The sequence below is a fragment of the Stenella coeruleoalba genome (genome assembly GCF_951394435.1).
Source record: "Stenella coeruleoalba genome assembly, chromosome: 14".
Classification (NCBI taxonomy): domain Eukaryota; kingdom Metazoa; phylum Chordata; class Mammalia; order Artiodactyla; family Delphinidae; genus Stenella; species Stenella coeruleoalba.
The window spans coordinates 52,240,300-52,817,015 of record NC_137160.1 but is presented as its reverse complement, the minus strand read 5'-3'; the positions used below and the strand labels follow the sequence as shown (position 1 = coordinate 52,817,015).

At 41.2% G+C, this 576,716-nt stretch overlaps 9 protein-coding genes, 1 long non-coding RNA gene and 2 pseudogenes across 23 annotated transcripts; 6 read left to right on the top strand and 6 right to left on the bottom strand.

The window, feature by feature from the left end:
* Positions 1–10,198: 10,198 nt before the first annotated feature.
* On the top strand, positions 10,199–86,359 carry YES1 (YES proto-oncogene 1, Src family tyrosine kinase). 6 transcript variants are annotated; one of them, XM_079942770.1, is made up of 12 exons: positions 10,199–10,577; positions 59,428–59,700; positions 64,092–64,191; positions 67,837–67,935; positions 69,973–70,076; positions 70,164–70,313; positions 71,280–71,435; positions 71,604–71,783; positions 77,638–77,714; positions 78,878–79,031; positions 82,209–82,340; positions 83,178–86,359. In XM_079942770.1, exons 2-12 carry the CDS (start codon positions 59,436–59,438, stop codon positions 83,384–83,386), a joined length of 1,626 nt encoding a protein of 541 aa, XP_079798896.1. In that variant the 5' UTR covers positions 10,199–10,577; positions 59,428–59,435; the 3' UTR covers positions 83,387–86,359. The 6 variants fall into 6 exon arrangements, with proteins under 6 accessions (XP_079798896.1, XP_079798898.1, XP_079798897.1 ...); XM_079942772.1 differs by lacking the exon at positions 10,199–10,577 and adding an exon at positions 10,655–10,885; XM_079942771.1 differs by lacking the exon at positions 10,199–10,577 and adding an exon at positions 10,927–11,234.
* Positions 71,850–73,398, bottom strand: LOC307197126 (small ribosomal subunit protein eS26-like; annotated as a pseudogene). Its single transcript has one exon. The product of its transcript is annotated as a small ribosomal subunit protein eS26-like (transcript).
* Positions 86,360–94,827: 8,468 nt separating the features above from the next.
* ENOSF1 (enolase superfamily member 1) lies at positions 94,828–119,369 on the top strand. 3 transcript variants are annotated; one of them, XM_079942774.1, is made up of 16 exons: positions 94,828–97,696; positions 101,170–101,278; positions 105,200–105,315; positions 107,223–107,309; positions 107,638–107,664; positions 109,708–109,780; positions 109,890–109,928; positions 110,358–110,440; positions 111,221–111,255; positions 113,158–113,245; positions 114,692–114,826; positions 115,632–115,673; positions 116,482–116,611; positions 116,851–116,950; positions 118,536–118,617; positions 119,232–119,369. In XM_079942774.1, exons 1-16 carry the CDS (start codon positions 97,613–97,615, stop codon positions 119,331–119,333), a joined length of 1,332 nt encoding a protein of 443 aa, XP_079798900.1. In that variant the 5' UTR covers positions 94,828–97,612; the 3' UTR covers positions 119,334–119,369. The 3 variants fall into 3 exon arrangements, with proteins under 3 accessions (XP_079798900.1, XP_079798901.1, XP_079798899.1); XM_079942775.1 differs by having other exon boundaries at positions 107,196–107,309; XM_079942773.1 differs by lacking the exon at positions 94,828–97,696 and having other exon boundaries at positions 100,897–101,278; positions 110,361–110,440.
* A 569-nt stretch (positions 119,370–119,938) lies between these two features.
* Positions 119,939–131,698, bottom strand: TYMS (thymidylate synthetase). 2 transcript variants are annotated; one of them, XM_079942776.1, is made up of 8 exons: positions 131,370–131,698; positions 129,477–129,550; positions 126,915–127,089; positions 124,573–124,674; positions 123,699–123,874; positions 122,873–122,944; positions 120,491–120,665; positions 119,939–120,063 (listed from the first exon to the last, which is right to left on the bottom strand). In XM_079942776.1, the coding sequence occupies exons 1-7, from the start codon at positions 131,578–131,580 to the stop codon at positions 120,528–120,530; spliced, it is 948 nt and encodes a 315-aa protein (XP_079798902.1). In that variant the 5' UTR covers positions 131,581–131,698; the 3' UTR covers positions 119,939–120,063; positions 120,491–120,527. The 2 variants fall into 2 exon arrangements, with proteins under 2 accessions (XP_079798902.1, XP_079798903.1); XM_079942777.1 differs by lacking the exon at positions 119,939–120,063 and having other exon boundaries at positions 120,557–120,665; positions 122,873–122,940.
* Positions 131,699–140,319: 8,621 nt separating this feature from the next.
* Positions 140,320–166,029, bottom strand: CLUL1 (clusterin like 1; the record flags this gene model as incomplete). Its single annotated transcript, XM_079942924.1, has 7 exons — positions 140,320–140,508; positions 144,407–144,621; positions 152,971–153,108; positions 157,171–157,603; positions 159,510–159,677; positions 164,617–164,765; positions 165,924–166,029. 7 exons carry the CDS (start codon positions 166,027–166,029, stop codon positions 140,320–140,322), a joined length of 1,398 nt encoding a protein of 465 aa, XP_079799050.1.
* Positions 166,030–178,172: 12,143 nt separating this feature from the next.
* LOC307197394 (endothelial differentiation-related factor 1-like) lies at positions 178,173–179,660 on the top strand. Its single transcript, XM_079943212.1, has one exon. The coding sequence runs from the start codon at positions 178,417–178,419 to the stop codon at positions 178,843–178,845; it is 429 nt and encodes a 142-aa protein (XP_079799338.1). The 5' UTR covers positions 178,173–178,416; the 3' UTR covers positions 178,846–179,660.
* Positions 179,661–196,024: 16,364 nt separating this feature from the next.
* Positions 196,025–196,543, bottom strand: CETN1 (centrin 1; the record flags this gene model as incomplete). The annotated part of the gene is made up of 1 exon (XM_079942141.1): positions 196,025–196,543. The coding sequence occupies one exon, from the start codon at positions 196,541–196,543 to the stop codon at positions 196,025–196,027; it is 519 nt and encodes a 172-aa protein (XP_079798267.1).
* Positions 196,544–261,423: 64,880 nt separating this feature from the next.
* Positions 261,424–448,814, top strand: COLEC12 (collectin subfamily member 12). The gene is made up of 10 exons (XM_079943416.1): positions 261,424–261,631; positions 279,083–279,133; positions 405,412–405,534; positions 415,080–415,178; positions 415,921–416,967; positions 429,315–429,803; positions 430,733–430,869; positions 432,198–432,307; positions 439,613–439,758; positions 447,359–448,814. The coding sequence occupies exons 1-10, from the start codon at positions 261,625–261,627 to the stop codon at positions 447,376–447,378; spliced, it is 2,229 nt and encodes a 742-aa protein (XP_079799542.1). The 5' UTR covers positions 261,424–261,624; the 3' UTR covers positions 447,379–448,814.
* On the bottom strand, positions 432,331–480,653 carry LOC307197499. Of its 2 annotated transcripts, XR_013831424.1 has the most exons (5): positions 479,933–480,653; positions 436,890–437,562; positions 436,437–436,591; positions 433,167–433,338; positions 432,331–432,551 (listed from the first exon to the last, which is right to left on the bottom strand). It is a non-coding gene; the product is annotated as an uncharacterized lncRNA (long non-coding RNA). The 2 variants fall into 2 exon arrangements; XR_013831423.1 differs by having other exon boundaries at positions 432,331–433,338.
* Positions 479,644–521,471, top strand: THOC1 (THO complex subunit 1). Of its 2 annotated transcripts, none has more exons than XM_079943418.1 (21): positions 479,644–479,763; positions 481,650–481,723; positions 481,817–481,877; positions 483,112–483,178; positions 485,957–486,075; positions 486,543–486,591; positions 487,006–487,101; positions 494,795–494,877; positions 497,785–497,858; positions 499,194–499,302; positions 500,472–500,603; positions 513,918–514,018; positions 515,249–515,315; positions 515,514–515,564; positions 515,655–515,725; positions 516,130–516,225; positions 516,966–517,031; positions 517,982–518,065; positions 519,724–519,871; positions 520,593–520,668; positions 521,174–521,471. In XM_079943418.1, exons 1-21 carry the CDS (start codon positions 479,710–479,712, stop codon positions 521,467–521,469), a joined length of 1,974 nt encoding a protein of 657 aa, XP_079799544.1. In that variant the 5' UTR covers positions 479,644–479,709; the 3' UTR covers positions 521,470–521,471. The 2 variants fall into 2 exon arrangements, with proteins under 2 accessions (XP_079799544.1, XP_079799543.1); XM_079943417.1 differs by having other exon boundaries at positions 479,666–479,763; positions 520,593–520,617.
* Positions 521,472–524,397: 2,926 nt separating this feature from the next.
* On the bottom strand, positions 524,398–569,903 carry USP14 (ubiquitin specific peptidase 14). 2 transcript variants are annotated; one of them, XM_079943419.1, is made up of 16 exons: positions 569,785–569,903; positions 564,776–564,921; positions 562,420–562,452; positions 554,804–554,908; positions 553,968–554,071; positions 544,061–544,119; positions 540,884–541,014; positions 538,712–538,792; positions 538,260–538,345; positions 537,472–537,586; positions 532,434–532,499; positions 532,197–532,289; positions 530,434–530,562; positions 525,710–525,770; positions 525,232–525,339; positions 524,398–524,562 (listed from the first exon to the last, which is right to left on the bottom strand). In XM_079943419.1, the coding sequence occupies exons 1-16, from the start codon at positions 569,798–569,800 to the stop codon at positions 524,411–524,413; spliced, it is 1,485 nt and encodes a 494-aa protein (XP_079799545.1). In that variant the 5' UTR covers positions 569,801–569,903; the 3' UTR covers positions 524,398–524,410. The 2 variants fall into 2 exon arrangements, with proteins under 2 accessions (XP_079799545.1, XP_079799546.1); XM_079943420.1 differs by having other exon boundaries at positions 540,884–540,915.
* LOC307196956 (prefoldin subunit 4-like) lies at positions 547,428–553,322 on the top strand (annotated as a pseudogene). Its single transcript has one exon. The product of its transcript is annotated as a prefoldin subunit 4-like (transcript).
* Positions 569,904–576,716: the final 6,813 nt, after the last annotated feature.

The window sequence follows — 576,716 nt, the reverse complement described above, 5'->3', positions numbered from 1 at the left end:
GATGCATGGGGGAGGGGGTATGGGAACATATGTATACATATAGCTGATTCACTTTGTTATACGGCAGAAACGAACACAACATTGTAAAGCAATTATACTCCAATAAAGATGTTAAAAAAATAAAGAGAGAAAGCCCATGTGCAGCAACAAAGACCCAACACAGCCAAAAATAAATAAATAAATAATTTAAAATAAAATAAGATAAAAAGTAGAGTAGGGACTTCCCTGGTGGTCCAGTGGTTAAGACTCTGGGCTCCCAATGAAGGGGTTGGGGCATCTGGGTTCGATCCCTGGTGAAGGAACTAGATCCTGCATGCAGCAATGAAGACACAGCGTGCTGAAACTAAGACCTAGTGCAGCCAAATAAATAAATAAATACATTTTACAAAAGAAAATAAAAAGTGGAGTAATCTCACAAACTGTGGTGAAGACCATTTAAATCAGTATATAAATCAGGGCAAAAGTCTAGTAAAAACAAGCACTTAACAAAGGATGGTTTCCAATTTTTATTGCCAAGAGATTGGAGTCATCTTGAGAAGCTGGGACTGTGTCAAAATAACGTTGTGTTTGTTGCATTAGTAGAAGAGTGAGTATGTGTATGTGTCACAGGATACAGCTATCATCAAGAAGAAATAAGATAGGAAGACAGAACTTGACCTTTGCTGTTACTGTTTCCATTGCATTGACTTCAGTGCATCATCTAAATTCTGCTTCTTATTTCTCAGGCTTCTTATGATCTTTTGCCTTCCTGGGGAGCTAATTAGAACAATTCTGATTTGAGGAAGAATACTAGATATTTTTGTGGCCAAATTCAACTGAGCTAAAGTTGAACAACTCATTATTTCAATAGAATGTAGCCAAGGAATTATAGGAGCTTTATTCTTAGGGGAAGATTCTTTATTGCAGAAACACCTTTGTTTGTTTGTTTTGTTTTGTTTTTAATTAATTTATTTAGTTTTGGCTGTGTTGGGTCTTTGTTGCTGCGTGCGGGCTTTCTCTAGTTGTGGTGAGTGGGGGCCGCTCTTCATTGCGGTGCACGTGCCTCCCATCGCAATGGCTTCTCTTGTTGCGGAGCATGGGCTCTAGGCGCGCAGGTTCCAGTAGTTGTGGCGCACAGGCTCAGTAGTTGTGGCACATGGGCCCAGCTGCTCCACAGCACGTGGGATCCTCCCGGACCAGGGATCGAACCCGTGTCCCCTGCACCGGCAGGTGGATTCCCAACAACTGCGCCACCAGGGAAATCCCTGTTTTGTTTGTTTTAAAGTGAAAAGTTTCTACTACTCAGCCAAAATCTTGGGATCTACAAAGGGCATTAAGAAGTGAGTTGATGGTCTGAACTGATGTGTTGATACTCCCTCCCCCACTCTTTTTAATGATTTCTCAGATGAGGTTAATTTAATATCAAGGAAACTCTTATTTTTTTTAAACCAATATTCACCAAAAATACAAAACCAATACTCACCAAAAATACAAAATTCTATAATATTAAGTGGAGAAGGGCTACGGGATTGTAGGTCAATTTAAAACTTTAAAAATTTATTGCCAGAATTCTAGATAGAATGATATAGTGGTTAAAAGTGGCAGCTTTAAAATTAAGCTACTTGGGTTCAATTACCAGCTCTATCACTTATAGCTGTATGTTTTTGTCTTATTAACTTCTCTTTCCTGCATTTTCTTTGCCTATAAAATGGGAATGATCATAATGATTATACTGCTTCATTGTTTGCAGTAAGGATTGGAGATTTTGCTGCTACCAAATTGAACAGTGTAAATTGACAGAATTTTATAAGAGGGAGATTACAAATCAGCTAACTTTTTATTGTAACCAACAGTGAAAAAAAAACATATTTTACATCATGACTCCTTATGTATTCACATATAAGGGAAATAAGAGTTTGGCAAAATAATACTTCTTATATGCAATACACTCAGATATTTGTTTCTTTTTCTTTTTTTTTTAAGATGCTGGTTGCCCTCCACTAAATTGATTTTGCCACTCACTAAGGATTGCAAACCACCGTGTAAAAAGCATTGCTCTAATAAAACCCCTTCACTTTACAGTGGAAAAACTGAAGTCTTAAGAACCTAGGAAACTTACTTAAGATTATATAGCTAAGAAACGTGATACATCACATTAATAGAATGAAGGATAAAAATTATATAATCTTCTCAATAGATGCAGAAAAAACATTTGACAAAATTCAACACCCCTTCATGATCAAAGCTCTCAAGAAATTGAGTGTAGAAGGAACATAGCTCACATAATATAAACTATATCTAAGAAACTCATAGCTAACATCACACTCAATAGTGAAAAGCAAAAAGCTTTTCCTATAAAATCAGGAATGAGGCGAAAGTGCCCATTCTCACAATTCCTATTCAACCTAGTCCTGGAACTCCTAGTCAGAACAATCAGGCAAGAAAAAGAGATAAATGTAATCCTAGTGGAAAGAAGAGAATAGTGGGACAACTGACTATCCATTTAGAAAAAAAAAGAAAAATAAGATTGCTACTTCATGTCCTACAACATCAAACATATTCAAACGGACTAAATTTTTTAATGCAAAAAAAATCACAAAAATACTAGGAAAAAATATATAAATAATTTTAGGTTGGAAAGGAAATTTTAAGACTGGGATTTAAAAGAAACCAAAAAGGAAGAGATTGATAAATGGAATAAAATATTTCTCAAGTTCTCTGTATTAAAAGAAAACCTACAAATAAAGTTAAATGGCACATGAAAACTTGGGGGAAATGTTGCCGTCGTTTATGAGAAATGAAGAATTCAAAATCTCAAAATAGGACACTTACAAACTCATAAAGACAATCACACCTAAATGCAAAGTTGGTAAAGGACAATTCACAAAATTAGAAATATGAATGGCCAATAAATTTACACAAAATCTTTAAGAGAAATTTTTCTTTCTCCAAATGGATAGTCAGTTGTCCCAGTATCCTACTCTTTCCATTGCAAGTTACATAATGGCATTGATTTCCCTACATTTATGTACTTTATACTTATTTCTTTGATCTATGTAGCATAAATGGTGTTTGATGTGCTAACTAACCTTATTGTGGTAATCATTTCACAATATATACGGGTATCAAAATCATCACCTTGCAAGCCTTAAACTTACACATTGTTTTGTGTCAATTATACCTCAATAAAGCTGGGGAAAAAAGATTACATAGTTACAGAAGGGAATAAAATTCTGGAACCAGAATTTTCTTTTAATCAAGATACAATTTACATGACACAGAATTCACCCTTTAAAGTGTACAATTCAGTGGTTTTTAGTTTATTCACAAAGTTGTGCAACCATTACCACTATCCGATTCCAGGATACTTTCTTCACCCCTAAAGAAACCCCATGTCCAGGACTTCCCTGGTGGCACAGTGGTTAGGAATCCACCTGTCAATGTAGGGGACGCAGGTTCAATCCCTGGTCCAGGAAGATCCCACATGCCGTGGAGCAACTAAGCCCGTGTACCACAACTGCTGAAGCCCGCGCACCTAGAGCCTGTGCTCCGCAACAAGAGAAGCCACCGAAATGAGAAGCCCGCGCACCGCAAAGAAGAATAGGCCCCACTCTCCACAACTAGAGAGAGCCCGCGTGCAGCAACGAAGACCCAACACAGTCATAAATAAATAAATAATTGATTTTTAAAAAGTGAAAAGACAATCTACAGAATGGGAGAACATTCCTGCAAATCATTATGTCTCATAAGGCACTTGTATCCAGAATGTACAAAGAATAATTACAGCTCAATAATAAAAATGACAAACAAATTAAAAAAAAAAAAAGAAAAGAAACCCCATATCCACTAGCAGTTGGACCAGAATTAGTATTTATTCCCAGTCCAAACATCTTTCCACTGTCATAGCTTTCTATCTTAAGGAACGTAAAGCTTAATAAGTGTTTATATGTCTAAATGACCAAACTTATCAAATACTTCCTGGGACTTTACGTAATTCTGTGCTATTTACCATCTCAAGATTTTATATAAATTTCTGTATTCTTTGGGAGGTTTCTGGCTTTCTTGTTTTGTTTTTTACTTTCTACCAGGTTCTTGAGGGTACATGACAAACACTTAGGAACTAATCCTATGTACTCTAAACAGACTCAGGAAATGCTTTGTTCTTTGGATGTATAGCTCATCATCTCAAAGGAAATGAGACTGGTGATTTTTAAAGAGAATATGTGAGGCTTGGAGACTTTGACAAAAGGAGGAATTTTTTTTTTTCTGTTTCAAGGTTTTCAAATAAAATCCACAACTAGACAATAGGTCCTTAAGAGGGCTAAGGAAAATCTAAATATTTTCCTGAGCACAAGTTCAAATAAATTTTAAAAGGGCCTTACTATAATATAAACAGAATTTCCAGTCTGGTTTTCAAAACAAAACATCCATTCCTTGGTCTCCAGCTCTGCTTCTATTTTAACTTGTTGGAATTAATTTTACGTGAAATGAGCATGAGTGCCAATTTTCTATTTTATGCCAAAATTACCAGGTGTCCAAAAAAAAAAATCTCTACTTTGAAGTTAGTCACATTTGGATTATTTAAATAGCATCCTCTTTAGTGTGAGTCATTGTACACTCTTTGATTCTTCAGTGCATGGCTGTTGATTCTTTAGTAAACATGCTTTCAAATATTCAGAAGGACATAGGCCCACAGGAATTAATGACCAGAACTCAGGGCTCAAAAATTTGAAATGGTTGTAGAGTAGTCCACTATAAAGAAATGAAAATGATAATAACAATAAAGCTAAAAGATAATTTAAAAAAAGTGGCTAGCTCTTTTATGCAAAACAAAAAATTTTTTTAAATTAAATTAGGTATGAAGTGTAAAAACTGATTGTATTAGTCTCCAATGAATATCCTAAAGAAAACTATGTATTTTTTTTGAAAACTATGTATTTTAACATTAAATGTGGTAGGATATTAATTCCTTTTTCCCTGAAAAAAAAGTCCACATAAAATCTTTGAAAATCTATTAATATTTAATTTGTTGAATTTCAATACAAAGAAAGTATACTGCCATTAATTTTCCAATCCTTCAAGTTAATAAAGGCATAAGATCTCTCTTTTTTTTTTTTTTTTTGCGGTACGCAGGCCTCTCACTGTTGCGGCCTCTCCTGTTGCAGAGCACAGGCTCTGGATGCTCAGGCTCAGCGGCCATGGCTCACGGGCCCAGCCGCTCCGCGGCATGTGGGATCTTCCCGGACCGGGGCACGAACCCGTGTCCCCTGCATCGGCAGGCGGACTCTCAACAACTGCGCCACCAGGGAAGCCCTCTCATGCATCTTTTAAGTTTGTCCCCAACCCTTTCTTAGAGATACAAGATTATACATTAAAGAATTTCCTATGAAATTTGTAGAATCCCACATTTCTTATTTATGTTTCCTAATTATAAAGGCAGTTTACCAATTTTAATTATTTTAGAATTTGGAGAAACAAACGCTGTTTTACATAGTCATTGAAATACATTTAAGAAATAATTTCTTTTCTGCAATGGGATCCAATCTGCAAATGGGAATAATACTACTAACCTCCAGAGTGATTATGAGGATTCAGTGAATGACTCAGGTAAAGCACCTGGCATATGGTAAGGGCTCAATAAGAGACAGCCATGGTTTTTACAACCCTGGTATCGGTGTTGCAGTCACATTAATTCATTCACATGACCTAAGACATTTCATCAAAGCATAGATCTTATGTTAGATATTTGTTATGTAAGATATTCCCCTAGAAAGAAGAGCAATTAAGTAGCTATTTCAAGTACTCAAAAGCCTTCTTCATATACAAGTAAAAGAAGCGTAAATACACTTTGCTAAAGAATTAAAAGTGCGTTATGGTGTACATCATATAATACGATCTTGTCAGATTTTAATTGCTCAGACACAATGCAAAAAATAATGATCTATACCACTGAAAGTACAAAAAGAAAGCATAGCTTTAAAACAATGTTAAAAGAGTTTTTCAAAGACATAGATTCATTCCAAACATATTTTTAAACCCCAACCAGTGTTAGCTTGCAAAATATCTAATAAAAAAGAGTTCCCTGATTCCAGTCCTTTATGTTTCATGATCTGATGTTAGTTAATTTAAGAGATAAGAGCATGACTGATGTATAGTTTCTTTTCTAAACCTTTGATGTAGGTAAACATTCTAACTTCTTGCCTTTAAGCAAAGTTATGTTCTACTTTTTATAACCCATTTGTAAAGATTTCCAGGAAGTAGCAATCTGGTAGCAATTTCGGTCGTGTTTATACTCACTGTCAGAGACACTGACCACACATCAGCTTAATGTATCAGGTCAAACACTTGGGAATGGCTACAGGACTTGCACATATAGATTTTGGGAGGAAATTATAAGCCTATAGGGCAGAGGTATCAAATGGGTTGCAATATCTAACATCAATTTCAGGTGTTTGCTGCCTGAATCGTTGTGTTGAGAAGGATTTTGAAGATGGAGGTAGTGCTCTGGGAGAAAGGGTAGATGCCTGCTGTGATGTAAAAGCAATGACTGGACTTCCCTGGTGGCATAGTGGTTAAGAATCCACCTGCCAATGCAGGGGACACAGGTTCGATCCCTGGTCTGGGAAGATCCCACATGCCTCGGAGCAACTAAGCCCATGCGCCACAACTACTGAGCCTGCGCTCTAGAGCCCGTGAGGCACAACTACTGAGCCCGCGTGCTGCAACTACTGAAGCCTGCACACCTAGAGCCCGTGCTCCACAACAAGAGAAGCCACTGCAATGAGAAGCCCGCACACTGCAACGAAGACCCAACACAGCCAAAAATAAATAAAAAATTTAAAAAAAAATGACTGCCCCTGGCAGCTGGAGGAGGGACTGATTTGCCAGCTATGTTCTACTCTTGGGGTCTTACATGTGGCTCAAGGCAACTAGAGTTGGCATTGGGGTCCTACAAGCTCTTATCCCCGGAAAAACTTCTCACTATGCATCTGCTTCATCCTCTCCCTGAAAACGAGCTCCCCCCAGCCCTCACCCACCCCCACTGTGTGCAGGGGGCAGGAGGTGCTGCCCTCACAGCACTTGAGTTTACTGTCAGCAGTATGAGTAAGTAGCAGAAACTAACAGTGGCTCTTATTTGCAAAGAACAGAAGGTCTGTACTTAATTTAAGCAGAAAGAGAATTTAATTTTGGAAGTTCAGAGAATGAACAGGAGGATTGGTGGAGCAGGCTCAGGCAAGAACCAAGGGAGGTGGGGCAGAGTCCAGGTCCTGCCATAGGGATGGTCTGCTTAGGATGCAGGCACCAGCAGCACTGGACACTTGCTGCTCCTGGGCCCTCCCTACCCCTGGACACTCACCTTATGCCACTGGACCCTGAACTCCACCACACCATCATGAATAACCTCTGAGTCACCTTTGTGTCACTCCCTCAAAATTCCAAGCTGGAGCCTGAAAGTAGGGGGTACTCAGATCAAAGGGCTACACTCCGGCTATTGGGAGAGGACTGGTTCTCAGAGTAGAGGACCTTGGGTTAAACAGACACCCTCAAAAGGTGTCCACTGCATGCTATATTCTGCAAGGTGGACAGCATGTGAGAAGATGCCAAGTGCCATCCAGCTTAGAAACTGCTGTCACAGAACAGAGTGATGAACCAAGTTGAGAGCAAGAAAGTCTGAAGTGATGGCAAAGGCTATCTAGGAACAGGCAGAGTGGTACCCGGGGAGCTAGAGCTGCTGACACTGGTAGGGACTTCGCTAGGTATAACAGGCCTGGGACAAAACTACAGGAGAACTAGGAAGAACGGAAGTCAGAAAAATAAACCTAGATGACGCCCAAGTAGATTCCAACAGCAAAGACTAGATTTCCAACAAATAGTCCCGGAGCTGGGGAGGCACACCAGGCACAGGGTGGAAATCTAAGATTGTAGACCAGGCAGGCAATAAGTTAGACACTGGAGAGAGCAACAAAACAGGGCAAAACGATGGGCTGGATTTGCTGCAGCTCACATAAGATCGCCGTTTCTTGTATCTATTCATTGTAGGAGGTGTCCTTACACATCCAGTGGAGTGCTTCTCTTAGACAGACCTTGCCCAGGTGAGCACCAGTCCTGGAGGTAATGAAAGCATCAGAAATTGTATGGCATCTCGCCACAGAGCTTGGCACAACAAGCCTAACATTCAAGGATGGATACTTGCCTTTTGCTCGATTTTCCCTATCTTTGCTTAGAGGGCCCCTCATATTTGCCCTAATTGGCCAGGTGGAGGAGGCAAGGCTGAGGTGGTGTAGATAACCCGAGGCACCGTGACTTAAGGAGATCCAAGCTTTGAATGGTTATGGTGGAAGGCATTTGGGGGGGAATAGTGAGGATAGTCATTAAAGAGCAGAGACCAGTGCCTGCACCCTGTGTAGGACTGCAGGCTCTCTAGTTACCAGGAAGAGAAAATCATCATCACAGCCTCAGTGATGCAAGCAGCAACAGCAGCAGATGACTGACACAGGCGGGAGAGGTTTATTCCACACACAACCACTTCCTGGCAAAATCACATCCAGGGTGAGAGGGAGTGGGCCCCAAGGAAACTCCAAATCCTTCAGACTTTCCACCAGTCAGATAATTGTAAGCATTAATAAACTTAAATAAACAATGTGTTTCACTCTTGTAGGGACTTAACCTATTTCATTAATTTATTTCAAGCTTTCCCCTAGCTTTTTCATCCAGCAGACTCGCCCAGGGATTCCATGATTTAGGTTCCTTATCACTCCTTAACCCATACATACCAGACGTCCCTGCTGTGTGGGAGGGACACAGGGGTGTGCTTCTTCATTTGTCCTTTTCACAAATGAACAGATTTTCACTTGAAAGCAATTTCTATTATACCAAACTCAGTGAGGCTTTAGAGATTCTCTTTGTCCCGTTTGTTTTAAATACGCTTGGAAATAAGTGAGACTCCAGATTGAAAAATCTCCAGAATATTTACAGACTGAAGCTTGATGTTGTTAGACAAATATTCCAAAAGAGAAAACAGGGAATGAAGTAATAAAAAGAATTAAAATGAGGGTTAAGGGAAGAAAAGTGAAGATAAATGAGTATAACAAAACATGTAGGATTTTGACACCCTCTCCCATCTTTAAAACTCCATACAGAACATCTTCAAAGCCACTTCATCCCTTGAACTGGAGTAAACTAGTATTTTTGAGTTGATTTTTTTGAGGCTGAGAGTTTAGGACAAAAAATACTATCTCTATTTTACACAGAAGTTTAGAAAAGTAGCAGCTCAAGGAATTTATTTTCTAGTTTAAAAAAAAGCTAAATATAAATTTACATGAAAATTTTAATAACCAAGACAGTCAAGGGCAAATGAAGTTTTAGCAGCTAAATCATATGAAGCACGATGTTACCGTTTAGTTAATGTGAATGCCTATGCCTATCTTTGGCTCATTCAGTGAGCTGAAAAAAAATTTTTTTCAAACCCTTATATGCATTTCCTAAGTTTCTAGAATACCCGAATACTGGCACATATGATTGTACCATTTCGTATTTGTCGAAGATGATTCTGAATTTCGCTAAAAACCACAAAGGAAACCAACAGTCCCAACATTAATAGTTCTGATAACCCCACCAAAGAGGAAATACGAAGAGGAAGTTAATCTGAGAGTCTGTCAGGGCAGAAGTGATTTCAGCAGAAGACACTCAATATTCAGCCCTTCTGGACACTGGCAGATCCTCATTTTTTCCCAGGTCCTTCTGGACCTTCTGGACCCTCTTCCTTCTGCTTCAGCGGCTGGCTGCAAGGCCAGTAGGAAAGGTGCTTGGATTCAGATGAGCAGGATTCTAGCTGTGGCTGCTCCACGTTCATTGGGGTGGCAGCCTCAGTTTCCACAGCTGTCAAACGGGACAATAATACCTGCCCCAGTTCCTCCTCTGGGACGTTGCCAGCATCGCCTAAGAACACGCTGTCCCAAGACAAGCCAAGGCCACCATTACTGGGCGAGTCGCCAACAAAACTCGGCTTCGGTTCCCTCTCCCGGCAAGGCTGGTTCGACCTACAGTCAACAGGAAGCTCCTGGGGCTGGGACAGGATCCCTGGATCGGAAGGAGGCCAGACGCGAGCGTTTCTGGACGGTGATCAGGCTGGTGATGAGGGTGTTAGTAACACCCCCCTGGCTGGGCTGAGATTTTACTATCCACGACAAAGGGTGCGGAAGCATAGTACTGAAGAGCAAACAGCCAACCCCCCAAACTCCTATACTCCCCCACGAAAACAAAGCCCTCGGCACTACAGAGAGCGGGGCGAGGGGAAAGGAAAAAGGCCGAGGCACCCCACCCTATCTTCCGCGGCAGCCGAGCCGCAGGTTCCGCGCGTGGGGAGGGGGCGCTGTGGGCCTGCTTTCCGTGTGGAGAAGCGCCTCCTCCTCACGCCCCCTCAGCCTGCGCCGCCTCGGGAATCCGCCCCAGACCCCGCCGCCATGTTGGGTCGGGATTAGTGACTCGATCTCGCCGCCGACCGGGACAGCTGGAGTGCGGCCCGCAACCCGAGGGGGCGCGCGCCGGCGTCGGAAGGCGAGGTCGCGGGAGCCCGGTCGGGCGCGGCGCGAGTTCCGGTGAGCGGGCGGGCGCGCGCGCAGGTAGCCCGCCCCCGCCCCTACACGGGGGGGCGGGGCCGGGAGTGAGGGCGGGCACCGCGCGGGGAGGAGGTGGAGCGTGAGGCCGCGGTGTTGGGGAGCCCGGGAATTCCCTCCTGAAGTAGCGAGTCCCCGGCTGGCTGTGCCGTCGTCGCTGCCCCTCGGCGCCCGGGACGAGGAGGTGGAGGACGGAGAGGGCCCCACGGGCCTCCCCTCCGCCCGCCGCCCCCTCCCCGCCACCCTTCCCCGCCGCTGCGGCGACTCATGCGAGCGCCGCTGGAGCGCAGGTAAGGACGCTTCGGGGCCCCGCGGGCGGAGCAGGAGGCGGCCGACCCCGGCCCCGCAGCGCTAGGCCCGGCGCCTGCCTGCGTCCGGAGGCGCCGCCGCTCCCCGCCGGCTCCGAGTCGGGAAGTTGGGAGAAACTTCTCCCCTCCCCCGGCCCGGCTCGCCCGACGGGCGTGTGTCCTTCCCGGCGCTACCTGCTCGCCCTCTGCCTCGGTCTCCGCCCAGTCCATTCCTTCCCGGTCCCGCCCAAGTCCGACCCAAGGTCCTGGGAGTGCCGGGACACCCGCACCCGCGTCTGTAAGGTCGTGCTGGCCGCCCGGCGAGGGGTCGGCGAGGTTTCTTTTGGCCGAAGTAAGGGGCGGGAGCAGCGGCCCCTTCCCGTCCCCGGGGTCGGGGGTCTGCCTGTCGGCGGACACGGGGTGGCAACTGTGCCGGGAGAGCGGGCGGGGGAGGGGGGGGCGAGCGGGTGAGCCTCTCGCTGCGCTAGGTTTGATTGAAAACCGCAACATGTTAAAGTTTTCCTTTGTTTTGGGTTGGGGGTTGGGAAATACGCTGTTCAGCGTGCACTTTTAGTGTTATGACGCTCCGCCTCCCATTTGGTTCGGTTCTCTGTCCACATGTGTTACAGAAAATTTTGTTTTAATGTGTGTTTTTCTTCTTGATAATTGCTTCCAGCTTTTGCTTTATTGGGCATGGGGCAACGTTGTTTTAAGAAGCTCTTAGAAAATCAAATCCGATGTAGGGTAGGAACTGCTTTAGTTTTTGTTCTGTAGTGGGTGGGACCCAACATGGTTTGGATTTGGTAGAATTATTTTCTGCTTCATTAATTAAAACAGGCACGGCATAACACAAGGTCTGACGCTTTATAAATTGTTAGAGAAATGAAAAGCTGAGTCTCCACTGGAATCAAACTTTATGTTCAAGCCATTTATTATGTGTATATATGTTCCCACCGGAATGTGTGTTCACATAGATGATGGTGGTATACTTGTGCATTGCAACTGCAGGATTGCAGTGGCAAAGTGAAGTTGATAATTCTAAGTGTGTTTAAACCATCCTGTTAAATTATCTGTGGTTAAATTACACACTAAGGAAAATATTACTAAATAGGTACATGTGACTATAGGCATTTAAGGCAAAGTGTGGTAAATTTAATGTATTAACTAGCACAATGGTTGGCACACAGTGGACAGGAAACATTTTGAATGGACAGGTAATGAAGGAGTGTCTTGTATTAGAAGCCAAGGACCTTGTATGTGTCACATACAAGATTTTCATCTGTAGTTCTGTAAGAAAGTTATATTTCATTATTTATGTTTTGTTCTGTCTTTATTAATATATTAGACCCCTGCCATAGTTGATGTTTTAAGAAAAGGAAGTGTAATTGTATTTTAATTTTTGGACATTAGCTAAACCTCAGTGGAGATTTTGAATGCTGGTTGACAATTCATTGGGTCCTAAATTTGAAAAAAAAGACTTTGATCTGAATCTAAGTACAGGACAGTTCACATTCATGTTTCCAGGATAAAGTATAAAAGGGCTCTTAAAATATGTATTCTGCCGTAACCACCATAATGTTATAATAGCTTTAATTTTGCAGTACATTTTTGGTGACTTCATAAACCACAAAATTGACTCCATTCTGTTCAACCGAAAGTGAAATTACAGCTTTGACCTATCTTCTGGGATAGGTGGAATTTGTCTTATGGCTGAAGTATAATATTAACACATGGTTCAAGTTTTTTTTTTTTGAATCAGTGAATTCTCAAGCTGAAAAATCAACATCTATGCAAATAAATCTCTTTCATGATATGTAATGTTAAAAGAATAAATATTCTAAAAGATAGCAAGGACCCAGTGTAAATGAAATATTACTGACACATGCTTTAAGAGTTGTTTATGTAGAGTTCAAATTTGCATCCTTTTAGGCAGTAAATAATTTATTAATGTAATTTTTCTTTATAAATATGTTTAGCTCTTTAGTGAGTCTGTTTAGTGTAGACGTTATTTATTATTAGTTTCTACTAGCATTATATTAAAAAAAGCCTAATGTCAAAAATTTTTAAAGAGCAGTATTAAGATCTGGTATCTAGGAATGCAAACTCGGGGGGTAAAACTATGTAATTTTTAAAAACCTGCAAGGAAGTGATTTCTGTAAAAGTGAAGATAAAAGAGGAGGGAGGAGGCTGTGATTGGGACCTGGCTCCTGAAGTGGTGGCAAAGTTCTTTAACCTGATGGTGGTATAGTTCAAGCGTATAGTTCATTACGCCATGATTGCTTTTCTGTGTCTGTGTTTTAGTTTATGTGAAACTTTTAAAATTTCCTTTTTAAAGAAGCCTGTGTGTAATGTACTTTACACTGTATAAGGTGTTTCGCTAAAGGACTTAATATTTGGTGGCTGACTTTAGAATACTGCTGGGCTGCCCTTTGCAAACAGGATTAGACCTATTAAACCATAACTGGGAAATACCAGCTGGCGTATGTAACTACTTTCACAGGTGAATAACATATGTTAATTATGTTAATATTTTGAGGAAAGACACCAGGTTTAACTAACTTTAAATCCTCTTCAGTTTTGTATGTTGTACATGACAAATAGTAGGTAATCAAAATATGTTTATTAAACTAGGGAACACTGTTCTATCATCAAATATAAAATATGCCCTATTTTTCAGAAGATTATGGTAGCATGACAGTTAAGACGCAAAATTTAACTATGGCATCGAGGTAATAAGTCTTTCATCCATTTTCAGTTTTCTGGAACAATAATTCTTTAGATTGGTAATTTCAGCCTGCGATTTGATATTCTTAAGGATGTCTTAAAATTCTCAGCATAAAATAAGTTGTCATTTACTCAGACTTTATGAAGATGTGCCGTATAGCACCTAAAGAAATGGTGTTTTGTTTCAAATGACATTATGGTGTTGGAGTTTCCAAAATGCTGTGAATCGCTGCCTTATGCTACTTTACTTGCTTTGTGTAATGGCTTGCTGTGTTAGTTGTTGGTGTGGTTGCTTTGCATTGTGGTAATGTAGAGCTGAAGAGGAGATCATGGCTGTACCAAGTTCTTATATCACAGGAACTTTCAGTTATGTTTCAAAGGTGATGTTTGTGGTGCTGGCTTTGTTGTGTGAATATTTACAGGAAGTTTTAGTTAAAATCTTCATTGTTCAGAACGCTACATGGCTTAGGTCACCTTCAGTTCACGTTTAAACAGGTCTGTAATACAAATACAAGTTCCTCTAGTGAGGTACAACTGCTTTTCTTTAAGGGAAATCATCTGTTCCTGTTAAAGTACCCTGGTATCTGATTGGTAGTGTGTGCGGCGGTTTGTGTGGCTATGGTAGGGTATGCAGTCTCTCTTTTCTTCCTCTCAGCTGCTCCGGCGCCACAATTAGGCTGCCTATTGCTCAGCTACAGCTGCTGGGTGATTATGAACCATCCAGCTCCTGTCTATACTCAGAGGCAGATTTAGCAAAAGGAGCTAGAGTAACAACAGAGGGTGAAAGAGAAGAGCCAGTGCCGCTGCCAGGATCATTTTAACGTGTCTGTGTGCCAAGGAATCGTTGGCTGCAGCAGCGCCACTGTTGTCTTGGAACTAGCAGACTTGATAGCAACACATCCTGGTCTGGGTTAGGTTTACCTGGTGTTATTCTTTAAGATCTTGAAGCTCACTCCAGGAAAGAAAGGGAATCCTGTAATTTCAGAGTACAGGATAATGTACAATGAGGTTACTGATGGGCTGAGCTATGCCTCTGCTCCCCCGCACCGCCCCCCAACCCGGGACAGCAGTGCCCTTCAGTTTCCCTAATTTGAATATATATGTGATTTCAGGTTCTCTGAAGCGTATACCATATACGCTTTAACCCGTGTCTCTTCGAAGTGCTGCTGCTGTTACTGTTGCTTGGCGGGTGGCAGAGCTGATATGTTCTTTGGACTCCCTGCTTTTTTTCCAGTAAGTGGAAGACCTTCAAAAGGGATTATTTCTAGAACTAGCTGCACATGGCATATCCCCTGTGACTGCTGGAGTTTTGCAAGTAGGAACCCTAGATTATTTTTCCTGTTGTTCTTTATTCCTGGGGTGTGAGAAGATGGACATCAACAAACGCAGATACAGCATCAGCTCTATATGGCAAGCCCCAGACTGGAAGAGGCCGCAGGCAAATTTTGCTGCTTCTGAAATGTTGCTCAGTGTGCCAAGCAAAGAGCAGCAGCATCTTGTCCTCTCGTTTACCACTACCGTTGGAAAATCTAGACAATTCCTTTTGATAGTTCTGGCTTTGGAATTTAGTGGTTCAGGATTTGGCTGATTTGGGATGGGGAATAGAGAGTATTGGGAGAAGTAGCTCTCAAACTGGTGTAACCAGAAGGAAGGAAGAAGTACGGAAGACTGTGTACACTTGAACATTAACAAGTACACATTGTTATCGTGGCACATACTTAACAAGACATTGGTGTGTTGACCCCCTTCGCTGTGCTCCCACAAAACGCTGGTATCAAAGCACATTTCTCCTTGCATTCTAATTATTTCTTTCCATGACTGTGATATACTTGACCTAGTACTCGCTGTGGCAAGGAACTGTTTTCTATGAATCTTTGAGAACAGTACCTAATAGAATAAATCCTTTTGAGCTGTATTCAGGGATGTGGTTCTGTGTATATTTATATGAGTTTATATACACAGACTTTCCCCACACACAACATGTTTTTAAGGTATACCTGTAGTAAAATTTTACAGAAGTAGCGTAGTACTTTTTCAGAAGCTGATGTTAAAACAAGTTCTTTAGATCTTTAACCCTCATAAGTTTTGGTCTAGAAAATGATTTTATAAAACTGTTTAAAAAGTTTAAACTTTAAATGTGAACTTAAAGGTCATTTTGATATTTCTAACATAAACTGGAAACTCTTTGTAGTTGAAGTTATACTAGTTTCTAGTAAGGTTTATTTTAAATAAGTGTTTTTTTTACTATTTTAGTGAATGTTGAAAGCCCAAGATCCTAGATTGTAAAAAAAGTACATCTGGGGGACTTCCCTGGTGGTCTAATGGTTAAGACTCCATGCTTCCATTGCAGGGGGTGCAGTTTCGATCTCTAGTCGAAGAACGGGGATCCTGGTGCCACGCAGTGCAGCCAAAAATTTAAAAAAAAATTTTTTTGGGGGGTATCCTATCATGGTATTAGTGACAGTATTATAATTGTGATAATATTCGTATATTCCAAGGACAAAAAGAAAAAGAAAACCTTGTTTTCTTGATGTAATCTGTGAAAGAATGCATAGGTCATAGGGTATGTCTGCTGAATTATTGGTGGGGGTGGAGGCAGGAAGTACTGGGAGGAAAAGACTGACCACTGAAACCTAAAGATTGTCTGGTTTCAGCCTCTGTTCCTAACAATATATGTAGACCTTAGGTTTTCTTAAACTGATTACAGAGGCTAGTCACTTCTCTAATTTTTTAATGTAACTTTTAGTTTCTTAGCGTTAAGTAGAAATTGGGGTGGGGTGGAGAAAATTGGTGGCTTTTGCTTCATAAGTTAATACTTAAAACTGTTTCATGGCAAGTTTATTGATTTGTTTTTTGTTTTTTGTTTTTTTTGTCTGTATTGGGTCTTCATTGCTGCGCGGGCTTTCTCCAGTTGTGGAGAGTGGGGGCTACTCTTCGTTGTGGTGCGCTGGCTTCTCTTGTTGCGGAGCATGGGCTCCAGGCACGTGGGCTTCAGTAGTTGCAGCGCGAGGGCACAGGAGTTGTGGCTCGTGGGCTCTAGAGCGCAGGCTCAGTAGTTACTGTGCACGGGCTTAGTTGCTCCGCGGTATGTGGGATCTTCCTGGACCAGGGCTCGAACCCGTGTCCCCTGCATTGGCAGGTGGATTCTCAACCACTGTGCCACCAGGGAAGTCCCAAGTTTATTGATTTCTTACATTTGTTCTGATGTAATTAGTATTTTCACATTATAGGTACTTTTTAATTAGCAGCAGTCAGGCATTTGAAAAGGAGCAGAGAAGGTAACATGGTGTAATAAGGACAAGACTAAAAGGTAGAAGACCATCTGCATTTTAATTCCACTTGTGACAGTGAAGAGCTATGTGGCCTTGGTCAATTCACTGAACTTCATAGGCCTCAGTTTCACCATTTGAAACGGGGGTACAGTTGGGCCAGATGTTTTCTAATATTCTTTCAGCCTTATTTAAATATGTGGCTCTACTGCAGTTGAAGTTTTTATATTGATAAAATTTTAAGGAAATGTTTTAGAGTCTAGAATTTGAAATACAATTAGATATCAGGTAAGTAAAAGTTAGGGTAAAAAACTGACCCACAGACTTGACCCTGGACTTTCTCAGGCAAATAAAGTGTATTCCATTCATTAAGTGGACATTTATTAAACCTGTGGTGCCACAAATACTATGCCAGTTTTGATGTTATAAAAATGATTGCAGCATGACTGCTACCTTCTAGGAATTCACAGTTGGGTGGAACTGGCTATAATTATGAGGCTGTTATAAATTTTTTGGATTGATCTTTTTAGTGTGATAATCCATTAGAATACTTCTCTGATTTTTGATGGTGTTAGGCTGTGATACATCTGAAGCTTTAATAAATCCCTTTGTACTACATAGATTTAGCCTCAAGTAAACCGATTCAGTTCTCTAGGCAGGAAGACTTGATGTTTTTCTAGATGTTAGTTCATTACAGATACGTGTGGCTCACATACACAGGCTCCACAACACCTGTACAGAGGTTTTACTATAAGAAAACACATTTGAAAGCAAGGCTTTTAAAAAAACATTTCAGATTTATTTTGCAGTAAAGTTAGAAAAGGACTGAATGATTCATTGAAGCACATAGTTGTGATGTCAGTTAACAGGTAGTCATGACTGGATGACAGCTTTGCTGCATTGTATCGGGAAAAGAGCCTCTGACATTAATTAAAACATCTTTTTTAATTGATAGAACCGGAGACTAATTATTTAGGATATTTTTCTTTAACACATGTAGTTAACATTTAGAACAAAATAAGCATGGGCATTTGAAGATGGTTAGCTTTTTAAGGTTTGCATAATAGATTTTGTAGAAAGAAAGAGAAGGAAGGAAAAGAAAAGAAACTAAAACTATAAGGTGGAAAATCAGTATATTTTTCCCAGAAAAAGTTCTTTTTGTAAGGTTAGCCTTTTTGGTTAGATTTCTGGGCAGCCCATTAGAGTTTACCTGTAAAAACCTAACATAAAGATATAACAGTGTTTCTGTGGTAAATATGTTCTGATTGATTTTAAGTTTTGTGTGTTTTTTTTAAATTTGCTGAGCTCTTTGAGCAAATGAAATACTTGGCCTACTAAATGCTCTGATTATACAGTGGATAACCTGTAGCTTTGCCAGTCCTCACCTTCCCAGCTTTTCACTATTTAAAAATCACTGTTATGAGCTCCATGTTAGGATGCTAGGACTCTGAGCTTAATTTAAGGACAGAAGCTTCCCTAGTTCCTCCCACCTGCTTGCTAGGCACTGTGAAACTTGCTTCCTACCCTGATCCGGTGTGAGAAATGGAAACAGGTCAAAAGATTGGGAATGAGAAACAAAAATGAGGGGAGTAGAAGAGGAGAAATGAGAAGTGGATGTAGTATGAAGTTTATAATTTTCTTTTTTGTGTCCTTTTTTCTTTTTCCCACCCATTCACTCCTTCTGTTAGGTATTGGGTAAAGACGGAAGAAAACCTGTTTTATTTTTTATTTTTAGATTTTATTTATTTTCTTTTAAACAATTTTTTGGCTGCATCGGGTCTTAGTTGCGGCATGCAGGATCTTTCATTGTGGCGCGGGCTCTTCGTTTTGGCACGTGGGCTTCGCTCTAGTTGTGGCGTGTGGGCTTTAGAGCACGTGGGCTCTGTGGTTTGCGGCACATGGGCTCTCTCGTTGAGGCGCGCGAGCTCAGTAGTTGTGGTGTGGGGACTTAGTTGCCCTGCAGCTTGTGGGATCTTAGTTCCCCGACCAGGGATCGAACCCCGTCCCCTGCATTGGAAGGCGGATTCTTTACCACTGGACCACCAGGGAAGTCCCAAGAAAGCCTGTTTTATGTCAGATGCTTTGCTATACATTCATATACATTTTCACGTTTAACTTAAATCTTTGAAAAGGCATTCCCAAAACACAGAGGAATCATGCATAAGATAGGCTTTTACTACACACAAAGAAACTGAGGACCAGTAAGTATATGTAATTTGCTAAGGTCACATGACTCGTTGATGTGACTGAATAATTGACAGCAAGACTGTTTCCTATAAGACACCTTCCTTAGGGATAAGGAGCAATGATGGAAAGGGAGATTTTTTTATCTTTTTCCTTCTTCCTTAAACTGTACATTTGTATCAGGCTGAGAATTTTCAACACTTACACTTTTCTTTTTAATGGAATTAGCTTTGTGGTGCATCTTTCATAATGGGTGTTGAGGTCAACTATTGTATGAGCTAAAAAATTGGGTTATTGAACTAACTAAACTGTAGCTACAGCCCACATTACAGAGACAGTGTTTGCATGTTTTTCCAATCAAGTTTTTTCCTATCTAAATTTAATTCATCAGGGAATTCCCTGGCAGTCCAGTGGTTAGGAGTCTACGCTTTCACTCTGGGGGGCCTGGGTTCAATCCCTGGTTGGGGAACCAAGATCCCACAAGGCTCCCACAAGCTGTGTGGCGTGGCCAAAAAGAAAAAAATTCATCAAAGGAGCAAAGGAGCATGCAGAAGTGAGTTATTACTCTAACTCAACTGGAGTAAATGTGGTTCATTTGTAAGTTTGGGTTTGTAAAGTATATATATAGTCTGTATGTATATAGTCAGCCTCCCCCCATATATATTTATATATATATATATATATATAGTTTATGGTCAAATCAGTTTTCCTTCTACTGTGCAATATTGCCTTCTTTTCTACTAATTATATGATTTATTCCTAGATGAGTTAGTAGAAATAGATGGAAGCTCTGTATTGTCTAAATTGTCCTCCATCATGTTTCAGGCACATGCTGCAGAAAGAGAGCACACTTTCTGATTTGTTCTGTCAGTAGGATGGTGGTTTCCTGCACCTTGGTACAGACTTACCAACATTCAAAGCTGCACTTCCTTCTTAAGGAAATCCAGTAGAATTCTTCCAAATTGGCTTGTTCTTTTATTTATTTAAAATTTTTATTTTTTTGGCTGCGTTGGGTCTTCGTTGCTGCGCGCGGGCTTTTCTCTGGTTGCGGCCAGCGGGGGACTCCTCTTCGTTGCGGTGCGCAGGCTTCTCATTGTGGTGGCTTCTCTTGTTGCAGAGCACGGGCTCTAGGCGTGCAGGCTTCAGTAGTTGTGGCGCGCAGGCTCAGTAGTTGTGGCGCACGGGCCTAGTTGCTCCGTGGCATGTGGGATCTTCCCGGACCAGGGCTCAAACCCTTGTTCCCTGCATTGGCAGGTGGATTCTTAACCACTGCACCACCAGGGAAGCCCTGGCTTGTTCCTTTAAATCTTATTGTTCCGTGAATTCCTCACTCTCTGCATGAAGAGTCTCATCTAAAGCTCTAAATGGAAATTTTGTTTGCTACTCTTTTGCCACTGTGTCAAGTTCCATTGACAGTGATTTCCTTCACCACCTTAGAAGCCTTTTCTTCTTTGGCTTCCTTTTATTTCTTCCGTTGTATCTAAGAATGTACCCTTTGTCCTCTCTTATAAGCTGGAGCATTGTTTTCTATGGGAATACAGCTTGATTTTGTTGCATTATTATCCCACATAGAATATCCGCAGTACAACTCCACACATCACTGCCAACAGTTCCATCACTGCCTGTGTTTATTGAGTCTACATAAGGATTAGCAGATAGGTTTAAACTGTTGTGCTAGGGACTCCCCAGTGGTCCAGTGGTGAAGAGTCCACGCTCCCACTGCAGGGAGCACGGGTTCCCCCTGGTTGGGGGAACTAGAATCCCGCATGCCACGCAGCGCAGCCAAAAAATAAATATATAAAATACCCTGTTGTGCCAACTCTATGAGCTTAGAATGGCTTCCACTAGGTAAGCTCCACAAGGGTAGGATCTTTATTTTGTTTACTGAAGTTATCCCAAGTATCTAGAACAACAGCACATAGTAGGCACGTATTAAATAGTTTTAAAATATGGGCAAGTACAGCAGTTCGCTGGCAATATTTGCTTGCCATGGGCATAGGAGAAAGGAGTGTCAGCAGCCAGCTTCTCACTGAAAACTCATGCAGCAAGTAACCTCAAGACTCCTTGGAGTGGCAGGCCCAGTGCTAAACAATGGCATTAATGCTCAGGATGAATTCAGATAAACACTCTACTTGAGTCTGATGAGGAAACTGAGATTTGATTTAGCAGTGACTTGTAAATGTTAAGGAGAAGTAAGAATAAGTGGGTTTCTTTTCTTTATATCATAGTCTCTAACTATATCTCTAGCAGCCATGCTTCTTAAAAACTGTAGCACACATCCGTTCCCCATACACTGATTGAGTCATATGCTTGTATCTGGTTGTAGGTAGAACTGAGACAAATAGTCCTTGGCAGGGCAGCTACCTTCCAGTGACAACTTTACACCATAGAAGGGGAGAAGGCATTTTTAGTGGAAACGTAGCTGTCTCTACCACAGAAGGGAACAGGAAGTAACCTAGTAGTTGAATGAGTTAGGTATATGGAAATACACTATCTAGTTGTATAAACATGATTAGAATATTTATTTGAAAGGTGTGGGCACAGATGGTATTTTCTTAATTCGGGCAACAATATTAGTACAGGAGCGAACTGACGGTGATGGTTTAAGATTGTAGTGGGCAATATACCACCTAAAGGAATGAATTTCCCAGGCTTTTTTATATGAAAAGTTTGAGAAGCACCCTGGTAGGGAAGGGCGTCAGAGTAGAATGGGGCTTTTATCTAAATACATTTAGATAGCACTTTTAGTGATTGAGAAAAGACAGTAATTAGCCGTATCAAAGAATTTGGTGGGGAATAGTGGCAGGTGGAAATTATGATGGAGCTAAACCTCCCTTTCCCCAGTCTCACCTCACACTTCCCCTTCCCCCCACCCCCTTAAGCCACTCCTACTGGGGCTTAGCTTTTGATTTTTTTTTTTTAATGAATAGAACTTAAGTCAGAAGGAGGAACTCGTAATAAAGGTCAAGTAGAAGAGAGAGTCAAGAACCTCTTAGGTTGTCAGAGGATGAATAGGATTTTTAGGATGATTGATGCTTAGAAGAGGGAAAAACTAATGACAACGTAGACGATTCTTCGAGATAATCACAGCCAGCAGTAAGAAGCCACAGATCCACAACTTCAGAAAGTCGAAATGATAGATCATAAGAAACAACTAGCACGTCTTCTTTTTAATCTCCTAACTTCTGTAACAAGAGGATGCTCATTAATGGAAAAGCTAGAAAAAAAGTATAAGAAACTAGATAGCAGATAGTAAGAGGGTATCTAGCTTTGACTGATTTCAGGCTTCTAGGTCCAGAAGAATTCCATCTGAAGGTTCTAAAAGACATTTCTGATATTCCCAGGACCCCACTGATAATAGAAAGAAATCATGGTGGACTTCCCTGGTGACACAGTGGTTAAGAATCTGCCTGCCAGTGCAGGGAACACAGGTTTGATCCCTGGTCTGGGAAGATCCCACATGCCACGGAGCAGCTAAGCCTGTGCGCCACAACTACTGAGCTGCGCTCTAGAGCCTGCGAGCCACAGCTATTGACCCCATGTACTGCAACTACTGAAGCCCGCACGCCTAGAGCCCGTGCTCTGCAACAAAGAGAAGCCACCGCAGTGAGAAGCACGTGCACTGCAACGAAGAGTAGTCCCTGCTTGCCGCAACCAGAGAAAGCCTGCGTGCAGCAACGAAGACCCAACGCAGCCAAAAATAAAAACAAAATTAAAAAAAAAAAAGAAGTCATAGAGACAGACATCTCAAAAAGAAAGAAAAATGATTAAATGATGCCTTAAAAGGTGAATTTTAATAAATGCAGACACTGAAAGTTGCCTTTAAATCTGGACAAGATTCTGTAACAGTTTATTAAACAGTTACCATTTATAAACAATTGGAATGTTACAGAGAAGTAATTCTTAACAGTTAGTTGTCCAGCAGTGCTTTCTTGAATTGTTGAACCACCTCTTTGTAGTCTGAGTAAATACTGGCTCTAGATCATCTGTCAGTGGTACTTTCCTGTGTTGGTGAGTGGTCGGACCTGATAAAGCTTAGTTTCCTTCTAACAGCAAGGGTCAGTGATTCCTTTTCCAATTTATTTATTTTTTGGTCTGTTTTATTTTCCCCTTTCTGTAATTAAGTCTTCTAATGGCACTATAGACTTTGCTTTATCTTTTTGATATTCAGAGTCAGGGATATTAACAGGTTTAAAGCTCTTTTTATGTATTTCTGGATTTTTCTTTTTTAAGGAAAATTAAACTGGAGTATGGGATAAGCATGTGTGTTTATCCCGTAATATCTGTGAACATTGTTTTATTTTTATTATATATATGAACAAAGATACCTCAGAGTTATTTTTATTTGCTTTTTCAGTTGAAGTCTCCTGTGCATTTTTCTGTGCTTGCTCATAACCATTGCCAATCTTGCTCTTGGGTTGTCTTTTTCTTATAGATTTTTACAGATTCTTCGTGTACAATGGATATTAATCCTTTATGTTGCAAACACTTCATATCTCTGCTTGTCTTTATTTTGTTTAATGTTTTTCTTTTATCTTAAAGTATTACAAGTAATTTTCCTTTTGTAACTTCTGAATTTTGTGTTCTAAGAATACTTTCCACAGTTGACAATAATTTTAAAAATTCTATTTATAGGTTTTTGTTTTGTTTTATGTTACAAATAATTTAGCTGTTTACTCTGAAACTTATATATGTTGTAAGATAAGGATCCAATTCCTTTTTTCTTTCCTCAGATGATAGAGCTCACCAATGCTCTTTATTAAATCTAAATCTCTCCTTTTACCACAGATTCAAAATGCCACATTTAGCATTTACAAATTCTTTTACTCTCAGGCTTGTTTTGGGGCACTCTTTGTTTTCCCGATATTTACTTGTTTATTACTATGCCAGGACCACATAGCTTGATGATGAGGATGATCATGACCCTGATAACAACAGCAGGAGCAGCAGCTAATGCGTATTGAGTATTACCTGTGCACCAGTCACAGTGGTAAATACTTTAACATATTTTACCTGATTCATTTCTCACAAAACCCAGAGTTAGGTATTCTTTTTTCTTTTTAAAATCTGGCTTAAATGTTCTGACCGGTAGCCATCTTATTTAATGAAAGGATTTTCTTTCTTTAAATATGGAACACTTCACAAATGTGCCTGTCCTTGCACAGGGGCCATGCTAATCTCTGTATCGTTCAAATTTTAGTTTATGTGCTGCCAAAGCAAGCAATTGAGTTAAGTATTTTCAATATCTTTATTTTTACAGGTGAAGAAGTAGGTTTTGAGAAGTTATATTTATTTAGGTTACAAGCTAGGACTGTCACCAACTCTGACTCTAGAGCCTATACTCTTAACCATGAGGTTGTGATTACTAGTGGGACAAATTTCCTCATTTTTCTTTTTTTAAAAATTTCTCGGGCTTCCCTGGTGGCGCAGTGGTTGAGAGTCCGCCTGCCGATGGAGGGGACCCAGGTTCGTGTCCTGGTCCGGGAAGATCCGACATGCCGCCGGAGCGGCTAGGCCCGTGAGCCATGGCCACTGAGCCTGCGCGTCTGGAGCCTGTGCTCCGTAACGGGAGAGGCCACAACAGTGAGAGGCCCGCGTAATGCAAAAAAAAAAAAAAAAAAAAAAAAATTTTCTCAGCTATTCTTATGCATTTACTTTTCCATATGAACATTGTGCTTTTGATCTAGATAATGTTAATTATTTAGATTTATTTAGGGAAGAATGGACACCTTTATAATAATGGATCTTATTATCTAAAAATAAATGGTTTGTTTCATTTATTAAGGTTCTTTATATCCCACAGTTTTATTTTTTTTAATATAGACTCTGAACATTTGTTGTTAAGCTTATTCATAGGTATTATTTCATGTGTGGTTTTAGAAAAACTTGTTATTTGGAAATAATTTCAAAGTTACAGAAGAGTTGCTAACATTTTGCCACATTTGATTTTGTCATTCCTTTCTTGTATATGTGTGTGGGTATCCTCCCCACATCCCCACCTTGAAAGTTAGTTGCAGACATCATTCTCATCACCCTTAATTACTTCGGTGTACATTTTCTAAATCAGGGACATTTTCTTATACACCGACAGTACAGTCAATCAAATTCAGGAATTTTAACATCACTATGACACAGTTATCTAATAGATAATTGTTGTAGGTTGAATTGTGTTTCCCCCAAAAGTTCTAATCCCCAGTATCTGTGAATGTGACCTTATTTGGAAATAGGGTCTTTGCAGACGTAATCAAGTTAAAATGAAGTCATACTGAATTAGGGTGGGCCCTAATCCAGTATGACTGGTGTACTGATAAGAAGAGGAAAATGCCATGTGACGATAGAGGCAGAGATGGGAGCGACACAGCTGCAAGCCAAGGAGTCCAAGGATTGCCAGCCACAACCAGAAGTTAGCAGGAGGCAAGAAAGATTCTATCCAGAGTTTCAGAGGGAGCGTGGTCCCGCTGGCACCTTGATTTTGGACTTGTGGCCTCCATTACTGTGAGAGAATACATTTCTGTTGTTTTAAGCCTTTTTAAAAAAATTTATTTATTTTTAATATATTTATTTATTTATTTATTTTGGCTGTGTTGGGTCTTCGTTGCTGTGTGCGGGCTTTCTCTAGTTGCGGCGAGCGGGGGGCTACTCTTCGTTGCGGTGCGCTGGCTTCTCTTGTTGCAGAGCACGGGCTCTAGGCGTGCGGGGTTCAGTAGTTGTGGCACGTGGGCTTAGTAGTTGTGGCTCGCGAGCTCTAGAGCGCAGGCTCAGTAGTTGTGGCGCACAGGCTTAGTTGCTCTGCGGCATGTGGGATCTTCCTGGGCCAGGGCTCGAACCCGTGTCCCCTGCATTGGCAGGCGGATTCTTAACCACTGTGCCACCAGGGAAGCCCATATTTACTTATTTTTAAACAGCAGCCCTAAGGAGTTAATGTCGCAGTCCATAATCAAAATTTTTCTAGTTGTCCTAATAGTGTCCTTTATAACAAAAATCCAGAATGTAACCCACTGCATCTAGTTACGGCTCTTTAGTCTCCTTTAATCTGAATAGTTCTTTAGCCTTTATCTTTCATGATGTTGATATTTTTGAAAAGTCAGAATGCTTGTTTTGTACAGGGTACCTTATTGAGGATTTGTCTGTGCTTTCTCGTGATTAGATTTAGATTATGAATTAGGGCAGGAATACTACTGATATATCAGGGGTATTGTGTCGTTCCTGGTATAGCCCATCAGGAGGCACACCTTGTTAGTCCCATTATTAGCAGTATTAATTCTGCTTAGGTAAGGTGATATCTGTCAGGTTTCTCCACTGTAAAGTTAACATTTTTCTCTTTTTCATTAATAAGTGATTTGTAGGAAAATAGTTTTAGATTCCATGAATGAGTCTTGCCTGAATTGATTATTGAAATGATGGCTGCAAAGTAATACTTTTCTAACTGTGTAATTCCTTCTATGTTTATTAGTTGGGATTCTGAAAGAAAATCTTCCCTTCTCACTCATTTATATCAGAGTGATTTTTGGATTTTCTTTTTAGTCAACAGGTTATAATCTATTAGTGTCATTCATTTTGATGCTCAAATTCATCCTGTATTTAGCCAGCAAGAGCCTCTTCAAGATGGTTCCTGTACACTTTCGATATATCCACATCATGTTTTGAGTAGTACTTAATTTTCTTGGTGTAAGATGTCCCAGGCTCTGAAACTGAGCAGAGGGCTTGTGTGTCTGCAGTGCAGAAAGCCAAACTCTGACAGCAGGAGTTTGTAGCAAAGTAAGGATTTGTTACAGGGTGCCATGCAGGGGAGTGGAAGACAAGCCTCAGGCCCACTCCAACTTGGTCTTTGAGTTAGGGATATTCTTAAAGGGGAAGAACAAAGAGGCTGGGATTAACAAAAGAGACATGGTCTTGTGACATTTTTCAGTCATAGTTTTGGGAGTCAGGATGTTTCTGGTTTATGATTCTCCTAGCCAGGTGGTCCATGGCTCGGGGGTCTGTTAGCTCATCTTGCCCTGGAGAAATGACCTGAGTTTGTATATTACTGATGATATCTACATCAGCAGCTTTAGGCATCTGACTCTGGTTGATTAGTGTTCAGTTAGCACGGCATTGAGGTCAGAGGGGACAAGAAAGGGGATAAAGTTTTGGATAGACATATTAACCATAAACTTTGTAATGGAACTTGGTTTCAGTCCCCACTCCTGTTTTAACTTTCCCCAAATCTTTCAGGGAATGGGGCGACAGCTGCTCTGGCTACTTCTTGTTGAAACAGGGTGTATTCTTGCCTCAATTTGGGGAATGGAAATGTTGCATACCAACTTTCAAAACACTTGGTCAAATAGATCATAGGTCACCATGAAACAATACTTATTCACTTAACAAGGTGACAATAAAAGATTTCAAAAGCAAATATATAGAGTTAGAACAAATTACTTAAAAGGTAAAGAAAGTTAGCCGCTCAGTATTCCCCACAAAAAAAATTTGTTTTCTTAACAAAGAAAACATATTCAAGTTTTGTACCATATTGCCTTTAATCTTAAAATTCATTGACTCAATTAAATTCATCCTGATCTTAATCCTGACCACACATAGAATTCCTTTTTTTTTTTTGATTTTAATTTTTGTCTGCGTTGGGTCTCCGTTGCTGCCTGCAGGCTTTCTCTTGTTGCGGCGAGTGGGAGCTACTCTTCGTTGTGGTGTGCGGGCTTCTCATTGTGGTGGCTTCTCTTGTGGCACGTGGGCTTCAGTAGTTGCAGCACACAGGCTCAGTAGTTGCAGCACATGGGCCCTAGAGCATGTGGGCTTCAGTAGTTGCAGTGCGTGGGCTCAGTAGTTGTGGCACATGGCTTAGTTGCTCCACGGCATGTGGGATCTTCCCGGACCAGGGATCAAACCCGTGTCCCCTGCATTGGCAGGTGGGTTCTTAACCACTTTGCCACCAGGGAAGTCCCATAGAATTCCTTTCTATGGATTCTTTATTTTCTCTTGCAAATCTTCTGCAACTTTCTGTATCCATATTAATTTGTCCCCTACTTTCTTTCCCTTAACAAAATGCATTTCCATTCCTTATACCTTCTTTTTCCTTGCATACAAAGATGTTTTCCATATTAATTTTTAGTTTTAATTACATTAATTAAAATTCTCAACTCTTAAAAACCTTAATTTCTGATGAAAACTAAGAAGTAAGTAATTGTGGACTGTTTGTCATACCACCATTTCCTCATTGGCAAATTTTATGAACATATTCTATAACCTCTAGAAACATACATTTCCTCAGAGCATAATTTTTTAAATTGAAGTATAGTTGATTTACAATATTATGTTAGTTTCTCATAACATAGTTTCTTTCCTCTACGTGGTACAGGATGTGTCTAATAAACCCAAACGTCTTTAGTTTTTCTCTCGTAAGAAGACAAAAGTAGATAGACTTGTTTAGCAGTTAATGTTTCAGTATTTTATCTTATTTGAAATGACCTGGATATTCAATGAATTCCCATCATTTAACTTTATTTAGCAAAACTTTAAAGTTTCAAGTTACCAAAAGTCTGGAGAAACTATTTTTACTTGAAATTTTAATTTATTTTTTTCATTTTTGGCCACGCCACGTGGCATGTGGGATCTTCGTTCCCTGACCAGGGATGGAACCCGGGCCCCCTGCGTTGGAAGCGTGGAGTCTTAACCACGGGGCCACCAGGGAAGTCCTTGGAGAATCTAGTTTTAAATAGACATACCTAAAACATAATTATGCCTTAGGAGTTCACCTAAAATTTCCTATCTCATTTATCTCTATTTCATTACTTATGAAAATACCAAGGTTGCAAATAGTGAGTCTACACATTACCCACAACTTCTGTCCAACTGCTGTAAATTGGGATTTCCCATGACACCTCCTTGGGTTTGATAATTTGCTGTAATGGCTAACAACTCAGGAAAAGTTTATTTACTTGGTTACTGGTTTATTATAAAAGGATACAACTCGGAAACAGGCAATGGAAGAGATGCACAGGGTAATGTATGTGGGAAGGGGTGTGGGGCTTCCAGGTAAGCCACCCTCCCAGAACCTCCAGGTCTCTTCAGCACCTGGAAGGTCTCTGAACCCCTTCAGTTAGGATTTTTATGGAGGCCTCTTTACAGAGGCTTCACTGATTAAACCATTGACTGTTGGTGTTTAGTTCAAGCTCCAGCTTCTCTTCCCTCCCCTGAGGTGGGAGTGTGTGCTGGGGCTGAAATTTCCAGCCACTCAATCCACTGGTGGGTTCACCCTAGGGGCTTTCTACTAGTTACCACTAACACAAACTCAGGGACTTGTGAATAACAAAAGGTGTTCCTTCACCTTTATTGCTCTTATCCGTCAGGAAATTCCAAGGGTTTTAGGAGCTCTGGGCTAGGGATAGGGAGGAAAACCAAATACATATTTCTTATTGTTAATCACAATGTGTCAAGTAGCTCCTGGCCACATGGGACAGTTGAGCAGTTGAAATGTGCTGTAAGTGTGAAATACATCCAGATTTTGAAGACTTAATATAAAAAGAATGTAAAATAATTCAACTTTTTTGGTCGATACATGTTGAAATTATAATATTTTGGATATATTAGGTTAAGTAAGATATTATTAAAGTTAATCTCACCTGTTTATTTTTCACCTTTTTTTTTTTTTCCTGCTACGCAGCTTGTGGGATCCTTGTTCCCCCACCAGGGATCGAACCCCGGTCCTCTGCAGTGAAAGCGCGGAGTCCCAACCGCTGGACCTCCAGGAAATTCCCCTATTTTTAATGCGGCTACTAGAAAATTTAAAGTTTATATATGTGACTCACATCATATTTTTGTTGGATAGCATTGCTCTAGATCCAGGCTGCCTGGGAGTTATCTTTGATTTGGAGCAAGTTACATAATCTCTATGCCTCAGTTTTCTCACCTTTAAAGGAAAAGTAAAAAGAAAAAGCCTTTAACTCACAGGGTTGTTTTAAAGATTGAGTAGGTTAATGTGTGCAAGAGTACTTAGAACAGTGCTTGGCACATAGTAAGTGCCTAATGTTGTCTGTTACTATTCCCAATATGAGTGCAAACTGCATGAAGGCTGGGACTTTGTTTTGTTCACTACTATATCTCCACTTCTTAGGTTCTCAGTAATTTTTGAATGAATAAATGAATATGGAGAGTTTTTGAGTAACGTAGGTAGTGATTGGGAAGGTTTCTTGATTATCCAGAATGTCTGTTGAAAAAATATTACAACCAAGAAAATTGCATCCCTAAAAGACAGGTGGCGTGGACTTCTCTCTTAGGAAAAATCTATATCAAAAGGTTAGAAAAATCAAAAGACAAATTAGATATATTTTGAGATTAAAAAGTAGAAAATATATATTATTTGCACTGCATTTTCCAGGCTGTCCGAGACTCTCAATAAAAATTCTCTAAGCCTGCAAAAAAAACCCTAAAAAACTAAAAAACAATACTAAGTCAGTGATCAAATATCTGGTGGTGGGCTAGAAGAGCATGCTGCTGCTGGTCCTTGGTGTCTGTGGTATTTTAAGGGCTTTTCAGTGCTGTTGTTTCCTCAGAAAAACTCTTAATTTGCTAGGGACTGATATTTGCTAGCAGTCCAAGAGAGTGCGAAGATTCCCCTGACTTAGGAACTCTTCACTAGATCTTTCCCTTGTTTCCCCACTTCTTGGCTCTGTAGAGACCCCAAACCAACTGTCAGGATTCGGCTGTCAGTAAAAAAAAATAAGGAAACTTTTTCCTGTATGTTTTGGAAGAGATTAAAGAGCATAGAACTAGTTTATTCTTGACAGGTGTCAGATAATTTACCCATGAAATATTTAACAATTTTTGATGGAATTTTTGACAAGGTTTAAACCCTTTTCATGCTTATTGATTTATTTAGGTCTCCTATCTTTTAACTGAGTTAATTTTATTAACTTCCGTTTGCTTAGATAGTCATCCTTTTCATCTGATTGTTAAAACTTTTTTAAAGTTCCCGTTTATAGTTTTTTCAAATCTTCTGTTGCTCTAGCATTCTTTTCACACCTAAAACTGTGTACTCGCCCTTTTCATTTCTTGATTAAGATTAAATCTAGTGATTTATCTATTTCATTGATTTTTATTTGTAAATCACATTGGAAGTTTTTCCATTATAATAATGAAATAAAAGAAAATTAAAAGAAAAATTAATTAGAAACAACAGGAAAAGAAATCTCAGTATGATTTACAAGTAAAAATCCTCTTTTTGAGTTTTTGGGTTTTTTCCCTAAATTTTATTTGTATTAATTTCTTTTTAGTAATAGGTGTGTAAGACTATGAATTTTGCTCTGAATACAACCTTTGCTATAGCTCATTGATGTGGTAGGAAGTTGTTATTCTTTTTATTTTATAATTTCAGTTTGCATTTCCTCCTTGACACAAGAGTATTGGATCATGAAAAATCTTATGTATTCATGTTATTTAGGAAAACTTGAAAAAACACTTGTGTGCCATTTCTTTAGGTTTTATAGCATATAGTATTCTGTTGTCAATACTCAAAAATGATAAATAGGAGAAAATTGTTTCCAGTCAGAAATAGTTTATGCATGTATAGGTAACTTGTCTCATGGAATTTTAAATACCCATTCCTCAAATAAATAATACTATAAAATGTGGGCCTAATAATACAACCCACCTTTTTTATATACTTGCTGTAAGCAAGCAAATACTGCTAATACTACTGTAATATTCTGGTAAGAGCACAAAATAGTATCAGTATTGCAAAAAATCTTAACCAATTCTAATACAGTTTTTGTGGCTCTTGTTGGAAATTTGTACTCCTTTATATGATAAACCGTAAAAATCAAATGCAGTCTTTTAACTTTTTAATAAGATGTTTTAAATGTTGACATATATTCACATAGTTATTACATACATGTTTTTAAAAAATGACTTCAGGATTGAAATAGTATAGCACAGAAGTAAGGAACAGTTCAGAAATATTGTACCAAGGTTCTGGCTTTGATTCTTAGGTCATGCTAAGGAACTAAAGACTGTGATCGTTTATAGCGTAGGGTAAAAGGCTTCTCATGTAATATGAAAGTAGAAAGAAAGAAAACATCAACTCTTCTTTGATTAAAAATTTCATGTCTCCCTTTTTTTTTTTAAATGAAAGAAGGTTTAATCAGGGAGATACACGCTCCATAGACAGTGTGTGGGGCCATCTCGGAAGGTGAGAGGCCAAAAACTTCATGTCTCCTTTTAATGTGACAGCTCCATTGGACTATGATAAAACCATTCACACTACTTCCGCATTAATTTTTTACTCCCAAGAGCCAAAGCAGGCAAATTGATATTCTTTGGAAATTCAAATGTAAATGGAATGAAGTCCTTCAGAAAATATGTCATGTAGATCTGTTTGATTTTATGATATAGATATGGTCCTTGGAGCTTGACTATATAAAAATTTGATAAGTACCAAATCTTATTTTCCTATAAGTTTTCATTTACTCGTGTCTATAACATTCCTACCTATTTCTAAGTGGAGTAATAGCAGTTGCTAAATAATAATGCAGAAAACCGATATTATCAATTGTTGTTGCCACCTTCAATTGATAAGATGATGTCAGAAATGTCTGGAAATGGTCAACATGCATTTTACCTTTCTCATATAGCTGCTGTTTTCTTGTCACCTACCTTATACTGACATTTTGAGGCTAGAGCAGTTGTTGAGGTCATAAGCATTATCAGTCTTGACAGATTAAAGGAGATGTAGATAACTAGTAAATTAATCTTGTTAATTATTATGGATTAAGTTTATTTTTATTTATTCTTGGCTGCGGTGGGTCTTTGTTGCTGAGCACGGGCTTTCTCTAGTTGTGGTGAGCGGGGGCTACTCCTCGTTGTAGTGCCTGGGCTTCTCATTGCGGTGGCTTCTCTTGTTGCGGAGCACAGGCTCTAGGCGTGCGGGCTTCAGTAGTTGTGGCTCGTGGGCTCTAGAGTGCAGGCTTAGTAGTTGTAGCGCATGGGCTTAGTTGCTTCGCGACATGTGGGATCTTCCCAGACCAGGGCTCGAACCCGTGTCCCCTGCATTGGCAGGTGGATTCTTAACCACTGCGCCACCAGGGAAGCCCTAAATTTATTTTTACTTAGGGTGATTTTTTTTTTTTTTTTTGTACTACAGTCTTTTTATCTCCATTTCCTTTGGCTAAAGAAGCCAGATTCAAACATTAATTTGTTGACTAATATTTATCTTTTGGGTCAAGTCCTAAACATTGATGAGGAAAAGAATCTGTAATTCAATTCAACAAACTTAAAAAAAATTTACATCTACTCCAGGCGAGGCACCATATTAATAAGGCTTTTTAGGAGGTAAAAAGGAAACTCTCCTTTCTGTTTATCAATTAAGTATTCCACTTCTTTAGATAACCTGAGAGAAATATTGTATTGGAGTCTTAAAGTTCAATGGCAGATCAAGAGAAAGGCCCATTCAGGAGACGCCAGGTGAAGGTAAGATTTGAGAAGGTTTTGAAGGATAAATAAAATGGACATTCCATAGGAAGCTGGTAATAGGAACAAAGACACAGAGAAGATGGACAAAGCAAGGTGCTTTCTGGTTATAGTAAATAGGTATGCTTGGAGCATAGGAATAAGGGGTCAATCATATACTTAAAAATGGTGGCTCTCATCATTACTTAAAAATGAGTGCCTGCTCATCACCTGGGATGTCTGTTAATGTGTAGCCTCCTGAGTTCTACTTCCAGAAATTCGAATTCAGTAAACCTGGACTGAGAGCCAGGAATCTTCATTTGTAATAAGTACCTCAGACCCTTATCACGCAGGTGGTATGGAAAAATTGAAAATAGAGACCCATTTATACAACTTGAAGCTTTAAAGATGTTCAGTTTGACAGTGGTAGACCACTGGAGGTCTGGAGTCTTACTGTCTCACTTGCCGTGTGACCTTGGACAAGTTACTTAATCCTCTGTGTATCAGGTTCTGCATCTGTAAATGAGGAAAGTAACAGTAATTGTTTTTCAGAGTGTTTTGAGAATTAAATGAGATAATTCATTTTAAGTGGTAAGCACAGTGGCTATAACACACTAACTGTTCAGTAAGTGTTAGCTCTTTTTGAAATCATTGTCATCTAATTAAGAGAAATATATTTATTACTAGGTTATGATTAAATTCATTAGTTATTTTACCCTACATGCTTAATCAGACTACTTTTTGGTATATTACCTTGTGTATATTACTTTTGCTCATTCATTTATTCAGAAAAACATTTTGAAATGTAGTGGGTGTGCACAATATTAGATATACAAAAATACGAATGTCTTAACTACTTGTTCTTGATTTGCTAAATTACTGATTTTTGTTTTAGTAATTGATGACTAAATACATGCCTAGCAAATTCAATACTTTTCTATTTGGAGCAAAACAATATAATGTAACAATTCATTTGAATGAATTTTAATTCACTTAAAAATGCAAAAGTGGCAAAGAAATTGTTGGAGGGCTTTAGTACATTTAAAGATATAATTTTAAAGCAGAACAAAAAGCTATACATTTTAAAAGTACAGCATTTTAGATTTTTCCTTTAAAAAATTTATTAGAGGGAAATTTAGCAGTATGTAATCAGTTTTCAAAAAGCACAACTTTTGACTCGCTTATGGAAGTCTTTTCTATCAAAGTATTTATATACAGTCAGTTTACATTATTTGCAGTAGTTATGTTCTAGAAAGTCACCTTGAACACTGATTTCAGTGAATACTGAACCATTGCTCCTAGAGGAAATACAAGGTTAGGTCCCTGTGAGCCTCTGATTACAACGTTTTGTCAGCTGATAAATGTATAATCTGTTTTATGTGTGCTTCTATTTAAAAACACACCTTATTTATATTTTCTTTTGGAGGAGGCAAATAGTTTATCTAGCAAAACAGAGAAATACAATTAGATTTCACCAAGTTTACAGTTATCTAGCCTTCTTTTTGAGCTCTCCTGAAAGAACTAAGATTCCTTCCAGTAATACATCTTAAGTCTGCCCTAGAAGGCTCAACAAGTAGGGAGAAAACTACTAAAAACACACCTTATTTAATGTGTATTGTTGATTCAATAACACTGAACTAACAAATAGCACTATAACTCGTGTCTGAATGAAGCTTATCCAGCACACATTTTCTCTATAAGGTGCACCACAGCCTTCTTGTGTTTAGAGAGAGGACAGCGCTTCAGCAGCAACACCTGGGATACTATTTTAAACAGTAACATCACCAACAAAAACACAAAAAGAAAAAAGAAAAGAAAGTGGCACTAGATAGACCGTGGAAAGGACACTAGTTTACAGTATGAGAGCCTTGCTTGCCCTGAGCTGGGTACGTGTGGATCTCGCAACTCATTTTTCATGGCTCTGCTCATGTCTGCAAGTGTCTGCTAAAACACCATAAATTATCATTGGTTTGGGAGTTACAAATAAATCTTAACAAGCAGGCTATTTTGCAAATATGGAATCCATGATAATGAGGATTTATTAATGATGACATTTTTATAGTAGTGTATGTTGCAGAATATCTTCTGGGCTAACCACAAGAGACAAAGGTCCTATTTCAGATTTCCTTAGCTCTCCTGCGTGTGTCACCCAAATTCAGTACTCCTGTATTAAGCACCCCTCCTTCTCACTCCATAGAGGGGAAAAAAGGAAAACGCCTCCGTGTTTGGTGTTGTGCTGTCAAGGAAGTCACCCACCCACTTAGTCTCCCGTCTTTGAGTCCTTGTGATTTTGGTAATTGCTATGCTGAGACCAGCTTCCTAACGAATTCCCATTCAGGGGACACTGAAAGAACAGTTGGGTCCAGAGTGTCATCCAGACAGGCTGCTCGTAATGCCAACCACAGCCCTGTTACCAGGACTCGGACCTTCTACAGTGCTTCTCTCTCCTCCAGCCACTTAGAGCCAGGCCAGCTCTGCCCGTTCTTACTTCTTCCTCCAAGGCTAGTACTTAATTCCCTTTGTAAGGGAAGAGGAAGGTGGTACTCTTACTGGCTTATTTCCCTTTAAAACCTAGTTAAATGAATGAGTTGTTCATTTGATTGATTCAACTACTTTGTTCTACTTGGTTAAATTAAACCATTCTCCTGATTTAGCAAAGTTATGTTGCTTAGTACAGAATTACCTTTAAATCATAATAAACTCTGAACCCTAACAGACCAGTGTGATTTTTTTTTTTTTTTTTTGGGCTGTGTTGGGTCTTCGTTGCTGTGCGTGGGCTTTCTCTGGTTATGGCGAGTGGGGGCTACTCTTCGTTGCAGTGCGCAGGCTTCTCATTGCAGTGGCTTCTCTTGTTGCGGAGCACGGGCTCTAGCTGTGCAGGCTTCAGTAGTTGTGGCACACGGGCTCAGTAGTTGTGGCACGGTCTCTAGCGCGCAGGCTCAGTAGTTTTAGCGCACGGGCTTAGTTGCTCCGCGGCACATGAGATCTTCCCAGACCAGGGCTCGAACCCTTTTCCCCTGCATTGTCAGGTGGATTCTTTTTTTTTTTTAATAATATTGATGTATTTATTAGTCAAGTACTAATAGTGATTATACAGTTTTTACTCTTCTTTGTACGCGGGCCTCTCACTGTTGTGGCCTCTCCCGCTGCGGAGCACAGGCTCCGGACGCGCAGGCTCAGCGGCCATGGCTCACGGGCCCAGCCGCTCCGCGGCATGTGGGATCTTCCCAGACCGGGGCACGAACCCGTGTCCCCTGCATCGGCAGGCGGACTCTCAACCACTGCGCCACCAGGGAAGCCCTATAATCCTTTTTATATATGCTGTTATCAAGTTTTCCATTCATATAAAATTTAAAATCAAAGAAGTATAACTTAAAACATGACTAATTACTAATATATTCTTATTGTAGCTAATTCACTCGAGTAAAATAATTCTCTCTAAATGTTAATAGCTTTCACTTGGTGGAACAGTAAACGCCAAGTGTTTTGATTGCTCAGACTCTCTTATTTTCTAGGACCTTCTCCACCATCTCATGGTTAAAGTGGGATCTGCCATTTCCGGTGGTGATCCCACCTCTTGGCTTAGAGAGACAGACCCAGAAGCAGGCAGCTGACCCAATATGGGCCAGAGTCCTTTAGGAATTTGGAATTGATACTTAGAATCCTCTGTCTGGCTCTAAAATGAAGATCATAACTCTGGAACTGTTGATAGCCATAACTCTGGAACTGTTCTACCATGTGACGTCAAGAGCCAAAAAGCCATTCTTCCACAGGAGAAAAGAATAAGACACATGAACAGAGTAGCAGAGGTGAAAGATGGAGAGGGACTGAGACAAATATAGGAAGGGAATGGAGAAGAGAGGGGGATTAAATAGGCAGGGAGACGAGGAGGAAAGAAGAGGGGGTTGGGGAGGGAGTGAGCAGAGAGAGGAGGACTCAGGAGGAAGAGAGAAAAATGAACAAACTAACTTTTTATGGCTTGGGCTCCTGATTCTGGTTTTTTCTTATGACCTTGGATTGGATTCCATGAGACACTGCTGTAACCTTTATTTAAAATGCTCTTTTTGCTTAATCTACCTCTAGTTAGTTCTGTCCTTGTAGCCAGAATAGTCTTAACTAAAGCAAACACTTGTTTTTGTTACGGTACTGCTAGCTGCTCTACATACAATATTAGTTAATTCTCACAACCTTTCATGATAGATATCATTCCTCCAGAAAAATGAGGGAACCTGGGTTTAGGAGAGATTAACTAATTTGATCAAGAATCCCAGTAGCTATTAAGAAACAAAACCAGAATTGAAATGTGGTCTAATTCCAAGTCAGTTCTTATTCATTCACTCTAAAGACATTTATTGACCATCTTCTGTGGGCTAGCACCGGGCCAAGGTACAACAGAGACCAACAGGCAGTGACAATTTAGTAAATGCTGTGGGGAAGGAATAAAATGGGCTATAAGAGCACGTGAGAGGTCAGGGAAGATGCCTTGAACATTTAAGCTAAGAGCTGAAGGTTGAGTAGTCATAAGCCAAGCATAAGGAAAGAGGTAGGTTGTGGTGAGCATTTATGAAAAGAAAATGGTGCAATTGAGAATCTAAAAAAAATTCATATGCGGGGAGCAAGGAGATGGATGGAAAGAGGTGAGCCAGGAGAGGTAAATAAAGCAAATCATGCAGGGACTCCTATTTCATATTAAGGAATTTAGACCTTATATTGGGAGCAGTATATGGACAGGGCCATTGAAGGCTCCTAATCAGATTTTCTCTTTAGAAAACACAAACATCCTTCACACTACACCCAGAAAAGACTGGAGAAATTCTTAACACTAGAGACAGTGAAGGTCAGCGAAGGAAGCTTTTGCAGTAATCCAGACAGTAAATGGTTAGTACCGAGGGAAGTAGTAATTAGTTGAGGGAAAAGTGGAAGAATGTTGGAGATTACAGGGTAGTATCGTCAGTTCCTGTTGACTGACTGGATGTGTGGGAGCGTGGGAGGAGTATGAGTTAAGAATGACTCTCAGGTTTCTGACTGAGGCAGCGGGGTGGACTGGAACAGTGTCCTCGCCATTCACTGACATCTGGGTGACAGAGAAGGAAGAGTGGATTTTGGTGGGAAAGATGGCAGATTCTATTTCAGACGTGATGAATTTGAGTTCTTGGAAGATAGCTGTCCCAGCTAACAAAGCCTCCTGCAGAGAGTGGATATGTTGACAAAATGAGAACTAGTCTTTCATCTTCACCCTTCATGTTTCTGGAGGGCAGTGCCTATAGGTATCTAATGAATTTTGATATTTTAGAGGATCTGAAAGACTTTTTCCATTAATTTTAAAAAAATAAAATCACGGTCTCTTCCAGCAAATCGCTAGAAAGTCATTGATTGTCTTTGCCATTCTACTGTGTAATTACCATTATTCTGTAGACTTTTATGTTTAGAAGAAAAAAAAAACCTATTTAAAGGCAAAATTGGTACTCCACGTATCCTTTTACCTAGTAGATATCCAGAGAATTATATTAGCTTTTATTTCCTTCAAAATCAGTGCCAGGAAAGAGAAAAATAAACATTTATTGAGTACATATCGTATGACAAAACCACAGTTTAAAAAAAAAATTATTGCTGACAGGACAGAACTTTCTTCGTGGAAGTTAAAAATTAAAATATCTTTTAACATACTTGGTAATTCAAATTTTGAAGCAAGCATTTTAAAACACTGTATTAACCTCTGACAAAACCAAAGTAAACTGTTTACTTCATGTAGTAATGTAACATCTTGTTTGAGAAGTTGGCAAAGTAAGCTAAAAAGGACAGTGTTTTAAAAAGGTTATAATTCTTCCATACATCTAAAATTATTTCACAATAGTTTTTAAATAAATGATGGTTTTAAACCTATATAATATGCACAAGTTACAATTAAATTCCTGGATACCAATCAAAATGTATTATTGATTGATTGGCTGCGTTGGGTCTTGGTTGCAGTGCGCGGGCTTTCTCTAGTTGCGGCAGGCGGGGGCTACTCGTTGCGTTGCGCGGGCTTCTCATCACGGTGGCTTCTCTTGTCGCGAAGCACGGGCTGTAGGCACGTGGGCTTAGTTCCCCCACAGCATGTGGGATCTTCCCGGACCAGGGATTGAACCTGTGTCCCGTGCATTGGCAGGTGGCGTCTAAACCACTGCGCCACCAGGGAACTCCCCAAAATGTGTTTTTAAAAACTTCTTTCGTACTAGTAGAAATACTAGCCTGAGTTCGAGAGGCGAGGATACAGTTTCTGCTTATTCCTGATAAAAGGGTAGTGATTTTACAGAATATAAGACCTGCACCAAATGGTATCAAAGGTCTGAAAGGTTCCTGGTCTCTGAGAGTGGTAACAGATTAAACTGATTCGCTTCTTGCCTTGCTTCCCTAAATTCATCTTCAGCCGTGCCCCTCGTCATGTGATTTATTTTGATTTTTGAAATACATCTGACTATTCCTTGCTGTTGCTTCTGTTGCTAAAGCTCCCTTTCCTCAGATCTGCATTAATTTCATGTTTACAGTTGTATATTTTATTTACCAAATAGATGTCTCAGTTTTATATCTATTGACTAAAACATGCATTGAAACTCAAAATATTGTTACAGCAAAAGCACAGTGGAAAAAAAATATTACAGGAATTTGGAGAAATCTAAAGAGTTCTGGGTCAGTTTTATAAACTGATGTTTCTAAAATCGTGTATCTAATTTCTTCTCTTTAGTCTTAAAAAGATAAACAGAAGGGACATATACATTATTATAGAAATAGTTGAATGATATATGTATATTTTTTTGCGGTACGCGGGCCTCTCACTGTTGTGGCCTCTCCCGTTGCGGAGCACAGGCTCCGGACGCGCAGGCTCAGCGGCCATGGCTCACGGGCCCAGCCGCTCTGCGGCCTGTGGGATCTTCCCGGACCGGGGCACGAACCCATGTCCCCTGCATCGGCAGGCGGACTCTCAACCACTGCGCCACCAGGGAAGCCCTGAATGATATATTTTTAAGGCTTAAAACTACGACTAAAGAAGAATCCATACAGTGTCTGAGGAGCATTTAATTTCCATAAGGACTTGAAAGTATTAACTAATTGTTTACTATAATTTCTAGGTCAAAAATCTTGACAAAGAACGATAAAAAAATCTTAAGATAGGTATAAAATCAGCTTATTTTTTCAAGAGTTGACTGAATTTGTAGAGAGAATGATGCTTATAAATACTTACAAGTAATAAATATCTTGGGGCTTTACATTAATTTGTAATTTGTTACTATATTTCCTAACACAATAAATTTTAAGTGTTCTTTACATCAGGTCCTTATGGCTGATCCTGTGCCAGACTTCATTAAAGAAACCATGCGGAACAACCCAGAATTTAGAATGAGTTGGCTTTTTCTTTAAGTTCACTTGTTTGCACATCTAAAGTGCAAAAAAAGAAAAAATTGGTGGTAGAAAATTGCTGTCAGTGAGACTGCAAGCTCAGTTTTCCATTGCTCACATTTTCTATTCTCCTTTGACTCTTGGGAAATTAAGTTCTTTGTTTGCTTTTACTAGACAAAGTGCACGCCCTTTAGTCGTGTGATGTTTCCTCCTCTCCGTCTGTTTTCTATTCTTTCATAGTCCTGCTTATCTTTTGTGCTTTATGCTAAAGGGAAGGATTTAAAAATGAAAGTAAGAGTAAAAATCGTTGACTATGTTTATGATCCATAGAGCACTGTGTCAAACTAGGCTTTTTACCCCCTTACTGGATACAGCATATAATGTCACAGTTGGTTAACTTGCTAGAGTTAGTTTATAGAAATAATGTACATTTTAATTTAAGAGTTCAAAAATGTGTTAAGTCATCTGAGAATTTTTAATCACTATTACTAATAATAAAACAACATGGTTATGGTGGAGAGGGGCGGGATGCTGTTTTCAGAGTTAGTAGATTTGTGTTGTGGGTAGAGCAGTGAGGCTGACTGCCAATAGTATTATCATGTTTGTAACATTTTCTAAAGGGCTGATGTTCAGTAACTTATCAAAGAACAGAAAATGTTATACACAAGCTTCCCCAGAGGCTGTATGGGTAGTGGAAAGAGGGCAGCCTAGAACTCAGACCCAGTTCCCCAGTTGTGCTTACTTTTAGCTTCATCTCCTTGAGCAAATGACTTCACCCACCCAGATGTCAGGTTCTTCAAATAAAAGATGTAGAGGTTATACCTACTTTTTTTTTCCCTGGTAATATTAGGATTATTATGGGGTCAAATTAAATAATAAAAAAATACTTTGGAGACATAAAACACTGTTAAAGAGTAAAATATTATTAAGACAGAATACCTTAACATAGAGTACAATGTGAAGTGTTACTTGCTAATGATTGAGCCAGGTGCATTTTAAAAATTATTTCAAATCTGTTCCAGCTCTACTAAACATACTGTTACAAAGCAGGTTCTGTTATAGTATAGGCAGTTCTGATATATGACTGCCTGATGGAAATTTGAAAAACTTTTATCTGACTTATGGAATTGATAAGTTAAGGAAATAGTCGAAGAACCTACAAGTATTTCTAGAATGCTTGCTATGCTTGGCCTTTTGGGGAGAAACAAATGTTAGGCAGGTTGTTGGAAAGAATAAGTCAGAATCAAGTTACAATTCAGTGATTTATTCTTTCTTTTTCTAACTATTTATTTATTTGTTTGGCTGCGCCAGGGCTTAGTTGCAGCATGTGGAATCTTTAGTTGCAACATGCAGCCTTTTTTAGTTGTGGTATGTAGGATTTAGTTCCCTGACCAGGGATCAAACCCAGGCCCCCTGCATTGGGAGCACAGAGTCTTAACCACTGGACCACCAGGGAAGTCCCTGATTTATTCTTTTAACAAAAATTAAATGAATACCCATGCATCTAAAGCAATTTGTATTAAGCAGAAGAAGATCCTTGTAGTATAGGCTCTGTTCCCTGTTGCTGTCTCTTCTGGCCTCATCTTTCCCCTTATTACTCTTCCACATTGTACTTCAGCACCAAACTACTTACGGTTTCAAAATCCCACTTTGTTCTGTCTTGTCTGTGGGCTTTTGTACATCCTGCTAGCTCTGCCTCTAAAAGACAGTCTCTGCTCCCTGATTTACATACTTAAAGTCTAATTGGCTTTTTTGTCTCCCCGAACCCCAGGTCTGTGTTTGGGAAGATTAGCAGGTGGTAGGGAAAGCAGGTTGGGAAGGTAAATTGGGGAAGTTAACGTGGAATACCAGGTTAAGGAGTTGGGTTCTTCTTCTGTAGGTACTAGGAAGCCATTGAAAGATTTAATCCTGGATGGTGTTCTAGACAAGGTCTCCTTTATAAAAATTATTAAGCAGTTCACAAGTTAGAACCTCCTTGGATTGGATTAGAGGTTGAGAATCACTATAAATTATCCAATTATGTAGCATAGTTGCAGAAACAGAGATGATTAGGATCTGAAGAAAAACAGAGCAGGCATTCGTTCATTTTAAAAATATTATTGATGCTTATTATGTTCCAGGCTCTGTTCTAGGTTCTGGGAATACTACAGAGAATGCCTTATAGATCAATAAGAAAAAGAGACAACCCTATAAGAAACTGAGTAAGTGTTTTGAATAGACATTTCACAAAAGAGAATGGCCAATAAACATATGAAAAGGTGCTCACTTCATCAATAATTATGAACACAAAATTTAAAGCACAGTGAGAGACCACTACATACCCACCAGAACAGATAAATTTTAAAAGATTGAAAATGCCAAGTATTGATGAACATGTGAAGCAATGGCAACTCTCATAATCTGCTGATGGGATTATATACTGGTGCAGCCGCCCTGGAAAACTGTTCTGCACTGTGTACTCTGTGACCCAGCAATCTCCTGCAAGGTATATTTCCAGTAGGATGGTTGCTGGCAGTTAAGTATGTTTCTTAATCTGGGTGGTGAGTACATTGGTGTTTGGTTTGTGCTAATTCGTCTAGCTGTACATTTGTTATATTTACTTTTCTGCATATATGTTATACTTCAATAAAATTTAAAAACAAAATTTGCCATTAGATTCTGGAGAGGAGAGCCATCATTATCCTCAAAGTCATTACCATTATAGCAAACATTAGTGGTTATTATATGCTAGGCACTGTTGTAGGCGCATTACATGTATTAACTCATTTAATCCTCACAATAACTCTTGAGTCTTAACTTTTATTATTCCCATTTTACAGATGAGGAAACAGGCACAGAAAGGTTGAGTAACTTGCCAAAGCTCACGAAGCTGCTGAACGGTGGACTCAGACTTTTTTTATGTTTTTATTTTTTGCGGTGTGCGGGCCTCTCACTGTTGTGGCCTCTCCCGTTGCGGAGCACAGGCTCCGGATGCGCAGGCCCAGCGGCCATGGCTCACGGGCGCAACCATTCCGCGGCATGTGGGATCTTCCCGGACCGGGGCATGAACCCGTGTCCCCTGCATTGGCAGGCAGACTCTCAACCACTGCGCCACCAGGGAAGCCCTGGACTCAGACTTTGCACCCAGACATTCTGTTTCTAAAATCTGTTCTTAAGCACTGTGCTGTACATCCAATAAGCAAATAACAGAACAGTCTTTGCTGTCAACGCTTATGTTTTATATAGTGATAAGTGCTATCAAGAAAAATAAAACAGGTTAAAGGGGAATAGGCAGTACTCTAGGGAATGTTCTACTGCTGCTTTATATAGGATGGTCAGAGAAGTTCTTATTGAGAAGGTGGTAATAGTGCAAAGACCCGAAGAAGCTGAGGGTATGAGCCATGCCAGTATGTAGCAGAAGAGCTTTCCAGGCAGAGAAAAGAAGGGGCAGTGGCCTGAGATGGGAGTTACTTGGCCTGTCTGAAGGACAACAAGAAGGCCATGGGGCAAATAAGGACACAGTAGTAGGAGATGAGGTAAGAGAAGTAATGGGGGCTCCGTAGTAGGATCTCGAAGGCGATTGTAAGAACTTTGGCTTTTACTCTGAGTGCAGTGAAAGTCTTGGACGGATTGTGGCACAGAGTGATGTGAAATGACTTGTGATTTATTTATTTATTTAATAAATTTATTTATTTATTTATGGCTGCGTTGGGTCTTTGTGGCTGCGCATGGGCTTTTCTCTAGTTGTGGCGAGCGGGTGCTACTCTTTGTTGCGGTGCGTGGACTTCTCATTGCAGTGGCTTCTCTTGTTGCAGAGCACAGGCTCTAGGCGCACAGGCTTCAGTAGTTGTGGCATGTGGCCTCAGTAGTTGTGGCGCTCGGGCTGTAGAGCGCAGGCTTAGTAGTTGTGGCACAAGGGCTTAGTTGCTCCGTGGCATGTGGGTTCTTTCCAGACCAGGAATCGAACCCATGCTTTGGCAGGCGGATTTGTCCCCTGCTTTGGCAGGCGGATTCTTAACCACTGCGCCACCAGGGAAGTCCCTGATTCATGTTTTAAAAGGATAGCTCTGTTACTTTGAGAAAAGCCCGTGAGGGGGTGCAAAAGCAGGAACCGGGAGACCATCTAGGCTGTTGGGAGTAATTCCATGTTGTTGAATTAGTGAGAGATGGTGTGACTTGGACCAGATTAGCAGTGGAGGTGGAGAAAAGTTTTCAGATTCTGGATATATTTGTAAAATAAAGCTTAGGAATTTGCTGTAGAGTTGGATATAGGATGTGAAATAAAGAGATTAAAGGATACTTCAGAGTTTTTGTCCTGAACAACTGGAGGAACAGCATTAACATTTACTGATATGGGGAAGATTGCGGGAGCTGGTTTGGGGAAAAAGATTAGGAGTCTTGGAAATGTTAAATTTGAGGTGCTTTTAGACATGCAAGTTGGGGATATTGAGTAGATATTTAGAAAACTAATCTGGAGTTCAAGTGAGGAGACTTTGGTAACCGTTGATGTATACTGTTGTACAGGTATTTAAAGATATGAGACTGGGTGTACCAGCAAAGGAGTGAGTGTAGATGGAGAAGGCCTGTGTTTAGATGTCAGGAGGTGAGGAGGGTGTGTTCTAGAAACTAGGTGGAAAAGGGAGGGATCCCTTGTATGGACTGTGGCTGACTGGTTAGGTGAGATGAGGACTGGATTGATTTAGCAATGTGCAGTTAATTGGGGACCTTAGTGAGCAGTTTTAATGTAGTGGAAGCAGCAAGCATGGGCAGAAATCAAGAAAATTCCGATTATATTTTAAGTGAGTATGAGAAACATAGGAAAGTTAGAAAAAATTTTTGCCAAAATAAGTGGGATGTGTAGAGAGAAGAGGGAAAGTTGAAATGGACAGGATTATGAAGGCCTGAGGTTTGAAAAGAGAATGCCTGACCATCTTAAATATCTGGTAGCATTTCTTCTTGTTGTCACTACCTTATCAATGCTTTATTTCCTATAGCATTTTGAAACAAAAGGTTTTCGAGTACTATAATTTACGTTCTTTTGGGGGATGACAAGACAGCCATATGAGAAATAGAAAGGGGCCATTTTACTTCTCTGCTTTTGAGAATTTGCCCCATCAGCAAAGCTCTGTTGATGTTTTTAGTTCCACTCTACCTTCTCTTGCCCTTTATCCAGGGAAGATGAGAAAGTACAATAGTTTAGGCGTGATGAGGGATCAAAGTAAAACTTTGCATTTGTTAACCTGCCTGACTCTACCCTCTGGTAATGGCTGGTGACTTAGTGGGGCTAGATCAGCATTACACATTAATCTTCCATATCTCTGACTTCCTTTCCACTAAAGAAAAAAAATCTAACACAGAAATTTGTTTCAGTTGGAAAAGTTTTTACTTTTAGTACATTTCGCTAATAGGTACTAAATTTTTTTTAATAGGTACTAAAGCAAGAGCTTATGCTGAACAGACTAATCATCATGGTAACTTCTAGGCCCACAATCTCGTAAGGAGACCATGGGGTGAGCACCTGACGGACAGATCTGGTCAGCAGGTTAGGGCAATGAGATAGCAGCTTACATTCTTTTGCTTTTACTCTTCTTCATGCTAGTGCAAACTCAGAAATAAGTGAATTAGGCAGTGGCTGGGGGAGTTTGAGGAAACCTGGAATAGACCATAAATGAATCAAAATTATGAGTAAATAGGGGTTAGAAGTAGGGAACTGTTATCCCAGTAGAGAGTGAAATAGTTGGTTGAAGCATCGGGGTATGGAAATAGAGATGCTGAATCCATGTTATAGAAGGGAAGCAATAAGCTCCTAACAATAAAGCAATGATTACCGAGTATCAAGACCTGCATTCAAACTTGAACACCATCAGCCTTTTGGGATTAATCTATATGATTAGATTGTTCTGTAGTTTATGGTTTTTATGAGACTCTTGCCTCTTCCCTATTACCATTTTTATGTTTAGAATAAAAACTTTCTGGAGTCCAAAAGAGCCTAACTCATTAAGCTGAGTATAAATTTTAGACTTAGCAAGTGGGTACATAAATGCTACCTTAAAAATTATTTCTTGAAATTAAAAATACTACAGAGCACTTCAATTATAGTAAAACACTTAAAATGTTAATTTGTTTGAAAGTGATGATGATGATGATTTTTTTGGCCATGTGGAGTGACATGTGGGATCTTAGTTTCCCTACCAGGGATCGAACCCACACCCCCTGCAGTGGAAGCGCAGAGTCTCAACCACTGGACCGCCAGGGAAGTCCCTGAAAGTGGTTATTGTTAAGGAATAAGTCCATTATCTGTTATATAAACTGACTTAATTTTATTTAGAAATAAACTCTCTGCACGTTAATGATATTAAAACCAAGGAATGAAATGTTTTTTTAGGGATTAAATTTAAGAACTTTTTTTTTTTTTTGGCCGTGCCTTGCAGCATGTGGGACCCTAGTTTCCCAACCAGGGATCGAACCCATGCTCCCTGCATTGGAAGCGTGGAGTCTTAACCACTGGACTGCCAGGGAAGTCCCCTTTAAGAACATTTAAAGTGGCCATGATGGATTTACTGTGATGGATTTACCACTCCCCCCAAAACCAAAAACCGAAAATCTGGACAAAGTATATGAAACAATTGTTTTCAGACATTGAACAACAGCAATACAGGACTGTGATCCCTGAAAGACAGGAAACAAATGAGGTAAGCTGGGCAGTCACCTAATCACCCCAGCTTTCTCTAGAGGCATGGTCTGAATTGCAGAGCAGGGATAGGGATCTTGGGCAAAGGAGGGTGGTTCTTTTTTTTTTCTTTTCTTTTTTAAAAAATTAACTTTATTTATTTATTTTTGGCTGCATTGGGTCTTCATTGCTGTGCGTGGGCTTTCTCTAGTTGTGGCGAGCGGGGCGGGGGCTGCTCTTTGTTGCGGTGTGCAGGCTTCTCATTGCAGTGGCTTGTCTTGTTTCGGAGCACGGGCTCTAGGCGTGTGGGCTTCAGTAGTTCTGGCACGTGGGCCCAGTAGTTGTGGCTCACAGGCTCTAGAGCGCAGGCTCAGTAGTTGTGGCGCACAGGCTTAGTTGCTCCACAGCACGTGGGATCTTCCCGGACCAGGGCTTGAACCCGTGTCCCCTGCATTGGCAGGCGGTTACTTAACTACTGCGCCACAGGGAAGCCTGAGAGTGGTCTTAATAAGTTGAGGAGATCAGAATTCATGGAGGCCAAGGCAGCTGGAAATTGCAGGGGAGAATTCCAGCAGAAAGACCACTATTTAGAAAAATAACGCTAACAGTCTGCAAAGGAGTCTCTCTGATTTTTTTGCTGAATTCTGGAAGGTACCTGCAGAGTGTGAAACTGTAAAGCCAGGCAAAGAGCAGTTTGTTGTGAGCTGGTGGCCCTTTGAGATCACGGAGGTTTGGGAGGCATTTGAGGTTTTACCAACTGGAGGGGAAAAAGTCCTTGTTGATTACTCTGAACTTCTAATAGAAACCTTGAAAGGGCTGTGGTGCTAGACTAGATTAACAAAGGAATATTATGAACAACTTTATGCTAATATAAATTTAATAACTTGGGTGAATTGGACAAATCTTGAAAAAGTTACCAAAGTAACACAAGAAAAATCAAATATGAGTAGCCCTGTATGTTAAATTTGTAATTGAAAACTCAAGGCCCAGATGGCTTCACTGGTGAATTCTTTTGAACATTTTAGAAGTAATACTAATTTTAACTCTTTAAAATAATAGAGGAGGAAGGGAACATTTCCCAACTTATTTCATGAGGCCAAAATTATCCTGATACCAAACACAGACAAATTACAAGAGAACAAAAGAGCAATATCTCTTTGATTATAGACATAAAAATATTGAACAAAATATTAGCCTTTAGGAATATATTAAAAGGGTAATATATCATAACCAAATGGGTTTTATTCCAAGAATGCAGAGGTGCCAAGGTGGGGTTAACACTCAAAAATCAATTAGTTTAATCCACCATATCAGTTGAGTAAAGGAGAAAACCCATGTGATCATCTGAGTAGATATATAAAAATATCTGACAAAATTTAACACCCATTCATGACAAAAACTCTAGGCAAACACAGAATTAGAAGAGAATGTCCCTTAGCCTAATGAAGGTCAGCTACAGTCTTACAGCTAATATACTTAATGGTGATAGACTAAATGCTTTTCCCTTAAGATCAGGAACGAGGCAAAGATGTTCTCTCTCCTCACTTCTATTCAGCATTGTACTAGAGGTGCTAAGGGAGAGTAAAAGTGTTTATTTGTACACATGACCTTTAATATAGAAAATCCTATGGAACTAAAAAAAAAGCTATTAGAATTAAGATGTGAACTTATTATTATTAGGGTCACAGGATATGAGGTCAATATATAAGTATCAAGTATATATATTATTAATATATTAATATATGTTTATATAAGTGATGAACAATTAGAAATAGAAATAAAATAATACCATTTATAGTAATAACCAAAAACCATGAAATGCTTAGAGATAAGTTTAACAAAAATTGAACAAGACCTATCTATCTATACACTGAAAATTGCAGAACATTGCTGAGAGAAATTTTTAAAGTTCTAAATAAATGGAGTACTGTATTCTTGGATCAGGAGATCAATATTTTCAAGATGCCGGTTTGCCCCAAATTGATCTGTAGGTTCAGTATCATCCCAGTCAACATTCCAGCAGGCATTTTTCTAGAGATTGACAAGCTGACTCTACAGTTTGTATGGAAATGAAAGACCCTAGTGCACAGGCAAACTGCAACTTCCAGGCCAAATCTGACCCGCTGCTTGTTTTTGGAAATAGTTTTATTACAACATTGCCACACTTAGCACTTATGTATTGTCTATGCACTAACATGCTTTTGCACTAACATGGTGGAGTCAGGTAGTTGTGACAGAGACCATTTGGTTTGCAAAGTTTAAAATGTCTATTCTTTGACCCCTTCCAGAAAAAGTTTGTTGACCCCCTTCCATAGAGTATCCAAAATAATTTTGGAGAAGATAAAAAAAACCCTGGAGGACTTATTTTATCCAATTTCAAGACTTACTGTAAAGCTATAGTGATGAAGACAGTGTGATAATTGACACTAGCATAGACATATAATATAAAACAATGGAACTAATAGTATAGAAACAGACCCTTGCATTTATGATTAATTGATTTTTTTTTTTGTGGTATGCGGGCCTCTCACTGCCGCGGCCTCTCCCACTGCGGAGCACAGGCTCCGGATGTGCAGGCCCAGCGGCCATGGCCCACGGGCCCAGCTGCTCCGCGGCATGCGGGATCCTCCTGGACCGGGGCACGAACCTGTGTCCCCGGCATCGGCAGGCGGACTCTCAACCACTGCGCCACCAGGGAAGCCGTATGATTAATTGATTTTTGACAAAGGTATCAAGATAATTCAATGGGAAATGGATAGTCTTTTCAGCAAATGGCAGTTGAAGAACTGTATATCCAATTTAAAAATATGGGATCGCAGACTTCACAACATATATAAAAATCCACTTAAAATGGCTCAGTAGGCCTGATATAAAGAGCTAAAACTTCTGGTGAAAACAGGAGAAATTCTTCTGGTGAAGAATTCTCAATTAGGACACAGCACAAACCATAAAATTAAAATTTCTTAATTGAGCATCAAAATTAAAAATCATGTTCAAGGATACTGCTATAAAAATGCAAAGGCAACCTATAGGCTGGGAAAAAATATTTGACAAAGAACTTGATTCTGGAATATTAAATAATATAATAAATAGTATTATATTAGTAAATATTCTTGTTTCCAGAATATATTATAAAGAAGACAACCCAATTAAAAAATTGAGTTGAACAAATATTTCACCAAAGTAGATACGAGTAGCAAATAAGCACATGAAAAGATGCTTAATATCAGGTGCTTAGTCATTAGGAAAATATAAATTAAAACCTTAACAATAGCACTACACACCTAAAAAAATCAACTGACCAATAACAAGTGTTGATGAGGATGTAGAGCAACTGGAATTCTCATTTTGATCGGGAGAATGCAGAATGTTAAAGCTGCTTTGGAAAAGTGTTTGCAGTTTTTTATAAAGTTATACTTCCAATACAGCCCAGCAGTTTCCCTCCTAAGTATTTACTCAAATGAAATGAAAACTTGTGTTCACAGAAAAACCTATGTGTATGTGGTCATAGTGGCTCTATTTGTGATTTTCAAAAACTGGAAACAACCCAGATCAACTGGGGAATGAATAAACAAACTGTGGTATATGCATACCACTCAGCGATAAAAAGGAACGAACTAAAAAAAGGGGGGTGGGGGAGGGGAATGAACTGATACCTGCAAAAACATGGATGGATCTCAGATGGATTATGCTAACTGAAAAAAGCCAGAATCAAAAAGCTACATGCTGTATGGTATCTGGAAAAAAAAAGGTGAAACTGTAAGAACAGAAAACAGATTAATGGTTGCCTGGGGTTGGAGGGGGAGGTTGACTACAAAAAGTGCATGGAGGTGTCAGGGGATGGGGGTGGGGATGGAACTGTTCTTTATCTTCATTGAGGTGGCAGTTGCACGACTGTATGCATGTGTCAAAACTTGCAGACCTGTATACTAATATGAGTGGATTTTACACATTTATGCCTTAATTTTTAAAGATAGGGTTTTAAAAGTGAGAAACTGACCTATTGATGTAGTAAGGTATGAAGGAATCATCATTGCATCTTAGTAACCATGCAGTCTTAGATTGCCATTGGATCTAATCTGAGTGTAGAAATAATACTGGATTTTAGAGGGCAGGCTTGAGATTGAAATGCTCTTGATAACATTGGCAAATTAAATGGTGGTAAAGGTGTTTGGCAGTTACTGACCAAAGTCCTGACCATTGTTTATATCAGTGAACTAAAATCAGTGGTTAATCAACAGTTCTAATGATTTTGGTAATGCTCATGTTGTAAATGTGTGTAACATCAATTCAGCCATATGCATTTTATATTGTCAGCTACCTTTGGTATCAGTAGATTTCAATTGTCAAAGCTCTTTAGATAGAATAAAAAGTCAAAGAGCTGTGTAGACTATTTGGATCATATCCAAACCCAAGTAAACATGTGATGGGTTTCTGAGAGGGGAAAGAAAGACTTAGAAGTGTTGTTGAGAATGTGGAGAATGGATTCACATTCACTGCTGGTGGGGATGCAAAATGGTACAGTCACTATGGAAACCAGTTTAGCAGCTTATTACAGTAACTTAACTTTATATGACCAAGCAGTTCTATTCCTTAGGTATTTATGGGGAGAGGGGGGAGAGGCACATATCTACCCACCCGAAGACTTGTATGGGGATGTTTGTAGCTGTTTTATTTATAATAGCCCCAAACTGGAACAACCCAAATACCCATCAACAAGTGAATGGCTAAATAATTATGGTATATGATGGGGTTCTACTTAGCAATACAAATTAATGAACTACCTATATATGCAGCAATATGGAAGTATCTCAGGTACACAATGCCTAATTTAAAAAAATGGCAGACACGAAAAAGACTATAGTGTTATTCTATTTATATGAAACTCTAGAAAAGATAAATGTATAGTTAGAGAAAACAAATCAGTGATTGCTTAGGGATGGGGTTGGGGATTTTCCCTATTGGGAAAAGGGTACAACAGAATCTTCTGGGGGTGATCGGAATCTTCTATATTGTAATTATAGTATTGGTTGCACAGTTATAGACATTTGCCGAAACTCATTGAACTGTACACTTTAAATGGGTGCATTTTATTGTATGTAAATTACACCTCAAAGTTGTGGGTTTTTTTTTTTTTTTTTTTTTTGTGGTACGCGAGCCTCTCACTGTGTGGCCTCTCCCGTTGTGGAGCACAGGCTCCGGACGCGCAGGCCCAGCGGCCATGGCTCTCGGGCCCAGCCGCTCTGCGGCATGTGGGATCCTCCTGGACCAGGGCACGAACCCATGTCCCCTGCATCGGCAGGTGGACTCTCAACCACTGCGCCACCAGGGAAGCCCAAAGTTGATTTTTTTTTTTTCTTTTTTTGGCTGCGTTGGGTCTTCGTTGCTGCATGCAGGCTTTCTCTAGATACAACGCACGTGCTTCTCATTGCGGTGGCTTCTCTTGTTGCCGAGCATGGGCTCCAGGTGTGCGGGCTTCAGTAGTCGTGGCTCGTGGGCTCTAGAGCGCAGGCTCGGTAGTTGTGGCGCACGAGCTTAGTTGCCTCACGGCATGCAGGATCTTCCTGGGCCAGGGATCGAACCTGTGTCCTCTGCATTGGCAGGCGGATTCTTAACCACTGCGCCACCAGGGAAGTCCCGAAGCTAATATTTTAAAAAAGAACATTTTAGGAAAGAATATCTGATAGTGTCTAAGGGAAGAAGTTTCTGTAATCTAAATTTTAAGTTCATATTTCTCAGAAAATCTTAAAGTAACAGTAATATTCAAATTGAGGTAAAGCCTGTTTTTCAGCAAATATTCATGCACCTTATACTCAAGCAAATATCTATATGAAATCATTTGCTTAAAAATTGAATTTTACTTTTATAGACTATAAATTTTACAGTCTTAAGGATAGCTCAGATTTATGTAAATACTTTGAGAGAAGATCTATTTTTGTTAAGCTATTGATTCTTGATATGTTGAAAGGGATTTAATATATTAACCATTGTCATGTGATTTGAGTAGTTTATTATTTAAGATCCTTTCAGCTGCAAGTAACTGAAAACCAAACAAGAAAATTGACTTTTACAGTAGATATTTATCTCACACAGTAAGATTTCTGGAGCTAAATTGTGTTCTCGGGTTATTATAGGGTTATATAGTTCAGTAACTGAGCAGCAGCATCAGGGACCCAAGTTCCTTTCATCTTTCTGCCCTCCCCTTTTCAGTATGTTTGTGTCCTCCTTTCACATGGGTGCTTTGTGGTCTCAGATTTAGGCATCAACAACAATAACATCTAGGGAGTGAAATGGAATATTTCTGTCTTGTATTCCTTTTTACAAGTGAGGAGAAACTTCCTAGAAGCCCATGCTCATGGCTTACACAGTTAATGGCAAAGGGATAGGACCAAGAGTGGCTTAAATCAGTCATTATTTATTACCTGGGGCTGGACAAATGAAGGAAGGTGAACAAAATCAGGGTTCTTTTATCAAAGCAGGATGGCTGTTGAGTAACCCAAGTGTCTGCCGAATTAGATCACGCCAAGACTGCGAAGGAAAGTATCTGTGAAGTAGACAAATCATATAAAACGTTTTGATACAAAGTGTATGTTTCCAGCTTATGAAGATGTTGTATTCCAGATTTCACCATATTTTCATGGCCTAGTCATTAATTTATTATTCAACTTAACTGTGCTCTCACTTTTACCTTCATGATGCTAAGAAATGCTCTTGTGAAAGTCATCAGCGAGCTCCTAATTACTAATCAGCTGGCCTTTTAAAATCAGTTTAAACGCCACTTGATTTCATGTTGGTCTTTACCATTATTAGTCATTTTCTTCTTGAAAGTCTATTTCTCTATTCCCACTGTATTATTCTGCTTGTTAAAAATGTATTAAATACTCCAAACTAACAAAAAGAATTATATCTATTACCTACGTTTAACACCTTAACATTTTTCTCTATTTGCTTCATTTATCTTTTAAGAAAAAAAAAAAAGTGCCACAGATACAGTTGAAACTCTTCCCCAACCCTTTCCACTACCTTGAAGTTAATGATTATGCTTTCCAATTGTGTTTTTGTATTTATGAAAGCACTCCCAATTCTTAATTGCTGCTTCCTAATTTCCTTGCCCGTCTGTTCCTTATCTGTAGGTGTCTTGCAACACTGTATTAATTTTTCACACCTCTCCAAGTCTGTGCCTTGGGTGAGTTTTATTATCTCCAAAAGGTGTGGTAACACTGAAAAAAATTTTAACTTTTCTCTGGTTTCTACCTCTTTCTGAGTTTTACACTTACTGTCATTCCCCACTAGACTTCTTAACATCATGCCCCACAGACCCCTAAAACTAACATCTGAAACTGAACTGGTTGGTCCAGAAAAACCTGTTTTTCTTTTCTCTACCTCATGGTGTTACTTTCCACTCAGTTCAAACTAGAAACTCTTGCGTCATCCAGCCCCTAGCATGCACATAGTAACTACTTTTAAAGTGTTTGGTAAATTGTAAGGACTGAGTAAATGACTCCTTTTTCATGTCTCCTCCACCCATACTCAGCCGATCACCTAGAGTTGATTATTTTACTTATTTTCATTTCCCCTCATCTTTGGCCCCAGTATTCCTGCTTTTGTCCTGCCTCCCATGGGTCATGGCAGTAGTTTTGTAACTTGACTAACTGCCGCCATTCTTTCTTTCCACTCTATAATTTGTCCTTTTACCACAGTTATTCTAAAATTCTAATATTTTCTGCGATTCACCTTTTTTTTTTTTTTGCGGTACGCGGGCCTCTCACTCTTGTGGCCTCTCCTGTTGTGGAGCACAGGCTCTGGACACTCAGGCTCAGCGGCCATGGCTCACGGGCCCAGCCGCTCCGTGGCATGTGGGATCTTCCCAGACCGGGGCACCAACCCGTGTCCCCTGCATCGGCAGGCGGACTCTCAGCCACTGTACCACCAGGGAAGCCCTATTCATCTTTTTAAGAATCTTAACTTTCCAGTGCTCCCTGGATAAATCTAAAAGTTATTGCTTAGCAAATAATCCTCTTTGTGTGTAAATTCTCCTCGAACACTAGCCATCTGTCCCACCATTCTCAAAAACACCCCCTTATACTCCTGCCACAGGGTTTTCTGTTCCCCAAATACACCATGCTGTTCCAAACATCTGAACCATTCTTCCCACTTCATTCTTCCTGGAATATCCTAGTTCTTCTTCCCTAAATCTCCAACTCTTCAAGACCTAGCTCAGATGCCATTGTCTGCAAAAATTTTCTTTCCCAAGCACTCAAGGCAGAGCTCATAACTTCTGTTGTATTCCCATGATGTTCTGTATGTACCTCTGCTCTAGTGTTTTTTTTTTTCACTCTGGCATTTTTCAAATTTTACAGTACTGTGTTTTTTTCCTTCACTTATGTGTGACCTTTTTAAAGAAAAAGAACCATTCTTGCCATCCTTAGCTCCCTTTATAGTGTCTAATAAATATATGTTGTTAATAAATATGTATCTGTAAGTTAGTAGCTTGGAACTTGAAAGAGGCTTTTCCCATGTAAATATTTTAAATAATGTTATGTTTCTAAGACAGTCCATTAAAATCTGTATAACTCATTGCACCTGAAGTTTACTTAAAAATGTAAATCACATCCTACATTTATAATAATGTTTCTAGGGAATTCCCTGGCAGTCCAGTGGTTAGGACTCAGCACTCTCACTGCCAGGGGCCCAGGTTCAATCCCTGGTCGGGGAACTAAGATCCTACAAGCAACGCAGTGTGGCCAATATATATATATTTTTTATATATATATATATATATATATATATATATAAAATATATATATACGCACACACTTATATACACACACATATATATATATATATATATAAATGTTTCTAAAGGAGATGGGCAGCCGTGATGGCTCCTGTGTATTGATGCTGGGTGCTATTGGAACTGTCCTGGAGCTATTGAAAAGAATAAGTGGGTAGATGTGAGGAGCTGGACCAAAGACTCTATTTAAGAAAAAGAGACTGGTGGACAGTAGTAATGAAAAACTGGTAGAGTGAGGGGAAAAAAGATGATACGACTTTTGAAGGAAGAGGAGTTAAGTTAGGAGTGATGTCTTACGGGGCGAAAAGACCTTAGCAAAGATCCTGAGTGAAGAAAAAGGTGAAAATGAGGAATTAAGGAAGCTGGAAATAGAAATGAGGGTGGGTAAATAGTTATAGTAACCTTGGTTATGAATTGATGTATTTCAGTTGGTCTGTTATCAAATTTAAAATGTTAGCACCGTTACTGGCTTTCATAATTTTTTCTCTGTCATACAACTACTGTTCTTTCAAAGTCTATGTAATTGTTAAAATATTTTTTTAATATTTAGACTTTGGATATAGGTAATAGTGAAAGTCTTGTATAGATTTTAAAATATTTTTGCAATTTAACATATTTTATGGGTATATATTGATTGTTGATTAAAATTCACCCTTCAGCCTTGAGTATTGAGCCAAAATTTGCCAATCTCATAAGCAAAAAGGATACCTTTAAAAATTTGCATTTATTGATTGATTGTCGTGCCGTGTGGCTTTTGGGATTTTACTTCTCCGACCAGGGATCAAACCCAGGCCCTCAGCAGTGAGAGTGTGGAGTCCTAACCACTGGACCCCCAAGGAATTCCCTAAAAATTTGCATTTATTAGAAGACTGGGATGGTTGGACATATCTTCATATGCTAATTGGCCTTTCATATTTCCTTCGTGAATTGCCTGTTGATAGGCTTTCCTATTTTTCTAAGGGGCTTATATATATGTTTTTAACGTGTAAGAGTTGTCTGTATTAAGAACGTCAACCAGTTTTCATACGAGTACATGTATGTGTTGAGAGAGCAAGTAAGAGCATGAGCAAGTGCAAAGATATTCTCCCTACTTCTCATGTCTTTAGTTTCACTTAAGAGTTTCTGTGTCCACACGTGCCCCCCCAACTTAATCATATATCTCTTAGTCTTTTCCTTTAAGGTTTCTACTTTTACGCTTTAAAGGGTTTTCCAACTCCTAGATTATGAAACAGCTTACCTTTAGTTTTTTCTAACACATTTAGAAGACTGCCTTTTATATATTTAGCTCATTATTCTCTCATAGTGTTTTCAGTAGATATTGTAAGTTTCCAGTCCCAGTCATGTTCCAATCCTGTGCTTTATTGTCACGTCTTCAGAGTATACCTGTTTTAAGATAGATGTGAAAACCTTCCAACTTTGAGTTTCTGAGACTGTTTCTCTTTTAATATTTATAGCTACATTTTAAATCGATATTATGTAGTTGAGTTTGTAAAAATGTTCAGTCTTTCAGAATTGATGAAGCAGTCATCTTATCACTCACCTACTTCCTTTTGAATGCTGTAAAAGAAGGGAAATACTGTAAAAAGTAAGTGAATTAGGGGAATTCCCTGGCAGTTCAGTGGTTAGAACTCTGCACTTCCACTGAAGGGGGTGCGGGTTCAGTCCCTGGTTGGGAAACTAAGATCCCGCATGCCACGCGTCACAGCCAGGAAAAAAAACAAAGTGAATTAATGAAATCACCATTAGTTCTTCTGCAGGAAGTGAATGGAATAATGCAGATTTTGTCATATCAGTAAACATACTATATGCAAGTCATGTTGGTAGGCTGTACAGTATATAAGAGGTGAGAAACTCTTGCTTTTTAAGAAGTGTGTTGCCAGTGACTTGAGGGTAGGCTGGGAATTAGCAGAAAACAAGATGCAAGTGAGAGTCTCGTACAAAAATCTCTCCAAAAGTACATTAGAAGTTTTAAGGAAGAAGGTATTTTACCAGTTATGGAGACAGCCTGAATGGTAAAGTAACATTTGTAATGACCCTCAGTGAATGGATAAATTTTAGCAGGTAGAGATGTGAGGAGAGTATTAACCGACAGAGGCGCTTTTAGGAGGGAAAACACAAAAATGGGAAAGCACAGGGCATATGTATTGGAGAAACAGGAATTTATTTTTTCTCCATGTGTGCATAAGGTAAGTGAGGAAATGATAAAGTGGGAAAGATAAATTGAAGTCCAATTTGGCAAGCATTGGGAGTGCGTCCATTGGTAGGGAAGGGAAAAGATATAGAGCTGCATTGTCCTGTGTAGTAGCTACTAGCCACATACAGCTGTTGAGCACTTAAAATGTGCTTGGTCCAAATTGAGATGTACTGTAAGTTTAAAATGCACACCAGATTTCTAAGATTTAGTACAAGAGAATATAAAACATCTCATTAAGTTTTTTCATATTGATGACATGTTGAAATAATTATATTTTAGATTTATTGAGTCAAATCAAATATATTATTAAAATTAATTTTACCTGTTTTTATTTTTTAAATGTATTTATTAGAAAATTTAGAATTATATGCATGGCTCAGGTTATATTTCTGTTACACAGTGCTGGTATAGGTAGAAGGAAAGCAACCAGAATTTGCTAGTACCCACTGTGTAGAACCAGAGATTGTCTAGAAGTTGTAAGAAATTTAATCCTTATAGAAAACCTTATGAAGTAGGTGATATTATTGTTCTCCTTTATCAAGTAACTGAAGTGCAGAGAAGTTAAGCAACATACCTGCAGTCACTGCACTAGGAAGTAAGAAGCTAGGATTCAAACTCTCACCTCTGGCATCAGAGCCCATGGTTTTCCCAATACACTGTGGCATGTTGGCATTGAACCATTAAAGGAGATTGAGCTGGAGAATGACATGATTGGAATGATACATTAGCAGAATTGTAATAAAGATAAATGATGTGGAGAGACTTTATTTGCAGCTGTCTAGGTTCTTTTTGGTTTGTTTTGTAATTGTTTACTTATTTGCAGGGGAAAAATGCCTCGTTTAAAGTCAATTATTGAATTGCACCTTTTGAAGTATGTTTTATGTTAACTGCTTCTCAAAATTTGTCTTATCACCTTTGTAGATTTGATAATGGGCTGCATTAAAAGTAAAGAGAACAAAAGTCCAGCCGTTAAATACAGACCAGAAAACACTCCAGAACCGGTCAGTACAAGTGTCAGCCATTATGGAGCAGAGCACACTGCAGTGGCACCAACATCCTCCACAAAGAGCACATCTGTTAATTTCAGCAACCTTTCCATGACACCATTTGGAGGATCCTCAGGGGTGACACCTTTTGGAGGAGCATCTTCCTCATTTTCAGTGGTGCCAAGTTCATATCCTGCTGGTTTAACAGGTGAGATTTAAATGGACAATCCTGTTGTTGGTTTGAGAATGTGACCTTGGGCAATACATAAAGTTTGCCTGCTATAACAGAAATAACTTACTGGGGGACTATTAAAATAAGTTTATGTAAAAATTAAAGTCTCCAACATAAATTCAAGTCTTATTGTGTACATCCGGGAAATTTGGTAGTAATCTGATGGTGATTTTATATATATATATATATATTTTTTTTATATATATATATATATATATATATGTACTGGGTTATATAATTAATTATTTCACTAATTCATTTTTCAAATAATTATTGAGTGCTGACTGGCAGGCACTGGAAATATAAAGATTAAAAACGTATACCCCAAAGAGAACCCTCCTGCACTGTTGGTGGGAATGTAAATTGATACAGCCACTATGGAGAACAGTATGGAGGGTCCTTAAAAAACTACAAATAGAACTACCATATGACCCAGCAATCCCACTGCTGGGCATATACCCTGAGAAAACCATAATTCAAAAAGAGTCATGTACCACAGTGTTCATTGCAGCTCTATTTACAATAGCCAGGACATGGAAGCAACCTAAGTGTCCATCAACAGATGACTGGATAAAGAAGATGTGGCATATATATACAATGGAATATTACTCAGCCATAAAAAGAAATGAAATTGAGTTATTTGTAGTGAGGGGGATGGACCTAGATTCTGTCATATGCAGTGAAGTAAGTCAGAAAGAGAAAAATACTGTATGCTAACACATATATGTGGAATCTTAAAGAGAAAAAAATGGTACTGATGAACCTACTTGCAGGGCAGGAATAAAGACATAGACATAGAGAATGGACTTGGGGACTGGTGGGGGAGGGGGAAGCTGGGTCGAGGTGAGAGTAGCATGGACATATATACACTACCAAATGTAAAATAGATAGCTAGTGGGAAGCAGCCTCATAGCACAGGGAGATCAGCTTGGTGCTTTGCGATGACTTAGAGGGGTGGGATAGGGAGGGTGGGAGGGAGGCTCAAGAGGGAGGGGATATGGGGCTATATGTATACGTATAGCTGATTCACTTTGTTGTACAACAGAAGCAAAGACAGTATTGTGAAGCAGTTATACTCCAATAAAGATCTATTTTAAAAAAAAGTATACCCCTCCCTCCTGTGGACTTCCCTGGCAGTCCAGTGGGCGCAGGTTCGATCCCTGGTTGGGGACCTTAGGATCCCACATGTCGTGCAGCACGGCCAAAAAACAACCACCCTGAAAAATGTATACCCCTCCCTCTAGAATATTACAACTTCTGAGGATTGTAAAGTGCTAGCCATTATTAAAGTATTATAGTAGTTACTTGATAAATGTTAGGTAAGTGGCAGTTTCATGATGATAATACAGTTTTTTCGATTAGACACTACTGACTGAAAAAAGAAAAATCCTGAGGCTCAGTGTTTAAATGATTTTTTTTTCAGAGTCACAGATAATAAGCAGGAGGGCACAGATTTAATGACCTATTCTAGAACTTCATTTTTTACCCTATAATATCTTTTCAGAGAACAGCAAGAAGTGATGGCCAACAACCTTTCGTGGAGTCAGAAATGCTCTAAAAACGTAGTCAGAAATTTCAAAAAGAGAGATGGTTCTTTTGTGAAGGGTCCCCTATCGGAATGCTTTTCCCTTGAGTAACAAAGCACAACTGGCTTTAAAAGGTAGGGTGAGCTCCAGGATTCCTTGATCCAGCAGTTCCTTGATATCATCAAGGACTCGAGTTTCTTTGGTGTCTCTCTTGGAGCCCTTGGAGTGTCCACTTTATCCTTAGCCTTGGCAAAACAGCTGCCAGCACCAAATTGAGCAACATGAGGGGACAAAAGAAGAATCTCTTCTACAAGCATGGACTATAAATGTGTCCCTTCACTCTGCTCACCTCCAGACCAAAAATAGTGACTAGAGAATGTCATACACAAATTCTGTTAGACTGTTCATTTGAGAAGTTATGGACATCAAAGAGTCAATAATAGTCTTAATTCCAGTCCCCTAACTCTAAATACTTCAGTAATAGTTGGTCATGATGGTATTTCTCAGTCACCAGTAAAAGTTTATTTTCAGGATTATATGTTCTGGAAAGATATTAATCCAAAATGATTAAATGTTGAGAAGACATACTTGAGTTACCTAAAGCAGTTTATTTACGGGAAATAGTCCATTCATGGGTATTAATTTATTGATGAGTGTCTGTGTGCCAGGTATAGAGAGTTGTAAGCAAGAGAAACAAGATTTCTGCCCCAGTGGAGTTTACATTATAATGAGGGTTGGATAATAATTATAGAAACAACTAAACAGGATGATTAATGGTTCATAAATACTATGAAGGAACTAACTAGAATGATTGGCGAAGGCCCTTTTTAAATGATCAAGGAAAGCCATCTTGAGATGAAATCGTTTGAGCTGAGGTTTGATGAGAATGACCTAAATATGTGCATAAATGGGAAAAGAGCTTTCTGGGAAGAGAGAATAACAAATGCACTTTAGGAGGTACAGATGGGCTTGGCAGGTTTGAGGACTAGTATGGGCAGAGGGTAGAGTTACATGATATGCGGTTGAAGAGTCAGGATTTCTCAGGACCTCATAGACTATAGTAAGAAGTATGGGTTTTATTCAAAGCTAGAAGGAAGTTATTGAAGAGATTTCAGTAAAGAATTTGCACGATTGAATTCCCTTTCTAAAAACTTCCCTCTGGCAGCTGCGTGAAGGGTGGATGTAGGGAACCAGATATAGAAGTGAGTTAGGCTATTACTTTCCCAGTAAGAGATAACAGGGACTTGGATTAGGGTGGAAGAGCTGGAAATGAAAAGGAAGTAGATAAGGTACTTTAGAGGTAGAACTGACAGTGCTGGTAATGGACTTGGCTTGAATACCTGACTGGTAATGTTCGCTGAGGTAGGGAAGACTTCAGTAATACTTCAGGTTAGAGGAGAAAAGTCAACACCTTTGTGGGGTTTTTTTGTTTTTTGTTTTTTTTCTTTTGCGGTACGTGGGCCTCTCCCTGCTGTGGCCTCTCCCTTTGCGGAGCACAGGCTCCGGACGCGCAGGCTCAGCGGCCATGGCTCACGGGCCCAGCCGCTCCGGGGCATGTGGGATCTTCCCGGACCGGGGCACAAACCCATGTCCCCTGCATCGGCAGGCGGACTCTCAACCACTGCAGCACCAGGGAAGCCCAACACCTTTGTTTTGTACCTAATAAATTTTAAGTGCTTGATAGACATTTGAGATGTCAAATAGGTAGTTAATATATGACCGGGCCTCAGGGGAGAAGCCAGATAAATGAGATTCTGTTCTTTCGCTTGCAGATAATAGTTTGGCTATTTAAGTTGCTTATGTCTTAACCAACTACATACAGTGCTTTATATGACAAAATTACTTTTGGAATTTATAATCCATATCAGCCATACCATTTAGTTTCTAAGAAAAGCATGCTGTTTTTATCTTTGTGTTAAATATAATAAATAATCTTAATAAAACCCTAGTTATTACTGTTAGTCTTTTTTTAAATTAATTTTTATTGGAGTATAGTTGATTTATAGTGTTGTGTTCTACTGTACAGCAAAGTGAATCAGTTATACATATATCCACCCTTTTTTTAAATTCTGTTCCCATATGGGTCATTACAGAGTATTGAGTAGAGTTCCCTGTGCTATACAGTGAATGATTAGTCTTAAGGATGGGAATGTTCACTTACTGTTTTTAAGAAATTGAGATGATCAATGCTAGTAGTTTATAATACTCGTTAATGCTTTTTCTGCCAAAGAATTGATTTGAACTTTGTCTTTTCAAGCTAGAGATGTTGCAGCTGTGAATCAAGATTAAAAATGTCTCTCTGGGTCTATAGAATTTTAGAATTTGTAGAGTACAGTAGTCTCATGGAAGGCCTTAAGATAGCATCTTAATAACTTGAAAACTTCAGCAACCCAAATCTCCAACTTTTTTTTTTTTAATTTTATTTATTTATTTATGGCTGTGTTGGGTCTTCATTTCTGTGCGAGGGCTTTCTCTAGTTACGGCAAGTGGGGGCCACTCTTCATCGCAGTGCACGGGCCTCTCACTATCGTGGCCTCTCTTGTTGCGGAGCAGAGGCTTCAGACGCGCAGCCTCAGTAGTTGTGGCGCACGGGCTTAGTTGCTCCGCGGCATGTGGGATATTCCCAGACCAGGGCTCAAACCCGTGACCCCTGCATTGGCAGGCAGACTCTCAACCACAGCGCCACCAGGGAAGCCCCTCCAACTTTTAAAAATAGATTCTGGAGACCAGGAAAAGAGCTATGCTTAATAAGCTTTTTTTGTTGTTGTTGGCAATGTTTTTAAATTTTTCTGTTGTTAATTTGTCTATATAATTTGCATTGGTCTTTTTTTCCCCCAATAGGTGGTGTTACTGTATTTGTGGCCTTATATGATTATGAAGCTAGAACTACAGAAGACCTTTCATTTAAGAAGGGTGAAAGATTTCAAATAATTAACAATACGTAAGTGTTATGAACATTTTATGGGGGAGAGATACCAATGACAGCCTACTTTACACTGAAACCACTGAGCTGGATGATGATTCAGAGACGAGAGTAGTGGGGCGTGGGTCTCTGCCCACTGGATTGGATGATACATTTGGTTTCTTTAGACATACGGCATAATACTACTGCTGGAGCCAGAAGTTATGATTTCTGCAAATGGTGTTGCTGTGGTTCTGCCATAAACAGTAGAGATTTAAGAGTGAGGATTGAGGGAGTATATGTAAGTAAGTACCTTACTTAAAAAAAACCTTTATAAAGATATTTCTATGATCCCATTTATCTAAGTACTAGATGATTTAAAGATCTTAATCTCTTTCTCTTAAAAAAACAAACTAAAAAGGCTAAGGAACTCCTGCAGTCCCAAACTGACCATGTTACGTTGCTGTTTCCTTATGTGACTCTCAGACTTGTTGTCATTTAGTGGGCCACCATAGAAAATTCAGTGCTTGTTACAGAAAATAGATCCCATAATTTCATTAGCAGGCACAGTGACCACTTTGTAACTTCTCAGAATAGACACTTATGGTCTCTTTGCATCCAGTCATGTTTCCTTCCATCTTTGTTCCCACTTGCTACCAGTTATTTTTTGAGAACATGAAATGTGATTCTGTCTCTCGGCTTTAAAATCCTTCAATAGCTACTGGCTGCTGTCAAGATAAAACAGCAATAAGAGCAGGCGTCATTCATTGAGCTTTTTCCCCTTCCTCACTCCACTGCCCAGCCAGAGTGAATTACTTATTTATGATTCTGAATACACTGGGGGTTCTCCCCTTCTCTGTGCTTTCACACATGCGATTCCTTTTTTCTGGAATGTAACTTCTTGTCCCTCCACTTTTCTTCCTTCATCTGGCCAACGCTGTGCATCCGTCAAAGTGTATATTCCTGTGTCCTTTCTCAAGGAAGCCTTTCTTGATATGCTTTCTACCTTTCCTGCCTGGCCCAGTCCCCACCTCCTGCTGGATTTGGTGGTGTCTCTCTTACATGTTTACATAGCAACCTGTGCAAACCTCAATTATAGCAGTCATCACAGTTTTGAATTAAAATTTATCACTTGCCTATCATCCTTTTAGACCAGTGGTTCTCAGCATGGGGGCAGAATCAGCCAGGGGACATTTGACCATGTCTGGAGACATTTTTGGTTGTTACATCCATGGTGCTACAACTGGCATCTAGTGGATGGAGGCTAGGGATGCTGCTCAGCATCCTGCGGTGCACAGGACAGCCCCCCCACCACAAAGCATTGTCCAGCCCAAAGTGTCAGTCGTGTGGAGGTTGAGAAATCCTGCTCTAGATGGAGTTACTTGAGGATAAGGACTTTTTACCTGTTTCTAGCACACTCTGTTGTAAGGTCTGTTACTTAAAAGATATTCAGTGAATGTTTGAATGAATCAGTGAATGATTATCAGGATCAAAGTTTTCAGTTTGTATATCTGAACGTACTTAATACATACTAGGAAGCTACAAGCCAAGTATATGAGTTTGTAAACATTTGAATTACAAAAGGATTTTCCATTTCATTTTTAAAAGATCAGATTCACCTCAAGAATTTATGAAATTTCAATGTAGACAAAATATTTTCAATACTTATTTCTGGTAAAGCAAAACATGCATTTAATCTATAGTAGCAGAACCCATATGTCTTCCTCATTGCAGATTGATAATATACTCTCCTTTCACATTAATTTTGGAAAAGTCAAGGCTTATCTATTACAAACTACATGTAGTTCTCATGTTCTGAATTGACTTTAGTCTTATTTGGATGTTCATGGATAACATTCTTGTAAATATACTTTATTACAGGAATTAAATCTTTTTATTATTGCTCATTGCTAATATTTTGGTTACAGTAGTTCTAGGGCATCTGAATTTTTTCTCCTAATATGATAGAAAGAAACATTGTAATTTTATGCATTGTTAAAAAGAAAATCATTGGGACTTCCCTGGTGGCACAGTGGTTAAGAATCCGCCTGCCAGTGCAGGGGACACGGGTTTGATCCCTGGTCTGGGAAGATCCCACATGCCGCAGAGCAGCTAAGCCCGTGAGTCACTACTGAGTCAACTACTGAGCCTGCGTTCTAGAGCCTGCAAGTCACAACTCCTGAGCTCACGAGCCATAACTGCTGAGGCCCGTTCACCGCAACAAGAGAGGCCACCGCAACGAGAAGCACGCATACCACAACGAAGAGTAGCCCCTGCTCGCCGCAGCTACCGCTTACCACAACTAGAGAACGCCCTCGCGCAGCAACGAAGACCCAATGCAGCCAAAAAAAAAAAAAAAAAGAATAAAAAGATTTTTTTTAAAAAAGAAAATCATTTAGCAATAAAAAAAGAATGAGCAACTGATAAATGCTGAAAAAATTATGCTGAGTGAAGGAAGCCAGTCAAAAAGACCAGGTGTTGTATTGTTCCATTTATATGCAATGCCCCACAATGGGCATATCCATAGAAATAGAAAGCAGATTAGTGGTTGGAAATGGTGGGGGAGGGGTGGGATGGGAAGTAACTCTTTTTTTCTTTTTTTTTTTGGTGGTACGAGGGCCTCTCACTGTTGTGGAGCACAGGCTCCAGATGCGCACGCTCATTGGCCATGGCTCACGGGCCCAGCTGCTCCATGGCATGTGGGATCTTCCCGGACCAGGCCACAAACCCGTGTCCCCTGCATCAGCAGGCAGACTCTCAACCACTGCGCCACCAGGGAAGCCCAGGAAGTAACTCTTAATGGGTACAGGGTTTCTTTTGGGGGTGATGAAAATGTTCTAAAATTGATAGTGGTAACGGCTGCAAAACTCTTAAAAAATCTTAAATGGGGGAATTTTATGGTATACAAATTATATCTCAGTAAAGCTTTTAAATGAGAAAACATTTCATCGAAACTGAGTAATCTGAAAGATTTACTTCCCAAATTGTTTTATTCAGCATAGTTTATTGTCTTAGGTTGAAAGGTTAGGTTACGTAAAAAAGAGATTTTATAACTAAAATTAAAGTGGTTTTTTTTTTTGTTTTTTAGGGTTTTTGTTTTGTTTTTTGGTTTGAAGCAGAAACAATGCAATTGTGATTTTGCTTGGCCTTATTCCCTTAATTCATGTAACCTATTTTTTTTTTTTTTTTTTTGGCTGCGTTGGATCTTTGTTGCTGCACGCGGGTTTTCTCTAGTTGCAGCGAACAGGGGCTACCCTTCGTGGTGGTGTGTGGGCTTCACATTGTGGTGGCTTCTCTTGTTGCCGGGCACAGGCTCTAGGCGCTCAGGCTTCAGTAGTTGCAGCACACGGGCTCAGGAGTTGTGGCTCACGGTTCTAGAGCGCAGGCTCAGTAGTTGTGGTGCAGGGGCTTAGTTGCTCCATGACATGTGGGACCTTCCTGGACCAGGGATTAAACCCATGTCCCCTGGGTTGGCAGGCAGATTCTTAACCACTGCGCCACCAGTGATGTCCTCTAACCTATTTTTTAAATATTATTCTTGGAGTTTAATTCTTGATCAAATGAATGCATAAATAAAAATGGAAGTAATACTTCTTGTCTGTTTCAGATACAAGATGGCACTGCAATAGATCGTGTCCTGAGCTGTGGTCTACCTTGTGGTAATTGTTGTTTTATGTGTTGCAGGGAAGGAGACTGGTGGGAAGCAAGATCAATTGCTACAGGAAAGAATGGCTATATCCCTAGCAATTATGTAGCCCCTGCAGATTCCATTCAGGCAGAAGAGTATGGCACTGCTTCATATTTTATTAATTATTTTGATTTTTAAAATGTCTTAATGCACATTCTACTTAGCCACAACTTTACACACGTGCAATTACATACCAGTCTTAATACAGCTAATGTATCGTATTAATAGGAGATGTTACTTGAAAATTAATAATTAATGCCATAGTATTTGCTTACAGTAGGATCATAAATGAATCTGCATTTATAATACTGTATTATGCCTAGTCCCTAGCCTTTATTTTTTCACTTTAAAATAATTGCATTAACCCTTTTTATATTCTGCAGACTCTTTCACGCCAAAAATTTATCCTCCATTGATGTTATTGTATCAGTGTTAACTTCTTGACTTAGGTGCTTGCTCCATGGCTATGGAGAGAGAGTATCTTTGTCTTTTAGGATGTACACACTGAAGCATTTAGAGGTAACGATTCAGCATGTTTGCAACTATCAATTCAGTTCAGAAGGAAATACACACACCCACACAAACACACATACACAGGGAAAAAGAGAATATGACAAAGCAAAATGTTAACAGGAAACCTGGATGGAGTGTGTATGGGAGTTCTAAGTACCATTCTTACAACTTTCAAAAAGTTAAAGTTCACCTTCAGTGACATATTACAGGCATACTCGGAGATATTGTGGATTTGGTTCTAGACAGCCATAATAAAGCAAGTATTGCAGTAAAGTGAGTTGGTTTCCCAGTGCATAAAAGTTATGGTTACACTACACTGTGGTATATTAAGTGTGCAACAGTCTATGTCTAAAAAAACTATGTACATACCTTAATTAAAAATACTTTATTGCTAAAAAATGCTAACCATTGTCTGAGCTTTCAGCAAGCCATAATTGTTTTGCTGTAGAGGGTCCTGCCTCCATGTTGGTGGCTGCTGATCAGAGCGGTGGCTGCTGATGGCTGGAGTGGCTGTGGCAGTTTCTTAAAATAAATCAAAAACAGTTTGCCATGTTGATCGACTCTTCCTTTCACTCAGAGAAAGGAACACTTAGACCATTGTAGGGTTATTACTTGGCCTAATTTCAACATTGTGTATCTCAGGGAGTTGGGAGGCATGAGGAGAGGGAGTTGGGGAAACAGCCAGTTGGTGGAGTAGTCAGATCACACACAACATTTAGCAGTTAAGTTTGCTGTCTTATGTGGAAGAAAATGTTTGAAATACTGCGAGACTTAGCAAAATGTGACACAGAGACGCGAAGTTAGCAAATGCTATTGGAAAAATGACTCTGATAGACTTGCTTGACCGGGTTGCCACAAACCAACAATTTTTTAAAAGACGCAATAAAACAAAACACAATAAAATGAGGTATGCCTGTACTTTTATGACAAAGCAGGTTTATCTGGGATCCATAAATAATACATCATCTTCATATCATAGCACTTGACCCAGCATCTTGCACATAGTAGGTGCTCTATCAATATTTGTTTGCTTTTTTATTAGTGATGTGTAATTTGTCTCCATAACTCTCTGTTCTGCTTTGGGACTTGTTACTTTCCATTTTGTCCTTTGGTCTTTCTTCTCCATTATTCTGTGGCTCCTCCTCAGCAAAAATTGCATTTTTATTCACAAAACCGTATTAAATGAACCCACAGTAATTTAGAGTCTCTAATAATTTGGACATGGTTTACTTGCATCTTACTGAATACAAATGATCACACTGTTGCCAGAGAACCACTTTTACTCTTCCTACTATAATCTTAATATTTTCATCTGTCATTGACTAAAAGACTGTCATTGTTGCCTTTCCTTCTATATTTACGGTTCCTGTGACTGCCAGGTGGAGTTTAAGAGACTTGTTGAGTAGTTAATACATGAAAATACTATGACAATATATTCTGATAGTAATACTTGTAATATTTAAGAAAGATCTTTCATTCTGTTTTACTGTATTTTAAAGCTGTGTTCTGTTCTTTGTCATCCTCCCTATCCCACTCCATTCTTACTAATATCTATGTATAATTTTTCTGATGCTTATTACACCCTTCTAACTCAGAACACTACTCATTTTTTTTTCCAGATGGTATTTTGGCAAAATGGGGAGAAAAGATGCTGAAAGATTACTTCTGAATCCTGGGAATCAACGAGGTATTTTCTTAGTAAGAGAGAGTGAAACTACTAAAGGTATGAATATTGTTAATATAAGTATAAAAATTTTCTTGGGCAGTATTTTAAGAAAGGTATAGTAGAAGTGTTCATTTTCCCTTCTAGGTGCTTATTCCCTCTCTATTCGTGATTGGGATGAGGTAAGGGGTGACAATGTGAAACACTACAAAATTAGGAAACTTGACAATGGTGGATACTATATCACAACCAGAGCACAATTTGATACTCTGCAGAAATTGGTAAAACACTATACAGGTACGTGAATATTTCAAGGGTGAAAATTATTTCCTCATGTTCAATTTTATGAGGACAGCATCCATGTCTTCATGTCTCTTAAGGTCTAACATGCTACTTTATACACAGTATGTGCCCAATGTATTTTAGTTTTAAAATGAGGAACAGATAATACTATTGAGTTGGGTTCATTTTTTTTTTTTGGCTGCATTGGGTCTTCGTTGCTGCACGTGGGCTTTCTCTAGTTGCGGAGAGCGGGGGCTACTCTTCATTGCAGTGCACAGGTTCCTCATTGCAGGGGCTTCTCTTGTTGTGGGCCAAGGGCTCTAGGCGTGCAGGCTTCAGTAGTTGTGGCATGCAGTCTCAGTAGTTGTGGCGCACGGGCTCTAGAGCACAGGCTCAGTAGTTGTGGCGCACAGGCTTAGTTGCTCCGCGGCATGTGGGATCTTCCCAGACCAGGGATCGAACCTGTGTCCCCTGCATTGGCAGGCAGATTCTTAACCACTGCACCACCAGGGAAGTTCCTCACTTGTGGTTTTTAGAAATAACAATTAATGGTAACATTCTCTTTGGGAAGAAATGAAGCACAGTGGTCAAAAGCAGAACTTTGGAGGCAGTCAGATCTAGGGTTTGAAACCCATCTCTATCATGTATTTACTGGGTCACCTTGTGAAAGTTGCTTAAGTTTTCTAAGTCTCTTTTATTTATATGAGATATTTGTAAAGGGCTGAATTAGCACAATAGCTGGGACATAATGGGACATAATAAATAATAACTTTTAAAATGTATTTAATAAAATGTTTGACTTCTTGTATGTTTTGCTTCTTTTATGCAACTCCCTTTTTGTGTTTGTGCTTTTGTAATAAAACTGATAGGACATTGTTTTTATTTCCTATAATTTAAACTTTTAAAAACACTGGTACAATTATATGTACCTTAATTTTTGTAAGTTATTCATTTTACAGTGTAGTTTATTCATTTATCTAGAACATGCTGATGGTTTATGCCATAAGTTAACAACTGTGTGTCCAACTGTGAAACCCCAGACTCAAGGTCTAGCAAAAGATGCTTGGGAAATCCCTCGAGAATCTTTGCGACTGGAGGTTAAACTAGGACAAGGATGTTTTGGTGAAGTATGGATGGGTAAGGAGCCTGAACTTTTGTTTTTTGTCATTGTTTAGACATAGATGAAAATGCCCCAATTTATGATAAGATATGTTGAAATATTTGAGGTTACTGCTGCTCATTGAAGTTTGTTGTAAATCTCTTAAAATATAGGTTAAAATAGTGAAATATGGGTTGTTTCTCTAGGAACATGGAATGGAACCACAAAAGTTGCAATCAAAACACTAAAACCAGGTACAATGATGCCAGAAGCTTTTCTTCAAGAGGCTCAGATAATGAAAAAGTTAAGACATGATAAACTTGTTCCACTATATGCTGTTGTTTCTGAAGAGCCAATTTACATTGTCACTGAATTTATGTCAAAAGGTATGTGTATGTTAGTATTTCATGGGGTATTCATGTTGTTAATAAATTTTAAGTCTTCATCTGTTTTTATGCATCCAGATTTTTACTGTATTTTCTAACTTAAGATTTTTTATGTAGACATGTGAAAAGAGAAAACCTGACATTTTGTTTAATGGAAATTAGCTCCAGTTATTCCAAATGATAGTACGGAGTTTAAAAAGGAAATAAGGCCCTGAATTTATTTTGAAAGTAAATAGTCCTTCATTCCATTTGACTAAAGTCAGTGGAATAGCTGGGAAGGTGAAAAAGAAAAGAAGTATTCACACTAGTTGATTTAAAATAATGCAATCAGAAAGCTATTTATATTTTTAGTACTAAAGCAAAGAAATCAGGTAAAGTTAAGAAAATTAACTTTATCTAGTTTTAATATAATCTCACTCAGAAATCCTAGAAACTGCTTTTTGCCACTACTGTCAACTGAAATTTCTCCATTTCTCCAAACCCCAGACCCCAAGGTGTGGGATCTTCAGTAACAGGGTTGGTTAGGGCCAGGGAAAGAAGGGAAGGCTGTCGCTCTTCTCTCTTTCCCTTTGCTGATGATGCATTAGAAGAGGAACTAGTAAGTCACCAAATATGCTTGCTGACAGGCCTGCTTTTTATCCTCTTGAATTTTATCTCCTTTTTTTAGTCTTAATGAGTCATTAGTCAGAGCCACTGATGGAGTCATCCCTCACCATTTGTCCATCTTGATCAGTGATGTAGTTCCATCTAGTGGTGACAGGACCAACTACAAGCTACACATTGACCATAAGAAAATATTTCCCCCCAAAAGAAACAGAAAAACCAAAAGTTAAGAATTGACACAGCCTGCTAATTGAGAGCCAAAACATTACCTAAAGCTCCCAAAGCACATGGCACTTTTGGCAAAGAATCTCTACTTCAAACAACTGCCAAATATCCCATGTCAGAGTACATTAGATGAACTAGAAGGGAGAAAAGGGGCAAGGAGAAAGTTTAAATCAGGATATTGATAGCATAAGAATATAGTGGAGATAAAGCTAATGGTCCGTTTAGCTTTGTATATTGATTTCAAGAAGTATTTAATTGGGGAATATGGTAGAAGTCTATGTTGTCAGATTGCTGGGTTAGGATTATTTCTAGATGGGAGGTTTAGTATACAAGATCACAAATGCCCCTTCTAGTTTTTTAATTTTTTTTTAAATATAATTTCCATTTTATTGTCTTTCCAGAGGACACTATTTCTTTAGTCTTTAAGGACTTAGCGTCTTACATGGGCTTTGGCGGAGGTCATGGGGCAGCACCCGCAGGTCTAAATCGGGGTGGAGGTGTTCCGGTCTTTCTGGGCTTCCCGAGAACGATTCCTGACTACCTTGCTGTGAATGGCACAACTCACCCAGTAATGCAGTTTCACATACAGCTTGGGAAGCACACAGGCGTTGAAAACACTCGCTTCGGAAATGTCCCTGACAGCTGCAGCCTCTACGATGTTCCGAATGATGAGCTTCTTAAATGGCCTTGTCCTTGGGCACACATCGGGCACAGTTGGTGCAGCGAATAGGCTGCACGTGGCCGCGGCCCTTTTTGGGTGACCATTATTCCTTCTTTTCTTGGTCATCTTGGAAGCACGGAGGCGAGAGAGGCCCTTCTAGTTTTAAACTCTGTAATTCCCCATCTTGCTATTCAGGCACTTAGAACTTGGCCCTCCATAATCTATCCAGACTCATTGCTTCGTGTGTTCTCTTTATAATCAGAATGCTCTAGAAATTGTTAACAATTAAAATGTATTGAATGCTTCTAATATATAAACAGTGTGCCAGTATTATAAGGTATCAAAGAAATAAAGCCATCTAACCAACTTACATTGAATTAAGAGAGAAAAGACCTAACCCGATAAGTTAATTTTCAGTATAAAAGTAAATAACAGCTCGCTATCAACAAACAAGTTCAAAGCATAATGGATTTCTAGGTGTTTTGACACATTCAGTAAGTAACATAGAAATTGAGGAAGAGATAACATAGGTTGGAATAAAATGAGAAATATCAGTAGAAAAGACAAGTCTTGAAATACCCTTTAAGATTATGAAGGACATGAATAAGTAAAGTGAAGGGTACCAGTATTTTTCTGCAGAGCTATGAGGAAATGGGGAACAAAACCATGGGTAGTGGAAAGTATAGAAGGTAACTGGTTGGAAATAAGGCCAGAGAGGTATATGAGACCGACTTAAGGACTGCTCTGAATTGGTTTCATAATTACTTATCAAATACATGCTCTCTCTGCCATGAATGAGCTTCAGAGGGTCAGTGAACGTCCTCTGAAGTTCTCTGTCAATCTTTGCACAGTTATGTATGTTTTTCTAGAAAGAGAGTCCATAGACTCTCATTCATCAGATTCTCAAAATAACCCATGACCAAAAAAAGGTTAAGGACCCACTGATATGATCCAAAATGTTCTGATAAATGGATATAAGAAACTTTTAAGGGGGGGGGGGATTTGTTGTAATTAAAGATCAGAAAAAAAGAATTGTCAAAATAACACACATTCCAGTCCTGGATTTCTGTGCTCTGCAGCCTTTGCACTGTTTTAGCAATTATCATTACACTGAATGATGTTCTACATAGTGGATTGATCATGGCTCCTTATCTAGATTCTAAATCCTGAAACAAAGAACTGTAGCTTTTGCTTCTTTCTGTATATTCAACATTGTCATGCAGTGTATTTATATAACATCAGTCTGTCTTGCAGGCTAAGAAAAAGAAGTGTTCTTTCCTCTGTTTAAGGACAGTTAAATCCTTCCTTTCGTTTAAAAGAAAACCCTCTCTTGGTCCCAACATCTGCTTTTCACTGACTTCTCTTTACCTTTTGCTTCCCTTCACAGCCAAGATTCTTTTTTTTTTTTTAAATTTATTTATTTATTTTGGGCTGCATTGGGTCTTCATTGCTGTGCATGGGCTTTCTCTAGTTGCGGCAAGTGAGGGCTACTCTTTGTTGCGGTGTGTGGGCTTCTCACTGCAGTGGCTTCTCTTGTTGCGGAGCACAGGCTCTAGGCACATGGCCTCCAGTAGTTATGGCTCGCGGGCTCTAGAGCAGGCTCAGTAGTTGTGGCGCACGGGCTTAGTTGCTCTGTGGCATGTGGGATCTTCCGGGATCAGGGCTTGAACCCCTGTCCCCCTGCGTTGGCAGGTGGATTCTTAACCACTGCACCACCAGGGAAGCCCCAGGATTCTTTAAAGAAGACAGTATTACATCTTTACTTCCTAACTAGCCATTTTACTCTTTTTAAATTACAGAATATTTCAGACATACAAAGAATACCATAACACCCATGTCCCTACCATCCAAATTTAACTAATGTTTACATTTTGCCATATTTGCTTCAGATCTTTCTACTAAGGAAACAACACATTAAAGATCTAACTTAATCCTTGTTTTTACCCCTCCTTGAGCCCATTCCCTTCAGAGGTAACCTCAGTTTTGAAGTTGTTGCTTTTCCCATCTCTGTTTTTCCTGTTGATATACTTTTACTAATATATAGTTAACCTATTAACAGTATTTGTATATTTTTAAATTACATAAATTTAACCAGCTTTATTTTCATTCAGCATCACGTGCTTGAGAGTTATTCATGTGGATAAGGGAAGATCTCATTTGTGTACTTTTAACTATTGAATGAAATTCTGTATGAGTGTTCCATTGTTTATTCATTCCTTTCCCAATGAACATTTAGGTTGCTTTTAGTTTGCACCATCACAGACAGTGCTGCAGTGAATATTCTTGTACTTGCCATTTTTGGAAAGGGGAAAGAGACTCTGGAACATTGGGTGCGGCAGCAGTAGCATCACCTGGACACTTGTTAGAAACACAGACTTTGGCAATGAGGCCCCGCAGTCTTCACTTTCCCACCCCCTTATGTAATAATAGTCCATTGTGGACTGTTAATTCCATTTATTAAGTGCCTCTGGAAATGTTCCTCTTCTCACTCTTTCCTAGACTACTGCAGGAACTTTTAAACTTATTCCTTTTATGCAGTTTTAGTACAATATCATTCATCAAATTGGAGTGATTGCTTTTTCAACATAAATCTGATCATATTGCTTCTCTATAAAACTTCATATAAAAAAGATAAAGTCCATTTATGCATTGCCTTCTGTGTTCTGACTCCTGCAGCCTCTTTCTCATCAGTTCCCATCTTTGTGCCCATGTTCTTGCATAGGAAGGACCGTTTTCAGTTCCTTGAACTTACTGTGCCGTTTCATGAATTACTGCCTTTGTACTTGTTATTCTGTCTTCCTGGAATTCTCTATCTGACCCCATTCTTCTTCAAGATGCATCTCCTCTGTGAAGCCTTTCCTGATTTTTCCATAGAATTAACCAGATCCATCGTGTCTCCACTGTAGTTTTTACAGTAACTTTTATAACACCTACTGGACAATATTTATTTGTGTCCATATAGTTTCTAGATCTATATACTATACTTTCATATAGTATTTTAAGAGCTTATTTATCTTTGTATCTTCTATGCCTTTTACAGTGCCTCACATGTAGTAGACCCTCAGTAAATATTTGAAAGGGCAGATAAATGGAGAAACACAGTAACATGTCCTCCCTGCCATAGACGGACCAGAGGAAGAGAGAGATTCCCTGACTTTGAATCTCTATAAATGAAGATACTAAGTCATGACTATGTCTTGCTTCATAGTCCTGTCAACACGGAAAGGGCTTTCTTTGCCTTGCCTTGTTTTTTGTTTTATTTTACTTTTATTTTGAAGTACTTTTAAACTTACAGAACAATTGCAAAAATAATACAAAGAATTCCCATGTATGTTTCAGCCAGATTCGGCCAGTGCTATATATATGTATGAATAAATGTGAGGGTTTTTTCCCGAACCATTTGAGAGTACGTTGCAGACGTTATGCTTGCTTTACCTCTAAATACTTGAGTTTGTCTTCTGAAGACAAGAACATTGTCTTACATAACCACAGTACAATGATCAAATTCAAGAAATGTAACATGGTTACAATTTTGTTGCCTAAAATACAGTTCATATTCAGATTTCACCGATTGTCCCAGTGACGATTATAGCAGTCCCCCCCACCCCGCCCACCGATCTGGTATCCAGTCCGTGGTCATGCATTGCTTTTAGTCATCCATCTCTTTAGTCTCCTTTAATCTGGAGCAGTCCTCAGCTTTTCTTGTCTTTCATAACGTTATTATTTTAAGAGAACAAAGTTGCTTCATAAAATGTGCCTTAATTTGGGTTTGTCTGATATTTTCTCTTGATTAAATTCAGGTACATGGTAAGTTTTTAACCTGTAATAGAATAGCAATTAGACGTTTTCTTTCCAACCTTTATCTCTGCTGTAATGCATAGTACTTTGCTGTTGCATGGTATCTTCTGCTAAAATTGAGAGAAGTTGGTTGTACTAACACTTCATATCAACTCATTTATTTAGCCACCTAGCTTTAGTTTCAAGTACCCCAAGATGTCCTCAAGTTGTCTGAGCTCTTGTTACAGATTGACTTAAAAATATAAGTATCTAATACTACTTTTTGACTAAAAATTGGGCTGATTTTGATCAAAGCAAACAAGGAAAGAATGTCTGTAATCTGGTGAGATGATTGCATTTTCCCTTTTTTTTTCATGTTATCAGAAGTTTTAAAAAATTCAGTTTAGGGCCCTCTTCTAGAATCTTAAAGATAATTATTCAGAAATTCCAAAGCTGCAAAAAATATTGAAGAATAAAAAGCTGAAGTTTTGTATTGTGATATGATTTGTTTGGAGGTAGGGGAATGTTTGTTGCAATTCTGATTTAAGATTTGCTTATTTTTTATGAATGTCTTGCTGTCTGTTACAGGGAGCTTATTAGATTTCCTGAAGGAGGGAGATGGAAAGTACTTGAAGCTCCCACAACTGGTTGACATGGCTGCTCAGGTACTTGTGTGTTTATACATGTGTCCATTTGAATTGCAAGTGTACATTAAAAATGTAAACTAATCTTAGTAGATACTATTGTTCAAATAGTGAAATCATGGAATTTTATAGCTGGGAGGAACATTACAGATAATCCAGTCTGAACTCGTATGTTACAGATACTGTAGTATCTTGAGGACCCAGGTATCTAAAAGTCATATAACTTATTAGTATTAGAATCAGGTAAGTAACTCCCAGTACAGTGCTTTCCTGTATCATATGGCCTTTCAGAAACATATGCATCCACAAGTATAAAATCTATATGTATTTATATTTCAGTAGATAAATTTTAAGTCAATGAATGATCGCTATTCCAAAGAAAATATTAGAAATCTAAAGTGTGTGCTGCAAAAGGCCCTGAACAAAGCTGGGAGTGGGATGCCGTAGATAGGCAGATATTAAGCAACATAGAATCATACTGATCCTACCAGGATAGAAGGTTGGAAAGTAATATACCTAAAATAATTAATAATATTGGTCTTTAAATAAAGAAATAAAGGTAAAGTATATGCTGAATTTCTTATTTAATATAGTCCAAAACAAGAATTAAGATGGCAGTATACAGTTAAAGATGGGATAGTTTTACTATTCTGGATCTGAAAACTATTAAAAGTTATATTCAGGTGTGTGATAGGTATTCAAGGGGCCTTTTATTGGCTTTGGTTGACACATTGGGTCTAAGACTCTTCTCTCAGTGAGTGTCCAGATGTCCATGGGATCTAACAATTTAGAGAAACTTTATGCCAAGAAACCGTACCTGTGAGACTTTAGCATATGTCAAGCCTCGTCCACACACCTGAGCTCAAGGCTCTGAGCCCCTCTATACTAGGGGCCAGCAAACTGTTTCTGGAAAGGGCCAGGTAAATGCTTCAGGCTTTGTGGGCCTTTCTCCTACTCCCCTATCCCCTCTCCTTCTCTCCTTCCCTCTCTCTCCCTCCATATCCTCCTCTCCCTCCACCCACTCCATTAAAAGGTTTTCTGTTCTTATTATTATCTGCTAGACTATGCCCCATTACCATCATCTCTTTTGAAGATATATGATTCTTCAGCGATCTGGCTTAACATTAACCAGAATTGTCCTCTCCCTCCTTCCCTTTGTATCATATGTTTTTTTTCTTCCCAAGATTGCTGATGGTATGGCATATATTGAAAGAATGAACTATATTCATCGAGATCTTCGGGCTGCTAACATTCTTGTAGGAGAAAACCTTGTGTGCAAAATAGCAGATTTTGGCTTAGCAAGGTTAATTGAAGACAATGAGTATACAGCTAGACAAGGTAAAATGGCTTTTTAATAAATGCTTGTAACCTCATTTTTGATGGATTTTTCTTACCATTCTTTTGAATATACAGGGTTTTACAGAATAAGAAGAACAGCTCTCGGTCTGCTCAGAAGAGTCATAGAAACATTAGCAACTGTACTCCAATAAAAAAGAAAGGAAAAGAAAAAAAAAGTCATAAAAACATTGATTTTTATTCATAAAATTATACACGGTGCATAGTACTGTGGCTTTCTGATAGTTATTTCCCCCAAGGAAGAATCTAACTGTGGGTGTTCTTTGCATTATAAATATAGCAAGCAGTATTCTCTTCACACTTCCTTTGGCATGCCAACAAATAAGAAACATTTTAAAATAACTTTTGTAACGAACTTCAGAACCATCCAGTTTTTACTACACTAAGGACTAGGAGTTAATGTATTAAGAAATAGCATACAATTTTATAAAGGCTTTGGAAACCAGTTCCGTGCCAGATTTACAATAATTCTTTATTATATATAAAATTGTAGTAAATAAAAACACTTATAAGATTGACACTGTAAACAGTGAGGGAGGGGAGCTTACAGAAATTACAACAGGTCACTTCTTTTATTTGGTGTCTATCTCTCTGAGCTCTCATTCAGTATACATTTAAAGGACAAAATATATGCATACAGAAAGAGTATGGTTTTTGGTTTTTTTTAAAGTCAAGGTTGTGTCTTTCCTCCCTCTTTATTTTTTTTATTTTTTTAATTTTTTTTAACATCTTTATTGGAGTATAATTGCTTTACAATGGTGTGTTAGTTTCTGCTTTACAACAAAATGAATCAGTTATATATATACATATGTTCAAGAGTATGGGTTTTTGAGTTCCAGTTCCATCTCCTGTTAGCCCAGAGATTTCACCCAAGTTACCTAACCTTTTTGACTGGGCCTCAGTCTCCTCACTTATAAATATTAGATGGTAATACTTACTTTTCAAGATTGTTGTGAAACTTAATGCATTAATAGATGTAGAGTGCCTGACATTACCTAACATAGTGGACGCTCAGTCCACTATGAAAAGAAAGAGTGTAACTTTGACAGGCAGAGAGTAAGTAAGGTCGAGTGCAGATCAGCACATAGGTTGTTCATCCTGATGAAACCTTCAGGCCTCCACACCTATAAAAAAGATACCTTGGCATTCATCATCTCCTACTGTCTAGTTCCAGCTTGTCTTTAACAGACATTTGAGTCCTTCCACGTGCTGGACATCAGGGCACAGCTGTAAGAGGCATGATTTCTGCTGTCAAGGAGCTCACTGACTAATGTCTGTCTGCAACTGAATTATAAACAGACTATTTCAATACAAACTAGTAAGACCAACGTAAAGGTTAGCAAAGATTTATTTAGTAGATATACCAAAAAAACCTTTTCTCAGCTATCCACTATTACCATCATTTCATAAAAGAAAGAGCATTTTAACACTACACAAGCAGGAAGAATGTAATCTCAGAATAAAGAATATACCTATAAATTAGTGATTTTAGCTTTATGAATTGATGTGTGATCTTTTTTCTCTTTTTTTCATTGGACTGTATCTTTTTGTCACTGACCATATTGGTACTCAAACCACTGTTTGAGTACCACTGATTTAGGGAACTGTTCCCTAAATCACAGTTCTCAACCAGGGGTGGTGGTACTGCTCGCCGAGGGACATTTGGCAACCTCTTGAGACATTTTTATTTTTATTTTATTACTTATTTTTTTGGCTGCACCACGCACCATGAGGGGTCTTAGTTCTCCGATCAGGGATCGAACCTGTGCCCCCTGCAGTGGAAGTGCAGAGTCTTAACCACTAGACCGCCAGAGAAGTCCCTTTAGACATTTTTAGTTGTTACAACTGGGAGGTTGCTACTGGCATCTACTGGGGGCGGCCCAGCATACCACTAAACACCCTGCAAAGTACAAGCTAGCCCCGACCAAGCAGAGAATTATCCAGCCCCAAATGCCAGTAGTCCCCAGGTTGAGAAACCCTGTCTTCAACACAGTGCTTTCTTTTCAATCTCCATACGTTTGTGCTGTTCCCTCCAGCTGAAATATCTTCCTATTGTTCTTTAATCTTTACCTGCAAAAATTCTAAGCATTCTTTAAGACTAAACTTAGCCTCCACTTTTTAAATGAAACCTTTTGTGATTGTGCTAATGAAAATTGATCTTCTGTTTGAACATCTAAAGAACTGTTTTACAACATTATATACATATATAAGGAACTTCAAGTATTTAAGACACCTATAATCTCATTTTCACTATAAGTGTATAAACGTCACAAAGGCTATGTTTTTGTGTCTCCTATAACAATTAGCATAATGTCTTGTGCATAAAAAGTAAGTATACACTAAATGTTTGACTAAATATTTTTTAGTCTTTTAGGCTTTTAAAAATGATAGTACAATAAAATTTTCCAGAGAGATATCATAAAATATTTAGAAAGGAGATTGTGGTTGAAAACCAGTAGACGTTAGAACCGATAGAATAGGTTCTTGGCAACCAACAGAACTACTAGGAGCTAGACTGACTTAAAAGTTATAGATCCTATAACCCATGTATTTGGTTGCTTCTTACTAGAGTTTTTACCTCTCTTTTCTTTTTTTAAAAAAAATATTTATTTATTTATTTTTGGCTGCGTTGGGTCTTTGTTGCTGTGCGCGGGCTACTCTTTGTTGAGGTGCACGGGCTTCTCATTGCAGTGGCTTCTCTTGTCGCGGAGCACGGGCTCTAGGCGCATGGGCTTCAGTAGTTGTGGCCTGCGGGCTCTAGAGCACAGGCTCAGTAGTTGTGGTGCACGGGCTTAGTTGCTCCATGGCATGTGGGATCTTCCTGGACCAGGGCTTGAACTCGTGTCCCCTGCATTGGCAGGCGGATTCTTAACCACTGCGCCACCAGGGACGCCCCCACCTCTATTTTCTTGAATAATTTTCTATCCCCATCAGCCATTCTGTCATTGAATATCTTATCAGGAAGAAATGTGATTTTTATTAATGCAAATTTTAAATAGTATTAAAGAAAATTTTCCCATGTATCTTGTACTTTTGAAGAATTTGACACTGATGACATGTACAGTAGGGATAGTGACAAAAAATTAACCTTGCTTATGTCATATTTACACAAATAGAGAAAAGCAAGTTACTGAAGCAAGCTTGTCAATACTGTTTTAGGTGCAAAATTTCCAATCAAATGGACAGCTCCTGAGGCTGCACTATATGGTCGATTTACAATAAAGTCTGATGTATGGTCATTTGGAATTCTGCAGACGGAACTGGTAACAAAGGGCAGAGTGCCATATCCAGGTAAGTTTGCATTTCATGTAACTGGAGTTTATTATGAGCAAAAGTGTAAGGGGTTGGGGGAGACGTTTATTTTTCTCTCTCTGTCTCATCTTTTTTTTTTTGTCATTGGATGGGGAGCAGTCTATGAGAGCCACAGTCCTTGAGATAGGGTAAGGTGTGCTCAGTTTTCTCCCTTTAGGGCATTTTCTAAAAGGGCCTTTTCGCTCTGCTGTTCTCTTAGGAGATGAGCATAAATATATCCTAGTCCTCTCCTTCCCCAGGTAATTGAGGGTATGCTTACCCTGTGATAACACAGGGTGCACTGCTGATGGGGTTGGTGGGGATTACAGAGGAATACAAGAAAGGAACTGTGTAATAACTTGAGGTAAGTCAAACAGGTGACAGTTGATAAGGAAACTGTTTCAAGGAAGTGACTTGATATAAAATAACATAATTAGTATATTTGGCAAAACCAGGACTAGCACTCTTTCTTCTGAATTCCTGTTTGAAAGTTCTTGGCCACTGTTCCTCATTAGCCTAAGTTTGGTCATTATTAACTGTTAGTATCAGAAAGTATCAGTACCTCAGAGTAGCACTCTGAATTCTCATTGAAGGCATTAGTATTAAAAGCCAGATTTTAGGTGGAATGAAAAAAGATATGTTGAAACAGATTAGCATTTTCTAAGCTCTTGTTGATGTACTTTGACATTTAAAATTCACTTTCTTTGTTGAAAGAATCGCTTCTCTAAATAAACTCACTCGAATATACCTCCAATTAGTTAGTGGTTAGGGGATTTGTTCTTTTTGCTAGTGGAGTTTGGCGTCACTGTTTTTTGGTGTTTGAATCTTGCGTGATAGGTATGGTAAACCGCGAGGTGCTGGAACAGGTGGAACGAGGGTACAGGATGCCGTGCCCGCAGGGCTGTCCAGAGTCCCTACATGAATTGATGAATCTTTGTTGGAAGAAGGACCCTGATGAAAGACCAACGTTTGAATATATCCAGTCCTTCTTGGAAGACTACTTCACTGCTACAGAGCCACAGTACCAGCCAGGAGAAAACTTATAATCCGAGAAGCCAATTTTATATGCACAAATCTGCCAAAATGTAAAGAACTTGTGTAGACTTCCTCACGTACAGGAATCAAAAGAAGAAAATCTTCACCCTGCATGTTTTTGATGGTAAACTGGAATTACAGATGTGGTTGCACAAAACCACTTTTTTTTTTCCTAAGTGTTAAACTCTAAAGTACCAATGATGAATTTTTCAGCTTATTTCAGGGTCCAAAGAAAGTATAGTTAAGATATTGATGACTGTGTGAGTGATAGCATGACAATGAAGAGCAACAAGGCTACTGTTTATGAATCACTACCTTTCTTTTATTCCCCAAACTCATAATTAAGAGAAATTTATCAATCAGTATAGACAAAACTTGGGAGATTAAAAAGTTATACTATAATAAAATCTAGAATTACAGAACTTCACGGGACCAAACAATTCCATTCCAATTTTTTAAAATTTCTTGCATTTATTATTATTAAAAGTTTTTTCTAAGTTGAACAGTTAATATGCAACCTTAATATATGCCTTTGTTTGCATGGAAGTGGGCCAGGTCTCTAGAAGCAAAAAGGAATATAAACAGCATCTAAAACTTGATTAAATGTTAGACAACAGCAGTGGAATTTGAAAGTATAATGCACTATGTTAATACTCAGTATACTCATGGAACTGGAAAGTAGAAGAAATTTTTCACTTTAATCATTTCTGAATAGCTCAGTTTAAAATAATGAAGGTAACTAGAATATGGGTTAATCTTTTATAAGGTTGCACTGATTTTTTTTAAAGGCAATATATAATTGAAATCATATTATCCAACCCAAGGGGAAATCTTTTAATCTTTAGATAGCATGAAAAAAAATAAACCCAGCATTTAAATAGTCCTTTTTGAAAAACAGACTGGTACTGTGAGATTGCTAATATGTACTTATGATGATGGGTGCCACAAATATAAAATATCACTAGATCAGGGACTTGAATGCACTTTTGCTCTTATTGAATATAGACTAACAGAGAGGAAAATGTATTTAAAGAAATATGAGAAAAGAAAATGTGAAAGTTTTACAGATAGAGAGATGGAATGTAATGTTTAATGTTGACGTTACAGAGTGACAAAATGGCTTTGCTGGCACTCAAAGCTCCTCACTTATTTTCTGAGATTTTAAGAGTTATAAGGTATGACTATAAAACTAATCTTTCTTAACATAAATACTAAATGAGTGCTATAAGCCTCAAAATAGCTAAGTTAAGGCTTCCCACTAATTCCAGTGATACAGCTTTTATGCAAAACATTTTTAGAACTCTAGGTTTCAAATCCATGTTTGAATCTACATTCACTTTTTAAATATGCTTAATGATGATCATTTTTTCCCTTCGAGAATTTAGTTGATTTGAGGAGGAAAACATATTCGGAATAATAGCAGTGGTGAAAAGAGGGGGACAGATTTTGCCTATTTAAAGTACAGAAGTGAAACGTACAGAATAATACTGATTTTCATGACTAACTCAAAAAGAAAATTCCAAAATACGAATTTGAATAGCAGCATCACTGGTTTAAGTGTCTAGCAAAGGGACTGAATCTGACAAATGAAAGTCTGGTATTTACGTTTTAAAATACTCTCTTTTATAGTCACACTTTAAATAAAGCAACACATCAGGTCCCAGTATTTTAGGAATGTTATTACTGACCACCATCACATACCTGATTTGATCGTTAAATTTAAAATTCTGTGCTGTGGTCTCTCTGTTGAGATTCAAACCATTTTAAAATGTGACAGATGAACTTCATGCAGGTTGGCAACAGTTCTGGTACTAAAAATTGTGGTGGCTTCTTATGTTTACGTAACCTGCTTAGTATTGAATCCCTCTTCCAAGAGGGTTTTCCCAAGAATTCTGCTGTCATCACTTACCTTTAACGTCTACAACCTGTGACATCAGAGTTTTAAAGGGCTTTGTGTGAACTATGATATTACAATTTTTCTAAGCATTTTAAAAAGGATAAAATTATATGTTTATGTACTAATTCTCTTCAGAAAAATAGGCCAGAAAAAGTTGATGGTATTCATTAGGTTTTAACTGAATGGAGCAGTTCTTTATAATATCGATTGTATAGTTAGGAAATAAAACACTAACTTAATGTGTATTCAGTTTAAATGGTTATGTATTTTTAAATTGCTGAGAAAAATAAACAACTTTGTACATTTGAAGATTTTTTCCAACAGCTTTTCTTCTTCAACCTCTTAATGTGTTTTTCTTACCAAAAGAGGAAGTTGGCAAAAACAGCCTTCTAGCACACTTTTTTAAATGAATAATGGTAGCCTAAAACTTAATATTTTTATAAAGTGTTATTACATTGTTTTGTGGATAATTGAAATAAAAATTTTCATTGAATGCACCGATTTATCTTTTTAGCCACTACTAATACTTTCTCATCAGTTTTTTAAGAATTGGTATTTAAAGCAAAGTATATTCTGTTTCTTCTTCCATTGGGGAAAAAAAGTGTTGAGTTATGACTCTTGAGCAGAGTTAAATCAATTCTTTATGAAATTCAGAACATTATTGAACTCATTCTGTGTGGTTAATTTTCCATGTCAGGTGAGTGAGTTACATTATTTTTACAGGTTTTTTTTTTTTTAATTATATCAGCAACTACAGTTTTAATGTATTATACAGAGAAACCTAAGTGATTTAAGTGAAGCTATTCACAGAAGAATCTGTGTGAAGGGTATAAAATAGAATAACTACTTTTGATCATAAAGGATTCAGTTTTCTAAAAATGAAAAATATGTGAGCCTTATTTCTATGTGTGTTTTATACTTCTATTATAGGTTTAATGAAAATAAGATACTAAATTATGAATGGCCAATCAAAAGCATTTGTTATTTTCAATAAGGTAATAATATTAATTGCCGTTTACTGTTATATTATCAAAATTATTAACTTTGTTTTTCCCTAATGATTTCAGAAAATTAACATTTAATCAACAAACACATCATTTAGTAAGCATTTATTAAATATTTTTATACAGTACGGTAATAGTTTCTCAACTTAAGAATGTTTTCCTAGTTTGCTGTTTGCCTTTTAAGTTTGCATGTAACTTTTTTGACATTTAAGTTGTACATTTGTATGTTATCAAATCTTTTTTATGCCTAAACAGTTCTTTGCATCCCAAGATTAAATATTCATCTCATCTGTTACATTTTATGCTTTTGTGTTTTACATCACTCTTTAATTCGTTTGGAAGTTATTTGGGTATAAAATGTGACTTATAAGTCTAGCATGATTGTTTCCCATACAGTTAATTTTCCCAGCACCAATTATTGGTTAATCCATGCCCACTGTATTGGTTTTGTCCAGTTAACTAGCCATTCTGACGTCACTACTTTCAATGACTAATCACTTGATAATGCATTTTAATAGTTAAGCAAGTTGCCTTTGCGATTCCTTTTTTTTTCTTCATCTTGGTATTCTGGCAAGTTCTTGATGAAGTTTAGACTTTATTTTTCATACTCCAAAAAAGTTCAGGTGAGATTTTGGTTAGGATTACATTATGTTTATAAGTTAACTTGTAAGAAATAACATCTTTCCAATCAGTCTTCCCATCCTGTCTATTCAAATGTTTATTCATCCCTTGATTTATTCTTTTAATCAAGATTTAAATCTCCTAGTAAAGTCCTCTGAGACTTTTCTCCGTGGAGTTGGAAGATGAATCATCCTTTGTCTGATTATACTGCTCTAAAGATCTACCCCAATGCTCAGTGCTCTTGGAATCCAGGTCCCCACTTGGATACAAAACAAACAAGCATATGCAGAGATGAGGAGGAGAGTGTGTGCCTGAACAGCATTTATTTCCCTAAAATCAGCTCCTCCCCTGCCTTTCTTCCATTTTCTTTCTTTCTTTACTTTTTTTTTTTTTTTAAGACATCAAGTTGGGTTTCCTTCAACAGCAGAGTCCCGATTAATTAACAAATTGTCGATACAGAAAGGAATATTTCTGATTAAAATAAGCAATGTATGCCCGGTGTCTTCCATTTGTCCTTCCACAGCCATACTCTGCTAGAAGGCTGGCCTGTACTCACCAGTGGGTTCCCTTGCTCTGGATTCCTCTTGGGCTGAGCCAACGAGGAGCTCTAGCAGAAGACCGGAGGACCTGAAAGAGAGGTCAAGGTATTTATTCCCCTGCTTCACTCCCTGTGAGGTTGGGCTGGCTATGTCCTCCAACTGAAGGGACCTCCTCTCCTTTGGGGGACCTCCCATCCCCTATCTTTTCTGCCTTAGGGGTGCTTCTGTTAATGTTGGTTGCTGCATTAATTCTTGTGGTTCCCTTATCCTGCCCCCCCCCCGTTTGTAAATATCCTTGATTTATCTTAATTCGAGTGTGCCATTTGTTTCCAGCTGGGACCCTGACTGATGCTCATCATGCCACCACTAGATGTATCAGTAGAAAATTGGAAACTCTTATGTTATATGTCAAAGTGAGAGTTATTGCAAAACAGTAACATTTTTGGAACAGTAGCAATATACAATATTCTGTTAAATGTTAAGTTACCATAAGACCTTATTAAATGGAGAGAACACACCAAACGTTGAGCATATTCAAAACTCTTAATTTCTAAATTGGAACTTTTTAAGAATTTTTCAATTAAATTTCTGTTTTTCAAAAATTGGTAGCCATATATGTTAAAACTCCATTGAACAGACTAGTGTTAGATGTAACACTCCAAGAATGAATGAATCATTCAATTCATGGGTAGAATGAAAAATGAATAGGAATGAGGGGGTGGGAGTGCTGACCTAAGAAAAAGAGGAAATGGAAGAAAAAGGAGGTACCCAGAAAATTAGTAAAACAATAAAAGCCAAGTTTAATGGTGTGAGAACCCCACAGTAGCAGGAAAGGCCGACAGACCTTCAAGAAACAAGATGTCTAAGATGCTTGATCAGCTCTCCTCTGTTACCACAAACTTTCCTTCAGCTCTGCTACACACCCTGGGTGGGTGGCATTTGGGGAAGTAAAGGGATTAGGGGAATGTCCAGAGGGTTGACAAGGTACAAAAAAGGGGAGGGGTGGATTTCACATGTAAGAGTTTAAATGTTGTGACAAAATAAAAGTCCGCCAAGCGCTTCAGAGACCCTGGGAGGGACAGACACTAGGTTTCCCACATACACAGGGGAGCAGTTCAGTACACCTTCAGTCACATCTTAAAGGTCAAGTTAGCATGAGGAAGCTGGAGGACTTCGAGAATCCGAAGTAAAAAATTGCCCCCAGCCCAAGTGGTAATAGGGACAAGAGAAATAAAAAGAAACAACTTTGCAGTTGGCCAGAAGGAGTGACAGTGATCCTAATAGAAAAACTGAATTATTTAAAGTGGTGTGTCCCTTAAATGTTATGAGAGTCCTTTTATTCACTTACAATTGCTATTTATAATCCCTGTTTTCAAGGACAGCCTCAGCCTTGGTCTCCTAAAACATTGAGAGAATATACTGTGGAATTAGCAAACTACATGTATGCTTTTACGTCTCCCGATCCCAAACTCTTTCTTTCTTTTTTTTTAATAAAGTTGTTTGTTCCCCCCCCCCATAAATTTATTTATTTATTTATTTTTGACTGTGTTGGGTCTTTGTTTCTGCACGCAGGCTTTCTTTAGCTGCATCGAGCGGGGGCTACTCTTCATTGTGGTGTGTGGGCTTCTCATTGCAGTGGCTTCTCTTGTTGCGTAGCAAGGGCTCTAGGCACGCAGGCTTCAGTAGTTGTGGCACGTGGGCTCAGTAGCTGTGGCTCTCGGGCTCTGTAGCTGTGGCTCTCGGGCTCTAGAGCTCAGGCTCAGTAGTTGTGGCGCACTGGCTTAGTTGCTCTGCGGCATGTGGGATCTTCCCGGACCAGGGCTCAAACCCGTGTTCCCTGCATTGGCAGGCGGATTCTTAACCACTGTGCCACCAGGGAAGCCCCCCAAACTCTTTCAAAGGATCAAAGATCTTGGGTTGTTGCTTTGTCTGTTTTCGTAATCCTTACCACTGCTAGAAAATTAGAAAGATGACATCAATCCAGAAATTTTGAGAAACTCCTGGAACCAAAAGAAATCCAGTCCAAAATAAATACAAGAGAAAATTCTTGGAGAGTTTTAAGTGCAATTTCAGAGAATTCAAACTCAAAATTAACAAATAAAAGGAGGAGGGAGCCCCAGCGCAACATTTTTTTGTTTGTTTTATTGAGGTATAATTGCATAAAATAAAATTCACCATTTTAAGTGTACAATTAGATGAGTCTTGACAAACGTGTACAGTCGTGAAACCGCTGCCAGAATCATGATTTAGAACTTTTTCATCTTTCCAAAAAGTTCCCTCATGCCCCCTTACAGTCAGTCCTCTCCATTCACTCCTGACCTGTGGCAACCACTGAGGGCCTTCTGCCACTCCAGTTCTACATTTCTAGGTTTTCACATAAATGGAATCACACAGTATGTAGTCACTTGTGTCTGGCATCTTTCGCTTAGCATATGCTTTTGAGATTCATCTTTTTATGGCTTAGAAATTTCCCCTTGTATGAATATACTGCAATTTGATTGTCCATTTACCAAGTGATGGATGTTTGGGGCTATCATGAATAAGGCTGCTATATTAAAAAAGAGTCTTTTCATAAACTTATTTCAAATTCATATATCTTCTCTGGTGGAGGGTCTGTTTTGCCCATCTTTTGATACCAAGTTGTTTGTTTATTACTGAGTTGTAATTCTTTCAATATTCTGGATACAAGGACTTTACCAGATACATGTTTTACAAATATTTTTCTCCCATTCTGCACCTTGCATTTTCATGTCCTTAATGGTGTCTGTTGAAGAGAAAACATTTTCAATCTTGATGAAGTGCAATTTATCATTTTTTTTCCTTTTATGATTTACGCTCTTTGTATCTTAAGAAAATTTGCCTTACCCAAGTTCACAAAGATTTTCTCCATTGTGTTCTACAGAAGTTTTATAATTTTAGCTCTTATGTTTATGTCTGGATTCCAAGATGACTTTGTATATGATATAAGGTAAAGGCCAAGGGTAGTGTTTTGTTTGTTTTTCCATACAAATATCCATTTGTTCTAGCACTATTTGTTGCAAAGACTTCTACCCATTGAATTTCCTTGGCATCTTTTTCAAATCAGTTTACTGTATATGTGTGGGTCTATTTCAGGACTCTTGTTTCATTGATCTACATGTATCATTATGCCAATATCACATTGTCTTAATTAATGTGGCTTTTATAATAGTTAAGTCTTAAAATCAAGTAGTTTAAATTGTTTGGCTTTGTTCTTCTTTTCAAGATTATTTTGGCTATTCTGGTTCTTTAAATTTCCATAGGGATTTTAGAATCAAGTCCTTAATAGCTACAAAAAATCCTGCTGGGATTCTGATTAGACTGCATCAAATCAGTAGTTCAGTTTGGGAAGAACTGATATCTTAACAATGTTGAATTTTCCAATCCAAGATTATGAACTTTCTGTACATTTAGGTCTTAAGTTTTCAGTGTATAGATCTTGCTTTTTTGTTGTTGTTGTCGTTGTTAAATTTGTGTCTAAGTATTCCAGACTTTTAATACAAAGAGGCATTGTTTTCTAATTTTAATTTCCCATTTTTAGTTATATTGAATGTAATTGATTTTATATTTTTAATAATTAATTAATTTGGCTTCACTGGGTCTTAGTTGCGGCACACGGGATCTTTGTTGTGACATTCAGGCTATTTTAGTTGCGGCATGCAGGCTCTTAGTTGTGGCATATGGGAGCTAGTTCACGGACCAGGGATTGAACCAGGGCCCCCTGCATTGGGAGCATGGAGTTTTAACCGCTGGACCACCAGGGAAATCCCTAATTGATTTTAAATTGACTTTGAATCCTAAAACTTGCTAAACTCGTTAATTCTAGAAGCTTTTTTTGGTAAATTCTACAAAGTTGATTTTCTTTTTTAAAGTTTTATTGGTGTATAGTTGATTTACAATGTTGTGTTAGTTTCTGGTATACAGCAAAGTGATTCAGTTATACACATATATATATATATATATATATATTCTTTTTCATATTCTTTTTCGTTATAGGTTATTACAAGATATTGAATAGAGTTCCCTGTACTCTACAGTAGGACTTTATTGCTTATCTGTTTTATATATAGTAGTTTGTATCTGCTAATCCCAAACCCCTAATTTATCCCTCCCCCCCACCCCCACTTTCCCCTTTGGTAACCGTAAGTTTGTTCTCTATGTCTGTGAGTCAAAGTTGATTTTCTACAAAAACCATCAATCATGTCATCCAAGAATAAAGAGGCTTACTTTATTCTTTCCAATATGCCTTTTGTTTCTTTTTCTTGCCATATTACACTAACTAGGACTTTCAGAACTATATTGAATAGAAGTGGTGAAAGCAGATATCCTTGCCTTGTTTCTTTTTTTTTTTTTTGCGGTACGTGGGCCTCTCACTGCTGTGGCCTCTCCCGCCGCGGAGCACAGGCTCCGGACGCGCAGGCCCAGCGGCCATGGCTCACAGACCCAGCCGCTCCGCGGCATGTGGGATCCTCCCAGACTGGAGCACGAACCCGTGTCCCCCGCATCGGCAGGCGGACTCCCAACCACTGCGCTTGTTTCTAATCTTATGGGGAAAGCATTAATTTTTTACTATAATGTCAGATGGTGGCAATAGTTTCTTCCAAATGTCCTTTATCAGGTTGAAGAAGTTTCTTCTTTTGCTACTTTGATAAGAGATTTTTTTTAAATCATGAATCATTGTTGAATTTTGTCAAATACTTCTTCAGTCTGTATGAAGATCATATAGTTTCTCTTTTTTAGTCTATTATTAAGAAGAATAATTACATTAATGATTTTTGAATGCTAAACTAACCTTGCATTACTGGGATAAATCTCACCCAGTCGTGATGTTTTGTCTTTTTTATATAGTGCTAATGTCAGATTTGCTATTTTTTAAAAAGATTTTTGTGAATATGTTCATGAGTGCTATTGTTCTGCAGTTTTGTTTTCTTATAATATCTTTGTTTTAGTATCAGGATAATACTAACCTCTTTATTTAAAAGCTGGGAAATGTTCTCTCATATTTTTTTGAGGAGTTTACATAGAATTGCTATTGTTTCATAAATGTTTGGTAAACAGTGAAGCTGAGATGGCCTGGAATTTACTTTGAGGGAAAAATTTTCACTTTGAATTAAATTATTAAACTTTGTAATAGTTATAGGATTATTTATTTTTTTAACATATTTATTGGAGTATAATTGCTTTACAATGGTGTGTTAGTTTCTGCTTTATAACAAAGTGAATCAGTTATACATATACATATGTTCCCGTATCTCTTCCCTCTTGCGTCTCCCTCCCTCCTACCCTCTATCTATTTCTTCTTGAATGAACTTTGGTGGTTTGTACATAATCTTCCCTTATTATTGTTTAGTGTTTGTAGGATCTGTAGTGCTGCCTCCACTTTTATTTGTAATCTTGGTAATTTGTGTCTTCTCTCCGTTGTTTTTCCTCATTAGTCTGGCTAGTGGTTTATCTATTTTAGTGATTTGTCTCAAAGAACTAGCTTTTGGTTTCATTGATTTGCTCTATATGCGTGTATTTATGTGTGTGTATGTGTGCATGTGTGCACGATCACCCATGTGCATGTGTGTTCTGTTTCACTGATTTCCTATCTTCACTTATTTCATCCTTTTGGGTTTTATTTGCTCTGTCATTTTGGAGTTTACTCTTCTTTTTCTAGCTTTTTTTAAGGTGGAAGTTCAGATCATTGATTTGAGACTTTCCTTCTTTTCTAATACATTTAATGTTATAAATTTCCGTTTAAATACTACTTTAACTGCATTCCACATATTTTGATATGTTCTTACCATATCAAAATATTTTCTAATTTCCCTTCTGAGTTCTTTTTTGACTCGTGGCTTATTTATATGTTTGCTATTTAATTGTTAATTATTTGGGGATTTTCCAGAAATCTCTTATCCTAGTTTATTTCTGTTTTGGCCAGAGAACATATTTTGTATAATTTCAATCCTCTCAAATGTATACCTGTATTAAAACTCTGTTTCATGGCCCAGAATATGTTCTACCTTGATGTATGTTCTGTTTGTACTTGAAAATAATATGCATCCTGCTTTTGTCAGCTAGAGTGTTCTAGAAATGTCAGTTTGGTCAAATTAATTGATAGTATTGCTCAGTCTTCTATATTTTTGTTGCTTTTCTGTTGGCTTTTCCTATCAATTACTGAAAGAGGAATGTTGAAATCCTCAACTATAATTGTAGATTTTTCTGTTTCTCCTTTTAATTCTATCTTTTTTGTTTCATGTGTAACTCTTATTAGGTGCATATACATTTATGATTATTGCGTCACAGGACAAATTGACTCCTTTATCATTATTAAATATTTCCCTTTATCCTTGGTAATATTCCTTTGCATAGATCCAGATTTCTTCTGATATCATTTTCCTTCTCCATGAAGTGCTTCCTTTAATATTTCTTCTTGCACAGGTCTGATAGTACTGCATTTTAAAAGTTTTTATTTGACTTCCTTTTTGAAATGTTTTAGTTCAGTTAAGAATTCTAGGTTGACAGGGTTTTTTTTTTTCCCTTTAGTACTTTATAGATGTCTCTTCACTGTCTTCTAACTTGCATTATTCCTGACAAAAAGTCTTCTGTTGTCCTCAATTTTATTTCTTTAAATGTAGAGTGTCTTTTTTTTCAGAATGTTTTAAAAATAGTCTTTTTTTTTTTTAAAGATTTTTTTTTTGATGACCATTTTTAAAGTCTTTATTGAATTTGTTACAGTATTGCTTCTGCTTTATGTTTTTGGTTTTCTGGCTGCGAGGCATGTGGGATCTTAGCTCCCTGACCAAGGATTGAACCTGCGCCCCCTGCATTGGAAGGCGAAGTTTCAACCACTGGACCGCCAGGGAAGTCCCTAAAAATAGTCTTTTATTCCTGGTTTTCAGCAATTTATTTATGATGTACCTTCACATGACTTTCTTAAAGGTTATTCTACTTAGAGTTTAAGATGCTTGATTCAGTGGATTATAGTTTTCATCAAAGTTGGGAATTTGGGGCCATTATTTTTCAATTTGTTTTCTGTATTCACTTCTGGACCTCTACGTGTCTATTGGGCCATTTACTATTGTCTCACAGGTCAGTGATGCTCTCTTCTATTCTTTTTCTGTTTAATCCTTCTTTTTGCTTCATTATGGATACTTTCTTTTACTCTGTCTTCATATTCACTAATCTTTTCTTTTGAAGTGTCTTTTCTGCTTATAATCCCATAAAGTGTATTTTTTTAATCTTAGAAATTGTAGCTTTCATTTTTTTCTTTTTTGTATCTTTCATACCTCTCCTCTTTATGCTTGTAGTTTCCATCTTGAAGGTCCTTGTCTGAATTTTAGGACTGTTGGGTCTGTTTCTATTTATTGACCTTTATCTTGTTCATGGGCTATATATTCCCGCTTTTATATATGCCTAGTAAATTTGATTGGATGCTGGACACTATAAATTGTAATTTTTGGTTGCTAGAATTTGGAGGGGGGCATTCCTTTAAATAATGTTGAATTTTGATTCATGTACACTTTCTACCCTGGCTCATGGGGACAGGAACTATTTTAAGCCCTGTGGAAACTCCAGGTATTATTTTGTCTAGTCTTAACTTGGAATCAGTTGAATCCTTCCAAGTTTTGCATTCAAGTTCTGTTAGATCCAAAACAATCTTTAGTCTTAGGAGACTTTTTCTGCCAGTAAGGCAATACCCCGTTGAGGGTTCTACCTGATGCCCCATGTATTACTAAATCTTCTCACTCTGGCTGGCAGGAATAGGTACCATTCCCTACCTTGTGCAACCTCCAATAATTTTTTTGCCTATTCCTTTCTGGTGACTTTCCTCAAATTTGAATAATTTCCTCTAATTCATGTGCATATCCACACTCAGCCAAAGATTAGAAGAGATCCTTCTGTTTTCTGCCTCTAAAATTACAGCCACATTGGCCTCCTCAAACACTAATATTAGTCTTCTCAAGTCAGTAACGCTGCTAGGCTCAGTTTGGGACCCCCCTTTCCAGTAGCCTCCAGCCTCCAGACAGTAAGCTGGTGCAACTGTAGTGTGCTTTGTTTTTCTTCTCTCCAAGATCACAGTTCTGCTCTCCTGTGGTCCAGTGTCTGAAGTCCTTTCTTCCAAATATTTTAACTGGTTTTCTAGCTGTGTAAGATGGGAGTATAAATCCTGTCCCTTTTACTTTATTTTTCCTAGAAGTAATGGGGCTATTAATTATAGGGATTTGGATGGGGGGTGTGGTCAGCATTTGGAATAGCTGGGTAGCCAGGCCTCTCCCTGTATGATAAACTGATCCAGTCAGTAAGCTGGAATATTAAACCAAAGGATATGCCCAGAACTCAACAAAGAGTCAAAAAAATTGTGGATTTTTTGTTTTTGTTTAAGTTAAAGCATGGGTGACAGATTCAGATTTGAACTTAACAAACCCACGTAAGTTCCAGATGAAGAGGAAGAACCAATGAAAGGAACAGTAGAGAAAACTTTCCAGAGCAATACATTGCTTCTGGCTTGAAAGAATCCATCAGTTGTAGAGTAAGATTAATACTTAAGTTCATCCTAAACATATATTAGTAATATTTTTAAACCATAAAGAGAAAATCCAAACATTTTCCAGAGAGTGGGAAAAAAACCCAAAACTCAGCGTATTCTTTAAAGAATGAGACTTAACATTACTTTAAAAAGTATTCATTTGAACTAAGAATTCTATACAATAAAATCCTTCAGATCTGAAAGAAAAAGACATCTTCAGAACACAAAGTACTCGGAATATATCACCCAGGCCAGAGACCCATTCTGAAAAAAATAAATTGAGCATATATTCCAGCCACATACCCCCAACCCCCAAAATCAAGAAAGCAAAAAATAGGGGTGAACAAATAGGTAACACAATTAAGTGTTAATAAATGTTGATCCATATGTAAAATTATCTCTATCTAAATGGCAAAGTGGGTAGGACAGGGAAAAGAAGGGCTATTTCCTATTAACATCCGAATTTCAGACTTCCCTTGGAAAATGTGAAGATACAGCAATCCGGGCTCTAATTCCCACAGGGCCACAATCAGCTGGAGCTAACTGGCTGCCCCTTAGCTGCAGTGACTGCCTCTTGCCTCACGCCCCGCCCCCACACACACCTTTGCTTCTTGGTGTCCATGCAGCCTCTGTAGGCGTTTGAGTTAACCATCTCAGTCTTTAGCCAAAGGAATTCATTCAACGGGGTTTGCATCCTTGAGCAGCAGAGGTGACCTGGGTATCCCTGAAAACATCCTTGCCATACCAACAGGAACATATATTAATGGAATATCTATACAGCACTGCTTCCCAAACATTTAATTTTCAAAGCAGTCCCCAGAAGTAGGAACTGAAAGGTGGCCTGCTGTACTACAAGGCAAGGGGTCAGTGACCCCCGCCCCCCCCAAAATGGTATAAAAACTTACATGTGCACGTTGGAGGGGGCGGTGTCCATAGCCTTCACCATGCTGTCAGAGGGATCCTATAGCTCTGAACCCCAGAGTCCCTGCAACCCAGAGGACAGAGCCCTGGGTTTGCAGCTAGAACTCTCAGCCACTTAACTAGCTTTGTGGCCTTGGGCAAGTCTCTTAAATCAATCTCTCCAAATCCCCATTCCTTCACCAATAAAATGGACATGACCTGCCTACTTGTAGAGTTGGGCGGATAAGAGGTCATGTATTTAAAGCACTCTGCATCAGCAAGGGTGTAATAAATCGTGAGCCGCCTCTTTATCAGGTGGTAAACAGGCTGAGGTCACTTAAAAGACCCTTAGGATCTTCTAGCCCAAGGCTATCCTGGCTGACCTTCCGACTGAGGGCAGGCGCTGAGCTGACCCGAATCTGCTGCTAGGCGATCTCACTCTGACCGGACACGCACTCTCGGGCTCGGACTCTAGGGCACCGCTCCCGGTAAGGTCACTTTGCGTGTTTCTAGTCTGGGCGGAGCAGGGTCCTGCGGGGTTGCCGACGCGGAGCGAGGTGGGTGGAGAACCCGAACGAGTCCGCCTGTGGTGCAGCTCCCCCAGTACGGGCGGAAGCTTGGCGCGAAAAACGTAGGAGTCATGGGACCCTGAACTGGGCTGGCCACTCCAGTCGGGCCAAGTTCACTGAGTTCGCCAAGTTCTCGAGCGCGGCCGTGAGAGTTGGCAGCCTCGGGGTGCGGGCGACATGGTGCGCGGCAGGATCTCTCGGCTCTCGGTTCGCGATGTGCGCTTCCCCACGTCGCTCGGGGGCCACGGCTCGGACGCTATGGTAAGCGCTGCCTGACCGCCGGTGCCCTCCCGCCCCTCCGACGCTGGGCCGTTTAGGCTCGGGGCACCCCACAGGCCCCAGGAAGGTTCCCAACCTTGGAACCGTTGCTTTTGTAAGTGGAGAGGTCGGGAAGGGGAATGAAGGTATCTAGAGACTCTCCACCCTCCTAGGTTTTTTTCTCTTTTCTTACTGTTCCTTTCTTTGCTGACATTTAGTATTTCCTGTTTTTACATTTACAATTCTCATTTTGCTGGAAATGCGAATCGTATTTGCAAAACGATGTTGTTAGGTTCCCACCAGTGAAACTCTAAAACACAGCGCTAGCTTCTCAACCAGAAGGAGACCAGGAAGACCCGGGCAGGGTGTTAGGTGGTGATCCTGCTTCCGCCACAGCTTGCTGTGTGACCTGGGAAAGCTCCTAACCCAAGAGGCCTATCTGCGAAGTGAAGGAGTCACAGTCTGGCTGGAAAACCAGACGAACAAACTCGCAGTAACTGGGTCGTGTAAGAGGGGGCTCTCATGAAATTACCTGAAAACATGGTTATAGAGGATGTGTCACATAAAGAGTTAAGTAGATGTCAGCCTTTGGAGATGCAGTAAAGTAAGCACTGAAGGGCATTTTTGCTCCCTGAGAGTGTTAGCGGGACAGCCCACGCCGCCACCACCTTCTAGTGCAGTGGTTCCCAAATATGAGTCCTGTGCAGGGTCTCCTCCAGGCCTGTCCCCACTGGATCCTCACTGCCCCTCCCGGCCCACTCACACATGGCACACTGGAAAAACAAAGTTGCAGGGTATGTAATGAATGTGTGAAACATCCATGTTAGGATAATGATTATCTGTTACTTGTATGGAGGGAGGGGAATTGAGTACCCAAGGACTTTCATTCACACTGTAAAGTTTTGCCTCTTAAGCTGGATGGAGGGCACCCTGATGTGTATTACATTCCCTATGCTCTTTGTGTACCTGAAATGACCTTTTGTTAAAAAGTGCTAAAGTTACTTAAAAGAATGTCCTTTATTCTGAGATTAGGTTCTTCCTGCTTTTAAAAACCCTTATTTGTCCTTTCTTATATGATGTTATGGTAAATGACAAAAAACACCCACTGGGCAATCCTTTGTGGATCTCCAAACAAATATTTGAAATTTTACTGACTTGTAAAATTCAAATACCTGATCATGTGCTATCGCCTCTGCCCCTCTGAGGTGTAGCAGCTGTGGGGAAACCACACAATCTCTCCAGGCCTGGGTTTTCTCATCTGTAAAATGGGTGTAACAGTGTCTGCTTTATACATGTAAATGAGATGTGTGTAGAGAGCCTGACACAGAGAAGGCTGGCAATAACTGTGGCTGTAATTACTGTTTACATATGAAGAAACTGAAGCAGAAGAGTGCTGACCTCCATTTTTCTCTTCTTTGAATTTGTGAAGTGTTAAGGTTGCTGGCTTACTGTGGAATAACTTAGGAAATGGAATTTGTCTCTGGCCTGAGTGGTTTATGACCTCTGGGTCAGGAGAGATTATTATCTGACAGCTGTATTGCAAGCTCATAAATACTGAAGTATTATCTCCCAGAGATATGGTGTGTGTTGTATGCTGATTTCCAAATGCCTTCCTTTTAATTAATTAATTAATTAACTTATTTATTTGGCCACCCCGAGGCATGCAGGATCTTAGGAGATCTAACTCGTGCCCCCTGCAGTGGAAGCGCAGAGTCCTAACCACTGGACCACCAAGGAACTCCCCCCAAGTGCCTTCTTAATCGCAAGTCTGCTTGTCAGTCCTCAGCAGTACTGCCATGACTGAGGATTGCTCCCCGCACCCTCACTGCACGCAGCACTCAGCAGTTCAGCTCCCTTAGCACTTAGCAGCAGAGCGAGTCTTCCTGATCACAAGTAGGGTATTTTCATGAAGGAGCCCTGAAACTGTTCCCCATATTTGTTCAAGCAGTGGGTTCCAGTTACGATTTCTTACCAGCCTTTTAAGAAACGTGGAGCCCTCGGGCCTGCAGTGCTCTTACCAGCACTTATGCAGGAGCTAACTACGGTTCCAGAGAGCCCAGCTCTGCTGAGCCTGCCACTTCCCAGCCCGACTTTTTTTTTTCTTTTCCATTATAGTTTATATTAGATATTGAATGTAGTTCCTTCTGCTATACAGTAAATACTTCTTGTTTATCTATTTTATATATAGTAGTTTGTATATGTTAATTCTAAACTCCTAATTTATCCTTACCTGCCTTCTCCTTTGGTAAGCATAAGTTTGTTGTCTATGTCTGTGACTCTGTTTCTGTTTTGTAAAGTCCATTTGTGTGTCATATTTTAGATTCCACATATAAGTGATATCATATGGTATTTGTCTTTGTCTGACTGACTTCACTTAGTGTGATAATCTCTAGGTCCGTCCATGTTGCTGCAAATGACATTACTTCATTCTTTTTTTTACAGCCGAGTAATATTCCATTGTATATATGTACCACATCTTCTTTATCCATTCATCTGTCAATGGACCCTTAGGTTGCTTCCATGTCTTGTCCCAGCCATACTTTTCCTCTCCATTCCCCGTTGTCTGCTGAGCTCCCTGGAGCTGCTGTCCAGACCACTCTCTCCCGCCTCTGCCACCCAGTCCTGTGCCACTGTGTCACCACAAAGACTGAAGACTAATGCGCCCTTGGCCCCATCTCTGCACATCAGCCTCCAGCCATCCCTCTCATCTTTCCCTTTATTCTGTAAGGCATGTCCTTCTCCAGAACTGATTTATGCCTGTGTCCCCATGCCCACCTTTTCTGACTGCCAGGGCCTGTTCCCTTTTCATTTTAAGCCTCTCCTTTTCTAGTGGCCCCTCTCCATCCCACATGGACAGGGCTTCCCACTTTGGAATAGTCTTTACTTGGCCTCTCCACCCCCTTTCTGTCCCTTCCCCACCGAACCCTAGATTACTGGTCCATGCCTGTTGCCTCCATCCGTTCATCTACTTCCTCCTTAACCTGAAGTTGACCTGTGTCTCCTTCCTTCTCTTGGAACTGCCCTTTCTATTTCTGCATCCAGTGTCCTTCACCCTGGTCTACATTTCTTGCTGTCTGCTGCCCATCCCTCCCTCGCTGACCACTTGCCTCTCTGGCTGCTCCTTCCTATACTGACCCCCTTCTTCTCTCTCAAGGCTCAGGCCTCAATGCCTTTCCTGTCTCATCACACACTCCCATTAAGACCCCCTCTGTGTTCATGGCTTCAGTGACCACTTTTATGCCAAAGACTCCCAGATCTCATTCCTGGATCTTCACTCTCACCTCAAGTCCAACTGCCATCCTTCAGGAGGACATTCCTTTTGTCCATTCAGAGCTCCTGTGTTTCCTTTGGGGACCATGAACAGTTCCCTCTGATGGGAACTCTTTTTGGTGTTTTCTGTTCTTACGTGACATCATTCCGGGTTTATGTGGGGATTTCTCACGTTTGCGGATTTGGGGGGATCATTTCCCCTCCAGCACACAGACCCTGATTACTCAGCTGCCTATGTTGTCTTGGAGACGGATGCGGAAGATGGACTCAAGGGCTACGGAATCACCTTCACTCTGGGGAAAGGCACTGAAGTTGGTGAGTTGAACATCCCTTGAGGTTCCAGAATGCTTAAGTTTCATTTACATTCCAGTTCTGACCTTATTTTCCTCCGTATTTACACTGCTTGAAGTGAGTAAAAACAATGTTTAATGGTTTATTTCATTGGGATAAATTTTTAAATAGCAGATTTTGGCTTCTCTCCTTGTAGTCATCCATAGACTACAGGTGAATCCTTGAATCTCAGCCGGTTTCTGTGCAGAGCTTTGAGGACCTGAACTGTGTGAGTGAGTGAGGGACATGACGTAGGCAGGCATGCATTCACAGGACAAGGCTTATTGTTGTGTGCAGAGAGCCTACTTGCTTTTCTGAATATTCCACACTGAGTTGGTTTCAAGTTCACTGCTCTTCTGGGCAGAAAAGGCTGTAGGTCCTGCCCAGTTTCAGAACTCTCATCTGGAAGAGCAGATAGTGAAGAATGCACATTGAGCCATGAGTAAGCCTGTCTTTTCTCAGAGCTGGACGAGGGCTCAGCAGTCTTGAGAGTCCACATTTTTGGAGATAAGGAAACTGAGGCCCAGACAGCTGCTCGGTTAGTCCTGACTGCCCGAAGTGCTTTCTCTCCGGAATATTTACATACAAATTATTTGCTTGTTTTTTTTTAAATGCATAATTGTTTTTTTTAATGCACGCACAGTGTACAAAATTCAATATGTACAAAAAGAAGACCTCTGACAGATCAATTTCAATGGCTCATTAGGAGCTGAAGCCGAATTATGATAGGTTGAAGGGTGAGGGTCCAGGAAGGGAGGAAATAGATTCTCTAACTTTGGTGGTGATGCGATACCTCCCTCATGGATATTTGTACTGTCAGCCCTTGCCTAGTTGTAGAAGAAAACTCTTGACCCACCGAACGATTTTGGTATCATCGAGCAGATAAAAGGTGTGTGTGTGTGTGTATGTATGTGTGTATGAATGTATGTGTGTGTGTATGTATGTGTGTGTGTGTGTGTGTGTGTGTGTGTGTGTGTGTAGGACAAGGGAACCTTTCTTGAGCGTTATGTGGATGCCATCAGGCTCTTCCAGCTCCTCCCAGGGCTGCCGTCCAGTCATCCGTCAGCTGGGCCTTCCGCAGACACCTCCTGTGTGCTAGGCGCTCTGCCAGGCACTGCAGAAATGACTTTACAAACAAAGAGAGAGAAAGGGGACAGAGTCCCACGTACAAGGAGAAGGAAATCACGAACTTCTCAGGGAGACAGACATAAAAGAATCAATAGTGCAGTGCGAGAAGGACTATTTTTTTTTTTTTTTTTTGAGTACAAGCTACACGGAAAGAAGTTTAGTTCATTGTCCAGGAGGGTCAGGACGGCTTCAGAGCAATGGTGAGGTTTTGAGATGAGCCTTGAGGGGTAACTAGGAATTGGCTGGGCAGAAGGAGGCACCTCGGCAATGATTCCCTGACCCCCTCCCCCTAAGTCAACCATTCACTGTTGATGTTTTCTCCCAGGCAGTGACCGCTGACCCCCACAGGTTGCTGAGCTGTGTATCAGCTTCTCCTGCAACTTTAATTCACTGGTGTAAGTTGAGCACTTTATGAAGCTGCTTTCTCCAGCCATACAGGGCAGCCCCCAAAGTTTGTACAAAACTCAGCAGGCTTACAAGATGTGTTCTGGGACAAGCCATGAGAACCACTCTCTGTTAACAGCCAGGACCTGGAACTGGGCCCGCAGTGGAGGGACGCTGCACTGTCACGTGGTCCCTGGGACAGATGTGTTGCTGAGTTCACTGTGTGGGGACCTCCCTGACCCCTCCCCTCCCCCACACTGTCCCAATGGATGCCTCGAGCAGGAGAAATCAATTTCCATCTCTCTGTGCCTGGAACAAATGGCTCTTTTGTGGTGATGGAGGTGGCTTCCGCCTGTTTCAGACCACAGCATGACGGAACCCATTTTAATTTTAACCTTGTTGCATTTTTCACTGCCACTGCCGTCTCACTGAACGTGTTACATGGTGTTCAAATTAAAGTTGAAAAAAATTCCATTAGCTCATCACGGTTCTTCTGCAGCCTTTATCAGCCTACTTACCTAATCATCTTTTATGATCCAAGAAAACAGAAAGAAAACAATGCTTTCCTCATTACTGTGAAGAAAGCGCCTATATGTGAGAGAGCGGGGAAGTTATGGTTGATTTTTTATGTATAAATGAGACCAATATAGTTTCTTTTAATAGGAAAAGAAAAAGAGGTGAAAAAAGCATAATTTTTAAAGAGAAAAGATGGCCACAAGCGTTCTTGCCAGCATGAGAGCTCAGACCCACGGTCCTCCATAGCCTTTACTGACTTGTCCCTCCCGGGCAGGAGGTCCCAGGAAGTGAGTCCTGGAGAGATGTAGTCACAGGAGAGAACCCTGGCCTCAGTCAGCACGGAGCTGCCTTCAAGGCCGAGTGTTTCCAGACAGATTTCCCACCCATTGCTTCAGATGTGCACACCTGAAGCAGACTGTTCTCCACACTGGAGTCAGACCACCACCGCCCAAATTTCTGTGGAAGGCACCAAATTTTAGTAAACTTCCTGCAGTGGCCTCAGTTTGAGCAAGGAGAATCCACATCCTCTAGATGAATGTATTAGTGTTGCTTGCGCTTCTGTTAGAGCTGTGAAAGATGAACCCATCCTTAACATTTGTTAAATGTGTTTGCTTTGTGATGCGAACAGTCCATGGTTTTCAGCAACCATCTCAGTAGAACAGAGGTTTAATGCAGATAATGATACGAGAGTCGCTGACTTACTCTTCAGATGTCTTTAATCCAAGAGCACCAACCATCAAGGACTGAGGAGCACTCTGTCTTCTCACAGTTCTAGGGACTGAGCACCTGAACTGGAATCAGTCTGCATTCCATTAACAAAAGCCCTAGAGAACACAGAAAGTGTGGATCAGCCCTAAATGCTGTATGTGAGAGCCAGTGCGAATCATCTGAGGGCTGCGTCACAGAGACCAAGCAGATCCTAAGAACATGTTTTAAATACTTTCAAAACATCTTTCTCCTAAGATCTGACTGATAGTAAAACTGTGCCTCTACAACTATCCTGTGAAATGATGTGAGAATTTTAATATTGAAGCAGTGGCTATACCAAACAAAAGTCGATCAAAATTTTTTATAATAAATTCATTGCTTTAGGGCTAAGTTGATGACTTGGTTTGATTATTTTGGCCTTTTACACATAGACTGAGTGTTTTATAGACTGAGCAAAGGATAGAAGGATCTTTCCCATACAGTTTGTTACTTTACTTGTTCATCTGAAATAACACAATAAAGTCTTTTTTAAGTAGAACACCAAAAATAAGTAATTGATGGTAATGCTGACCCAAATGCAGATTAACTTTGAAATTAGTTATGAAAAATGTAGTCTATCACAAGTCAATGGTAAGAAATTTAATGTTTATGAAAAGTGTTTTCATGTAGTTTAACATTTTACATGTAAGTATTAAGCCATTTGCAAATTCATTTCATTTTTAATAGAGTTATGCTGTGAATTCAAGATAGTTTCTATACTTGACAATGAGCAAAAGGCATTTTTTAAAAAAATTCTGTAAGTCAGAGTCTTATTCCTTAGGAACAATGAATTAGCAAGGTTTGGTTTTGAAGCTGACATATGGACACTTTACAAAGTGAACAGGAAAATGATTTGGGAACGTGATTTAAACTTTCAGATCTATGGCTCTGTCAATCAAAATGGGTTTGCTCTTTTCAGAAATTAAGCTCAGTATATAGATTAACAGTCATTCTATCGTGTGCTATTAGTTATGACAACCATAGAAGACATATTTGGGGCAATTTTTAAAGGCATGTACCTTTTGTATTTAAAATTATTTTCATTAATGCCCACATTAGATTGTTTGTGGTGCTTGCGTGTCTTAATTTATTTACACCAAAACTAAACAAGAATTAAATCCCCTTTAATAGTTGTCTGTGCTGTGAATGCCCTGGCCCCCCACCTGCTTAACAAGGACCTCGGGGACATTGTTGGTGATTTCAGAGGCTTCTACAGACAGCTCACGAGCGACAGCCAGCTCAGATGGGTAAGGCACCTGTTTTGTAAAACACTTCTATAAATAACTCAGGTCTCATGTCCTTTGATTGCAGCATTTGTGAAAATAGAGACAGGTTTACAATTTTAAGGTAAAACATTTTATTCAGATAAATTAGGGCTTGAACCATTTGGACAATCAGTATTTTGAGGTAATCTGTTCCTTTCTGTAAGACCTGAATCTGGACATATTTGGATCCTGAGAGCTATCTCTGCCCTTATGGACCTCATCTCTGCTCCCTGGATGGGGAGAAGTGGTCTAGACTCTCTAGAGGATAAAGTGCTGAATGGGCAACATTTTTTTTTTTTTTTTTTTTGTGGTACGCGGGCCTCTCACTGTTGTGGCCTCTCCCGTTGTGGAGCTCCGGACGCGCAGGCTCAGCGGCCATGGCTCACAGGTCCAGCCACTCCGCAGCATGTGGGATCCTCCCGGACCGGGGCACGAACCCGTGTCCCCTGCATCGGCAGGCGGACTCTCAACCATTGCACCACCAGGGAAGCCCATGGGCAACCATTTTAAGGGAGACATAATGTGAGTAGAATTGAAGTTGTGGGAGGCACTTATTAAGGACAAACGTAAGAGAAGAACAAAGGTTAAGAAGAGAAAGACCAGAGCACCTTTATGTGTATAGGGCTATATTTGAAACCTAAGTTCAAAGCATGAAGAAAATGAGGTTCTAGAGAGAGGATTTTATCACAGTAAGGTCAGTCTAGCAGCAGAGACCTTGCCGATGTCTCCTGACATCAGCTCTGTCTTTTCCTAAGTGCTCAGTCTCCTGTCCATGCACAGAGAAAGGCTTATTGTCCACATTGCCTCGAATTTCATTCTTAACTTCTGCCAACCAAGTGAAACTTGCTTTTAAAGCATCCCCTCGAAGGAGTTCCCACTGGTCGAATCTGGGACAATTCAAGCATCAAGAGAAATGTGGTGGTGATGTGTACAAGTCACTGAATAACCTAAGACTCCATGAGTCTGTTCAGATAGCAAACAACCAACCAACAAGGGAAACTTTGTCATTACAATCGAATACACACTAATATAACAGGAATGGTAACATTAGAAAACCACCATATTACAACCATACCTGTAATTGACTGAGGCAAGAATCACCAATGGATGGTAAAACTTGGGGGCAATATTAATCTCCTTACTTAGAAAGGGAAATGGTAACCACACAGTGGGGAAGCCTAAAGGATACGTCTTACCCAAGTGCTAAAAGATAATAGCCCTAACAAAAAAATGTGGTGGCAACGTTGCAATCTAATCATGATGGGGCTGCAGACCAACCCAGGTGGAGGAACATTGTGTAAGTCAACTGGCCTGTACTCTTTGAGAATATTGATATCATTTTTAAAAAGAAGAAAATTTGCTCCAGATAAAGAGAGACTAAAGTGAAATGTCAGCTAAATCTAATATGTGAATACAAGAAAGAACATTATTGGGACAGTTGGTGAAATTTGATTATAGACTGTCTTTGTAGGTAATAGTATTCTATCAATGTTATATTCCCTGAATTTGATCCTTGTTCTATGGTCATGTAAGAGAATGTCCTTGTTTTTAGGAGCTACATTCTGAAGTATTTAGGGTTAAAGGGGCATGATATTTGCAACTTACTCTCAAATGACTCAGTAAAATAAGTTTATATAATATATTTTATTTTTCTGTACATATGTGTATATGTGTATATATGTATATACAAAGAGAGAGACAGAAATATATAGGAGTTCTTTGTACTATTCTTGCAAATCTTCTATAGGTTAGAAACTATTGAAAAAGAGCTTATCCTCTAAGTGAGTTTCCATCGCTGCCTTTTAATTCATGAAACATGTCCCTGGCTAGAAGACCTAAATATCTTTTTCTTTTCTAAGAAGTGCTGGTGTGTTTTGCTTCCTAACCAGATCGGTCCCGAGAAGGGTGTGGTGCATCTGGCCACGTCGGCCGTTCTCAATGCCGTGTGGGACCTGTGGGCCAAGCAGGAGGGAAAGGTAATCCTCCAGGCAGCACCTCTGTGACCCTGCAGCACAGACACTTCCTCTATGAGCAAAGGCAAACGCACAGCAGGCTCCCAAGTGACATATGGAGAATTGTTCGATTATTCGTCTCCGCTGAGAGGTACTGGCCACAGTCAGGTTGTTGTTGGAGTAGGTTAGAAAGGGCTGAGCAAGAAGGGGTAGCAGAGGCGAGGGGCTGGGAGGCAGGTGTTAGTCTGATAGTGGGAATTCGCCACTAGTGCATTTACTGTCAGAAAACAAGTGGGTACTTAACACGTTTTGGGTACTTCACACATTTTACAAATCTTTTCTTTTCTTCAAGCCTCTGTGGAAGTTACTTGTTGACATGGTAAGTAGATTCTTTAATATTCTCATTGTTTCTGTAAATGAAATGGATTTCATGGATTACTTGCCTTTTGATAATCAGTAAATACATTCAGCACTGCCTCTGGATCAATCACTATAGTGCTGATCAAACAAAACCCAGTAAAGTCTAATATTCTTTTTTTTTTTTTGGCTGCGTCGGGTCTTTAGTTGTGGCACACGGGATCTTTCTTTGCCACGCGCGGGCTCTTCATTGCGGCATGTGGGCTTCTCTCTAGTTGTGACGTGTGGGTTTTTTCTCTCTCCAGTTGTGGCGTGTGGGTCTTTTCTCTCTCCAGTTGTGGCGTGCGGGCTTCTCTCTAGTTGTGGCTCATGGGCTCCAGAGCGCGTGGGCTCAGTAGTTGTGGCACACAGGCTTAGTTGCCCCGCAGCATGTGGGATCTTAGTTCCCCAACTAGGGATTAAACCCACGTCCCCTGCATTGCAGGATGGATTCTATACCACTGGACCACCAGGGAAGTCCCAAGTCTAATATTCTTTTTCTGGTATTTGGAGTAACAAAGAGCTGTGCTCACACAGGCAGGGAGGTCCGATGGTCCCACCTCCCCCACTGTGGCACTTGTTTCCACGTGTAACACAAATTCTTGAGTTTCCGCTTCCTAACTGTGAAAAGGGGATAATCATAACTTCTCTAGAAATTCCGTAGAATTGGTTTAAAGACCAATTGAGAAAAGTGCTTTACAAACTCTGACGAGCAAGATGTTATTATTGAAATATTATCTGGTCACTTTGACTCCAAGAGCAAATGGCAGATCAGACTCTTGAGCAAGGAGCCCACAGTGAATTCTAAAGATGTGCCCCTGCCGTTTCCTTTCTCCCTGACCTGTTGATATCAGGGATGAGCACCTGGCTGCCAAGGAGGAAAAAACTCTGGGCAGGTTAAGGGGAGTGAACTTCAGACCCAGGCAGACCTGGCTTTGAATCTGGACTCCACCACTTCCTGGCTGTGTGACCTTGAGCATGCTGCTTAACCTCTCTGAGCATCATCTTGCTTGGGGTAATGCCTTAGATGGTTGCTGAAAATCTGGTGGTTAACAAACGAAGGTCCTGGGACTTCCCTGGTGGTGCAATGGTTAAGAATCCGCATGCCAGTACAGGGGACACGGGTTCAAGCCCTAGTCCAGGAAGATCCCACATGCCTCAGAGTAACTAAGCCTGTGTGCCACAACTACTGAGCCTGCACTCTGGAGACCACGAGCCACAACTACTGAGCCCGTGTGCCCTAGAGCCTGTGCTCTGCAACAAGAGAAACCACCGCAATGAGAAGCCTGCGCACCGCAACGAAGAGTAGCCCCCACTCGCCGCAGGTAGAGAAAGCCCGCGTGCAGCAATGAAGACCCAACGCAGCCAAAAATAAAATAAATAAATAAATTTACTAAAAAAAAAAAAAGAAAAAACAAAGAACCATGGCCTTGAAGACTGTTGGGCCGGCAGACGTTGTCTCTTCTCTGGAGGAAAGTGAAAATGAGAGGCTGTAACATCATCTCTCTGACATGGTTGCGGGTGGCATGGGGGCGCCATCTGAAGGGGAAGGACGTGGACCTTTTGAGCCACCTGCAGGCTCAAGGTTGGCCTCTGAGAGGGATGTTGGAGGTGGCCCCCAGAACTGAATGATTTGGGGCCACTAGGAAGGTGCCTGAAATCCCACCTGTGGACTTTTCATTCTTTTGGATCCTGTTCCGTTTCAATGCCAGTGGTCTTAAAAGAAGCAGAATCTCGGCATTGAGAGCTTTTATGATATTTAAGGGTTACAGCGGAGTACTATTGGTCACAGTACAACCTGCTTCCAAACTGACTGACTTAGATTGGGGTGGGGAGGTCTCACCAGAGACCCAGCCTAGAATGTGGGCCTCCCCAGTGAGGCCAAAGCCCCGACTTCGGGGAGGGAGGAGAAGGGGACCCAAAGGTCCTTTCCCGGTCAGAATAAGCCCATGTCCAGCAGATTCTTAGAAACATAATCCACTTGTGAATTGATGTGGGCCTTTCCTACCTGCTCTCTTGCTGCCAGGACCCCAGGAAGCTGGTATCCTGCCTAGATTTTAGGTACATCACTGACGTCCTGACAGAGGAGGAAGCCTATGGTGAGTCATCCCCAGGAGCTGGGAGCTTTCTGGTCCATTCTTATATGGAAGCAACAGGGCCGAGTGCTTTGTTGTCTAAAAGAGTGATAATGCTTTTTATTTTTTCCAGAAATTCTGCAGAAAGGTCAAGTTGGGAAAAAAGAGCGAGGTGGGTTGTGAGGAAATTCTCTTCATTATTTTTGCTATCATTGTGCACTTTTGAGTGTCCCCGTCCTTGAGTGTCCAGGGGTTCGCATCATCCCCCTGCAGCAGGCCCACGGACAGACGGTTGAGTCTAGATGCAGCGGCCTCCTGGTGTGACCTCTTAGGTCAGAGTTCACTTCGGCCACTGCTGGGAGCAAGGCTGTTTTTAGGGTTACACCACACGCCACGGGCAAGGCCTTGGCCAGCAGGGCGTCCCAGAGGGTATCCCAGGACCTGGGTGTGACATCCTTGGGATCCGCACCGCCTCCAGGTGCCTGTGCAGGGCGGGCAGGAGAACAGCTGGATTCTCCATGGGCAGCGCCTTAGCCACGGGCAAGTCTAAAGCTGAAGGTCCCGCAAACACAAAATGTTGACGAGCGTTGTGTTTCCACAGAAGAACAAATGCTGGCGCACGGCTACCCCGCCTACACCACGTCGTGCGCCTGGCTGGGCTACTCGGACACCACGCTGAAGCAGGTGGGCGCTTGAACCTGGTTTTCTAGACAGGCTTTCTGGAGGGACATCATGTTTTCCTCTTAGCCTTTCTGAATCGTTAAGGATCCCAGGCCTTGCCCCGGAGGTCCTTGGATGTGAGCAAAAGGAAAGCCGTTTCCGTTGTGGACGCTGGGCCCGTGAGCTGGTGAGCCCCACCTCGGCCCTGGAGGGGGAAGCTGATTCCCGGGCAGAGGCAGCAGCATAACATGGTGCAATGTGAGCCCTAACCGTGCTCTGCCTCAGTTTCCTCACTGCGAAGTGGGGAAATAATAGCTGTCCGGGGTGGAGGGGGTTGAGGATTCCGATGAATGCTGCCGTGGTGTGATGCTCGCAGCACATGGTGGCACCTGGTGGGTGGTCAGCGCCTGCCTGCTTTACTGCCCTTTCCCATCACCCTGTGCTCACCTGCCGCTGAGAGCGAGAGAGAGGGGAGACTAGCTTCTGTTCGTTACTCTTTTATCCACTCTTCCTGTGGATACCACAGAACATCCTGGCTTTAAAAAGAGGGACAGAAATGCTCCATTCCCCAACCAGGAATGTTGTGACCATTAATGAAATGGTTCCCATAGAGATGAGGAAAGAAAGTCACCAAGCGGTCATGCTCTGTTGGCTAAGCTGTTTCTGCTCTGAATTTCAACACATGGTGGTTCTTCTGGTTCATGGTACAGCCGTAGCATTTGTGAAGCCAAATCAGAGATGGCCAAGGTGCTGCTTAGATCTAGGAGTGTGTGTGTGGTGATGGCTCTGCTCCTCTCCCCACAGCTCTGCAGCAAGGCGCTGGAGGACGGCTGGACCAGGTAACTTATTTGGGTGAACTTGACTCTCCAGTTAGCGAGAGAGGCTGGTCGGTGGAGAGGAGCCAGGATCCAAAAGTACCAAGGAGGCCAGGATTCGCCCGGGGCAGTCTGGTGTGTAAGGACACACCAGGGAAATTTCAGCTGAAGCTCTTTCTCCAAAGACGAGTTATGAGTCTAGTTAGAATCGTGGAACATCAGAGTTGAAAAAGATAATTGATTTCCAGCCCCGATCTAGAAATCTACTCTTTACTATAGTAACAAGCGTTGATTCAGCTTCTATGTGAAAACCTCCAGAGGCAGCAAGCTTGTGCGTTGTTGGAAGGCTCTCAGTGTTGGAAGAGCTTCAATGTAGCAGACCCTTTGCTTCCCTATAACTTCCAGCCACTGGTCGCAATAATTATCTTCGGAGTTCTTCTCCCAAGAGTCTGGCCCCCCTCTTCCCCAGGCCACCTCCTCTCCAGACCAAGCCTCTGCCTTCTCTTCTCCTTCTCCCTCATGGTTATGGACCCCTGGGCATCCTGGGGTTTCCTTGGGGTAAACTACGGTGGGCAGTGGCCCCGAATCCCGAAGCTGTGCAGGACACAGGGACCATCACCTTTTGATCTGGTCACTGAGCCCATCCATGCGGCTCAAGGTGGACATTGTGCCTGTGAGCCGTCACCAGGCTCTCTGCGCGACAGTCTGGCCACCCGCCTCCTGTCGCTCCAGGTGTGGTCTGTGGAGCAGCAGCACTAGCGTGCCCTGCTGCTCGCGGTAGATTTAGAAAACCATTTGTATAGGTTGCTTAATAAGTAAGGACCAAAAACAAGATCTCCCATCAACTTTAAAAAACAAGTGCAGAATCTTGGGCCTCACCCCAGACCTGCTGCATCAGAATCTGCATTCTAACAAGATCCCTGGGTGATCTGCATACCCACTGAACTGTGAGAGGCACTGAGTTATGGTTGAATCCTCAGCTAAGTAAAGGGTTGGGGACTGAGAACTTGATGGAGGCAGCATGAAGCAGTGGAGAGGCTTGGGATGTGGTGGATTTGGAATCAACATCATGCCTTTTCCTTTCATCTCCTGCAGTGCCTGCCTGCTGTGTGACCATGGGCAAATTGTTCAACCTCTCTGAACCTCATTTTCTCTCTATAAAATGGGAATCATAATATCTCATGGTTTTCAAGGTTGCTGTCTCTGAAAAGGACCAGCACAGCCAGGATTGGTAGCAGGTGCTCAGTGAGTGCTGGCACCTTCCCTCCCTCCATGTGCCCAGGAAAGGCTGGAGCAGACACCGCTAGGAGTCAGAGAAGGCCGAGGAGAGATTCCTAGGCCCCTGAGCATGGGAAGCCCAGCATCCAGAAGCTAAGGCTTCCACCCAGGATAGAAAGGTCATCTTTAGTGTGTTTGGTGTTGAGCACAGGGGAGAGAACAGCACAGGCTGTGAGAGGGGCTTTTTTGTTAGCACAGCGGGTGGGCGTTGTGGAGAGGAGGACCTTGGGCCATCCTGGCTCCAAAGCGGCAGCCTGATGTCCGTGTGTAGGACAGAGAGGCTGGTGAGTGAGGCAGAGGATGCCAACTCACCCGCCAAGTCTGACTATGCCTTTTCCGTTCTTAACTCTTCTTCATGGCACAGCAAAAAACTCAGTTAATGTTATTAAAGATCTAGCTGCTCTGTCCATTGCTGGACTTCAGGACAGTAGGTAATTTAGAGTTACTGCCCCGATACTGAGTAAAAAGATACACTTACAGGGTTATTTTTGAGTGGCTTGTCTGAAGATTGATTGGGAAAGGGCAAGAGTTTACTAGAAAATGTGACCTGTGAATTATTGACAGAAACAGTTACTTCTGCAGAAAAGCCACGTGTCTTTGCCAAGTCAGGGGACAGATCTAAATTATGAGACCAAACTTATTTTATAGGTTTAAGGTAAAAGTTGGTGCTGATCTCCAGGATGACATCCGTAGATGCCGACTCATCAGAAACATGATCGGCCCTGAGAAGACGCTGGTAAGTAACCTCCCTGCCACTGAGAAGTAAGCAGCTGTATGTGAGAAGCCTTGTCCAGGGCCAAAATACAACTTGTTTCAAGCAAGGATTAAAGAACATTGGGAACTTTAACACCGTATGTCAGAAGTACAGCTTTGAGCTCTTGGAGTAGGCGAATTGTTTAAAAAAACAAAAAACTGAGGGGGCTGATTGATAGTTTTTTATTCTGCGGAACTAAGTAAGATCAGGTTTAGGGATTGTTCCTTTGTGCTAGGACAGATGCGCCTGAGCAAACAGGTCTCCCATTGGCGCCCCAGGTGTGTCAACCATTCAACCCCCCCCCTTCTTAAATCCGCCAACCCGCCTTCAGGTAGGTGGGTCTCAGGGAGCCATTGCTCAAGAAATGCTGGAACTTTTGCCGAGATAAATGTTAAATATCAGTCATTCCTACCTATTTTTATAAAACATTTCTTCCTATGTGTAAAATATTTTCATAAAATAGTCACAATAAGATGTTTTTATATCTTTTTTGGAGGCATGTTTCATATATTAAAATAGAAGTTTGAGTCCTGGACCTAAGATCAAAAGTCCCACTATTTATACATGAATTAATGTTACTTTTGTCTTGTGAGGTCATGCTCATCTAAATAATTTATGACAGGAATAGATTCTGGGCGCACTATCCTCTGGTTCCCACAGAGTCCCACAAGGGACCTCTTGCCACTCAGCACATTCTACTAAAGAATTCCATCTCTGTGTCTGGCTTCTCCAAGTGTGATGATATCGGGGATGGAGGGGCCCTTTCTTGTCTCTGCACACCCTGGCTTCCTGGCAGTCTCACTGCACACAGAGGGCCCAGGCCTTAGAGTGAGAGGCCTGGATTTGAACTCGCCATTTACTTACCGTCCTTGAGCAAGTTACTTCTCTGCTTATGTTTTCTTGTCTGTAAGATGGGTTAATGTGAACTGCCTCATAGAGTTATTATAAATATTAAATGGAACAAAATCCATTAAATGCCTAGTGGAGTAGATGCCTAATTAATGGTAGAGTTTGGGTTTATTATTGTGCCAAACACATAGTAGGTAATAGCCAATAAGTGACTATTGAACAAACTCGGTATTAACTGTGCATGATTCAGAATGTGATAAAACAGTTCCTACAAATGATGAACCCTGCAAGACAAATGTACTTGGGTGGTTTCTAAATGTAGATCAGGCTGGAGCTCCAGGGCCAGCAAGCACTTCTGGACCTCACAGTGGCTCCCTGAGCAGCTTGCATCTCCTGAGACAGTATCTGGAGCCAGAGTTCGTCTTGGTGGCTGCTCTTGGGGTCCCTTTGTTATGGGTGTGTGCTGGGCCCCAGCAGTCAGGGGCACCAAGTGGCAGCGTTTCCTCCCTGGGAGCCACAGCCTGCAGCAAGGTCAGCAGCGGGCACACCTCCCCATGAAGGGTCTCTCCCTCCTTTCAGATGATGGATGCCAACCAGCGCTGGGATGTGCCTGAGGCCGTGGAGTGGATGGCGAAGCTGGCGGAGTTCAAGCCCCTGTGGATTGAGGAGCCCACCTCCCCTGATGACATTCTGGGGCATGCCACCATTTCCAAGGTAAAAAACCTGCTGCTGCTGCTAGAGTGGTGGTCACAGATCCTAAGATTGCTGGGCTTATTCCCTTTCACAGTTCTATTTATTTTAGAGAAACTAAATTGCTACCAGTTGAAAGGCTACCAGCAATCCAAAGGTTAACAGACCTGATTCCCATACTTTGTAAATACAGAAATCTGACTGATACTCAAATATTTTACTCACCCAGATTGAAACAAAGTGTAGATTCCTCTGGCTGATTCACAAGCAAAGGTTTGCTTAGCTAATGTCAAGTTCAGGCCTCCCCATGAGAAGGCTGCCCATCCGTTTCCACAGAGCCCTTTAACCAGGGCGCTTCCTGGGCAAACTCACCTGAATTTGGGCCGGCTTCTCTCCCTTTCATATGTAAGAATATGTGAGAAATATCCTGTCTCTCAGGGAGTCTCCCATTAGCCGGGTTCACAGCACAGATCTATAAGCCAGAGCGCCAGGTGGGTCACTCATAGGAGAAAGTGTAACTTCTGGGAGCCCTATATTTTTGCATCCTCTGACAGAGCGAGCTCCATGAGCAGCCCTATTTAAACCAAAGGCTGCCAGATGGGTGAGAAATCAGGGAGGTACTGGTTGTGGGATGGAACACGTGCTGGCGTCAGACAGAGATGGCCCAGTGTACCTCCCCCACCCGCTCTACCACTTTCTGTGGCTCCTTAAACTTCACACGGCTCGACGGCAGGGCTGTTTCCTTCTTCAGCTCTAAATATTTTTAAACATTAGGAGTCTCAGTTCAAAAACTTAGGAAAATAACATCAGGTTGCCTTATATTTTACAGGCACTGGTCCCCCTGGGAATTGGCGTTGCCACCGGAGAACAGGTAAGAGATGTCTCCTCAGGGTCAGCACACACTGGCCACCGACTGGGGACACTGGCATACGCTAGGCTCCATCACCTGTGTTGTTGTTCTGAGTTGGGAGATTTTCTTCATCTTAGAAATTGGGTCACCTTAGACCACTTCATAGTCTGGAGTAAGACATATATATAGTCGAGTTTGCATGTTCTTTTACAATTCCTATGACTAAGGTCATTTATCTTTTTCAACGTAGCTCCTCGGAATTTACAAGGCAGCAATTTAAAGCTGCAGAGGCCTAATGTGCACCATGTGGTTTTAAGAAAGCCAGCTTCCAAACTGGGTAAACATGATTGCGTTCCCTTTTTGTGCTTATAAACGAAGCACAAGTGCCTGCCAAAGCCCGCGGCAGGCGGCCCACGAGTAGAGCTCTGTGAGGGAACAGACTCTCGGCTTTCCCAGCAAAAGGAGCAGTGCCGTTCTGCCACGCTTCTGTTTTGTCGCCCGTGCCACCTGCTCATCGCCATCCCCTTATTTCATCCTGATGCTTTATCTCCCACTTAGAGGTGGCGGTTATGCACTGATAGATGGTGAGTGGTGTGACTTTTACATGACACACACGTGGTTCCGCCAGCAAATCTGTAACAAAGTGATCAGAAGGTCCCTGCCTGGCTTGTCAGGGCTCACCTCATGCCAAGTGAGAACAAAAAATGAATACAGTCCGGGCTTCCAGGAGGCCACCAATGAGAGACTTGGAATGGGGGCAGTGCCAGGTATACAGATCCTGAAGGCCGAGGCTGACTCTTCTGTTGGTGTATTTTAATTCTATTTCCAGTGCCACAATAGAGTGATATTTAAGCAACTCCTACAGGCAAAAGCCCTGCAGTTTCTCCAGATCGACAGCTGCAGGCTGGGGAGTGTAAATGAGAACCTCTCAGTGCTGCTGATGGCCAAAAAGTTTGACAGTAAGGGCACCGCGGGGTCGCGGACCAAACACCATTTCCCTGCCTGGTTCCCTCTGGAGTTTCCCATTTTGACTTTTTTCTAACTCGCAGTTAGGCTTAATCAGGGAATCTTTGATGATTTTCATTCCTAACTATTAACGATTTAATCACCTGCAGGCAAAAGAAAAGCCACAGGTTCTCCTTCACTTCTCCCTCGCTGCCCTACTTAGCACTCAGTGGAAATCTGTCTTCACTTTTAGTTCCTGTGTGCCCGCATGCTGGTGGAGTTGGCCTCTGTGAACTGGTGCAGCACCTGATTATATTTGACTTCATATCAGTCTCTGCAAGCCTCAAAGACAGGTCAGTGATGTGGCATTAACTTCAGTACTGTCTCTCACTCCAGGCCAGACCCCTGGCCACTGGCACATCCCATAACTCAAAGGCAGTTTGAGCCCCACTACTGAATAGTCTTTTTTCTTCTAGAGGGTGGTTTCCTGGTAGCTGACTTACTGTTTTCTAGGTACATAAGGGGGATGGGGAGAGTCTGCAACCAAATGGAAACCAGAAACAGCTCCTGTTTCTGATTTTCTAAAGCCCCGCTTTCATATGTATACTCTCTGCTTCTGTCCAATTTCTTCCCAACACTGGAGTCTTCAGGATCTGGCTGCATCTTTTAGTTCCGTCTTATTTCTCAGCATGTGCCAAGTGAGCTTTAAATTAGGACAGTGTCCTTCCAGTCACCTGCAGACATACAACTTTATTATGCCTTTCTCTCCTCCAAGAATTAAATGCAATAGTGCAGAAAGATCACTAGGAGTATACAGTGAAAGCATGAGGACATGCACGGGAAAGGTGAACATCAAGTTCAGGATTGAGAATTGGGACCTGTGAGGGTCTACGGGGACTTCAACTATAAAGTAATGGTTCTTTCTGCAGCTGGGTATTTTAAACCTGAGATATTTTAAACTAGAAAAACGAACACTCCTAGGTTATTCTGCTTTTGCCCCCTCATTTCAGTTCCTTAAAGCAGGACTAAGGGAGGGGCTCCAACCAACCTTGACAGGTCCTGCAAAGTTTTGAGGAATACAAAAGAGGGTCAGCTCTGACCCACTGGGCACTATGCCCGCCCATGAGTGGGTGAGAACCTCATGCCACCCCCTGAAAGCAGACCTCACTGTTTGGGAATGCCACCATGCAGGAGGGACAGCCACCAGACAGAGATGCCGTGTGCTGTCACCTGCTTTGTAACCCTGTGTGTGGAGCACCGCTTCCCTATTCATTCTTCAAGGCCCGCTGTCCTCTCCCAAGCGGCCGGTTCTTCATCTGTAGCCTGTTCTTTATAGATTATACACAGTACATATTATAGTCAACAACTTGGTATCTACGGCCATTGAAACCACAAGGCCCTCTCTTACCAGTTCCTTTGTGTCCCCAGCACTGGACACATGGCCTGCTCATCTCAGCTGTTCATTAACCAATGGCTGAAGTAAGGCAGTAGAGTTAGGTCACTTGCCCCAAGTCACAAAACTAGACAGTGGCTGACACCAAATTTGAACAGATTGGTCTGATCCTAAAACCTGTGCTCTTCTAAATCATTTGTGTAGCTGGAAGGGACCTCATTTGGTGACTTTAATCTGTTCACCTTTTGGCTAGAGGCACCCAAATCCCAGATACGTCTAAGTCTAAATTGATGCCTTTTGGTTCCCAAAACCTTAAGTTAAAAGATACTTCACAGTTCATTTCATCCAATCCCCCATACTGCTTTACCTTACAGAGAAGAACCTGAAGTCCAGAGGCTGAGGGACTTACATAGAAATACATGGTATCAGCCAGGCCTTGGCAGAGTCCATCCTTTCTTAGTGGTGCTCGCCCCTTTGCCCTAACAGCACCACATGAACTATCTAACTGAAGGCATTTTTACCCCAACCCGATTCCTTCCTCCCAGGATGTGTGAATACGTCGACCACCTGCACGAGCACTTCAAGTACCCCGTGATAATCAAGAAGGCTTCCTACATGCCTCCTAAGGTGAGTTTGGCCAGGGAGGCCCCACCCCCATCCCCGAGGAGGCACTGCCAGCCCTGCCCTACTCTTCTCAGGAGCTAGACCCCAGAGCACAAAGCTTTGTCTCCTTCAAGTCTGTTTTCAATATCTAGAAACATATCGCTCTTTAGTCAAATTCCCCAGACCTGAAGGTCAGGATGCCCCCGACAAGGCTTCTCTCACGCCAGCCTTTCCTCACCAGCTGGACCTGAAAACATGCACTTCTTGGGTCCTTCCTGCCCCAAACAAAACGAAACTAAAAAAAAACCCCGGCACCATCTAGCAAGTTAGTGAAAGGTTTTGACTGCAGTTGTGTTGTCTGCGCCATTTATCCGTCTATTCAAGAGATCGGGGCTCATTTTCACCAACAGAGGTTGAACTATCAAAGGGTGTGAATAGTTCACTAATCCTGAGAAGCAGCCAATAAAGGACGTCCCTCTCCCCCATTTCAAACAACCTGCAAACTTATTTTTAAAACATTAATTCAGTTGCCTCTGACTTAGATTTAAAAGCATTTCTAGGAACAGCAGAAATAAGTAAAATAAATGACTTTTGTTCTAGGTGGTTATTAACAAGTTTCCATTTTTTGTCTTTGATAGGATGCTGGCTATTCAACAGAAATGAAGGAGGAGTCTGTAAAGAAACACCAGTATCCAGATGGTGAAGTTTGGGAGAAGCTCCTTGCTGCTCAAGGGAATTAGAGCTGAATGCTTAACAGCTTTTGCTTTAAGTGAAAAGGCTTAAAATTTCTTGGGTATGGTTTTACAAAAATAGAAAAAATAATTCATCCTACCAATCAGAACAAGTTCAGCTGAAAGTCATACTAACCTCAGGCATCAGCTTAGTCATCATTACTTGATTCTTTCAGCAAAAAACATTCTCCTATGTAATCTTTAAACAAAAGTAGATCCAACTGTCTCAAAGTCCAGAAAGATGTTAAAATTTCTATCAAGTGCTGGTACCTAGACATTAAACTTTGAAAATAAGCAGCATGTTGGAATAATTCCTTAATCTTTTTAAAAAACACACTTGTCATAAATTAGCATAATAAAACAGTCGTGCAGCACTATGAGGTATCTGATATGCAGCAAAGGTAAAAACATTCACTGATCAGCCCTGAGGTGGTTTAGCATCTTTCTCTTGCTCAGTCTAAGCACTGTTATTAGAGAATTCACCATGCTGAAGCTAATGAGGGTAAAGGGATATTTCATAGACTATTTTTATAACCCTTAAAGCCTTTATCCCAAATAATCATTGTATTTTAATGATAAAATGCAGCTAGAATTAGATGAATCATAGAAAAATAGGGTGAAATACAGCTTAGTCAGCATTTCTAAAATATACCTTACCCATCTAAGCAGCATCCAAAAGAGAACACAGCACAGGTATGTTTGTTTAGGAGGGTTCAGTTAAATCTGTTTTAGGCAGGAACTGAGCAGATAAATGGCAACATGGAATTAAAAAACAAAACAAAACATGAATGCAGAACATTACAGCAAGATATAAAACAAATATGTTCATAACCACACTAGGCATTATGACTGATGGTGTTATCCAGCTTGCTCCAATTTGGGCAATAGTTATACATAATTCTTGAAATTCACTGACCATTTTCATAAAAACATAAAGTTTGAATTAAGAGTATATATATTTTCTCCTTCCTGTCTGTATTCACAATCTCTACATTTACATACATCCTCAGTGAGTTACCCTAACTCCAGGTCTTTTATTACTAAGAGAACCAGCACAGTTCTATCTGCCAGTGGCAACATCCTTAAAAGTTAATGAATAATAACTGATAGATCACCAACAGGTTTTGACCTAGTTCCTTCTCCTTTAGAGCAAAATGAACTTTCACCTGTAAATATCCTTCAAACAACTCCTTCAAAAGCACTCTAAACAGCCATTTCCATTTTAATGGTCGGGTGAGGATTGTAGCCTTCAATCTGAAAGTCTTCAGCCTTGAAGTCATCAATTTTCTCAACTTTTCGAAGTATTTTGAGCTTGGGGAAAGGCCTTGGTTCTCGCTGAAGCTAAAAACAACATAAGGCCATTATTTTGCCAGATCCATACAACCTGCTTTAATTTTGCTCCCTGTGTCCCTTCATGAAACAAATAACAGTATTTTACCAATAAAGTATCAATATTATTTTTCAGGGGTGGAATACTACAGATACCTTGTCCCTGGTTATTCAGTGCTGCTGACCAATTCTTTCACCCACGTGGAGAGTGAAGGGTGTTCAGTAGAATCACATGGTGTCAGGAGCCTTGGTGGCTCACCAGGTTTAAGTTCTTATAATCGACTGCTCTTGGTAAATTTGTTAAAGACAGGGCCTAGTCTTCTACTTTAATAAAAAGTAGCTACAGAATGGTTACTTGAGTCCCTTGAACCCTAGCCCAACTGTCCCTGGCAGAAAGGGCAAAGAAGATGACACGTGTTGACAACAGAAAGGGATGCAAGCCAGGACTCCTGGGATGAACAGACAGCAGCAATGAGGACATGGACACAGGTCACGACCACATAGTATTCCGCCCAGCATGACTGGAGCAGACTGCCAGAGAGGAGCATTTGGATGAGCCCTGGGTCACCCTCTAATCACAGCAGCCAAGCTCCTCAAAGACTTGCCAAACCCAGACCTAATCCATAAGGGGCTAAAGGTTTTTGGTTTGAATTTTTTTCCTTGAGGTTCATTAAGCACACTCATATTTTTATTGCCATCTTAAATCATCCTTTGTTGGAAATACATAAGACATGACACCATAAAACACCTAGAAGAGAACATAGGTAAAATATTCTGACATAAATTGTATCAATGTTCTTAGGTCAGTCTCCCAAAGCAATGGAAATAAAAACAAAAATAAACAAATGGGACCTAAACTAACTACAAGCTTTTGCATAGCAAAGGAAACCATAAACAACACCAAAAGACATTTCTCCACAGAAGAAACACAGATAGCCAATAGGCACATGAAAAGATGCTCAACATCGCTGATTATTACAGAAATGCAAATCAAAACTAAAATGAAGTACTATCTCACACCAGTTAGAGTGGCCATCATTAAAAAGTCTACAAATAACAAATGCTGGAGAGGGTGTGGAGAAAAGGGGAACCTCCTACACTGTTGGTGGGAATGTAAGTTGGTGCAGCCACTGTGGAAAATATGGAGGTTCCTCAGAAAATGGAAAATAATATTACCATATAATCCAGCAATCCCACTCCTGGGCATATATCCAGACAAAACTGTAATTCAAGGATACATGCACCTCTATGTTCACAGCAGCACTATTCACAATAGCCAAGACATGGAAACAAGCCAAATGTCGATGGACAGATGAATGGATAAAGAAGATGCAATACATATATACAATGGACTACTACTCAGCCATAAAAAAGAATGAAATAATGCCACTTGCAGCAACATGGATGCAACTGGAGATTATCATACTAAGTGAAGTCAGAAAGGGAAAGGCAAATACCATGAGATATCACTCATGTGAAATCTAAAATATGACAGAAATGAACCTATCTATGAAACAGAAACACGAACAGAGAGAATAGACTGGTGGCTGCCAAGGTGGGGAAGGGGTGGGAGTTCAGGATTAGCAGATGCAAACTAGTATATATAAATGGATAAACAAGGTCCTACTGTATAGTACAGAGAAGTATATTCAATATCCTGTGAAACCATAATGGAAAAGAATATGAAAAAAATGTATATACATGTATAACTGAGTCTGCTGTACAACAGTAATTAATACAACACTGTAAATCAACTATACTTCAATTAACAAAACAACAACAAAAAACATCCAAAAAACAAATCCTTTGTTGGCTGCTGTAAATTATGGAAGTGAACACAGACTTTTCAAAGTTCAGACCTAAATACTGTACGTTAGCATAAAACTAAGGGAAAATATTTGCATTTAAACACTCTTCCAAGTAAAACAATGAATTAAAATGCCACCTCTGGGAAGGTCCTAAACCTTCTGGTCCAAAGATGGCTCCTCCTCTCTGGTACTTAATACCTCACAGCACGTGTCATGTAAAGTGTCTGTGGCCATTGAGGCCTGTCTGCCTTGTCCCTGCCTGCCCACCACCCCCCGCAAACCTGGAAGCAGGTCCTCTTATCTCTGTCAGAGCACCGAGGAGAACACTTATTACAGGAGGGATGTTTTCCATATCGACCTTTTATCAAGAGAAGGTACCAAACCCCAAAGTGTGACAGATACATTTCTTACCTGAATTTTCAGCGGCTCAATGTGATTCAGGTAAATGTGTGCATCTCCCAAAGTGTGTACAAAGTCACCTGGCTAAACCCCACGGGAGAAAGCAGAACAGTAAATTCTTTAGTTTGAATTCCTTTAAAACACATCATGTAGAAACACATGATACAGAGTATGCAGACATCCCAAAGCTTTTCACAAGGAATTTAACCAGCGTCAATTTTGAGAAAAGTTGATTCATCAAAGTTATAATAAATAACCTATACGATCCTGTTAGTTTATACAGAGCAAAAGGACGGGAAAGCTCCAAGGAGGTTACAGAGTAAGCCAGTTCCTCATTTACATCTATCACATTTAAAGACTAATTGGAGACGAAATTCTCTGCAATTAGTTCTTCCACGTTACAGGATCTAAGAGCTCAGTGCTTGGGACTTCCCTGGTGGCACAGTGGTTAAGAATCTGCCTGCCAATGCAGGGGACACAGGTTTGAGCCCTGGCCTGGGAAGATCCCACATGCTATGGAGCAACTAAGCCCGTGTGCCACAACTACTGAGCCTGCGCTCTAGAGCCCGTGAGCCACAACTACTGAGCCCACGTGCCACAACTACTGAAGCCCATGCGCCTAGAGCCCGCGCTCCGCAAAAGAGAAGCCACCACAATGAGAAGCCCACGCACCGCAACAAAGAGTAGTCCCTGCTCGCCACAACTAGAGAAAGCCCGCGCGCAGCAACGCAGACCCAATGCGGCCAAAAATTAATTAATTAATTAAAAAAAAATCATTGAAAATAAGAGCTCAGTGCTTTAGGCTGGCAACAGCCGTTCCTCCCCGAGAGGAGCCCACCTTCAGGCCCGTGATGTGTGCGATCATGTAGGTGAGCAGGGCGTAGCTGGCGATGTTAAAGGGCACACCCAGGCCCATGTCTCCTGACCTCTGGTACAGCTGGCAGGACAGCTCACCGTTCACCACGTAGAACTGGCAAAGGGCATGGCACGGGGGTAGGGCCATGAGAGGGACATCTGAGGAGACGGCAGAGGAAAGTCAGGAGGGGCAGTGGTTTTAAAGAACACAGCTCTAGGCAAAGCGAAACAGAACCAACTCATACAGCGGAGATGGTGAGAAAGAGCCACTGGGCCAGCGACCCCCATGACCCTCACAGACCGTTCCAACCCCAGGGATGGCATACGGTCGACAACAGAGACCTGTCCATCAATGTGAGACTTCTATGGATGCATGCTGACAACTGAAGCCATGCTCTTCCACCCGAGCTGAAATGAATTACTTGTGCTACCACCATGGCACCAAACCACAAGTATAGGAGGAATGAATTCATTTGCAGGGGCCACAGGATATTGGCCACTCAGGCACACCTTCCCGTATTCAAAATCTCTATCATAAATGCAAATATTCCACTCTGGGTATTTAGTACACCTTGGTAGAGTTTAGTTTTACAATATAATTGTTTAAAATGTTCATAATAGTGAGGGGGAGGTGATCTGAAATTCCATCTGCCTCAATTTAAAATGTTAAAATTTTCATGTGTAATTTTTATAGGCAATTTAAAGCCCATAAAATACAAATTTCATCTGGGCCCAACCTCACCCTCTGAAGGTGAAAATGGGACCACGTGCGACATGGCCAGGGTCACAGGGGCAGCCGGGCAGCCTCTGCAGGAGGTACAGTTAAGACATGGCAGGGTGACTGGGATGCAATCAACCTTTTGGATTCCAAGCACACAGGATGATTCTTCTGTCGTCAGGGTTGGTTTTGATTGTGTCAATCACTTTTTGCAGTTGATCTACTCCTTTATCTGAATAATCTGCAGAATTGGCAAAAAGAGAGAACACCTCACACGTGAATCACAGCATCCCATGAGAGGGTCTCAGAGGTCATCGACCACACTGTCCTCCCACGGCCTCCCCTGGCGCACAGTTACATGATAGCCAATGAACAATACAAATGTCTTATATTTCGTCGGGTTATATTGAGTCTTGCCTCCTAGGTCTGTCCTCTGGAACCGTAACAATGTCTATTTCTTACCTACTTAAGAGTCATTTAAATACTTGGCCATGGTGCCCCTCCTCCCCCTTCTCCTATCGCTAACCTTCTTCAGCCTTAACAATCTGTTTCTTCCAGTGGTCCCCACAGGACGTAGTCTCTATACCATCAACCAATCTTGTCACGCTCCACTGCCAGGCACAGGGCTGGATCTTCACTAATTTACCCTACAATACACGGTCCAACTAACAGAGGATGAGAATTCCTTTTTGTCATCTAGACACTATCCTTCCAACACTCCCACCTAAAATTACAATTTAACAGCTAAATACCTACTGACTGTAAATATCAGGAAACCTCTAATTATTATACCACCTTATACTTTTGTCCCATTTCTGGTCTCTGGACTTTTAAGTCCCTGCCTCCTTCTGAAATGAACTGGAAGCCGAGATGTGCAGAGCTTCACACCCCTCTGGTTAAACTTCCACTTATTGGAGTCAGACTATGCTCAAGTCCAGTAGTTCCAAATTTGGGGAAGAAAGTCCTATCACCATCACAGTTCCAGAAAAGTAACATCAAAGATTTAAAAAAAGATGAACTGTGAAGGAACAGTTCTGTATCTTGATTGTGGTGGTGGTTACCTAAATCTACAGGTGCTAAAACTGCACACAAATCTATAAAGCTGGAGAAATCTGGTAAGTGCTGTGGGTTTTACAAATGTTAATTTATGTGAGAGGTTACATTTTCTTGGGCAATTTCCTGTGAACCTATAATTATTTCAGGGTAAAAATTAAAAACAAAACAAAACAAAAACTCTTGTACTGAAATCCAACAGCTAAGCGTTCATACAACTCTAAACTAAGGCCATAATTTCATCAGGTCCCTCAAGGAAGAATAAATAATTGAACATGAGGCAGGATTTAAGGCACAATTAAGCCAGGGGTGTAGCCTCACATCCTGAGGATGTCCTAGGACGGGGGCTACATTCTAACAACAGAAAGACCATTCACCTGCAGAGAAATTGTTTGGCCCACAGAGCATTTTTTTTGGTGTGTGGCAAAATTTATATAACATTAAGTTGACCATTTTAACCATTTAAAGGTGTGCAGTTGGTGGCATTAAGTACATTCCCAATGTTGTGCAACCATCACCACTATCCATTCTAAATCTTCTTCATTTTCCTAAAATGAAATTCTGTACCCATTAAACAACTCCCCATCCACTTTTGGTCTCTGTGAATTTGCCTGTTTCAGGTTGGCATGGCATTTTGAACTTACCAAAGTTGCCACCATTCCAAAGACTTAGCCATTTATTGAAAAACCCAACAACATCAGGCCCAAATCCCTCCAGCTGGCTAGAGCTGAGGTGTGACTGTCCCCTTTAGATGGCACAGGCTTTCCAGGTAACTGGTTTTTGCCCAGCCAGCAAACTGTTACTTCCTGTGTGTATGCACATGCGCGGCGTGCGCACACACACACCCCCACCCCGAGGTAGGCATTTGCTTTTGCAACTCCTGACCTAGGGATGGGGGGACAGGAAGGGTCAAAGGACCTGGACTGGATTCTGTGACAGTCAGCAAGTGGAGCCACCAAGTGACAGAGGAGGGTGGGCGCCCAGGGGTGAGATGTTTCACCTTCCTCCATCCCACCAGGATGGGGAAGAGAGGGTGACCAGAGACCGGTCCCCAGCACCACTACAGTGTGCTGGGCAGCTCAGTCTTTAAAAGGGGAGATCAAGGCCGCCACAGGGCAATCCCTGACACTCTTGTCCCCCAGATGAACTTCCAACCCTACACCCAACACACTGACCAACCACCAACCGGGTCACTATCTGCTGATGAACAAGGTATGGAAGGTGCTAAGACCCAGCAAGTGCTAACCACCCTGCTATGATCTGATCTGATCCTCCACCTGAATCTGAAGCGCCCCTCACAAGGTCCAAGTTATACATCCACTTCCCCATCACCGGTTTCCTATCCCCCAGGCTCCACTTGCAACATTGGAACAAACTCAGGCTGTGAGAGGCACTCAGGAAATTTGAGGCCCCACTCCGTCTCCTCACCTGAATCCATCTCTTTGTATTCGGCCCCAAAATGCCTCCACTGAAAGCCATAAACTGGGCCTAAATCCCCTTCTGCTCTGGTGGAGAATCCCAGGCTGTCCAAGAAGTCTCGGGACCCATTAGCATCCCAGATTTTCACTCCCTTGGAAGACAGCTCCTTAGCGTTTGTGGATCCCTGGAAGAGATGGGAGAGAGCAGCATCCAGTGAATTCTGTGCCATCAGTCGATCCCCCAAAAGCCTCCTCCCAAGTGGGCCTGTGCTGACAGACAGGGGACAGCACCTGACACATCCCATCATTAAGCAGGCTGGTCCCAGTCCAGACTTTCTGAGGGCCCCCAGGATGGTCCAATCCTTCTTTGCAATCACAATCTCAAATCTTTTTTCCTATTCCCCTCAACTAAAATTCGAAACACCTCCAAGTCCTTTAATTACTTCCATCTCATCTAACAGTTTTGTGTTTCTTAACTAAATGTGTTCTGTGTCTAAGTGTGATGCCCCAGGATGAATCTAATGCCTCATGTGCAATCTGTTTGGTGTATCTTAGACCTGGTATATCAGATATTTCCACCGATTGGCCTAATCAGTCTTAGCTTTTCTGGCAAATATGTCAGTCACACATCTTACAAGTGCCACTATCAAGTCATGTTTACCCCCAACCTATATTTGCAAAGTTAAGGTGTGGGTTTTGGGGGGTTATTTATTTTTTTGGTGCCAAGTACAAGCTTTATTTTCCTCTTATATATTTTACCTCATTAGATTTGGCCCATGTCATCCTAACCTGTATTCTGATGGTGCATCCAGGTCAAGGACAGACCCCACTGGCCTCTGGGTATGATATGCTGTAAGGTTCCAAGCAAGGCTATGAGGCCACACACACCTGGGCCCCATGCCTCTCTTCCTCCCTTCTCTGACCAGCTTCCTGACCCCTCTAGCCTCACCATCTGCACCCAAAAAAGAGCACAGCAGTAGTAACCACCACCCATATTACTGTGAGTAGAAAATACAAGCAAAACGCTTGGCACTCGACCCAATATTAACTATTGCACAGACCATACATCTCCATATTGCCCAAAGATCCCAGCTGAAGTGCAGGTAAACTCTGACTGCCGTATTTTTTTTTTTTTTTTTTTTTGCACCACACAGCACGTGGAACTTCCTCGACCAAGGGTCAAACCCGTGCCCCCTGCAGTGGAAGCACGGAGTCTTAACCACTGGACTGCCAGGGAAATCCCTAACTCCTGTATTTTTGAGTCACCCATGGAGTGATGATCAGAGGTGAGTCTGATGTGTTCCTGACAAGGAGTTATTAGAATCCTGCACTCAAGCTTTAAGATAAAACAAGCGAATACATTTTATTTCTGAGCATCTCAGTTCCACCCTTTGTCGCTGAGTTTGTACTAATTTTTTTCACTTCCAACAACTCATTTCTCAACCTTTCACATGTGGCTTCAAAAGTCTCCCTTCCCATCTATTCAGACTGGGCTCTAGCTGCTTTACAAACGTCCTCTTCTGAGATTTGCGCTGGTGTATTTGGAAGTAGAAGCTCGCTCTCAGTTGAGATAGGCCAATGCAGAAGAAAATACCCCGAGAATACAGAACTAAGGGAGACTGGATTGAATCCAAATCTAAACCTTTTCTAAAAGGTGTTAAGAGGCCTTGGGCCTGCTTTGGCCCAAGACAATACAAGCCACATAAGTGCCCTGTAGAAGGGATCCCAACCTCTAGCCCAGCCCAGAACAGAGCCCATTTCCTCAGGTACCCTGTGACCAGCACTGGCCAGAATATCACTGGTCTGAACCAGATGGAGCGAGGGGAAGCCCAGGTGTGGCTGCTGCCCATCATCACTTCACTCTAGCTTGTTACTCAAGAGACCCTTCCAGCTTTTCCCAACACAAGAGCACAGTTGGGATCTATATTCAGTGATCACTCCATGTTGAGTGCCTACTGTGTGGCAGGCTGTGTCTCAGGGGATGCAACAGTGGACAAGAGAAATTCTCTGCCCTCATGGAGCTTCTAATACTTTTCTAAATTTAAAAAAAAATTATTTTTAAATATATTTTCATTTTAAAAAATTTTATTTATTTGATTGTCTGCGTTTACCCTTGAAGGGGGTAAAGGGGGAGGGCAGACCTTATACATAAGGTATTTCTCTGTAGAGAAAACAAAGGAGGGGTGGGAGGAGAGGGTGGGGAGGTAATCACAGTTTTAGATCCGAGGCAGGGAAAGCTCACTGAGCAGACTTGAGGGTGAGGGAGCGAGTCATGCTACATGGAGCAGAAGGTTCCAGGGAGCAGGACCAGCGGGTGCCTGGGCCCTAGGTGGGAATGTCCTGGTGTGCTCGAAGATTAGCAAGGAGGCCAGGGTGGGAGGGGCAGAGTGAGCAGGACTCTGGCGGAGGCCAGAGCTGAGACAGGATGGTAAGGACCTTGGCTCCTACTAAGTGAAATTGGAGCCACTAAGGGCTTTAGGCCGAGGAGTGACATGGTGTGACTTTTAAAAGGATCTAGCTGATGCTGTACTGAGAACAGATTATTGATTTCCAATAGCAGCAATTTCTTTACCTTGATAAACCACAGCAACTCCTCCAAAACACCCTTCCAGAAAACACGTTTGGTTGTCAGCAGAGGAAATTCATCTGGAAAACAAAGTTTATCGTATAATTTCAAGATGGGAAAACAGAACATGCCATCCAACTTTCTCTGTAAAAGCAAACTGCTCCAGGACACAAGGCCCTGGAGTGACCACAGAGCAGCTGGAAAACTGCAACCTCTGCCACGTGGGCACCCCCGGATCAGAGTGGAGCTCCCAAGGCTGCAGCCCCAAGTCAGTGACACAATTCAGACCGAGACCACCCTCCTGTGCCCCTTGACCACCAGACACAGGAATTCCACACAGTGATTTGGGGCAGGGAACAGGCAGGGATGCACGTGTACGCAGGGAAAGAGCTACCACCCACTACCTGGTTAGCGTGAACCCTTCATCACAGAGGTGCGAAGACAACACATAGAATGTGACCTAGGACAAAGCCTGAAGGCTCCTATTCCATGATTATCCTGCCAGGGATAACTTGCTCAAGACCACGGGATAGTAGATACTGCCCTGGCCCAAAATGAATAGTTTCTAGATAGTCGCAAAGAAAATTAACCTCTATTCTTTTAAGTGTAATAAAAATAGTTAACTGTTTAAACACTTGATATGCATGATCGTATTTGATCCTCAAAACAGCCTTCCTTGAGGCTCCATTATGACCTCCCTTTTTACAGACACCAGGAGGTAACACGTAAGTTTGCGTCAAGCAACACAGAAAACTGTAAAAGCTTCTCTCTAAATTTGGTACCTATTCAGTCGACATTATCACTTGTACAGGTGATACTCATGTAACAAGAACAGAGTCTTCAAGCACCTGCTTCCCTCCATTTTGAGGATGATTTCCTCCATTTTGAGCACATGGGGACGCTGAAGATGGGAAAGTTAAGCCACTTGCCAAAGGTCTAAGCAAAGGGGCGGGGGTAGAAACGAGGTCTGTGTTTCCCCGGAGGCCACTGCGCTAGAGCTGCAGGAAGGTGGATCCCTCTGCTCAGACAAAACTCCCTAGGCTGTCCAAGCCACATCGGCCACTGCAGCCCCGTATTTTCCAGTCTCTCCAATGGGTGCGCGGCGGAGGGTTTCTCCCCTGACCTGGGTCAATCTGCTGCACCAACAGTTGGGCTCCCCACTCACAACCGCCCTCCACGCCTGTTTCAACTTTCGTCCGGTGCCGACCCCCACCCCGCCCCTCTGTCCCCTGAAAGCCCAACCCTAACAGCCCCCTAGACACACTTCTTCCCAGGAGCCACCCTGTTTTAAAGACAAAGACAAATAAATATGAACTCCTACTCGGACTCTGGCGTTCCTGTTTCAAGGTTTAAGAGGAAAGCTGGTTCGCGGGACCAAATGGCAAAACTGTAGTGAACCACAAGTTCCCGCCCTTGCTTTTCGGCTCGCTCCTCCCAACGCGGCCTCGCCCACGTCATCTTGGCTCCAATTTTTAAAAATTTTGCAAAGCGAAACAGCAGACGCGGAGGGAAGAGGAGGGGCAGAAAAGGGGCCCTCCAGCCAAGGCCCCGGTCAAGCCCGAGCAGATCCTCTCCCACCCTCTAATCTGGGGCAAACGCTGCAGGATCGCGCCCGCTTTGGGGAGACAGCATAACTGCGTGATTAAGAGCCAGAGGACCTGGTTTTACCTCCCAGCTCTGTCCCTCCAGTTCGTGTGACCCTACGCAAGTCATCTCTCTAATCCGAGCCTCAGTTTCGGCGTCTGCAAAGTGGTGCCAAGGCCGCTTCCCCTCCTCGCGGGGTTGAGGTTGAATAAACGCCGACCGCGGGGCCCGGCCTGTCCGGAACGCTCTCCCCACCGCAGCTCCGTGCGCACCGGGCGCGCCCGCCTTCCCGCCCCCGTGGCGCGTCCGCCTCACCTCTCAGGCTGTAGCGCGCCTGCATGCCGAACACCGACAGGGTGCCGGTGCCCGTGCGGTCATCCTTCCGAAAGCCGCAGCGGAGAATGTGCTCGATCTGCCCCAAGTACTGCAGCTCCCCGTGCGGCGGCGGCGGCCGCGACTCGGCGCCCTGCTCCTGCGCGGCGGGCGGCGACATCGGGCGCGGCAGCTCGGAGCCGGCGGCGGGCATAGCGCGGCAGCGGGCGAGGCGACCCGCCGCTTTCAACGGTCCTCTTTTCCCGCCGCCGCTCCTTAGACTCCGCCTCTTCCATGACGTCGGCCCCGCCCCGACCCCCTCGGGGCCCCGCCGTTCGCGTCCCTTGAGCGCGCTGGGCCGCCAGCTGGGACCGCGATCGCTTTCCCGAATCGCGTAACCTTTATGGCATTTTAAAAGTCAAGAACCTTTGGCCTAGAAGGAAATCCTAAAGCTGTATCTTGGTGCGTTGCCTGAGACAGGCCGCCCTCGTTGGAAAGATTCAGGGTCAACCGCACGTTTCGGTGATCAAGGGGACCCTGAAACAATTTACACGTGTTCGCGCAATCGAAAAACAAACAAAACCCTGTTACCTGCGGTGTTTCCTACAACTGAGGGAGGCTGCTGCAAGTGATTTGCATTTCCATTTTCCCCCGTCCTCCCTCAAGGCCGGCAGCTGGAGCAAATAGAATAAGGCAGCTTTTTTACTTGATTAATAACAGCCAGCCGTTTTCAGTTTTGAATACCAAATTTTTCAGTTTTAGCGTAACGTTTATAATATAAACACTGGTGGGTAGAAGATATTTGATAATGAGTTTAAAAGGTACTAATACATGTACATGCAACAGCAGTCTTTTGAATCACCTGTTTATTGAGCACATAGTAGATGCTCAATAAATTTCTTGATGTCGCTGCGTCTAGGGTTACCAAGAAGGAGATGTGGGCTCTCTCTGAAACATACTAAACACTATTTCTTTCCATTCAATAAAGTCGATGGTTTTTCCTTTTTCTCCCCTCTCTTCCCCCATCTCAACTTTATTGTCTGTGGAAGATTCTCGAATCTTTCTGCTAAAGGGCACTTCTCAAACTCAAGGTTAAAATTTTTGTAACAGGAAAACATTCTGGGAGGAGATAAATATCTTTCACCTGCAGCTCTGCCTAATCTGCTCGGCAAAAACAATGTTACATTTGTGTTTTCTTTTGGGTGGAATGTTCTTGCTCTTTGGTTGTATGAGTGCTCACAAAGGGTAAACTGAAATGCACTGGATAGCAGATGTTTTAGATATATTTAATCTATTAAACCTATCTAATCCGTCACCTGCTAGGCTGGCCTTTCCCAGGTCAACTAGATTCATCCTTCCCCTCCCCCAGCACCTTCCTCATCCCACCCCCCACGCCCACACCAGTGTAATAATAGTATTAAAAAGTCACCTGTATCTGCTTTGGGGATGATGGCCGTCCTGTGTTGCGCTGTACTGCTTGGATGGGGTGGACGTGGTGGCTGTCTCCAGACGCGGCGGGCTTTTTTTCTGATGGTCATTTGGGCAGAGACTGCTCTGTGGGAAACCTGAACTCAGAAAACAGGCTTTAGACAGGGATGGGGACTCACGTTGTCTGCCTTAGCTTGAGAGCGCCCCTGGGTGTGAGAAGCTCAAATGCGATGTGGAGGTGCAGTCTTCGCTGCGAGGGATCGTCCCACACATTAATTACCGCAGGGCTGTAGGTACCTGTGCAAGGCCAACTAAATGCAGATAGATATTCCCCCAATCCCACGCCGAGCAAAAGTGTCTCCACACATTTCCAACCATGTGCCTGGTCCCAGGCTGAAAATCTCCCAGATTACCTAGTTGCAGTTACTCTCCGTGTTTATTTCCCTTTTGTTATTTTGAGCTGAGTTTAATTGTTCCAATTGAATATCACTTGTACCACAGGGTTAATCTTGGGACACAAGTGTAGACTCCCCCGCCTGTGTGGAGACTCCTCTTCCATTGTAGTACTTGGAGGACCTTGGTTTGATGATAATGGAGAGAGAACGGTTTCCTTCCCGGTTACTGCTCTATAAACAAATGATCCTCTCAGACAAGCTTATCATTCATTCATTCATTCATTCATTCATCCAACAGCGTTTACATCATAGTGCCTACCACGAGTCACCAAGGAGCAAGATAGACAAGGTCACTCTCACAGCCTAGAGGAGCAATTTCTAAATCTGAGAACAAGACATCTGCAGAGAGTGACAAGTGCTATGATGATTACATAACCGGGTTCAGAGAGAGCACTTTAGATCCCACCATCAGGTGAGGCCTCCCTGAGGAGCTGAGATCTAAATAGTGAGAAGAAACCAGCAGGGGATGATCTGGGGAAAGAGCATTCTAACCTCAAATGCATTACACCAGCAGCTTTCACAGCACTCACATCTATAAAAACGCAAAATAAGGATGATATTGATGCTGAATCCTATCTCATTCTAGGAAGAAATAATAATTATTAATGGATCCATTAACTTACTGGAGGAAAAAAAGCTTTTTCTTCTCATTAAGAGATCTATTTCTGTTAAAAATTTCACTGTTTATGTTTAATAGCCATAGAAATGTGTAATATATTTATTTTGATCAATTATGTACAAGTAATAAATTACAATGATAACTCAATCCAGAATGAATATTTGATACCTAGATTTTTGTGTCCCAGGAAATTTTTAATTTTCAAAATTTAAAAATATTTATATTTTATTGATCAATAAAGATGTTTAAGCATAAAATATATTACATTAGAATAAAATTCTCTGGAGAAAATAGAATGAAAATATAAGAGTTTAAGGAGAAAATGGAATGAGATAAAATTTCTTACTGATAAAGAAAAACTTGTGTATTTGTTTAAATGGATGATACTGGATATCAAATTGCCATGATATGTAGATTCCATTGGGCACATTTCAAAAAAGGATGAGATATTTTTAAAGATGCTACTATTTACAATACATGGGAAAATTAAAATTCCCTATTCTTTCAACTTATATTGAAAAATCATGTGCAAGAGCATATATACATTTTTCAGTTTCCTTTTCAGTGTGTATGAGAGCAAGAACATTTGAATATTATTGGTCTGGATATTGATTCTTCTTTACACGACAAATTCTCAAAAATGTTGGCACAATTAGGTAAAGGAAAGCAGGAAACTAAAATTTTTGAGAGCCAACTATGAGTCAGATACTAAATAATAGTATTATTTATATAGTCAAAGCTACCATCGATTGATGCTTATCATTATGGATTATTTACTGTAGTTCTCACAACTACCCAATAAAACAAAAACTATTACTTTTATCATTTTATAGATTAAAAACACAGAGGTTCAGAGAGATTAAGGATCTTGCCTAGTCAAACACCTATGAAATCTGGCAGCCAGGATTAAAATCCAGGTCAGCCTGCACGGGAAGGCTTTTCTCTGCCAGGTGCTTTGAGGCCAGTATCTTCCTTTCCTTTCTTTACTCTGCAAGGTTTTGATGGCACATTGGCTATAGTCAGGTTCCCTTTATAACTTATTTTTTGGCACCTTCTCTGACAAATATATCAAATGTATGGCTGAATAGGCTCTATTTATTTGAGATTTACTGTACATTACGGTATCCAGGATTCTATCAATAGTATCCTTTTTTTTAAATATAGCCTTCAGTTATGATAAAAACAGCTTTGTCTTCATTTGGAATTGACTATATTCGATGGGCTGCCTTTGAACTCTAAGTCTCTCCGACAAGCTTTCCTACCAAATAGCTCAACTGGGTGAAAAATGCTTTAAAGGTTTCAAGTTCTCTCTTTATATTTCTTTTTATAATTTGAAAGACTGACTATAAATATATCCCCAGTGTAATCCTTAGTGAGATATACTGGCAAAAGATTCTCCTTTTGTATTGCACCAAGGTCCAAATTCTGAGGTTAAGTAAGAGTCAGTCAAAAACACTTTGTGTTTTATGTAAAATCTGTATGACCTTGTTAAAAAAGAGCACTGTTGTGTTAATTTTTAAAAGAAACTATGCAGTACACCCATATGCATGGCAGCACTCTCCACTATGGGCAAAAGAAGGAAGCCACCCAAGTGTCCAACTCCAGATGAATGGATAAACAAAATGTGATACTCACGTACAATGGAGTAGTATTCAGCCTTAAAAAGAAAAGGAATTCCAGCATATGCTACCACGTGGATGAACCTTGAGGACACTACCCTAAGCCAATTGCAAAAGGACAAATACTGTATGATTCCACTTATCTGAGGTCCCTAAAGTAGTCAGAGTTGGACAGATCGTGGCTGTCAAGGGCTGGGGGACAGGGGAGAAATGGGAGTTATTGCTTAATGGGGACAGAGTTTCAGTTTAGGAAGATGAAAAAAGTTCTGGAGATGGTTAAGGGTGATAGTTGCATAACATTGTGAATTTACTTAATGCTACTGAACTGTGCACTTAAAAATGATTAAAATAGTAAATTTTGTTATGCATATTTTACCACAAAAAAAAATCTATGCAGAAGCTATAGATCTTTACTAAACAAAGGAATGAATTACAGATTTTTTTCAAGAAGTCAAATATTTTATATTGTAAAAGCAAATTGAAAAAAAGAATCTTTGTTAATTAGAAAGTGGCACATTTGTAGTAGAAGTGATAGAACACAGACCCCTTGGTGATTTAATATTTAATATACAAACTATGAATATACCATAGAATACAGTAATATTTACATTTGATTTTTTAAAAAGGAATTTTCATTTTAACTCAATTTGAAGTTATTAAACTGCCATTCAGCATAAGACAATTAACAGTACTTTACAATATATAACTGACATACTCTCCTGCAGCTACATTTCCTGCATTATCTTATGTATTTCTGGATTTTCAGGTCTCAGCTGAAGAGGTAATTCTACTTGCCACATATAGGATGCATCAGTTCTTACCTTAAAAAAGCATCAATAATCAAAATATTAATAAATTACTTATAGACTGAGTGCATTTTTCTTGGAATAAAGTCCAGAATGAGTGACAGAATAAATACCCTTGGCTTTTGAAAAAATTAATACATAGCAAAATAACAGAAAACTCATCTGTATGGATATTTTTAATAACACTATTCAAAGGGATCTTCTCAGTAACCCTGGATTATTAAACCTTTACAATTGCCCCTGCCTCTGATGTGAAGATACTCATTCTGTATTCTACATGCACATAGTACTTGTTCGATAAACTTCTACTGTTTACGACACATTACTTTATTCAAGGTGTTTCTTCCCTTTGTGTGCCCTTCATTCTCATAATGACGGTAAGAACCAATCACCAAATGCTTATTGGATACTTGGGATGTGCAAGACATTCTGTTACAGCCTGTAACTGTGGATCCCAACCACAGTTACAGCTGTGAAAGTCTGGAATAGGGAAATAAACACATCCCAAACCAATCAATAAAGTTAGGCATTTAGGATGCTAGATGACTAGATGAGAATTCCAGAGGGTTCTTAATATATGTTCTACCCTATAAAATTGGGATTCATGTTTTAACGAGCTACATTCTTGGAGTAAGGGCCTAACAAATATTCATATATTTGAATGGAAATGACAGGGTGATTCTTTTCCCCCATCTTTCCTGTTATTTTCCTTAGTATGTTGCTATTTCACTGTTGGCAGGTTTGAGAGCTTGGTATGTTGATCTAATCAAAACACACAAAGTCTTACCCACTGAATTAAATAGGATGCACAAAAGAAGAAATTCAGGTAGTAAGCAAACTTGGAAAAATGTACATTATAATCAAAAACATAAAAGTTGTAATAGTAAGAAAAGTTTTCATTTATTAGTAAAGATTTTTTTAAATTGAAATGTTAGGATATGAGAAAGTAGTACTTTAGACATTGCTGCTATCAAATTTGGCAATATATATCAATAAAATGTTAACCTTTAAACAAATAATTCAATTTTTTGGAATCCATCTAAGAAAATAAGTGGAAAATGTGAATAAGAAAAAATAGTAAGATGATAACAGTTTTGTGAAGATGGTGGGACTGTGGATAATCTTTGCCTTCTAAATTTTGGGGGGAATTCCCTGGCAGTTCAGTGGTTAGGACTCCGTGCTCTCATTGCTGGGGCCTGGGTTTGATCCCTGATGGGGGAACTAAGATCCCGCAAGCCGGGTGGCATGGCAAAAAAAAAAAAAATTAAAAGAAAAACAAATAAAGTTTTGGAATTTGTGATTTTGTTACTTTTAGAATTAAAGAACTATAAATTAAAAAGAAAAAAATTAGTACTGCCTTTATGAAAGATCATTTTGTGAGCCATATTAGTAAATAATTTGTTCACTATCTCAATTTTTCAACATATTTTCCATTGTCATTGCAGCCTCTTCATTCCAAAATCTGTGAAAAGATTTTATTGAAAATATATTTATTATTCAGTCATAAATAAATCATCAATACCCATTTGAACAATAGCACACTGTTTCTTCCCTCAAAATCCTGCAGTGTCTCACTGTGGCCCACTGAGTTTGGGCCCTAGGCACAGCTGCCCAGCTTCCCCACTCATTTTGTGAGGCAGACAGTATCCTTCCATGTCTTTTTTTTTTAATATATATATAGAATATTGGAAGGTGTTTAAGCCCTTCCTATATTCTTTTTTTTAAATAAATTTATTTATGTTTTGTTTATTTATTTGTGGCTGCGTTGTGTCTTCGTTGCTGCACGTGGGCGTTCTCTAGTTGTGGTGAACGGGGGCTACTCTTCATCGCGGTGCGCGGGCTTCTCACTGCAGTGGCTTCTCTTTGTTGCGGAGCATGGGCTCTAGGCACATGGGCTTCAGTAGTTGTGGCTTGCGGGCTCAGTGGTTGTGGCTCGCAGGCTCTAGAGCTCAGGCTCAGTAGTTGTGGTGCATGGGCTTAGTTGCTCTGCGGCATGTGGTATCTTCCCGGACCAGGGCTCGAACCTGTGTCCCCTGCATTGGGAGGCGGATTCTTAACCACTGCGCCACCAGGGAAGCCGCCTTCCATACTTACAAGTGAAGAAAGAACACAAACTCATATGGGGGAGGTTCCTGGATAGAGGGAGGTGCAAAGGGCCCTGGTGGGAGTAGACTCATTTAATAGGACTTCTCAGCATCCCTAATATCTAGACACTCCTGTCTTTCTGGCCCCGTTTGCTCACATTTTCCCCTATTTTTGGAATCTTTTTTGGAATATTCTCACCTTTATATTTTGACCATATATATATATGCACATATGATCAAATATATTATTTGATCATATATATATGATCAAACATATATATGATATATATCATATATATTTTGGTGGGGGATGAAGGGAGAAGGGGGGGAGGGAGGGAAGGAGGGAGGGAAAGAGAAAAGAAGAGGAAAATATGAGGGGGATAGAAGACCGATGGAAAACGAAGAGGAAAAAAATGGAAATGTACCACACTGAGAAGTTTCTCCTCCATGGTAAAGTAAAGACACTCCCCTCAACTCCTAGAGGGCCCCCTTGGGCACTCACTAAATGCTGCCTCCTATTACTCTTCTGTGTGTCTTGTATCTCTCAAATTCATCATTTTCTCCTCCACCGTACCTGGGTCTTGTGCCTTCACTTAGTAGATGCTAAAAAGATATTGGTTGATTGATGTAACTTGAAAAGAAACTTCTCCAAAATTCAGAGGTAAAGGGAGAGGCAGCAAATCCAGTAATATCCAGCTTAATTATACACTGATGGTGACCTACTAACAAGATCCCTTATGAATAATAACTTAGAATTAAAAATTATTCTTTTAAGATTGATCATGTTACCAAAGGAGACTATTATGTACAGTTTTAATTGTGCCACTAATTTAGATCATCCTAAGTTTAACAGAGATGGTGACTAATGTATGCCTGAAATGTCATTCATTTATTTTCTCTGCAGACTTAATAGATTTACATTTTATCTCAATGTAGGATTATCATGGAATGGAAGTACTTATACTAAGGTTTAGAGATGCGGAACACATTGATACGGTTCGATCTACATTTACCTAGCTATTTTAGCAAAATAACATCTTCTAATTTGAAATCTTAAAATTATTTATTCACTACAGAAAATTGTAAAAATATCAGAAAATGGAAAGTTTTTAAAAGAAATCATCCATTTCCCATTGTAATTCCTGACAATCCTTTTTATTTTTAATGCAGATTTTAGATTTTTTTGATCATTACATTTATAGAGTTTTGTACTTTTTTTTTTTTTTTACCAAATGTCCTAACAGGAACCAGTATAATGTGGCAATTTTGAGTCAGAGAGAACTGAGTTAAAATTTGACTCTACCACCTGCTGACTTGAATAATTCATTTAACCTTGGATCCTGAGTCTCAAGTTCCCTTTCTGGAAAATGGTAATAATAATATCTACCTCACAGATAGGCTTAGAATAAACCCTTGTTCCAGTAGTTGTCATGTTATGATTTAAATTTTATAAATATCTTTAATGGTTTCATAAGACTTACTGAGCATATTTAGCCATAATCTTTTAACCATTTTCTTATTTTTAGATGTTCAGATTGTTTTTAACATTTTAAATAATTTTGCAAATATAGATCTTGGGGTAGGAACGTTTATTCAAATTTAGATTTATTCCTTCTGATTGATTCCAGAAGTGGAATTAATGTATCAAAAAGAAATTTTATGACTCTTGATATGTATAATTGAATAGCTTTTCAAAAAGGCAAAAACAGTTTATGTTCCCGGCAATAACATACGGGAATTCTCATTTCATCACATCCTATCAGGGTTTTTTTTAATTTGCAAATTTAATAGGCAAAAATTGCTATCTTGTCTTAGTTTTCATGTCTTTGATTATTAATGAGGTTGAATATATTTTCAAGGTATTTTAAAACTAGTTTTGTCATTTTCCCCTTTTATGAATCATCTATTCCTGTTGACAAGCATTCCTAATCAAGCACTCTGCTTACCAAGATTTAAAATGTTCCTTAAAATGCTGTACAGCTTTGGCCAGCATGTAGCTAATGAAGTTAGAACTCTCAGCACTTTCTTCATGAGGGATGGTGAGTGTGAAATTAGGGGAAAGCAGAATGCTTACCTCTGTCATCGTTACATCTCGTTTGGAAAAATTTCCTTCATGAACACCTGGAACTACCTAAGAAGAAGGATTATACAACAAAAGATTACTAAATTCCAGCACACATTCAGCATTAATTTAATACCACATTAGTCAGGATAGGCTAAGTTGTGCTGAGGTAACAAGTTAGCCCCAGCATTCCAGTGCCTTCTTATAATTTATTTTTCACTCATGTTACATGCCCATTACAAGGGCTCTGAACCACCTAGATGCTCAGGACCCTGGCTGAGAAAGGAATATCATCTCACATGTGCTGTAGCACATGTAATAACGCATGGCTTTCTTTACATCCTCATCAGAGAAAGAGAATGGATAATCACACACAGGCTCTTCTCTATCTCAGTCTAGAAATAACTCTTTTCATTTTTGTTCCCATTTCATTGGCCAGAACTTAACACATGGCACCACTTAACTGCAAGAGGAGCAAGAAAGTGTGAGTGGGCAGATGGAATATTTGGTGAGCGCTCCTGTCTGTCACAAATGTTAATGTGATGTACCAAGTTTTGTACTGAGTTTCCACAGGAAATTTACAATTTATGGTTGTATGTGTGATTTTTGTAAGAACCAGTCATCTGAAATGCATGTCGTTTACTTTCTTAATAAGTTCTCAAGGGCATATACTTTGATTTTAATAATTTACATGAAACTGTAATGACATGCAACTTGATGTAACCTTAAGAGAACTACTTTGGGGCTTCCCTGGTGGCACAGTGGTTAAGAATCTGCCTGCCAGAGAGACTTCCCTGGCGGTCCAGTGGTTAAGACTCTGCACTTCCACTGCAGGCGGCGCAGGTTCAATCCCTGGTTGGGGAACTAAGATCCTGCATGCCCCACGGTGTGGCCAAAACATTAATAAAATAAAATAAAAATAGGAGAAGAATCTGCCTGCCAATGCAGGGGACATGGGTTTGAGCCCTGGTCCGGGAAGATCCCACATGCCGCGGAGCAACTAAGCCCGTGCGCCAAAACTACTGAGCCTGTGCTCTGGAGCCTGCGAGCCACAACTACTGAGCCCATGTGCCACAACTACTGAAGCCCGTGTGCCTAGAGCCTGTGCTCCACAAGAGAAGCCACTGCAATGAGAAGCCCGCGCACCGTAAAAAAGAGCAGTCCCTGCTCGCCGCAACTAGAGAAAGCCTGCGCACAGCAACAAAGACCCAACGCAGCCAAAAATAAAATAAATAAATTTATATAAAAAAAGAACTATTTTGAAAATGTGTTCAAATAAATTTCCCTATCAAAAAAACTAAAGCAGAATATTAAGAAGCCAAATCAACACTGGTGATTTCTTAATTCTAGTTTATAAAGCTAACATAACTTTCCCCCTTTTCCTTTTGATACATGTAACACACATAAAAACTGCATAAAGCGTTTACGTCTAGTTGAATAAACAATTATAACGCTAACATGTAACTACAACCTAAAAAGCATAACTTTTTTCACCTGCTGGAATTTGTATATTTTTTTACAAAAGATTCCTCTTCAGTATGTGCTGTTTTACAAATTTGCACTTTCCATTACATGATGAAATAAGAGCCGTTTAAAGAAAAATAAGTTTTACAAGCGGTTCAGCAAAGTGGTTAAGTCCAAGGATTCTGAAGAAAAGCTGTTTGGCCTTGAATCTCAGTTCTACCATTTACTAGCTGTGCGACCTCAGACAAGTTGTTTAACTTCTCTGTACCTCATCTGAAAAATCTGTAAAACAATCATACTCACCTTATAGGTACACAGAGTATTAAATGATCTAATACACGGGAAAAGTTCTTAGAACATTGCCAGACAAATATTGAGTGCTCTTTAGCAGTGATTATTATTAGAAAAATATACCATTGAAAACCATAATTTTATTTTCTATGGAGTTTTTTGTATAGAAGTGTCTTTGTTATCAATATCAAAAATTTTAGTTAAATCAATTAATGTTACTCAGAGCCACTAGAATGGAAGCAAATTGAAGCATAGAATGGAAATCCTGACGACGATGAAAACAGTTAAATATTGGCTCTACTTTTCTAAAGATTGAAAGCATTGCTAAAATTTTTCTTAAAATTTTATTCTTTCCCTCATTCCTTACAAGAATTTTTCCTTTTTAAACTAAAAGTCTATATTTGTGAGAATGATCAAATATATCACATTATTTTACTCTCCTAGGGAATAATCTATCTAATGAAGTAATAGAGAGTCAGCAGGAATTGATAGTGGCTTTCAAAACCTTTTGACTATGGTCTACAGTTATAAACACATTTGTCGTCATGACTCAAAAACACACATTTCTTAGAAAACAAACTTAGGGTTACCAAAGGGGAAAGGCGGCAGAGGGATAAATTAGGAGTTTGGGATTAACAGATACATACCACTATATATAAAATAGATAAACAACAAGGACCCTGTATAGCACAGGGAACTACATTCAATATCTTGTAATAACTTATAATGGCAAAGAATCTGAAAAAGAATGTATATATAAAAGAATATATTGACATATATATAACTGAATAACTTTGTTGTACACCTGAAACTAATGCAACATTGTAAATCGACTATACTCAAATAGAAAAAGAAAATAAACCACATCTTACATATAAGTTATACACATATATAAACACACATCATGGAAATGAAAGTTCCATGACATATGCATCTGACTTATTAAATGCAATGCACTCTAATATTTTTTCTTCTGGTGTGTTCTATTCTGCTTTTGTTTGTTTGTTTGTTTAATGTGCTGGTTGTGACTCTCTAAACTTATTTCTCAAACCACAACCTTGTACCTTGAAAGAGAGTGAATCACTAGGATACAGAATGTCTTAGGTCAGACTGCCTAGAAGCAGAGCCTGAGATTCTGACACAGTTATTTATTAAGGGTGCTTTCAGTAAAACTTTTAGGGGGATGAGGCGATCAAGACAGAGAAGAGGGAGATGCTAATCTGGGAGGTGGCCTTCAGGTGACCTCCAGCCTCAGCCTGATCCTGCAGGGAGCTCTGGAGCATAAGTGCCCCCAAGGACAACCCTTTGGAGAAGATTTCAGGGGTGAGCAGTTAGCAGCAGCACCAGCTGGAGTTGGTAAAGGGATCCCGGGGGATTGTTAACATTACATGCTACACAAAATATTGTACCTTCAATTGCTCTGCTGGTGATTTTTGTATCTGGGCCTTTTTAGGAGCCCACCAATACCAACCTCATCAGAAATCACTTGCCTGGTGTATCGTATATTAATGTAATATGGTGTGTGAAGGGGGTGCATCAGGGAAGAAATTCAATCACTATTTTATGTTATGCAACAGGAGTTATTGATTGCAAGTGGGAGACATGGTATAAGTGCAACTTAAGATAGCAATGTTTATATGTGAATATTAATATATAACTGTGTTTAATTTTCAAGGTAAGTCAGTAGCTTGTGTCAAAAGCTAATGAGAGCTATAATTTACAGAGCTCTTGTTTTGGATAAGGAACTTATACTCATTGTTTTACAGACATTAATTTTAAGGTAGCCATTATTATTCCCATTTTCCAGATGGAAAAACTGAGGCCTAGAAGGATTCTGGAACTTTCCCAAACTTATTCAGCTGGTAAGTTTCAGAGTCAGCCTTTGATCTCAAGTTGCTTTACCTGAAAGTCTTCTCCCTTAAAAACAACATTGGCCAGGTTTCTTCATGGTTACTTGTATCAGCACTATAGCTCTAAGCAGAATTAGCCATCTCTGGATTAGAAAGTATTTTGTGTTTTAAATTGGTTTTCTTTATAGAGTTTCTTGTTTTCTAAAGACCATGCACAAGTCAGCCTGAGTACAATCACAATGGAAGTAGAATATCCTTCTAGAGCCTGTTTTCAAATTCAGACGTAATTAATAAGTAAATTAACAGAAAAATCAATGTATGCACACTTAGTCTCCATAACTGCTCTTGAGTCTCTCCATTACCTTTATGAAATTGAAGATGTTCTTGGTTCCTAGGGTCTGGTTTGCCAGTTCTGTCACCCAGCCAAACTGCTCTCTCATCTTCTCCATCAGGTATGTAGTGTCCTCCAAGTGATGCTGGGTCATCTGGAGAACCTGGGCATACTGCTGATTGGATATGTTGACCAACTCAAGGGCCTCATCTACTTTTGTGTATAGTTTAGGAACATCAGGACAGTCTAGCAAAGAAGAAAGTAACATGTTAAAGAAAAAGGTATGTGGGACTTGGAGTTGGGTGTTGTGGATTTAAGTCCCAGCCCTTAAGCTTTCTACTTCCAGCCTTTTGACCTTGAGTGAGTTTTCAGCCAGGTACAATCGTCATGAATGAAATAACACTGCAGAATGCCTGCTCACAGAGCCAGCACACACTGAAGATTTAAAATGTTCCTTTTCCTTGTCTTCCTTTCCATAGTGTCTCTGAAGGTCATTAGGGCTGCTCACTTATACTCTGATCAGGACACATGGGAGATTGTACTTTTCTGCCACCTGGAAGTTGAGCATGGCCATATTCAAAGTGATGTGTCTTACTGCTGGAGAAATCCTTTAAGAATGGTTTAGGATTTATCACCCTCCCTCCCCTGACAGTGGAACTAGTTTTGCTCCATATGGTGGAGGCTCCATCATCCTGAGGAGATGTGCAGCAGAGCTCCCATGCAAGCTGTAACTGACAAGACAGAGAGAGAGAAAGAAACCTTTGTGTTCACAAGTCACTAAGATTCTGCAGCTCTGTGTTATTATTGCACAACAGTCCTTCTGAACTGAAACAGGGTTAAAGGAATTTATAGAGCTGCGTTGATGAGCATCTTGATACTGTGTAAAGATTATTTATCTGCAAACTACAGAAGTGTCTATATGTTAGGGCATCTGGGATCATAAAAGATTGTTATTGTAGAAAAAGATCACAGGCTCTTTCGACTATGTCTTCTGCTGTTTACTAAGAAACCATGCCTTCAGGAAGATAGGGGTGGGGGAGAATCCACCAACCAGAAGCTAGGTGACTACCTCATCTCAAGTCTTAAAAATCAGTTATTGTTTCTTTTTGATATGTAGATATAATGCAAGATCCTCCAGCCTTCACACTTTTCCAAAATTTGTGTTGGGATCTTCAGGAAAGGGAGACCTTTGTACTTGCAGGTAAAAAAATTTGCAATAGTGTACATTTGAAAAGTAATTCAAGAAAATATTTTGAAAACAAAGAGAGTCACAGTTAACAAGATACATTATACATTTGAAAGGAGATCTAGATATTCTTTTAAAATGTCTTCATTTGCAAGTTTAGAGTTGTTAACTTTTAGAATAGTGGTGTAGTTTTGTTTTTTTTTTTAATTATGGGGGAAGAAGGTGGTGAGTTACCTCATGATCTTAGGCAAGGAGAATTCTACAAGGGACACTCATTTACTCTTTTAGAGAGTGGAAAAAGATTTCCCTAAAATAAAGGTGAAACTTTGTGCAAAACACAATTGCATGAGAAAGGAAAAAGTAAAACTATCTCTATTCATAGACGACATAGTCTTGTATACAAAAAATCCTAAGGAATACATACACACACACACATACACACACACAAAACTATTAAAGGTAATAAGTCAGGGCTTCCCTGGTGGTGCAGTGGTTAAGAATCTGCCTGCCAGTGCAGGAGATATGAGTTCCAGCCCTGGTCCGGGAAGATCCAACATGCCGTGGAGCAACTAAGTCTGTGTGCCACAACTACTGATGCCCGTGTGCCCTAAAGCCTGTGCTCTGCAACAAGAGAAGCCACCAGAATGAGAAGCCTGCGCACCTCAATGAAGAGTAGCCCCGCTCACCGCAACTAGAGAAAGCCCGCCTGCAGCAACGGAGACCCAATGCAGCCAAAAATAAATAAATAAATAAATTTTGTTTTTAAAAAAGTAATAAATCAGCAAGGTTGCAGAACACAAGATCAATATACACATATCAGTTGTATTTCTATACACTAACAATGAACAAACCAAAAATGAAATTAAGAAAATTCCACTCACAATAGCATAAAAAGAACCATATGCTTATGAACAAATGTTTTAAACGAACTGTAAGACTTGTATTGAAAACTAAAACACGCTGTGAGAAAAATTAAAGATGACTTAAATAAATGGAAAAACATCTATTTTCATGAATGGGAAGACTTAATATTGTCAAGAAGGCCATACTCCACAAATTGACCTATAGATTTAATGCAATCCCTATCAAAATCTTAACTGCCCTTTTTGTAGAAACTGACAATCTGATCCCAAAATTGACATGGAAATGCAAAGGATCTATAATAGCCAAAACAATCTTGAAAACAAAGAACAACATTGGAGCATTCACACTTCCCAATTTCAAAACTTACTACAAAGTACAATAATCAAGACAGTATGGAATTGGCATAGGATAGATATATGGACAAATGGAAGAGAATTGGGAGTCCAGAAATAAGCCCTTACTTTTGCTGTCCATGGATTTTCAACAAGAGTGCCAAGACAATTCTACACAGGAAAGAATAGAGTTTTTTAACAAGCGAAACTGAGACAACGGGATATCCAATTGCAAAAGAAAGAAGCTGGATCCTTACCTCATACCATATGCAAAAATTAACTCAAAATGCATCACAGACTTAAATGCAAGAACTAAATATATAAAACTCTTAGAAGAAAGCATAAGCATAAACCTGTGTGACCTTGGATTGGGCAATGGTTTCTTAGATATGACACCAAAATAAAAAAAGAAAAGAAGAAATAAAGTAGACTTCATCAAAATAAAAAACTTCCATGCTTCAAAGGACACCATCAAGAAAGTGAAAAGACAGCACATAGAATGGGAGAAAATATTTTCAAATGATATATCTGATGAGCATTTGGTATCTAGAATATGTAAAAAAAAAAAAAACTCTTACAACTCAACAATAAAAAGACAAATAACAAAATTAAAATATGGACAAAGAATTTGAATAGACATTTCTCCAAAGAAGACATGCAAATGGCCAATAAAAACATGAAAAGATGCTTGATATTATTAGTGATTAGAGAAATACAAGACAAAATCACAATGAGATACCACTTCACATCCACTCGGTTGGCTAAGATAAAAAGGATAGGCAATAACAAGTGTTGACAAGGATGTGGAGAAATTAGAACCCTCATACATTTCTGTGAGAATGCAAATGGTACATCCACTTTGGAAGAGAGTTTAGTAGTTCCTCAAAATGTTAAACATAGAGTTACCGTATGACCCATATATATTTCATGGTATATACCCAAGAAAATTGAAAACATATGTCCAAACAAAAACTTGTACACAAATGTTCATAGCAACATTACTCACAATAGTCAAAAAGTAGAAACAAACCAAATATCCATCAGCTAACGAACGAATAAACAGAATGTGGTATATCCATACAATGGAATATTAAGCAGCCATAAAAAGGAATGAAGTTCTGAGAGATGCTACAGTATGGATAAACCTTGAAAAAATTATGCCAAGTTAAAGAAGTCAGTCACAAAAGACCACAAATTGTATGATTTCATTTATATGACATACCCCGAATAGGCAAAATCAGAGACAGAAAGCAGATTATTGGTTGCCAGGGGCTGGGTAGGGGAAAGGGGCGGGGAATGGGAAATGACAGCCAATGAGTATGGAGTTGCTTTTTGGGGTGAAAATGTTCTGGAATTAGATAGTGCTGATGGTTATACAACTTTGTGAGTATACTAAAAAACACTGAATTGTATACTTTATGGTATATGAACTGTATCTTAATGCTGTTACTTAAAAAAATACACTCACATGATCAGTACCTTAAGGCATTTTTTTAGTCACCGTATAGACATGAGAATGAGTGTTTCAAGAAAAGGAAGAAAGAAAACCCACATTTAGCAGGTGTCTCTTATGAAATGTGACAATATGCATCCATTAGCTTTTGTTGCACAACAAACAAATATTTATTATTTCTCATGTTTTTGTGGGTTTTGTGGGTTGGTTGGACTATTCTTATGTCTGAGCTAGCTCAGCTGGGGCTGGATGGTCTAGACCCTCACATTTTGAGGGTCTCAGCTGGCATGGCTGGGACCTCTCATCTTCCAGAAGGCTAGCCTGGGCATGATCACGCAGTGGTGGATAGGCTTCCAGTAGCAAGAGAGGACAACTTTAATTCACAAGCACATTTCAAGCCACTCACATTTGCCAATATCTTGTTGCTTAAGGACAGACCCATGGCCGAGCCCAGATTCTCAGGTTGAAAAAAACAGACTCCAGCTTTTGATGGGAGGAGCTGCAAAATATTGTGGCTGTTTTGTCTTTAATCTAGTGTGCATGTATCACCTTCTGCCTGTGAGAGTTTCCAGTTTATACCTGTGGTTATCAAGCAATTATTAATATTGCCTACATCACTTTCAAAAAAGATTCAGTTTAATTGATAATTATATGGTCTCATGTAATAAAAACTGGGCTGGAGACAGACATTCCTTGGTATAAATTCCATGTGCCTACCTCCTATATTAAGAAACAAAATATAACCCAAACAGATGAACCCCCCCACTGTGACCATTCCACATCAAACTCCTTTATCTTGAAACTACTATTTTGAATTTAGGTGTATACATCTAGTACCAGTAACTGGTATGGGAAAAGAGCTACTTACAGTGAGTCCATTTAAAATTGGGACCAAAAATGTATGGTAAATAATGAAAAAAAATGATTTATAATGTTTTGGAACATATTTCATTTATCTTATATTTTTCAAATATAAGATTATAATTACAGCTGTATGCTTAGTCTTAGAACAAAGAATGAGTTAAATGTTGATAAAAGAGGCAAAATCATTGTTTGACAAAACATACAAGAGTTGTTTGTAAAATACTGGAAGCAACTTAAATGTGCTTCAGCAGGAGAATGGATAAATAAATTGTAATGTGCTTACACAGACTAACATACAACAATGAATTCGTGAAATTAGAAACACACGCATTCACATGACTAAATCTCCCAAACTGTACTGAGTGAAACACCAAGGTGCAAAAGAATACATAAGCGATAACATTTATACTATTAAGAAATATTATCCAAAACTTGGAAACAATGCAGAAGAATGGCTGTGTGTCCTTTCAATGTCACATAAAGTATTGTCTAAGAGGTCCACCCAAAGATTACTTAATTCTCTAGGGAAATGATCCTTTGTTGGATTTACTGGTCACTGTTGACTTGGGCCAGACTCCACGAAATTAGATGTAAATTACAGATTGAAAAGTTGCAAATAATTTTTGTCCAGTAGAGACATAAATTATTTTGGTCTGATAGAAATCATAACTGCAAAAGTTACAGTTTTATTACCCTTTGGTACATCAACTAGTTTTATATCTAACTTTGCAATCTTACTTCAACATTCTGTCCTTGACTGTAAATACTTCAGTCTCTCCTGTACTCATTTAAACCAGCTTAATCATTCTGCTCGTTCCCTTGTTAATGGAATCAATCTTTTGAATTTTTTTTTTTTTTTTTGCGGTACGCGGGCCTCTCACTGCTGTGGCCTCTCCCGTTGCGGAGCACAGGCTCCAGACGTGCTGGCTCAGCGGCCATGGCTCACGGGCCCAGCCGCTCCACGGCATGTAGGATCTTCCCGGACCAGGGCACGAACCCGCGTCCCCTGCATGGGCAGGCGGACTCTCAACCACTGCGCCACCAGGGAAGCCCTAAATCAATCTTAACATGCTCATTTTGTACTTGTATGAGTCATATTTTTAAGCTTAAAAGTTATACTTTGACAATATAAAAACTAAAAACATGTAAAACGTTGCTATGTATGGTATATGTGTGTATGTGTGCTATATATAAACACATGATAAAAGTATAAAGAAACACAAGGAAAACAACAAGGTCCTACTGTATAGCACAGGGAATTATATTCAACATCCTGTGATAAACTATAATGGAAGAGAATATGAAAAAATAATGTATATATATATGTATAACTGAATCACTTTGCTGTACAGTAGAAATTAACACATTGTAAATCAACTATATTTCAATAAAATAAATTTTTAAAAAAGAAATACAAGGAAATAATAAGCACCAAATTCAAAACAGAAGTTTCCTACAGTGTGGGGAATATAGTCAGTGATGGTGACAAAGGTGGTTAAAAGTTACAAACTTCAAGTTATAAGATGTTAGTACTAGGGATGTAATATACAACATGATTAATATAATTAACACTGGTATATGTTATATATGAAAATTGTTAAGAGAGTAAATCCTAAGAGTTCTCATCACAAGGAAAAAATGTTTTTCTTTTTTAAAAATTTTTTTACATGAGATGATGAATGTTTACTAAACTTACTGTGTTAATCATTTCACGATATCAAATCATTAAATTTATAAGTGCTGTATGTCAATTATATCTCAATAAAACTGGAAGGAAAAAAAAACCCAAAACGATTTCCTTATAAGGGGATAAAGAGGATGTGATGTGGAAGGGGCACCAGCGGGGGCTTCATCTATTTTGGTAATGTTTTATTTCTTCATCTAGTATTAGGCACATGTGTTTCTATTATTTTATTCTATATACATTTATCATAAAATATAAAAGTTTAAATTGTATGGGAGGGCTTTCCTGGTGGCACAGTGGTTAAGAATCCGCCTGCCAATGCAGGGCACACGGGTTCGAGCCCTGGGCCGGGAAGATCCCACATGCCACAGAGCAACTAAGCCCGTGCGCCATAACTACTGAGCCTGTGCTCTAGAGCCCGCGAGCCACAACTATTGAAGTCCATGTGCCTAGAGCCTGTGCTCCGCAACAAGAGAAGCCACCGCAATGAGAAGCCCACGCACCGCAACAAAGAGTAGTCCCTGCTCACCGCAACTAGAGAAAGCCCGCGCGCAGCAATGAAGACCCAAAGCAGCCAAAAAAAAAAAAATTGGGAGCACATTAGGACAGCCTTTCCTCTGTGTTTTACCTTTGCAGCAATCAATTTATACTGCATGTATACTGTGTGACTTGATGTATACTGATTATTTGATGTGTTTATATTGTATTATCTGATTTCTTATATATTGTCTTTCTTTTTCCAGTTTTGTTGAGAAATAATTGACATACATCACTGTATAAGTTTTAGGTAAACAACATGATGGTTTGGCTTACATATTCACAATATATTCTGAATTGATTACTGTTGTGGGTTTAGTTAACATCCATCATCTCATACAGATACAATAAAAAGAAAAATAAATTCTCCTTGTGATGAGAACCCTTAGGATCTACTCTCTTAACAACGTTCCTATATATCACACAGCAGCTTTAGCTATGGTCATCATTTGTACCTTACAGCCCTAGTACTTATTTATTTTGTAACTGAAGTTTGTACCTTTCAATCACCTTCTTCCAATCACTTCCCACACACGCACCCCCCATCTTCTCTATTATCTTAGGACAGTCAGGGAGAGATTATTCTTCAAAGCTTTTAACTGGAAGTTAAAGGAAGTTAATGATACATAGGTGGCATGTTTGAGTGGGACTATTTTTGTAAGAGGTCAGTATATTAGTGTATATTTTTCTCTTGTAAAAACTTCTGTTGTCTGTATGCAACCTTGTAACTGTGACTTGAAAAACAAACACTTGAATAATGAGAATCATGAGTACTTCAGACATTTTATTTAATCCTCAAAACACCTGTGTGAAGTAGCTATATTAATTTCATTTTCCAAATGATGAAACAGAGCTGCAGAAAGTCACCCAGGGAGCAATTCTGAAGAAATAAGACCCTCATCTGCTCTAATAAAAAGGTCCAGTGTATGTTCAATCTCTTGCTTCAAATCTTAGCCACATTTTTTAGAATTTCCTTCCCTTAGGGCTTTGGCAAGGTAAAAAGCAGAAGCACAGGAATCAAAAGCTCTTCTTGGATTTTTCAAGAAAATTTGCGTTCAGACCCTAGCGGTTGGGAAGTGACTTCAGCTGGGGAGGAGAAGGGACATGAGGGTCGGAGGAAAGGGGGAAGGGCCGGTGGAGAGAATTTTTCACCTGGGGAAGGAATGAAAGCTGCTCTTGGTCAGATCTGGGAGGAGGCGAAACGCGCTGCTCAGGGCTTGGGAGGAGAAGCTACTATCTGTATTTAAATACTAATTAGTAATTAACCCACCATCTGGAAAGAGTTAATGCCATTTGAAAAAAAACTAATTTGGCAAAAAATTTGCTTACACATTTTGAAGATTTCTTCATTGGTGGTTTTCTTTCTGTGCAGTAAGAAGAAAGAAGTTACCCTGATTTGCTGAGTTCTCTTTTGCACACGAGAGTGTTCGCTTGGTCTTTAACCATAAAAATTTTTCACGGGAATAATGAGGGAATTTTTAAAAGGGGAAAAGTAAGTTGACCTACTTTTGAATAATAAACGTTTATAAACCTGCCCTGAGCACCCCCAGACGGCAATGAGCACGCCAAAAAGAGCTTGAAGGGAAGCAAATGAATCCACGATGCCTGTAAAAGCGAGATTTGTGACCTCTGACCAGAATACAATCGAAACCCTGAGAACATGATAATCATTTACCTTCCCGTAGGTAATCCTGACATTTTTGGCATCTTGCGTGAAATTGGAAACATTCCGACGAGTTCTGGCGAAGCTCTCCGCACAGCCCTCGGCCCCGCACAGGCAATGCCGTCCTACTCAGGCCGCCGTGGGCGGAGTCTACAAGCAACAGCATTTTCACATCAGTGTCGTTAGAGAGTTTGAACTTTAAAGGCATGGATAGAATATCATTTCTCTTTCTAACCAGCACTTGCAAAATCTTTGTTCTGTATTCAATCGTAGGAGTGCATACTGGTGCAACCAGTTACTAGGACAATTTGGGATCTATTAAAAAGTGCATGTATCGGGCTTCCCTGGTGGCGCAGTGGTTGAGAGTCCACCTGCGGAGGCAGGAGACACAGGTGCGTGCCCCGGTCCGGGAGAATCCCACATACCGCGGAGCGGCTGGGCCCGTGAGCCATGGCCGTTGAGCCTGCGCGTCCGGAGCCTGTGCTCCTCAGCGGGAGAGGCCACAACAGTGAGAGGCCGGCGTACCGCAAAAAAAAAAAAAAAAAGTGCATGTATCCTTTAATCCAGCAGTCTCATTACTGTCATTATTACTCATCATTACTATTATTACTACTTGCTTCCCCCAAACCCCACTCCCCACACAGAGGTTAATGCATATAATTTTATTTTCAGGAAGGAATCATGAAGAATTATTCATAGTAACTCTATTGGAAGAGAGACTTGATGGGGTGGGAGAAGGCAGCTTTCATTTCTTTTGTTCCTTTGTATATTTAAATTATTTTAAATTTAGTGTGTCTTATTTTTATCATTATTATTTCTGATATCATTGGGGTTAACTAGATAGGGAATTGTAAGCCACTTTTCTCTTTGGGCGTCTATTAAAATTTTTTCTAGTAATTATTTTAATTTTTTCAAGCTGTAATTCGAATGTGTATTGGAGTTCCAAAGATATTGGAAATGTCTGTTTTTTAAACTGGGTGGTAGGTATTTATTACTATTCTTTTTTGCATTTCACATATATAATGTTATAAACAGTACGTCAAAGATTTAGGAAAACATCTAAAGCAGATCAATTTTTAAGAAACTTTTTTTTTTCCTGGAATAATTAGCCATCCATATAAAAATGATGTAAAAAGAAGTCGTCCAACAGCAAATTGACAATTCCCAATTGAGTGTTTCACATTAGGAAAAATTTGTTATTAATTTTTAACCTGATGATATTCTGTTATATTAAATCCTTGATGTTAAAAAATGAAACATTTCGAGGTAAATTGTGAAGTTTACTGGGACTTCCCTGGCGGTCCAGTGGTTAAGACTCTGTGCTTCTACAGCAGGGGGGCAGGGGTTCAATCCCTGCTCAGGGAACTAGGATCCTGCAGGCCGCGTGGCACAGCCAAAAGCAACAAACAAAAAATGTGAAGTTTATTGTTTAAAAACCTACAAGGCATTTGCTAGATCATCTGGTGGGTAAGGCAGCCATCCCCTTGGTTGAATAGGAGTCATTTTCTCCCATTCCCTATAGATTTAGTGGCATCTCCTCTCACCCCAGAGAACCCCTGTGAGTTCTACTGTAGAGCAAGTCTGCATTATGTGCTGTTAATTTTGTCTTCTCTATTAGACTCTGAGTCCTTTGACAGAGGGGATTTGGTCTTGTCATTTTAATCTTGTCATTCTTCCATAACTTCCTCTGTCATTTCACTTAAGATATGGTAGTGCAACTGTTCACTGACCTGTTTTTCTTTCTCTGGACTAAACTCCTAAAAGTTAGGGGCTGTGTCATCTCTGTCATAATCATTGCTTATTCACAGCATCTAGATGAATACTTGGTATATTCAAGGATGGCAAATTGAGGGCTATCTGAACCAATTCCCCATGCTATACTCATGAGAGTAGCCCATCGCCTACCTTCGGCTATGCCAGAACAGAGCCTGAGGGCCCTTCTAGGCAGTTACTTCTAGTAAATCATCTACCCTCCCAACTTGCCTGTTTCCCCCATGGGAAAATTAAGGACAGCAAAATTCTCCAGGGCAGGATTAAAACCCAGAACTCCCAGCTCCCAGCACCCAGCACTGTGTGAAGCTGCTACACCACAGTTTTACTGAATGGATCTCATCTATTCTCTCTAGGGATTTGTAAGCCAAGGGAGGACAACTGCAAAAGCTATCTTATTCTGTTTCAACAGATTCAGCAACTGAAGTCTAGAAAGAACAAAGTGGGAAAGAAATTCTTTCATATGGAGACTAAAATGAAACAACAATCAATAAATTTAAAAAATATATTAAACAAGATATTTCATATTTTTATCACCTTTTTCCTTTTAACAGTGTTCATTATTCAATTTTAGCTACTTTTCTAATTTTGGCTCTTAGGATGATCATGACAAATAAAGCCTATCTGTGAAGGCTGCCAGATACTAGTTTACACTCAGAAGATATTAACCACTGTAATCGACAGGAGGCAGCTTTCCTAGTGCTATTGTAACAGATTCCACAGATTTAGTGGTTTGAACAACATAGATTATTTCACAGTGCTATAGGTCAGAAGTCTGAAGTGGGTCTCAGTGGGCTAAATGAAGGTGTTGGCAGGGCTGTTCTTTTCTGGAGGCTCTAGGGCAGAATCCATCTCCATGCCTTTCCAGAGTCTGGAGGCCACCCCCCCCCCCCGCCCCGTTGCCTCCTGTTCCCCTTCCTCTATCTTCTAAGCTGGCAAAGTAGGGACAAGTTCCTCTCGTGAGGTTGTCTCTATTGATTCTTTTCTGCCTCCTTCTTCTACTTTTAGGAGCCCTTGTGATTTCACTGGAGCCACCTGGACAACCCCAAATACTCTCCCTATTTTAAGGTCAGCTGATTAGCAACCTCAGTTCCATCTGCAACCTTACTTTCCCCTGCTGTGTAACCCAACATTTTCACAGGTTCTGGGGATTAGGATTTGGGTATCTTTGGAAAGCTATTATATTATTCCGCCTACCGCAAGGGACAAAGGTTTATTCTCATTAGGTGGATTTTCTAGGGGCAATAGGTTTATTCCGCACCTACCACCAGTCCAGAAAAGTGATGGAAACTACACGCAAATATCCCACAGCCCCTGCCTGCCTATTTTTGATAAACTGTCCTCATGTACTCATCTGGGAAGAGAATCTGTTGAACTTGCTGTCTGGTTAGGGTAGGGACACTGGAGAGAGAAGAGTATAAAGGTGTAACAAAGGCTTTTTTTGTTTGCTGTTTTGTTTTTACTTTCTGCACTTGCAGGGGACCCTGGATCTCTAGATTATCACTGAGGTGATGGTGGTGCAAGGAAGGAATTGACTAGTTTAGGTTCCTCATGTAAGTGGGATATAATATTTGTCCTTCTGTGTCTGGCTTATTTCACATAGCATAATGTCCTCCAGGTTCATCCATGTTGTCACAACTGGCAGGATTTCTAGAAGGAGCCCGTTTCATTTTTTGTTAGAGAAGAGCATCCCTGTCCTTGACTTAATGTTCCATAGAGATATGTCCAAGGAAACACAGATTCTACCTGTGGCCCCCACGGCAACTCTCATTTCTGAGATGCTGCCTCCCAGCTCTCCACAGAAGCCCAAAGAAGTTACCTCCTTCTGCCTTAACAACATAAAGCAGCATTGCTTTTTCCAATATGGAATATCAGAGGGCATGAGTGGTATTGGTAGAAGGCGATTATTATCATTTACAGAAATTTCTCTATCATGTCTCTGAGTATTTTCTCTGGTTTTGTGCATAAAAGATGTGATCTAAGGGATTACAGTAGCGATGCAGAGGAGGTCCTGGAAGGCACTAAATATGACCTGGTTTTACATGGCACTAAGCTTTCTCCCCAAACTGGAAGTTGAGGAGCCTGGACTGATTTTAAAGAAACCCCATGGTGTTCAAGCAGAATAGAGCCAAGCATCTGCCTGAGTTTTAATAAAGGAGGCAACTGTCTTTTTCAAGTTCTTACCTTACCAGCATTTTCTTTCTCAGCTTTGAAAATTTGCTTTAGAAATAGAGAACAGCCCCACAGAGCTCTCAACAAAGATGGGAGAAGGCTAGTGTTTGGCAGACCTCAAAGCTTTTTCTAAGAGGCTGTGAGACTTTGATCATCCATAAACCATCACTCTCAGAAACATTGTACAATGACTTAGAAATGGCTACCATTTCCAAAGTTAAATAAAACTCAACTTTAGTACAGATATCTAAATAATCTTTTAATACTTGCCTTTGTCTTGTTTTGATAAATCCTCGATTGCCTTCAGCATCTCAGTAACTGTTGCACTGACACTTTGATAAATAGAGAGACTGAAATTACAAAACAGCTGGAAGAAGCTGGGAATGTCCCAGCTTTGCACAGGATGTGCTTTTTTTGCTGGCTCTTTGGAAAAAGCTGGAAAAAAGTAAGGCTCCATGAAGTCTGTATCTGACATGAAATACGATTGAAAAGCCTGGTCAAATTCTTGCTGCATCTGTTTGAAGACGTCAAAACTCCTGTTATAGAGAAATCCCACATCCACAGTCAGTTGGCTGAACATGTTCTCTATCTGGGTCAGTTGTGCATCTTCCTCAACGAACTTCTCACCGATGGGAAGGTCTTTTTCATTATCTTCATGGAAAGGAAACAGAAACTGATATATCTTCCCGAAAAAATGTTCAAGCTGTGGGGTGGGATGGGGGACAGAAATGAAATAAATTGATTTTCATTTGGACTATTTTTTTATTGTGAATTTTTATGTCAACTTACAAGTAGTCATTCCAAATCAAGAACAGTTCTGGGCAAACTAGGAAAAGGTGATCCACTTTAAGATAATTTATTAACATTCATGTACCTGGCTTTGGCTTTGACCATGGAAATAGGGTCTGAAGTTCCTCCTGGTTTCTGTTTGTCTACCAAGGCCTAAGAAGGCCAAGTTTTCAATATTATTGACAAGCCACAGTCCTGATGTACTGGCTGGCATGCATGGTTTTAGACCGTGCAGCCTGAAAACTGTGAAGAAGGCTCTTGTCTTTCACCTCTGCCTTAGTTCTTTTTTTTTTTTTTTCTTCAGTGGCATGCTATTCATGTCTTTATGCTCTCCTCTCTCTCATCTCATAAATTAGTCCAGGGAAAAGATCAATACATTCACACTGAACTATAGATGCTTAATACAGCTAAATAGGTTACTTCGAGATGTTACATATTACCGGTGATCAAAGCCCTCCTTGGCTGTAGTCAAAGGAATGAAGCTCTAATTATAGAATTTCCCATTCAGGGGGAGATCTTCCAGCAGTCACACCATGTTCTACTTCATCTATGTGACACATAAGTTCGTGCCAGAACACAGTTGCCCTTGTATGATAGTGATATGACCCTGTTGTATGTTTTGGAATGTAGCAACCATCAAACATCACTGTGGGAGCACTCCCCACCCCTGCTCAAGGGCTGTTCAAAGAATTCTCCAGGGATTCTTAGAAGACTCATGCCTTTCTCAAAAAGTAATCTGGGTGGATCATCTGCCTCTCCCTCTGCCAGCTTCTGTTTACCTGAACCCAGACACAAAACTGAAACTTCAAAGGCCCAAGAAATTGTCATAAGGTCACACAAAAGGTGCAGATAGGAATGGTCTCCAAAGCTCCTGACTTCCAGCCAGTGCTCATTCCAGTATACTCTGGTATGTTAGAGAGTGGCTATAAAAATAGAGCAGATGCAATTAACAGTGGAGGCAAATTAACTTGGCATATGAATTATCCTAGGGGTTGTTCCTTCTGTAACTGGGGAAGGCATTGCCAAGCCAGGCGCAGACTCTGATTACTGCATGCTCTGATATGGAGAGGGGAATTTCTCTGCATTGCCTACTCAGCCCACTTCTTGAAGGGGAAGGGAAATTCAGGCCAAGAGAAGAGGAGCCTTTTATGGGTCAGAGCTCATCCTAATCAGGTCACCACCCTCTGTGATTCCCTCTGCCCAGAAAAGAGCCAAAGAGGACAAAAAAGAAAACATGCCAGTCCTACAGGATGTGCATGGATTGGGGTAAAGGGGACGTGAATGTGGGTACGTGTGTGCACGGGCATGTGTGTGCTGCCACAAGAGGGCAAGCCCGTTGAGGGAGAGACTCAGGAGGCAGAGGACGCCTTCAAAGGCTTGGCCTCCAGAGAAAACATTAAAGCAGGTTGAAATCAGAGACTATAATACTATTATTCAGAATGCAATTCAGCAAACATTTATTGAATGCCTACAATGCTTAAATGAAGGCAGATAAGATATGGTTCCTGCCCTCAAAGAGCTTACAATCTAGTGGGAATGTGTTCATAAATAACAAATACAAGGCAGAAAGAGTCAGGGTGTTTCTGAGAGATACACAGTGTCCTGAAAGGGAGGGCAAGAACTGGATGGCTGTTCTAACTTAAAAATTATATATCCACAAGTGATTCATACATAAGCATGAATGCTAGATTCTAGGTTGCAAAAGGCCAACATCAGATCATCTATATCTATTCTAAATATTAACATAAGTTAATTTTTAAAAGTAAGCTGAAGCACATACCTTAAGAACTTAGAAACCTTGAGCTCTATTTTTCCCTTACCTTGGTTTTCATAGAGGACCAACTGTTTGGGCAGGTTGTATAAAATCTCATGCAGTTACTTTCCAGGCAAGATTTGCATTCATCCCAGGAACCTGTCAAAGACACCTGGCATAGCCTTTCTTCCTCTTCTAGATGTTCTTGAACTTCATTCATAAGTTTCAGAGCCTCCTAATTAAAAAGTAGAAACACACACCCTATTTCCATTTCATGACTCTATGTGTTGTACCTTGGTTGATTTCACTCTTTACAAAATGTGCGTATTCTAAACTAAACCTCTGGGAATTCCCTGGTGGTCCAGTGGTTAGGACTCGGCACTCTCACTGCCAAGGGCCCGGGTTCCATGATCCCTGGCCGGGGAACTAACATCCCACAAACCCTGTGGGACAGCCAAAAATTAAAACAAAAACAAAAAATACTAAACCTCATTCCTTCTTCAAGCCCTTAGCATCTGACAGTTCTACCCTGGAGCTTTCTGTTAACTTAAGAGCACTGCTTGATCTCTATTGAAGACCAGGCAGTTCTTATTCACCTGTTCATTCGTACAGTCAACAGCTATTTATTGAGTGCTTGCTATGGGATGGACATTCACTGCCTGTGGGTGAAGCAACAATGAAGACACAGCCCCATCTCTGCTGAATGACTGTAACTGATCTGTTTACTTGTCTGTATTCACTTCTAGTCCTCGAAGGATGTGGAAGATGGGTTTTTAAGGCTTACAAAGTTGATACATTTATTTCCTTCATTTATGCTGCTTTTAATTTTTGTATGTTCTTAAACACTGCAAGGAAGCACAATTCTTGTGTATCAAATCAAATCTTGTATATCAAATTCCTGTGTACTGTATATCACAATTCTTGTAGTGAGTTGCATTCTAATGGCAAAGATGCTGGATTCTGAGGGGCTTCGTTCTTCTCATCCACATTCCAAGCACTCCCCCTTGTGGTGCCTGCTGTACTCGGCCAGGTCCCGCCCAGCAGAAGTGACACCTGTCCCTGAGAACGTCAACCCTGCCCCCAGAGCTCCCCCCAGGCCAGCCCCACGTAGACCCCACCCCCACCCCTGTCTCCCTGCAAGTGTGGGCTTCTGCAGACCGGCTCCCTCCAGGCCTGAGAAGTAGTTCAGGGGATTTAGGGGATATAATGGACCTGTCCATAAGGAGAAAGCCTCAGAGCGGATGAAGACTCCCTTGAGTGAAAAAAAACACGAGGGAGCACAGTTTCTAACACCAATGTAGTATGCACTTTTACCTACGGGAAAAGAAAAAGAAATCACCCTTTCCTGGCATATTAAGTCCAAAGAAACACCTGGGCACTGACAATCCCCCCACATTTCCTCTGCAGGGCTCGGATTTTTTCAGCTGCTCTCATGGTAGAATCCTGGGGCTAAGCTGGGTGTCATTTGCTACGTCCCACATAAGAAACCTGGCAGGGCTCCAGTCCGCCAAATGCACCTCGTGATCCAGACAGGTTTAACTTGTCTCTTTGGGCTTTGCAGAACAATTTTGGAATCCAACAACTTCTCAAGAAAGGTTGCCTCACCAGGACAGGCAACAGTACTGCCCAGATTTTCTCAATCAGTCTTTTAAATATTCTGCCCATTGTCACTATAAACCGAAATCCCAATATTTCCAATTACAAACTACACTCACTGTGGACCCTTGGGCAAATTATTTAACATCTCTGAGCCCCTGTCTCCTTCTTAGCAAATAGGAATAACTGTAGGATCTACCTCTTAAGGTTTCGTATTAAGTGAGATGAGCAAGCAAGGCACATAGTCCGTAATCATCTGATTTCCTTCCACTCACCTCCAAGAGTGTAACAAGAACCAATGATCAAATCACATGGCCCAAGTTTTGGTACTGAAATGTTGCCATGGAGGAAGAAGGTCTCTGGTTTAGGAATGCCTTGTCCATGCCTTCTGCTTCCCCCTAAATGTCCCACCCAGCGATAGATTCCATACTTAGAACTCTCTTCCTGCAGTTCAAAGTCCCACACAAACCTGGATGGGGGTGTGGGGTGTGGGGAATCACTTGAAGCTACTTTAGGGTTTCCCACTTTAGTAAGAGCAAGTTTCAGATGCTCCCACTAAATATAAATAGGGAGAAGCTGATGAGGAGGATCGAGATTACACTGGATCACCTGAGGATGGGATGTGTTTTGTTCTGGGAGACTTGGGGGCACCCACCCCATATTTGTCAATTCGTGATTTGTGTGAAGTATCCTTTACTTTAGATTGAAAATAATTTTAGGGAGGGAAACTCAGGGTTAAACAGGTGTTTCCTTTTTTTTTTTTTTTTTTTTTTGCGGTACGCGGGCCTCTCACCGCTGTGGCCTCTCCCGTTGCGGAGCACAGGCTCCGGACGTGCAGGCTTAGCGGCCATGGCTCACGGGCCTAGCCGCTCTGCGGCATGTGGGATCCTCCTGGACCGGGGCACGAACCTGTGTCCCCTGCATCAGCAGGCGGACTCTCAACTACTGCGCCACCAGGGAAGCCCGGTTTTTCCTTTTTGAAATGAATTTTTAAATGAATACCCAAACCTTAAGAGTATAATTCAATGATTTTTTAAAAAATAAAATAAGTACGTCTTAAGAAATAATAAAAATTCTACTAGCTCCTGGGATTCTTCAGGGTCAGAAATGGAACTAACACTTGCTAACCTGACTTACAGCAAGCATTCTTTCCATAGCATGTGCTCCCTCCTTGGCTTGCCAGGAGGCCCGGGAAAGGGAGAAAAACAGAAAGTCACTGGGTCTTCCACAGGCACAGCACCAGTGGACTTTGTCCTGGGTCAGTCATGACAGGGTTACAACATTGTAAAGCAACCATACTCCAGTAAAAATTTAAAACAACAACAACACCACATTAATTAACATCTCAAAACTCAGTTTCCTTAGCTGTAAAATGAAAGTGATGGTTTACTCAGATGTTGGAAGGACTGCAGGTGATAATGTGTTTTATAAAGGGCCTGTGAATGATATCTAGTGTGGTTATTCCCGGTGGCCAGACTCACAAGCCCACCAGGGAAGAACACAGCTAGAGGGGCTTCCACATTTTCCTCATGAGGAGCTGGTTTTCATTTCCTCAAGGTCTTTTGATCTCTGCCAAAAGGGAGGAGGGCTTCCAGCTGCTGGTCAAGCAATCTCCTTTCCTCGACAGGGACCCTGTGTGGTGCAGGGAGAGGGATGGCTGCAAAATCAACCAGCTGGTGACAGGCTGACTACAGCTTTGGGGTCCCAGCCTGTGATGTAGCCCTGCTCCAATGGATCAGGGGACACCCAGTGGCCACCGTGAATTCCAGCAGCTCCGGAGCTTGGCAACCCCCAACTTTATAGGTCTACAGGTCTAGGTGTAGATCAAGGTCTAGAGAAGAGATATTAGAACTTGTATTTGTGTTTTTTAAATTTAAAAATCAACTATGGAAAGGAGAAATGGGGGGTTGTTTAATGGGTATAGAGTTTCAGTTTTGCAAAATGGGATGAATTCTGGAGATTGGTTGTCCAATAATGTGAGTGCATTTAAAAATATATATTTCTTTATTTATTTGGTTGAGCCGGGTCTTAGTTGCAGCTCGCTGGTCTTAGTTGCGGCATGCATGCAGGATCTAGTTGCCTGGCCAGGGATCAAAGCCGGGACCCCTGCATTGGGAGCATGAGTCTTAACCACTGCGCCACCGGGGAATTACTGTGAATGTATTTAATACTGTTGAACTGTACTCATAAAAGTGGTTAAGATGGCAAATTTTATGTTATGCATATTTTACCATAATTAAAAATGTTTTCATGAAAATAAAATTGAAAAGTAATTTACTCCCAATTTTAAAATTTAAAATATTTTCCAAATTATTTTTATAGTTTTGATATTCTCTATAAGGGTATGTTGGAAAATAAATTTAAAAATTTTTTAACTGTTCTGAGTGTTATGTTAATGGTTAATGATATTAAACTATGAGCCATGCAATGTCTATAATTTAGAAATGTATTGAGCTTTATACTGTAACATATGAACAGTTTTTAATATGGCCCATAGACATTTGAATATAATGTATATTCTCCATTGATAAGATACATAGTTTGGACAACAACTATTTTTTTTTTATTTTTTTATTTTTTTATTTTTTAACATCTTTATTGGGGTATAATTACTTTACATGGACAACAACTATTAAGTTAAGGTATTTGAATTAAAAAAATTGATGAGGCTGATGTACTATTTCACATGCACTGGTGCTTGTGTCAGGCCATTGTGTGTGGCTAGCTGTGCGTGAGGACCCTGCGGAAGAGACACTGGTTGCCTCTCTCTGTTCACTTGGAGCCAATTGCAATGACTTGCCATTTAAGAGAACTCAGGTAAATGATGTTTTTTAACTACTTTTAACTAAACTAGCCCTCACAAAATGAACAGGAGGCTTTAAAAGTTTCTTGGAAAAAACCCCCAGCAGATTAAAAAATATGAATAACTTAAGCTCAAGTAGATAAGAAGCAAATGGCAGGGCTGCCACTTTTTCATTACAAGCTCTTTGGCCTTGTGTCAGTAAAAATATGATGATCTAATCAGATTTGGCAATAAGCTAAAATATTTTCAAAATATCTAGATGATTTGAAATATGGACTTACACCTACCCAAGCTAATGATGATCCCTAACTGCCTTCTGTGCCTTGAGATAATAACGGTAGCAATTCATGTGTCTAATTTAATAAATTAATTAAAATGCATATATTCAGGAGTGGATGCTAACAATAATTATGGTAATAGGGATGGGAAAGAAAAAAACTTTGGAGGCCACTGATGTAGCCAAAAACTCCCAGACACTTTTGACACAATATCCCAACTCAAAAGGCACCAATAAAGCATTTTTAAGAAAGCAACACTTCCCAAACAAAGCCGAATCCCCCAAATTCCCGAGTTTGGAGGCCAGCGAAGGCCTGATCTACAAGGAATATCTTCTTTGGAGAAATTTGAAATTTTCTTCAAACTCTTCCTCCAGTAAGGGCTGCTCTCCAGAAAATCTATGATTAGGGTAAATAAGTAATTCCTCCAGTGCACTCAGACATGCACTATTTATGGTCCAGATATAGTTAAGGACAGGTGTGATTTTCAATGACTGTACCTGCTTTTCTTCTCTGCATTTCTTCAGGGTTCTCATTAGGTTGCTATGTTCCTCCTCTCTTCTTTCCATCAGGATTTTCATTTGCTTCATGCCAGTCAAAGCCTTCTTCACCTCTTCATCTATATCTATCTCCCCAGCCTTGGAAAAACCTAAAAGATTACGATGTAGTTGTAGTTTTTTCTTTTGAGATCTGATCAGATTACAATGTATCAGAATACAATGAGTTCGCCAACTTTTCATGTTCCCCCAGCAGAGGCTTAATTGTTTTTTTTTTTTAACAGCATCAAACTTTGAAAGCAGATCACAATGATTTGGGCTGTCAGCTGCCACATGGACATGGCTACCACCCGGGTGATATCTTCTGTTCCTCACTTCTGAACTGCTAGCCAAGTCAGAGTTCATTTAACCCTATTCTTATCATTTTCCTCAGGGCCTGTTTTCATTTATCCAATTGTTTTTCTTTCCCTTAAAACTCAAGTGTGTTTATATTAGAAGAAAACATTGAATTTTCTTCACAGACAATTTATATTAAATGCCCAACTGGGAACCTTAAACAGAGTGAACAATTTCCTTTTCTTTCAGCTTCAGTTACCTTCCCAGGAGGCATAAAACCTAGAAAGCATCTTGTATAATGCAAGATTCTTTAATAACCTACTGGACATCTCTTACACCCCTTTAATAAGCCTTTAGCGAGTATGAAATTCATGGTTTGTCATTCTCTCTTCACAATAGCCAATGTGGCCACCAGAGGAGCTTAATCTGGCCTCCAAATTTAATTACAGATCCCCAAAAAAGAAACGTTTAAACTAATTTATTTTCCTGTTAAGTACTCAAAGCATATCTCATCAAGCAAAGGCCACAAGTTAATGAGCACAGACCAACCAGATTCAATGTCATTATAACCCATTCTTTCACTATCTCAAGAATAACTGCATGGATTACTTTAATTGTTTAAATTTTTCAAATGCTAGAAAAGAATTTCACTGTTCATTAAAACTGTGCTCAGAGGACACCAAACATCTGGATGAGACCAAGCAATGCAACTCAAAACGTTGGCAAGTTTTATCTCTGTGATGGCAAACATCTGGATATGTGGACCATTCTCAGAGACGCATTTGGAATTTTCTATTTTTATCCAGATGCTTGGCGTCTTGTCTACTTGGCTTAAGTGCCTGGAGAACATCTCACCGTGAAACTAGAGGGCATCCTGAATACGGTTATCTCTCAACTGTAAATCACCGTAAATGCCAGCAGGACATGCAAACAGGCAAACGGGACACAGCGCAGATAAAAAAACCAAACATTACCCTTCAGGCCTCCATGGATAGCAGTTTTGTCCTTCCACGTAGGTGCACAGTGACAATCTTTCAACCACAGCAGATACACAATAAACACCAAGAGTGGCAGCTTCATGTTTCCGTTGTGACTGCAAAGGAAAAATAAACCTGCATCAAATGCCTTAGGTTAAGTTAGTTTCTACTGGCATCAATTGAAAACACATGGTGATCCAAAGCATTTTTCTGTCAGTTTTTCTTTATGACTTTAGACAATGTATGCTGATATGGCTGAGACATAAGGAAACCTGAAATCTAAATAAATTTTTAAAAAAGACAACCCAAGTCCCTATTTTGTTTACATTCTTCCTGACAGTTAAATAAGGTCATCATCTGAAGCATTTGAAATTCAGGGCAACCAATAGCATGGATAACAGCCCCATAGAATCCAAACTACATTTTATTTCCTTGTCAACAGTAAATATCCCCAAACACAGAATTAGGTATGTCAAAGGGACTGTTTTTTTCAAAATTCAGAGTCCACAAGTAAGTTTTAACCTAAATGGCTTACTACTTATTTTTTTATGAAAGCAAAAACCCCTCAGATTTTTCTCATACATCTTATAAAGTCCATCAGGATGTATGAATCATGCACAGTTAAATTTGTTTCTTCTCAGATAATAAATTTCCTTTTAAATTTAATTTGATAAATATTAGTTGCAAACATTCCAAATAAAAATGTATGCTTTCATAAAGTTATATCTATAAAATAACTTAGATTATCTTAATTCCTCCCAAAGGGGATATTTATCTGCTTTATGTATATTTGTTATTTAAAAAAACTCCATTATTTAATCAACATTTGGGGTATCTTTTAAAAATACTAGTATTTACAAAGCTATCACATTTTATATCTACGGTTATCATTTGGACTAATTCTCTTTCTATTAAGACCCTATTTACCAAATGAAGTTTTAATATATTTACCACCAACTTTGCAGGCTCTCCCCAGTGAGGTTGTCACCAGCTTCTGGAAGGACCTTCACTTTTCTCTGATTTAATTTTTGTCTGTGTCAGGGATTTTGCCTTGTTCTATTAATTTGATGACACAGTTCTTAATCCTATTAACCTAGCATTTTGAGATTATGGTTTAAAATGCGGTAGGGTTTAGAAAGAAACACTAGAGGGCGGGCTGTCTACACGATCAGGAACAATGACCTTGAGTTACTTTATCTTACACAAATTTTTTTTTTTTAATGTAGAATGCTTCATGAATTTGCATATCATCCTTGTGCAGGGGCCAAGCTAATCTTCTCTGTATCATTCCAATTTTAGTATTTATATGTGCTGCCGAAGTGAGCACACACAATTTTTTTTTTTAAGATTTTTTTGATGTGGATCATTTTTAAAGTCTTTATTGAATTTGTTACAATATTGCTTCTGTTTTATGTTTTGGCTTTTTGGCCTCGAGGCATGTCTCGCGAGGCAGGTGGGATCTTAGCTCCCTGATCAGGGATTGAACCCACACCCCCTGGAAGGCGAAGTCTTAACCACTGGACTGCCAGGGAAGTCCCCACAAATATGTTTTAATAGGACTCATTAAAGCCTTAAAAAAAAAAATATATATATATATATTTTTTTTAATTTGAAATTTATGGGACTTCTCTGGTGGTCCAGTGGTCAAGAATCCACCTTCCAATGCAGAGGATGCAGGTTCAATCCTTTGTTGGGCAACTAAGCCTGCCTGCCACACCTACTGAGCCCACATGCTCTGGAGCCTGCGTGCCACAACAAGAGAGCCTGCCTGCTGCAACGAAAGATCCCACGTGCTGCAACTAAGACTGGACGCAGCCAAAAAAAAATAATAATAATATAATAAAATAGAAATTTATTCTATGTATATTCTTTTATAGGCCAAACAAATTTCTTTGATTGAAAGTATAAGCAACAATATGAAATAAAGTAAATGCTTAGTTAAAACATTTTGAGATAACTAATAAGGACCTACTATATAGCACAGGGAACTCTACTCAATACTCTGTAATGACCTATATGGAAATAGAATCTAAAAGAGAGTAGATATACATATATGTATAACTGATTCACTTTGCTGTACAGCAAAAACTAACACAACATTGTAAATCAACTATACTCAATAAAAATTAATTAAAAAACATTTTGAAGATTATTTATAGTCATTTGGCATTTTAAAAAATACATGCAAACACATTTTAACTAAAGTGATAACACTGAGCATATAAGTGAGTATTTTACTACAATTTGATAATTGATTAGCTGAACTGAAAATTCAGCGAAAAATTCATTTAAAAGCAATTTAGAGAGTCACCATAGCCAGGTGTTGTCTGGGTCTCTCTGGCTACTGAAATCTCAAGATTGTCTTGGGCCCCCTTTGCAAGTTTTGAAGGATTAGCCAATCAATACTTATTAGATACTCAATACTTTCTAAGCAGGTCACATTGTTTTGAACTGGTTCACCTGCCTTTCAGGGCCCTTAGAAGTTGATCCTTGTGTCTGAGTAACTTGCAGTCTGGAGTTTATCTCTGCTCTGCTTGGACATAGGGATGGGCAATTACAGGACACACATGAAGTCCTGCCTACACCTCATTTCAGCTGTTTTGACTACCTGCTGAATCTCTGATTTAGTGGAAAACCTCTTAGCTCTGTTGGAAAACAGATCAGTTCAAAGCAAATTGACCTATTATCATTTTAAGAAGCCTCACGTCATTTTTGAGCAACTACAATCCACACCTACAAACAGATGTGTCCTATCCTGAGAGGTGATTGGTTGGCCAAAGGAAGAAGCAGTACTTTGGGTATTTTTCTCAGAAAGAGGAGAGCACAGTTCTGGGAAAGTCAATCATAGGAAATTGTGCCGCATCAGTGCAAACTCTGACCCTGAGAACCTTTCTTGTTAGTTTGCTGTTGTCCAAGTTTGGACCCATTTGAAGTCCTGGCTGGCATCTACATGCTCTTTTTCGACAACCCACATTTTGTTGAAAGTGGAACCAATGTTTAGGAAGACTGGTGGTTCATTCTCTAGTGGTAGATTTTTTTCTGTATTCCATGTTCCCCCTTTAAGTGTAATTTCCTAGAAGAGAACTTTATTGCTAACTAGTACTAATTACTTTTAAAATAGCCTGAAGCAGGGCTTCCCTGGTGATGCAGTGGTTGAGAGTCCACCTGCCGATGCCAGGGACACAGGTTTGTGCCCCGGTCCAGGAAGATCCCACATACCGTGGAGCGGCTGGGCCCGTGAGCCATGGCCGCTGGGCCTGCACGTCCGGAGCCTGTGCTCGGCAACGGGAGAGGCCACAACAGTGAGAGGCCCGTGTACCGCAAAAAAAAAAAAAAAATCCTGAAGCTTCCAAAAACTTTCTTCCTCTAATTGTTTCAGCTGTTTTCACAGATGCCATTTTGTTCTTAAGATTAGGTAACACTTCGTGTGAATCTGGTTACTTTCATAATTATGACATCATTACATTCAAGATTTAAGTGGGTTGTAAAATATTATAGCTAGTCAGTAACTAAGGACACCTAGAAGCAAGGTCATCTTAATTAAGAAGGACAACAAAAAGAGGCACAGGGTATTAACTGAGAAATAGAGAAGTCAGACAGATGGACTTCAAAATGTCAGGTTTATTGTTGGTAAGTTTGGGCTTGGACAGAGCATCTTAGATGTGTGCCCATAATGGACTTGCTACTATGTCACCCCTGATTATATCGGCCCACCCTGCCACTGGCATAGCTAGACAACCTCTGGGCTTCCCTTCGGGTAACTACTTGGCACAGAGCAGGCCAGGAAGCCTGTGCCACTTGTGCTGTTTCTTCTGTGGAGCCCAACTCCAGGATATGATGTCCGTGGTCCGTGGAGCTGTGTAACCCGGCAGCCCTGCATGTGTCCTGTGGATAAGTTGGGATTTGCTGTCTTGCACCAGTGAGGTCAGAAAGGGGAGGAAAGAGAGCGAAGCCTTAATGCTTTTGCCACAACTTGGATTCTCCCGTGTGTCAACCCACTCCCGCTTGGGAGGGAGTGCTACTCTGGCAGAAGTCCCTTCCCTTCCCACCAAAAAAAAAAAAAAAAAAAAAAAAATCAAGGAGGGAATGCATAAGAGAAGTAAAAGACAAGAGCATAAAGATCCAAATAAATGACTTATGTAGATTATAATTAAACCGTGGGTAATTATTAGTCAAATCCATTTTACCTGCCTTTGCTAATCAAGGTCATTTTAAGACTTGCACATCCTCCAAGCAGCAGGCAGCTGAAGCAATAAGATGTTTGCCCAAGTTATTTTCCAGGTACTTGGAGTCAGCTGTGTCTAGTTGGAGATGAGCTGGATAGGACCAAGCTGAAGTGGTTAACACTGGTTAGGACCACCAACCCTCCAACCGGGCATGTGTGAGGGTCCAGTCAGTGATGTTTCGATGTCAGAGGGCCAAAAACTCCACCCTCAGGACCATGTTAAGCACCTCCAGTTTTGAACGTGCAGAGGCCTTCATAGAACGATGACAATTACCACACCTTTTCCCAAGCACTTTCCTCATGCTCCCCACGTTCCTTACCCCTCAGACCATCCTGCTTCTTTATTCTTTATCTCCCAAATACCCCAAGGCCTTTGCACCCCAAAGGGGGAGGATGGTCTGAGACTTGTTCTCCCATCTCCTCACTTGACTGCCTTGTGAATAAACCTTCTCTTTGCTGCAAAACTTGGCAACTCAGTGTTTTGGCTTGCTGAGTGTCAGGCAAAACGATCCTGGTTCAGTAACAATAGTAATAATTTCCCTAGCTCTGCTTCCTTCCTTCCTCCCTCCCTCCCTCCCTCCTTTTCTTCCCTCCTTCTTTCTTTCTTTATCTTCATCTATTCAGCCATTCATTTAATAAAATTAAAGATATAATTCACATCAAAAAGCAAAATTTTGAAGTAGACTGTAAATACTCTTTTGGGGCAAATGTTGGCAGAGAGGACCAAGGGTAAAGTATAAAGTTCACTGATTTAAGAATCAGGTTCTGTCAAAATCCTTGCCTCGTGGTGGGCTCTGGATTTCTCTGTGTCCTCATCTAAAAATGAGAAATTATTGGAAGAAATAATCTCAACACTTACTCCCAGCTCTAAATATCTGTGATTATTATTCTTGTATTCTCATCAAGCTTCAACATAGTTTGAGTCCATCTGTAAAATAACACAGCCACCTTATCTCTTGTATAGAGTTACTGAACAGGTCAAATTAGTTAATACAAACAAAAATGATTTATTGAGCCATAGAGCACAATGTAATTGGAAGGTAGACCAACAACCTCTTTTAAAAAATTCAGACTAAACTAAAATGATTGTTTTAGGCTCATATAACATAGGCAGCAAAAGTAGGCATTGAATCCAGATTTCAAAATCTTTCATGAAAAAGACCAACCTTGAATATAATAAGAAGAATTTATATCCCATTTAACCTCATCATGAAATCAGAATTTATCAGAACAGACCAGCACCACAAAAATTTAATTATTGATCAGGATGTATATAAATACCAAAAGCATTCTAGAATTTCCATGACACCAAGCACGGTTCTTCTCTTGCGTCCAGGGAGTTCAGTCTTGGAACAGCTCATTTATCAGCAAATGTATGTTGGGCAGCCTTGTGTTCCACACACTGAGGTTCTACGGACGTTGGGGTGAGACAGAATAGATGGTCCCTACCCTGTAGGAGCTCCTGTTACATTCCAGGGGGAGGGAAGTGGACACCACGCAAATAAATACCTAAGCAAGAACATATCAGAGCGTGAAAGCTGTTACAAAGAAAATAAAACGGGATAAGGGGATTGCCTGTGTTTTGGAAAGTGGGGGCAGCTTTAGTCTGGGAAGCCAAGGGAGGCCTCTCTGAGGAGGGGACGATCCCTGAGAGCAGAGCCCAGTGCAAAATGGAAAGGTGAGGCCCCTCAGTTCAAAAATGAAGAATTTCAAGATGCTAACAGCGGAGCATTAAACCAATATGGGGCCATAGGGATCAGGGGGTGCAGGACTCATGCGCAAGAAGCAAGCCCTGCCTGAAAGATGGAATAGCAAGTGCAAGGGTAGGAACAAACCCTGCACGTTTGAGGAACTGAAAATAGGCGCACGTGGCGGAGGGCAGCGAGAGGAAGGGGAAGTAGGATGCTAAGAGGCAGAAAGTGCGGATCATGTAGTATGGCAGGGTCAGACATGAACAATTATTTTTAATAACAGGATCACTGTGGAGGATTTACAAAGGGCAATGATATGGTCTGATTGACTGGTTTTAACAGACCCCTGTGGCCACTGTGAAGGACCGATTATGGGACAGTCAGGTGGGAGGGGAACCAGGGGGGAGGGAGTTTCCATCACCTGGACAGATGGCCACACAAGGGTGGCTCCTTGGGCGGAGTGAGAAGTGGTCAGGCTTGGGACTTATTTTGGAGGCAGGACTGGATTGTGAGCTGAGGGAAGGAGCAGAATCACTGGGGACTGCTGGGGTTGTGATGCGCTAAGTGTGTCCAACGATGCCCTGCCCCGGATGAGAAAGCCTGGGGCGTGTAGCCCTCCCTCACTTCCCACGACTCCTGACCTGCAGCCTGGATTTCACTCTCTCTGCCAGTGGGAAGTTTTATTGTTAAACACATCACGGAGCTACTGATCACCAAATCCACGGCTTACTTTTTGTCCTCTTTCTTGTCCTCCACGTGGCATTTGGCACAGTTGACTAGCAACTACTTTTTTTTTAATATAAATTTGTTTATCTATTTTTGGCTATGTTGGATCTTCGTTGCTGTGCGCGGGCTTCTCATTGCGGTGGCTTCTCTTGTTGCAGAGCATGGGCTCTAGGTGCACGGGCTTCAATAGTGGTGGCTCGCGGGCTCCAGAGCGCAGGCTCAGTAGTTGTGGCTCACGGGCCCAGCTGCTCCGCAGCATGTGGGATCCTCCTGGACCAGGGCTCGAACCCATGTCCCCTGCATTGGCAGGCGGATTCTTAACCACTGCACCACCAGGGAAGTCCCGCAACTTTTTTTTTTTTTTGCGGTATGCGGGCCTCTCACTGTTGTGGCCTCTCCCGTTGCGGAGCACAGGCTCCGGATGCGCAGGCTCAGCGTCCATGGCTCACTGGCCCAGCCGCTCCGCGGCATGTGGAATCTTCCCGGACCGGGGGACGAACCCGTGTCCCCTGCACCGGCAGGCGGACTCTCAACCACTGTGCCACCAGGGAAGCCCCCGCAACTATTTTTTTAAAGCAGCTGGTCTTTGGTATTACTGAACCATTCTCTCTGGGTTCTCCTCTTACTCCTCAGACTGTTCCTTTTATTTGTAGCAGGATGGGGTTCACCTTCCCCTTCATTCTTTTAATTCCACCTAGTCTCACTGAGTTCTCCATCTTCTAAATCTCCTTTATCTCATCCATCCCAACCCCTCTGCAGGAAGAGGGTCTTTTAGGATAATAACAAACCGCAATTATGCTGTGAGAGGCAGTGTATACTGCTCCCCCTGCAAGGATGTGATGACACAGGCAGGCGGGAAGAGATCCCTGGGGTGAACCAAGCCAGGACCCCAGAGAAATGGAGAAGAGGCACATGTAAGGGAGACCAAGGGCACGTGACGTGGACGCAGCACTGACCAGAAGTGATCTGAGAAGAGTGGTCGACATGTTACATGAACCTCTGGGTCCAGGCACATTTCTTTTTTTTTTTTTAATAATTCTACAGCATTTCTATTGATTGATTGATTGATTGGCTGTGTTGGGTCTTCGTTTCTGTGCGAGGGCTTTCTCTAGTTGCGGTGAGTGGGGGCCACTCTTCATCGCGGTGCGCGGGCCTCTCACCGTCGTGGCCTCTCTTGTTGCGGAGCACAGGCTCCAGACGCGCAGGCTCAGTAGTTGTGGCTCACGGGCCCAGTTGCTCCGCGGCATGTGGGATCTTCCCAGACCAGGGCTCGAACCCGTGTCCCCTGCACTGGCAGGCAGACTCTCAACCACTGCGCCACCAGGGAAGCCCCAGGCACATTTCTGACTAGTTACAGGTAAGAGTGAGCTGAGCCTGTTTGCCCAACCATCCTGCTGTAGATCCCCATGGCTGCGTTCCGTATTCTTTCACAGTATTTGCAGAGTGCCAGCTGTGTGCCAGGCACTTAATCAGACATTAGACACCTGCTCGGTCTTTTTCCTGACCTTCTTCCTCTGTCCCAGCCTTAGATGTTTATATTCCCCAGGACTCTCTTCTTGGGGAAAATGCCAAGCCATCATCTTTGGCTGATGTGACATGGAACCTCAGACACTCATAGCCAGCCTTCTACTGGCTGCCTCTCGGACTGCATGGCCCACAGGGATTTCAGACTCAACAGTTCCTAATCCAGCTTTTTCTCCTCAAGCTTGCCTTACCATGGGATCCCAGTCACCAGATCCAGACATTTGGGAATTATCCCAGACTTCCCTCTCTTCTTCAATCCAGGGGCCAACCCAAGCAGACTGCCAGACGATGTGTTGAATCTGGGCTCATGGAATGTCAAGACCCATGTGAGTCAATGGCTCGAGAAGCTCTATTATTATTGATAAACTAAAGCACGTAGAAGTCAACAGACCGTCAGAGCAAACAAGCAAAATTATATATAACTGCAAATCAAGTTTTTCTTTAAATTCTGACTACATTATTATGACCCTGGCAAATGTGTTTTAATTTGGTTCTTGATCTCCATGGCAACAGGATAGGTAAAATACCATATGTATTTGATGACAACTGGAGCCTATACCAATGACCTGTGGAGGAATAAATCATTCTATCAGTTGGATAGTACATTTCAGCCTCACCTTCTGATCCATAACTGCCTAAGTAGTTGCAAGTCCAAATTAAATAATAAAATATGAACAGGAGCATATAAATAATAGAATATATCACCTGGCTTGTTGGGTTTTTCTGAGCAAACTGGACTTTTTTGTTTAAGGTCGTTTACTTTTTAAAAAATTTTTTGGCTGCGTTGGGTCTTCGTTGCTGTGCGTGGGCTTTCTCTAGTTGCGGCGAGCGGGGGCTACTCTTTGTTGTGGTGCGCGGGCTTCTCGTTGCGGTGGCTTCTCTTGTTGTGGAGCACAGGCTCTAGGGCGAGTGGGCTTCAGTAGTTGTGGCGCATGAGCTTAGTTGCTCCACGGCATGTGGGATCTTCCTGGATCAGGGATCAAACCCATGTCCCCTGCGTTGGTAGGCGGATTCTTAACCATTGTGCCACCAGGGAAGTCCAAACTAGGCTTTTTCTACATGGAAAAAAAAATTCTTCATGGGTACTGACTGCAAATTTTTAGAAGAAGGCAACACACCTAAAATATTAAAATGGGCAAAGAAATTATACACGTATCTTGTAGATAGATCAGGAGCCCTTACAAATGCTCTTTGGGTTATTGCCAGATTTTTATCCAAAAGGAGGCAACAGACTTGCCAGGATGAATTATCCTTATTTGAGTATTGAAGGAAGTTGTGACTCTGGAAGGCAAAAAAACTAGGGAACATTTTGGGTTATTTGTAAATTCATTAAAAAGTAGAATAAATAAAACAAAAGTAAAAGAAACTATCCTGGAATTATTCTAAAGTAGGTGACATAAAATACCATGTGTGTTTTCCTGAAATGTGTCCTTCATCATTTTTATTTTTGAACTTTCTATGGGTAGAATGTTCTTTCTTCAAATTAGAATTAATTTTAAAACTCTTTCAGGAGCACGGATACAATCCTGCATAATAATAATAGCACATTGCAGAATAGGAACTCAAGCAACTAACAAAACAGAATTTGTAAAGCGTCAGAATTTTAAAAATGCCAGATCACAACAAAGATCCTTTAAAATTTACTTAAATATTTAAAATGATTGTACTGAGAGCTGTTGTCTCTTGACAACGTAAATATGTTGTCAAGTTTTACTTTAGAGTTTTAAATTCAGTTTGCTTATCTTAAATTGTTTTATTTTAAAAGATACCATTTGATTATTAATAAAGTATATGTATACATATGTATAAGACACATACATATATGAAACAAAATAAACCCTTTTTGTAGTACTTGGTGGCTGCACGTGCTTTGGGGTTCATTTTTTACTAACAATGTCAGGCTTCATCCCCTACAGCTGGTCACTGCATTCTATCCATTTTATCTCATTCATTCACTCAAAAAGTATCTAGGCTGTATACAATTCTTCATAGCAGCTTTGTTCATAATAACCCCACACTGGAAACTACCCACATGTCCTTCGGTGGGTTCAGTGGGTTGAACAAACACTGGTACATCCATGGAATACTACTCAGCAAGAAAAAGGAGTGAAATATTGATACACACAACTTAGATGAGCCACAAGCAAATTATGCTGAGTGAAAAAAGCCAATCCGCGAAGGATCCATGATACACGATTCCATTTATGTAACATTCATGAAATACCATAATTATAGAGATGAAGAACAGATTAGTAGTTTTCAGGGGTTAGGGATGGCAGATGGATGTGGCCATCAAGAGGTAACATGATGGCTTGAGCGTGTTGATTATGGTGGCGATGCTACACATACACACAAGTGTGTGTATAACTGATGAGATCTGAAAACACTGTGATTATATTAATGACAATTTCTTGGTTTTGATATTTTACTATAATTGTATAAGACGTGAACATTGCAGGAGGCTGGGTGAAGTGTACATGGGGTTTCCCTATACATTTCCTTGTAACCTCCTGGGAATCTATAATTATTTCAAAATTAAAAATTAAAAAAATTCTCAGATTTGTCTGCACTGTCCTGGGCATTGTCCTCCTTTTTGATTTCCTTTACAATATGTGTCCCCTCTTTTACATCTCTACTGCTGCCCTGTTTTAGATCCCCTAAGAGCAGGGATTGTTGTTTTATGGTCTAATGAATCTCCAGTGCCTAGAACAGTGTTTGGCAGAGAGAGAGAGAGAGGCAGGCAGTGTGCATGTGAAATGAACAGAATTGCTTAACATCCTTACATGTCTTGAACCAAGTCTATTTCTCCACACTATCTCCCTCTGCTGCCTTCCCTATACTTAGTGCTCCAGTTGCCCTAACCTGCTAACAGTTGCATGAATACATCCTGGTGAGTTTTCTCTCCATGCTAGACATTGCCCCTTCCAGGTCTTTCTCCCACTTATTATTTATCCTTCAGCGTTCAGATCAAGAAGCATTTTCTCATTCCCATTCTCTGGGCATTCTTGAGCATGCCCTCCTGTATCACACCATTCTACTTGAGTATATACCTCTATTACTTCACTTACCTCCTTTAATTCAGTAGTTTATTTACCTATTGAATCAGTCAGGGTTTGTACAGGAAACAGAAGGCACACTCAGATGAAATCATGAAACTAACTTTATGAAGGGACTATTCACAGAAGTGGGCAGAGGTAAGGAAATTGATTATTGGCTAAGGGAGCCCTGCAAGTGCTGGAGGCTTGGAGGAGAGAATTACAATCACAGACCAATGGCCAGAGCTTCAAGCCAAAACAATGCCTCCCATTGGCTGAACTCAACCAGAAGCCACAGAGCAAGACAGCCCCAGAGATGCAGCTCATAGAGGTCAATCCTTGAGGCGTGGAGCAAGGCAGAGAGAGGGCGAGAATGGATCTGGGGGAGACAGTGGCAAATAGAGACCAAGTGACACATGTTTCTCTCCCCATTAGATGGAAGGTTCCTGAGGGCAGGACCATTTCTCATTCGTTCTTGTAGTCCCAGCACCTAGCACAGGGCTTGACCCAGGATAATCATCCAATAAATCCTCGTGGAAGTGAATTACAATGTTAGGGCATATACTATATTTAACTTAATATTTATAGGAAAGTAGGCGGGAAGGCGGGCAAGCTGTTTACAATCTATCTTTGGCCCATTTTAATTTGCTTTCACATGGAAATGTTTTTATACGTTTCTTGATATCATATCTAACTTAGATGACAAGAGCACAACCAAGACAGAATCCACTGGAAAGGCTAATTTTGGTCATCTTGCTTTGCTGAGTTCAGTCTAATAGCTCCAAAAGCAACACGAACCTGGAAATAGTTGTATCCACGTGGGGCTATCAGCATAAGACACAGGGCGTGAGACACACAAAATATTTCAGTTAGGGATGCTTGTCTACTAATTGTACATCATCTCCAGATCCTGGCCCCCAGCAGGCAATGAATAAAAGCTTGCTGACTGTCTAGAGTCAGTCAGGCAAGCCATGTAGATTTTTGAGGCATGAAAGAATCCAGATACTCTATCTAATGATATACATCAGGCCATTGCGTAGGGTGACCAACCATCCTGGTTTGCCTGGGACTATCCTGGTTTTAGCACTGAAATCCTTCAGCCTGAGAAATCTTCTGTCTCAGGTCAGCTGGGACAGTTGTTCACCCTACAATTAGGGTTAATTTAAAAATACAGATTTAGGGGGCGGGGCTGCGGCGAGCCCCGGAAGCGGCCGAGCGACAAGGGGACGTCGCGTCGCCGGGTCTCGAGCAGCTGCCTCGGAGCCGCCGGACGGACCACCTGCCCCACCATGGCTGAGAGTGACTGGCCCAAAAAGGGCCCCATGGCCGCCCAGGCCAAGGCCAAGTCCTCCTCTCTAGCAGCTCAGAGAGGAGGAGAATATGTGGAGGCTTCCAAGAAATGGGCTGCCGGCCAGAACAAACAGCATTGGATCACCAAGAACACAGCCAAGCTGGACCTGGGGACTGAGGAGCTGCATCACGACCGGGTGAGCCTGGAGGTGGGCAAGGGGATCCCGCAGGGCCGGCAGAGCAAAGGGCTGACGCAGAAGGACCTGGCGACGAAAATCAACGAAAAGCCACAGGTCGTCACTGACCGTGAGAGGGGCCGGGCCATTTCTAACAACCAGGCTCTGGGCAAAATCGAGAGAGCCATCGGCCTTAAGCGCCGGGGGAAAGACATTGGGAAGCCGATCGAGAAGGGGCCCAGGGCGAAATGAACACAAAGCTTCGAAATCAGCGCGTTCCAGCTGATCTTGTCTGGCTGGTTCCGCGTGACCACCAGCGCCAGCGTGGGTCTCTTCACGCGGCCACGCGGAACACGGGGCGGTAGCCCTGCCCGGGAGCCCCCTCTACCCCTACCTGCTGTCAGACTAACAAACAAAACCTTGCAAAGTGTTTGCTTCTCCTGATTATTTTCCTCCCTGTCCCCGTCCCTCACGTGGGGTGCGGAACGCTACCTTCCTCTCCCCTGGGGTCTGCCCCGTCACCAGGGTGGCTCCAGGGAGCTCGGAGGGGGACCACCTCGCACAGGGTGGGCAGCCACCGTCTGGGAGAGGAGCTGCGTCTCCCGCCCGGCTCGTAGAGAAGCTAATAAACATTTGTTGCCCTTCCAAAAAAAAAAAAATATATATATATAGATAGATAGATTCCTCACGATATAGCTTCACTGAGGCATTATTCAGAGGTGATAAAGCTATTCTAGCTCTTTGACAGTTATCTTAAGTTTTGTAAAACTTAGAATCTTCTTTGACTGGGATCTGGTAACTTTGCTGATGAATCAATTAAGAAGTCCTAAGAAAAACCCTCCACTGACAGTATTTTCTTAACCCCAAACCTTACAAACATACTTAATCTAATTGGTTCCTCAGGTGTAAAATCAAAATGTACTCTAGCATATTTACAGAAATAACAAGCCTCTCTTTCCACTAATTTCCTCAGGTTTCTGGATATATTTCCGAACACCTTGCCAGCCTTGTCTGTAAACTGCAAGTCTCTTCTGATATTCTACGGGAGGAATATGCACACACAGCTATTGTACCAGTGGCCATTTCTAACTTTCGTATTTATATGCCAAGTGAGAAAGCAGTTGAGAACTAGTTAAGGCTTTTTGCAGCAAGTCTTCATCCTCAAACTTTTGGCTGAACTGTGGAAACTCAGTATTGCAATAAAACTGCCTGGTTCTGGAACCAGATACACTCCTTTTATTAGTGAGAAACATCATATAGATACTGATTTATGTCCTATATGGAAGTACAGGAAAGATTTAGCCTGTGTATAGTATTTATAATTTATGAGAGATTTTTAGAAAAAAAATTGGCAAATGGATTGCCTTGAATCTTGGTGGGAAAGGCTAAAGCTACTGAAGTAAATTAAAAACAAAAATCCAACTGCTGTATATACAGTAACAACAAGTGATAGTTTGCAAATAAGAGGAATAGTTACCCCCATTCCAGTCACCAAAATTAAGATTTGCCTCTGTGATGTGACACTAAGGGAAATAATTTCATTAATACTTTAATTAAATTATTTATTAAATTAAAGTTAATTTAGATCAGCAGTCCCCAACCTTTTTTGCACCAGGGACCGGCTTCGTGGAAGACAATTCTTCCACGGACCAGGGTGTGGGGAGGATAGTTCAGGCGGTAATGCAAGCGATGGGGAGTGGCAGGTGAAGCTTCGCTCACTTGTCTGTCACTCACCTCCTGTTGTACTGCCCGGTTCCCAGCAGGCCGCGGACCGGTACCAGTCTGCTGTGGCCCGGGGGTTGGGGACCCCTGATTTAAATCATTATTAATTTTTATAATTGTGACAATATGACAATTCCATGATAGTGACAAAAATGTCACTGACATTTTTGGTGCTAAAAATAAATTCTTTAAATAGTTTTGGGGGGTATACTTTATTTTATTTATTTATTTATTTTTTTGCGGTACGCGGGCCTCTCACTGTTGTGGCCTCTCCCGTTGCGGAGCGCAGGCTCCAGACGCGCAGGCTCAGCGGCCACGGCTCACGGGCCCAGCCGCTCCGCGGCATGTGGGATCTTCCCGGACCGGGGCACGAAGCCGTGTCCCCTGCATCGGCAGGCGGACTCTCAACCACTGCGCCACCAGGAAAGCCCCTTGGGCGGTATACTTTTAATGAAGGAATTGTGTGATATGTGAGTTATATCCTTTTTTCTTCCAGTTTTATTGAGATATAATTGACATACAGCACTGTATAAAGTACAGCATAATGATTTGTCTTACATCCATCACTACCACAAGAAGTAATGATTACCACGAGAAGTTTAGTGGAAATCTATCATCTCATATAGACACGAAATTAAAGAAATAGAAAAAAATTTTTTCTTGTGATGAAAACTCTTAGGATTTTACTCTCTTAATAACTTTCATATATAACATGCCACAGTGTTAGTTATATTTATCATGTTGTACATCACATCCCTAGTACTTATTTATCTTGTAACTGGAAGTCTGTACCTTTTGACCACCTTCATCCAATTCAGCCTCTGGTAACCACAAATCTGATCTCTTTTTCTATGAGTTTGGTTTTTTTTTTTTTTTTTGGAAGTATTGACATAATTGACCTGCAACACTATGTTATTTCCTGGTGTACAACCTAGTGATTTGATATTTCTGTACATTATAAGATGATCACCACATCATTTAAATAATTTGAAAAATCAACTATTTCTAAAGCTTTAAAAAAATTTACTTAAGCATCTGAAGTCACCATCACCTGAGAAAACTACAAATAATGAGAGTTGCCTTAATTGAACATCTTACACTGTGTCAGGCACCGTTAGACATTTTACACAGAATCTCATTTAATCCTTTCAACCCTGTTATATGAGTATTACCAACTCCACCTCACAGTTTAATAAAACGAGGATCAGAGAAGTTAAGTAATTTGCCCAATGTCACAAAACTTTTAAGGCAGAGAACTAAAATTCTATCTAAACCAGATCTTTTTGTTCTCTCCACTATATCACACAATTCCCTTAAAAACAAAACCAAAATCACTTAAAAGTGTGTAAAAATACTATTCCAGTGACTATATTATTTTGCTTCTCTCTCTATAATCTTCATTGTATGTTGCTAATTAAGAGTGAAGTTAAATAAGAAACCTTATATAGCATTATAAGATCTATACTGATGCTTTTTTGTGTATTGTAGAAGTATTCGTACCTTGAATGCTTGCTGAATGGTACTGGCTAATTCTACTCATTTACTAATTTGCTCATATATTTCCATTTCTGAAAATGTTGCCGAAAGCTGTTAAAAGGGAACAATGGGCATATTTTTAAAGTTTAGTAAATCAAAACAACATGGGCACATGCTAAAGATTAATTTGGGATCATTTACATATATGGCATTCTAAAACAAAAAAAGAGGAGGTACTGTTTTTTTGAGTGCAGAAAAAGGAATGCAACCTATTTCTTGCAAGGGCATAGGAGCGGGTCTCATATTCTCACACATGGCTTTGTTTTCAAATTCTTGAAAGTGCAGAAATTCTTTTAATTTAAAGGTGAGCCCATGGAAAATCTGGAACAGCTGTAGAAAACCGTAGAGGAACGCAGTGCCACAGCCACTTTTCCAGTTTGTGACACCACCCCAGGGAGATCTGACCCTCTGCTCAGCACTGTTCTAAATTATCAAAGAGGCACCCCCGTCCCCATTGCTACAAACAAGATGCTTCCATGGAATTGATAGTCTCATTAACTGCTCCTGCCTAAAGGTTGTAAAGTGCAGAGAGGAACTCAGATAACCCTTTAGACATGAGAGAGACTCCAGGCTGTCCAAGGAAGAAGGCTCCGAGCGGGTCTAAACACAGCCTACTAGATAGTAAGTCTTGGGAAACAGCCATATCTCAATCCACTCTCCCAGGGACCTGGCAGAACATCACCATGACTTTCTGCAAGGTCATGCAAAGTTTAAGTGATTTTTACTCTCCCACATTCCGACGTGTCCTTCTCTGTCGATTCATTTCCCATGGTGGTTCATCATTCTTTATTTATGGCACCTTTATTAGTTAACAACATCTCATCTCTCCTAGTAATTGTGCTGCTGCATATTTTTGGAAGCTTCTGCGGTCACTGTCAGGAACTGAGGGATTTTCATCAATGTTGAAGGGAGAGTTTGAAAATCCTGTTCTCAAATGAGACAGGTAAAAAATGGTCTTATTAGGATTCCTGTTTCCAATGTCCGGAGAAAAGTCCCAGGGAGAGAAAAACAGATAACAGAGCCTTGCCTTGTCCACTGGTGAGGTTTGTACATTGAAAGTAGGCTAAGCTAGAGTAATCGGCTTAATCTAGCCATAAATAGTGTATGCAGCTCTTCATTTCATTAACACCATTAACCAGGGCCCATCAGGAATGTGGATTGAAATCACTGGGCCCTTTCGCGGTTTCCTCTGATGCTGGTTTAGCCACCTGCGCGGAGAATGCCATGAACTGCCTGACGCTGATACACAAGTGTCAGAGCGATTCTTCCGCTGTTTTTTTTTTTTGCCAATAGATTTGTAGGGATGGGTTGTCTCCTAGCATCTACCTCCTCCTCCCGGCTGTTTTGATAAAGAGAAGAAACGTCCTGGAATAGCCCAGGAGGTGGCCTGAGTTTTGCTGGCAGCCTCTGAAGTAGCCACCACTGTTTGCACGTTCCCCAGGAAAAAGAACAGGGGGTGGCTTTGTTCTGCCCACACCGGAGAGGCCCCATATCCACGGGGTTTGCGTGACCAGACAGTGCCTTTCTCTGGCTTTTGGTAAGGAGAGAAATTTCTTCCTCCTAAAGGACATCATGCCTCACCTATCACTCATATGCGGGCACGTGCTGCCCCCTGAAGACGTTCACCAGCTGTGCCACTAGCTGGAAATCAGACCTGTTAGCCCAGAGCGTTCGTTTCCCCTCCACCCCCAGCCCCACCCGCGACCCCCCAACCCCTCTCAACCCCCGGTGGCGGGGGGAACCTAGGAGGCTCCCTGGCCTGCGGAGAACCAGCCATCTGGGTCTGCAGCGAGCAGTGGCCATCTGGCTCCAGCTAAAATGTTGTCAGGAAGGAATATGGGCCTACTGTGGAAAGAACATCCCGTTTTCCGAAAGAAGCTAGGAATATAGAATCTTGTGTGAAATCCCTGACTTTTCAAACTTGGCAAGCTAACTTGGTTAAAAAAGAAAAACAAAAAGACCCCTCTGATGGCAGGCCCATGCGTAATATATACAATGCTTTGTGCAAATTAGAAAAAAAGCACCCCTCTGGGCAGATAAAGCAGGGGAAAAAAAAAAAGCAGTCAGTGCATGTGTGCCAAGTAAAAGGCACTTCTGGGCAGTTGTTCCCTGTGCCAGGCGCTGGGTTTAACGAGAGCATCCTGGCCAGGGTTCAGCCTCCACTTGCCCGCTGGCTGCGCGCTGCGCGAGGTACACCGTGCATAGCTGCAGGCAGCTCTCCTTCAGCCGCCAAGTCAGTCTCTACAGGCCAGATTCTGCCCCTGGGCCTCCGCGGGGGGCGGGCAGATTCACAAACTCTGGGTGATGGAGGAGGGAGCAAGTGAGCCAGGAGGCCAACAGAAATTGCAGGCCTATACTTGCTAAGGAGCCATAAAATTTTAAAATAGTTCTTCTACACTGTGTCCCAAACTTGCTCTCAGTGGTCCTGGGGGGTGAACGGTGAATCAGTAGGAGAGTTTATGTTAGCATTTTTCTGAGGTTATTGAACTCTGTATGTGAGGAGGATGTACTCGTTTATCTACTTTGCCTTTCTTAGTACACTTCATCTACAATTATTATTATTATTATTTTTTTTTTTTGTGGTATGCGGGCCTCTCACTGTTGTGGCCTCTCCCATTGCGGAGCACAGGCTCCGGACTCGCAGGCTCAGCAGCCATGGCTCACAGGCCCAGCCTCTCTGCAGCATGTGGGATCTTCCCGGACCGGGGCAGGAACCCGTGTCCCCTGCATCGGCAGGCGGACTCTCAACCACTGTGCCACCAGGGAAGCCCCTACAATTATTTTTAACATGTTCCCTCTATTGGTCTAGTATGGATCAGATCCCTTTATAGAAATTATTTCTAACTCTGACAACATCCTGAAAAGATGTTGTTTTACAGATAAAGATACTAAGGCTCAGAGAAGTAATTTTTCTGCCAAAACCAGCTAGGAACTGGCTCTGTTCTGGGCTTCAAACTTAGGTCTGTCACTAGGAAGCTATTGCTGCCCTAAGATGATATGATGACTCTGTTACTTCTAACTGAGATTCCAAAGGCTTTAGCTTTTCTCCCTAATGGCACCTAATCAAGATCTGTGTTATTCAAGTACATGATGCATGGAAATCTCCTATTTGGTGCCTTCTCCCTTCTCCTTTTTATTTCTTGATAAATGCAAGAACAGGGACTTCCTTGGAGATCCAGTGGTTAAGACTCTGCGATTCCAATGCCGGGGGTGCGGGTTCGATCCCTGGTCGGGGAACTAGGATCCCACATGCTACATGGCCAAAAAAAAGAAAAAAGCAAGAACAGTTCTCTTACCAAGCAAAGGATGCATCTGTGTAGTGTATAACTTTGAAAATAACAACATCACCAGATGGACATATCCCAACGAGTGTTGTTCTTTCAAAACACTGGGTTGCTATGGTGATTAGAGACTTATTCCAGCCATACTGTCATCAGTCACCACCTTTCTTCTCTTTTGGAAGAAACTTCAAAGCCAGTTTACAAACCATTCAGAGAAATTAGGCTCATCATTTCGGTGGCATTGATGGTTTTAAATGTCAAATGATAACATCCAGCTTTTCCAGCCACTCTGTCCATCAGATTTGACTACAAATCACTTGAGGCTATTTCCAAAGCTTAAGTCCAGTCTCAGTGGAGTTAGATTTGCCTCTTGAGAATGTTCCAGAGAATATGCTGGAGGTGTTTAGATTGTATCCAAAGGAGAACTTCCAAAAATATTCTGAGCCCAGCAGTACCATTGGTTAAGTGTGACTTTTGAAAGGGACACATGCATGGGGGAGTAAGTAGACAGGTCCTGACAAGCCGATTAAATTAAAGAGTTAGGGTGGTGGGCAATGTATGCATTTCAAGTCTAGACTTAGGAGTCAGACAGACAGGATTCAAATCTTCCTTTTACCACTTACTAGCTGTGTGACCTTGCACAGATTAGTTAATCTCTTCATGTCTCAGTTACTGCTTTTGTAAAATGGAGATAATTATTGAATATGTAGAAGCTCCTAGAACGGTGGGTGGTACAGAGTAAGTGCTATTTAAGTGTTGGCTATTGTTAAAATCACACATAGCACTTTATAGCATCACCTCGAATTATAAATGTATCAGGCAAGATCCGTAACAGGGCAGACATTTTCTATAAGTGGCATCACCAACTGTAGTAATAACATGTTCTTATGTAGGATAAATAATTTTGTTTGGTTGTTAACATCAAAGTGGAATTTGCCACGTCTAAAGGTTCTCTATCTAAATACATTGCATTTCAGATATAATCTGTAAAAAACTCGAAGCACTGTGCTGTACACCTGAAACTAACACAGTATTGTAAATCAACTATACTTCAATAAAAATATATAAATAAATAAATACACGCCATTTCATTTTACATCCAGGAATCCCAAATGAAAATAGAGATGCTTGGTAAGGTATCACAATATCAATAGCTTGAAATACCTGTGGCATACTGGCAAAATATTCATCCAACCCATACCTCTGAACCTTTATGACAGGAACATAATCTTTATGCAGTGCAGTCCATCTTTGTGCAGCTTTGGTTGCTGAAAATTCTTCCTGATACGAAATTGAAATCTCTTTCCCTTATCATTCCTTCTCTCTGAAACCCCTTGGAGCCCTGTGGAACAAGTCCTATTTCTTTGGAAGTCATATTCCTCGAGAGAATTTTCTTTTCAGGAGAAACAGCTTTAGTTATTTTAAGCCATTTCTCTTAGGATGTGGTTTTGTATCCCCTCACTCTATTTATCTCACTGCTGTCAACAGGCCTTGATTTCTTCAGTTCCTTTTAAGATGTAAAACCTACACGTGAGCACAGTCCTCCAGACCATAGAAATGGGTCTCCCTCCTCATTTGGTGAATTGCACTTTTATGAATGTAGCCTGGGAACACATTCATTTTTATTTTAGTTTAGTCCTTACTTTGACAGCATACTTCACACTAAAGTGCCAAAAGAAAAGAACTGATTACCCAGAATCCTGTATCCTGTGAAGGTGTCCTTCAGGATAAAGGGGGAAATGAAGTTATTCTCAGAGAAAGAGAAAATAACTAAGAGAATTTGTCATTAGCAGATCTACACTAAAAGAATGGGCCTAAATAAACTGATTAAAAGACAGATATTGATAGAGTGGATTAAAACTAAATACATTCTACAAGAAATTCAATCCAAATATAATGGTATAGGCAAGTTGAAAGTAAAAGGATGTAAAATGATATATCTTGCAAACATTAATCAAAGGAAGCAGAAGTGATATATTTATATCATATAACATAGGCTTCAGAGCTCATAAAATTATCAGGGACTGAGACAAATGTTATATAATAGTAAAAGGGTCAATCCCCTGAGAAGTCACAGCAATCCTACATGCCTGTGCACCAAACAACAGAGCGGCAAAATACGTGAGGCAAAAACTAATAGAACTGAAAGGAGAAATAGACAGATCCTGAATTATAACTGGAGACTTCAATATCTCTCTCTCAACAGATTGATAGAATAAGTGGACAGAAAGTCAGCAGGGTTGTAGAAAAACTCAACATCACCAACAACCAACAGGACTTAATCATCATTTAAATAACAGATATGCTAAGGGCACTAATGAAAAAAGTGGACATTATGAAAGAACAGATGTGTATGTAAGTAGAGAGATGGAAACTCTAGAAAATAGTCAAAAGGAAATGCTAGAAATCAAAAACACTGAAACAGAAATGAAGAATGCCTTTTTTGGGCTCATTAATAACCAAGGAAAGAATCAGTGAGCTTGAAGATATGTCAATAGAAACTTCAAAAACTGAAATGTAAAGAGAAGAAAGAATGAAAAAGATAGATCAGAATGCGTAAGCGGACTTGCCTGATGGCGCAGTGGTTAAGAATCCTCCTGCCAATGCAGGGTACATGGGTTCAAGCCCTGGTCTGGGAAGATCCCCCATGCCGCGGAGCAACAAAGCCCACGTGCCACAGCTACTGAAGCCTGCACACCCTAGAGCCCGTGCTCCACAACAAGAGAAGCCACCACAATAACATATGTATAAAGGGAATACCAGAAGGAGAAGAAAGAGAGAAAGGAAAAGAATAAATATTGAAAATGATGATGGCTGAGAATTTTCCAAAATTAATGATGGACACAAACCACAGATCCAGGAATCTCAGACAACACCAAAAATCTGCATGTAATTATCAAACTGTAGAAGTGGTGAGCCTTTTGTAATGTATAGAAATATTGAGTCACTGTGTTGTGCACCTGGAACAAAGAGTGTTGTAGGTCAATTATACTTTAATTAATAAAATAATAAATAAACAAATAAATACCATACTATGTGACCATAAATGATAAAATAGGGTGTATTTACAGACCCTATGTTTAAAACATCTTTTTATTTTTATGAATCTCCTTTATACTTTTAAATACACATTAGCTAAACACCATGGTATTTTAATGCTTCCTATTTGGTTAAAAAATGTCTGGGCTTCCCTGGTGGCACAGTGGTTGAGAGTCCACCTGCCGATGCAGGGGACACGGCTTCGTGCCCCGGTTTGGGAAGATCCCACATGCCGCGGAGTGGCTGGGCCCGTGAGCCATGGCTGCTGAGCCTGTGCGTCTGGAGCCTGTGCTCCGCAGCGGGAAAGGCCACAACAGTGAGAGGCCCGAGTTCCGCAAAAAAAAAAAAAAAAAATGTCCAAGTATCTCTTAATATTTAAACTTAAGTTGTGAAACTATAAAGCAATGACATGTGCCAATGACATTACAATTAAAGCCTTTCATTATCAAATTAAAAAAAAAAACTGCAGAAAATCAAAGACAAAGAGAAATTCCCCAAAGAGGCCAGAGGCAGAGTGGGGGAAACACCTTACTTTTAGGGAAACCAGGATAAGAATTGTACTGACTTCTCTTCAGAAACCAGGCAAGGAAGAAGAAAGTGGAGTGAAACATTTAAAGTGCTGAAAATAAAAAACATTAACTTAGAATTCTGGTTTCAGTGAAGTAATCCTTCAAAAGTGAAGGAAAGGGCTTCCCTGGTGGCGCAGTGGTTAGGAATCCACCTGCCAATGCAGGGGACACGGGTTTGAGCCCTGGTCCGGGAAGATCCCACATGCCGTGGAGCAACAAAGCCCGTGTGCCACAACTACTGAGCCTGCGCTCTAGAGCCCGGGAGCCACGACTACTGAAGCCTGTGTGCCTAGAGCCCATTCTCTGCAATGAGAAGCCACCGCTCTGAGAAGCCCATGCACCTCAACAATGAGTAGCCCCCGCTCACCGCAACTAGAGAAAGCCCCCGTACAGCAATGAAGACCCAATGCAGCCAAAAATAAATAAATTTATACAAGACAATATAAAAACAAACAGACAAACAAACTCATAGGAAAAGGACCAGAGGCAGGGGGTAGGGGGAAGGCGAATTGGATGAAGGTGGTCAAAATATATAAACTTCCAGCTATAAGATAAAAAGTACTAGGTTTGTAATGTACAACATGATTAATATATACTTAACACTTCTGTATGTTATGAAAGTTAAGAGAGTAAATCCCAAGTGTTCTCATCACAAGGAAAAATTTTTTTTTATTTTTCCTTTATTTTGCATCTATATGAGATGGTGATGTTCACTAAACTTCTTGTGATAATCACGTCATGATGTATGTAAGTCAAATCATTATGCTGTACACCTTAAACTTATGCAGTGCTATGTTTCAATTATAGCTCAATAAAGCTGGAAGAACAAAAAGAAGAGCATTATAGAAGAAATAAATGAAGATAAAATAAAATCTTTTATTTTTCTTGTTCTTAAGTGATCTAACACCAATTAAAAACAGAAACTGACAGAGTGGATAAAAAAAACAATACCCAACTATATGTCGTCTATAAGAAACCTACCTGAAATATAAAGACACTGGTTGGTTAAAAGTCAAGATATTCCATGCTAATAGTAATCAAAAGAAAGCTGAAGTAATAACATTAATTTCAGATAAGGCAGACTTCAGAGCAAGGAAAATTATCTGGGATCTAGAGGGGCATTAAATAATGATGAAAAGGTCAATTCTCCAAGAAGACATAAAATTCTTATGCACCGAAAAACAGAGCATCAAAATATGAGGCAAAAACTGATCCATGTGTGAAGAGAAATAGATGAATCCACTATAACAACTGGAGACGTTAACACCCCTGTAACAGAAACGGACAGATCTAGGAGGCAGAAATTCAGTGAGGACATAGCTAAACTCAACAGCACCATCAATCTATTGGATATGATTGACATCGATAGACGACCGCATCTGAGAACAGCAGATGACATGTTCTTCTCAAGCTCATGCAGAACTTTCACCAAGATGGACTACATTATGGGGCATAAAACACACCTTAACCCATTAAAAAGAATAAATCTCAAAAAGCATGCTCTCAAGCCACCGCAATGAGAAGCCTGCGCACCGCAACGAAGAGTAGCCGCCGCTCACTGCAACTAGAGAAAGCCCGCGCGCAGCAATGAAGACCCAACGCAGCCAAAAATAAATTTTAAAAACCCACAAAAACAAAAAAACAACCAAACAAAAAAACACAGTGCTTTAAAAAAAAAAAAGCCTGCTCTCAGACCACAGAGAATTAAATTAGAAAAGATAGAAAAATAGCAGGAAAATTGCAAAATATTTGAGATCAAACAATAACACATGGGTCAAAGAAGAAGGCTCAAGAGAAATTAAAACATATTTGGAACTAAATAAAAATGCAGTGGGGGGGACTTCCCTGGTGGTCCAGTGGTTAAGACTTCACCTTCCAATGCAGGGGTGCAGGTTCCATTCCTGGCCAGGGAGCTAAGATCCCACATGCCTCAGGGCCAAAAAACCAAAACATAAAACAGAAGCAATATTGTAACAAATTCAATAAAAGACTTTAAAAATGGTCCACATCAAAAAATCTTTAAAAAAAAATGCAGTGGGATACAACGAAAAGTGGAGGGAAATGAATAGCACTGAATGCATATGTTAGAAAAGAAGAAAGATCTACAATCAATAGTGTAATCTGCTACCTTGGGAAACTAGAAAAAGAAGTGGTATATCTGGGGAAATTCCTTGGTGGTCCAGTGGTTAGCACTCCATGCTTCCACTGCAGGAGGCATGGGTTCGATCCCTGGTTGGGGAACTAAGAACCCGCAGGCCTGGGATCCGGCACAGGCAAGTCTAGAGGACCCAAGTAAGCTGCGTGAGGAGAAGGCCCCTGTCATCCATCAAATTGCACCAGAGCCCCTCCCTCAGTTCATACCTGTGCCCACGTGGGGGTAGGTGGTCCTTTATTACTAGCTGTTGGAAGAGTAAAAATGCTGAAGTTGGTTCAGGGATACGTCAGCTTTGGTACAACGGACCATAGGTTCATTACACTCAAAGGTGGACCAGAAAGATATCAGTGAAAGAGGAAACCCTCCCAATGGACAGAATTTCTGATAGACCAGAATCCACTTTGTGTGGAAAGAAAAGTGGCCTGAAATTAGAATACATGTGGGCTCTGACAGTGGTGACCGATCAGTTGGCTGATTGTTCAGGACTCTGGAAAAGGAAACATCAGGAATAAAAAGATCTAGAAACAGCCGCATAGTACAGGGAGATCAGCTCGGTGCTTTGTGACCGCCTGGAGGGGTGGGATAGGGAGGGTGGGAGGGAGGGAGACGCAAGAGGGAAGAGATACGGGAACATATGTATAAGTGATTCACTTTGTTATAAAGCAGAAACTAACACACCATTGTAAAGCAACTGTACTCCAATAAAGATGTAAAAAAAAAAAAGATCTGGAAAAAAGGTACATAGATGGATTTATGGCAATGGGTAGGAAGTGTAAGGAATTCATATTAACACCTACCAGAACATTTGTATCGTATAAGAGATGCCAAACAACTAGGAAGATAGAATGACTTGGCCAGTTGATGCCAGTCTACCTCTGTCATTGCCACCCCAGGGCTGGCACAGTACGCACATGAATGGAGTAGTCATTGGGCAGAGATGGAGGCTGTGCGTGGGTCCAGCAGCTCGGACTCCCATTCAGGAAGGGTGATATAGCTACTGTGGACACCAAATGGGAAGAGCACCATCCCCCAAGGAGGCCAACAGGCCTCCTGGTGTCAAGTAGTCTGACTAGATCCCTTCCACCTGGAAAGATGAGCAACTCATCTTGACTGGACTTGACACATATTTTGGTCAAGGGTTTGCCTCTCTTGCTTGTGGAGCTTCAGCCAGGACCACAGCTGAGTATTTACTGACATAAGATCCCACATAATATTCCATTGGACCGAGGCACCCACTTTATAGGAAAGGAAGTGCAACAGTGGGAATTCAGGCCCAGAGTCTACTGGTCCAATAACACACAGAAGCTTTTGACCTGATGGAGCAGTGGAAAAGCCTGCTGGCGATGCTGCTGAGGGGCCAGCTTGGGCATCACAACCAGTGAGGATGCCTTGCCACCCTCCAGGATGCAGCACACACTCAAAACTGATGGCCATTATATGGTGTGGTGTCACGTGAGTCCAGCAAATCAAGGGCGGAAGTCATTCTTACCACAGCTGCCAGGCATTTACCCTTTAATTTGTGCTGCCCGTCCCCACAACTCTGGCCTCTGTGCGTTTAGAGATCTTGGCTCCCAGAGGGGGAATGTTCCCCTCAGTAGGCACAGCGAGAGTCCCAGTAAATGTCAAACTATGCGTGCCACCCAGTTACGCTGGGTTCCTCGTGCTGAGAGGGCGGCAGTCCAGGGAAGGTGCCACCACCATGGGTAACTGCTCCTGGACATCAGGAGGATGCAGAGCTGTGGGCAGAACGTGGGGACAGTATGCTTGGCACCCAGGTGACACACTTGAACGTCTCTTGGGGCTCCTGTAGTCAATTTTGAGGGCAGAGAGATGTGTGCAGCAACCAGAGCCTGAGAGGGGCGTGGTGATTAGGGGCCCAGACTCCTCAGGGATGAGGATCTGGGTCATCCCACGAGGCAAGTCATATGTCAGCAGAGGTGCTGAGGGTGAGGGGAATCCAGACCGCGTGGTTGGGATGAGCACTACTTGTGGTCTCGAGACCAGCTGCTGTGACAGAGGCTGAAGTTCATCCCTCTAGATTTCCTTCTAGATCTAGAAAGATCCATCAGAATCCTGAATTAGCCAGTAGATCTAAGTGGTATAAGGTGTGGGGTGTAGTGGACACCGTGGGGCCCTGCCCAGATCTCCCCTCTGGCCTGTCCCTCAGAACTGAAGTCATCCCCCAGGTGCTGGCAGTCTTGACAGCTAATAGTTTGCAACTGAATTCCCTCTCCCAGAGACTGACTGCCCTTGACTGAGGCCAGTCACCTTGCTCAAGGTCATACCCTCTTCCTAGGGACAGCTCATGTCCAGTGACTGTCAGTCAATGACAAGTTTTAAAGGCCCAGCTTCCTCGTCACAATTTGGGTCATCTGCAGGGTCACCCTTGCCCCAGAGCTCCCCATGAGATCAGCTGAGGCCTCTGTTAGTGACCATATCATAGCCCAATTTCTCCCTCTGCCCTGTCTTGGTTTCTTTCCCCCTCACCCGTGGGATCCAGAGAACTCAAATAAACTTCCTGTACACACATCTAAGACTCAAAGAGCCTGCTTCCCATGGAAACCAACCTGCAACAGTTTAAAGAGTTGGATCTATCCCATCCTCAATCTTCTCATCTTAGACATAACTAAGATGCCTTTAAGGAAAAAAAAAATTCCTTTACTGTCCTCTGCTCATTTGGGGCATTAGCTCCCTTGATAGCAATACAACCTTGAGACTGTCATATTTTTATCCTTGGCCTGATGCTCAGCTTTTCACCTGTTAACATTTATCATTAGAAAGCAAGAGTTTATCAATGAGCTCCCTACACAGTTTCTTTGCTATACTTCCTGCTTCTTTATTGGGACCATTTGTAATAGTGCCAGTAAAGTGAAAACTACTTTCTGAGTTCTTCCCAACCTTTATAGCTGAGTTTACTCATCTGCAAAAAGGTGTTTTTAAATTTTCATTGAACTTCTTGTGTTCTATTTGTGTAAAGACTGGGATACAGGTCTGACCCAGCCAGACGTGTATGATTTACTTCTCTTAAAATTCAAATGTCAATCTAGGTCTGCTCTAGTTGTTCCCCTGCCCCCGATTTACCCTCCATCTCCCAGAATACGTGCCGACTGAGAAGCAAAACTAGTAGTCCATGAGAGGTTCTTCCTTAGCAGTGAATGGGATTCAGGAATATTCTGGAGCCCCTTCCTGTGTGTAGGACAGACTGTGTCTTTAAGGCAACCCTTTAAGTCCTGGGCTACAGCCTCCACAGTTGACCCCATGGTGTCTGGGCAGCTTGATTCCTGGGCTTCAGCCTGGGTTCCTGGTTTTCGCTTCTATCCTCTGCTGGGCCGGGAGCCAAGACTGAACCCAGTCCAGTTGGCCAAGGCTCTGACCCTTTCTCCTAGTTCCTGCCAACTTTCTTTGTTTCTGTTTTTTCTACCTTGATCCATATGTAGATCCTTGGGCCGAGACTCTGGTCATCAGGATGCCAGGAACTCTTGTTTCCCAGAATGCCACGCTCCTCCCCTTGTCCTCAGATCGGGCCCCTCACGCTGTCACTGGTCCGAGCTGCACCTGTATCCCCTACAACTGCACCTGAATCCACACTAAGACATTGAACCTGAACTGTTAGCATTTGCAGTCTGGGTGAGTTCCCCTGCCCTGTGCCAGCCGCCTCAGCAAAATCCTTTCTCACAGTAAATGCCCACATACCCATCACTTCAGCTAGTACTGCTGCTTTGACAAATTAGTCCCTGTTAATGAGAATTAAACCCAGAGTAGTAGTTTTCCTGATTGGATTAACAATCCTCTGAAGGGTAAAACTGCTGGCAAAGCAAGTGAAAAATTTTCCAGAATTTCACATTTATTTTAATGGGACTTTGTATGAAGACTTAATTTAGTTGTGACCAAAATATCTTGCCTGTTTGCTAGTTTTGTTGCCTATTATCAAAACGTTTGTCCAGGCCTCCATCTCAGCAGATAGATTTCATTATCTTCCCACAGCTATATTATTTAACTTTTCTCTAACTTCATATTTGTAGATGTTCAAATGGGTAGGTATTTTATTTCAAAACAAGAAAGGTTTAATTTATAACAGAGAACAAGTAGTATTAATGCATACACAAGCCACAACAAATAGTTTCCTGGGATTATAAAATAGAGAACTACTTAAATGCCAGACATTCTGGCATCAACTATACACCAGAGGAGGGGAAATTAAGTATCAAGAACCAAGATGTTCTAAGAATTAGAAGGTAGACAGTGGCTTGTAATAAAGCAATAATAAAATGACTAAGGTTATAGTATAACTCGTCTAATAACTAAAACACTAGTTTATCTTTCCAAGGACAGATAAGTAGCTCAAAGTGTGTTACAGATATTTTTTTACAACTTCCTAAGCTAAGATCTTACATTTATAAATATTTACTCAAAGTCATTAGTTAGCTTAACCTCTTAAGCCAATCATACTTTGCTTGGGCCAATATTAAATTCTGTTTTTATTCTGTAGCCCAAGAATACATTGTGGCCCCGATAATCCACAGTAGGTAATGTACACACAAATCAAGAATCATTTGCATGTGATGAAACCAGAGAACCGTTTAAATAGCACCATTTACCACCAGCCAAAGGCAAGCCTATCCTTTAGAGCAGTACCGTTCCTGAGCCCAATAAATGGCTGCACTGTTTTCCTTCAAACCAGTATTCAGTTAAGTGAAAATCAATGGCTAGGATGACCTGCTGGTGATTCCACCTTATCATGCGAGAACAATGACTTGAATTTAAGGAATAATATATGAACCATATATTATATATATATATATATAAACTGAAGGCAGTATGTCTTGCCTTCAGTTTAATGGGTGTCCACCAATGCAAGGCAAATGGTGGATGGAAAGAAGTTTCAGAATCTTTGATTCAACCTACACTCCTCCAGGTCTGCTCTTGGGAATGAAAAACCAAAACTCACATTAAAAGCATCTTTAAAATTCTATAATTGAGCTAGAGATTTGGAAATAGAACTATCTAGACCAGCTGGGGGTAAGAGGAGAGACAGTGCTGGGCTCTACCTTAAGGTTTCACAAAACAGAAACAGGGAACCCAGCAAGTCAACTCAATCTCCCTACACATGCTTGCGGGAGAAACCGACTTCAGTAGAGGCTGGTCTTTTTCATGATCCGAAGAAACTCTTCCTCGTTCACTTCACCATCTCCATCCCGATCTGCTTCGTCAATCATTTCCTGCAGCTCCTCATCAGTGAGGTTTTCCCCCAACTCGGTGGCCACGCGCTTTAGGTTTTTGAAAGAGATCTTCCCGGTTTCATCATCATCAAAGAGCCTGAAAGCCTTCAGGATTTCTTCCTTGGTGTCTTTCTCGGCCATCTTCTGAGTCATCACAGCCAAGAAGTCATTGAAGCTGACTTTCCCTGTGCTTTCCTTGTCCACCTCGGCGAGTATCCTCTTCATCTCCTCCTTCCTGGGTTCAAAGCCCAGTGCCCTCAAGGCCACCTTCAGCTCCTTCACGTCGATGGTGCCGCTGCCGTCGGCATCGAAGAGGGCAAACGCTTCGCGAATTTCTTGCTTCTGATCTTCAGTGAGCTCGGGCTTAGGCTCCACCTTTCTTTTCTGGCTGGTGGAGGCCACGTTTGACTTCTTGAAGCTGGAAGCCATCCTCTGGCGGCGGGGGCGGCGGCGGCGGCGGCGGCGGCGGCGGCGGCGGCGGCGGCGGCGGTTGTTACCTTAACGCTTGTTGTCACCGCGCTGGAGCTAGGGCGCCACTGCCAGGAACGCGGGCTCGGGGCCTCGGCTCATTCATTCCCAACCGCTTCCCTTGTGCGCCCCCAGGGAGACCCCGCTCAACTAAGCCCGCCCCATCTTCGAAATCTGACATACGTTAAAACCCACAGTTCCCTCAGTTATTACCGAGTTTCCACGACCTGAGAGACCTGAGCTGGTAGCCACCAGCCACATGGTCTTCTATAACATGCTGCACCTGTTCTTTCCAGGCCATTTGCCAGCATCCATAGGACCAGGTTCACAGGGTAATTTGGAAGTTTTTCCTCTCTTTTTCCATACAAATTAAAACAAACAAACAAAACAAAACAAAAAACCCCTCTGGGTCTGAGGTTACCTAAGGGTAAATTTAGGATAATCAAGATTGAGTTTGATCCCTTGTCATAAAATGCGGGGAAGAAGGAGGAGAGAATATTAAAAGTCACACCATGTGTTCAACTCCATAAATGGAAAACAGATAAAATGGAAAAACTTATGTAGAAAATTTGTAGACGTTTGTCTCCTGACATTACACTCAACAATGATAAAAATGTCACTAGCTTATTTGGCATAGGCTGAAATACGAAATGCAATATCCGAATGTAAGATTTACTTTCAGTGTTTCAATTTTACATGCTCAGTATAATTGCACTTGAGTACAGTCATCATTTCATTCAGTAGGCTTTGATTTGGAGAGAGGGGGGCTGCAGTACTGTATTCTGGTATTCTGGAATTTTAAAAACTCTACCAGCCTATTACTCTCACTGTTTGTCATCCAATTGGGGTTGTGCTGAAGCCCACACTCTGATTGCCCTGCTTCGGCAGTGGACACAGGAGGAGGTGATGCAGGGCATGTTGGGACTCAAAACTGCCTCCTGAGAACAAAGGGGCAAGAGGAAAATGGAAGCTTTTCAGGTGAAAAGAAAGAACAAATTCATCAGTTAAACCCATAAGGGAATTGTGTTTAGAACTGCTCTGTAGGTGCTAGGACTCAGCTATTTTTGTCTGACCTAAGGCTGGACATCTTCAGGGTTTTCCCTTCACATAAAAAAAATGAATGTTTCTTGCTAAAGAATTAAAAATAATTCGAATAAACTATTGTTGCTTTTGGTGGTAAAAAAAAAAGAATTGCTCTGTATTTCTTTAAACAGTTAAAAAAAAAAAAACCAGAAAGCTGACAATGGTAGCATTCTTTTTTTAAAAATAAATTTATTTATTTTTGGCTGCATTGGGTCTTCGCCGCTGTGCGCGGGCTTTCTCTAGTTGTGGTGAGCAGGGGCTACTCTTCGTTGCGGTGCGTGGGCTTCTCATTGCGGTGGCTTCTCTTGTTGCAGAGCACGGACACGTGGGCTTCAGTAGTTGTGGCACAAGTGTTCAATAGTTGTGGCTTGCGGGCTTTAGAGTGCAGGCTCAGTAGTTGTGGCGCACGGGCTTAGTTGCTCCGCAGCATGTGGGATCTTCCCAGACCAGGGTTCGAACCCGTGTCCCCTGCATTGGCAGATGGATTCTTAACCACTGAACCACCAGGGAAGCCCTTACAAATTGTTTTTAAAGTTAGTGATCAGATATTGTTTACATGACATGTTTAAGTAGCCAGATCTCACTACCTGCCCCAGTTGATACGTGACATAATGGACAGGGGGCCTCGGCACAGGGTTTCTAAAGGTAAAAGCACCTTACCTGGGACATTCCTCTCAACAACCCCCCTTCCCGGCACGTGTTGTGGATGGTGTCAACTCAAAGCAGGCTTTGGCAAGTAGACACTGCCATTGCCCATCTTCCAACTCTGTAAATCCTCCTGCTTTCTTAACCAGGTCAAAAAGCCTGGGGTCTTATCTCAAACCTTATTATTTCTGTGACCCTGAGAAAGCCACTTAACCTCCCAGACTCAGCTGAAACTTCTGCAAAGTAGGCATAATAATAGCGCTTCGTACTAGGCTCCTGTGAGTGTTGAATGAACTACTCCAGGGACAGTTACTACAGGGAGCTACTCCAGGGGCCATACAGGGCTGGGTGATTCTTAGTTGAATCTGAATTCCTCCCAGATATTTTGCATTTCTTTTGACACCCACTCTTCTGCCCAAATTCATGCCAAGCTATGATGTGTTGGGAAAAACTGAGGGAGAGAAGCTGCTTTATATAGAGCTATATTTGGGCCAAGTTGAGCTCAAAGCAAAACAGTTGTCATAGTTTCCAGATGTGTGCAATCAGCAGTCACAACTAAGGGCCACCAAGAGCTCCCTTCGTAGAAAACAGTGCCCTCGGCCAGAGTCAGCTCTTGGTGGGGAGTTACTTTATGTGCATAGCCTGTGATCTGATTTTAAAAAAGAAGGGATGCTTACATTGATAGTGTGCCTAGCACTGGGCTTGCTTCTCTCATCTGCTGTCTCATTTAATCCTTGTCATCATTTCTCATTTTGCAGATGGGAAAAAGAAAAAAAAAAAAGAGGCCCAGGAGGACCTGTCACGTATCTAATGGTGCACAGCGAAAAAACGGTGGCTCTGGGATTTAAACCTTGGCTGGTCTGAGTCTGATGCTGAATCTTCGTTCACCACACCATGCTGCCTTCTCCAGAAGTTGAGATCATTACCAAAATGCAGTATCACTGGGAAGCTATGATACTGATTTTCTTCCCTAAGCCTAACAGCAGTTAAGCATCTTGCCTAGAAAGATTTAACAGGATTTTGTGGGATCTCAGACAGGGTCCCATTCGGGGGTGAGTCACTGAAAGAAAGAGCAGTATGTCTGGACTTTTGTTTACATTTGTTCTTCAATTCTGCTTCACCCCATCCCCTCTGGGTACGAGTTAGTGGGAAGCAGTCTGGGCAAAGTGTTTTTGGTCGGCATTAGTCAGAGTCTATATAATGCTGGTGAAAATCAGCTTCATTGCTTTAAAGTCATTTTTCAAGTTTGAAGAAGACCAACATAAAGTAAATGAGATGTTCTGATAAACCAATGGCTAGGAGTGGTTTTGTTTTGTTTTGTTTTCTACTCTGAACATTTTTTGTACTGCGATGTCCTAGGTAATATGCTAACTCAGTTGTTGATTATCTGAGATGGGGAGAGGAGGGAAGATAGTTGTTTAGATCTGGTCATGGAAGTTTAGCAGCTGGAAGCGGGGGTGGGGAAGAGGTGTTAGAATTCCACAGCAGGGTCTGGAGTCAGCTGAGAGCAAGAGAAAGGACCCACACAGCTAGCTTATTCTAATTATTTGGTTTTCCATCTGACTCAAATGGCATGAAAAAGTGAGGCTCAGGGACCTTTTAAAATTTAAGGTGCTCTCAGCAAATTCAGCAAATCCCAGGTGCCACCCAATGCAGAAAACATGCATAATACAATTTCTTTATTGGTGCCTCTTTACCTTCCAACAAATGCGGAACAGAGAGAATGCCAATGCTTGATACTTCTGCATAAACAAGATAACTGTGTGCGTGTGTGTGTGTGTGTGTGTGTGGGTGACTCCAAAACCAACAATAACAGAACTAAACTATTTATTCGTGAATATGTGGAGCCATTTACAAGAAATGGACTCAGCATCAACAGTTTTACAATCCCGGTGGTCTCAGAGTGGGAATATGTAGTCCAGTCCAGTAACTCAACCCAAGCCTTTTTGGCAAGTCCAGGAACAGACTTAAGTGTCCAGCCAAGGACTACATAATTTCTCATTCCACGAACCCCAGAAATAAAGAAATACTCCTCTCAGATACAAAAGCAGACTGTGTTTTAGAAAAGAATTTACCAGAATCTCACACTGCTTCTCAAACTTTCACCCAGATACTCCTAATAGCAATGGAGATGTAAAGCACTCCCTTGGGATCCAGGGAAACATTTGGAAGAAGCCTACAGGAGGAATGAAATGTCTTTATGATCCTGTGTTTTGTCTTTTTAAAAAGTGAATTTTGCTTTCTGCTTCACTGCAAGTTTGCTGGTCTTAGTATAGTTTTAAATGACTGATCATCGAGGAATTGATTGCTTTCAAAAAAAATGCACTGTGCTTATTTGCTGAGTTTAAGTATACCTCCAGGGGTTAGGAGGACCTTGTATGTTTTAGCAAACTTGGACCTAACGTGGAGTTTGCAGTGAAAAAAATAAAGATGGACAATGTTTCCCACTCCTACCCAACCAAGATCTGCTCCACTTATACATCATTTGGATTTGGGTGTCAAAGAAAAAGAAGGAAGGAAAAGTGTGAGGAGGAGAAGAAGGAAGATGAATGAATCTCCAGAGCATTTGGAACTTGAGAGGTGGGGCAAAATGAAATGCATCCATTGAAAGAATGGCTGCCCTCTCTTCCCAGAGCCCAAATCAGCCCAACTTAAGCATTGCTTTGCTGGCAACAAGCTGAGAAAAGACACAGTCTATGTTGACATAAATTCAAAGCAGAACCTCATGGGGTTTATGACCCAGAAGGTGACCACCCTGTAAGTAGTCTGCCAAGAGCCACCAAGTTAAGGCACACAACAGAAAATGCAGAACTAAGAGGACCCGAGTGGCTTAGTTGGATTTTTAAAATATCTCATAGACTAAGCTATTGGTTTCCTCTTTGATCCACCCTTTTTCATTATCCAAGGCCCCTGAGACTTCAATGTCAAAAGCTGAGTCCTCTGTTAACTAAGGAGAATTTTCTGGTCACCAGAGGCAGAAAGGTCAAAAGCCCACGGGGGTGTTAGTGACACAGAATTAGCCAAGTGACCTGCATGTTAAGGGTATATTTAGGGATTAGCAGTGACCTGGAGAGCTTGTGCCCTTTTAAAAGACATTGAAATTCAAATTAAAAAAAAAAAATAACTGTGCAGGCCCAAGAAAACAGGTCTTGTGGAATACAGGTCAGGCAGAACTTGGCCTGTTGGCTGCATGGTGTTTGTCCAGTCCTTGTACTGGTCACTGGGGTTCAAGTAGTAAGGACACTTCTCAGAGAAAAGGACAGACAGAGGGAAACTTGAATTCTGGCCTCAAGCCTACTCATGCCTAGTTCCTTTAGCACAGCATCAGTATCTTTTTTTTTTTTTTTTTTTTTTAATTTTTGACCACAAGGCATGTGAGATCTTAGTTCCCCAACTGGGGATTGAACCCAAGCCCCCTGCATTGGCAGCATGGAGTCTTAACCACTTGACCGCCAGGGAAGTCCCCGCAGCATCAATATCTGTATTGAAGTATAGACCCTGCTATAGGAGCAGCCCAAAGGGAAAGTGAACTACTGCAGATGTAGCAATAATCTGTTTGATTTTCTCCCCTGAACCAGCTTGGTAGGAGAGGAGCCCACTTTGCCTGCCCATATCCCTGTGGCCTTTTCCACAAGCACCCCTTTGGGAATAGAGGGCCCCTGTGATTGGCAGTGAGGCTGATCCAGGTAGGACCCTAGAGGCTACTCTTGAGTCCCGTGCTTGGCACCATGAGGGAGCAGGATAGCGAGGGACTGTACCCCTCCTGCACGTATGACACAACTGCCCTGTTATCAGAGGTCTGCTCCTCAATTCACTGGGGATTGAGGAAACCAAATGAAGATGACAGTAGATGGTAGAAAAACGTATGCTTTTTTTTTTTTTAAGTTTTTATCTTATCTTTTTTTTTTTTTTGGCTGTGTTGGGTCTTCATTGCTGCGTGCGGGCTTCCTCTAGTTGTGGTGAACGGGGGCTACTCCTCGTTGCGGTACGCGGGCTTCTCATTGCAGTGGCTTCCCTTGTTGCGGAGCACGGGCTTCAGTAGTTGTGGCACATGGGCTCTAGAGCACAGGCTCAGTACTTGTGGCGCAAGGGTTTAGCTGCTCCGTAGCATGTGGGATCTTCCTGGGCCAGGGATCAAACCCATGTCCCCTGCATTGGCAGGCTGATTCTTAACCACTGTGCCACCAGTGAAGCCCACGTATGCCTTTTATGAAGAAAGGATTTGCATTAACAAAAAATTGAGAAGTAGATTTCGACTAAAAATCAGTTCTGTGCTGCAATATACGTTTAAAAAGAAGCTTCTGAACTAAATTACAGTTTGACTGCATTTCAAAGTTTAGCAATTGTGTCAGCAAACAAAACATCAAAGGAAACCAATAGGTCATGTTAGTCTCCTCTGAAGCAGCAATTAGAAATCCCTTCATCAACAAATAATCATATTACAGCTCCCTCCTGTGAAGCCTCTAAATAGGAAAGGGGTGCAATCTGGGCAGGAGGAGATGATGTCTCCCTCATCCTTTCCAGCTGGCAACTGACCATCCCCGCGGTGGTTTTTCGTTTAGATGTTGGTGAAAACGTCTATTGAAACTTGGTGGGTTCACCACCCAGAGTTGCTGGCCCCCCTACTTGCCTTCATGTTCTGCATTTGCTACTTTGCATCTACAAAGCCCTTTCCAAATTCCTTTGGTTTCTGGATCATTCTTATCTGAAATCCATGTTCTTTTGTTTTTTTCCTTTGGCATAGGTCAGGGTTTCTTTTGCCCTGAGTACTGTGAATGGGACAAAGCTTAAAATGAAAAAGAAGTGGTTTACTCGTGGTATTTTTTTCAGTTACACCTCATACAAAATGTCTGTCTGCCAAGGTGATTTCAGGCTTCAGTGCATTAATGGAAGCCTATAGTTAGTTAGTTGATTTTAAAGCTCTCACATCCTCTAAGAATTTCACACAGGCATTTTCAATAATATTTTAAGGATAGCAGATGGGAATGAGGCAAGGGGAGAAAGCTGGCTCTCAGATATAAACTCACATTTCAACCTCATCCACCAAGTTGGGTTGAAAAAGGCAAGGAGGATGCATACTTCACTCCAGGCCTCTTCGTGACTTTATCAAAATCGTGAATATTTAGCGAATCCTAAGAAAGTGATAGACATTATTTAGCCTCTCCTTCTGCTTTAAAACTGTGAACATCCTAATTTCCCAACACAGTCAAATTTTAGAGACTAAGACATAAACAATTTTATGCTTACATATGGTTCAAAATAAAAGAAAGAATGCCTTAGAATCCCCAGTTCATTAGGATTAATGAGAAAGCACAAAACCAAATACATACATTTAGCATGGGGGCTCTGCAGACATTTACAAGGCTGGGATTAACGGCTAGATAAATGGAATAAGATTAAGAACATGTTCAGAAACTGTATTCTTCATCTTAGTGAAGAGCTCACAGGCAGAGAGATGTCTCTCCTGCATCTCGGCCGGGGCAGCCCCAACAGGAGAAGCCGGAGATCTTGCAGCTCTAGGGTACATTTATTTTTTTAAATCAATCAATTAATTAATTAATTAATGGCTGTGTTGGGTCTTCGTTGCTGTGCACCGGCTTTCTCTAGTTGTGGCGAGTGGGGACTACTCTTCCTTACGGTGCATAGGTTTCTCATTGCGCTGGCTTCTCTTGTTGCGGAGCACAGGCTCCAGAGTACAGGCTCAGTAGTTGTGGCGCATGGGCTTAGTTGCTCCGCGGCTTGTGGGATCTTCCCAGACCAGGGCTGGAACCCGTGTCCCCTGCATTGGCAGGTGGATTCTTAACCACTGGGCCACCAGGTAAGTCCCTAGGGTACATTTTAATCTGAGACAAGTTGTCTACATTATGTCAGTGGTCTGCATATAGGGGGTGCTCATATGGCCCAGGTGCACAGGCATCTGTGTGATGAGAGTAGCCCAGAGCCCGGGGTACCACCTTCCAATGCCAGCGCCGCCCACTAATAGTCACGTGACCTCGGGCAAGCTAAGCTTCAAATTCCTGGAAAACGGGGTGGAAAAGCAGTTAGCTCATAGTGTTGCAGTGGTGATTAAATGAGATAATCCGTCTAAAGTGTTTAACACCATGTCTGGTCCACCGTAAATGCTCAGGAAATGTAGGGCATTATGGTTTACAAAGCACTTCTAATATTATATATACGTAGCCTTGTTTCACTTCTCAAAAAAGCCTGCGAGGTACCGGTACATTTTATTGTTGCCATTTTCTCAGTGAAGCACCTGAGGTTAGAGATTCTCAGCCATTTTCCTATTCACACAGCAAGCAAGCAGCAGGGCAAGGACTCAGCCCATGTACTCAGCTCAACTCCTGTGCTCCTCCCTTACAATCTTCAACCCCCATCGCCCCCCATCCTCCCCCCCATCCCCACTCCTGCCTTTTAAGCACAAGGCAGGTGAACTACTTATTTTAGACCTTCTAAAGTCCCAGAGAATAGCAAAGCTCACAGTTTCCCTCAATCAGATCTAGCGTAATGGGTAAAGCATGGGCTTTTGAGGCAAACAAACCTGGGTTCAAATCCCAGCTCCACCACTTCCAGGTTGTGCCACCCCACCTCTCTGTCCCTATCTCTTCCTTCATGATGTGGCACCCAGTTCCCCTTAGATCACCGTAGGCACTTTGAAGGAATGTTATCCTCAACGCTCTGTCCAGTATGGTCGCTTATTAGCCATTAGCTACAAAGTTTAATTATTCAGTGGAAATGTATTTAGTGTTCCATGGGCTATTTCATTCTTAAGAATTGGTGTGATCGGTGATATAAGCTAATCATATTTGTAAAAGAATGCATTGTTTCAGCTTAAAATACTTTGGCAAGGCAAGAATGTGTATATTTAATAAGGTATTTGGAGGAGCTCTGTTTGGATGGCAACACCACCCAGTTGATTCAGTACCAAGTTGTTAGACTGTTCTTTGGTGTCATGGACTGAGCCACACGGTGCTGAGATTCTCAGCATGATTGTCATGTAGACCATGGGTCTGCCAACTGTTTACTGACACCTAAAATTTTTATTCACTGTCTAAACAAATCCCTCCAGTTTGATGTTTACAGCTTGTGATTATCAGACTTATCTTTTTTTAGTTCCCCAAATAACAGTTGCTTCAATAAAAGAAATTTATTTCTCTCTCTCATACAGTCCAAGCTCACATGGCTACTCAGACATTCCCAGGGTGCCAACAACCTTTGATATCATTGTTCCAACCCTCCCAGGTAGTTTGCTCTGGTTTCAGGTCTGAGACAGCTCTCCACTAGCATCTTAGCCAGCAGGAAGGGGGATGTATCACACTGTTTTGAGCAGCACTTCTAATCCTCTCAGCCCTACCTAACCACTCCTGGCTGCCCACAGCTGTGCAGCCTTTGCTATTTTGCACAACTGCATCCAGGCAATGCCTCATCTTAGTCCATACTCCAGGTTTTCCACTTTCTGTTCTGGGGCTTCTAGGCCTGTACAGGAAGTGCAACCTAGCGGTGTAGGAGAATTTACACCTTGACCAATGGCAGTCGGTTGTCAGTTGGTGTTTCCCCCTTTGTATCTCCCCATCAGAAGGTCCTGTGGGACTGAGCACCGTTCACCTATGATACTGGCCCGTGCAGTAACGCGTTCTCATGTGGGCTCTCCCTGGTTCCTCCTCACACCCCTCCTTGTCACCTCACTCCTGCTCCCAGAAGCCACTTCCCAAATAAACCTGCAGTTGACCTTTACCTTCAGATTCTACTCTCAGGGGAACCTAGGAGGAGAGAGGGGACCACACGGTCCTATGAACAGGAAGTTGCCTCCATCCCTTCTGTCACAATCCATGGACCACGTGTAGCTGCAAGGGAGGCTGAGAAATGACTTCTTTATTCTGAGCGGCCACGCTCCCACTTAAAAAAATCCATTGGAATGGATGACATCTCTGCACATGCTTCTTATGGATATTTCTCTTAGTTAGATGAATTTGAATTTGCACAATACATCGTGGATGGACCAGAGAGGTGGGACCTGAGTTTTTGTCCAAGCTCTTCCACCCATTTTCTGTGTTAACTTAAGCAAGTTGCTTAAGTCTTCCGGGGCTAAATTTCCTCATTTGTGAAATGGTGATAGTAATAACTCTTTTCTCTGGGTAGTGGTGAGAAAAATGAGTTGGAGATGGGAAAGTGCTTTAAAACAGATAAAAGATGAGATATAGGCTAGATTTGGTTACGGCCTAGATGTAAACAATAAACCAGTGGCAGAATGTCCCATTTCATTCTGTCATTAGATTGCCAGACAGATACACCTACAGCGCAGGATCCAATTCACCCCAGAGGTGGGCGAGGTTGCCCAGCCCACCATCCCGCGAAACAGTGATCAGCATGAGATAAACATTCGCTGCTTAAAAGGTTGCCCTAAAGTGGGTTTTTGGAGATACTCTCTCTTAATGTCCTTCTCTTTCAAAAGATTATCTACCTCTGGAATTTATCCTTTAAAAATAATCCTAAAGAGAAGAAAGCAGAAAAATGTTTCTCATGATACGTTACGTGAGCCTAAGGGACAAAACTGCATTCCCTCTCCCCATCAATAACCTACACTTTCAAACATTAAGGATTCCTCTGGACTATTTTAAGAAGCAAATTTATTAGTTCTATAGCATCTTGTAATCCTGAGGTATTTAGGAAAACTGCATTCTTTGGATTCTGAAACCCTGGCTGTTTCCCCGAGCTACTTCAAACAATGCAGCTTTTGCTGATGGGGCACTCGGTGGGCCAGCAGTGTTGTTGAATTGTAAGTAAATAATCTTGAAACAAATCCGTGGTTGACACGCTGTCATATTATGTTTACTGCTCCAGAGGAGGGATTTATTCTGAGGATATTGAAAAATTCCATTGCTGGTTGGGGGAAGTGACAATTGGGATCACCCATAAATTAAAGTGACTGCCCTCTGTACCACAGATACAGTCCAAAACACTGAACATGCACTAAAATGTCATATGCGAAATAGAACAGCACTGGATAAAAATATGTTACGTCACTAAATAAAAACAGATACTGTAGAAATGACAGAAGCTTAAATTGCCGAGTCTGGCTAGAGCCAGCACTGTTCTTCTCCCAGGAGTAATAAACATGGGAGTTCTAAAGTGGAGCAGAAAAACGAACTTCAGTTCAAGTGCATCCTGCTTCGGTTTAGCATAGATTTCATGATGTAATATAGGTTGCCTTTTTTTTTTTTTTTTTGGAATGGCTTAATATTTAATGAGCCAGATACCTCTTTTCTTGTAAGAAGGGCATTAGCATTGTAACGTTCTAAAAACCGGTACCTGCTCTGCCGTCTCCCCCATGCCTGGCTCTCTTGGGGGTTGGCCTGGCTTTGCAGATGCCGGTGTTGGTGAGGGATGCCGTTTAATGTGACATAGGGCTAAAGGGTGAGGAAGGCAACCACCATGGTCCTTTATCTCAGCAGAAACTTCTCTAGGCTAACTCCATCTAAATCCCAGCAATGTGCAATTACAGAAAATCAGGAGCAAAACTAGGATTAAACTACAACATCCCCTTGTGTGCATAATAACCTTCCTCTGATACCGTCTACAGTCTCTTAAATAGTGAACGTGTGCTTTTTGGAAACTATGTCTCTAGGTATAACGATGACCGCAGAGACACGAGAAAAGAGTTCTTCCACGATTGTGGAATACTCAGTAAGGGCCAGTTCCGCAGGGTGGAAGGAGTGAGAATCGCTGTAAATAATCGTAGCTCTCCGCCTGCAGTCAGGGAGTGCCTCCTACAGAAGGCCCCACTGGAGCCCACTCTGGCAGGGTAGCTGTGAATTGTCCGGGAGCAGAAGACTGTCAGGTAGAGGGAACAACACACACAAAGGAGTAGAAGCAAGAAAGTGAACAGCAAGTCCAGAGCCACAGGTGGCCTTCCTGGTGGAGTACTGGATGTGTGTGCGTGTGAATAGGAGGGTGGGGCTGGCCAGGGATGGAGGTCTGCGGGGCGCCCATGCGTGGAAGGCATGGGGGTGGCAGGTACCAGCCACAGAAATCCTGGGAATGAGAGTCGGAGTCGTGGAATGGGATGGTCTGGGGGAGATCCGGGTGTCCTGTCGTAGACCAACCCTGGCAGGCGGCTGCTGGCGGGTGCAGCACAGCAGGACGACCATAGCGCTTCATCTGCTTGTGCACTTTCTGTGGCCAGCCCACAGGCCCAGGTCCACTGCAAGGCCGTGAAGGTCATCATCAGCAGCAGCAGCAGCAGGAGAGGGGACAGCCTCTCACACAGCTCGTAGGATCTTCCACGGCCCCCTTCAAGGTCTCACTTCCGCCCACAATACCCTGCCTACCTGGCTGGACCTTCATGCCTGCCCATTGGATGTGTTCTAGCCAACTAGACTCTTCCCCATGAGTAAAAAACTGGCAAGTCCCCCTTAAATTTGTTCCCCTTCTTTTTTTTTTAATTTTAAAAATATTTATTATCTTTGGCTGCGTTGGGTCTTCGTTGCTGCACGCGGGCTTTCTCTAGTTGCAGTGAGCGGGGGCTACTCTTCATTGCGGTGCACGGGCTTCTCACTGTGGTGGTTCCTCTTGTTGCGGAGCATGGGCTCTAGGAGTGCAGGCTTCAGTAGTTGTGGCATGTGGGCTCAGTAGTTGCGGCTTGCAGGCTCTAGAGCACAGGCTCAGTAGTTGTGGCACCTGGACTTAGCTGCTCCACGACATGTGGGATCTTCCTGGATGAGGGATCGGACCCATGTCCCCTGCATTGGCAGGTGGATTCTTAACCACTGGGCCACCAGGGAAGCCCTCCTTTTCCTTTCTAATCTACTCTATGTTTTATTCTTTATATCAAGGAATGCTTACTGTTCAGTTAATCTGTAAATACCCTCATTGTTTCAGTTCTCTTGTGAGAGATTTCTCGTCCTCCACCCCCTACGCCTCCTCCTCTTTCTCTGGCACACACAATAGAAGGGAGAATAGTATAAATGAACCCCCATTAGCCTATCACCCAGCTTCAACACTTACCCACTCATGGGCATAACCGTTTCATCACTACACCCATCCATAGGTCATTCTGAAACTAGTTCCAGACATTTCATCTATAAATAGTTCAGTATAAACTAAGAAAGATTTGATTCCTGTGACAATCTGATGTCCCTATCCCAGCCCCCTGGCCATATTTAAAAGTATTATTTTTCTGTTCGTTGCCATCAGAGTGTTCTCAGTGAGCAATTTATTGTAAGGCTATTTACCACTTGAAAAAGCATTATCTATGCTAAATGTTTATGTAACATATAACATTAGAACTAAAAATATTAGAATAACATTACAACAAACACCCATGTAACCATGATTGAGCTAAAGAAAGAGAAAGAACATTACCAGTGTTTTTTTTAGTCTTTTTTTTTTAAATGTTATTTTTTTTTAACATCTTTATTGGAGTATAATTGCTTTACAGTGGTGTTAGTTTCTGCTTTATAACAAAGTGAATCAGCTATACATATACATATATCCCCATATCCCCTCTCTCTTGCATCTCCCTCCCACCCCCCCATTCCACCCCTCTAGGTGGTCACAAAGCACCGAGCTGATCTCCCTGTGCTATGCAGCTGCTTCCCACTAGCTATCTATTTTACATTCGGTAGTGTATATATGTCTGTGCCACTCTCTCACTTCATCCCAGCTTACCCTTCCCCCTCCCTGTGTCCTCAAGTCCATTCTCTAGTAGATCTGCATCTTTATTCCCGTCTTGCCCCTAGGCTCTTCAGAATCTTTTTTTTTTTATTCCATATATATGTGTTAGCATGTGGTATTTGTTTTTCTCTTTCTGACTTACTTCACTCTGTATGACAGACTCTAGGTCCATCTACCTCACTACAAATAACTCAATTTCGTTTCTTTTTATGGCTAAGCAATATTCCATTGTATATATGTGTCACATCTTCTTTATCCATTCATCGGTCAATGGACACTTAGGTTGCTTCCATGTCCTGGCTATTGTAAATAGTGTTGCAGTGAACATTGTGGTACATGACTCTTTTTGAATTATGGTTTTCTCAGTGTATATGCCCAGTAGTGGGAGCCTGATTCCTCCAGCTCCGTTTTTCTTTCTCAAGATTGCTTTGGCTATTTGGGGTCTTTTGTGTTTCCATACAAATTGTGAAATTTTTTGTTCTAGTTCTGTGAAAAATGCCATTGGTAGTTTGATAGGGATTGCACTGAATCTGTAGATTGCTTTGGGTAGTACAGTCATTTTCACAATGTTGAGTCTTCCAATCCAAGAACATTTTACCAGTGTTTTTTTGGTGTGTTTTTTTTTTTTTTTTTTTTTTTGCAGTACATGGGCCTCTCACTGTTGTGGCCTCTCCCATTGCGGAGCACAGGCTCCGGACATGCAGGCCCAGCGTCCATGGCTCATGGGCCCAGCCACGCTGCGGCATGTGGGATCCTCCTGGACCGGGGCACGAACCCATGTCCCCTGCATCAGCAGGCAGATTCTCAACCACTGCGCCACCAGGGAAGCCCCTTACCAGTGTTTTTGAAGCACGTTGTTTTCTTTCCCTTTTTGTCTCCTCTAGTTACCCTCTGTCCTGAAATTTGGGCTAATCATAGCTCAGTGAGTGTGTGTGTGTGTGTGTGTGTATTCACCATATGTAAATTTGGACCTCTAAACAATATATTGTTGCGTTTTGCCTATTGTGAGCTTTTCATATAAATACGATTACACTGAAGTATTCTGTGACTTCTTTCCACTCCAACATTATATTTTTGATATTCATCCATGTTAATGCATGTCTAGCTGTCAACCATTCATTTTCACTGCATTATAGTATTTCATGATAGAGTCTACTGCAAATTATTTATGCCTTCTATTGTTGATTGACATTTGGGCTGTTCTTAGTGTTTTTCCTCCCAGAAAACCTCCTAAGAATATTATTGTACTGGTCTTCAGGGCATCTGTTCAAGAATTTCTCCAGAGTGGAATTGCTTATGTATATGAATTCATCTTTACTAGGTGATGCAAAATTGTTTTCTAAAGTAGTGTATCATTTTACATTCCTATTATCTCTGTACAATAGTTCCCACCAACACTTGGTCTTACCAGACTTTTGAATTTTTGTCCTTTGGTCCGTTTAATCTTTTTCCTTGATGAGTAATGAGAGTAAGCATCTTTTCATATGTTTATGGTCCCTTCATATTTTCTTGTCTATGAATGTCTGTGTTTTCACTTTTTGGGGTCTTTTCCTTGATGATTCATAGGAGTTCTTTACATATTTTGAACACTAAAACTTTGTTGGCACATGGAATATCTGCAAAGAAGGCTGCCAGCAATTTCTCCCACTATTGTAGGCACATATCCCCTTCATCAGGAGCTGGGATCTGTATCTCCTCCTCTTGGTTCTGAGCTGACCCTGTGTCTTGCTTTGATCAATAGAATGGAGCAGCAGTGATACTGTGTGACCCCGAGGCCTCAGCCTAGAGGCCTTACAGCTTCCATTCCACCCTCTAGGAAGCCAGCTGTCTTGTGAAAAGTTCCAGCTCTCCTGCTGGTGAGAGAGACCATGTAGAAAGAGAGGTTCTTCAAGATGAGAGACCGTGCAGGGGGAAAGGGAGGACCAGTCACCCCCTAACCTTTCCAGCCACCGCAGCTCATGTGGTGTACATGTGTGTGAAGCTGTCTTGGAAGTTCTAGCTCCAGCCAAGCTCCCAGCTGGATGCATATATGACCTCAGCTAATGCCTCTGGAAGCAGAAGAACTGGCCATCTGAGCTCAGCCTGAATTCCTGACCCACAGAATCATGGGCAATAAAATAATTGTTTCCAGCCAACAAGTTTTGGAATAGTTTGTTATACCATAGATAATAGAAACAATTTATTGTATATGTTTCTAAAAGTCTTCTCCCAATGTCTGGCTTTTTTACTCTCTCTATGTTATCTGTTCACTGTCAAAAGTTCTGACTTATACTATAGTTGAATTTTCCAAGATTTTCTTTTATGGTTAGTGCTTTTAATATGTTATTTGAGAGATCTGTTTCTACTTTAATTTAGTGTATTTTCTACTAAAAGTTTCAAAGTTTTATCTTTCACATTTAAGTTTCTTAATCTATCTTGAATGGGGTCCATTTTCCTTTTTTTCCATTTGGAAAACTGTTTGAGCATCATAGTTTGAATGGTTGTATCAGTTTCCCAAGTACGCTGAGTCTGTGGCTGGACATTTAATTCTGTTTGTCTGTCACTACACCTGAATCTCTCACTGTTTAAATTACTACAGTTTTACAATAAGTCTTAATCTCTGGTAGGGCAAATCCCTTTTATTTTTCATGAATGTCTTGGTTATATTCTTGACTGTTTGGACTTCTTTATAAATTTTATTTATCATCTTGTTGAATACCATAATGAATTCTCTTTGGGATTTTGATTGGATTTGCATTGACTCCATAAATCTTTTGGGAGGGGCGGATTTATGTCCTAAATATTGTGTGTTTAAATCTATAAACATCTCTCTCTTCATTTTTAAGAAAGTTTTCTTTAAGGTCTTTTTTTAAAAGTTGTATGATTTTCTACATATGCCTTGCACATCTCTTGTTGGACTTGTTCCTAAGTAGTTTATATTTCTTGTTGCTAGTTTTAATGGTATTTTTTTCTTTTATTTGAATATTCTAACTGGCAGTAGCTGATGAAGAGAAATCCAGTTGGCTTGGTATACTGATTTAGTATTTTGGGAATCTTGCTAATCTTATTTTAATTCTAATAATGTGTAAATTTATTTGGATCTTCCATGTACAACTATATCATCTCTGAATAGCCGTTTTGTTTTCCCTTTTCCAACCCCTATAATTAAAAACAAAAAAATCGAATCTGGACTTCCCTGGTAGCACAGTGGTTAAGAATCCACCTGCCAATGCAGGGGACATGGGTTTGATCCCTGGTCTGGGAAGATCCCACATGGCGCGGAGCAACTAACCCTGTGTGCCACAACTACTGAGCCTGTGCTCTAGAGCCCATGAGCCACAACTACTGAGTCTGCATGCCACAACTACTGAAGCCTGCGTGCCATAGAGCCCACGTGCTGTAACTACTGAGCCCATGAGCTGCAACTACTGAAGCCTGTGCACCTAGAGCCTGTGCTCTGCAACAAGAGAAGCCACTGCAACGAGAAGCCCACGCACCACAACAAAAAGTAGCTCCTGCTTGCCACAACCAGAGAAAGCCCATGCACGGCAATGAAGACCCAACACGGCCAAAATAAATAAATAAATAAATAAAATTAAATTTAAAAAAATCTAATCTGTTGCAAGGACCATCAAGTGCTACGTGAAAATCCTTATCTTTGTCATGATTCTAAAAGGTTTACTTTTTAAGTTTCATGATTGATTATAATGTTTCTTCTGTGTGTGTGTGTGTGTGTGTGTGTGTGTGTGTGTGTGTGTATTATAATCAGATTAAAGATATTCTCTTCTCCGTCTAGTTGGTTAGGTGTTTGTTTTATAATCCTGAGTGGTAACTGGATTTTATTATTTTCCTGCGTGTTCTATGAATATGTTTTCCTCTTTTATACTGTTATATTACTTGACTTTTTAATATTGAGCCCACCATATATTCTTAGAATAAATCTAACTTGGTCATAATATATTATATTTTTCATACATCATTGGCTACAGTTTGCTAGTATTTTGTTTAGGATTTTTGCATCTATGTTCCTGAGCGAGATTAGCCAATGCTTTTTCTTTTTTCGTTTTTTTTTTTGCGGTATGCGGGCCTCTCACTGTTGTGGCCTCTCCCGTTGCGGAGCACAGTTTCCGGACGCGTAGGCTCAGCGGCCATGGCTCACAGGCCCAGCCGCTCCACGGCATGAGGGATCTTCCCGGACCGGGGCATGAACCCGTGTCCCCTGCATCAGCAGGCGGACTCTCAACCACTGCGCCACCAGGGAAGCCCAGCCAATGCTTTTTTTCCTGGTCAGCTTTGGGTGTTAAGGTTAAGCTAGCATCATGATATAAGTTTGGGATTAATTTCTCTTTTTCTATAATCGGAAAACATTGTAAAGCTTGGAACTTTTAAATCCTCGAATGTTTGGTAGACCTCAACAGTAAAACAATACATCTGGTATTTTCTTTGAGGAAACATTTTTAATTACTTCAATTCCTTTTATGAATTCAATTTCCTTAATGATTTCTTTTATGGCTCAATTTCTTTAATGTATATAGAAATATTATGATTTTGATCATTTAAATTTTTGTAGTAATTTGTGTTTCACTTACAATTTTGAAATTTATTGGCACAAAGTTGTACATAGTATTATTACATAGTGTTTTAAATCTCTTCTGTTACTATTCCTAACGTTATTTATGAATGCCTTATCTTTTCTATTCCTAACATTATTTATGAACGCTTTATCTTTTTTCTTGGCCAGTCTTGCCAGAGATTTGGCAATTTTATTAGTCTTTTCAAATAACCAAGCATTGGCTTTGTTGATCCTCTTTCGTATAGTGTTTTCCCCCATTAATTTCTTCTATCTTTATTATTTTCTTCCTTCTACTTTCTTTTTTCTTCTCCTGCTACTCTTTTTAACTTCTTAAGCAGCATGCCTAGTTCACAAATTTTCAGGCTTTATTCTTTTTTTTTTTGGCTGCGTTGGGTCCTTGTTGCTGTATGCAGGTTTTCTTTTAGTTGCGGTGTGCAGGCTTCTCATTGCAGTGGCTTCTCTTGTTGCAGAGCATGGGCTCTCGGTGCATGGGCTTCAGTGGTTGTGGCACATGGGCTCAGTAGTTGTGGCTCACGGGCTCTAGAGCACAGGCTCAGAAGTTGTGGCACTCAGGCTTAGTTGCTCCACGGCATGTGGGATCTTCCCGGACCAGGGCTCGAACCCGTGTCCCCTGCACTGGCAGGCGGATTCTTAACCACTGCACCTCCAGGGAAGCCCCCAGCCTTTATTCTTTACTTTAATGCATTTAAGGCTATAACATTTTTCTATTCCCCTTTAAAATATTTCAATGTTTAATAATTAGAAATAATCATTAATATTAGATATTTAAAACTTTTATTAATGTTAAGCAATCTTTGCTGTCACTTTGTCAAAATAGTTAATACACTTCATATTTTAAATTTTTGGTTTAATAGCTTATGATATAACTACTTGAAAGTAGTTGTACTGGTTCTAAGTTCAGTTTATTTCTATACTTGATGTTAATGACTATCTTAGCTGAAAAAGATACCTCACAAAATATATATAAATACCAAAATGAAAAATGTGCATCATTGGGTGCACTTACAGATGATGGTATCCATTTTTTTAAGTTCCAGGCAAAAATTATGCAAAGTTTTTCTTAATATGTGGTTAGGAAATTTCCATCTACGCTGATCTGCTGATCTGAGGATGTTGTTTTATCTATATTTGACAAGTGGTTCAAAAACTACTGACGTTCTTCATCTGGAAGAGTTAAAAAAATAATCTTTTCCCAAGTCTAAGCAGGCAGATAAAAGAGTTCTAAGAGCTGAAACACATCTTTTGGGCAAGAAAGTTACATAATCATGGAAAGATTTCTAAACATACTGTGCAGAAGCTATCTTTTCTCTAGTTTTTTATCTTGGACATAAAACATTTTACTAAGTTTTAGTTCAGCTGAAGCCTCCTACTGCCTTGTGGGTATTTCACTACACTTCATCTTGTTTTTTTGAGGTAAGGAATACAACTTTATTCGGAAAGCCGGCAGGCCAAGAATATGGCAGACTACTGTCTCTGACATTTCATCTTTTTTTTAACATGTTATTTATTTTTACTTTTGGTTGCGTTGGGTCTTCTTTGCTGCACACTGACTTTCTCTAGTTGCGGTGAGCGGGGTTCTCATTGCAGTGGCTTCTCTTGTGGAGCATGGGCTCTAAGCACGTGGGCTCAGCAGTTGTGGCTCAGACTCTAGAGTGCAGGATCAGTAGTTGTGGCACAGAGGCTTAGTTGCGCTGCAGCATGTGGGATCTTCCTGGACCAGGGCTCGAACCCATGTCCCTTGCATTGGCAGGTGGATTCCTAACCACTGAGCCACCGGGGAAGCCTGACATTTCATCTTAATCATAGTTTTTTAATGTCAGAAATCTAGACAGTGGATTGTTTTAAAAAGCTTATTTTTATTTATTATCATTATTTACATCTAACTGGCAGGTAGAGAAATTGAGACTATGACCATCCACTCTCCCTTTGTTTTGACCCAGGTGACCTCAGCATTCACTTACACCCCTAGAAACTGTGTTTCATGGTAATTGCCATACAGTAGGCATATGCATATGCAGTAGGCTCTCAATAGGTAATGGACGGGCAAATGTATGAATGAATGAATGACCTTGTGTTTGACTTCCTCTGTAGACCATGATTTGACGGGAGGGACCACTTCTTATTCATTTCTGTATCCCAAGTATGTAGCATAATGCCTGTGCATAATAGGTGCTAAATATTTTCGGGAAGAAAGAAACAGAGAGGAGAAAAGGAGACAGAGAATAATTGTATATGTTCTTGTCTGGATGTTTTAGTTAAAAGGAATGCTTGGTAGATTTGGCCAGTTCAACTTTGACCTTATTTAAAGCCTTTCCATGCTTATTTTTCATGAGAGCAGTCAAAAAAGATTCTCAGGATGGCGATTACCTCTCTCTATGTGAAAATGTTTTCCCAAGGGCCAGAGGAACGAGTGAATTCTATTTTCAGAGAGTCTCAAGGCTACCTCTCATTGCCTCTGGATTGGAAAATAATCCTTTGTCTTTCATATTATTCTTTCACTGTCTTTTAAAAGATAACAAGCCAGCAGAGGTTTGTTGCTGGATGATGCTCCTCTGCCTCTGCCCTGGAAGTCCCTGGAGGGTTCAGATACTCAGAGCTAGAAGGGAAAGTGAATAAAGCCTAGTGAACAAATGGCTGCAAACATTCAGCACGGCATGTTTACATGCAGGATGCACACTCTCACGAGGATACTTCACCTCATGCCAGGTTGTTTAATCAACGCCTCTGACCAAGTTACATGGTTACCTGCAGTGAGATTCTCATAATACTTTTAGAAACCAACCCACCGTGAGCTCTCGCTGTGAAGGTATTTAAATAATTAAAAACATTCCTCTATCAAAGGAGTCTCCTTCTGACAGTGGAATCCATAACTTCTGTAGCTTTTCTTTTCAAAACACTTAGATGAAAGAGGTGGTTGTGTTCTGTGAGGCCCCAACAATTAAAAAAAAAAAAAGAGGCCCAACTTTGTTCAAAACCTTATGTGAAGAGAATCTTAATAATCATAGTTTGGGGCACCCAGCTTCTTACTGGGATAAGATGTAAAGTCTTTCTCAAGGAGGAATGAATGGTATAACTGGGCTACAAAAGATGTTTGTATTTTTTTGTTTGGATCTTGATGAGCTGCTTTTGTTTACACAGGAAGTCACTGGACAGGAAATCTCAGCAGTAGGTTCCAGGCTCAAATCTCTGAAGATCAGTGAGACGGTAAACAGAAGTGCCTGAATGCCCGCACACACAAGCATCACGTCTTACTGATCGTGGAGGAAATACAAACAGCCTCAAGAAAGGCCCTGAGATTTAAGACAGGACACGTCTGGAGGGGGAGGTCAGGAGTGGGATGTGACGATGTCCCAGTGAGTGAAATACCACCCCCTGAGCATTTTTTAAAAAAATGACAACCATTACAACAGCAATAGTTTCCAAGATTGAAGCTACTGAAATTCACCCAGACAGGTCCAGATGGTCTGAAGCCCTCTCAGAATGAAAGGGCCCTGCCGTGGAGCTTAGAGACGTTACTGATGAAATTAACATGCCTCTGGAGCTATCAGAAGAAGCAGGTACCATCTCTGTCACGTTTTGTCCCTGAATTGTCACCCACAGTGAAAACTGGATGGTACAGAGAAGACGGCATGTTGTCATGGCAACAGAAAGAGATGGTCATCTGGGAACCCGGAAATGGAAGCTTCCGTCTAGCACACCAGGGAATTCTGATGTGTGTAGCAGGTGATTCCTGCCACAGAACAGACTTGGATCCCGCCAGATGAAAAGCTAACTCTTTGCAGTCGAATCCTCCATTCTCCAGGCAAACTTACAAGAAAAGGCGGGCCCTGGCCTGCAGGCCAACTATGACCCTCTCCATGGCACACATCGGCTATCATAATTGAGAGATGTGTTCCCGGTTCATAAATCATTTTTCTGAAGTTTGGTTAGTGTAGACAGTCATTCTCCAGATTCCGACACCCCCGAATGAACTGATTACAGCAAGGTTTTCAACAAAAAGTAAAATATGAGGCCCAGCCTCCAGGCCTCTGTGACCTCATGACCTCAGCTGCTCAAAAGCCCCCAGCTGACCAGAAGGAGTGCAGGGCACAGCTGTCACTCCAGACACCTCGAGAGCCCAGGAGAAGACCAAGGGGGCACGTTTTAAAGTCAGCTAGGTTTCTTCAGTTTGTAAAAATTCTCTACTTTGTGCCTTTTCGGACCTTTGATTTCAGCTTTCAGTGTTAGTACCCTGGACGCCCCATCTTCTTTTAGTCTGATTTCCTGCTCACCTTTATGGAGCACCTCCTGTTTATAAAGCCTTTCATATTCATGGTCTCATTTGGCCAACATAAACACCCTGGGGTGTAGGTGCTGTCATTATTCCGATTTCATGGATGAGAAAAATGAGGCTCAGAGAAGTGAAGTCACCTGCACACGCTCTCTCAGCTTGTAGGCAGTGGAGCCAGAACCTGAACCTGGATGTTCTGGTCTGATTTCTGTTTTGATGTGTTGTTTATACGCTTAAACCACTGATAGACACAATTTTGTTTTTTCCTCCTTTATTTATTTATTTTTTGGCCGCACCACGTGGCTTGTGGGATCTTAGTTCCCTAACCAGAGATTGAACCCAGGCCAAGGCAGTGAAAGTGCCAAGTCCTAACCACTGGGAAACCAGGGAATTCCTAGACACACTTTTTTAAGCCTCATATTCCTGTGAAAATATTTGAGTGTGTACTCCAAACATATGTATGTCGACTTATCTACAAATTGTAAAATGTATGACAGGGACTTCCCTGGTGGCACAGTAGTTAAGAATCCACCTGCCAATTCAGGGGACACGGGTTTGAGCCCTGGTCCTGGAAAATCCCACATGCTGCAGAGCAACTAAGCCCATGAGCCACAACTACTGAGCCTGCACTCTAGAGCCTGCAAGCCGCAACTACTGAGCCCACGTGCTGCAACTACTGAAGCCTGCGCACCTACAGCCCGTGCTCCGCAACAAGAGAAGCCACCGCAACGAGAAGCCCGTGCACCACAATGAAGAGTAGAGCCCACTTGCTGCAACTAGAGAAAGCCCATGCGCAGCAACAAAGACCCAACATAGCCAAAAAAAAAAGTATGACAATGTTAATATACTAAGTACATTATAGAAAATACAAAAAAAGACATGAAAGGGTAAAAAAATAAGGGAAATGCTGTTTAAAAAATAATTCATTTAGTTTATTAATTAAGCAAAAACAAATTTTGCCCTAACTACAATTATTAATGTTAATTTTTAGGAAGATACTGTGATGGTCAAAGCTTTAGTATTTATGACAATTTTGGTGACTACTTTGTGATGTAGTGCTTTTCGAGTTTAGCCCTCAATTTAATGTATTTTAGTTCTTTTTAAAAAATAACCTTTTTATTTTGGAATAATTTTAGATTTGTAAAAAGTTGCTTAGATAATAGAGTTGTGTACCTTTCACCCAGTTCCCCCCATTGTTAACATCTTACATTACTGTGGTTTATTTGTCAAAACTTAGAGACTGACGTTAGTGCATTATTGTTAAGCAAACTGCAGACGGATTTGGATTTCATGAGTTTTGCCATTAATGTCCTATTTCTGCTCCAGGATCCAATGCAAGGTCTCCCATTACGTTTGTTGTCATGTCTCCCAGTTTCCTCTGGTCTGTGACAGCTTCTCAGGCTTTGTTTTTCCTGACCTTGACAGTCTTGAGAACTATTAACCACGTACCCTGCAGAATGCCTCTCAATCTGTGCTCGTCTGATGTGTTTCTCATGATTAGACTGGGGTGATGTTTTTATGGAATGAATAACACAGAGGTAAAGTGCTCTTCTCGTTATATTATGTCAGGAGGACATGAGAGTTATATGACATCACAGGGGATGTTAGCCATCACTTGGTTAAGACAGTGTTTGCCAAGTTTCTCTACCGTAGAGTTACTATTTTTCCTTTTTCCCACCTATTCTTTGGAAGTGTGTCTAACCTATCCTCATGGCAGAGGACATGATGGCTGGAATTAAGCTCTACCTCCTGGGTAGATGGGTTGTATCTACATACGTTGTTTGGGATTCTTCTGTGAGCCTTGTCTCTTCTCATCCCGTTTATTGATTTATTCAATCATTTATGTCTATCAGCACTGACTCATGGATATTTATTTTATAGATTGGGTTATAATCCAATACTATGCTATCTATTTTTTCGCTCAATTTTTCCAGCTTTGGCCATTGGGAGTTCTCTTAGGCTGGTTCTTCTATCCTTTTGACATACCAACCCACTTTCTTTTTTTTGGAGGCAATTCCTCACTTGCTGCTACTACACAATACTCCAGGTTCATCTTGTACTTTCCCTGCCCAGCCCTGGAATTAGTCATTTCTCTGAGGAGTCCTGGTGCCTTTTATTGGAAAATGGTATTTAGAAATCATTGTCTGTTCATTGCTTTTGGGGTGTCATTACTTCTAGGCCCATTTAGCAGACAGAACTAGAGCACACACACAGAGATACGTACACTAACTCACATTTCCACGCATGATAATTGGTTTTTAACAGACAACACAGAGAAAATAGCCCTAAAGTAGAATTGTATCATTGAATTTTCTAAAAAATGATACTAATTTTCAATTATATCAACCCGTTATACAAAGCTTTTTGTTCAAATCCATTTAGCAAACCTAAATATTTCCTGACGTTAAATCAGTTGGTTCCTGCAATTTAAGGTGTTGCATTTCTGTATGTGCATTTGAAGATGGATTAAAAACCCACTGAAACTCTTCAAAAGAAGCTATGAAGTTGTCTTTTTCCAAGCTTTTAAAAAGAGCAGGTATCAGAGTTTTATAGGTGACACATATACTACTTTCGGAAACAGAAGTCCATAATCATGGAAATATTTCCAGAAATCCAGTTTCACAATGCTTTTTTCATAGCACAAATTGCATTTAGACAATATTTACTTTCTCATTCATTGTGAACGTATCACCGTTATAATGAAGTGACAGAGTAAAAGAGTTTATTTTAATTTATTTATCTATTTCTTTATTGTGGTAAAACATATATAGCATAAAATTACCATTTTAATCATTTTAAAGTGTACAGTTCAGGGGGAATATTCATATTGTTGTGCAACCATCATGACCTGCCATCTCTAGAATATTTCATCTTGCAAACCTGAAAATCTGTACTCATTAAACAGTAAGTCCCCATTTCCCTCTCCCTCCAGCCCCCAGCAACTACCATTCTCTTTGCTGTCTCTATGAATTTGGTTACTCTAAGTACCTTATATAAATGGAATCATACAATATTTGTCCTTTTGTAACTGGCTTAGTTCATTTAGCCAATTTCCTTCCTTTTTAAGGCTGAATAATATTCTGTAATATGTATGTATCACATTTTGTTTACCCTTTCTTCTAATGACATTTGGGTTGTTTCCACAGTTTGGCTATTGTGAATAATGCTACTATGAACACGGGTGTACAAATATCCATTCAAGTCCTTGCTTTCCCTTCTTTTGGTGGAATTGCTGGATCATATGGTAACTCTAATGCTTAATTCTTTTAGATTTTCTTGGTCATTTTTCCATCTCACTACAATCTTATTTTTATAAAATCATCTCAACAAAGACATCTTTTTAAAACCCTGAAAGACACTGAAAGTGAACCCAAAAATTCTTTTTGCGTAAACAGAATGTGTGTGAACCTAACAAACTGTGGGAACATGGGTTTCAATGGCAGTTTACGTTAAGTATTAGGAAATCATTATTTTTCTTATTTTTAAAATGGAATTTTAATAAAGGCAGAAATCTTACTGTTTTCCTTCTCACACACCACAAGGCCACTGCTCTAGATGGCAGAGGAGGGAGTGGGGGATAGGGGATGGCCCGAGTCTCATTTTTGGTTTGCCCGTCCTGCCCTCTCCACCTTGCAAAGTTGTCACTAACTGTAGTTGGGGATGGGTGGACGAGTCTCGGGTCTCCCTCCCCCTGAGTGCACGACCACCAATCCCATGAATCACTCAGGTGGTATTAACCCCTTGGCATCCCAGACCCTCACCCCAAAGCAGCTTGCTCAGACTTCATCCATTTTCTTAATTTTCTCATAAGCAAATATAGCAGAAGCCTCTGAGTTCTGGGGGCACCTGTGTCAGGACTCACAGTAGGAATTTGCTCCGTGAATTTGCCCCTGGGATCGGTGCCACCTGTCGGTGTTGATACACATTCAAAAATTGCTAGTAGTTTTGGATTAATTGATGTAGATAGAAAAGCTCCTGCTGGGACCTACATATAGGACTTTGGCTGGCTATACATGTGATAAAATAGTCACAAGCCATTCTCACAGCTTTCTTATGGAACTCCTTAGTAGTGGCCCGTGCAGAAAACTGCACAGTCAGAATGACAACTCCTTCTGTGCCTGCTGCTCTGGATACGTGCTCAACTAAAATTTAGAACCAATACAGGCTTGGAATAATTCTACAGTCATGCATCTAGCCTGCTCATACTTCATTTGGAAAGACAGCCAGTTTTAGACCGTTTAGTGCAAGTACACTTATTAAACCGTCAGACAATCCACGGACTTAGGCTAGATTTCCCTCAGACACCCTTGGTGCTTCTCCTGTGACAGGGTCCCCCAGGACACTTATCAGCCCCTTTCCCCCCCCAAGGTCAATGCTGACACGCTTCTGGCTGAGAAAAAAAATTGTTTTTTCTCATTTCAACTTACTCATTCGGCAGAATCACCATGCCTACGTGCCGATTCAAAGAGAAGAGAGAGAAGGGGGCATATAAAAAAGGGAAGGGGAGGAGAACTGCTTTGTAATTAATCAAGGTTAATTAATATCAGCACTTCAGTTTTTACCCAGAAAATAACATTGTGTCCCACAAACTGACATTTGGGGTTTCAACTGAGAATGTAAGCCTTTTTAAAGCAGGAAAGAAGAAGATGTTGATGTAAAAGAAGGTACAAAATAAATTGAGCTTTTTTAAAAAATAAATTTATTTATTTTTGGCCGCGTTGGGTCTTTGTTGCTGCGCGCGGGCTTTCTCTAGTTGCGGTGAGTGGGGGCTACTCTTCATTGAGGTGCATGGGCTTCTCATTGTGGTGGCTTCTCTTGTTGTGGAGCACAGGCTCTATGCGCATGGGCTTCAGTAGTTGTGGCATGTGGGCTCAATAGTTGTGGCTCATCGGCTCTAGAGCGCAGGCTCAGTAGTTGTGGTGCACGGGCTTAGTTTCCCCACGGCACGTGGGATCTTCCCGGACCAGGGATCGATCCCATGTCCCCTGCATTGGCAGGCGGATTCTTAACCACTGCACCACCAGGGAAACCCCCATTGCAAATTTTTGAGCAGGAGAGTGAAAACATATTTCTACTTCTAGGACAAAGGGTCCTAGTTTTATGGCTTCTCTGAGGTTGAGGGGGAAAGCCAGTCTGACATGAAGAACCCCAGAACCTTTATACTGGTTTCACGGAGTCAGGCAGAGGCAAGGCAATGTTCCAAGCTTAACTTTAAGAAGTGAATTTTGACAAAGTGTCGTATATAACGTAATCCCATTTTCTAAGTCTACATTTGAAAATCTGTTCTCAGTTCATCTTCCCATTATCGTGAAAAGGCACAGGAGCCTTGTCTAGAGGGACAGGAGGAGCCAGCCTGTTGCCAGGACTTTTCCCCCAGTTAAGAGATGCTTGTCTTTGTAGGTATAATCCAGTGATGTTCATTCTTGGGGCGCTTGGCTTCCCACTTTCACTTCCTGAACACGGTGGAATCCAGTTTGGAACTGAGTACCCCTAACATATTGGCACCGAGGCCATTGCTAGGGTCCATACATATTTCCCCCAGTTTCAGCTTCAGTAGATCAGAACTCAACCAAAATTACATAAGTGTGTCAAATCATAGAGGGAAACATGAAAGCAACACCAGTCTCAGGCAAAATCGAACGGGCATCATCACCAACTAGCTTTACCCTTCAATCATCTAGTTACTAGTGGCTGTCTTCCCAACATCCATTCCCCTTTTTCCTGATATCCATTCCAATGTTAATTTAAATATCCACCCACCCAAGTGCAAGCTTTAGGGGAAAAGATTACATGCTTGCATGAAAGAGCTGGGTGTATGACTCAGCTAATCACATAATCTCAGCCTCTGGTCAGTATTCCTGGTCAGAGACTGTCACACAGTCCTATTTTGGGTAACAGGAAGTGAGGAAAACTTGGCTGGATCTTTGGAGAAGCATTCCTGGAAGAGCTGGCTGGCAACAACCAAAATGGGAAAGCCAGGAAGAAACTGAAGTTTATGGGAAAAGGTAGTTTTAGGTACGATGATTTTTATTCTTTCACTCAACAAATATGGCATGCCCGTCATGTACTGGGAACCAAGTTCCTACCTTCAGGACACACAGACCAGTGGGGGAAGCCTGGCACATACATAGGTCGTGGCAATAAAAAGAGGTGATTCATCACTGTGTGCCCTGGGCTCTGTGAGACGACTTGTAATTGAAAGGATTGGGAAGGCTTCTGCGTGAGTTACCTGCTGGGATGAGACTGAAGGTGGGGTTGGGTGGTTGCTGTGGGCCCGTGGGGCTGCAAGAGCCAATGCGTGGGGTACTCATGCGAGCTAAATAAGGAGCAAAGATGTTTAGGAGAGGCTCTTACCCAACCTTCCTCTGCAGGCCTTAAGTGGAACAGGGGATGTGGTCATCCTTGGTAACTGTGACCAATGTCAGTATCTGGACGAATAGCTCAGACCTCCAAAATTACACGCGTCTCCTCTAGGGAAGAGTGAGTGGGGAAAGAGGAATAGTTCCTGTTTGTTGAGTTCCTACTGTGTGTCAAGAAATGTGTTAGATGTTTTACATACCTTGCCTATCATATTTAATAATCAGAACAATCCTCTTTATAAGAAAGATGCATTTGAAATTCTGAGACGTTAAATCATTTTCCTAAGGTCACACAGCTAGTAAGGGGTGGGGCAGGAATCGGAATCCAGGTCATTCTGGCTCTGAAGCTTGACTCTACACTTACTTTTGTAGCGTACGTAGAATCAGCTTGAAACTTCAGTTTGAATGAAACCACTTGGTATTAATTAGAAGGAGAAATTGGCAAATGCTGTTTTAAATGCTTTGAACAATTCTCTGAGGAGCACATTAAATACCCGAAAGCAAAGCAAAAATGTATATTAATAAGAACACAGCCATTCAAAAGGCAATTGTTCACCATCAGTTCCAAAAAGAATAAAAGGAGGGGAATTCAATTTCCCCATTTTTTCATGCCAAGAGCTCGGGCTCCAAGTTTCCCTCACTGCTCTTTCTTCACCTCTTCTCCTTACACATTACACGTTACAGCTTCATTCCGTAAGATGTAAGTGGTATTTATAGGAAATGCTGATCACTGCCAACAAGTGAATACTCCCATTAAACGCAATTTAAAACAACCTTCTCTCCAGTTGTTTATAATAACCTCTTGGAAGTTTGAAATTAAAATCTGTATCCTATCCAGCCCTTTTCCCGCCTCTTACATTACGCCAAGCCAAGAACTTGCCCTTGAACATACTTCAATTCCCTGGCCTACCACCCTGACATGTTCTGTAGCTAATTATCTCAATCCCTAAATATTAGTCTTTTCTCTTGTCTTCTCAGGTTTCCTGGACATGATTCACTCTCCCTGGGTATTTCATTGTTTATGTCAACGAACAAACTCTGTCCCTTCAACAGACTCTTTCCTCTTTCCTTGCCCTATCTTCCCTCAACACCTTTGCAAGAAAATGTGTGTAGAGCTTCTCTTCTTTCACAGGAAGAGACCCAAAAGTTGATAGTCCAAGCTCCTCATTAAAGAGACAAGGTCATTGAGACCCAGAGAGAGATGTAATTTACCTAAACTCACACAGCTGGGAAGAGGCTGTGACAAATTAAGAAGGTGGGACCCTTGGGTTCTAGTTCAAAGCCCTTCTCACTACCCTGCACCACACTCCTGATTCGCACCCATCCCAACAGCTTGTCAATTTGGTGTCAGATTCCATCTGTCCAAAGAAAAAGGCATGTCTGTTTTCATTGATCAAGTGAACAAGGCACAGGGGAGGTCCAGGTGCAGTTGCCGTGGGAAGTTTGTCTCATGGCCCAAATGCCACATGTGTGCTCATTATTCTGCAAGAGGGGCTCCTAAACCCAGGTAACTTGCCAAAGCCCTCCCTCCAGAGCTGTTCATGGCTGTGTGCCGTTCCTTTTCCGAGGACGTTTTAAGAGGACGAGGTTTTCGCCAAAACATTTCAGAGCGAGCAAAGCTTGTGAGGTGGGGTGGGCTGGGGAGGACTTCTAAGGCAGGGCCCGGAATTGCTGAGCTATGCGGGATCTGGGAGGGATGTGACCAAAAAAAGCTTTGCTTTGCTCCCATTGCCTTAAGATTCGTTGAGACTGTTGCTGGTCAAATAGAGCAGACCACTCAGGGAAAGGAACCCTAAAAGGCAGACTTCTCTTTAATGTAGAGTATGGTTCTACACAAAGATGCCCTTGAGCCGCTTTAGATCACTCCTGTCCTGACATCTGTCGGGGCAGATAGAGTCCTTCGTGGGCCTTTTAAGGCCTGAATACTTGTAAGTACTGGAAAACAGAGGGTGAGCTTCTTGACATCCAGAGAGGTGGCCTTGGTAAGAGAGGAAAAGCCCCAGCACCTGTATTTGGTGCAACAGGGCAGTGGTTACCACTATCCAAGGCTGGCTGGCTTCAAGGGCAAGCACGCTGTGCTTGATTTAATGCTCTGCTGTCACTGCCTTGACATTCTTAATAATGTCTGAAGTGAGTCTCACATTTTATTTTGCATCGGCCCCACAAATCCTGTAGCTAGCCCGGCTGCTGGCCCCTCCCTCACCTCATGAATTTTCACGTATCATTTCTTCTCTAAGCTGGACTAAAGGGACTATATTCTATTCATTCTTGTTTCTTATCTGTGCTGAGCGAATTGTGCATTACCATTAGACCACAGCTTTTTTTCTGCCTTATAAATGACAACTTTATTAGTGCTCAGAACGTCATTACAGACACACAGCTACATGAGGCCTTTAACTTTACTTCTAAACTTTTCCAAGCTCTAAGATTTTATAATTCTAGTTTCTTCTTGCTTGGATGCTAATTAATTTTGTAACAAGGTTATTTCCAGCAACTTCTAAAAATTACTTTCAGAAAGCTTGCGAGACTGCTTTCTTTCACTATAAATGAAGATAAGAATGTCTTATAAGTTGCTTCAGAATGCAAGATTGTTCAAAACCTTTTTCTGTAAGATGAATAAAAAAACAGAAAGTCATTTAAATTTCACCTGGCCAATGATAAAAATTTTCTTCTAAGAATTAGCTTTTGGGCAACCTTCATGGATAAAAGAAAGCTATTGGGAACACGATAGCTGTTGGGAAGGAGAATAAATAGATCATTCTATTATTAACCATGTCTGGTTAATATCTTAATAATCATTTAATATTTACTAAGGTTTTATTAATTAGGCATAATTTTAACAGTCTTTAGTAACAGGGTACTGGGTAACTAGTAACTAATGTCTTGTGTGGAAGAGACCCAAAACAAATAAAAAGTAAAACAACATCACTAATTAATAGAGAAATGCAAATCAAAACTGCAGTGAGGTATCACCTCACACCAGTCAGAATGGATGGGCTTCATCAGAAAGTCTACAAACAAATTGTGGAGAGGGTGTGGAGAAAAGGGAAACCTTCCTATACTGTTGATGGGAATGTAAATTGGTACAACCATTATGGAGAAGAGTATGGAGGTGCCTTAAATAACTAAAAATGGAACTACCGTATGATCCAGCAATCCCACTCCTGGGCATATATCCAGAGAAAACCATAATTCGAAAAGATACATGCACCCCAATGTTCACTGTAGCACTATTTACAATAGCCAAGACATGGAAGCAACCTAAGTGTCCATTGGCAGGTGAATGGATAAAGAAGACGTGGTACATATATACAATGGAATATTACTCAGCCATTAAAAAGAGTGAAATAGTGCCATTTGCAGCAACATGGATGGACCTAGAGATTATCATACTAAGTCAGACAAAGACAAATATCATATGATATCAGGTATATGTGGAATCTAAAAGAAATGACATAAATGAACTTATTTATAAAACAGAAACAGACTCACAGACATAGAAAATAATTTTATGGTTACCCAAGGGGAAAGGTGGGGGAGGGATAAATTAGGAGTTTGGGATTAACATATACACACTACTATATATAAAATAGATAACCAACAAGGACCTATTGTATAGCACAGGGAACTCTACTCAATATTCTGTAATAACCTATATGTGAAAAGAATCTGAAAAAGAATTGATATATATATATATGTATAACTGAATCACTTTGCTCTACAGCAGAAACTAACACAACGTTGTAAATCAACTATACTCTAATATAAAATAAAAATTAAATTAAAAAAAGTAAAAATCAAACATGCCAACATGAAAGATAAGACGCTTTTATGCAATTCTCCATAAATCTCAAATTCAGGCACTTCTAATGCAGGAAAGACATTGAGTTCCCTCGCTTTCACATAACGCTGGGTTCTTTCCTCATTTGGGAAAGCACAGTGGCTCCCATCATTCACTATAGGTCAAATGTGCCCATCCTCTTTGTAAGAGTTTACTGTGGACTTCTAAGCACAGATCACTGAGGGAGGTGCCACGTGGGCAGAGAAGGGATCAACTTCAGTTCTGCCTTTAAGGAGCTCATTCTCTGGGTGGGAAGACTGACATGGACACCAACACGTCCCGCCACCAGACTGTGAGTTTTGACCAAGATGTGAGCCTGTCTTAAATCGTTTTCCTCTAGTGCATGCCTAGCATAGTGCCTGGAATATCTAAATGTGGGATAAATATTTCATAACTGACTGGCTGGCTGAATGAACGAACAAATACTCATAAGTGAAGTAGTCACCAGCTTCCCTTTTTCTCATAGATACTAGCTCTCTGTAGGTGGCACCAGCGAAACCACTGAACAAACACCTTTCAGAGGAGAGTGTACTGGTCAGTATGTCAGGCTACACCAATCTGCCCTTCTATACTCTTTTCCATGTTGCCTTCAAATAGGAAAGGATTCATGACAAATGATTTAGATGTTACTGATGTTTTCAGTTAATAACATGAAAAATCAAAGGCAACCTTAATTCAACAATCCAAAATTGGCTAGACAAGATATAGTACAAATATATAGGGGAATTCTATGCACCTATTACAAACCCTATACAGAAATGCATTTGTGGGCATGGAAAACATCCATGAGATAGCACTAAGTGACAAAAAACAAACAAACAGGAGAACACGTAGGCCCCCAAACAGCCTTCACATCACTTTTGAGTGTCACCATAACTGCGGATCTCCAGCAAAGGGCCTGCAGGTGGGTTTGCTGGGCCTGATCCCAGCAGCTGCTGGCTCTGACTTGTATTTTTCCTATGCTTATTGTTGTTCCTGCCCTAAAATGTACCTGTGCTCCTTCTATCCTGAATTGCAATATGGAATTGAGGATAAAATAGACGAGACCTTAAATCCAGAGTCTTACGTTAAGAGAAGATGTTGGAAAACTGTGTCTGGATTGACCATGGTGCTTACAGATTGAGCCGGGAAGCACAGTTGGAGCAAACAGACTTTTCCCCAGTATATGTTTTTTTTCAAAATTCAAGTAGTTTATTTTAAAACTGCTTATTTTCATCTTGAAATTTTAGAATGATCATATTGCACCATGATTCTCATGCATTTTAAAGTACGTTATTTAAAAAAACATCAACTTGAGGCAGCAAAACCCCAATCATTTCATAGCACTGATTTCACACTTAAGAGCTTATCACTTGGGACTTCCTTGGTGGCGCAGTGGTTAAGAATCCGCCTGCCAGTGCAGGGGACACAGGTTCGATCCCCGGCCTGGGAAGATCCCACAGGCTGCGGAGCAACTAAGCCTGTGTGCCACGACTACTGAGCCTGCACTCTAGAGCCCGCGAACCACAACTACTGAGCCTGCAGGCCACAACTACTGAAGCCCGCGCACCTAGAGCCCGTGTTCTGCAACGAGAAGCCACCGTAATGAGAAGCCCCCGCAATGAGAAGCCCGTGCACTGCAACAAAGAGCAGCCCCCGCTCTCCACATCTAGAGAAAGCCTGCACGCAGCAACGGAGACCCAACGCAGCCAAAAATAAATAAATAAATTTTAAAAAAGAAAAAAGAGCTTATCACTCAAACCAGATAATTTCTGTTAACATATATAAATTTGTGTTTGCAAAATGAACCCTAAAATACAAGCAGGAGAGGACACAAGAAGACAGTGTGCGAAGCATTTGGTCTAAGACTCCAGGTCTCCAGCGCAGCCTCCACCACTCAATAGCAGGTGATCCCAGGGAGAATATTGCTCTTCTAGCCTTGTTGTTTGTATAAATAATAATAGCCGCTTGATCTAATTCCTGGGCTGAGTCCCATATGAGAAAGTGTTTTGTGAAGTGCAGAACTTGATAAATGTCTAAGGCATGGCTGTAATCAGACGATGATGAGGAATGTCTGGGGGATGGCAAACTTGGGTCTCATCCTTGCTCTCATTGTATAATAACGGGAGACAATCACTTAAGTTCCTCAGTTTGGTTGACGCATGTCCTCAGCTTGGTTGACACACGGTCAAATGCAGAGTTTGCCTAGGTGTTTTCTAAAGATACTGGCAACATGAAAATTCTATTATGTTAAGCAAATCACCCTGTGTTTCATTATGACTTTCAGTTCTTCTCATATAACGGAAGTTTTAAATTTGACTTTGTGAGGCTATTGTGTGTGAGAGTGTGTCTGTGGGGGAGGGGAATTGGAGAGCATGAGGGGAGAGGAGAGGATGGTGGGAAGAAACTGGGAGAGGAAATGGGAAAGGAGCAGAGTGATAAGATATTGCAACAGGCATCATAGGTTGGAAAAACAGACCAGCCAGGACTGGAGACCTCTGATTATGCGTCCTGAGGAAACAGAAAGCCCAGCATGGGGCGGGTGTCGATGCCCCAACAAGCCCTGCTCTGGCTGCGAGTGAATCCACCAGACTTCGCTCCCTCCACCCTCAGCTCTACCAGGAGCTGCCTCCACCATTCCCAGTGTTCCTTAGACCTGATTTTGGTGTGGTCTTTTGCTTTTTCAATTTCTGTCTCAGAGAAAACATGACTTTTATGTACTTTAGATACAGTGGCTTTGATGAGTGAAGAACCCTTTGGGAATAATTACAGACAAATCCACGCTGAACTAGGACAATTTTCTACTGAAATAGATTTCGTTCTACTGTTCCCAATTAAGATTCTGTCTTTTCCTTAAAAAACTAAAAATAGAATTACCATATGACCCAGCAATCCCACTCCTGGACATATACCCAGAGAAAAACATAATTCAAAAGGCACATGCACCCCAATGTTCACTGCCGCACTATTTACAATAGCCAGGTCATGGAAGCAACCTAAATGCCCATCGACAGATGAATGGATAAGGAAGATGTGGTACATATATACAATGGACTACTACTCAGCCATAAAAAGGAATGAAATTGGGTCATTTGTAGAGACGTGGATGGACCTAGAGACTGTCATACAGAGTGAGGTAAGTCAGAAAGAGAAAAACAAATATCGTACATTAACGTATATATGTGGAATCTAGAAAAATGGTACAGATGAACCAGTTTGCAAGGCAGAAATAGAGACACAGACATACAGAACAAACATATGGACACCAAGCGGGGGAAGCAGTGGTCGGGGGGGGTGGTGGGATGAATTGGGAGATTGGGATTGACATATATACATTAATATGTATAAAATAGATAACTAATAAGAACCTGCTATATAAAAAATAAATTAAATTTAAAAAAAAAGATTCTGTCTCCTGGGATCCAGCTTCAAAGTTTGCATTTTCTCCTTGTGGAGGCCAGAAGCATCCTATCATGATTAGTATCTGGACAGCAAAAAACCTGGCTGTGTCTAGCTGGGTCCTCCCACGCTAAGAGCAGCAGGAATCAGAGACTGCTGTCTGGTGAGGGAGGTCAGACAAACCAGTGCACCCAGGCAAAGGCAGGCAGTGGTCTTACAGCAACTGTTTTTGGCCTGAATTATTCTGGATGGTTAACTCAGTACTTCGTTTCATCCTGCCTTTCCAGGCACACATTCTGAGAAAGAAAATAAAGTGCCCATATTACATTCACAAAACATGTCCCTGTAAAAGGGCCCTTTCAAGATTTAAGATGGAGAGAGCTGGATACCCTAGAACAGCTCCCAGGACGGCAGAACGTAAGTGCTGGAGAGACTGTTACTTCACAGACAAGGATTCGGAGGTCAGAGGAGTTGGGCGACTTGCCTAAGTCCCTCAAGACTGGGCCAGTGAGAGATGGGACTCCTAGTCCCTGTTTTTGTTCTACCACATCACAAGCCCTGTTGAGTTAAAAAGAATTTTGAGCCTGAAACATAACATGTCAGAGGTAATGTTATAGAAAGACGTCATCGAGTCAACTTGACTAAACAAGCCTTTGTTGTGAAGTCTGAAAAAATAAGTACAAAAGCAATCATTTAAAAGATACCTGTTGGGGGCTTCCCTGGTGGCGCAGTGGTTAAGAATCCGCCTGCCAATGCAGGGGACACAAGTTAGAGCCCTAGTCTGGGAGGATCCCACATGCCGTGGAGCAACTAAGCCCATGTGCCACAACTACTGAAGCCCACGCGCCTAAAGCCCATGCTCTGCAACGAGAAGCCACCACAATGAGAAACCCGCGCACTACAATGAAGAGCAGACCCCGCTCGCCACAGCTAGAGAGAGCCTGCATGCAGCAACAAAGACCCAACACAGCCATAAATAAATAAATAAATAAAATAAATTTTAAAAATAAAAGTAAAATAAAAGATATCCATTGGACTTCCCTGGTGGCACAGAGGTTAAGAATCTGCTTGCTAGTGCAGGGGACACGGTTCAATCCCTGGTCCGGGAAGATCTCACATGCCGCGGAGCAACTCAGCTTGTGCGCCACAATTACTGAGCCTGCGCTCTAGAACCCTGCAAGCCACAACTACTGAACCCGAAGCTTGTGTGCCTAGAGCCCATGCTCCGCAACAAGAGAAGCCACCACAATGAGAAGCCCGCACACCACAACCAAGAGTAGCCCCTGCTCACCGCAACTAGAGAAAGCCTGTGCACAGCAATGAAGACCCAACGCAGCCATAAATGAATGAATGAATTAATGATACCTGTTTCAAGAGAATGAAACCTCTAAGAACTTCCCTCTAAAAGTGTATCTGTTGAAAGTACATCTGTTGAAGGATGAAAAATTGAGTGACTAAGAGCACAAACTCTGGAGTCAGACCAGCCTTGAAGTCAGTTCTGATCCTCTGTCGTTCTACCTTTGGACAAGTTACCTAATTCCTCAAGTCCCAGTGTCCACAACTGTAAAATGAGGAGGATCATAGTATCATAGTATCTACCTCATAGGGCTGATGTGAAGATGAAATGAAATTAAATACATGTAAACTGCTTACTACCATGCCTGATACATTACACAGGCCTAAGAGATATTCACTGCCATCGTAATTCTAGTTACTGATTTGTATGGTGACTGAATTCTTTCATTCATTTCACAAATTTTTTTGAGCTTCTCTGTGCTAGACACAGAGGATAAAAGAGTATACATGATGCAGTGGTTGCCTTTACAAATAAGAGCAGATCATTACAAGGCAGTGAAAGGGCTAAGTCAGAGCCCCCAGGAGGGGTACCTGCCTTCTCCTGGGAGGGTTTAAGGGTCTCTTTCCTAGAGAAGGTGATGTCTGAATAAGTAGCAGTTAACTAGCTAAAGGTGGTGGGAAGGGAGTGGGGTGGGGGAGTAGAGTGGAAAGTGGTGGGAAGGGTCAGGGCCGGAGGGTGACAAACAAATGTGAAGGACACTAGGCTGGGGATAAGTACTGAGTCCACCTGCTTTTTTACGGTGCTTTCAATATGAATGTTGAAAAATTACAGTTTCGGTGAATTATCTTTAGTAGTTTTAGTAAATGTGTAGATTAAAGGCAGTTGCCAGGTTAAAATGTGTCCTATAAGTGATGTGCTCTTAATTTTGGATTGACCTTGTGGTTCAAGAGAGAGCCACAGAGAACTGCAATGTGGTTCATTTCAAGTATCAAAGCTACACCAAGAAAAAGAAAAGGGGGGGGGGAGAGAGAGAGAGAGAGAGAGAGAGGGAGGGAGGGAGGGGGGGAGAGAGAGAGAGAGAGAGAGAGAGAGGAGTTGGATGGGGGAAGGGGGGAAAGAAGGAAGGAAGGAAGAGGGAAGGAAAAGAATGGCTGTTCTTTGGAAGTGAGAGTTTGTCATGGAAACTGTTTCCTTTTCTGCATTATTTGTTTTGCACATTTTTCAGTGTTTAAGGTTGAGTTCATTTTAGTTTTGTAATGAACTTTGCTGGTACTCAGATTCCTTCCAATGCTGTCAATAGTGGAAATGTGATTATGTTGTAGTTACTGATTCTCACAGGCTATCTTTCAAAGTCCTGCAAAGCCTGATGAAGAACATGTAGGAATAACAAAATCTTGCTCCCGGGGGACTGACTTTCACAGGCCTATTTCGCTTTTCAGAGCCAGTAAGGCAAAGTTCTGAAGCCTGACTATCTTTCAGGTATGTTTAAATGCCTCAGTCTTGTGTTCAGTAAGTGTATCTCACTAGAGATAACTAGGCTTTTTTTTTTTTTTACTAATGGCTTTTTTTCAGACTGTCAAGACACTGTGTTGAATGTCCCTAAAATTTAGAATTTGGAGATGTTAAAATTATTTCGAGTCCAAATGATTTTCCAAACTTGGGAACTTCCAGATGACAAAAGGGGAAGGATTCCGCATATGGACAGAGCACAAAATGAACTTACATCTCCTAGAATGTGATCACCTCTGCAGAGACTTCTGGCCTCCCCAGGGAGACCATGTCACTCCCTCCCTGTTCCACTCCTCAGAACGGCTTACACATCTCTTACACAGCACAGACTATGCTGAGACAATTTGGTACCTGTCTGTCTCCGCACTGGACAGTCAAATCCCCTAGGCGCTTTGTAGCTACCCTCAGCATCTAGAACACTGTCACAAAAGATACCGTCAAGAAAAATGTGTTAGTATGTTAAATAAATGAGTCCTGACAATGAGTGATTATTATCTGAGTAAACTTACTCCATTATGAGATCTGTCCAGCATCTTTGTCTTATCTCTAGCTTGATCTAAGACCAATGAATAAAATAGTGACATCATTTGAAGTTATGCTCAGACACACCTTTTATCTGATAACCAAGATATCATCCTGTTGAACCACAGCCAAATATCTAATAAACATTATCACTAATCATCTCTCTCCTTTATCCAACTAAAATTGAGGCATTGAAATTTTTTCAATCCAAAAAGTCAGCATCAGGTGGGTGGGGGGTTGGGAGAAGAGATGGATTGGGAATTTGGGGTTAGTAGATGCAAACTATTATATATAGAATGGATAAGCAACAAGGTCCTACTGTATAGCACAGGGAACTATATTCAATGTCCTGGGATATACCATAATGGAAAAGAATATGAAAAAGAATATATATAACGTGTATAACTGAGTCACTTTGCTGTGCAGCGGAAATTAACACAGCATTGTAAATCAACTATACTTCAATAAAATAATAAATTAAAAAACAAAACAAAACAAAAAACAAAGTCAGCATTAGTATTCCTGGTCTCGCATTTAGGTACTTTTCACAATATGATTTATGGTTTTTTCCACTTTGGTATACGGTGGCTCCAACTGTGAATGTTACATTGCCAAGGCCGCTCTAAATTTGACATCCAAGCAAGAAGTCAGGCTGTTTATCAAGACCAGGTTCATGAAGGTGGCAGAGGGATCTGACATCAGGTAAAGGAACTCACCTGAGAGGGCCAGGAGTATCGCGAAGTTTGCATCCCTAAGCAGATTGTTGCAGAAGCAAATGAGAGCTGACTGCCAGGGAGAAGCGGTGGGTCATAAACCGGGCAGATCTGGGCTCTAGTGCTGAAAGGTGTCACAGAGCCCATCCCGGCATGCATGCTCTCTGCAGCATCCCGCCAGTGCCTGTGATGAGTAGGCTGACGGCCAGCGAGAGGACCCCAGAGACTCAGGGCTATAGCTGGCTCTTTAAAGGGTCAACAGCTGATCAGAAATCAGAGCCTCCACACACAGACCTTGATTTTCACCTAGAGTATAAACTAAGCTGAAGGATTAGTCTGCCCTGGACCTTCAGGAATCAGAGAAGTGGTAGCCCTTGAGGAAGATAGAAGTGTGGGTGGCAAAGAACAGAACTGGTAATTCTGGTTAATCACGGGGCTCACACCCCGAGTTGGAGGGGTGAGGAATCTGTGGCAGAGAGCAATACCGTCAATAATCATCAGCATTCAGGGACTACAAATGATCAGGGCATGCACTCTGTTAGACAAGATGGAAGCATTCAGCGCAGAGAAGATCAGGAATCAATCAGCCAACATTCTGAACACAGGCAGTTCAACTGATCACAAAGATGAGGGGCTTTCAAAAGCATCGGAAAGATTGGTCATCAGCAATAGTTGGCACTTATGGAGAGCTCACTATGTTTTCAGCACTTTACATATATCATCTCATGTAATCCTCACAACAGTTCATATTATTGCCCAGATATTACACTTGAAGAATGTGAAATTCAGAGACATCAAGCAACTTGCCCGATGTCACTCAGCTGACCAATGGCCTAACCTGGATTCAAATCGAGGCTTGCATGACTCCACAGCTCAGGCTCTGACCCTGCGCAGCTGTGCTGTGTTTTGTAATCCACGTTTACTACTTCATTATTTCCTACAGCTGAGGGTCCACAGTGTGCTAGAAGTAGCCTGTCTTGTAGGTACCGCTTGCTGTAGAGTAATACGTATATTCTACTGCCAATCCAACACTAAAGAAAGATATGCTTATAGGTGGGGGATTTGCTTTCTGACCATATGAAGGCAAGATCTGGTCAATAAATAGTTGTATGTAAAATAGGAATTTGTTGAAAGATAGTCAACAGAATATCAAGATAGTAGTTGCGGGGCTTCCCTGGTGGCGCAGTGGTTGAGAATCTGCCTGCCAATGCAGGGGACACGGGTTCGAGCCCTGGTCTGGGAGGATCCCACATGCTGTGGAGCAACTAGGCCCGTGAGCCACAACTACTGAGCCTGCGTGTCTGGAGCCTGTGCTCCGCAACAAGAGAGGCCGCGATAGTGAGAGGCCGTGCACTGCGATGAAAAGTGGCCCCCGCTTGCCACAACTAGAGAAAGCCCTCGCACAGAAATGAAGACCCAACACAGACAAAAATAAATAAAATAAAATAAAATAAAATAAAACGATAGTAGTTGCACTCATACCTGTACTTTAATCATTTTGAACGTACCACCTGAAAAATCTATTCATAAGTGGTCAGCAAACACAAGATTGAGAACTGCCTCTGTGTACTCACAGCAAAAAACAACCAAAAAATCAAGTCACTATAATGGAAGATCCAGAAAGTGAATAAATGGTTGCCAGAGGGGACTTCAACTAAATGAATCTCTATTCTTTAAAAGAGATGAGGAAATAAGATTAAGAATATTTACACATTCTTGAGATAGTCCTTGCTTGGCATGTTTTCTTAAGAACTAGTGCAATTTCACTTTATCAAGAAGATAACAAACACTGTTGAAGTGGCTGAAAAATGTTTCAAGGGATTTTTTAGCAACAATACATTTTACTAATTTATAACAATATGAATAAGGAAACAAAGGGTGAGAAAAGACTGTTTTTGTGCTCAAAAATGCAGAAAAATTTTCAGACAAAAACATTTCAATGAAAAAATCTCTCTCCGTCTCTCCCCCGCACTGCACACCCCCGCCCCATACAAAAACAGATTCTTTTAACTGTTCTTACTACTTTTTTGGATATGAGTTAATACTGGAAATAATGTACATTCAATTAGTGAAATTTATACAACCATCCTCTAGTAAGCTTGTAGTTTTGTAGCTAACATAGAACAAAAATTGCCTTCATGGCTAAAGATAAAAGCAACAAGAATTAAAATTGTATATTTAGAAAAAACTCAGTGCATACATAAAGACCAATAAAGCGCTTTCAATGAACACCATACTTTTCAATATCATTTTTTTGAGAAGGGAAAACCAGAGTACTCACCGTGAAGAATCAAACAAGGATTTCCACCACCTCTGAGAACAATGGAGGGAAAACGGTGAGAACAACGGAGGGAAAACGTTCAAAACAATCTTTCACCAGCCGATTGAAGTTCTCCACTTCTCATCACTCCCCTGCCCGGCAAAGAAACCAGAGCGCTGCTGCCTGTGGACACTGTACCTACTTCCCACAAACCCCAAACTGAGTCCTGATGCTCAGACAACACGGACAGGGTTAAAAGGGAACCCTCCGAGGTCGGACAGCCATGAATTAGTCCTGATTCTGACCCTCATCAGCTGTGGGACCTTAAGCACCTGTTACTCATCTGTTAAGTGGGAAAACTAATAAGTAACAACCACGCTCTCAAAGCAGTCAGCAGAGTGTTGGCTCACTGACACTATGTGAATAAATCACATTTCCAGAAGGTAAGAGCCTAGAAGGGTGTGTGTTTGACACATCTTTAAAATCTCCATACAAAGCAGAGTGCCTTGCCCGGGGAAGAACTGAGTGAAGGTTCACTGAATGAACTCCGGCCGCCCTCATAGTTTGCTGGTGGTAACTATGGACACAGTTTGGGTTGGATCTGAGTGTGGCAAGGAATGGGGTTGGTGAAGGCCAGTTTGTCGTCACTGGCCTACGTTACCAGTGGGTTAGGGTTTGCTTTTTCCCTGGAAGGTGCCTCATTTTCCTGCCATGGATTCCCTTTGTAGCTGCTCAGCACTCCCCTGACCCACGATTACTAAATTGTAGATTCCCCAAGCTGGGTCTGGTGTGTGTTTTGCTCCAAATTCTCGCTAGCTTCAATGGCCTGTAAGGAATTAACTGTGAGCTCCAACACCCCACTCTGTCTTTTCTAACCTCCGTTTACTATAAATCTACCAAACATACCTTGATGGATCCCCTCAAAATCTAAAGAGCTTTTTCATTTACATATACTTTAAGAAAAATAAGCCAAATCCCCAAATAATTTGCACAAACTAATTTTTATTTCCAAACGTCCTTTCATTGAGCTCCATTTTCAAATCTCTCCCTTCCTCTAAAGCTAGTTCTCTCTGGTCATTCTAGAAATTATATTTCTGGTAAAATCATTACACGTTGCACTTAGAAAATGAGACACAAGAAACACTTCCTTCAGAAGTAATGCCACATCCATTCAGGGCCAAAAATGAGGGGCCAGTCTATTTTCTCTTAAAAACCAGTCCTCCGGGCTTCCCTGGTGGCACAGTGGTTAAGAATCCAACTGCCAATGCAGGGAACATGGGTTCGATCCCTGGTCTGGGAAGATCCCACATGCTGAAGAGCAACAAAGCCTGTATGCCACAACTACTGAGCCTGTGCTCTAGAGCCCGTGAGCCACAACTACTGAGCCCACATGCCACAACTAGTGAAGCCCGTGTGCCTAGAGCCTGTGCTCTGCAACAAGAGAAGCCACCGCAATGAGAAGCCCGCGCACCGCAACGAAGAGTAGCCCCTGCTCGCCGCAACTAGAGAAAGCCCGCGCACAGCAACGAAGACCCAATGCAGCCAAAAATAAATAAATAAAAACAAAAAAAGCCAGTCCTCCTTTTTCCTGAGATGACTCTTCCTTGTCCTTTAGGAGTTAGTGTGAATGCCACTTCCTCCTGGAGGCCGTCCCTGACTCCTCTAGGCTGGCTTAGGGTCTTTCATACAAAAATAGGAACTGCTAAGCGTGCCATACACTGTCCTAGGCTCTTTACATGCATTATCAACTTAATCCTCAAACGAACTTGAGAGTGTAAGTTACTATTATAAGCTGTATTTTGTACTTGACAAAACTTGGTACAGGGCAGGAAAGTAAGTTAGCAGAACTGGCACTGAAACCCAGGCAATGTGAGTTCAGAGCCCTTGCTCCCAAGTTCGATACCATCCTGCCTCCCAAAGCACGATTTGCTCACAAAACACTCTATATTTTCTTATGGCAGCACTTGTAGTAAACCTCAGTAGATTGCCTGCCCAGTACCCATCCTTTCTTCCCTTCACAACAACTTTTTATTTCAATCTGGTTACATATACTAATGAAACTCCTACTTGTCAATGGCCAGACGATGGATCCTTTGAATTGGAAAAACTGTATTTGAAAAAAATTTTAGAGAACTTTCACCCTCAAACAATGGTTTTATTGGTTCTAATACCTATGGGAAGATCAAATTAAAAAGTGGATACAAAGAAGTATAACAGCTAACCTTAGGGACTCCCTTAATAAAATGAAAAAATGGAAATTAGACTAAGAACAACAGCAACAACAAAATCTCTACATCTAGCATAAATTCTCCCTTCTTAAAATCCAAAGAGTTAAGTGTGCCACCTTTTAGCACACCTCCTTATTTTATGTCTAAGAACTGCAGGTTCCAGAAGCTATAAGCCTCTACAAAAGATGGCAAAATGTTAACTAAGCTTGTTTCGTGTCCTGAGAACTTGGCTTGGTTACTTTCAGGTTGGGGGCTCCAAAACATGGCTGGACAGAAATGTGGGTTGAACTCCATTCGTGGCCAGGCCCCTACTGAACTGCAGCCAGCCCTCAGGGGAATCACAATGGCCACAGAAGGAACGTTCCAATTCGATAAGATCATTTTAAAAGTGTACTTGGGCTTCCCTGGTGGCGCAGTGGTTGAGAGTCCGCCTGCCGATGCAGGGGACGCGGGTTCGTGCCCCTGTCCGGGAAGATCCCACATGCCGCGGAGCGGCTGGGCCCGTGAGCCATGGCCGCTGAGCCTGCGCGTCTGGAGCCTGCGTTCCGCAACGGGAGAGGCCACAACAGTGAGAGGCCCGCGTACCCACCCCCCCCCAAAAAAAATAAAATAAAATAAAAGTGTACTTAACAGCCAGGGCTTCCAAATCAAATGAACAGAATGGGATACATATTTTAATTGGTATGCAAGAGACTCCTAAAGTCTTCAAAATTCCAAAATAGCTTCATTGAGAGACCTGTTGTAAAAGGCTAATGAAAAGTTGAAGACGTGGGTGATACCTTAACGGGAGGATGCTGAGACTGATGTGATTCCTACTGCTCCCCTCTGTCCGGCTTTTCCAGAGGACTCATGTTTTACCAATTCTCTATCTGAATTGCCTTTCCACTTGGAGGAGACTGTTAAACAGTTACCTTTTAAAGGAAGACCACCTGAGGCCACAGGAGATCACTCTTTCATCAAAGGCTGAAACTAAGGGCCATAGTTAAAGTATTTCTTAAAACCAGGGAGGATCCTCAAAGTTTTGTAAATGGATTACCTTCTGAGATTAGTGAATAAATAAAAGGTAGCTGACATTCAGAGCCTGATCGGAAAAAAAATTTTAGGCCTTCTCCCCTAAATTAAAATAAAAGTGTATACCCAGAAGGAAAGAACAAATTGAATGGATGAGTGAGTCAACCTATGATGTCATGTAAGTTACAACCCAAATTCTTTGAGGAATTGAGAACAACTGTCTTTATTTGTCAAATCTTTGCAAAACTGGAAATTCAGCTCTAGAAGTGGTTCAAATTCCACCCATTCCTTTTCACCAATCCCTATTTATCTAAAAAGGCTTGTAAACTCTCCAGGAACTCTTATCTTGACCATCCACAATTCAAAAAAAAGAAGAAGAAAGAAAGAAAAAGAGGCCTTTTAAAAATACAGACTGCTACAGAAACACCCTTTCCCAAAATCTATTCAAGGACAAATACACCTCTTAAGTGCCTTCTCCACAGAGGTTAGTAAAAAAAGCTTAGCCATCTGAGCAGATAAACTTATTCCAAATAGTTATCTGTAGCTAGCTAGTGAGTTTTATATGGTGGTAGTTGATTCATGACCAAACATTTTTAAATGAAAGCCACACAATCTCTGTTCGTGTCTAAATGCTTAATGTATATCTATATAGGTACATTATAGATAACGATATTTTTCTACCTCTGTATAGTATTGCCAAAATTAATTTGTACAGAGCTCTATTTAAGCTTACAGAAACACTTACATATAAATTAAATTCTCAGAAAATATAATAGGAACTAACACAAATGTTTTTCAAGTTCATGTGATCTAGGATAATTTTCAGTACGTAAAAGCTAGTTTGAGGTTGTTGGTTTAATTAATACAGACATGTCTTTAGAGCTAGCAATAATAAGCATACTTTTATTCTATGTATGTTTACCAAGTCAAATATGCTCATGTTACCTTTATTACAAAATTTGTCAGGCAGAAAAATAACTTAGGATATGACTGATGCTGTCTAATGTCAAGTGAAGCTTTTGTAGGTAATCTAAACATGATTGTTAAGAACAAATAAATTAATGTAAATAAGCGTTTCTATTTTAGCAATGAACTTTTTAGCAATGATTGTTTTATGGTAGGTCTACTTATATAGTTTCCCAAGAGGAATTCATGAAAATCTATAGGTATTTTAGGCAAAGTCTGATCACAAAGACTTGACTTGGCTAGTTAGCCTCAAAAGGCATTAAAAAGTCCAATCTGAAATTTCTTATTCAAAGTCCCAGAAAAGTTGATTATAAGATTTTATATGATCAGTCATTCTTCTTGCTGTACTTATGTAAATAATGAGGCCAAGTTTATTACACTAGACTTATTTTGCAAACGAATTAGTCTTAACTTAGTAATCTTTGGTTAAAATGGGGTTGATTTTAGGGAGAAAATTTATGTTTCAGTAATACACCTTTGTGGATATTAGATTCTAGTGCTGTCCATTGTCTTTTAAGTTTTTTTTTCTATCTGTAAACTGGACTGGATTCTGAATCCTTCTAGTTTCCTCCAATATTTGGCTACAACTCCCCAAACTAACATTTCCAATTCTTCTCCCACTCCTTTGACTTGGAATCACTGAGAAGTAAAACTGCCCTTTTCCCAAAGCAATGCAAGCTAAAAGTTGGACACCTCGATATAAACTTCAGAGGAATCACCACAACAGCTTATGTCTGGATAGTCTTAGTGCCTGTTCCTGTGTGGACACTCAGGAAGATCACCAGAGACATTCAAACTGCAAACCAGGAAAATCTCTCAGATTGTCACTGCCTGCCCTTGCTCCATCTGAAGATGCTTTGAGCCAGACATTTAGAACTTTTCTCAACTGGCTGCCTTCAAAATTTAGAAACTGGGATTATAGTCTGCTCCAATCATTAATTATTATTCCTAGCTTTGGGAGCCTTGCATCTCCGCCTCCTAAAATGAACACAACTGTTTAACCGAACTGACCTTTTCTCGGGGCTAAGAGACTGATTCAGTGAGATGGAGCCACCTACCAGTTCAGCTTCTGGTCTGTGAAACTTCTTGGGGAAACTTCAAAGGTGGGACCGAATGGGTTCAGTACGAGCCTCTCCTGAATGTGGCACTTTCGCATGTGGGTTATTTTGAGCTAAAGGCAATTGAGACTGTGTGGGCTCAGGAGAAACTTCTGCCCTTCCCTAAACTACCCAGAACAATTTAAATTGGGGGTCTTTCCCAGAATGAGAATTACTACCAGAGATAAATTTTGTCTGAGTGACCCATCTGTATGGCAGGTCAAGCACCTTATTATTCAACACCTACTCTTCTTCTTATCGTTTTATGAATTACCTTTCTCTCCTTGGAAGCCCTATTCCTTAGCTCAGGGTGACATACATACTTCATTTCACCTTTCTGTCTTTGAACCTCTCATGTATGGGGGGTGTCCTGTAGGTGCAAAATTAAATTCATTTTTCTCCTGTCAATCTGTCTCATGTTGATTTGATTATTCAACCATCAGAAAGACTCTTCGAAGGGTAGAGGAACCCTTACCAATGTGTGCATACTATATATCAGATTTGGTGTTAGATATTGAAAAATAAAATGATATCTGCTCTCAAGGAGATTACAGCCTAGTTGGGAAAATAAATGTAATCAAACGCATGCCACTTAGTGTGGTAGGTTCTATAACAGAGGTATAATACCAGATTCCTTGAGGTCATGAAGGAGGGATCAGTCACACTGGGGGTCAGATATGTCCTTGAGTCTTGAAGATTTTGCCAGATGAGCCTGGGGAGGGGAGGGATGAGGCGTAGAGGATGTGATGGATTGGGCTGATGGTCTAGGAAACTGAATTTCAGTTAGAGCAAAGGGTATGAAAAGAGTTCTGGACCCAGAAACAGGCTGACAGTCAGGGAACTGTTAATAGATTAGTAACTGGAGCTGAGGCTGAGAGGGAACCATTCCTCTGCTTCCTTCTGTGCTGTGGAGTTTGGACTTTATCCTTGAACTAACAGAACATTTAGGCTATGGAGTTATAGATTAAGATGTGCATTTTAGGGAGTTGACTTTACAGATGGGATACAGCAGTGGCATGGGAAGGAGTTGGTAATCAGACTAGAAGCAGAAACACATGGAAGGTGAGAAAAAAGAAAGAATGAGGATTCTGACTTGAGCGAATGGATGGATGATGGTAACGTTAACCAGAGTTGGGAATACAGAACGTAGTGGTTTTACGGGAAAGGGATGGTGGAATTTCAGTTTTATTTTGAGTGTATGAAGTGTCAGTGCTTGATGAACACGCAAGTAGAAATGTCCAGAATTCTCGTTAAGACAGCGGTGAGTTCTTGTTCTGAAGCACCCCTTCCGCACTCCAAACACACAGCAGTGATGGGAAAAGTATACTAGAAACACTTCAAAAGAGACTGTTATCTCAAAAGCAAGGTGAATATGACATTGAACCAAATTTGGAAGACAAGCATAAAATGAGAAGCAGAACTGAACTCCTGGGCCTGCTGGGCTAAATGTGTAGAAGCAGGTGGAGGTGGAGTTTGTGACCTACAGGATAACAAGAATGCAAAGAGCACTGGGCGAGGTAGAAAAAGTGAGCCAGGCTCACTCCCAGAAACCAGAGGCTGGGGCCTCTGCCTTACGTGGGCTTCATATCCAGAGAAACAGAAGATGCAAACACAGCTTACAACCAGTCCCTGGGCCAAGCCACCCTCTGGGTCAAGGACCAGAGAGGACTATTTCCAATACTACCCTAGAACAGGACCTGAAGAATCAATATCAGACTTGGCTCTGGACATAGGGCCCAGAGGGGCTGCACGGAGGCTTCTGAAGTTTACTAAACAGGTAATGATAAGTACAGAGAAGGAGAAAGAGGAAAATAAACAGAAACCCTCCCATTCAAAACAAGGCTGCAAACCAAAACTCTCAAAACAGGTGAAGAAAATGAATGCAATAAAGCATAAGGTGTTAGTCAGCTATTACCACAACAATGCTGTGTAACAAAACTCAGTAGTTTAAAACATAGCCATTTATTCTCAAGTACATGGGGCTGCTGGCAGCTGCCGCTGGGCTGGGCTTGGCTGGGCTCCAGGTTCCAGGAACCAGCCTCCAGGCTCCAGGTTGGTTTCAGGTCTGGTCCATATGTCTCCTCCTTCTGGGACCAAATGCTATCTAGGGCATGTGGTTGGCTTCACAGTTCCTATTCAGGGACCCGGGTTGGAGAGGCAGCAGTTACCTGGTTCATGTTCCTCTCACTGCAGATCATCAGAGAGCAGGAGGGGAGACCCAAGAGCATAGGAATATTTCAAGTCACTTCAGATAAGGCCAAAGCAAGTCATATGGACAAGCCCAAAATCAAGAAGTGGAGAGGTAGACTCCACCTATCACCAGGACAGAGTAAAGGTGTGAACATATAGTTCTGTCCCAGGGAAGAGAAGAATCTACACGGACAACAAACAAGATCACCTTCCAGAACAAGCATTCGTTCCAGACGAAATTAAATGTACAGGATAATCTTTTAAAAAATCTTTAAGTGGACTTCCCTGGTGGTGCAGTGGTTGAGAGTCCACCTGCCGATGCAGGGGATGCAGGTTCGTGCCCTGGTCCGGGAGGATCCCGCGGCCGCGGTGCGGCTGGGCCCGTGAGCCATGGCTGCTGAGCCTGCGCGTCCGGAGCCTGTGCTCCGCAGCGGGAGAGGCCGCAGCAGTGAGAGGCCCGCGTACCGCAAAAAAAAAAAAAAAACTTTAAGTAACTTAGCGTGCTCATAAAGGTAAATGAAGGAATCACAGCCATAAAAAATAGAATGAGATGTTATAAATCAAAACAAGAGAAATGAAACAAAATAAGTAAATATGAAGAAGAAAATTAGAAATCATGACACTGAACAATGTATGTAGGGCGCGGTCAGCTAACTGCTACGCGGCAGGAAGCTGAAATAAGCTGAGTCATCCTTCCTGTGGCCACTGCGCTTGCGCTAAGTATACTAATGAGGTTTTAAAGTAGCGACCTATCCGATGCTGGCTCACAAATCGCACCATCGGCGAAAGCCAATCACAGAGCGACACATGTTCTTAATCCCTATATAAGCAGACTGCTATAGGATTGCGGGGTCTTCCTTCCATCTTTCTTCAACCAAGCTGTGCTCCAATAAAGTGTGATACGAGAAGAATCTTGCGTGTGGCGGCTCGTTATTCTGCCGGTCAGAAACGGCTCGCCGCAAGTGGTGCCGAAACCCGGGAACTTCGCGCCCTGCATGGAGGACCGATTCAGAACTCGACACACGGAGTGAACCGTCGGTGAGTAGTCCAGTCAGGTATGTTTTCAAGATAGCGCATCAGAGAATGAACAAACAGGGACTACGGTAGATAGGCCTGAAATTATGAAAAGAGAAAAAAGAAAACAAAAGGAAAAGCAAGAAACGGTGCCAGGATTATATCCAATCCTAGATGAGTTTAAGGGATTATATTTGTTTCAACCTGATATCTAATAGAGGGATAAGACGTAAGTTATAAGGCATGACCGCCCCTATAGAAGCCCGCGGAAATTTAAACCGCCGAGGCTTGGGTTTTTCTCAAGGGTCACTGAGTTTATGCACCTGTGTGGGTACCTCAGTGGCCTTTGTCAAAGGAAAAGCTGGAGGCGGCATCCAAACTAGTGGATGAGCAGTTACAATTAGGGCATTTAGAACCCTCCCAGTCACCCTGGAATAATTAAGAAAAAATTAGGGAAATGGTGTAAAGATTGTTTCTTTTCTATTCCTTTGAATAGTCGAGATAAAGCCCCTTGTATGGAGTTGCTTGAACAGGCCTTAGGCGTTTTGATTAAATATTTAGGGAATGGGGGATTGTTTCTTGCTCCCGAGGGAATACAGAAGGGAGATGTTGTAAATTTTTAAGGAGCTGCTGTACATGGGAATAAGATAGTACCTCAAGAAATTGAGATTGGGACTAATTGCTTAGAAGCATTGAATGATTTTTGGAGGTTGCTTGGAGATGTGAATTGGATTCGGCCATATTTAAGTTTAACCCGCTTGGATCTAAAACCTTTGTTTAGTGTATTAGAGGGAAATCCTGATCTTAATTCCCCACGCCAATTGACCCCAGAAGCCCATCAGGCACTTCAAAAGGTAGAACAAGCTATTACAAATGCACAATTAGAACGCTGTGATGATTCTCAACCTGTTTGGATCCACACGCGCTCTAACAGCGCTAGACTCTACGACACAGGCTCAAGAGTTTCATAAGCTTCATCTACAGTCTTAAGAAAAAAAAAAAAATTTAACATTACCAGAGCTTTGGCTAGGAATATTGTGAAGAGTTGTTACCCAAAAGACTGGGGTTAACCCCAGAGGCATTCCAAAAGCTTTGCTCTTTTTTGTCAAAAAATGCAGGTGATTCATATTACAGGCTTGCCCTATAATCCACAAGGCCATGGCCGACGAAAAGCCCAAGGAAGGAGTCAAGACTGAGAACAACGATATTAATTTGAAGGTGGCGGGGCAGGATGGTTCTGTGGTGCAGTTTAAGATTAAGAGGCATACACCACTTAGTAAACTAATGAAAGCCTATTGTGAACGACAGGGTTTGTCAATGAGGCAGATCAGCTTAAAGAACTCTTAATAAAACAAAAAGGGGGAATCGCAGAGAACTGCCCCTAGACAGAGACTTTCACTTGCCTTATTTACCATAAATTTTTTACATTTAAATGATGCCAATCAATGGAAGGGCCCGGATCGTGTTATTACTCGATCCAGGGGATCTCTAGTGTCTCCCCACAGGATCAAGATCCGATCTGGGTGCCATCAAGACTGACGAGAATTGTTGAAGAAAACTTCGGAGAAGATGCTGAGTTGGATGTTCCTGAGGATTCTTAATCGAAGTCTTTGTATTAGTTGGAATTCCACAAAGGATTATTCAGATTGTGCAACTGAGTGCTGCCGGGCTGGAGCCCGTTGCCTTTGGAGATTTTGCCTCTTGGCTCTCTTTTGCCTTTTCCTCCTTTGGGGAGTGGGTGGGGGTAGGAATCTTTGGAGTCTGCTGTGTATTTGGGATTATGCTGTGTCTCTGGTTGGTCTGTCGTGTGCGCATCAGGGCACATCGAGATAGGGTCCTGCTCACTCAGGCACTTCTGGCTATTAAGGAAGGAGATTCTCCCGCAGCCTGGCTCTCCGCCCTGAATAATTCGAAATGATTGCCCTTGCACAGAGAGGCCTTGTTGCCATTGCACCTCTATAGGGAGTCATTCATTCATTGTCCTGATTGCCCTTGCACAGAGAGGCCTTGTTGCCATTGCACCTCTATAGGGAGTCATTCATTGTCCTGATTGCCCTTGCACAGAGAGGCCTTGTTGCCATTGCACCTCTATAGGGAATCAGCCATTATTCTGAGTCAGCCTTTGCACCCTGCAGCCCTTGTTGGCATTGCACGCAGGAAGGTGTCTCAGACATGCCAACAGAAAACTGCCCTCGAACAGTGAGCACATCATGAGGTGAACACTTGTACGGGCTACATTCTGCTTGGCGTTCTAATAAATAAAAAAGGGGGAGATGTAGGGCGCGGTCAGCTAACTGCTACGCGGCAGGAAGCTGAAATAAGCTGAGTCATCCTTCCTGTGGCCACTGCGCTTGCGCTAAGTATACTAATGAGGTTTTAAAGTAGCGACCTATCCGATGCTGGCTCACAAATCGCACCATCGGCGAAAGCCAATCACAGAGCGACACATGTTCTTAATCCCTATATAAGCAGACTGCTATAGGATTGCGGGGTCTTCCTTCCATCTTTCTTCAACCAAGCTGTGCTCCAATAAAGTGTGATACGAGAAGAATCTTGCGTGTGGCGGCTCGTTATTCTGCTGGTCGGAAACGGCTCGCCGCATATGTATTCATTAAAATTTGTAAAATTCAGTGGAAAAGGTGAACTCTAGATGGACAAAGGAAACCAAAGATAGGCATGAGTCCAGTGCAGGGAGACAAAAACATGAACAATATGAAAAAGCCCTGAGAGATATGCAGATAGAGAGTAAGCCTTCAATGTGCAGTGAGTAGACATTGCAAAAGAAGAGAATTGATGGAATTTGTGAGGAAGCAATATTCAAAGAGGAAAATGGCTGAGAATTTTCCAGAGAGAAGCAAGACATGAGTGCTTACATTGAAAGTGCACTGCTAGTATCAAGCAAGATAAATAAAAATAAGTCAATACCTAAATACATTGTAGTTGGAACCACAGAACCTCAAAGAGAAAGAGAAAATCCTAAAACGCTTTTAGAAAATATAGGTCAAACATGAAGAAATAGCAGTTAGACTGATATCAAACTTCTCTTCAGCAGCAATATATGTCAGAAGCTAAACTGCTGAGAGATAGTAAGTGGTAATTTATAATTCTATACCTTAATAAGTGGAGACAAAAAATATTTGGCTTTTTTGCTTCTATGTTGGGAAGAACCATTGCCTCCCTTCAATACTCATGTGGTGGGGAATTAACTGATTATAGTAGGGGGACTCAGGTGCTAAACACCCCAAAAGAATAAGAAGTATTTACCACAATCCTTAACTCCATCAATTAAAAAAAAGTTAGAAAATTGCAGATGAGTTAGCATTCAACTAAAAAAAAACAAAAACAAAAACTAGAAAAACAACAGAGTAAAACCAGAGAGGAAATAATAAAAAATAATAAAGATAAGAGCAGAAATAAAATAGAGAAATAAAACAAAACAAAGATATATATAGATGAGCAACATCAAAGCTGTTTCTTTGAATATGAAAAAAAATATGTATGTATACAACTGAATCATTTTCCTGAATGGCAGAAATTAACACAGCATTGTAAATCAACTGTACTTCAATAAAAATTTCTTTTAAAAAGCTGTTTCTTTAAAATAGGCACATCTCTAGCAGATAGAAGGTTTAAATAATGTCAGGAACAAGAAGAGATATAAATACAGAGATGAGATTTTTTTTAAAAGCAAAAGCAACTACTTTGAACTTTATGCTGGTAAATTTAAAACTCTATATGAAAGGGAAAAGTTTTGAGATATAGTAAGTATGTATGCATTTGAATGGTAAGCATTTTTGGATAGTTGGAGGTCAGAGAAGTCCAGTCAGGAAACAGAGGTCATCAGAAATGGAAAATTATTGAGTTACTAGAGGCAAAACTGATGGCAGGATCCTTAGGAGTGTCATTATTTTGAAGCAAGGCAGAAAAAGAGGAGCTGCAGTGAAGACCAAGAGTAAAGAGTGATGGAGTTAGTAGGAGAATCAGAGACGTGATGACACTTATCAGAGGGAGGAGGGAGGTTCAAGAAGTTGAGTGTCGAGACTTCCCTGGTGGCGCGGTGGTTAAGAATCCGCCTGCCAATGCAGGGGACATGGGTTTGAGTCCCGGCCCGGGAGGATCTCACATGCCACGGAGCAATTAAGCCCATGCGCCACAACTACTGAGCCTGTGCTCTAGAGCCCACGAGCCACAGGTACTGAGCCCACGTGCCACAACTACTGAAGCCCGCGTACCTAGAGCCCATGCTCTGCAACAAGAGAAGCCACCACAGTGAGAAGCCCGTGCACCGCAATGAAGAGTAGCCCCTGCTTGCCGCAACTAGAGAAAGCCCGCATGCAGCAACAGACTCAACTCAGCCACAAATAAATAAATAAAAATAAATAAATTTATTTTTTTAAAAAAGAAGTCGATTTTTCAATAGGAGAGAAGTTAAAGGAACCAAGGATGGAGCTAAGTGCCCACTGGATTTGGCGGTCTGAATGGCTCCAATGACCTTGGTTATAGCAGGGCCGGCGCCACCGTGTGGCAGCACAGGTGTGGCCATGTCTGTAGAGGGAACAGGTTCTAGAAGTGGACACTTCAAGTGTAGACGACTTCAAGAGTTTGTCTCTAATGGGAAGAAGAGTGTAGGAAGTAAAAGAAGAAACTACAAGAAGAGAGAGAGGCAATAATAATAGATGGGGATGGGAGAGGCGAGGTTTCAGGTGGAAGGAGCCCTGGAGGACAGATAAGATGTCTCTTCCAGTGATGATGAGGGGAAGTGGTGAGTCCAGGTGCCGAGAGAGATAAGTCATAGCAGGCCGGGCGGAGGAAAGAGTGCAGGAACTCCAGGGGATTCCTGTCAGATAACCTCTGATTTTTTGCAGAGGAGGCGATGAGGTCATCTGCTCAGAGTAAGAGGGTAGCCGTCAAGCAGAGTCCTTGAGAAGAAGGTCAGGAGTAATTGCTAGGAAAATGGGGAGTGAGCTGCCCAGAGCACATACAAGGACACGGATAGACTTGTCAGGCCCCAGCAGAGCCAGCTATGACCAGGACCCTGGATTCTGACCTGTGGGCATTTTCCTTACAGCACATTAGAATCTAGGATTCTAATTTTTTTTCTAATACAAAATTATATTTTTACTAATGTAATACATGAGCACTTAATCAATAAATTATCAGAAATAGCATTGTTCACAGTTCAAAATTTTTCTCATTGACTAATAATTAGTGAAAAACTGGTATATTTTAGATATGAAAAATAGGACAGAAAACCATGGAAAAGAAAGTTATCTATTACACTGATGAGTCCCTTGGTAAGGTCAGTGTTTTCTTTAATTGGGTTTTCTTACTTTAATGTCCTTATGTTGCAAATGGAGCAAGGATAGGATTCTAATATTTTACAAAGATTTCATTAGCCATATTTTCTTCATAGGAGATAGTAAATAAGTTGTAAGAATGACCTTTCAGCTATCTGCATTCCTATATTTCTGCAGCATTATAGGTTTAGTTATAAAATTCCAATTCTTTCTTTTCAGTCTCAAGTTTTTCATTCAGCTAAACTGCAATTATTGGAAAAATCATACTCAATTTGAGATGTGCTTGTTTTGAACACATTCAATAAGAAGCTTAGTGGAACCTTATTCTTGACTGTCTTGGGCTTAGAAAAGTTGTGGAACCCTTCTGGACTTTAGCTTCCATTACAAGGAATACTAAACATTTTAACTGTGTGGAATAGAAATCCACAACTTTTAAAATCTATAAAGGAGATCAACTTAATGGATGATGTGAGAATTCACTGCACCATGGGAGCAATCCACAAAGAACATCTTTCAAATTCTGCAAAAACAAACAAACAAACAGAAAAAAACTATGAAAAGATTTTATTTAATAAATTATTTGCACATCTGATGCTCTTTATTTTTAAGTAAATCTTTTAGCATATTGATATGCACTATTCTTAAGTTCTAAGAAAGCACATTCAAGGTAGAGAAATATTTAAGTTCAAATATAATGTATTGTCTCAATGAAAAATATAAATAAAGTGAAAATAATTACTGGATCTTGACCTTGAATAAAAAATGTAGTGTAAGTTATTTATAGGAGTCAAAGACTCCAGTGAAAATAGCTAGTTATTTATAAGAAGTAAAGAGTAAAATAAAATTCTGCCAATCTTGAAAGAATATAGTATCAACAGACAATATCACATAGGAATAACGCCATACTGTGAAACCTCACCAATCTTGATATACTTATTTGGAATTTGTAACAATTTTGACAAAAGCTTAGCAAAAGTTTACCTTTTCACCATTATTAATCAAATTATAGTATAAACAAAATTCATAAAGTTAATGTTTAAATTACTTTAGAGAACAAATTATGTTCAAATATCTTGTGCACACCACACTTAGTGACAATGTACATGTGAATTGTAAACATTTTAATCTATCTCTTAGGGTAGTTCTCTTTGGGATCTCTACTATTTTTGTACTTGTTTGCTCTTAAAAATAAAACTGTCTCTTTAAAGCTATTCATCATTAAGGTTTTAAATAAATTTTACTAGGCTCTTCCTTAACCAGCCAAATTGTTATTTCGTATGAAATAATTTAATGAAATTATTTTGCCTTTGTTAAATTTGGTCTTCTGTTTTACCTTGAAAAGCAAAATAGAAGATAGAAAATTAATTAATTATGAGAAAAATTACCACAATTTACTGAGCTTCTCCTAAGTGACAGGTAGTGTATGAGGGATTTTAAAACATTACCTCTAATCCCTCCCCCAAATATTGCAAGATGGATAGTACTGTCCTCATTTCTTAGATAAGGAAATTGATACTCAGTGTTAAGTGGTTTCCCTAAAGTCCCACATATTTCTGAATCTGATAGATAAGATACTGTGTATCAAGGGCTAAGCATAGGGTCTAGAACATAGAAAGCACTCAGTAAACGTCAGCAATACTTACTGTTATTACCATAAAGAAGAGACTCATTTTAAAGGTAGGTGAGAATTGATGGACAGATGAAACAGCTTCTCTGTTTCACTTGTATCTGCATATTCATTCGTTTAGTCATTTACTGGATACTTACTAGGTAATGGGACCACCAGCATGAATATATGGACAAAGGTGTACCTCTGAGCTAGTCCAATATTTTAAAAAGTGATCAGCTACAAATATATATATATGCACAAATGTATATATATACTCATATATACAAATCAGTGATCAGCTACAGATATATCATACAAATATATATAAGTAAAAATATATACATATATAAATAATATATAATATATATACAAATCAGTGATCAGCTACAAATATATGTATACAAATGTATATATGTTTGTAGTTGATCACTGTGAAAGTTGGAAATTCAGACATAATTTGGACATATAATATATATACATATATATACACACACATCCAAAATATGTCTGAAATTCCAACTTCCACAGTTTTTAAAAAATATTTACTTACTTGGCTGCCCCAGGTTTTAGTTGTGGCACGCAGGATCCTCGTTGCCACGTGAGAGATCTTTAGTTGCAGCATACGTGCAGGATCTAGTTCCTCGACCAGGGATAGAACCCCAGGCCCCTGCAGTGGGAGAGCAAAGTCTTAACCACTGGACCACCAGGGAAGTCCCCTCAAATAGTGTTTACATGCATTTCATGTTAAGGTTTTTGAGCCAAAAAAGACCTTGGAAATTAGTCTAAAACCTTTCATTTGTACTGTAAGAATACTCAGGCCTCGAGATGCCAGAGGCCAGCCCTAGTGAGAGAGGCCTCTAATAACAGAACAGGGCCTGGAGTCAAACTCTAGTGATCACCAGATGGTGGCGTGGCTCAACACACTTCATCTCCACCAGAACGAATGAATGACAAGACCAAATGGAAGATAAAACCAAAATAGTCCTTCTCATCTATGCCACTGCAAAAGATACACATTAAGGGCAAAAAAAACCCTCTAAAAACTTTTTTCATATAAGTCACTTGTCTGCCATGTCCAGATGTAATACACCTGAAACCTGATAGGAAAGAATCATCAGCATTTTGCAGTTGGCCATCTACCTTGTACTTCCCAGGTCAGGATGAGAGAATTCTGGCTTTCCCTGCGATGTACCTGGGTCTCCAACTGAGGCTCACATTTCTTTTTTCTCGGCCCTTACCTTTTCACTGAAATTAAAAAGAGGCTCCTGAACCAGTCTCTAGAACCATCAGTGGCCTTGCAGTGGATTAGAGGAAAAATTTCAGACTGATCCTCTGAACTGTGAAACATGACATGGAATAAATATTGACTTTTTGGTCAAACAGGGAAAGCAGCTCTCAATCAGAGCCTCCTTTCAAAAATCTTAAGTTTATTTAAAAATGAAAGAAATAGAAACACTCACTGACAAAAACCATAAACTTTTAAAGACCAAAAAGCTATTTCTTTATCCAACCCCCCCCCCACACAAAATAACAAAAAACCCCAAAACCTTCATGCAAATCTCAAGCATAATCACATCTCAAAGGATGGAGACAAAACACCTGGTGTCCATTACAACCACATTAGTCTCTTCACAGGGTCGTACCATTTTAGTGGACTTGCTTAATAACAACAATGGCTCCTCCGGCAAACAAGGTCTATTCTTTGTCAAGTGTGGAAGAGAATATGACGTGACTCAGATGACCAAGCTGTGGAAGCCAACATTCTTCTCAAGAAACCAGCTCATCCTCCTGCCATACTCAAAGGCTTGACTCAGAGCATGCGGTATCACCCATTGATGGCAATCCTCAGGGGTGTGCCATGCATTTTGCTTTCCCTGCTCTGCAGTTCCCTCCGTTGCTTATCCCTTCTCCATTTATTCAGTCTTTCACTGAATGTTAATTGCTAGAAACTGTTATTCTAAAGGTGAAGAAGACATGCCCCTTCGCTTAAGAAGCTCATAGTCTACTATAATGATTCTCCAAGTTTAGTGAACACGAAAATCAGCCGGGGAGCAACAGAAAACAGGAGCAACCGAGCCTCTCCCTGAAAGATTCTGATTCCAAGGCCTGAAGTGAAGCCCAACCTTCTGCACTTTATAAAAACGAGGTCGCAGTTGGATCAGGGTGGGGTTGAGAGGATGTGAACAGTGGGATTGAAGGAAAGGGAGAAGCTTTAAGATGATGCCCATATTCAAGCTTAGACAACTGGGCTGTGGGTCGTAGAAAATATAGAAAGGCACGTGCCTTGAAGAGGTGATTTGGTTTTAGAGAAACTGAATTGGGATGCTTGTAGGATATCCGGGAAGAACTTGTCAGTAGGTAGGCAGATGGAAAGAAGGGCTTAGAGTCCAGGAGAAATGTCTAACAGGAGAGAGATTTGGGTGTCTTCAGCATATAGGTGAATGATACATATCGGTTTCTCCCCAACACACCTGAGTTAATCAAACTAACTCCTGCAAGCAGAAGTGACTCAGTTACTCTTAAATGTGGATGACAGGGATTAGATTGGAATATGAAGGAGGCCCAAGTGTGGTTTGAAAGGTTTTCCCTGAGGCTTTGTTACCTTTTTCACTCCCCAACTCCCAGTGGGAGGCAGTATGGCTGACACCTTGGAGAGTTTAGATGGCCACCCAAGGAGAGCTTGTGGAGGCTGAAGACAAGGTGGCAATGGATGAAATCCAAGTGCTTAGGGCAAGTGGAGAAAACAGGAACAGGAAAATGAAGGGAGACAGAGATCATGGAAGTGAAGAGAGGCCTTTGCAGAAATAAATAAGTAAATGAATAAAAAAATCATGATCAGCAAGACAAGCATGGCAGTGGGATAAAGTTGGTGGGAAAAAATCTGGAAGGGAAATCATGGATTTGGTAAGTTGGAGGTCCGTGACAGCCACAAGAGCAATTTTTGTGGGTCATAAGGCACCAGTCCGATTGCCTTGAGTTGGGTAGTAAATCAGAGGTCAAATGAAAGTGGCTCATTTCAAGGAAAATAGGATCCAAAGAATTTTGTAAGATGGGGAGACTTGAGCTTATGTGGAAGTTTAGGAGGTGAGGACAAGGTTTGAAGATTTAAGAAAGGGCATAAATTACGACATGTGATCTAGGAAGACTTACTTCATTTACTTATTCATACATGTTTGTCTGTGGTTCTGCATTGAACAGGACCCAAATGGTCCCTGCCTTCATAGAACTGTAGCCAGTGGGAATTCACACAGTTGACAGTAACTATTCCACAAGAGAGTGTGGAATGCAGTTTGCTGTGGAGGCGCCGGTTGGGTGGGTGGGGGACCCTAAACTAGTTTAGGTGTCAGGAAGAGGGAGGTTAAGCTGAGGCCAGAAGCTGAAGTTAGGTAATGAAGATGGGCCTGGGAAAAAGTGCTTCAGGCAGGAATGGAATATTTGAAGGCTAAGAGGTGATAGAGAAACGGAATGTTAAAAAAAAAAAGGTAGGGGCTAAAGAGTAGAGCACAGAGGGGAGTATGGGCTGAAGCCAGAGAGATAAACACGGGTCCAGTCATAGAGATCCTTGTAAGCTGGGTCTGAGAACTTGAATTTAGCCTGAGGACAATGTCAAACCATTGAACTTAAATTTTAAGTAGGAGAGTGACATGATCAGGTTTGCATTTTAGAAATATTTAGGCTGTACTGGTGTGGGTAGATTAAAGGCAGCGAGATTGAAGTCAGGGAGACCAGGTAGAGGGAGTGAGATCAAGTATATGAGTAGATTAATTGTGGAGGTGGGAGAGGAGGAGACAAAGGTGTTTATGATAGCAAAAATTAGATGCATGTGGAAAAGGAGGTTGAGGGCGTTCATATCTGATAAGGTGGGTGGTGAGGGAGCAACACCTAGAGGGTGACTGCAGAATTCCAGATGGACTATCATGGTCTCCACATGGGGAATGCGGGGGAGACGGAGAGAAGTGGACGATGAGATCTATTTTGAAGGTAGAAGCAGAGCTTGGTGAGGTTGTAGGGTAGAGGGGAAGGGAGGAGGCAAGGGTGACTGGGCTTTTTCATCAGTAAAAAGACACTACTAGCACAGGGTTGGTGTGAGGATGAAGTGAGACGATGCCTTCTCTACGTTATAAAGGTAATAGGAACTCAGGGCACAGCTGCTGCTCCTGGAGCGGGGAGACTTGAGTTCACGCTCCTGCCCTGTAGCCCATTTCCCCTGAGGAGTGCAAGGCATCTTCACTGGTGTCCTTTCCAACCACACCATCCTCCTCTTCTGGGCCTTTCTCTCCTCTCCCTGAGCCCCAACTCAACTCCTCCCAGAGCTCCTGAGCAGAGAAATCTTGGTCAGCGGATGATCTGCACGTGACCACAACCTTCAGCCCCTGGATCCTCCAGAGTGGGGCTCAGAGGAGGCACCAGGCCGGGGGCTTTTGGGACCCACTTGCAGGGGCTCGATCAGTTCTTGGTGCTGAAGGTGGTGGGGCTGGAGGGAGGATGCATGTTCCAGAAGCCCTGTCCTCTAAAGAGTTGCTGAGCTTGTTTTCTCATCACCAGGTCTGTGAGTCTAGCCCATTGTAGCTAACAGGTTTTTGTGGGATTTTTTCCAACCTTATACTTCTTCTGTTAGGTTTTGCGTGTGTGTGTGTTAAAATACACATAACACAAACCTTATTATCCTAACCCTTTCCAAGTGTGCACGTCAGTGGCATTAAGTACATTCAGATCATTGCACAACCATCACCACCATCCATCTCCAGAACTGTTATCATCTTGCAACACAAACTGTCTCCACTAAACAGCTACTCCCCATTCCCTCCCTGCTCCACCTGGAAACCACCATTCTACTGTCTGTCTCTATGATTCGCCTACTCTAGGTACCTCATATAGGTGGAATTATACAGTATTTGTCCTTTTGTGACTGGCTTATTTCACTTAGCATAATGCCCTCAAGGTTCAAGCATGCTGTAGCATGTGCCAGAATTTCCTTCATTTTTAAGGCTGAAAAATATTCCATTGTCAGCATGTGCTGCCTCTATTTTGTCCATTCATCTGTTAATGGAGACTTTGGTTGTTTCCACCTTTTGGCAATTGTGAATAATGCTGCAATGAACATGGGTGTACAAATATATCTATTTGAGTCCCTGTTTTTGACCCTTTTGGGCATCTATCCAGAAGCAGTATTGCTGGATCATACGGTAATTCTATGTCTAATTTTTTGAGAAACCATTATGCTGTTTTCCATAGTGGCTGCAACAGTTTACATTCCAACTACCAATGCACAAGTGTTCTAATTTCTCCACATCTTTGTCAAAACTTGTTATTTTCTGTTTTTGAAAAATTTTTATTTTTTATGATAGTCATCCTAGTGAGTATGAAGTGGTATCTCATTGTAGTTATTTTTTTGTTTTGTTTTGGCCATGCTGTGTGGCTTGCGGGATCTTAGTTCCCCAACCAGGGATCGAACCTACTCCTCCTGCAGTGGAAGCGTGGAGTCTTAACCACTGGGCCTCCAGGGAAGTCCCTCTCATTGTAGCTTTGATTTGCATTTCCCTAATGATTAGTGATGTTGAGCATCTTTCCATATGCTTATTGGCCATTTGTATATCATCTTTGAAGAAATATCTATTTGAGTTCTTTGCCCAGTTTTTAAATTGGGTTATTTGTTTTGTTGTTGTTGAGTTGTAGGAGTTCTTTACAGATTCTGGATGTCAACCCCTTATCAGATATATGGCTTACAAACATTTTCTCCTGCTCTGTGGGTTGTCTTTTCACTCTGTTGATAGTGTCTTTGATGCACAAAAGCTTTGAATTTTGATGAAATCCAATTTATTATTTTTTTCTTTTGTTGACTTTTCCGTGTCACAGCTGTAATTTAGGTATTTTAAATGATTTTCTTCAATTCAAATACTGGGGCCAAAATTCTCTCCATTTTTCAGTTGGAGAAACTATTATGCAAAGAAGCTGATGGGCTTATTCCATCAGATGGGCTGAGAATCCGTATTCTGGCCTCTTCAGGGACTCTCATTTGACATGCAAAACAAGGCAGGTACCTTGGTGAGAGCTGGAGCAAATCTCCAGAGTAATCTTCAGGGACCCTAGAGTTTCATCAAGCCCTAAAGTGAAAAAAAAAAATTGCCAGTTTTTGTCTTTTTCTTTGCCAGTCATGTACAAGTTTCCCCCTAACGTTCTAAATAGAAAGCTTCTGGAATGGAGAGTCTGAAATATTTTAGAATGTATTCATTTCTGGGCACCGACTTTTACTAGAGCAAAGAATTCCCTGTTTAGAATGAATCAATGGACTGGTTACACTGTGTTACCAAGTTCTCAGGAGAGGAAATCGGAAAAGCTGCAACCACTGCCCGTGCCAGAATTGTATTTCTTTTGGTATGCTAACAAGAGCGCAAGTAATCTGTCATTTCACCATTGTGGAAGAAAGTTCCTCCGCAGCGCCCCCCGCCCCGCCCCCCACCAGCTCCACTCACCGCTTGGTTTCTGCAGGAAAGCAATAAAGCAATGGGTCTGCTTAGGAGGGTTTCTAAAAGGAAAGATAAACACTGTGGGGCAACAGGATGGGCCACAATGAAAGGAACTCATTATGAATCTGCTCAACAGCCCAGCCTCCTTTCCTGGTAAAACTGGAGTCAACCTGGTCATTTCAGGGGCGGTGGGTAGAAGGGGGACTTTTCCAACCCAGAGGAGTGTGGTGGGTTTTTTAGTCTCTGTCTCTCTCTTTTTGAAGGTCCAAGAGTTGTAATCCTGCTCCGAGCTCTGCAGGGAGATCATCTAATGGTGACTTCGAACTTAGCGACAGCTCTCCCCGGGTGGCAGTGAGCACTGTCCCTTGTGTCCCTTCGGGGCATCAACAAGCGCACTTGGAAACTTGGGGCCTCGGGGAAGCGCTCGCCCCCTGTTTGATCCTCTAACCCTCCGTACCCAGGGCCCTTTGGGGAAGGGACGAGCTAACTCCGCCGTCCCCGTGACGCTGCTGCTCCCAGCCCTCTCACCCCACACTCTAGGTAGTCAGGGGTCTAGAAACAAGCCCAGCGGCCGCACGTTCCGTGCACCCCGAGGGTGAGCACTTGACCACCCTCGGGAGCCGCTTTCCTCCGACTTCGTCCCGTTTCTGGTCCAATGGGAAAAAGAGAGAACCGGGGGAGCGCGGGCGAGCGACGGCGCGGCGCGGCGAGGGCGACGGGGCCCGGGCGGGCGCTGGCCTGCGGGCGGGCGGGGCGGGCGGGGCGGGCGCGGGAGGGCGCGAGGGGGGCGTGGGCGCGGCGGCCCGCGCGCCCCGGCGGCCGGGCCAGGGGGAGGGGCGCTGGCGGGAGCGGCGCCTCCCGCCCGGGGTGAGCGGCGCGCGCGGCGGCCCCGCAGCACAGAGCGCCAAGCGGGGAGGGAGGGCTGGAGCGCAGACGGCCGACGCGCGGCGCAGCTGCCATGGGCGCTCACTGACCCGCTGCTCAGCGCGAACTTCCTCGGCGGCGCGGAGCTCCCCGGCTGGCTGTGCGTCTCCTCGGCCACCATGAAAGGTAGGGCGGGCTTCGGGGAGCGCGTGAGGGGGCGAGGTGCATCCGGTGCGGACTTTCTCTGCGCGGAACCCCGGGGGACACCCGGTGCTTGGTTCGTGCGCGCACCCTGGGGGCGCCCCCGGCTCCGGAGTCGGGTACCGCCGGAGACCTAGAGGTTGGGGTTTTGAAGCGTGTGAGTATTCCCCTCCCCATCTTGTCTCTACAAAGTAGTTTGAAGCCCCAAATTATTGTTTACGGATTCCAGTTCCCAACTTTTTAATTGAAAAAATATGCCCAGGAGAGTGGAGGCATCATCATTCTTACCCACCCCCCCCGCCCCAGTCGGTTCTCCGCTCTGGAGCACTCCCCCCTCTCCCCAGCGTCCTCTCCCTCCCCGCTGTTGCCGTTTCGCCGTCCAAGAAGTCGAAGGGCTGCTGGCCGGGGTTTTTCTCTGGAACTCGGGGATGTTCTCGGTGCGCCCTCCCCACATCTGGCAATGATTAGGTGCCCGCGGAGTTCAGCTGGCTTGGGAAGTGCGTTTGGCATCTTTCTCCATCAGACCCACTGACTGGAAAATAACTGTCCTGGGTTCCGCGTCCTTTCCATGTGCCTGCCTGCGGAGTTGTTGTGCCCACGTGTGTCCAGGGGTGACACAGTCCCCCGGGCGGTATCCTGTGCAGGCCGGTTTAGGGAAGTGTCAGATGTTATCATACCTTTAAACGGAATCGCGAGGAGAAGGGCTTCTCAGGGCAGCCTGTGTTTAGTAGAAACCCGAAGATTTGTCAGCAGAATCCAGATTTATATGTGAGATAAATAATTACAGCGGAGGCATCCAAGAGAGCTGTTTGGGGATGGGCCGGCGCGGTGTTTACACAAGACTGGAGACCTGGTTTTGCGTTAGGATAACACATTTCTGTCACCGCGCGGGCCAGGCTTGAGTGAGGGGGCTGGGTGCGAAATGCCATCTGACCGCGGGGACCGAGTTTCCAATCGCCCGAGACCACGCGATGCGACCGCTTTGACTTGCAAGCGTTGCTGACCGAGGCGGGCGCCCCGGGAGCCCCACAGACTTGGAAAGTAACTTTTGGCTCTAGGTTTCTCTGAAACGGAGTTCACGCTAAACACTCCGGAGCGGTAATGCCAGTTAGCTCTCCTTCCAAGGGAGTTCTGTGTCCTCCTTTGGAGACCCAGGGTAGGGAGGGGACAGAACACCAGGTGGAATGGGGCCCGCCCCAGGGCCAGAGAAACAAAAGACAGGATACTACTCTCTGGCTAGAGAATTTCAAAAGGCAGTGGTGTGTGTTCCTTCTCTCTCCATCTCGGTTTCTCTTCTCTCAGTTACCTTCTAGGAAAGGAGCACTTTCCTTAGCACTGATTGAAGGATCCTCCCAGAAAGGAAAGAGTTCACACGGCTAAACTTTACTCTGGGGCTCAGTTACCATCATTTTAGCCAGTTAATCTTCTCATTGCTGGTCACTGAGGCCAGAAGGTTTTGAACTCTCGGAAAGATAAGCCAGCTACTCATTTCATCAGCTCCCATGTGTGTTCCGAAACTCTGAAAATCTTGTTATGCTTTTGACTGGGTCAATGACTGTTACTACAGTTTGGGTATTTTTCCAATGTTAATTCAAATCTGCAGAGGAAGACACACCTACAAGTTCTAAACATATTTTTTGCGTGTGTGTGAGGTTTACACTGCATTCTAGACCAGCTTGCAGACCCCCTGGAGAAGGTTTATTGCTTACTCTCTGTGGTCTGGGCACTGCTTCAAAGGCCCCTCTTACCTTCTGCCCCAGTGGGAGAGGGGAGCTGAGGGACTGAATCCCTGAGTAGACTAGTCACTTTGAAGGCCTCTTTTAAAACAACATATTCTGTGAGAGGTTTGCTTACCAACCATTGCCATGTAATTTGCATTTATTTGTCTGGTTTGTGAGATGCGGAAGGGGGGCAGCAGTAATACTTCTTTAGTACCTACTAAGTGCTAGCCCCTGTGCTCCACTCTCTATAAGTCCTCCATCGGTGAACCCTCTCAACAAGTAGGTATTTTAACCCCTACACTATAGATGTGGAAAAGGAGTCTGGAAGAAATAGAAACCAGCCACAAGGAGGATGGTAGGCATCTAAAGACAAGCTTTGCCAGTTTCCCTGTGAGGCTTGGAGAGACCTAGGAGAGCAGATCCTGGACTAGACATCTCTGAACTAGAAGAAAAGTGAATCTCAGGCAATTAAGTAGCCAAGTAACTCGAAGTTGGTGCAGCAGCCAGGAAGGGGTGGAACCAAGAAATTGGACACAAGACTTTTGAAGCCAAGCAGAGTATGTGTTTAGCTAAACAGGAAAGCTGCCTTTACCATGTAGAATTATTTTGATGATTTGCCATAGGTAACCAACGCAGAGTCTTCCTTGGGTTCGTGATTATGTCGTATAGCTATTAAATCATTATGTTTAAGCCAACATTTCATTAGAATTTGATTTCCCTAAATAATAGAAGTCAGTGACAAGCCTTGCAAATGCTTAAAATTAAGGTAAAACATTCTTTAGCCGAATAGAAAATTAGTGGACATCTTAGAAGTTACAGAAGTTTATCTGCCAAAGCAGAAATTCAGCTACTATGCGAGACAGATACCTTTTCAGGGTGCCTATTTGACTTTCTAATTCTGATGTTTAAACCTGGGATATAGCCTTTGTAAAAACCCAGGCCTTTGTAGTCTAATTCCAGGTCTGCCATGAGCCACAGCGCCACCTATCTGTTGCGTTCAGCAAATATCTGTCTCTGTTCTATTTCCTCCATCTCTGGAGTCACAAGTACCAAAATAATGACATCATTATATATTTTCCAGAAGAAAATTACTTGCCTTGTTGCTGCAATACTTGAAGTGTTCCAAACTGATTAAAACATGAAGCTGGTTTTAATTTATTTCTAATTACATTTTCAATTAGCTGTACTGCACCATAAATTTCATGGTTTCTAATAAATATTCACATTCTTTATGAAGGAATCTGACTCCTCTAGAGTTAGGTGTGTCATTAAGAAGCCACACTTCTAGTCCTGGAAGTTGGGAATATTGGTGAGTTTTAATGCAGCAGCACTTGTTACCTAAGAGACGGCCGGAAACAACCAGGCGACCACAGTGATTCAAACCACTGTTCTAATTTAACACAGGGAGGAGGTTGGTGCCCTCAAAACATAGTGTCCAGCTGCTTATTTTTGTGCTTTTGTACGTAAACATTTCTGAAATGCTGTCTGGCAATAATACTTTTAAAATGCACTAGTAAGCAGTATGCTTCTCCTACTGCCTGTTGTTTTCCCAGACCCATGGTCTCTTTGCTTTCCCAGTGTCTAAAATTTCTTGTCCTTAACTGGGATAAGCAGGCACGCGTGTAAGGGCTGACAGCATTTAACATTGAAAGAATCATGTTTTCTGCAGGGAAATGGAAACAAAGTGAGACCTTTTTCCTTTCACTGTTTGGGAATTGGGGCTGCCCTTCCTCTGGAAGACAAATTTGCAATCCAATTACACTTTTGACTGTTAGTTTGAAGATGCTTGACATTCTTAGTCTGAGGTTTAATTATTGCTAAGTATAGATCTTCCCTGTGGTCTCCTATGCAATTTTCCAAGATTGTTCCCATCCCCTTACCACTCCTCCCCCCCCCCCACCATGCGGCTTATCCAGCAATAATGGTGTGGATGGGAAAAGCTGGAGTATGATAGCTTTAAAGCTATAGCATAACTAGGTGTCTAATTTTCTGAATTAATGCTTATTCTCATTAAAACATTATTTTAAAACTGTTGATGTAGCTGCTGCCAAAGTAAGTTAAATGGCCTTTGAAGTGTTAATTTTCAAATGGGAAAATAGACATTTAAATTTTGTGATAGAAAAGTCTGTTTTGCCTCGGGTAAACCCAGCACATGAGTGATCTCTCAGGGGGACAGTTTGGTCCACATGTCTCCGCGTGATGGGAAAAAGAGGTCAGGTGCTAGGAGAGGAGCCCAGAGTGGGCAGAGGACAGTCTTTCTGCTTTTGGGGGGCAAATCAGAGTGAAAAGAATCAGGCAGTTGGGGGCCAGGGGACAGTGTTCTAGGTCATCAAAGTGATCATCTGTGAAAAAAGTCTACCCGCACTGTGGGGTTGGCTCTACCAGGCTGGTCCTGCCTTTCCATCTTCTGCTCCTATGCCATTCCGAAGGCACAGGCTCTCTCAGCTTCTGGAATTCCTGACTGTGGCCTGGAGGCAGGGAACAGTGTTGTGAGTTGGAAGATAAAAGCCAGGGACAAGTTGATCTGTACCGTGGTTAGTACTGCAAACAACTTCTTAGGCATGACTGATGGGCCATTTAATATCCCCACTTACTATTTTTCCCTTTAGTAATAGCTAACATTTATTGAGCATCTGCCATACCAGGCATTATTTTTTTCTTCATTTTACAGTTAAGAAATCTTAGACTCAGAGAGGCTGAGTTACTTGTCTAAGGGCACTAAGCTAGTCAGTGGGGAAATTAGTATGCAAATTCGGACAGTCTGACTCCAGAATCCACATGTAACACCTCTAATTTAGGCTCCCTCCTAGCCACACCCTAATGTTTCATTCAATCATCCCAGCTTTGTTAAGTACCTACTGTGTGCCACAATCCATAGATACTGAGTGAGCAAGGTAGAAAAGGTCCTACTGTCTGGGCTTAGACTTTAATAACCTGGCATCAAAGGTCTGAAGAAATTGCTGTGCTCTTCAGCCAGTCACTGGAGGACTCTAGGCTGGAGCTCCTGCAGAGATAAGGCGGATTCCAGGGTTGCTGCTTTTTGTAGAATTTATCTGCCGGGAGGTTTTCTTGTGATTGATTGAATGAGTGTGAATGGCTCCCTAAAGCCATGGACTCTGGAAACAGCCCCTGCATTGTTTTGCTGACAGGTTTGCTGTGAGACAATGAAACATTGTCAGAATTGCTTTTCAAGAACAGACTGTAACCACCAGTAGGTGATCAGTAATAATAATAATTAAGTGACCGCCTGGAGGGGTGGGATAGGGAGGGTGGGAGGGAGGGAGACGCAAGCGGGAAGAGATATGGGAATATATGTATATATATAACTGATTCATTTTGTTGTGAAGCTGAAAGTAACATACCATTGTAAAGCAATTATACTCCAATAAAGATGTTAAAAAAATAGTAGTAGTAGTAAACAAACATCTTAAACAAGGGATAGGGAGATACTGACATTCTTCATAGAAAGTATTTTATTGTTCACTGTTGATAACACAGTTTCTAACCACACCAACAATCCAAAGCTTGCAGGGGGTAACTTTTCAATCAAGCAGTGATTTGATTTCTTTTTAAGTGAATGATGTTTGAAGGGCCCAAACCAAAATACTACCTTGAACAGGTCCTGCTGATTGCTTAAGGGACCTTTGTAATTATATAGCAGTGAAAGGAGAAATTAGTAATCCAATTTAAAATTCCAAAGAGATCCTAGGAGCTTTCTTAACCCCTGAATTTATCACAAATAGTCAATCAATACTCTTAAAAACTATGAAGGAAATATGTTTTTCAGCATGGGAGGAGATTTAAACATTTATTTATTTATTGGACTTGGATATATTAAATGACTCCTTTATACTTCCTGAGTCATTTGAGATTATAACCTTGTATCACGTGAAGTCATATGCACTTGCCTAAGAGGTTGGACATTTGACATTTCTGTGTGAAAAAACTAACTTGTCATTGGTTTGTGGAAATAGATGCACTTCTTTGGGTGTAACTCACTTCCTTGTGACAAAGAAATGTTTGGAAACTAGCTGATGTATATATATATACATATATATATAAATATATAACATTTTATTATTCAAAGGCAAAATAATCCAAATTTATAGTTAATAATATATACTTAAAATGTAGCCGTTTCATAAAATGTAATTATATGTAGTGTTCCCAGGAGTTGAACCTGACAATTTTAGTGTGGTGAAGAGTGTGGGCTCTGAAATCAGAGGGCCTGGTGACCACGTGCAAACTACTTAACCTCCTGGGGCCCCTGTGTCCTCATCTGTCAAATGGGGGAGCTACTGGATGCCTTTTTTTTGGTTTTATTTTTGTTTTGTTGGTTTGTTTTGAGGATTAAGTAGGTTAGTATAGATCAGTTGTTTAGAATGGTGTCTAGCACCTAAGGAGAACTCAAGTCATTTTAGGTGTTAGAATACTGTTTAGTTATAACCTGCTGCTTCCTCCAGGCAGAACGTAATTGCCAATTATGAACCATCTTATGTTAAGTTAATCAAGTGATACAGTTTCTACCAAGAAGAAAAAAGTTTGGTTTTGAAATGAAAGTAATTTTCAAATTATAAATGTGTGGTACAAAGACCTGGGGGATGGGAGAAAGCTGTGCTCTTTATGGGAAACAGTTTTACTATTGGTCCATCTCCAGCTGCCATCACTTGTGTTATTGTCATGTAGTCAGAAATCAGCCCTACTGAAAATGCATGGACCATATTTACAGTGAAGTTTGTAACTATAGTGAAAATGGTACCATTTTCTCATTTGTTATGATCATGCTAGGAAATTAGAAAATATATGTAAATACCTTTAATTTGCTTAGGAGTACTAATTTTCCTGGAGCACTATTGTTCAGGTACCTACTGATGGTGACATAATGTTTTTAAAGATTTGTATCTCAAATCCAGTGTCCAGTTTTGTCCAGTAAGGATATGACATCAAAGAGTCAAAACATAAAACAAATTTATCTGTAAATAAGTCTTAGGACAGATGTATGTGTATGTATGTGTTTTTAACCATATGACATCATGTCTATTTCATTGGTAATGTTAATTTTCTATTAAGCTGTCGTTTCTATTTTATTCATTATTTAAAATTAGGCCACCAAGTCCTTACTAGCTTTCACTTATTCTTTATGTAGTATATTATTTAAATATATTCAAATATTCTTTATATTAAATATAGTTAAATATTCTTCATTTAGAATGTTATTGAAATATAGTCAGATATTTAGTATGTACATAGCCCCTGTCCTCAAGGAGCTTGCAGTCTGATGGGCAGGGTAAGACTTATGCATAAACAATTGGCATTCAAGATAGAAGGAGAAAAGTGCCTTATTTGAGGTTCAGATAAATGCTGCTGTAGGACACAGGAGGAGATGGCTGAGGACAGGGATATTTTCCTTTGGAGGGGAGATTCAAGCTGATTCGTTATCTCAAATTATATTTCATGTTTCAGGTTACATTGCTCTAATAGTAATTAGAGGCAAATGGTGCATCAGGGCCACCCTGAAACCTTCAGGTAGGACATTTCGATGTGGGAGATGAGAGAGAATCAAATACAAAGTTTTCTAGAACTTTGTCTCCTAAGCTCAATTTTGGTCCATCATTCGTAATTAATTATAGTATGTTACTTTGGTATAATTGTTTGGATAACCTAAACATAAAGTTAAGTGATTTCAGAACAAAACAGCTATATCAGTTTTTGTTTGGTTTGGTTTGGTTTTTAAACAAAGACTACTTATTTTGTGTGTGTGTCTCCAGAGAAATGGACGGCATTAGTTTTTCTTGCCAAATGATCCATGTGGTTGACACCTTTCCACGGTCCTTATAAAATCTGGGGCAGGGATTCAAGTCCTCATCCTGACTCTACTTGACCAAGGTGATTCGATGAGACGGTCCCTCATAAGAGAAGGGGAGACATGTCACCTCCCCTGTAGTTACTGTGAGTGGTAGATGTGGGGGTCAACATTTTGAGTCTCACATTTATTTACTTTTTAAGTTGTTGAAGTGGGCCTGCTGGAGGAAATCTGGTTTAGCCTCCACTACCAATTTAGTGGTAAAAGTTACCCAAAAAATCCCTTCAATTTTGTTGAATGGTAAAGGAAGGAAAAGGGTATCATATCTCCTTATCAGAAAAGCAAGTTTTTGAAAAGCATCAGAATTACAAGTTGTGCCACAAATTGGAGTCACTTTATGTCTTTACAATTTTTTTTAAAATTTTTTTAAAAAATTATTTATTTATTTATTATTTTTGGCTGTGTTGGGTCTTCGTTTCTGTGCGAGGGCTTTCTCTAGGTGCGGCAAGCGGGGGCCACTCTTCAACACGGTGCGTGGGCCTCTCACTATCACGGCCTCTCTTGTTGCGGAGCACAGTCTCCAGACGCGCAGGCTCAGTAGTTGTGGCTCACAGGCCTAGTTGCTCTGCGGCATGTGGGATCTTCCCAGACCAGGGCTCGAACCCGTGTCCCCTGCATTGGCAGGCAGATTCTCAACCACTGCGCCACCAGGGAAGCCCTGTCTTTACAATTTTGACTTAAAAAAAAAACCCTATACCATTGAACCAAAAAAGGGATCCTATTGCTGTAAAACATAAAATTCAGAAAGCAGCTGAGTAATCAAAATAAATGTCTTGTACTATTTGGAATAACCTACAAGTATTTTTAGTAGCCTGTGGGCTACCGCACTGTTTTGTTCTAGCAGTGATCACGCTGCAGGAGCTGGGCCTGCATCAGGGTGGAGACAATACAGAGTGGACAGCAGTGCTGAGCCCGGCTTGGAAGAGAAGTTTAAATTCAGCCTCGCCTCTGTCCACGGTCCTTCCGCCTGGCCCCTAAAAGCGCCGGAACTTGTTCTGATCAGTGTGACATTTGTCAGAACCTACTCTGTGCCAGCTAGCGAAGGCTGCGAGTCCGCACCTTCTGTGCTGTCGTTCTAGGGTGAACTCTGTCTGCTGGCTCTTTGGAGCAGGGGACCTTTTCTGGTGGTCAGCATCCATTGGACCCGAGCACTTTTCTTTTTGTCTACCTGACTTTTATCTCCCCTACACATTCCCTTGTTTTGTTTGCTTGACTTTAGTTCTTATTTTTATCAAAGTTAGAGATGCGCACAGTTTAAAGAGTCAAAGAATATCACATTTATTATGAAAAACAGCAATTTCCTGCCCAACCCACTTCATTTCATCATTTCCCAGTCCCCAGAGGCACCTCCTGAGAACATTTTTTGCATTTTCTTTTGGCATTGAGTTTTCTTTCAGTTCTCTACCTAGAACATACCATCCCCAAACCCTGTAGCTTCAAACAACAGATGTTTATTTGTTCATGACCCTGCGATTCGGGCTGAGCTTGGCAGGGATGGCTGGTTTCTGCTTCCCGAGGTGTTGGCCAGGCTGGTCATGGTCAGCCTTGCTCCACGGCTGGAGCATCAGCGGGGTGGCTGGAAGGGCCAAGGGCTGGCCGGGCTCTCCCCTTTCCTTCAGAGTCTCTCATTCCCCAGGGATCCTCTCTCCTCAGGTGGCCTCTGGTTCAGCAGGGTACCTGGACATTTCCCATGGCAGCCAGCTGCCGAGGGGGTGAAAACAGAAGCTGAAAGGCAGAGGTCTTGGAGAAGGCCTAGGCCCTGAGGTCACCCACTGCTACTTCTGGCCAATACCATTGGCCACAGCAAGTCACAAAGTCCTCCCAGATTCAAAAGAGTGGAAATGGACTTGCACGTGGAGGGATGGAAAAATTGTTGGTGGCTCTTAACGTGGATGAGCTACTATGGTCCCATGTCCTTGAGTGACATGCTTTTGGCACTTTTTGGTTTTATTATTATTATTATTTTGGTTTTAGGCATTATATATTGACTTCTCTTTATAGCAGATGAGGATTTAGTTCTTTTACCCTTCACCTCCACCTGACAACCATCACGGACACCTCCTGTTGCCCCCTATCATCCCAGTATAGTTATATCACAGTCTGGCCTAGATCAATATTCAGTGTTTATATTATTAAGACGATGTCAATGCTATTAACAGCTGACTTACATTTCTCTCTTGCATAACTGCGTTTCCTCTGGAATTGGTAATCCTCTTGTTATTTTATTTGTTTAGCCTCCCATGTATGTTTACATCGACATTCACCCCCGAAGTCTCTTCCACTGTCCTCCATCTCTGTGCAGTGTGTTCAGACACAGTAGGTATTACCGCATTTTCATCTTCTTGAAGAAATCTTTCCTGGACTCTTCCGACCTACTCAGGGTTAGGGTTAAGGTTAGGTTAGGGTGCACACACGCATGTGCACACACACACATATACGCACATACATCTTTCTGGGTTTGTTCCTTATTTCAGTGGAATGCTTTCTCCAATGACTTCTCGAGAAGAATGAGAGGTACGTTTTTGAGGAATCTGTTAGGTCTGAAGAGGTCTTTATATTACCTACTCATTTAGTTGAGAGATTTCTCTGTTGGAAATAATATAGCCTTAGAATTTTGAAGGCACTGGTTTCTTCTCCTTTAGCTCTAGTTTTGCTGGTGAGACATGTGAAGCCATTCCTTTTCTTAAAAATTCTTGTAAGTAATTTTTTTTTTTTCTGTCCAGAAGCTTTTGAATTTTCTCTTTGTCCACGGGGTTCTGAAACTTTATGATGATGTGCCTCGGAGTGGATCTTCTTCCTTTCTTTGTGCTGGGAAGTAATGTGCCTTTTCATTCTGGAAACTCATGTCCTTCAGTCCTAGAAATACTGTTACTTATTCCTCTGATGATTCTTTCCCTCTGTTCTTTTTTCCTGGAACGCCTGTTATTTGAATATTGAACCCACTTAATTGGTTGCCTAATTTTTTTTCTCATGTTTACTCTTTTCTATTTATTTGCCCTTTTTCTGCTTTCTGGGATATTTCAACTCTGTCTTCCAACTCTTCTATTAAGTTTTCATTTCTGTGATCATAGTTTTAATTTCCAAGAGTTCTTCCTTTTTCTCTGAGGGTTTCTTTTTTATTATAGCATCCTGTTCTTCTTTTATGGATACATTATCTTCTCTTATCTCTACAAGGATATTAATGGTAGGATTTTTTATTTTATTTTTATCATTCTGCACAATGATATTCTCCAAATTGCTTTATCTGGTTTCTTTATTTTCATCTTTGTCTTTTCATGTTAGAGGCTGTGTCATGTGTCTGGTCTCCTCACGAATAAGAGCAGAGTATTATAAACATTAATTAGAAGCTCCTTGTTTTGGTGGATTTTGTGACCTGTGACTATCACTCTAGGCTGATCTGGCTGGGCTGTTCCACTGGGGACCTCCTGGAATGAGAATCATTAGTTTATTTTTCTCTTAACCGGCCAGATTCCCCAGGAAGAACCTTCAGTCATTAGCCTGGAGGATACAGTCTGGTTGGGTGAGTGGGAGAAGAAGACTGAGTGTCTGAACATTCAGTATGAAAATTTCCCCCTTTCCCCCGACTCCATTACAGTTCCCCTCATCTCAGCTGTTGCTGGTGTCCTCTGGAGGAGGACACCATTTGTGTTCTTTTGTTTTAATTTTTCTAAGTAATAAATCTTCCATCTTCTGCTGTGGTCAGGGAGGGACAGTCACCCAGCTCTGTGAAGGGCCTGGGAGGTCAAACTGCTTTATTTTTCATATCCCACACAGAGCACCCATTTAAAGTGTGTAATTAAGAGGGTTTTAAATATATATATATATTCACAAGTTTTGCAACCATCATTACAATCAAGTTTAGAACATTTTCATCACCCTCCCCCACCCCAAAAACCCATGCCCATTAGCAGTCACTCCCCATTTCCCCCCCAAAACTTGCAGCCCTAGGCTTTAACCTGCTTTCTGACTATGAACTGGCCTAATGTAGACATTTCATATGAATGAAATCATACAAGATGTGGTCTTTTGTGACCGGCTTCTTTCACTAGCATAATATTTTCAAGGTTCCTTCCTGTTGTAGCATGTATCAGTACTTCATTCCTTTTTATTGCTGAATAATATTATCTTCACATTTTGTTTATCCCTTCATCGACTCGTGGACGTTTGGATTGTTCTACTTTTTTACTATTATGAATAGTGCTGCTATAAGCATTCATGTACAAGCTTTTGCGTGGACATATGTTTTCATTTCTCTTGGGTATATACCTAGGAGTAGAATTGTTGGCTTATATGGTATTTCTATGTTTAACCTTTTGAGGAACTGCCAGACTGTTTTCCAAAGTGGCTGCACCATTTTGCATTCCCACCAGCAGCATATGAGGGTTCTGATTTCTCCATCTTCTTGCCAACACTAATTGTCTATCTTTTTGATTATAGCAGTTTCTTCTTTTTTTAAAAAATTTATTTATTGATTTTTGGCTGTGTTGGGTCTTTGTTGCTGTGCACGAGTTGCGGCGATTGGGGGCTACTTTTTGTTGTGGTGCGCGGGCTTCTCATTGCGGTGGCTTCTCTTGTTGCAGAGCACGGGCTCTAGGCGTGTGGGCTTCAGTAGTTGTGGCTCATGGGCTCTAGAGTGCAGGGTTAGTAGTTGTGGCACATGGGCTTAGTTGCTCCATGGCATGTGGGATCTTCCTGGACCAGGGCTTGAACCCGTGTCCCCTGCATTGGCAGGCAGATTCTTAACCACTGTGTCACCAGGGAAGCCCTATAGTAGTTGCTTCTTAAACATATGTTCAACAAGTCCTCCTATTTTAGCCTCACCTTTATTCTCCTTTCAGAGTGGCCCGTGTCCCAAATTCCTTAGCCTTTTCAGGATTCTGGGGTATAAATCATCACTTCTCAGCCTTCTCTTCTGCTAGCACAGAGTTCAGTTTCCTGGGTCTGTGGGGTCAGCAACCACCATGGTGTGGAAACTGAGGGTCCGCCAGACCTGGGTCTTAGTGTTGGTCTGGCTGCTCACAAGTTGTGGGACCTTGGATCAAATTACATGACTTCTCTGAGCCTCAGATTTCTCACCTATAAAACAGAGAAACAACAAATGGGAAGTAACTGACATTCAGTAGATCTGAGTAAGTATTGCTTCTCTTCTCTTCCTCAAACATGGTGGATATGCAAAAAGAGAAAGAATTCCTTCAGGAATTCATCTGCTAGTGGGAGAGAGAGACACATGTATAACTCTATAATCTACTTACTTTTTAACAACAATTACTGAGTTTCTATAGCATGGCATAAATGTGCTAGTTTCTGAGGGTACAATGTGATAAGTTTCCTGTTTTCCAAAGGCTTTCCATCTGGTGAAGTCAAAACCAGAACTGGGTAAGCTGGGATGAAGTGAGAGAGTGGCATGGACATATATACACTACCAAATGTAAAATAGATAGCTAGTGGGAAGCAGCCGCATAGCACAGGGAGATCAGCTCGGTGCTTTGTGACCACCTAGAGGGGTGGGATAGGGAGGGTGGGAGGGAGATGCAAGAGGGAGGAGATATGGGGATATATGTATACATATAGCTGATTCACTTTGTTATACAGCAGAAACTAACACACCATTGTAAAGCAATTATACTCCAATAAAGATGTTAAAAAAAACAAAAACAAAAACAGAACTGGAATATAAGGCAGACGGAAGTAATTGCTGTTACACTGATACAAAGGGAGTGCAGGGGAAGGAGAGGTGAATTCTACCCATAGGGATGTTGCACAACTTGGTCCACAGATTGATTGGAACATATTAATATGTATGACTCTCAACTCTCCAAGCCAACTAAACTAAACTTCACTTGAACTCGTGGTACTCTGAAATAGCTAAGCCCAAAGAATAAATCAGCAGCAGAATTCTGTTTTGCGTTCTCCATCACGAAACCTCTGGCCAGCGTGGCCCTGTGCCAGTTACCAAGGAAAGTAAAAAAATAAATAAAAATCACATTTTGAAATAGGCAAGCAAAAGACAGTATAGCCCATAGGTATTACAACAAAAATGCTATAGTACAGCTGTGGCAGCCAGGAAAGTACGTGCCTGTAGACATAAATCTCCAATTAAACACGTTTTGTTATTTAGGATGTTCAGGCTACTTCTTCCCTGCAGACTAACTGATGTCAGAAGCAGGGATCAAGTTCTGGCCACTGCAGAACTTAGAGGTCTTAAATCTTAACAAATTCCTTTCTCGTGTTGGAGTGTAGCAGTTATGTGACGTAGATTGTGTCAGAGACAGATTTTGAAAACTGGCAGGTTGCAAAGGTGACTGGATATCCTTGAGGGATAATATCCTTATTCGAGCCCATCACCTCTGCAGGCCCCTGGTACTATATAAAGAAAATCCAGGATGCATTTAGCCTGGGTCCACTCAGTGTGAGGAAAAGGTTTTGAGAACAAAGTATAACCTCGCACATAATATCAGGCTGTTTGTCTTCCTGAAACCCATCTGCCAGCCATGTGGGCCCTGTTGGAGTCTTTCACCCTCTCAAACTTTCAGGCACTGGGAACCGCTGACCTCTCCTCCTCTCTTCTGTGACTCTTGTAGTCTGATGTGGCTGTCCAGACAGCCGCAAGCCCCGTCAGCTCCTGCCCCTTTCTCTTTCTCAGTTCCTGAAATGTCTCACTGCATCACCAGCCTGAATCAGCTGTTTGCTAATCTACATAGCTGGGGGAATGTGGCTGGGGCTCTGGGGACACCTCCACTAATGGAATGTCTACTAGGCATTACCTGCCCAAGTCGACGCAGCTTTTAAGGATGCAAAAAGTCAACTCTTGAAAACATTGAGTGAAACAGAGTTGAACAATCTTTTTCTCTCTCTTTCAGCACCTCCCTGAGTCTCGAATGGTTCCAAAATTGCTATGAATTTCCAAGAAAGGGATATGGTAGGCAGTAACTCTCTTTTTCCCTCCAAAGAATAAACACTAGGAAAGATTAAGACACTTCTCCGTGATACCTTCCCTGATAATCCCAGTAAGACGTTCTCTGGGGTACTTTGTACCCCTCATGTCTCATACGATTTAGTATCTAATTATAGAGTTGGATGAGACAGAGATTTTTATTCTTTTAGGAGCTGCCATAAGAATTTCTCATCCTCTTGGGATGAGGGTTAAGAAGCAGGACATCCTCTCTGAGTTCTGTATTAGGAGTCGCCTGTAAAGCCTTTGTTTCTTCGAACCCCTAATGGGTTTGAGTAGGTTAATTTGGAGGCAGCGCTGAATTGCTTTAATAACAAAACCATGAGACATTTGAAGTTCCCAGGGAAATTTCAGGAAGGAGAGAGGAGTCAGTCAGACTAAATGCTGCATGGGAAAAAGACCAGAGAGGAAAAAGAAAACAAACAAACAAACTAATGGTAGGCCTGCTGAAAAGAAGCTTTAGGGAGAACACTAATTTTTTAAGCTGTTTGCTACCGGGAGCACAGTGTAAGCTGTTTTTTTGTCTCCACTGTGAGTTCTTCAGTGATGATGGTTCCTTGGCCCACAGTGTGTGCACGTGAGCAGATTCTTTTGTGGATGTGTCTCTGCAATGGAGGGGCTGGAGCTGGAGGGGGAAGCTGATGTCTGGGTGGCATCGTTACCTATGTTCATGTCCCATCAACTCCACTGGTCTATAAGCACCTGTTTATTGACTGAGTGAATAAATGAATGCATGGATTTCTAAGCAGAAGAAGCAGATAAGGGTTTCTCTTTAACTGAGACTAGACTGGACTTCGCAGGCATTAATGGGAAAATTACTTAGGAAAGCCAGCACAGACTAGGGGATTAATATGTATTTGTCGAACTAACTAATCACCGAGGCAGAGAGAAAAAGGTGCTGTTCTTTTGCTTGTAAGCACGTTCTTCCATCTAGAAAGAACTAAAGCTTTAATCCTTGCCAGAAGAAGATGACTTGAATCATGAAAACCTGGATTTCTAGATTCCAAGCAAGATCTCTTCGCTGTTCTCTGAATAAGGAAACACGGTAAAATATAAAGATTTCCGACTTCTCCATTGTCTTAGGAGTAGTTGTTCTCTCACACATGTCTTCATAACACTTCATAACAAACTAGTGTGCTGAGGTTCAGCACACTGTGTGGTAGATATCACACATCTTGGGTTTTTCCACATTTCAAGGTTCGGTTATAGCCAGGCCCTGTGTCCCATCTGTGGGCTGAAAAAGATGATCACAGAGGCTCTATTTCCTCCCTACGTGTCTCTTTTCTCTGAAAGCCTGTCAACTTCTTGAGGGAAGGGACCATGTCTCACTCATTTGTGCACCCCACTGCCTGGCAATCTCTGGTCCATAGTGAGCGCTGAGTCAGCGCTTTTGAACTGAGCTGCATGTGGGGGGAAAGCTGGGTGCTGGTGCAGTGATGGTGATCAACCCAAGAATAATTGGTTGAACAATAGCCAAGACACGGAACCAACCTACATGCCCACTGACAGATGAATGGATAAAGAAGATGTGGTACATGTGTACAATGGAATATTACTCAGCCATAAAAAAGAGTGAAAGAATGCCATTTGCAGCAACATGGACGGACCTAGAGATTATCATACTAAGTGAAGTCAGTCAGACAGAGAAAGACAAATACCATATGATATCACTTAGATGTGGAATCTAAAACATGACTCAAACTTATCTACTAAACTGAAACAGACTCACAGACATAAAGAACAGACTTGTGGTTGCCAAGGGGGAGAGGGGTAGGAGAGGGATGATGGATTAGGAGTTTGGGATTAGCTGATGCAAACTACTATATATAAAATAGATAAACAACAAGTTCCTACTGTATAACACAGGGAACTATAGTCAATATCCTATAATAAACCATAATAGAAAAGAAAAACAAAAAGAAGAATTGGTTAGGTCTCCCTGGAAAGGCCTGGTCTTAACACTTTGGCTTGTCATCAGAAGTATCCTTTAATTGCACACCCACACCTGGCAGATGTGTGAAATGACAAGTTCATTATCAGTGTCATAGGAATTGCATCGTGTCCATGTGAGGAGGGGGATTTGGGCTTTTGGTAGAAAGCGTGGCTGCCATAACATTGCCCTTGTTTCCAGTTCCCTACCTTCAGGAATTCCCAAGCAAGTCTGTCTTTTGAAATGCATTTACTGGGAAATCATCCGTCAGTCCCAGTTATCCAGTGGAAGGAGAGTGGGGAAGGATTTGGCCGTCCTTGCAGGAGGCATGCTGGGCTCCTGAGATGCCACAGTTGGTGGAAGAGGTGACCCCAGAGCCTGGCATCTGCAAAGGAGGGCTTTAGGCTCAGCTACGTGAAGATAACTCGACCCTTTGGACAGTTGATTATTCAGTCATTCATTCACCCAAGTTTATTAAGCCTCTGCTCTTTGACAGGCACCATTCTAGGTACATGGGATTCATTCATGAAGTCAGACAGAAAAAAATTTCTGTTCACAGCATGCACGATGACACACACACACACACACACACACACACACACACACACACACAAATGAGGATGATACCAGAGAGTAATATTAAAATAGGATGGTTTGACGCAGAGTGGCTGGGTGGTGGTCCGGAAAGGCATCTCGAAGATACCATACCTCAGCTGAGACCTGAATTAGAAGGAGTCACCTGAGGTACAGGAGGAAGAGCAGTCCAGGCAGAGGGAACAGCCAGTGCAGGGACACTGTGATGTTTCTCAGAAAGCGTGGTATGTTCCAGGAGCAGAAGGACAGCCACTGTGAGGAGCATGGTGGGCGAGGGGAGGGTGGAGAAGGTGGAGACGGCTGAAGTTGAGTCCAGCACTGACCCTGCACTTCTGGCCTCACTGTGCTTAATGCTCTGTCTTTTCTTCTCCCGCAGACGACTTCGCAGAGGAGGAGGAGGTGCATTCCTTCGGTTACAAGCGGTTTGGTGAGTTCTAGCAAAGATCTGTTCCTTCTCTGTGCTTGATCTGGGATATGGTAACATGACCATGGCTGGACCTCTGACACACATGAACACGTCTGGCTCTGAGGCCCAATTTTGGTTGGAAATTGAGTTTCTGTATAACAGGTGGATGATTTCTCAGAGAATCTGAGGCTATTGGGACAGGAGTTACGCCCAGGCATGGGGAAGTGATGGGTTGGCTGAATACAAACCTGATGGCTTAACAGGCAAAACATGGTGGGAAAGGTAAATCTGTGACAAGATAATCATTTCTCTATTTTGAGATTTAGAAAACATCTTTTCCCTTTTTCCTCAGGCCCCATATTCATAACTTAGTGTCAGTGGAGAAACGAGAGGAAGACTTTTTTCAGGAACCCAGCTAGACACAGGTGCTCCAAGGTAGTCTGAACAGTGACCCCTAAAGATATCCTCATCCTAATCCCTGGAACCTGAATGTTACCTTATATAGCATAAAGTGCTTTGCAGAGGTGATCAAGTTAAGAGCTTGAGCAGGGGAGGTTATTCTGGGTTATCCGGGTGGGCTCTAAGTGGAAGCACAATTGTCCTTATAAGAGGGAGGGAGAGGAAGATTTGACTGCTGAGAAAAGAGGGCAATGGGATGATGGGAACAGATATTGGAGTGATATGCTGTGCAGGTGCAGGAAGGGGCCACAAGCCAAGGGATACAGGTGGGCACTGGAAGCTGAAACAGGCAAGGAAACATTTTCTGTTCAGAGAACTCTGGTGGGAATGCGGCCCCACCAACATCTTGATTTCAGCCGACTAAAGCTGATCTCAGACTTCTGGCCTCTCAAACCGTAAGAGAAGAAATCTGTGTTCTTTTAAGCCCCCCCCGTTCGTGGTGATCTGTCCCAGAAGCCACAGGGAACTAATCCACGCTTCTCTGCCTACTCATGGATGCTCTTCTGTCTTTGACCACACTTCCCAGGATCTGCAGTTGGGCCTCAAACTGCCAGTGAAAACATTACAAAGTTCCAAAGACAGTTCAAGAGAACTGAGGTTTTTCTGTCCAGCCCGTTTCTGTGCCTTGGTCAGAGGAAATGAGGAATAGAGGATAGAGGAGAAAAGAATGAGAGTGTGTGTGTCTGAGAGAGAGAGAGAGAGAGAGAGAGAGAGAGAGAGAGAGAGAATATGAAAGGGAATAAACCTACTTCCCGTTGCTTAAACAAAATCCTGGCTGGACCTTGATTAAATTTAACATCCCCCAGCTGCTCTGGCTCCCTCATTGCTTTAGCATTTTTCTTCTGGATACACACTTCTGCATTTCTTTCTGGGAAAAAAAATAGGGCTTTAAAGTGAGAATGCAGTGGCACGAAGCCCACGGCCCCTCCATTCATGTGCTGGCAGAGAGGCTTCTGCCCACCGTGCTCTCCCCTCCCTCATGCTACTGTTCTTTATCTGCACAATGACATGTTTCTGCATTGGTACCATGTGTTATTCTGCTTTCCCGTCGTGGGTTCACTGAAGGTTGTCATAGGAGTGAAGAGGAAACCAGACATTATAAAGGAAAGAAAAAAAAAAACCTAAAATTAAAAGGCAGAAATAAAGAGGAAAATCAAGCTTGTAAAGATAAGGCAGAATGAATGTTGACGTGCCTGTGTATTTTGGAGATCAGCAGATTCAAATCTCTACGCAGAAATCGGTAGACATATGAAGAACCAAGAGAAAAGAGTGACCTTGAGAGAAATTTTATATAAAATTTCATGATCCTGTAACTAGCTAGATGGGCAGGGATTTGGTGGAAAACACAAAAACATAGTAAGTTGCTGAAAGGATTTAATTTATGGTAGTTAAGTTGTGTGTGGAAACCATAAACTGATGACTCAGAGGGGAGACATGATAACAACGTACAAATATTGGAGAACCAGGGAGACGTGGAGAGAGTGATACCAAGTGGCACAAGTAGAAGAAGAGAGGAATGAAATTAAAAGAGAAACTTTGGAATGAGCTATGAGAGAGACATCCCGAGGCTGAGAATTCTTGGGTTCAGCTTTTAGGCACAGTGATGGATATCCAGCATAGGGGTGGAGTAGAATTTTGGAAATGGAAGAGGCTTTGCGATGATTTATATCACCCTTTACTTTTTTTAAAAAAATTAATTAATTAATTTTTGGCTGCGTCAGGTCTTCATTGCTGTGCGTGGACTTTCTGTAGCTGTGGCGAGCGGGGGCTACTCTTAGTTGCGGTGTGTGGGCTCCTCATTGCGGTGGCTTCTCTTGTTGCCGAGCGCAGGCTCTAGGTGAGTGGGCTCAGTAGTTGTGGCTCGCGGGCTCTAGAGCGCAGGCTCAATAGTTGTGGCACATGGCTTAGTTGTTCCGTGGCATGTGGGATCTTTCCGGACCAGGGCTCGAACCCATGTCCCCTGCATTGACTGGCGGATTCTTTTTTTTTTTTTGACAGGCAGATTCTTAACCACTGCGCCACCAGGCAAGTCCCTCAGCCTTTACTTTTACAGATAAGGAAGGTGAGGCCCAGATAGATCAAGTCCTTGCTCAAGCAGGTTAGCCGGAGCTGGGTTGGATGCTGGGTCTTCTAACTCTCAGGCTAGTGTAATTTTGAGGAAGGGTCCAACAGTGAGATTGAGGTGACCTCTCAATTCCTGTGTCCTAGAAGTGTCCCTGCAGTTCTGGAATCTTAAAGTGGGCTGGACACCAGTCTGGCTCCACCAGGGAGACCTCATCACATTCACAGGGCCTAGGACTCTGCACCTGGTTTTATAGAAGGTAAATGGGTTTCTAGTTCCTAAGGTGTGGCCAAGGCTGGTCATTGAAAGCAGCAGGACCCAAGAACCCAGTCCTTCAGGTATGCTTCAACTTTAACCATTAAAGGAAGACAAAGTTGGTGAAAGGTGGTGAGTGGGAGGCGTCCGGAGACCAGGCAGTCCTGTCAGCCCCGCCCCTACTTACTCCTGTGACTTGAGACCAGTCACTTCCACACTGTGGGCCTCAGTGCTGCATCTGCCCTGTGGGCAGAGTGACACCTGCCACAGTAGTAAGTCTACCTCACAAGCCTTTGGTGAGACTGAGAAGGATAGCAGATGGACCAGTGCTTCCAAGTTGCAGCACTGTGAAAACAAGGGTGGTGTTGCCACTTTCCTGAGATTTGAGGCTGTTATCACTCTTCAGACATTTTGGTCCAGCCACTGCCAAATATCAAAATGTGACAGATCTGAAATCTCATTCCTGAAGAGAGAGATAAGGATGAACATGGTAATATCACTGGCTTTTATTTTTGCAAAATAGACTGGATAACATATAGGGGTTAGTTATTGTCTAATTTTAGGTATGTCTTGTTTGTGCAAATACAGTGGTCACAGCTTGAATTTAGGCTGCAGATGAACCAGGGATTAATTATTTGCAAGGGCAAAAGGGCCACTATTTTAGCAAATTGGTAGCTTGTTTCCAAAGTTATTGATATATAGTTATTCAGAAGCATATGCTACATAAAGTCAAGGCTTGATTATGTAAAAATACTGTCCTTTTTCAAATTCAGTATAATATTTAATAAAGAGCAAAATGCATGATCATCTCCAGTAATCTATTATGGGATGGTATTATTTTAAGATGGTCATCCCTTGTCTAGTCAAGAATTCATTGTTGCATTTGGGTCTCAACCAAGGCTTCTATTTTTCTTCCATCTCTCTATATGTCCTGCTTGTTAGCCCCTTTCCCAAGGTTCTGGGCAGGTGTCTGGAGAAGAGATGGAGTTAAATCTGGTGGGTTTGCACTTATCTGCTCCTCTGATGAAAGTTTTGATGAGGGGAAACTTTGAAAGGTTAAGGAAGTGAGCATTTTCAAATTTTCATCAGGTTCTGCAGGTCAGCATTTCTTGGCCTCAGTGTGCAGAGCTAATTAATTTGGGATGTAACTATAGTTACAGTTTGGCAGAGTTCATTCTCTGGAACATGGGGTACCAGTATATAAAGTTTTATTTTCTATGGATAGAATATGATCTATACTACAATGATATCTTTCTACTTATTTCCCAGTTCCTGTTTTCTTCAAAAATATCACACATGGCTTTAGTATTCTTAATTATTATAGTTAGCAGAAAGGGAAAGAGAATTCATTCATATTCTACGGGACAAATATGAATTCATAAAATTTGGAATTTGCGGTAAGTTGCTCCAAAAACGTCTTCTGAAATCTTCTGATTAATCATGTGATTAACATGAGTGCCTTCAAGTTAAAAAAATTATTTTTCCATTAAATGGTAGAGTAGGAGGAAGGAAGAATGTCATTTCAGCTCCAAGGGATAAGTGCATCACAGTTCCAGAGAAGGGGAGAAGTGTGGGAAGAGGGGTGACTTCCAGATCCTGCTTTTTAACCCACGTACAAAAGATTGCAACAAATCCAGCTCACATTTGCTTATCACTTGTATCTTCCCAAAGTATGTACTAATGTAGTTTTCATTCACCACTGCTCCATGAGGCCAACAGGCCAGGCGCCATCTTTCCTATTTGATGACTGCTTGTCATCTTTTCGGGAGGCAGTGGGGTGCAGTGGTTGGGTGTGTGGGTGCTGGAACCAGGTGGGTGGCTTTGGATCCAAGTTCCAGCACTCACCAACTATGTGACCTTGGGCACGTGATTATCCAAAGCTGTGAAGTCCATTTCCTCACTTGTAACATTTGGGTCATCACAGGCCAACTCCATAGGGCTGTTGTGGAATTAAACATGCTGCTGGGTTGGCACAGTGCCTGGCACACTGTGAGGATCCCATAAATGTTGACCAATATCCTATTATCAGATTCCTTCTTGAACCTTTTGATCCTGATGCTTGAACATGGAACTAGGGTTTAGTAAGCCCCTGGAACCTTCTGATGTCCTGCAGCCTCATGGATTCTGGCTGCATCACATCCCCCGCTTTCCTGCTAAAAGCTGGGAGAGGCGAGAAGGCCTGGGGACATGGCTCTCTCTGCCCCAGCACCGTGGTGGGCAGTGTGGGAGCCTAATGGCAAGTACCACCCTGGGTGTCCCTTACCCTCCCTCTGGAGCCTGCTTTGCCCCTTTTCTGTGCTGGGGGTAAGCGGGATGGGGGGACAAGACTGACTTTGTTTCATTGGTTGCATTGGTTCTCTTGTGTTATCTTTGGAATAGGACCTGGTGTAATAATAGGATGTCCGAAGTTGGACTGATGCAGGAATCAGAGGCACGTGGTTCCTTCCGTCTGTGAACGTCGTGGGTAGATTTAAGGGTTGACAGTGAGCAACTGGGGGCAGCTGGAAACATTTGTTGTTTGTGTTTGACGAACAAAGCTTTGACAAAAGTGCTTCCTTGGGGCTCAGCAATAGGGAGTGTTAATAGCTATGAGAGAATAAGATCTCAAAAATTGCAAACTGTGAAATAGTAGCAAAGAGTACAAGGAAGCGTATTCTGTGGAGTAGAACTCAAATCTTTTGTAAAAAACTAAGTGGAAAAATTCTAAGAGAACTACTGAAAAATTACATAAGGGTAACAGTCCAAAAACGGGTACCAGATGCCTTTTCCTAAGTGTATTCACTGGAGTCAGTTCTTGACTTTTTTTTTTAGAAAAAGTGAGTTTTGTTTACCTGCAACTTCATAGGCCTCCCTCTACTTACAGTTTCACACAGGCTTTCTTCCCTTGGACAATAATTTTGGCTTAGCAAGAATATTTTTAACAGTTTAACCTGCACAGTGCAGGGCATGTGGGAGCAGCTCGAGAGATCTGTGTGGAATAGAACCCAGCCCTGCCCCAGAACGCCCCCGACCCTGCTTCTTTTTTTCATCATTCCCCCCCCCCGCCACCTCCTAACCTGCCTTCCAAAGAGATAACATATGAACCTTCAAATCAGGGGCGCTAGTTAAATCATGGAGCTGTGTCTTCCCAAGAGGGCTTGAGGAAGTGAATGTCTAGAAAGTGCAGAGGACCACTTGGGCTTCTGAAAAATAGCAACACAGGTATGCTTAACCAGAAAGAAAGATTCCTTCTGAGGCACATGGTGAGTTTCTGCTTTCAGTGTAGAGAGGGTTCCAAGAGTTGACCAAGAGGATGATGAACTCTCTCTGGGAAGCTGCCCAACATAAACACTTGGCCGCCCCCTCTTCTGAATGTTTGGGCTTGGGGACCAGGCTGCCTGTCTTTGCTCTCCCCGGACTCTTCCCAGAAGCCTGGCTTCATCTTGGATTTGGAGAAGGTGCCGCTTTGAAGTCATCTACCTCCAACCATAAAGGACGGCTCCGTGCATTCGTCTCCGCACAGCCCTTCCAGACCGGCACCAGCAGAGTTCACCCCTTTCCCTGATAAGAATGCCAGGAATTTCCATCATTTCCTGTGGGGAATGACTAAAGAAGCCCAGCGTGAGGCTGTCCTTTCAACAGCACCTTTTCCAAACATCTCTAAATGGAAAGGGTACCAGGCCAGGCAAAGGACTGACCCTGGGCAGAGAGATAAGTGAGGATGAGAGGCTGAACTGGTGCCCCTGTGGGGTTTCTCTTCAAAGCTGTTTGCTTCCTTAGTGGCAGAGTCTTCTTTATGTGGCTTTGCAAATCCTAATGGAGTAGATATTTCTGGTTTTATGAGAATTGGGGGTCAAACGGCATGTGGAGAAGTAGATGCCAAAGAGATTCAGAACAGCTCACGTGGCCCCTCTCCCCATACTTCCAGTCAAGCAGTGGGGCTCCTGAGACCTGAGAAGAAGGGTTTGCTGCCTATTACTTGTTTTAAATAACCTGAGATTTCCTACTTTCTATCATTAGAGATAATATTCACAATCTCCCCTGTCAACAGTGTTCACCTGGGTTTCCCTTCTTTTCCATCAAGAGCTTCTCAGTGGGCAGCTCGCATCCTCCTTGCCTCATCTTTCTGCTTACCAGTAAAAATTTGTTCAACACCACATGGCCACGTGATTATGATTTTTTTTTCTATTTTCATGTGAAAGAAAGCATTAAGCATCTTTTCTTCAATATCCTTTCTTGAATATGTGCTAGGTAAAGCTTATGGTTACCAGGGGGTAAGGCGGGGGGAGGGATGAATTGGGAGATCGGGATTGACATATACACACTACTATATATAAAACAGATAACTAATAAGAACCTACTGTATAGCACAGGGAATGCTACTCAATACTCTGTAGTGACCTACATGGGAATAGAATCTAAAAAAAAGAGTCAATATATGTATATGTATAACTGGTTCACTTTGCTGTACAGCAGAAACTAACATACATTGTAAATCGACTATATTCCAATAAAAATTAATTTTAAAAATTAAAGTAAAATACGGAGACTGAGGGAAAAAAAACAAAAGGAAAAAGAAATCTTGCTGTCCTCACTCCTGCATTCTCTGCTCTGCATAAGGGCCATACTTTGTTCAGGGAATATCAAAAGAGTCTGTTTTCTTGCATAGCTTTTTTTTTTTTAATTGAAAGTCTTGGTGGCCACCAGCAAAGAATATATTGTAAGGAAGGTTGTGAGTACGGGCGGGGCTAAGAGCACGTTGCAGGTAACGTAGCAGGAGGTGACGTAGCAGCCTCCTGGCTGAGGGAATGTACCCCAGAGTCAGCTGCCTCTGCTCAGCTTCCAGCTTTGCCACTTACAGGTGAGATAGCCTCAGACCAGTTAACCTCCCAGGGCCTCTGTGTGCTTGTCTAAAAGAGGGGAGTAATTATAGTATCTGCCTGTAAGACTCTCGTGAGAACTCAAGAAGTTAGAGCAGCGCCTTGCACACAAAAAGACTCACAAATGGTGCATCATGAGAAGTCACATAAATGGTTACAAGGTGGCTGTGGCAGTTCCAGGTGGGTGACAGACAGTCTTGGGTTCCCACGTCTTTTTGGAAGCAGGGACGCTTTCCCAGAAGGCCTTCAGAGACTTTTCCTCGCGTGTCATTGGCCAACATTGAGTCAGTCTTTTCCTAAATCAGTTACGGACAAAGGGAATGGGCGGGCCCTGGGTGGCTTGGGCTCATCGTTTGGGGCAAAATGTATGGTGAGGAATTAAGCACTCTCACCGCTGTTATTATGTATAAGTTAATACCCATAATGTAGACTATTATAAATACATAATATGTATAACATGTAATATTGTTACATTTATAATTTAATGTTAAATTAGATGATGAATGATTATTAAATAACAATATAATTTAATTGTAATCTGACCAATTATTATTTATAATTTGTTCCACATATAAAATTATCGTGTTTTATATAACATGTTGAAAAATTCAGTTCATTCACAAGATAGCTGCAATGATTTGGAATTTTGTTGTAAGTGGAGCTGCTGTGTGCTGAACTCTCAGGCACCAAGAGTTCTTAGTGTTTGACGGTTTATAAAAAGAGAAACCTTCAAAGACCAGAGATCGGTATGATAGAGAAGGGAATGAATAAATGAATGAACAAAAGTTGTTTTGCTTTCTTGGAACTTAGTTTTCTCAGTAGTGTTCAGCAGATTTGGAAGAAACAATTTTTTTTTAGAACAGGAACTTGAAAAAAAAAAAAAAGGAGACAGTCCCAAATCTCAGTGAATACAACTCCTGCCACAGGAAACATTGTGAAATTGGTCTTCTGTTCTGAGTCATAACTATAAACACTTTCTGCTTCTTCTGATATTTCATTTTTATCCTTTTTATACGTTTTTGAAAACTGACATTTGGCCCTGATTGAAACAGTCTTCTCTTTTATACACTAGGGTGTTTTTATTTTTTTCTTCATTGGTGTAAATATTTCCATATACAGATCAATTTCTTTCACATGCTGAAAGATGAGGATGAAGGATTTTAGCCTTGTTGGGAAACAGGAGAATGGAACTAAAAGTCTGCAGAAGTTCTGGCAAAAAATCCAGACTACATTCTTATCCAAATGCCTAAAGATGCCCTCTATTCTCTAATATTTGAAGTAACCTTTCTAACATGTCCATCTTGTTCTGTGAAGGAGGAAATTGTATAGATAAAAATCATTGCTGACGTTTTTTATTTTGAATCTTCAGTCTAAGCTCAAGTATTCAAAGCAGTATGAGTGAGGGAGAACCATATTCTTTCCCTTTGGGTTTTACTTTGTACTTGTAAGAGGACGTCCTCGTGGTATCTCATATTTAATATTTGACCGGGGCCATTTGATAAGGAATATCAAAATGTATTGATTGCTCTGCCTCACGTTTTACATGGAAGTCTACTGTTGAATCACTTTTGGAAACAACTGAGGGGAAATAGGAATGCTTCTCATTCTGAGAAGAATTCACTGACTGCCGTGAACTGGGGTACAAAGATGAATAAACAAGGTCTCTGCTCTTGACTCTTTTATTCCTTATCAACATTTATAATGCATTTAAAAAAATTTCTCAGAAAACAACAGGTATAAAAGTCCTTATGAAAACAAAATTTTTCTCCTAAAAATGTTTATACTAGGAATAGCCCAGATGATAAGCCTCATCAAAGGCTCCCCACAAAGAGTCAAAGGGTAGACATAGAACAGAGGGCTGCCACTTTGGGATGGAAGTGATATAACATAGGGTGTCAGAGAATTACATATAAATTCTGCAGGTGGGCATAGAAAAAGAGAGTAAAGCAGCTGGAGAACAGGGGGGAAAGCCACTGGCCCAGGGATAAGATGAGTGAAGCGTTGATGGGAATCTGGGGAAGAGATTCAAGCAAGGAACACCGGCCTTAAACAGTGCCCTTTTTCTGGGAAATGTATGCATTTTGTGAGATTTGCTGAGAAACTGAAGCAAGCAAAACTCCTGGGAAAATGTCATTCTCAGTCAATGCAGAATGAAAGCGATGTGACATTTATTAACCACCCATAATGTGTTGGGTGTCATGCACAATAAAGAAGGAAGACATGGCCTTTTGCCTTTGGGAATTTCAAGTGTAATGGAAAGCAGAGTTTTCCAACAGGGGTGTATTTGCATAAAAGAAAAATATCAGCCAACCCTACGAATTGCTTCCTCTCCCACCCGCAGAATTTCCAAAGGCACAATAGAGGGCACCACATGCCAGACGGAGTGCGAGCCGCCTCTTCTTTCTGCTGTTCTAAGTTCAGTATTGGCAAGACTTCAGTGGTTTCCGGATGAGGTTGGGGGTTCTCCTTTGCACCCGCCTCTCCCATCTGTGCACCGGAAGAGGGCGTATATGGAGTCCCTGTCCTTTGCCCCTCAGAAAAGGTTCAGGACGGGATGTGAGAACTTGTTTGATATAAGCCGGTGAGAGAAGGTTGGAAGGTAATTTCCGTCTCCAGATGGTGTCCATGCTGTGGACCCAGCTGTTACCAAACTGTTGCCACGTAAACCTGCTCTGCTTATTAACAGCAGCTTTGTGCATTGAAAGCACAATTCAGTAAATGTGTAGTAAGATGATTTGGTTTAGAATCCTTCACTATTCAACTTTTTTTATTTTGGCCGCACTGCGCGGCATGTGGGATCTTAGTTCCCCAACCAGGGATCGAACCCATGGCCCCTCAGTGAAAGCACCGAGTCCTAACCACTGGACTGCCAGGGAGTTCCCATATTTGGTCCACTTTTGATGGACCAAAACGTACCTCCTGTAAACAGTGAATAAGGATCACAGAGGGCCCGAGTGACCTCAAGCACGTAAATTTCCACTAAGCCTCGTTTGCTTGTTATGGAAAGAGGGATAACAACACTACGCATGAGAGAGGGCGCGTCGAAGATTATTTAAGGGAAGTGAAATGCTTAGCACATTGCCTGACACTTAGAAACTGTTCCATAAGTGCTCATCGGGGAAAGAGAACCAGATTTTTTAAAAAAATTGAGTTCAGTACTTCATTTGAACTCCTTTTTCTCTCCGTCTACCCAGGCACACACGTCTGTATATACTGTGTGTGTGTGCATGTGTGTGCATCACTGGGTATTTGAAGAGGTCTGAATTGGAAGCATGGAGATCAGAATTGTAGTCTTTCTTTTCCTACAGTTAACTAGCTGTGTGAATTTTGCAAAATGATGTAAACTCTCTGGGTCTCAAATAAGCTGGTCTGCAAAGGAAGGGGGTTGGTGTAGATGATTTCAAAGACTTCTTTAGGCCATACTGGGTTATGGGTTTGCAACTATAATGTGATCCAAGGCTCTGTTCTGCCACTACATGAGATTTTTAAAAATATATATTATTTTTCACCCTTTCTTTTACTTACTCAAACAATTCAGAATAAGTATTTTGGTACCCTTATTTCAGACATATTTTCCCAGGTATCTGATACAAAATTTAGCAAAAATGGCAGATGGAAAACTATCTTCTCTTCACATTAGTTTTGTTCAACTTGTCAACGATCTCATGATTGTTGGGTTTCCATTTGGTTGTATGTTCCTTTCATATAACTTTAGAAGCATTGAAGCATTTTCTAGGCTTAAGTGTTTTGAACTCACTTTATTCTAGATTTCTACACTCAAAAAGGGAAGATTCTATTCCCTCCAAGCTTCATAAAATCAGTGGGTAATTATTCAGATACACGTGTCTGCAAATTTAATAAGAAGCATAATGCTTCCATTAATAATCCCCAAGAAAATCTGGCAGTTTCTCTCAATTCAGTGATCTGTTTATATTTATCATATTATGAATTTTTTCTTTGTGCTTCTCATGTTAATGAAAGACATATTGAATGAGAACCTAAATCTACTGGTTATCCACAAAGGAAAAAACTCTCTTTAGCCATGCCCCTTATTGAGAAGAAGGCCCCCTGGGAGCTCTGTCTTTCTCACCTTCCTGAGTTAGTGACCAAATATTAGAATACACCCGCCCACACCCATACACACACAAAAGAGAGAGAACCAGGGGTTATGGTTATGTAAAGTGAGAACACGTATATTTAAAAAGCTTGTGAGCTAGATTTTTTTTCCCAGCTGGGAAATTATTAGGTCAATTCCTTCCCTCTCTGCCATTTTGTAAATAGTTAACCTCACTTTGAAAATCGTGAATGAGTCAGCATTTGAATGAAGGGAAGAAAAAAAGAAGGAAGGAAAGAAGGAAGAGTATTACATTTTTTTTTCCTATTTATAATTGCAAACACTTAGAAATGATATTCTGATAAATTGAGAGTCTTTTTTTTCCCTGCTGGGCACTTGTGTGGATTTAGGTATATATGCATGTAGCTGGAGACCTGAAGGATTTGGGGTTCCTGGGGCTGAAAGAAGGAAGAAGGAAAAGCCACAGGGGAGGGGAAGAGAGAGCAGAGTAGGGGTAGCAGAGAGTCCCGCAGGCTGTGGGATGGGGGAGTCAGACAGTTGGATTTAGTTCTCAAGGGCCAGGGATTCCAGGAAGAAGGGAGGGAGCAAACCGTTGCATTCTGATAATTTCTTACTTTTAAAAAATGTATTTTTCCCAGCCCTGGTGTAAGTACATTGGGGACAGAGATAGTGTCCGTTTTGTTCGTCATTGAACTTAGGACAGGTCCTCGGCTCAACAAGCATTTGAGAACAGAAGAGTAATATGCTTGGGTGCTTATAACACGCGTTGTACTCAGGGTGTTTTCTTAAATGTTACCTATACCCATGACCTGGTGGGCATCTCCCCGACGGCGTCTGTGTGTGGACCAAGAACATTTTCCAAAGTTGAATTCTGGGGAGGGAGAGGCGCGGACCCCAAATCCAGCATCCAGCCATGGCACAGACTCAAAGTCAGGACAGATGCCCCACGGCTGGGACTAGGGCTGAGAAGGAAGAACAACTAGAGCCGACCCTGGGGATGGGGGTTGCACAGAGTTCCCGGTCTATTAGGGGGAGAGACAGAGCACCTGAAATTCTCTAGCTGAGGTGGGCCCACGTCCCTGTTTGCTTCTTCAGAAAGACCCTGGGAAGGTCCTCTGGCTTCATCTGAATTTCTTTTGTGCTTAAACTTAGTTAAGATTATAGAGCTCTTGTGAAGGGCAAATACTCTAGGAAGTTATAGAGAGGAAGATGGTCACTCAGTCATCTGCGCTTCAGGGTGAACTATTTAATCAGATTGCTTTCTTCCTCAAATCTGGCTGAAATCAGCACAGTGATTGTTTTTAAGAGATTCGTCTTTCAGAGATATGAAAGGTTCAAGGAGCTTTGGATCTAAGGCACCTGGGATTGGGGAAGAAATTCAAAAATATCTGTCATGTACCTATTATATCCTATCCCTGTGCTAGACCCCGGGATTGGATTGCTAAGACATGGCACCAGTGTGTGTAGTCCTCATGGTGTAACAAAGGGGAAAGAACATCTACATCATCATACTATAATTTGAAAGATCCTTAAAAGGAAATAGAGGACCCAGATACTGAAGTTACTAATTCTGCAGGGAAGGGAGGAACCCGTGATCAGAGAAGCCATAGAGAAGGATGATTGTTTAAGGGCGGGGCATTAAAATGAGGAAGTCCCCTGGCAGTCAGTGGGTGAGATCCTCAAGGCAGAAGAAACAGAATGAAATTAGATCAATAGCATCAGTAGCATCAAGGGGCAGTAAGTCCTGTCTTCAGGGGACACAGACAGGCACACTCAGAGATATTGCAGGTTTGGTTCCAGATCACTGCAGTAAAGTGAATATCCCAATAAGACAAGTCACACGATATTTTTTGGTTTCCCAGCGCATGTAAAAGTTATGTTTACACTATACTGTAGTCTGTTCAATGTGCAGCAGCATTATGTCTAAAAAAAAAGCAATGTACATACCTTAATTTAAAAATACCTTATTGCTAAAAAATGCTAAACCATCATCTGACAACACGGGTTGCCACAAATACCTTCAATTTCGAAGCACAATAGAACAAGGTACGCCTGTGTACACCTGCAGGCAGAGGTGCGCCCTGCCGCTGGGATCCAGTATCCAGCGATGGTCATTAAATGCTGTGTCTATTAGGTGCCTGATATGTTTCAGGGGCTGGGAAGGATTCAGAATAGTAACTCATGTTCGCTGCTGTCGGGGTATCACCACCAAGTTAACAGGACAGAAGTTACTCACATGAAACAAGAGCAAACAATGCAAGCCACTATATCCTAGAGGTCTGTGCTGAAGGTGAGTCCAGACAAGAGGAAATCAGGAAAGGAAAAGGAAAACCATTGCATCGGTCTGGGGCTCTGAGTGAGGAGGGGCAGGAATTAGCTCAGGGTGCCTGTGCGGATGGGGAGAAAAGGCCGCCAGGGAGGGAAATTGTAAACCTTCCTGCCTGGAGCTGGGGTTGCGTGTTGGGGGCTGGGCTGGGCTGGGGAGCTGAAAACTAAGCAGAATTTCCATTTGATCCAATTAAAGTAACCGGGCTCAAAGTGTTTTAACAGATCCGTCTGTGTAGCAAAAGGAGTTATCGGGAGCGACTGATGTGCTGTTACTACGTAGTTTTATACAGAAAGAAGAGAAAGTGGAATTTAGGGGAGAGGGGAAGTGAGCTGTCGCCGTCACTGGTGAGTAAGCTGATAATGTGCTTGTGACGACGGGAATGAAGTGAGAGATTCGAGTAATCTGTGACTCCACGATGTCTCTGACTCTTACGGTGCTCACTGATAGTCATCTGCCACTGAGATTCAGAGGTCAGCCAGGGAGGCAGCGGCCACAGCACAGCCCCGCCGGGCACGCTCGATGTTTACGACACAGGCCGCCACTTTTCAGTGCATTGAGACTATTAGGCAACTAATTATTTTTCTTTGTATGTGTGTGGTTTATTCCTTTCCTGATTTTAATAGATCTTTTGGTTTGGCTGGTCGTTGCCAGATGTCTTAAATGCAACCATGTACCGTCAGGTACAGTTAATAAGCACGTTTTACTAAGTGGCTGCTACTTCACAATGTGCCAGTGTGATGCTGGAGATCTTTGATTTGGGGGAAAACAAAACAACAGCAAACCAGGCCTAAAACAAAACACTGTAAAAGAAGTCTGAAAATCAGCGAGCCTCACCCGCTGCCAAGGATAAGTAAATCCCTTTCTGGAAGAGTGGATGCCGAAAGCCGGCTCTGAGGTTGGAAGCTCATTTTGGGAAGCAAGTCAAGGAGGGGGAAGTAGTGAGTGAGGGGAGCTGAGCCACACACACTGGGAAGGCAGTGGGCTTGTGGGACTAAGCGGGGCCTCTCAGTTGGAGCCAGAGCTTCTGCAGAACCTGCCACCCCTTCCCCAAACTCCTCTCCCCACCCCATCCTCCCGAAAGCACAGAGATAGAAAGAGCTGGCTCCTCCATTGTTGCTGGGAGGGCTTAAATCTGAGATATTGCACTTGGCTCTTCTCAATAAACTCTGGCTGAGGAGAAATTAACCTGGGGCTGCTCTGCTTTGCCTTTTTCCAATAAAAGAAACATACCGGCTTCAACATTTCAACCATTGTTTGTGCTGGTAGAATGCTTCTCTGTCTGTATCCCTGTGGTCAAGTGCGCCATCTCATACAGCCACCTGATAAATTGTGTGCGGTTTGGAGGGGCCTCATCCATCAGGCAGCAATGCTTCTTCGCTGTTTTCTTTTAATAACAGCTGTATTGAGATAGAGTTCACATATCATACAATCCACTGGTTTAAAGTGTACAGTTCGATAGGTTTTAGTGTGTTCAGAGTTGTACAGCCATCGTCACAATTTTGGAACATTTTCATCCCCCCACCAAGAAACCTTGTATCCATTAGTCATCACTCCATTCCTTCCAAATCCTCCTCTGTGAAACCCCTCAGCAACCACTAAGCCACTTTCTGACTCTATAGATTTTCCTCTTTTGGACAGTTCATATAAATGGAATCATACCATATGGGGGTCTTCTGTATCTGGCTTATTTCACTCAATATAGTGTCTTCAGGGTTCATCCATGTCATAGCATGTATCAGTACTCCGTTCCTTTTTATCGCTGAATAATAGTCCACCTACATTTTGTTTACCCATTCATCAACTGACAGGGATTGGGTTGGTTCTACTTTCTGGCTATGATGAACCATGCTGCTGTGAACTTTATTGTACCAGTTTTTGTGTGGACATATGTTTTCACTTCTCTTGGGTGTGTACCTAGGAGTAGAATTGCTGAGTCACGTGTCACCCTATGTTTACCTTTTGGACTCCATTCCAAAGTGGCTGCACCATTCCATGACTGAGTATCCCCATTTTTTTTTTATCCCAAAAGACAAAAAAATCAGCTGGGATTATTTTGCTATCATACAGGGATGATATGTATTAACTAAAAAGGAATAGAATTGAAATGACGTGAGAGTGGTTTTAGATACGGTGGCATTACATCTCAATATCTATACATTTCGATACACTTCAGTTTGCTGCCATGTGGAAAAGGTGGTCTGGTTAACCTTCCTCTTCTCCCTCTTTTCTAAGTCCCTGTTTAAGTCAGTGAGGGTGCAGGCAGTGCTGTGCCTGGATTCCCAGTGCGGCAGCCCTGAGCTGTATGTGGCTACAGAGCTCTTGAAAATGAGGCTGGTTCAAACTGAGATATGCTGTCAGTCTACACTCTGCCTAGACTTGGAAGACATACTATGAAAGAAAGAAGGTAGAATACCTCATAATAGTTTTTTATATGACTGCATGTCAAGATGATAGTATTTGGGGTCTATTGAGTTAAATAAAATATACTGTGAAAAATAACTTCACCTGTTTCTTTTTACTTTTTTTTAATGTGGCTACTAGAAATTTTTTAATTACATATGTGATTTGTATTTCTATTGGACAGTGTTTTTACATACTATTAATATTTTCAAGGCTTGTTTTTGAGCTCCTGGAAAAGAAAAATATGTCATCTAAATACCCTTTGGGTAAAACTCAGATGATTATTAGCAAATCTGCTTATCACTTTTTATCACCAGGAATCCATTTGCTCCCTGAGTGAGAACAGCAAATCAGATGAGCCCTGGTCAGCTTTCAGCAGTAGGGCCTTAACTGACCAAGCAGCCAACCGTCCTTCAAAGTTAACCCATTGCCTACCCAACAAAATAAGAGAAAGCCTTGAAGAACAGAAACATGGCCATGAAGACGTTAAAGCAACATCCTGTGATAATTGGATACAGCTCCTTCCCTGACCCTCCCAGTCACGGGCTGGCCTGAGACGATGCCCCTTTCTGTTGTGTAACCTGGTGGACATTGCAGACTAAAGAAGAGAAGATGGGGCACACACGGCAGACGATGGGGAAGATGCTGGGGGCGTTGATCGCTGAGTCGTCCTTCAGCTAACGTGTGAATACCACTTAGCTGTAAATAGAGAGAGTTGGGCCAGGGCTTCTCACCTGCCTTTTTTGTTGGAAGAACAGTATTCAGGTTACCAGGAAAGCTATGTGGAAGGCATAACATCCTTGGCAACCCTCTTTTGTAAAACACACATCAGGTACTGGTGTTTTTAATTTCAAATATCTGGACATAAGGTTACCACTAGTTGTTTCATGATTCAAAACAGAGAACAGACCTGTATTTTGGCAACATCCCCAGGTAACATAATTTAGCTTGACTCCAGACCTCAAGACAGATACATTCCTGAATTCCACTTCAATAGGAAGAAAACTTCTTGCCATTTGGCTGAAACTTTCACTGATGCGTAAAATGAAACTTGGGATGGGAGTGGATTCAGAAGGTGAGACAAAGTCCATAAAACCTTAGGGCATAGAGTGAATGAAGAATCCTGATCTCTCTTGTGGCCCATCCCAAGTGACTGTGGAAGAAGGAGAATAAAAAGAGGTAAGAGCCAGCCAGGAGTTTATCCTTGAATGACAGCAGAGGGACTCCACGTGTGTTTAAATGATGTCTCTTGTCAAAAATATTCTTACTGTTTTATGGATGTTGCTTACTTGAGCTCACGGCCAAATCAAAATAGCTGAGTTCATTTTCTTCTTCTTTCTCTTGATGAGTTCTTAAGTGAAGGATTTGGCAGGCTAATCAGTCATCACTCATCACTTGCCCGTTTTAAAGGAAGAACCTCAGGGCAGTCCCCCTGGGAAGTACTGAGAGGTCATTATGGTTTACTGAAAAACGGGATAATTAAGAGAGAGAGACAACAATCCTATAAATGAACACACATGTGTTTTGCAGGATTTCCAGGTTGATTTGGGGGCCAACCTTATGAGCAATGATCCTCCTTTGAGAAGGTCCTCAGCATCCTTTTTTCCTCTTGTACTCCCTTACCTTATAGCTGAGAGGCATGGGCGAGTCAGGAGATTGTATCCGACCTCTGGCTTCACTTCCACCATGAAGCTTCTGGAAGGTGGAGAAAGGAGTATACAGAAGCATTCTGGTACATGCATGGTACTTGCTGCCCTGGGTGTATAGAGAAAGCTGATCTGGGGTCTCCTGACATGCACCTGCCTTTAGCAAGCAGAGTTTTATGTAGACAGAACTATCTTAAACGCCCTTCATATCATCACTCAGGTTTTACATACATAACCCTTCACTCCTGCAAGCTCTCCCAGTGAGAAAAGCTGTCTGATTTACGATTTCACTTATAAACTTGTTCAGCACACACGTACCAGGCACTGTGCATGCTTGCTCTTCCAAGTGATCATTCGTTCAAAAGTAGACGTTTGTGATAGGCACTGCTTGACCCCAAAAGAGAACACAACACATGACTTACGAGACTTAGGGCCTGTTGACGGGACAGAGGCCGTTTTGTTGGCACCCTTCACACCATAGAGGGATTTTTCTGCCCACAGCTAAGGGCCATCCTGTCCTGAATCAGTCTAAGCTCCTCATGGAATCTGGGTGATCCAGCTCTGTCCACCAGCTAAGTAGATGGCAAATAAGAATGCTCCGAGGACCCAGGGTGTGAAGTGAGAATTCCATCAGGTGTAGTGGTGGAGCAGAGAGGAAGCTGGGAGAAAAGGCTTCACCCAGGAGAGAGGAATCTTGGGAAGTGGTTGTATGGGGCAAGAGTCTGGGATCATAAGACGGAAGAGGTCCAAAATTAAGGAGGGGCTTTTTAACAGGTGGAACTGGCCAGCAGTGGTCCAGGCCGCCCCATAGGTCACCGTCAACTCCTAGGTCCTGAACTGCCACCTGTTCACAGAAGCCGAGACTGGCCTTTGGAAAGTGGGGCTGTGTGGTCAGGAACAGCCGTTCCCCGATGCCTGTGGTGAGGGAGGAGGGCCGGCCGGGGTAATTCAGGCAGCTTCTCCCCCTCCCCACCCACCTTCATGTCTTCCCAGTTGTTTGGATAAGCCTGCAAACTCAGGTGGAGAAAGGAGAATTGCCCTAAATTACCAGAGATCTGTGTCTCCTCAAACACAGGGCTCAATTCAGTAGCAGTTGAAAAGATCATTGCTTTCTTAACATGAGAAACAAAAATACATCCTCAGTGGGTTGTTTCAAGGGTAAGTTAGGAAATTAGTGATAGAGTTTTTGATCCTAACAGAGTTCTCTGAGAGCATTCTTAAAACTTACTCATGTAACAGATAAGAAAACTTAAAACAAACAGTAAAAAAGTTGCAAATGACACCCCCCCACCACCACCACCAAAATCACAAGTGAGCTGAATGTTGTTCTCTTTTTCCAGCTCTTGGGCTTGAGGTTCATCTCACATTCATAGTCTCCTCTGGCCTGAACTCTTTTCTGGCAGGTCCAGTTGGTTTCTTTTGTCCCAAGGAAGATGTGGTGTCTCTGGCCAACCACATCTTTATGCAGCCTTCGACATATTTATGTAGCCTAGAAGAATTTTAAAAGATAAATTTACTGTAACTTTTGAAAAATGACCCGTATCCTGCCAGTAAGATATGCCATCCCTTTAATCATACACTCGAAATGGTCAAGGATCCCGTTTTTGTTGGCAGTGATGTTTCCAAACGCTGAATGAAGAAGGCTTGTTTTCCTTCTACTCCCCTTGGTGTGGAGTGCAGAGAAGAGCAAAATGAGGAAACAGCTGAGAAACCCCACAAGTGTAGGGACTAAGATCTTCATGGAAGGCGCTAGTTGGCTTCATTTACACCTTATGTTAAGTAAATAAACCATGGACTTTTCCGGCGTCCATTTCCCGACAGCTCAGCCAACTCCACCAAAGGATTCTGCGGGTTGGAACAGTTGCCCTGCCTGTATTTCAAAGATGAGGACCTCTGATCGACATAACTCGGTCCACTTGCTGAATACGTGTGCTTTGCTTAAATACCTTACTTGCCTCCAACAGCCCGAGCCTGTGACGTGGACATTCTTCAAGGCAGGGTTAAAAAACATCTGCAGCCTAGAAATCAGAGTTCCCCAGGGAGGGTGTGAAATCCAGAGTGTGCTGATCTGTTTCCTGTCTTTGTTATGATTTCTTCACTGTAACTGAATATCCTTGGGCGCTCTGGTGACTGGGTACCCGGGCGCAGCTGTGTTAGCAGGCCAAGGACTGTTGGCTTACGGGGCTCCTCGCGCGTTTACCTAACCAGCTTCCCTAATCCCAGGCAGGCCTATTAATTTACAGGGTAAGCTGCTCCTTGTCTGCAGATCAGCGGGTCTCGCTGTGCAGTCCCTGCTGTTAATCATAATCTAATTAAGGCTCATTAGGAGGAAGAGCCGTCACCTAGCTGGACTGATCCTTGCCAAGACAAAACTCGCAGGGACACCAGCAAGCCACCATCCTAACAAAATGCCCATGAATACGCCACCAGAAAACAGTGAAATATTTCAGAACCCGAAGACCGTTCCAGGCTCATCCGTGGAGAAGCAGCAGGGCTGAACACTCTCAGCGTTGTGCATTATGTGGGCACGGCTCTTGCCTACCACCTGTATTTTATTTTTACCTTCTGGCTGGGAAGCTGATCTTGCAGTCCCCAAAGTCTTTGATCCTCATGTGCGATCCCTCCAGAATCTAAAGAGTGAATCACCGAGGGGTGACCACTGCCCACAGCCCACAGCCCAGTCAGAAGCTGCTCTTTGTTGGAAGAGAAAATGTGCCTTTTGGAAATCTTGAAGATGACATAGTTTATTCTTGAAACGTGGCATCCGCTGCCGGTGGCTTTCCAGTAAGCTGTGAGAGCATTTAACCCAAAGTGGGTTTGTGACCCTCTTGAGCCAAGGTGTGGGATGGCCCAGTGAAGTGTGGAGAACAGATCACTGGTAACTCAGAAGCCACGCTGCTGTTTCCGGCACTGAGGGGAGATCCTGACCAACACTGAGTATTTCTTCAGAGAAAGTTTCTAGACAGCTTTTCTCTCCTTGTGCAAAATGTTGCAGCTGTGTGGGCCTGGCTCCGAGCACAAATTGCTCGTGGGACACGATTGGTCCAAACCCCCAGTGCTTCCTGACCAGTGAGGGGTTTGTGTTTTGTAGGAAGGTTGGAGAACTCGGCCATGTGCAGGATGGAAATCAATGCAGCATAACGCCAAGCTCATAGCTCTGCACTGGGAATTCGGACCAAGCGTAGCTACAGAGTGGATGTTCGTGCTGTCTTGCCCGCCTCTAGGAGATGGGGTGAATGTGGGTGTCAGATGGTTTTTCTCAGTCCTGTGGCTACGTTCAACTCAGAAAAGCAGTAAAATGTTCCACGCAGTGGATTGCAAGGCCCTCTTAAACCAGCCAGGCTTCAGCCACGTGCTCTGTAATCCCACCTGAGGGCTGACACACGGTCTGATTTCACACCCTGCTTGAGTGTGCCTGATACACTTAAGTATTGTGTCATTTAAAATACGTCACACTATTTTTATAACATTATCCCATCACCGTGCCTTTCATTTCTATTTATCTCCCAGTGGGGCTTTCCGCTTAGCTACCACACCGTCGTGGAATGGGAAACAATGATTTTTCACATGGTTTCCGTCTGGCTCACAGGCATGGTCTGAACGATGATGTGTGGTCTGTGATCATCAAAGGGGTCCCTGCTGGTGGGGGAGGGGGGCTGCTTGGACATCAGTAAGATCCGGAACCTCAGGGATCTTCAAGGATAATTCCACCCAGCGTGTATCCTTCATCGCTTTGAAAATAAAACTCAAAATTCTGATTCTAGGAAGCCCTTTCTGGCCAATCTGCACGGCTCAACATTTGTTTAGTCAGGCATTTATTGAGCATCTGTCGTACACCAGACTCTGTTGTAGACTCTGGGACCACAGTGGAGAGCAAGACAGAGATTACCTGTCCTCAGGCAGGTGGGAGAGATAGCTAATCAGCTAATAAAAACAATTCCAGTAGGTGCCGTGGAGAAAATCCAGGATGGGGGACTAGGGCGTGGTGGCACTGAATGGTGTTCTGGATAGGATGGTTAGAAAAGGCCTCTCGGGGGAGGTGACATTGGAACAATAAACTGATGGGTGCTGTGATTTGGGGGAAACATTATAGCCTGAGGTGGAAACAGCCTGGAGTGTACAAGGAACAGAACTAAGCCAGATGTTGCTAGAATAGAGTGAAGGGGAGATGGAGGATATGAAGTTAAGAAATGAGGTGGGGGGACTAGAATATGTTAAGACTTGGGGTCCATGGGGAGGACTTTGGAGTCTATGGAAAGCCTTCATGGGTTCAAGTAGAGAAGTAAGATGGTCTGGCTTGCACCTCATAGTGTAAGCCACTCTGACTCCTTCATGGCAAAGTGTGTTGGGGCACAGAGGGCGGGGAGGAAGGTGTGAAAGCAGGAGGCTTGTAGGGGGTCATGTCCGTAGACTAGATGGGGGTGGGGGTATCCCGGACTGGAATGGAGAGATGGTGGAGATGATGGGAAGTGATGGTATTGGGGGTATATTTTAGAGGCACAGCTAATCCGGCTTGCTGATGTGGGTGTAACGGAGTGAGGTTGAGGATGTTTAGGTGTTTGGTTTAAGCATCTGGGTGAAGAGTGGTGCATTTATTGACACTGGAACCTAAGGGATGAGCGGATTCGGAATTTTGTCTTAAACATGTCAATTTTGAGATTATACATCCAGTGAGATATAGTTGCATGAGTCTGGAGCTCGGTGGAGAAGTTGTGGCTGCAGATAGAAATTGGGATCTTCAGCAAGTCAAGGGACTAGGGGCAATTACATATGGAGAGAGTGTCGACAGGAAAGCTGGGAGCTAAGGACTGCCCCTCAGTATTATTTAAAGGTTGAGAAGAGGAGGAAGAACCAACATTCTGTTCTGCAAAGTTCAGCGCTTACACCTAAATCGTACACACCAGTTCCTCACTCCCAGGGGACAGCTGTATGCTCTTCCCGTGTGTTGGGGGGCAGGGGAGACAGGTCTTCATCATTTCCCCCCTCCTCTTTCTTCCTCATCTTTCTACTTTTCCTTTTTCTCCTCCCTGTTTTTTCCCCTTCCTTCTCCCTCCTCTTTCCTCTCTTGATTGATTCCCAACTTCTAGAGCTCCCCAACCTGGCCGGGAGTCGACTTCTTTCTGGCTTATCCTACACATTCCTATCCTTACTGATCCCCAGAACAAGTCCAGTGACACTGATCATGTGTCAGTAATTCAGAATTCTTGCTTGCTAAATCCACTGCTGCTTTTAAGTAGGGGAAGTTGGACTTCTGGTGGGGGAAGGAGAAAAACAAACCAGCAACCTCCAGAGACCTTCTTTGTTGTCCAGAAATTCTTCTGTGGATCAGAGGATGGATTTGACAGTGTGTAATAAAGAATAACTCTAGTTTCCTGCTGGGTTTTAGGATGATGTCTTTTGGTTACATTCTTTCAACTTGTAGAATGTTAGCTTCAAATTCCCATGGGTTAGGACTTCTGACGTTGTGTCCCCAAGTGACACTGTTTCGTGGGGCAAAGGCAGCGTCCTTCACTCCCTCCCCAGCCACCTCGCACTTCCATTGGAAGTGCACGTTGCCAAGGCACTAAAGTGTTTGTGGGGAAAGAGGAACAGATGTGAAGTTCCACAGAAAAGACACACAAGGCAAAAAAACGATATTGGCAGGACACAGTAATTAAAAAAATAAACCCGCAAGTCAGTCCTGGAGATCCAATCTTTGGGTCCTGCCTTGGGTTGGGGAAAGTTTTGGTTTTGTCAGGGGTGATATCGGCTGATCTTCCACACTCCCATGGAACCCTGCCAGAGCCAACACCTGGAAGCATAAGATTTCTTCCAAGATTCTTAAGAAATGTTCTTTGATGGTGGTAGTGAGGAAGAGGAGGATGCTGCTGAAGAGGCAGTTCCTGGAAGCAGCAACCAAAGCCTTAAGCGATAAAAAATGATAATGATGATGATAACCACCATTCAGTGAGTGCTTACACGTGCCAAGCACTGTGCTGTACATTATGTCTTACCTCATCCTTACTACAGTCTCACAAAGCAGGAACTAAAGGTGGAGGCGGATCCCGTTTTATTGATGAGTAAGCTGAGGTTTCAGGGCGTTGCATAAGTTGCCCAACATTATCGGCTAGTAGGTGGGAGAAATTTGAAACCAAGTCTCTGATTTCAGAACCCAAGCTCTCACTCTAAACCATATGTATTGGAAACAATGGTGCACAGTTCAAGTCGGTTTTCCTTTTCTAACAGAGTCTGTGTGAGTGATAATGGATGCCAGTGAAATTTATTCACTCAGTAATATCTATTCTGTTTAACACTAGATCATGCATAGTGGGGGCATTCAAATATATGTGACATTATTCTTTTTCTCATGCAACTTACAGTCTTTGAGAGAAGACATAGTCTAAAAAAAATAGATAAGAGTATAAGGCAACGTGGAACCAAGTGCCTAATCAGAGGTATAGACAAATATTGCAGATGCTCAAGAGAGAGCAAGACAGTGTGAGTTACAAGGGTCAGGGTGATACCTCTCCTCTATGATATAACTATCTTTTTTTTAAAGTAATTTATTTTATTTTTATTATTTATTTTTGGCTGCGTTGGGTCTTCGTTGCTGTTGTGGGCTTTCTCTAGTTGTGGCGAGCGGGGGCTACTCTTTGTTGTGGTGTGTGGGCTTCTCACTGTGGTGGCTTCTCTTGTTGCGAAGCACGGACTCTAGGCTCATGGGCTCTAGAGCGCAGGCTCAGTAGCTGTGGCTTGCGGGCTCTAGAGCGCAGGCTCAGTAGTTGTGGCGCACGGGCTTAGTTGCTCCGCGGCTTGTGGGATCTTCCCGGACCAGGGCTTAAACCCGTGTCCCCTGCATTGGCAGGCGGATTCTTAACCACTGAGCCACCAGGAAAGTCCTATAACTATTTTTTTAATTAATGTAAAAGGTAATACTTAATAGCCTACGAAAATGAAATATTTGTTGGTAAAATCTCCTTTTACAAAATACTATTATACATCTTCAAGGAATTCATGGAAAAGACTGACAAGTACAGGTTTCTGGTAACTGACTATATTGCCGAACTGAATGAATAAGCATTTTCAGAACTCTAATGGAAAACTGATGAATTCATAGAAGTGCTAACAAAAGATCAAGATAAAAAAGAATTAATTACATGGGACTGAGTGAACTGATGAGGATGATTATAATTTTTGACTTTCTGTTTGAATAAAAAAAAAATATCCCACAGGGACTCAGAGGCAAAAAATATACAAATCAATTTTCACTGCAAAGTAAAGGAGCTGTTACAGTGGAGGATTCCTGGACTGAATGTCAATATTATGACATAGTATGAGTGTGTTTCGTTGTTTGGTAATTGCAATCATTGTTGCTTTTGTTGTGGTCATCCATTTACAATGCTTGGTGTCAGTTTACTTATCTCTTGTAAAAATAAAATACAGTGTGAAAAAAAAAGAAATACTATTATAACATTGTTTCAATAGGGGAATTTATCTATAAATCCCACAGAAGACCTTAAATGGTATGGTTTTGGTGTTGTGTATCTAAACACAGTTTCTTGACTGAGTTTGGTGATCATCATTTACTGAGGCCCTTCTACGTGGCAGGCTCTGTGCAAGGTCAGTGGGATTCCAAGATGACTGAGACATGGTCCTTGTAGTCAAAGAGCTCAGAAAATAGGAGGGCAGATGTGAGAAGGGCAAACTTGAGGGTGGGAGACCAGTTAAGAGTCCCTTTCAGTAGCGAGGGGTGGAGAGATGAGCAGAAATAGAGACACAGACGTAGAGAACAAACGTATGGACACCAAGGGGGGGAAAGGGGGGCGGGGGATGAATTGGGAGACTGGGATTGACATACATACACTATTGATACTGTGTATAAAACAGATAACTAATGAGAACCTACTGTATAGCACAGGGAACTCTGCTCAATGCTCTGTGGTGACCTAAATGGGAAGAAAATCCAGAAAAAGGGGATATATGCATATGTATAGCTGATTCACTTGGTTGTACAGCAGAAACTAACACAACATTGTAAAGCAACTATACTCCAAGAAAAATTTAAAAAAAACTAAAAAGCTAAAAAAATACATACATACATACATGCTTGGGAGGTAAAAAAAAAAAAGCAGGACTGAAGGGGGAGGTCAGAAAAGCCAGGTATCCAGGATAATGCCAAGACTTCTGACTGGCTCAGGGGTGGTGATGCACCATCTGACACAGAGCCTAGGAACATTTTAGAAGGAGTATGAATTAAGTTTTGTACACATTCAATGTGAGGTAATTGTTATGGGCTGAATTGTATCCCCTCCAAAAGATGTTGAAGTCCTAATCCCTAGTACCTGTGGATATGATCTTATTTGGAAATAGGGTCTTTGCAGGTGATCAAATTAAGATGATGTCTTTAGAATGGGCCCTAATCCAGTATGACTGGTGTCCTTATAAAGAGGGGAAATTTGGACACAGAGGGCACACAAAGGGAGAACACCACGTAAAGACGAAGGCAGAGATCGGGGCGATGCAGCAGAAGCCAAGGAATGTCAAAGATTGCCAGAAAACCATCAGAAGCTAGGAGAGAGGCATGGAAGAGATTTTTCCATCACAATCCTCTGAAGGAGTCAACCTTGCTGACACCTTCATCTTGGACTTCTGGCCTCCAGAGCTATGAGAGAATAAATTTCTGTTGTTGAGGTAACTGTGTTTGTGGTACTTTGTTAGCACAGTGCTCTGTAGGTTTCCTGTGGCTGCTGTGACAAATTACCATAAATTTGGTTGCCTAAAACAATAGAAATTTATTCTTTCATAGTTTGGGAGGCTAGAAGTCCAAAATCAGTTTCACTGGGCCGAAATCAAGGTGTCAGCAGGGCTGGCTCCTCCTGGAGACTCCAGGACAGAGTCTGTTGCCTGCTGCTTCTAGTTTCTGGTGGCTTCTGGCATTCCTTGGCTTTTGGCCACATCACTTGGGTCTCTGCCTCTGTGGTCATGTTGCCTTCCTGTGTGTTATATAATTTCTGGGGATGCAATTTTTTAAAAAGACGATTGATTTCAATGAAAGAGATGAATTCAAGTAAACAGTATTTATTCCCCCCTCCTTCCCTCAGATGTCGTTTCTTTGGGAGCAGAAAAATGACCTCATATTCTTTTTCTTGTTTGTGAATATACTGAATGTACAATATTCCTTCAATGAAAATAGCTTTTCAAAAGAAACTACTGAAGTTATTCCTCTGTACACTGTAGCAAAAGGCATTGCTTTACTTCGGTTAGGTTTAGGTACAGTATAGTCATTTAAAAAACCTTTTAAACTCATTAAAAAATGGAAACAGAATCTGTGAAAAACATATCTCCCCACAAATTTCTTTTGACCATTTTCGTTCACTTAATTATTCTAACCTATGCTTGTTTTTGGCCACTGACAACCTAATTGGCCTCACAGACATCTCATTGTATTCAACGTCTCCACTAGTTGAACACTATCTCCTCTCTGGACTCCACAGGATTTCGGGCAATAATTGTGAAGTTCTTGGCGTGAGGGTGGGGTTGGGATGCCCATACATTATGAAAAACAGAGAGAGAAGAGAAAAATTATATTTCAAGTTAACTTGGTTTTACATAGCAGAGTCTGCGCCTGAGCATTCATTCACCACATACCCGTTGAGGGAAGTCAGTCTGTTTACACTGTCTTAAGTCAAGGGTCCTATTTTTACACAAGGTTTGCCAAACCGAGTTATACGACAGTAGTGCTCTGCCAACACAAAGATTATTGGATCAAGCTCTCTGTGAGCACTTGTTTGCCAAACAGAGTCAGTTGTGTTTTATCTAGAGAACCCCAGCCTTGCCCAGTTCATCTTGGAAGCTCCATTGTGTTTATCCCACGATGGTGACAAACTGGTTAAAAGGAAGATTACCCCAGGAGTAATATTCTCAAGAGAGACAAAAGGCACTGATACAGACAGGCTTTAGAGAAAAGGTAAACTTTGTGGCTACCACTTGGGTCTTTGAAAGCAGCGTAATTATTGTTCTCCAGTCAAGGCAGTGCTACATTCCACCCTGACCTTTTTAGATACATATTTTCAATGCACAGTATTCCCCCAAGTCAGATTCCGCACCCACACCCCCATTACAACATACTTTGACTGCTGGCTATTTTTGAAAAGAGTTCTAAAAATATTTGATAATTATAAAAAATAGAGGTTAGAGTTTTTCCTCTCCGGGTGATTACATTATTGATATATTTTTCCAGAGGGGGGAAATGTGGTCTGTAGCTTTGTACTTAGTGAAGTCAGAGAGGACGGGACCTGCGTCTACAGTTTTACTTGTATGTTTCCTACATATTAGTAAAAGATACAAGCACTAGAAACTGCTTCTAATGTTTGTCCAGTATATGTGTTGGGGTGAATTTTGCAACGCGAGAAACTGGAATTATCCCCTCCCACTTTTGACAGTGCCCCATAAAGAGCGGTGCAGCAGATTCTCAGCACACCGAGGTTACGGTCTGCTGTTTTTCCTGGAGTGCCTCTACGGTGGATCTGTTTCACTTGGTCTGGTGAAGTCGTCACATTCTATTCAATAAGCCAGACTGGGTGGCCTCCATTCAGCACGCCAGGCAAGAACTGTGCGTGAATTTCCAGAAGTTGTAGGCTGCTCTGCCTTGCCTCTACCCCCTGTGCCCCCCCCCCCCGTGAGAAATTGGACAAGGTTTCTGCTGCCCAGGGGGAGTTGAAGGGACCTGAAATTGCCTCCTGAGGAAGTCAGAACCTGCTCTGAGCAAGGTCTCTCCCCATGTAGGAAGTAAGATCTCTGATACAAGTATCTCTTAGATGGTACAACCGTGGCTGACCCCAAATTATGGGTAGAAAAATAGGATGCACTAAAAGATACCTTTTTTTTTTTGGTTAGCAAAGGCTACGATGAGCCCAGGAGAAAGCCTGAATGCGTGTGTCATCACGCACGAACTGCCTTTCACAGGTAGGGACTCCACATGTGATTATCTGACTTAAAGGCATGTTCATTCCTAGGAGGAAGTTATTCCCTCCAATCACATGTGCCAGAGGAGCCCATAGATAGTCGGCATCTTGAACATGGGAAGATAAACCAGTACAAATGATCAAGAATAGCTATGAAGGTGGTACAGCCCACTCAAGGTCAAAGGTGAATGCATTATTCTTTCAGAAGTCTATTGGTGTGCTTATGTGTCCCCAGACCCTTGTATTCTGAGCAGAAATGGGTAAAATAATTCAGGATGATTAGGGAGAAGTCAAATGGAAAATGTGAATGAAATGAATGCCTTTTTGGTTGTTTTTCGAGGTGTTCAGTAATACAAATGAACAGCGGACAAAATGTTGCAGTGTGCATTAAGATCAACTGGCCTTGCTCTAATAAGACAGAATAGTTTGCAATTAACACAGTAAATATTTTATGCAAATAATGCTAACATTTTGAAAGGTATGGAGATTGTTTTAGAAAAGAAGCAGACGCAGGACTTTTATTTTGCATTTTGCATTTGAATTTCTTCACAAAACTTGTTTACATAGATTAAAAAGATAAATGTCAGAACAATCTGAAGGTTGAACATAGACTTTTCATATGACCCAGCAATTCCACTCCTAAGTATGAAATGAAATCGTGTCCACATAATGCTTGCACACGAATGTCCAAAGCAGCATTATTCATAATAACCAAAAAGTGGAAACAACTTAAATGTCATCAACTGATGAATGGATCAATAAAATATAGTATAATCATAAAATGGAATATTATTCAGCTATAAAAAGGAAGTACTGGTACCTGCTTCAACATGGATGAACGTTGAAAGTATTTTGCTAAATCAAAGAAACCAGACACAAAAGGGTTATTTTATTTTTGTTTTTATTTTTTTGCGGTACGCGGGCCTCTCACTGTTGTAGCCTCTCCCGTTGCGCGGAGCACAGGCTCCGGACACGCAGGCTCAGCGGCCATGGCTCACGGGCCCAGCTGCTCCGCGGCTTGTGGGATCTTCCCAGACCAGGGCATGAACCCGTGTCCCCTGCATCGGCAGGCGGACTCTCAACCACTGCGCCACCAGGGAAGCCCCAAAAGGCTTATTTTTATACGAAACATCCAAACAGGAAAATCTGTAGAGATGGAAGTAGATTAGTGGTTGCCAGGCAGGTATAGGAGCTGGAGAACTGTTAGTGGGTATTTGGTCTCTTTCTGGGATGATGAAAATATTCTTAGATTGATTATAGTGATCGTTGCACACCTCTATGAATATACTAGAAACCATTGAATTGAACCCTGTAAATGGTTGAATATACTAAAAACCATTGGATTGAACACTTTAAATGGTTGAATCATGTGATATGTGAATATATCTCAGTAAAGCTGTTCTGTTAAAAAAAAAGATATATGTCCATTTATCCCTATCAGAATTTTCATAAATAAGAATAATTGGCATTTAGATGAATAAGATCTCACATTATAATGTAAACAACATCTGCAAGTTAAGAGGAGCAAGGTTGAGAAACAGTAGCTACGACCTAGGTGAGACTGATAATGTATTTTCCAGGGTGCTCTGAAATCCCCACTGAATGGAATCTGCTGACACAATTGGTCACAGTGAAAAGTACTGCCCCCCGGTCAGGTGTGATTATTATATGTTCACCTCAGACTGCAAATATCATGTGGGAAAACCATTTTCAACTGCAAGAAACAAACTGTAAATGTTATATGAGGAGGGTGATGAGTCAGATTTGACCTCTGTTGTAAAATAATCCATAAGGAAAACTATCTTAATAAATAAAAATAGCTTAAACTGATAAAGTAGAAACAAAACATAACAAATCAAGGAGGAAGTATTTTTCTAGATCTGGAAAAGCCTTGTCAAATCTTGTATACCACTGTGAGAACTGTGGTCACCGTTGGTTTTGGGGCTCGGTGAGATGATTTCAGGATATGATTTCTGACAACTCTAAATTTCTTGCTTTAAGGCAATATGGAAATATCATGTGTCTATCTCATTTACATAGAGATGTATGTTTTTCAGATGAGTGGTTTTCACACTGGGGAAAGAGTTTTCTTGTTTTTCATACCCGTACTTATATTTTAACTTTTACTTTGCCCTCTCTATTCCATCCCCCCCCAAAAAAAACCCCAAAGAAACGAAGGAATATCCCTCTAAAAAATGTTGAGTGACAGGACTGGAAGCCGCTTCTGGAAATATCATGTCTCAAAAATAAACTAATTTCGAATCAAAACTGCTTCTTACATTTTACACTGAAATGTAAATATGGGCTTATTATAGTTTCTATCTACATGGCTTTATTAACTGTACAGATGGTGTGTTACTTTTAGGTGTGGCTTCAATTACATCAGCACTTTCACCTGCCGCAGGCTTTTTACGGAACCAGCCCTTAGCTAGGGATTCTAGATTCTACCCCAGTGGTCTCCAAAGTGATAACCATGTTTGCTTGTCTTTTATTTGAAAAAAGAGAAAGACATGTAAGTTGTAATGCTCTTTAATGATGGATAAAGATCACAGGTATATATCATTTATAAATAAATACATATACTCAAGGATGCTTGCTCATTGCTTTGTTTCTGATAAGGGTGTCTGATCAAAAACTTTGGAGAGCATGCTCCTTTTTCCTTTCCCTTTTCTGTTTCATCATAACGTAACCCTTATCCTTATGCTGCAGCCTCACAATCCATTTCCACCCCCTTCTCCTCTGCCTGCACCATTAGGCAAAGGGAATACAGCCACAGAGCTGGAGCCAAGAGCACCTTAGGGGTCACGAACACACACACATTCCCATGAAAACCTGATAGGACAGCCTCACTTCCAGAGCCAACTATTCTCAACCACCATTCCAATAGAAGGCCAGAAGGAGATTTAAACAAAAAGTTAGAGTGGTTTCACTTTACCAACCAGAACACATGAAAGTGAGACACAGGGTAATTGAGTTCTTTCAGGTTTGACCTTTGGTTTCTTTCAACCATGAGAAAATTGATGTATCTATTTTTTCCAGATTTGGAGATTTTGATCCATCATTTAACTCCAATCTGAAATACTTAAAGTCAGTTAAATACTCATTAAGTACATACTATATTTAGGTGCCATGGGAAAAATTATAAAAGAATTTGTTCTTCAGGAGCTTCCAACATAGTTGGAAAGAATATGCACGTACAGAATACATTCTTTTCATATATATGTATATATATTCCATGTTAACACACGTATAGAAAATTAGGGAACAATCAGGATTTTATATGAGACATGATTCATCAGGAAAAAGAGATGCCTCACCAGCCAGCAGGTGACTGGACCAGATGAGCTCTTACAGGGGCTTCTAGCCTTCAGAGACATGGCTCTAGATTGTGTAGAGAAGCTGGTAGTAAAGGTCCTAGGAGTTTAGAGAAAGCAGAGGTCGCTCTGGGCTGTGGTGCTGAGGGCAAGTTTCGCAAGCAGGATGAACACACGTGAACACACATAACAGAAGCAGTATATTCAAAGAGCTAAAGGCAGGAACAAGCAGAACTTAATAAGTAAGCCTTCCTTACTGAGGGGAATTAAGTGCTGGATCTGTGCTAAGCATTGGCCTGGGTTTTCTTATTTAGTCCTCCCAGGCTTAGTTATTTGCCCAAGGTCATGGCAGTCCAGACCCAGAGGCAGGAAGCCTGCCTCTGCTCCTGTCTTTTATGCCAGGACCCTGTTCTGAGTGGGACAGGGGAGTCATTGGAGATCCCTGTAGAACATCTAGAAGCTGTCATATGGTGGAAGGCACGCAAAACCTCTGTTTTAGGAGCATTAGGTCAGCTGCAGTGTATGAAATGGATTGAAAGAAAGGAAAGCTTGAAATCAGGAACACTTGCGAGGTGATCTGTTGCTCTTACCTAGTGTGAGGTCAACAGGTGAGGTGAGGAGAAGATTTCCAAGTAGAAGTATCTACAGAGAGCTGGACCCATCCATGAAGAGCTCAGGAGAGAAGTCAGGACTGAAGGTAAAGATTCAAATGCCCTCTGCGTACGCATCATAATCAAAGGCTTGAATTTATAACCCATCTCCGAAGGAAATACCGTGGAGATGGAATATTGGTGAACCCCAGGATGCTTGAGGAGGAGAGAAAATGCCAGCCCACGTTGCATGCTTCGTGACCTCTTCTTCCGTCTCTGCACCGTTGTCTGACTTACCCCTTGGACATCCCCAGCACCGAGGAGCACAAGGTTGGCATACAGTCTCAGAATCCCTGCCTTGACGACGGTCATCAGAAGCGTCAGTTCAAGGCTCCATTTAAGCATTATATTCCTCTGCCACTTCATCCCCTCTGCCCCACCTCCAGCTGATTTTCATGTCCCGCTTTTGGTGTTCCAGTATCATGCATTCCATTCTTTTATTATGGCATTCATTGCATAGGATGATAATGTTCGTTCGACTTTCCTGTTCTGCAGGCTCTGTACAGCTTGAGGGGAGACATTTTGTCTCATTCATCCACACAGAGTAGATGGTCAATAAATGTTTGTTGACTTAGTGTCCTTCTGACCCCCAAATATTTTCTTTTTCTTACAAATCTGGGTAAGGAACATCCCTAGTTGTTAAACCTATTGACTGAAAGAAATCGATCTTCTGGATCTGATATGATTTTTTAAAACATTTGACCGATTACATTAGACCAAGAGACATTGTTAGTTTCCTGTTGAGTACTGTATAAAGAAAATGAACTTTGTCCCAAAGTTTTTTACCGGGGTTTTTATAGGGGCACATGCACTGGTAAAAGGAAAACATGAGCACGAGGTAGAATCGACACCGCTGTGGTTGGTACAGGCGTGTGGACAGTCTGCCTGTGTCCATCCCCATGGATGCCTGAACTGCAGTCTAGTGTGGCAGAGGACTGTGTCTGCATTGTTCACCATTATATACCCATTGTCATATAGTATGACAGACACTTCCAACTGAATGCTGAATGACTAAGCACAGTGTTTCCCAAAATGTATTCTTTCAAAATAGTCTCCAAAGGTGACCCTTGGAAAAATGCCTGTTGATCATATCAGTGCAGGAAAAGCTGCCCAGTGTAACCTTCTTTGGAGATGTACTATGTGCCTAACACTTTAAAGTGAAGCACCACTGTAGGGACCCTGATTAACTAAGCCAGCATTTCCCAGAATCATCTGTAATTGTGAATCAGGTACCTGATATGTACAATGGGGATGATAAAATCTATGGTATGTAACTCAAAGAACTTTTGAAAGAATCCAGTGCATTAACCTATGTGAATATGCTTTTATGTAAAACTTTAATCACATGTAAGGTATAATATTAGTCCTATTTCCCTATTATTACTGCACATGCTGTTCTCCAGATAGATGGTATATGAATTATATCTCAATAAGATTGTCAGATAGATAGATAGATAGATGATAGATAAAATTAGGAAAATGGAAAAAAAATCGTGCTTCTGGAGACCGTGAGGTTCAGAAAATTTGAATTGCTGTGGTTATTAGTTTGATTCTCTCCTCTCTTCTCTAGGTCTTCTCTCCTTTGATAGCCTAGCTACCTCTTCCCATTCATTTGTTCATTCACTCATTCATTTATCTAACAAATACATATTAAGCACTCAAGAGAATGTACCATTTTGGTTGGTCTAGGCGTATGGACAGTGAATAAGAGAAAACAAACGCACAAAAAACTCTTCCGTTGTTCATGGTTTTGAGGAAAAGGCAGACATGGAAACAAAGAACTATAAACGAAGTATGTACGAAGAATGCTGGGGTGCAGCTGATTTCTTAGAGCAAGGACACTGTCAGAGGCAGGAAGAGAGGTTTGAGTTGGGTCTTGACAGAGTTTCCCAGAGAGACAAATCATGTTAAAGTCAGCCAGTTCCTATGCAAAATTATTATTCCTGCTTCCTTTATTTATTATTCCTTCCTGCCAGTTGCACCTGACTTCCCGTAATTGTGGCCTTGTCCCCTAACTTCAGGTCTGTTCTTTCTTCCGTGGCTTCTCAGAGACATTCAATGAAAGTTTGTAGCTGTGGGGTGATTGGGGCTTTATGGAATGAGAACTTTCGATCTTCCACTGTATACCTTCTTTTTTCATAAAGTGAAGCTAAACTTGGCATATAAACCTTCCAAGTATTGGAAGTAAAATGACAGATGTTCACTTAAGGTTTTAATATGGTTAAAAATAATAAATAGTTGTCAGAAATATAGAGTATATTAAATTTTGGAACTATTTTAGCTCCATGATATAGTACCACCTTATATTGGAGGCTAAGCTATCAGATTAGAAGAAAAGAGTTAGGAAAAGTAAATGATTAATTCATCTCTCAGCCTGGTTTGTAATAGCAGGAGGTCTGAGCTGGCACTCTGACTTTACAACATCTGAAATCACTCATGTCTACCTTTTTATATCCAATAGTATCTCTATGGCCAAATTAATTCCTTTGTTACATTTATTTAAGAACATGGCTTTTACCTTATAATCTAGCACATATGTCGCCTTACCCCTTTCATAATTTTTTAAAAAGTTAAACTCAAAATATACCCAGTTCAAAGCTGAATTATAATTGACTATGTACATGTAACATATGTATATAAACTGTAAATATCTAAAAAGTGTATTTCTTTAGAAATATGTGTGCTTTCAGATGACAGGTCAAAGCTTTAGCGTCTACTTTCCTTAGTCTATTTTATTCGTTGCCAGAGAAATATTAGGGATTCTTTGGTACCCAATTTGTAGCTCAAACAGTCCATTAAATACATTAATCGATGCAAAAGAGCTTACAAAAGTGTCTGGCACCTGGTGAGGGCTAAGTCGATGCAAACTCTTGTCATTGTTATTATTTCTCCAAAGACTTTTCTTTTAACTCGAATGCTGTCGTATGAAGTATCACCATCTGGGTTGACTCAAGCCACTTATCCAAATCAGAATAAAACTTTTAGCCCTGGAGTCATTTCCTGTCCTTTCTAATTGTACTTAGGAATATACGAAAGAGAGAGAACTCGACCAGTTCAGCAAACGACTGCAAGTTCCTCATTCCGTGTGTGCACATGCACCAGCAACGCAGTGAAAACCAGCTTGAGTGTAGGGGAGAAAAGAGGCTACGGAAATAGACTTGAAAAAAAAAATCCAGTTTAAGTGGAGAGTCATGGGACAGGTCAACATGGGCAGGGGAAAGAATTTTAGAGAAATGAAAATGTTGTGCAGGTGGCCACCCCGAAGCTAATTTAACTCGGGTCATCTCCGATCTCTTCCAGCTGTGAACATGTGCATTGTGGCCCAGTGGCCCAGCTGTTCTCCCTCGCTCTTTATGTTGCATGGCCCATAAAATTAAAACAGGATTGGAATTTAATTCTAGGCCTTTCATAGTCCTATCATCAATATTTAATGGAGCTGTTCTCTGAAAATATACAGTCCTGGTAAGAGAGGTCCTGGTTTGGGGCCCGACAGCCCACTACACCCTGTAATTTCCCCTCAGTGACTGTTGCCTCCTCTGCCCTCCGCACCCCCATATCCAGTTTTATTCTCCTCACCGAATTGCTTTTCGCCTTAGAAGCTCCTGGGTTATGTAAATGTGTGGTTATTTCAAGTTATGAGCTAGAAATATCTGAAGACCACAAGGATTGTGTTCCTTATCTTTTTAGGGCAAAATCAATTAATTGAAGATATTTATGGAGCATGTGCTAAATATTTCAACATTGGTGACTCTATCAGCCATGCGAGGGATACAAATAAAATATGAAACGTGGACCTTGGCCTCAAGAAACTTGCAGTCTGGGTGTAGAGGAGTGGTGAACACACAGATCATCACAGAACAATACAGAAAAACTCTTCCATAGCTGTTTAGAGGAAAACAATACACCTGCTGTGATACCTGCCTCTGGTCATGACTTTTGGTTCAGGTGACTCCCAGGTAGGCTGGTATTAGGGCCTAAGAATCCCAGTCAAACACAGAAGAGACCTATGTAATGTCTAGACCAAAAGCTGCATGTACAGTGTGGGACCCCGGATCTAAATTCCTGAAAGCCTACTTTCTTTTTTCCTTTATTACCTGCAAAATAAACCCATGTCTAGATGAGAAAGACCCCATTTCTCTGGCTAGTCCCCTGGCAGTGCAGGGCCTATTTGAGCATAATTTTAATCACTAAGTAGGGTTTTTTTTCATGCAGTCGAGGAACTTGACCAAGAAGCAATGTTATGACAGAGAGTTGATGGCTAACTGGAAGGATAGTCTGGCTGACATACTCTGCACATTAGTCACGGATTCTGACTTAAATTCTCTCCAGAGACGACACAGACACATGAAGACCAAAGGGGAAAGGTGAACGGTTATTAAGAATATCTGACTGCCAGAAACACAATCACAGTCTTTTGTGGACCTTTGCTGTGAGCAGGAGATAAAGAGTCTAGATTTCAGTCCAAATTTCTGTTGTGTGTTATCAGAAACAAGAGTGTAAAGTTCCAGGAAATTCTTCAGGCTGACCCATCAAGATAATAGTCCTTATATTTCAACACTTTTTGCATTTTGAAAACAAATGGGTTTCTTCAACTTAGGTGTAGAAGGTTACTCAATATAATACGATATCCAGATTTGGAATATCCAGAAGGATTTTTTTTTTTAAGTTGGCAAAATTCTGCATGCTTTGTCTAACTCTGGATATTCAGAAAAAGCCAGTATATAAAAAGAAACTTCAAATATGTATCAACCAGATATATATATATATATATATATATATATATATATATATACACACACACACCAAAGATCTTAACTTCTCATCTTTTCCCTAATTTGAAGTTCAGCTCAGTTACATTTTAGTGAACATTAATAGAGTGTTTATTATGTTTGAGAGAGTGTGCTGGCTGCTAAAATCTTTAGGAAACTCAGAATCCAGCTAGGGAAGTATAAGTGAAGAGAATTATAATATCAGGAGTAAGTCAGACACCAAAAAGCTGCTAGTGGAGATCAGGGATGTCAATGGGAAAATAGGCAAGGATGAGGGATTGACACTCCAAGCTAAGCAAATGGTGTGAGTGTTCGCCTGGAGGAGGGGTCAGGTGGGGCACTTCTGGGAATGGCAAGTGGTTTGGCTCACTTGGTGGATGGCTCTGATGAGAGATGAAGCAGGAAAAAATAGTCTAGGCCAAATCAGTGGGGTACAGTGGGGAGGTTGTTTGCATTAAAAGCCATGGGAAGGAGTCTGAGGGAAAGGGAGCCACTGTGTGATTGCGGGGGAGAGTGAGCTTCAGATAGGAGATTTGGGAAGATAATTTTGATGGCAGTCTGAGGAGGGAAGTGATTGGAGAGAAGAGTGATCTGAGATAAGGATTTGAATTGAACAGTCTGTTGTGTCACACTTGGCAAGAGGTGGTGGCAGCCTGAGCTGATCAAGACAGTGACAAAGACCTGTCCTGAGAACAAGTGGCCAAGAGAAGTCTTGCGGGGGAAGAATGGGCCAGATGTGCCTCCTCAGACAATACGGAAACATGGGTGATAGAAATGTAGGCACCAAGCCAGACCTAGCACACAGTTGATTATGGAAGCAAAACATTAGCCCCAACGGAGATCTGTCATGAAATATCGTGTACTGCATTTATCTTTCTGGATCATTCTCAGCCATTATTGGTTTATATATTTTTTAATATCTGCAATTTTAAATATTTAGTATCTTCTTTTATTTCTTGCATTTTCACATGATGCTTTTACCTCCTTACAGTTGGTGGCATGTTCTTTCACAGTATTTTGTTAGCAGTGGAAAGCATATATTCTAATAATTCCTATACCTTTTTCCCAACCAATGAGAATGGCTTAATGATGTATGGATAATATTTCAGCAGTGTTATATTATTAGTAATAATAACAATGGCCTCATATATTTGTGTAATGACTCACTCTTGGGGTGTGAGTTTGATGTTTTTGGTGGGCTTTGCAGGGTACTTAACCCTCCTCCTTTCTTCTCTTTCTCTCTCACAATAATTACATTTAGGAGATTACCACCTGCCACAAGCAGACCTCTTCTCCAGCCGTTTTATCAGCAGGACAGTCCTGGATTCAGGATGTGATGGTCTGACCAGGCCTGTAAAGCCTTTTGTTGTCTTCTGTCAGTGATGACTCTTAGAGCTGATTGGCCTCTGGGCTGAGCAACAACTTGATGCCAGGGCCTCCGGGGGATGCCAGAATCTTTTAAGAAACCAATTGTTCAGTAACCACAAGAGTCTCAGAGAAGAAACTGGCAGCAGCCCTCCAATAGCCTTCAGACTATATGAAGTTTCTTGGGCCCATACGAGTCCTGCCTTAAGTGAAGCCCCAAGTGTCTTTGGTTGGGGTAGGAGACCCAGGGACAGGCTTCTTAAAGTGCTGAACCTCCATGTGCAAGGAAGGAGGTGCTCTCCCTGAGGGAGGAGCAAAATGCAGAGGGAGTGGGTGGTCATTTAATGCTATGACGGGATCCTTTGATCCTTAAGCTCAGACTTAAATAAGTCCTTATTTTCAGCCTCCTATTGATGTGATTCGGTGTTAAGTTTTGTTTAAAGGAGCACCAAAGGCAAACATTCAGTCCAGGGACGGCATAGTGAAGCAGGCAGAACTGAATGTTAAATCTGAAAACCATCTGAGAACAGTCACTGCTGCTTCCATGCAATGCATGGCCTTCCTGAAAACCACACTGTGTAAAATCAAGCGATGAAAACCCAGGCTTAGGGTAAAAGTAGGGTAAGCGACACAACTCTCAACAGCTTGGCCAGTGACATATATTAAAAAAGAGATAAGATCCTAATAAAAATGTTAGTGCAGTTTCACACATGTTAAATGGTTAAGAACTAGATCAATACTACAATAAACATGACACTTGACTTTGAAAAGTTTGCTTGAGGAAGTCGGGGCTGGAAGGGTGGCAGCTTGTGAGCTTTTGTGAAGGGGCGGAAGGAGGGTTATCTGATATCAGATGGAAAGTTCTAGCACCAGATGTGGATGGCTGTGGCTCACAACATTTGGTGAAAGAGGTAGCTGGTAGATAATTAGAGTTGAAAGTGCATGTGCGTCTTGTGTATTCCAGCATGGCTCAGTTCAGCTGGATGAAGTTTTCTGCCTTCTCTTGGTGTCTGTCACAGGAGAAATTGTGCAAAAGCAAAAAAGCAAAATCCATGTCATGCTCAGATTGTTCCCTAATCTGTCAAATGGGTTGGAAGGAATGTGTATTTTTCAAAACAAGCGATATAGCAGAACTGACGGTAATCTTACCCCTTAATTTTTATATAAGGACGTTGCGACCCAGGTTTCAATGAGGTTTTATAGCCAGATTAGTATCTGAGCTGAGCGAGGATTCCTGGACCCCAGGCTCCTTTTGCAGTAGGAGTGTCCACATACGCTGTTGCCTCTTTCGCTGTGTTTTATAAACTCCTGCTATCATCATTTTAATGTTATTGCTGGTGATAACATTATTTCAGTACTTAGTTGTTTTCATGTAGATTTCAGAACTAGCTCTTCGGTGTAGATGTTGGCACTTAACGTAATATCTGGCACTGAATATATATTTGTTAGTAAATGAACGACTAAATTAATGAAATTAATGAATGGACATAATCAAATCTAGATTCACCATGGATGCAGTTCCAGACCTGAGTGTAGATGGACTTACAGAGAAGATATATGTTTAGAGTTAAGGGCGGCAGCACTCTTTCCTTACACTCCTCAAGTCTTTTTGGGTTGGTTTGGATTTTAGTAAAATGATTAAGGGTATGGCCTTGTAACAGACCACAGACAAGTTATTTACTCACCCTAAGTAACACTGGGAGAGTACCCATTGGGTACTCATTGGGTTTCTGTAATAAATGAGATCATGTATATAAACCATTAGCACAGTGCCTGGCACATGGCAGTGGATCAATAAGTGTTATCAATTATTATTATTATTATCAGCAACGGCAGCAGCAGCATCCTTATCATCACTTACAACTACTACTGTTGCTGCTGCTTTTCCATCATACCCCTCTGTATGTTGCAAGGAGCCAAGAACAAGTGAATCTGAGAAGGAGCCCTGGTACTTCTGAGCTGTAGCCCAGTTTTCCCAACACTCACTGGACAACTCCACCCAGATATGTAATAGGACCTCAAACTCAAAGGTCCAAAGTCAAACTCATTTGTTTCCTCCCAGTGTGCTCCTCCTCTTGAATCCCACCGTCATCAGCACCGTTACTATTCACCCAAGCTGGAAACCTCAGTTGTCCTTTCCTTTACTCTCTCCTTCCTCTTCCGCATTCCATGGGTCATCCACTCTTTCAACTGTGATTTTTATTCAGCACCAACTGTGTGCCAGGCACTCTCCAAGGTGCTTCAAGAAATAAACATGAATAAGACATGATCCTTGTCCTGAAAAATTTTCAGGATATCATAAGACAGAGATGCAAAGTATGAAGTGTGTGATCGAAATCCCACGACAGTAGGCCAGTCACCATAAAATGTGTTAACCAGCTATATAAGAGGCCACATGATATGACCGTAGTTCCTATATGTTGCCACCCACTTAAATACACTTGAAGTGGGCAACCACTTACATGCAAAATTGATGAAGGATATAATCCTGGGGTCATCCTGTATTTTAAAACATTTGTCAGGAATACTAATTTTTATTACTCATCATATTTTTCATTTTGGGTCCTAAAAATGTTCTTTTATGCAACAATGGCTTTACAGTAAACGTTTTCCCTCTTTTTTAGAATATTCAGTCCTTTGGTTAGATTTGTATCTGTATAATGGTTTTTTTTTGTGGTATAAAGATAGGTCGAAAATAATTTAAAATTGACTTTTCAGTTTAAAAAAATTCCTACTTTTTATATACTAGCTTGGATTTATAAATTTAGCTTAGTCCATTTATACTCATATTCTTAGCAGTTTTGTCTGTACAAATAAAACCTTAGAGATTTGTAATTCAAATTCAAGTTTCAAATTTACTATATCATTGAAAGAGAACATTTTTCAAAATGTACTGTTAATAGCTGATCATTTATTAATAAATAATTAAACTAGGAAAGAGCTCTGAGAAAATATAATTTTTCAAAACAGGGGTAATTAATATGCAGAGTTATCCAGGTACAGAGTCTGCAGTTCTCCAAAGGATTTATTCATTTTTCACCAAATATTTATTGAGAACTTTCTTGTGTCAGGTCCTGTTCTAGGAGCTGGAGATGCTACAATAAGCAAACCAGAGCCCTGACCTGAGGCAGGAAATAAATGAATAAACAGTATACCTGTAATGCCAGGCAGTGATAAAAGCTGAGAATTAGGGCTTCCCTGGTGGCGCAGTGGTTGGGAGTCTGCCTGCTGATGCAGGGGACACGGGTTCGTGCCCCGGTCCGGGAGAATCCCACATGCCGCGGAGCGGCTGGGCCCGTGAGCCATGGCTGCTGGGCCTGCGCGTCCGGAGCCTGTGCTCCACAACGGGAGAGACCACGACAGTGAGAGGCCCGCGTACCCCCCCCCCCAAAAAAAAATGCTATAGGAAAGCTGTGAATTAAAATAAGGGCAGTAAGGACTAGACAGTACAAGGAGCTGGATTAGATAGATGGGGTGGTGGGGAATCTCCCATAGACTGTAGGGCTTCTGCCTACTTGGTTCTTCACTGAGATTTTATTCATTCACACCGGCCTGGAATTAGACATTCAGATCCACATCTTCTATCATGTGGTCCTATTTCCCTTTCACTGTTGCATGCTCTCTGCTAGCTTGTGTTGGTAATGAATTGCATGAGAAAAGAGCTTGCCTTGTTTACTATCAAATCAGCCAAGTATAGCGATTATCTGGTGTGGTACACATTGTTCCAACAATAGTTTAAATATTTTGCAATCTACATCATTACCACAGGGGAAACAAAATGCTTTCTTTAAGAAAGCACACACAAACACATGCAGAACAGATGGTTAACTAACAATGTCTTGACGTGAGCAAATTTTTAGTCTCAAATTCTGTGACTTCACAATCTCAGAGGGATTTTCCTTTTTACTGTTTAGAAAAAATTACTCCCCACTGCATTTTAAAGAACTAAAAGTCTCACTTGTATATTAATAATATTCACTTTGGCTTGTTTAAAAAAATTATGATTACCCCAAAAAGGGGGACTTTTATGACCTTTTACATTTTGTAAGTAAAGCCTTCCATCTGGTTAAAAAATATCTTAAAAAATTTTTTTTTTTTCTTAAACTGTGTTTGTGTCCCCTAGTAAATGTTGTTTTCATTCCTTGGAAAATTTGCTCTGTGGCAAGTTCATTTTGGCCTGATGTAATTTAATCCAAAGGGAGAAAAACATTAACTTAATGAAATCTTAATGGAAAGCCACTATATTTATATTTAGTTTGGTGTCCTAATTATTATTCTCCCAAATTATATTGGCTTATATATATTTTTGAACATCTTTTTTTTTTTTTTTTTTTTTTGGCGGTACATGGGCCTCTCACTGTTGTGGCCTCTCCCCTTGCGGAGCACAGGCTCCGGACGCGCAGGCTCAGCGGCCATGGTTCACGGGCCCAGCCGCTCCGCGTCATGTGGGATCTTCCCGGACCGGGGCACGAACCCGTGTCCCCTGCATTGGCAGGCGGACTCTCAACCACTGCGCCACCAGGGAAGCCCTGAACATCTTTCTTGGAGTATAATTGCTTTACAGTGTTGTGTTAGTTTTTGCTGTATAACAAAGTGAATCAGCTATATGCATACGTATACCCCATATCCCCTCCCTCTTGCATCTCCCTCCCACCCTTCCTATCCAACCTCTCTAGGTGGAAACAAAGCACCAAGCTGATCTCCCTGTGCTATGCAGTTGCTTCCCACTAGCTAGCTACTTTACAATTGGTAGTGTATATATGTCAATGCTACTCTCTCACTTCATCCCAGTTTACCCTTCCCCCTCCCCGTGTCCTCAAGTCCATTCTCTACGTCTGAGTCTTTATTCCTGTCCTGTCCCTAGGTTCATCAGAACCTTTTTTTTTTTTTTTTTAGATTCCATATGTATGTGTTAGCATACAGTATTTGTTGTTCTCTTTCTGACTTAACTTCACTCTGTATGACAGACTCTAGGTCCATCCATTTCACTACAAATAACTCAATTTCGTCTCTTTTTATGGCTGAGTAATATTCTATCGTATATATGTGCCACATCTCCTTTATCCATTCATCTGTTGATGGACACTTAGGTTACTTCCGTGTGCTGACTATTGTAAATAGTGCTGCACTGAATATTGTGGTACATGGCTCTTTTTGAATTATGGTTTTGTCAGGGTATATGCCCAGTAGTGGGATTGCTGGGTCCTATGGTAGTTCTATTTTTAGTTTTTTAAGGAACCTCCATACTGTTCTCCATAGTGGCTGTATCAATTTACATCCCACCAACAGTGCAAGAGTGTTCCCTTTTCTCCACACCCTCTCCAGCATTTATTGTTCGTAGATTTTTTTTTAAACTTATTGAACTGACCACTTAAAACCTGTGAATTTCACTGTATGTAAATTATATCTCAATTTTTTTTTTTAGATGTTGGGGGCAGGAGTTTATTAATTTATTTCTGCTGTGTTGGGTCTTCATTTCTGTGTGAGGGCTTTCTCTAGTTGTGGCAAGCGGGGACCACTCTTCATCGCAGTGTGCGGGCCTCTCACTATCGCGGCCTCTCTTGTTATGGAGCACAGGCTCCAGATGCGCAGGCTCAGTAGTTGTGGCTCACGGGCCTAGTTGCTCCGTGGCATGTGGGATCCTCCCAGACCAGGGCTCGAACCTGTGTCCCCTGCATTAGCAGGCAGATTCTCAACCACTGCGCCACCAGGGAAGCCCTGTTTGTAGATATTTTGATGATGGCCATTCTGACTGGTGTGAAATGATACCTCATTGTAGGTTTGATTTGCATTTCTCTAATGATTAGAGTGATGTTGAGCATCTTTTCATGTGTTTGTTAGCAATCTGTGTATCTTCTTTGGAGAAATGTCTATTTAGGTCTTCTGCCCATTTTTGGATTGGGTTGTTTGTTTTTTTGATATTGAGCTGCATGAGCTGCTTGTAAATTTTGGAGATTAATGCTTTGTCAGTTGCTTCATTTGCAAATAATTTCTCCCATTCTGAGGGTTGTCTTTTTGTCTTGTTTATGGTTTCATTTGCTGTGCAAAAGGTTTTAAGTTTCATTAGGTCCCATTTGTTTATCTTTGTTTTTATTTCCATTTCTCTAGGAGGTTGGTCAAAAGGATCTTGTTGTGATTTATGTCATAGAGTGTTCTGCCTATGTTTTCCTCTAAGAGTTTTATAGTGTCTGGCCTTACATTTAGGTCTTTAATCCATTTTGAGTTTATTTTTGTGTATGGTGTCAGGGAGTGTTCTAATTTCATTCTTTTACATGGAGCTGTCCAGTTTTCCCAGCACCACTTATTGAAGAGGCTGTATTTTCTCCATTGTATATTCTTGCCTCCTTTATCAAAGATAAGGTGATGATATGTGCGTGGGTTTATCTCTGAGCTTTCTATCCTGTTCCATTGATCTGTATTTCTGTTTTTGTGCCCATACCATACTGTCTTCATTGCTGTAGCTTTGTTATATAGTCTGAAGTCCAGGAGCCTGATTCCTCCAGCTCCATTTTTCTTTCTCAAGATTGTTTTGGCTATTGGGGGTCTTTTGTCTTTCCATACAAATTGTGCAATTTTTTGTTCCAGTTCTGTAAAAAATGCCATGGGTAGTTTGATAGGAATTACATTGAATCTGTCGATTGCTTTGGGTAGTATAGTCCTTTTCACAATGTTGATTCTTCCAATCCAAGAACATGGTATATCTCTCCATCTGTTTGTATCATCTTTAATTTCTTTCATCAGTGTCTTATAGTTTTCTGCATACAGGTCTTTTGTCTCCTTAGGTAGGTTTATTCCTAGGTATTTTATTCTTTTTGTTGCAGTGGTAAATGGGAGTGTTTCCTTAATTTCTCCTTCAGATTTTTCATCATTAGTGTATAGGAATGCAAGAGATTTCTGTGCATTAATTTTTGTATCCAGCTACTCTACCAAATTCATTGGTTAGCTCTAGTAGTTTTCTGGTAGCAGCTTTAGGATTCTTTATGTATAATATCATGTCATCTGCAGTGACAGTTTTACTTTTTCTTTTCTGATTTGGATTCCTTTTATTTCTTTTTATTCTCTGATTGCTGTGGCTAAGACTTCCAAAACTATGTTTAATAGTAGTGGTGAGAGTGTGCAACCTTGTTTTGTTCCTGATCTTAAAGGAAATGGTTTCAGGTTTTCACCATTGAGAATGATGTTGGCTGTGGGTTTGTCATATATGGCCTTTATTATGTTGAGGTAGTTCCCCTCTATGCCTACTTTCTGGAGAGTTTTTATCAAAAGTGGGTGTTGAATTTTGTTGAAAGCTTTTTCTGCATCTATTGAGATGATCATATGGTTTTTCTCCTTCATTTTGTTAATATGGTTTATCACATTGATTGATTTGCGTATATTGAAGAATCCTTGCATTCCTGGGATAAACTCCACGTCATCATGGTGTATGAGCCTTTTAATGTGCTGTTGGATTCTGTTTGCTAGTATTTTGTTGAGGATTTTTGCATCTGTGATATTGGCCTGTAGTTTTCTTTTTTTGTGACATCGTTGTCTGATTTTGGTATCACGGTGATGGTGGCCTCTTAGAATGAGTTTGGGAGTGTTCTTCCCTCTGCTATATTTTAGAAGAGTTTGAGAAGGATAGGTGTTAGCTCTTCTCTAAATGTTTGATAGAATTCACCTGTGAAGCCATCTAGTCCTGGGCTTTTGTTTGTTGGAAGGTTTTTTTTTTTTTTTTTTTTTTTAACGGTACATGGGCCTCTCACCGCTGTGGCCTCTCCTGCTGTGGAGCACAGGCTCTGGACGCGCAGGCTCAGCGGCCATGGCTCATGGGCCCAGCCGCTCCGCGGCATGTGGGATCTTCCCAGACTGGGGCACGAACCCATGTCCCCTGCATTGGCAGGCGGACTCTCAACCACTGCGCCACCAGGGAAGCCCTGTTGGAAGGTTTTTAATCACAGTCTCAATTTCAGTGCTTGTGATTGGTTTGTTTATATTTTCTATTTCTTCCTGGTTCAGTCTCGGAAGGTTGTGCTTTTCTAAGAATTTCTCCATTTCTTCCAGGTTGTCCATTTATTGGCATATAGTTGCTTGTAGTAATCCCTTATGATACTTTGTATTTCTGCAGTGTCAGTTGTTACTTCTTTTTCATTTCTAATTCTGTTGATTTGAGTCTTCTCCCTTTTTTTCTTGGTTAGTCTGGCTAATGGTTTATCAATTTTGTTTATCTTCTTAAAGAACCAGCTTTTAATTTTATTGATCTTTGCCACTGTTTCCTTCATATCTTTTTTGTTTATTTCTGATCGGATCTTTATGCTTTCTTTCCTTCTGCTCACTTTGGGGTTTTTTTGTTCTTATTTCTCTAATTTCTTTAGGTGTAAGTTTAGGTTGTTTATTTGAGATGTTTGTTGTTTCTTGAGGTAGGATTGTATTGTTATAAAATTCCCTCTTAAAACTGCTTTTGCTGCATCCCATAGGTTTTGGGTCGTCGTGTTTTCATTGTCATTTGTTTCTAGGTATTTTTTGATTTCCTCTTTGATGTCTTCAGTGATCTCTTGGTTATTAAGTCATGTATTGTTTAGCCTCCATGTGTTTGTATTTTTTACAGACTTTTTCCTATAATTGATATCTAGTCTCATAGCGTTGTGGTCGGGAATGATACTTGATATGGTTTCAATTTTCTTAAATTTCCCAAGGCTTGGTTTGTGACCCAAGATATGATCTATCCTGAAGAGTGTTCCATGAGTGCTTGTGAAGAAAGTGTATTCTGTTGTTTTTGGATGGAATGTCCTACAAATATCAATTAAGTGCATCTTGTTTAATGTGTCATTTAAAGCTTGTGTTTCCTTATTTACTTTCATTTTGGATGATCTGTCCATTGGTGAAAGTGGGGTGTCAAAGTCCCCTACTATGATTGTGTTACCGTTGATTTCCCTGTTTATGGCTCTTAGCATTTGCCTTGTGTACTGAGGTGCTCCCATGTTGGGTGCATAAATATTTACAATTGTTATATCTTCTTGGATTCATCCCTTGATCATTTTGTAGTGTCCTTCTTTGTCTCTTGTAATAGTCTTTATTTTAAATTTTATTTTGTCTGATATGAGAATTGCTACTCCAGCTTTCTTTTGATCTCCATTTGCATGGAATGTCTTTTTGCATCCCCTCACTTTCAGTCTGTATGTGTCCATAGGTCTGAAGTGGGTCTTTTGTAGATAGCATATGTACAGGTCTTGTTTTTGTATCCATTCAGCCAGTCTATGTCTTTTGGTTGGAGCATTTAATCCATTTACATTTAAGGTAATTATCAATATGTATGTTCCTATTACCATTTTCTTAATTGTTTGAGTTTGTTTTTGTAGTCTTTTCCTTCTCTTGTGTTTCCTGCCTAGAGAAGTTCCTTTAGCATTTGTTGTAAAGCTGGTTTGGTGGTGCTGAATTCTCTTAGCTTTTTCTTATCTGTAAAGGTTTTAATTTCTCCATCAAATTTGAATGAGATCTTGCTGGGTAGAGTAATCTTGGTTGTAGGTTTTTCCCTTTCATCACTTTAAATATGTCCTGCCACTCCCTTCTGGCTTTCAGAGTTTCTGCTGAAGAATCAGCTGTTAAACTTATGGGGATTCCCTTGTATGTTATTTGTTGCTTTTCCCTTGCTGCTTTTAATATTTTTTCTTTGTATTTAATTTTTGATAGTTTGATTAATATGTGTCTTGGTGTGTTTCTCTTTGGGTTTATCCTCTATGGTACTATCTTTGCTTCCTGGAATTGACTGACTATTTCCTTTCCCATGTTAGGGAAGTTTTTGACTCTAATCTCTTCAAATATATTCTTAGACCCTTTCTTTTTCTCTTCTTCTGGGACCCCTGTAATTTGAATGTTGGTGTGTTTAATGTTGTCCCAGAGGTCTCTGAGACTGTCCTCAATTCTTTTCATTCTTTTTTCTTTATTTGCTCCCTGGCAGTTATTTCCACCATTGTATCTTCCAGCTCACTTATCCGTTCTTCTGCCTCAGTTATTCTGTTATTGATTCCTTCTAGAGTATTTTCAGTTTCAGCAATTGTGTTGTTCATTACTCTTTTTTTTTTTTTTTTTTGGTGGTATGCACTGTTGTGGCCTCTCCCATTGCAGAGCACAGGCTCCGGACGCGCAGGTTCAGTGGCCATGGCTCTCGGGCCCAGCCGCTCTGCGGCATGTGGGATCTTCCCAGACCGGGGCACGAACCCGTGTCCCCTGCATCGGCAGGTGGACCCTCAACCACTTGCGCCACCAGGGAAGCCCTGTTCATTACTCTTTGTTTGCTCTTTAGTTCTTCTAGACCTTGTTAAATGTTTCTTGTATTTTCTCCATTCTGTTTCTGAGATTTTTGATCATCTTTACTATCATTACTCTGAATTCTTTTTCAGATAGGTTGCCTATTTCATCTTCATTTATTTGGTCTTGTAGGTTTTTACCTTGCTCCTTTGTCTGTAATGTATTTTTTTGTCATTTCTTTCTTTTTTTTTTTTGATGGGTGGTGCTGTATTCCTGTCTTACTGCTTGTGTGGCCTGAGACATCCAGCCCTGGAGTCTGCAGGCAGTTAGATAGAGCTGGGTCTTGGTGCTGAGATGAGGACCTCCGGGAGGCCTCACTACGATTGATATTCCCTGAGGGCTGAGGTTCTCTGTTAGTCCAGAGGTTTGGACTTGGAGCTCCCACCACAGGAGCCCGGCCCGACCTCTGGCCCCAGAACCAAGATCCCACAGGCTTCATGGTGTGGTAAAAAAAAAGAGGAAAGAAGAAAAGGAGCAGTACAATATCAAAGAATGGAAAACAAAATAAAATAGAAAGATAAAAAATGTATTAGGGAAAATAAAATTATAATTGAAAGCACTGCAACAAGGCAAAATAAAACCACAGCAGAAGAAAGAAAAAAGGGGGGGGAGGGGCAACATGGCTTATAATTTTTAATTTAAGTCTCAAAACAATTTTTAGTTACCTTATTAAATGCAATACTGCTTCATTTAGGGAATAATACTTTATTTAAAATAATTCTTTTTTAATGAGCTCCCACAGAATGTGTCCATACATATCAATTGGATATAATCTCTAACCAATTACTCTTTTAGTCATAATAACAGATTGCTGAGCAACCCATGATGTGTGTTTGATCCATTTGATCCAGTTATCCAGTGAGTAACTTCAGGTAACCAATTACTTAGCACTAGTTCTAACAAAAAATGTCTGCTTTCTCTATTGTCTGAAAATGGGAGATACTAGAGAATCTTGTGGAAATCAACCTTCTTTGCCATCATTTAACTTGTCTTGGAGAAATATAAAAGGTATGAAATTTTATTGCTGGCATTATTTTTTATTTTTGAAATTCAAGGCAAAATTTCTAATAATTAAAATTTTTTCATAGTGTAAAGTTTTTAAAGTTTTTTTTTTAGTGTTAGGTATAACTGACAAAACTGTAAGATATTTTTAGTGTACATAACGATTTGGTATATGTGTACATTGAGGAAGCATTCCCCCATTGAGTTAACACATCTATCACCTCACATATTTACCTTTTTTTTTCTTGGTGAGAATATTTACATTCCACCCTCTTAGCAAATTTCAGTTATACAATACAGTGTTATAAACTATAGTTACCATGTTTTACATTAGATCCTCAGACCTTATTCATTTTATAACTGAAAATTTGTACCGTTCTACCTACCTTTCCCTATTTCTCCCCATTCTCCAGCCCCTGGCAATTACCTTTCTGTTTGTTTCTGAGTTCAACGTTTATTTTTTAGATTCCACATGTAAGTGATACCATGCAGTGTTTGTTTTTTTCTGTCTGGCTTAATTCACTTAGCATAATGCCCTCCAGATTCATTCATGTTGTTCCAAGTGGCAGGATGTTCTTCTTTTGTTAAGGCTGAATAATATTCCATTGTGTGTATGTATGTATATGTACATAAATATATATATGTATGTGATATACGTATATGTATCACGTTTTCTTTACCCATTCATCCAATGGACACTTAGGTTATTTCTGAACCTTGGCTAATGTGAATATGCTTCAAAGAATTGGTGTACAGATATTTCTTAGAAATAATGATTTCATTTTTTCTGGCTGTATACCCAGAGGTGGGAGTGCAGGATCATATGGTAATTCTATTTTTCATTTCTTGAGGAATCTCCATCCTGTTTTCCGTAGTGGCAGTACCAGTTTACATTTCTACCCAGTGTACAAGGGTTGCCTTTTCTCCACATCCTCACCAGCATTTACTTATCTCTTGTCTTTTTTTTTTTTTTAAAAATATTTACTTATTTATTTTTAGCTGTGTTGGGTCTTCGTTTCTGTGTGAGGGCTTTCTCTAGTTGCGGCAAGCGGGGTCCACTCTTCATCGCAGTGCACGGGCCTTTCACTATCACGGCCTCTCTTGTTGTGGAGCACAGGCTCCAGACGCACAGGCTCAGTAGTTGTGGCTCACGGGCCTAGTTGCTCCGCGGCATGTGAGATCTTCCCAGACCAGGGATCGAACCCGCATCCCCTGCATCGGCAGGCAGATTCTCAATCACTGTGCCACCAGGGAAGCCCCTATCTCTTGTCTTTTTGATATGGCCATTCTAACAGGTTTGAGGTGCATCTCACCGTGGTTTTGATCTGCATTTCCCTGATGATTTGTGATCTTGAGCACCTTTTCATGTAGCTGTTGGCCATTTGAGTGTTTTCTTTGGAAAAATGTCTATTCAGGTTCTTTGCCTGTTTTTTAATTGGCTTATTTGGGTTTTTGCTATTGACTTGTATGCGTTCCTTATGTAATTTGGATGTTAATCCCTTAGTGAGTATGTGTCTTGCAAATATTTTCTCGTTCCATAGGTTGCTTTTCATTTTGTTGATGCTTTCCTTTGCTGAGCAGAAGCTTTTTATTTTTAATTTTTATTTATTTATTTTTTTAAAGAGAATAAAATTGCTTTATTGAATAATTTATCCTTTCCCTGCTAACCTGTATTGCCAACTTGGTAATATTTTATTTATTTATTTATTTTCAAGGTAACAGTAGTGTTTTTTATTTCCAAATTGCACACGTCTATAAACCTAATAAATAGGTTTTTTCTATTTTTTTTTAATACAGAAGGTTCTTATTAGTCATCAATTTTATATGCATCAGTGTATACATGTCAATCCCAATCGCCCAATTCATCACACCACCATGCCCCCGTGGCTTTCCCCCCTTGGTGTCCATACGTTTGTTCTCTACATCTGTGTCTCAATTTCTGCCCTGCAAACCGGTTCATCTGTACCATTTTTCTAGTTCCGCATATATGTGTTAGCATACGGTATTTGTTTTTGGCATTCTGACTTACTTGACTCTGTATGACAGTCTCTAGATCCATCCACGTCTCAACAAATGACCCAATTTCGTTCCTTTTTATGGCTGAGTAATATTCCATTGTATATATGTACCACATCTTTATCCATTTGTCTGTCGATGGGCATTTAGGTTGCTTCCATGACCTGACTATTGTAAATAGTGCTGCAGTGAACATTTTGGTACATGACTCTTTTTGAATTATGGTTTTCTCAGGGTGTATGCCCAGTAGTGGGATTGCTGGGTTGTATGGTAGTTCTATTTTTAGCTTTTTAGGGAACCTCCATACTATTCTCCGTAGTGGCTGTATCAATTTACATTCCCACCAGTAGTGCAAGAGGGTTCTCTTTTCTCCACATCCTCTCCAGCATTTATTGTGTGTAGATTTTTAAATATCTTCCAATTTATTTTTGTCTTCTTCATTTTCTTTCATCAGCGTCTTATCGTTTTCAGTGTATAGGTCTTTCACCTCCTTAGTTAAATTCATTCCTAAGTACTTTATTCTTTTTGGTGCTATTGTAAGGAGGATTGTTTTCTTCATTTCTCTTTCTGATAGTTCATTGTGAGTGTACAGAGAGTCAATGGATTTTATATATATTGATTTTGTATTGTGCAACTTTACTGAATTCATTTATTAGTTCTAACAGGTTTGTTTGTTTGTTTGGTCTTTAGGGTTTTCCATATATATCATGTCATCTTCAAATAGAGACAGTTTTACTTTTTCCTTTTCAATTTACATGCCTTTTTTTAAAGTTCTTTTAATTTCATCTATCTCCTCTCACCATCCTGTCTCACCCTAAAATGTACCTAAACTCTGTGGGAGCAGAGACTTTCTCTGTTTAGTCCATTGCATAGAACAAGCCATAACCCCTGGTAAACATTCAATCAATATTTGTTGGCAAAACCTCTTTAAGTAGGGCCTCCATGGGAGCAAATAACAGTATGTGTAGAATTGCATGTTTTGAAAAGATGATCATTAAGCACTAAAGATGACTTTGAAAGGGGAAGAGAGTGTCTCCCCACAGGTAGCCAGAGAGGAGAGTGGAATCTGAGGAGCACGTCTCATTGGACCGTGAGCACCGTGGGGTGGGCTTGGGGTCTCTTTCATCTGGGATAATGCCAGGCATGTGGTAGATGCCCATAAAGTGCTTGTTGCATCAGTTATTTAACTAGTTAATGGGCTTGTATTCCACTCAATTCAGTGCACATTTGAGAACTAGTTATGAGCTGTGCAAGTCACTGGGGAGACAGAAAGATGAATAAGACAAGGTCTTTCGCCTCTAGGGATTAACAATTACATAAGTAAGCCTCAGGTCTTTTTAGTCCCAGCTGTAGAGTTTCACTTTTCTTCCAAGAGGGCTGCATCCCCAAGCCACTGCCCAAGGACCCTGTGAAGAAGCTTCTAAAGGGCTGGGCCTGAGAGATCACCCAGGACAGCCCTGCCCAGCAGGGGCAAGATATAGAACACATCTGCCTGTGTGTACCAGATGACCTGTAATACTTGCTTCTTTACCAGTTTTAAAATGAGGATCCCCCCCCACCCCCCCTGCCATTCCTGAGACCCAGGATTAATGACTGAAGGGGCAGGGACCTCCATACAATGTGTACCTGGCTCAGTGCCCGTTGTCTTTGTTCAATGTGGGCACAGTGAAATTTGTCATCCTACTTACCCTTCTGTCCATCCAGTCTTCCTCACTTTACAGATGAGAACTGGGAAGGTTTAGTGCCTTGCCTAGAGTCACACTACTTGTCAGCAGCTGAGCCAGAGCAAGAATGCATGTCTTCTAACTACGAGGCCACTGCTGTTTCCAGGACACCATCTTCCCTCAACTCACATTGTGTGGGAGACAAATCATATCAAATGCTCCCCAAATTGTCAAGCAGTGGGGTGTTGATCAACATCCAAAATGAGAATGATTTTAACCTTACCGTGTTAAACTTACCATGAACTGCAGCCCACCAGCCATAACTGCTCAAGATGGACTCACACATCTACCTCCATCAGGGACCTTGCTTCCTCAGTTATTTAGTTCTTGATATCACAGACCCCAAGGAAAAATTAGTAGGGGTGGCCTCAGGAAGAAGCAGGAGAGAAGTGATTCCCTCCCTTGCTGACTTTGGGACCTTGAGCAAGTGTCTTAATCTTCCTGAAGCTCTGTCTCCTCATCTAGAAAACGGAGATAATAAGAGGGCCTGCCTTATGGTTGTGAGAATTAAATGCATGTCAAGCCCTTAGTAACGGCTTATAGTAAGTGCTCAGTTAAGTGTTAGCCGTTGTTAAAGCATAATTATTTTAAAAGATAAAGTCATCATCTCATACAAATATCAAATGAGCATGTGTCAAGGATTTATTTAACTCATTAATTGATGAGTAAGTAAGATGTTACAACTAGTTCAAAGGAGAATTCAAAGGGTAAGTGCATAGATAGGCAACCAAAGATGCTGAAGTGAATTGGCTTAGGAGATGCAAAACTGGCTCCTTCCACAGGGAGAGGGAAAGCAATTGCACTTTCAGGAGGCAAAATGCAATTGTGTGTCTGTGGGCAAGAATTGTTTGCACTCAGTTATCTACAATTTATGAGTTGTAAAATAGCTCAAAGACCACAAAACATGCAAAGTCCTCATAGTACAAGGTAACTGGAAAGGGTGAACTAGGCAATGTCCATTCCCCCTTCTGGTGCATTTCAAAAATTTTCACAATTATTTCCTACACAGTTTTTATTTTTGCTAGTTCCTTATTTACATCCTAGGAATGTTTTGAAGATCAATAAAATCATGTATATGAAAAGTTGTCATAACTAAGATGTATTTTGCAAATACTAGTAGTTATAGTGTAAAAGAGAGAGGTGAGGTAGACTTGCCTTTGAGTCCTACTCCTGACACATTCTTTTAATGTTTTTTAAATTGTTGTAATTAACATACAATATTAGTTTAGTTCTGATACTTTCCTGTGACCTTGAGCAAGTCACTTTGTAGCTTTGTGCCTCTGTTTTCTAAGCTATAAGTCAGTATGTAAGATTCACTGCATAAGGTTATTGTGAGGATTAGATGAGGTGGTACGTGGGGAAATACAAAATGCTGTACCAAGACGAGATGTGATTACATGATTGCTCTCAGCTTAGATTTTGGTTCATTTTTCTTTAAGGAGACACTATAGGATAAGAGATGGAGTGATGAGTTCTCAAACTCACCAGGTCATTATTGCTGCAGGTTGTAAATGATATGGAGGAGTCTTTAACTCAGTAACAGTGATGAATGACACTCCTGTTAACCCAAAAGCACTTCTCCAGTATTCACCTACATGTCCTGAGGGTTCCGGAGAGAAGCTAGCGGTGCCAGGAATGGTAATGTTGATGACTGTGGGGCTGTGTGTCCCTAATGCAGCCTGTTAGGACTGTATTTTACTCTCCTCAATTCCTCCCCACAAAGCTGCCATCCCAGAGTCTCCCCTGGTCATCATGTTAAAAGAGACTCATTCAACCAGCCTGTGGAGACTCAGGAATTTGCAGGAATTGGGAAGGAAAACCTTTGGCCCAGCACACTCGTCTCCTGGCCCAGTTCTGTGTTTTAGAATTGAGAAGTGATGAGGAGGGTTTGGAGTGAGTCCAGGACCTGACACTGAATGCACTGAAGGAGATGAATGAGTCCTGAGTGGGAGGCGTTGGGTCCACTTGGCCTGGAGAGGAGAGGGTGGGGGCATGACTCAGTGTGGACGGAGGCTTCCAGGGGCCAGCTTTCCCCCAAGGCTGGGACGGGACAAAGGAACTCAAAGATTATGAGCAGCTTATAATCTTTGAGCTGCTTTGAGTAGCAAAGCAGCTCAAGGATTATGGTCATGGAGACCAAGGACCTCTCTGCCCACGGTGATGATTACTGCAAACACGTTTATGAAGGCTGTGCTAAGTTCCTCTCTAGAGGTTTTGTAGAACAAGAACGGGTCTTTCTTAATCTAGAATATTACAGATCATGCTCCCCTAAAGGCCGAGGCCTGGTTCAGATTTGAAGAAGGAAAAAAACAGATGAGGAAATCATACCTTGCTTGTCAGCCCTTGTTTAGTAGGAGTTAGGGGGCGAGGGAAGGAGAGCTTGAGCGTCCGAGCTGGCCTCCTTGTTCACCTCCCCGCCTCCCTGTGCCCTGGGAGGTGACCAGTGCACCCTGCTTGTCTGTCACAGCATTTGTCACACCGTGTTCTAGTTGTTGGCTGACTGACTTCCTCTCCTCAAAGGCAAAGCCTTGGTTTTCATCTCCGTGTCCCCAGCCCCTGGCACAAGGCCTGGCACATAGTAGGGCTCAACAAACACTTGCTGAATGAGAGCACTGACGAACGACTCCTTGACAGGCTGAGGTCAGGTCAACAGAAACCTCAACGCTAGAGACACTGACAGAAAACCCCGTTTAAAAGCTGGTTGAGCCTTGGGCTTGAGCTCTGATGAACTGTTCACCATAAAACACTACGGAAGCCTGGGTCCAGATTTCAGCATTCGTAGTGAGACTATTTTCAGCTTTCTCAGAGACAGCATCTGTAAATAATCAGGCAGAGTCTTTTATAAAACAACATAGAAAAACCTCAAAGGCTATTCTAAGGCTGCAACATTTAAACAGGATTTTTAACCCATGGGGACGCCAAGATCAACATGGAGCTTCCTGCACATAAAAGCCTGGAATTTCATAGCAGTGTGAGGTCAAAAGCTATGATCGCCTCTCCCCCTGTCTAAATTATACACTGCTTAGCATTCATGTGAGCAGAGGGCTGGGGTGGGGACAGGCCTGTGGTTACGTAAGTCCCATACTGTCTTCTCTTCTCTTGTGATACAGTGTCCATGGTGACAGTGATGTGGGAGTCCAGGCTGGCTGGACCAATGAAGGCAGAAGGTCACTTGTAGGTCATGCCATGATTGAAGTATTCAGTGTAATTTATAACTGGGCTTTTACTCTCCGTAGAAAAATGATCAGGGACATTTGTTGTATAATGTTTTCTCTCACTAGAAGATGCTGTCCTTAAAACGGAGTTTGGGGGCAGCTATAAAAGCCTATCTATAGAACATTCCAAAGTCACTTTCTTTTCCTTCCCAGTTGGAGGCAGGAGCAAGAGACCGTCTTCTTCTAAGACGAGAGGGAAAAGATGGCGTTAAAGCTTGAAATCGAATGAACTCCTCAACCTCTCAACCTGCATAACTGTCTCCTGGGCACTTCTTCCACGGCCCCTGAACCGGGGGCCACATCGCCCAGTCTGACTAAGGTGACCACAATTACAAACAAGGGAAAATCAGAACGACCCCAAACCGTCCTACCATTAGGCCAGCCCGTGAGTGTGTGTATGATGTGACAGCTGCCTAGTTTCTCAAGTTTCCTGAAAAGTCACTCACACGCACTGATCCTGAGTCAGCCTGTCTTGTTACCTGGGAAGGCCAACATTTGAACAACGATCATTATAACACTTGGTCATTATACAATGTAAAAAAAATATTTATAATCAAAAGGGTTTTTGAGGTTATTTTCTTTAAAAGTAAGAATTTTATTTGGAAAAATTAGATATATTCATTTTAATCCTGTGTACTCTGGACTTGAGGGTAATTCATTTTTGTACTCCTAGTTAGCACAGTGTCTGGAAGATGGTCTAAGCCCAATAAATATTTTTTGAATGAATGGAGTGAGAAGAATATTTACAGAGCAAAAGCCTCTGGGCTGCCTGGCTGTGAGTCCAGTGGTGTCTTCTTTCTGCAAACTCTGAAAAATATGTATAAACAAAAAGATCAGAGTGGGAATTTTAAAAGAACATTTAGTATAATTTTCAATAATTTATACTTTTAACCTCATGAGTACCGTATCTAGAATTGTGTGTGAACACGCATACACCCCAACACTCCCATGTGTATATGCTTAGAATATAATACATAGATCGTGTGTGCACATATAAATGCACTTTTAAAGCTATAGAAAATATAGATAAACCCATCTACAGCACATTCCAGGAATACAACTGGAAGGAGTAAAATTGGAAAAGATACAGGGAACGTTCACATTTTTACCTGATATACGTCTCATTTGTTGAAACCTTCTTATCATGAGTATTCGTTTGTCTCCTGTTCTTAACACATGGTGTGGCCCTTAGCAAATATTCAGTCAGTGTTCAGCAAACACATAGGTGAATCAGCCAGTAGGGTGGCATAAAAATTATACTCAAACACCTGACTTTGAGTGAGGTAGGAGTGGGATGAGAATAAGGAAATTGAGCTGAAGGTCTAGGGAAAGAGAACATCATCTGGCTCTGTCGCTGGGAGAGGCCAGCAGAAATAAGGGAATAGTTGTGAGGCTGCCATTGCTAAACTGCGTATTTCCCACTTTTAGAAACAAAACTGCCCAAATTAGCCACCTAACTGCTGTTGGCAAATAACACAGCGTTATGTATAGTAACGTAGGGTCACACCGAGTCATAGGTGTTCCTGTGGGTTCGTCTACTGCTTGCACAGGGGCCAGTAGCCTGGCAAGAAAGGCCCTGGCGACTTGCTCACCTGACAGGGCTGGACATGCATGGCGGTCTGAAAGGTCTTTGCACTCACAGCTGTGTTCAGGCCACAGCTGGTTTCCAGATCACCTGGAGAACTAGTGAGACTGGGAGGGAGGCAGTAGTCCAGTGGCTCAACCACCAGTCATTCGACTGAATTGACCAGAAAGGCCAGTCCTACAACTTGATGTCCAGAATCTGACATGATGAATGAGAGCTTTTAGCCCCAGTCTAGCTGACATGACCCAAATGCATGAAACCCTTTCTTGACCCCTCATTTAGGACATGGGTTGACGATATTGAAAATGCTTGAATGGCAGCTTAGAGTCTCCTTGAAGAAGCTGATAGAAAGATCCTCATGGCAGGAATGTCTAGATAAAAGTGCCATCAGTAGGCAATGGTGGGAATCACTTCAATATTTTAAGTGAAGAAAGTGCTGCTCGTTGGCAGTCTGGGTGGCAGAGTCGTTTTAAATGTGGCGACAGTCCAGACTTTCTGTGCCTTACTCATGCTGTGAAGTAGGTGATTTAAGCCACTGACTTCCTAAATTAAAGGCACAAAAAGGCAGACATATAATTCTTTTAATTACACGTCCAGATTCCTCCTACATTCCTTTGAGTCCCTCATGTTAGCCTCCTGCTTCATCGACCTACCAGAAGAAGATGAGCAACGGTGAAGGTAGAGGATCTGGAAAAGGAGAAAAGACCTTAATTCTTTGGCTTTCACTGTAGCCTTTCTCAGAAAAATAAGGGCACCATATTTGGAAGTTTTGAAAATATGAAATCTGATTTCTGCCGATAGCAGAGAATAGTAAAGCCTTTCAAGGTAGAAGTGAGTCGTACCTTTCTACATTTTTCACCATCTGCTCTCTACCATAGTAATAAAACATATTTGGTTTATATCACCAGGCAAGAAGGTTCAATTTCCTCTTGTATTTCTATTAAAGTATATGCTCATTACCTTAATATGTGGCTTTCATAACTCAGCATTAGAGACAGGCTTCATTTTCAGAAGATACGTAGCCCTGTGCAATTTAAAGCTCCGTATGCAGCCATTTAGCTATTTTACTTAAAAGAATTAATTGAAGTAGGTGCTTATAAAGCTACATCACTTTTTCCCTGCTAGATTACATGAGAAACTGAATTTTGGAATGAAGCAGTTGAGTTTCTCTTGTGCTCTCTCTCACCTCCTCTCTCCTTTGTAAGCTGAGAAAAGCCCCTCCATGATTCCATGGTCATTAAACTAGCCTAACCTCACCCACCCCCATTCCCAGCAGTTACTCTTGACTTCAGCTAAGTCTTTGACCACGTAACCCTTTGAATGATATTCTAAGAATGTCCATGTTATGGTAAAATAGGGCCACAGTCTTTACTGGGGTTTACCAGGGAAAGGCAAGGCAGGACAGGGTAAATGGTTTAGGATTAGCCAGTTTAATAATTTTGGAGGGCTTTGGACCATACAGTGTTCTCAGTTGTGTAGCGCCCGGCCTGGAGTGACTAAGGCAGAGGAATATTGCCTCCTGGAGTGTACGGACCAGACAGAGGAACTGTGGCTCTGGATTTGTTTGCTTGTCAAAGACCTGCTCCAGCCTGGGTCCTTTGCCATTTCCAAGGATTGTCTGGCTTCTGGAGGGAGCAGTCCCTCTCCAGCCAGAAAGATTTTTTTAAGATGTCAAAACATCATAATATACAAAAAATTTAAAATACATACAATACAAATGAGTTTAACATATTTGTCTGAATCTTTCTTCGTTACCTCTTGTGGAGTTGCACGATCATTTGCCAAGTATGTTCTAGAAGTAATTTGTCTTCAATGGTACATGATTTTGAATGCATGGTACAGTATTTCTTTTTTTAAAAAATTTATTTATTTATTTGTTTTTGGCTGTGTTGGGTCTTCGTTGCTGTGCACGGGCTTTCTCTAGTTGCGGCGAACAGGGGCTACTCTTCGTTGCAGTGTGAAGGCTTCTCATTGCAGTGGCTTCTCTAGTTGTGGAACACAGGCTCTAGGCATGCAGACTTCAGTAGTTGTGGCACGCGGGCTCAGTAGTTGTGGCTCACAGGCTGTAGAGCACAGGCTCAGTAGTTGTGGCTCACGGGCTTAGTTGCTCCGTGACGTATGGGATCTTCCCAGACCAGGGATTGAAACCGTGTCCCCTGCATTGGCAGGTGGATTCTCAACCGCTGCGCCACCAGGGAAGCCCCCTGGTACAGTATTTCTACAGTCCTCAAGTTATCATCCAATAAGGAGTTTAACCTCTACTAGACAGCTGGAGGGGGGAATCAAGAACCCCCCTCTCCTCACCCAAAAACATTTTGAGGGCTGTTTATAGATTTTTAGACTTCTTTTCTCTTTCTGTTGTATTTCTGCAAAAGAGATTAAGCCTACGTAGATTTGCTTGGCGAAACTTAATGAGGCTTTTTCCCTTGTCAGTGTACTTGGAAATGCTGAGGAATCGTTCCAATTTGCCATAATTTCTCAGACACCCGCTGGCAGCTAGCCATAGGAAAATGTTTCCCTGTTCTAAGACTGAAGCAAGGGCTGAAATTTCATTTTGGTGAGACACACTTTCATAAACGGTCATCAAACATTTTATTATTTCATGTTTGGATGATTTACTAGCTATCTATTACTGTAAAACAAACCACTCTAAAACTCTTCGGCTTAAAGTTCTTCTTCTTCTATCTCTGATCCTGTGAGTCAGGACTTTAGACAGGGCAGCAGGTATAGCTCACCTCTACACCACCGTCGTAGGGTCTCAGCTGGGGTGATGGGAATGGCTGAGAGCTAGGTGGCCTGGGGGCAGCTGGGCAACTCTCTCTCCTCATATGACCTCCCCTGGTGAGCAGCTTGGGCTTCCTTACAGAATGGCAGCCTCAGGGTAGTCAGACTTCTTATGTGGTGTCTCAGGGCTCCAAAAACAAGTCTTCCAAGAGTCAGAGAGTAGAAGCTCATAGTCCCTTAAGGCTTGGAAATTGACATGGCAGACAGCTTCCTTGCTGCCGTATTCTGATGGTTAAGTTTTCACGGAGACACCCCCAGTCCCACCCTGCAGACTCAAGGAGAAGGAACATAAATTACACCTGTCAGTGGGAGGAATAGCAAAGAATCTGTGGTCATCTTTAATCTACCACAGGTGGCAAATCAAAAATCCCCCCCTGCCTCGCCATTTACTGTTATCTACAAAAAGGAGATTCTTTCTTTCTTTTTTTAAAAAATAAATTTATTAATTTATTTTTGGCTGTGCTGGGTCTTTGTTGCTGCGCGTGGGCTTTCTCTAGTTGTGGTGAGTGGGGGCTACTCTGCGTTGCATTGCACAGGCTTCTTATTGCTATGGCTTCTCTTGTTGCAGAGCACAGCTCTAGGCGTGTGGGCTTCAGTGGTTGTGGCACATGGGCTCAGTAGTTGTGGCTCGCGGGCTCTAAAGCACAGGCTCAGTAGTTGTGGCACACGGGCTTTGTTGCTCTGCGGCATGTGGGATCTTCCCTGACCAGGGATTGAACCCATGTTCCCTGCATTGGCAGGCGGATTCTTAACCACTGTGCCACCAGGGAAGCCCAAAAGATTACTTCTGTCTCACTCTGTGCCTGCCTTAAAAAGATAGATATTCAACGCACTTCATTTCAGAGTTCTTTCTATATAAAGATTACTGACCGCAAATGTTTTGATGGAAAAATTTTGATCTCACATTCAAATTATGACTTCATAATTATCTAAAACATATGCATGCATGTATGCAGATATTCAAATGTATATCCTTAAATGTATTAGATATTTTCCAAAGAATATTGAGATGTATTATCTGTTCCCTGCATCAGCTCTTAGGTATTATTATCTTCACTTTGTGGTTGAGGAAGCTGAGGCTCTGAGTGGTTAAGTGTCCCAGATCCCAAAGCTACTAATGGTGGAAGAGGCAGAACCAGAATTCGGTTAGCTGCATACTTTCACTCATGGCTTCCTTGAATTCCGTAGTAGAGGTAGAAGGAAGCTACAGACTATGGTAAGGACTTTTTTTTTTTTTTTAATTTTTATTGGAGTATAATTGCTTTACAATGTTGTGTTAGTTTCTGCTGTACAACAAAGTGAATCAGCTATATGTATACATATATCCCCATGTCCCCTCCCTCTTAAGCCTCCCTCCCACCCTCGCTATCCCACCCCTCTAGGTCGTCACAAAACATCAAGCTGATCTCCCTGTGCTATGCAGCAGCTTCCCACTAGCCATCCATTTTATGTTTGGTAGTGTATATATGTCAATGCTACTCTCTCACTTCGCCCCAGCTTCCCCTTTGCCCCCTGTGTTGTCAAGTCCATTCTCTACTTCTGCATCTTTATTCCTGCCCTGCCACTAGGTTCATCAGTATATGGTAAGGACTTTTAATAGATATATATCATCATTTTGGATGTTTATCTCCTAAAATGAAGAGAAGATCCTTCGCTTCAGGCAAATACTTGGTACTTACATGGCTCTTCTACTTACAAAGTATTTTCACACCCATTTTTTTACTTTGTTCTACATGCTGATCTCATGAGAGAGGTAATACTAATAGCGCCATTTTTCTGATGAGGAAACAGAAGTACAGAGAGGTTAAGTAAACTACTTCTCTGGGTCAGACAGCTAACTGGTAGAGCTGGTGCCCAAGCCCAGAATTTTAATCTCTGAATACTGTGATTTATCCCTCTCTAATCCCCACTCCGCAACCCCAGGTTCCTTGGCTTTGGAAGGCTCAGAACAGCACATAAATGGCTTAATTGTCTAGGGTGGCACCATCCTCTTCAGGGAGAAAAATGGGAGGCCTCAGAAAACTGAGTAACCCAAAGTGGTTAGAGAAAGGCAAAAGGATCAGGGCAGTGCCAGCACCATTAGAGGAAATGGGGAACACTAATTGTAGGCAGTTTCAACTTGTCTCCAGGAAGAACTAATACTGTTACGATTTCTGCTGATGAATGTGAAATCAGTTGCTATAGCAATGACCAATGTTTCCTGGAACTTGCTGACAGCAACAGGCCTTAGGAGTGAAATCTCTCCTCTGTTAATCATGCTTCTGAGGCTGATAGTAATGAACTTGGCTCTACCATTTCAGCACCTCCACCATGTTTTCTTCCTACCATCATCTCCTCCCGGCCAGAGGATAGGGCAAGACTCTGCTCACGTCACTTGATTGACATGTTGACAGTGGCCCTGGGAACGTGGCTCATCTGTGGTTATGCTCTGGGGAAGGGGAGCCAGGCTGATGGAGAGAAGGACAAGGCAGGGGTTTGGAATCTGGGTTTGAACCTGTGTCGGTGAATATTTGGGTAGAGCCAATATCTCACATACATCTATAGATGTCACAGAGAGACTAGGGAATAAGTGAAACAGCATTAAGAAACACCTCCCCTTTTCCATTTAGATGTGAGCAGCGTGTCTGAATGTTGACTGGAGCTAAGGACATGTTTCCTAGCTCCCCATTCCTTCGCCACTGCCACCCTGACCCTCTTTCTCTTTTCAAGCTCCTCCTTGTGTTGGGACCTTTGCATTAGCTATTCCTTCTCCCCAGTGTTCTTGGTATGACTGGTTTCTTGTCATTCAATCTCCACTTAATAATCACCTTGATAATAATCACTTAATAATCTCCTCTTAATAATCACTTCCTTGAGGACCCAAGCTCAAAGCAGCCATGTGGATTCTCTGCATACTGCTCATCGCTATCTGATATTTTCATGTTCCTTTTTAAAAAAATTTTTATTGAAGTATAGTTGATTTACAATATCATGTAAGTTTCAGGTGTATAGCACAACCATTCAGTCATACATATATATATCTGAATATATTGATATCTTCTTTTTCAGATTCTTTTCCCTTATAGATTATTACATAATACTGAGTATAGTTCCCTGTGCTATACAGTAGGTCCTTGTTGATTATCTATTTTATACATAGTAGTGTGTATATGTTAATCCCAACCTCCTAATTTATCCTTCCCCCACCTCCTTTCCCCTTTGGTAATCATAAGTTTGTTTTCTGTGTCTGTGAGTCTCTTTCTGTTTTGGAAATAAGTTCATTTGTGTGTTTTTGTCCTTTTAGATTCCACATATAATTGATATCATGTGATACTTGTCTTTCTCTGTTTGGCTTACTTCACTTAGTATGATAATCTCTAGGTCCATCCATGTTCCTGCAAAATGACATTATTTCATTCTTTTTTATGGCTGAGTAGTATTCCATTGTGTATATTTCATGTTCCTTTACCTGTTTATTTTACGTCTCTTCCCCACCTCTTTATGCCCAGCTCAGAGGCAGGTTCATGGGAGCAGGGGCTTTGTCTGGGTTGGTCACTGTAACCCTTAGAATAATGCCTGGCCTGGGTGCTCAACAGGACGTGTGAAATGAATGAACCCAGCTCCTGCCGTTCTTTAGACCTGGCACACTCTCCCTCACATCCATGCCCTTGCACCTGCTGGACTCCCCACCTGGAATGCCTTTTCCCTCCCTCCTTCCTTTTCTACCTCCCCCTGATTAGCCAAACGTCATCTCATGCTGTCGAGAATGCAGGGTGAGACAGGTCTTCTAACTTTAATGTTATTCTTGGTTTAAAAAACTTTGAATACAGAGACCTATCAGAACTTGATCTTCCCTAGAACTGGAGCTTCTCATGACCCTCTCTGAAAGAGAAGCCTGTGAACAGTGCTCCTGCTGTGTGAGGGGACACAGCTGGGCGGGGAAGAGTCCCAAAGCTTCGTTACCTCCCTGCTCATAAGGAAAACCATTCCGTACTGGAAAGGAGGCACAGAAGACACTTAAAGTAAGTGGTGGAATTTCTCTAGGATATCGTAATAAGACATTTAATCAAAATATTGAGGGAGTAGTTAGAGAGACCCACAACTCATAGATATCATGACGGTCACTCTTTCTTTACTCTCTTTTCAACCTCTGAGTGGATTCATTTTTCTTTTTTCCTTTCTTCCAAATCTCCTAAAACCCAGTCCTGTTTCATGTTTCAGTCACCTACCATAGCCAGCATGTGATAAGTACTTCACTCCATGTTCCTGGCTGGCCTTTACTATTTTCAGTTGGCTTTTGCTTTTTGATGAAACAATTCCCAGATTGACTTTTTTGTGGGTCAACACCATAACAGGTCAGGTTTGAATTTTGATCTGTTAGATATTTATGTCTCTTTAAGAAGAAAATAAGAACTGGATAATCCAGAAAAAGGTTTAAATGTCATCTCTCTACCCCATAAATATCTCACCCACATCTACTAGTGTAATGATATCTCACTTGAGGGCAGTGAAATTCAGTAGCCTGACCAGGAACTAGTGCTATTGACTATCGTTTCTTATTTATTTTTCTTCATTCCAGCTTACTATAAGCCTAACATATTCAACACCAGAGTATTGAGTAGTTGAAGAAAGACAGACGTGAATTACAATGTAATCAGGTGCATATGTCACTGTGACAGGCAACTGAATAAATCTCCACGTTATTGCACATGTAGCCAGAAAAGCTCTGCTATTTATTCTATTTCTCTTAGTTCCTGAAGAGTCAATTCCTTTTCTGTGGTGACACATAACCTGCTTGCCAGTGCCTTGTAGAAACTTCTAGAGTCTAAATCCAAAAGCCTTTAAATTTCAAAGAGGTCATCAGATAAGACAGACCAGTGTACAAACAAGACAAGAAAGGCAACTTTTACAAATGAGTCACGTCAATGGGTATCAATTATAGAAGATACAAAGATTAGTACAAGAGAGTTGAACAAATAATTATAATTCAGTTAGCCACAAAAATAAGAGCATGTTGTTGTGTAGAATGACTGGATGGTGCAGAGAAGGTCTGGAGTCAGGATGGTAAGGAATTAAGCCTAACTTCTGGTCTGGAGAGTGGAATTTCCATCCAGGATGGGGTTAGCTTTGTAAGGATTAAGATATATCTTGTCCCTAGATCTGGGAGAACACAACAGATATGAGGAACAGGCAGCAGTAACTGAAGATAGAAAATCTAGGTCGGCGCCCTCATTCTGCATTTGCTAGTTTTTAACTTTGGGTTGGTTATATAGCTTTATGGTGCCTTAGTTGCCTCATCTAAAAATTGGAGATGGCAATAATTCCTAGGCCACATAGAGTTGTTGCTATGATCACGTGAAATAATGCATATATAGGTGTTAATGAACTGTAAAACTTCATGTAAATGTTTATTGTTCTCACTTTGACTTGAACAATGTATGTAATTCTAGAGGAATGATCATAAGTAATGGCTTCATTCCAAGGTTGCACAAATGCATTTTGAATTCATCCTTTAAAATCAAGGCTACTCCCTTGTCTTTGTGACAGTAGCTTTATTAGGTGCAGAAAAGCAGTGAAATAATTCAAGTGAAATAGTCTGTGCTCAGATAAGGAAACAGTTCCTGCATCCCCTCTTAACTACAAAGACATTACGTGTTCGCTGTGGCCCACAGGCTTGGTGTGTGGGACCAAGACTGTTTGGTGGTCAGAGTCCCAGGTCTGTCCTTGAGCAAACCAGTCCACCTCTGGGCCTCCATTTGCCAACTTCAGATTAAGAAATCAGACAAGCTGATAAGTAAGGACTCTTTTATCTTTAAAGATCATGTTTGCATAAGAGTTTGGTTTTTGTTTGCTTGCTTTGTTTTGCTTTTGCTTACTTTCTTTACCAGTTTGCAAGTCGTCTCTGGAGCATTAAATTTTATAGTATTGTAAATGCACATGCAGTTGTAAGAAGTGATAGAAAGTGATTCTCTGTACACTTTCCCCAGTTTCCCCCAATGGTAACATCTTGCAGAACTATAGTACAATAGCACAAGTGGAGTGTTGGCATCGGTAGAGTCAAGATACAGAAAATGTCCATTATCACAGGTTCCCACATTTCTCTTATATAGATAGATAACACCAACTTTCCTCCCCTCCACCTTCTCCTTAATCCCCACCAACCACTAATCTGCTGTCCATTTCTATGATTTTTCATTTCAAGGATGTTATATAAACAGAATTATACAATGTATACCCTTTTTTCCCCCTGTGAGCCTAATTCCCTGGAGCTTCATCAAGATTGTTCCATGTAATGCAAATCAAAACTACAGTGAGGTATCACCTTACACCAGTCAGAATGGCCATCATCAAAAAGTCTACAAATAATAAATGCTGGAGAGGGTGTGGAGAAAAGGGAACCTTCCTATACTGTTGGGGGGAATGTAAATTGGTACAGCTACTGTGGAGAACAGTATGGAGGTTCCTTAAAAAACTAAAAATAGAATTAACATATGACCCAACAATCCTGCTCCTGGGCACATATATGGAAAAGACAAAAACTCTAGTTTGAAAAGATACATGTACCCCAATGTTCATAGCAGCAATATTTATAATAGCCAAGACATGGAAGCAACCTAAATGTCCATTGGCAGATGAATGGGTAAAGAAGATGTGGCATATGTATACAGTGGAATACTACTCAGCCATAGAAAAGAATGAAACAATGCCATTTGCAGCAACATGGATGGACCTAGAGATTATCAAACTAAGTGAAGTAAGACAGACAAAGAAAGAAATATTATATGATATCACTTATATGTGGAATCTTAAAAAAATGATACAAATGAAATAGATTCATAGACATAGAAAATAAACTTATGGTTACCAAAGGGGAAAGGGGGGGGATAAACTGTGAATTTGGATGAACAAATACACACTACTACATATAAAATAGATAACCAACAAGGACCTACTGTATAGTACAGGAAACTGTATTCAATATCTTATAATAACCTATAATGAAGAAGAATCTAGAAAAAGAATATATATATATAAAACTGAATCACTTTGTTATATACCTGAAACATTGTAAATCAACTATAATTGATTTAAAAAATAAAGATAATAAATTTTTTTTCAATTAAAAAAAAGATTGTTGCATATATCAGTACTTCATTCCTTTTTATTGGTGAGTAGTATTCCATGAGGTGGATACATCACAATTTGTTTCACCATTCATCCATTGAAGGACGTCTGGGTTGTCTTCAGTTTGGGGCTCTTGTGAATAAAGCTGCTATAAACATTTGTATACAGATTTTTGTATGAACCCAAGTCTTCCTTTCTCTGGAAGGAAGTGCCCAGGAGTGCCATTGCATATAGTAGTTGGATGTTTCATTGTTTAAGAAACCGCCAAGCTGTTTTCCGGTGGCTGCACCATTTTACATTCCCACATAGTGTGTGAGAGATCTACTTTCTCCACATCGTCACCAGCATTTGGAGATGTCACTATTTTTTATTTTAGCTATTCTGATAGGTGTGTTGTGGTATATAATTGTGGTTTTAATTTATATTACTCTCATGACTAATGATGTTGGATATCTTTTCATGTGATTATTTGCCATCTGTCTGTCTTCTTTGGTAAAATGTCTCTTCATGTCTTTCACCCGTGTTCTAATTGGATCATTCACTTTTCTGCTGTTGAGTTTTTGCAAGTTCTTTATATTCCCTATTAGTTCCTTGTTGGAGATATGGTATGAAAATATTTTCTTCCACCCTGTAACTTGTCTTTTCAACCCTTTAACAAGACATTTTTCCAGAGGCAAAGCTTTTAATTTAGACGAAGTTCAACTTATCAATTTTTCCTTTTATGTATTGTGGTTTCAGTGTCAAATCTAAGAACTTTTTGCCTATCTGGTGATCCTAAAGATGTTCTTCTAATTTTTTCCTAAAAGTTTTATGTTTTATATTTAAGTCTGTGATCCATTTTGAGTTAAATTTCATACAAGGTGTGAGAATTGTCTGTGAATACTCCAGCACCATTTGTTGAAAATGCTGTCTTTCCTCCACTGCATGGCTTTTGCACTGTTGTCAAAAATTTTTGCTTCACCATCAAACATAATTTAGACAACTCAAGAGAAAGAGAAAAATCGATTGCACTTTCATATATTTTTGTTTACTCTATTCTTTTTTCCTTTTTTGACATTCCAGGTCTCTTCTGTTTATTTTTCTGTTTGGAAAATTATTTAGTTATTCTTTCTGAGTAGGTCTGCTAGCTACAGCTCATCTTAGTTTTCCATCCTCTAAGAATGTCTTCGTTTCCCCTTTTATTCCTGAAGGATATTTTTGCTAGATATAGGATTCTGGGTTAGTTGTTTTATTTGTTTGTGTGGTTTTTTCCACATTTGAAAAATATTGTTTCCACTTCCAATTTTTCTGATGAGAAAGCCACTGTTGTTTGAATTGTTTTTCCCCCACAAGTAAAATGTTGTTTCTCTCTTGCTGGCTTCAATTTTTTTTCTCTGTCTTTAGCTTTCAGAAGTTTAATTATGATGTGTCTTGGCATGAATTTCTTTGGCTTTACCCTGTTTGGGGCTCATTCAGCTTCTGAATCTGTAGGTTTATGTCTCTTGCCAAATTTGAGAAGTTTTCACAGCTATTATTTCTTCAAGTACTCTTCCACCTCCTCTCTCTTCTCTCCTTTCAAAACTCTGATGACATGAGTGTTAGATTTGTTTTGTTTTGTTTTGTTTTGGTCCCACAGGTCCCTGAGGCTCATCTTGTTTTCAATCTATTTTCTTTTTGTTTTCCAGATAAAATACTATTCTACTTTCCAGTTCACTGGTTCTTTCCTCTGTTCCCTCCATTTGCTGTTGAGCCCTTCCAATCAGCTTGTTATTTTGGTTACTGTGTTCTTTTTATTCTAAATTTCCATTTGATTCTTTTTTTTTTTTTTTAGGTCATCTGTTTCTTCGCTGAGACTTTCCATTTCCTTTCTGAGGTTTTCTATCTTTTTCATTTGTTTGAAACATTCATAATCGCCCATTGAAGCAAATTTTCATGACTGCTTTAAAATTCCTGGCGGGGAATCCTAAACTGTGTCTTCTGGGTATTGGTATCTATTGATTGTCCTTTTATTATTGAGTTTGAGATTTTTCAGCTTCTTGGTATGACAGTGATTTCAAATGAAACTGGGATATTTTCATATTATTTTATGAGACTCTGGGTCTTACCGAAATCCGTTTTTAGCTGGCTCTCTCTGACAGGGAAGGGGTGGGCACCACCTCACTGCTTAGGTGGGGGCAGAAATCCAGGTCCCCCACTCAGCCTCCATTGACACTTGAGGGGTGACATTTTGTTCATTATCCTCATAGCTCATTACAAAGCATCAATCCTGGGCAAGGGTGGAAGTTTCAGCTCTCTCCGTGGTCTCCTCTGACCCCACAGTGGGGTGGCCTTGTTATCACTAGGCAATGGTGAGAGTCCTGATTCTCCAGTGGGCATTCTCTGACACCACTCCAGAGGGGTGTTGGGCACCTCACGGTGGGGAGGTCTAGGCTCCCCACCTGGGCTTGGCTGGCATGGGTAGAGGTAGGGCCACCATTTTTGTGTGTGTGGTATTTGGCTGGAGCACAGCTTTTATTATTTAAATGTCTGCGGACTTGCTAGGCTGCCCCTTTCCTTGAGAGAGCAGGCTCTTGTTGGGACCTTTTTCCTCTGTGCCCTTTGGTGTTTCTAACTTTGGTTAGAGTTGCTGGCTTCAATTCTAACTATGGGGCACGTGAAACAAAAAGAAAGAATAACTCACCACCGTGTTGTGCCGTGGGTCCTGAGATCCCTAGCTAGTCTGCCTTCTTTTCTCTACCTATCAGAGTCTTATTAAATTTGTTTTAAATCTAATGTCCAGGGTTTTAGTTATACGTAACAGGAGAGATGGGAGAAAGTGTGTCCACTTCATCCTCCTGGAAGCAGGAGTCCTAAGCTTTAATTTTTAGTCAGCTTGGTTTTCCAAGCTCAGTATTTTATGCACATGCGGCATCACTTAACAAACCAGAAGGGCACCAAACCACCTGCAGGAAACATTTGTTTCTAGGATTTATGTAAGAAGAAAAGTGTCTACCACGTGCTTGGCACTTTACGCATAATTTCACTTTATCCTCAGAATAACGCTACAGGGAGGGTATTATTAACCCTGACTTACCGAGGTGAGATCTGAAGTTCAGAGAAATTAAGTAACTTGTTCCAGATCACACAGCTAATAATTGGCAGAGCCAGGATTTGAGGCCAGTCTTGCCCACATTTTTCTCCCACCACAGGCCTCAGTCAGCTTGTGAGCTCACTGACACAGAGATGGTCTTTCCTGCTTCTTTTGTGTGCCCATGCCTAGTAAATCCCATGCAACTCCAAATCCGTTAGGTGAAGCCTATTCAGATATGTGTGGTTATGTGTATAAATGTAGATATAACTGCACCAACAGGGAGGCGTCCTCTACTTATAGGAGGTTATTAATAAATACCTATAGGATCAAATTAGTGAGATTCCACAATGCTAACATGTTCCAGTGTTGCTGTGTTAAGTGTGCCCATGGTATAACAGACGGATTCCAGTAGTAAATAAATACCTACAGAATCATAAGTAAAGCAACTCATCAACACTCTTTATAGGAATGCTTGCATTTTGGAGAGAAGGAGACATTTCTTTTAGAGCCTAAAACATTTGTCTGCATGCAGAATATCCAGATAATATTCTTTCAGTTGTGAAAAAGCATTGACTTTGTTTAAGGTTAATAAGCTGGTCATAATTATGGAACACAGTCCTTTCTGAGTCAGGCATTTCAACCCCTGTTTTAGTGTGAAATAAGTTGTAGCAAAATTATTTCCTAAGGAGCCCCATACACACTAATGAGTTGAGACCTATTTCGTGTCTCTGAAATTCGACTTACATAAGCTTAAATCTCTCTCCTTCTTTTTTGCTTTCCCCATTTTTTTCTTTTTCTCGATGTTTGGCAATACTTGAATTCCTTGGAGAGTTTCAACTTTGAGACAGCTATGAATAATTCAAGTTTAATCCTGCATTTGTTCCTTTCCACGTTCAAAATCTGACATTTTTTTTTTTCCTGTTTGTGAACTACAGGAGTTTTTAGTACAAGATAGTGATTGAAAAGAAAGACTGCTAAAGGAAGTGCAGTATGTGATGTATTATTTATTTATTGAAAACACAGGTGGATTACATGTATGATATGAATGTTTCTGTTTCTCAGATTTTAATAAGACTTGATTCTTATGGAGTTAGAGGAAGAGACTGACATTTGCTGTAATCCTATCAGGGGCCAGGCACTGTGCTGACCTTTTATTAGTGTCTCAGTGACCATTATCCTGGTTCTCAGGCCTTAAGACTCAGACTGAAGCTAAACCATCAGCATTCCTGGGTCTCCAGCTTGCCAACCGCAGCTCTTGGGGCTTCTCAGCCTCCACAATTGCATGAACCAATTCCTATGCACCCTATGGGTTCTGTTTTTCTGGGGAACCCTGCCTAACACACTCCATTTCTGACTAAGACTTCTAGACACCCTTCCGTCTCTGAGCTTTTTCATACTTTAGGTCCCTGGAGACATCACAAGGCATGCCTTTGAGATGGGGTTTGGATGGACACCCCTCTCAGGTAATTGTGGTCCCATCCCAGGAAGGGCAGCCTGGGGAGTACAGGCACCTTAATATAAGGTGCCCACTGTTAACTCACATTGTCCAGTCGTCTCAGGGGTGTCTGGGGTCAGTCTGCTCAGGGTACTGGCTAAAGCTGAACTTGGGGTCTAGAGCCCAGCCCTGAGTGGGGAAGTGATTACCCAAAGAGACAAGAGAAAAATGAACCAAAGAGGGTTGCAAGCCAGTCCTAGAGAGCACTGAGCGCCAGGCCACTGTCCCATGCCAGTCCAAGGGGCAAGCAGAGAGCCAGAGAGGAGGGCGAAGTCAAAAGTTCAGAAGCCCAGCAGAGGTAGCCAGGAGAACAGGATGGGATGGGGTGAAAGAGAGATGCAGATGCGAAGGTAGACCAGAAGTCTCCACTGTTGCAATCCGTGACTCTTTTTCTATGGCTGCCTGCCATGTGGCCATGAATGGATGGATCTGCCTGGTTGAAAGGCCTGTACAGTGGTAGCTAATTTTCATTCAGTTTATACAGCCCCATCCTTAGTCCCACTTTAAATCAATATGTGGCTCCATCCTGTCTTTTGAATATTTTGTTTCACTCAGGAACACAAGTTCATGACTTGGTCACAAGAAGCCTTGGTTTACAACACTATAATCCAGTTCCCCATAAATTTCTATCATACTGATAATATCTTTAAACATATGAAATGGCACTTGGAGATTCTTGGAGATTATTAGAGTAAATTTTAATTCATTTTAGTGTCTTGTAAATAGCAGGCAGAGGAATGATATTCTTGTTTTATCACTTGCTTTTCTTTCCTTCTTTTTTTTGGGCTACATTTTTCCAAACTTTGAAAAACAATTGCTAATAAACAAACAAAGCCACAGGAATTATTCCAGTTCAAGGGAATAAACAGATTTCAAGGGATCAAAAGAAGCCACCGAAGTTCAGCTAGCAGTGCTTTCGTTACTGTATTACACAAGCACGTTGGTGCTGCTGTGTGTGAAGCTGAAGACATCACAGTTTCCATTTCATGCTTAATCTTCATGTGGTTTTGCTATTCTCATTTTACCTAAAATAAGTTAAAAAAATAAACCAACTAGAAATACATTTGGGGAAAAAGGGAAAATGACCTGGGCTGGATCTTGGGATTCTTCCAATTCCAGAGCAGCAAAAGAAAACCTCTTCCCACCCCCTTTTTTTAATACTATAGGAATGTGAGAACGACAGGTGAGCCAACCCTGCACCATGTTTACCTGGCTTCAGGTGAATCAGAAGGCTGCCCAATGACCTGGTGAAATTGGCACTGTGGACATTTTAGATTTGAAAGGATAACTATCCTCTTACCTTTGACCAAACTGGATAATTTCCTCAGCTCATCATTTTGGTTAGCTAATGGAAATACAACTGTAATCATCAACTCCATTTATCTTTTTTTTTTTTTTTTTTTTTTTTTTTTTTTGCGGTATGCGGGCCTCTCACTGCTGTGGCCTCTCCCGTTGCGGAGCACAGGCTCCGGACGCACAGGCTCAGCGGTCATGGCTCACGGACCCAGCCGCTCCGTGGCATGTGGGATCTTTCCGGACTGGGGCACGAACCTGTGTCCCCTGCATCAGCAGACGGACTCTCAACCACTGCACCACCAGGGAAGCCCATTTATCTTTTTGATAGAGATTTCCAAAATAAATTAGATGGATGTGTTTTCAGTTAAAACTGTCTTTTCAGAAGGTTGGACAGTAAATCATCACTGAAAATAAAACAAATACCACCAACAAAACACTCTTTGCTTAATATACTGTTCTTTAGTGCCTCTATGCAAGTGTGTATAGTGTTAGCACACCCAGTGCTGTCTGTGTTCTGTGTATTCAAGGGTGGGGCAGGTGGGTGCTGCTAGCCTGAATTTTCCCACTCTGGGCATCAGAATCTTGTCTTTTATGGTCACCTGTGTTCAAATCTATTTATAACAACCCCTGAAAGTTGTTTGGTTTGTGTGTTTTTGTCTTGTTTTTTAACACAGGGTCTGTATGAAGACAACAAAAGGATTTCTTGGGAGTGGTTGAAATCACACTCTGTGATAAGTGAAGACCTTACACGATTTGCCACTCATGTGTACATACAACAAACCACACAGAAGATAAGGTGGGGTTTGCTATTAGTTACCAGTTCCACTCATTAAGGACCTGGTTGCCCTTAGGCAGTGGCTCTGGTCCAGGCTGAGTCCTTCTTTTTTTTACTATAAATTCATTCATTCATTCATTTATTTATTTATGGCTGCGTTGGGTCTTCGTTGCTGTGCGCAGGCTTTCTCTAGCTGTGGCAAGCGGGGGCTACTCTTCGTTGCGGTGCACAGGCTTCTCATCGTGGGAGCTTCTCTTGTTGCAGAGCACGGGCTCTAGGTGTGCAGGCTTCAGTAGTTGTGGCTCGCAGACTCCAGAGCGCAGGCTCAGTAGTTGTGGCGCATGGGCTCTAGAGGACAGGCTCAGTAGTTGTGGTGCACGGGCTTAGTTGCTCTGGGGCATGTGGGATCTTCCTGGACCAGGTCTCGAACCTGTGTCCCCTGCATTGGTAGGTGGATTCTTAACCACTGCACCACTAGGGAAGTCCCAGGCTGAGCCCTTCTATCATTATTGTGTCATCCCTGATCTAGTTTGTACTTCTTACATTCAAAAGGTCTCTCCTAAGCTGGTCATACATAGCTCTCAGTCTTTGTTTCCTAAAGCCTAGGAACCAAGTGTCTCAAAGTCCTCTCGGTAGGATTAGCATTCTTCTGAGTGCTAAGACTATAGATGGAAAGTTGAAAAAACCCCGTTTTAAGGGCAAAGTAAATTAACCCTTGAAGGAGAAGTGAATCCAGATGGCTCACTGTCAGGAACAGGGGCACCGTCAGACACTTCCTGTGAAACAATTAGATGCTCTCCCGAAGTGGTCACTCAGGCCATGGTTGCTTGGTCACTTTGTGCCTTATTTATGTGCTTCTAGCTTTTGTGCACATGACTCACCCTCCAAGAGGCTCCCAAACATACACCTGAAGGCAAAGAACAAACTAGTACTGCTGCCCAAGGCGGAGGAGTGGGATCGTTATACCAGTCATGGAGATAGCCCTAATTCATCTACCGCTAAGACCCTTATTACGTGAAGGTTGAACATCTCACAAGGCAAAACTTCTCCTGGATCTTTTAGATCTCTGCAGTAAAGGAGTCATGAGAAGTCACCTTCTCGCCTCACTTCTGGTAGCCTTTGTATTGTTTGGCCACGGTTACCTGTCATAAATACCCTCTTTTGTACTGTTATGTTACAGTTTTGCTCTACCATGGTCTGCTAGGGTATAATTCTATGTAGAATAGAATTACAGAGTCACACAAATGAGAACCGGAAGGGGTTCAGAAGGTTGTTGAATGTACCCAAACCCTCGTTTTACAGGTGAGGAAACCGTTAACCACGGTGATGCCATGGTTGAACTCAGACCATTTGTTGTGCCTTCCAGAGTAGAACTCTTTCTGCTGTCTTAGGAGGGAGGCCTTTGTTGAAGCCAAGTGTTACCTGCTCCAGAAGACAAATGTCCCTTTCAGGCCCTCTTGGGTCCTCTGAATTCCAGGTCACCACGTAGCACAGATGGTTTTCAGCCTTCCTGTCCCTGGACCCTGAAGAAAGAGGGCTTGAAGTCTGCTCATATGACACGGTGTGGCCACTGCCATGCCCCCAATAATTATACTGAAGCAAATTTTTGAGCATATTCTCTTGAGGTACTTCTTAGAGGATCTCTAAGGGAGAAGAGAGCCCAACTTCATAATCAAGAACATTGGGTACCAAGAGGATACATTGTGAGTCTAAGCCCAGCCCTGGCCCTGGCCCTCCCCATGACACCTGGAGACGTTCAGTTGCAGATATCACAGAACACTGAGGACAAGTCCTTAGTGCCAGTTAGAAAGTATCTTTTTTGTTGGTAATAATTGTGCTTTCATGAGCAACTAAGGAGTCGAAAACAGTTTTGCTTTTTGAAAACCTGGTCTGTTTCCCCTGGAATAAGGGTTGAATCCTTTAAGGAAGCCGAAGGTAACTGCATGGCTTTGACTGACAGAGTTGCTGGGGATTTTATAGAGGAATTATCTAAAAGACCAGCCAGGGGGACTTCCCTGGTGGTCCAGTGGTTAAGAGTCCATGCTTCCACTGCAGGGGGCATGGGTTCGATCCCTGGTTGGGCAACTAAGATCCCACATGCCATGTGGCGCATGAGCAGTGACAGATCTGAAGCACTATAATGCAAATAAAAATATTTGATTTCACTGATGAATAACTAATTTAAAATACCTAAATACTAAGGAGGTTGAAACCAGCCTGGATGCAGATAGTATCACAACTGAGCATATGCAGTTCCTAGGTGAGAACTGTTGAGTGGGGATCACATCCATGTGCAAAGTGGTCTGCATCCTGTTAGCCCTTGCCTTCAGAGGCTCTAATGAGATTCATGTCCCCATGTAGATAAGTCCCAAGGAAATAAAATTCCATGAACTAATCTCATCTTGGTTTCACTAGGGATAAAGAATGCATTTTAACAAAATAAGGAAGGACAGTTTACTTTTCAGGAGGCTGTAACCATATGTTCCCAGATGCTGCCTTGCTCCAAAACTCAGGGAAAGGAGGTTTAGGCCACTTACTTTGAAAAAAAATCCATACTCAAATTGTTATTTCTTAGAACAGAACAACAAGCACTCTGAAATAGTAAATGTTACCAGAACAATAATAAATAATGGCACAAATGCCCATCTTAAGAGACACTGTCAGTCACGTCTCACGTTGCACAACCAACAGCCACGTGCTCAGGCATTTCTGCAATGATTGAAGACACATCCCGAGAGTTATAAACATCCATCACAGATCCGAGTGTGCATCTCAGGATTCCAGAACCACAGTTTGCTGGTTGTTGACCGTTAGTGACATACCAAGTATTCCTGAGATCTCTGCAAGACCTCTGGGTTTGTGCAACACAACTGAAATACTACTCAGTGTAAGAAAGTACCTGGGGTAAAATAACCCTTCAGGAAGCCTAAAAAAGAAGAAAGAAATGTGCCATTTAAAGCCAAAATGGCTCTCCTGAAGCATGGTCAAATCATACATGAAATACAATGGCCTTTCCCTGCCAGAGGAGGAGTAATAGCTCATTTCTCCTCACGCCCTGGACCCGTGTTTCCTTTAAGTTTATGGCATGTTTAAGTCTACATTACTGGTCCTTCCAAGTGCATGAACTTATGACAGACTAAAAGGATCCATTTAGCCTGTAAACTGTTGAACACAGAATTGGCCTGATTTAGACTGAAACTTGCTCCACTCTGAGGGCACATCATCGTCTGGTGCACAGAGATTATCCAGATTAGAACTTACCTGGGCCTTTTCCATCTGCTAGATACCCACTTGCCCCAGCCTTTTTTTGCAGTTTCATTCCTCCCAGCACTACCAGCAGACCTGTGCTGGGGACACAGATGGAGGTGAAGAGGGTTCTCTATTCATACTAAGAGAGAATGGCAAGTCCTTGCTGAAACTGTCATGGGACTTTCTGTAGACCCTGAATAAACAGAGCCTCTCCAGTCCCCCACCCCGAGACGCCCTCTAACAAGGGCTGTCTGTGGATTGAGCCAAGATGGGGGCTCTGTCCTAGGTTGGGTTAGTCCCAAGCAAACTGTGAAGCAGATGAAAATTAATTTCCCACCATGCTTCTCCCCACACATCCAGCCCAGGCCGGGGCAGGGGCCTGCTCCTTCCAAGCAGTGGGCATCAGCCTGGGTTGAAAAGCTCCACTTACTGAACACAAAGCACAGTTCTACCCCACAGCGTCTGCCTTGTGAAAACGCAAGCCAACAACCTGCCAGAGAGACTTAGAGAAAGCTTCAGATGAAGGTAGAGGCCATGTGTGTCCCATTCATGTGTGCATCCCCAGGGCCTGACCCTTCAGAGGAGTTCAATAAATATTTGCTAAATGGATGAATAAATTAGTGAATGTCATGTCAGACATGGGGTGGCAGAGCTCGGGCTGCTCTCGGGGCTGGTTTGACAAGAAAGGACACTCTAGCAGCAAGAGCTGGGGACAGAGGAGAAGGATCCTTTTGAGTGAGCTGCTCCGCAGCCCCCTCTTCCTGGCCACACACACCCACTGGGTCTCTAGTGCCGGGGTCACCCCCCCCAACCCCCGCCAGCTGTCTGAAGTTCATTCTGTCAGTAGCATCTTACACTTGGCCTGAGACCAGCAGGGTAGAAAATGTCCTCGACCTCAGACTCTGTTGTGCATTTTCCAGGATGGCGTTTTGGGTTTGGGTTGTTTTGGGTTGTCTTGTTTGGTTGGTTTTGCTTTTTTATAATAGTGCCTTGAGCTGCTGATAGAGTAGCCTGGTTTCCATGGGTGGCCCTGAGATGCTTGGCATTATTTGGACCTACTCTCTTGTCTTAAATTAGTAACAAGATCAGAGGAATCTGGATATGTTTAGGTTAGGTTTCAGGTCTGGATACTGCATATAGGCTGGCATTTGATTCTTTCCTTCTTGTCTTATTTAAGTCCACGGGTATATGAACACCTCCAAGTAGCTAGAAAAGAGGCAGCATGTGGATGAGAGCAAAGCCATTAGCTTACATATCTCCCGCCGGCCCAGAAAACATGGAGGTTTTGCCTGTCTCTGTTCCTGTCTTTTGTTGGCTTCAGTGTCAGTTTTCTTCTCGTTCTTTATATAATTATTGACTTCTATGAATTTCACTGTGGATGCCACTGAGTTGGATAGTTCAGTGTATAAGCTAACTTAGAGTCGGCTTATGGTTAACTAACTCCTCCCTAGCTTGAACCCTCCTTTCCCATCCTGAGGTTTTCTGGACCTTGCTACAGGCAGCCACCCACCCTTCCCCCAGGGCCCTTCCCTGCAGCAGGACCCACTGAGTGAGCAGAGCTGCTCCCACCTTCCCATGGAGCCTGGGTAGGACGGCCGGTTGTTTTCAAGCATTAGAGAAAAGTCTTCACTGGCAACAGTGGAGAAATCTGCTGACTTGGAGTTTTTACCATAGAAGTGGGCGGAAAGGGAATGGGCTGCTTGTTCCTCTCACCTTGACGGTGGTAGCAACATCCCTCTAAAACTAGCAGTTGGGACCCTTGAGATTGAATGTGCCTATAGCAGCTCTCATTTTTTCAAACCCAGAATGGGGTGACAAAAATCAGTTTACTGGAGGTGTTAAGACTGTAGATATTACTGTTGCCAGATGAGAGGCAGCACGGGCCAATGGGAGGAGGAACGGCATGGTTCCCTCCACTGTCTCGTGGTTCCTATGCTTCCCTGACCTTCTGTGGAGGAAAGACGTGTGAAGACAGGCCCCGATTTAGGTTGCTTTAAACCTAAGAAGTTAGGTCGTATACCTTACCTGCTTCCCTTTAGAGGCATTTGAGACACTGGGACATGTTTGGTATCTGTCGCTTCCCTTCCTTTGTTGGGAAGTGCTCTAAACCAGAAATGATGTAGATGTGGAATCAACTGTGAAAGTAGCATTTTTTTGGCAGCCCCCAAAAAAGCTCCCTCTGCTTTTTTTTCCTGACCTGTTACTAACCCTGAGTGAATGAATGGGCCAGTCTTTAGTCTTTTGTCTCCAAGTTTTCCAATTCAAAGGCATGGAGTGTCCTGTGTCTGGTTCCTTGTGCCTGGCTGAATGTATTTACCAGTTGTATTATCTAGTTTTAACCTTGACAAAAGGGACACATGGCTTGAAAAGACTCCTATAAAGGAACCATGGATTAAAGATAACACTCTAACCATACAGTTCCCAAGAAAACCGAACAAAAATGGCAGAAGTAGCCCTCCTGCTACTCCCACTGCAGAATGTTTGCCAACCACACTACAAGGTCACAGTGTTACAAGGTAGAAACAGTGGCAATCTAATTTGATTTAATAAGCAGTTGGCCAAAAACCTCCAAAAATTTTAAAATGTCACTGGGAACCTGGATGAAAATGTACATGTATAATGGTTATGATAAATCTCAAAATCTATTTTGTGCCTTGAACTGTTAAATAATGGTAATAGCCTGTGTTGATAATGTATATGTTAACAAATAAAGAATAAAAAAAATAATAAGGGGCTTCCCTGGTGGCGCAGTGGTTGGGAGTCCGCCTGCCGATGCAGAGGACACGGGTTCGTGCCCCGGTCTGGGAGGATCCCACATGCCGCGGAGCGGCTGGGCCCGTGAGCCATGGCCGCTGAGCCTGCGCGTCCGGAGCCTGTGCTCCGCAACGGGAGAGGCCACAACAGTGAGAGGCCCGCGTACCGCAAAAACAACAACAACAACAACAATAAAAATAATAAGGATTTGGAGGATATATGTTCAAAATGCTTAGAACCCACTGCTCTAGGAAATGGCATCTTCTGAGGTTGATGGTCAAAGGTTGGTGGCATGTTCAAAGGTAGAGGTGGCCTCAGAGGACAGGCCTGCCTGCAAAGTCTGAGGGAAGATACAGGCCACTGATGAGAAGAGTGGGGAGTACGTTCTGCACAAACCAGGAGGACAGGAAATCTCCCATCTTTCCAGAGATACTCAGAACTAAGGAAGGACCCAAGGAAAGTGGACGCCACCTCACCAAAGGAACCAGTTCCGTCTAGGAGGTGCTTCTAGAGCAAAATGAATACTACAGGGTCACCTGGCCAGATGGAAGCCCATCGGGTCTAGATAACTCATGCCAGCCTCTCCCTGCAGAGGTCCAGCATTCCGAGAACACAGACAGGGGTACATGGTAGACTTTTATTCGAGCCTTTGGCCCCTTGCATTTTAACAGCCTGGTGTGGCCTTTTCCAGTTAAGGTGAACACACTTTAGAGTGTCCATCACTTTTCAAGATTTCTGGAAAGGAAAGGCTCCTGCCAGTGCTGCAACATTCATTGGTGTAGGTTTTGCTTTGCATAAAGGCTCCCAGAAGGGCTGAGCTGACTGGAGGGGTCACCTTTTTATAACTTACACAAAGGCACCTCTGTGGACCCGCTATGGCCATGACCTTGCTGTGACTTGTGGCCGACTAGAGCCAAAATCAGAACAACAAAAAAAAAAAGATCCAGCAGACAAAATGCTAAGTCTGATGAATTTTCACTTTTCAACCCGGAGTGTGGCTTGGTATAGGCCACGGTTAAGTAGGTTCACGCTGCACTCCCTTTCAGTGTTGTTAGAGAGGCTGCTTGAAATCAGATTAGGTGGTGGCGAGAAACCCAGGTGAAAAGTGTGCTGCAGTCACCAAGCTCTCTCCCAGAGACTGCAGGCATTCGGAAAAAAGAATGAGTACTTTGATTTTGTTTTTTGACCAAGGCTTTTTTTGGAGGGGTTGCACGCATGCCGTTTGCTTCCAGAAACTAACAAACCACATGTTCCCCATTAGTTACATGTGGCCACTCTTTCCCAAACACTTTCTCTTTGGGCTCCTCACCAAAGAAGGAGAAGCATTCATTGTGACTGGGGCTGGGAAGTGACAAGAGAGCTCCGTGGAGGCTGACACGGGTGTCACCTCCATTTGCGAAGCTGGTAGCAAAGTCATCAAACCCAGCCGGGACCGGCTCCTTGGCCGTGTGCTCAGGGTTGCATAGGACCTGTAAATTGCATGGTAATGGCCGGCGCCTCAGCAGGAATAGACATGTGCTTTGAGTTTTCCCAATGAGTCAGACGCACGCCGCGAGATAAATGCTGATTGCAAGCAGATGTGACGTGCGCTTTTTAAGAGGGACGGGCAGAGGGGGATCGTGTATTGGCATCTTCCACACTCTTTGAGATGACGGACTGACACTTAATGGAGTCTGGTCCCTTAACAAGAAACATTGCGTGGTGGGTGATTTCCCCCCCTCCACCTCCCACCCCCGACACCCTTCTTTCTTCCGTAAGAGGAATCTACATTTTAAGCCTTAAATGTAAACGTGTTCTGGCTCCAATTTGTCGGCTGACTCTAATCGCCTCGGAACTTACATAAACTCTAGGTGAGTAATTTCCCCAAGTACGGTGCCCCCCTTGGAATGTGTGTGCTGTGAACTCAGATTAAACTTTTAACCTCACATTTTTCTGGGAAGGATTATTATCCGTGTTTTTACTGTTTGAAAAAAAGACAATCAGAAACTCAAAAATGTCTAGTGTTCTTTCTGTGGTTGAGTTGGTACACCTCTCACGAGCCTGCCCTTTGTGTTGTGTGTGCCGAGAGATCGTGGATACCCTTGGCCCCTAAAATTGGGGGTGAGACGGCCTGTTGTGGCAGAATTGAGACTGTAAGGCACGGACACTCTCGCCTTCCTTGGGACACTCCCAACTGAACTGTGAACTGTTTGTAGGGCCCTGTGCCCTCCCACCTCAACTGCAGAAATCCCGAGTGTCTTTCTGCTGATGCACGCCATGTCCTGTTGCCAAGTGACCTACATAACACGTTCGTCAGCAGAGCAGGAGGTCTGAGTCTTAGGTTTCTGCTGCATTTTTCCACACTTGGCTTTCAATCACCTCATCTCCTTCCAGCAACTGGGTCAGTGCTAGGCTCTCCCAGAGTGTTTGTCGAACCAGTACCAGACGCCAAGCTTGAAGATACAGCATCTCTTTACAACCTTAGTCCCTTACTCGTTAATCACTTGCTGGGTCCATCAACTAAGTCTGTTAGCCCTTTAATGCCAGAGTTTTTTGGACTGAGTTGGCATCAATGTGGAAACAAATGGACTGGCTTCTTCTCCCAGGAGCTTCTGGTTATTTGTACTTGCTTTTTGTTGGATGCCTAAAAAGAGGCAGCTGGTATGGTGTCCTGGGAGGAACGGTGGGCTGGGGGTCCAGTATTGGTTCTGCCGCCTTGGTCTGTGTGGCCTTGGTCAAGTCATTGTATCTGACAGGGCTTCAGCTTGTGCATTTGTAAAATGGAGGCGTTGGATTCAGTGGTCTTCCTGTTGAAACAGTAATAATCCCATTAGTTTTATTGGCAGATTTCGAAGGAAAGCAAACACCAAAGCAAGAGGCAAAAATGGGAAACCTTCAAGGTAGAAAGTAACTGCTTGTCGTATTGAACATTGCTGTGCAAGGCCCTTTTAATATGTCGCGATGCAGCATTCTGCTGAGAACACTGTGATGCTCTTTTCATGTTCTATTTCATCATCCTAAGAATATTCTGGATTCTTGAGCAAACGAGAAACACTATTCTGGCACTGGAAGAACAAAGGGAGGCTGGAGAAGCATCGTTTCCACCCCAGTGTTTGGAAAATTGATTGAGTAATTGGTTTCTGGTGTTAACTTGCCTTTGCACTCATATGCATAGATATTTGCCCCCAGGATACCAGGCTGCCTCCCATCCCCCTTCCTGGGCCTCTGTCCTCTGGCCTCTAGAATCACAAACCAGAATCAGCTGCACTTTTTTCTGTTTCTGGCTTCCCATGATTGCTGTTTTGGTGTTAGCCTCACCAATGGCAAACAGCTGAAACTGACCAAGTAGCAAATGCCATAGGTGGTAGTGGGGCGGGGCGGTGGGAGCATCCAGGTATTGCCGTCTCTAGAAGAGAGTTGGAGGATTGGGGTCTGCTCTGAGGACTGGTACCCCACCTTCTGGAAGACGGCATCACCTGCACTTGTGCTTCTAGCAGCCACCACCAGGTTGTGAATGTTGAAATGCATTTTGTTATCAACCTTGGTAACAAACATCAGAAGGGTCCCACGTGCTGGTGCTGGAACAGGAGCTCTCATTTACTCATTAATTTTACCAATGTTTGTGGAGGACCTGTTGTACATCTGGAACTTTGTATCTGGAGATACAAAGACAAGTGCAAATGGCATTGCCTTCCAGGGGTTTATGATCTAGCAAAGGACAGAGGGGTGTACCTGGTCTACTGTATAATGTATGTGATAAGCTGATGGTGTGGATGAAAAGCTGGGCAGGAACAGAGATGGGGACTCTTGCGTTCTGCCAGGCTTTTGGTTGACTGAGAGACAGGCAGAGGGTATTCCAGGCAGGGGAACCTACATAGGCAGGTGTAGAACAACACGAAAGAGCACAGCACCGTGAAGGCGTGACGTGGCTCAGTGTGACTGGAGCACAGATTCAAGGTAAAAAGTGGCCAAAGACAAGGCCGGAAAGGCAGATTGGGATCTAGAAGAGGCTTATGCAGGGCCAATGAGTTCCATACACATTTGTTCTCAAAAAGATTCGGGGCGGTTTACCCCAACACACACTACATAGAAAAGAAATTAAAGTGTAGGGAATATAAGGGATGAAAAATAATATAAGACCATGAACAGTTAGTTCATATAGAGTTTATGTACTGTTAGTTGTTAGGGGGTTGGACAAAAATTGACTCTGAGCTTCCTAGATGCCAAAGCAAAAAGGGAACTGTGAACTTTGCTATACCCATATGAGAAAAAGCCAGTTGCTCAAAAGAAACAGGCTTTTGCTGGAACTAAGAGCCAAGGGAAATTTCTCCATTGATTCTCATCGAAGGCTCAGTGTGGGGACACAGTGGAAATATCTTCCCTGCACTAGCAATTTTTATAGGACTGTTTCTTGTAATGTCCCTCAATGCAAGCCAATGGCATACTGCCAAAGTGTAATTCAGTAAAACCAGCTGAACACAGGGCCAGAACGATTCAGCCTAAGCCTGCAGCTTTTCCGTGGTTTGGCTTGGTGTGCGGATACAATTTAGGGTATCTAGAGAAATAGAAGTTCTTCATATCTTTTAGGCAATCATCCATGAACATTATTTCTTACAATGGGGCTCTTAAAGAGTATTGGACGGCAGGCAGTGAACTTGAGCTTCCATTCATTGGCAGAGACCTCAAGAACAAAAGAATTTGAACTTTGGGTTATGTAACAAAGAAAAACAATATTTTTCCAAAGATGTTTAATCATGGAAGGAAAGTAATTGGTTATCCTGGACTAATAGTTGGCTCGGCTCCAACTGACCTGGAATTGAGGCTGGGTTGCTAAGTCGAGTTCCCTGACCTGCCGGCATGTGTATTGCTGTGAATCTAGGTTGAAGGTGGTAGCATAAAAAGTCCTCACAGAAGTAAAGCTGTGGGTTGAGCATCTTTTGAGATTTGGTTCTTTTCCTTAGCAGCTAAAGTAATTGTGTGAAGTGCAAACCTAGGTTCAAGAGGCTGATGCGTGTGTGTGTGTTATGTGTGTTGCTGCGGTCTCAGAAGGCCTGTGGCATTCACCGAATAGCATCTAAGGTAAAAGTGTAAATTTTGCCGAACATAAATCAATCCCAAATATTTATACAACATGGTACAACTCGTAAAATGTATTCCCATTGTTCCCATCCAGTATCTAAGTTGAATTGCATAAAAACCTTGAGCAGGCCTAGTATAATTATCCCATCAGACAGATGTGAAAACAGAGGCTTGATCAAGTTGGCATGGATGCGAGGTGGGAGAATCAGGATCGTAACCCAGGTCTTTCGATTTAAGTATAGTTATTGTTCTACCTTCCCAGGCCCAACTGACTTACCCAAAGGACCAGTGAACTGTAGGTTACGATGACCACGCTCAGCAGCCACCAGGCTAGAGTAGCGCCTGTTGGGAAAAATTCCAAACACTGTAGGGTTGGAAGGCTCACTGCAGTTAACTCAGAAAAAATTTCAACTCCTTAGGCCGGAATGCTAAAGGGAGGCATCTGTTCATGGGAGGATGAACACTCTCTAGTTCCTGGACCCCACGCATGGCCCCAGGTATACACTGGTCAGAGACAATGCAAGGATCTGTTCTTTCACCCTTCTATTTACCAAACATACATACATGTTGCCATACATGAGTGTGTGGATGGTGTAATGCAAGAGTAGCTTCAAACATTGGAGAAACTTTAAATAATCTTACCTATTGGTATTCAGTGATCAAATCTTCTCAAAGCTAACTCATTGTAAATATGAGTTTGAACTTGAACTCTGTATGTTGTAATAATTGCTTTTCAGAGTACTCTACTTAAGTGGAAGCGTTGCCACCTCTTTTCTACTTATTCATTGAACATCTAAAGAGCTAACTCGTATCTAGTTACTTTGGTGTTACTTTTGTGGATATAGACTGTTTTCACTTGATTCTCCCTGAAAATACAAAGAGGGGGTGAAATTCAGACATCAATGCCACTGCTGATACAATGCACTAAATTGTAAGCTAGGGTCCCAAAAGACAGCACTCTCCTCTGGATCAGCAAAATTACTTATAACTAGAGAGCCACAAGCACGCAAAAGGATGATTTCAGTATAGCACCAAATATCCCCAGTTTATAGTCAGGGAGGAGATTCCAGATCTCAGAATGGTGGGCAGACCTGGTAACTCAACACATGTTATGTATTCACTAAAAAACCGAGACGCTTTTGATGCAGTTACTTGCCAAAGGTTCCCAAAAGCAACCCATCCCCAAACTGATCAGGATGAAATGTTCCAGAATGTTCTTCCCTGTTCTCTGTTAGGGCACACACATTACCACTTACCTCTTTCCAGGTGGCACCTGCACACACTCCCAAAATGAGAGGATACGTCATCTCCTGAGTCTCTTTCAGTTCAAAACTTGAGAGTTTACTGGTTCTACAAGACGAAGGCAGCTACAAGAAGCAGGCACCAAAGAGCCTGCTTCTCTCCAGCCTCCCAAATTGTTAGAGTTTATGTTAATTCAGTGGAAACAAAAGCCTTTGACAGCCAAACTTGAGACTGCTTTGGGAAATCCATTGTTTAGAAATGGCTTTGCGATACAACTGGAAATTCAGGTTAAAAAAGAAAGAAGAACAAAAGAAAAAAAGAGTGGAACCAGTTCCCTGTCAACACAGCTCCCTGCACGGTTGGTTACTTCCTGACAAACACCAGTTTGCTGCTGTGGGGACAATGTGTGTCCCACCAGTGTAGCAGCAAGGGGTGTCCAGGTGCCTTCTCTGACCTGCTGCTAAACAGTGACAAAAGCATTAGGAAAGCAGAGCCTTCTTCACTCTCAGGGATTATAGCACATGTGCCAAAGGAGTCCTTGCCTCTGTTATCGTTTTCATCTTTGACCACAGAAAAGAGTCATTTGCTGAATGATCCTTAGTGCCAGGAAATAGATAATGGAACGTCTCCAAAAACCTCTGGGTCCCAGAGAGTAGTTTCTGCTTCAAAAAATTCCAATTCAAGTTTCTCATCTTGCTTCTTGTTCAAAAATAGCTCACAGGGGGAAAGGTGTAGGCCATCTCTGCTTCCATAACAAACCACGGTTTGGGTAACAGGACTCGCTTCCCTTCCCAGATTTTGGGAGCATCTGAGGCCTGCTCTTGGAGAATGCAGATGTGATTGAGAGCAGTGTCTCCCCCTGCTGGGCAAAGCACTTCCGGGTCCTGGAAACTGCCACAGGTTGACGTGGCACCTGTGAAACAAGAGTCTGGCAGTGTGTTCGCGCAGTGTTTTGTTTTCTTTTGTTTTTATTTGTGCTTTTAGTGTTAAAGAAAAAAATTCTGTTGGGAGCTTATCTTTGATCTTTCACTTAGAACAAAAGCCACTCATCAGAAAGCTATAGATGAGGTTTGTGGATACCATGGCGGAAAATGAATTCCCATTTGTGGCCTGATCTGTGAGTGGGATTCTGACCACGAACGAGATTTCCACATCCACTGGCCAGGCTCGGGGATTAGCAATTTTTCAGAAGTACCACGCCAAGTTTCCAGCTCCATTCTTCAGGCTTGAGTCTGTGGGTGGCACTGAGTGAGTTTGATTCTCTCCGGGAGTAGGGTGAGGGAAGGGGAGGATTATTCTGAATTAGTGGAGGAAGACCAGGGATGACTTTATTTGTGACTTGTGGTTGGATTTAAGAAACTCAAAGGGCGCTTTAGGACCTACAGCGCTCTCATTTTAAAAATTGGCTGTATAGTTTTCTGTAGCATGGCTCTGTGTGTGTACGGGTGGGGTGTGTGTGAAATAGATATATGTATCTTTTCAAACATTCTTCCCCAATTCTCCTTAAAATAAGTTCCTTTCCAAAGTTATATTGGCTGAAAGTGTATCAGTATAAATTCAATGATAACAGTAAGCTCATCTTTTCAATTGTTAATACTCTTAGGAGAGTTGTGGTGAGTTGGTCTGTCTTCACACTAAATTGTGAATAATGTGATCATGTTGCTTTCCTTCTAACGCCTGGCTTACACGCTGTCCAGGAGAGGGAGTGTATGTTGTCAGATGAAGAGGTACTTGGAGCGAGGAATTTCCAGTAGCTGGCAGGCACATGAGCCTATGAGGACTTCATAGGCAGAAAGGGTGCTCAGAAGAAAGAAGGGCAATGCAGAGATACAGGCAGGAGGCCTCCAAAGATAAACTTCTACTCTGTTGAAAATGTGAACAAAGCTGACCCTGGTTTGGGGAGGGAAGGTGTGTGCTCTCCCAAGGGTTCTTCGACCAAACAGAAAGGGAGATAAAGGTAGGTGAGAATCTTATAAGCACAGTCAGTTACGGCAACTGCTGATGTGTCAGCTCCCGTTCAGATTTCCCTGGGAAACAGATATTGTGGCAAAAGCTAGTTTTCATGTCACGTTAATTAGTTGCCAGGAATACCTTCAGTTGTTTCCCCAGCACAGCCCTGTTTAGTCCATGTTTCTGACATACCGGCTGTCTCGGATATGAGTGGCCACAGGTAGTTAATGAAATGACTTCAGCGTATTTAAACGGACGTTTACAAACTTCGCTGGGTGTGTGGTTGACATCTGGGGAAACCCACACACATACAAAAACTTTGAGTGACTCTCTCTATAAAGAGGCCGGTGGGTGATTGTGCGCTCCCACTTGGAAGCCACGTGTGCATACACAGTAATGGTGGCGCCATGCTAATTAAGACTAATGGCCGAAAGAGCCATTGCCGATGATCCAATTAGGCGGATGGAGTTAGAGATTACACAGATAACTCTAAGACATCAGTCTAGTTCAATTTTACAAGGCCTATATTTAAAATGAGGTGGTATTTGACTATAATAAAATAGTATAATAGTCGTTTACTAGGTCTTGCCGTTGTGGAAGCTGAGGGCTACTAACAGCCTTAAAAGTTACCGTTTAAGCTGGATTTTTTGGTTTCAAGGACTAATTATGTTGATGGCTTATTACCAAGTTCTTTTTGTTCCTTATGCCTCCTGCTGTCCAGTTGAGACTGTTTTACAGTTCATTAGCCCCTTGACTAGAAGGTAGAATGGAAGAAGATAAAATTCACATCCTTCTGCCTAGCAGCAGATCTGGTACGCTATTTTGTGGAGAAGATACTGAACCTGTTGATGAAAACAGACCTTTGTGTTCCCGTGGATTAAATTTTCCTTTGATTTCCCCGGATTCCTGATGTTGGAGAGAGCTAATAATTAGCTGAACTGATTATTTCTTGGTAGGGTAAAAAGTAAAGTCAGCAGGCTTCTGCTTTATATAACATTAATTTTGTCACATGTAAGGAAAAACACTGATAAACCCAACAAGATAGTGAAGCTTTTAAAAATTACACATGGTTTGTACTGTGGTTATACTCATCAAACTGAGCTTTGCTTAACTCTGTAAACGTTGTCAACAAAGAGTCTGAAATTTCCCAGAGCACATTATTTTTAATAATATCACACTCCAGTGTGACATGGAAAAACATCGCCAAGAGATTGCTCTATGGCATAGAAGCCTTCAAACATTTAAGTAGGGAGAGACAAATCACAGTGTTTTACTGGTGGAAATTTCCTCATGAGGCTTAGACTATGAGCAGAAGTTTCTCTGCCTCTTACCATTAAGCATGGATTTGGGGGAGAAAGAGGGGGTAAGAGGATGAAAAAGAGCCAGGAAGGGTGCTGGAGCCTCAGTTCACTGCTTTTTCGAAGGCACCCCTTCTAGTCACTGCTACACGATCAATTCCTCAATGTGCTCTTTAGTTTCATGTCCTGATACGAGAGAACACCAGCTTAAAGCAGGATATACTTTATCCCTCTTGGAAAAAGAAATAACAAATCATTAAGGCCACAGCTCACAGGGGCCCAAGTTTATTGGCAATAAAAGGCAGCTGTGCTGACAACACTACCAATTAATCTGCCAAAAGCAAGCATGTCACTGTTAGAAAACAGAGCAGGAGGCATCCAGGGATCTATATAAAGCGTAGACACCAATCTTAAACAACAGGGGCAGCAATGTGGCACCCACCCTGCAGCAGATGGAGTAAGTTCTGCATTCTTTGTCCAAGAAAACTCCTTACTATGTAGAAAAACCGCCAGCCTGAGTCAGGTATACACCTGGCCTCTTCCCGAGGCACTGGGTCCCTCAAAGGTGCTGGTAGGAACAGAAAAAAATATTTGGGAGTTAAATTTTTTGAGCACCTTGGGCATTTTCAGTTATGTTATTTCACTCAGTCTTCACAATTACACTGCTGAGGAAGCATAAGCATCTTAGTGTCCACAGGTGAGGAAACTGAGGCACGGAGTTTCTCAATTCAGGTCTCCCTGGTTCCCTTATCCATTCTTCTCCCATGACAACGTGTATTTACAGATGAACCATCAAGAAATGCTTGATCTAGACCTGGCTGCCATGAGTTCATGGTGTGACTTTGGGTAAGTCTCATAACTTCCCTGAGCCTCAGGTTTGTATCTGAAAAATAAGAGGTTATTGTTCCAAAACTATACATGCTCTTACCATACGAGCCAGCAATCACACTCCTTGGTATTTACCCAAAGGAATTGAAAACCTGCATCTGTGTCCACACAAAAGCCTGCACACAGATGTTTATATCAGCTTTATTCATAATTGCCAAAACTTGGAAGCAACCAAGTTGCCCTTCAGTAGGCGAATGGATAAATAAACTGTGGTACCAGCAGATGATGGAATATTATTCACCACTAAAAAGAAATGAGCTATTAAGTCATGAAAAGACATGGATGAAGCTTAAATGCACATTAAGTGAAAGGAGCCAATGAGAAAAGACTACATACTTTATGATTCCAACCATATGACATTCTGGAAAAGGCAAAACTATGGAGATAGTAAAAAGATCAGATGTTGCCAGGGGATATGGGGGAGGGAGGGACGAACAGGCAGAGCAGAGGATTTTTAGGGCAGTGAAACTACTGTGTGTGATACCATTATGATGGCTACGGGTCATTATACATTTGTCCAAACCCACAGAATATACAACCCCAAGAATGAACTCTAATGTGAACTATGGACTTTGGGTGATGATGTGTCAATGCGGGTTTGTCAGTTGTAAGAAATGTACCATCTGGTGGGGGCTGTTGATAATGGGGGAGGCTGTGCATGTGGAGGGGTGGGCAGGAAGTACGTGGAAAATCTCTATCTTCCCTTCACTGTGAACTTAAAACTACTCTAAAACATGAAGTCTTAATTTTAAACAAATTTAAATGAAAGGATAGAAACTCAAAGGTCTTACTGAAGTGCTTCTCCAACTTTAATGAGCATGGGAATCACCTGTGGATCTTGTTAAAATGCAGATTCTGACTCAGCAGGTCTGGGAGAGGCCTGAGGGTCTGCATCTAACAAGCCTCAGGTGATGCTGATGCTGGTGTAGGAACGGAGGTCATAGAGCATCATCACCCTGGGATTCCAAGATGGCAGCCACCACGTCTTCCACTCATCGCTGCAGGCTTGCGTTTTGGTAGGTGCCTTGCATACTTGGTTTTCAATAATGTTAGAGACGTTGGATCTGCTTAGTAGAGTAAGTGGCTCAAAGTAAGGGAAGTTTTTAACTTTAGCTGCTCAGTGATTCTGCAGTTCCCTGAAGGCTCCATCCTTCAAGGGCCAAACCAGAGCCTGGCCTTCTCCTCTACCCCCACCCCACCCCACCCCATGGCAGAGTCCCTGATAATCCTTTCTCCACAGTGGGCTTATTCACCCTACCTCTATCTAGCCACAGCTCAGTCTGATTGACATGTTCCAGAATGAGACCAACCTTAAAGGACACCTGGTAAATACCATTAAGAAGCACCTTACTCTTCCAAAGATTTTATTTATTTTTGCAGTTTAAATCACATCCTCCCCATGTACACTGTGACATGTAAAGTTTCTTCCTCCATTCTGACACCCCTCTTTGTTCTGGTAACCAATACAGCACTTTATTAGCCGTCTATGATGGCTTCATGCATTTTTTCCTTGTGCAGTGGTAGTTACTGCTCTTAGGAATGGTTGCAGAGGCCAGAGGCCAGATTTTCATAATCTCTATGGGGAAACATAGTCATAAACTCAAGACAAAAATATGGCATGAATTCAAAACTTTTTCTTTCTGTCGTTTTTTTAAATCCCATTTTAAACCACTTGTTTAGAGTTGGATCTAATTAGAGTATTTCAGAAATAAGGGCTTACTGTGTTGAACCTATAAAGAAGCGGCTACTATTTTTTTAACCTGATCTTTTCTTATAATGCCCAAAAGGACAACACTATGTATTTTGTACCACTGTCAAGGGACAAAGACAGCTCCAAATATTTGACCTAGATAAACAGATTACCATTCATTTCATCTGAAAATATAGGGATAATTAACTTGGACAACCATATAAACAGCAGGGGTCTCCTCCTGAGTGTCTGCCTTCTTAAATCAGCAGATAACCTCCCAGAGGGCTGCCACAGCGGGGCCATTCAGCTGCCTCTTTTATTGCTCTATTTCCCATTGTTCTAATGAACTGTATGGTATTGTGGAAAGAACTTCTGGGCATTTCAGTCTTCTGGGGTTTATTCGTAAGTCCCAGTCCACTCATGTTTATCCATTTGGTAAGGTTTATAATGGATTTGTTCTCCTGAGTTAAACAAAATTCTTTTTCTTCACTGTGCAAAGTTGTGATTTAGTCCATTATTAGTCACTGAGCCCTTGGAATCAAAGACATCTGGAATCACAGAGTTACAGCGGACCCGAAAGGTCACGTGGTCTAATCCCCTGTCCGATGCCTGATTTCCCTGTAGATTCCCTGCCCTGTGGGCTTCACCATAGTCTGTGTTCGAACCTGTTCAGCCACAGGTTATAAGTTAGTCTTTGCAGAGTTTTCATACGAAAGTTCTTCCGAGATGGAGCTGAAATCCATTTCTCTCTAGTTCCCACCCTTTGATATCAATGCAGAGAAAACAGAACAGGATGGTTTCCTCTTACACCTGACAGGGCCTCAGGGAGTTTAAGTACGGGTTATACTCCCGAGTCGCCTGTCTCTCTTTCCTTTGCCAGTTGTCCTTATGTCAGAGATCAGACGCTTCACCATCCTGGTCACTCTTTGAACAGGCTCCTACCTCACCAACCTTCCTCAGGTTCGTGGCTCAGAACTGGTACCTTCCTCCAGGTTGGAATGGGACTGGCCTTCTGGAACAGTTGTTCTCAACCTTGGCTGCGTGTTGGAATCACCTGGACGGTGCCTGCGCCCCACATTTGGAGATGCTGATTTCATTGACCTGGGGTGTGGCCTGAGCACCAAGATTTGTATAAACTTCTGGGGAAATACCAAATGTAGCTGAGGTTGGGGACGAGTATTCTAAAGTCTTTACCAATCAGAGGCATTGCTGGCCGCCCAGGCTAAGTGTGGAGAAGGGATGAGAATGGGAGAGGGTGTTAGAGTCGAGGAGGGGCTACAGCCTATTGTTGAATTGGTAGGTCTCTCCGTAAGCTGGAACTCATACTTGTTTCTTGGGTTTTAGATTCTCATCTTGAAGTTTTTTACATTGATACAAAACCAATATAATCATAACTTAAGTTTCACAGCTGAGCTAGCTGAGCTCATGTTTTTGTGTTTCATGTCTTATTTATCGTGTTTCTGGCACATATTTTATTTCGCTCTCTGGGATACTGTGATGAGACATTTGGGGGGTTGGGATGTGGGGAGATATACGTCTCCCTCCTGAGAGATCACTCCCCTCCATCACACTACATTATGACACTTGAGCTGTACCAGATCACTAACTCAAGGTGAATTTGCTATGCACTTTAACTCCTAGGTTTTTTTTTACTTCTAAACCATTACCCCCCATCTTTTTCTGATAAATGCTTTTTGTTTTTAAATTTAAAAATTCACCTTTAATATTGATAAAGGCTAGGTGGGAGGATATGGCTTAGGTGTGCCACAGCAGTGAGCTTCCCAATCCTGGACTCCAGAATTAGCTGGACTTTCCTGTGAAGTTACAGGAAGTGCTGCAAAACCACAGACTTCCCATGTGGGGACTGCCATGTAAAACCTGCAGCATGGAGGCACAGACCAGAAAGTGTGTTCTCTGCAGATACCTCCAAAGAGGAATTGCATTTGGAAAGGAGAGAAGAAGAGGAAACTACAATACATTGACTTAATATGTGCCACATTCACTGTATTCATTGGCAATGCATGGTCTCCTTTAACCTATACAATAATCCTGTGATGTGCATGTAATTACGCCCATTTTACAGATGAGGAAAATGGGGGCTCAGAGGGACTTAAGCACTAATCAATGGGGTGTCAGGATGAAAGTGAGAGTCATGCCCTTTCCACCACACCATCTTGCTGGGGTAAGGAAGGCCCTACATCCTACTGCATTTCATCGTGTTGGGTTTGCTCCAGAGTTCCAGTCTTTCAGTCATTCTGAATCCTCTTTCTTTGTGTTGTGCACTTGCTACGTTCAGAAAACCTACTCCATTGTGATGAGATGAAGAACTCTTAGAAGACACTCATCCTGTCTTTGAGCAATTTGCTCTGTAAAGTAGTAAGTCAGACAATATGCTTGTGAAACTAATTGATCCTATATTCTTGACCCTGTGCATGAAAAGTAGAAAGGAAAAGGGATTTTTTCCCCCGAGTGTGTCTGAATGATTTACCTAGGTAGTCCCCAACTTGGAACAGGAAAGGTGATTTGCAAGGCAGATGTTTGATCATTTAAAGATATATTTTGCTCTAGAAATAATATTTTCTCTTCTGGCCATCTGCATTGCCTCTTTAAACTGTGGTATATCATATGTGGTGATGAAAATGCTATTCCACCTCCATCATGAGTATACTGCCGATTATTATATTCCTGTCTCCCGCATGTTGGCAAGTAGCTTTTTTCAGATCCCTAGACGATCACAGACCTGGTATGCTTGTTAAACATGCCCAGTAATGAGTTCTTGACATTCATAAATCCAGCAATTATTTTCCTGATGAGAGGTGAAGTGTTTTAATACAATGCAGAACCAAATTTCAGAACTGCAGAACATTTGAGATTTAGATACCCCTTTTTCCTCTGTCAGTTTCACGCCAGACTTATTGACAATTAAGGGTTTTTTAAATTTTATTTTATTTTATTTATTTATTTATTTTGCGGTACGCGGGCCTCTCACTGTTGTGGCCTCTCCCGTTGTGGAGCACAGGCTTCAGACGCGCAGGCTCAGCGGCCATGGCTCACGGGCCCAGCCGCTCTGTGGCATGTGGGATCTTCCAGGACCGGAGCACGAACCCATGTCCCCTGCATCGGCAGGCGGACTCTCAACCACTGCGCCACCAGGGAAGCCCGACAATTAAGGTTTTGGAGCAGAATTATGTCTCAGTACGATGGACTATTTAAAAAATTCCTTCATACGTAAATACCCACTTCTGCGCTTTTCCACGTGTGCTTTGGAATGCGAGAGGTCCCTTCCTGCACTTACCTGCCTTTCTCTGAGGCTGTTTCCACTGGCTTTGACATTTATTAAAGTCTCAACTGCTTATCCCAGCAACTTTGACATTGGGTGGCTCTTTGGGAAAGGGCTAATTAAAAATGGAATCAAAATTGATGGAAATAGGGGACTTCCCTGGTGGTCCAGTGGTTAAGACTCCGAGCTTCCAATGCAGGGGCCACGGGTTCCATCTCTGGTTGGGGAACTAAGATCCCACATGCTGTGCAGTGTGGCCAAAAAAAAAAAAAAAAAAATATATAATAAATGGCTCTTTACGTAGGGTGACCTGATAAGCGCCATTTTCCCAGGAAGCTGGAAGGGGACCAGGTGTGAGACTCTGCACAAGACCCTGTACCTCCCCCTCTCTGCTGTCACTCACTCTTATCTGCTCTCCTCTCTCAGACAGTGTAGACTCTGCCTGAGTTGAAGCTAAGGCCTGTGCATATGAGGTCTCTAAGCACTTGAAGCCATTCATTTCCAAGTTTTAGACTTGATTTCTGATAGACCACTTATGCCATTCCATCAATCCATCCCAACTCTGGGGCCCTGGTCGGAAACTTCATGGCAGGGTCCTAACTAAAACCCACAACCCTGGAGATGCAGGGGATGATGGCTGTGTGGGTGTATGTGTATGTGAAACTAAATGTGTATACATGTAGAATCCAAATGAATGCGACACGAACAGTTGGCATACATCTGGGGCATTTCCTGTGGGCTAGACACTGGTGACAAAAGAATGAAAAGATACAGTTCTTGTCTGTATTACAGTGAAAGATCGTTCTCGTAATGGGGTGGCTCTTCAGTGCAGTGGAGTCCAGGAGAGGGAACCCAGGAAGTCAGGCTGCACAGAGGAGCTAGAGTTTTGAGATGGGTTACAAAGGGAGAGTAAAATCTAGGTAGGCAAGCAAGCAGGGAAAGGTGTTCCAGGCAGGGGAAAACGCGTGTACCAGGGAAGTGTGAGACAGTATAACGTGCTCTGGAAAACGCAAATACTCTGTGAATTCTGAGCCGAGAATGCAGGAAGAAGACAAAGGGGAAGAGGTGGGTGGGGTCCCACCTTGGAAGCCTTGGGTGCCATGCCATGGCGTTTGTTTCATACACTAGGCAGTGGGAAGCTCCTGAAAATTTTCAGGCTGGGGAAAAGATACGGCCAGACGTGTGGGCCTCAGAGCTGAGGCACATACACTAAAAATAATCCCAAATCAGAGGGAAGTAGGATTTTTTCTTCATCATTGGAAAAATACGTCAATAAAGCTCTTACCTCAGCTTTGGGGAGAAATCTTTGCTTTTCCTCCGGAAATACAGCTTCGTCTTCTCCTTTGTGGTTTCTGTGCTGGTGCTTTCTTAATCTGGCCTTGCAAGCGAAGCTGCCAGATGGCTCCCGTCCCGTGAGCTGTCCCGGGCACGCTCGCACGTCCGGGTTGATGGATGACCTTCTCCCTTGTCTGTCTGACCTTTGCATCCCTGCCTTCCCCACTGTGCGGCTCTGTGCTCACTCGGTCGGACCATCCTGCATAGAGATTCGTGAGCTCCCATAAGAGCAGACCACTCCTCTTAAATCACTTGTCAGAGGCCCTCAGAGGCTGCTGCATAGTGGGACATTAGGAACAGTTTGAGTATTTTGAACTTTGACCTGAATGAGCTGTGATTGCTCTGAAGTGGGGTCTTTCTCTTCTGCTGTTTGTTCTTTTCTTCTTTCTTTTTCCCTCCGGTTTTCCCCCTCTGTTTCCTTCGCTTTTCCAAAATGTGTAGGTTGCATGGACCTGGTCAGGAGTCAGTGAGCCCTTCTGCTTGTTACAACTTTTTCTGACGAAAATCTAGTGTTGCGATAAAAGGGTTGAGCGATCCATCCAGCCCTTGTCTCCCAAACAAAGGGAGTTGTTGGAAACCGTCCTACACTTTTCCAATGTCCCATTCAACCCTCAGCCAAGGGCAGGCAGGCTGCTTTCTGACAGTTTGGATGTAAGGTTCTCAAGGGCACGGGTGGGAAGAAAGAACCGGGAGGAAGAAGCACAACTGCTATAAAAATGGAAGGGACAGCAGGGGAGAGCGTGCACGGGGCCAGGGGAGAAAGGTGAGAATGGAGAGGGTAACAATCTGGGAGTGAAAAGGAAAAGGGGAAATCACTTGGGAAGAAGCGCACGGTGTCAGGAGGGTGGAGAAAAGGCAAGACAAACGTGGTTCTCTTGGCACATCCTCTGGCCCTGAGAATGGCCCCGTGGAGAGCAGTACAGATTGCCACATGGAGGGAGCCGCTCACGTCCGACTTTGATACTAGTTGCCAGGACCTCAGCGTAAGCTCCTGGAGGGTGGGCACCAGGTGTCCTCATTCTCTCTCCCTCACCGGCCACACCCTGCAGGACCCCATGTTGGTCAACCCATGGAAGGGCCTGCAGCAATCGCACCTGAGTGTTTGGTTCACAAAACATTGCACTTGGGGTTTTTACCCAGTTTCACAGGAATGGAAGGATATCCTCCGAGCCCTGGCACCTGTCCTTACGGCTACTTTCCTTAAACAGAGGAGCAACTTAAAATGGCTATCCGCCTGTCTGCTTTCATAACAGCTTTTATTTTTAATTCACAACTGGGGCAGATAGTCCATCTTCTGATGTCCCATCAGCTCTGTGTGGCCAGGCTACCGTGGAGCAGGGCACCCTCCAGGAAAAGCGCCAGGCAGTGAAAGCTCTGAGTGAACAGTGGAAAGTGTGTTGGCTGCTCTGGGATATTCCACCCAGAGGTAATTGCTGTGGTGTTTTGTAAACGTCTCTCTCCGGACGCAGGCGGGGCAGATACTTAGCTGGGAGTGCTGTGGGGTATCCCTGCTCATTGATTAGTGCTCATGCCAGGGCATTTATCAAATATTTGGAATATCACCTGGATGTGGAGTTCAGGCTGAAGATGTACACTTCTTGTATTGGTTGAGCTGGTATTTGGGCTGTGGGATGTTTTAACATTGAATTAAACTACAGCCCTCTCAGTGGGGAAGGAGTACAGGCCCCACCCACTCACCCACCTTCCCCACCCTGACTCCTCGCCAGGCTGGAGCCCAGGAATAAGGGCTTAGATGTGCCAGCTTGTGGTGCCCCTTTGAATCCACGCCCCTTGTGCTGCTCACCGGCTTCCCTCGCTTTCATCATTCTCGAAGGCAAGTGCTCCAAGTTCAGGCTCTGAATAGACAGAGGATTAAAGGCTTTTGAAATCAAAATTAGGTCTTCAAAGCTGCCGGCAATGGCCAAGGAACTCCCCTCGAGCATGGGTCCCAAACCCAGCCCAGCCCACAGTTCCCAAATGCTGTGGGAAGCTCATTTCCTTTGTGCCGCAAGGCCTGTGCTGTCCGTGGGTCTCAGACTCAAATGCGGCAGGGCACGCGTTGCTGGAGGGAGGTGGCTTCCCTGCAGCTGGAGACCCTGCAGGATACAGGGTGTGTGCCTGTTACCTGGGATCCCCAGCACACCCTGTTGGTCCAGCCAGGGGATCCAAACATGCGGGACATCTGGTTCTAATTCACATGGGTTCTTTATGAGTTTGGGTCACTGGCCCAAATGATGGGCATCAGACCCCTTGGACTGACCTGTGCCGTGTGCTGGTTGCTCTCCTGCCATCTGGAAGCCATCAGTGTTGAGACGGTTTCAGCCGCTTGCTGTGCACTTGTGTTGCAGGAGGCGCAGCCCAGCATGGCCCTGGTTCCTAGGAGTCAGGAGCCCTTTGCTTCCTTTCGGATTTCCAGTGTCAACCCCAGCGAAGCCCTGCGCTGCGGGCTGCCATCAGGTCCCCTTCTCTCCCTTCCCTTTCCTCTTATTTCGGACCTCGAGAGCAGTGACACTTGCAGGGGGACCCTGGCATCTCTCCCCATTCCTTTTCTTGCCCACTTTGCAGTTTTGAAAGGAAGGGGGTGCAGATAAGTCACTTTTTTTTTTTTTCTTTTTTTTGCGGTACGCGGGCCTCTCACTGTTGTGGCCTCTCCCGTTGCGGAGCACAGGCTCCGGACGCGCAGGCTCAGCAGCCATGGCTCACGGGCCCAGCTGCTCCGCGGCATGTGGGATCCTCTCGGACCGGGGCACGAACCCATGTCCCCTGCATTGGCAGGTGGAATCTCAACCACTGCGCCACCAGGGAAGCCCTAAATTCTTTTTTTTTTTAAGTCACTTTTTTAAAAGCCCCCAGGAAAGGAGTTGTACTTCACATTGTGTGCATTTTGTAAAAGGAATGTCTCAGAGGAATCGGGACTCAATCCTGTCACCATTTAAAGTCATGATAATAACTGCATCCTAATAATAGCTGCCAGTGGTACTGGATAACATGCCAGGAGCTGCAGTTGCCTTACTTTCATCCTCGTAATAGCCCTGTGCGGACGGGGACACTGAGTCTCAGAGTTAAGCAGCTAATAAAGGAAGATTGGATTCTACCCAAGGTCTTTGCCGTTCCAGAGCCCACACCCTCTTGTGCTACAAGCTCGTGCCCTGTTTAGGCCCAGGTAGGGTGGAAGCCCCGGGGTGACAGAGGAGCAGAGGAGGAACGAACATCTGCAGGTCACACTAGATAGTCCAGTCATGGGTTTTTCTAAGGAAGCAAAATGATCTTTTGAAAGGAAACTCATACAGTCTGTCAGCTTCTTGCCAACTCCACTACAGTACAACCTGCCAAAAACAGCCAAACCTTGTTTTGGGTATGAAAGCAGCTGTTATAATAAACTCCTCTGCTCTACCTCTTTTTCCTGTTATGGTGGAATGACTGTTTAAAGTAAATGTCTCCAATACGCGGATTTTCTGGGGTCATGAAAACATTTTTTAATTGGCAGGTTCTGCTACATTTTTTGGTGAGGTTAGGAAGTAAACAGAATGCCACATGCCATTTCAGATCCATGCAGTAGAAATGTCTCTGGATTCTGGAAACTTGATTCCCTACCACCCACCCCCTTGGGCTAGAGCCTTCTCAGGCTTGGCCCTTGCTCCAGAATGAATGGATTTCTGCCTGTCTTCTATCCCAGGACTCCCAAAGCAGATGGAGGGAAATGAGTACACAGAACATAGAGTCAGATCTGGGTTTGAATCCTGGTTCTGCCAGCCACTAGCATGCAAAGTTATTCTGAGCCTCAGCCTCTTATATCTGTAAATTGGCTATTACGATACCAACTACTCATTAGGTGTGTCATGGAGTTTAAAACAAACATCAAAATAATAGCAAACAGTTACATAATTCTTATTATATGCCCTGTGCTTTTCAGGTGTTTTATGTGTCTTAACTCATTTAATCTTCTCAATAACCCCGTGCAGTAGGCACTGTGCTGGCCATATTCTAGCCATAGAGAAGTGAGTGCAGCTCACAAAATCTCCCTCTGCATGAAACTTACATTCTTGTTGGGGGAGGCCAAAAGATAAGTAAATTAGATCGTGTGTTAAATGGTGATGAGTGCTATAGACAAAAATAAAACAGGAAAGGGGGATGGGGGAGCTGTAATTTTCAAAAGGTTGATCAGGGAAAGCCTCTCTAACAAGGTGACATTTGAGTAAAGACCTGTAAAGAGTAAGAGAGAGAGAGAGAGAGCTGTGAGGGTATATGAGGGATAGAGTCTGAAGCAGAGGAAACAGCAAGTGCAAAGGCCCTGGGGCCATGTGTCTGGTGTGTTCAAGGCACAGCAAGGAGGCCAATGTGGCTAGAGCAGAAGGCGTGATCCGCAGAGTAGATGAGGTCAGAGAGAGAAGGTTTGGGGAGAAGATAGGCTTTGTGGGTCTCAGCTCTTTATCTCAGTGAGATGAGAAGCTACCAGAAGAACTTGAGCAGAGGGGAGACATGATCAAGAGGAAGCCAGATGTGTAGAAAGGACATTTCTGATTCATTTACTACAGCTGCTGCTCCTGCTGTTGGTTCCCATAAGGACAGTTGCCAACTTTTTGAGACTTTAAGTAGGACATTGCTTAATGGGACATCTGGGCCTCCACTGTCAACATTGTACATGTTGATTTTTTAACAACAGATGAACGCTCCCCAACTTCCCCTGTATCTGTGTCCAGCCTCCTCCCCTCTTCTGAATGATTCTGTCCTTTGCTGTCTCTTTGTATTGGGTTGTCTTGATGATGCTATTTAAGTGGCTTCATAGACAACTGTGGTCCACACTCGTGATTCATAATGTGTTGCTGTGTTGAATTAGTTATTGGGACCAGGGACTCGCAGATAAATATTGCTTGGGCCTGGCAATCAAGAGAATCAGCAGGGAGGAAGGGTGAAGGAGGAGATGTTTGTCAATGGAATTTCCCCTCCATCCTGTTCCATGGGGAACAGACGTGTGTCCGAGTGACAACTTGTACCCTTGCATTCCTGTGAAAAAGGATTATGACATCCTCATACATCCTATGAGAGGTCAGGCGTCACAAGTTCTGAGCCCCAGGTCTGTGAGTGGCATCTGGAGCTCATGGATCTCCTGAAATCATGTCCAAATGGATGTCTGTGTACATTTTTCTGGGGACAGGTCATAGCGCTCAGTTGCGTGTTCATTGAATGGCTTCGTCACAACTGTAAGCCACATTTGCAACCTTGGATAACCTATGTGCGAGCGTGTGAAAATGTACATGTTTTATAAAGGGATTTAAAGGGAACTTTTAGTTCTGTAATATTAAGAATCTGTAATGTCTATATTTGACAAATATTGCTGATAGTGTTCCCAAGATAGATAAATTATGGTCCCTGAGAAGGTGTGGAATGTATTTTTGAGGACCTCAAGGTGTACTATCACTCAAGGTCTGTTCTGCCTCCTTGCTCAGTGACTAAGTCACCAGGAATTCACCCGCTGTATTAGATCATTTGTTCTCATATGCTCATCATTGCCTTTGAAACACCTCCAATTCTAGCAATGCTTTACAGACACGCACATGAGCCAAGTGCTTTGAAACAACATCCTAGGCCTGAGGTATTTAGAAGCCCCCTGCCACGTCCCCTCGGGTCCTTGGTGGAACAGGGCCCACACACTAGATGAGGTCCAGGCTCAGAAGGGGAACAGAGAGGGACTTAACAGGGAGACCTCGGGACTTCGCCGCAGCACCATGGTAGAAATACACGTTCCCAGTCCCGTGGGTACGTACTGGCCTCTTTTGCCACTGGAGGCAGGGCACGCACCCGGTGTGTCTGTTGTCTGATGCTCACCTGCAGGTATGCCGTGAAGCACACCTGGCGGAGATGGTGGGGGCGGGGCGTCCTGGGCGCTAGAGTCCTGCCCCGCTAATCAGTTCCTCCCAGTTCAGGGAAGCCCTCAAGGGTTTCTTAGCTGGAACTTAGGGAAGTCAACAAAAGGATTGTCGAGAATGACTGATCCCAGGCCCTGGAATGCAAACCCCGCACAGTTGGTGGTACTTAATTATACCAAAAAACTACAAAGGACATACAGTGGGTTTTGATATCAGGTTCCAGTTCTCCTCACTAAGGACCCAGTAGAAACCCTTCATCGGTGTGGCTAAGGAAATAGTCCCAGTCCTGTCTGAATCCGGCCTGTGTGTCCACACTGCCTCCCCCACTGTTCCTCTCACTGGTTGTCTGCTCCTCCCATCAGGGTCAGAAGCATCGACATGCCCCCTGACTGATCTCTGTGCAGGGGGAAACGGGGACCGTCGGAAACACACATAGAGGTTTCACATTTTTCATCAAGACGGGAATTGAGAAAAACTATGAAAACTACCCTGGATTCAGTCTGTGTGACTTTCCACCACTGTCACCAACGTTTCAGTTTTGTCCTGGTCACGGGGAAGCCGTGGTCTGGGCTCCTCTCTAACTCGAATGGACTGTTAAGAGGTAAACTGAGGCATATTAAGAATTTGAAGAGTTTATTTGAACAAAAATCGATTCTACCTGAATGGCACCAAACCGGAAGTGGTTGGAGCATTCTGCCCGACAGGAGCTGGGGCCAGACTTACAAGGAAAAGGTGCCGAAGCAAAGATAGGAAATTATCGATCGGCTGTAGCTTAAAGCCTAGTTGGCTGTTTGTGGTTGGTTGTCTTTGGGTTTAGATTTCGTAACCTTGAGGCATTTCAGGTTCAGGTTTTGGTTTGCTTCCATAGGCCTTGCCGGGATTAGAGCCATCTCAGTCTGATGGCCTCCTTGTTTCATTAATTTAACAATATCGGTCTCTCAGAGGGATTCATTAGGCTTTGCAACAGAGCTGTAATCTGTTTCCTTTAAAGACGGGAGGAGGTTTAAACTGTTAGGCCAGACCCTTTTTCTGCTAGAAGATCAGACATCCATTTTGGATCCCCTATTCACGAGACATCAATACACTTCCTGTGTCACAGCATCAAACGTCCCCCTTGGCAGGAAGTAGTTGGAGGTGTTCCCTTGAATCACACACTGCTCGACCTTGCGTGAATTCTATTACCTGGTGTCAGTAAATAACACTTTTGGTCGTACCTTACAAAATGATGTTGGTAGGAAACTATTTTGTACCAACTTCTGCACCAACTTAAGGGGTTGAATAGCCTGCTCACAGCTGTGGCTCAGTGATCTCAACACTGTGGTGCTTGACTTAAAGGAGACAGTGCTGATCTCTTCAGTTTATTATCTGTTTTGTGTTTCCAGAGAGTTCATGGAGGGAGGGGAGTTGAGGTTGTAGAAGGACTCTGAAATACATCTACTAAAGGGGGATGCTTTCATTGTCTGGACATAGTGCGCCCAAGTGGGGTACATCTGACGGGGGGAGCCCCATTGTTTGGTTCCCAGTTTTCGTGCCACATGATGTACTTGGCTGTGGGGAAGGGTGGGAGGAGAAGGGGAGTGAAGTCTCGCCCTGCTCTGAGGACCAGGTGCAGCTATAAAACCTTAGTATTGGAAGCAGATTGGCCCTTTGGTAAATAAGAATCACCATATTTTAACAGTGGATACTAGATTGGCACTCATTTCTCTGCCTGACATACTGGTTTGATTTTGCCCTAGATGTCCAAGTAATTAACAAGACTGTTGGGCAAATATTCGTTTCATGTTCTAGTTTGTTTTTCCTTCACTCTCTAGAGCCTGCTCTTCATTACTAACAGCAATAATCTGTATCATCTCTGTGTCCCAGCAAGTGAAGCACAGACACTCCACCTCAGGGTTTCCCAGCTCGCTGGGACACAAATGACTCGATGGTAGGAACCTTCCTTGCAGTGTATTTCGTGAAGCCTGTTGTTGCTTACTTTCATTTCCCTGTTGCCACAGCTGTCCCCTTTCTCCTGTTCTGACTAGATAATCACAAGCTTTGCTCTTTTCCTCAAAAAAGAAATCTTGTTTCCGTCCCCTACTCTGTGATCCTTTCCATCCCACCCTGAGCCTGTACAGCAGAAGTCACTGAAAAAAGGGCCCTTCCCAGAGCCCCAGGGCCCGCCTGGAGCCCCTGACTTTTCCAGTTCCATTTGGATAAACATTTCTCTTAGATGATTTGTGCCCAGTTTGGGATGTGTGTCTGGCAAGTAAGCAGGGATGGAAACAAACTCAAAGCCAGGAAGATTTACTCCTATACAACCGTCCTATAGATAAAATTTAGTAAATATACAATCACACAGTCATTTAGGGCGCTGTATACCCTAATGAATTAGTGCTTCTCATTTTATAAGCACTGTCATAACCACGGTTGTAAGTGGGATGTTTCCTTTTACTGTGGTGTATGTTTCTTTGCTTTTCTAGGTGTTGTTTATAAGGTGTTGTTTCCTCTAAGTGCTGTATAAAGGGACGCATTGTTTCAGGGAAACCAGTAGGTTGTATTTACAGGTGGCTGGTTGTCTTTACTAGCTTTGCTGCTATAACACAACTGCTTTCCAGCAGGAAGGAACATTGCAAAGTAGCTGGAGCTATTAAGTCCAGACTTCATCTGATTCCTCATTTAGGAACAGACGTTTTGTGAATCACTGAATCTTTCTTTTTCAGTTCCTCTCCAGGGCCATGCATAATGTGAAGTTAATGAACTAGTGCTCTCTTTGTGTTCACCAGATGACACTGCTGGCCCGTCATCCCTAGGACCTGAGCTTCAAGTGGCTTTTCCAACAGTAGGGTTGGGAAGCTTTGCTTCCCCAAGAAGGAAGAGCCCTGCTCAGGCCCCATTCTAGATGGGGTATGTGTCCTTGGTCTGCCAAGCTGAGCCCATCCTTGGCATCCCATTGTGTAGTGGCCACCCAAGACAGCTACATCTTCTTAACCAAGAGGGACTCTTTTGCCACAGAGATTTTAAAGAATAATAAGCAGTGAACTCACACTGTGTTCTAAACTATATACAGATTTCTAGGAGTTCATGTAAACCAGTAGAGTTGCATATTAGAAATATAATATATGAATGACTCCCTGGTGGGTGATCCTGATATTAATTCCAAATTCCAGATTCGCGGGGGTGGTGGAGAAAACCCTGAGCTAGGTGTGGATTGGACAGTATTGTGAAGCACTTGTCCAAAGCCTCTTCTTTCAGCCTGTTTAACCAGTTTACAGCCATAGTTAGAAGCTGTTTAGCCATTTGGGCAATAAAATTCATTTCTTTGAGCATGAAATACAATTAAGTGATTTTACCCTAAGAATTTCATATTGTATGAAATTATGTATATATTTTCTGCATCTCTGATATCCGTTGAATAATGGACCAGAGCTGATGCAGCCCTGACCAAACTTTGCAGTTCTCTGCTCTAAGAGGTCAAGTTCAGAAGGCACCCGGCCTCCACTCTGAGTGGCTCAGCTGGTGTATCTCTAATGTTCTCCTCTTTCTGTTTCTGGGTCCATTTGTTGCTGTCGCAGACATTTGTGCATCTTAAAAATGTACAGAAGTTTCATGCTCTTTGGACTCTTGGATTTTTTTCTGCCTAGCAGGTGGGGTTTTAATTCCTGCATGATGTTAGGAGGCCAGGAGAATATCTTCCAGACTCTGAGGGTTGTCATTCGAAATCCCTTCCTCCACATGAGAAAGAAATTAGTTTTTAGGGTGGCTGGTCAGAGTCAAGTCAGGTCAAACTTGTGTCCCTGGTATGAAGTTAACAGACATGTGGGAATTGAACCCTAAAATAAACATTGTCAGTTTCACTGAGAAACATTGTCAGTTTCACTGAATTTCATAATATCTCACTGACATCATGTCCCACTGATATGATGAATTTGTAATTTATGAACTTTCCATGCAAGTTTTAAATGCAAAACTTCTAATGTGCACAAGTCACCAATAGGAGCATGTGCGCTATCCCTACTGCCTTGAGGGGAGAGAAGGAACAACGGTCCAATACAGACTCCACCATGTCCAGCTTGACAGGGCCAGTGATCCTGAACTTCTCATGCGATTCTATGGACAGACCAGTTGTTTCACTTGTTTAAATGTGATGGGTCAGCTGCACCAGGTTGAACAGCATGCTGGCCAACTTTAACAACCAGTTCTCCAGGAGGCCAAAGCCCTGATTTGTAGCATTTGCTGATTTCTGTGGTGTAAATACTCCCAGCATGACCAGCTTCAAGCTGTCAACTAAAGTCTCAGAACACAGGGTGTGAAGAGATAAGAACATTTGGCTGGGGCTTCCCTGGTGGCTCAGTGGTTAAGAATCTGCCTGCCAATGCAGGGGACGTGGGTTCAAGTCCCCCGGTCTGGGACGATCCCTTATGCCGTGGAGCAACTAAGCCCATGTGCCACAATTATTGAGTCTGTGCTCTAGAGCCCGCGAGCCACAACTACTGAAGCCTGCGGGCCTAGAGCCTGTGCTCCGCAACAAGAGAAGCCACTGCAGTGAGAAGCCTGTGCACTGCAAGGAAGAGTAGCCCCCGCTCACCGCAGCTAGAGAAAGCCCGAGCACAGCAACGAAGACCCAACAGAGCTAAACATAAATAAATAAAGAAAGAAAATTTATTTTAAAAAAAACCACTTGGCTGTCACCAGTCAGTGTAAGCTGGCTCCAGCACACCCCTGAGAAATGATGGGAAATCGTGAATTTGAATTTTGCCTTAGAAATCCTTTCTTTAAAAACATCTCTACCGTCTGAAGAAAGTCACTGTGTGTGTGCGTGTGTGTACATACAAATGTAGGTACCTACCTGTCTTTTCATCTAGTTATTTCAGTTTTACACAATTTTCTAAATTTAACACTCATTTACGAACTCTTTACATAGGCATGGAAATGATAATAAGCATATACTTTCCCCAATAAGTTTACCTTTTTTTTTAACATCTTTATTGGAGTATAATTGTTCTAAAATGGTGTGTTAGTTTCTGCTGTATAACAAAGTGAATCAGCTATACATATACATATATCCCTATATCCCCTCCCTCTTGCATCTCCCTCCCACCCTCCCTATCCCACCCCTCTAGGTGGAAACAAAGCACCAAGCTGATCTCCCTGTGCTATGCAGCTGCTTCCCACTAGCTATCTGTTTTACATATAGTAGTGTATATATGTCCATGCCACTCTCTCACTTCGTCCCAGCTTATCTTTCCCCCTCCCTGTGTCCTCAAGTCCATTCTCTACGTCTGCGCCTTTATTCCTGTCCTGCCCCTAGGTTCTTCAGAATCTTTTTTTTTTTTTTTTAGATTCCATATATATGTGTTAGCATACAGCATTTGTTTTCCACATTCTGACTTACTTCACTTTGTATGACAGGACTCTAAGTCCATCCACCTCACTACAAATAACTAAATTTCATTTCTTTTTATGGCTGAGTAACATTCCATTGTATATATGTGCCACATCTTCTTTATGCATTCATCTGTTGATGGACACTTAGGTTGCTTCCATGTCCTAGCTATTGCAAATAGAGCTGCAATGAACATTGTGGTTCATGACTCTTTTTGAATTATGGTTTTCTAAGGGTATATGCCCAGTAGTGGGATTGCTGGGTCATATGGTACTTCTATTTTTAGTTTTTTAAGGAACATCCATACTGTTCTCCATAGTTGCTATATCAATTTACATTCCCACCAACAATGCAAGAGGATTCCCTTTTCTCCACACGCTCTCCAGCATTTATTGTTTGTATATTTTTTGATGATGGCCATTCTAACTGGTGTGAGGTGATACCTCACTGTAGTTTTGACTTGCATTTCTCTAATGATTAGTGATGTTGAGCATTCTTTCATGTGTTTGTTGGCAACCTGTATATCTTCTTTGGAGAAATGTCTGTTTAGGTCTTCTGCCCATTTTTGGATTGGGTTGTTTGTTTTTTTGATATTGAGTTGCGTGAGCTGCTTGTAAATTTTGGAGAGTAATCCTTTGTCAGTTGCCTCATTTGCAAATATTTTCTCCCATTCTGAGGGTTGTCTTTTCGTCTTGTTTGTGGTTTCCTTTGCTGTGCAAAAGGTTTTAAGTTTCATTAGGTCCCATTTGTTTATTTTTGTTTTTATTTCCATTTCTCTAGGAGGTGGGTCAAAAAGGATCTTGCTGTGATTTATGTCATAGAGTGTTCTTCCTATGTTTTCCTCTAAGAGTTTTATAGTGCCTGGCCTTACATTTAGGTCTTTAATCCATTTTGAGTTTATTTTTGTGTATGGTGTTAGGGAGTGTTCTAATTTCATTCTCTTACATGTAGCTGTCCAGTTTTCCCAGCACCACTTATTGAAGAGGCTGTATTTTCTCCATTGTATATTCTTGCCTCCTTTATCAAAGATAAGGTGACCATATGTACGTGGGTTTATCTCTGGGCTTTCTATCCTTTTCCATTGATCTGTATTTCTGTTTTTGTGCCAGTACCATACTGTTTTGATTACCATAGCTTTGTAGTATAGTCTGAAGTTCAGGAACCTGATTCCTCCAGCTCCGTTTTTCTTTCTCAAGATTGCTTTGGGGATTCCCTGGTGGTGCAGTGGTTGAGAGTCTGCCTGCCGAAGCAGGGGATACGGGTTCGTGCCCCAGTCCAGGAGGACCCCACATGCCACGTAGAGGCTGGGCCCGTGAGCCATGGCCGCTGAGCCTGAGCGTCCGGAGCCTCTGCTCTGCAACGGGAGAGGCCACAACAGTGAGGGGCCCGCATACCACAAAAAAAAAAAAATTGCTTCGGCTATTCAGGGTCTTTTGTGTTTCCATACAAATTGTGAAGTTTTTTGTTCTAGTTCTCTGAAGAATGCCATTGGTAGTTTGATAGGGATTGCACTGAATCTGTAGATTGCTTTGGGTAGTATAGTCCTTTTCACAGTGTAGATTCTTCCAATCCAAGAACATGGTATATCTCTCCATCTATTTGTATCATCTTTAATTTCTTTCATCAGTGTCTTATAGTTTTCTGTGTACAGGTCTTTTGTCTCCTTAGGTAGGTTTATTCCTAGGTATTTTATTCTTTTTGTTGCAGTGGTAAATGGGAGTGTTTCCTTATTTCTCTTTCAGATTTTTCATCATTAGTGTATAGGAATGCAAGAGATTTCTGTGCATTAATTTTGTATCCTGCTACTTTACCAAATTCATTGATTAGCTCTAGTAGTTTTCTGGTAGCATCTTTAGGATTCTCTATGTATAGTATCATGTCATCTGCGAACAGTGACAGTTTTACTTCTTTTCTGATTTGGATTCATTTTATTTCTTTTTCTTCTCTGATTGCTGTGGCTAAGACTTCCAAAACTGTGTTGAATAATAGTGGTGAGAGTGGGCAACCTTGTCTTGTTCCTGATCTTAGAGGAAATAGTTTCAGTTTTTCACCATTGAGAACGATGTTGGCTGTGGGTTTATCATATATGGCCTTTATTATGTTGAGGTAAGTTCCCTCTAGGCCTGCTTTCTGGAGGGTTTTTCTCATAAATGGGTGTTGAATTTTGTCAAAAGCTTTTTCTGCGTCTATTGAGATGATCATATGGTTTTTCTCCTTCAGTTTGTTAATATGGGTTATCACACTGATTGATTTGAGTATATTGAAGAATCCTTGCATTCCTGGGGTAAACCCACTTGATCATGGTGTATGATCCTTTTGATGTGTTGTTGAATTCTGTTTGCTAGTATTTTGTTGAGGATATTTGCATCAGTGTTCGTCATTGATATTGGCCTGTAGCTTATTTTGTGGCATCTTTGTCTGGTTTTGGTATCAGGGTGATAGTCGCCTGGTAGAAGGAGTTTGGGAGTGTTCCTTCCTCTGCTATATTTTAGAAGAGTTTGAGAAGAATAGGTGTTAGCTTTTCTCTAAATGTTTGACAGAATTCGCCTGTGAAGCCATCTGGCCCTGGGCTTTGTTTGTTGGAAGATTTTTAATCACAGTTTGAATTTCAGTGCTTGTGATTGGTCTGTTTATATTTTCCATTTCTTCCTGGTTCAGTCTCGGAACGTTGTGCTTTTCTAAGAATTTGTCCATTTCTTCCAGGTTGTCCATTTTATGGCATATAGTTGCTTGTAGTAATCTCTCATGATCCGTTGTATTTCTGCAGTGGCAGTTGTTACTTCTCCTTTTTCATTTCTAATTCTATTGATTTGAGTCTTCTCCCTTTTTTTCTTGGTTAGTCTGGCTAATGGTTTATCAATTTTGTTTATCTTCTTAAAGAACCAGATTTTAGTTTTATTGATCTTTGCCACTGTTTCCTTCATATCTTTTTCATTTATTTCTGATCGGATCTTTATGATTTCTTTCCTTCTGCTCACGCTGGAGTTTTTTGTTCTTCTTTCTCTAATTTGCTTAGATGTACGGTTAGGTTGTTTATTTGAGATGTTTCTTGTTTCTTGAGGTAGGATTTTATTTCTATAAACTTCCCTCTTAGAACTGCTTTTGCTGCATCCCATAGGTTTTGGGTCGTCATGTTTTCATTGTCATTTGTTTCTAGGTATTTTTTGATTTCCTCTTTGATTTCTTTAGTGATCTCTTGGTTATTTAGTAGTGTATTGTTTAGCCTCCATGTGTTTGTATTTTTTTTACAGATTTTTTCCTGTAATTGATATCTAGTCTCATAGCGTTGTGGTAGGGAAAGATACTTGATATGATTTCAATTTTCTTAAATTTACCAAGGCTTGATTTGTGACCTAAGATATAATCTATCCTGGAGAATGTTCCATGAGGACTTGAGAAGAAAATGCATTCTGTTGTTTTTGGATGGAATGTCCTATAAATATCAATTAAGTGCATCTTGTTTAATGTATCATTTAAAGCTTGTGTTTCCTTATTTATTTTCATTTTGGATGATCTGTCCATTGGTGCAAGTGTGGTGTTAAAGTTCCCTACTATTATTGTGTTACTATCGATTTCCCCTTTTATGGTTGTTAATTTCCCTTATGTATTGAGGTGCTCCCATGTTGGGTGCATAAATATTTACAATTGTTTTATCTTCTTCTTGGATTCATCCCTTGATCATTCTGTAGTGTCCTTCTTTGTCTCTTGTAATAGTCTTTATTTTAAAGTTTATTTTGTCTGATATGAGAATTGCTACTCCAGCTTTCTTTTGATTTTCATTTGTGTGGAATATCTTTTTCTATCCCCTCACTTTCAGTCTGTGTGTGTCTCTAGGTCTGAAGTGGGTCTCTTGTAGATAGCGTATTTATGGGTCCTGTTTTTATATTCATTCAGTCAGTCTGTGTGTTTTGGTTGGAGCATTTAATCCATTTACATTTAAGGTAGTTATCGATATGTATATTCCTATTACCATTTTCTTAATTGTTTGGGGTTTGTTATTGTAAGTCTCTTCCTCCTCTTGTGTTTCCTGCCTAGAGAAGTTCTTTAGCATTTGCTGTACAGCTGTTTGGTGGTGCTGAATTCTCTTAGCTTTTGCTTGTCTGTAAAGGTTTTAATTTCTCCATTGAATCTGCATGAGATCCTTGCTGGGTAGAGTAATCTTGGTTGTAGTTTTTTCCCTTTCATCACTTTAAATATGTCCTGCCACTCCGTTCTGGCTTGCAAAGTTTCTGCTGAAAGATCAGCTGTTAACCTTATGGGGATTCCCTTGTATGTTATTTGTTGTTTTTCCCTTGCTGCTTTTAATATTTTTTCTTTGTATTTAATTTTTGATAGTTTAATATGTGTCTTGGCATGTTTCTCCTTGGATTTATCCTGTGTGGGACTCTCTGCACTTCCTGGACTTGAGTGACTCTTTCCTTACCCATATTAGGGAAGCTTTCAACTGTAATCTGTTCACATATTTTCTCAGTCCCTTTTTCTCTTCCTCTTCTGGGACCCCTATAATTCAAATGTTGATGCGTTTAGTGTTGTCCCAGAGGTCTCTGAGATTGTCCTCAATTCTTTTCATTCTTTTTTCTTTATTCTGCTCTGTGGTAGTTATTTCCACTATTTTATCTTCCAGGTCACTTATCCATTTTTCTGCCTCAGTTATTCTGCTATTGATTCCTTCTAGAGAATTTTTAATTTCATTTATTGTGTTGTTCATCATTGTTTGTCTGCTCTTTAGTTCTTCTACGTCCTTGTTAAACATTTCTTGTATTTTCTCTATTTCCAAGATTTTGGATCGTCTTTACTATCATTACTCTAAATTCTTTTTCAGTTAGACTGCCTATTTCCTCTTTGCTTGGTCTGGTGGGTTTTTACCTTGCTCCTTCATCTGCTGTGTATTTCTCTGTCTTCTCATTTTGCTTAACTTACTGTGTTTGGGGTCTCCGTTTTGCAGGCTGCAGGTTCGTAGTTCCCGTTGTTTTTCATGTCTACTCCCAGTGGCTAAGGTTGGTTCAGTGTGTTGTGTAGGCTTCCTGGTGGAGGGGACTGGTCCCTGTGTTCTGGTGGTTGAGGCTGGATCTTGTCTTTCTGGTGTGCAGGACCACGTCCTGTGGTGTGTTTTGGTGTGTCTGTGACCTTATTATGATTTTAGGCAGCCTCTCTGCTAATGGGTGGGTTTGTGTTCCTGTCTTCCTAGTTGTTTGGCGTAGGGTGTCCAGCACTGTAGCTTGCTGGTCGCTGAGTGGAGCTGGGTGCTGGTGTTGAGATGGAGATCTCTGGGAGAGCTCTCGCCGTTTGATGTTATGTGTGGCCAGGAGGTCTCTGGTGGTCCAGTGTCCTTAACTCGGCTCTCCTACCTCAGAGGCTCAGGCCTGACACCCGGCCAGAGCACCAAGACCCTGTCAGCCACACAGCTCAGAAGAAAAGGGAGAAAAAAAGGGAATGAAAGAAAAAAAATAAAGTTAATTAAAATAGAAAAAAATTATTAAATATAAAAAAAATTTAAAAAGAGAGAAAGAAGAGAGCAAGCAAACCAAAACACAAATCCATCAATGATAATAAGTGCTAACAACTATACTGAGAAAAAAAAGAGGAGAGTCAGACCCTAGGACAAATGGCTAAAGCAAAGCTATACAGGCAAAATCACACAAAGAAGCATACACATACTCACAAAAAGAGAAAGAAGGGAAAAAAATTTATATATATAAAAAAATTTTTAAAGGAAGAGAGCAACCCAATCAACAAACAAATCTACCAATGATAATAAGCTCTAAATACTAAACTAAGATAAACATAAAACCAGAAACAAATTAGATGCAGAAAGTAAACCCCAAGTCTGTAGTTGCTCCCAAAGTCCACTGCCTCAATTTTGGGATGATTCGTTGTGTATTCAGGTGTTCCACAGTTGCAGGGTACATCATGTTGACTGTGGAGATTTTTTTTTTTTTTTTTTTTTTTTTTTTGCGGCACGCGGGCCCCTCACTGTTGTGGCCTCTCCCGTTGTGGAGCACAGGCTCCGGACGCGCAGGCTCAGCGGCCATGGCTCACGGGCCCAGCTGCTCCGCGGCATGTGGGATCCTCCCGGACCGGGGCACGAACCTGTGTCCGCTGCATCGGCAGGTGGACTCTCAACCACTGCGCCACCAGGGAAGCCCGACTGTGGATATTTAATCTGCTGCTCCTGAGGCTGCCGGGAGAGATTTCCCTTTCTCTTCTTTGTTCGCACAGCTCCTGGGGTTCAGCTTTGGATTTGGCCCCACCTCTGCACGTAGGTCGCCTGAGGGCGTCTGTTCTTTGCTCAGACAGGACGGGGTTAAAGGAGCAGCTGATTTGGGGGCTCTGGCTCACTCAGGTGGGGGGAGGGAGGGGTACAGATGTGGGGCAAGCCTGCGGCGGCAGAGGCCTGTGTGATGTTGCACCACCCTGAGGAGCGCCGTGCGTTCTCCCGGGCAAGTTGTTCCTGGATCATGGGACCCTGGCAGTGGCGGGCTGCACAGGCTCCCCGGAAGCGGGATGTGGATAGTGACCTGTGCTTGTACACAGGCTTATTGGTGGCAGCAGCAGCAGCCTTAGCGTCTCATGCCCGTCTCTGGTGTCTGCACCGATAGCCGCGGCTCATGCCCGTCTCTGGAGCTCGTTTAGGCGGTGCTCTGAATCCCCTCTCCTCGCGCACCCCGAAACAATGGTCTCTTGCCTCTTCGGCAACTCCAGACTTTTTCCTGGACTCCCTCCCGGCTAGCTGTGGCGCACTAGCCCCTTCAGGCTGTGTTCACACAGCCAACCCCAGTCCTCTCCCTGGGATCCGACCTCTGATGCCCGAGCCTCAGCTCCCAGCCCCCACCCGCCCCGGCAGGTGAGCAGACAAGCCTCTCGGGCTGGTGAGTGCTGGTCGGCAGTGATCCTCTGTGCGGGAATCTCTCCGCTTTGCCCTCCGCACCCCTATTGCTGTGCTTGCTGAGGCTTACCCCTTGCCCACCCCCCATCTCCACCAGAGAAGGGGCTTTCTAGTGTGTGGAAACCTTTCCTCCTTCACAGCTCCCTCCCACTGGTGCAGGTTCCATCCCTACCCTTTTGTCTCTGTTTATTCTTTTTTGTTTTGCCCTACCCAGGTACGTGGGGAGTTTCTTGCCTTTTGGGAAGTCTGAGGTGTTCTGCCAGCGTTCAGTAGGTGTTCTGTAGGGGTTGTTCCACATGTAGATGTAGTTTTGATGTGTTTGTGGGGAGGAAGGTGATCTCCACGTCTTGCTCCTCTGCCATCTTGAAGCCGCTCTTCTACTTTACTTTTAATTATAATTGGTTGCCTGCCTTCTGACTTGTTGGTGTAGTGATTTTCCACATATTTTTCAGTTTCATTCCTTTGACCTCTACAGCCAGGGCTGTCTGCTCCATGAAAAGATTTCTTCCTCTTTCTGTCCTTTGTCCAGTTTTAATAACAAGTGTGAATACCAAGCTGGTGAACAGATGCTCTTCACTGAATCTGGGGGCCACACCCCCTTCACCCCCGATCCCATGGTCTATAAAATAGAGCCTTCTCATTTTCCTCATTATTTTTACCAGCTTTTTTTCCCCCCTCAACTGAGTCATTTCAAATCAACTTCTCATTGAGGTTCAGAACGGAGGTTACCTTCACCACAGAATAGATAATTACTTTAAAGCGCCAACAGGAAAATCTGTCACCTCATCTGGCTCACTTTTCCCTTAATTTAAGTGTCCTCAACTATCATCTTCACTTGAAGAAAGTAAAAAACATATTCATACAGGAATGAGGAGTTTCTGTCAGGCTGATTGATATTTTCACTTCCATTTAGGTCCTTTTTTTTTTTTTTCCATCAAAACACTCATTTTTTGGTTTAAAAAAAGTCAAGTAGATATGTGAGAGATAGTGGGTTGTCTTTTTTTTTCTTTTCCACCAGCACCTGCTCCAAAGCATAATTTCCACATGCCCCAACGCTGCCTCAGTAATCGACAACAAATACGCTATCATTAACTGAGACTTGCCCGCTCAGTTCAGCTGCCCTAAAATGACACTTTTTAAAGCAAGCACCTCGAGGCAAATGTTGGACTGTGGGTTTGCTTTCTCACCTCTGCCCTGTCAGGTTTAGTTCTGCGAGAGCTGTAGCCCTGCGGCTGGGAAGGGTCTCTGGGAACAGCTTGCATTTCTCTGGTTAGTAAATCCCACTGCACACCCCTTCCCCAGTGGTGAAAAGAAAATGCTTCCTTTCTAGCTGTGCGTTCCTGAGTGTTTGGTTGGAAGGTGTCCTGTATGTCTGTGTTTTGACTGTCAGGCCCTGAGCTGAATGCCTCTCTCAGGACGTCTACACCCTGGCCTGCAGGACACTGAGCTCAGCGTGTCACCCATCACCCAGGAGGCTGGACACAGAGTGGGAGAGAAGGTTGTGAAGTCCCCACACCTGGCGCTGCTGCCAGTTTGTTTGACTAGTAGGATTGGCTGAGGGGGTGACAGAGCCCGTCTGCCCGTGGCGGGCTCTACACTCCAGGCCCATATTCGTGAATCTGCAGGGCGTACAGGGTATGAGAGGGGTCTGGTTTGTTCAGAGAAATGCAAAAGCAGCACAGCAGAACAATTACATTCCCATACCATGGTCATAGCCAGGGAGATGGCATTTAAATTACTTGAAAACCGTACAAATGAGCCTAATAGATTTATGCAACGTGAACCTCAGAGGAGCCGAAGGGGTCCAGGCCCAGCTGGGCTCGGGGCGAGGCTTATTAGAAGAGGGTTCATCCAGGAGGAAATTTGTGAGGAAATTAAACAGCTTTTAATAGAAGTCATTTGGTAGAGAGAAGAGTGCTGCAGGGAGAAGGGGGGCGAATCTCAAGACGTAGAGAGGAGACAGGCAGACGATGAGGCTGCGCCATGAGGTCCCCGCCCAGCCCCCCAGGCTCCTTCAAGCTTTGGCCCCGATGTTATTCCCCGAAGCCTTCTCTGACCACTTGCTTACACTGCCGTCCACCTCCTCTCCCACGTTCCCTTTGTCCAGTCCTTGCTTTATTTTTCTCCATAGCCTTTAGCACCTTCCAACATATTAAAATATCCTCCCACCGGAATGTACATTCCATAAGGACAGAGATTGTTGTCTGTTTTGTTCACCGTCTACCCAGCGCCTGGTACAGACTAGGTGCTCCATCCTTGTTTCTTGAATAAATGGGGTGTAGCGAGAAAGAAGTATGGTGGGCTATGTTTTGGGGTCTAAAGAACTTTGGCAGAGAATCCGGAGACCTGAGTCCTCAAGCCCAGGACAGCCTGGAGGGCAGAGAAGTTCATTGGACTGTAGTTTCCTCACTGGTAAGATGGATACTGGCTGAGGTGACTGCTGAAGTCCTCAGGCTGTGAGGTTCTGAGGACTTGAGTGGTCAGAGGATGCTAGGTGGTGGGCTTCTTGGTATGTACTTTGAGCCACCTGGAGCTGTTACTGTGGCAGTGGATTTCTGAACCATGGGGTTAAGCTGGTATTTGTAAAAAGAATTGTTTTTTTCCAAAGTACTCCAGGCAGGTTTTTTTTTGGGGCGGGGGCGTGTATTGGGTCTTCATTGCTGCACGCGGGCTTTCTCTAGTTGCAGCGAGCGGGGGCTACTCTTCGTTGAGGTGCGTGGGTTTCTTACTGTGGTGGCTTCTCTTGTTGCAGAGCACAGGTTCCAGGTGTGCAGACTTCAGTAGTTGTGGCATGTGGGCTCAGTAGTTGTGGTGCACGGGCCTAGTTGCTCCGTGGCATGTGGGATCTTCCCGGACCAGGGATCAAATCCGTGTCCCCTGCATTGGCAGGTGGATTCTTTTTTTTTTTTTTTTTTTTTTGCGGTACGCAGCCCTCTCACTGTTGTGGCCTCTCCCGTTGCGGAGCACAGGCTCCAGACGCGCAGGCTCAGCGGCCATGGCTCACGGGCCCAGCCACTCCACGGCATGTGGGATCTTCCCGGACTGGGGCACGAACCCGCATCCCCTGCATCGGCAGGCGGACTCTCAACCACTGCGCCACCAGGGAAGCCCGGCAGGTGGATTCTTAACCACTGTGCCACCAGGGAAGTCCCCAGGGAGGTTTTTTTAAAAAGGGGGTTAAGAGGCTAGATAAATTTTTATTACCACTCAATAAATCCTTCTTTTACCTGCTTCCTTTCCACTAACTTTTCTCTCCCAACTCCTGCAGGCTTGAACCACCAACAATTATTTGGGTCCACAGATGAGTGCACCATTGACTTCTGAGGCTCCTATTTCAGTGAACTAGAACTTCAGAAGAAAACTCAGTAGGGGCAACCAACTTGTTTTGGTTTCAAGCTCAAAGCCCTTACATATCTCAGTTTGCCTTGAAATTATAAAGCTACCTTCTCTTCCCAGGCCACCCCATCCCAGAAATTTCACCACCATTGGGGGATGATTCCCCTGAGGGGCTAACAGGCCTTACCAGCCAAACCTCCAAGCCAGTTGTGACCTCTCACAGAGATAATGAGGATTTATTTAGGGTGGAATTAACTTGCTGCTCAAGTATGTCATCACAGAATAGGAAGAGAAATTACAGCCTGTAGAAACCTCAGGCCTGTAATAGTTAACTTCCTGGAGACTAAATTTTCCTGCTGATTTCTGAGAAAGGCTTATCTGTCAACATTTGAAAGGATGTTTCTGCATTCCTGTATTTTGACAGAACACTTCTACAAGTCTAACCTGTCCACCTTCTACAGTTTATCTCATTAGGCATCCTTCTCCTTGCTTTGTTTTGCTTTCCACCTCTGAAGGTCAACAAGCTTAGGGAAGCAACTTGTGATCATCTGGGTTCAGCTCCCAGCTCAGCCACTCACTAGCTTGGGTGCTCAACCTCTCTGACCCCCACTATCCTAAAAATCTATAAAATCAGGGTCAGAAGTCCTACTTGGCAGGGTTATTAAAGGGACTGTAAGTAGCTGGGCAGGGGGACGTGGTACACATCAGGTACTCAAGACTGGCCACCATCCTTACCAATTCCTCTTCGAGTTTGCAGCAATAGCAAACTCTCATTCACTAAACAAATATCTCGTGGCTTTCCTCCAAATACCTGTGCAGTCTAAGTGTCCAGCTCAATTATACGACAGACTCTTGATGGTCCAAGCTGGAGCCAGATTTTCATGTGTCCTTTTAATTAAAAGATTCAGCGCCTAATCACAGAAGGACATTGTTTGGTGGTGCCGATAATGAAGTTAGTCAGGGCTGCTGAAGTGTATCGTTAGGATGGTTGACAGTTCACTCTGTGCCCATGGAATAAAATGAATAGGAAGAGAGCCAGGAGGAAGGGGCCAACCAGGAGGGACATACGTAAGAGATGTGATGGACGAACTCCTCCAGGACCTAGGATTCCGCTCCTCAGAACTGAAGGCATTTGTGTACAGTTCATATAATAAAGGATTTCCTATTATAAAAACCACAAAGAGAAAGTAATGGCGTTCTTTTGAGACACCATATGATCTGGCAGACGTTATATATTCTGAGTGGCATCATTATCTGTCTTTTGCCTCTCACATTTCTTTTTTAGCAGGCAGCGTATACATTATACATTTTAGACCAATAATAAATATAGATTTTTACATGAAAACCAAACCAGAACTGGCTGCCTCTTTTAATATATACGTGAAAAATTTTTAACGAAAGAAACTATACCTTTGGTAAATGTGCAGAATATTAATATAAGCTCAGGATGAATGCTGAAGAGTTCAAATTCATAAAACTCTTCTAAATCATTTTTCTGGTTTGAATGCATCTTTATGAATATAGCGATGCTGTGAGGCTGCATTTATTTTGCACAGAAAGTGATTTTATTTTTAATTCTTGTCCTCTTTCTGTTACCATGATTCTCTACATTATTTAAGGAACTTGGCATAATAAGTTGTCCAGGGCTGGGATTTGTGTTTGGGGAACTAAATACTCATTAATACTTTTTAAAAAATACTACGTAAATCCATATACCATCATTTAGTAAATAGCCTTTATCATAAGGAGAAACTAATTATTTGTGGGATAAAGTGTTTTACGTATTTAACTTCTGTTCTAGTGATGTTGCACAACATCCAAATAACTAACTAGGATGTTAACTCTTACTGTTTTGTTGCTTTTGAGGGCATTTTAATGATAGGAATGTATTTGAATCATCAGTTTTACCGTTAGAGCCAAATCATTCTCATGGGCTTATGGGAATATATGCCACCAGGCAGTAGATTAATAACTATTAAAAAACCACATGAAAAGGTCACTGCAAAACTCAGATCAAAACCTGTGGTCTTCTGGATTTTGCAGTCTACCAGCTTTTTGAAGCTTCTCTAGGGTAACATGATCTTTATGGCAACACCACTGAGCTCTGGACATTTATGATAATGAAGACAGCCCGAAAGTGCCGTGCACTCGCCCACAGCGCCAGCCTTCACTGAAGGAGGAAGGGCGCTGATCAGCACGCATCCATGTTAACAGAGAGCCCTCTTTTGGTGATGGTAGAAAAATATGATAGCGAAGGAGACTCTTGTTTTCCAAAATGATTGGCAAAACAGACTGTATTGGGGCCAGGACCACAGAGCGTGGGAGGGCTCTTTATGGAGAACCACAGCAGAAAGGAATTCTCTTTGCTGGTGAATTTTTCTGGCCTTCTGCACTGTCATTCCTGCAGCGTTTCTCACTTATTCTCTCCAACTAGCTCACCATACCCTGATCGGCGGCCGCACTGACCCCCGTCTTCTTACTTAAAACGTGTTATTGGAAGCAGGGCAACACAGGGAACTTTGAGTTTGCACACTGGGGATGGGACCAAATTATCAGCCTATTCTGAACTTCGTAGAATACTCAAGGAGTTAACCAGAGTGATTCTGGCTTCCTTTGGCCTCCCCAGTGTTTTTTGTATAATAAAGACTTGGACACTGGAAAATGCATTCAGAACACAAGCCAAGCATTGAGTTCAGTGGGGATAGAGCAGGAGGGGTAACCCATGGGAGGGCATGGGTCCTGCAGGCACGTTCTGCCTGTGGCCTGCTGAATTGTAGATGTGCCGTTTGGGCCAGGTTTTGTGATAAGCTGGCTCTCTCGGTGGTGAGGGGCAAACTGCTTCACTTCCTGACCTAGAATCTCTTATCTGCAGCCTTGCAGATCCATTCCCTGCCCTTCCTACCGGCCCCTCGCAATGGGAACAGAGTCCCCCGTCTCTGGAAAGTAATGCTAAGAAAACAAACACTACAAAGGCTGGTAACAGGGGGATGTCTCTCTTGAATGTTTTTTGTGACCATCTAGGTTCAAGGAGGAGGGGGTCCCCCAGCTACGTGAGCCAGCAGGGTCTCTTTGTAGTAGGCATCTGTATGTTTGGCCAGATGTCCTCCCAGTGGAGGGCAGAGAGGGAAAGATAAAACAGAATTCTTATGAAAAATAAGTCTTGGGAGGAGGGAGAAAAAACAAGACGGAGAAATTGTGTCAAGTAGGACGGGAGGCCAGGCGGTGTCATCTGACATTGATTAAATGCTGATAGAGCAACGAGAGATGCGTGTCACTAGGAAGTGACCCTTGTTCTTCAGCATGTGAAGCAGTGACAACTGTCTGGGAGCAGATCTGCTTGAAGACCACATGCAGAAGATGTCCAGTGGCAAACACAGCGCCAGCACGCATGGTGAGAAGGGGAGGAAAGGACCCCTGCACTGGACGTCAGGGCACGTTCCTTCTGATTCTGCTTTACCTCGCCGGCCTCACTCTCTACATCAGTAACACAATGATGCTTGGCCGGATGACCTCTAAGCAATGCTCTAGCCCCAAATTCTGTTATCTATCATCATCTGCCCTCTGACCAAATCTTCTGAGGCTCTTCTAATGGAATGAAAGAAATAGCCCTGGAGAGGCATAAAGAGTTCACCCACCACAGTCCTAAAATCCAAAAGGAATGAAACCCTCCATCAACTATAAAAGTGTCATCCAATCTTTGCACAGCATCCCTGGGTCTATCCTCCTTCTGTGTTTTACAATTACCACCAAAGCAAGTTAATTGCTTTCTGAACATGAGATGTGGCATATCTCTGGGTCTACCTGTGCTTCCCCCACTCCCAATTCCAAAAATATGCTCACTCTAACTGGATATAAGGGGTCTTTGTTTCATTTTAAACTGCCAGATTATAGAGAGCTTACGAGCAGGTGTGTGTGTGTGTGTGTGTGCGCGCGCGTGTGTGTGCGTGCGTGTGCGTGCACGCACGCATCCTTTAGTTAAGGGTGAACGATTGAAAGTTTTCTTTGTTTTTGTTTTTTTCTTTTTGGCATCATCATGAGGTCAGCAGTATTTTGTTACAGGGTGAGGCTGGATTCCAGTGGGAATGGAAGAGGAATCTTCCACTGAGATCAGAAGATCTCACACTAGGATGGTGGCAGTGGAAATGGATAGGAAAGCTTGACCAGAGAGGCACCGTGGCGTAGGGGAGAGTTCATGGCGTTTGGAGTCAGACAGGCCCAGGTTCGAATCCTGGCTCTGATGTCTATGGGATGTCATTTCAGCTCTCACTACCATGCCATCTTGAAGCATTATTATATGAATTAAAGGTGATGTAAAGTACCTATGTTAGAGTCTGACACAGTGTAGGCAGTAAGCGAACATCAGTAAACTGTGGATGAGATGATCATGACAAAAATATCCGCAGGAAGAGTAGCAGGGTCTGATGACCTGTTGAGTTAGAGAATAAGTATAAGAGAAGACTTCAAGGTGTCTGAGTTTGACCACCTGGGGGATTGGGATGGTAGGAGTATTTAGGTTGGATGGAAATAAAAAAGTTGGGTGAAAGCTGGAGATCTGGCTTGGCAGGGCTAGTACCAAGGTCAGTTTTGGACACGAGCGATGGCACTGAAACATCCAGGTGGCAGTGGAAGGAGGAGGATGGAAAGGAAAAGGAGTCAAAGAAATGAGAAAACTGCGATGCTGCGAAGCTGATTAACTCTAGGTCTGTTTGATCAGTAAGTCTGACTTTACAGCTTTACCTTCAAGGAATTGGCTAACCAAGGTTGATCCAGCATATGACCATCTTCTAAAACAAACCGTAGCTCCTCAAAATGTGTTCCTCCAACGAAGCATCTCCTGGACCTTTTTAGAAATACAGAATTTTAGCTCCTGCTTCAGACCTGCTGAATCAGGATCTGCATTTCAAAAATGTGATTTGTAAGCACTTGACGGTTTGAGAAGCACTGTTCTAAAGCATGGCGGCCAGACCAGCAGCATCACAGCCCCTGGGAACTTGTTAGAAATCCAGATTCTCAGGTGCCTTCTCAGACTTCCTGAATTAGAAAGGCTGTGTTTCAACAAGCCTTTCGAGTGAATCCAGTGCACCGTGGAGTTTGAGAATCATTGCTCTAAGTCATGGAACAGACAGATTGAGCCCCCTCTCCTTGGGTGTATAGCCCAGAACACTGGAGAGATTGGTTAAACCCTGAAACTTAATTTGAGTCATTGTTCTATGCTGTTTCTCTCATCATTTTGCATTAAACACAGCTGAAGAACTCTTTTCACCGAAGAAGGGCACAATGCGTAAAATTACAAACCAAAGGAGAGAAACTTCAGCTGTGGCTTAATCTTCACAATTTACCCATCAAAAGTTATTGAGCACAATCATAGAAGATCAGTCCTTTATATGCTATTGCTCCTGGGAGACGCTATTAGTAAGACACACATAGGGAAAGGAAGACTCTCGCGATACTCCTTACAATGTGATTTTCACATTAAAATGTCAAGAGTCTATGTCTTCTGTGTTTCTCATCAGTCCGATGGCAAGTTCCTTTTTAATGGGTTAGTTTCTGGAGTCACTTGCAGAAGTGTTGGTGGTTTACCACTTAGACTAGAATGTTTCTCAAAAAGTTCAGCTGTGAGCACTAAAAATTTACCTCCTCTCATCAAAAATGTCTGGTTTTTCTGGTTGTTCCCTAGTTGTTATTTAAATCACTGTGATAACTTAAATAAGGGTCAGTGTCTGTTTTCTGTATATATGTAATGTACAAAGATGGTTATATATGGAGCATTTTAATCATAAAATTACCTATATTTTCTGCTATAGGTTATAGTACAGTATAGCTAGGGGCATGCTGGTAAAGCAATTGAGGGTGTGGGAGGGCATCATTTGTAGTGTTTGCCAATTTCCATGGTGTAAATACTCCTCCAGGGTTGATTTCAAGCTGCCAACTGTTTAACAACCGGTTCCCAAAATTCCTACAAATTTGACAATTGACTCTTGCAAGCCAGTAGGAACTAGCTCGAGCACACCAATGAAACAAACATCAAGGGACAAGTCACAATTTTTTTTTTTTTTTTTTTGCTGTGCGTGGTTCTCTCACTGTTGTGCCCTCTCCCGTTGCGGAGCACAGGCTCTGGACGCACAGGCTCAGCGGCCATGGCTCACAGGCCCAGCCGCTCCGTGGCATGTGGGATCTTCCCGGACTGGGGCACGAACCCGTGTCCCCTGCATTGGCAGGCAGACTCTCAATCACTGCGCCACCAGGGAAGCCCCAGTCACAATTTTTTTGTTGTTGTTGCTGGTTGTGTCTGAATTACTGTAGGTCCAATAATGGCTGACACAAGTAGATTTGGGTGTTTTAAATCTCTTGTCATGTAGAGATCTTTATTGAAATTATAATTATCATAATGGAATGTGATCTTGAAACTGTTCTATGAGACAAAGTTCTCTATTTTCAAGTCATTAAATACGTTTATAATAATATAATAGCGAGATTTAAAGTGCTTGTGTTGTTCAAGTATGTTTAATTTTAAAATACCACTCATCCTATAAGAGGGCATGTGTAAAAACTACATTCTTAGTTATGGTATTTGAACCAAAATGCAAAAAGATACTTTTGAAATGTGTTTTTGGTTACTATTATTAAGATTTGACTTTTCTTACAGGTATTCAGGAAGGAACACAATGTACCAAATGTAAAAATAACTGGGCACTGAAGTTTTCTATCATATTGTTATACATTTTGTGTGCCTTGTTAACAATCACAGTAGCCATTTTGGGATACAAAGGTAAGTACTCTTTCCTTTTTCCTTCCAAACAGCAAGTTTTCTTTCATTAATTTAAGCCTGAAAAAACAAGGACATTGGCAAGTGTGAAGTATTTCATTAATATAACTCTTGCCAACAAAACTTAAACATCTTAAGCTCCATCTTTGTGTCTTGAGCTTCTTGTAGCTGTGGGACCTGAAAGGAGAGAAGTAGCAATTCCTTTTGAGTCATTTCAACCATAATCATGGTCCTCTATGAGTTATAAATTTTTTTCCTCTTTGTTGCTTTTTCCTACTTATTTCCAAATACTCCCTCTTCCTCTATCTTCTTCCATCTTATCTCTAAGAGGCCCCACGAAAACCCTGGAGTCAGCACATGGGAAAACTGTATTGACAGAGGATAAGACCTCCAAGAGATACGACTTACTTCACCTAGGAACTGGCCAATTAATTCCCTTTTGTTTCTCTTCAGCACCTTTACTGTGGTCACTGTTTATATACCCCCATAAAAATACCACCCTGTAGAAATTAAACACAGAGGCGGCACCACCACCTCAACGGTACTTTATGGCACATCAGGCATTCTTTCAACATGTCTGGTTTAAGGTCAGTGGAGGATTTTTGCCTGAATCCTCCAGATCTGCAAAGTGGGTTGGTCCCCCCCACCCCCCGTTCCAGACACCGCAGGTAGAAGGCGCCCTGATTCAGAATCACAAACTACATAAACCCTTTTATAGGAAACAGCCATGGGGGACTTTCCTGGTGGCGCAGTGGTTAAGAATACGCCTGCCAATGCAGGGGACACAGGTTCGAGACCTGGTCCGGGAAGATCCCACATGCTGTGGAGCAACTAAACCCGTGTGCCGCAACTACTGAGCCTGCGCTCTAGAGCCTGTGAGGAGCCCGTGCACCGCAAGCTCGCTGCAACTAGAGAAAGCCTGTGTGCAGCAACGAAGACCCAACACAGCCCTAAATAAGTTTATTTATTTATTTATTTATTTATCTAAAAAAAAAAGAAAAGAAAACAGCCATGGAAGCCTCACAGAGACATGCGAGATAGATGTGATGTCTGGTTTCAGCAAGAGGCAGACATGGGGTCTGTTGATCTTCGCTCTGCCTTCCCTCGGCACTGATAGATTAACAGTGGAGAATTCCCACATGTTCCCTTCTCTGTTCCTTGCCCCATAGACTTGACCTGGGGACAGAAGGATGCAAGGTGAATTCCCTCCAGCTTGTAACTCCTCCCACTGCTCTCCCAGCATTTATCGGTTTCCTGAGAAAACAATGTACTGGAATAAGAATGGGCTTTGGAGCCAGACGGTCCCGGTCCAGTTCTTGAGTCCATCATTTGTAATGCAATCGTGAATGTTTATTAAGTGCTCGCTGGCGTGCCGGGCATCACGCTAAATCCTCTGCATGGCTGTGTAACCTGGGAATGAATCATAACCCCTTGGTGTTTCTGATTTCTTATCTGTAAAATGGCAATAGTAATGCCACTCTTCAAGGTGATGGCGATGAGCAAAGATGATGTAACTGAGCCACCTGTCCTAAGGTTGGTCCCAGTAGCGAGTGGCTGAATCTCTCTGTTCTTTGCTTCTTCATAACTGCGTTTTTACAGCTCTAGCTATGAGAATGGCAAAACATGTTAAAAAATACTCAGTATAGTCAGGGCTTGTTAAGTCCACTTTTAAGGCTATTTCCATGGAAAATTGTGTGCATCCTGCAGTGGGCTGACTGATGAACTTGGGCAATGGAAGTTTGGAAAATTACCAGGTCATTCTATCCATTTGCGATGAGTTAATCTAACCTAGGATTAACAGAGCAAGTGTTAAGAAAGGCTATTAAATCATGGCGGGGCTGGACAGAGGGAGGCGGGGGAGGAAACTTAGTGGGGAAAAGGAAGGTGTTTTATGTCCCAGGTAATTCAGCCTGGTTGTCTTCTTTCACTGGGTCATTTAGGTCATTACTCACTTGACAACTTTTCCTAGTGAACTCAGATAAAGGAGATGCTTGAAATCAAACAGTCATTTAATAGGTATCTTTAGGGCTCAGCACTATGTGATATGAAAGTAAACAGAGATGAGAAAGGTTTGAAGAAATAGCTCTGTATGGTATTTTGGCATTTTTACCTCTGCAAAAAGATATGGTCTAGGATCTTTATGCCTTAAGAATTATACAGAAAGATACAAAATAGGGGGCTTTGTTTATTTTTAAAGTACAGATATTTCCTCCATTTTTATGACAGTAGAAAGCCCTTCTCGGCTCTGGCATATTTGTGTGGGCTGGTCCATTCACCCGGAACACCTTTTCCCTGTTCTCCACCTTTCTCTGTATGACTTTCTCTTCTTTCCCTTCATGTCTCCCTCAGACACATGTACCGCAAGAAGCCCCTGAAAGCTGAGCTGGGTGCCCTCCTGCTGGTCCCCATGGCATCCTTTTTTACTCTTAGCCCCTGTCGCACTATATCGTTATGGCCAATGGGTCTGTCTCACCACCCAAACTGTAAGCTCCACTAAGACAAGAGACTCTCTTTTATTTATCATATCTCCCACTAGCATCTGGCTCATAGTACGTAATAGTTACCCAATAAAGTTTACTAAATGAATTAATGAGAAGATGGATGGATAATTGGATGGTTGAATTGCAGATTAGGGCCGACTTCTATAAAGGCAGTCAATCAATGCCCAGGGACCTCTAAGCCAATTGCTGCGACTCAAGGCCCTACCTAGAAGCTTAAAATCCTGAAGATTACTTGGCCTGCTCTGGGGTGTATCTCGCCAGGATGAAGGGCGAAGAGATTGAGGGAGTGAGACAAGTTGGAGTCCCCTCTTTTCCTCCTTCAGGGTCCCCATCCCTCAGGCTTCTAATGACAAAAATAAGGTAACACAACATGCAATTTTTGTCTTTAAACACAGCCTTAATGAGCTAAAATGCTGATATTTTCCAGATGTGTTTTCCCTTTACTTGAACAGTGACTCCTCTTTCTTGCTGATAAGATTCTGGTGACCCAACATGGTAAGAGGCAGAAAGATAAGTTCTCCCTTCACACATCTCCCTTTGAAGTCTGGAGGAACTCGCTCCACTTAAAAAAAAAAAAGGGAAGAAAGAAACAAAAAAGAATATTCAGTGAAAAAGAGGTTTCTCTGGAGGAGAAGTTGGAAGGAAGTGAAATAGAAACTCCTTTATCAGAGTTTGCAAAGGCAATTCCATGGTATTTTCCTCAAAACTGTTCTTTACTTCTCCTTTTATGTCACTTATGCAGCTACAGTTAGGATGTAACTTAAGCTCCTTCCAGAGAATTTGCTGATCAAGTCAGAGGATTGCTGAGTCACCCAGACAGGTCAGTACACTGGCTGTGACAATGAGGCATGTCAGCCACTTTACAGAAAGCACATTCTCAGACAGTTACAGCTTGGTGCACCCTCTGTCCTGGACTCTTTATCATCGGTCAGTGAAGCTTCCATGACAGAAGCCACCTCCTAAATTCAGTGGGTCATTTTTCCTCCAGAACATTCCCTGAACAGGAAAATCCTAGTCTGTGGTCCTGCCCAGCAGGCATCTACCTTAAGGGAATTAGGATGAAGATGAAAGACAGACATCTGAATCTTTTTCAGTAAGAACCTCCTCTGATGCAACATTCCTAGTCATAAATGTCTGCCTTGCTGCTCGGCTCTGCCAAGGTGGCAGTTGCAGCTGGATAAGTAGGCTTTCAGATGTGCATCAGATCACACTGTGTAGCTGTTGTCAGAATCCACGATAACACCCTATAACCAGATCTTCTGTATTTTTGTAATGAAATATGAAATAGTGTTCAAGGTAGAAATGTCTTTATTACATCACGAAGGAGCATAACTGGTATTACTGGGAAGTCCCAGGTACCAGCAGGGGGCGTGTTTCTCAGGACCACAGTCAGGCTGGTACAGACCCTCGTGAGCACCCGGCAGGAGCTCTGTGCTCTGCTCTTGTTCCCTGTCCCCAAGGCCTGGGCCATGAGCTACGTCTCTTGGATCCTCCATGTCCAGCTCTGGGCCACAAACCTGGCAGATACTTGGTAAACATCTGAGGTTGATGACTGTAAAGGGAAGATAAAGAAGACATAGTCCTTCCCCTGAAGGGACTTTTCTTGGAAGAAACCATATTTAGGAAAAAGAAATACTGGATGAAAGGCAATGTGGAATTATAGAGCAAGCATGGATTTTAGAGTTAGATCTCCTGGCCTGGTATCCCACTTAGTCACTTATAAGCTGTGTGAGGGACTTCCCTGGTGGTCCAATGTTTAAGACCCCGCACTTACACTGCAGGGGGCGTGGGTTCAATCCCTGGTCAGGGAACTAAGATCCTGCATGCCGTGTGGCCAAAAAAATAATAAACATTTTAAAATTAAAAAAGTAAAGTGTAGATTTTTACCCCCCCCCAAAAATTAAAAATAATAAGCTTTGTCACTCTGGACAAGTTACTGAACATCTCTGAGCCTCAATTTTTTTCATCTGTATAACAGCAGTCATAAGGATTAACTGCAGTGACGATGCAGTGCACCTTGCAAAGAGCAGGCAATCCACAGAGGCTGTTTTTATTGCCATTCAGATAAAGGGTCCATTGGTGTGGAATCAGATCATCAGGCAAGGCTTAGCACGATGGGCTGGTGAGATTCGGAGTAGACCTTAAAGGATGGTGGAATCCAGACGAGGGAGAAGGAGGTTAGTGGCCCAGGCCAAGGAATGATACCAACATGCTTTTATAGAAAAGGTATTATTGTCAGATGATCCTAGAGAATTGAGTTTTGGGTACTTAAAGAAGGGCAACACTTCAGATATGACACCTAAAGCAATGATACTTTGAAGAAAAAATCTGTCAAGAAACACTTTCCAATAAAGGGGAGCCTGTGAAAAAACAGACTGCTCGTGACCCTTCTGTGTTTCATGTTTGTTTTCCTCATATGAGAACAATCTACAAACTGAGGTCTCCCTCCAAAGATGGGGAGTTTCCAGGGTCAGAGAGGATGGTCTGCCACTATTTTCCTGACAGAGAATTTGTGCTAATGAGTTAAGAGTAAAAAAAAAACAGCGAAAATGCTATGTGCTATTACAGCAAGTGTTACTTCTGGATCTCCATCAGTCTAGTATTTTAAAGCAGTTAGCAAGCTGCCAGTTTTGCAGCCCTCAAGTTTGCAGCTTTATACCCAGATCCTGTGTTTTTAAACACAGACACACAGGCAGTGGTGCATGTAACCAATTCATAATCCTTGTGGGCGGGGCAAAGAGTTTCCTAGCACCAAGGAGAAACCTAACAGGTTTTTGGGTTTTTTTCATGAACGTATTTATTCCTTTTACTCTATACAAACCTGAATTAGCTGTCTATGACAGTTCTGTGTTTTTAAAAAGTAAAATGGAAGAAAAATTAGAGAGGGTAGAAAATGACTGCCTGTCAGCATATTCAAAGGTTGCTTTGGCTTCCAGGAAAAAAGGTCAGGACTTAAGATCCTGTATGTGGTTTGAGGACAGACTGAGGCATGTGTTTGATTTGAGGATCAAAACTGAACCTAAACTTGTAAACATTCGTTGTTTTTTTTTTTTAAAGGGTAGCTTTGCTAAAATGTAGATGAAACATTTTGTTCTTCCCATTTTCGAGGGATTTAGGAATGTGCATGCGCATCAGACAACCCTCAGATTATTATAACTATACCTCTGTGTTTATATAGTCATCTTAAAAAAACGATAATTATTCAACTAAATGCCATACTCATTGCCAGTGTCGAGGCCTCCCTGCATTGGTTGGTTTATACGTTTGTTTGCATAACCTCTAGCTCAGTCGATTTTTTCCACAGGCCTCAGCAGCCAGCAGGCAGATTCTCATTTATTTAAATAAACGGTGTAATGAATAAGTATGTGATGAATACCTACTACGCGCCACACACTGAGCTAAGAGCTGGAGATAAAACCAACACAAATTGTCCTGCCCTAAAGGGTCCTAGAGTAGAGAAACCATGACAGCACAGTGACGAGAGTCCTATAATCGGGAGAGAGACCCCTGCAACATAAACTTCAGCAAAGATTTCCCACAGGACGTGACCAGCTGAGTCTTGAAGAGCAAGGAGGGCTTAGCTTGGGGAAGAGGCCAGGGAAGAACATTCTAGGTGGGGAGAAGCATGCACGGAAAGGCTTGGGGGAGAAAGAGCGTTTGGTGCAAAGCACATATTTCATTATGATCAGACTATATAGAAGCTTGAGATAGAGCACGACGAGCTTCTCCAGCTTCTCCACGCGTGGGAACATACTTCTGCTTCCTGATGGGAGCCTGGAGAATCTTCTCATGCAGTCCCACGTGGGTGGAACGCTTGCTGAATAAAATAGACTGGGTCCATTGGCTGATAAGTAGTATATAAAACATATTCATGCTTAAAAAATTAGTCATTATTTTTTAAAAAGCTATCAATACCAAGAGGGACAGTCAGACTTGATCCCAAGCTGCTAGAGGTTGGATCTCACAGGAGTTACTTCTGGAGGGATATACTCTTATTTGACATTTATTTTTTATTTTTATTTTTTCACTTAGTACACTTTATTTTTTTCTGTCTTTATTTTTTTATTGAAGTATAGTTGATTTTCAGGTGTACAACATAGTGACTCAATTTTTTTATAGGTTATACTCCTTTTAAAGTTATTACAAAATAATGGCTGTATTTCCCTGTGCTGTACAACATATCCTTGTTACTTATTTACTTTATACATAGTTTGTATCTCTTAATCCCTATCTTGCCCCTCTCCCCTCCCGTCTCCCCACTGGTAAACATTAGTTCTCTATACCTGTGAGTCTGTTTCTGTTTTGTATATATATATTCGTTTGTTTTATTTTTTTAGATTCCACATATAGGTGATATACAGTATTTGTCTTTCTCTGTCTGACTTATTTCACTAAACACGATAGCCCTCGGGTCCCTCCATGTTGTTGCAAATAGCAGAATTTCATTCTTTTTTTATGGATGAGTCATATTCCATTGTATATATATGTATATATATATAGAGATAGATATATATATATGCACACACATACCACATCTTCTTTAGCCATTCTTTTGTTGTTGGTCACTTAGGTTGATTCCATATCTTGGCTATTGTAAAATAATGCTGTTGTGAACATTGGGATGCATGTATCTTTTCGAATTAGTGTTTTCATTTTCTTCATATATATACCCAGCAGTGGAATCACTGGACACATGGTAGTTCTGTTTTCAGTGTTTTGAGGAACCTCGTTACTGTTTTTCATAGTAGCTGCACCAATTTGCACTTTCACCAAGAGTGTAGTAGGGTTCCCTTTTCTCCATATCCTTGCCAACATTTGTTATTTGTAGACTTTGAGGATAGCCATTCTGACAGGTTTACACCTGTCAAGGTGTAAATGAGATATGAGATATCAAGGGGATATCTCATTGTGGTTTTGATTTGCATTTCTCTGATGATTAACGATGTGGAGCATTTTTTTCACATACCTGTTGGCCATCTGCATATCTTCTTTGGAAAAATGTCTGTTCAGATCTTCTGCCTGGTTTTTTTTTTTGTTTGGTTGGTTGGTTGGATTTTTTTTGGTGGTGGTGGGGATCTCCTGGAAGATGAGTTACAATGACATGGCTTGAGTTGTAAGGAACAAGAGACAGTTGTTGAAATGCGTCCATTCCAGATGAATAGGGAAACACTGAAGTCTCAAGAAATGTTGCATTGAAAGGATGAGAAGAAAAAGATGCTGAAATCAGAGAGAAGGTACACCATGTCTTGAAGTTCTGTGGTTTATAGCCTCAAAGATAGAAAAGTAGAGTAAAATTGGGTGATGCTGATTTCAAAAGGAGGAAAGGGTTAAAAGATATTTCAAAGATAAGGATCAAGATGTGCCAGAGGTAAACAATTATGTCAATACCTACAGTGCCCACTAGGGAGGACCTCCAGGGAAGTGGTGTTATTGGGAAGGAATCAGGTTTTCATTTATATGAATAGGTACAATATTAGAGAAGGTAGAAGATGAAAGAGATTATGACATAGGATGGATCACTGTTAGGGAGAGTAAGAGTTTTCTTCTTTATAGACTAGAGTTTAGTGACCTGGATATTTTTATTCCAATAATACGAAAGATGAAGGCTGGTATAAAGAGAAGGAAATAGATAAAAGTGAGTCTGACACTGCAACTTTGGAATTCAGGGAGGCATCGAGGATGCCATAAATCAATTTAAAAAAAGATATATATATATGTGTGTGTGTATACATGTATGTTACATATTCATTCTCTATTTTAAATTACAATGAAGTATAATTAAGTAAGTTTGGTGTTTATATAATAAATCTGCCCCTTTTTTTTTTAAATTTATTATTATTTTTTTTTTTTGCAGTACACGGGCCTCTCACTGTTGTGGCCTCTCCTGTTGCGGAGCACAGGCTCCAGACGCGCACGCTCAGCGGCCATGGCTCACGGGCCCAGCCACTCCGTGGCATGTGGGATCTTCCCGGACCAGGGCGTGAACCCGTGTCCCCTGCATCAGCAGGCGGACTCTCAACCACTGCGCCACCAGGGAAGCCCAATCTGCCCGTTTTTTAATTGGCATGTTTGTTTTATTGATATTGAGCTGCATGAGCTGTTTATATATTTTGGATATTAACCCCTATGGGTCATATCATTTCCAAATATTTTCTCTCATTCAGTATGTTGTCTTTTCATTTTGTCACTGGTTTCCTTTGCTGTGCTAAAGCTTTTAAGTTTAATTAGGTCCCATTTGTTTATTTTTGCTGTTGTTTCTTTTGCCTTAGGAGACAATTCCCAGACATTTTAGAATGGTACATTTAAATTCATAACCATGGACAATTACTGCCTTCTGAGAACGAATAATGACAGTGGCTTTAACACTGCATCACTAACTTTCCCTATCATGTACAATCAGGAAAATGCTGGGAAAAAAGTCTTCTTAGTCAATTATTATTTGGAAACCCACTTAGGCATCTTCTTGGGAACCGATAAAGATTCACTTGTCACTACGGAGAAGCAGATTTTCAGGCCTCAGTGATGAACTCATGACAGAGGGTAGCAAACACCCTTGACTTTGCATCCCTTTTACAACAACTTTATGTATAGACTTGAGCTAGATTTTCTTTGCCATGGAATCTCCTTCCATATAATCGAGTTATACCTACCAAGAATGGTAGGGAGTCTGATAAGTGACAAAATATTGTGTTATGCCTCCACCTATGGAAGTTAATATAAAAAATAACACAGATTGAGGATTTCTATAATACAAAAAAATATTTAATGAGTTCCATACAATTTCTAAAATCTCCAAGCCAATACAGAATCCTGAGAACAGCTTTTAAGAACATACAGTTCTCAACCAAGTAAACTACCACCAGGGTTTATGACAAGTACGTTACTTATTTTTCTAAAAGAATGGCTTTTTCCCTATATTTGATTTCTTTTATACTCTTTTTCTTTCACTCTGTTTCCTTTATTCTGTAATGAAATGCTCTCTTGTTGAAACTGAAAGATAAAATATGGGCAGGTGTGTGTATTAATCCATTGATTTCCAAATCTTAGTTGTAGAGAAAATGGACAGTGTTACAGGTGGCATGGAGACATCTCGCCAAACCTATGATGACAAGCTCACAGCAGTGGAAAGCGACCTGAAAAAATTAGGTAATCTGCAATGAGAGTAAACTATTAAGTTGAATCCCCTAACTCAACTCTATGTAAATGACCACAGCTTTTTAGAATGACATGGCTCTAAATTCACATTCACCCAGAAAGACTTTAAACTTTCATGTTGTGTGTTGAATCTTTCCTCATGATTTAATTCAAAGACTTTAAAATTTTAAAGTTAAGGACCAATTTTGGAGTTGAATTCCGCTCCCCAGAAAACACTATTGTGTGCCACATAAAACCTGAAGACCAATCCTGATCAAAAAGAACCACAAATACCCTTTATTAAAAGCTCTTTTATGAAATACTCAGTAAATTCCTATTTGAAATATTTTAAACTTCATAAAAAATTGTAGAGATTAATTAAAAAAATAAAAGATACCAGCCTATTCTTATCCTGTGATTTTTTTCAATTTTTTAAAAAGGAATTTTGATGAATTAAACAGAAGGTTATTGCCTTCTTGACGTCCTTCCCAGTGCTCTAGAATCAGGAAAATTCCCCCTCCTTTGAGATAAGTGTTCACCCAAGTTAGTCTGTTCTAGTACTCAGTAGCCTTTCCAATTTCTGAGGACCCAGTTTTAACAGAGAGATGGATTTTACTACTGCAGTGCAGTCTGCATATCCCACAAATTTTATGTATGAAATAGAGCACATCCCAGTTAGGTCTCTGGGATCTGTGACCTCACCTGAACACTTCTCCATCCCACCAATCTGAGTAACACACGTGTCTTATTCCAGGGGACCAAACTGGGAAGAAAGCTCTCAGCACCAACTCAGAACTCTCCACCTTCAGGTCAGACATTCTGGATCTGCGTCAGCAACTTCGTGAGATTACAGAAAAGACTAGCAAGAACAGAGATACGCTGGAGAAGTTACAGGTGAGCGGGGATGCGCTGGTGGACCAGCAGAGTCAACTGAAAGAAACTTTGGAGAATAACTCCTTCCTCATCACCACTGTAAACAAAACCCTCCAGGCATATAACGGCTATGTCACAAATCTGCAGCAAGACACGAGTGTGCTTCAGGGCAACCTGCAGAGCCAGATGTATTCTCACAACGTGGTCATCATGAACCTCAACAACCTGAACCTGACCCAGGTGCAGCAAAGGAACCTCATCACAAATCTGCAGCGCTCTTTGGATGACACAAGCCAGGCAATCCAGCGAATCAAGAATGACTTCCAGAACCTGCAGCAGGTTTTCCTTCAAGCCAAGAAGGACACGGATTGGCTGAAGGAGAAAGTGCAGAGCCTGCAGACGCTGGCTGCCAATAACTCTGCCTTGACCAAAGCCAACAATGACACCCTGGAGGACATGAACAGCCAGCTCAGCTCCTTTGCAGGGCAGATGGACAACATCACTACGGCCTCCCAAGCCAATGAGCAGAACCTGAAAGATCTGCAGGATGTACACAGGGATGCAGAGAACAGAACGGCTGTCAAGTTCAGCCAGCTGGAGGAGCGCTTCCAGCTCTTTGAGACCGACATTGTGAACATCATTAGCAACATTAGCTACACGGCCCACTACCTACGGACACTGACCAGCAACCTGAATGAAGTCAGGACCACGTGCACGGATACGCTGACCAAACACACGGATGATCTGACCTCCTTGAATAACACACTGGCCAACATCCGTTTGGATTCTGTTTCTCTCAGGATGCAACAAGATTTGATGAGGTCGAGGTTGGACACTGAAGTGGCCAACTTATCAGTGATTATGGAAGAAATGAAGCTGGTGGACTCCAAGCATGGTCAGCTCATCAAGAATTTTACAATACTACAAGGTAAGAGAAAATTCTGAATTTGTGTTTGTATTAGTTATCTATGGCTGTGGAACAGGTGACCCTAAAACTCGGCAATTTAACACAATAAGCATGTATTATCTCGTAGTTTCTATGGATCAGGGATTCGGGAGCAGCTTAGCTTAGCTAGATGGTTAGTAACTCTCATGAGGTTGTGGTTAAGATATTGGCCAGGGCTGCAGTCTTCTGAAGCCTTAACTGGGGCTGAGGATCTGCCTCCAAGATGCTCATTCACATGGCTCTTGGCTTGTCAGCTGTTGGCAGGAGGCCTCGTTTCCTCACCATATGAAATTGCTTGAGTGTTCTCACAACATGGCAGCTGGCTGCCTCCAGAGCAAGTGATCCAAGAGAAACAGAAAGAAGGAAGCCACGATGCCTTCTATGACCTAGCCTCAAAAGTCACATACCATCACTTCCACCACATTCTCTAATTTAGAAACAAGTCACTAAGTCCATCCCACACCCAAGGGGGAAGGGAATTAAGCTCCATTTCTTGAAAGGAAGCAGAAATAACTAAGAATTTGTGGACCGTGCTCAAATGTGTTCCATTAAATATTTGTGGGATGAAAGATTGGTTAACTTGGATTTTCTTAGTGCCTAGCTATTTCAGTGCCATTATAAATCAGACTCCTTTGGAAGGAAGATTAATTCTTTTAGATCATGGAGTTACCATTAAGAGATTCCTACTTCTAAGTGTCACGAGCAGATGGATGGTTGGCCATTACAGTAACTGTTAACACCACAGAGGAGGGGAATAATGGACTTACATAAAAATCTGAGTTTTGCTCTCAACCAGATCATCCCTGTAAATTGAAAGTCTTTGGATTAGATTAAGCCTACTTCTGAAGATTTGCAGCAACCATATATTAATAGTATTTTCAGTCATAACTATTTTCACAGGGTTTAAATTGAAAGTACTGAGTGGAAGATGCTGTGCTCGGCACTCTGGGGTGTACAAAGAAGACCAGAAGGTCTTTGCCCTCACGTAGCTTAAAATCAAGAGAATTTTAGGGCAAAAAGAGACTGGCTATAAGCAAAAGTAATCCTGATTTTCAAAAAAAGGGGATAAAGGTAGAGTCTACACACTGTGTAGAATGGGGAATTTGTCTTCAAGCCCAAGAAAAATTTGAGAAGAGATTATAAAAAGGATAATTTTTGAGTTTTCAGGAATGCAATAATCATCAGAATGAATTCACTAGGAAGAAGCCTGGTGAACCTAATCTTATTTCCTCACGTTAACAGAGTTAGTATATTGTTTAAACTAGGAGAATGAAAAATAGCATATCTGGATTTCACCAAGGCACTTGGCAGTGATACCCTTGAACAAGATGGAGCACTCAGTGCTGGTTTATAGCCCAGTTAGATGGGTTTGTTGGTTGTATTCATTTTCTGTGCTGCATAGCAAATTACTAAAAACTCAGCAGCTTAAAACACCCACTTCTCATCTCACAGTTTCTGTGGTCAGGAATCTGGGCACAGCTCAGGTGCGTCCTTTGCTCAGGGTTTCACCCAGCTGCAGTCTCAGCGAGGAGCTGTGGTTTCATCAGAGTCTTGACTGGGGAAAGACTCATTTCCACACTCCTTCATGTTCTTGGCAGACTTCATCTGCTTGGACTGGAAGATCGGCTGTCAGGTCCTAAAGGCCACCCCCAGTCCTTTGCCATGTGACCATCTCAAAACATTACAGCTTCTTCAAAGCCAGCAAGGGAGTCTCTCTCACTCTAGTTGGCAAAGACAGAGTCTTATATAATGTAACCTAGTCAAGGGAGTGACATCCCATCGCCTTTGCCATATTCTGTTGGTTAGAAGCAAGTTAGAGGTTCCATACTTAAGGGGAGGGGATTATACGAGGGCATGAGTCATTGGGAGTCACCCTGGGGTGTGACTGCCATACTATTGAATGACTGAGTATAAAGAGTGGTAGTTCATGAGCCCCTCTGAGCCTGGAGGCATATCTGGGTGGCAGATGGCAGGGACCTGCTCAACAGCTTTGCAGGGACTCGCTTGAGGACGTGGATGACCTGGTCATCCAATACTTGTGTGACATGAAACTGTATATACTGTTTAATGGGTGATAGAATCATAATCCAAAATGATCTGCAGGGGCTGGCATAGTAAAGAGATGCCAACAAAGTGAAATAAATAGGGAAGACCTATAGGACCTGCTCGTACATAGAAAAGACCAAATACTAGTGTTGATGGGAGGGCATGGCTTGGAGGAAGTGTGCAGGAAAAGCGTGGGGATTTTAGTTGACTGTAAGCAACTAAATGTGTCTTCCAGGGAAGTTAATGTGATCTTTGACCGTATTAATAAAAATATGATTTCCAAAATGAGGGAGGTGATATCTTACTCCCTTCAGCATGGCAAAACCACTCCTGGAGGATACTGCGTATGTTGGGGAGCCCCTTTCAACAGGGGCACTCACAGACCATCATGCTTGGAAAAATATGACCAGGATGATGGGGTCTAGAAACGATGTGCTGTGAGGAAGGACTGAAGGACCTGGGAACTTTAACCTGTAGGAGAGACAGCTTAGTGGGGAATAAGACAGCTGTTTACAACTATTCAAAAGGCCAGCATGTGGAGGAGATTTTTAAATGACATCGGAGGTGCTCCAGAGGGTGAAACAAAGACTAATGGGTACTCATTAAAGGAAAATAAATTTTGGTTTTTGCGGTACGCGGGCCTCTCACTGCTGTGGCCTCTCCCATTGCGGAGCACAGGCTCTGGACGCGCAGGCTCAGCGGCCATGGCTCACGGGCCCAGCCGCTCCGTGGCATGTGGGATCTTCCCGGACCGGGGCACGAACCCGTGTCCCCTGCATCGGCAGGCAGACTCTCAACCACTGCGCCACCAGGGAAGCCCAAATTTTGGTTTTATATAATGTTCCTTATAAAAATTGGTGTTGCCTGAGACTATAATGGGTTTCCTGAACCATAGGCATGCCCCAACTCTAGAAAGGTTGGACAGTGCCCGTCAGAGTATTGTAGGTATGAATGATACTCTGAATAAAGAGGTGGGCTTTCAAATGACCAGAAGGTTCTTCAGTGCTTGATTTATTTTTTTCCCTATTCTTCCTCAACCTAAATTCAGAATGAGGGCAGATCTCAGCAGACGTGCAACCTCAGAAAATAAGAGCTTTCTCATTGTCTCTTGTTATACCTTAGGCAGGTTGTTATACCTTAGGCAGTCCTATCATGGTATTCTGGATATTTTCCAGCTATAAATTTCATAGTTTTATTATTCCATGGGTTTAATTGTTAACTTCTCTTGTACAAGGAAACTTCTGACATATTTAGTTTACAGACAGTGCGGCTTAACAGCTAAGGAAGGGTATGAAAAGCTCATGGTTGAAGATTCAGAGCCCGGCTTTAACTTCGTTAATGTTTCCATTGTTCTGATTATTTTTATCAGCTGCTACTGAGCGTGAGAGGAATGAGGGCTTTTCATGAACCATCCTGGTGAGTCCTAACACCCACTCTGTATGGCAGGTACTCAGAAAATCATCACCTGTTTATAGATGAGGAAACTAAGGCATTGAGAGGTTTAAGGAACTTCCTTAAATTTACAGAAATGATAAGTAGCTAAACAGGATCTGAGCCCAGTGTGTCTAGTGCAAAGCCCATGGTGCGAACCCCATTGATAATCACAGCAAGTGCACGCCCCCCTCCCAGCCATCCCGAGGGAGCCTGTGAGGGCAGGGAGATGGGATTTCATTCTAAGTGTGAAGGGGAGTTTTAAGGAAGGTGGTGACATACCTGATTTATATTTTTAAATATAAAAATATTTATGTTTTTAAATATAAAAATATTTACGTTTTTAAATACAAAAATAAATGTTCTCTGGGGGGAGAACAGATTCTGGGGGAGTGAGCCTGGAGGCAGGGGTCCAGTGAGGGGCAGTGGACCAGTCATGGGTGACGTGGGATGGATGGTAGCAGTGGAGATGACAGAAGTGGGTCTCCTCAGTCAGGAGGAATCATGGAGGTAGAATCAAGGACAGCCCTGCCCTTCCCTGGACAACAGGCCGTGCCCACCGGGGTGAGGAATTCCCGGGCTGGAGGGGCTGTGCAGTTTGGAGTCTGTGCCAATCCCATCTTGACTACGTTTGGTGCACAGGACACTGGATTTCCCTCCCCGAAGTGTCCCAAGCCCAAAGGGGCAGCCAAGAGGCACCAGTACATCTTAGGAGTCGGGGTGCTGTGGACAGAAACTGAACACGGGGTTAGGGGCTGCTGCCTGCAGGTGGACGAGGCTCACGGATGCATCAGCCATGGAGGGCAGGGGAAAGGGAGGAATGGGTGTCCCCTAAGTGTTTGGCTTGAGCACCTAGGCGGATGGCAGTACCAACCAGGAGATGCAGAAAGGGAGGTCTGTTTAGACGTATTAAGTGGGAGATGTCTCTTAGGGTGAGGTTCCTGGCTCAGTGTCTCTGAAAGGCCTCAGAGTTTGGTTTCTGAATGGTATTTTCTTTTTTTCATATGCTTTCCCATTTACATTTATCCTTGGTCTTCTCATTACCTGCACTTTCTGTGAGTTGACCTGAGAAACTTCTCAAGCCAAGCCACCCCCTTTCTATTCAATGTGTTCAACTTCCTCCAGGACGGGAATGCCCACCGGCGATTCCAAGAGAACCAGAGACTGGGGGGAAGACCCCCACTTCCAAATGCAAGCGTTTCCTCCCCCCCTGCATCTCTAGCGCCTTTCCTCGTTCTCTGTACGCACATCCCACCCCTGAGGATGAGGGACAGATGGGATAAAACAGGAAGGAGCAGGATGGGATTAACACTGGCTTATGCTGGGTTTGCCTCTGCAAGATTCAGAATACGCTGATGCTTTCCAGGAAATTCTTGGTGACGTGCACTTCAAGAACCCTAATGCTTCTGGGACATTTCAGCCACAAGAGACACTTGCCTCATTAGGAAGTGAAAGCTGAAGCTGACTGATTAGATGGCACTGAAGCCAGATGATAATGTGGAACTAGATATTAAGTCATATGTTGAATCCTGATAACAATTATCTCTACATACATAAACCCCCAAACCTTAAGAAAGCCTTATTTTTTTTGTTACCAATAATGTAATGCTTTTTATCCTAATTAGGCACATGGAGGACTTCATACTCATAACACACACTCTTGGGTGGCAAGTTCACCTCACATCCTGAGCTATTCTCTGCAAGCCATGCAGGTGTAAGTCACATCCTCCTAGTGCAGCAGACAGTTCCCTGCACCTGCTGTTCTGAGAGAAGCACAAGGTTTAGTGGGTGAGAACAAAAGCTCTAGAGCCTGATAGCCCTGGATACGAGTACCAACTTCCTTAGCCTCTCTGTGCCTCGGTTTTCCCATCTGCATCTACCTTTTAGAGTTATAAGGACTTAATGAGATAATGTAAATAAAATAGTGCAGTGCCTGGCAGGGGGTTAGCTAATATTCATACCCAAGAGTGAGTTTGTTCAGTTCCTATCCAAGACTTCCCTCCACTGGAGCCCCAGCCAGTACATCGCTGTGGAAAACAACAGCTTCATGTGCACAAGGACTATTGTTGTACCATGTGGGTCCAAACTACTTAACTGCTGGCTTCCTGGTGCCCAGCCCAGGAGAGGAATCACACTCGGTGCTGCCGACCCCTGGCTTTCACTCATTTTTTTAATCCACTTTTTTTAAAAATAAATTATTATCATTATTATTATTTTTGCGGTATGCGGGCCTCTCACTGTTGGCGGCCTTTCCCGTTGCGGAGCACAGGCTCCCGATGCGCAGGCTCAGCGGCCATGGCTCACGGGCCCAGCCGCTCTGCGGCATGTGGGATCCTCCCGGACCGGGGCAGGAACCCGTGTCCCCCGCATCGGCAGGCGGACTCTCAACCACTGCGCCACCAGGGAAGCCCCTAAATAAATTATTTTATTTTATTTTATTTATTTTTGGCTGCGTTGGGTCTTTGTTGCAGTGCACGGGCTTTCTCTAGTTGTGGCGAGCGGGGGCTACTCTTCGTTGAGGTGTGCGGGCTTCTCATTGCGGTGGCTTCTCGTTGCGGAGCACAGGCTCTAGGCGCGCAGGCTTCAGTAGTTGTGGCATGTGGGCTCAGTAGTTGTGGCGCACAGGCTTAGTTGCTCCATGGCATGTGGAATCTTCTGGGACCAGGGCTCGAACCCGTGTCCCCTGCATTGGCAGGCGGATTCCAAACCACTGTGCCACCAGGGAAGTCCCTAATGGACTTTTATTGAGTGTCTACAACATGCCAGTCATGCCAGTGAGCACTTGGATAAGTTGTCTCTGTTCATTGTTATAGCTCCTTAAGGTAGGAATCGTCAGCATCCCCATTTGCAGGGAGGGGGGCTGAGGCACGGAGAGCCTGCGTAACTAATCCAAGATCAAGCAGCTAGTCAGTGGTAGGTAGTGCTAAACTCGGGTCTGTCTGGTCCCTTAACCCATGCTTCCACACGGTACCCTGCTGCCCTCACATGATTCAGGAAAAAGATGGCATGTTTGGGGAGGTTGAATACACGAGAGTTTACCTTCAGGAGAGCTATCAGTTAAGGCTTCAGTGAGAGACTGACATTTGATCTGGACCTTGAAAGATGCACGGGAAGGCTGGACAGCACACATAGCAGAACAGGGCGTGGAGCAAAGTGGATCAGGCATGAGGCCTCGATTCCTCTCACTGTCGACCCCACCCCCTCTTGATACTCTTCCCCAAACAAGACCAGTTGTCTGGGGAGCCCTGAGAGTAGGCAACTCAAAGGCATCGATGTAGACCATGGCCAGTTGGTGAGAAACAGTGGTTTAAGTATATCCTTCTCTGTGGAGAGAGAGCTTCCATGGCTTTCCAGAAGCCTGACTGTCTTGAACATGAGGTCAAGAATCAAATTCTTCTTCAAAATGATTGCCAAAAAATATCTCTTAAATTTCCTTTTAATTTGTATATTCCTTTTCACCTAAGTGAAGCAGGACCACTTTTTCATATGTGGGTGTTAAATAAATGTTTGATTAATTTCATTGCATGCGAAGTAGATTTTTTTAATAAGAAGAAAAATATGTCAGATTATATTACTGTTTTCTTCTGTCTTCCAACCCAACCACTCGTGGTTCTAAAACAGTCTCTCCAAGATGTTGAATGGCAGTAAGAATTAAAGTGGTTTCTCTACTTTCTGCTAGGCACCAGCAGTTTTGTTGGAAAACGAATTGGAAAGTTATCTCTGGCATAGGACACAGGGCTGGGCCCTTCTCAAGGCCTGCAGTTTGGTTGTTAAAGCAGAAATGGCACAGTGATTTAGTCTTCTGTCCTCTTTGGAGCTGCTTGTTTAGGGGATTCGTGTGTTCAAGGCTCTGGGCTCTGGAGCCTGGGAACCTGGGGAGAAGGTTTTGCTGGCAGTGTAAACACGGTTGCTCCAAGTTCTGGTGTCGGTTATATACAGGCATTTCTGGAGCCTTTGGTGGCTTTATCAGCAACATAGGTATCCTGGCATTTCAGAATCCCAGGCCAGCCACCCACTTGGCCTTGGAAGCAAATCTCCAGTTTGCTCTTCTGTATGAGACATCATGTCTGCCTCACATGTAGTGTTACATTTTCTTGAGTCTGAATTCAAATTGTTATCACATGAGCTCATAAATACCTCCCTCATCGTTTATCTCAGTGTTCTCAGTTTTAAGGCACTATGGATGGCTTATATTTTATTTCATTTTATTTTCACTTCAGTAGCTGCCTCATAAAAGATTCAAGTAATACCTAAAAGCCTGGGATCATCTAGATGCCAAAAGCAGTACCAGCATCCCAGGGCCTAGAGGAAGGTATACTCATGGCATTAACGATCGGCTTTGTAGGGGGATCCAGTGCTGACTTCTGAAATGGTTTTAGCTCTTTTTCTTAGTGATTTTTATTTATTTATTTATTTTTTATTTATTTTTTTGCAGTACGCGGGCCTCTCACTGTTGTGGCCTCTCCCGTTGCGGAGCACAGGCTCCGGACGCACAGGCTCAGCGGCCATGGCTCACGGGCACAGCCGCTCACGGGCATGTGGGATCTTGCTGGACCGGGGCACGAACCCGTGTCCCCTGCATCGGCAGGCGGACTTTCAACCACTGCGCCACTAGGGAAGCCCTCTTAGTGATTTTTAAAAAGAAATGATTAGCAAATATCTATGTCTTAAGGAGCAAAGTACTGTCTTAATGAGCCAAGTATATGAATGAATGAATCCCCTAGGTATGGGACACACAGAATACGTTTTCACATAGCCCAGCGTCTGTAAGCAGAGCGCCAGCCTCCTGCTCTAGCTCTGCGGATGGGGCAGCTGGGGATGAAGACATGCGTTGATAATAGTGTGCTTGCTAGGAGTTTATCCACAGCCATGAATATAAAACTTTATCTTAAAGAGAGAGACAGATAACCTATTTATGATGGATGTAGTTAGTGCTTCATATGAAAATTTCAGTTTTTATGCTAATCCAGCTAGGAAATCCATCACAAGTAGGATTTTAGACTTTATCAAAGGCAAAATCTTGCATCTTCTCCCAGTGTCTTATTCCCTTCCTTCTCAAGATCTGGAAATTAGCATCTGTTGGTATTTTGTGTTGACTGTGGGATCCGTGTTTTTATGCTGTTCTTAAAATAAGCCACGATTCTATGTGGAGAAGGTAGGGCCATTCAAGCACAACTTCGGTTCAGAGGGAAACAGCTGAATACGATAAACTACCCGACCCCAGAAAGAAAGAAGATTCACGAAAAGCTGTCACCCCAGGTAAGGGAGGTCTTGGATTCACGTGAGGAGGCAAAGAGAGAGTTGTATGTCTTTGGAATTCTGTTGGAAACCAGAGGAGGGTGTTCTGGAACAAATACAAGTCCCTGTCACGGGTCTGTCAGAACATTCAGAACAGGGAGACAGGCCCCAGAATGGGCACTATTTCACGGCTGCAAGTGAACTCATTTCCCGTAACTTGCAAGTATAGCACCAACCCCAGACGTGAGTGATCAAGAAACTGATTATTGGTAAATCCACGAAGAGGATAAGGACAAAGAATTTCTAAAGCACTTGAATTTCCCAACAGAGCTTCCTCATTATTTGGATTTCTTAAGGCTAAACGTAGAACATAAACCAAACAAAAGTAGCTGAGGGGAAAAAAAAAAGTTACTTTTATTTTTGCCCTTATTCTAAATAAATTAGATTTTTGTTTGTTTGTTTTGGACTATTGTCAGTATTGTTCCACTAGAATCTTCCATAATGCTACATCTGTTGTGGAGGAACACACATGCCACCTTACCCACTAATAATCTGTAAGACACTATTTCTCAACTACACAAAGTTATTTTTTTTATGAGTGAGAGCCCTTTTTATTTTTTAAATATTATTTCTTAAAATTTATTTTTGGCTGCGTTGGGTCTTCGTTGCTGTGCGTGGGCTTTCTTTAGTTGCGGTGAGCAAGGGCTACTCTTTGTTGTAGTACACGGGCTTCTCATGGCGGTGGCTTCTCCTGTTGTGGAACACGGGCTCTAGGCATGCAGGCTTCAGTAGTTGCAGCATGTGGGCTCAGTAGTTGCGACGCATGGGCTCTAGGGTGCACGGGCTTGAGTAGTTACGGCACGTAGGCTTCAGTAGTTGTGGTGCACAGGCTCTAGAGCTCAGGCTCAGTAGTTGTGGTGCACAGGCTTATTTGCTCTGCGGCATGTGGGATCTTCCCAGACCAGGGATCGAACCCGTGTCCCCTGCATTGGCAGGCGGATTCTTAACCACTGTGCCACCAGGGAAGCCTCTAAGTTATTTTTTTTAAAGGAGACTGATCTGGCAATGAAAACCCACCCTCCGTGTCTTTACTAAGTGGCTTGGCTGTTTAATAAGCCTCATCAAGTTAAACAGAAAAAAAAAATCAGATTGTGGATAAAAGACCACTAGATCAATTCTGAAGTGTGAGTAGAGTCAGGAAAGACATCTCCCCTTGGTGATTCCATACTGGCAGCCAGGGTAGACCTGATATGTAGATTGAGTGGAGCTGTACTTCTTGGAATGAGGTGAGGGACACCAGGCAGGACACCGTTCCCCCAAAATCTCTCCCTTTTGGTCTCTGCTGGGGCCCATAATGTTGGCATTAGTGCACTGGGCTGTGATGCACATTGGTTTGATAAACACTTGCTGGATAATGACTATGGCCTATAATCTAGCTGCTAGATGGGGAAGGATCCTCAAAGAATAAACAAGGACTAAAAAATCATAAAAGAGGAAAAACTTCCATCTGGAGTGACCTGGAAGGATTACATGGTGGGTGAACAGGAAGTCTCCAGATGGATATGGGCAGAGAAAATTCTAAGAGAAGAAATTTGCATAAGTGCAGGGGAGGATGGAATAAACACATGTGAGACCAGGTCATGAAAGCCTTGACATCAGGTGATCAAGAAGGGGCTGAATATTCTGGAGCAGGTGGAGACCAGAGTTACGTGTAAAGAAGGCGAAAGATGCAGAGTGGGATGAATGGAGAGGAATCAGAGGTAGGAAGAGCAGTTAAGAGGTAACTGTAAAAATCTACCAGAAAGCCAGAGAGGGGCAGGAGGGAGAGAGGAAGAGAGAGAAGACTCACACTAGGATGGTGATGAGATGGTTGTGATGATGCAGTGGGATAAGGGATGGCGGGAGGAGGACGTGAACAGCAGAGATGACAAGGTCAGTGTAAACACACCAGGTTGGGGGTGCTGGCGGGACATCCCAGAGAAGATAGACCATCCGACTATGAGATGGAGATAAGGACCCAGAGCCCAGGGGAGCTGATGGTAGAGAGGAGTCAATGAAATGGGTTCAGGGAGAGGGTGCTTCATCCCAAAGCCTCCCACTTATGGGGTAGATAACCCTAGAAAGAACGCACTGAAGCCAGTGCTAGCCATTGGCATAAACTCGCTTACAGCTCCGTAGAGGGTCCTGCCAGTAAGTCCAGGGGCAATGTCATGGGTAGCCTCAAGTAAGGAGAGCTGAGTCCAGGACCTAGGCTCCTGCTAAGGGACGGCAGAGACGGCAGGCTGGACTTGGCCATGGATGGTGTGTGGGCGCAGTGATGTCCATTAGGGCCTGGGATGGGAGGGTGCAGAGATTCCCCCTACTGAGGTGGGAAAGGCTGCTTCACTGTTCCATCCTGACCAGCCGGTGGGGTGTGCTGGTGCAGGGGAATAGGAAAAACTGTGGGAGTGCAGAGTCCCACCAACCCAGCCTTTCCCCCGCACCTGCGCCCTTCCAGCCTCAAAGGCTCTCTGCTTCTGTCCAAAGAATGGGTGTGAAGCTCTTACACTTGTTCACGAAGAATAGTGAGATCTCAAACTCTAAGATTCCAGGCAGCAGAATATTTGAGCACAGCGCCCTCCACGATGCATCCATTTCAACACGAGAAGCCCTGAATTCCTGTCCCAGCTCCTCTCCCAGACGGTGACTGTCCGTGTCTTACTCCCCTGGGTAGATCTGTCCTGAGTCACTAAGTAACCTTGAACAAAGAGCTTGGTGTCTGTGGCCCTGCGTGTCCTCAGATGTGCTGTGGGAATTCTCTGTCATAGACGAAGGTCAGGTGACATAATGTATGTGAAAGTACCTCACACTGTCATTTTCTATACAAATCCTTGTTGTGATGTATTTGTGTGACATCCCTGTTACCTTACCTACCCCTGAGAACTCAGAGAAAACAAAACAATCCCATGTTATGTGAACTTGCTTTTGGAACAAGAAGGGATGAACAGGTATTTGCCTTCTTCTCCCAACCTTTTTTAGGGGGAACTGCTTTTTCCTCCTTTGGTGGAAAATGGTGTCTTTTTTTCTCCCTTGCCAATTAGATGGTCCACCTCTTTTTTTCTCTAGTCCACCTTCCCTATTTGTATCATTAGATTCTCTGGAAAAAATGAAACTGATCCTCCTTAGCTCTGGCCCCGAGAGCACTTCTCATGGAGACCGCCCGTCCCTGCACGCTGGTGCACGCTGGTGCACGCTGAGGCTGAGCCCTGAGGACAGCAGTGTGCCCGCAGCACCGCTGAAGGGGACAGGAGCGTCAGTGGAGGAGCAGAGAGGAGAGGCCGGGGCGGTGTGGTGCAGGAATTACAGGATAGGGCCCGCAACGCTCGATGGCATCTTTTTGGTCTAATTCTAAACCCCTTCTCCCCCACCTTATATGGTGCTTGTCATATAACAGGTAGTTCATAAATATTCATCACATCAGTGGAAAGAGGAGGAAATAAGAGGGAGGGCATCCCGATCTCAACCCGCACGCGATCTCAACCCACACAGCCTTCCTGCTAGTGACAAAATGGTCCCAGATGACCAGAGGCGTCCTGGATTTCACTTTTATGCCTTTTGTCTTTTTTTTCTTTTAGGTCCTCCTGGCCCCAGGGGTCCGAAAGGTGACAGAGGACAGCAGGGACCCCCGGGTCCCACTGGCAACAAGGGACAGAAAGGAGAGAAGGGGGAGCCTGGCCCTCCCGGCCCGGCCGGTGAGAGGGGCCCGATTGGGCCGGTCGGCCCCCCTGGAGAGCGTGGCGGCAAAGGCTCCAAAGGCCTGCAGGGCCCCAAAGGCTCCCGCGGGTCCCCCGGGAAGCCCGGCCCTCAGGGCCCCAGTGGGGACCCAGGCCCCACCGGCCCACCAGGCAAGGACGGACTCCCGGGCCCCCAGGGCCCCCCCGGCTTCCAGGGACTGCAGGGCACCGTGGGGGAGCCTGGGGTGCCCGGGCCGAGGGGTCTGCCGGGCTTGCCTGGGGTGCCGGGCATGCCGGGTCCCAAGGGCCCCCCCGGTCCCCCGGGCCCATCAGGGGCGGCGGTGCCCCTGGCCCTGCAGAGCGAGCCAACTGCAGCACCCGAGGCCAACGGTAAGTCTGAGCCCCTCGTACCCGGGGATGGGTGCCCCCCCCATGTGCGCCCCCCACACCGCATTTTATTGGCAGTGAAGGCATCGCACAGGGTGGCCTCCGTCCCCGCTGCTCCCACGGCCCCGTGCCAGGCAGTGGTGCTCAGGCACTTGTGTTTCTCTCTAAACAGCACCAGGCCCTCCAGCACTTGTTTATAATTAGCTGAGTCGGGTCCTCGGGGACAAACTGGTTCCAAACATTTCCTTCAGGAAAGTCCGAGGCTGGCCACCCCGGACCCGTCCCTGTCCTCATTTTATGCCCTTCACCTGGGGATGGATGACCCGTGGCTAACGTGCAGATGGAACTTTCTGTTCCTGAAGCCAGATCGTATTTCTTTTTGAGAAGATGTTATGGCGCCTTCTCGTCCTTTGATAGTGAAACCTTTAGTCAAACCCTGAGTGTTGGGTCTGCAACCTTTGACCCACACCCGATTCCACTTGGTTTCCTTCAGTCCAGCTCAGTCATGTTTGTTCCGTGAGCCTAGTTCTAGTTCTGGGCTCTCCCAGCCACTTGTTTACAGGTTCCACGTGATTCCAGACTGACGTTGAACATCTGTGCCTGTGCTGCTTTTTGTTGCTCTGTCTGTTATTTCTGTCATTGTAAAGACGAATCCAGACACAGAGGAACAAAGGCTCAGGGTAGATATTTTCCAGATTACGTAGTTTTAACTACTGTGTATTCTGCAGGCCACTTTCCTGGACTAGTCTTTGCTCCCAGCATGTCCCCAAACGTCAGTCACTGGCTTGGCACATGGACGTGGGGAAGCAGGGCCATAGCTGTGCCTCTTAAACACAGCTGAGGAAAGGCATAGTGCTTTCTGTGTGTGTGTGTGTGTGTGTGTGTGTGTGTGTGTGTGTTTTAATCAATGCTTTTAAACTTTGCCTTCCTAGGCTGCCCGCCTCACTGGAAGAACTTCACAGACAAATGCTACTATTTTTCGGTTGAAAAAGAAATTTTTGAGGATGCAAAACTTTCCTGTGAAGACAAGTCTTCACATCTCATATTCATAAACACAAGAGAGGAACAGGTATGTTTGCAGCATACTTATAGTTGGGGAAAACTGTAATTTAAGGATCGTGACACCTGGAAAGTACGTGCTTACTGAGGATTCAAAGATATCAAGAATTCATAGTCACGTAAACACAGAAGGCTGCCTTACGGAGATTCGGGCTATTTATCCAGTGACAAGAAGCATTCATGGCATGGGAATTAGGTCCTTATGCTTCCACCTGGAAGGCCTTGCTTTATCAAGCCTGGAGGTGTGTGGCTTTTACCGGTGGCCATTGAAAGAGCCGTAAGCCTGGCAGGCCAGCACCAGGCCCCTGTGGAGAGAGAGGCAGAGAGGCCTAAGCACCATAGGGGTGGGGAGGGATGCGAGGGACCAGACGTGTGGCCTTGGCACAGTCAGGAAGAGCAGAGGCGGCCCTGGGGCAGAGCCCTCACATGATAACAATGGTGACCACTCACTAGGCCCCTACTGTGTGCCAGGCACTGTATGAGGCATTATCTCTTATAAACCTCACCACATCCCTAGAGCTTATGTGTAATGTTACCCCCATCTAACAGATAAGAAAACTGAGGCACCGCAAAGTTTAGATGATGAATACATGATGAGACAAGTAAATGCAGAGCTGAGATTGAAACTGAGGTCCAACTAGCAACAATACCAATGCTCTTTCTTTAATGCCACACTATCCCAGTGGCCTCCTTCCTTTTCCTTAAGTGTCTCTGGCAGACATGACCCTACAAACAGATGCTTCTGCAGTAACTGACTGGGAATGAGCATCCATAAGACAGCAGTCAGGTTCCTGGGCTTCAGAACACACACACCTGGGCCTGATCCCAGCTCAGCCACTTGTCATCTGTCTTAGGTTGGTGGTTGTAATGGCTCAAAGACACGTTGTATGTGACACACTGGACGTGGGACCTGGCCCAGAGGAAGTGCTCAATGTTGCTGTGGCTGTTACTGTTATTTGAACATGGGAGGGAGGGGTGGTGGAAGGGGGTGGAGCCTGGTGGAATTCATCGAGTGATCTGGATACTTTAAGGGAGAAACAGCGTCACTTAAATATTGCTTATAAGCTTATAAGAGGAAAAAACGTCAAAGCCCCCAAAACAGTGCAAGACAAGTGCAGTCATGAGAGGACAGCAAAAGCAGTGCACAAATTCTGACAAACATCCTTTTTTTTGTGTTTTTTGAGACAGCTTTATCTTATTCAAATCTCATATGCTTCTCTGTTAAAGTCTGATAAACATCCTCTTATAAAGTGTCCTTCTTTTCTAAACATTGAGGGGAAAGTCCCCCAAACATCTGTTCAAGAAATAGTAATGTACCGTTTCTGATTTATTTTTCAGCAATGGATCAAAAAGCAGATGGTAGGGAGAGAGAACTACTGGATCGGCCTCACAGACTCAGAGCAGGAAAACGAATGGAAGTGGCTGGATGGGACATCTCTAGAGTATAAGTGAGTCTCAGAAACTTCCAGATTGCTGGTCAGGCTCTCACTGGTCTATGTTTTCACCTCTTGCCAGACTGACTTCCTACAGTTTCTTCCTGAACGACCTTGTGTCCTACACGTTCCTCAAACTGAGGCTCCAGGTACCAGCTGCATGTTTATATCCATGTAGGGAAATTATGGTTGAGAATCAATATGCTGTAAAAATAGGGGTTTTCTTTTTTCTTTTCATGGAGTGAATATTTTTTCATTTCTACAAAAACAAACAAAACAACAAACAAAATAAACCACCAGACTCATAAAACCACCCAGGATGGCACTTGTGGCCGAGCGTGCTCTTTAAACGCTGCCGTGAAGGCCAAAGAAGCCCCAGGCTCCCCAGCATGGTCCGGGCTCACCAGCCATGTTTCTGACGAGAGCCGGGCACTCCCTTCAGGATGACGCCATCGACGCCCTGACCCCCTCTGTGCTTCTGGCCAGAGTGTGGGGATGAACTACAGGTTGATGACTGTCCTACACACAGAAAGTTCAAGTACACCACAAATGAAGGTGTTTGTGGGATGACCATGTCCTGCTGGCTTGAAGAGTCTCTCTAAGTCCGATGTGACCTGAGTTCTATAAAGGCAGCAACAGAGAAGAGAAGCACTTCACAGAACCTTCTCGGAGCTCCTAGGGGCACAGACATCTCTCTGAGCCTCATCCGACCCCGGTGTCCACTCCTGCCCTAATCCTACCCCATGGTCTGAAGAGGACTAAATTGTGCCCACTTAAATTTCACCTCTTTATCCTACTCCTGGTTTGCCTCTAATGGATGTGAAAATATGCAACACACACTGTACCAAATGGAGCAGAACTTATAAAAACCCACCTTTCCTTTGCTGGAGACAGAGAAGGCAGGCCCCGCAGAGGTTCAAGCAGGCGTGTGGGCATCTCGGCTTCAGGACCATGTCCCGAGCGTGGAGGAGCCACAGCATCCTTGGCACCGGGAGAGGAGAAAGCGAGGGTGTTTCAGGTCCAAGACAGCATCACGGGCATCGAGGCTGGAGCAGTAGAGGTCAAGGACAGGGAACAGGGGTTAGAGGGGGTGGAGGGGCCAGAGAGAGTTCCTGTGCCTGTCTGTGCATGGGGGTAGACAGACAGGCTTCTTTATACTTTTAAATCCTCCACGTGAAAAGCATGATTAGAGGATATAGGTGGAAACCAGAATAAGGCCCTTTATTTTATTTAAAAAACTTTTACTTAAAAATTGTGGTAAAATATATATAACATAACAATTACCATTTAAACCATTTTTAAGTGTAGATTCCAGTGTCAACTACATCTACATTGTTGTGTAAACTTCACCACCATCCATCTGCAGAATTTTTTCATCTTCCCAAACTGAAACCCTGTCCACGTTAAATAATAACTCTCTATTCCCCCCAGCCTGTAGTACCTACCCTTCTACTTTCTGTCTCTATGAATTTGACTCCTTTAAGTCACTCATGTATGTGGAATCATTCAGTATTTGTCCTTTTGTCACTGGCTTATTTGACTGAGCATCATGTCTTCGTGGTTCATCCATGCTGTAGCACGTGTCAGAATTTCTTTCCTCTTCAAGGCTCACTAATATTCTATTGTATGGATGGACCACAGTTTGTTTATGCATTCATCCATGGATGGACATGTGGGTTGCTTCCAACTTTTGGCTACTGTGAATAATGCTGCTATGAACACAGATGTGTAAATGTGGGAATTCAGTTTTCAGCACAATCCTAGACCTCATTCCATGTGACCCTTATCACCCCCATGGGAGAGGTGGAAATGATCAGCCTAGAATGGACCTGACCCCCGAGGTGGGGTCACATAGCCAGGCACTGGGTCTATGGTCTTACCATTGTGGGGGGTTTGGGGGGAGTGTTTAGAGAAAGACAGTATGTTTATTTTTTATTTTGGCTGTGGGTTGTAGTTGAGGTATGCAGGTTCTCGGGATCTTTCATTGTGGCACGCAGGCTCTTTGTTGTGTGGCGCAGGCTTCTCTCTAGTTGTGGCGTGCGGGTTTCTTTTCTCTCTCTAGTTGTGGTGCGTGGGCTCCAGAACACATGGGCTCCATAGTTGCGGCATGCGGGCTCTCTAGCTGAGGTGTGCGAGCTCAGTAGTTGTGGCGCACAGGCTTAGTTGCCCCGTGGCATGTGGATCTTAGTTCCCTGACCAGGGATCGAACCCGTGTCCCCTGCATTGGCAGGCAGATTGTTTACCACTGGACCACCAGGGAAGTCCCGACAATATATGTTTTTGCTCCTGCAGCCCATCACAAGTGCTGTGCTGGAGCGCACGCTGGAAATTTTGGGTCCATAGCTAGGTTCATCCTACTACAAGGGAGTTCTGGGTGGGGGCTGGCAAAGGCCATTTCTTTTAAAAGAACGACCAAACTTCAAGGTGGAACATTTGAAGATTTTAGGTCTGCTCCAAAGGTGAGCCCCAGACTGCCCCCAGGGCAAATGGATACCTGCCTCCTGGCTCAGCAGACATCCTGTCTGCTCCCTGCGCACCTGTCCTTGTGGAGACGAAGCCACACCACACCCTGGCACTCGGGAATTTGGCCGCCAGCCCGAGGAGGGCATCCAGCACAGCAGATATATGCTTCAGGAGAGTCAAAACAGTTGTGAGAGTTGTCACCTAAAATCGGACCAGTGGTGGGGGGGACTGAAAGACTGAAGGGCTGACTCGTGTTGCCAAGATTTTAGTTGCCCAACTAAGGACATGGGTTTTAAAAATCACCTATCAACGGGGACTTCCCTGGCGGTCCAGTGGTTAAGACTCCACACTTCCAGTGCAGGGGGGCACGGCTTCGATCCCTGGTCAGGGAACTAGGATCCCACATGCTACACAGCACAGGCAAAAAAAAAAAAAATCACCTATCAACAAATCTCAGCACGAAAACAACAAGAATAAAACCAAGAAAAGGCAGTTGGCCATCACACGTACACACAGAGTTGTCCTCATTTTTCTCTTTTCACCACAGACCTGTGAGAACTTCATTCTTGCCCAGCACCAGTCCTCTGACTGGACATTGGGATCCACTGGCCCACAGTCCCATGATAACATTCAGTGAATTATCCTGGAGTGTCCACCATGACCCAGCCTCTGTGCTGGTTTGGAGGATGTTTTCTGGAGTTTGGGGCACAATACGAGCGAGAGTTACTGTTCTTCTACTCATGTAAAAACAGTCTGATTTCCAGGACCCTGTCACAATCAAGAAGACAGACACTCTGACCCTAAATGTGGATACAGTGAAGAGCGGGGCTTCAAAGGAGGTTTGAAAGCTCTCCTCTCAGTAATTAATAGAACAAGTATTGAAGAGATAGAAAAACCAAGAGGGATATAGCAGACACTATCAACTAACTTGACTTCATTGATATTTATGGGACTTTTCACCCAACAACTACAAATACACATTCTTTTCAAGTGCGTATGGTATGTTCACCAAGATCAACTATGGGCTGGGTCATCAAACAAGTCTCCATAAATTTAAAAGCGCTGGAATTATGTAGTGTATGTTCTCTCACCAAAACAAAATTGAATTAGAAATCAATAACAAAAAGATATCTGTAAAATCACCAAATATTTGGAAATTAAAGACACACTTCTAAATAACCCATGGAGCAAAGGAGAAACCACAAAGGAAATTTGCAAATGTTTCAAAGACAAAACATATCAAAATCTGTGAGATGCAGCTAAAACAGTATATAGAGGGGCATTTACAGATTTAAAATGCTTATATTAGAAAAATATTTTAAAGTTGAAAATTAATGATCTAAGCTTCTACTTTATGAGGGTAGAATAAGAAATGCAAATTAATCCCAAAGCAAGCAAAAGGAAGGAAATAATAATGACTGGAAAGCAATGAAATAGAAAACAGACAAACCAGGGAGAAGACCAGTGAAATAAGGAGCATGTCAAAGCTGGTCTTTCTACTCTTGATGGAATAAATGTCAGTGTGTCATTTGGCAAAGGTCATCACTGTCAGTGGAGACTGCCTGGAAGGCACAGGGCAGTCAAACACACATGGGATGGAGACTCTGCCCACTTGCTCAAAGCAGAACTGTAAGGGAGCCTTTGAAGGCCTTTCCTGCCCACCCTGCTTGCAGTTGCCCACCTTAGATCACCAGAGATGTGCTGCGCTTCCTGAGAGTCTCCCAAAACACACTTGAAGCTCCTCTCTTCCTCTTGTCCACTTCTTGGTCCCCTGCACAGGATATCATTTAACGGGAGCATGCTGTCAAGTTACGAGTAACAGCTTTCATCTCTGCACTGCAAAGACAAAACATGGGTTGCCCTTCTGTCCACACAGATGGCTACACGTAATATTATATACTACATTTTTAGAATATAGAACCGTAGAATGGTAAGGACCAGAAGGGAACCTTTGGCGTCATCTACTTCAATACTCACTCGCTCTGGTCATGCCTCATGTTTGTATCAGTGGCACTGGCTTTGGCCACTAGAGAGAAATCTTCCACTGTTCAGACCTCTATAGCGGGAGAAAATTCTACAGCAAAGAAACACTTCTCACTACTAAGATTTTCCTGTTTTGAGGCCAGGCTCTTACCAGCAGAAGTTTCTTGGCCATGAAGGCTCAGTCAGTCTTGTGGTTGATGAGAAATACGAAGTTGTGAGAGTTGGAAGGGGCTGTTCCCAAAATTGAGAGTTTGTGCTCTACCTCCATTAGTATAAACCCAGAATCCTGGGGGTTGTTTCACACCCACTGGCTGAGGTGCTTGCGATGATTCCAGCTCCCTGGAAGAGGGAGTCCCGATGCTTCCATGGTCCCCAGTGTACTCAAAATACAGTGTCCAAGTACATACACACGTTGCTACCCAACCACTTCTGTGACGTGTATGTTATAATGTGGCATTCAAGGATCTGGCGCCCAGGTTTCAGCCATTCTTCTTTCCAGAATCTACCTATGAATGAGGTTTAGGCAACATTTAAGCTGAAATTCTTCTCCAAAATATATACATTCTATTTATATGACACGTTCTGCTCTATTACAAGCATGCAGACTGGGGGGATTTGCCACAAATCATTCCATGTGATTTTAGCTTTTCCAAAGAGATGCTGTGAGACTTAGTCTTTGAGACAAATTCCTCCTGCAGCCTGGCTTCAGGCTACTCCACCGCACATCCACGCTGGTCCCACCTGAGTCACTCCACTCACAGCCACCTTCTACCTTTAGTCCTGAAGGATTGCTTTAAGCACTGCATGTGAAGAATTCCAGTGACCTGGAAAAAAACGAATGGAGGATGGTGATAAAGACCATCTCCTTTCTTATCAAGCAGTTCTCTTTTTGTCTCATCTGTAAATCCCTTTTATCTACTCAAAAGGGCAAGGAAATACAAGGGGAAAATATTAAACAGATCTTCTATCAGAATTCCTATTTATGCAATTTCCCAACTAACTGGGAGATAAAGAATATTAAATGTCCTGTCAGTATGCATCGAGAATCACAATCTCAAATTTGATAAACAAAATTGGAATGGAACCCCCTCGTATAACTACAGAAATGAGCAATGTGTACACCAACAACATCAAACTGCCCAGGCATTGTTGACATTTCCGGGAGGGTCCTTCGAGGTGGAAACACACACACAAAAAAGCTTGCCTGAAAGTTTCCTTCATCTTCATCTCTTTCTGGCATCACTGTGACAGTCTGAGGGTTTTACCTCATTTGTTTCTTGCCTGTGATATAATTTCTGAGAGGGCTGGGACTCTATTCTCCACAGTGCCGTGTTGCCATCAGCTAGCATTATTTATCCCTGGCACATAGCTGGTGCTCTGTGAATATCTGTCGAATGAATGAGTTAACAAATGACTATTTCTGACTTCCACCTGAGTATCGTCCCACATTTACTCTCATCAGTTGATGGTTTCATCTAAATTATCTCTTCATCACTAGATTTATTTAAGTGAGTTCACTTCATTTTATAAAACATGGCAAAATATACAGTTGGCTTGGGGGAGTCCATGCTACCTTGTTACATCCTTTAACTGTAAATTTCAACTCTCCTTTCCCATCGCCCTGATTTTTGCTGGTCTTGTCATCGAAAGAAGTAGGACAACATGGGCTCTGTCCCCAGGTGACCCTGGTAAGAGCCTGGCCTCAGAAAAGGAAAATCTTAGTAGTGAGAAGTGTTTCTTTGCTATAGAACTTTCTCCTGCTATCAGGGTCTGTACAGTGGAAGATTTCTCTCTAGCGGCCAAAGCCGCAGCCACTCTGATACGAACATGAAGCATGGACCAGAGTGAGTTATTATTAGATGATGCTGGTTGGGTAATGAGTCATCGTTTATGGGAAGCACTTCCTGCTGCAGATGTTTTTTCGGACCCTCCGCACGAGGCAAGCTTGTCCTCTTAGGAGGTAACCACAAGCTTCTGTGCAAAGACCTGGTTCTCGGAGAAGACGTAGTCTTTCAAGTTTTGAGTCTTGGAAGCACATCTAATTTATTGCTTGGAAATAGAGTCAGAAACAGCAAACGTTGGCAAAGGGGTGCTTTAAGCAGCAGCATGCAAGTTAAGCCCCAAATGAGCTCATCCTAAAGAAAACTTGTTTTAAAGACTTTAATCTCTCTCCCAAAAAAGGCAGTGAGATGTATTAAGTCATTTTCAGTAAGAATAAATTACTATTTCTTTCTATAGCAATTAACTATCTACAACTTAGCCAGAAAACCATAACCAAGTGTTTATAATTGTAGGTTCTTGTAAGTGTATATCAAGCGTCTTTCACTCTCTCTGCCTGACTCTGACTTGTTAGAGACAAGATATCAGAACGTACGAGGTTCCCTCTGGGTTCATCCAAGAATATGTGTGTGTGTGTGTGTGTGTGTGTGTGTGTGTGTGTGTGTGTGTGTGTGTGTGTGTGTGTGTGTGTGTGTGTGTGTGTGTGTGTGTGCCTCAGAATGCATACACATTCACACACAGATATACACCCACGTGCCCAGCAGTCAGCATTCCAGTGCACGTTAGAAAGCTGTCATTCATCTAACTGTGTTGGAGACAGATTTACTCTCTCAGCAATGTGATGAAGCAGCTCAGTGAGCTGATTGCACTGTGGCAATGATAACAAGCCTGCAGGGAGATGCTGCATAACACAGTGCTCTGCAAAACAGCTGCTTATTCTGAATCCAAGTGTGCACAGCTTTTTAAACAGTGCATTTTCATTCCCAGACAAATGACAGGCCTTGGTTTTGTTTTTTACATTTCTCTGCTGCTCTTGGGTAAAGAAAACTTCTCTGTGACTTTGCAAATAATACTTGATTTCTGTTTTCTTAAAAGAAATTGGAAAGCTGGACAGCCAGATAACTGGAGTCATGGCCATGGGCCTGGAGAAGACTGTGCTGGGCTGATTTATGCTGGGCAGTGGAACGACTTCCAATGTGAGGACATCAATAACTTCATTTGCGAAAAAGACAGGGAGACAGGTAAGCAGCAGAGGGGATTTAAGAGAGAGCCGCTGAGCTTATATCTTATTAAAGGGCAAGAGGTGATGAGTATAAGGGATCTGAATGTAGGCTCGGTAATCGGGTTCCAGTCCTGGTTCTGCCATTTACTAGCTGGGCAAGCTATTAACCTCAGGGAAATAATAATATCTTCTTAATGGGGTTGTTGTGAGGACTTAAATAAGTTAATAAATGTGCCTAATGTAGAGGAAGTACTCAATAAATATTAGACTAAAAGGCCTAGGTCATTACCTTATAATATTGTCAGTCAATTGTTATTTAACATATGGCACCAGTGTTAAGTCTTTTTCATAGAGTTCCAGGCACGGATAATTCAGGTGGCCAAGCATTCAATTCCACATGTATTTATTGAGCATTTACTATGGGCCAGATGCTGTGCTAGATAATGTAGGGATATAGTTTCCCCACCTCCTTATAAGCTCATAAGCCTAAGAGGCATTTGGAGATTCTTTTTTTCATTTCAAAAGGTACTTATGTAAAGCTTCATTAAATACATGACCCTCTTCAGGACATAGCATCTTAGTTTTCTTCATCAGAACTACATTTGAAAGTTTGTGGTGGGGGAAGGAGGAAATGGGGGTGAATGGTAATAGGTATGGGTTTCTTTTAGGGGTGATGAACATGTTCTAAAATATTAGATAGTTCTAAACTCTACAACCTCGTGAATATTATGTAATTCTATCTCATAAAGTCTTTCTTTTGAAAGTTGGTGGGAGACCTTGAAGGGCAGGCACTATCTTTGTGCTCTCCCTCTGCTGTGCTCCACAGCACCAGTATCACCCCAAGGGGAGCTTCTACACACGTCTGATGCCCAGTGTTTTGCAGCTGCCACCCAGGGAACACCCCTGGATCTCCTGGCTCTAGTGGCCAGTGAGCTTGCATTCCTGGGTCCCATGAGACTATAACAAACAAATCATTCTTGGCCAGCTGCTCTCCCCAGGGGACTGTGCAGACAGCAAACTGAATCATACCCCCAGTATTTCTGTGAAAGAGGCCTATTTGCTTGACCTGGAGCTTCAGCAAGAGGGGTAGGCTTCTGGTTTGGCTCATCTAGGGACCTACTGAGGTGCCCTCCAGGGACAAAGGCTGGTGGATGCCATCTTTGTGACCTCCCTCTGCCTCGTGACAGGGTGCAGGTAGCTCCCAGGATGGAGCTTGTACACTTGTCTGGCACCCTGATTTTTGCAACAACTGTGCAGGAGACACTTCTAGGTCACCCAGTTCTGGTGGCCAGTGGGACATACCTTTCAGTCCCATAAGACTATAAATATTTGCATATTTTAAAAGCCGCTGCCTGAAGGTCTAGTTTCTAATCAGCAAGACTCTAGTTGCTGACTGAGATCCTCCCCTTTGGGGCACTGACAAGTCTTGGCACACTCAAATGCTAGGAGCCACTAAAAATAAAAAAGGCTGCTTGAACAATCACAGTGGTTTGAAGGACAAGCAAGAGCTAGGGCAGGACTGAAAGATAAGGTTCATTCCTACAAGATGCCACTCCCTCAAGACTGGGAAAGAGGGTTGTTTTATCTAGTTTGACAACACAGAGAGTCAAGCAAAATGAAGAAAGATACATATGTTCTGAATGAAAGAACAAGATAAAACCTTATAAAAAGTCCTTAATGGAGATAAGTGATGTACCTATTAAAAAGTTCAAAATAATAGTTATAAAGATGCTCACACTGAACTCGGGAGAAGAATAGATGAACACAGTTAGAACTTCAATAAAGAGATAGAAAATATAAGAAAGTACCAAATAGAAGTTACAGAGCTGAAGAATACAATAACTGAACTGGAAAATATATACTAGTAGGGTTCAGTAGCAGACTAGATGAAGCAGAAGAAAGGATCAGTGAGCTCAAAAGCAGGGCAGTGGAACACACCCAGTGGAGAAGCAAAAAGAAAAAAGAATGAAAAAACGTGGAGATAGTTTAAGGTACTTATGAGACAACGTGAGGTGGTCCAACATTCACATTATAGGGGCCCAGAAGGAGAAGAGAGGGGTAAAGGGGCAGAAACTTCTTGAAGAAATAATGGCTGAAAACTTCCCCAACCTTGGGAAGGAAACAGACATCCAAACCCAGGAAACCCAGAGTTCCAAATAGGAGGAACCCAAAGAGACCCACACCAAGACACATTACAATTAAAATGTCAGAAGTTAAAGACAAGGAGAGAATCTTAAAAGCAGCAAGAGAAAAATAACTTGTTACATACAAGGGAACCCCTATGGACTGTCAGCTGATTTTTCAGCAGAAACTTGGCAAGCCAAAAGGGAGTGGAATGGTTTTATTAAAAGTGTTCAAAGAAAAAACCTTGCAGTTAAGAATACTCTACCCAGCAAAGTTATCCTTCAGAATTGAAAGAGAGAGTTTTCCAGACAAGCAAAACCTAAAGGAGTTCACCACCACTAGACCAGCCTTACAAGAAATGTTAAAGAGGCTTCTTTACACTGAAAAGAAAGGGTGCTAATTAAAAACAGGGAAACATATGAAAGTATAAATCTCACTGGTAAAGGTCAAAATATATTTACCTTTACATATATATAGTAAAATTCAGAATACTCTAATGTTGTAAAGGTAGTGGATTAACACTTATAAAGCTAGTATAAAGGTTAAGAGACAAAAGTAATAAAAATAACTATAACTACAATGATTTGTTAAGGGATACACAAGATTAAAAGATATAAATTGTGACATCAAAAACATAAAATGGTGTGGGGGCAGGGAGTAAAAACACAGAGTTTTAGAATGCATTCAAACTTAAGCTGTTATTAAAATAGACTATTATAAATATAAATTGTTATATGTAAGCCTCATGATAACCACAATGCAAAAACCTATAATAGATATATAAAAGATAAATAAAAAGGAATCTAAGCCTACCACTACAGAAAATCATCAAGTCACAAAGGAAGAGAGCAAGAGAAGAAGAAACAGAGGAACTACAAAACAGCCAGAAAACAATTAACAAAATGGCAAGTAATACATATCTTTTAATAATTATTTTAAACATAAATGGACTACATTCTCCAGTCAAAAGACATAGAATGGCTGAATGGATAAAAATACAAGACCCGTCTATATGCTGCCTACAAGAGACTCACTTCAGATGAAGGATACACACAGACTGAAAGTGAAGATGTAAAAAGATATTCCATGCAAACGGAAACACAAAGAAAGATGGGGTAGCTATATTTATATCAGACATAATAGGCTTTAAAACAAAGACTGGAATAAGAGACAAAGAAGGTCATTACATAGTGATAAAGGAATCAATCCAACAAGAGTATATAACATTTGTAAATATTTATGCACCCAACATAGGAGCACCTAAGTAAAAAAAAGCAAATATCGACAGACCTAAAGGGAGAAATAGACAGCAGTACAGTATTAGTACCCCACTTTCATCAGTGAACAGATCATCCAGACCAAAAAATCAATAAGGAAACATTGGCCTTAAATGGCACATTAGATCAGGTGGACCTAACTGATAGAAAAAATCCCATCCAAAAGCAACAGAATACACATTCTTCTCAAGTGTACATGGAACATTCTCCAGAATATATCATGTTAGGCCACAAAAAAAAAGTCTCAATAAATTTAAGAAGATTGATTTCTAGCCTCATACCATTGTGACTGGAAAAGATGCTTGATATGGCTTCAATCACAAGAAGAAAACTGGAAAAATCACAAATATAAGGAGATTAAACAGCATGCTACTGAACAACCAGTGGGTCAAGGAAGAAATCAAAAAGGAAGTAAAAAATATAGTGAGACAAATGAAAATGCAACATACCAAGACTTACGGGATGTAGCAAAGCAGTTCCAGGAGGGAGGTTCATAGCAATACATCCTATATCAAGAAAAAAAGATCTCAGATAACCTAACCTTACCCCTCAAGGAACTAGACAAAGAACAAATGAAGCCCAAAGTTAGTTGAAGGAAGGAAATAAAGATCAGAGTGGAAATAAATGAAATAGAGACTAAAAAGATAATAGAAAAGATTAATGATAGAGCTGGTATTTGAAAGATAAACAAAATCAACAAACTTTTAGCTAGATTTACCAAGAAAAAAATATGGGCTCAAATATATGCAATCAGAAATGAGAGAGGAGACACTGTAACTGGTATCACAGAAATACAAAGATCACTATGAACAATTATACACCAACAAATTGGACAATCTATGAGAAATAAATTCCTAGAAACATACCATCTACAAAGAAATGAATCATGAAGAAATAAAAAAATCTGAACAGACCAATTACTAGTAAAGAGATTGAATAAGTAATCAAAAACCTCCCAATAAACAAAAGTCCAGGGCCAGATGGCTTCATTAGTGAATTCTACCAAACGTTTAAAGAAAAATTAATACCAATCCTTCTCAAACTCTTCCAAAAAATAGAAGAGGAGGAAACACTTCCAAACTCATTTTATGAGGCCACCATTACCCTGATACCAAAGCCAGACAAGGACACTACAAGAAAAGAAAATTACAGGCCAATATCCTTGATGAACTATAGATGTAAAAATCCTCAACAAAATATTAGCAAACTGAATTCAACAATACAGTAAAAGAATTACATGCCATGATCAAGTGGGATTTATTTCAGGGATATAAGGATGGTTTAACATCCATAAATCAATCAATGAGATACACTACATTAACAGAATGAAAGAAAAAAATCATATATCATCTCAATAGATGCAGAAAAGCATTTGACAAAATTCAGTGTTCATTTATGATAAAAAAAAAAAACCACTCTCAAATGGATTCCCTGTAGAGGGAAACTCTCTATAGAGGGTCTGTGACAAGCCCACAACTAACATCATACTCAATGGTGAAAAGCTGAATACTTTTGTTCTAAGATCAGGAACAAGACAAGGATGCCCACTCTCACCACTTTTATTCAGCATAGTATTGGAAATCCTAGCCAGAGCAATTAGGCAAAAAAAAAAAAAGGCATCCAAATCAGAAAGGAAGAAGTAAAACTGTCGCTATTTGCAGGTAACATGATATTTTATATATAGAAAACCCTAATGGCTCCACCAAAAAAAAAAAATGTTAGAACTAATAAATGAATTCTGTAAAGTCGCAGGACACAAAAATCAATGTACAAAAATATGTTGTGTTTCCATACACTATAACAAACGATCAGAAAGAGAAATTAGGGAAACAATACCATTTGCAGTTGCATCAAAAAGGAAAAAAATACCTAGGAATAAATTTACCCAAGGAGGTGAAAGACCTATACACTGAAAACTATAAGACATTGATGAAAGAAACTGAAGAAGACCCAAATAAATAGAAAGATATTCTGTGTTCATGGATTGGAAGAATATTGTTAAAATGTCCATACTATCCAAAGCAATCTACAGATCCAATGCAATCCTTAGAAAAATTCCTATGGCATTTTTCACAGAAATAGAACAAACAATCCTAAAATTTGTATGGACCATGAAAGACCCCAAATAGCCAAAGTAATCTTGAGAACGAAGAGCAAAGCTAGACACAGTCCCTGATTTCAAACTATATTACAAAGCTACAGGAATCAATACAGTGTGGTAGTGGCATAAAAACAGATACATAGATCAGTGAAACAGAATATATATAACCCAGAAATAAATCCATGCATATGGATTATTGGTCAACTAACTTATGATAAAGGAGCCAAGAATATACAGTGGGGAGAGGACAATCTCTTCAATAAATGCTGTTGAGAAAACTGGACAGCCACATGCAAAAGAATGAAACTGGACCGCTCTCTTATACCATACACAAAAATAAGCTCAAAATGGGTGAAAGACTCAAATGTAAGACCTGAAACCATAAAATTCCTGGAAGAAAACATAGGTGATAATCTCCTTGATATTGATCTTGGCAATGATTTTTTGGATCTGACAAACAAAAGCAAAAATAAGCAAGTGTGACTACATCAAACCATAAAGCTTCTGCAAAGCAAAGAAAACCATCAACAAATGAAAAGTCGGCTTACTGAATGGGAAAAAATATCTGCAAATCATAGAACTGATAAGGTGCTAATATCCCAAATATATGAAAAATTCACACAACTCAATAGCAAAACACCAAACAATCCCATTGAAAAATGGTCATAAAATCTGAACAGACATTTTTCCAAAGAAGACATACAGACGGCCAACAGGTACATGAAAAGCTGCTCAACATCCCTAATCATCAAGGAAATGCAAACCACAATGAGATATCACCTCACACCTGTCAAAATGGTCATTATAGAAAAGACAAGAAATAACAAGTGTTGGTGAGGATGTGGAGAAAAGGGAACACTTATGCACTGTTGGTGGGAATGTAAATTGGTGCAGCCACTATGGAAAAACAGTATAGAGGTTCCTCAAAAAATTAAAAATATAATAGAACTACCATATGATCCAGCAATTCCACTTCTAGGTATTCATCTGAAGAAACAAAAACATTAACTTGAAAAGATATATGTACCCTTATGTTCATTAGAGCATTATTTACAATATGGAAGCAGTCTAAGGGTCCATCAATAGATGAATGGGTAAAGAAAATGCAGTATATAAATACAATGGAATATTATTATTCAGCCATAAAAAAGGATGAAATATTGCCATTTGTGACAACATGGATTAACCTTGAGGGCATTATGCTAAGTGAAATAAGTCAGAGACAGACACCATATGATCGCACTTATATGGAACCTTATAAAAAAAAAATGGAACTCATAGATACAGAAAACAGGTGGTTGCCAGAGGCGGAGAGTGGTGGGGTGTACAAAATGGGTGAAGGGGCTCAAAAGGTATAAACATCTAGTTATAAAATAAATAAGGCATGGTAATGTAATGTCATGTACAGCATGGTGACTATAGTTAATAATCCTGTTATATATCTGAAAGTTGCTAAAAGAGTAAATCTTAAAAATTCTCATCACAACAACAACAACAAAACTATAACTACATGTGGTAGTGGACGTTAACTAGACTTACCGTGGTGATCATTTTGCAATATATACAAATTTGGAATCATGTACACTTGAAACTAACATGTTATATGTCAATTTTATCTCAATTTTTAAAAACAAAGTTGATGACAAAAATATATTTTGCTCAAATTATTTTTGACAGTAACTGGGGCACAAATTATGCATTTATCCATTCAACAGTCATGTATTGAAAACCTCTAGTGTGTCAAGCACTCGTCCAGGTGCTAGAGGTCTCCAGACACGTAAGGAACTCCCATCCTGGTCAGTTTCAGGAAAAGAACACAAATATCTCAACAAGAGATTACAGTAGAGGGTGACAAGTGACCCAGATTTGTCATTTGTTAGCCTTCTTTGGCCATTTGGGATTTGAGTTGGGACTAGGATTCCCCAAAATAGGCTCTTTCAAAGTGAATTTTACCTTTTATTTAATCTGAGTAAGAATTTCTAGGCATTTATTTGAAAAAATAATTATTGAACGATGTATTTGGAATGTTTCCTATAAAAACACGTTCCTTTTTTGAATTATACATTAACATTGTTCTTTAAGAAAAACTAACACCCATCCTTTTTCCTTTCTTTTAGTACCATCACCTGCATTATAATGGACTGTGATATAATAATAAGAACAAATTTTCGGACAGTTCTCAAAGGCAAAAGATACTTCTTCCTCATTGCATCACCTTCTCACCAGATTGAAAAAAAGCACTGAAAACCAATTACTGAAAAAATTGACAGCCAACGTTCTTTACCATCTGCCATTACTTAAGGACTTGGGAACGAAAGTGTTCCCCCAGTATGATACATTGATTTTCAGTATGCAAATGGACTGAATCACATAGATTTTTCTCAGCCAGTAATCGTACAGTTATGCAAATCATGTCTTCCAGAGTATGGAATGCTCCAATCAGAAAAAAGATTATCATTGGTTGTTGAGCTTTAGGAAGAACTGAAAACGTATACTGTGTAAACAGTACCTTACATTTCTAAAATCCCACATGTAGGAAAAATATGCAGACATACAGATATATAGGTCAACTTTTAGTAACAATATGAAATATACTTAAAGAGCTTTTAAAACTTTGTATTTTTGTACAAAATATTTGCCTTTTTACAATTTTTTTCTTTTTTTTTTTGTTATTTTACCATTATAGTACATGAAGCCAAAGAAAACAATAATGGTACTAATAAAAACTCATAGGGTTTCTTGTCAGATTTAATTCTACACAGTGGCAAAGAATTTTTTTCAGTTGTGGTTTAAAAAAATAATTAAATATGTGTGTATATGTGTATTTTTTAATGTATCATTTCCTCAGAGGAATCAATCACTTGAAATGTCTAAGAAGTGTCCTTGCAGATTTTGCCAGTGTAGGTCAAGCCTGAGCATATGTGTGGCTCAGTCAAGTGGGCCATGCATCAAGCCCATCACCAGCCGAGACTCTTGCTGTGTGTCTGCCAGGCTCAGAGGAAGTGGTCAACTCAGGATGTGCTTTTACTTCATTTTGGTGGAGTCAGGGGTGGTGGAGAGGTATCTGTTGGGAAGGGCAGAGCACCTGAATCTGGCTATCTAGAAGGTCCTGTTTTATGGCTGAGGTATGAATATACTTGGTATCAGACCCATACCAGAGCTGATATTAAATGTCAGGAAAGTATGGCATCACATCGGCCAAAGGCAGAGATGCTAGAAAGATGGGGACAGCTATACACTACCTGGAAAGTTTATGTTTTCTTCAGTCAGATTCCAAAAAATCCATAATTCCAAGGCACATGCATGATGAAATGCAAGAATAAAATCTTGGCCACTATGTTGAACTCTTGCAAAGAACCTTTTGTCTGAGCCCATCTACCTTCTACTCCTTGACGTGCCATTGAAAAGTCTAACATGAAATGTGCTGAAAACAGGCTTAGATGTAACTGATGCTCAAAGGTAAGATTTCCATCCAACAGATTCCCTCTCCTCTCCTCCCAAGGAGCTCCCCAGCAGTGCTGCTACCTATCCCACATACAATGGTAAAAGAATAAAGACAGAGTTTGATTTTCACACCTGCAGCTGTGTGGACTGTGTTGTCTTGCCCTGGTCACTGTTCATGCCATCTCTGCAGCCCAGGAATGGTCACCTCCTCAGCACCTTTATGCCCTGCTGTCCTGTCCATGTAGTCTGGTCGGGCTGGTAGGACCCGCTGTCATCTGGGCCCTATGACACAAGACAGGCACTGGACTCTGGTACCTCTTCAGGCTCAAGACCTTCTATAGACTAAACTCTATCCTCTTTTTCATCCTCTTCTGGTTTCTTAGGTGTCAATTAAGATTCATGTTCAGAAGCAACTTGAACGTCTGATGCCATGCTCAGAAGAGAATGGTGCTGGCTCCCACAGCTGAGGGTGTTCCTAATAACAACTTACCCAGTGCTTATCATTTGTCAGGCTTCAAGCAGATGATCTCATGTCATCCTCCCAACAGCCCTAAAAAGTAGGCCTTACTACTCTCCCCATCTTATAGAGGGGAGCACTCAGGGAGGTGATGTCATTTCCTGGGTCACATCATCACCAAGGAATGAGACAGGATTCAGACTCGAGCTTTGAAAATGTTCTAATTTTCTTTAGGAAGCAGGGTTCGTCTTAACACAGTAAAATCAGATGAAAATCACACATTACCAGATGCCTCATGTACTCCTCTGTATATTTAGCTATTTATACACCATGTTTCTATTCACCTACTCACCACTGATGCCCTTCTGGGAGGAGAGTTTTGGTAAAATGTCATGAGGTCCTCAAGCACTTGAGTTGCTATGAGAAGATGGAAACTTTTTCTTTTTAAATGACTCTTGAAAGAATGAGTGCACAACCAGAAAGAAAAAAACCCTTTCTTTTCCTCTTCATGAGCAGCGTTCACCAGGTCTTCCCATATCCTTCCAATTTTAGCAGTTAGAGTTTAAAGCAGACAACAAATAGTAAGACCTGCTCCCATTTTAAAAATCAGATGTTTAAGGAAATAGAAAGCTACATAAGTCATATATCCCTGGGACTTCCCTGGTGGTGCAGTGGTTAAGAATCTGCCTGCCAATGCAGGGGACATGGGTTCGAGCCCTGGTCTGGGAAGATCCCACATGCTGCAGAGCAACTAAGCCCGTGCGCCACAACTATTGAGCCTGCGTTCTAGAGCCCATGAGCCACAACTACCAAAGCCCTCGCACCTACAGCCTGTGCCCCGAAACAAGAGAAGCCACTGCAATGAGAAGCCCGTGCACCACAACGAAGAGTAGCCCCCGCTCACTGAAACTAGAGAAAGCCTGCACACAGCAATGAAGACCCAATGCAGCCAATCAAACAATCAATCATATATCCCTATATAAATCAGGTAACAATATTAAGCATGTGTATATTGCCTCAGATGACAAAACTGATCTCTTGAAAAATGAAGTATGTTAACTCATTCATGGCTCAAAGAAGTCCAATAATAATCATAAAAGTTTAAATATATTTAGCACTTTCACATACATTACCTCTTCCAACCTTGGTGCAAAACCTTTCTCTCTACTTTAGGAATGAGGACACTGAGGCTAATTTGAAGACTTGCCCGTTGCCTACATCACTGTCATGCAAATCTGATCAGGTTCCTCCTTCTTATGTCCCTAAGTCTAAGTCCATTCTAACCCTTACCCCCAGTTTAAAATCTTCTGAGTTGCCTGCAGGACATACATGCAGGGGAGATAAGGGCCTTGTGACCAGGTCCTCAGCTGCACCTCCAGCCTCCCCTCCAGCTGCAACCCTGCCCTCCCTTGCCATGTGCCAGAACAGCCTTGCAAGCCACCTGCAATTTCCTCCATGCTCTTTCTTACCCCCATACTTTACCTGAACTTCCCTTCCCTACCTTTGTTACCTGGAAAGTACCTCCTTTAAGATACAGCTCAAGCATCACTTCTAGCCCAAATCCTTTCAAAACAAATGCACCCTGAAGGAAGAGCTGATTCTTCCATGCCAAACGCTACACACAAGTGCTCCGGATAACATGGAGGAAAACCCACACAGTGTTAGATGATCTACAGATTAGCTGAGAGGCCTAAATATTACTGAATTAAAAAGAGAAAGGTGGGCTTCCCTGGTGGCGCAGCGGTTGGGAATCCACCTGCCAATGTAGGGTACACGGGTTTGAGCCCTGGTCCGGGAAGACCCCACATGCTGTGGAGCAACTAAGCCCGTGTGCCACAACTACTGAGACTGTGCTCTAGAGCCCACGAGCCACAACTACTGAGCTCACGTGCCACAACTACTGAAGCCCACGCGCCTAGAGCCCGTGCTCTGCAACAAGAGAAGCCACCACGATGAGAAGCCCGTGCACCTCAATGAAGAGTAGCCCCTGCTCACCGCAACCAGAGAAAAAACCCGCATGCAGCGACGAAGACCCAATGCAGCCTAAATAAATAAATAAATAAATTTATAAAAAAAAAAGAAAGAAGAGAAAGGTGAATATGGCCAGTCAGCAATGAAATCTTAAGAGAACTGATGAATGGGAGAAGCCAAGCAGGAGAAATGAAGCAATTCACGTTGATAACAACTGGTTACTGTAAATCCACTATATTGGCTATATATGTAATATACATATTATGAATGGAATATTGAGTGAAAAGAATCAACTGGCAAAGCAGATTCATTCTATTTATCAAAATATGGCCCTGAGTCAGGGAAAAGCTTTAGAAACCTTTTCTAAATGGCTGTGTAATGAAATATCTCTTTTCTGTTATACTCAACAGTTTTAGAAGTATAGGTGAACTTTTGCCATTTTTTAGAAGGTATTTCTCTGTACCATAGCTCCATTTTCCTGGAAAGCATCCCGTAATGGCATGGCATCACACTTATTTTATAAATCACAGAGCAGATGTTAAAGAGATTCCACTCCACCCGTTCATGCTTTTTCCTCTCCTCCTAGATACACTTGTTCAAATAAGTACATAGCATGCCCAGGTTACACCAGGTGGGCAGAAGTCCAAAGAAAAGCAGGCTTAAGAAAACCAACTTTAATTCTCCAGAAGCAGAGCCCCTGGTTTTCAAACTTTTCAATGAATGAGTCTATGAATGAACTCAGTCCAGCCCTGCCTGCCATAGGCAGGGTTGTATCCCAGCCTCCAGCTTTCCTCCAAGGACTTATTAGGTAAAACAGGGATCACCCGTACAACTTGCTTGGGAGTCAGCTGCCAGCAAGGAGACTCCCACCAACAACTCAACCAGGCAGGTCATTAAATGGGCTTTAACAAAAGGGTTAGTCCTCTTGGCCAGAGATGGAGAATTGTCCTTTGGCCAGTCTTCCAACCGTTGGTGCCAGAGTTTGGTGTATTCTTTAATCATCACTCATTGCCGTGATCCACTAAATAATGCCTGCAAGCTTCAGGGAATTATGAGATTCTTAAAAGCAGTTGCTGTGCCTGAGAGCAGAGGAGCTAGGCCAGGTTTGACATAAACCAGCACAAAGTGCCAGCTCCAGAGTAGCTATAATAACACCTACTATCTCCAATTACCATACGAGGAAATTGAAGATCAGACAGGTTAAATAATTTTCCAAGAACTGGGATTTGAACCCATGGCCACCTAGCTTCCACCCCGCCACGCTGTCTCCTATGATCCAACAGTAACCTTCCTGAGAGTCTGGGCTTTCTGGGTTGTATTTTGTTCTTTGCCACAAGAAATCAGTCAAGGCACCAGGTCTCTCTAACAGAAGCAGGGAGATAATGGAGGAATCGTGATTCGTGCTCTTTACATAAAAGTACTAGACCAATCTCTTTGTTATCAATGAGCGAAGAGGCAAAAGTCCACTTGGCGCCCATGCCATGGATGTCCAAAGAGGTCCAGTTTGGAGAAACCACCATAGATTCTAGAGTAACTGGACGTCTCACAGGGTTCTCTGATATAATTAGTGTCAAATGAAAGGAGACAGGCTTGGGAGCCAAATAGACCCAGGTTTGAATCCTCCTCTCTACTTCCTGCTTGTGAGGCATATTCAAACAAGCGACAAATAGCTCTCTCCCCGCACCTCTCTTTCCCACCAGGCCCTCTGCTCATGGACAGAGCCAGCATTGGTCCAGAACTGGTTCAGAACTGGTATTGCTTGTCCTGTTATCACTGGGGTGAATTTGCATTGACAATTAGCTCACTGATCATGCCTTTCAAAATACTAGACAGGAGTGACATGGAGAAAAATTTAAATTGTGATCATCTCTTCTTAGTCCAGTAAGTTCTGAAAAAAATTAATTGGTATCTCTCTCTGTGTTATCCCTTCAATTAGGTATAAGAGTAGAGGTTCCTATCAGTTTGTATTAATTACAGATTTGGCTGCTGAAGTGAAGACCCAAAACAATGCCAGCCTAAATCTCCTCTATCTAACTATATGAACATAAGCAGCCCAGGGAGCCACCCTCCTACTATATTCCTCTTCTGCCATCCTGAAGCCATTGCCCGCACTCGCAGGGTCCAAGAGGGCTCAGCACCGCACCCACATTCCAGGAAGCACGCTCGAGGGAGAGGTGGAGAGAGAATTGCATCCCTTTAAGGCAGAAATTGCAGACATCATTTCCACTCACATCTCTTTAGCCAGAACTTAGTCAAATAGCCTCATTTGAGGAGTCTGGGAAATATCGGCTTTAGCCGTGAAATACAGTCACATGCCAAGCTAAAAATTCTATTATGATAAAAGGAAAGGAGTATGGCTATGGGTGGGAAGCAGTATAAATAGTAGTTGCACCTTCCAAACCCACCCACACCAATTCCCCTCCTGTACAACATACAGGTGACCCTTGAACAACGCAGGTTTGAACTGCATGGGTCCACTTATACGTGGATTTTTTCAATAAATACATACTACAGTACTACACGATCCACAGTTGGTTGAATCCGCAGATGCAGACCACAGATATGGAGGAACCAAATGGCATATATGGAGGGAGGACCACAAGTTATGTGTAAAGGGTCAGTGCCCCTAACCTGACCCTTTGTTGAAGGGTCAACTGTATTTTCTAACTTGCCTTCCTGTGGAGACTCTGGTGGATTGAATTACTGGCTCCAATTCTCCATACCTCCCTGCATCCACCCATTTGTAATTCCCCTCTCTGGGAGGAGGGTACCTTCCTGCCCCTTTGACTTGGGCTCAGCCAGGTGACTTGCTTCGGCCAATATTGGTGGATGTGATGTGACCAAAGGCTTGAGAAATCCTAGGGTGACTGTGCTTGCCCTCTTGTACATCTGCCATTGCCTTGAGGAGGGCTTCCTCTAGGTAGCTGCTGCCCCTGTGGCCGGGGCTCTAGAATGAACACACATGGCGCAAAGCTGCCCCAGCCAAGACAGACCTGCAGCAAGAAGCAGAGCCAGCCCAACTTTCAGAGCCTGCAGCAGAGCCACTGGGCCACCCCACAGACCTGTGAGAATAAACACCTAATGCGATATATATTCCATTGAGATTTGGGGGCTGTTTATTATACAGCATTACTGGAATAAGAGCTAACTGATACAAGTCCTTCAGCTCTAACCCAGCAGCTCTCTATGTGGTTATTTTCTATTTGTCCCTCCAGATCCCTTCTCCACCATTCTCTGGGTTTTGGAAGGTAGATCTTTATGGGCTCCATTGGCTCTTGGCTTCCAGGTGGTTCCAGTCTGAGGGTGCCATCTTTTTCTTATTGGACCCTGACTGACACCCCTCCTACCTGTACCCCACGTCCACTTCCTGGGCCTTTGCTCATCAAATCCCTGGCCTCTACCTGCCACTCAGTGTGTGCCCCCCTCCTCTTCATGGGTCCAAACATGACTCCCCTTTCGAGGACACCCTCTCTTTCAAGGCACTTCCTCAAAAGTCTGAAGCCCCCAGTGAGCTCGCTCTTTCCTTAATTCCCCCAAGACCCACCACCTGTACCACATCACCAATACTTTGTTTCATACAGCAGTCTGTAAACTGTGCTCTGGGGAGCCCAGGGATCCTGTGAAGGGGCCACAGTGGATGGAAGGAGGGTATCTGCACAGCAAATGTAGCTCCAGATCACTATCCGGATGGCTACATGTGACTTTCTGCTCCACACAAATCCCACTGGAAGCATCTCTCCTGGAACTTCAACCAAACTCTAAAAGGCCAACTAAAGGAAAGCTGAAGGTCAGACAGGATATGGGAGACGCTGGCTGAACTCAGCTGCATGAGGCAGCTCCAGGTCCCGCTTACTGAGACCTCGGAGGAAAGGGGCACAAGAGGAACAGCACGGAAGCCTGATGCTGTGGGAAATCCTGCTCAAACAGACAAAAAGCAAGAAAGAGTCCCAGTGGACTTGCTAACATGCTCTTAAAAATCTATAATCCTGCCTCCGCCAAAAGATTTCCTAGCTCCAACCTTCCGCCATGATGTTCATAGATAGTAAATGAATAATGATTTTTCTCGTGCTTAATCAGCATATACAATGATCATGGACATTGTAGACACACACTACCTTGTTATTGATGGTAATAACAACTTATTTCTAAACAACTATTTGCCTTGCCTCCATTTGGACAATACTGTGTGAAAATAAGCTCTTTTTACTCCAAAAGTATAGTTTGGAGTCCACTTCATAAAATAGTCTGGATTTCAAGTCCTATAAGATGCCACTTAATTGACACTCTGCCAAGAAATAATCAGTTTATACCAGAACTTCACCTATTTCAACCCTATAACCTACAACTTCACTGGGTGAAGTATACCAAGAGGCCTAAATCAACAGGCACAAGGAATAATGACCTTCACACAGAGCCTGGCATTTCTCAGAAAGAAAAAAAAAGCCCCCCAAAATTAAATGATGGATAGATAGATGGAAGGAAGGAGGGAGGGAGGAAGAAAGATAGGAGACAGAAACATAGACACATAGATGCATAGAATGGAAGAGAAAAAGAAAGAGGGTCAGCCAGGAGAAAGCTGTTACCATTTTTTTTTTTTTTTTTACCCCAGAGTCCATTTGAAAGAGTTCTTTCGGCGGAAAAAGCACTGCCTTAAAGTCCACTGAAGTCCTGAAGTCCTCTGCCTGCCCCCCCAGGCAGGTGAAACCTGAGTTTAAGATGATGACAGCTTAGGAGCAGCCAGCGGCACTGCACATACTCTTCTGAAGGCATGAAAAACTCATCTGCTCAAGATCATTGGTGCTCACTTTTCAACTCTGTGACCACAGTGTTTTGAAATCATAGAGCCCCAGCATTACCTTTTCCTGTTTTCGTCTTCCATCGCAGGCAACAGGATCATATGCACTGCATTCTTCCACAGTCTGCAGTAAGAACTGGCAGCTTGGTCAGCTGGCCCTGGCATTTGGGGTTGCTGCTTCCCACCTCCCGTGGGGACTGTTTTCCTCCCTAATTCAGCTCGCTGACACGCACCCTACCACAACGGGCACCTCCTGAGGCCAGAGCAGGGGAGGCCAGGAACCCAGCATGTTACCCAAATACAGGGTGGGGTTGAACCTATCCAGGAGCAGACCTGCCAGAGACAGGCTGCTCCCAGCAACCGGAAACCCCCGCAGGAAGGCACTGGGCACCACTGAAAAGTAGGCAGGGCTGATCTGTCTGAACATTCGCATGAACTCTGGATTCTCATCCTTCCCTGTCTAGCCCTGTTGCTATTTTTGAGAAATAATCTCCTACTTAGTATTAGAGATTATATAAGAAAATACCACTTCTCATAAGAAAATAAACCAGTCCCCAAGATTAGCACTTGAAGGATAACATCCTGGACCACACAGCCTGATGTGTCCCTAAGCTTCACGTTCTCCTGGGGCCTCATGGATCCCTGCTGTCATCACAGCAGGAGGGGGACACTGCTCTGTCAACGCTCGCATCCAAGCATTGACCAAACCCCTCCCTTTCATTCTCTAGGTTAGAAGCTCTGGAGAAGGCTTACAGTCAGGGCTAGAGCACAATAAAAGATAAACAGTCACAGAGAGCATCCAGTTGCTAGACAAGCAGAGCTTGCCAGCCACAGAGGATTCCAGGGAGGAGAGGTCTCACCTGGACTGCTCCTTTCCTCACTCCAGGGTGCCGCCTGACATCACCTTGAAAACCCCCTGTCCAGAAGCACCTTTTAGGCATCTAGACCCCCGAAGTGCCCCTCTCCTGCCTACAGATCCATGGGTCCACCCTGGAGACACCTGTCTCTAGTTATTCACACGACACAGATCTCAACTTTCAGAAAAGATCCAGTCTCACCCTACAGGGTCTGCACCAGAATAACCAAATCTCAATAATAAAAACCCAATGCCACTAATACAAGAAACAGAGGAAGGGATAGGGAGGGAGACAAACCTCGGTAGAAAGGCTGGGAAGGTGATACTTCACCCAAAGAAATGTGTCTCCAAAGGTGGACTCTTAGTAATTGTGGGGAGGAATCTGTGGATAGGAGGTAAAAGGGGGGATGACATTTATAAGGGGGGATGACATTTATAAGCGGGGATGACATTTATAAGTGGACCATTTTTTCCTTATCTTTATAGACGTTACTTTCTTAGAGCAGTTTTAGATTTAGGGAAAAATTGATCAGAAAGTTCAGCCAGTTCCCACACATCTCCTCCCAGTTGCAACTGCACAGGTGGAATGAAGGAGAGTGAGGCCCTTGGCCTTGGGAACTTGGCTGTCACAAGGCATTTAGGAGGCAGTTCCAGAAAAAAAAAAAAAAAGATAAAATCTGTCCTCCGAGACAAGGCAGAAGCCAGCCCTCCCAGGGTGAGATAACGAAGACTGCATGCTTAGCACCCAGCTCGGGGGGCTTGCAAACTGACACTACCTATTTCGAAAACTTTGCAAAATTAAAAAGAGAGTTCCTCTATGGATGGCAATTGTTAGCCTGTCTTCAGAGCAGGAGCCCTTTCAGCTCTTCTCTTTTGTGGGAATTTTGGGGAATACAGGAAATTGGGGGCACCCTGACGTCCTTACTCAAACCCCTTTACCACTCACCCGAACACCCTCTTTTTCCCATTTTCTGCAAATTGGCACCATTCTCTCCCCAGGCATCTTATGCGATGGCCGAGCACTGTATATCCTTGCTGACGTTCTAGTCTTCAGAACCTCCTCCTATAGGACACCCAGGATAAAATGTTCAAGGATACACCACTCCCTGGAGCTCCTCAAAATCAGCAGTACCACAGTTGTGCATCTGGCCTCAGGATCAAGCCTTGAGATCTGTCTCTTCTCCCCCTTATTAATTTATTCCATCATTTATTCATTTATATCATATGTGTATGGACTCAATCCCCCTAGGGTCTTTGTAGTCTGTGCGTCAAGACTCCCAATAAATTACTGAATGTCCTCACCAGCACTATATTTCGAAGAGATTTCAGGAGGAAGGGGGCAGAGTGGTTTGTGTCTTTCCACGCGTATTCTAGACAAGGAGTCAGCGTGCGATAGTCTGTGGGCCAAATACAGCCCCCTGTGTGTTTTTATAAATAAAGTTTTATTGGAACACAGCTGTGCTCATTGTTTAAGCACTGTCCATGGCTGCTCTTGAACTGCAATGGCAGAGTTGAACAGTTGCGATAGAGACCAGATAGCCTACAACGCTGACATGTCCTATCTGTTCCTTTACAGAAAAATTTTGCCAACCCCTATACTAGATGGTAATAATTTATCTTTCTATAGTGCTTAGGAAGTGTTTCACACATATAATTTTATTTCAGACAAACATCTCAGTGGATTAGGATACTTTATCACTTATAGTATCATTGCGCTGCTATGACATTTCCTACTTTACAAAATGAGGAAGCTGAGGCTGAAGGTGTTAATGGACTGGGCACTGAGTAGCAGAGGGGTCCTCAAACTCAGTACTGTTTCCATCCCACTCTCCCACCACTGTGTCTACAATACCAATATCCTTAATGTGACCTGATAAGAGTCTGAAGGGCACACAGAATCATCTTAAGGAGCTTTAAAAGCAGGGTAGCACTTTCGACAACCTCTCTTGTAAGAGGTCACCAATAATGATAGCAACTGGAAAAGGCAAAATTATAGAGACAGTAAAAAGATCAGTGGTTGCTAGGAGGGAGGGGAGAGAATGGAAAAACCTGACAAGTGCTACCTTAGCCAGGTGACCAAAGCCAACATTAACAGTCATAATTCATGTGGATGGCCTGTACTCTTGATATGATGTAATGAAAATGGCACTTTATCCTTTGGTCTGTCTCCCAAAAGCCCATAAAGTCAGTCTATTCATGCAGAAAACAACGGACACATTCCTATGGAAGGATATCCTACAAAATATCTGACTGGTACTCCTAAAAACTGTCAAGGCCATCAAAAACAAACAAGGAACAAAAAACAGTCAAAGCCAAGGAGAGCCTATGGAGACCTGACAATTCCATGTTATGTCGTATCTTGAATGGGATCCTGAGACAGAAAAAGGACATTAGGTCAAAATTAAGGGCATCTGAGTAAAGTATCAACTTTGGTTAATAATAATGAACCAATATTGGTTCACTGATTATAACACATGTACCATACTAATGTAACATGTTAAGATAAAGGAAACTGGGTGCAGGGTATAAGGGAATCCTCTGTACTATCTACTCAATTTTTTTGTAGTAAGTCAGAAAGAGAAAGACAAATACCGTATGCTAACACATATATATGGAATCTAAGGGAAAAAAATGTCATGAAGAACCTAGGGGTAAGACGGGAATAAAGACACAGACCTACTAGAGAATGGACTTGAGGATATGGGGAGAGGGAAGGGTAAGCTGTGACAAAGTGAGAGAGTGGCATGGACATATATACACTACCAAACGTAAAACAGATAGCTAGTGGGAAGCAGCCGCATAGCATAGGGAGATAGCTTGGTGCTTTGTGACCACCTAGAGGGGTGGGATAGGGAGGGTGGGAGGGAGGGAGATGCAAGAGGGAAGAGATATGGGAACATATGTATATGTATAACTGATTCACTTTGTTATAAAGCAGAAACTAACACACCATTGTAAAGCAATTATACTACAATAAAGATGTAAAAAATAAATAAATAAAAACCAAGGGAACTTTTTGGCCAACCCAATAAAATAAATAAATAAAAAATAAAGTGTATTTTTTTTTTTAAGTTGCTAAATTAGATACAAAGCTATACTAACAGGGCAATAACAACTCCTGGGCATATATCCAGAGAAAACCATAATTCTAAAAGATACATGCACCTCAATGTTCACTGCAGCACTATTTACAACAGGTAAGACATGGAAGCAACCTAAATGTCCATCGACAGAGGAATAGATAAAGAAGATGTGGTATATATATACAATGGAACATTACTCAGCCATAAAAAAGAATGAAATAATGTCATTTGCAGCAACATGGATGGACACAGAGGTTATTATACTAAGTGAAGCGAGTCAGACAGAAAGACAAATATCATGTGATATCACTTATATGTGGAATCTAAAAAATGATACAAATAAACTTATTTACAAAACAGAAACAGACTCACAGACTTAGAAAACAAATTTATGGTTACCAAAGGTGAAAGGTGGGGGGAGGGATAAATTAGGAGGTTGGGATTAACATACACACACTACTATATATAAAACAGATGATCAATAAGGACCTACTGTATAGCCCAGGGAACTCTACTCAATACTCTGTAATAACTTACATAGGAAAAGAATCTGAAAAAGAATAGATATATGTATATGTATAACTGAATCACTTTGCTGTGCACCTGAAACTAACACAACATTGTAAATCAACTATACTCCAATATAAAATAAAAATTAAAAAAAGAATTACAAAGTGAAAAAATAAAAATAAATTTTATTTTAGTTGCTAAATTAGATACAAAGCTACACTAACAGGACAATAGGGCCATAACCTTTGGAGTTATCTCTTCAGCCAGACAGAAATCATCTGCTCCTCTACTGGTCAAAAATCACTGGCAGCTTATCAATTATCTTCATTAACATCCAGCTTTACAGCGTTTGAGCCATTAAGTTGCCGAAGTTTCATTCATTTTTAGTGTCCCCATAGTTTTGTCTTTTCCAGAATGTCATATAGTTGGGATCATACAGTATGTAACCTTTTCTTATTGGCTTCTTTCAATTACTATTTATCATATTACTAATAAAGAGTAATATGCATTTAAGCTTCTTCTATGTCTTTTCATGGCTTAATAGCTCATTTCTTTTTAGTGCTGAATAATATTCCATTGCCTGGCTATACCACAGTTTACCCATTCACCTACTAAAGGACATCTTGGTTGCTTCCAAGTTTTAGCAATTATGAACAAAGCTGCTATAAACATCTGTGTGTAGGGTTTTGAGTGGACATAAGTTTTCAGTTCCTTTGGGTAAATACCAAGGAGCATGTATCATATGGTAAGAGTACGTTTAGCTTTGTAAGAGACTGTTTTCCAAAGTAGCTGTACCATTTTGCATTCTCACCAGCAATGTATGATCCTGTTGCTCCACATCCTTGTCAGCATTTGGTGTTTTCAGTGTTCTGGACTTTGGCTATTCTAAAAGGTGTATAGTGGTTAATCTTTGTTATTTAACTGAAATATTTAGTCCACTAACAAGTAATGTGATTGTCGTGTATTTGGATTTAAATCAAGCATCACGGGTTTTGTGTCTCACTTTCTCATGTTCCCTTTCTCCCCTTTCCTGTCTTCTTTTGGATCAAATATTGTTTTGCCCCCTTCTCTACTTTTTGTTTTGCTATTTAGACATTATTTTGACATTATATTAGTGGTTATGTTAGCTTAGAAAATATAATATTCTTTTTGACTTTTTGAGTACAATTTATTCAATCTATTAAAAAAAGTTCACCCCTTTCTCCCACCCCCACCCCCTACCCCTTGCAATCACCAACATGTTCTCTGTATCTATGAGCTCAGTTTTTTGGGTTTTGTTGTTTTTCTTCAAGATTCCACATAAAAGAGAGATCATATAGTATTTGTCTTTCGCTGTCTGACTTATTTCACTTAGCATTAATGCCCTCAAAGTCCATCCATGTTGTCACAAATGGCAAGATTTCATTCTTTTTTAAGGCTGAATAATATTCCACTGTGTATATATACCAAAATTTCTTTATCCATTCATCCATCAATGAACACTTAGGCTGTTTCCATATCTTGGCTATTGTGAATAATGCTGCAATAAACACGGGTGCTGCATACAGCTTTTCAAATTAGGGTTTTGTTTTCCTCAGAAAAATATCCAGAAATGGAATTGCTAGATCATATGATAGTTCTATTTTTAATTTAAGCCACCTCCATATTGTTCTCCATAGTGGTTGCACCCATTAACATTCACACAGACAATGCACAAGGGTTCCCTTTTCTTCACATTCTCATCAACATTTGTTATTTCTTATCTTTTTGATAAGTCATTCTGACAGCTGTGAAGTGATATCTCATTGTGGTTTTGATGTGCATTTTCCTGGCGATTAGTGATGTTGAACATCTTTTCATGTACTTGCTGGCCATTCATGTTTTCTTTGGAAAAATGTTTATTCAGATCCTCTGCCTATTTTTTAATCAGATTTTTTTTGGCTATTGAGTTATATGAGTTCTTTGTATATTTGGGGTATTAGCCCTTTATCAGATCTATGATTTGCAATCATTTTCTCCCATTCAGTAGGTTGCCTTTTCATTTTGTTGCCTTTTCATTTCTGCTGGGCAGAAGTTTTTAGTTTTATATAGTTCGACTTGTTTATTTTTGCTTGTTGCTTTTGGTGTCAGATTACCAAAAATCATTGCCAAGGCCTATGTCAAAGAGCCTACCGCCTCTGTTTTCTTCCAGGGGTTTTATGGTTTCAGGTCTTAACATTCAAGGCTTTAATCTCATAACTCATAACGCTTATACTGTTTTCTTCACTACTAGCTAGACCCAGGATTCTTAATTGGTAGGTCACATATAGTACAGTGGCATCTCACAAATCCATTGCTAACATGTGGCCAAATATTGATCAACATATAAATTTCATTTTGGGCACAACTACAATACTTACTGTTACAGAGTTGTTCAAAAAATGAAACACAGAGGTGACAAGGCTGTGAAAAGCAATATAGAGCTATGTGGAACTTACTGTAAGGCGGTAAAGCATAAATTTTTATCAGGCTAGTACCAAAGGCAAATGTTATGCTAATTTAACCATGTGAGTAAAAGGCCAGGGCAGTAAAAAGGTCTTCTGAAACAACACGGCCTGAAAAGCTGCCAGGTGAATGAGGCAATGACTGTGGATGCTTTCATAACACCTTGAGAAAGTGTTAAACCCAAACAGTGGCTGCATGGTAATTTATTGCTTACTTGTTTACTGTTGTTCTGAGTATTTCAATCTCTTCACAAATGCCACCAAAATTCTAGCATACGAGAATGGACTAGAAATGTAAGAGCTGAGAATCAGTGAGCCAGGCTGTAAAATGTCAGAACTAAGAGAAAGCAAAAAAGATGGGAATAGAGTGAAAGACTGATAGATTTCTGACCCTATCTGCAGAGCCTCTGCTTTTGGCATTGGGCACTAGGCAAAAACACCTCCAAGTCCTTCCAGGCCTACGATTACATCTCAAGAAGATAGCTCATTTGTTGGAGAATTCATCTCCCACCAACCAATCCCAGGAGAGAGAGATGAAGGGGTGGAGGGGAAGCAATTTTTCATAGAGCTGAGCCTTAGACCACTGTCAACGCTGTAATTATATTACACTTGCCACTTATTTTGGTAATTTATCGGGGTAAGGTACATGGGATAATTTTAAAACTAAATTCATTCAGTCACTTTCAAAAACATTCAACTGGCTTATGTGTGGAGCAATAAAGTGTGAGAGTGACACAGCATCCGAATTATAGCCATGTGTGACTTGGCTTTTTTATTTGGGGGAAAGAAAATGGTCAAGCCTTAAGGATCGTGTTTCTCTCTGTCGCTCTGACTCTGAGGAATAATGAGTTCCTGCTGGCGACACAGTGGCTTGGGGAGGCAAGCACAGAGGGGCTTTGGTGCACTTCCAAAGCTGTGTGTGAGCCTTCAACATGAGACCCTGGTTCGGCGGGAGGAACAGTGAGTGAACCCTGCTGAACAGGGGCTGGGGGTGTCACGTGTTAACATACAGACCTTCCCTGAGATCCCTAAGCACTTCTCAAATGTGAATTAACTTGAGCATCCTTACCACAGAGCACAAGGCACAGTTATTCATTCATACATTCATCAAAGATTCATATAGTCAACCTCTTAGGACCTCTCTACTATGTTCTAGATCCTGTGCCAGATGCTAGGGATCTTTCTTGAGTTCCCTGGAAAGCAGATCCCAAGATAAAGCCTTCATTTACCTCCTCCACCAGCCATTCTAGATTTCACTCACCTTTGGCCAGTACTCCAGACAGCTGAGGCTTCCTGCCTGATGGGCTGACCCAGAACCTCAGCCCTGAGTCCTCAGCTGTCTTGGCCTCATCAAGCCATAGCTGTTGAAGTTGCCCACTTACTGTTATTGCTGGCATGGAAGCACCGAGAGACACCCAAGTGAGTCCTCTGGGCTCCAGTCAACTCCTCCATGCTTTCATTATGTAGGAGCAATCCTATGCCTCATGGTAATTAGGGTCAATTTTGCCCACCAAGGGGATAATTCTTTTCTTTGCCAGTTCTTCCACTGACATGAGGAGCCTAAAATGACCTGACATAGTCACAGTGTCAAGTTCAACTGCTGCCTGGTGTTCCCCTTGTGGAAACCAGAACCTTTAAAATGGCAGAGTCTAAAGTTGCAAGCTTGATAAGCAGTGATCCTGAGAGGATCCACACCCATTTCTATCCCTTGGTTCCTGTACCTGTGAATTCTAGTTATTGGGAGCATAGCACTACAGCCACTGACTTAGTGGATATACTGCACCCTGGAGGACAGCACCCTAACTCTGCAGGTTATTGCTCCAAGGCTAGAACCCTAGCTGAGCCTTCAACAGTCTTTGCACTCTCCCATTAGACTAGCTACTTCTGGTTGATCAGATCTCTGGGGAGACCAGTAGATCTCGTGTTCATGTGCCCTTTGCCACAATGCTGTGCAGGATGCCATTTTTAATAGATCAGGAATTCTGTGAGCCCTTGGGTGGTGATACTAATAGAGACATGTGGGTAGGGTGGGTATATCAATTCCGGAAAGGACAAATTGAAATTGACATCATTCTGCTACCAAGTGGGTGGTCTGGTCTCCCCAAGGCTCATCACTAGCTGTCCACATCCACAAGATGAGACATCTTGTCTACCTTGTGGTTGAGAGCTCCCTCTGCAGTGGGGGTTCTCTGGTGGGCATTAATGTAGGATACAAAGATACACATACTCTGTGCCCACAACCATAGATACATCCTCATGCCTCTTCCCCAGATTTCCTCACCATGGACCTTCCAATTTTGTTCCTTCTGGGCCCCGACCAAGCAGTCAAGCCATTCACTCTTGTCCAAGAATTCCTATCAATCTGTATCTCAGGGTACTTCTCCTTCTTTATAAAGTGAGCCTTTATAAGGCCACCCTGAGAGGGGGTACAACATGGCAGCAGTCCATCTCTAGCCAGCACCAAGATCCCATGATCTTTCTTTCCACTGTGCTGGTAAATGGATAGCAGGTGGCTGGTTAAGTTTCCCACTGTGGTAGGTTCAGGGCAGGGATGTGATATGAGTGAGGCTCTTTGGTGCTTAAGTCTGTGCTTCTCCTTGGCACCCCACTCTGCCAAACCAGAGAGCAGTGCTAGGATGGAGAATACACAGTTTCTCCTATAAGTTCTTTGCCCAGTGGGTGGTCACTACTACTCTAGCGACTGGCCAGAACATGACACCCTCTACAGAGCAGGTCAGAAAAACATCCGTGTGCCAGCTCCCACTCTGCCCAGTTTTGGAGGGTACACTTTACACTGTGGCTGTTATTACCAGTTTGAATGCCATTGCTGTAGAAAAATGAAAAACCGCAATTTGGTTTGGGCCAATCCTGGCTCACAAATTGTGTTCCAGCCAGCTGAGAGATTGGTATTTCTAGGAGAATAGAAAAGTTAAGAAATCTGCAAGAGGTCTGCCTTGTGTTGATTTTTCCAGGGACTCAGAAGTTACTGGATGCTTCAAAGTATTGAGTGACTAATTTTCTTTCCTTTTTTCTAAAATCTAACATGGTTAAGCATTTATTTCCTGAAAACCTGCCAAAAGAGTAATTTTTTTCAGAGTTGGAATATTGTTTTAAAATGTAAAATGAAGTCCTGATAGCAAAAATTATCAATGTAGCTTGAATCTACCTATGGCAACTTAAGAAGTATTGCCTTCGTTTCGTTTCAGGTTTGAGGAGTTTAAAGGAGAGAGAGAAAGAGAGTAACTTCCAAATGTTTCTGAAGTGCTTATTTTTCTCTACGATTCAGGCTTGCTTATTGTATAAGAATGGTCAACCCAGGGCTGTGGGCAACTCCAGGTAAAAATGTGCCTACAATTTGTTTTTAGTTGTGTTATTACACCTTTCAAGCCAAGGTTGCAGGTTGGCAGTGCCCTGAAGAAGGCAGAGAACTGGACAGCACCCACATCTCCCATTAGGGAGGCCTCCAGACAGAGCCTGGAGCAGAGCCACGCTGAAATTGACCCAAGCCAGGCCTTCCTGGGCTGCCCAGAATCGGAGTAGCACCCTCAGGATGAGCCCACTTGAGCCCACTCTGCATAGGCCGTTCTAGGGGCATACACAGATTTGCCCAATGGGTGTTTTTTTGTATCCTAAGAAGTGTCTCTGTCAAATTCATAATTTAGATTGGAGGTTGGTGATCAAATACTATGGAAACTACTACCTGGTTTTGCCATTTAGTGAAGGGGTGGGCCTTTCATTCTAGAAAGTGCTCATTGAAAGTAAGGTATTTTGTTTCAAGAAGTAGATACACAGTTAATCTGGAATTTTAAAATATTTTCCCAAAATAACAATAAACCTTGTTTTCAATGAAACCGGTTAAGTGCCTTGTGTATGATGATATTCCTTTGATTAGCCCATTATTTATGGGCTGTTGGAAGACCAACCTTTCACTTTACAAATTGCCAGTGGATCGTTTGGGAAAGGAACCAAAGGGTCAGGAAGAGCTCTTTATCCCACTAATGCAGACACACACACAGCATGACCCAGATATAAAAAGGGGCCAGCACTGCTAGCAGATGCCATTCATGGTTGAGCTGAGGAGACTGCTGCCTGGAAGCTCTCATAAAGAAGAAAATGATAGAGAGGTGGGAGGAAACACTGCCCAGGGTGAAACACCATGGGGAAGACCAGAAGGATCTGGGAGGGGTCTGGCTTTATGAAAAAACAAGATATAAAAGGATCCCATTTTTCTAGTTTCTGCCCCACCCTCTCCCTCCTGAAAATCTGAATCCAAATAGACAACGTATTTGACTGCAAATATCCACCCTTTCCATGTACTCCATCATGGTTAGAGTTATGAGAAGAGTATATTAATTTGGATAACACTAGCTGCTATAATAAACAGCCCCTCAAAAAATGTATAATGGCTCAAAGACTACAGGAGTTTCTTTTTTTCCCAGAACTCAGTGTGAAGGAGATATTGTTTGGCAGCTCTCCTCCACATGGCAATTCAGGAACCAGGCTCCATCCATTTTGTGGCTGTGTCATCTCCTATGGCCTTGTCATCTTCTACATCAAGACACTGAGGAGGGCACTTAAAAAACCTGCCTTTTAGAAACTCTAGCTCAAAAGTGACGTGTAAAGCTTCTCACAAACCATTGGTTAGAACTTCATTGCATTGTATGCCTACTTGCAAGGGTGCAAGGAATGTAGTATAGCTGCCTGCCCAAAGAAAAAGAAGAAATGGATTCTTTTTGGTGAATGGCTAACCATCTGCTTGGAAGCAGATAAACCCTTTATTCATTTTTTCATGAGTGCCTTCTGCTGTGCACTGCAGGGTGAGTGGCAAGTAAACAGTTAAATGAAGTGGTGTTTGAGTGACTACTGAGATCAGAGTAATAATTATCATAAACTTATTGAGAACTTATTATGTGCACCATTCTAAGTTATTTACATGTTATCTTATTTAATCCTCAAAGTTTTGTGTACTTTTACAGATGAGGAAACAGGCACAGACTTACTGAAAGTCACATAGCTGGTGGGTGGCAAGGCAGGAATCTGAATCCAGATTTCTCATTCTTTTTTTTTTTTTTTGCAGTACGCGGGCCTCTCACTGTTGCGGCCTCTCCCGTTGCGGAGCACAGGCTCCGGACGCGCAGGCTCAGCGGCCATGGCTCACGGGTCCAGCCGCTCCGCGGCATGTGGGATCTTCCTGGACCGGGGCATGAACCCATGTCCCCTGCATCGGCAGGCAGACTCTCAACCACTGTGCCACCAGGGAAGCCCCCAGAGTGTAGCTTTTAATCACAATTTTTGTTCATGCACACGGAAACCAGCTTTTAGAATTTTGTAACCCAAAGGTCAGTATGACATAGTGTAGTGTATTTCAAACTGGATTCCTGGATGGGGTCCATTGAGTTCAATGGGACAATTTTTAAGTTTGGAGTTCCCACTGTAATGATAACCTTTAAAAAAAATACCATGGGGGGTATGAATCTCAATCTGCAAATTTAAGCAGGGAAAAATATATTACTTAATTCTCTATAATTAAACTTAATTTCTAACTCTGAGTCTACCATTCCACCAGGAGGACACACAACTTAACTTCAGGTCTCCTTGCTCCCCTCACCCCACATCTCCAGGGCTTTGTCTCAACTCTGTGACTTTTCACAGAGCCCCAAACACCAAATCATGGGGGCCTGTGCGGGAGCAAGGACTTATGTCCAAACAAGTAGCCACTAAGATGCGTCCCTCAGTATCATGTCAGTGCCTCCCACTGGCCAAATCCAAGCAGAAGCCAAAAGACAAGAGGGATCAGTGATACAATTCATAACGAGCAGCCTCCAAGGGCACAGATCAGGCTGGAGAAGAGTGGAGAGTGGATCTGAGGGTACGGATGGAGGATAAGCAGCACACTGAGGAAAAGTAGACCCAAAAGGGGCTCTGTCACCTGGAGGCTTAGGGAACACAAACCAAGAAAGCTTACAGACAGTCTGCTTCTCCGACCCGCCAGACCCCTCCCATGAGGTCCTTGGCATAGAATCCAAGTACCTGCTGGAATAGTCAGGACAGGAAGAAAGGGAAGGGCTGGAGAGGGAAAGCACAGAGAGAAATCAACAAATAATGCCTCAAAATATTATCTCAGCAATATAAGCACACTGTGAACCATCTGGACGACCATCTAACAATCTATTATCACCATAAGATCTCAGAAACTGCCCTTACAGGTAATAATGTATTGGCCTCAAGTGTTTTTTGTTCATTAACTCTTCCATCCAATAAACATTTATTGAGCACCTACTATGTGACAGGCACTGTTCTAGACACCAAGAATACACCAGTGAAAAAGGCAGGCCCACCCTCGAGGAGTGGACATAGTTCTATTTTTATTGTCATGATTGATTTTTTATTGTAATGAAACAAGAACAGAGGTGGATTTCATAATGAAATAATCATTTGGGTCAAGCAAAGGTTAAATCATATCACGATGTGCTGTAAAAATCTCAGATTTTCACAGTAGTTCAAAGAGTTAAGCGGTAATGTGAAATGGAATCATCACACAGCAGACAGAAATGCCGAAGTGAAAAAAAACTGCACTATGAGAATCAATATTGTATTTATATTGCAAGCCTCAATTTTATTTTAACAAAATTACATTATCTATCATTTATGTCATTTGAAGTTTTGTTTCTATTTAATTTGTATATTTGCTTTTAGTCCTGTAGTTACATAAATGCCATATACATGAACTGTACTTAGTTTTATGTTTGTTCACTTAAGAAACACAAAATAACTTTAATCATTACGAGGGGTCTGTGGAAATGTTTTCCTTTTTAAAAAGAGGTCTATTCTTCATTTAAATTTGGGAAACCCTGGGGGAGCGGGGTTATGATAATGCATGTGAAAGAGTTGTCTGGCACTTAGCATATCCTCAGTAAATACTAATTCCCTTCCTTTTCTCATAATACTTTTTCAAGATGAGTGATAAAAATAAATTACTTGAAATGGGAAACTAATAAGGCCATATCTTTAAAGAATTCCTTGCTCTCAAGAAAATGGAACCATAATTTGCCAGGAAATTTCCAGAGTCTCAGCAACTAGAAAACTGTACAAGATGCACATTTAAGAAAAAAAAAAAAAAGAGGAAGAAGCCATTGCGAAATAAGAAAGGCAATGCTCATGGTACAAATCTAAGTGAAAATCTAGCTCCCAATATTTGAGAAAGAAATGAAAAGGCATGCTGGAGATATAATCCCTCAAAGTTTCTGTTCCCAGGTAGCATGCTCAAAATAGCCATTAGCTACCTTATGGAAAGAATTTTAAGAAAGGAGTGTTGCTTCCTCCTGATTTGCCCATTCTGAGCACACAAGTCCTCCCTGTAGTTTGGGTAGGAGTTGTTTTCCCTCACTTTCAAGGCCCTTTTGGTTCCTGTATTTGCAAAGGCTCAGAGTTCATTTCAGGTCTAGCCTTTAAACACAGCTGCCCATTTGATTTGTTCACCCGAGTATATCTTTTTCTATTCTCTTAGCCCTGCAACTCCACCTTGGGAGCTCCTTCTTGAAACTTCAGTTACTGCTCAATCAGTACTCTCCCTCTCCTGGTAATTATATCTCGGGGTCAAAGGAGATGGACTTATTTTGCTCCCTTATTTTGAACACATTTCCTTGCTGGGGTGCAAGCTACAAGTGGATTTCCACACGTTCTTTTCTGAAGAACCAGAGCAATGGTTCTTCCAGAGTAACATCAGCAGTTAACTCCCAAATCCTCTGCCGTACTCCCTCATGTAAATGCTAAGAAAAACTACTCTGTCCTCAGAGCAGGGGCCCTGAACACAGTTGAATAGATCGGGGAGGGTCAACCACAGCAGTGATGACTAAGCTGAGCTTTAAACAAGAAGGATTCGACTAGTTAGAGCAGGGAAGAAAGGCATTCTGGAAGAAGCAGAAATGTACGCGAAAGTTATTAGACATAAAAAGAACTGAGAGTAGCTCAGTCTGACTGCAGAGTATGTGGTTATGAGGCGAGACAAGAGAAATGCAATATATAATTATGACTTTAGAATCAAAAACACTCAAGTCCAAATCTTAGTCGTGTAAAGAATTTTTTTAAATTCTGAGTCTTGTTTTCCTCGTTTGCATACAATATCTCAAAAAGTAAGGAATCAATGAGATCATGTATATAAAGTATAAAAGACAATGATGGCATACGATGTGTGCTTAGCATACAGTAACTTATTATGAATAGGAATATATCAATATATAAGGCTGATGGATTGGGCAGGGCCATGCTATGAATACCTTTGAATGTGGAGCTCATTTAACTAGGTCTTGAAAGCTATTTGGAGCCACTGAAGGAATGGATTGATCAGATTTCTATTTTCATTAAGGCAGATATTCAAGTACAAGGCAGTGTGCTAATCACTGTGGGAGAGATGTTTGAACAAAAATGCTATCTTAGACACCCCCTCTATGATTCATTGCCATCAACCACTGAGGATTTAGTGTGGGTCTGGTGCTGACATCAAAACAGGAACCTTTTCACGACTTTCCATTTACGAAGTGGGAGGAAGGAAGCTAGAGTCAGGCAAAAAAACATTTTAGTGGAAAGTCTAACCAGAACCAAGTGGCAGAGGCCTCTTCTAGCCCTGAGGGCAAAGTGCTTTGTTTTCCTCTAAGAGCTATGAATAAAAATAGCACATGCTAGAGTGAAGGTCACAAAACCTCATGAAATAGTCATAACTTAGTAATTCCCCCTGGTGTAGGTCTGTATCACTTGTTTTTTAAACTGACATAAACAGCCATTAGAGGAGTTCCTTGAAAGAAAAAAACCCCAAAGTCCAGCTGAGCCTTCCTGACTTCTGTAATGTGGATGGACCTGCTGAGCTGCTCAGAACTAAGGAAGTATTCTAACACAGCACTATTAAGTATATACCATTTTCTGTAGTAATAACTTACTTACAATTGGCATTGACTAAGGCCGTTAAGGTCAGTACTACCAGAATCCACTTCAGATAGGAACACATCTAAATAGAAAAAGTTCACTTTTCTGTCTCTTCGTCTTTCTACTTTAGAGGAGATATTTCCATGCAAATGCTGACCTCTCCTGGTAAGAAACTTTAGTTTCTTACTAAGTAACTTACTAACTTACTAAGTAACTTTAGTAAGTTACTTACTAAACTACTTCTTTAAAGTTACTTTAAAGAAGGTATCATTCCAATGGAATTTAAGATAATTTGCGTTATGGATAGTAAAGGCAAAGTTAAATGATCCTATTTTATTTATTTATTTTTTTTGCATTATGCGGGCCTCTCACTATTGTGGCCTCTCCCGTTGTGGAGCACAGGCTCCGGACGTGAAGGCCCAGAGGCCATGGCTCACGGCTCATGGTTCATGGCTCCGAGGCATGTGGGATCTTCCGGGACCGGGGCACGAACCCGTGTCCCCTGCATCGGCAGGTGGACTCTCAACCACTGAGCCACCAGGGAAGCCCTAAATGATCCTATTTTAATGGAAAAAACAACTTCACCCACAAAATGCTTTTCCCTTGGCAGTCCCAGAACTTTCTCTCTTTCCTCCAAAGACTTTCTCATTTTGCTTATTACATCCCTATTGAAAATTATAAAAGTCAAACATGATCACTCCAACCAAAGAGATTTATTCACACTGAAACAAATACATCTAGCTCTTTCATTTTCTCTGCCTTACACTCAGCAAATGAATATTTTAATATTTATTCACCAATTCATTGATTGACTTGGTGTTTCCAATTCTGTGGCGTTACCAACAGTACCAAAATAAGCATTTGTGTACATGTCTCTTTGTATACATCTTATCAATGTAAGAAATCCTCTTGTGTTTATACCTAGAGAATTGTTGGATTGAAGGGTATTACACCTTCAACCTTATAAGTGCCAAATTCTCTTCCAAAATGGCTGTACCAGATTACATTTCCATTAGCTGGCCCCACCTCCTCACGAACATGCCTCAGGCTTTTTTTTTTTTTTTCTATTTTTTTGGCCGCGCAGCACGGCATGAGGGATCTTAGTTCCCCGACCAGGGATCGAACCCGTGCCCCCTGCAGTGGAAGCACGGTGTCTTAACCACTGGACCGCCAGGGGAGTCCCACATCAGGCTTTTAAACTCATGCCAATCTCACAGATGAGAAAACAATATCTCAGTATTGTTTTATGCATTTCCCTGATTACTCAGGGAGCTAAGCATCTTTTCATATTTCCTCTTCTGTATGAATTTACTGTTTATGTCTTTTGCCGTTTTTAACTTGTTTGCCTTTTTGTTGATTTGTAAAAGTTTTTAATATATTCTAGACACTAATCACTGGTTATAAGAGTCGCAAATATCTTCCACCACTCTTAAGCCCATCTTTCCATTTTTACTATCTTGTCTTCTTAATGAGCTGAAGTTAATTTTAATGTAGACAAAATTGTCCATTTTTCCTTTATGTTTTATGCTTTTTGTATTTTGTTTGAGATATCCCTCCCTACTCCATGGTAATTGGATATGCTTTAAATAATTTAATTTTGTATTTCAGACTGTGTCATTAATCCACCTGAAATTTTTTTGTGTGATATGAGGGATCTTTCTTTTTCCCCATGTGTGGATAACCAATTGTCCTAGAATGATTTATCATATAATCTCCCATTTTCTTCTTGACTCTTAGTCACAATGTCTTCAAATGTGATACAATGAAACATAGATAAAATTTCTTCATATGTGTGGGTCTGTTTGGGGGCTCCTTATTTTCTTTCATTAGTCAATTTTTCTTTCCCTTAACCATTAGTATGGCATCTTGTTATGATTCTAATAAGCATATATCTAGTAGGGCAAGTTCTAATTTTTTCCAGTGTTATTGAGGTATAATTGACAAATAAAAGTTGTGTATTTTAAGGTGTACAACATGGTTTTGATAAATGATTACCACAATCAAGCTAATTAACATACCTATCACCTCACCTAGTTACCTTTTTTGTGATTGATGAGAACACCTAAGATCTATTCTCTTAGCAAATGTCAACTGTAAAATACAGTATTAACTATAGTCACTGAGCTGTACATTAGATCCTCCCCTTCTCTTTTCATTTCCTACAGTCCATCTGTTAGCTCTGTGTCTGTGTGTTGGCCTCATTTCCTCTTTCTGAAGATGGGCTTTCTCCAAGTTTTAAGGAAGACGGCAGCATTAGCTCAATATTCACCATGGCTCCTGTGGTAACAGAGAATCGGGCTGGGCAGCCAGCATCACTAATGGATATTATCCTACTTGCTGTTCAGCATCCAAATATTCTTTCCAGTTGAAGGGAAATCCCAAAATAGGGCTCTGCAGCTCACTACAGAAGCTGAAGGTGAGGAGGGACAGGTATAACTCTTCCTGTTCCCTGGAAGCTAGAGCACAAGCACGAGACCTGAGTATAGCCAATCAGATACTGTCAGCCATGAACTTGAATCTCGAGGAAGACGTGCAAAGGTCTGAGAGCTGGAGATGATGCAGGACAGCTGCAGTGGCATGGTGTGGTGGTCAATGTTCAGTGATGCGGTGACAAGTGCCCAGGGGTTGCCGAATCCAGGAGCAGAGCCAAGCCATAGAAATGGTGTTGGTGGGGCATCTTAAGACTGAAGCTATGTCTTGCTTCCACTGAGGCCTGCCCAAGCTTTATCTCCAGCCTTTTACTAATATGAGCTTCCCGATACCCTCCCAATAACTTACTTTTCAAAATACTAACCAGAGCAGGTTTCTATTGTTTTATGAAAGAGAAACTCTCACTAGTACGACAGCCATATTGTCCAGCTGCAGAAGAAAAATTTCAAAGACTTACGGCTGGCCAGGCCTGGTCCTATGCCCACAACTGTTCATCTGTTACAAGAACGGGGCAAAGGTGGTGGGAATGGCAAGCGAGGAGTGGGAAACGTGCTGAGCACCCCTGCAACAGTGATTAGGACTGAACAATCTTGACCTTCATTTATAAACATTTGTAAACATACAGAAGGAAAAATCACCAGTCATATGAATGTCTTTCTTGCCTTCCTCTGCCAAATCCCACCCTCACAAATATACAGCTCATTCCTTTCCATTCTTTAAGCTTTAGCTTAAATATCATTTCTTCAGAGAGGTCTTTTCTGGCAACTCAAAAGTTAAATACTGCTGGAGCATCCCCTGCCTCAGTCTCTCATTCCTTTGGTTTTGAGGGACCTTGGGGCTACGTTACTTAAGCACTCTTCACCTCAGGTTCTTCTGTAAACCGGGAATAATAAAGAGTACCTACCTCACAAGGTTGCTGGGAAGGCTAAATAGTTCATACATGTAAAGCACTAAGAATTCAAGCACACAAGGGCACTCAATATACGCTACTGTTTCCTTCATAGCATTTCTCACAGTGAAATTCTTTTATGTTTTTCTTTACTTTTAAAAAAATCTTTTCTCCCATAGAATAAAAACTCCATGAGGACAGTTAACTCTTCTGTTTTGTTCAAAGTGCCAGGTTCATCCATATATACATACACACACACACACACAACTAATATATATATTAGTTGAGAATAAACAAATGAAGAAAATATTATATCAAAAACTTAGGAGAGTGTGGTGGCCATGAAAATGCTCCCCTCAGACCATTTGCTGTGGGAAATATAATTGACTGACAGCCTCACTGCTGCCTGCTGGGTCCACCACACCTGCACTGAGGCCAGGCTTTCTGAGGGTGGCTCTAAGTAAATGACTGAGCATGGCAGAGGTAACCAGGGCAGGTCCATTCGGGCAAACTGCCAGACCCTTCCTACAAGAAGTTTGGCCTGACATCTCCCCACTGGCAAAGTCAAGCCTTTCCTGGAGCTGCACTTCACTTCTTCCCTCCCTCTCTCTTTGCACAGGTGTCAGCCCTGCACTGTGGTCTGCAAGCTCTCACTGCCTGCTCCTGGTTCTTGCTCCCTCCCTAATAAATCTCTTGCACATCTAATAAAATGTTGGCATCTGCTTCATGGTAGACCCAAACTAACACACTCAGGACTTGCAGAAGCAAACCCCGAGGGGAAAATTTGTGAATAAATGATTAAGGTGCTCTCAGGAGAAACCAGTAAGGGAGAGAAACAGGATAGGAAAGGGATACAAGCCAAGTGATGGATCAATTTCAGTCAAAATCTCTGCCTAACCTTTCAGGGAAGCTGGGCTCACCAGGGTAAGAATCACCCACTATTCAATTTCTAACCTTAAATTATGTTCATCTATGTGGTCCAATCAAGCTCACCAAACAGGATTTCACAACATATACTAGATAATGATATATACAGTATTACAATAAAATAACAATACTGCATATATAGTCCAATAATATTGTTCTTGTGCTTAGCAAATAGTAGGCACTCAATAAATACATATTGAATGAATAGCACAATATTTACAATATAAAATGCTTGAAAATTGCCACCACCCTATAAAAAAGACAGCACCCACACAGTTTTCACGCAATTTCTCTTTTTCCACAAAAATGTAACTCCCAAAATACACACGAAGTGCCAAACTTCTCCCATTCTTCTTCTCAGCGACATTCCTCTCCCAATGCAGGAGTCTCATTCTTTTTGCTCAACTTTGCCTCTCAAACATCAGTTCCCTGTCAATATAATTCTTTCAATCCACTTAAATTACCTAGGGAGAGGAAGGGAAAGAGGGCTAGGGCCCAGAACCCAAACCGGCAAAGGCCGCAATCCAACATGCTAACACGGCTGACTTGTGAGCATGGAACAAAGTTTCCTTGGCCTGGGCTAGAGGATAAAGACCAGAACGAAAGCAGACTAAGCTGCCTCCCTGGTCCTCTTCTCCTAGATCTCACCACACCAATGATAACTTGAATCCAAATGAGACATACCAAGGAAAAGAAGAGGAATAAAGATGTGAATGCTTAGAATCCATCCAAACCATCCATCCTAGAATTTCCCATGGAGGTGTTTCCTAACAGAGAGGCATTCCCTGGTCCATCTTACCTCACTAGCATAGAAGGAAGGAGAGGTGCTCAATAAACGTAAGTGAGGAATTTACATGCTATTGGATGTCTGCCCTTGGAATGTTATTATTACATACTTCTTTAAACACTTATGTTAGGAATGACAATATGATCCTCACCCTTATCTAATTATAAGGAAATAATTTATGAGCCATTAACTAGGCCCATGGCTTCATAAGGATTCATAAGTTAAGACTCGAGAAAAATATAGGCTTTGGGATTACAGCTAGGGGTTCAAATCCCAAACCTAGCTTCCTCTAGCCATGTGACCTAGGACAGATGAACCTGCTTCCTGATGTGTATAACTATGTACAATGTTGTTGTAAGGAGTAGGAATAATATAAGAAAAGTGTCTGGCTCATAGGAGGTACTCAATAAAACTTGACTATTATGACAGTATGACAGTGTAGAGCTAAAAAATTGAAATCAAAACCCATGGGTAGTCTCATGTTGCCAGTTACCTCTATCAAGAACCCTAACTCTTTGAGTTTGCTTCCTCATGTGTAAAGTGAGCATAATCGCTGTTACTCATCTCAAAATATCATTTAAAAGATCAAATGTCTTACTACACGTTAAGTGCTTTGGGAATTATAAGGCATTTATTAACATGATCTAAATGCTAACACATTTCTATCGTAGTGAGTTTTGATGCACAACTTTTTTAAATGCATCACCTACTTCCTTGCCTTACTGAATATCACTTCACCTCGAGATCTCAAGATCATACTGACGGCTGTGACGTTTTTGCCCTTTTTAAGTTATCTAGCATCAGACTGCTGTTTTTACATAGATTTTTTCCTAATTGTGGTAAAGTATAAATAAAATTTAGCATTTTAACCATTTTTAAGTGTACAATTCAGTGTCATTAAGTACACTTACAGTGCTGTGCAAACGCCACCCATATCCATCTCCTGAACTTTTCATCGTCCCAATCTGAAATCTGTACACATTAAACAGTACCTCCCCATTATCCCCTGATGTTTGCTGCTTTTTTTTCCTACTGTTTATCTGGCGTTTGTTCACTCATTAGCAACAACAGCTCATTTCTCTCCTTCCCACAAAATATACTGCTGGCTATAACTTGGGAGGAACCGCAAATGCCATTTTTAAACCAGTAACATTCTTTGGCCTGAAACACGAATACGATCTGGTTCCAACCCAGTTTTTCAACTCTATTTCTATTCAGAATCCAAAGTTTAAGTCAAAGTCAACAACTACCTTTCACTGTGCTTTCTTCTTTCCACACCTCTGCTCACACCTTCTTCACCCTTTGGAATGTCTTTCCTATTCACCCCTTCACACTCTGACCTGTCTATTGGAATCCTTCAGGGCTCAGCTCATATTCTCTCTTTTCCACAAAGGCTCCTTGACCACCTCATATGGTCCCTCTCTCCTTTGATCTCTTACAGCAGCTATGATGCAAATTACTCATGATCAAAATTGTACACTGCAGTTGTTTCATTTATGTCGACCTGAGCTCCTCAAAACAGCAATTAAGCTATATTATTTTGTTCATTCAATCATATGTCCATATATTTATTACTCATTCAACAAATACTGTCCACTGTGTATAAAGTGCCCAGCAAATGTGTGAATAAACACAATTCTAAGTCACTAGACTTTGATGGATGATTCAATAAACTCAAGCTCTTCTTCTGTTTGGATTTTGTAAAAAATAATTTTATTTACCTCTTGGGTCTTAGTTGTGCTCCACACAGTTAATAATCATCTATAGTGTAATAATAATCCTAATACATCAGCTACCTATCCAATCAGTTAAAACCTGTTTATTTTGGCAATTTGGAAATTTACGTTGCACAATCAAACCTGAATGATTCTGTTGATTCTAAAAAGCCTTCAACGCTCCAGGTAGCCAGCACTGTTCACAATTCCCACTTAGGGACAAGATTATGCAAAGCTGTCTTTTTGTTAGTCTCCTGTATTCTCGCTGGATATCAACGAAGGGAAAAAGGTAAAGCGCGTCTAGCTTTCTTCATTTAGGTACACATGGAGGTGAATAAGAGCTGGTAGGAAGTGTTTGGGTCAGTGCTTCTGACCAGTGCATAATTCCAACTGAAAAGTTACTGCCACTTGGCTTCTCATTGGCCAAGGTAGGAAACTGCAAGGTTTTGCAGCTGGTGCCTCCAACCCTGGACCCGGCGCCACGCGCTATCCAATCAGCGCCGAGTACTGCGTTCCTCCAAGATCTTCCTCTTTCAGTATAGCCCTCTATGTGCCAGCAAAGTTAACGAATCCCCAAACATTCATGATAATACTTGCATTGCTATACAAGCCACACGCGCATTCATGACTTCACTGACGCTCCTCCACAGCCCAAGGATATAAGCATTATTTCTATTACTCAGAAGAGGAGGCTGCTCCTGAGCTACAGAGCCCATGAACTGTAGGGCAGAAACGCAAATCCGGAGCTGGGACCACTCCTCGAAAAGGACTTTGGTCCGGCGGTGCACGGCCACTGCCGACACTTCCCCAGCCTGGAGCTTTCCCGGATAACCCACCTGCCTTGGATTCTCCGGCGGCGGTTACCTTCCCTCGCGGCCCATTGAGCCGTAACCAGCCGCCTTTCACCAGCCTTCCCCAAAACAGGAAAACCACCGCCAAAGTGCGCGTCCCGGCCTGCAACCCGCAGCGCTTACAGGACAAGGCCACACATCTACCATCATCCCAAGGGTTACCCACGAACCCGAATCGGGCTTTGAGCGGCTGACTCCGGCTCCCAGCGCCAGCCCGTCCTCGGTCACCACAGACGCTCCCACCCCCCACCGAGCCCGCCCCTGCGCTCACAGGCCGCTCTAGCCGCGCACCGAGCCGGCAATCTCTTCGCTCCCGCCCTGACGTCATCGGCGGGCGCCGCGGCGCGGTGGCGGGCACGCGCGGCCGAGAAGATGTCTCCTACGCCGCCGCTCTTCACTTTGCCCGAAGCGCGGACGCGGTTTACGGTGAGCGGAAGGGGGGTGGGTGCGGCCCTGGCTCAGCGCTATTTTTTGCCCTCCTCTCCCTGAAATTACTCGAATTTTGCTCTGGGGTAAAGCGGGGACAGAGGCGTGTGCGCCGCGGCGACGGGCTCCCGGCCTCGTCGTGGGCTGGGAAGTGGCAAAGGCGCATTACCTGTCTCTTCCGCGCGTCCTCTGCGGTACGCCTCCACCTTCCCGCCGGCTGGTCCCAGGACCCCGCGTTCTGGGCGTGTCTGCGCCCTGCGTGGAGGGGTCATCCGCAGACTACCTCTGTCCGGGTCCAGCTCCTCTGCAGTGCTCTCTCAGCTGGTCAGGTGTCTCCAGAACTGGAAGGGGGCTGCTGAAGGGGGAGGGCGGGACTGACTTTAGCCCAGAGATTTGGCTCCCGCCCCGCCTCCTAAGCTGCCAGGTGGTGGTTCTGGCCGCTTATTCACCACCCTTTAATCCTCCGTATCTCATTCGTAAGAGATCGATGAGGAAGGTCCTAAGTGGGACAGGACAAACAGGTCAGCTTGGAAAGGGTTGTCAGCTGTCATTTTATTCTTACACATTGGGGAACAGTAGTTTAAGCATTTGGGAAACACTTTACAGAGCGTTTTCTTGTTAGCTTGTTTAACTCTTAGAATAGCACTGTAAGGAGGCTGTTTTATTATCCCTGGTAGATGAGATAGAAACTGAGTTAAGTTTAACTCTAACTCCAAAAGTTAAATGATTTACTTTACTGTTTTCTCTGACTTAAGACCCAGTATTCTTTTTATGTTGCCCATCACTAAATTGTTTGACTGTATTTTTCCCTAGTGCTCTGAAATTCTGCCAGGAGTAACTTAGGAATATCCAATATTGGTCCTGGAGGGGACCATTTAATGGGAGCTCATCTAGCCCAGTGCTTCTCAAGCTTGAGCATGAGGTGAGATCTCCTGGAGATCTTGTTAAATGTAGATTCTGGTTCAGTAGGTCTGGAATGGGGTCTGAGATTCTGCAGTTCTAACAAGTTCTCAGGTGATGCCACTGCTGCTGATGGTAGTAACAACCCTCATATTTAACTCGTGAGGAAAATGAAGCACAGAGGTAAGGGGGTATGCCCAAGATTACACAGCCTATTCACAGGCAGAGTCAGGAATGGACTTTTCCAGTATAAATGTAACTCCTGTGAGGTAACATTGATTTTCCAAGTGTATGTGAATTTTCACAGAATGAATGACTTGGCAATATTTTTGTCTTTCAATTATGACTGCTTTAAGACAACCAGCAGGTTTACTACTTTAAGACAATCAGTGTTTACTTGGTGTCAGGGGCTGTGCTGTGCAAGCTACCTAGACGAGGTAGGACTTTTTTTTTTTTTTTTTCCGAGGTAGGACTTTTGATGGGTCTTGAAGAATGGATAGAATTTGCGTGAGCACGTGGGAGGAATAATGGGAATGAATACACTAGAGTGAGCTTGATAGAAAATGATGGGAAAATGGCCAGACCCTAGTGGAGAGTATGTGTTAGGGGGTACTGGGAAATGAGGTTGCATAGCTTGAGTGGGATAACATTATCAAGGACGTTTAGAGGAAGCTACGAAATAAGGAGCCACTTAGAGATTTTGTTTTTTAAAAGCAGGATACTCTCATGAATGGGATATTTAAAAAGAAAGGAGGAGGGAAAACCTGGAATAAGAAAGTCTAGCTGGGGAGCTCTTGCAAGGCTTAAAGTGATGAGTCTATATCAGTAAGTGGCATTTGAATAAGAATTACTGATAGAATGACTCATAGGTAATTTTTCCCAGGTATAAACATTTTTTAGTTAGACATACTATTGATGAGTGATATGTTTTTCAGTAAATAATAAGCAGAAATATTTCCACTTATTTGCTATTTTTATTTTTCTAGAAATCTACCAGAGAGGCCCTGAACAACAAAAATATCAAGCCCTTGTTGAATACCTTCAGCCAGTTGCCTGGAAGGTAAGGCGTTGATATCCATGAAATAGGCTCGCTGAAATCTTTATACTTACCCTGAGCTGCTTTAAAAATGCAGGTGTTTTTTGTTTTTAATAGTGAAAATGAAAAAAAATGTACCCTTGACCAAGCTTTTAGAGGTGTTGTAGAAGAAGAAATTGTAAGTATGTTTTTCCTTTATTTATCGTTAGAATTTTGCTGGCAAATTAATATTATTTTTAAATTTGCTTTTATCCTTAGAATAGATATTTAAACATGACTATTTTTTCTAGAGTGAACGTGCTACTTTGTGAAACCTAACTTGGTCATAGTTAGTATAGGAGTTGTGTAAGGATTAAGGGTTTTAATAGCACAGTTTGACTTGTTTAAGGGTTTGGTTTAATAAATGAATAGAGCCCTCTGCAAGTGAATATGTATAAGAAAATTTGATAAGAGGTCTTCCTGAGCAAAAACTGTAATTTGAAGGTGAGCCCTCTCGCTTTGCTGTATAAACAGTGACACATCTTGTAGTGGCATAAAAGGTCTAGTCCAAGGATGTTCAGCATGGGAGCTGGGATTCCATGCCCTCATTTTCCTATGGCATCCCCTTATCAGTTCACCTGCAAAAATAACAATAGCCTATCCAACTTCAGTAGAGAAATTTAATCTAAACATGAAAAATCTGAATTTATTTACCATTAGTGGAGCACCCAAATGAAAGGAAAAGTTTCAATAGTTTATTCTTGGTTTAGCAAAGCTTAGATCTCAAGAAGCTAGACCCTTTTCCCGTGGCCATAAAACAGTGTCCCTTTCTTTTGGACAATTCTATGTCAAATTCATTCTTTCCACATCTTCAGACCTAGTCACTTACCTGTTGTCAGGTATTGGGCAAGTTACTTTGCTTTTCTGAGCCTCAATTTCATTTGTAAGAGGGGAAATACCATGTTTTCATGGTGGTTGTGTGAAACGGCACTTAATGTACACTCAATAAATGCTGGATTTTATGATGTTATCAAACCTAAGCACCACCTCTCTTCTATTAAAACCCTCCCTCAGACATATTGATGCACCAGTACAATTAATTCCCCTGGCCCTGCCATTGAGTGAGTTATGGCCTCAGCACATGTGTAGTTGATTAGCTTATAGTCTTAATCATGCTAATGTAAGGATCTTCCTAAGACTTGGATTTTAAGTGAATCACCTGCTGTTTAATTATTTGATATACTTCTACCGTTAGGGTTATTACTGTTCATTTCTTAAATTTTCATCTTAGAAAGTAATCTTATCTTCTGTGAGAAATATCTTTATCCAGTGTTTATGATAATCAACTTAGTGTCAGAGGATATGTTTTTCTTATTATCAAATTAGTCTAAAGTCTGGCTCCTAAATTAAGTTGTTTTCTCCTTTGTTGGTAGATAAATCATTCATCATGTGAAAACGTTTTAGCTGTTATTTCTCTTGCTATTGGGGGAGTTACTGAAGGTAAGTATGGGTTTGTTTTGTCTTTTTTAAAAGCAATCTTGGGCGTGACATGTTTTATTTAAAACTTATTCTCCCCATACCTAATTGATTTTGTTCATTTTTAAAATTCTGCCTACCCCCTTTGCCAAGAAGTCCCATGGAAATTAGCTCACAGGTATTTCTTGTCACTAGTGTATACAGTGCACACTTTGGCACTTTCTTTGTTCTCCACTTGTTCTGTTCATCAGGTAAATATTTATTGAGCATCTACTATGTGCCTGGTACTGAACTAGGAATTGGGAGATTCATTGGTAAATAAAACATATTCGCTGCCTGTAAGGAGCCTAGTGGCTAATGGAGGAAACACGTCTAAATGTCTTACTGGGGCGGGGGGTGAAGTAGGAATGAAGTATGGTTGAAGTGATTCTCTAAACTTCAGAGTCTGAAGGAATCAGGATGGTCTTAGAAAGGAAACTGTAACATAAGAGCTGGGATGTGAGGGATGAGTAATTTGTCAGGCAGAAACAGAAGGATATAGCTATATAAAGACCTGGTTCAGCATGACTAAAAAAAATGTAGAGAAGAATGGTGAGAGGATGATGAGCATGGTGAAGAAAAGAAGCAGGAGGGGTAGGTTAGGGCTATTTGTAAAGGGCTTTGTGTGCCATGCTAAAGAGGACCTATGGAAGAGCCATTGGATTGGGAGAAACTGCTGGCAGGAAAACTAGGTAGAGGACAATTAAAATGGGGCAGTGGCAGTAGGGGATAGTTTCAAGAGACTTTTATTTATTTTTATTTATTTATTTATTTTTAGTTATTTTTATTTAGTTATTTTTGGCTGCGTTGGGTCTTCGTTGCTACGCGTGGGCTTTTCTCTAGTTGTGGAGAGCAGGGGCTACTCTTCGTTGCAGTGCACAGGCTTATTGCAGTGGCTTCTCTTGTTGTGGAGCCCGGGCTCCAGGCACGCAGGCTTCAGTAGTTGTGGCACACGGGCTTAGTTGCTCTGCGGCATGTGGGATCTTCCTGGACCAGGACTCGAACCCATGTCCCCTGCATTGGCAGGTGGATTATTAACCACTGCGCCACCAGGGAAGCCCCTCGAATGAGATTGCCAGGCTTTAGCTTTGTTTTACTGAATCAGAATCTTTGAGAGTGGAATTTAGGTAATTTTCTATAGTTATTAATGTGAGTTAACTTTTGCCAAAGTATACTTCTGCTAAGGGCAGGGAGTATGTCTCTCAAATCTCTTGGATATACAGGACATAAAAGTATCACAAATCTAAGTGTTAAAGGACTTTAGAGGTCATATGGTCCAATCTTGTCTCTGACCTATCCTGTCTCCCCTCAGTAAAGTCCTTGGCAGGTGGTCATCCAGCCTCTACTCCCATTGATGGAGCTCACTATTTGATTTCTGTTAGATAGTTCTGATGGTGCGATTTCCCCTTTGTATTGAGTTGAAATTTGCTGCTTTATGCCTCCCTGGTTCTAGGCAGTATCCCTCACATCACATTCCAGATATGATCTTACCAGTGCAGAGTAGAGCTGGAAATACTACTTCCTGTTTCTGAAGATACTGTGTTAATGCAGTAATTTGGGCTAATAGTACCCACTCAGTACTTTTTTTTTTTTTTTTTAACATATCATGCTGAAGTGTCTACTTTTCCTAAACACTTAACAAGTGTTAGTATCTATTACGTAAAAATAGAAGGAAGAATGAGCAGGGAGGTAAAAGTACTTTTAGCTAGCCTAGGTGACCTTAAAGTCTTTAATTTATTGCTTTACTTTAGTAAGATTGAATTTAGAAATAAACAACTTTTTATTTTACCTTTTTTTCCCTTGAAACAATGGTATTATTGTAAAAGTTTAATGAGTTGAAATCAGTATCAAATCTTTTTTTTTTTTTAGAAACAAATATTTATTTTGCCACTTCAGAAGGTTTTTGAAAGCTTTAGGAAGAGTGGAAGAACAGAATTTTCAGTTTGAAGTTCATTTACCTTTTTTTTTTTAACATCTTTATTGGAGTATAATTGTTTTACAGTGATGTTTTGTTATCTTTTTTGAAGTAGTTCTTTCAAATCACAGACAACTTAAATTTTAGCAATAGTACAGAACATTTGGAAATGAGAAGGGAACATACTAGTCCTAATTCTTCCACTTTAAAAAAAACTACCATTTATTTTGGTATATGGTTTTAGTTTCTCTGGTCTTTTTAAAAGATTTTATTGTGATAACCATAATACCCATACAGTTTTGAACCCTGCCTTTTTCACTTGACATTATATCATAAACATTTTCCAAGTTATTATAGTCGTCATAACCATCTTTTTTAATTGGCTGCATTATATTCTTTTGAATAGCTTAGTGGTGAAGAAAACAGACTGTGGAGCCAGACTGCCTGGGTTCGTATCCCAGCTCTACCACTTACTGGCTCTGTGATCTTGGGCAAGTTATTTAACTTCTCTGTGTCTCAGTTTTCCCATTCTATAAACTGGAGATAATGTTATCTACCTCATAGGGTTATAAGGATTACATGTGTTAGTATATGTAAAGCACTTAGTGTGCCTGACATATAGTAAATGCTCTAGAAGTGTTATCAAGAATGATTATCATCATCACATACCAAAACTTACTTAAGTATATCCTGTTTGGGGACTTGAGGTTGCTTCTGTTTCTTGTCTTTCACAGCCTTGTTAGGATTGACAAAGTATACCTCTAATATTTTCTTTAAAATTATTTTGCATGGGCTGTTTTACTCAACAGTATTTTAAACTTTTTAATTGGCTTGTGCTCCACTTGAAGGTATTTGTACAGCATCTACACCTTTTGTATTGTTGGGAGATGTTTTGGATTGCCTTCCTTTGGATCAGTGTGACACGATATTCACTTTTGTGGAAAAAAATGTTGCTACTTGGAAATCAGTAAGTGCCTTAGTTTCTTTTTCTGCTAATATTATCTTTCTATAGATCCAGAGTTCTGAGGGTAGTTTTTGTTGTTGTTGTTGTTTTTGTTTGTTTTTTGCTTATATTTCTAATATTGCTGATTGCCAAAAAGTTTGTCCGTATGAGAATTATATATTCTGCTCTCTTGGAAAAGCCAAGTAAAAGTTATATGGAGAAAAAAATGGAAGTACAAAATTTGAGTAGATACAATTAACTTGAAAACACACACTTTTACATGTTTAAAAATTACTTAGAATTGTGTTTTGTTATATATTTGAAAATATTTTTATTTCATTAAAATTGTTATTTGCTTGAAAAAAGTGAAAGTGGCATAGTAGATTCTCAGTGCATAGTAGTGTTCTTTAAAATTTTACTTCCTGTGACTTACTACTGAAGGATGTGCAACAACTTCAGAACAATAGTAATAATTTCTGTCTTAATTTCAGAATACATTCTATTCTGCTGGGAAAAATTATTTACTACGTATGTGCAATGGTAAGTAATTCAACAGTAAATGATTGTTTTTTAAAAAGTAAATGTGGCCAGGAAAACAGGTGGTGGAATTAAACACAGGTGGTAAAATTTTTAAAGTAGATTGTATCTTCATTTTTAAATAGCAGTCTGACTTATTAAAACTGATCATTTGCTTTAAATTAAACTATTCCTGTTCTGGGTATAAACTTAATGAAAACCAAAAAAATTTAGTAAAGCTTGTCTTACCCATGCTAAACTTGTTTAGTTTTATTCCTAATTTTCTAGCGCTTTTTTGTGACAATAGTTTCTACCCCCATTTTGAGAACTACTGCTTTAGGAAAATACTTTTGACAAACTGGTTAAGAAACTTAGGTATGGTTGTAATAAACATAGAATGATCTCACCTGTGTAACCTTCGTTTCCATGTGTTGTTAGATCTCTTACGAAGATTATCAAAATCCCAGAATACAGTCTTCTGTGGACGAATTCAGCTCTTTTTGGCCAGACTTTTCCCTTTATCTGAGAAGTCAGGTAAGCTTTTGTACATAAAATGCTTTGCAGGAAAATCTTTACCAGATTAGAATCTACTATGATGATAAAAAAGAAAAATGGTTCTAAAAAGTTGAAAACATAGGAAATTCCCACTTTATTTTACTTATAAGTAGTTATACCTGTCCCAGTGTATGGTACAGGTAACCCTTAAATAAAGTCATTGATTCCTTTTTTTCTATATCTGCAAGCCTGTTTGTTTGTCTCTCTTTTTTTAATATTTATTTATTTATTTTGGTTGCACCGGGTCTTAGTTGCGGCACGCAGGATCTTTGTTATGGCATGCAGGATCTTTAGTTGCAGCATGTGGACTTCTTAGTTGCAGCATGTGGACTCTTAGTTGCAGCATGCAGCTCCCAGTTGCGGCATGCATGCGGGATCTAGTTCCCCAACCAGGGATCGAACCTGGGCCCCCTGCATTGGGAGCACAGAGTCTTACTCACTGGACCACCAGGGAAGTCCCTAAAGTTATTGATTCTTTACGTTCAAAGTTTATTAATAATGTACAGTTGAATCACACTGAAATATGTAGCTGTGAATCATGTTTTTATTTCATTTCCTAATGTATACCTATTTTTCTGTTTTTTTCCTTCAGTCACTACTGTTCAGCCACATTGACTTTGTTTGTTTCTTTTATCATTTATTATTGTGAAATATAATGGTAATATGAAAAGTGCATAAAGTAAATATAGTATAATAATTATGAAGCAAATACTTGTGTAACCACTGTCCAGGTCCAGAAATGGAACACTGCCCACCACAAGGCTCTCTAGAGCCCACCACAATCTGTTCAAATACGCCAGATTTTAATCTCTTTGCTTCAGTCTTCCCTTCCTTAGTATCAGGCTAATATACCGCCTACTTCATATGTTGTTGTAAGGATTAAGTGAATTAAAATATGTGAAGAGCTTACAACAGTGCCTGCATATGGTAAGACCTATAGTGTATGTTAGCAGTTGTTTTACATGTGGCTTTCTTTTTGTCCTGCTAGATCTATGTTTTTTTTCTTTCCTCTTATTTAATGTGGTCAGGATTAATTTTGATTTATCAGTGTATTTACCACTTGTATTTCTGACCTTCTGTTTCCCCCTTTAGACTTTACTTTAGTGCAGATTTGTGTTTTCTTTGAAAATCTTTATTTCTTTACTCTTGAAGAATGGTTTCAATAGATAGAAGATTGTAGGTTGGCACTGGATATAGGATTTCATTTAGTGGGAGATAATCGTTACTTTGCCTTCTAGCTTCTATAGATAAGGCAAATGTCAGTCTAACTCCTTTGAAGATAATCTAGTTTTTTTTTTTTCTATCTGCTCTTAAGGTTTTATTTTTCTTTGGGTTTTTTGTTTGTTATTTGTTTGGGTTATTTTGTTTTTCAGTTTTATATGATGTATCTAAGCATGGATTTTTAAAATTTATCATTCTTCAAATTTGTGGGCATCTCGAATTTATGGATTGGTTGTCCTTCATCCAGTTTGTAGAAATTTAAGTTGTTATTTCTTCAAATATTATATATGCTTCTTTCTCTTTTCCTCTTTTTGGAACTCTAGTAGACATCCTATATCTTCTCACTGTATCCTGTCTCTTACACTTTCTACATTTTTCATCTCTTTGTTGCTCTCCATCACATTCTGCATAATTTCTTTAGAAATTTTTTCCAGTTCACTACTTCTCTCTTCAGCTATGAATAATCTGCTGCTAAATGAGCTCTTAATTTCAGTAATTGTATTTTTTCATTCCTAGAAAGTCTTTTTTAAGTCTGCTGTGTCACTTTTTTAGTTTCTTATTCCCTGCTGATATTTTCAAACTTGTTTTTTAATTTTCTAACGAGGGTAAGCATTGTTATTTTTATGTGTCTGATAATTCCAGTGTCTTAAGTCTTTGTGGGTATGTCTCTAGTGTCTGTTTCTACTGTTTCTCACTGATTGTATCTTACCCCTTTGTGTTTCTGGTTAGTGTTTGATGTTATATTTGAGAAGATATTTGAGGGAATAATTTTGACACCTAGGTTAGATACCTTTCTCCAGATAAGAGTTTTCATTACTCCTGCCAGGCACCCTTACAAGGGTGCTACTACTAGTCCAAGATTACCTTAATCTAGCCCAGCTCAAGGCCTGTGATTCCTTAGATAATCGAGAAGACTTGGCACTGGACTGCAATTTGGTTGATCCCTACCTGAGGACGTAGGTCCCAGCCTAGAAGAAGGTTGGGGTAGGATTAGTTTCCCCACCTTCCTTGGACTCAGAGATTTATTTTTATCATCCTCACTTCAGGAAGCTGCTAAAAGAGTAGCTCAGTTTTGCAGCCGATTCTTCCTGTTTGGCAGATATCCTCAAGACAGAAGTGGCTTTGAGTGCTGATGATGCATTGCTTATCTTTCTTGCCTTCTTGATTTTTGCCATATATTCCTCACTGAATGTCAGCTCTTTACTATTTTTAAGAAAACAATTTTCTGTTTCTTTGCCTAAAACAATGCTGTGAACATGGTTTATGCTCTGTAAGTATTCATAGAATTAATGTAATTTATCCAAGTTTTCAGTTGTCCTTAGAGGGTTAATCTGAATTAATTAATTAGCTAATTAATTAGCCTTCCATTACTGGAAGCTCAGCTTTTTATATTTTTTAACAGCTTTATTGAGATGTAAATTCACATACCATACAAGTCACCATTGAAAATGTACAGTTTACTGTTTTTTAGTATATTCACAGGGTTGTGCAGTCATCATTGCAGTCTAATTTTAGAACATTTTAACTTCTAAAAGGAACCCTGCACCCATTAACTGTCACTCTCCACTTACCTCCATCCTTACCCTGTCTCCCAGGCCCCAAACAACCATTAATCTACTTATTGTCTCTATGGACTTTCCTATTCTGGACATTTTAAAAATGGAGTAATAAGATATGTGGTCTTTTGTGACTGGCTTTTTTTTTTTTAACATCTTTATTGGAGTATAATTGCTTTACAATGTTGTGTTAGTTTCTGCTGTGTAACAAGGTGAATCAGCTATACGTATACATATACCCCCATGTCTCCTCCCTCTTAAGCCTCCCTCCCACCCTCCGTATCCCACCCCTCTAGGTGGTCACAGAGCACCGAGCTGATCTCCCTGGGCTATGCAGCTGCTTCCCACTAGCTATCTATTTTACATTTGGTAGTGTATATATGTCAGTGCTACTCTCTCACTTCATGTGACTGGCTTTTCAAACTTAGCTTAATACTTTCAAGGTTCATCTGTGTTGTATGTATCAGTAGTTCATTCCTTTTTATGGCTGAATGATATTCTCTATATGGATATACCACATTTTGTCCATTCATCAGTTAATGGACATTTGAGTTGTTTCTGCTTTTTGGCTATTGTAAATAATGCTGCTGTGAACATTTGTGTACAAGTTTTATGTGGATGTATGTTTTCACTTCTCTTGGCCATATACATAGGATGGAATTGATGGGTCATATGGTAACTGTTTTAATTTCTCCTGGATAGATATCTAAGAGTAGAATTACTGGGTCATATGATAACTCTGTATTTAAGTTCTTTTTTTTTTTAATTGGGGTATAGTTGTTTTACAATGTTGTGTTAGTTTCTACTGTACAGCAAAGTGAAGTAGAGTTCCCTGTGCTATACAGAAGGTTTTCATTAGTTATCTATTTTATATGTATTAGTGTATATATGTCAATAATCCCAATCTCTCAATTCATCCCACCCAACGTTTTCCCCGCTTCGTGTCTATATGTTTGTTCTCTACATCTGTGTCTCTATTTCTGCCTTGCAAACTGGTTCATCTGTACCATTTTTCTAGATTCCACATACATGTGTTCACATACGATGTTTGTTTTTCTCTTTCTGACTTAACTTCACTCTGTATGACAGTCTCTGGGTCCATCCATGTCTCTACAAATGATGTATTTAAGTTCTTGAGGAACTACCAAACTGTTTCCCAAAGAGGCTGCATCATTTTATCATTGATGCAAGTGCGTTCCAGTTTCCCCGCATCCTTGCTAACACTGACTGTTTATTGTCTTTTTTATTATAGCCATCCTAGGGAGTGTACAGTGGTATCTCATGGTTTGGGTTTGCATTTTTGTAATGACTAAAGATGTTAAGCATCTTTTCATGTGCTTACTGATCATTTGCATGTCTTCCTTAAAGAAATCGTCTATTAAGATTCTTTGCCCATGTTAAAAATTGGGTTATTTGTCTTTTTATTACTTAGTTGTACAAGTTCTTATTATATTCTGGATACTAGACCCTTATCAGATAAATAATTTGTAAATATTTTCTCCCATTCTGTGGATTTCCTTTTCACTTTCTTGATCGTGGTGTTTGCAGCAAAAAAGTTTCAAATTTTGATGAAGTTTAATATATCTATTTTTTCTTTTGTTGCTGGTGCTCTTGGTGTCATAGCTAAGAAACTGTTGTCTAACCCAGCAGTCCCTGACCTTTTTGGCACCAGGGACTGGTTTCGTGAAAGACAGTTTTTCCACGGACTGGTTCAGGCGATGATTCTAGCGATGGGGAGCGGCAGGTGAAGCTTCAATCACTCCCCTGCTGTTCACCTCCTGCTGTGTGACCCGGTTCCTAACAGGCCGCTGACCGCTACTGGTCCACGGCCTGGGGGTTGGGGACCCCTGGCCTAACCCAGAGTCACAAAGATTTACATCTGTGTTTTCTTCTAAGAGTTTTAGCTCTTACATTTAGGTATATGATCCATTTTGAGTTAATTTTTGTATGTGGTGTGAGGTGGGGTTCTAATTTCATTCTTTTTATATGTGGCTACCCAGTTGTCCCAGCACCATTTGTTGAAAAAACTATTCTTTTCCCACTGAATTGGCATCTTGCCTTCTTTTTACCTTGAAAATATCAAGATCAATTGAACCTTAGGACCTTGGCACTCATTCTGCTGTCTGTAATCCTTTTGTTCGTTATTGTCACATTACTGACTTTTGCTGTCACTCAATCTCGGTTTAAATTTTACTACCTTAGAGAGGCTGTCGTTGAGCATCTAATCTAAACCTGCCACCACAGTAACCCATTATCACCACCTGATTTCAAATCTCTTCTTAGAATTTAGCACCACCTGGCATTTTCAGTGTGTTTGTGTTGTTCACCTCTGTATTTTCTGTGCCTAGTAACTTCTAATACCAGATATCTAGGCACTATTTAAATATTTGATGAATGAAATTCTATCTCTTTGTGAAATGAAGTGCCCCTTCATAAGTATCCTGTGATTTCTTTTTCTGGAATTTACAGAAAACATAAAAACAAGGTTTCAATTCTCAGCCATTCTTCAGTCCTTCCTGTTGATCTCTAGCCTCCACTCTCATTTTTAAAAAAACATTTTAACCTCTTTTTCAATATGCTACATTCCTAGATTGACAAGACATAGAGAAATCACTTTTTTCTTATTAACTAGTTGAAAGACTAACAATAATTGCTAAAGGTAGCTTTAAACTATATATATATCTTTTAATAAATTATATTTTTAAATTTAATTTTTAAATTATAAAATTACCCAACCTTGTTTCAGAAAATTTGGAAAATGAAGGGAAAAAAAAATCATAATCAATCCTGTCACCCTAACATAAGCTAGGTTGGCATTTGGGGATATCTTCTTGCAGTATTTTTTCTTCTTTTTTTACATTTGATTGCATAAGATTCACTAGAGTATATCGCAAGACCTTCAGAAAGCTGTCTTCACATGTAATTTACCCATTAAATTTAGTAAAGTATGACTGAGATTTTTAACCTGAGAATTATGGCATGTGCTTTGTTGAGTAATAAACAGAAAATGGACAAAGATATTTTAAGTAGTCAATGCTAAATGGTCAGCCAGGTTCATTCACTAGCTTAATGACGTCATCTAGCATACTAGCTTTTAAAAAAAACTTCTTGTTTTAAAATAACTTTAGACATGAAGAGTTGCAAAGATAGTATAGAGTACCCAAATAGCTTCACCTAATGTTAACCTCTTACATGCCATGGTACAGTTATCAAAACTAAGAAATCAACATTGGTGCAGCATTGTTAGCTACAGACTTTATTTGGATTTTACCAGTTTTATCAGTACTTTCTTTTTTAAGGATCCAATCTGGGATCCTGTATTACTTAGTTGTGATGTCACTTTAATCTCCCCAATCTACCCAGTCAGTGACAGTTCTCAGTCTTTGCTATTTTTTCATGACCTTGACAGTTTTGAAGAGCACTGGTCAGATAATTCGTAGAATGCCCTCCAATTCATGTTTGTGTGATGTTTTTCATAATTAGATTGAGGTTATAGATTTGGGGAAGAAGACCACAGAGGTGATGGGCCCTTCTCAATGCATCGTTTCAACATGGTATTGATGTGTCTTTTTACTGGGGGTGTTATCTTTCATCACTTATTTAAGATATTATCCTTGATCACCATATTTCTCTACTACAAAGTTACTATTTTCCCCTTTGTAATTAATAAATATTTGGAGGGAGATACTTCGAGGCTATGCAGATACTTTTTCTCCTTAGACCTTTGCCGGCTGAGTTTAGTACTGTTCATCAGTGGATCTTGCCTGCAGTGATGATTATTAGGTTGTCCTGGTGGTGATTTTCTATTCCTTTCATTCCTTCTACGTTTATGAATTGGGAGTCTTCTCTAAAGGTGAGTTGTCTTCGGAATTCCCGGGCGGTCCAGTGGTTAAGACTCTGCGTTTCCAATGCAGGGGGCCTGGGTTTGATCCCTGGTCAGGGAACTAAGATCCTACAAGCCTCGCAGTGCAGCCAAAAAAAAAAGAAAAGAAGAGTTGTCTCTTCTCCTTTGTTTACTTGTAATTCAGTCATCTATTTCAGTGTGAACTCATGGATATTTATTTTATATGGGTTATAATCTCATAATATCATTATTTACTTTGTTGCTCAAATTATTATAGTTTTCCCCATTGGGAGCTCTTTCATGTAGGCGAGGATAGTCCAGGCACATCTTGTATTTTCCCTGCCCAACCCCTGGAATTAGCCACTTCTCCAAAGAGCCTGATTTGTTTTACTTAAAAATGGTGTTTAGAAGACAAGATCTGGGACCTAGATAATGCTATTTGTTACTAAAATATCACTGCTTCTAAGCCCTCTCAGTAGACAGAGCTTGGAAAGATACATATGTATACTAACATGTATTTCTGTATCTGTATTTCTGTATCTGTCTACATTTTTTTTAATGACCAACAACAAAAACAATGTTATCATAGTGACTGATAACTTGTGAGTCTAATCTAGCACCAATAGATCTGCTTATTTATAACTTCTTTCCCTGACAGCGAGAAACCTGGCCCTCACTAACTATATTTCCTATAAATATTGTTATACATTCACACTTTTTGAATAATACAATTTCTATTTGTGCTTCAGCAAAATTATAAATTACTACATATTGCATTCTGTAAAATTGTTCTAGAATATTCATAAATAACAAGGATCAATATATCTGTCACAGTGTATACAGAATTCAGCATACTCTAAAGGCACCTTAAAAGAAATGAATTTTAGAAAGAATTTGAAAATCAAGTGTGATGTTATTCTGACTTGATCTTTTGCTTAATTATGGATTTATCATTTTATGTATTTTGGTTATATGACAACAAAGTTATACTCTTAAACAAGTTTAGGTGTTTGATGGATTTGCTTTGAAAATCTTTTTTTTTTTTTAATAGGTCTTAACTTGCAGAGTCAGTTTAATCTGGAAAATGTCACTGTTTTCAATACCAATGAGCAGGAAAGCACATTGGGTCAAAAGGTGAGGCTGATATGAAATCTAACATAACATATTTTGTTATTGAGATAACTCAGATGAATGGGTCTTCTAAATCAAAAATTTTAAAAACCTTTGTTTTCAATTTATAGAAATAATATGTATTCTGTGTAGAAAAAAATGCAAACAAAATAGAAATATTTAAAATAAAAAGTACAGCTACCCCATAATCCAAGGCCCCAAAGATAACCACTCTTAACATTCTTTTTTTGTCCTTACAGGACTTTCTGTGTATATGTAGTTTTATTCCAAAATTGAGGTCATACAATACATACTGTTCTGAAAATCACTTTCTTCTTTTAACAGTATGAAATGGTTGCATTTCTGCATCAGTACATTTAGATTTGTCTCTGTGTTTTAATGTCTCATTATAAGTCTTTGGATATATCACAGTCTCCTGTTACTGAGCATTTAGATAATCTCTAATAGTGAAAACTTGTTAACAACATTATAGTAAATAGTATTTTGTATATCATTGCTAAATTATGCCTGTGTCTCCTTAGGGTAAATTTTGATAGGTGAAATTTCTGTGTCAAAATAAATGCATATATATCAAATTTTGATAACTGTTGCCCGGGTACTTCTCAAAAAAGTTGTACCCATTTATACCACCCCCAGTGGCACATAGAGAATGCCTTCCCAGTTCCCCACAGCCTCACGCCAACATGGGGAATTACCAGTTTTTAAAAATTTTTGCTTAATTGATACATACTTGAAAGGTAAGTCGTCTTTGTTTTAACTTACATTTCTTTGATTATTAATGAAGTCGAGGCACTTACTGCATATTCATTGGAATTTATTTTTCTTCTGTGCTGATTAGAAACAATGAGGAAGAGAATTGCCTATTCATGACATTTGCCCATTTTACTGCTGAAACGTCTTTTACTGTTGATGTGTAGAAACTCATTATATAGAATATTATTAATTCATTCCTACTGTGTGTTGATACATTTTTTTCCTCAGTTTATGGTTTTTCTTGTAACTTTATAGTTTTCTATATGGAGCTATTAAATTTGGATATAGTAATATTAACATTTGTTGGTCTTTTGTTTTAGTGTTTCTAGCCTTGTGTCATACTGAAGGCTTCCACTCCACAGGAGTATGTAATTCTTTGTTTTCTTCTGGTGCTTTTATGATTTTATTTTTTCTTTTAAATCTTTTACCCAGCAGGAAGGTTGGGGTTTGGAGTAAGTTGAGTTATAATTTAATTTTTTCTAAATGGTGAGCCAGTTATCTCAGAACCATTTGTTAAGTAATCCATCATTTGCCCACTGATTTTTTCAAAAGGACATCAGCAAGATCAACTTTATTTTTAAAGATTATTTATTTATTTATCTGTCTATTTATTTATTGGTGTGTTGGGTCTTCGTTGCTGTGCATGGGCTTTCTCTAGTTGCGGCGAGTCGGGGCCACTCTTCGTTGTGGTGCGCGGGCTTCTCATTGCGGTGGCTTCTCTTGTTGCAGAGCATGGGCTCTAGGCACACAGGCTTCAGTAGTTGTGGCTCACGGGCTCTAGAGCGCAGGCTCAGTAGTTGTGGTGCACAGGCTTAGGTTTCTCCACAGCATGTGGGATCTTCCCAGGCCAAGGCTCGAACCCATGTCCCCCTGCATTGGCAGGCAGATTCTTAATCACTGTGCCACCAGGGACACCCCCTAAAGATTATTTTTGAAGTGTCCAGAAGACAGTCCAGAGCTGGCAAATTTTTGCACATTCAGCACCTGCTCTTCATTTAAGAGCAAGTTATAAAGTTTAAAAAATTATTAATTAGATGTAACTAATATTTCACTGTAAATTAATCAGAGTACTTTACTTAATTTATCCCTTAAATTGTAATCATTGTCAATTTGGAAATGATATTGACTTTAAGATTTTTCAAAATCTGCCTTTCCCTTTTATGTATCTTTTAGGTATTTCTTGGACTATTCTATGTAAACTTGTTATTTTAAAGTGGGGGGGGTGGGATGAATTGGAAGATTGGGATTGACATATATACACTATACTATGTATAAAAGAGATAACTGATGAGAACCTACTGTATAGCACAGCGAACTCTACTCAGTGTTCTGTGGTAATCTAAAAGGAGAGGAAATCCAAAAACGAGGGGATATATGTATACGTATAGCTGATTCATTTTGCTTTACAGTAGAAACTAACACAACATCATAAAGCAACTATACTCCAATAAAAATTAATTATTAAAAAAATTTTTTTTCAATATGGAGCTGTACACCCAGCATATCCTAAAGTGTTCCCAGATAATAAGTGTTATGTGTACAGGCGGGGGAAGATTTTCAAGGTCAAATTAAAGTTGGGGATAAAAACTACTTAAATCACTTTGAGTTATTTACTGTGGTTCTTGGAACCCTTAGTGTACTAATGATCTTCTCACTTTTTGTATACTATGTTTCCAAATCATATTTTGCCATAGATTCTCTATTCCCAGAGAGAATGTACTGAATGTGTTAGGAAAAGTACTGGTTTAAAACTTTGTACTACGTTTTTTGTTGTTGTTATTGTTTTTAATGAATAGGTATTTATATTCTTTTATTATTTATTTATTTATATAAATATTTAATATTTATTTATTTAATATTTATTTTGGCTGCAACTGTTCTTAGTTGCGGCATGCGGGATCTTAGTTGCAGCATGCAGACTCTTAGTTGCGGCATGCATGTGGGATCTAGTTTCCTGACCAGGGATCGAACCTGGGCCCTCTGCATTAGGAGTGCAGAGTCTTACCCACTGGACCACCAGGGAGGTCCTTGCACCATGTCTTCATGGCTATCTTATATTATTGTCATACCGCTCTTGAGTTCTCGGATCCCTGTCATATAGAATTCTCCTCTGCTTGACAACTGCTTCATGACAGGATGTACGTTCTTTTAATTTAGCACATGGAGGACAGAGAAGAAGGAATGGATGTGGAAGAAGGTGAAATGGGGGATGATGAAGCTCCAACAACTTGGTGAGTGTTTAGAAGTTCAGATTTCTTGATTTACAAAGATAATACCTTATGACTTATCAGGTACTAAGGTGAGAACGTAGACAGGGAGGAAGGAGATCATGCTTATAGATTTCTTTTGTTTGTAACTTTAATGTATATCACTTAAAATTACAACTCCAAAATCACTAATGGGCTGTATCAGTTGGTTTCTAAATTGTGTGCAGGCAGTCCGTTGTTTAGGTGTAACCTACCTTATATATATTCATAACGTTTGAAAAGCCAACCACAGGCAACCTACGCACTCCTTCCCTTCTCCCTTCCATTTCATTTTGAGATCATGGTGCTGTGTGGATCACTAAACCTACTTCCTGTTTCCCATATAAAATTACAGTCTTACTTGGAATATTTGTATGGGCATGAAGCTTAGCACAGATGCTAACTGTAATCCATAGGTTCAACTTGTTAAGGTTTATTTGGAAAGAGTGGAGTAAGATAGTATACGTATACATATAGCTGATTCACTTTGTTATATAGCAGAAACTAACACAACACTGTAAAGCAATTATACTCCAATAAAGATGTTTAAAAAAAATATGTATTGACACTGAAGATTTGTAACATAGCCGAATTAGAAATTGAATTAGTAACGCCATTTTTGTAATACTAAGTTGGTATTTATCTAATGTGTTTGTTTCATACTAGGTCTTAGTGTGTTGGTTAGGATATAATGCCTAGGGCTTTTACCATTAGAGTCAAATTAACATTAGCTTAAACAACATAGAAATTGATTTCTTTCTCATGTAAAAGTCTGAAGACAGGTGTTCAGAAGACAGGTGTTCAGGGCTGATGCAGTAGCACTCTTCAGGGAGATTGTCTAGGGACCCATGTTCCTTCTAACTTCTTGTTCCACCATGCCTTGGTATTTGCTCTTTTTCATATAGTCCAGGATGGTTCATCATCATATCTGCATTCTAGCCAGCAAAAAGGGAAAATGGTAAAACATAGCCCATATCAGACATATGACTTCCGCTCCCCACTGACTGGCCAGAATTTAATCACATGGCCACACCTAGTGCAGGAGAGGTTGGGAAAGAGAGCCTTAAATTCTGAATGTATCCAGCCAAAATTCAGGGGTTCCACCACTGAAGATAAAGAGGGAATAGGGGTCTATGAACCCCCTGAAATTATTTATAGACGTTTATATAAATATTTATGAATTTGTGTACTTTTCTGGGGAAAGAAGCCATGGCTTTCATTACCTTTTTCAGAGGATATGTGACCCAAGAAAAGTCAAAGCATTTAGATATTTCTAAAAGAACTTAAATGATTTATTTAATGTAACATTTATTTTATCAGCTCCATTCCAATTGATTACAACCTGTACCGAAAATTTTGGTCACTTCAGGATTACTTTAGGAACCCTGTGCAATGCTATGAGAAAATTTCATGGAAAACTTTTCTCAAGGTGAGTTGCCAATTACAGACTACCAAAAGCCCAATATTTTATAGCTAATGGCAGAGTCAGAACTTGACTCTTGTCCAGCATACTTTTCACTATATAGTTCTACCTCTTATGTTTTTATACCTATTTCATAATATAGAAGCTAAATTGTAAATTAATATATAAACAATTGATTTTGAGAGTAGTTTATAAATGACTTGAGGATTAAAATTTAGTAATTACAGCCTTGGTTTTTTTTTTTTAACATAGTGAGTATTGTCAATTGAACTTTTGCAGAATACATCCTGCCTTTGCACAAAATTATTTCAGCTATCCTTTAAGAATAGGACTCTGCATACTATGGCTTTGGACTACATCCAGCCTACTGCCTACTTTTGCGGACAAAGTTAATTTTGTCACACAGCGACACCAATCATTTACGTGTTATCTGTGGTTGTTTTTGTGCTATAATGGCTGACTTGAGTAGTTGTGATTGAGACCATATGAGCCATATAGTCTAAAATATTTACTATCTGACTGTTTACAGGAAAAGTTTACTAACCTCTTTATTATAAGAATCTCTGTATTTCTTTTTCTTGGCTCCTTAAAGGTCAGTTTGTCCTTTTTGTTGTAATCAAAATCTAAAGTTAATAGGTAGCTCTTAAAAGTAGCGTGGTGTGTTTTCTGTGTTACTTTTTAAAGTTTTTATTTTATATGAAGTATCTTTTTTTTCCCCATAACTATCCAAATTCAGATTAAGTGGTAAGTGAGAAATCATCTGGAATTGTTCCTCAACTGGATAGGCTTTGACATCATTTTTTTATTTGGTCACAGTGTTTAGCACAAGAAATGCTTGAGAGTTCCATTGCTGATTAAACAGCTACTTTTACTGGTAAATTTCTGTATACTCGCAAAGCATTCCTTTCTCTGTTTGCCCCTTACACAAACTGCATAAGAAATCACATTTTTCCAGAAGTAGAGAGTTTATTCCTACTTTTACAGTAACCATGATATCTCACAAAAAATAGTTTTACCCTCATTTTGCTGTCATAATTTTTCTTGTTTAGTGTGCCTTAAGGATGCATATACGATTAACTGGGAATAAATTGTACATTATTTTGATAAAGAAAAGCACTAAACAAATGATTGGGCAACAATGCCAAATAAAACTAATTGATATTTTTACTTTGCAGTATTCTGAAGAAGTTCTAGCTGTTTTTAAGAGTTATAAATTAGATGATACTCAGGCCTCAAGGAAAAAGATGGAAGAATTGAAAACAGGAGGAGAGCATGTATATTTTGCAAAGTTTTTAACAAGTGAAAAGGTATAAATCTTTCTTTTTCACTAAGCATAGTAAGAAATGTTTTTATTTTTGTTTTCTCTATTTAGCTGATATCCTTTTAAGTTAAATACAGTAGAAAAATTTCTTACTTTATTTTTGGTTAAAACTGACAAATGTTAGTTTGAGAGTCCTATTTCTTCTTGTAGAAGTAAGACTAATTTAATTTCAAAGGTGAAAAGTTGTTCTGCATTGTCTGTTTTGTAGATTTACTTTGGATTAAATACATTTTAGTTACTTTCAAGTACATATATTCTGAACCTCAAGTTAGGATTTCATTTGCATTTATGAAAATATTTTGTATAGTTTGCCATTTAGGTACAAATAAGGGGTTTTAAAATTCCCTGTTAATCTTATTTACACAGTTTAATAAGTAATAAGTAAATTTTGTTCAAATACAATGCTAAGGCATTATGCAAGTTTCTAGTCAAGATGGCACATTGAGTTTGTGTTTCAATTCACTCCCTTTGCTCCAAACACATAGCAATGACAGGTAAAATATAAAAAGAGAAAACCAAAAAGACAAAGCTGGGCTTCCAGAGACAAGATAAATATCTTCACAGACCAGAACTGCCAAGTAATAAGTGAAAATGAAGCCTTGGGCCTGCTGACTGTATATTCCAAGCAGGTGGTGGCAACCAGGAGCTTGGCTACAAGTGAGACCAGATCCATGTGGGACCAGGAGCCAGAGCCATATTCACTGCTTGAAGCCAGAGACTGAGGTAGAACTTAACCCACTTTTGAAAAGAAGCTAAGGTAGATATTACCAGTCTTCTGCCAAAGGCTGTGGTTTCATAGCAAGTTGTGGGTCTAGGGATAACAAAGGCACAACTTTGTGTCCTCTGCTTGCTCTATGACCAGATATGAGATATCCCCAGTATACTCATGAAACAGCTGTTCCAAAAAGTCATCATGAGACTGTTTTCTAGACTTGGACCCATGGACCTGGTGAAAGAAAGCACAAAACTACTAGATAGAAAAAGGTATACACAGAGATAAAGAAGAAGAAATAAGCAACAATCCCAAAACAAAAGCCTTCCATTCAAAACTTTCTGATAAATTAAAATTCCGAAATCCAGTGCTAAGAAAGATCACCAACAAGGGATGATCTTTGTTTATTTTAGATACATAGCCTGACCAAGACTTTAAAATATATATGTTTTGGATAATCAAAGAGATAATTGATAGTATAGCCTCCATGGAGAGTAAGAAATTGTGAAACTGAAACATTTCAGTTGAAATGAAATAGGAAAGTTTAATATGACAACTAATTGGGATTCTTGAAAATGAAAATATATGATCATTGAAACCAAAGCACAGCACATAGAATTAAACTATAGTTTGGACATAGATGACAAGAGTACTAATGATGAGAAGTTCACCCAGAACACAGCACAGAGACAGATTTTTTTGGTCAACCTGAAAGCAGTTAAGAGCCATGGAAGATAGATTGAGAAATTCTAGCATATATCTAAGTAGGATTGCCAAAGAACAAAATGGAGAGAATATTGGAGAAACTAAAGGACTGAAGGAAGTCCCAAGTTCTCAGATTAAAAGTGTGCTACAACTACCAAGCAGGATAAAGAAAGGTGAATCCATACTTCAGTACATTATGCTGTAACTGCAGGTATAGAGAAAAAACCTTAAAAGCCACCAAAGAGGGGAGGAAAAAAACACAAATATACTGGAAAGGAACAGATTTCTAACAGTTATCGATAATAGATACCAGAAAACAGTAGAGAAATATGTCTGAGAAAAAACTATCAGTCCAGAATTTCATACCCAGCTAAATGCACTCAAGACTAGAGGAAATAAAGACATTTTCATTCTAAGACCAGGAAAGCATACCACTCTAAGACCATCATTGTGACAAACTACTAAAGGATGATCTTCAGGAAGAAGGAAAATGAATCCATAAGAAAGGAGTGGAATACAGAAAGCAATTGTGAGCACAGAAATTGAAAAATATTTCAGTTTACTATTGACTAAAAACAAAAAAGTCATAATAACTGATTTTTTAAAAAATTTTAATGTAGTATGTAAACTAGATAACAATAAGAATCAGAGAGGGGAAAACAGATGTTTAGTGAGTAATTTAAGCATATGCTACAGTCCTTGTAATCCTCAGGAGGAGAAAAGGAATGCTGAATAACTTTAGACATTATTATATTAAAAGGGAAACCACCAAAGGAAAAACATCCTGTAGCTCTCAAATGGCAAGGGGTTAAAAAAGGGGACAAGAAGGAATATAGACTACTTTATAAATCCAACAGATGGCAGGAAGGGAGGAAAAAAAGAGAGAAGGGTAGGTAAGTCCAAATATATCAGTAATGACTGCATAAACTGATTTAATTTACCTAATAGAGATTATCACATTGGATTTTTTTTAAATCCAGATATATTTATTAATTTAAATGAAACAGACATATAAAACTCTTTGGTTGAATAAAGAATTCAAAATTTTGTTTTACCATATGTAGAAAGGGAAGAAAATTCCAAAGCCTCCTCTAATTTAACAAAGAAGCTTCCCAAAGATATATACCTTTCAGAAAGCTTGAGATATCAATTTAAATAATATTATCAGGGCAAAACAGTTAAAAAATACAACAACCAGTAAGAGTTGTATGCTTTTAGCAGTTAAAGGTCACATTTCTCAGGACATGACAACTATTTGAAAACCCTGGATATCTTAAAAGATTTTTTTTTTTTTGGACAGTTGACATTTCCAAGGACATTTTAGAAAGCAGCAGGATTATACATTTTCAGAGACATCTCCACATTGGAATGTAAAATCAGTGCTTTTGTATCGATCTCCATTCACCACTTTATCAGAACTGGTCCCTGAATAGTGTCTCCCTTACTGACTCTTTGTGAGCTTTGTTTCACCAGCAATGCAGACAGCATGAGCTTTCAGGGTTAAGCACTGGAATTCCATTAGGTAACGTTTTGATAGAGGGAAAAGCAGGTTTTAGAAGCTTAAAACTTTATAATATGGGAAAGAAAAAAGGCACAGAGAATTGCAACAAAGAATGTAAGGCATGTGATGTTTTGCATCTTCACTTCCATTTGTTGCCTCTTAAGCAGTAACTTTATCTTAAATTTCAACCTATAAAAGAACCCTTCCTGTGCAATCTTCGTATTTTTCGTATGTATTTCCAATGTTTATTACTCAGCATCCAAGTGAAAATATTTGTAATGCACCACCTATAGCACCATTTGATAAGTTTTACTGCTTCACTAAAAGGAGCCTTCTAGCATTTCTGTAACACCTTACATGATGTTTTACATCCCGGGATTTCTGAAAAGGCCATCCCACCTAAGTATGTGCCAATCTAATGTTACTTTCTTCTGGTTGTAGATTTGGTAAAGGACAGAAACACTCTTGATTTTTCAGGGATATATTTCTTGCCAGTGAGAGCTAGCTTAAGTGAAATCAAAAGCCATTTAATTATTTAGAGTATAATTCTATAGCCCATCGTTTCAGTGGTGAGCAGGTTTAGGAGAGTGGTCTTGTCATTACAAGGTTAGGTCTTTCATCACTCAAATAGAGCATATAGCCTCATTTGATGGCCGTGTTATTACCCAGAACCCTTGTGTTTTGCTTACATGAATGTGGTCAAACTTTTTCTTAGGAGAGTTTTCCTTATATCATTCTTAGGAAGGATGATATAACCTTTCTAGTTAGAGACAGGCCAATCATGTAGCAGCTTCAGGTAGGCACAGATTTTACAGATAAAATAGATATGTTTCTAACTTATCATACCTTCTTTCTTAAAGGTGGAAGTTTCCACTAGAAACTCATGCCTAGGGTATGATTGTAAACACTAATTTCCAACAATATAGTTCCCTTGTTAACGTAGCAAAATAATCCCTGGATTATTATTTTTAGTGGAGAACTGCCGGTTCCTTAAGTTTAGTCCAGAGTCATACTCAGAAATTTTAAGGGAGGATTTCACCTCTAATTGTCCAGTTTATCATACTGTGTGAAGGGCACTGTACTATTATAGGAATTTCTCCCTCAGTACTGTGTAGCATGTAAAAGTAGAACCAGCATTTTAAAACAAAATTCCAAGTATCATGAGTGTTAGCATGATGGTTAAAGGAATGTATTTTTATATCTTTGAGTCCTTACAGAAAAAAGCCCAGCCAGTAACTAGGTATGAGCTTCAGGGTTACCCAGTTCTTCAGAATACCAACTCCTTTTCCCCTTACAGTTGAGACTCAGTGACCTAATGAAAAAGATCCGGGGGAATACTCCAGAGCTATCAGTTACCAGAGTGGTTGCCCCACAGTCACACACTAGTGTGGTCATTAGGCCATTCTTGTTCATGGAGGTAAGAGAAATAACAATTCTTCCCAGACTCTGCATTGTATGAAGAGCTCTCAAATAAGAACTTTTAGTCACTTAAAAAAAAAAAGTTCCTGGCAGAAAGAAGCTATCAGTACAGCCTTAAATTTTTCATACTTTCTCTATCAATTTGAGAGATAGCCAAGGCTGAGTGTTTATGTAGTGTAGGCAAAGACAGGTCTCATCTTTTATGAGACACACTACAACCTGAGACCCTCCTATAGACAGACAGGCAGGCTAACCACTTCCCTATAATTTCCTTTAGTTTCATCAGTTGTCTCATATGGGGCTCCCTTTAAACAGGTCTGGGAGGTTTTTGGACAACTCTGGAACACCACTTGAGTTTTCCTTGTCTGCAGCCAGAGAAAGAGCCAGCCCTCCAAATAGTTCCAGGAGTGTACCATGAGGTTCCTGGAATTTATCAGAAATTTAAGTAGAAACTAAATCATTGATCCCTGTGCCCCCAGAGAAAAAAAAGTTATAGCAAAAAGCTGTTAAATGGGTGGTGCTGACATTTTCTTATAGGTCCAAGATGGAAGGCCTTACACTTTAAAAATCATATAAGCACTCAGCAGTTCTCAATAAGAACGGAGCAATGTTTTCCACTGATGAACCTTGATGTAAATCAGTTGTTAGACTTTACATCTTGACACCATCCATCTGAGTTAACTGGTTGGGCTTCTCACAACTGTGATTAGAATATTTGACACACTTGATCCAGGCTTTGAAGTAATCTAACACAACATTATCTAGCACATCAGTGTTGGCCCTTGGGCGGCCACTGGGGAAGTATCAGAAATTTAGTTGGCCTACCATTAATATTTCACAAGGAGAGAAACCAAATCTTCTGTTTACTATAGATCTCATTGTCATATGAGCTGTAGGCAATGTGTCTAACCACTATAGTTGAAATATATACAAACTCTTGGGTTAGTTTATTTTTCAGAATTCTCTTTTGATGTTTGACTTTCTCTGCTGAATTCCAGTTCTATGGCATGAAGGCATTGATGAATCGTTAGGGTTTTACAAACTGCAGTTTGTTTGAAGACTTTTGCTGACACTCATGTCAGTTTTAACATATGGGTGTACTTCCACTCATCTGAAAAGGTAAACACAATTACTAAAGTTTTACATGCATAAAATCAATCTGAAATGGTCTGCAAGGTGGGAGGCATGAGCTGCTCTCTTTATTGTGACACTCCTGTACTCTGTGGGCCTGACACAGGGCAGCTCCATAAATACCATTGAACATATTGGAAAGTTTAGAGCATACTCATCATTCTTTATTATTTTTAGAATCCCTTCTGTGTGTGAGTCAATCCATAGTTATGCAAGCAAGATAAGAGTAAATTCTTTGGTGATGCCAAGCAGCTATTTAGGAAAGACTAAAGATAGGGTTAAAAAAATACCCTGCCAGTGTAGACTGGATTTGGAGCCTAGTTCTGAAGAAGGACAAAGTATTTTATGTCACATGTGTAGGTCACAAATAAAGTGAGAGGTAAAAATTACCACTTTAAATGCATTAATGAAAAATTTAAGAGTGACAAATTGAGAATTCAGGAAGCTAAAAAAGATACGGAATAAACCTCAAGAGAGAAGTAAGTAATAATAATAGCACAAATTAATGAAATAGAACAAAGAAACTATAGAACATATCAGGAAAACCGAAGGCTTTGAAAAGAAAAATTTTATAAAAAGAATTTTTGTAGAAGTTCTTGTAGAACAGGCCTGACTAAGGAAAAAAGTGAAAACGTACCAATAAACAAAATAGGAGTAATTGGAAATACAGAGACAGTAAAATGTGTAAGAGACTATATTTAAATCTAATGAAATAGTAATTCTGTAGAAAAACTTAATTACCAAAATGGATTCACAAAGAAATTAAAAGCCTGAATAAACATATAACTATTAAAGAAATAGTAATCAAAGTGACACCTTTCAAATGACATCTGTCCCAGATTTTTTTAGGTACGTATTATCAGCACTTCAAGGAATAGAGGAAAAGCAACCAAGGTCCTTATATGAGATTAAATGTAACTTTTAAATAAAACCCCAATAAGGACAGAACAAGAAAAAAAGTATATATATCAATTTCACTTACGAATAGAGATGAAAAATATATTGTAGAAACTCACAAATCAATTTTTTAAATTGATGGTAGCTATTTTTAAAAAATAGAGACTAGGGGCTTCCCTGGTGGCACAGTGGTTAAGAATCCGCCTGTCAGTGCAGGGGACACAGGTTCAAGCCCTGGTCCGGGAAGATCCCACATGCCGTGGAACAACAAAGCCTGTGAGCCACAACTACTGAGCCCATGTGCCACAACTCCTGAGCCCGTGTGCCACAACTGTAGCCTGCATGCCTAGAGCCTGTGCTCCGCAACAAACAGAAGCCACCACAATGAGAAGCCCGCACACAGCAACGAAGACCCAATGCAGCCAGTAAATAAATAGATAAATAAATTTAATAAAATAAATAAAAAATAGAGACTAATATTTAATAATTATCATTTAAGTCTCTAAATAATAGACTTAATATTTATTAATATTTTAATAATCCCAGGATTGTATGATTCAATACCAGAAAGATTAATACGAAATTAACAGATTAATGGTTTTTAAATAAAAACTATGACCATCTCAGATGCCAAGAAAATTATTTCAATACAATCTAATACTCATTACAAAACCAAATCAGAAGTAGAAGGGAATTTTCTCTAACTTGATTAAGGGGATTGACAAAAACCCTATAACAAGCGTCATATGTAATGATCAAACTTTCAAAAGTATTCTCAGTAATTTCAAGACCAAGACACGGATATCTACCAACCATATTTCTGTTCAATGCTGTAATGGAGGACCTACATTTCAATAAGAGAAAACAAAACAGAAATGGGAGTTATATGTATTGGAGAGAAAAGACTGAACTGTCTCTAATTGAAGGCAATATAATTGTCTACAGAGAAAATCCAAGAGAACCAACAAACTTTGAATTAAGGAGGCTTCAGCAAAGTTACAAAAGAAACATCAATAGTGTTCCTATAAGTAACTGGTTACAAAATGTTATTTAAAACAGCAATGAAAACTAATACCTATGAGTAATCTTCACGGATAAAATTATAAAAATAAAGAGATATGACTACATTTATAGATAGGAAGACCCAGTGCAACTTCTCCCCAAATGTGTCCATAAATTCAGTGTATTTTAAATCAAATCCAAACAGGCTTTTTGAGGGAACTTGAATAGTTGATCTTAAAGTTTTTATGGAAAAGCAAAAAGCCAGGAGTAACTAAGCCAAGAGTAACTACTTCCTCCTAAGAAGGAACAGTTGCCCTATCAGATATAGATACTAAGACCTATAAAGCTCTAGTAATTAAAACAGTAAGTATTAGTACAGGTATAAAGAAGAAAAAGGAACTAGGACTAGACAAAGTGAAAAGACAAGCCACAAAGTAGGAGAAGATATTCACCATCTCCAGAACTGAGGAAGATTAGTATTTTGAATATACCGTTGACAAAAAGACAATCAGATGGAAAACTGGAAAGATGGTATGAACAGGTAATTTACAGATGTAGAAACCTGAATAGCTAATGAGCTTATAAAAGATGCTAAATGTCACTAGTAGCCAAAGAAATTAAAATGATGAGATAATCACTTCACATTTGTCAAACTGACCAAAATTAAATATCCTAACAATAAATGAAATGTATTGGCAAAAGTGTGGGGAAAGGAGAACTTTAACACACTGCTGGTTGAAGTATAAATTGATACAGCCACTTTGCAGAGTAATTTTATAATAAAGAGCAAAGTTAAAACTTCTAAGATGTGGGCCCTGGAGAATCACACATATGCACAAGGAAATATATGACTCATTGTAACTTAGGTGTTTGCGAGTGAAAGTGTAGAAACGACCTAAATGTTCATAAGCAGGAGACTGGGTGGGTGGTAAATTATGGTAAATTTACACCATCGATTTCTATAAAGCACTGAAAATGGATGACTTAGGATGGGGGTTGGCACATTACTTGCTGCCTGTTTCTGTAAATGAGTTTATTGGCTCACAGCCATGCTCACTCCTTTACGTGTCGTCTGTGGCTGCTTCTGCATGGCAACAGAGATAAGTAGTCGGGACGAGGACTGTATGACCACAAAGCCTAAAGTAATTTACTGACCCTTAACAGAAATTTGCCAACCCCTAAACTCGAGCTACATGTATCAAGTCGTGTAAATGTCAAACATAATATATGAAAGATAGCTTATTGCAGAATAATGTGTGTAGTATAGAGTTTGAAAACATGCAAAATACCTTGATATTTATAGATGCCTCTATATGTATAATAGTGTAAAATATGCATTAGAATCAGCAACACTGAATACATGGTAGTGCTTTCCGTAGTGGAGGGAGCTTATAGAGGGGCTTCAACAGTTTTGATAATATTCTATTTCTTTAAGAAATGTGGAACAAGTAAAAATGTTAGGATTTGATAAGTAACTGGATCGTGAGACATGAATGTTGTATTAACTGTACCTTTCTGAACTTTAAAAAATACTCCACAATTTGAAAATTGGATATTTTCATCTGATGTGTTGATAATCACAAATTAGTAAGAATTTAATTAATGAGAATGCTCTTAATATTTTGTTTTTTAGTAAAGATTTTTTAAGCATTTTGTGTTAAAGTAACAGAAATGGAAGATTTCATACTTCAGTTTAATTTTTCCAGAGCATTGTTTTGCTTTTAAATTTTTTTATTATGAAAAGTTTCAAATGTGCAGAAAGGAATATTGTTTGTATGTACGATTTATTGACAGAAAGGCACATAAGAATAACTAAGAAGAGTAGCCTGAGCCTTTTTAGGTTTAGAATAATAATCAGGAAGGCTGAGGCCTGAGCTAAGAGGTGTAGTAAAAGCTAAGGACAATAAAAGGCCCTTTGTTCACAAAACAAAGACAGCAAAGAAATATTTGACCCAATGCATGATGTAAATGGTGTAATTTTTAAAATAACCAAAGAAAAGCAGGACTAGAAAAAATATATTATTGAAGAAAGAATACAACACCTCTTACTAACTAGCTGTGTAACCTTGCAGGGGTCATTTTAACTTGTCAGGGCCTCATTTTCTTAAGGATAGTGTGATGCAGTTAGTTTAAATGATCAAACTAGTCCCCTCCCACCTGTGATTCAATGTCTTCTTGACTCTTGTTTTCAATCCATTGTTTCTATCAAAAAAAATTATCATCCAACATAAAAAATAAATGTGGAATAGGGGACTTAAAGCTCAAGGTAGATGAAAAGTTCATAAACAGCACCTATTTCTTCAAGCCAGGAGTTCCTGTCTTCACTGTAAGCTAAACGCCTCAGGGTCTTCAAACTGGCCAGTCTTTTACTTGCCTCAGTCTTTGTACCTCCTGTTTCTTTCTTCTATACACTCCAACTTTAGGTTTGCTCCTGTGGCTCATGGTTGCTGCTTTTTCCAGGAAGTATTCCTGGAGTAGTTTAGGCAAATAGATGGATGGTGGAGCCTCTCGGTGAATTAGCCAACACCAGAGAAAAGCAGACTTTGTTGAGGAAATTGGTGTGTTTTATTTTGGACAGGAAATCTGATCAAGTGTCAGTGGGACATTCAAATAGAGATATGTAGTAGCTTCTTGAGCACACAGATCTGGAGATTAGAGCGAGATCTAGGTTGAGAGTATAGATTTGGTATATAGTTTGGTTAGCAGCTTGTACGTGGTAATTAAAGAGGAGAGTGTAGACTGGAAAGAAAAGAAAGCATCAAACCAAATCCTGAAGAAAATCAGCATTTGAGGGAGAAGGAAAAGAGAAGGAGAGAAGAAGATAGAAGAGTAGCCAGTGAAATTGGAGGAGAACTAGAAAAATATGACCCCATGGAAGCCAAGCATATTGAGTAGGATGAGGACTGTGAAGAGTGCTCATTCGATTTAATAACAAGTCAGTCATCGGTGGTCTTGGCAAAACACTTCCCGTGGATTGGTGACCCAGAACACCACTGGTTGAGGCAGGTTGAGGGGAGGATTGGAAACAGTGAATGTAGCCAGTTCTTACAAGAAGCTTTGCTATTCAGGAAGGATAAGGTGAAGCTGTAGAATCTTTTTGAGAGAAGTTATTAAATGCTAATGGAAAGGAGCTTGGAAAGAAGAAAGGGTTGAAGATAAGGCACCAGGGTGGTTAACTGATGGGATGTCCAGATAGAAGGATCACCTTCAGCGAAGATCCTGAAGATGTTGTGGCAGAGGAGATGAGGCGAATGAGGATGTGGGTGCAGTTGAAACTTCCATTTTAATGAGTTTTTCTCCTCGTTGAAGGTAGAGGGAATTATCTACTGAGAGCGAGAGGGGTAGTAAGTAGTGTTCTGGTAAGTACAAGGGATTTGAAATAGTTGCTATGGAGAATAGGAGGGAGAACAGCCTTGGAGAATAAAGATTGCTGATTAGAGACAAGGGAGAATTCTAAGTTGGAGACAGTAACATAGCAGTGGTACCATTTGCGTAGCTGTGTGATTTGTTTTTTTGTTCTGTTTTTTTTTTTTTTTGCGGTACGCGGGCCTCTCACCGTTGTGGCCTCTCCCGTTGTGGAGCGCAGGCTCCGGACGCGCAGCCTCAGCAGCCATGGCTCAGGGGCCCAGCCGCTCCGTGGCATGTGGGATCTTCCCAGACCGGGGCACGAACCTGTGTCCCCTGCATCAGCAGGCGGACTCTCAACCACTGCGCCACCAGGGAAGCCCTGATTTGTATTTTTTTCCAAGCAGCTCCACCTGTGGCTAGATGGGAAGCCTTAGTGTTAGGATAGAGAAGGTGACTAACAGTTGGTTTGCTCCAAGTTGCCCTTTTGCTCAGTAGATGTGACAGAAGTATGGGACTTCTGTTAAGGAAGTTGGCAAGAAAGTTGTTGAAGAGATAGACCACGTAGTCTAAAACAGGGGTCGGCTGACTACAGGCCAAATGTGGCCCACTGCCTGTCTTGTGTTTTTATACATTTTAAATGTTTACATAAGTACTTACATAATATCCATAATATGCCTCTTGGCTCACATAGCCTAAAATATTTAGTCTCTGGCCCTCTAAGAAAACGTTTCCTGACCTTTACCTAGACTAAAATAGGATTATAGTAAAAACAGGATGGGACTTACAGATAGCCAGAAAATAGAGGGTCCAAGGAACTTAAGGTCTCAGTAAAGTCCAAATATTAGGTACAATGGGACAACTGAGTGGGAAGGATAGGAGGTTGAAGTGAGACTCTTGTGAGTTAGATTTCAGAGTTGGGGCAGCTGCAAGTGACAACCAGGTCCAGCTGTGGCCATGGTAGTCGGGGACCAAAGTAGAGGGGCTGTGACTGTCAGTGGAGTTGAGGTCAGGGAACTGAGAGCCCAAGCGGAGATATAAAGTCATCCAGGAGTGGAGGAAAGGGAGATTGGGAGCGTGCCATTCAGCCTGCCAATTTGGGATGGTTAATACAGTAACAGAATCAGATCCTTAAATCAGATCTCTAAAGGCGAGGGAACCCCCACTGGAAGGCCAATCGTATGTTTAAAATTAAAAGAAAAAAGGGCATGGCATTTGCTTGAACAAGAACCACCCTTGTGGAAGAAGTGGCTGGTGAGTAAATGGCTAATGAACGTTAGGCTGCTGCATGACCAGGTCACCCAGGATGGCTGTTCTCTTGCTCTCTGTACATCCCCTGCCGACCAGTGCCTGCTTCACCCACACCCTGCTCACATGACTGCCCTTCTACATACCTGCCCCAGGCCCCAGCTGGTGATCTAATCTTTAGGTCAGAAGATCTCCACCAGGAGAGCTTACCTAAGGGGCAGTGAGGGGCATGCGCCTCTGCTAGTTTCCCTGGTAACCGATGACATCAATTCCCGCTATAACTGGTAATCTCCCCCCTCCCTCCTGGGGAGCGAAGACTGCTGCCTCGTCCTGCCCACCGTCTGCCACACATGGTGGGGTGTCACTCCAGGCCTCGCTTTCAAACCTGTAAGCTTCCGCGTCCGTTAAACCATTGATGTCTCTGTTGCTGACTCCGGCTCTGCTGTCTTGAGGCTGGGCAAGTACAGGGCTTCCAGGCCTGTGGGGTGCAGCCCAACTGCTGTGTTAGTAGATGAAAGCATAGCGTGTGATGCGTTGCCCAAGGAACTTGGGACCTGGTACTGGAAATTGGTTCCTAGGGCTGTCAGGTGTGTCTCACTGTTATTCATTTAGAAGAAGGAGGCCTCCATTGTTGCTTTAGGTCTGGAGGGCAGAACAGCACAAACAGGGTTTGTGGACATAGACATAGCTTTCCCTCAGCACGTGGGACAGAATCAGAATGACGCCTTCATCACTGCGGTCATTCTTACAGCAAGACCAGCTAGGTGGCAGTGTTGTTGAAGAGCTTCCTCATAAATGACTTTCAAGTCCTTTCTAATCCAAATTCTGTGATAATACAGGTGTGATACAGTTTTTTCTAAAATATAAGAACAATCCATTTAATTTATGGATGACTTTTCACCTCTGATTCTTCTCATTTGCTTGTTATTGAGCACCCACCCTGTTGCAGGCACTTCCTAGGACTACAGAAAAGAGCGACGTCCCTCAGTATTGTTTATCCACAGGGACCTCTTCTGTAGCCGTTATTTCTTTATATGTGGGAAAGTGACAGCCATACTTTTACTTTTTTATATTTCCGCTTTTATCCTGACCTCAGGACCCCAGGTATAACATTGCTATCCACCAACATAAATACCTCATGGCATAAAATGGTTAAGAAAGCTAAATAAAGCTTTGCTACTCTGTCCTGGGGCTTGTACAGTAACGCCTCACATGCAGTGAGTTCTCAGCACGTGTTTTTTGAATTGAAATCTTCCATTTCTGTAATAGCATCACTTGCACCTTTAGGTAGAACTTGAATTTAATGTGGTGGTTTGTGTGTGTGCTTGTTTTTCGAGTAGCTGATGGATTTACAACTGAGCGACAGTAACTTTCGTCGACACATCCTGTTGCAGTATCTCATTTTATTCCAGTATCTCAAGGGGCAGGTCAAATTTAAAAGGTAAGTTAATATGGGTAGTAAATGGTTTATAAACAGCAGCAAAGAGAATGCTTACTGATGTATATTTTTATGTAGCGGGCTCATTTTGTGTGGAAGGCTCACCTCCCTGAAACATTTCATTTGCAGCAATATTAGATAATCAGGGGCTTTTGTTAGCTTAACAAGATGCTACGGTATTTGTTTTAGAGAAAAGGCATTGACTGTATCTGCTGCCAGTGTCTTTCTTGCTGAGAGCCTGGCATCCTGGGAGTTCTCAGTTGTCTTGGTGGGTGGTGATTTCCGTCATTCCTCACCTCACTCAGACCTTCTCCAAACCTGATTTGCAAACTCAGCCAATAATACTTTTTTCTCCAGGTGTGGGACTATCTAGGACATTAGAACTGAAAAAAATTAGGTAAAGCTTTGAAGCACGGAGGAGTTCTAGTTTCTTTGGGATTTCAGAAAACCTAATCAGGACCTCCGCTGTCAGTCTGAATACCTCCACCTGTAGGGCGGACTAGTCCCTCTTGTCCCACCTAAAACTGAAGCAGAGCTCCGTTACTGGATGGTATCGGAAGTTTGCAGAGCAGTGTTGTATTAGTTGTAAAGAATGTGGCTTTCTACCTTCTGGTTTTGAATCCCACTTTCATCACCCACTAGCTGCAATTCAGCTTTCAGACTTGTAATTTTAAGATAACACATAGCAAACACTCAAAAATGCTATTTGTTATCCTTCTATCTGTTGTGGAGGTTTGGTATAGCATAGTAGAAATTGGAGGCAGACCTGGGTTTGAATGCACGCTTTATGGCTTGAGCCTCTGTAGTCTGTTTAATATATGCACATGTCCTTGTTTTGAGAATTAAATGAATAATGTGTGTAAATCCTGGCACATGGCAGTCTATCAGTATTCGTTGGATGGCTATAAACTATAGAGCACCTAGTACATAGTGAGAGCTGAATTGATGGCAGCTGTTAACAATTTGGGTCTGCCTTCAGCCTTCTCTAGAGTTTTGGGGGTTTTATTCATTGTATCTTGAATGCGTTTTAAAGGAACATAGTGTGACTTATTTGAATGTGCATCTTGGAGAGGAGTATGTTAACATTTTCTCTGAGGCTATTATCCCACATTGAACTTATTTTAGGAAACATTCATTGCTTTGTTCAGTGTTTCTTCAAGATGGTACATAAACCTTAAAATTGAATATACAATTCTTGTAACTCAAGCGTGCTTTTATTGCTTTGTTTCCTAGTTCAAACTATGTTTTAACTGATGAGCAATCACTCTGGATTGAAGATACCACAAAATCAGTTTATCAAGTAAGTTCATCACGCAACAAACCCATGATTGAACAAAATGAAAATTTAGAATTTTCTTTGTTTCAGCCCCAAATAGGAAAATAAGGATAAAGTTAAGCTCAGGTACAAGACCACAAACACTTCTTGGTTCTCTGCCTACAAACCACTCCTATGATGCAGAAAGTTGTTGAAAGCTTAGTATATTCTTTCTAATCACAGCTACTATCTGAAAACCCCCCTGATGGAGAAAGATTTTCAAAGATGGTAGAGGTATGTGTTTTATATTTACATAGTCTTCTTAGCACCCAGTAGAGTTTCAAAGTCTTCATTATGGAAATGTAATTTCTTTGTTTTTCCCAGCATATATTAAACACTGAAGAAAACTGGAACTCATGGAAAAATGAAGGCTGCCCAAGTTTTGTGAAAGAAAGGTAAATATATACTCCTCTCAAGCAATATGAGAAAGGCTTTCAGAATACAGTTTGGTATGACTATTTTACATTATGTACAGATATGTGTAAATGTATTTCATATAAAAATGTAAATTGTATTCCATAAAAATTACAACCATTTTGATATATTTCTATTTGACATTTTTATCTCAAATTTCTTGTCATTAACTTCTCAGAACAAACTGATCTGTTATTAATTATTGGGGAAAAAATGCTGTGTACCCACTCCTTGTAATTTGTCCCCTGGTGTGGCCTTTTTGTCTTCTCTCTGATGAATGTAATAATATGAAACTTTCATATGAAGCTTTTTTAGGAAGAAAACAGTAACTAAATTTTCTTTTACATTAAACATTTGAAATTCCAGTATGTTTTGTTCACCACAGAACATCAGATACCAAGCCGACAAGAGTAGTACGGAAGAGAACGGCTCCAGAGGACTTCCTAGGGAAAGGACCCAACAAAAAAATTCTGATGGGAAAGTAGGTTAACCTGTCTCATAGGTGGGATGTTATCATAGAGGCTTTTATATTGTGAAAATATTACTGTAAGAACTCCCAAGGTTTTGTGTTTTTCCAGTTTTTTGTGTGTTTGGTATGTACACAGATGACTAAAGCAAACCACACCCTATCAATCTGTAGGGTCCATCATGGATTCACGCATTGAGACAAAACTTAGTTTTTTGTCTCCTGCTTCCAAAATCCATGGCTCTAGGTTCTGCCATTTTTTCCATGTCACAGACAATACAATTGCTGTTAGATTGATCCAGCTTATTTCTAGTTGTTGCATGGTACTATAATCCTTTCATTTCTTTTACCTTCTAGTTAACTATTCATCGCGTTATACTGCACTTGAATATTTTTAGAAAATAGTAGTGGTTATCATTATCATTAAAGGGAGCTCAGCTCAGCGCTCTGTTATGACCTAGATGGGTGGGATGGGGGGGATGGGAGGGAGAGCCAAGAGGGAGGGGATATAGGTATACATATACGATTCACTTCATTGTACAGCAGAAACTAACACAACATTGTAAGGCAATTTTACTCCAACAAAAAAAGAGAAAAAAAATCATTAAATATATGCTTATATAGAAAATTTGCTAAATGATTAAAACTCATCACCACCCCAAAATCCACTATTTAAGTATTTTTATAGTTTTAAGGTAGAAGAGAATGGTGTCCATAGAAAAATGTATTTATCTTTGTGTCTGTCTGTTTTGCAGTGAGGAGTTAACAAGGCTTTGGAATCTCTGTCCTGATAATATGGAAGCCTGTAAATCAGAGACAAGGCAGGTTTAAAATGTTTCATATGAAGTATTGCTTTTCTCAAATGTTAAACTAGAGTAGAATTTTGTCAGCTATAAGCAGAACTCAAAAGAAATTTTAAAGTTTACTGTGGTTGACTTTGGCCCAGTAGAATATAGCTTTCCATAAAACACCTAGAAGTACTGATAAAATAATTATAGAAATCACAAAAAACAAAGATTTGCAAAAGAAGGGGGAAGTAAAAACCAAAGTAAGAACTAATGCTGCCGGTTGCTTCTAGCTGGGGAGCAGTGCAAGTGATTCCCACATTGGGGAACCAGAGAACTTGGGTTTTAACGGCCACAAAAGGACAGAAAGTAAAGCCTTAGGACTGTACAAATATGTAACTGAGTTTCCCCCAAGTAAAGCTGAGGCCCTCAGTGCACACTATCTGTAAAGAAAAGGACACGGCGGGAGGAGGAGGGACTTGCTCACTGGCACAGGAAGCAAGGAGCTCATCCATTTCTACCTGAGATGTGGAGGAAAAGGAAAAAGTATTCCCTGAGAAATTATAACCACAGGTCTGCTGTCATGCCGTCTTAGAGTTTATACTACCAGCAGTATAAAGGAACGACCCTTAAGCTAAGAGGGTGAACTAAAAAGTCCCAGGCTGACAGAAAGCTTGTGGTGGGGTAGGGCGGCCACACCTTCAACCTAAGCCACACAAGGATTCTACAGGTAAGTCTGAAGATAAACTCACCATCCAAACTTAAGAAAACAATCTACCATGACTAAGAATCAGCAGACAGAAGAAGCAACTAAAAGGAACATGGCACTCTCAAAAAGGACCAGGCAAATTAGAAAAAACAAGTACTTCTTGTAGCAATAAGAAAATATAGCCATTTTGTACAACACAAGGAATAGAACCAATATTCTGTAATAACTGTAAATAAGAACAGACATGATCCTCACTAGTTATTTTTTTAATGCCCAGGGAATATATGCCAACTTTGGAGGAATTCTTTGAAGAAGCCATTGAACAGGCAGACCCTGAAAATATGGTTGAAAATGAATTCAAGTAAGTAATGTTTCTCATGAACTAATTTCCCTAATATCTCTTAAGAACTGTATGTATACTAGAATGCTTATCAAGGCAGACAGTTGAGAGCATAGTACTTTTTCTTTCAGCTGCGTTTATGTGCCAGCTTCACATTACTGCACGTCTTGATTTCAGTGACCATTCCCATCGACTAACAAGCATGACTTAGAGTCACGCTTGTGTCAGAAAAGTAGAAAAATCCCCCTTGAGCCCACCTCTATCACCTCTTTTCTCTGTTCCCCTTCAAATCACAGTATGTCCAACAGTGGTTGATAATTACTGCCTTCATTTCCTCAGCTCCTGTTCTCTGGGTCAGCCCATGCCTGTCTCCCCATCACTCCACTGAAATAGCTCTGACATTTTTTGACCTCTCAGCAGCATTCTCCAGTTGATCTCTCCCTGCTTAGATAATGTTTTCTTCCCTTGACACCCATCTAACTGCACTCTCCTCCTGTTTTTCCCTTAGCCTCACTGTCTCAGTCTCCATTGCTGGCTCTCCATCTAACTCAAATTTTGTAGTAACTTCAGGAGTCAGTCTTAGCTGTATCTTCCAGGTGACACCACACAGCCCCGTGGTTTTAAATAGGCATTATGGCATCGTGATCCGAGGTCAAGGGCCCTCTCATCAGCCTGCCTAGGTCAGTCCTGGGACTCTACCACTTACTGGCTAGGCTTCTAAGGGCTAATTTAAACCCTTCTTTGCTTTGTTTAGTTATCTGTTAAACAGTAATAGTACCCATCTCACAGGGTTCTTCTGAGCATTAAATAAGATGGTTCACGTTGAACCACGCACTGCCTAGCGGTAGTTTTTCAGGTGCCAAGACTGTCTCAGAGGTAATGAGGCTCATTTATGAGCAGTGACTAATAAACTAGATTGCTACTCTAAGAACTTGTGGGGACTTCCAAGTCACTTACAAAAACTCTTAAGTGGAACAAATCTGTGCTCTGGATTCTCTGTAGCTTGCCTGTTTCCAAAACATTATCTTTAGAGTTTCTCACGTTTTTCTTACCTTACTGTGTACCACCTATATTAAGGAACAGTTCGTGGATTCTGTTCTTGGTATCACTGCTTATGGTGTTGGCTACTGGATGTGTCCCTTTTAGTTTGGAGTAATTTTTATTCACTGAGGTTGATATTCAGCAAATTAAAGTTTAGATGTTATATAAATTTTTTAAAAAACAGATAAATTAACATGATGAAAACGGTTGGGTTTATAAAATATTCTGAAACTCACACCTGCAGATGGCATTGCCTGTTTGGATATCAAGTCTACTGAACATAGTGAACCTATGAGTATTTTTCTCTCTAAATGACCAGGGGGATGATCTGTCCTGCACACACAGCATCTAGCCAGTCCTGGACACATACTAATTGACTTAACTTAAAATGTATGTAAACTTTTTAAATTTAAAAACTGTTTGCTCTATATGAACCTGCCTCTTTGGACTCTGTTGGTTTCCATTTATAAGTGAACTGCTCACTGAGAGGTTCTTTAGGGCTGTGATCAGAATGAGAAGAACGGTGCCTTCAGCTACTGACCTGGGAGTATAGAATTTTGCCTGGTGAACTACATTAACTAGAAGGGAATATAGAAATAAAGAAGTATAAATTACAAGACTGATATCTCTTTTTATAGGGCTGTGAACAATTCTAATTATGGTTGGAGAGCCCTGAGACTGTTAGCACGGAGAAGCCCTCACTTCTTTCAGCCAACCAACCAGCAGTTTAAAAGTTTGCCAGAATATCTCGAAAACATGGTAATAAAGCTAGCCAAGGAATTACCAGTAAGTAACACATCAGTTTTTACATCCTTTAGTTCGCGTTACCTTCTTTTTTTAAACTGCTATTGCTGTTTGAGCTAAGAGCTGAATTTAGCCTTTATCATGTGGGGAAAAAAAAAAAAATCCATAAACCCCCTTGTTTAGAATGAGAAAAAAATGCATTTGAGTATACATTTATAGGAAGTACATAAATAGATAAAGTAACTTTATATAAAAATTAACTTATTATACTTTAACTTATTTTTTCTGTGTGCCAATGCATTATATTTTATCAAAGGTAGGGCCCATGGGGTAGTGTGGTAGGCAGCTTGGCCTATCTTTCTGCTCTTTTCCAATACAATATGGTAATAACTATACTGTATGCATAAATCTGAATAAAATTACTCAAAAAAAGTGTTAAGGACATGGCTGCTCCCCCAGTCTTCCCTAGACCATTGTTACCATATGCTGAGTACTTGCAAGTCATCTTACCATACTTCTTACTGGCTCCCTTCTTCCCAGGTTGGAATAAGAGTCTTTCCAACCTTCAGTCTTCCCCGCCCACCCCGCCTTCTCCAGGTTAACACTGTCCCACTGCGATCCTTACCTGACATTCACATTTAACACTCTCAAGGGTAAAGTTCTGGGCCCCGTAATTGGAATCTCGTACCTAAATAGAAAGTATGCCCAGTTATCTGATTTTAGAAGTTGGCATTCTTTTAAAACATTCTTTTACTCATTTTAGCCTCCTTCTGAAGAAATAAAAACAGGTGAGGATGAAGATGAGGAAGATAATGATGCTTTACTGAAGGAAAATGAAAGTAAGAATTGAATTTTCTTGGCTATTTTACAAAATTGGAAAAGATTGGGGTTCTTTGTTGAGAGGTACGTTATTTGATCTACTTCTCAACTTCTACCATCTTTCTCAGCTGTTTCTTATAGTGAGGAATCTAAAACATTGCTTGATAATAACTTTTAAAATAGTACCTTTTATAACAGTAAAATTTGGAAGTGTTGGGAAGAAAAGTACTTACATTTGAAGGCAACTCATACCTCTGTTAATTCTTGGGGTTTAGATTGAGGGCCACTGGTTTCAGAAGCCTTCCTAATTATAATAGAGGCAACAGCTTTAGCTTTGATTGAGTCCCTAATGATCATAAGAATGGTAATTCAACCCGTGGAGAGTACAAAAAGGAACTGTTTTACTTTTAAAATAAAGCTTATTAAAGGTGACTAATATCTCAGTGGCCCCATATTCCGTTTTATATTTTGAATCGTACACATCCTCGTACTTTGTTCATAATTTATGTTTCCTGTGTTTTCTAGGTCCTGATGTTCGGCGAGACAAACCTGTAACAGGGGACCAAATAGAGGTATTTGCCAACAAACTGGGTGAACAATGGAAGATTCTGGCCCCCTACTTGGAAATGAAAGACTCAGAAATTAGACAGATTGAGTGTGACAGTGAAGACATGAAGATGAGAGCTAAGCAGCTGCTAGTCGCCTGGCAGGATCAGGAGGGAGTGCACGCGACACCTGAGAACCTGATCAATGCACTCAACAAGTCTGGGTTAAGTGACCTTGCAGAAAGTCTAACTAATGACAATGAGACAAATAGTTAGCTTTTTTTTTTTATTATTAAAACTGTGATAAGCTTTTGTTACCAAGCAGCATTTGATAAGAGGTTCACTGGTTTTGGTAAACAATAAACATTTTTATAACAGTTGTACAGTTGGCTGGTGCTCCAAGAACAACAGAACGCATGGTGGCTCTTGATGACTGACCTCAGGGTCTGGGGGGACAAGGTGGTAGATTGGGAAATGGCCAAAGTAAAGTGACCTCAAGGTCACATAATATTTTTGTTAATTAAACATTTATAAAGTCAGTAAGCAATATTTAGGGGCATGGTGTTTCCTAAGATACACTATGCCAAACTGGTTTCCTGCATTCCATTAGCAGTTACAGAATTTAACTTGCTATCCTGAACATCCCACAGTAATACTTTCTGAAACTATATGACTGCTCTAGTCTCATCTATGCTTTAAAGCAGAGGATCAGCAAACAATGGTCTGTTTGTCACCTCTTTTTATAAGTAAAATTTTAATGGTACACAGCCATGCTGATTCTTTTAAGTACTGTCTATGGCTCCTTTCATGCTACAACAGCAAAGTTACATAGTTGCAACAAAGACTTATGGTCTGCAAAGCTTAAAACATTTTTAAAATACCTGGCCCATGGCAGAAAATATTCTCCAACCCCCAACTTTAAAAGAAATGGGGTGAAGTCTAAAACGTAGTTCATTTAGCCTTAGAGAACTTATTTTAAGCTCTCAAGTCATTAAAATAGGGGTACATACCTCAGGGATTGTTGTGAAGTTCAAATGAGATGTATGTGAAAGCATCCTACAAACAGCAAAGCACTATGTAGTCATCATGGCTGGAGACAGTTTCCATTCCCACGTAAGTTACCCTTTAGGGCGCTACGGTCATTGTTTTGAATCTGGAAGGAGGGCTAAGTGCCTGTCACTAAAAATATTCTTGCTGGGGCTTCACCTCACTAGTCCAACAGTGATCCAGCACAGCTCTAATATCAAAAGGGCCTCAGTGCGAGGGGCACAGCACATAAGGCACGCTCAGGAATCAATCAAGACATTTTCTTGCTTATTCTCTCTTTTCAAAGATCTTATATGAAAGGCTGAATTCTAAAATAGCCTAAATAGTTTAAAACAACACTAGTATAAGTCCGATTTCTTATACTTTATAATGCTTTTCTGGATCAAATAAAATGAAGTGTTTTGTAATGACAGTTAAGGAATTATAATTTAAAATGCTAATTCCATACAAGGCTTATATACTTTGTTCTAACCCTACCTGATCTAGTAGCTACAGCATCCTCCAAATTGTAAAATCTGAATTCTAATTCCTAAATTGGTGTCCTCAAAATTGTTCAGAACAAAATTAGTGAATAAAAAAACTTCACAAATTTACAAGCATCACACCAATATATAAAAGAATCATTACAATTCTTACGGTCTCATCCTCCCTATTCTATTCTATACCACCTCCAAGGCAAAAGGAGTACTGATTGCCAATTATTAAAGCTTAGCTGAAGAAGCTATTTACAAATAAATTTTCCTGAAATGCTTATTTTATCCCCTAGTGTTCTTAGATTATATTACATTGTTCAAACTTGAGAGGAAATGGCCATTATTCTCTAAGAATCTTATAGTTATCACTACTATGCTCTGCAGAGCATTAAAACAGCATAAGCAAAGATGAGATTTCACGATAATCCCCAAAACTTTATTATAAATATCTAACTCAAAGGAAATCAGACAAGTCAGCTGATATTCTATCCTTCTGCAACCAAGCAAGGCTCCTAAAACAAAAATGAATTGACTAGAGTATTAAAATGGAAGAAACATACCATATATTGAGATATCTCATACTCTGGTATTTCTACCATCACTTTAAAAATCATTGGTACTAAATTTTGATAGACATTAAGAATTTGGGAGTTGACAGGGGAGTAGAAATAAACACCCAACTGAGCCAAGGAACAGATCTGATAACATGGTTGCATTCAGCATCCAAAGAACTCCATTACTTTTACAACTCTATTCCTTTTTAAACAGAATATTATGCTAGCAGGCAAAGACTATTTTTAAATGGATGCTTAAGAGCATAGTTAAACTAACCATCTGCAGAAACTAATAGTAGTAAACATATCTGAACTTCAGCCAAGCTCCAACACTCAACAGACAAAAGACTTGAGGTCAAACGCTGTTAGTCCCTCTTTGTTTTGTTTTTTTATTAAATATCCTAATTTTCTAAAAATAAGCAACCGGAGCTTGTCAACATTATTTTTAAGGTTGATTACTACAAAACCATTGCAAAGTTAAATGTACAAACCTAGTACATCAGAGACACAGTAATAAATGTATAATCAAATGTACTATTATTGATCACAATTTATTTTAAAGTCATGAGAAGCCAGCAACAGTCAGGCTGGACAAATACTTGATTGTACCCATGTTTCCATGGGATGGGGACAGCAGCACTGAGTTACACAATGAGATCAACACTTAACTTCCTTTCCACCGTCCTGGCAAAATTTTTGTTAGATAATGCAAAGGATGGGCAGCTACTGAATCACTGGTGGTTTGAACCATGCAAAAACAACAAATAATAGAGTAATAGGTGTGCAATAAACATCTGATTGCTGAATCTTGGGCTGAAAAAGACAGGAAGAAAAATTATCACAGAAGGTAATGGTTGAAAGGCATTTCAACTCATAATTTTTAAAAATTAATCCAAGAAATAAGCTTTTTAAAAACGTCTTCCTGTCACTTTTATATAGGGCAGCACAGTCCAAAGGCAATTTTCTCTTTTCTGTTATTTTTTAGGTCGATAACACAGAGTGGTCTGCTTCTGCCCTCTTTTGTTCCACATGAGGGGAAACATGTAAAACCACCTAAAAATCTTCCTTTAAAGCTCTGGGTTATAGAAATGATCAACAAACAACATTTATTTCACACCTAAGCATAAATAGCTAAAATGAAGATTACTGTTCACTTTCCTCTTCCATTATTTCAATTCTGCGAGGCCCATAGAGTAGAACATAAGCTATATGCCAGTCTCCACCACCAGAAAGCCTCAAGATATCCTCTGGTGTCACGATGCTGACCTTATCATCATCAAACTTAATCCATTCATCTAAAGTGCAAAAGAGAAGAATGAAATTAATCTCATATATGATTTTTTCAGAGTTCCATTGCAAAAGAGGTACTGAGTAATTTTATGTACAGTAGTATTCCATCTGCCATACCAACAGTTCTCAAAGAGTGGTCCAGGGACTACTCAGGTTCAAGATCTTTTCAGGGGTTCCATGAAGGTTACAACCATTTTTATAACACTCCTAAAGCATTATTTCCCTTTTCCCCCTCATTCTGTGAAGTGTGCTTTGGAATTCTCCAGAGGTTACACAATGTGTGATAAAGCAGCAGACTGAAGGCAAAAACAGGAGAATCCAGCTGTCTCCTATTAAGCCTAACAAAACAGACTTAGAAAAATGTAAATCAATATCATTTTTTGCCTTTTTTTGTTTTGGAAAAGATTGTAATTTTTATTTTGAAAATGTTATTTATGTTAATATGTAATGACTTCATTACTGTCAGTTTTAAAAGAATTAACTCTTCAGTTTTAATTTCTATTATAGTAAATATTAAGAGATAATCCTCATAAACAGAAGCTCTCTGGGATCCTCAATAATTTAAGAATGCAAAAGGAGTTCTGAGATCAAAAAGTTTGAGAACAAATGTGCTAAAAATCTAAACAACTTATCAAAATAGTATGGAACAATTAAAAAAAAAACAGAATCTTTACCTTGTTTCCTTTTCACCCATGATACATAATGACCTGAAGAGCTAGATCTTCCCTGATGTGTTAGCACTGCTTGTAAGTCATAGTATCCACAATTATTGGAGCCAATGTCTAAAGAAAGATGTAAACCCAATAATATTAGAAATGAACAGATATGTGCTTTCTCAAGCTAAGTAACAAGCAAGAACAACTCAAGTTTAGCCTAGAGAAGTACTACTTTATTGTTAAAATCCAATAAGATACTACTGTCCAATTAAAGGTTCATGAAAGATGTTTTAAGCAGTATGCTACCATTCATAGAACATATATTCACTAAAAAGTGATTTTTTTACTATCTCATACTAGAGTAAATTATAAGAAACAACTTTTTTTTAAAGCACAGTACCTGAAAAAAACAGATATGTGGAAAGACAGTAATTTTACCTTAAAAAAAGAAACACTACACACAGTAAAAGTCAACTGAAATGAAGATTTCACTTACCATCAGCAAAAGAAAAGGGTTCATACTTAACTTCTTTTGGGGGACTACTCTTTTTGTCACTCTGAGGGGAAAAAAATTTTAATTTTAAGTTTTCATGATATTGGAAATAAAATTTATATTCTCAATGAGTATCCATCTCCACAAATATTTACTGTCTATAATGCAAATCACCAAGGCAAGACAAAGAAAAAATATGATCTGCCTTACAAATTGCTCAAATGATACAGTTACAGTTAACATAAAGCTGTAAACCCAAAAGTCCTACTCTTTAACAACATACAGTCTCATATGTATAGTAGGAGATCCTGATTACAGAACCAACTTCAAACCACTAAACCTAGAGCACACCAGTGAATACAGAGTACAAGTAAACACTGCTCTAGGGTAAAAAAAGAAAACCCAATTCTGCAACTTTTCCAGAATACTATCAAACCATATAGGTGAAGATAAAAGAAAACCTGCCTCAAAAAAACAAGTCGAATTACTGCAATTAATATTATATCTACTAAGCCACGGCCACCTGCCACTTCAGCTCAAATGAACTAAAATATTTAATTCAGCAAATATTTACCTAAATTAAGAGGCATGATTTACAACTTTAAACAAGGGTACTTCAGTGGGAACTCTCTTGCCTCAACCCATTTCAGTGTGTAATATAAAAACAACTAAGCAGGGGCTTCTCTGGTCACGCAGTGGTTAACAATCTGCCTGCCAATGCAGGGGACACAGGTTCAAGCCCTGGCCCAGGAAGATCCCACATGCCGTGGAGCAACTAAGCCCGTGAGCCACAACTACTGAGCCTTCACTCTAGGGTCTGCGATCCATAACTACTGAAGCCCACGTGCCTAGAGCCCGTGCTCCACAGCAAGAGAAGCCACCACAATGAGAAGCCCGCGCGCCGCAGAGAAGAGTAGCCCCTGCTCGCCACAACTAGAGAAAGCCCGCGTGCAGCAACAAAGACCCCAACACAGCCAAAAATAAATAAAATTAAAAAAAAAAAAACTTACTTAGGCATATGGACACAAAGTTCTTGAAGACTATAATGATAATGAAGACAATGCAAGCAGTTTAAAAGATAGCTAAAGTGACAAGAAGCCAAAGGATCTTACAACAAAGAAAGGCAATTAGGTCAACCATTCCTTTATATATTTTTAACACCTAGAGCAACCCAAAAAAGGCTATACAAAGAAACACATTAAAAAACATTACACATGAGTTTCCCTGGTGGTGCAGTGGTTGGGAATCCGCCTGCCAATGCAGGGGACATGGTTTTGAGCCCTGGTCCGTGAGGATCCCACATGATGTGGAGCAACTAAGCCCATGTGCCACAACTACTGAGCCTACGCTCCACGACGAGAGGCCACTGCAGTGAGAAGCCCGCGCACCATAGCAAGGAGTGGCCCCTGCTTGCCGCAACTAGGGGGAGCCTGTGTGCAGCAACAAAGACCCAATGCAGCCAAAAATAAAATAAATTTTTTAAAAACCAAATTTTTCAAAAAAAATTATACATAAACTAGAATTCTAAAAAATGTTCATGTAACCTACAAGAAGGGAAAACAGAAACAAAAATCAGAACAAACAGCAAAATATAAAATAGATTCAAACACTAACATATTAAGAATTACATGAAATATAAATGGTCTAAATGTACCAATAAAAAGACAGAGGTTAACACAGGATTAAAAAACATGACCCAACTATATGCTGTCTATAAAAAACTACCTTCAAATATAGCATGGGCAAATTGAAAGTAAAAGAATGGAAAAAGGTGTATCATGCAAACATTAACAAAAAGAAAGCAGCAGAGGCAATATTAATATCAGATAAAGTAGACTACAGAACAAAGAAAATGACCACAAACCGAGATGGACACTGCATAATAATCAAAGAATCACTCCACCAAGAAGACAGAGCAATCCTAAATGTGTATGCACCAAATAACAGTTACAAAACATGAAAAGCAAAAAGCTAACAGAACTGAATTAATGGAGAAACATACAAATCCACAATTTTAGTTGAAGATTTCACTACTCCTCTTTCAACAGCTGACAAAAACAGGAAGGTTACAGGAAAAAGCAACAACACCATCAACCAACTGGATCTAATCAACATCACATAATACTCCACTCAACAACCGTAAAATACACATTCTTTTCAAGTGCCCATGGAACATTTACCAAGATAGATCACATCCTGAGCCATAAAGCAAACCTCAACAAATTTAAAGGAATTTAAATCACATGAGGGTGTTTTCTCACCACAATCGACTCAAACTAGAATCAGTAACAAAAAGATAACAGGAAATTTTCCAAACACTTGTATATTAAACAAGACATTTCTAAATGATCCAAGGTCAAAGAGAAGTCTCAAATTTTTTAAAAATACAAGAAACATAATGAAAATGGAAATGCAATACAACAATTTGTAGGACACAATCTGAAAGCACTGCTAAGAGGAAATTTACAACACTAAATGCACACATCAGAAAACAGGAAGTCTGAAATAAAAGATCTAAGTTCCCACACCATAAGGACCTAGAAAAAGAGGAGGAAAATAAACCCAAAGCAAGCAGAAAACAAGAAATAATAAGAGTAAAAATCAATAAAACGAGATGCAGAAAAATAGAGAAAAATCAATGAAACGAAATGCTAGTTCTCTGAAAAGAGCAATAAAATTGACAATCATCTAGCAAGACTCACAAAGAGAAAAAAAATAGACACAAATTTACAATATCAGGAATGAAACAGGGGACAGATATCGCTACACACCGTGCTAACATCAGAATAATCATCATCCTAGGAACAACTCTGCACACATAAAATTGACAAGCTAGATGAAATGGATCAATTCCACGAAACGACAAACTACCAAAACATACCCAATATGAAATAAATTTGAATAGCCCATAACTATAAAGTTGAATTTTTAATTTAAAGACTCCTGAAAAAGGGCTTCCCTTGGTGGCGCAGTGGTTGAGAGTCCGCCTGCCGATGCAGGGGACACGGGTTCGTGCCCCAGCCTGGGAAGATCCCACATGCCACGGAGCAGCTAGGCCCATGAGCCATGGCCGCTGAGCCTGCACATCCAGAGCCTGTGCTCTGCAATGGGAGAGACCACAACAGTGAGAGACGCGCGTACCACAAAAAAAAAAAAAAAAAAAAAACAACTCCTGAAAAAGAACTCTGCAGGCCAAGACTGTCTGACCAAGACAATTCTACCAAACGTTTAAAAGAGAACTAACACCAATTCTACACAATCTCTTTCAAAAAAAATAAGAGAAAAAAACAGCTAATAAACCAATTCAGGAGAGTAGAGGATGTAAGATCAATATACAAAAATCAACTGCAATGAATGCAAAAATGAAATTTTTAAAAACTATGCCATTTACAAAAACATCAAAAAGAATAAAATAGTTACAAATAAATTTAACCAAAGTACAAGAAGTGGACTTTCCTGGTGGCTCAGTGGTTAACAATCTGCCTGCCAATGCAGGGGACACGGATTCGAGCCCTAGTGTGGGAGGATCTCACATGCCGTGGAGCAACTAGGCCCGTGCGCCACAACTACTGAGCCTGCACTCCGGAGCCCGCGAGCCACAACTACTGAAGCCCGCACGCCGCAACTACTGAGCCTGTGAGCCACAACTGCTGAAGCCTGCACGCCTAGAGCCCATGCTCCGCAACAAGAAAAGTCACCACAACGAGAAGCCCGCACGCACACCACACAAAGAAGAGCCCCCAGTCACCGCGCGCGACCAGAGAAAGCCTGCACCAGCAACAAAGACCCAACACAGCCAAAAATTAATTAATTTTTTTTTAAAAAAGAACGGGGTAGGGGGAAAGGAGAGTGGATTTGGCTACAAAGGGACAGCATGAGGGATCGTTGTGGTAGAGGAAATGTACTGCATCTAGACTACATCAAAGTCAGTATCCTAGTTGTGATATTGTATTACAGCTTTGCAAGATGTTACCACTAGGAGAAACTGGGTAAAAGGTACTCTATTATTTCTTATAACTTCATGTGATTCTACAATTATCTCAAAATAAAGTTTAATTTTTTTAAAATTGCTTTTAACACACACACACAGTAACCTGCAGAAGAATTTAATTTTAAAATTTGCTATATAATATCACACTGGAAATATTCCTATTTACCAGGAAATATCTTTTTCCTTTTGAAGAAAATCCAACATATAATTCAGCTGTCCCTTCTCTGAATTTAAAATATACAATTTATTAAATATATAAAGTTGCTAAGGTTATAATTTTAACAGTTATAGGTGCTTGTTAAAAGATATGACTTAAGTTGTCACAGTGGGCATAATGAAGCAATATTCGATAACACTAACTCCATTTTAAAAAATGGAGATGCCTTACAAGGAAAATAATAAAATACTCTGAATTTTACAAGGCAAGATTTTACGTGAAGTGCTTTGAGGAAATAAATATTGATATAAAAGGAATATAAGCTGAAGATTTTTATGGGAAAAGAAAATATTAAGTTTATTCTACCATGAAGGACCCATTTAGCATAGCTAGAGTTCTTTTTCTTATGCTAAAACACACCTAAAACTTTAAGGGCTTGCACCAATATCTGCAAGATTTGTATATATGCTAAACACAGGTTCATCCAGTTTTACTAACAGGTTAACAATATAAAATGAATACTGGACACGGATTAAAGATAAACATATTAAGATTAGAAAATGACCAATAAGAACCTACTGTCTTTGGCTGATGATTTACTTTTTTATCTTCCAGATCCTTGAATTTTGATCGAAAAGAAATCATTTTCTCTTGAAGTTCTGGTGTACACAGTTCGTACACATCCAACATAAGAGGAAATTTAACATCCTATATACAAACCAAAAGAAAAAGGGTAAACAGACTTATAAAGGTAGTTATTTAAAATATTTATCACACTTTTTTAAGTACTGCTTTCATATTCAAATAAAGTTGAAAATAAGAACTGTAAAAATCACGTGGAAATCTAAGCATTTGAAAATATGTTTATTTTCAATCTTGTCCTAACTTTTTTTTTTTTTTTTTTTTTTGCGGTACGCAGGCCTCTCACTGTTGTGGCCTCCCCCGTTGCGGAGCACAGGCTCCGGACGCGCAGGCTCAGCGGCCATGGCTCACAGGCCTAGCCGCTCTGTGGTATGCGGGATCCTCCCGGACCAGGGCACGAACCCGTGTCCCCTGCACCAGCAGGCGGACTCTCAACCAGTGCGCTACCAGGGAAGCCCGTGGTCCTAACTTTAAGATAAAAAATTTTTTAACTTTTCCATTAAACATTTTAACCCATGAAACTGGCCGCAGAGGAGTTACCAAAAATTTAAACAACAGGGACTTCCCTGGTGGCCCAGTGGTTAAGAATCCACCTCCCAATACAGGGGACACGGGTTCAATCCCTGGTCAGGGAACTAAGATCCCATATACCACGGAGCAACTAAGCCTGCGTGCTCTAGAGCCCACACACAACTAGATAGCCCATGTGCCGCAACTACTGAGCCCGTGTGCTCTGGAGCCCCACACACCACAACTAGAGAGCCCACATGCTGCAATTACTGAGTCTGTGCGCTCTGCAGCCCGTGCGCCACAACTAGAGAGCCCGAGTGCTGCAACTACTGAGCCCACATGCTCTAGGGCCCGTGTGCCACTAGAGAGAAGCCCGCATGCTGCAAAGAGCCCATGCGCCACAACGAAAGATCCCGCATGCTGCAATGAAGATCCCATGTGCTGCAACTAAGACCCAATGCAGCCAAATAAGTTTTTTTTTAATTTAAACAATTAAAGAAGCATTTCAGAAATACTAGACTAGCAGATATTTCAACTACATTTAACCTGTTCCTATGACCCTAAGTATATCTGAAAATGTATTATAAATTTCAGCTCAAGAGGCTAAAATTACATATACCTCTCCCAAGGATCAGACGCTATGGATGCACAGCAGAGCTACAGTTCAACAAAACAGATAAATCATAAGGTTAGCTCTGACGTCAAACGATTACAATTTAAGTATTCCTTGGGCACCAGTAATTTAACACTCTCCTCTCACCTGGAAGAAAGGAACCGCCTAGAATAGAGTGTGTTATATTGCCCCTTACCCCACTCCCGTCCCCAAACCTACTGGACCAGTATCTCTGGAACTGAGGATCTGGTCTAGGGCAATATTTCTGGGGAATGGATGGCATCCATCAGAATTACCTGGGAATCTTTTGAAAAATGTAAGACCTACTAAGGCCCCACTTAATCAGATGCTTGGTGGCAGTTGAGGGGCAGGCGTGTGTATGATTTAAAATAAAAAGGACAATAGATAATTCCAATATATATTCTTGATTAAGAACCACTTGTCTAATGTTAATAACTTCCCTATTTATAGTATTTTAAAGTGAGTTTACCCCTAAAAGAATAAAAAAACCTATTGTAAGTTATGAATTACCTTCAAAGAATTACAATAATTCATTATAGTAAAGTTCATTACTAACCTTAAGAACTTTGGCATTCACAGATTCCTTCTCTTTATAAAAAAATCGAACCATCTGAATAGTCAAGTAAGCAGGCAACCGGCTGATCTTGGACTGAGGAGAAAAAGTGGAAAGAAATTCTGTAACATACAAATACCACGCAAATTTTTAATTCCTCAGTTTGGTAAAAACAAAGACTGGGTAACATTAATTAGCTGGAAACCCTTCTAGTAAATGGAACTGGATTCCAAAACTTACAGATTTGATGTACAAAGCATTTCTTTGCAATGTTGGAGACTGTTTGGTGATTTCTTCCTGAAGTCGCTAAAAAAGAACATAACAGAAGTCCAAACATTAAAGAATTTTCTTCTGCAATACAGTTATATCTTTAATTCTTTTAAAAATTATCAGCACTACTAATTAATAGACAACACACAGGACGTCAACGGATTTATACCCCTGAGAAATAATTTGAATGAAGACAATGTGGGAAGGCTTTTAGATATGGTTCAGTTCTTAAAAGGCATCAATTTTTACTGGCATGAACTCCTCAGAATGTAAATAATATTTGAAGTCTTTTAATTATGACCCAAATGCTCAGATTCTGAGAGTTTATACTGTATTTTATACAACCTAAGGAAGCCTTTCATGGTATTCCTCTACTTATGGATCAACAGAATATTCATATTAGAAGAAAATTAAGAGAATGCAGATAACCCTGTTCTTTACGCTTTATTTAGCAAAGCCTTCCAGAACAAATCAGTTATTGCTAAATCTGAGAAAAGTCGTAACACAGAAAACCTCTGTTAATCTAATAAATGTGGGAAAGCCTTTAGCCATTATATCTTATAACCATCATGTCTGCCATTCCACTCCTTACAGCCTGTGTGACACTGAGCAAGACAGTTATCCCTCTGGGCATCATCTGTAAATGGTGCATGGTCTGTAAATGGTGCTAACAGCATTTAACGTGACAGTGCTATTGTTAGAATTACATGAGTTTGTACATGGAGAAAACTTGGAGAACTATTTGGTATATATTCTATGTTCAACAAGCATGTTATACTTGTATAAAAATTGTTTCAGGTTTGATTTTTTTAAATTACTAATTACAAAAGAAAGCACCATGGAGTAGCTTTTTAACATTTAACCAAGTTTATCTGGCAACAAAGAGGTAAAGAAATGTGGAGCAAAATTACTCAAAAATAAAACGAATGATGATAAGAAATCTAAAAAATTACCAAGACAACAAATACAACATCTCATTAATACATGTTGTTAAAGAAAGAATACATGGTACAATGTTACTCATCAGGTAAGCTACATATCATTATCATCAATTCATGATCATCTAGAAGTTCCAGGTATACTTAGTTTTCCTGGAATTTTATAAAATTACGAAGAATACACCCTGGAGAGTCCCTGCCGAAACATTCTATACCACACTCTCCAATTAACATTTACAGCACGTTTTGATGCCCCAAAACTTGCATCATAATTTTTTATAGGACTTAGGGCGGTAAGCTAGTATCTGTATGCTTTTATTTTTACTTTTTTTTTTAACATCTTTATTGCAGTATACAATGGTGTGTTAGTTTCTGCTTATAATAAAGTGAATCAGCTATACATATACATATATCTCCATATCTCCTCCCTCTTGCATCTCCCTCCCATCCTCCCTATCCCACCCCTCTAGGTGGTCACAAAGCACCGAGCTTAACTCCCTGTGCCGTGTGACTGCTTCCCACTAGCTATCTATTTTACATTTGGTAGTGTAAATGTCCATGCCACTCTCTCACTTCTTCCCAGCTTACCCTTCCCCTTCACCTTGTCCTCAAGTCCATTCTCTACGTCTGCATCTTCATTCCTGTCCTGCCCCTAGGTTCTTCAGAACCATTTTTTTTTCCCTTAGATTCCATATATATGTGTTAGCATATGGTATTTGTTTTTCTCTTTCTGACTCACTTCACTCTGTATGACAGATTCTAGGTCCATCCACCTCACTACAAATAACTCAATTTCGTTTCTTTTTATGTCTGAGTAATATTCCATTGTATATATGTGCCACATCTTCTTTATCCAGTCATCTGTCGATGGACACTTAGGTTGCTTCCATGTCCTGGCTATTGTAAATAGAGCTGCAATGAACATTGTGGTACATGACTCTTTTTGAATTATGGTTTTCTCAGGGTATATGCCCAGTAGTGAGACTGCTGGGTGGTATGGTAACTCTGTTTTTAGTTTTTTAAGGAACCTCCATATGGTTCTCCATAGTGGCTGTATCAATTTACATTCCCACCAACAGTGCAAGAGGGCTCCCTTTTCTCCACACCCTCTCCAGCATTTATTGTTTGTACGTTTTTTGATGATGGGCATTCTGACTTATAATGAGGTGATACCTCATTGTAGTTGTGATTTACATTTCTCTAATGATTAGTGATGTTGAGCATCCTTTCATGTGTTTGTTGGCAGTCTGTATATCTTCTTTGGAGAAATGTTTATTTAGGTCTTCTGCCCATTTTTGGATTGGGTTGTTTGTTTTTTTGTTATTGAGCTGCATGAGCTACTTGTCAATTTTGGAGATTAATCCTTTGTCAGTTGCTTCATTTGCACATATTTTCTCCCATTCTGAGGGTTGTCTTTTCATCTTGTTTATGTTTCCTTTTGCTGTGCAAAAGCTTTTAAGTTTCATTAGTTCCCATTTGTTTTTGTTATTATTCCCATTTCTCTAGGAGGTGGGTCAAAAAGGATCTTGCTGTGATTTATGTCAAAGAGTGTTCTGCCTATATTTTCCTCTAAGAGTTTTATAGTGTCTAGCCTTACATTTAGGTTTTTAATCCATTTTGAGTTTATTGTTGTGTATGGTGTTAGGGAGTGTTCCAATTTCATTCTTTTACATGTAGCTGTCCAGTTTTCCCAGCACCACTTATTGAAGAGGCTGTCTTTTCTCCATTGTATATTCTTGTCTCTTATCAAAGATAAGGTGACCATATGTGTGTGGGTTTATCTCTGGGCTTTCTATCCTGTTCCATTGATCTATCTTTCTGTTTTTGTGCCAGTACCAAACTGTCTTGATTACTGTAGCTTTGTAGTATAGTCTGAAGTCCAGGAGCCTGATTCCTCCAGCTCCGTTTTTCTTTCTCAAGATTGCTTTGGCTATTTGGCGTCTTTTGTGTTTCCATACAAATTGTGAAACTTTTTGTTCTAGTTCTGTGAAAAATGCCATTGGCAGTTTGATAGGGATTGCACTGAATCTGTAGATTGCTTTGGGTAGTACAGTCATTTTCACAATGTTGATTCTTCCAATCCAAGAACATGGTATATCTCTCCATCTGTTAGTATCATCTTTAATTTCTTTCATCAGTGTCTTATAGTTTTCTGTGTACAGGTCTTTTGTCTCCTTAGGTAGGTTTATTCCTAGGTATTTTATTCTTTTTGTTGCAATGGTAAATGGGAGTGTTCCCTTAATTTCTCTTTCAGATTTTTCATCATGTGTATAGGAATGCAAGAGATTTCTGTGCACTAATCTTGTATCCTACTACTTTTACCAAATTCATTGATTAGTTCTAGCAGTTTTCTGGTAGCATCTTCAGGATTATCTATGTATAGTATCATGTCTTCTGCAAATAGTGGCAGCTTTACTTCTTCTTTTCCGATTTGGATTCCTCTTATTTCTTTTTCTTCTCTGATTGCTGTGGCTAAAACTCCCAAAACTATGTTGAATAACAGTGGTGAGAGTGGACAACCTTGTCTTGTTCCTGATCTTAGAGGAAATGGTTTCAGTTTTTCACCATTGAGAACGATGTTGGCTGTGGGTTTGTCATATATGATCTTTATTATGTTGAGGTAAGTTCCCTCTATGCCTACTTTCTGAAGGGTTTATATCATAAATGGGTACTGAATTTTGGGGAAAGCTTTTTCTGCATCTAGAGAGATGATCATATGGTTTTTCTCCTTCAATTTGTTAATATGGTTTATCACATTGATTTGCATATATTTACATATGCTTTTCAAGTGAACTTCTCTTAAAAGCCATTATGCTTCACCACACCTCTTCCCTCAGTTATCACAGGGCAAAGAATAGCACTATTTATCTATCTGTTTCTTATAGAAACATTTACCAATACTTCCCCTAACCAATCTTACCCCAAACTGTAAATGAGAGCTCCCTGACAACAAATAATCTTGTTTTCAATGTAATCCCTGCCCCAATTCACTGCCCATCATTCAAGAGATGTACATATTCCCCCAAACCATATCAAATAAATGTTAGGCAAGCAAAATTGTTCTTTTTTATCAATCTGCTCATTAGGGTGGATTCTTTAGTATGGCACTGGGGAAACAGTACTAACTGAATAATAAGACAAGCAAGTTTTATTTCTGGCTCTGCCACAAACCAATTAAATCACTTAAATTCTAGGGCCTCAACTTTAATACTAGTGCAATGGCAGAATGACTACATGCCCGTATTTGCACAGTACAACCCCAGTTTTTACCTCACAATTATTAATATATCCTCATTATAATACCCTCAGAGGCCTCCTTCGAGCCTCTGGCCACAACATTTTTGTCAACCAATCAATACACAACCTTGTTTTACGTGTGTTTCTGCTATTTAATGACACCTTAACATACACTGAACTCACAGTCAAGTAAACTATAACTCATCCCTGAATGAAGCTTATCTAACAAAGGTTATTTTCTCCTTAAGGCACATCACAGCCTTCTTGCACTTAGAACACCAGACAGCACTTCAGCATTATGCCTGAAGGCCATTATAAACAGCAAGATCACCAACAAAAAGCACAAAAATGCAAGAAATGTGGCATTAAAATTACTGCAAAAAGGGTACTTGTTTATAGTATGAGCACTGAAACAAGAAGGCAGAGCAGGCTTCCCTGGTGGCGCAGTGGTTGAGAGTCCGCCTGCCGATGCAGGGGACACAGGTTCGTGTCCCGGTCCGGGAAGATCTCACATGCCGCGGAGTGGCTGGGCCCGTGAGCCATGGCCGCTGAGCCTGCGCGTCCAGAGCCTGTGCTCCGCAATGGGAGATGCCACAACAGTGAGAGGCCCGTGTAGCGCAAAAAAACAAAAGGCAGAGCATCACCTTTGGGGACCTCAGGTGAAACAGCGTGAGTCAGGCAACTCAAAATTTTTGTCACCCTGTGCATATCTACAAATGACCATGAAAGCACCATGAGTACTGATGTTGGGGTTACAAATACATTTTAGCAAGTAGGTGTATTTGCAAATACAGAATCTACGAACAATGGGGAGGAACTGCAATTGTCCTTACCAACTTAAGTCCTGTAAAAAGATACTTGACTTCTTGATTGATAAAACAGCTAAGCTGAAGCTGACTTTCCTTTCCTTTACTGACTTCTTCTTCTTCAGATTCTGTACATTTCATGCTTTGAAAAATAAGATAAGGAATTTTCCAATAGGCATTCAATTTGTTATATAATCTTGAATAAGTTATCCTAATGCTATTAAAATTAATAGCATCATTCACTGGTATTTAAAACATTTCAGTCTTCCAATAGAGATTCATTTTAATATACTTAAAAATGCTCATTCACTTACCAACAATACGGATTAATGAATGTGTGTAAAAGGATAAACTCTCAACAAATTTAAGTTGGTATTTATAGTCTTAAAATGGTCTTAATAACCCAACGATAGATGAATCTTTTTCTAAGTTTCCACCCATGATGTAGAAAATAGTATTCTCCTAAATTCATGTTTTATTAATTATATCAATCTCATGTATATAATTTAGCTGATTTATCCCATTTCATAATTAAAAATTAATTCTCTATGAGGTGAATTAATGAGGTATTCTGATAAAGGTGTTCTTAGGAAAAAATATGAATGTCCTTAAAGAGTACATTTATCTAAACTTCAAGAGCACTCCAAAGGGTGTATTTTTCCAAATTCCTAATTTCCATATTTTTTAAGCATAAAAACCTCTGAAGAATTTTCCTTCATATCCCACCCACCACTCCAGCAGGCAACAACGCTATTTATACCAATTCACTTCTAAGTTACGATTACAGTCATACTAATCTTGGCTCATAAGGATACGTAGTTTCAAATTCAACTCCGAAGAACTGATCAATTAAACTTTTCTTTTTAGAAGGTGTCACTGCTGGTACAGATGAAGAATCTGTCTGCAAAAGTTAAGATGAAATAAAAATTCCAACTTTACTTCATATGGATATTAATGTACATTGGCTCCCACACAATCCAGTTTAGTAACACACATTTAGACTTTTTAAAATGTAATCCCTTTCTGTAAAATTCTTCTACTGATCAAAAAATATTACCAAAAAATTACAGATGCTCAATAATCTCAATTGATTAAATTTAGCAAATAATTCATTGAATTCAAGCATCAAATGCAAGCTGTCAAGTTCCAACTACAGATTCAGCATCTAAAGTATTCAAGTACATGTCTACCTATTAAGATGAACTGACTTTAGGGTGGGGGTGGGATAGAGAATCAAAGTCTATATTCACAAATGTATTTCAATTACCTCTTTAACAGTATCATCCTCTATAGCTTCCAATTTCTGTTGCAATACTCGCATCATTTGTATCCAACATTCATTAGCATCCTGTAATTTAAAAAGTGACACAGTAAGTAATCCTGGCTATTACAGTGTTTGATCTATAAAATGCTTCCAAAGTAATTACTGTTTCCTTAGAGAAGGGGAAGGAAGTTTTTTTCTTAAAAAATATTAAGCCAAATTAAATATTATATGATCTTCAAAACAATGAAGAATTCCAGAATAGTTTATTCATTCATTCAAGAGATGTTTCGTGAATTCATCATTATGCTAAACACTATTCTAGACACTAGGAATACACAACAGTCAACAAAACAGAAAAAGTTCTAATGGGGAACATAAACAAAATATAACAAATTCAAGTGAAGAGAGGGTTATGAAGGAAAAAAAAGCAATATGGGAGCTGAAAGTGATTAGGGGATTGTCAACAAACACATGAAGGATACTCAACATCACTAATCATTAGAGAAATGAAAATCAAAACTACAATGAGGGGCTTCCATGGTGGCGCAGTGGTTGCGAGTCCGCCTGCCGATGCAGGGGACACAGGTTCGTGCCCCAGTCTGGGAAGATCCCACATGCCGCAGAGCGGCTGGGCCCGTGAGCCATGGTCGCTGAGCCTGCACGTCTGGAGCATGTGCTCCATAACGGGAGAGGCCACAACAGTGAGAGGCCTGCGTACCGCAAAAAAAAAAAAAAAAAAAAAAAAAAAACTACAATGAGGTATCACCTCACACTGGTCAGAATGGCCATCGTCGAAAAATCTACAAACAATAAATGCTGGAGAGAGTGTGGAGAAAACGGAAACCTCTTGCACTGTTGGTGGGAATGTAAATTGACACAGCCACTATGGAGAACAGTATGGAGGTTCCTTAAAAAACTACAAATAGAACTACCATACGACCCAGCAATCTCACTACTGGGCATATACCCTGAGAAAACCATAATTCAAAAAGAGACATGTACCACAGTGTTCACTGCAGCTCTATTTACAATAGCCAGGACATGGAAGCAACCTAAGTGTCCATCGACAGATGAATGGATAAAGAAGATGTGGCACATATATACAATGGAATATTACTCAGCCATAAAAAGAAACGAAATTGAGTTATTTGTAGTGAGGTGGATGGACCTAGAGTCTGTCATACAGAGTGAAGTAAGTCAGAAAGAGAAAAACAAATACCATATGCTAACACATATACATGGAATCTTAAAAAAAAAAAAAAAGGTTCTGAAGAATCTAGGGGCAGAACATGAACAAAGATGCAGATGTAGAGAATGGACTTGAGGACAAGGGGAGGGGGATGGGTAAGCTGGGACGAAGTCAGACAGTGGCATGGACATATATACACTACTAAATGTAAAACAGATAGCTAGTGGGAAGCAGCTGCATAGCACACGGAGATGAGCTAGGTGCTTTGTGACCACCTAGAGGGGTGGGATAGGGAGGATGGGAGGGAGATGCAAGAGGGAGGAGATATGGGAATATATGTATATGTATAGCTGATTCACGTTGTTATAAAGCAGAAACTAACACACCATTGTAAAGCAATTATACTCCAATAAAGATGTTAAAAAAAAAAAAAGAAAGTGATTAGGGGAAGGGAAGTGTGCTGTTTCAATAGGACTGTCAAGGAAAGCCTCTGATGCCTTGACATTTGAGCCATGATACCTGAATGAGGTGAGGAAGCAAGCCATGCACCTGGGAGCCAAAGGAACAAGAGCAAAGGCCCTACCGAAAGAGGATACTTGGGGGGTTTTTTAAAAATAGCAAGGAAGTCAGTGTATCTGGAGAGAATTGAGCAAGGGGAAGAGTAGCACATGATAAGCTCAGAGAGGGAGCCAGGAGCTAGACTGTTTAGGACTGAGACAGAAAGTCACTAGGAGGTACTGAACAAGGAAACCAGCATAATCTTATTTACATTTTTAAAAGGACTCTGGGGCTGTATAGAGAAACACCACAAAAGGCAGAAGCAAGATGATCAGTTAACAGACTACTGCACCTCTCCAGGCAAGAGATAATGGTGGTGTGAACTACAGAGGACTGATTATTTGTATTTCCAAATATAATCCAGTAAGTGTAGGACGCCTAAATTTTACATTTACAAAATAAAAACCACAGAACCTTGCCCTGATTACCTGTTGAAGATATTGTCCTTGTTCGCCCTTCTCTGCAAACTGTGGAAAAGCCATGTGCAAAAACTGCAGTAGAATAATAGGTGGAATACTAGAAGAAGTTTTATCCATGGAATCAAACAAATCTCTAAGGGCTTAAAAACAAAGCAAATACTTCCTTAGTAAAATAGTGACATATTTAATACATGCTACTGTAAATTAATTCTCAATTAATACCAAGAAATGCCTATTATTTTTAGGTATATGTATTCCTTTTGCAATTGTTGGATCCCTAATAAGAAAATAATTTGTTTTTAAATCTTAACTCACCAGAAGACTTTACAATACAATCACTAGATATAAACAATGTCTCTCTCTCTCCTTGACAGCCTTTGTCTTCCCTAATAAAGCAAGGTATATTCATTTAATACAGACAACACATAACTTCTGTCTAGGAATCACAGAGGCATGATGTTACAGTTCCGCCATTATCAGGACGTCAGGTAACCACTCCCAGCCCTCCTCCCTTTAAGCCCATACTTGGTTCCCGTGTACTGAACTCCTGAGTATTGAAATCTGGAGTATGTTTAAATGAAGTATGTTATCCTCTCTCAACATGACCATAAATCCCATGATGGTCATAAACTCAACCCTGCTCTTGAGTTCAGAATACTTTTTTCTCTGTTGACTCCCTAGCTATCACACCTTGCCCTTACTTCATGTATAGCAAAACTCTAATCTAGCTTATCTTGCCTTGTTTTGTTAACTAAAATGTGAAATGTTATCATTAGTATACAGACTATTTAGCATAGCAAATACTAAAATATAACATCTCAGCACAAAGTAAGTACTCAATGAAATGTTCCTGAATAAAACTACTAAACACAATGTTTAAAAAATATTTTAGGAGGTAGAGCTGAAATTATGCATCCCTACTAAGCTAATAATTTTTAAAATAAAAAAAGCCTAAATTGTAATAACACTTTAAAGGATACACTTCTCAAAAAAAAAAAAAAAAGAAAAACAAGAAAAAAACCCAGATGATTTAATATATACCATGAACAGAGCATCTCAAATACTTCACTAGTTTGAAAGAAAAAGGTCAAAAGACACACTATACATTAAGAGACTAATGAGACATAACAACATAACTAAGTGCAATGTGTGATCCTAAATTGGCTCCTGAAGCAAAAAAGAAAAACAACTTTATAATGGGCAGTACAGGGTTAATTGGCAAAATTTAATCAAGTCAGTATTACGAGTTAACATCAGTGTTAAACTCCCAGACTTTGAAAAATAACCATCTTGTGGCTATGAATGTCCTTATTCTCAGGAAATACATACTGAGGTATTCAGGAACAAAAAACAGGATGTCTGCAACTTATTCTCAAATGGTTCAGAAAAAAAGAACATGCATTACACAGAATGATGAACCAGATGTGACAAAAAGTTAGTAACTGGTGAATTCTTGCAACTTTTCTGTGAACTGAAATTTATTTCAAAATAAAAACTTAAAAAATCAAGAAGCAAAAAGTAAAGAACGGTATTTTTCATCCCATAAATACTGCAAACCTCCTGTAAGACTCTGGAGAAGCTGTTGAAATTCTGAGCAACTCTTAGATACGTAAGTTACAAGATGAACTAGATATATGATCACATTTTCCCAGTAAAAACTTCATTTCAGGGGGCTTCCCTGGTGGCGCAGTGGTTGAGAATCTGCCTGCTAATGCAGGGGACATGGGTTCGAGCCCTGGTCTGGGAGGATCCCACATGCCGCAGGGCAACTAGGTCGGTGAGCCACAACTACTGAGCCTGCGTGTCGGGAGCCTGTGCTCCGCAACAAGAGAGGCTGCGAGAGTGAGAGGCCCGCGCACCGCGATGAAGAGTGGCCCCCACTTGCCACAACTAGAGAAAGCCCTCGCACAGAAATGAAGACCCAACACAGCAAAATTAAATAAATAAATTAATAAACTCCTACCCCCAACATCTTCAAAAAAGAAAACAAAACATTTCAACAAATGAATCTACTTTCAGGGAAAAAGGTTAGAGGAAAATCTCACTAATTCCAAATGATGCAAAGAAACCTACTGTTTATAGTATTACAAATTAATGATTGACCACAATGAGATACCATTTCACACCCCTAGAATGGCGATAATCAAAGACATTCAATACCTAGTGTCAGTGAGGATACAAAGAAATCAGAATCTTCATACATGCTGGGAGGAATATAAGATGATGCAGCTGCTTTGGAAAACAGTCTGGCAGTTCCTCACATAGTTACCATGTGACCCAACAATTCCTCTCCTAGACATATACCCAAGAGAAATGAAAACATATGTCCACACAGACTTGTACACAAATGTTTAGCAATATTTATATTGGTCAAGAAGTGGAAACTACCCAAATGTCTTATCAATGATGAAAGGATAAATGAAATGTGATATATCCAATACAATGGAATCTTACTCAGCAATAAAAAGGAATGAAGTACTGATACATGTTTACGATGTGGCTGAACCTCAAAAACATTCTAAGTGAAAGAAGCCATCAAAACAGACCATGTATTGTACAATTCCATTTATATCAACATTCTAGAATTGGCAAATCCGCAGACTGACAGTAGATTACTGGTTGCACAGGGCTGGTAGTAGTGACAGGAAACAGGGTGACTGCTGTTACAGGATTTATTTTCTAGTGATGAAAATATTCTAAATTTGATTGTGGTGATGACTGCATAACTCTATGAGTAAACTAAAAAACAGTGAATTGTATAATTTAAATGGGTGAATAGTACGGTATGTGAATTATCTCTCAATAAAGACATTACAGGGCTTCCCTGGTGGCGCAGTGGCTGGAGTCTGCCTGCCGATGCAGGGGACACGGGTTCATGCCCCGGTCTGGGAAGATCCCACATGCCGTGGAGCGGCTGGGCCTGTGAGCCATGGCCGCTGAGCCTGCGCGTCCGGAGCCTGTGCTCTGCAGCGGGAGAGGCCACAACAGTGAGAGGCCCGCGTACCGCCAAAAAAAAAAAAAAAAAAAAGTCCCAAGTTGTTTAATGTAAGTGTAAGTACTCTAATTTTAATGAGGTGATGTTTTAAAAATACATTTTGAAAAGATACTAAAAAAACTGTGAGTGAAAAATGACGTTTATTGAATACCATACTCCCTCTTGAAAAGTAGTATATTTAAGATACTGACCTGCAGTAATATACTGTGCTGAAGCCATTTCCCCTGAAGCTCTCAAGGCACCTGCATACCTAGGAACATTAAGACAGAATTAAATATTCACTTTATTCTGAAATTCAAATGGGAAGAAATTAGTTCAAAGGACTTATTATGAAACCCTCAACTACAAGTTTCTCTGAGTTGTTCCCACCATTTTTTCTTCTCTTCTGGTCTTGTTCCTTTAAGAATTACATGGGCAAAAAAGGACTGCTAAGAAAAAACGGAAATTAGATGAATGAAGCCTACTTTAAATTCTTTCCTCTTGTCTAACTCATCTATAACATTTTCTAAAAATTGTGTAAACAAAAAAGTACATATAGCTGACTCACTTTGTTATACAGCAGAAACACAACATTATAAAGCAATTATACTCCACTAAAGATGTTAAAAAAAATAAAATTAAAAAGCACATATTTAATATCCATTATTACAAAGAAAATAAAATATAATTTCAGAAATGAAGAAAAAAATCATTAGATCAAAAACATTAGATCAGGGCTTCCCTGTTGGCGCAGTGGTTGAGAGTCTGCCTGCCAATGCAGGGGACACGGGTTCGTGCCCCGGTCTGGAAAGATCCTACATGCCGCGGAGCAGCTGGGCCCGTGAGCCACGGCCACTGAGCCTGCGCATCCGGAGCCTGTGCTTCGCAACGGGAGAGGCCACAACAGTGTACCCGTGTACCGCAAAAACAACAAAAACAAAAACACAAACAAACAAAAAAAATTAAATCAAAATCAATAAATCTATATTCAGCACTAACTTCCTACACAACACTAAATAAGTCACTTAAATTTCAAGTCAGTTTTCTCACCTATAAAATGAAGGGTTCCTATTAAATGATTTCTAAATTCACTTTTATGATTCTCAGTTAATTTACAGCAGTACAAAGGACTGGCCACCCTAAAGGAAATACCCAAACCACTGTAGTTACTTATACAATGTTTTACGACAAAGGATCAAAAATTATCATTCAGGTAAAAACACCGGGCAATGGGAGAGATCCCACAAAACTAATATAAGATCAGTGTTTACTTGGGGGAGATGGGCAGTTGACTGGGAAAAGGTACAATAAAACGTCCTGGGATGATGAAAATGTTCTATATATCTGATTGTAAAATGAGTTACAGAGAATTTGCATTTGTCAAAACTGATCACACTGAACACATAAGATGCATACATTTCACTAGACGTAAATTATATTCCAATTTAAAAAAAAAGGGGACTTCCGTGGTGGCACTGTGGTTAAGCATCTGCCTGCCAATTCAGGGGACATGGGTTCGATCCCTGGTCCAGGAAGATCCCACATGCCGCAGAGCAACTAAGCCCATGTGCCACAACTACTGAGCCTGTGCGCTGCAACTACTGAGACTGTGCTCTGCAACAAAACAAGCCACTGCAATAAGAAGCCCACACACTGCGATGAAGAGTAGCGCCCGCTCACCGCTAGAGAAAGCCTGTGGAGCAACGAAGACCCAATGCAGCCAAGAAAGAAAAAAAAAACTCTGTGCTTATGTAAGTGAATGAAAGAGGTCACAGAAAATATTATGTTAAATTATACTCAATGGAATAATTTTCTTTCTTTTTTTCAATTGTTTAGATCTTTTGGAAACTCTTGCAACTAAAAAATTCTTAATTTTTCAATATACAATAATGCATGTTGTCTAAATTATATATGTTCATTTAAAAAATAAAAATCATATGGGCTTCCCTGGTGGCGCAGTGGTTGAGAGTCCGCCTGCCGATGCAGGGGACACGGGTTTGTGCCCTGGTCCGTGAAGATCCCACATGCCGCGGAGCGGCTGGGCCCGTGAGCCATGGCCGCTGAGCCTGCGCGTCCGGAGCCTGTGCTCCACAACGGGAGAGGCCACAACAGTGAGAGGCCCGTGTACCGCCAAAAAAAAAAAGAAATCATAATAGTTTCCCTGTCAGACAGTTTAGCAACTTTTTAAAGGGCACTTCTGAAGTTAAAACAAAGTACTCATAAAGTAGATGCATCCCATCTACTGTATGTAATTACATAACTGCCACTGTTATGAATTTACATCTAGTTACAGGGTAACATGAGTAGGTAACTATTACTACGTTTATGACAAAAGCTGCATTAATGAATTATCAATCTTTTTTTTATTATCTGAGAACAGAAAAATCATAGCTAATTTAATACCATCCCCCTAAAACTCTCAATATTATACCAAGAAAACTTGTAAGTCCTAATTAAGATAAAACCATCCAATAAGCCAAACATTCATAATGAACTTCACAAAGAAAAAACTGCTAGAAAAGAGGAGGAATTGACAGGGGTACTAAGAGTTTTAACAGATACAAATACTGAGAGGTTTTTCAGACAAAAGAACCAATAGAGTACCTTTCATAATCTTTGCAAATAAATAAAAATTAAATAATGATATAGAAAATCTGAATGTAATTAATAAACTTAGGGCTTCCCTGGTGGCGCAGTGGTTGAGAGCCCACCTGCCGATGCAGGGGACACAGGTTCGTGCTCCAGTCTGGGAAGATCCCACATGCTGTGGAGCGGCTGGACCTGTGAGCCATGGCCGCTGAGCCTGCGCGCTGAGCCTGTGCTCCGCGGCGGTAAAGGCCACAACAGTGAGAGGCCCGCGTACCGCAAAAAAAACAAAAAGAAACCAAAAAAAACAAATAAACTTAATGCCTATTATACTTTATCACCTACAAAAAGAGGATGCCTTGACTTTTCTATCATCTGTGAAATATTCACAACATTCAGTCACAGATCAGATCAACCCAAACATTCATTGACATAAAAATGAATAATTATTTGGTATTATATACATACAATGGTGTACCCTACAGCAGGGGTCCCCAACCCCCGGGACACTAAATGGTACTAGTATGTAGCCTCTTAGGAGCCCAGCCGCACAGCAGGAGGTGAGCAGCAGGCAAGGGAGAGAAGCTTCATCTGTATTTACAGCTGCTCCCCATCGCTCGCGTCACTGCCTGAGCTCCGCTTCCTGTCAGATCATCGGCCTCATTAGATTCTCATAGGAGTGCAAACTCTACTGTGAACTGCGCATGTGAGGGATCTAGGTTGCTTGCTCCTTATGAGAATTTAATGCCTGATGATCTGAGGTGGAGCTGAGGCAGTGATGGGGAGTGGCTACAAATACAGATTATCATTAGCAGAGAGGTTTGACTGCACAGAGACCATAATAAACCAACTGCTTGCAGACTCATATCAAAACCCCATCAGTGAGTGGCAAGTGAAAACCAGCTCAGGGCTCCCACTGATTCTGCATTATGGTGAGTTGTGTAATTATTTCATTATATATTATAATGTAATAATAACAGAAATAAAGTGCACAATAAATGTAATGCTCTGAATCATCCCGAAACCATTCCCCCCCCACCCCCACACTGGTCCATGAAAACACTGTCTTCCATGAAACCAGTCCCCGCTGCCAAAATGCTGGGGACCACTGCCCTACAGCATGAACATGAATGAACACACACACAACATGGAAAAGCCAAATATAACGAGCCTGACTCAAATGAACATAATCTGTATGTTTCTGTTCATGAAGAGTTCGAAATAAGCAAAATTACTCAAAATTAGAAGTCAGGTGAGTATAACAACTTTGCAAAGAAGGGTGGGGGCAGTGGATAGGAAGGGATTGGTGAGGGGATTTTTGGAGTGCTAACAGAGTTCTGTTGATCCCCATCAGTTACAGGAACGTGTTCACTCTGGGATAATTCATTTGTATATGTTTCTATATAATTCAATAATTAAAAGCAAACTTTGGTTTTGCACAGCAAAGGAAACCATAAACAAAACGAAAAGACAACAGGAGAAAATATTTGCAAATGATGCAACAGACAAGGGCTTAATTTCCAAAATATACGAACAGCTCATACAGCTCAACAACGAAAAAACAAACAAGCCAATCCAAAAATGGGCAGGGACTTCTCTGGTGGTCCAGTGGGTAAGCCTGCACACTCCCAATGCAGGGGGCCTGGGTTTGACCCCTGATTAGGGAACTAGATCCCACATGCATGCCGCAACTAAACAGTCCACATGCTGCAACTAAGAAGCCCGCGTGCAGCAACTAGGAAGTCCAGATGCCACAACTAAGGATTCCGCATGCCGCAACAAAGATCCTGCATGCTGCAACTAAGACCCAATGCAGCAAAAATAGTATAAATAATAATAAATTTTTTAAAAATAATAATACCTTTAAAAAAAGTCTACAAATAACAAATGCTGGAGAGGGTATGGAGAAAAGGGAACCCTCCTTACACAGTTGGTGGGAATATAAGCTGGTGCAGCCACTGTGGAAAACAGTATGGATGTTCCTCAGAAAAGTAAAAATAGAATTACCATATGATCCAGCAATTCTACTCCTGGACATATATCTGGACAAAACTATAATTCAAAAAGATACATACACCCCTATGTTCATAGCAGCACTGTTCACAATAGCCAAGACATGGAAACAACCTAAATGTTCATCGACAGCTGAATGGATAAAGAAGATGTGGCACATACATACAATGGAACACTACTCAGTCATAAAAAAAGAAAGAAATAATGCCATTTGCAGCAACACGGATACAACTAGAGACTGTCATACTAAGTGAAGTAAGTCAGAAACAGAAAGCCAAATACCATATGATATCACTTATATGTGGAATCTAAAATATGACACAAATGAACCTATCCCAGAAACAGAATCATGGACATAGAGAACAGACTGGTGGTTGCCAAGGGGGCGGGGGTTGGGGGGGGGAGTGGGAGGTTGCGGTTATCAGATGTAAGCTTTTATATACAGAATGGATAAAACAAGGTCCTACTGTATAACACAGAGAACTATATTCAATATCCTGTGATAAACCATAATGGAAAAGAATATTAAAAAACCAGAATATATGTATGTATAACCAAATCCCTTTGCTGGACAGCAGTAATTAACACAACACTGTAAATCAACTATACTTCAATAAAAAAAGCAAAAAACAAAAAACTTGGGGCAAAAGGAAAAGATAAGAATTTATAACTTATTTTTTAAATATTTATTTATTTTGACTACACCAGGTCTTAGTTGTGGCGTACGTGATCTTTAGTTGTGGCATGCGGGCTGCTTAGTTGCGGCAAGTGGACTACTTAATTGCAGCATGCAAACTCTTACTTGTGGCATGCATGTGGGATCTAGTTCCCCAACCAGGGATCGAACCCGGGCCCCCTGCATTGGGAGCACAGTGTCTTACCCACTGGACCACCAGGCAAGTCCCTTTTATAACATTTTTTAAAAAACATCTGAGCAATCTCATCTAATGAATAGAAAACAAGCAAAATCTCAGAATTAAATACTTTCATTCCTACATGAGAATAAATTAATGATCCAAGCATGCAACTTAAAAAATAATATAACAAGCCTAAGGAAAACAGAAATAAAACATTAATACAAACAAAAGTAGAACGAATCAGACAACTGAAAGAACTGAGTGAATAAATCTAATAGCTGATTCTGTGAAAAATACACAAACCTCTGGCAAGGTAATCAAAAGAGAAAAAATAACTAATATGAAATAAAAATGGAGAAAAAAATAGATCCCAAAACAGAGTAACTCATATGCTAAAATAGTTTAAAGACATAGGGACAAATTCGTAGGAAAAAATAAATTACCAAAACTGACTCAAAAAGACACAGAAAATGGACATTTAAAATGCCCCAAAAAGGGCTTCCCTGGTGGCGCAGTGGTGGAGAATCCGCCTGCCAATGCAGGGGACACAGGTTCGAGCCCTGGTCCAGGAGGATCCCACATGCCACAGAGCAACTAAGTCCATACGTCACAACTACTGACCCTGCGCTGTAGAGCCTGTGAGCCACAGCTACTGAGCCCATGTGCTGCAACTACTGAAGCTTGCATGCCTAGAGTCCATGCTCTGCAGCAAGAGAAGCCAACACAATGAGAAGCCCGTGCACCGCAACGAAGAGTAGCTCCCACTCGCCACAACTAGAGAAAAGCCCATGCGCAGCAATGAAGAACCAACACAGCCAAAAATAAATAAATAAATTTATAAAAATAAATAAAATGCCCCCAAAAAAGCTGGGTCCAGCCAATTTTATTCTATCAATTCTAAGTTCTATCAAGAATAGATCATTCCTCTACAAATTTGAAAATGAAAGTAAAATAGCAGTCTAGTAATTGCTAATGAAAAGACTATTTTGTACTTACTAAGAGTTGGCTTGCCAGTCTCCAATAAGACAAAAATACTGTCATGTGATACTGTCTTTTACAAGTAACATAGAATTTTCAAGAGTAATTTTTATTATATACACTTTTCACTTTAGGTTCTAAATTTAGAACTCCCGCATTAAGATGAGGTTCCACTGTTGGGCAGCATCAAGCAAACCAGATTTTATCTGCAGGTATTGTTCTTGGCCCTCACTGCTTCTCTTCAGCTAATCCAGCCTGTTTCTCTTAAATGCGTTTTCTTTCTACTCTTCATCAGTATACATCCCACTCTCCAGAACCTGCCATACATTTGAGGATGAACTTCAGCATCTCCAACAGTAAAGCATCTTTCATGGAATTGTCCTCTTTTCTTTCATTCCTATTTTATCAGTTAGTGTCATTTTCCCAAAGACATACAACCCCATCCACATCATTCTGTATCGATTAAGTTAGTAAGTACAGGGGCTTCCACCCTCTTACAACAACTTAGAATTCAAAATAGTTTACCTGGTTTCAAGAAAATGGAAGCAACAAGATGAAATCTCCCTGCTTATAAAAAACTCAGAGAAGTTAACTCCAAAACATGAAAGAGAGCTCTCCTTGACGTAGAGGCTATAATAAGGAATCCCAGATGAAAAAAGTAAAGAGGAAGTCTTGGAAATAAGGCAAATCTGTCCCAACTAGCCACCCTCTATGACAGGGAGCTGCCCCAGCAAGCTACTCATTCAGATAATTTGCACTTGGGACACAAGAGAATACACTGCATAAGATAAGTACACCATCTTCAAAGAAATGAAGATCTATATATCCAAAGAGAACAAAGTTAAAGGACCAAACAGGAAAAAAAAAAAACCTTTAAATAAGAATACTTTGGAGCCTCAGAGAAATAAAAGCAGGAATCATATCCAAAACTTAAGAAAGGGAGATTTTATTAAAAAGAAGGTTGTGATAAATGAGCAGTTGTGAAACAAAGCTAACGTACAAATCAGTGAAATGTAAAACAGAACTGAGGCATTCTCCTAGAACACAGCACATAAAAATAAAAGTGCAGAGAAAAAAAAGACATTAGCAACAGATCCAAGAACCCCAATATTTAGAATATAAGAGGAAGGTAAAATAGAAGAGAAGCAATATCTGAAGAAATAATGGCTAAGAATGTCCCAGAGTTTAGGACAACAGTCCTCAGACTAAAAGCACCCACTGAGGGCTAAATGAGATAAATAAAAGAAAACCCACACTTAGGACTGTTGGAAAACGTTGAAAACAAAAATAAAGAGAAAACCCTAAAAGTTACTGACAAAAGATTAAGAATAGAGATTGATATCAGACCTCTCATCAGTAACCATGGGCACACTACAACAGTGGGGAAATAACTATGAATCTCTGAGGAAAAATAACTGACTTTAACATTTCCCAGCAAAGCTGTTCTGAAACAGTACCCGTTTACTTGGTAGTCTTCCTCCATCAGACCATCAGTACCTTGAAAACAGGTGCTCTGTCTTATGCACTGGCAGTATATTAGTGGCAATCTAGGCAACTTCATGTAAATACCTGACAAGTGTTCACTTCAGAGAAATTCGGAAAACCTTCAGTTACTCTCAGGTTTCTGCATGTCCCTTCTCTCTCCTCTCTACTGCTCAATTTTATCAAAGCATTTCACAAGCCAGTAGGGGAGAAAAAACCACACAGCATTCATAAAGCTAAGAATCCAAACTGTAGTTCAGAATTCCACCACATATTAATAACTGGCAATGTATGAATCAAAACAGATGTAATAAATGTAGTCAGAATTAAATTACATATTTTTTAAAGTTACACATTTATACTCACTGAAGAGAAGGGACCCTCATTTTATAGACTATTTGATATGTTCTCAAAACATGGATAACTGTTTACTGTAAATACAATAGTATAAAAACAAAGTTCTATTTCTTTTAAAAACCGTTACTCACTGGTATAAGGATAAACATACAACGTATGTGTTTCTAGACTAGAATCGAGAATCCAATCTTACTTTTTATTACATACATTATGGTCAATTAATTTTCAAAAAAGGTGCTAAGACAATTCAACAGGAAAGACTAGTCTTCTCAACAAATGGTACTGAAAGAACTAGACATCCGCATGCAAAAGAATGGGGAAAACTACCTCCCACCATACAAAAAAATCACCTAAAAATGGATCATAGACCTAAATGTAAGAGCTAAAACTATATAACTCATAAAAAAATTTTATGACCTAGAAATTAGGCAATGGTTTCTTACATATGACACCAAGAAAAAAAATTCAACTACGTCAAAATTTAAATTTTCTGTGCTACAAGAATGCGGTCAAGAAAGTGAAAAGACAACTCACAAAATGGAAGAAAATATTCGCAAATTACCTGAAAAAGGACTTGTACCCAGAATATATGAAGAACACTTACAACTGAATAATAAAAAGACAAACCATTTAAAGCATAGGAAAAGGATATGCTGATCAGACATTTCTACAAAGATATACAAATGGCCAATAAGCACATGAAAAGATGCTCAACATCATTAGTCACTAGGTAAATACAAATGAGGGCCACAGTGAGATACCATTTCACCCTTAGGATGGCTATAATCAAAGACAGAGTCCCAAGATGGCAGCCACCATGAAGATGACTGCATAGATGTCAATGTTACATCTGAAGATCAACAAAAGATAAATGTGCACAGAATACAAGTAGAATCACAGTTAAAGGAAGAAACAGAATTAAAAAAGAAACAACTCCAAAATTTAGGAGATGCTTGTGAGGATATCACACTTGCAGATGACAACTGCTTAATGATATCTCATCAGATTAGTGATGTTTTCATTAGCCATTCTCAAGAAGAAACTTCAAGAAATGTTAGAAGAAGCAAAGAAAAATTTCCAAAAAGAAACTGATACCTTAGAATCCAGAGTGGAATCAATGCAGCAGGTGTTAGCAGATTTGAAAGTTTAGTTATATGCAAAACTGGAGAACAGCATAAACCTTGAAGCAGGAGAACGCTAAACATTTTACAATACTTTTAAAATGTTGCTCAACAGAGGTTACCATGTGACCGAGCAACCCACTCATAATCAAGAGAAATGAAAACAACTCATCTGCACAAAAACTTGTGCTTGAGTGTTCATAGCAGCATTATTCATAATAGCTAAAATATGGAAACAATCCAAATGTCCATCAACTGATGGATAAACAAAACATAGTATATCCATACAATGGAATATTATTCATCCATACAAAGGAATGAAGTATTGAATCATGCTACAACATGGATGAACGTAGAAAACATTATGCTAAGTAAAAGAAGCCAGTCAGCAAAAAGACCACGTACTGTATGATCCCATTAATATGAAATGTCCAGAATAGGCAAATCTGTAAGACAAAAAGTAGATTAATGGTTGCCTAGGGCTGGAGGTGGGAAAGGTATAAGGAGCGACTGCTAATGAGTATGAGGTTTCTTCTTGGGGGGCAGGGGAATATTCTGAAATTAGACCATGGTGATGGTTGCACAACCTTGTGAATATAATAAAGACCATCTAATTGAACATGTTAAAAGGGTGAATTGTACGATAAATGGATTATATCACGATAAAGCTGCTAATATATATATATATATATATATGACATAAAACAATCTCTCTTCTGTCTTACCTTTTAAGGGCATCTTTGAGTTCAGGTACAGAACGAATACACTGAACTGTAGCATTCATGTAACAAGTGTTACCAAGGTTTGTCAATCCACATGGTAATTCCATCTGATAAGGAAAAGGATTAAATCATTTTTAAAAGATGACACAGCATATATAAATCACTAAACACACTGAAGCAAATACAATTTACCAACTCATACCAATTTATTCTACCTTAACAATGTTTTATTTCCCTAACAAAAAATTTTACTTGCATCATGCGGACAATCATCCTGTTTTAATTCCCTTCTTAAAAATAATAAGAAAACAATCATATCAGTTCTGCCTCATCTGCAGGTTTATCACTGGAAGAGGGTAACAAAATATATACAGAAACACTTCAAAAAAATGAATGGTACTATATAAATGCTGGGTAGTAAAAATAATAATAATATTTGACAAGTGTGTGTTGGCCAGTTTCTAAACCAACACTGCATTTAAATTAAGGATAAACTGTATATTTTCAACATGGAAGGTTTTAAGAATTTAAATATCCCAGCATTTAAACTATTTAACTTCTTTGAGCCTGTTTTCCCATAAAATAACAGTAAACATTTAAATAGCACTATCTGCCAGACACATATTTATTACAGATATTCACTGACTTTATAATGAATTATTCAATTAAAATAGGATTCCTTGAGCCCATTTCAAAGATAAAACTTTTATTTACTGCTAATAACATCTATCTTAATATTGATTAAATCTTCAAAACATGTAGATGCTTTCTGAAAGGCATCTTACTAACTGTATTTCTTAAAAGTAGTGATCAAATATATAAAATGTGGTATGTCTTACAGCAGATGCTAACTGTTCTTCTGTCATGTCTTCTACGAAGACAGTTTTAGCTGAGGGTTCCTCAGGAAGAGCATCTGCTGACCCCATCATTAGTAAAGTCATTCCCTGTTTAAAAAAAAATTAATTTCATGAAAATGCTGAAAAGTTGATCACGTTTATGTGCAATGAAAGAAGCCAGACACAGAAAAACACATGTTGCATGCTTCTATTTGCTAGAAAAGGTAAATCTAGAGAGACACAAAGTAGATTAGTGGTTGCTAGAAATGAAGGTGAGAATAGGGAGTGTCTTTAAATGGGAACTCATTTCTTTCTGGGGTGATGAAAATATTCCAAAATGAGACTGTGGTGAAGGTTACACAACTCTGTAAATACATTAAAGATCACTGAACTGTTAAAAAAAAAAAAAAAGTACTAGGGTGGCTGCCTCAGGCCACAGGTCATCTGCTTATCTGAAAAGGGGTATAAGGAAACTTCTTAGAATAGTGGAACTTCTTTATCTTGACTGTGGTAGTGGTTTCATGACTGTATAAAGTTAACCAAATCCATCAAACTCTCACACTAAAGTAGGTGAATCTTACTCTCTATATACTATACGTCAATAAAGCTAACAGAAAAAACACAGTCACAAAGAAAGCTGAGAATGTTTTCAATATTGGAAAGGAGAGAATTCTTCAAATGATCATTAATATTTTGTGGCATCATTTCTCCCCATAACACACTAAGCACTGATAAGATTCTTTCTATGAAAGTCTACTGTGAAATGTAACCATTATTTACATTTGAATAGAAATATTTTGAAAGCATTGAAATCTCCATTATTAGAAAATATCAAACCAAACATATAAATTAGTTCAAAATATCTAATTTTATAATTCTACACATTATTAACTTAAGGGAATACTTATATTCAGTACAGATACACCATTCCATACAATAGAAGAACAATAGAGACACTGTCACCTTAAGTCTCATAATCCTGAAATGTGAACATCTTATTCAATATCTTTCTGGAAGACAAAAACATCTGAGACAAAGACAGAGGGTAGAGAGGTTTAAAAGAAAAAAAAAGGCCAGAAGGAGAAATTTTTTTTAAAAAAAGGACAATAAAATAAAAATATCTAGACGAAGATTAAAATTAGTAAATTAATAAGGTCACCAAACTCATAGTCTTATGGGTACCTATGTTCAAATCCAACAATCTTCATTCTATCACCTATTATTTTTATTTAAACTTTCTATAAGATAATAGCAAAGCAGTACTAAGCTATCACTAAAGAATCTTTCTTAAAAGACAACTGTCGGGCTTCCCTGGTGGCGCAGGGGTTAAGAATCCACCTGCCAATGCAGGGGACAAGGATTCGAGCCCTGGTCTGGGAAGATCCCATATGCCCCAGAGCAACCAACACTGTGTGCCACAACTACTGAGCCTGCGCTCTAGAACCTGTAAGCCACAACTACTGAGCCCATGTGTCACAACTACTGAAGCCCGTGTGCCTAGAGCCTGTGCTCCGCAACAAGAGAAGCCACCGCAGTGAGAAGCCCGCGCACTGCAACGAAGAGTAGCCCCCACTTGCCACAACTACAGAAAAGCCCGCACGCAGCAACAAAGACCCAACACAGCCAAAAATAAAATAAATACATTTATTAAAAAAAAAAAGACAACTGTCTCAGGAAAACCAAATATCTGAGGAATATACTAGCAACAGTCAGTTAGAAAATACAACAGAAAAGAAAGAATACCAACAAATACCTAAGAGTAAACATAACAAGAAATATGTAATACTTTAATAAGAAAACTATAAAGCTTTACTTAGGGATATTAAAAAACACCTAAAGAAACTGAAAGACACGAAAGATTTCTGGAATAGAAAAATTATGTAAAGATGTGATTCCAAACTATCATATAAATTTAACAAAATTCCTTTCTGAAACTTTACAAAATGTTTCATTCATGTAGCAAATTCATACCCATGACAACAGCTAAGAAATTTCTGAAAAAGAAGAAAGACTAAAAACAACAATACCTTTAAAATTATTAAGAAAATAGATTACAAAATGAAGAATGCTGAGGACAATAATTTAGAAAAAAAATACTTTGAGTTCTCCACCTCATGATATGCCACACCCAAAATGAATTAGAAACTGAAGATTTAAACGTAAATAAAATGAAACAAATAATTACAAAACATTTGTTTATTTTCTAAAAAGTCTTACTGTTTTTGGAAGATTTTCTAAAATTGACATAAAAGATGAAAGGACTCATGTCTCTAGTCTATAACTATATAAATCTTAAAAACTTGCCCATTACCACAATCAAAATTTTAAAGGACAAACTTAAAAAAAAAATCACTATATATAGGCACAATAGAAAAACAGGCAATAGAGATAAGTAGAAAGCCAACAAAAAAGGCTTAAAATTAAATTAAATATGCTTCCACCTTAAGAAGCTAGCAGAAGTATATATTAAAATCAAAGTAAAAGGAGGAAATGAAGCAAAGAGGGGAAATCAATAAAATAATAAATAAACAAGCAAAAGTTAACTCTTTGTACTGGGGAGAAAAAAGTATCAATGAAACTTTACAACCTCTGCCTAGATGATAAAGACAATAAGCAAGAAATCACAATTTGCTAATACGGGGGCTGGGGGAGGGGTGGAACGACAGAACTACAGATTCTAGAATCTGTAGGATATCCTGTAAGAATGTAGTATGACAATCAATCCAACAATTTAAACTAAACAGACCAATTCCTTAAAAGACACTACCAAAACCGGTGTAAAGAAAATATAACATCTGAATAATCCTACATTTACTAAAGACTCTAAATTCTGAATTAAAAGTCTTCCCACCAAGAAAGCTCCAAGCCCAGAGAACTTCACTAGAGAATTCTATGAGACACTATATGTGTGTGTGTGTGTGTGTGTGTGTGTGTGTGTGTGTATATATATATATATATATATAAACTTTCAGAAAAGAGGAGAGGTATGAATGCTTCATAACTCATTTTATACGGTCAGCATTACACTGATAGCAAAAATCAAACAAAGACAGTTCAAGAAAACTACAAACCATCTCTCACAAAAAAGAGACACAAAAATACTTAACAAAATACTACCAATAGAATCCACATTATATAAAAAGGAAAATATATAATGACCAAGTGGTTTACTATTTCGAAAAAGGCAGTGTAGTTCATCACATTGAGATTAAAGGATTTAAAAAGAAAAATTTCAATATATATAGAAAAAGTATTTGCCAAAACTCAACTCCCATTCATGATAACTCTCAGCAAACTAGAAATAGAAGAGAACTTTCCTCAACCTGATGAACATCTGTAAAAAACCTGTAAAATTCTACAATGGGCAAAACTACCCTATATATGTGTAGCTGTAGTCTCAAAAAAGAGGAAAGAGAAGGACAGAAAAAATAAAGAAATAGCTAAAGATTTTCTAAATTTAATAAAAACTATAAACACACAGATCCAAGAGGTTTAAGCAGAATAAACATAAAGAAAACCTGACCAAAACAAATTGCTGAAAACCAATAATGAGAAAAATCTCAAAAGCACCCAGGGAAAAAAGGACACATTACATGCAGAGGAACAATGATAAGAATGACAGCAACTGTACAAATGAGAAGACATCTTTCAAGTATTGAAAGAGTGTTAATCTAGAATTTAATACCAATCAAAAATGTTTTTCAAAAATGAAATGAAACCAAGAGCTTTTCAGAAAAACAAAAGCAGAGAAAACTCATAGATAGGCTCTGCAAAAAATGTAAAAAGGAAGTTCTCCAGGCAGAAGAAAATGATACCAGATGGCAATTTGGATCTGGATCCAAAGGAAGAGCACCAGAAATGGTAAATATGGGTTTTCTACGTTTTTTAATCTCTTTAAAGGATAAATGACTATTTAAAGCAAAAGTAGCAATGTAGAAAGTAAAAATAATAGCAATGTAGTATGGAGTTTCTAACAGGTAGAAGTAAACTATATATATGTATGACAACAACAGCACAAAGCAGGGAAATGGAAATACACTGTTGTAATAGTCTTATACTATGCCTGAAATCACTCGTTATAGATACATAATATAAACCCTACAACAGCAATTCAGAAACATCAAACATCATCATAGGACCCTTTATACCAACAGTTGGCAAACTTTTCCTATTAAAGGCCATATAATAAATATTTTAGAATTTCTGGGCCACATACCATCTTTGTTGCATATTCTTTGTTGTTTTCAACCCCACCCCTTTAAAAATATAAATATCATTCCTAACTTGCAGGCCTTACAAAAACAGGCTGCAGGCCAGATTTGGCTCAGAGTTCACAGTTTGATGACTCCTGCTTCAAATTCTTAAAAATTGAGAACTTCTGTTATGTAGTTCTCAATATTTACCGTATTAGAAATTAAAACTGAGAAATTTTAATAATATTCATTCAAAAACAATAAACCCACTTAATGTTAAGATAATTAACATTTTATGAAAGATAATTATATTCTCAAAACAAAACTAGTGAAGACTGATATTGTTCTACATTTTTTCAAATGTCTTTAATGTTTGACTTAAGAGAAAACAGTGGATTTTCATATTTGTTTCTGTATTCAATCTGCTGCAGTATCACATGTCCCACAACCTCTGAAAAATTACTGTACATAATCAACAATAGAAAAGGCAAATAAAATCTTAATGTCAACATGAAAATACATTTTTTAAATATGAAAACAGTTTTGATCTCAAGGATTCCTTGAAAGAGTCCTGGGTACTGCCTGGAGTTCCCGGGATACACTCAGAGAACTGTTACCCTAGAGAAATCATTAAAACTCTGGGAATGGAGGGGAGAATGGAAAATGACTGTTAATGAACACAGGGTTTCTTTTTGGATAATGATATGTTTTAAAACTAGACAGTGCTGATGGTTGCACAACTCTATGAATATAGCAGAACACACTGAAATGAACATTTTAAAGCGCTGAATTTCATAGTCAGTGAATTTTCTCAGAAAACTTATTATAAAAGCATAAATAACAAAAGAGAGATAAAGCAAAGTCAGAGATAAACACAAAATTAAAAATAATCGAAAAAAAAAAAATAATCGAAAAGAAGGCAGCAAAAGAACAATGAGACAGAAAACAAATAGCAAGATGGTAAATTAAACCCAAACATGTATAATAACACTGAACATAAGTGGTCTAAAGGTTCCAATTACAAAGTAGAGATTGTAAGACTGGATAAAAAAGCAAGACCCAAGTATATGCTAACCTAAAAAAATCCATTTTAAACAAAGACACAGATGTATTAAAAGCAAAAGGATGGGAAAATACATGAAACGCAAACAATAATTAAAAGAAATATGGTGTAGCTTTATTAAAATCAAAGTAAAACTGAGAGCAAAGAATATTACCAAGGATAAAGAGGGACAGTTCACTGTGATGAAAGGTCAATTCATCAAGATTTAACAATCCTATATATGCATGCACCTAATAACAGAACTTGAAAATACACAAAACAAAACTGATACAACTGAAAGGAGACATAATCAAATCCACAATAATAGTTAGAGATTACAACACGCTTGATAAAAGAAGTAGACAGGGCTTCCCTGGTGGCGTGGTGGTTAAGAATCTGCCTGCCAATGCAGGGGACACGGGTTCGAGCCCTGTTCCAGGAAGATCCCACATGCAGCAGAGCAACTAAGCCCGTGCGCCACAACTACTGAGCCTGTGCTCTAGAGCCTGTGAGCCACGACCACTGAAGCCCACGTGCCTAGAGCCTGTGCTCCGCAACAAGAGAAGCCACCACAATGAGGAGCCCACGCACCACAACAAAGAGTAGCCTCTGCTCACCACAACTAGGGAAAGCCCGCACCCAGCAACGAAGACCCAACGCAGCCAAAAATAAATAAATAAAATAATTCAAAAAAAAAAGGTAATGGGTTTGCTATTGCTACTTTTAAATGAATAATATGTTTAATTTCTCAGCCTTAATTTCAAATACAATAAATATCGACATAACCCATATATATGAAATTCTTTGGGGTTAAAAAATAATTTTTGAGGGCTTCCCTGATGGCTCAGTGGTTGGGGGTCCATCTGCCGATGCAGGGGACATGGGTTCGTGCCCCGGTCTGGGAGGATCCCGCATGCCGCGGAGTGGCTGGGCCCGTGAGTCACGGCCGCTGAGCCTGCGCTCCGCAACGGGAGAGGCCGCAACAGTGAGAGGCCCGTGATTCATGGCCGCTGAGCCTGCGCATACGGAGCCTGTGCTCCGCAGCGGGAGAGGCCGCAACAGTGAGAGGCCCGCGTACCGCAAAAAAAACACAATAATTTTTGAGAGTGTAAAGAGGTCACAAAGACCAAGAAATCTAAGAACTGCACATGCCAAAAATGCAAGGTTTAATAGTTAAAAATCAATGAGACTAGCCAGATTACCAGAATAAAAGAGAAAAATCATATGATCCTTTTAATCAGCAGAAAAGTACTTAAAATTCAAGAGCCATTCATAACTTAAAAGGTCTTAGTGAACTAGGAAATGACAAAGATGTCCACTCCCACCACTTTCTATTCAATGCTGTATTAGAAGTCCTAGCCAGTAAAGTAAGGCAAAAAAAGAAGTAACAGCCGTAAAGACTGGAAAGGGAAAAGTAAAACTGCCTCTATTTGCAAAGAGCATGCTTACTTACATAGAAAACCCAATGGAATCTACAAAAAAACTACTGGAACTAGAAAGTGAATTTGGCAAGGTCACAGGTTAAAAATAAACTGTATTTTTTTTTTTTTTTTTTTGCGGTACGCGGGCCTCTCACTGTTGTGGCCTCTCCCGTTGCGGAGCACAGGCTCCGGACGCGCAGGCTCAGTGGCCATGGCTCATGGGTCCATCTGCTCCGCGGCATGTGGGATCTTCCCAGACCGGGGCACGAACCCGTGTCCCCTGCATCGGCAGGCGGACTCTCAACCACTGCACCACCAGGGAAGCCCTATAAACTGTATTTTTATAATCTAGCCATGAACATGGGAAAACAATTTTTTTTTAAAGTATCATTAAATAGCCAAGAAATGTTAAGTTCCAGAATCTAACAAAAATCGTGCAAGCTCTCTACACTGAAAAATTATAGAACTGAGCTAAGAGAAATGGAGAAGTACACCTTATTTAAGGATTTCAGTACTCAATACCTTTAAGATGTTCATTCTCCCCAAACTGAACTACAGATTCAATGCAACCTAAACAAAATTCCAGGAGTCCGTTTGCTGGAATTGACTAATTCTAAAATTATAAGGAAATGCAAAGGAGTTAAAATATTCTTGAGGAAACAGAAAAAGTTGGAGAACTTACATTATCTTATTTCAAGACTTATTATAAAGCTTTAGTAATCAAGACCATGTAGTACTAGTATAAGGTTAATCAAATATATCAATGAAACAAGAGTCCAAAAATAAACCAACAAATGATTTTCAAGAAAGACTCTGACATAAATCAATGAGAAAAGGAAAATATTTTCAACAGATAGTGCTGGAACAACTGGATATACAGACAGAAATAAAGGCATTTGGAATACATTTTGTGTAATAATTAGGGAACTGCATTATAACTAGTGTTCTTAAGATAATACTTACATTTTTTATTTTGATGTTTCCCCAATCATCATCCTGTTTTAAAGACAAATAATAAACATTTAACCACCCCCATATAATCCAAACATAATCTAAAAATCAACTAATTTTATATTTCTACTTCAAAATAGAAATTGTCTATATGCAGATTTTGCTTAAAATTACTGTAATCAAAAGTATTTTTTAAAAAACAAAAAACAAATGCAGTCCTAAAACTAGTAAGTCTAACAATTGTTCAAACTACATAAGATACAATCTAAAAGGCAGTAAACTTGGCAGCACCAAAAGTACTGAAACACTTGACTGATGACAGATGCTAATTTTTTGCATATTTGGAACCAGCAGAGCTAATAACTAGCGTATGTTTGACAAGAATAAAGAATAACTTCAGAAATGAAATAAGGTCTACATAATTAGGGTGATTATATAATCACCCAAATCAAGAGACTCTTGAGAATCAAAGTGCTACTAAAAATTATACCAGGAGAGTAAACAAGACTACCCAAGGCAAACTAACCCTTAATAGTATTTGCTGCATCCACAAATGTTTCTCAAGTCCTACATTTCACATCTATGAATCAATTAACAAATACTTTGACTTCAGTATGTTCAATTTAAATCAAGTTTTTTTGGAAATGCCATGATTGGTCCACAGATATTTTGGCAGCTAAAAGCCCTTCCCTTCAGGGGATGGTCAGTTCCATATCACTCCTTCCTTTTTACTGAAGGTACCAGGCACTCAATACACCTCCCTTTGGTGGTGCCACTATTTCTTTTTGGGCATCCTGCTTCAAAGTAGAACAGTAAGTTTCTAAATGCCCTTCTCAGTTTAAGGGCTATTACTGCTAATCATAAGGAATGATAATTATAAATGTCTCCTCAAATAATGCCTCCTCCTACTTATCCAAGGTCACACAAAGCTGGGAAATGAACCCAGATCTGCTCGACTTGTAAATCACATGTTCTTTTGGTGCCTTACTATATGTTACTTAAGCCTCTCTGATGCTCAGTAAAATATGTAAAATACATTTACTTTCCTCATTTTTAATATACATACATTTGACAATTACAGAAAACAAAAACCTGGCACAGAGTAAGTATTCAGTAAGTGGTAGCTATTAGTCATAGTTTCATTTAATTCACATTTTTCTGTAATTCTCCACAGTATACCACCAGTACACAGTTCAGCACAAATTACGTTACTAAGTTCACTAATGACCAGAAGCTCATACTGCAACTTGAGGGGAAACAATGTTTCTTCACCAATATCTGTTTTACGGCCCAGCTAACAGGGGTAGCCAATCCTTATCTCTAAAGTTAATTAGAGCTCTTTAGCATTTCACATCTAACTCTTGAAGAAAGTGTATTTTAAAAACTATACTTATGGGCTTCCCTGGTGGCGCAGTGGTTGGGAGTCCGCCTGCCAATGCAGGGGACACGGGTTCGTGCCCCGGTCCGGGAAGATCCCACGTGCCGTGGAGCGGCTGGGACCGTGAGCCGTGGCCGCTGGGCCTGCACGTCCGGAGCCTGTGCTCCGCAGCAGGAGAGGCCACGGCAGTGAGAGGCCCGCGTACCACAAAAAAAAAAAAAAAAAACGTATATAGTATTACAAACAATAATAAAGAAAATACCTTCACATCTTTTCTGTGGCCCTTCATCAATGATACTGGTAAGCTTGGACTCTTAACTGTAATCAATGTGATCCTTCCAAGGGAACTAATGGAAAACTTAAATTCCCTCTCTTTTAAACAAAAATTTCTTTCCTCCCATCTCCAGGCAGATGTTAGATAGTGATTACTTCTAAGAGAAAGGGGCTCCTTTTAATGGTAGGATGCAAGAAAGGCCAAAGGAAAAACTAACAGTTTTCTAGTATTCCAGAACCAGGGCCTTAGTAAATTGGTACATTCGCATGTATATACAAAAACACATTGTGTAGTAGCCTTTAAAAAATAAATTTACCATACTGTTCCACATTTTTAACAGAGATAAAATTTCTAACCCCATAACTGAAAATTACTAAGGAAATACAAATAGACTTTTTTAGTCTATACAAAATGAAATACTTTTAACACACATTCATAAGAAAAAAATTCAAACACAGATAAATGGAAAGTGCCCCAATCCCCTGACCTCCAGAGATAATCACTGATAAAATGCATTTTAAAATCAAAATTTTAATGATGCTTTATAATATAGTGTTTTGAAATGGCTACAATGTTCCTTCCTTAAACTAACATGATTAAGAGTTTTAATACCACAGACTATATACTCTCACCAAATAAAAAATACCTTAAGTCCTGCATTTTCTGGTGCTAGTTATTTTCACTAGTACATAATGAAAATCTGGACTAAATTTTACCTTCAATGTTCCTCCTTTCACCATAACCTTCTGTCTGGCCGGCTGGACTCCAGTCAGTGCAAAAAGCTGAGCCTTGAACACCATCGGAGGTTCATCAGTATTCAGTTCTACACCTTCAAATTTCTCCTTTCCCCATTTCACAGTAACTGCAAATAAACCATAATTTTTTTTTTAATTTACAAAATAACAAAACTTAAGATTTAGAAGATCCTTAGGGAACTATTAGGCTAGTTCTTAAAAGCCAAACTATGTCATTAATCTTTTTACACACCTAAGGCCTACCAAATCAGGAGTGAAGTGAATGCAACAGATCTTGGATAAAATTTAACTGGATCTAATCCAACTTCTCATTTGATAAATAAGGAAATTGAGACTTAAAAGAAGCTGATTGATTAATGTCACAAAACCAGTCAGTATATATACAGGGCTTCTGAATCCTACTCCAATAGTATCTGCAAAATATGACCACACTGAAACACTTCCCAAAATAAAGTTCACAGACTTCAGAATGTGTTTATTTAAACAATCATTAAAATCAGTTGAATATTACATACTGCTGAAATAGAGAGGGGAAAGAAAGGCTAGAGTATTTTGAGAAGAAAAAATATTCTTGGGAAAATAAAGCACACTGAAAACAGGTTAAGGAATATAGATCCCGGATTATAGGAAGAAAGGTGTAGAAGAACTGAAAGGTCTGCCTCCTGAGCAAGAGGTGGTCAAATATTAAGAAGAATCCAAAAATATAGCTAAATTATTAAAAATTATAGAAATCCTACTTCACAGCCATTCAGATGGCTACACCAACAAAACCACAGAAGATAACAAGTGTTGGCAGGGATGTGGGGAAATTGGAACGCTTGTGCATTGCTCTGGGAATATAAAAATGGTACCGCCACTGTGACAGAAAGTATGGTGGTTCCTCAAAAATCAGGCATAGAATTACTACTATGTGATCCAGCAATTCCATTTCTAGGTATATACCCAAAAGTATGGCAACCAGGGAATCAAACTGATATTTGTATACCCATGTTCCTAGCAGCATTATTTCACAATAGCCTAGAAATGGGAGCAACCCAAGTGCCCATCAACAGTGGAATATATATACAATGGACATTAATCAGCCTTAAAAAAATAATGAAATTCTGACACATTCTACCACATGGATGAACCTTGGAGACATTATGCTAAGTGACACAAGCCAGTCACAAAAGGACAAATACTGTATGATTCTACTTATGTGAGGTACCTAGAGTGGTCAAATTCCTAGAGACAGAAAGAAGAATGGGGGTTGCCTGGAGGCTGGGGGAAATGGAAACAGGGGTACAGAGTTTCATTTTAGGAACGGGAAGAATTTCTAGAGGTGGGTGGTGATGACGGCTGCAGAGCAATCTGAATGTACTCAATGTTAAAAACTGTGCACTTAAAACTGTTTAAAACTACACTTTATGTTACATATATTTTACCACAATAAAAAAATTTCAATCTTATAAAATAGCTAACTTTTGAAATATGTTAACGTAAACAAACTAGGGAATTCCCTGGCGGTCCAGTGGTTAGGACTCCATGCTTTCACTGCCCAGGGCCCGGTTTCAATCCCTGGTCAGGGAACTAAGATCCCACAAGCCATACAGCACAGTCAAAAATAAATAAATAAACAAACAAACAAACTCACTCACTCAAGGATGTACACAGTTTTTTCCACTGAAAACTTTATACCTACTCAAAATGAGAATCCCATAATTAACAGTTGTCTAATTTCTCTGATTACTAAAATCAGAATATAAAAAAGTGACCCTGACTCCAAATCCCTATTCTTTCACTAGTTCAATTAACGTGTTAGCGTTCATTCAATGATAAGCCCAGTAACAAGGATTAGGGATACTCTCTGTGAACTCACAGTTTAATAAAGGAGAGAGGGAAAAAGGTTAAAATAATTAACAATACAATATAAATATTACAAATGCTAGAGGAGCACAGTGGAATGCTTCATGAGGGAGGAAGGATTCTCTGGAGAAAGTGTTAACTGTGAGTTACCACTATCAACTTTGAGTCTCAAAGAAAAAATCAGGTGTTAGAGAATAAGAATAAAAGCATTCTTGGAAAAGACACTCAAAAGCATAAAGCAGCATGGTGTCCTCTGAGATACAAGTAATTCCCAGAGTGAAGGGGAAGCAGCTGAAAAAGGAGAAACTGACCAAAGATCAAATCAGGGAAGATAACATAAGTCACGTTAAAACATACAGGCTTTAGGTTGTACAAAATGTGCAGCCCCTGAAAGGTTTTCATAAAGGCCACTTTGGTCTGGTTTGAACATTAGAACACTCTAGCAGCAGCAGAGAAAATACTGGTTTGAAGGGGGAACGACTACAATCATTGAGACAAACCAGAAACATATAACAATAGTACAAACAAAAGAGGGAGGACTAAATCAAAACTGTATTAGAAATAATGAAGACGAATCTGAAATTTATTTAGCTGTGTCACCATGGGCAAGTTAAACTTTTTGCTTACCCATAAACCAGGGGTTCCCAACCCCAAGGCCATGGACCATACCACACCATGGCCTGTTAGGAACCGGGCCGCACAGCAGGAGGTGAGCAGCAGGTGAGGGAAAGAAGCTTCTTCTGTATTTACAGCCGCTCCCCACGGCTTGCGTTACCGCCTGAGCTCCACCTCCTGTCAGATCAGTGGCAGCATTAGATTCTCATAGGAGCACAAACCCTACAGTGAACTACGCATGCGTGGGATCTAGGTTGCACGCTCATTATGAGAATCTAATGCCTGATGATCTGAGGTGGAGCTGAGACAGTGATGCTACCGCTGGGGAGCGGCTGCAAATACAGATTATCATTAGCAGACAGATCTGACTGCACAGAGACCATAATAAATCAACTGCTTGCAGACTCATATCAAAACCCTATCAGTGAGTGGGAAGTGAAAACAAGCTCAGGGCTCCCACTGATTCTGCATTATGGAGAGTTGTATAATTATTTCGTTATATATTACAATGTAGTAATAATAGAAATAAAGTGCACAATAAATGTAATGTGCTTGAATCATCCCGAAACCATTCCTCCCCAACCCCTCCCCGGGACTGTGGAAAAACTGTCTTCCACGACTGGTCTCTGGTGCCAAAAAGGTTGAGGACCGCTGCCATAAAGGAGAATTATACTAGTACCACGGGACTATGTTGAAAATTAAAACAAAGCAACATGTATAAAAAACATTAGCTTTGGGCTTCCCTGGTGGTGCAGTGGTTGAGAGTCCGCCTGACGATGCAGGGGACACGGGTTCGTGCCCCAGTCCGGGAAGATCCCACATGCCGCGGAGTGGCTGGGCCCGTGAGCCATGGCCGCTGAGCCTGCGCGTCCGGAGCCTGTGCTCCGCAACGGGAGAGGCCACAACAGTGAGAGGCCCGCGTACCGCAAAAAAAAAAAAAAAAAAAAAAAAACACATTAGCTTTGTACCAGACAAAAAAGTGTTCGCTAATTTTTACAGCACTTCTTCTTAAACACGTAAGTGTCTGGACGTTTAATTTTCTATCAAAACTTATGACAGTACTTAAGATGTTCTTGTTTTAATACAGGGCTTTTTGCAGAATCTGAAAATACAGATTCTCAATATGGAGATGTCAAAGGAAGAAACCTTAGAAATCTACTTCAATTCCCTCATTTTGGAAATGAGGAAAAGATCTGATTAAATATTTAAGATGGAACTCAATTTCTAAGAAAGTTTGGTGAGTACAGGCATTTTTTGAGGGGAACAAACTACCTGTGTGTGCTTAAGTATTAGCATACACAGGTATTTACCGCCGTTACTTCATTAATGCAACTTAAATTCTATACTGCATAAACAGAATATTTCAAGTACCATTCTACTGTTCCATTGTTGTGGCCTTAGAAAAAGAGGTTGAGCAATCATTATTAAAGCATTTGGGGACACACAGTTTTGAAGGCATTAGCCTGCTGTGGCCCCCTTTGCCTGGCAAAGCAATAAAGCTATTCTTTTATACTTCACCCAAAAAAACAAACAAAAAATCATTATTAAAGCATTCAAGATTCTAGAACATCGAGAATCCATGTCGAGTTTAAACATTATTTTGTTTGATGTCATTCTTTGAAAACGCTGAATCTTCAATAAAGGAATTATGATACAGTGTCAAGGATGGCCAATGAATCACACATCCATAGCCAACTGGAGCCACCACATACACTTTAGGGGCCATTTTGAATTACACTAGGAGACAGCAAGGTCCATTAACTCGGTAAAAACATGATCCCTGGCCAACCCCTCGGACTGCCATCACGCAAAAAAACCCTGTCAAACGCCAATCAAAAGGAAATGATACCCGCGACCATTTGTATTCCTTTACCTCTCAAAGCTAACACTGTGCTTCGGACACAGAAACACAAAACAGTGTCTGATGAAATGAAAATGAAGCAAAAAGCTCGCAATCTGCCTCGGGATAAAAATGAAATTGGTACAAACGGGGTGGTGGCAGCAAGGGGTAAGCGAAGGGAGGCTATGGAGGGAAACCCCCAGAACGAGGAAGGAAGGAAGGCTTAACCTCACATCTCTGGTCCCTCCATCACTGCCTTACCGAGGCTTCCCCTCCTGGCCGCTCCCTTCCACGGCTACGGCTACCACTGAAGAGGTTCAGGAAATGCCACTGCACCTCCAGCCTGGTCCCTACTGCCCCGGGACACAACCTCACCCTACCCCGCACGCGAGGACAGAGACAGAACTATTCTGCAGAGTCACCACTCGGAGGGGCGGACGCTCGCTGCTTCCCCACCTCCCACCCCACGCACGCGGTGGCCCAGGAGGGGCACGGCTCCCTCGCGTTGCAGGGCCCGGAACTCGCAGGGAGAGAGAAAGGGGCCAGGGTCCCCTCCACGCCGCGGAATCCCCGCCCCGTGCTCAGCGGGGCACCCGCCCTGCAGGCCAGGCCTACACAGAGGCCTAGCCCCGGGCGGGACTGCGGAGCACGAGACGAGGAGGGCGCTCACCGGAGTAGAGCGGCATGGCAGGGCGCGCTAGGAGGCGGCGGTGGCGCAGGAAGGCTGGGCCTGGCAAGAGCGGCGAAAGGAAAGGGCCGCAAAGAAGCTGTGGCGGCGGCCGAGGCGGAGGCGCGGTAGTGGCGGCAGACTCAGTGCGACAAGAGCCTCATTCAAACCGGCCACTGGCGATGACGCAGCAACACGCTGTCCGCCGGCCGAGCCACAGGGCGTCTGAGGGGAGGAAGCGAGGCGGGGCCTGCGGGTGGAGAGACAAGGGAGGTGGGAGCGGCCGGGTGCCCGGGGCCCCTGCGCTTCACAGGTGCGCGCCTGCGCACTGCACCCCGTCTGCGCCTACCGGCTCCCAGCCCCGCCCCGCCCCGCCCGGCTGCAGACATAGCGGGAACCTAGTGTCCCAGCCGCAGCTTCTTAGGAGGTCGTTCACCCGTTTCCAAACGGTGGGGCAGTACGAGCTGGGGTTTTATTCTCTCTGTTAATGAAGGCTGGAGAAGAGCCTTGCTCCGCCCCTCAACTTGGTCTACTTACTAATGAAAATGTCTAGGCCTCCCATTCAGGATTTTGCAACAAAAATAAACATCAAAATGATCTGAATATTTCAGAGATAGGTCTGTCTTGGTTGTAATGTATTACTGCTGTTTCTAACACCTGTTCGTACCCTAGGTTGGCTCTAGTAAAGGAGTAGATAACAGCGCCCTTGACTGCCCCGTGGAAGTTACGTGCAGCCCTCCACTTAATTGTTTTGGACCTGTTTCCTCAGCCTGGTAAATGAAGAAGATAGACTGGAAGGTTTCTGAGGCCTTTTTCAAACTCTATAAATTGTCACGGCTGACATCAGTTTAAAACTTTCTAGATGAGTTAGAAAGGAAATAGAACCTGTAAATGAACGAAGGAATTCCGAAAACGTGGAAATTAAAATTGAGGTGCTTTCTTGCCTAATATAGAGGTTTTATAATGATCACCTATACTGCAAACGAGGAGTTGAAACTGTCCCTATTTCAAAATTAAATTGTCCATATTTTAAAACAGTGCAGCCCATAGGAGAGTGAGTTTTATCAGTCTACATCAGGAGTCTTACTCACCCTTCCCTACTTCATTATTCAAGGCCTATCATAAAAATATGATCCAAAATGTGACCAAAATAACACAAAGATACGCAGAACGTTATTTAAAGTAATATGTGTAATATTAAGTGGAAAGAGTATATTGGATTTATTGAGTATATCGGATTTATGCAGTACATAAAACCATTGTTCATAGATTCAGACTTCTTAAAAAAATTTTAACATCTTTATTAGAGTATAATTGCTTTACAATCGTCAGTTTCTGCTTTATAACAAAGTGAATCAGTTACGCATATACGTATGTCCTCATATCTCTTCCCTCTTGCATCTCCCTCCCTCCCACCCTCCCTGTCCCACCCCAGACTTTTTTTTAATTGAAGTATAGTTGATTTAAAAGTTGTGTTAGGGACTTCCCTGGTAGCGCAGTGGTTAAGAATCTGCCCGACAATGCAGGGAACGTGGGTTCGATCCCTGTTGTGGGAAGATCTCACATGCCACAGAGCAACTAAGCCAGTGTGCCACAACTACTGAGCCTGCACTCTAGAGCCTGCACTCTAGAGCCTGCGTGCCACAACTACTGAGCCCACATGCCTAGAGCCTGTGCTCCGCAACAAAGAGAAGCCACCACAGTGAGAAGCCTGCGCACTGCAACAAAGAGTAGCCCCTACTCGCCACAACTAGAGAAAGACCGCGCGCAGCAGCAAAGACCCAACACAGCCGCAAAGACCCAACACAGCCAAAAATAAATAAATAAATATTAAAAAATAAAAGTTGTGTTAGTTTCAGGTGTACAGAAAAGTGATTCTATATATTCTATATTATATATATATATTAGAATATATATATACTTTTTCAGATTCTTTTCCAGTGTAGATTACAAGGTATTGAATATACTTCTCTGTACTATACAGTGAGTCCTTTTTGTTTATTTTATGAATAGTAGTATCTGTTCATCTCAAACTCCTAATTTTTCCCTCCCCCCACTTTCCCCTTTGGTAACCATTATTTGTTTTCTATGTCTGAGTCTATTTCTGTTTTGTAAATAAGTTCACTTGTATCATTTTTAAAGATTCCACTTATAAATGATATCATATGATATTTGTCTTTCTCTGACTTACTTCACTTAGTGTAATAATCTCTAGGTTCATCCATGTTGCTGCAAATGGCATTATTTCATTCTATTTTATGGCTGAGTAGTATTCCATTGTATATGTATACCACATCTTCTTTATCCATTCATCCGTTGATGGATATATAGGTTGCTACCATGTCTTGGCTATTGTAAATAGTGCTGCTATGAATATGGTGCATGTATTATCTTTTTCTCCAGATATATGCCCAGGAGTGGGATTGCATGATCATACAGTAAGTCTATTTTTAGCTTTTTAAGGAACCTCCATACTCTTCTCCATAGACTGCACCAATTTACACTCCCACCAACAGTGCAGGAGGGTTCTCTTTTCTTTACACCCTCTTTAGCATTTATTATTTGCAGAATTTTTGATGATGGCCATTCTGAGCATCATGAGGGAATACCTCATTGCAGTTTTGATTTGCATTTCTCTAATAATTAGTGATGTTGAGCATCTTTTCATGTGCCTGTTGGCCATCTGTATGTCTTCTTTGGAGAAATGTCTATTTAGGTCTTTTGCCCATTTTTTGATTGAGTTGTATTTTTGATATTGAGCTGTATGCGCTGTTTGTGTATTTTGGAAATTAATCCCTTGTCGGTAACATCATTTGCAAATATTTTCTCCTATTCTGTAGGTTTTCTTTGTGGTTTGTTTGTGGTTTCCTTTGCTGTGCAAAAGCTTTTAAGCTTAATTAGGTCTCATTTATTTCCATTACTCTAGGAGACAGATCCAAAAAACTATTGCTGGGATTTATGTCAAAGAGCATTCTGCCTATGCCTTCCTTTAGGAGTTTTATAGTATCTGGTGATTTTAAAAAGCAATTTTTTTTAACTTTTTCTTTCTGATATTTCATTGTTAGTGTAAAGAAATGCAAAAGATTTCTGTATGTTAATCTTGTATCCTGCTACCTTGCTGAATTCATTTATCATTTCTAATAGTTTTTGTGTGGAATCTTTAGGGTTCTCTGTATAGAGTATCATGTCATCGCATATAATGACAATTTTACCTCTCTCTTTCTATTGGATGCCTTTTATTTTTCTTCTTGGTTTCCTGTGGCTAGGATTTCCAATACTATGTTGAATAGAAGTGGTGAGAGTAGGCACCCTTGTCTTGTCCCAGAATTTAGCAGGAAGGCTTTCAGCTTTTCACCGTTGAGTATTTTGTTGGCTGTGAGTTTGTCATAAATTGCTTTTATTATGCTGAGATTTGTTCCCTCTATACCAAATTTGGTGATTTTTAATCATGAATGGATGTTGAATTTTTATCAAATGCTTTTTCTGCATCTATTGAGATGATCATGTGGCTTTTGTATTTTCTTTTGTTGATGTGCTGTAACTCATTGATTGATTTGTGTATACTGAACCATCCCTGTGACCCTGGGATGAATCCAGCTTGATTGGGGGTATGACCCTTTCCATGTGTTGTTGGATTTGGTTTGTGATTCAGACTTGTTTTGAATCTCATTACTAGCTGTGTAACCTCTGAGCCTCAGTTCCCTGATCTATAAAATGGAGATAAAATGTCTACATTATAGGATTGTTGCGAGGATGAAATAAGATCCTGTATAGAAGATACTTAGCACAGGGCATTGCACATAGTGTACAATAAATGATAGCTATTTCAGATTACACAATAAAAACTTGAGAGGGGGTCTTCCCTGGTGGCGCAGTGGTTGGAAGTCCGCCTGCCGATGCAGGGGACACGGGTTCGTGTCCTGGTCCGTGAAGATCCCACATGCCGCGGAGCGGCTGGGCCTGTGAGCCATGGCCGCTGAGCCTGTGAGTCCGGAGCCTGTGCTCCGCAACGGGAGAGGCCACAACGGTGAGAGGCTCGCGTACAGGAAAAAAAAAAAAAAATACTTGAGAGGGATTTTGTAGGGTGTGGCTCGAGTAGAGGACTATGGGTAGCTTTATTTTCTACTTTCCAAATGTTCAGTAATATAGTTCTATAAAATATATCTTTAAAAATATACTGGATAGGTCCTCAGTGGGCAACTCTTTGCTGCCCTGTGAAGTTGACAGTAAGGGAGGCCTAAAGATGGAAGGATGCCAGTGGTTATCATATACTGTCTCTCATCGCACCCTGTGCTTTCCCTCTAGTAACTTTCATCATTCTATTTCTTTAACGTCTGTATTCCCTCGACCAAACTATAAACAGGAATTGTGGCTATCTGGCAGGTACTCTAGAATTACTTGATGCTGTGAGAACTGGAATGTGAGAGAAAACTATTTTGAGCTTACTCATTGTGTACATGACCAGGGAGTCTTCTAGACTAACTTTGTTTTCAACATACACACCCCCAACTTTTGGTACAACTATCTTCTAGCCTCATTGGGGGATCTGGGAATTTGAATTGAAGACAAATGGGGCACAGTGAGGATGTGGAACAGTGCTAGCACTGAAAGGAAGCATAAAAGGAAATCTGCATGGCTGGTCTCCCTGGACGTCAGCAAGAGTTGTAGAGAGCAGCAACCTCGCCCCATGTCTCATACATTGCTAAGCCCTGGTCTGCAGGTGTCTAATGGAGAGAATCTTCTGCTTAAGATTGACTTCTTTAAATAATGAATATATTGGTACTATCTTAACCTGCATGTTTATAAATAAATAAACAAGGTCTCTAAAAGGTGGCCAAATACCAGAAAGGTTTTTAGCTGGTGAACCACCTATGGTTTATTGCTTAGAATGCCCCCTCCTTATCTGGCCAACAGAAATCCTATGCATCTTTCAAGTCTCCATTTAATGCTAACTCCTTCGTATAAACTTCAAGCCTACTTCTATAATTACCCCTTTCTTTCAAGTAGCAGCATCGTAGTTGTTTGCTCCTTTTATTCAACAAGTATGTATTGAGTGCAAGACACTCACTGTAGAAGCCGTAGGTACAAAGATGAATGAAACAAAGGCTCTCCCCTCCTAAGACTGAGAATCTACTAGGAATATTGAAATATGCACACATTAACTATATGGCTCTCTGAATTCATCAGAGCTCTTGGCTGTAAACAATAGAAACCTGAGAGAAGGAGTTAATTGCTAAGACAGGGTAAACTGACAGAATCAATAGGAAAACCTGTGAAACAGGTCTAGATAATGGATAGGAACCCAGTGACATGGGCAGTGGGAAACATAGGCCAGGTCATGTCACAGAAATAGTCTGGCCACTGCTGCCACCACCTCCATGACTAATTTCTAATTCCAAGTCTACCTCACTCTCTCAAAATTCCACGTCCTGAGCAAGAACATATAATCGACCAAGGATGAGGAAAAGAATGCCTGGCTCCACCTCCCAGACACATCAGGGTGTGGGGCATGGGCTGCCCAAAACCAAAGAGCTATGTATTTAGTTCCTATCACTGCTGTAACAAATTACCACACATTTAGTAGCTTAAAACAAAACAACGACACAAAAACAAACAAAAAACCAAGAAAACCCCAGAACACAAATTTATCATCTTAACAGTTCTGGCAGACAGAAGTCCACGAATGGTCCTAACCTTATGGTATTAGCAAGACGGCACCCTTTCTGGAGGCTCTAGGGAAAAATCCATTCCTTACCTTTCCCAGGTTCTAGAGGCTGCCCGCATTCCTTGTCTCACGGCTCTGCTCCAGCAAAGGCATCACTCCAACCTCAGCTTCCATCCTCCCAGCAACTCTTCTGACTCAGCTCCTCTGCCTCCCTCTTTATAAAGACCCTTGTGGTTACATTGGCCTCACCTGGCTAACCCAGGATAATTTCATTTAACGTCCCTAGAGTAATCATATCTGCAAAGCCCCTTTTGGCATATAAAGTAACATATTCACAGGTTTAGGAAATTAGGACACAGACATCTTTGGGGGAGCATTACACTGTCTACCACAAGCTTCCCCCATCCTAAGAAGAAAACCAGCAAATATGCAGTACATTTTCTTATAGCATCTATAATTTTAATATTCCTCTATCTTTTCCCCTCTACTAAATTATAAACACTTGGAGGGAAAAAGCCCAGCCTTAAATAATTTGAAAACATGTATATTCATATTCAAATTATTTATATAATATATATAACATATATATTCCCAAATCATATAGATATGGGAGGAGCAATTGCTCTGCTTCACGAGGTCTTCATCAAAGATCAACATTCTTTCCATAAAGTTCCTCTGCCAGCCCCTAAAGCAGAGCTTCTCAAAGTTTAATGTGAATGTGAATCACCTGGGATCTTGTTAAAATGCAGCTTCTAATTCAGTAGGTCTTGGATGAAGTCTAAGATACTAACAAGCTCTCAGGAAATCACTCTTTTGAGCAGCAAAGCAGTAAAGAACCTGTCTTTTTCTATTTGGTCGAAGATGGGTTGCAGACACATTTGGGTTTACAGCACACAGGAAGAACCTAATGGGGAAAAGTACAGGGCAGCAATTTCCTTTTAAGCAAGAGTAAGGGGAGCGATGTGCACAAACCACGTCCATTCACATTTCGCTGGTGAAAACAATTATATAGCCAAGCTGCGTGGAAGTCTGGGAAATGTAGTCTCTCTCAGGGCCAAGACCCAGCACGGAGGGTATCTGATATATTTGCTGAATAGTGGATTTTTGGTGTTGTTGATAGAAATTCAGAGTAGAAAGAAACAGAAGCAAATGGGAAGCAGTTGGGGGCAGGAAGGTTTTAGAGAGACAGAAAAAAGCAAAACATCATAGCAATCAAATTCATTAATTCAACAATTATTTATTGTCGACTCATGGACCCTGCACTGCAGGA

Bases quoted from the DNA above. Each gene is read 5' to 3' on its own strand.
- YES1 (XM_079942770.1), top strand. From the start codon at position 59,436: ATGGGCTGCATTAAAAGTAAAGAGAACAAAAGTCCAGCCGTTAAATAC. The intron at 71,784-77,637 runs GTATGTGTATGT...TGTCTGTTACAG, and splicing joins CACTGAATTTATGTCAAAAG to GGAGCTTATTAGATTTCCTG. The intron at 82,341-83,177 runs GTAAGTTTGCAT...CTTGCGTGATAG, and splicing joins GGGCAGAGTGCCATATCCAG to GTATGGTAAACCGCGAGGTG.
- ENOSF1 (XM_079942775.1), top strand. From the start codon at position 97,613: ATGGTGCGCGGCAGGATCTCTCGGCTCTCGGTTCGCGATGTGCGCTTC. The intron at 105,316-107,195 runs GTAAGGCACCTG...TTTTCTAAGAAG, and splicing joins GCGACAGCCAGCTCAGATGG to TGCTGGTGTGTTTTGCTTCC. The intron at 113,246-114,691 runs GTAAGTAACCTC...CCCTCCTTTCAG, and splicing joins TCGGCCCTGAGAAGACGCTG to ATGATGGATGCCAACCAGCG.
- TYMS (XM_079942776.1), bottom strand. From the start codon at position 131,580: ATGCCCGCCGCCGGCTCCGAGCTGCCGCGCCCGATGTCGCCGCCCGCC. The intron at 127,090-129,476 runs GTAAAGAAATTG...CATCTCTTCCAG, and splicing joins AGTTGCTGTGGTTTATCAAG to GGATCCACAAACGCTAAGGA. The intron at 122,945-123,698 runs GTGGGCTCCTCT...CGTGGGGTTTAG, and splicing joins CACACATCACGGGCCTGAAG to CCAGGTGACTTTGTACACAC.
- LOC307197394 (XM_079943212.1), top strand. From the start codon at position 178,417: ATGGCTGAGAGTGACTGGCCCAAAAAGGGCCCCATGGCCGCCCAGGCC.
- COLEC12 (XM_079943416.1), top strand. The intron at 279,134-405,411 runs GTGAGTTCTAGC...CTTTTCTTACAG, and splicing joins CTTCGGTTACAAGCGGTTTG to GTATTCAGGAAGGAACACAA. The intron at 430,870-432,197 runs GTATGTTTGCAG...TTTATTTTTCAG, and splicing joins TAAACACAAGAGAGGAACAG to CAATGGATCAAAAAGCAGAT.
- THOC1 (XM_079943418.1), top strand. From the start codon at position 479,710: ATGTCTCCTACGCCGCCGCTCTTCACTTTGCCCGAAGCGCGGACGCGG. The intron at 481,878-483,111 runs GTAAGTATGTTT...CTTTGTTGGTAG, and splicing joins GTGTTGTAGAAGAAGAAATT to ATAAATCATTCATCATGTGA. The intron at 486,592-487,005 runs GTAAGTAATTCA...ATGTGTTGTTAG, and splicing joins TTTACTACGTATGTGCAATG to ATCTCTTACGAAGATTATCA.
- USP14 (XM_079943419.1), bottom strand. The intron at 537,587-538,259 runs GTATCCTTATGA...TATTTTTCAAAG, and splicing joins GGAGTTGAATTTGAAACTAC to CATGAAATGTACAGAATCTG. The intron at 530,563-532,196 runs GTTAGTAATGAA...GTTTGTATATAG, and splicing joins TGAATGCCAAAGTTCTTAAG to GATGTTAAATTTCCTCTTAT.